This window comes from Petromyzon marinus, chromosome 28 (genome assembly GCF_048934315.1).
Source record: "Petromyzon marinus isolate PM22_M1 ecotype Great Lakes invasive population chromosome 28, UKy_Petmar_22M1.pri1.0, whole genome shotgun sequence".
NCBI lineage: Eukaryota > Metazoa > Chordata > Hyperoartia > Petromyzontiformes > Petromyzontidae > Petromyzon > Petromyzon marinus.
In genome coordinates, this window is record NC_133694.1 from 4,409,707 (window position 1) to 4,977,326 (window position 567,620).

The window sequence follows — 567,620 nt, forward strand, 5'->3', positions numbered from 1 at the left end:
GCGTGTGCGGCGATGGCGCAGCCATCGATCGAGGGTCGAATTCGAACCGCGTTGTGTGATCGGCATCGCGCTCGCTGAAGGTGTTGATGCCTTCAGGGAAGTCGTGTACTGGATACGCAACTGCGCACAATTCTGTAAGTCACTTATAACTGCTTTGCCGTTACTTATTGCCAATTATGGACTCAGACTATTGTCCTATCATCTCATAGAGTCCCTGGCACCTAATAATATGCTATACAGTGGCAGTGGGGGTCGCAAAATGTCGATTTATTACTAATAAACCCAAAGGGGGGGCACGTGCCACCCCCCCTCCCCCCCCACTGGCTCTGCCAGTGGCTGGATGGCAGCATTCAATTGTCGGTCCTGTGCGTGTGTTTGACCACACTTCACTATCCTTTTCAGTACGGGTTGAGTGAAGAAGGGTCAGTGCTGGGCGCAGGGGAGGGGATGTTAGCTGTGGCCGGGAGTTGAACTTTAGGTGGCAGGATCCACAGAGTGGCGTGCCAAGCCAATGCACCGTTGGACCCACCCAGTATGATAATAAATAAAAAGCATTAAAATGTTTGTTTAAAAAACACTGCTATGCATACAGGACGTCAACATGTCTGAGAACAAGACACAAGAGAAATTAGATGGTTTCCAAAAACCTGGATAGGACCTCCCCCAGGGAGACTCAGACTGAAACGAATGCCTGGTGTGGTCAATGCCAGCACTAGAGAGACAAAGGTGGACGGATGTGTACGTTACTTGTTCATTTTTAAATCTGGATCGAAAACTCATTTATTAAAAACTGCTTTTTGTGTTTCGTTTGTTGTCCTTCCCCCGCACCTCCGATGAGTACGGTTGGCTACGTACGGTGGAAAAGAAGTTCAACATACGTACATGCAGTAGGTGTTTGGCTACACCACTTAGTGTGACAGTCTGTACGGAGAGAGATGGAATTCCTGTGTTTATGTGTCAAAGGTTGGGCATGGTTTTGGCCAAACCACCACCACCACCTCATCTAATGAAGATGAACAGCTAATTTTTTGTCAATCCACGACTGTATGAATGCCTTCCCATGCCGTGCAGGTGATAATACTTCACCACACTGCTTAGTGCGGGTAGGTGAAGGCAGGGAGCATGCAAGCACGCGCATTCTGCCAGCCTTTAGAGGTGTGTTCACTAAAGGCACTTGCCCCAACGGTCCGTATGACTATGGGGGATCTTTGTACTTTTTTTGCACGTGTGTTTGTTTGCGTCGGTGTGTGGGATATGCACCCGAATATTTATACACAAAATGCACGGTGGCGGGCCGATGAAGCAGTGGTTAGCAAACCCTCTGCATGAACTCGGCCTACCTAAGTTCGATTCTAAGCAAAGGCTTACATCAGTGGTGAATGATGACTGCACCGGCCCCGGGCTTCCTTGCCCTCCACCAATCCACAGCGACCCACAACGGTGAAGTATGGCCAAACAACCCATCGCAAACACAGCCTGGGGCAGCCCTTCATCCAGCGGTGAATTGAAAAAAGGGCTATACACACACAAAGACAAAGGTCCCCGTTATTGTCTTAAAAATGTTTGCTCCCTAGTGGTGATATTTACACACCGCACCAGGTACTCATTTGAGGCCGAGTCGACCTATGGTGGGCCCAGGGCCGGTTCTGATCATCGTCACCGGTGTTGGCCGTGAGCGGGAATCGAACTCAGCTTGCCAGGTACGTAGGGCAACGTGCTCACCGATACCAGACCGCTCTCCGTACAGATGCACGCATGGGGCTCGTCGCGCGTGCACACACTCGCGCACCCGGCCAGTGTTGCGATGCGCTTCGTGTTTTTCCAGCGTACGTTTGAACACACTCCAAAGTTATCGATTTTTTTTCTGCTCAGCATGATGGAGAGGGCCCTTGTGCTTTAATAATGAGAGCCAGGACTACGCGTTGGAGGCGAGTCGGAGTGTTACCGCTTGCTTTGGGATGCTTGACGCAAGTCGACCGCAAACAGTGTTGACTTGCCGTTACTTCCTCCATTACTGTACCTCCACATTTCTCCTGCGTGCTTTGGCCTTCATGTTTGTTTTATTATTTACAAATTTTTATTCAGATTTTTTTCCCATTGACATCATGCCAGAATTGTTCATTCGCACCCACCCTGTGGACGCCGCCGTGGCGAGACGTTAAATACCTCGGCTGGTATACAAGGAGGGTCATGGGTTCGATCCCGACACCGATGACTGCATATTTGGAGTTTGCGTGTCCTCTCTCCCCGTGGTCGCGTTGATTTTTCTCCGGGTCCTCCGGTTAATTACCTCCGGTTAATTCCCTCCACATTTAGAAACAGACGTCTTGAGTAATTGGCTGCTTTTCATTTCCATATGATGGGCCACTTCGTTGGGCTATCATGTGGCCAGGTCGCTTCTGAAAAATAGCTACATAGCTCAGTGGGGATTACTTGGTAACATTTAAATAGTTTTAGTTCATAGTCTGCTATAGAGCACGGTCCGTGGAAGTAGACATCGCATAACTACTTCAGAAATGCCTTCAATTGAACATCCTAGCCACACCAGGGCCACTGCACTTTCATGCACCCTAACTGTAGATGTGTCAATCACATGAGAGTCCAATACATTGTGTACACATTTTCAATGGAAAATATGCGAATTCGGCATTGTTCACTTCTTTATTAGCGCACTCATTGGTGGCTGAACCGAGACAATCAACTCGCTACCACTTGGGGAGTCGGTGTAATTGCAAGTGGCCGAAACGTAGCATTGACCCAGGATCTCAGAGATGCTGACTCAACGCTCCGGACACCCTAAGCCACTCAAAACAACTACCTCCCTTCCACCTCCGATTGTTTATTTTCTAACCGCTCTGCTGTGGCACCTTGGAGGCTTTGCTGGCCACGTTTGTGTGCGGCTTCAATTGGTTCCTATGAGCCAAGCATAGCAACCAGTGGGCCATGATGCAGGCAGAGTTGTAAAGTAGTTGCCGTCTCGGAAAATAACTTATTCACGAGCCCTGGATGGACTGGTAGGCATTTAATCATGCACAGCGGGTGGCTAAATCCGCTGTAAGGATTTACTCCAGTGCCTTCTCATTAGTGCATAACTGCACATGTGAACTCATCATTAGGAAGAAAAACTTACTATATTGTGATTTATATGCAGGTGTGTACGTGTACGTGTGTGTGCGCGCGCGCAGCGTGGAGCGGTGGCGCAGTGGTTAACGCACTTCGCTTTGAACTCGGCGACTCAAGTACGATGCTCGGCAGCGGCTCACGTCAGTGGCGAGTGACGTCTGCACCGCTCCTGGGTCCCCCCCACGCCGCCGCCCCTTCAGCTCCCCATGACCGACGTGGTTATGGGGGGGGGGGGGGTGGAGGCCTTCATCCAGCAGTTGGTTGACAGATGGCTGTCAATTATAAGGCGGTGGTATTTGTTTTTACATTAACAGTGGCTGGTGTGTAGATGTCATAGTGATTCTCCAACATTGTTCTCCGCTCCTGGAATCATTTTTTTATGAACTGTAAACCGTTTTACTCGCCTCGCGAGTTCGCGTCGCTCATTTTGGTCGGAGTTTACTTGCCACCGGGCCATCAGGTTAAAGAGGCCCAACGCATGCTCGCCGACCAGATTCTGAGTGTGGATCGAGCAAATCCAGATTCGCTGGTTATCGTACTTGGCGACTTTAACAAAGGTAATCTCAGCCACGAACTCCAAAAAATGCATACAATTCATTAAATGCCCTACCAGAGAAGGGAACACTCTGGATCACTGCTACACTACAGTCAGTAAAGCCTACCACGCCGTCCCCCGAGCAGCACTGGGACACTCTGACCATGCCATGGTCCACCTGATTCCTACATACAGGCAGAAACTAAAGCTCTGTAAACCTGCTGTGAGGACATCTAAACAGTGGACCAGTGAGGCTGTGGAGGATTTGGGGCGTGCTTGGACTGTACTGACTGGGATATGTTCACGACTGCTACCAATAGTATGGATAAACTCACAGAGGCTGTGACGTCGTACATCAGCTTCTGTGAGGACTGCTGTATTCCAACACGTACCAGGGTGAACTTCAACAACAACAAGCCCTGGTTTTCAGCAAAGCTCAGAAGGTTGAGGTTGGAGAAGGAGGAAGCGTTTAGGAGTGGGGATGGAGACAGATTCAAGGAGTCGAAGAACATGTTTAGCAACGCGGTGGGAGAGGCTAAACGACTGTACTCAGAGAGACTAAAACACCAGTTCTCTGCTAACGACTCTGCTTCTGTCAGGAGAGGTCTCAGGCAGATCACCAACTACAAGCCCAGAGCCCCCCACACCACTAACGACTCCTGCCTGGCCAACGAACTGAACGAGTTCTACTGCAGATTTTAAAGACAATTGGACTGTCCTGAACTACCCCTCCCCACCCAAAAGGCCCCATCCCCCACCCCTACTACAGAGACGACTCTCTCCTTTCAGGAGGGAGAAGTTAATAGACTTTTCAAGAGGCAGAACCCACGCAAAGCAGCTGGGCCGGACTTTGTCTCTCCAGCCACCCTCAGGCACTGCGCTGACCAGCTGTCTCCGGTGTTCACCAACATCTTTAACACCTCCCTGGAGACATGCCATGTACCAGCCTGTCTCAAGTCCTCCACCATCATCCCTGTGCCCAAAAAGCAAAGGCCAACAGGACTAAATGATTATAGACCGGTCGCCCTTACCTCTGTGGTAATGAAGTCTTTTGAGCACCTGGTCCTGGCAAACCTCAAAGCCATCACAGACCCTCTCCTGGACCTCCTTCAGTTTGCCTACAGAGCCAACAGGTTTGTGGACGACGCAATTAACATGGCCCTCCACTTCACCCTACAGCATCTGGACTCCCCAGCATCCTACGCCAGGATCCTGTTTGTGGACTTCAGCTCTACCTTCAACACCATCATCCCTGCCCTGCTTCAGGACAAGCTCTTCCAGCTGAACGTGCCCGACTCCACCTGCAGGTGGATCACAGACTTCCTGTCTGACAGGAAGCAGTGCGTTAAGCTGGGAACACAAGTCTCTGACTCCAGGTCCATCAGCACCGGAACTCCTCAGAGCTGCGTCCTTTCCCCACTCCTCTTCTTCCTGTACACCAACAGCTGCACCTCCAATCATCTGTCCGTCAAACTGTTGAAGTTTGCGGACGACACCACCCTCATTGGGCTGATCTCTGGTGGGGATGAGTCTGACTATAGGTGGGAAGCTGACAACCTGGTGACCTGGTGTAGCCAGAACAACTTAGAGCTAAATGCTCTAAAGAGAGTTGAGATGGTTGTGGACTTCAGGAAGAATACAGCCCCACTCACCCCATCACCCTGTGCGACTCCCCAGTCAAAACTGTAGAGTCCTTCCACTTCCTGGGCACTATTCTCTCCCGGGACCTCAAGTGGGAACTGAACATCAGCTCCCTCACCAAGAGAGCTCAACAGAGGATGTATTTACTACGGCAGCTGAGAAATTCAACCTGTCAAAGACAATGATGGTGCAATTCTATACAGCGATCATTGAATCCATCCTCACCTCCTCCATAACCGTCTGGTACGCTGCTGCCACTGCCAAGGACAAGAGCAGACTGCAGCGTATCAGCCACACTGCTGAGAAGGTAATTGCCTGCAATCTACCAACCCTCGAGGACCTGCACATGACAAGGACCATGAGGCGAGCGAGGAAGATTGTGGCCAATTCCTCCCACCCTGGACACTCTCTGTTCCAGATACTCCCCTCCAGCAGAAGGCTTCGGTCCATCAGGACCAAAACCTCACGCCACAAAAACAGTTTCTTCCCATCCGCTGCTGGCCTCTTCAACAAGGCCAAGGGCTTACACTGACTTTAAAATTTTATCTACAAAATGACACCTTGCCATATTTACACTATGTTACCCTATTTGTATTTTTTTATTTTTAGATTGTATTTATAGCTACTTTATATTCAATATTTATTAATTTTTTTACATACTTTAGCCCCTTAGTGTTAGTTAGACTTTGTATCTTTAGTATAGTTAGACTTGTATACCACTCATTCAAGATTTAAGATTCCTATGTGTTGAATGTATGCACCTTCCTGCCAAAGTAAATTCCTTATCCGTGCGAACTTTCATGGCGAATAAAACCCTTTCTGAGTCTGATTCTGATGTACGTGCACATATTTAGTGAGAGGGAATGAGCTGGAGAAGGTGATTGGACAAAAGTGGTGGTGGTAAGAGGGAATGAGTTTAAGGAGATGATTTGAGAATTGGTGGTGAGAGGGAATGAGCCGAGTGAAGGTGATTGAGTTGAGATGATTTGGGAAAAGAGCGAGAGGAAGGAGAATGGAGGCGATGGTCGACGATGATCAGCCTGGAAGGACGTAAGGACAGAGGAATGAAGCAGCACAACACAGGGACGTGGAGGAAGAGAATTGTCCCAGGGGCCTGCTTTGGGACAGAATGAGTAATGGCGTACAAGTAATCTGTATTCAGGTATCCCTCGATTTACTTAAAGGGATGGGTTCTGAAAATAACACAAAAACGCACGTAAAACGAAATGCCTTAAATCGAAATGGCCATTCCCATTAATTTAAGACGAACATTGTGGGATGTTGTTTTGGACAGTGAATACAACTCTACTCCTAACGCAACAAAAAAAATATCCACCAATATAACGTTTCACGATTCAAGAATGATTGCGAAGTAGATAAATATATTTAAAAAACCCGACCGAATAGTAATTCAGTTAAAACCAAAACAATTAACCTTTCCAGGGAACTCGCCCTAAGATGTGCACCTGTTCGAATGTCTGGCAAGGCGATGGTGTGGAGGCGTTGCTGTTGCACTGCACAAGAACACGGCGACGCTGTCGCGGATGGATGACGACGCAGCCTCTTGTTTGACGACCTCGTGGCGAGTGCCATGGGATATTTCGTGAACGCGGTTATTCGATTTCGTTCATCGAAAAGTGCCCAGAATTCGTCAATTGCGTTCAAGCGAAATTCCACAATCCGAACGTTCAGAAATCGAGGAATACCTTGTACGTACGATAATCTCGTGCATGTATCGGTTACATGGATGTATACAAAGATGTAATTTCATAGCGCATGCCACACCTGGCCCACGAGCGGTTGCAGAATATTGCTCCACCACCAAGAATACTCGCCGTGCCATTTTCTGTTTCATATGTAAAGTATGTGTGGAAAAGTTACACGTCCAAATCTGATCGCCACTCCCTCTAAATGGCAGCTGATATGGTAACTTCCAATCGGGCCACGGATAGAGGACGTATGACGACCCACAGTCATGTGCTCTGTAGAAACATCGTGGACCAAGTGTCACTCAGTAATTTTCAGAGGGCGGACACTTTCGTCGATAAGACATCATCAGTGTGAGGGCCACCACACCATTTGAAACCATTGCAGTGCGACAGCACGCTGGGGTGTTTTCACATTTGCGTATTGTCAGGGGCCGTCAGGGGCCTGCCGGCCTTGCATTTAAGAACACTGGCTTCGACACAAGTCCGGCACGATGGAATTTCTCTACCAAGTTGCCAAAGGTGGTCAATGCTATTATTGCATTGCTTGTCGTAACCACTGAAATATTTCATAAATGCAATTGCTTGCTCACGCCACCGCTGGTGAGTTAGAGCCTTCGCTAGTCGGAAGCTCCAAAGAGCAACTCTGGAGCGCATTCTTCTTAAAATGCTGGCAGAGATGTCTTGGAAGAGATGGGGGGTTCACACACTTTACCCCATCACGGGTGACTAACTGCGGTGTACCTCATCATACTGCTGCGTTGACAGAGACGTGGGTGGATGTAAAGCAAGCAAATACATGTCAGTACTTTCAACTTCCGTGCCGCATGATTGAAACGATTTCCAGCCGCTTGCTCACCGCTACTCCGCGGCAGAATCCCCCTGCTGACGAACATTGCCATTCCTCCTCCCCCACCTTGTCCGCTTACCGCCCTCGATCCACACTCCCTGTCTAAACCACACGCTCGACACGTCTAATTAGCGTGCGGGCGAGCGGAGAGCCACCTGGATGTAGACGCCACCACGTGCGTCCCCCCCGCCACCTCACTTGTGTTCAAGCAAGTGTCACATGAAACGATTTTTTTTTATCAACGCACTTTATACAAACAGCCCTGTGAGTAAGTAAGGACATTTCTTATTGCGCCCTCTTATCACGAATGCGCATTGATCACACGTTGGGGGAGGCTCTCCGAAACAACGCTGTTTTGAGTCGGTTGCAAAACTGGCTCAGAGTCAGGGGTGGATCCCGAACACGAGCTATGTGGGGGTAGCTCCCGGGTTCCGTGTTTGCAGTGGCTGGCGTCCATCTCCCCCCATCCCCATCAGAAAGATCCACCGTGGTGGTTCTCTTCACGTGGTCTCTCTCTCACTCACTCAATAACTCGCTCCCAACCACTGCTGCCGCCACCACCGCCGCTAACCGCGCACCCCACACTCCAGCCCCTCAACACCCATCGCCAGCCACCCAGCCACCCACCCAGCTAGCCAGCCGATTTTAAATGAATTCAATATTCGTAATTTTTTTTCTTTTTAAACCACGGGCGAGTGTCAAAATCCGCGCGAAAAGGCGCGCAACGCCTGTCGGTGGGAATTTTGCGCCGAGAGCCGAGGGGGGCTTTTGGCAAGTGGGTGGCTGGCTGGCTCCGCTCTCTCTACCTTGCGACTTCGTCCGCTCGCCGTAGTCCCATCGAATTTCACGCGCGCGAATCACCCCCCCCCCACGCACGCGCCAGCACGTGCGCGCAATCTCAAGCCGCGTTCTCAACAGTTTACCTCCTCCGGCTTGGCTTTTTTTTCTCGTTTGCCTTGTGAAGGGGCCGGTGGTGTGTTTTTTTTTTCTTTGGACAAATAATGCATTGACTTTAGTTTTGCAACTTCGCCCCCCACCGAAGTTCAGATCGGTTACAGACATCAGCCAGGGGGGGGGCAAAAGTCGCCCCCTCCAACACCACCCCCCACAACCCCATTGATTACGGATAAATTATTTCTGCAACTTTGAGAAATGTGGCATCTTGAATATTTAAATGTGAGATCGGAAAATGAGAGTGGAACACACGGCCTCCTTGTCTGGTTTAGATTCTCGTTTTGCCAATTTTGAGGCCAACAGTTTACACCTCAAAGTGTGTTTTTCCTCTCTCTGACTTGCTCGTGCAAAACGAGTTTTAAAATCCATTGCTGCCTTCACCCCCCCCACCGTGTGTCGTTCAATCACTTCCAGGCATGTCAGTGCGCAGATATATTTGGTGTGCTATCCGTTTGCATACAGACGTTTAACCTTGTGTTTTTGAACATGAACACGCTATTTCCTTTAAACTATGTCATCTCATTTATTAAAATGAAAGCTCACCGAAATCCACGATGTAGTATCATCATCGGCATATTTGCTCTATCCACTGTTGGATGAAGGCCTACCCCAAGTCACGGTCATCCCCAACAGGCTCGCGATAACGTGAGCTGACCTGACCGCCCCATCTCCACAGCGGTTGTGATCGCGGATGCGTTACCCTCCTTGGGCTGCCACTCCGTTTCCACTCTTGACCATTTCGCCATCAATGTCTAGTCGGTTGTCCTTCCCCCGCACCTCCGATCAGCACGATTGGCTATGTACGGTGCGAAAGAAGTTCAACGTGTATACACGCATTTGCTTCCCAAGCCTATTTTACTTTTCTTAACATACAACAATGTGTCTCTATTATTTTGATTTGTGCTCCAATCCCATGCTTGGAATTACACGGAAGATTCCATTGCAAGGTCGTGTACTCGAATAATAAGTATTATTGTTATTATTATTAGTGACTAGTCATATTCAAAGTTAGCATCCTGGCTATGTTGCTACCACATCTACGATCTCCTCTTGTGAACAATGTCACAGGTCATTCGAAGTCTACACTGGATAAGAAATTAATTCCTTACCATGCAAAGAAAAGGCACGTGAATGTATTGTACATTAAGCCACCTACACCATAATGCTACTTTGTAAGCCCTGTAAGCGATTTACACCACAACGAATTGTTCACAATTCTGAGCTATGATTAGATCCACGAATTTGTCCAAACATTTTTTTGCTTAATTTCTACCATTTATCATTTCTTTTTCCCCATCTCTCGCACTCTTTCGTCCAATCCGCTTCCAATAAACGCAACATTCGGAACACAATCTCCGTGCATAGCAACATCGCGCCAATCCTCGCGTCAAACAATTCTATTCAAAAGCGGAATGAGAAAGAGAATCGATTTGAATCCAAGAATCGCTGCATCGCTGAATGGCTGTTCATGAAGACTCGTGTGTAACGTTGGCCGACCCAATCCACTCCAAGCCATCGCACCGGGGCCAAGTCAAGTGCCGTGGTTAACGATCAAATCCCATAGGTATGCGCAGCTCCTGCTAGACATGAGCAGATCGACATAGCAGGCACGGTGGAATAGGAAAGAGACTTTCAAAGTGGGGAGGGGGGGGGGGCTTGGATTCTTATGTGCTCACAAGCATCATTAGGGGCTCCGCATGAAAGGCTGAGGGGTCCCAACAGTGTCATGGGGGTCTGCGCTTGAGCCATATGGAAGCAACCATCATGTCCTGATGCTGGCCCTGGCTTCTACCAACTGTCATTATTATTACGCACGTTAAGTGGCATCGTTCAAACAGTTGAGAAGAGTCGGTGGGCTCGGGCAGGACGCGCCGTGGCCGACGGAAGGGAACGATGGTCTCTGGTGAAGACAAACAGTGAGGTGGGGGCGGGCAAGGAATGGAACGCGTCCGAGTGGACGGCCGTGGCTGGAGATGGGTGAATTGGGTTTGTGTGCAGGTGGCTAGGTCGATTATTAACATCACACGATGGCGAATGATGATGCTGATGGCTTGCGTTGCCAGTGGCTGCTGCTGCTGATGATGACGATGGTGGTCCATTTTACATCGACAACTGTGTGGGTTTGCATGATATTTTGACAGTGGCACGCACCTTTAATTATTGTGAAAGATGAAAGTGACAATCGTGAACAAGAAGATGTTCATATTAAAATTGTGGAACACGTACTCACGGATGTATAAACAAATATAGATGTACGGTTTTTGTGAGGATCAGAAAATATACATATCACATTCTAAAAAAAAATATTACGCATGCCCCCCATTTGCGGGTAATATAAAAAAAATACTTTAAATATTTAAACAACATTTACGAGAGAAAAAAAACCTACTTAAACTTAAGCAATCATTAGCCACTAATAGCTCAATAGCCACAAGGCAAAGAGGTCTTGCAAAAATGCAATTTTCTATGAGAAATAACACTTTACTCAAGGCCATAAATAATTCAGTTGCACATTTAAATGCGGTCTTATAATCTGCATGCCGGGATAGACCGCCACCCTGTACATTTGTTTAAAACGTGCGTGCATATACATACACACACATGCACAGGGAATGCACATTATTACACGTGGCTCTGGATAAAATGTAATGCATGCAAACGGGAGTAATATTTAAAACTGGTGTGTATAATGGTTATTAGAATCAAATGTATCAACACAGCTAGGCCTTTTAGGAGACAGACCCCACAAATGTACCGCTGTCCATTATGTTATGAATACGGTCGTTTGCATCATCAATCAGCCATGGTCAATCCACTGCTGGATGAAGGCCTCTTCGCAAGCCACTGTGAACTCGTCATAATAATGTGACAGGCAAAAAAAGAAATCTAAAATTAACGACGTTTTTTTTAAAATCACATGGGTACCAGATTAATTATGGAACTAAAGTAATCCTCACTAAATTAATCCCACTCCAATAATGTCTAAAACAATCAAGACAATTTATGAATAATGGCATAATAATTTAAATACATTGAATACCAAAAAGCTGAAACAACCGTATATTTTATTCTGTTCGTTCATCGCTTAAATGCTGCTGGATAATATTTGTCTACAAAGCCAGCAAGCTGATGGACTAAAACAGATGTATTTGTATGGATGTATATGGAGACAAAACGGCGTTCTGTTTGTACGTGCTGTTACTAAAATGCTCCATCACAACGCATCTGAAGGGGTTTTCTCTCTCGTTGCCTCGTGTTGTTATGTCGGGCACAGGTGCTGGGTTACATCGCTTGTTCGCGGGAGGTGGGGGAGATCTTTTAGGGGACCTTGATCCAGCGGCGGATGGACCATGGCTGATGATGATTGTCTTGTGTTAGGTGAGTGGCATTCAAAGGCGGTATTTGAAAGAAAGAAAAGCCTAGAATAACGTGCCACATTAATATTTCACTTTTATAATGAAACAACCAGGAGCTTACTTACTCATTTGCAGCTGGTAGCGTGCACTTTTAATAAGAAGTGAATTTAAGGTCTTTGCAATATCATAACAACAGATGATGGTATTCTGCGAAGCAAAGCAGGCCTGTGTCTTTAACGTGCAATCGTCTGCGTGACATACGTAGGAGTCTCAACTAAAAACCAAACAAAATATCAACCAATCGGCAAAGGGAAAATTAAGTCGAGGGGCAGTTTTGCAGTTACAACGGCCGGGTGGAAAATGTTAGCACGAGTGCGCGCACGCACGCACACAAAGATCCCCCGTGTAGCCTTAACAGACTGTAGGGGCAAATGCTTTTAGCGAACACCTTTAAAGACCGGTACGGCACACGAGGGGGAGGGTGGCTAACACCACGCCCGGCTGCCTTTGTCTCCCTAGCGACGATGTTTACACATCGCACCGGGTACTCATTTGAGGCCGAGTCGACCTAGGGGAGGCCCAGGATCGGTTCAGACAATCGTTACTGGTGTTGGCCGTTAGCGGGGATCGAACCCTGGTCGCCAGGTTCGTAGCGCAGCGTAGCGCTAACCGCTACACTACCGCTCCCCACACACACACACATACGGGCACACACACACACAACAGCCCTCGCCGAGGAAAGAACAGCTCTGGTCCAATATTGACAGCGACCCGTCGCTCGCACTTTATGGCCAAGATGAATGCCGTGGTTGAGGCTGTTTAATCTATATTAGCCAAGCCCTGAGGCTATGCTTTCTCTCCAACCCGCCCCCCCATCCAAAACTCAGCCTAGCTCAGCCAGCCGTGCTTCCAGACCCAAGCACCCAGACACAGCCCCCCCCCTACTCAACCGCCTACCCCGCCTCCCTACCTTCCTACCCCCTTCTTGCTAGTCCCTGCAGTCTGAGGTCCCCTTTTGCTCCCCAGCCACCCACCCACCCGCCCGTCTGTGTGTGTGTGTGTGAGCGGCACACGCGGCGATCCGCCTCCTATTTTAATAGCCACGGACTCTTGTCTCTGGCGTGGCTGCGAAAATTGAGTGAGCTTGATAAATCTGCCCGTTGATCAGGTGATTGATCACACCGTCGCAAGGTCGTCGGGTCTTTATCGGATAATTTCCTTTAGCCCGGGGCCTCTTTTCCTCCCATGCGCGTCTTGCACGCACGCACGGACGCACACGCGCGCGCGCGCGCTGACACACAAACACACACGCGCGCGCGGCGTATATATGTGTGCGTGCACACACACACACACCACAAACACGCTCACACACAAACAAACCGTAACACAACCACGCGTGTGCAGCCACGCAATCACAACCGTGCACACAGACGAACAGACACGTGCACACACACAGATGCATACGTCTGTATGGGCGCGGTTGGCTACGTACGGCGCGAAAGAAGTTCAACATACATACGTACATGCACACATCGACACAACATCAACCGCCCATCGTCACTAAGTGGCGGTGACGCCACCACGGCACTTGTGCCAGGCTAGGTGCACACACACACAAAGACAAAGATCCCCCGTACAGCCTTAACAGACGGTTCGGTCAAGTACTGTTAGGGAGCACCTACGTCGGCCTACACGGCGCACGAGAGGGTGGGTGGCCAATGTCACGCCCGGCCGCCTTTGTTTCCCGAGTGGCGATGTTTACACACTGCACCAGGTACTCATTTGAGGCTTAGTGGACCTAGGGAAGGCTCAGAACCGGTTCAGATATCCGTCAGAGAAATTGTCCGATATTCATCACGGTTCGTGCGAGAATCGAACTCGGATAAGCACGGTTTGGCAACGTACGGAGCGAAAGCAGTTCAACTTACAAACACTACAGCGAGCTAACCACGCTACCGCTGCCCACACAACCAGAACGCACACGCACACGCACGCACGCACGCGCACACGTACGCGCACCTCAACTCACCTCTTCGTGTGTCGAGCCTGGAGCATTCAGACCCCAGCCACTTTCCACACCGCACCATCTCAGCAGCACTCGCTTTGCTGATATTTGATTCAAGGAGAGGCATATTCTTTGAATGCCCTTGCAGGTTGTAGAAATTTGGCACTTTTGTTTAGCGTTTCGGTGTGAAATGATGATGATGTAATTATTCGCGATAGGGCAATGTTGAGGGGGGAGTGTGGGGGTCACACAAACATGGACCCAATACATGCGAAACACATTCGTCAACACACTCAGGGTCGAAACAAGGCAATGTATCTAGGCGACGTTTCGGGCAGTGGACCTTCTTCATGGAACATCAATGAATAAGGCCAATTATTCAAAGCACATCAATGGAGCAGGAGGAGGAGGGGTTGGGGGCAGGAGGACCATTCTTAATAACACGTGACGTGCCATGATTAAGGGCCATTGCCCAAAACGGCCGCAGTCGTTGTTGATCGACGTGCCGAGTTTTTTTTTCCGTGCACCACTACCACACCTTGTGAAGGCCTCTCATTTCTTTTTGAGTATTCGAGAAGCCTTTTTTTTTGGGGGGGGGTCTACCGGACCACTAAACAATTAAATTAAACAAACAAATTTTTGTTTATTATTTTACCAGGTAAGGCCCCACTGAGCTATAAAACACAAATGGTAGCCCAACGAAGTGGCTTGTCACGTGGAAATGTATAGCAGCCAAACACCCTGAATGCATGTCGATTCTAAATGTGGAGGGAAAACCCGGAGGACCCGGAGAAAAATCCACACGACCACGGGCAGAGAGACACGCAAACTCCATATATACAGCAGGAGTCAGGGTTGTGATCGAACCCACGACCTCCTGCATACCAAGCGAGGGATATAACATCTCACCACGGCGGTGCAGAAGGACATCAGCCATTCATGGGAAAACATTGCATTTGGATTTGGTAGATAACAAATATCAAAACGCACAATTGCCTTGCAGCGCCTTATTCACATTTCACATAGATAACTAATTATGCTTCGTGTGGTTTTTGTGTCGTTTTTATTTTAATCCACAAAGTGCCGTTTGACGTCACCGATTGCCGAGCCAACTGAAAAAAATAACCTCAAGACATTGCCGGGATATGAGAAAATGTGATTGGGATTACATTGTAAAAATGTCTGTTATTTTCCCCATAATGTGCTCCAAAATGTAATCACCTCCATTATTTATTAAGGCATTATGTGTGCGAGAGTGAGCGAGAGTGAGCGAGAGAGAGAGTGAGTGAGGGATTGTGGGTGTAAAAAAGAATTCCGCTGCAATATCTGAAACCTCTCTTAAATTCCTGCGGTTATAAAATTGCGCGCAGCACATCAAGACAGAGGTGATGACTTGCCGGGGTGAACACACGCACACGGAAGCTTAAAAGCTGAATTACGTCTACATACATATTTAAGGGGAGCGGTGGCGCAGTGAATAGCGCGCTAAGCGAGTTTCATTCCTCGTATTATGACCCCTCGCTTGTTCGTACACCGACCCACACCAATCATTATGGTGAAGTATGGTCAGAAACCTACCCCCCCCCCCTCCATTACCAATTCAGTGTTGGGAGGCCTCCATCCTCGGAGTGAATTGGGTGGCATTGTATATTAAAACATTACAAAAACTATAACAAATGTATACACTTTTTTATTTTACCAGGTAAGGCCCACTAAGCCGTACAACTCTTTTTCAGGAGTGACATGGCCACAAATGATAGCTCAACGAAGTGGCTTATCATCATGTGGAACTGTACTGCAGCCACGTACTCCAAAACGCGTGATGTTGATTCTAAATGTGGAGGGAAAATCCGGAGGACCCCGGAGAAAAGTCCACGCGAACACGGGAAGAACACGCTAACTCCAAACATACAGCAGGCGGCTTGGTCGGGATTAAACCCACGACCTCCTGTATAACAGGCGAGGTAGTTAACATTTTGCCACCACGGTGAACTACATTCGGAGGTATAGCCCAGTGGTCGGCATGCTTGCCACAGAGCCAGGTTCGGTAACATTACCCATCTGTTAATGTTGTGGGGGACTGCCATAACCCTGTGTCCACTGCCGACCTGCCAGCGATTGGGACATGAAAGCAACACCTGTGACATCACGTAGGTAAAATAAAATAAAACAACTAAATTAAATCACGACGTTTCGGAGGCAACGCAAGCTTCCGTCTTCAGGAGGAATAGTCACAGCTTGCGTTGCCTCCGAAACGTCGTGATTTAATTTAGTTGTTTTATTTTATTTTACCTACGTGACTTCACCGAAAAAGCCAAAGAGTATGAATCCTTGCAGTCACGAAAGCTTCAAATCTAGAAGAACCTGTGACATCATTCGCAAGAGAAAACCTCTGCGTGGCAGAGTCGGACAACATTCTATAAACGTAAGTGGTATGTCCCGTATCGCATTACTTGGTGATAGGCTAAATACGGCAGTGGTGCGCACGCACACTTGACAAAAAAACAAAACTCACATTCATCAATAACACTGGGGCCTCGCATAAAAGTAAACGACGTTTTGGGCAATGGCCCTTAATCAAAGATGTGTTCTGAATGGGATCATGAAGGGAGAAGACCCACATGATGTACTATGAAGAAGCATCATTGCCCAAAACACCACCTATTGTAAACTCCCCCACCCCCCCCCCCCCCCCCCACATTTCAGACCAGAGTTTTATTGACCAATGTGTTGAGTTCGTTTTTTATCAGCTCATGTGATGCCATGAATTCGTGTTTGTTCGCGTGCGAGGGGCGATGACCGATGCGGATGAGACTGGTTATGGAGTGGCAGCCAAAGGCGAGAAACACGCCTGAGAGGACAAACAATCGGCAGAAGACGGAGAGAGCGGCGGAGTGCGCGATGGTTCTCGGGTGAGGAAGGCCTTCATCCAGCAGTGGATAGACAATGGATGGCGATTATAATTAAAAGGGGGTGCCTTTTTGTTGTTGTTGTCGTGATTGCTAAATATATTTGCGGATCGTAACGCACAAGCCTCTCACCTGGCTAAGGAGACAATACGTGGGGGACACCAGTCAGGTTGGTGACACTGGGATGGCCACACCAAGGCCACTGGAGTGAATCTCACAAGTGTCAGACGCAGATTCCCCAAAAAAAAACCTCTTGGGGCTCGACGTTTCTCTACTCCACCACAATGAACACAAGGTAGGCGACCGCTCGCCAAGTGGCGGATCTGATATGAAACGTTGAAACGTCAATGATGATAACAACAAATTATTATAATAATCGCAACAGGTACAAGAGTAGCCCTGCAATTCCTTGCTCATGTCACTGCAGGTGGAAGCCGTCTCAACCAGAATGGAGCTCAAGAGGGCCCCCCCCCCCCAATCTTCCACGCTGGCCAAACATCTTGAACGATGTGGGATGTTACTCTCTTCACCAAACATCTTGAACGATGTGAGATGTCACTCTCTTCACCAAACATCTTGAACGATGTGGGATGTCACTCCCTTCACCAAACATCTTGAACGATGTGGGATGTCACTCCCTTCACCAAACATCTTGAACGATGTGGGATGTCACTCCCTTCACCAAACACCTTGAACGATGTGGGATGTTACTCCCTTCACCAAACATCTTAAACGATGTGGGATGTCACTCCCTTCACCACACATCTTGAACGATGTGGGATGTCACTCCCTTCACCAAACATCTTGAACGATGTGGGACGTTACTCCCTTCACCAAACATCTTGAACGATGTGGGACGTCACTCCCTTCACCAACATCTTGAACGATGTGGGATGTCACTCCCTTCACCAAACATCTTGAACGATGTGGAACGTCACTCCCTTCACCAAACATCTTAAACGATGTGGGATGTCACTCCCTTCACCAAACATCTTGAACGATGTGGGATGTTACTCCCTTCACCAAACATCTTAAACGATGTGGGATGTCACTCCCTTCACCACACATCTTGAACGATGTGGGATGTCACTCCCTTCACCAAACATCTTGAACGATGTGGGACGTTACTCCCTTCACCAAACATCTTGAACGATGTGGGACGTCACTCCCTTCACCAACATCTTGAACGATGTGGGATGTCACTCCCTTCACCAAACATCTTGAACGATGTGGAACGTCACTCCCTTCACCAAACATCTTAAACGATGTGGGATGTCACTCCCTTCACCAAACATCTTGAACGATGTGGGATGTTACTCTCTTCACCAAACATCTTGAACGATGTGAGATGTTACTCTCTTCACCAAACATCTTGAACGATGTGAGACGTTACTCTCTTCACCAAACATCTTGAACGATGTGGGATGTTACTCCCTTCACCACACATCTTGAACGATGTGGGATGTCACTCCCTTCACCAAACATCTTGAACGATGTGGGATGTTACTCCCTTCACCAAACATCTTGAACGATGTGAGACGTTACTCTCTTCACCAAACATCTTGAACGATGTGGGATGTTACTCCCTTCACCAAACATTTTGAACGATGTAGGACGTCACTCCCTTCACCAAACATCTTGAACGATGTGGGATGTTACTCCCTTCACCAAACATCTTGAACGATGAGAGATGTTACTTCCTTCACCAAACATCTTGAACGATGTGAGATGTTACTCCCTTCACCAAACATCTTGAACGATGTGGGACGTTACTCCCTTCACCAAACATCTTGAACGATGTGGGATGTCACTCTCTTCACCAAACATCTTGAACGATGTGGGATGTCACTCTCTTCACCAAACATCTTGAACGATGTGGGATGTTACTCCCTTCACCAAACATTTTGAACGATGTGGGATGTCACTCCCTTCACCAAACATCTTGAACGATGTGGGATGTCACTCCCTTCACCAAACATCTTGAACGATGTGGGATGTTACTCCCTTCACCAAACATCATGAACGATGTGGGATGTTACTCCCTTCCCCAAACATCTTGAACGATGTGGAATGTCACTCCCTTCACCAAACATCTTGAACGATGTGGGACATCACTCTCTTCACCAAACATCTTGAACGATGTGGGATGTCACTCCCTTCACCAAACATCTTGAACGATGTGGGATGTCATTCCCTTCACCAAACATCTTGAATGATGTGGGATGTCATTCCCTTCACCAAACATCTTGAACGATGTGGGATGTCACTCCCTTCACCAAACATCTTGAACGATGTGGGATGTCATTCCCTTCACCAAACATCTTGAATAATGTGGGATGTCATTCCCTTCACCAAACATCTTGAACGATGTGGGATGTCACTCCCTTCACCACACATCTTGAACGATGTGGGATGTCACTCCCTTCACCAAACATCTTGAACGATGTGGGATGTCATTCCCTTCACCAAACATCTTGAACGATGTGGGATGTCACTCCCTTCACCAAACATTTTGAACGATGTGGGATGTTACTCCCTTCACCAAACATCTTGAACGATGTGGGATGTCACTCCCTTCACCAAACATCTTGAACGATGTGGGATGTCATTCCTTTCACCAAACATCTTGAACGATGTGGGATGTCATTCCCTTCACCAAACATCTTGAACGATGTGGGATGTTACTCCCTTCACCACACATCTTGAACGATGTGGGATGTCACTCCCTTCACCAAACATCTTGAACGATGTGGGATGTCACTCCCTTCACCAAACATCTTGAACGATGTGGGACGTCACTCCCTTCACCAAACATCTTGAACGATGTGGGATGTCACTCTCTTCACCAAACATCTTGAACGATGTGGGATGTCACTCTCTTCACCAAACATCTTGAATGATGTGGGATGTCATTCCCTTCACCAAACATCTTGAACGATGTGGGATGTCACTCCCTTCACCAAACATCTTGAACGATGTGGGATGTCATTCCCTTCACCAAACATCTTGAATAATGTGGGATGTCATTCCCTTCACCAAACATCTTGAACGATGTGGGATGTCACTCCCTTCACCACACATCTTGAACGATGTGGGATGTCACTCCCTTCACCAAACATCTTGAACGATGTGGGATGTCATTCCCTTCACCAAACATCTTGAACGATGTGGGATGTCACTCCCTTCACCAAACATCTTGAACGATGTGGGATGTTACTCCCTTCACCAAACATCTTGAACGATGTGGGATGTCACTCCCTTCACCAAACATCTTGAACGATGTGGGATGTCATTCCTTTCACCAAACATCTTGAACGATGTGGGATGTCATTCCCTTCACCAAACATCTTGAACGATGTGGGATGTTACTCCCTTCACCACACATCTTGAACGATGTGGGATGTCACTCCCTTCACCAAACATCTTGAACGATGTGGGATGTCACTCCCTTCACCAAACATCTTGAACGATGTGGGACGTCACTCCCTTCACCAAACATCTTGAACGATGTGGGATGTCACTCTCTTCACCAAACATCTTGAACGATGTGGGATGTCACTCTCTTCACCAAACATCTTGAACGATGTGGGATGTTACTCCCTTCACCAAACATCTTGAACGATGTGGGATGTCACTCTCTTCACCAAACATCTTGAACGATGTGGGATGTCACTCCCTTCACCAAACATCTTGAACGATGTGGGATGTCATTCCTTTCACCAAACATCTTGAACGATGTGGGATGTCATTCCCTTCACCAAACATCTTGAACGATGTGGGATGTTACTCCCTTCACCACACATCTTGAACGATGTGGGATGTCACTCCCTTCACCAAACATCTTGAACGATGTGGGATGTCACTCCCTTCACCAAACATCTTGAACGATGTGGGACGTCACTCCCTTCACCAAACATCTTGAACAATGTGGGATGTCACTCTCTTCACCAAACATCTTGAACGATGTGGGATGTCACTCCCTTCACCAAACATCTTGAACGATGTGGGATGTCACTCCCTTCACCAAACATCTTGAACGATGTGGGATGTTACTCTCTTCACCAAACATCTTAAACGATGTGGGACGTTACTCCCTTCACCAAACATCTTGAACGATGTGGGATGTCACTCTCTTCACCAAACATTTTGAACGATGCGGGATGTTACTCCCTTCACCAAACATCTTGAACGATGTGAGACGTTACTCTCTTCACCAAACATCTTGAACGATGTGGGATGTCACTCTCTTCGCCAAACATCTTGGACGATGTGGGATGCTACTCCCTTCACCCCGGCACACGCGACGTGCCGACCTTAGGGCAGCCGTGGCTGTACCCATTCATACTGCTGGGTGGACAGAGGCGGGCGGGATTTTAAGGAATCGAACCGGCCGGCGACCTCTGGACCCCAAATCCCGAATGTACTTGCCATTGCACAATGGTAGCGTCCCAACGTAGTACGCAAGTCTTTAAAATGAAGTTATTTTTTTTTAGAAAATGAATAAACAACTCTGGCCGTCGCCTGATGATGCTGGGTTGTGATTGCTGGCGAAACGTCGTACTCGAATTGTAAATATTGTGCGTTTACTCTCCAACACACCGGTGTGCTGTACTAATAACGAATCGGCATGTTTTGTTCACGTGACAAACACCACTAATTGGCTGTGTCGGGTGGTGGCTGGTTTAACGACACAACATTTATATTTATGTGATCTAACCCAAAATACATCTATTGTCGATAATATCGGTCGCGAAAGCCTCCTACATGTTAAACTGAATTTAGAAGTGTTTATAGGATTATATTGCAGATCTAGTCCATTTCCATTCAGGTGTTGTTTTTTTCTGTTTTCAGGCAAGCCATCATTCATTTTCACGGAATTCGAAAATTACCAAAGTCCAAATGCAGCTCGTGCCACGGGCCGTGAACGTGCAAAACCATTGATACTTGGGCAAGATAAAGTATCTATGCAGCTGTTTTGTGCCGTTACTGGCGGACTAGTTCGTGGAACTGCTCCCCGGTAATCGAAGATCAAATCAAATGAAACTCACATTCGTCAATAACACCGTGGCCTTAACATAAAATATATTCAACGTTTCGGGAAATGACCTTTATGCATAGAGTTAATTATGTTTGTGCACCACTGCCAGTGCAGCAGCAGCAACCTCACCGAATAATTTGTTTAGAGTTCGAATCAAAGTTGTTTCCCTGCCCAGATACGAAGAACAGAAATGTTTCAGTGATAACGGTGGTGTCGTGCAGGGGCAGTGGTTAGCGCGCTGCACTGTAACACCCAGCGGACCGAATTTCGATTCCCTAGTCACGGCTAACATCAGTGGTGAGTGATAATCTGAACTCGTCCAGAAAATCAATCCATGATACACGCAACCAAGAGAGGAGCCGTGGCACAGTAGTTTGCTCACTTCACTGATGCTACCGGCGATCTAAGTTCAATTCTCGTCTGCAGATAACGTCCAGTGGCGACACGGAGGCTTTCGTGACCAATAGCATCCATAAGAGGTTTTTGTTAGGTTAGATCGCGTAAATATATACATGTGTCGTTAAACCCGCCACCACCCGACTCGGCCAATGAGCAAGGTTTGTCACGTAAACAGAACGTGGCCAATTCGTTACTAGTGCAGCACACCGGTGTGTTGGAGAGCAAATCCTCAACAATGACAACACATCGGTGTTGCTGTACTAGAAACAAAGTGGCACGTTCTGTTTACGTGACACACCTTATTAATTGGCCGTGTCGGGTGGTGGCGGGTTTCACGACACATGTATATACTGACGCGATCTAACCCCCACCCCCCCAAGAAAAAAACCTCGATTATGGATCCAGTGTCGAGTGCATATCGGTGCCCCCGCCTTTAGCAACCCGGCACTGAACAGTGTAGTGAAGTATGGTCATAACAAACAAACACTCGCATGATCGCCACGGGGTGGAGCGGCAAAGGGCCGAAGTTAACCAATGGTGACCCAAATTGTCACCAACGCTGCGCCTAACACGCTTGTGGCTCCTCGTTTCATAGAGAGCATTGAGTTGAACACACAAACTCATCGCCATTAGAGTTGAGCCATCCAAGTGTATACACCAACTGATTAAATAGATACGTTAATCAAGGAAGCAACGGAGTAACCAAAATATTACATGTTGTGTAGAAGTACTTCACAACCTATCGATCAGTCCGCTGTTGAATAAGGGTCTCATCACGCCTTGAAGGTCGTGGTGATTTGTTTGACCATACTTCCCCGTGCAGGTCAGTGTAGATCGGTGAAGGTTGCGGAGTACAGTACACGTGCTTTCTTTCAGCACTATACCCCTCTGCTGACAAGTCAACTTGCTTGATGAGGCTCTCATCCAGCAGTGGATCGATCGTGGCTGCTACTTCTGCTGCTGATGGGGATTATCAATCGAACACGTGTACAAAACACTGGTTAGCCAAAGAAGCTTCTAAATGTTAAAACATTTGATTTTACATTTGTAGATTTAAACAAAATCAACAGCTACAATGTATAATTGTGTAGCCTGGAAGAAACCACTCTCAACAATCCAAATGTTATGTTGTTATTATTATCATTACGATGACGATGTCTTCCAAGAGATTTCCACCAAATGGAAGCCGCCCGACTGCACGCGCGCCCAGGAGACGGAGTGACGGAATGTGCCCGCGTCTCAGCTGATCCGTGGAATTGCTACATCACGCCATCGAGAGTGAGACGGTGATGGCTTTTCGGGGGGAGGGAAGGAGAGGGATTTCATCCAGCAGTAGATTGACCTTGGCTGCTGCTGCTGATGATGATGGCGATTTCAAAGCGGGGGGGTCCTCGTCTGCACGGGGCATGACGAGACAATGTCAGCGCTAGTCCACTAGAGGGCGAGAACGGTGTCAGCATTCTTTTGCTGTTATTGCCCAACCAAACAACAACAACAATAAAAATAGGTGACCGCTTAAATTTTCAGTTCAGTTTCAGTTTATTTATTTTGGTATAGCCCTGTGAGCCATTCGGCTATTGAATCGGGTGCAACCAACAAAAAACAAAAACACGAACAGGAAAAACATCTTAAACAGTAAATCCATGAAAAAAACCAGCAAAATATTCCTGAAAAAAGCACCGTACAACAACGCTGTGTGCAAAAAAATCCCAGTGGGATGCAAGTCAAACAACAACAACAACCACAAGAAAACTTAGATTAAGGCCATCAGTCTAATTCCATACTACAACAAAACAAACATGTCCAAACAAAAAAACGTTTTCGAAATCACCAAAAAAATAAAGCCATAATTGCAACGTAACAGTGATCACAGGGACTGTGACCGAATTTTTACAATAAACTACATAAATAACATGTAACACCAAATCCTAGAGCCATAGCTGGCTACATGAGTTACTCCACAACAACAGAAGCATCAGTCGGAGTATCAAATTTTTTAATGCATCTTTAAGATCAGCACGCTAAATCAAAATACAGATAATACTTTGCAGCGTCATCCGGAGCGAAAACATTTTATTTTATTTTACGCCAATGAATAGCAGTGGCAGCGAGGGGTGTACAACTCCTCTAGAGCAGTTTGAGAGAAGATCTCATTGGTATCGATTCAAGTTGCAGTTTATTGGCAATAGCATTCCAGACCCTGGGGGCATCAATAGCAAAGGCCCTTCCTCCAGTTTTTGTACGGCAATAGGGAATGTGAAGCTGGTAAATGAGCGAAGACCTGAGGTCAAATTTGTTCTTTGAAACAGAGAGGAGATCCAGCAGGTAGTCTGCGGATTTTTTTGTAAGTGCATCGTGAATAAATAAGATCTGGTGCACAAGCCGTCGAACATTAAGAGATGTTAAGTTTGACCCAATGTAGAGATCACAGTGGTGAGTCCTATATGGGCAGTTCAATGTAAATCTTAATGCCGAGTGAAAGATGGAATCAAGCATCTTCAGTACAGTACTTGGGGCTAATTTATACATGATGTCACAGTAGTTAAGTAGAGGCAGTATGGTAGCTTTTATCAATTCCAAACGGAATATTGGGGGGAAGCAGTGCTTGTGTCGATACAGAAAACCAATTTTTATTTTTGTCTTTTTACCACTATAATCATTGTGATCTTCAAAATTCAGTTTTGAATCCAGGATGACCCCAAGATACTTCTAGATCTTGACTTGCTCTATTTGATAATTATTTAAGGAATGTAAATCGTCGCATTCCAAAAATCATCGAGAGGTGCCCCGAGGAACGTGACCGCCTTCACAAACCCAGGCGTCGGCTTTTAAAACCACGCTCACCACGCGCGGGTCTCGCCGGTCGTGTCACCGCACCACGGAGGGTGGTTGCGTGATCGTGGGGACCGTGTGCGAAACATCACGAACGGTCACGGAGATCGCGCACAGACATCGAAACGACACAAAAAAAACCCCACCGTTGAACTATCCCCAATGCAGGACCCCCCCCCTCCCCTTCCCCGTTCCTCCCGGCTCTGGAAAGAAGAGTCTCGAGTCTCGGAATGGGTGTGTCGGATAAATGAAAGGAACAGTGGGGTGTGATCGTTAGCTTTCAAGCGCATGGCGTGTGTGTGCTGCTCGCTAACAGCACTTGTCCCAATAGTTTCGTGAGGTTATACAGGGGGGGGGGGGTTCTTTGTCTTTGCGTGCCGCAATTGTGGTGAGCGGTGGTGTAGCGGTTAGCGCGCTGTGCTACGAACCCGGCGACCCGGGTTCGATTCCTTGCTCACGGACAAAACCAGTGACGATTATATGAATAGGTCATGCGCCTCCCCTAGGTCGACTCGGCCTCAAATTAGTACCTGGGGTGGTGTGTAAACGGTGCCACTGGGGAGACAAAGACGGTCAGGTGTGGTTCTTGCCATACCACCGCCCGTCGTGGGCGTTCAAACCTTCATAGGTGCTCACTAACAGCACTTGACCCCGACAGCCTGTTAAGGCGACGCGTGGTGACTGAATAGCCCACGATATTCTATGTAACAATACGTGGAAGTTGGGTGGCCATGTGTGTATATATACACACAACTGCACACAAACAGCTGATTAAATAACGATCCCATTAAACGTGATTGAGTGATACAATACAAACGCATGCTTTATTAATAATTTCATTACACAGTAACTTTTCACTGTACTTTCATAATTAGTAATTATCAGACGTAACCGCGTGTGTATGTATACACATGCGTCTCGATAAATACTCGGGTTTCCATTTAATGTTAGATCGATTTTCATATTAGGTGGAGCGGTGGCGCAAGTGATTAACGCACTTGCAGTCAGAACTCTGCATTCTGAATTCGAGTCCAGACCACGGCTAACATCAGTGGCGAGTGATGTTTGAATCTGTCCCTGGGTACGCTACCCCTCCCCACGCTACATTCACCAACCCGCACTAACCATCGTGGTGAAGTATGGTCAAAAGCACTCCATGGTCAACACGAGATGGAGGTGATTGTCATCCGGCAGCGGATTGACAAAGGACTGTAAATTACAAATGAATATCGATTGCGCTGCATATTTAAACATTACACACACGTAGATGTATATAGCTCAGTCGCCAGCATGCTCGCCACAAAAATCAGGTTCCATTCCATTAACCGGTTTGGTAATTAAGCGGGGAATGCCAAACCGTGCCACCTTGCACGCCTGCCTCCGATTGGACATTCAATAACCTGTGAATTTGAAAACAATGACTATACATTGTTGATTATATCTCATGCTTATTATTATTGATTACATTTTTGAGATTCTAGTTCTATATTACTTAGACAAAAACACCGTAAGAGAGGCCAGTCTCCGTAATTCGGAGTTGTAAAAAAAATAAAATTCAGCCACTGCTTTGCGATTGAGTCAAAAGTTTTGCTAAATGGGGAAGGGCGGCACTCAGCCTTTTCACATTATTTAGACTCGCGGAACTGAAGGTCATAATTGCCGTGCTTTGAATTGAATTCCCCCCTCCTCCCTCCCAGCCCCCGAAACCCCGTCACCCCCCCACCACATACCGACTCGTTACTTGTTTTCAGTAAATAGCCGGTCCTACGGAAAGGCACGTTTCCCAAATTAGCGCGACACAAATCGGTAAGGGAAGTGTGCTTGTGGCACAGGCCGTCGCCGGCTAGCCCTTTCCTTGTCCACGAACTCCGCGGTCTTCGCATAATGGTGTGCGATGAACCAAAGCCATTCACCGTCGGCGATGCGGTCGCGTGTTTGATAAACAGGAGATCTGCATTGTCGTGCGGAGGCCGGAGAGTTGCGTCGCGAAGGCGAAGGCGCAGCCCCTGCAAATTGCGCACTCGCGCCACTGCCGATGCAAGGTTGTCACTTAACAGCGGCGGAGCTTTAGAGAAAGCCTCTGTCGATTTGCCCGAGGATGCTTGATGCAATTTACAGCGAAACGTCGTACTCAAATTCTGAATGTCGTGGATTCGCTCTTCAAACACACCGGTGGGCTGAAGAAGTAACTAGTTGGCGTTTTGTTAACGTGACACTTTTTTTGTTGTTGATAGGCCGTGTCGGGTGGTGGAGGGTCGCGACACATTCATAATAACGCGATCTCACCCAAAAGTATTTATTGTGAATAATACCGGTCGCGAAAGCCTACGTGTTATATTGATCATCATCATCATCAGCAGCAGCGGCAGCTTTGGTCAATACACTGCTGTATGAAGGCCTCGGCAATCCACGATGATGATGAAGCAGACCAAACAAGTGCGCAATGATACATCTGGCGAGTTGATAGGAGGGCGCATCACGACATCGCGATAGAGCGACAAAATACGTCGACTGGTGAGATTGGATATCGGGGTGAGTAATGAGAGAGGTGAGCGTCGACTTGAAGTTCGCAGCTGGCAGAGACGTGGACATTACTGGGCGTCGTGCGATGCAGGAAGGAAGCCAAGAAACGGTGGCTTCGGAGCGCGATTGATTTGATTCGAATCGTGAAGTGCCGATTAAAACGGTTTTCATTTTGCGAAGTGGGGGGGGGGGGGGGTGGTCGCGTGAGAGGTGGGGGGAGGATTGGTAGGGGGGGATTGGTGGGAGGGGGGGTCAGGGAACTCGTCTGGGGTGGGGGCGCGTGAGAGGTGGGGGGAGGATTGGTGGGGGGGAGGATTGGTAGGGGGATTGGTGGGGGGGAGCACGTGAGAGGTTGGGGGAGGATTGGTGAGGGGGGGGGGTTGGTCGGGGGAGGATTGTTGGGGGGGGGTCAGGGAACTCGTCTGGGGTGGGGGCGCTTGAGAGGTGGGGGGAGGATTGGTGGGGGGAAGGATTGGTAAGGAGGATTGGTAGGGGGAGCACGTGAGAGGTGGGGGGGGGGGGAGGATTGGTGGGGGCGGGGGGGCGATTGGTCGGGGGGAGGATTGGTGGGGGCGTGGGGGTCAGGGAACTCGTCTGGGGTGCGGGAACGTGAGAGGTGGGGGGGAGGATTGGTGGGGGGGGGGGGGGGATTGCTGGGGAGGGGGGCATCTCACTATGCGGTCGGGAGACAAAGGCTGGCTTTAATTGTGTAATAACGGAACAATGTAGATATGCACCACCGCCAAACAATAGCCTGGGAATTCGTGGTTGACTTCGTAGGCTTACTCCGATTTTAAAAGAACCGCGGTGCTTGACGCGCGATTAATTTCCAATAGATCCCCGGGGGGGGGGGGGTTACGCGATTGTGCATCGCTCACCGAGTCGCTCGATTCCGTTTGGCGATTTTAATACGAGAGGGTAAGTGCCGAGCGCGGTGTTTGTCGTGCGGACTCCCGAAGTTCCGCAACTGTTGCACGCTCGGAGTTGGAAGGGAGCCCGCTCGCGTGGCGCGCAAATTCGCGTACGCGAGCACCGAGAACGCGGCGATAAATTAGAATTGGGTTTTGCCCTGCGCGCACCAGCGGTGACAGCATTTGGCGAGTGATTTCTGAGCCGATCCTGAGCCCTCCCCAAGTGGTCGACTCGGCCTCGAACGAGTCGCGAAATGTAAAGTTCAGTACTGGGGGAGACAAAGGCGAACGGGTGTTAGTTGCTGGTCACCCGTGTCTTTGTCGTACGCCGTGCCGGCCTCCATCGGTGTTCGCTTGGTGGCAATACTTGCCCCGAACCAGTCTGCGTTGCCGTCTGTCATCTTTGGCTTTGTTTTTTTTTTACTCATATGTGCAAGTGCGCTCCATAATCTGTAGCAGACCCATGTGCCGAGGAGTAGTAGATGTTCTGAATTGCGTCGCAATTTTTTGTTAGTACGTTTCAATAAAAATAATAATAACAACGTTATATTACTGAGTTCAATTTAACACACATTGGTGACGTGCACAATCACACCTCTTCATAGCTTTGCACAGACAGATTCAACGTTGAAGAGGTATGATCATCATTGCAGCACTATTATTCATGCACGTTCACCTACACCATCATTTTCAGCCCTTCGTCTATCTACTGCTGAATTGGCAGACCATGCCACGCAGTGCCATGAGGGTTTTTGACCATACTTCACCACGCTGGTCAGCTAGTGCAGGTGAGTGCAGTGGATGAAGTTGCGGCGTCAACCGTGGACCAATTCATATTAATATTATGATGTATATTATAATCTATATTATTATTCATATTACCATTCGTGCCACGGATGTTAAACGGACAGAGGACCCCACAAACATCAACAATCATAACACCATGACGAGCAAATGAAATATATATGTCGCACAAGAGTTAAAACGTGAACATTGCAGTGTATCCTGAAGTTGAATTACTCGAGTGAGTCTGCTACTGGTACAAGGTGGGTGGAGGGGTGTAAATATGATATCTCGATTATAACGACAGATTATAATTATATTTAATGAGTTCATTATACGGCTGCAATTACAATCTTGTTTTGATGATTTCATATTCCAGAAATCCGGTACTGTGTGTTGATATCTTAAAGTGGAACAGCGACTGTCCGTTATATAGACAACATAAACAGACAAAGATCTTCCCATATAGCCTTCAACACACTGTTGGGGCAAGCGTTGTTTGCGAGCGCCTATTAAGACCGGCACGGCACACAATGGGCTGGGTGGCCAGCACAACGCTCGACCGCCTTTGTTTCATCGGCCCGGATATTTTCACACCGTAACAGGTGGACATTTAATGCCGAGTCGACCTAGGAGAGGCCCAGGACCTGTTCAGATATTCATCACCGATGTTGGCCTTCGAGAGGGTGTTGAACATCCAGTCGCCAGGTTCCGAGCGCACTACCGCTCTCACATAGAACATAAAGACACACACACACATCCGTTGCAGATGAATATACTTTCATGATTAAACCTTGAAACGACAGTCCTAGCTTAACGTTACGTGTATTTCGAAGAACCGTACGCATATACGCGTGCTAGATACACGTGTTCCAAGCGTGGTGCGCTAACCACTGCGCCACCGCTCCCCCTCCCCAACGTGTGTTTTATATACTTCATGTAATTCATTCCCGTGTGTGTGTATTATCTTTAAATGCAACATACACGATACAGAGTCACTACCCACATGTGCATACCTCGGCTGAAAAATAAACACCACTGTCATTAGCAATTGAATAAGACATATACGTACTGTTAAACCTTATAGACTGTATTGACAAGGACGGTTGGAGAGCGTAGACTGTCAGTATTGATACACAGTTACATGAATACACGTAACAATGTACAGTACTGTGTGTATATAACAACTACAAAGAGCCCCCGTGTAGCCTTAACAGACTGTAGGGGCAGGTGATGTTAGCGAGCACCTATGAAAGCAGGCACGGCACACGAGGGGGTGGGCGACCAACACGACGCCCGGCCGCCTTTGTCTCCCCCGTGGCGATGTTTACATCCCGCGCCAGGTACTAATTTGCGGCTGAGTCGACCTTGCGGAGGTCCAAGACCGGTTCAGATAATTGTCACCGGTGTTGGCCGTGAGCGAGAATCGGACTCGGAGCGCATCGCGCTAACCACTGCGCCACCGCTCCTACAGGTATACACACAGGTATACACACAGGTATACATGCAAACATGCAGAACCAACGTCCAATATCTTTGTACATTCACGTAACACTGTGCATATACATAGACTGTGCGTACGTGGGTACACGTACGTGCACGCGTACACGTAACACTTAATAATTAGTTTATGTATACATACACACAGGCATATGAATGTACATGGCGTGAATACACACATGCAGTATACACGTGCATTATCGATACAGAATCACTCACATGCCGTACAAAAGCAGAATCACATACATGAATATCAGAACGTGCATGTATATACGTGTAAACATCACACGTGACACTCTGCATAACATAACGTGATGTATACGCGCATGCATGTACATAGCAATATGCACGAATACACACCACAGTCGCACGTGACAGTGTACAAAAGACAAAGATCCCCCACGTAGCCTCAGCAGACTTTTGTGGAAAGTGCTGTTAGCGAGCACCCATGAAGGCCGGCACAGCTGCTCATTTGAGGCTGAGTCGACCTAGACGAGGCCCCAAATCGGTTCATACAATCGCCGCTGGTGTTGGTGGCCGTGAGCGGGAATCGAACTCGGGTGGCCGGGTTCATCGCGCAGCGCGCTAACCCCACTACACTACCGCTCCCCACACAACACGACACAGTACATTGCTCTTACGCGCACAAATGCATACATGTACACGCACGTACACGTGCAGCATTTTGTAAGTCCACCGCTGGATGGAGGCCTCCCCTATTGGCCGTGCTTGTCGCAACAGACACACGCACACACACACGTGTTTCAAACAACCTCTACTGGGCCGTCCACTTCCATGACGCTTCATGGCCAGTGGCTCTCACTCACGGCGCAGTGCGGATGAACGCGCTCGATGCACATCAGCCGCGTAGCTATCGGCGGGTGTGCAGGCGGTGCAACTGCGCGCAGGGGGTGTGGTGGGGGGGGGGTCCCACCAGTATGAGAGGCCCAGGTGCCCGGCTAGGGAGAAAGGGGGGTGAGGGGTAATTGGACAGGACAGCACCCTCCCCACCCCAAATTTAATCGCTTGCACTAAAGCCCATGCCAGCAGCGCTAGGTACCTCCGATGAGCACGGTTGGCGACGTACGGCGCGCAAGAAGTTCAAACAACCCGCACATACATACACATGCGTACGTACGCGACTTTTGCACGTCACTGCTAAGTGCTGCCCGCCCGCCACCGGCACCACGCGCGCGTGATCTCGACCGAGCTGCCCACTTTACGCAGTCCCCCTGCAAGGTAGCTGCATGGGAATGTACCTAAAGGCTTTCGTGCGGGGACACGGCAGTTGTGCCGCGTGTGACCTACAATAGTTTCCACGTGTGCCACAGCTTTTGAGGAAGGGGATTGAGTGGAAAAGGTTTCGGAGGTGGGGGGGGGGGGGGGTACGTTGGGAGGGGCGGGGGGGTTGGTGGTACGAACCAAGAGTCGTGGGTTTCACTGTGGTTATGCATGCACGGGGTGGTGGGGTTTTTTTCTGTGTGGGGAACGGGGCATATGGGAAGTGGGGGGGGGGGTGCGTGTGTGTGTGTGTGTGGGGGGGGTGGTTATTGTGTGTGCACAGTAGTCTCCACATGTGAACATGCAACGGGCGCTAAGTCACTGCTATATGACCAGCGGTTTTTACACTCAATGCACCTAACACGCTCGGAGACCGCATGGATTTTTTTTCACTTCTGTGTATGTGCGCGCGCGTGCGTGTGTGTGTTGGGGGAGCGGTGGCGTAGTGGTTAGCGGGTTGCGCTACAAACCCGGCGACCCGAGTTCGATCCCCGCTCACGGCGGACACCGGTGACGAGTATCAGAACCGGTTTTGGGCCTCCCCTAGGTAGACTCAGCGTCAAATTAGTATGCAGTGATATGTGTAAACATCGTCACTTGGGAGGCAAAGGCGTTCGGGCGTGGTACGAGTCACCCAATCCCTCGTGTGCCGTGCCGACCTTCATAGGTGCTACAAGCACTTGCCCCAACAGTCTGTTCAAGGCTATACGGGGAATCTATGTCTTTGTTTGTCTGTTATCAAGCTTCAATCGCTGTTTTGCACGCGCGTGGTATTTTTCGGAAAGAGTGAGTTTGAGTGCAGATGGAGTTCTTTAAAAAAAATCGTTAAAAAAATGTGTGTTGCATAAACAGTTTATATATGCGCGTGCGTGTGTGTGTGTGAGTGAATGAATGACCCGTCAAAGTGGAATTGAATGACAAATATTGTACTCGCAACATTGACTCGCATGCAATGTGTGACCACGGGTGATGTCTCTGCAGGAATAATGCGCGATGTTCTTCTACGTGTTACCAGAATCAGATCGTTAGCGATAACACCGACGTCTTTGCATGCGTTTGGGGCTTACATATCTCTTTTGCAACTGCAACAATGTTTCGTTTTATACAAATGCCAACATTTGCACACGTTGCATATGTTACCCTTAACAGACACAGACACGCAGCGCATTGGGGCTAGTACGCGCGTCAGATGGTAATGAAGAGGACGATGATGATGATCCGTGTCAATTGTAAATAGAACTGCTCTGCAAATACCATCAATTTAAGACGTAACGGTCCTTTATTTATCCTTATCTTACACAGTGGCCTCAGGCGCCGTGGGGCTCATGTGTCAGACGGACGATGGTGATGATGATGCATCCTAAATTAATTGATGATGATGCACACCCATCCATAATTAATTGATGATGATGGATGACCATTATGACGATGGTGTGTTTCCATTAAGCATTACTTGATGATGATGATGATGAAAATTATTGATTATGATGATTTGCATCCATCGATAATAAAATTATGACGGTCATCACGCTATGCATCAATATAGAACGTGATATCGATGGTGTTGCTGATGATGTCAAAACGCATCTATCCCGTCTAAAATCCACGTGTGCAAATAACACCCGTTTTTTTGTGTTTTTATCCGCTTAACATTTTTCCGATTATTTAACTCTGGTGGCACGAACGAGTGTGCTACCGTCCCATATGAGCGCGTGTTTACGTCTTTGTGTAAACAAGGGGCGTGCAGTCTCGAGAGCAACGTTCGAACGCGACGCGGGGTGGTCGCAGCGCACGATGCACACTCGCGTCGTCGTCTTCTTCGTCTTCTTCTTCTTCTTCCTGCATGCAAACAAAATAACGATCGCGGTAGTTCCACCTCTTTAAAGGGGTCGACAGTCTATAATACTGTAACGACACCCACGTGACAATTACCGCCCGCGTCGTCATTTTATTGGTGAAATCGCATTTTTGTAAAACGAAAAAAATAATAAAGGCCACACCATCACCGACACTGCACGTAATGAAACGTGTTTATTTTTTTTTAACGTGCACGTGTCTTTATGTGTGTGTGCGTGCGCTCGCGCGTATGTGTGTGTGTGTCGACTCAGCCTCAAGCGAGTACCTGGTGCGATGTGGAAACATCGCCGCTTGGGAGACGACAAAGGCGGGCGAGCGTGGTGCTGACCACACCTTCATAGGTGTTCACTCGCTAACAGCACTTGCCCCAACAGTCTGTCGAGGCTATACGGGGGAGGGTCATTGCCTGTGCCTTTGTATATATGTGTGCGTGCGTAAAGACGCCGGCGGGCGCGCATCTACCGCGAGACAATAAACGGGACCGTGCAGGTTGCTGCGCGACTTGGTTGTCATCGCAGGTGGCGTTGGTACAACAACAACAACAACAACATACCAAGAGGCGGACTCGGCAAAGGATCGCCGCGTCCGAAAGCCATCGCACGTCGCCTGCCAAATGCGCAATTTCCGCGGAATCTCCGAGAGCGCGGACTCTGCGCGGTGCGTGCCCCGACAAATATCTCTTAACCCTTACACCACGATATATATGTCTATCTATGTGTGTATGTATGTATGCGTGCGTGTGTGTGTGTGTATATCTACATGTACGTGGGGAGCGGTCGTGTAGCGGTTAGCGCGCTGCACGACGAACCTGGCTAGCCGACTTCGATTCCCGCTCACACCGGTGACGATTATCTGAACCGGTCCTGGGGCCTCCCCTAGGCCGACTCGGCCTCAAAACGAGTACCTGGTGCGGTGTGTGAACATCGCCAAGGGGGAGACAAAGGCGGCCGGGCGTGGTGTTGGCCACCCACCCCCTCGTGTGTCCGGGGCGGCCTTCGTAGGTGATCGCTAACAGCTCTTGCCCCAACAGTCTGTTACAGGCTATACGGGGGGGATCTTTGTGTATATATGTACATATATATTTGGGTTTTTATATATATCTCACAGGTCAGTTTCTTTGCGGGAAACTTCACAGAACACCTTTTATTTTCAGACGACAGAGTTCATCCAACAGTACACGAGGAACTGCAGTGGCTGCCCTATGGACTGCGCGTGCAGTCCATTGGGATAGCCATCGACATCAAACGAAATCGACCGTAAAAAGCTCGCGACAGACACTCGGGCGACACAAACGCGTGAGACGTTGCGGACAGCACACCTGTGCGTTCAAAATTAAGAGTGGAAATGCTTCCACTGCCAATGCGTTACATCGATCGCGTGCTCTTCTGTGGATATACACTTACACGAATGTGTCTGTCTATGTGTCTGTCTTTCTGTGTCTACCTCTGCGTTAGTGTGTGTGTGTCTCTATGCATATGTGCGTATAAAGGTGCAGTGGTTAGCGCCCTGCGCTACGAACCCGGCCACCCGAGTTTGATTCCCGCTCACGGCCAACATCAGTGAGGAATATCTGAAAACCGGTCATGTTGCCTTACTACCCCCCCCCGCACACATTTCCCCGTGTGTGTGTGTGCGTGCGCGTGTGTGCGTGGGTGCTGCGCCTATCTGCGTATGCGTGGTGTGTGTGTGTGTGTGCGCACGTGCGTTGTGTCGACTCATTATTTAAATGGATACCTGGCGCGTCGCGTAAACGTCGGCACTGGGGGAGAAAAAGGCGGCCGGGCGTGGTGCTGACCTCCCCACCGCGACCCTCGTGTGCTGTGTTGGCCTTCATAGGTGCTCGCTAACAGCACTTGTCCCAACAGTCCCTCGAGACCAGAATGCGTCGAGAGAAACCGCACGTGCAGGAGGAGGAGGAGGAGGGATGGATGAGAAGGAGGTTTCAAGAGAAGGGATAACTGTGGCCGTGAACGCGAGACGAGCCACATCCGCCCCCCCCCCCCCCCCCCCCCGCGCAGCTTCGCATCGAGGTCGAAGTGGCGTTGATTCATCTCAACGCGCGCGCCCAGCGCTCCCGTTCGTCACGGATATAATTGGGCAATCGTTGATCGATACCGCGTTCGCTATGATGCGGAGAAGGCGGTGAGCCCGTTAAGAAGTGAACAGCGAAGCGGATCTTCTCGGGACAATGAGACGGTGTGATTTAGGAAGCCCCCCCCCCCCCACTTCCCTCTCACCCCCCCCCCTCACCCAACAAGAAACTTAATTTGGCAAAATATGGAAATTGGGGAAAGGTAAATCAATATGGTTGACAGTCTGTGCTTTGCACGTGGTTGATAAAAAAAACTTTACTTAATATTTCACCAAAATCTTGAAAATGTCTGTTCAAATTAATGTATCATCTGTCTGTTTCCACGTGTCTCTCTGATTGTCTATCTGTTTAGCTTTCCGGGCTCAGATTTGCCTCTTCAGCCATCTGCGCACTCACCGCACCCCAGACTCATCCAAACGAAACGTCGTCATGGTCATCATCAACCTTTGATCGACGACGAAGGAAGGAAGGATCTGTTCAGCCCGTGTGTCCGTTTGCATATGTGCCTGCCTGTGTATTTGTGTGTGCGTTCGTACGTATGTTTTGGCTGTGTATGTGCCTGCATGTGTCCACCTGTGTGTCTGCGTATTTGTATGTATGTTGAACTTCTTTCGCACCGTGCGTAGCCAACCGTGTTAATCGGAGGTGCGTATGTCTGCCTGTCTGTCTATCTGTCTGTGTGCATGTGTGTACGCTGTCTGTCTGTGTGCATGTGTGTACGCTGTCTGTCTGTGTGCATGTGTGTACGCTGTCTGTCTGGCTGTGTACCTGCCTGTGTGCATGTGTGTCTGCTTGCCTCTGTGTCCGCTTGTGTGCCTGTACGCCTGTGCGTCCGTCTGAGAGTCTGTCAGAAGGATCTTGTCTAAATAAACAAAACACGTGTGAAATCATTGCACGCGTTACACAACACACTCAAATGAACATGAGAGTATATACTACACCTGCAGCATAGACTGTTCAGCGGAAAATGGACTGCCATTTGCGATGTAATACAATCTCTGATAGACTTCATACACGTGCATCCTTATACAGTCCACAGTTGGCATATCACACACACACACAAACTGTGTTAAACATCTTCACGGTATGTTCGTTGTGTAATAGCGAGGTTCAATAATGCATTGCGGTATATCACACACTCACTGATAAGCGGGTGTAATGGGAAGGAAAAAATGCAAAAGAGATGGTTTATGATGAAGTGTCCCCTTATGATTATAATAATACCAACATAATAACACCAACAAGGAAATAATGTCAAAACCGGTTTATTTTAAATCGTAAAAATAAAATATTTGAAAAGATAACGCAACCTTACATGGGACGAGTGACAATTATCCATACGTGAATGTTAAACTTCGCGTCGACAACGAGACAGTGGAAATACACAAAGCGCGTGTAACAATAAAGCTGTAAATTGTGCTTTAAAAACACACCCCACTCAAAATGAATTTAACAACATCCAATGGACACGCACAAATCACGAATCGACGCGTCTAATGACTTTAGTAGCGTAGTGTGTGAGACTCCGTTTGATCAAAAATATCGAAAAAGTTTGAACGCAAATTCTAATACGTGATTGCCAAGCATGCATTGCGCGTGTTCAAAAAGATGTATATATGAATGAATGAACGCATGTGTCGCATTGCACGCAGTGTGTGTATATGTGTTCATAAAGCACGTATACATAGTACACATATATACTGTGCCCTACAAAGACACACATTTAAATTGTACTGCTATTGCAATCAGCGCGAGATTAATCGCATGAAATCAGGTTATGGATTTTAAATAACTATCATCACCCTCGCGACAATAAATATAACAACCACGTAACTGACGCCAACCCCTCTTTACAAGGCGATATCCGCACGTGCGCTCAAGAGGCAGTCGGCATTCATTCAGGAGGAAGCCAAATGCGAAAGGCGCTTCGCGGGCTGTCGGCCGAGACATTTTGGTAACGCGTTTTGTTCTTAGTTTTTTTTTACGTCGCCTAAAGTTGGACGAACGTTTGCTACGAATCGAGCTCACGACACCCTCCCCCCCCCCACCTCCACCCGCCTAAAGGCGCAGGGACGCGACTCTTCATCCCACTACGCTGAATTACTCCGCAATGATCAATTTGCCCCGGAGTAATGAGCGTTCACGTTCTGTTCGCGTCTCCTTTGCGCGCCTGCATTGGCGCGTCTCAAACCACGAGCTAGGCCACAATATTTCCATTGGACACAATTGACAAATATATGTACATAATATCAAAATAATATCGACAATGAATGCGCATTAAATGATTAGTTCTCCCTGTAAATCAACATCAGCATCTTCTTAAAACATACACGCGGGCAAACATGCATACATACATACATACGCGTAAGCATAGCGCTTAAATATTCAACGCGTTCCGTAATTTCACTCGGGGGTTGGGCTGCCCGAGTCTCGGATTGATCCGCGCGCGTCGTGTCGGGATGCGCCACGTGCCCGAGTCACAGAGCACGGGGCCCCTCGCGCGTACGGATAGCTGACGAACGACACCGCTGCTGTCAGTTACGATATTCGTTTCAAATCGGGCTCTCAAAAGTGTTCCCGTTCCGTTTTTTACCACGCCGTTCTGTTTAAAGCGCGCTCGTGTGAATGCAGAGACGCCTTCTTACACACTCGTCCGTGTGGTTTTATTTGTAAAGTTCATATGAGCGGTGCCCATTCTTGGTATCCATGCGAGAGAGAGGGGGGGGGGGGCGGCGACAGTGAACGGCTAACGCCAAATGTGTTCACGGGTTAAGACAACAACAACAGCAGCAGTAGTAGTATCTCTACGCGTAACGACACCGAGGAGGCAATCGTAGGGAGAAGTCGGGGGGGGGGGGGGGCACGAGACGGCGAGACGTCACAAGAGTACAATTCAGAGGTGCAACAGAGGAACGGTCAACGAACGCCGCTATTGTACGCGCGAGCGGCAAGCGGAGATGTGAAATGCGCAAAAAAAAACCCCAATAACAAACAAAAAAACAACCCAAAGAATTAAAAGAAACCCGCACATACACAACACGAGGTGCTGCTACGCGCGCCGCTGGGACGTACGCAGGTGAACGAACAGGCGCCGCTGGCAGGCAGAACACGTGCACGGGTACATACGTTCAGAGAGAAGTTTTTTTTGGTCTTTACGCAAGACTTTTTTTAACGCAAGACTTGTTATAATTGAGCCCGCCGGGACGAGGCTTGTTCCCGCGGGTCCTATGAACCATCCGAACGCTTCCCGCGGCCAGGAGACTCGCCGGCCCCTTCAGCAGGAAGAGCGAGAACGTTGACTTCAGACGGGGGGGGGGAGGGTGTGTGTGTGTGCGTGTGTGTGTGGAAAGTGTGGGGAGCTGGGAGGGGGGGGAGGAGTTGTGGAGGGGCGGGGGAGAGGGGAGGGGGTGAGGAGGCTTGGGGGAGGAGAGAGAGACAAAAATAAATAAATAAAATAAAAATAAAATAAAACTCCTTTTCCCTCCTTCCAAGATGTTCGAACGCCGATTTGACAGCTCCAATCAAGGCAGCTCCGCGGTCGCGAGTGCGGTGGCAGGCGGTGGCGGTGGTGGTGGTGGAGGAGGAGGAGGAGGAAAGGAGGGGAGGAGGAGAGGAGGAGAGAGGGGAGAGAGGGGAGGGGCGGCCACGGGGGGGTGACACGAGGCGTGTGCGCCTGCGCAAAGGTGTCCCTGCACTGACAATGCTCTTCCGAAGATAGCGTCGGCGGAATCTCAATCAAACCGACCTCTCCGTCGGCACGATGCGCTCCAAGGGACGGGCCCGCAAACTCGCCAAAAGTAAGTGCGCGGCGCGCTTTCCGAGCGAGGCGCTTGCAGACGATACTCACTTCACACTCACTCACCCTCGCCGCCTCCTCCTCCTCCTCGTCGTCTTCATTAGCGCGGCTGCGCTCCGCTCTTGACCAAAAAGAAAAAAAAAGTCGCAGGCTCTTATACAGTTTGGCGTGTAAGCGTGCGCCCGGGGGGCTACCTACGGTGAAGTTCCTCGAGCACAAAACGCAGTTGGGGCCGGCACGCACTCGGCCAGCCCAGGCGGGCAAGAGACGCGAGACGCGAGACGCGCAGCAGCAGCAGCGGAGGCTTTGGGCTCCATGCCCTTGGCGCTGGGAGGGCGCGGCGTCGGTCTCAATCCGCAGCCAGAGCAGAGACCGCACGGCAGCGCTCACTCGAGGCGCTGCGACCAAGAGGGGAGAGAAAGGGGGGGGGGAGGTGTTGAGAAGAGAGACCGTGGCGCGGCTCGGCACGACGTTCCCTCGCCGGCCGGGCTAGTCCGCCGAGGCGTCGCTTCGAAGTTGCTAAAGTTTACGAGGAAGCAGGGAAACTTTTTTCCCCTTCTTCTTGTCCACCGCTCTCTCTCTCTCTCTCCCTGCTGCTGTTTTGCGTGCGCACGCGGCTCTGGGTCTCAAGCCGCCTCCTCCTCGCCGCCGTCGCCGCCGCCGTCGCCGCTCGCTTCGCGTGTAGTGGGCGCTCTCGTACCGCTCACCGAGCGCGCGGGGAGAACGGGACCCCCCCTCCTCCTCCTCCCCTGTCGGCCGCGCGTTCCACTCGCTGTGCGCGGTTCGCTCGTTCACGTTCACCTCGACTTGGGAGAGGTGGCAGGCGGGAGGGGGGGGGGGGCGAGAGGTAGCAGCGCTGCCGTTAGGCCCTGGGGCCCGCTTCCACGCAGAGGCGGTGCGGCCACGGTTCAAGGGGCCCGGTTTAGCGGCGACGGGGAGAGACGCTCGGGAGGCCGCGAGCGGCGATTTTGTTGCGTGGCGCGGCGTCGCGATGGATCTGACGCCGCGCGTACTTCTCACGCGGTCTCTCCTCCTCGTTCGTTTGTTTGCATGCATGCATGGACAAGCACGGTAATGTTTACTCGTGTCGTATAGTTGTAGGATCGTTGTTGTAGACACAGACAGTCAAGATATAACCGTAACAAAAAAAAAAACAACGCGTACACGCCGTGCTAACATATAATTGGACGTGGTGCGAGTGGGGCAAGCTCCTACTTGGAGTTCGTGGTTTGAAATAAATGCTGCGACTTCAACTTAGCGACGGCGTAGCAGCCGTGTTAGGAACTTTTTTTCTTTCTTTTAAAAACGTGCAGACGCTCGCATCGGTTCGTAAAAGAACTTCCCAGAGGGAGCGAGAGAGAGAGACAGGCGCAGCCAAGGCGGTTTTTCCTAAAGTTTAGTCGCTCGATATCTATGATTCTTATTGTTGTTGTTTGCAACGTTCCACTCCGTTCTCTGCGGCTTGGCGTGTCTACGAAAGCGGTGCGATTTGCGTTCAGAGTTCACCGCAAGCACCGCCGCTTACCAAGAACATCTTCTCTGAGTACTGTAAACAAAAAAAAACAAAATCCGTGTCTTAAATTGAGCGCTTGCAGACACGTCGCTCATGCCGCTAATGTTAATTAAACCACCGCTGTCGGCACTTGTACGTATTTTGCCTGAATTTTTCTGTTGTGTGTTTATGTATTTGTTTGTTACACGGCCTACGAGAGAATTTCGCCGGTCACCGTTCCGGCTTAACTGTGCGGTTATTGCCGTGAACGGTGATATTAAGTTTATATTTAAGCTGCAATGATATTAAACATCGTGACTCACACATACAGCCTATCCTACCTCACCCTAACACGCTGTTTCTTATTCGCCAGTAACAATGCGTGGCCTTAAAAATAAATGGTATATAAACCGGAGACGTTTCGGGCAATATCCCTTCTTCACAGCACACAGACAGAGAGAGAGAGTGGAAAGGTATTAGACTCTCTCTGGCGTCTATGTAGAGTCCCGATAGAGTTGATCTACTTCTGTGCTCCGAAGAAAGGGCCATTGCTCGAAACGTCGCCAACTACACCCACTTTGTTTTATTGAGGCCGCGGTGTTATCGACGCGTATTTATTAGAGTTCGTTGCCGCGTATTATTTGCGCTCGTGAACCATTGGCAACGCAATAGGAGCGGTATCATCCGAATCATCTTCCTGTTTCATACGCACGCGTTGCCTACACGTTGTTCAGCGCTTATACGCGTGTGGTGTTTGCGCGCGTGCACGCCTGTGTATTCCATTACCGCCAACTATTAAACGACGCGGGAACCGTCGTCACAATTTCAGTGAAATCAATAAAATGTAATTGCTCACGCAGACAAACGTCAGCGAGACGAGAGGTCGGCCGTAGAACCGACAACACGGGGACTCCGAATTGCGCGCGCACGAAATTCAAGTCTACGGCAGGATGGGGGAAACAGACATTACGTCCGGGAATTGAGTTCTATCATATAGCGCAACTGTCTGTAGAGAACTATTGTATGAGTAGTGGCTTAAAAAAAAATAGATTTATTATTTATACACGAGTGTAATTATATAACCAGAGTCGTTAAACTTCGACAGTCGATGCAATTAACGCGACGATCGTTTTTGCCAGCGTCATCACGCCACTCGCGATTTGCTATGGTCCTCAGTGCACGGCCAATTGTCAATCCACTGCTGGATGGAATCCTGACCACGCCAGCGCGCTCGTTATGGGCAGTTCGTTTGTTCATACTTCACCGCGCCGGTTAAGTGCGGGCTCGCACAGGCGGGGTAGGTGATGGGTTTCAGATGTCACCTCGACGTGACCGGGGCCTCGAAGTTAACGGGGAACCCGCGTTCGGAGTGCGCGGCTCGAACCACTTCGCCACCGCTTCACTCCTCCACCTTATCGATCACCATTCATTACACCGCGAGCGCTAATTTAATTCCACCGCGCAACTGTTATTCGCACGTGCGTGTGATATAGTAGTTCACTTATGCGCGCGTCCATTGCAAAAAGAAAACACACAACTTTAACATCTCCGTCTAAATCTGCGTTTGCATGCTGTCTCTGAGCGTGTCCGTGCGTGCGTTTGCACATACAGTATTATATTGACGATATAGTACACTCAATGGGTGTCTCCCCTGTACATGTGCCACTGACACTGAACCCGAGTTAAATTCCCGGCCACGGGTAACAATCGTCGGCGAGTGACAGCGGAGAACCCGTCCACGGGCCTTACTCTCTCGTACATCGACTCGGTCTTACGAGTAAAGTCTCAAGATGACTGACGCTCGTGCGATCATGTGGACGCGCTCGCAGCGGGGAGGACTGGAATCTTGTCTGGTTGTATACGTCTGTAAAAATGTGTAAGTGAGCATTGTATAAACACGCGGGGGTGTGAGTGGTATTGTGCACCTGCAAGCAACGCAATCTGTAGCGCGTGTTTGTGTAGCTTTGATAAGCGGCTTCATAAAACTACCTGTGGAACGGTGCGAGCAGTGAAGCGATGAAGCGATGCGAGTGGGGGTTATATTTATATTTTTAAATATATTTGTCCGTAGAATGCGGCTCGTAGCACCTCGCGTTTGACGTTTTACAAGTGTTGTTTTACCGGGCATTGTGCAAAGGCGTGCGTCTATCTGTGTGCGTGAGTTTGTGTGGGGCGCAGTAGTTCAGCCGCTGTGCTACGAACCCGGCTATGACCCGAGTTCGACTCCCGCTCACGGCCACCAAAAAACCCAGTGATGATTGTCTGAAGCGGTCATGGGGCCTCCCCTAGGTGGACTCGGACTGAAATGAGTAGCTGGTGCTCGGTGGGGAGACAAAGGCGGCCGGGCGTGGTGTTGGCCACCCCAACCCCCTCGTGTGCCGTGCCGGCCTTCATAGGTGCTACTCGCTAACAGCACTTGCCCCAACAGTCTGTTACAGGCCATACGAGGGATCTTTGTCTTCATATGCGTATGTGTGTACGTGTGTTTGTATGTCTTTGTATGTTTGTTTATATAGATACACATATATTGTGGGTAACGGTAGCGTACAGCGGTTAGCGCGCTGCGCTACAATACCGAGCGGCGACCTGAGTTCGATTCCCGCTCACGGCCACCAACGCACCCAGTGACGATGATCTGGACCGGTCCTGGGCCTCCCCCTAGGTCGACTCAGACTCAAATGAGTACCTGGAGCGGCGCGTAAACATCAGCACTCGGGAGACAAAGGCGTCCGGGCGCGGTGATGGCCATCCACCACCTTCGTCTGCCGTATTGGCCTCTTACGTGCTCGCTGACAGCACTTGCCCCAACATTCTGTTCAAGGTTATATGGGGGAATCCTTGTCTTTGTATGTATCCGTGTGTATCTGCATCTATGTGTATGTATGTATGTATCTGTCTTATGTATATGAATCTGTGTGCACGTGTGCGTGCGTGTAGATGTATGTGTGTATGTCAAAAGCGCAGCGCTTCGCGCACTGTGCTACGATCCCGGGTCCCGAGTTCGATCCCCGGCAACAGCTAACATAATTGGCGAGTGATATCAGGACGCGTCTTGGCCCTCCCCTAGGTTGACTCGGCGTAAAATAAGAATCGAAGGGCGTTGTGAAAACTCTTAACACATTGGGGGGGGGGGCGGGAGACAAAGACGACCGGGCGTGGTATTTACTACAGACAACCCCGTCGGGTATTGTGTCGGCCCTTAATAGGCGCTCGCTGATAACGACGCTTACCCTGCCATATCAACATTATGTAAAAGGCTTCACGGGGGGCTGGGGAGGGGTCTTTGTCTGTTGTTGTGTGATCGTGCGCGCGCGCGCTTGTGTGTGTATAGATATACATAGCCGGGTTTGTCGGTAAAGTTTAGCCACTAAATTGAAACTCTCACGCGTATGTATGGGGCGCCAGATCGTTGCCATTACCATACCGAACGTTGCTAGCAAATGGAAAACAGGTTGTACAATTTGTGTGTACGTATGTGCGTGCGTATGTGTGTGTGTGTGCTCTGCGCGCGCGCGCGCGCTCACTTGCGCGTGCGTTTTGTGCTGTGATCGTAATGACTTTAGTCTGGCAGGCTTGCTATGGGTGGCTGGTAGAGTATTAGTGCTGTTCATTACTGGTAGCTTGCCGCACCACCACCCCCCCCTGTTTTTTTTCTTTTTTTAAATAGCCGAACTCAGAACTCGGTCCTGCATTCAATTTCACTCAATGCGACTCTCACACTGGGCTGTCATTAGCCTCCGATACGATCCCTCTAGAATCGGCACGCGTGTATAGGCAGCTGATGCATTGGCCCATGCACTGCATTAGCAGTAGCGTTGGGCGGTGCGGCGACCACCCACCTGAGTTGAATTCCCCGCCGAGGCGAAGGTCAGTCGCGAGTGGTATTGTTGTTATTAACCGGTGTCCTGGGCACTTCGATTTACCAACCCGCACCGACCGGCGTGGTGAAGTATGGCAAAACTACACCCATCGCCCGGCCTCTCCGATTGTGGACATGGCGTGGGGAGACTTTATTCAGCAGTGGACTTATAAATGGAATATAAACTATTAGTCCGGTAATACCGCACCAGTACTGTGTTTATTATTGAACAGACAAGCGATACGCTTAGAATTCTTTTGAGTATCAACATTTATCAGTGGTGGAAGCTGCAGATAATTTAATAGTGTGGTCGCATACACTGTAAATATTTTGACTCTAATCTTCGCAGGATCTGCGCAATTTTTCCATGTACCATATTAAAGACAAAGATCCCCCGTATAGCGTTAACATACTTTTCGGGGCAAGTGCTGTTAGCGAGTAGCACCGATGAATGCCGCCACACGTACACGACAGACACACACTAACACGCAAACAAGGTGATCATTATCATCAAATCCACAACTTTTTTTTAATGAACAAATTTCAACCTTGCGCAAAGCACATAATCTCGGTTATAGATTGCATTTGAGTCCGATGTGAATTATCCTGACGTTAACTCGTTTCGATAATAGCTAGTCAGCGGCATCTTTACACATTTTGCAGGCGTCGTTCACGCACTCGTTGTTCATACGTTGGCCGCTGCGGTGACGTTCGTTGAACATGTTACAGGCACCGACGTGGTTCGTCGTTATGCGATAGCAATCTTAAATGTATCTCGCGATCTTGAGCGGGCGTGCTAGCACAATACAAACAACAACAACCACCACCATCACCACCACCGGCCGTGAAGGTCTTCTGCGGACAAATGTTTATTGTTATTAGTTTGTGTTGCCTATGCGTGGAGAGATGTGTGCCTTTTAAAAATAAAAATCATGTAAAATAATTTAAAAAAAATCCAATATCTCTTAAAATAAAAATATATATTATTCCAAAATGTGCACAATATTCGCCAGCCTCTCGTTGTTGTAGTAAAGGAACACGCAGTGGAATAAAATAGCAATGGTAGTAGTCGTAGTAGTCGTCGTACTACGAGTAGCAAACTCTATACAAGGAAATAAAATCGCCAACCATATTTTCCGCACCGTCAGTCTGACACCGCACTATAGCAGCAGCAGTAGCAGCAGTAACAGCATTAGTAGCAGCAGTGGCAACAGCAGGAGTAGCAGCAGTAGCAGCAGTAACAGCATTAGCAGCAGCAGTTTCAGCAGTAGTAGCAGCAGTAGTAGCAGCAGTAGGAGCAGCAGTAGTAGCAGTAGTAGCAGCAGTAGGAGCAGCAGTAGTAGCAGCAGTAGCAGCAGTAGTAGCAGCAGTCGTAGCAGCAGTAGCAGTAACAGCAGCAGTAGCAGCATCAGCAGCAGCTCGAATGCAACAGAACGAGCGGATTGCGTTAGTCAAGCGCAACATCATTCCCGCTACGTACAACTCCAAGCGATGCAATTGCAGTCCTGAGTCGTGTGCGTGCGGTGATGACGATGATGATGGTGCCGATGATCGTGGGAGTGAGTGAGTGGTTGCCGCCTTGCGCTTACAGAACCGCTCGTTAACCCTGCTACGGTTCATATATTTCATATGTGTATGTCATTGGCGAGTGGTATTGAACCTCGTCACTAGCCCCCCCTCCACCACTTCACCAGCCCGCTCTAAACCAGCGTGGTCAAATGTAGCCAAACTACAGACGACCCTAACGACGACGCGTGGAAGGAGGTCTTCATCCAGCAGGGGAACGAGATAGCGGTGTCAACCATTGAAGATTTCGTCCCGACGAGCGGAGGTGACTTTGAACGCAATCGTTCGCGCAAGAAGGAGACCTTTTTTAAAATCTAGTTTCTTCATCTTCTTATTCTTCAATCTTCGGTGCGCTCTTGGAGCAACGAGTTTGCGACCGACGACTACTGCCAGTGAGAGAGCCGAGGAAGGGCGAGAGGGAGAGTTGCCAACGCCGTTTGCTGCCCCAGCCGCGCGCTTTATTCCAAGTGCATTAAGCCTCATTGTAGGGCGCGTCGCCCTATAGAGAGAACCAGAAGCGGGGTGGAAACTCGATATTGCAATTAGGAATACAGTACAGAGGGGTAGGGGAGGGCGGGGGGAGGTGGTGGTGGTGGTTGTGGTGGTCGTGGTTTACAATGTTATTTCAACTCGACTGCCGTTTGCTTTCTATCGCCACTACCGACGCAACCACCCAGCCAAACATCACCAAGCGCCCCCTTCCTCCCCATCCGCTGCGCCACACACCTCTTCATGTTTAGACCTAATTATTGCCACCGCGACAAGTCCTCCCCCTTTCATGGATCAGATGACACAATAGCGACGGGGGGGGGGGGAGTCTCAACACCCACGCACACACACACGTACGGACAAATCACGTGGAATGCGTACGATCTCGGAAGATAAGCTGATTTTTTAAACCTGGTTAGTACTTGGTCCAGGAACACAGCCGATCTAGGCTTGGAACGTCACGTGGTCTCACGACGATGGCAGTGAGGCCGCGTGTTCTTGAATCCATCCGTGCAGAGCCCTTCAGCGTCACCTCACTCGTCAGAGTGGGTGGGGGGTTTGTGTCCGGGTCCTCCACGATTTCCTCCCACACGAGGCCGAACTCTTATCGATGGCAGTGGCCGACAGAGAGTCTTGAGACTGGGTGAGGTATTCCTGGCTAAATAAAGGGCATCACTGTTGTTGTTGTTATTATTATGACAGGGTCAGTGAACATGTCTCAAGAGTATGTCAGGGAGCGCCAGGGTTCCATGTGAGGCTGGGTGACACCTCAATTCCTAGTCTCGTCTCGCGCCCTCCATTTATTCATATAGCATTCACACTCACACGCTGCTTCCTCGCCTGTTAATACACACACACACATATACATGTCTATACATATGTATGCACGTCAATACACATGGATATTGATGTATCCGTGCGCGTGTGTAGATCATGCATTTTCAAAACGATGTCCGCCTTTTGCTCAAAATACAGGACGGCCAACTCTGACCCACGGCGTGAACTCTCCGATCACGAACGCGACTTTCACGTCGTGGCGCGCACGAGGAAGACATTCGTGACAGCTCAGGCACATCACGTATACAACAACATGAGCATCGATAATCACGATCGCGATGCTGATGATTGCCTTTTTTGTGTTACCCCCCCAGGAGATGCCTCGCTAATTCTGTCGCATTGGGATATTTGGTCGATTCCACTCGCATGGGTGTTTTGTTGGTTGGTTTCGTGTGGCAGGAAAACTCAGGGTACCGGCGTGAAAGCCAACCACCGCTCACAAGTGAGGGGAGTAGCACTCACCAGCTTCGCACGGATGGATTCAAGGATCGTCCGTTGCTGAACTTCCATCTCCTAGCCACTGGGCAGTGTGTAAGCGTGCATTACCTGTGCCATAGATGCCTACAATGTAACGCGTTTGTATTGTCGCGTGTTTTTTTTTTAATTAGTATTGGGTGGTTAGTTCACCACGGGGTATGGTTCGCGAGTCTAGTGACCGTAGCAGGGCGGTTGGAAGAGTATTTGCTGGTAGACGCTATAGCCTTGCTTTGGCACTCGCTTCTGCGTGAATGTACCTACCGTATTTCCGGATTATAGGACGCACTTTCCCTGCCCCGTTGATTTTAAAAGCAAACCTTGAGCGTGCGTCTTAAGATCCGGTGGGCGTGCAGCTGCGCTCGCGTTTGTGCGCTTTAGATTCATGTGGTGAGAGGTGTCGCGGTGGTTAGCGCGCTGCTCTTTGAACCCAGCGACACGAGTTTTGATTCGAGCTCACGGCCAACGCCAGCAACGAATATGTGAACCAGTCCTGGGCCTCTGCGAGGTCGACTTATCCTCAAATGCGTACCTGGTGCGGTGTGTAATCATCGCCACTCGAGAGACAAAGGCGGACGGGCGTGGTGCTGTCCACCCCCCGCCGCGTGTGCCGTGCCGGCTATCATAGGTGCTCGCTAACAACACCTGCCCCTACCGTCGCTTAGGGCTCTACGGGGAATCTTAGAATTCTTTATTGACACCGGGAACAAGTTTAAGGTGCGTCTTACTTTCTGGAACGTCTTATAATCCAGAGACTACGGCAACACTAACGTATCATATACATATTTTTTTCTACGTGACTTTACCGAAAGAACCAAAGAGTAACCCTAACCCATCAAGACTATTAACGTAAAAACATCACTTTCATACGTTTTTTTTATCGAGCACAACAATTCCATATTTGCTTTATTTTAAACAATATAAATGTACGGTAATTTTCTTCATCTACTGCTGGATTAAATCCCGTCAACGCCGTGTCGGTCGTGAGGGGTGCGGTGGGGGGGGGGGGTGGTGTCTTGACCATACTTCACCACGCCGGTCAATAACGGCTTCAGTGAAGTGGGGGAACCAGGATCAGGACGGGTTCAGATATATATATCTCGCCACTGATGATAGCCGGGAATCGAACTCGTAACCCACTCTTCCACCGGATCTACGCTTTGTCATGGTCGTGTGTTAATTTTTGGTACACGCGCGAAATGCGATGCTTTGGGTCACCGCTTGAGAGGCAATTGATGGTCCATTAGACTCGTGCCCGCACTCGTGTTGTCGCGACGGATATACTCGTCTGAACGTTGCGCCGGTGTTACGGGCGCTTGTTCAGCACGTTACATTTCGGTTCTACGGCTCATTGTTTACGTATATAGAGAGCGCTACGCGAGATTGGTGAACGCTAACCCTTATCAATAGACCGCAGTTTTCACGTCCCATTGCCGGATATAATAGTCGTGTCTCGGAGTCGAACCGTGGACCTCGATGTAAATGGCATATCATCTGGTGCGCGAGCCAATGCGTTATCCGCCGGAGTTATGCCCTATCGCCAATGTATATATCATTGTTTATATATGCATCATACGTCCGACAATTGTAACAAGAGCGATCGATGCGTAGTCGTTTGCCATTCCACCGTTTGAATGAAGGGATTCGCCTTCACGCCTTTGACGACCATAGTTCATCGCGGTGGTCGGTGCGGGTTTGTAACAACAACAAACAGACAGACAAAGGGGGGTTGGGCACCCCGGGGATCGGTTCACCGACTGATGTTCACCGTGACAGAGAGATTCCAGCAACTTGGATCGGCACGCTTGATAGCAGTGCGCTAACCGCAGCGCCACCACTCCTGCCCCCCCACCGGTATATTACGATAATCGTAATCGTACATTGTTGTTGACGGAAACCGCGCGTGTTCGGTGAAGTCTGTCGGTGAATGGATGACGTGGATTCTTTTATTCATACGCAACATTTCATTTTATTTGCGAAGCGAACGCGAGGATTAACGAGCGTCGTAACGATGCCACTATTTAATAACAATGTCACTATTTAATAACAATGTCACTATTTAATAACAATGTCACTCGGGGATGTAGTTGTCGATAATCGAATACTGTCGCTCGGATTTAATAGCAAAACAAGAAATCGACAAGATTTCTCGTATAAAACAACCATGGTGTAAACACCTTTGAGCGCAGTGAATTCAGATCGCTGCAGTCATACGGACAGAGACTTCACGCACGCGACCACGATGGCTTACACCCGGCAAGATAGACATTTAAAGTGCACCACGCGTGGAAGCTGTTTGGTGGTGATGGTGGTGATGGCTGTCGTGGTTATTGTCACGGTGTGGGGAGCGGTGGTGTAGTGGTTAGTGCGGTGGACACTAGTTCGAATCCCGCGCAAGGCCAACACCGGTGACGATTTCCTGAACCGGTCATGGCTCTCCCATAGGTCAACTCAGCCGCAAATTAGTATCTGGGGAGACAAAGGCGGCCGGGCGTGGTGTTGTTCACCCACCCTCTCGTGTGCCGTATCGGCCTTTCTTCATGGGTGCTCGCTAACAGCACTTGCCACAACAGTCTGCTCAGGCTACACGGGGGATCTTTGTCTTTGATGGTCGTGGTGGTAGTGGGTGGAGAGTGGAGTGGAGTTGTGGCTGGTTTGTAGGGTGGGGGGGGGGGGGGAGACTTCTACGTTCGCCGGATTGGTGGCGTTTAGAAGTAATTAATGGCCTAATTAGCCGCAAATTGACGTTCCGATAATGCGTATTCAATACCTAATTAGCCTGCGTCAATGAGCACTGTCGCCTAAATCAATAGCGCGGAAGCCTTAAACAATGCGCCCTGTTATTTAAATGCGGCGGCGGCGGCTGCTGCTGCCGCGTCTGCTGCTGGGAGAGAAATGTTCGCCGTGGCCGCTTTCACCTCCTCCACCGCGGTGGAATAGGTCGAGGGTGCGAATTCTGCAAATTGCGAGCGTCGCTACTTTTTTTTTGCGCAAAAATTCTTCTTTGCGCGATCCACACGCACGCCCCGCCTCCCACCCCTCAACTCCCCCCCCCCCCCCCCCGTCGTGGTATTTTGCGGATTAAAATATAATTCTACGCGGAGTCGTCATTATCAGTCAGCCATTGTCTATCCACTGCCGGATGAAGGCCTCCTCAACGCGCCGTTTGACCATCGCTTGGGTTGTCCAGTGAGACCCGACTGCCACTAACTCGTCTCATCGTGCTAACAGCCTACGACGTACGGTGCGAATGAAGTTCAACACATACATTCATGCGAGCCTAATGATCGTTCTAGCGGAAGGTCGCAGTCGACTGAAATGTCGCACACGTATCAATCTCGATGGGTGTAAATTGTAACGATAAATGGTTATAAATACGACACTTTACACACGCACACACACATCGAGTATTGAATCAGTGCGTTTAACTAGATGAATGCAAATAGCGCATACATTCTGTTAGGAATTGGCCCTCTCAAATGAAAATAATGAATACAAGACTTCGAGATCGTGATTGCTGTCACCACGTGGGCAGCCATCCTATGCAAGCCCTGCATTGCTCTCAGTCTCGTGATGAAACGCTTAAAATATCGGTGGACCGAGTACTTTGCCTCCCGGTTGAGTTTGACGCTGAAGCCGATGGAAAGTGGGCCAATTTCCTTGAGACACGTCTCCCGTACGCACGGTGTGTGCACGTGTGTGTCTTTGCACTTGCCACAAAGTCTGTTTAGGCTATACCGGGGATCTTTGTCTTTGGTGCTGGTCACCCCCCCCCCCTTATGTGCCTTTACAGGCGCTTCTAGCTAATAGAACTTGCTCCGACAATCTTTGTAAAGGCTATATGGGGGATCTTTGCCTTTGTGTCTGCACGTGTCTGCATGTGTGTCGTGGGAAGCAGCAGTCGAATGGTTAACGCGATGCGCTATGATTTTAAATCCAGCGCACACCGAATAACGGGTGGTCGAATATTTGAACCGGTCCTGGGCACCCTCTAGGTCGACTCAGCCTTAAACAAACACCTCGTGGGGTGTGTGTGTGTATGAACATCAGCATTGGGGAGACAAAGGTGGCCGAGCAGGGAGCTGTCTGCCGACCCCTGCGTGTGCCGTTCCGGCCATCATAGGTGTGACTCGCTAACAACACTTGCCCCAACGAACTGTTAAGGACTGTGCAGGGTTATCTTTGTCTTTGTATGTGTATGAGCACATTGGTGTGAGTCACACGCAGTCTGCTACCTGTGTTCCATATCCTTTGCGTGGATGATGGTTGGAAATTATAAGACAGCATTTGCGGGTAGTATGAATAACACAAAAATAATGTCCGGAGCTTTGTCAATCTACGGCATATTATGTCGGTCGTACGCGGAGAGAGGGGGGAGGGGGGTTGTTTGACCATACTTCACCACACCGGTCAGTGCGGGTAAGTGAAGCGGAAGGGCACCAAGATCGATCGGTTCAGATATCACTCGCCACTGACGTTAACCGTCGCCGGGGTTTCGAACTTAGGTGGGCGAGGGAACGTGGCGCACGAGTGGGAACCACACTCTCCAAATAGCCAGCTCTGCCCCAGAATGCGTTGCGACGCGGTGTGTTAACGATGGACTCTGTACCCCGCGCGCGAACATCGACTCCTTTGTGCGTAATAGAGTTTAAAAATGCACGCTCCCAGTGGTGTTATTGACCGGGGCCACTGGTGGAACGCGTGCAAGCCCCATTCTGCCTCTCGCCAGCTCAGCCCAGAGTTTCCCCTCCCCGCCCCAAGCTCACTCCTTCACCCCCCCCCCCCCCCACCACTTTTCCCCTCCGCCCCCCAAAGAACTCTTCAACCTCAACCAACACAAAGCCCACCCTCTTAATTAGCGGCGGTACACCCCTACCCGCCAGCCCCCCCCCCCCTCCACGCCTCCCCCTCCACCTCCACTCTCCCAGCAGCAGCAGCAGCAGCAACTTCTGCCATCCACAATCTCTTCTGTGAGCCCTCTCCGCCCTCCCTCTCCGCCTCTCCCTCCCCACCCCGTGAGCGTCTCAATCTCTCCCTATCCCCCCCCCCCCCCCCACCTCGTGTCTCCTGTGTTGCGTAGGCGACGTCTCGACGCGTGCGACAATCGGTCTCCCAAATGCGTTGCTACTGCCGGTCGCTGCTTTGGCCGGGTGTGCCCCCCCCCATCTCCCCCTCACATCCCATCCGCCCCCCAACGCGACATTGCAAAAGGGAGATCTGACGAGGTTGGGGGGGGGGGGTGGGGGGCGCATTGGACACCAGATCTTGGGAGTGTTGGAGCTGAGCATTGGTTGAGTGAGCGAGACTCATCAAGCTCACCGGGTGGTGTAGGCTTGGGCTGTGAGGGTGGCCAGCAGGTGGCGGCACAGCCGTGGATTGTTAATTCCAACCGTGCGGAAGCAAGGCAACGTTACCACCCCCCTCGTAATGCGAAGCACAAAACTCTCGTCCGTTAACGCAATGGGCCAAACATCCTTCGTGTAGCAGGACCCCCTCTTGTACAAGAGCATTGAGACTCAGTAAGACTTCCCTTGTATACATAACTGTTATTAATGTTGTTATTATTATTATATAAATCCGTCCGTATTCATTGATTGATATAATACTAATTAGACACCGTGCGTGATGCCTTGATTGGAACCTTACACGAAGGGAACTTCTCAATTTAACCTGTGTACCGTGCGTTCGCACCTCCGACTAGCACGGTTGGCTGCGTACGGTGCGAAGGAAGTTCAACGTGCAGTGCGATACATACACGGGTTTGTTCATCGTTACTCCGTGTACGGGGTGGATGGAGGGCGGAGCGGGCGCTGTGATGTCCAAAGGCGGCGTTGTCACGCACGTGTCGTCGCAGACTCGTGCGTGTTTAAATTAATAACACACACACAGATACACAACACGCCCCCCCCACACACACACTTTGTTAAAATCCACTGCTGAATGTCAGGTCTGCCGTACCGTACCCGCACCTTCGTCATCACGACGGGCGCTGTTTGTCCATTCTTCCTCACGTCGGTCAATGCGGGATGATGCCGGGGGGAGGTGCGGTGGGGTGTGGTGGTGCCTTACAAGCGGTAAAGATATTCGCCACCGCCGGTTTTTTGTTTTGTTTAAAGCGATGGTTGCCCGTGCCCCGGTATCGAACGACGAGGGGGATAGCCCCGGGGATCACAGCGTGAGCTGCCCTAATCGCGACGTTGCCCCCAACCCCGAAGAGCACCACCGATGCGGTAAACGCGTCGCACGCAGCTCGGCCATGGACATCTGCACACTCGTGCTGTGATGCACGGTACGTTTGAGACTCGGGCGGGTGGTGGGGGGAGGTCTGTCTTTGCCTCTAAGTTGTCTTCAGACGAGGCTCTGCTTGTCGGAGAAACGTCGCACCCCGGATTGTTAAAGGTCGTGGCCGTTTGCTCGCCGACACACAAGCGGTGGTGCTGTACTCGTGACGAATTGGCCACGTTCTGCTTAACGTGACGAAGCCGTGCTCGTTGGCTGTGTCGGGTGGTGGCGGGTTTAACGACACATTCATATTTACGCGATCTAACCCAACAAAAAAAGAAACATGTTATGAATTACGGCTATTTGTAGTAACTTTACCCGAACCTGATTTACGTTCATATCGCTCTCGAATAATAAACGTGTCTTCCCTATTAGCGGTAAAACCTTGATATTTGAGTCGCGTCGATGCGGTATTTAGTGTACTGCGTCACGAACACGGCGACCCTGAGTTCGATTCACGACCACGGCTAACAACCGTGGCGAGCGATATCTGGAACCGGTCCTGGGGTGGTCAACTCGCCATAACCAATGTGGTGAAGTATGTCCAAACAGCTTCCCCCCACTCCGCTTACTCTCCACGATCGACACAGCTTAAGACGACTTTCATCCAGCGGTGTATCGCCAAGTCCATACATTATTATCGTTTAATGTTATCACAAGGTTATGACGTCTTGTTTTTTGAAATTGTTGGTAAACATCTCGGCTATCACGCGAACGCACGGACGATTATCTTGTATTCGTAGAGCAACTTAAATATACTGTTGTAAACAGCTGCATCTCAACTCCCCAGTTGATAAGAACAACAACATTGTTGGCTTGTGCGGGTATCGAACCGGTGTGATCCATCTCAGCGGCAAGCGCGCAACTGAACTGAATTGTAACAGAGCTGATGGGTGAGCGTTGAGCCTTTGCGGGAGATTCGTTTTCGCGGCGATCATTGCGGTTAATCTCCTCCTGCCGATTCAGAACCGCTCCGTCGCTATGGCACTGCTAAGATCTGTGCCCGTGGACGTGGTCTGGGGCACGCGGGTGGTGCAGTGTGCACGGCGACTGCGTGGGTGTCGAGGAGGTGCCACCATCCTGGGCTTGCCAGGGATGAAAGCGGTCGAGGGAAAATAAAAATAAAAAGTCGACTCCACCCTGTTCCATCTTGCATGCGACGAGAGTTGCCCGCGGCCACCCTCGCACCGCAACGCGTGGGTTTTCCCCGGGCGCGGCGGTTCCTCTCCCACATGTTAACGTGCCCATTCATTGGCCGCCAACAGCCTTGGCACGTCGAGGACGCCAGAGCTCGGACAACTCGTTGGCCACCGGCTCACCGCGTGGCTCACGAAAGCTCGTCTGGGATTCCTCCTCTCCGTACCCCCTGAGTCGTTCCGTCTCCTTTGAGTGCGAGCAAAATAAATGATGTGCGGCGGCGGAGACTTGAAAGTTGACATTATTTTGAGCATTGTGTACTTCTGTTTGCGACTGAAGAACTGTGTTAGTGGAGGTAGGGGGTGGGGGCGTGCATTGGCTGTGGTCACAAAAGCGCCGTGGGTCTCTAGCCGGATTTTGAAAGTTGAGGGGGTGTTGATTAGGGCAGATATGACGTTAGAGCTTTTGCGAGAAACGACACGAATCATACTCGCGCTAAAATAATTATGGAACGTTGGTCGGAGGGGTGTCGCTGCGGTTTAGCGCACTGTGCTTAATCTATAAACACGCCCATCTGAGTTAGATTGCAGGCCACGGCGAGTGATATCTGAACCGGCATTGGGCCTCTCTCGTCGCCGACCCACACTGACCAACGTGACCAAGTGCGGTCAAACAAAATCCCATGACGAGTCTTCATCCCGTCGTGAGTTGATGAAGGGCTGTGCACGACGAACACAATAGTGCGTACGATTTTCCTACTGGGAAATTACTCCACCGCCGGCTTTTTGTCAGCTCCATCGTCATACTCCATCTACGGGAACGCAGCTGTCGAAATTCTGGGTTCGTATTTGAATGCGGCGCACTTTCAGTGGGATACAGACGTACGCTCGGGTATGTTTAGGTTGAAAAAAGGCGATTACCGTATTCTCCGGATTATAAGACGCTCCGGGAAGGAAGACGCACCCCAAACTTGTCTCTGGTGCAACTAAAGTGACACAGATCGAGTCCCAAGCCACCAACACACACATACCTGCCGGATTATAAGACGCACCACCAACTTTTGTTGTAAAATACAGAGAGAAAAAACAGCATTATTGTCGGGAGAATACGGTAAATGTTGGGACTTGGATATCAACATTTGATTCCAGAAAAGTTTTTAATCTTTACAGGAGAAAACGTCGCTCTTATTCTACGAACACGTGGATGCACTTATTGATGCGCATCTGCCAATGAAGTTAAACAGGGTATTTGGACGTTAGCCTCTTGTATGGTGCTTGGGGAGTGCTGCGGATATATTCTGGCTTCCACGCGTTTTTAAAATGACTCGATTGGGAAAGGGCCAAACATCCTAAGGCAGAACCCTCTTGACAAATGAGTCTTGAGACTCACCGAGGCTGTGATGGGTTTATAAAGGGGACTGTTGTTACGTCTTGGGTCGATGTTATCTGCAACATACTTGGCCATCAACATCATCACGAATTAATTAAGGTTTGATATGCGGCATAGTTTAAGCAGTGGGCAATGCAGCAACATCCATGTTGTACCGTACTTTTATGCTGCCGCATCTGTCCCCCCCCCCCCATCTTAAACCACCAGCACTGACCGGCGTGATGATACATGGTTACATTAGAATCATCATTATGGTAATGTATATCGGTGTTGTGTGTGAGACGCTCTGATACGCGATGGTGTAAAGGGTGCTGTATCAAAACAATACATATTATTTGTATCATCTACTCGCATAGTTCATCACAGTTGCCATTGTGATTGTCCGAAGGATATTATTAGTAAGCGATGCTTATCCGATTAGCAGACTAACTATGCATCATTCTTAATAAATACCACACCGCACACCACTACTGTAATGGACAGGGTCTTTAAGTGACGCACGTGTGTTCTTGAACCCGTCACGATGCACCTCTCGACATCTTCCGAGTCGTAGGTAGCCCTGGGTAGGCGGCACGTGACTCTAAATAGCTACAGCCATAGAGCGAGAGGCTTACCGGACGTGGTGTGTCTGGGTGCGGAAAAACACGCGCAGAAATTTTATATTAAAAAAATATATATTCGGGTCGCCGTTCAGCCGAGAATGTGTCACGTAACTCCCGTGCAAGTAGCGGTCTTAACGCAGCCGTAGAAGTCAAGGGCATAGTGGACGCTGGCACGCCGCGGTCGGGACGACGTGTAAGGGAGCCGGCTGCAATGAACCCCCAGCTCACAAACACCGCCGCTCGCAGCGCGGGCACGTTCCGCCGCCGCGTGTCATTTCAGATTCCAAGGGACCGCATTCGACCGGCCTCGTCGACACGGGCTCCGGCGTGGGGGGGGGGGCGGTACATCAATGATCATAATAATCATAGTACATTACACATCCCGTTATCGTTTCACCGCTGGATGACGGCCGCCCCTGGAAAGGGGGGGGGGGGGTGGATGATATGACCATACTTCCCCAACGCTGTGTCAGAACGGGGTGGTCAAGGGGGGGGGAGGGGAGGGGGGCAGGCGGGCGGGCAGGTGCTGGTGGTCAGGAAGCGGTTCAAGATATATCGACATACGTTGGCCTGGAGTTGAACTCGAGTCTGCCAGAGACGCGTAATTTTAAAGATGAAATTGAAGACACCGCGCGGAGAAGATCGAACAGTTGGTAGACAGGAAGACGAAGGAGGTACGCGAGTGTACGGCAATTCATTAATTGCCACTTGTCTTAACATCTGGAAGTCACGTATCCAGGTGTTGTTATGGCATCAGCTTAAGACGGAGATCTGTGTTTGTGTGTTTATAGATTTTGATAGTGGATCGATTGAATAAGTGCTTTTCAACACCATGTTTAGTAAACATCGGGCGCGTGCAGGGTGTAACATAAACGACGTTATTCGCATTTGACCCGAAAACGATTGGGTAAATGCGGAAATACCGACGGTAATTATACGGCGTGGAGTTTTTTTTCTTCTCCTGACCATTCTCAATCCGCTGCTGGTTTCAACTCGCCCCTAATGTTATCCGTGGCCGGGAACCCAACTCAGGATTGCAGGTCCATGCTCGTAGCTCATTGCGCTAACAACTGCGCCATCGTTGCAACCCCATGCATAGGTGATTGACAGGTGAATAATGGGATGGGATGCAATTTTACTTTCATCGCCGCAAAGCACGGGGCTGGGGGAGGGCTGCCTGAACGAGCCGGAGTTAGAGGGACATTTACGTCAATCCTACTACTCCTGTCATACACAGCCTCTCTCCTATCACTATACCAATGGTTTATCGATGACGTAAACTAGGCTTTGGAGACATTGCATGCTTATAATTAACACCACTGAGATACGCAAAGTGGGACACACGAATTGGGATAATGGCAATGAGTCTAAATGTTACGTGGGCTTAGACAAACTAAAACGAAACATTTTTGATTTATTTTACCAGGTAAGGTCCACTGAGCTACGTAGCTCTCCTTCTGAAGCGACCTGGCCACGAATGATAGCTCTACGAAGTGGTTTATCACGTGGAAATGTATAGCAGCCAAATCCTCTAAACGCGTGATGTTGATTAGAAATGTGGAGGGAGAAACCCGTAGGACCCAGATAAAAATCCACGCGACCACGTGGAGAGACACACGCAAACTCCAAATATACAGCAAGCGTCAGGGTCGGGATCGAATCAACGACCTCCTGTATACCAGGCAAGGTAGTTAATATCTAGCCACTGTGGCAGCCTGAAATCACTTAATGTGGAAGGAAATTGGAGAACCCAGAGAAAATCCAACCGTGTAACGCCCGGCTCGGTTAGGGCAGACGTGACGATTAAAGCTTTTGCGAGAAATTCTACAAATCGCACTGGCGCTAAAATAATTATGGAACATTGGTTGGAGAGGGGGTGGCACTGCGGTTAGCACGCCGCGCTTAATCTGTAAACCCGATGATTCGAGAGAGATATCCGAAGCCGGCATTGGGGCCTCTCTTTTCGGCAAACCCGCACTGGCCAACGTGATGAAGTATTGGTCAAACAAATCCGTGAACACGAATGGAAGTTAGGGGGGGGGGTGGGGGGAGGGTCACCGGGTTCATGGCGCAGTACTCTAACCTCTGCACCACCACTCCCTCCCCTCGCCATCCCCTCCCCCAATAGAGCACACAGGAGCAGTATATTATATGGCTTCATACGCTGCTGTATATGACAGAGCGTGATTGCATTGCAAAGCCAGACATGAAAGTCAGAATACAAACAACAGTAAAGTGTAAAGTGGTCTGCTTTGTGTGAGTAAAGTTTGACCCGGTTGTTATTAGTGGTGGTGGTAGTGGTGGGGGGGAGGAGAGGCTGGGAGGGGGTAGGGACGGGGTGACGCGTCTCATAAAAAAAAAATTGCGCTGACATCTGTCCGTAACTTTATGGTACGCTCCGTTTGTCAAACACAACCGTGCCCGTGTTAATTTGACGTACCTCGGGAGACAACAGCGACACAAAGGATCATACAAACATATAGATATAATGTTTTGTGTGTGTGTTTGTATGTCACGATACCGTTTTTAGGAGCAAATTGTTTGCGAGCTTTTCCATGAAAAGTTATCGGTCGCGTGTGAAGTAGATTACGAGGTACACGGCACACAAAGGACTGCATTCGCCGGATTATAAGACGCTCTCGAATTTCACAGCTGTAGTTTAAAGGGACAGTTGAGGGAGCGCGTCTTATACTGAGGTAGGTGCGTGCGTGCGGGGAGTGGTGGTGCAGCGGTTAGCGCGCTCACGGCCAACACCCAGTGACGATTACCTGAACCGGTCCTGGACCTCCCCTAGGTCGACTCAGCCTCAAATGACTATCTAATGCGGTGTGTAAACATCGCCACTGAGGGAGACAAAGGCGGGTCGCGCGTGGTGCTGGTCACCCACCCCTTCGTGTGCCGCGCCGGCCTTCATAGGTTGCTCGCTCACAGCACTTGCCCCTACAGTCTGTTTATCCTTTACGGGGTATTTTTGTCTTTTGTGTGTGTGAGACCAGACTTGTGTATAACTTTATTGACACGGGGCACACACTTTCTTTGGAGCGTCTTATTTTCCGCAGCGTAATTAGAATGAGAAGATTACGGTATTTAGTGTTAGTCTGAGTCTACCTTATGGTGGTCCACGTCTGGTTCAATATGCACTTCGTAACGTGAACGCATACCAGCGACGTCTAAAGGCAGTACTTGAAAGCAAACGCAGTACAATACACCGCACTCGGTAACCATGTTAAACGGTATCTGTACAAACACAACAAGGCAAAGATTTACAACGGCGATGCGAATATCCGAGAATGGATCTCGTGTTAGCGAGCGCCTATTAAGGCCGTGCGTGCATCTTGCACGTGACACGAATAAAAAGCTGAAACTTGGCACAGCCGCAGCCGAACTAATCGAAGGCCTTTGCTCTCTTCATTGGGCTCCTGAAATCAGGGTGCAGAGGGTCTCGGGATACATTTGCATCTGAGCGTTTTGGAAGGTTACCCGCATACAATTACCGTATTCACCGGAATATAAGACGCACCCCCGAACACGCGTACCCGATTATAAGACGCCCCCGCCCCCCCCCCGCCCCCACAACCGTTTCCTTGAAAATGGAGAAATAAGTGCGTCTTATAATCCGGGAGGGACACTGTTTCTAGTGACATCTATTATTTGATTTCTCTTGCCTTTTCGGATGCCGTGTGACTTGACTTGCAAAGCCAATCGTGATGACTGCATGGAACGCGTGCGCGAGCTGGTACGAATGCGCGCCAACAATGAGCCTCGCCGCATTTACTTCCCGATGGACTCGAGAACCCAGAGAGACAATTAAATGAATCGGGTGTGTGGGGAGGGGGTAGCAGGAACAATGAGCGATTCATTTGGGCGCACAAACCCCGACACAATGCTAACAATGATTTAATGCCCCCCGTGGAGAATATTGGAGAGGAGGCGGGGACGCGCAATAATTTCTGTGGCTGAACAACACTGCCAGTGGCTAAACACCGAGACACACCGCCGCCCCCCTCCCTTCCCTCCGTCTCCTCTCCAAACCCACCTATGCGGCGTGGTCACTCGCGGCCGCTAGAACGCGAGCTATGCGCCAACTAGCGGTCATCGGCTGCTAGTTAGTCACGAGACGAAGGCGCAGCACCTGCAATATGCACGCCTCGTGCCAATGCTGGCTGCGAGGGGCACTCCGCTGTGGATGGGGAGGAGCTCTGCGGAGGGTATCCGGTAACTGGAGCGCGCTTTTGGCCTACTCTTCCACGCTGGAGCAGACGTCTCGGATAAGATGGTGGGACTTATCCACAATTTGACCACACCGAACATTGACCTGCTAACTGTGCTGCCCTCATTAAAAAAATACCGCTGGATGGACAGGAGAGGGTGGGATTTTAAAAGAAGACTGCACTGTTGGTTCAACTGCCGCGCCAGGAAATTGATTTGAACCGGTGACCTCTGAATTGTGGCGCGCTAACCGGCACACCGCAGCAGCATCAGCATCCCAGTGGTCAGTTGACTGGCGTTTAATAGGATTTCGCAAACTCATGGTTTTGCTGTAATTCACTACGGGAGGTTGCCTTGACAGGAAGGCGGACAGTTGCTCATGGTTGACCTCAACATCACTCCGTCCACTCACCCAAGTCTCCGTGAGTGAGCTCTGCCTGCCTCCCTGCTTTGCCACCTTTGTTGCAAACATCTAAATTCATAGTTCACGCAAGAGCGATCGCGTAATCATACCCTCAAGCGCGTGGGTGGCAATTGCAAACAAAAGCACGGGCAGATGTTTCAATTGCACACCTGCGCACACACATGCACACTTGATCATATATGCCGTCCACATTTACATTCACGTGGTACCTATCCTGTGTAATGAATATTTTACAACCTAAAAAGCAGTTAACATACAACTACATGTTAAGTGGAACATAAATCCCCGAGGAAATAAACCGTTGCGAGGATGTCGCTACATTAAATGCCACCTAGTTACCACGCAATGCCTAACCGAGTCTCAAGGCAGTCTTTCCGGATGCTCCTGCACAGCGTTTTTTCGTCCAATTCCATGAACGGCTTTGTGGGAGGTTAGCACCCCCCGACAAAATCCACCGCCGCACGCGAGCGAGTATCCCTTGACAACTCCGCACACTTGGATTCAAGAATCTCACTGCTGCACCGCCATCTCGCTGACCGGGCATGCACACAACCCAATCGGCTCCTGGCGACGCGCATTCGGCCACTAGCAAGGCCGGCGTCTCCCATCCGCGTCCTAAACCGGGCTTCTCAACCATACCATACCTGCCTTGATTTGAAGCTTTGCCATACCTACCAGGGAGACGGCTGGAAGACGACCCCCGCCGACCGCGTGCGGCGCGGTCTGGAGTGATGATGTAACGATCCGGCTGTCATTCCGGATGATGCACGCGCGCGCACACACATGCGGCTTGCATATGTAAGTGGTCGTTAGCGAGGGCCCCGTGCCCTGCTCTCACCCCCCCCCCCACAACCTCTGTAGCGGTTGGGCCCAGCGTTCGCTCACCGAAAGCCCGCCGCGGTCCCGCCAGTGGACCGATGCACTCCCCGCGTAATTTCGCGAGCAATAAATAACCGACAATCGCCTTTTACTCGCCATCGATTAGCCGTCATCGGGGCTCGGGGGCAAGCTCTGCGCGGCGGCTGCGTGCAACTGGGAAGCGGAGGGGGGGGGGGGTCTGAGTGGAAGCCACACACAACCCCGAGCTATTGCAGAAGCCCCGGCTCGCATCGGCCGGTGCCCAAGACGCCGTCGCCGGATGTCTTCTCCCCGCTCTCCGAAAAAGAGACGCGATCGCCACGCGATTGCAGCATCGGGAACGCGCGTGCGTGCGTGCGTGCGCGTGGGTGGGCGGGCAGTGGAATTGGTGGCGCAGTGGTTTGCGCTGTGCTCCAAACCTGCCACTTCTATGTTCGATTCCCGGCCCACGGCTAACGTTGGTGGAAAGTGATATCTGAACTGTTCGTGGGTCAACTCCCCCCCCCCCACTCCTTCCTCGCTTCTTCGCCTCCTCGCCCCCCCCCCACCCCTTATTTACTTAACAAAACCCGCACTAATGGTGAGGTATGGCCAATCAATCCCCATAATCAACGTCGTGATGTGGGAGAGGCCTTCATCCAGCAGTGGAGTAACAGTGGGCTGAAGTTAATGATGAAGCACTGCACGCTGGGATTAATTTCATAGCCAGATCCGGTTTGAGTTAGTGACCCGGGAAAATTAAATATTTCTGCACCTGGCACACCACATCCAGTATACCCCTAGCTACGGCTGTGTCTAAATATTCATATCGCTGCTCCAGTCTGTCGTAGACCTGAACATTATTCTGCGACAAATGAAGCTCTGCTAGTGCGCACTGTTCACGCTACATATTCACTGTGACGACCGTGAGATCTGTGGTGGTTTAACAGTGGCTCAGCGTGCTTGGCGTGAGCTCTGGTGCAAAGATTTAAATGGCCAAGCGCCACCACCGCCCCCCCGCCCTCCCTCTTAGTAACCCAGCATCTGGGCCCCGTGTGCGGTTGCACTGCCTGTGCACTCGATAGCTACGCCACTGGGATTCGAGTATCCAACTGAAGTGACCGCCGTGACGACACCGATGGGGGGAGGGGAGGGGGGCGAAGCTTGCACCGAGTCGATGCTCGCGGCAGGGGTCTGGGAATGACCTTGAAGTTGGGGGCTCTGAGTACCCTCCCGTAGGGGAGTGGTATTGGAGTGGTTTGAGGAGCGGTTGTGCGACGATATGTTCCTGGGCTGGTCCTGGGACTGACGCAGGGCTGTTACGCTGCGTGCTGCTACCTGCGGTGAAATGCCATGACACAGAAAGCACAGTTGGAAAGCAGGTGCGAGAAATGTCAAAGTGTTTCCCATCAGATATGCAGAATGTATACATGTTTAAAGTGGCATTACCACACACGACGCAAATATAAACCTTAGAATATCATAGGATACGATCAATAATGCGTGTGTTTTCCATTACAGTGACTTAACAACCCACGAGTTTAACTTATGTACAGGAACTTGGTAATGATTTATATATTTTTAGAATTAATTTTAGAACGCCAAACTGAGTGATATGTTGCGATATTGATAACACTGTGGTTATTGTTGTTGACATGCCCACTGAATGCTAGGAAAGTTTATTACCTTTAAACGAGTGCTGTAACAATTTACCATCCCCGAAACTCAAAACGTTGTCTCGAATCAGGGCCACAAATCGTTTCAGGAATGGAGAATTGTTACTTTAATACTGGGGTAAATATAGCGGCCACTAATCTAACAACTTGCACGATACAGTTGCGTGAGAATTGTAATCAAAACAAAATATTGATCCCTGTACAGGCACAGCTCGCTACACGTATTGTGAGCTTAATAGTGAATACAAAATAAAATAATTCACGGCAATGTCAGTCGTGGGGATGGTTTGACCATACTTCACCACACTGGATCGTGTGGGTTGATAAAAGGGAGCACACACACATCAGGTATGACTCTCCACTCATGTTAGCAGTGACTGTGAATTTAACTCAGGTTCGCCAGGTTCAGTGCGCTAACCGCTGCACCACCACGCCACCCTATCACCAGCTTAATAATCAATATTGCTCGATGCAACTTTACACCTTTAAAGTAAACGGTGCTCGTAAAAAAATGTTTTCTCCAAACCCGTTAATCACTGAAAAATCTTCCACGCTCATCTTATTTCTTTAAACCACCAAACATATGTTTTCCACGAACATTATCTGATGGGTTTAAAAAAAAAATCAGATTTGATTCCTCCTGCAAAAGTGCAATGGAAATTTCCGTCTCACGTTCGACACTGTGTGTGTGTGCTTTTTTTGGTTGTTGCGCCGAAAAAAACTCGGAAACATTCACAGTTTGTCTCTTCACACGTTTCTCTCTCTCTCTTGGGATGAGTCAGCATTTGTATTTTTTTTTTACGACGACGAGCGGAGCGCGGTTGCTCTCGTTATATCCACCGCGAGACACCGAGCACCCAACTCAAGTGCGCCCCCCCCCATCAACACCTGCGCCGGCTCACTTCTCAAACATTGCCAAAAAGTGCATTGAGTCAGTCAGTCAAGTCGCTCGCAATCGCTTGCTCGCTCGCAACTGCAAGAGACCCCGGTCCTTGCTGCGGAGTTGTCAACCGTCGTCCCCGGCTCGACCGGAATTGGCGTCGATCTCTTGGTGACCGCTGAAAGCAATCCGGGAGATTTTTTCAAAGAATGGGATATTTTAAGAGATTAAATTAACGTAACGCGTGCTCGTAATTCAATGGCGCTCGTTACGGCCACACACAATAAAACGATGGTTTGATATTGTGAACGGGTCGAACAGTACAATTAATGGCATGTTGGAAAAACAAAATCTCCAGGAATAGCCTCAGTCAGAGTTGGCAACGATAGTTTTCTGACCATATTGAACCCTTCGCCAGCAAAATGAACTTTAGCACTATTTACTGCTTCCACCGTTTACGCATCAGCTCTCTCCCGTTGGGCCATCCCTCCGTTTGTCTGTCTGTCTATCGCTATGTCCGTTGCACGTTCGAAATGAAGAGATAAGGGGCTTCCACATCGACGGGAACCCATTTACATTTTGAACGTCCGTAAAATGCAACAGTACGTACGTCACGTGGAGCATGGAGGTCTGCATCAGGCCTCCATTTGACACGTGGCAGCTGGGCACACACGGTCACTTACTCAAGAGCCCCACCAGCCACCTACTGGCCGGAATCCACATTGACCTGCCCGTGTACATACACGTACTGTTGAAGCCTTCGGCAAATACGGGACCTTATAAACAGGCCCAAGTCACACCGCTCCTAAAGAAAAGGACAAATAATTATCATCGAGGGGTGCCCATTTCTATTGCGCGCACGTGTCTGTCTGTAACGCGGAGGCACGATAGCTCACGTAAAGGTGATACAATAAGTGCAACGCCTTGGCGTGAAGCTGTGTTGCCATTCGAGACTTCCTTTCGTGACGCTTGCACGGTGATATCATCCTGACATGCAGATCATGTTATGCTTTGCCATTGAAGACACTGTTTCCTGGATATACTATCATTTGTTCATGACCTGCGCACGTTGTTCACCGCTGTTGGAAATTGAGCCTCAGCTCAAGAGAGTGAAATTGGTTAATTGCACTCAATGTCTTGAAAAAGATACCTTGAATGTAAATCCCACACCTGTTCCCATTTGCAAATTAAGAACCTCTGTTACGGATGATTGGCAATTTAATAACACTACTGCCATGTTGAGTTGCTCAGAATCAGAATATTTATACTTGAGGAATCCGATGAGCTATAAAGCATGTTTTTCACAGCTGTCCAGGAGGCTGCACTTGTGGTTAGCACACTGGAATTGCTGTGCCGGTTTGATTCAATGTCCCGGTGCGGAAGTTAAGACGACGGATAGGTTTGTTAAATCCACCAGCTTCTTTCCACCCTGCACTTGTTAGCGGGCATGTCGCAGTCGATGGGCAGGTTGTGTGTGGTGGGGTAATATTTGGGCACGCCCACTTCTTCTAAGACGTCTTGACCAGTGTGCAAGAGTCGGTCAAGTATCGTCTAGAAGGGATTTCTGGAGCTCACTCTGGTGGAGGTCCTTCTGCCGGCAGTGGCATTGGAAAGCAATTGCAGGCCTGCACTTTTACATGTTTATATATGATCAATAATTCCTTTGTTTACCCGGGAACGGCTTTCTGAGTCACGCGACTCCTTTTCAGGAGGCGATTGCTACATTGAGATGTTTGGTTATTTGGCTGCGCGTTGCAGGAAACGACAAAAAACCTGCAGAAAACTAACGCATACCAAGGGGGTAACATTGGCAGCTCTGCACAGATAGATTCAGGAATCCATTGATATACTGGCATAACCTGGCCAACTCTGCAGGCAATTAGTAACCTTTGAATGTTGTGCTATCAAAAAGGGCCATTGCCTGAAACGTCGCCTGCTGTTTGTGGCCACAGTGTTATTGACAAATTCGTTGTGAAAATTATTGTTGCCGTCTTAATCGCGTTAGACAGTGCGCGGTATATTTACATGAGCTAATAAAGCGCACAGCACAACCACGAACACCTTATCACTGACGAAAAAAAACCCGAAGCGAACGGTCTAAAGATGGCAATAAATACTGATGAACAATACGAAAGCAAAAAAACTTGCAGGATATATTTTTCTTTTCTAAGACGTATCGCAAGATACCTTTGCCCACATTTCATTATTGTACGCACAGCCAGGTCGGGGTGGAGAGGTGGAGGGCTGGTGGGAGTCAGGATATTTAAGAACACATTGCATGTTAAGCTATCAAGCATTAAAATTACTTCCTCTCTGAAAATAAACCTCGGGGGTTTAAGGTAAGGATATTATTATACACAGCTATTCAGCCGAGTTAAAGTTTTCTCTGCAGTTGTAAAGGTAAGCCAGCTGTCACACACAAGTATGCAATTATGTGGTACCTAACCAGAGCTGGGTGGGCCTTTTTGTTCCAATAGCCAATTGGGCCCCCCTCCCCTCCGCTACCATTGCACAATGGTCCATTCCACTCCTGCATACCAACGGTGGTGCTCAGTTTGTCCGAACAGGTGTGAGCTATGGAATGTTCCATTGTATACGCAGGGGTGGCATAGATTCCAACAACCAGAATCAGAATGTTCGCTTTATCATGAAGGAATCCCGATGAACTATAAAGCTCTTTTTCACAAATGTCCAGTTGGGGCACGGGGTCAGAAAGTTACAATAACAAAAAGTACAAACATCGATAGAAGTGCAAAGTATAGGATACATAGCAAGTCACAGAAAAATACGTAAATATTAATTAAGTACATAGTCTATATAGTATATAAGCACAACCCCGTGGCTGCCACGCGTTACTACTGAACCGTAACGATCGCTTGCATGTTCTTTTTAAATCGTCGGCTATAAAGAGGCGAGCATGTTCGGATTGGCATCATTTTTTGGATAGCCGAACGGTGATGATTAAAAGCAACGGGGCAGTGTTCAATCGGTGAATATTGCCCTGCTATTGACGTACGCATCAGAAATATGAACAATAACCAACAAAAAAACGAGTACCACAGATGAAACTGATGCAAAAGACAAAGATCCCCCCCCGTATAGCCTCATCAGACTGTTGGGTCAAGTGCTGTTAGCGAGCACCTACGAAGGCCGGAACAGCACACGACGGGGTGTGTGGCCAGCACCACACCCAGCCGCCATTATCTCCCCAGTGGCGATGTTTACATATCGCACCAGGGACTCATTAGAGGACCTAGGCGTCCCAGGACCGGTTCAGGTAATCGTCACCGGTGTTGGCCGTTGAGCGGGAATCGAACTTGCTACGCTCGGTTCGTAGCTCAGCGCGCTAACCGCTACACCACCACTCCCAACACACACACGTGGGAAGAGTCATACTGGGAATTACAACTCCGAGGCAGAAAAAGAGGAACCAACGCACGGATTCAGGGGTCCAAAATGCAACTTAAGAGACGTCGTTTTTTGATTGTTAAGAAAAGTAAGCGGCCTGGTGGGCTGGGGCAGGAACAATGCCCCGTCGCATGCACCCCCACCGCTGCTCAATGGACCATTCCACTCCCGCACGGGAAGGGGAGAACGATGATGATGACGACGGCGGCGGCGCTCGAAACCCACGGCGGAATGGCAGCCAAAAAGGGTGGACACGCGCAAGGGACGAGGTCAGCAGCTCGTGTGCGGCAGACAAGTGGATCGTCCCATCGCGACACCGCCAGCGAATGGCAAACGGCCTTCTTCAAGCGGCGGATACGCTTCGTGGCCGATGATAATGATGAGAATGGTGATTTTGACGAACACATTAATTAGCTAATGGGCTTGAAATTTCGATTGGGGGGTGGCGGGCGGGCCCGGTCGGGGGGCACTCGCACATTCAATGTACACCAACTGCCGCCATTTGCTGCGACGTCACCGTGGCGCTTGTGCCAGGCTAGGTGCGCACGTGAAAGTGTCGGAAGGCTCGCCAGGCAGGAGTTCATGGGACAGACCCAGGTGCCATTGTTTTTGCCCGGCTCAGATGACTCGCATAGACAAAAACAACCGCCATTCGCCACTAAGCGGCGGTGACGTCACCACGACGCTTGTGTCAGGCTATGTGCACCTTGAGGCCACGTGAAGTGTCGAACGCCCGCTGGCAGGAGGTCACGGGGCAGATCCATGGTGCCACGGGTTGACTGACTGAGACGACTGGCTGATGCACCACCTGTGTCCCCTATTGTGCCAACTTGCTGTGCTTTAGCCACCCGGCGCTCCGCTCGTTGTTGTGATTGTCGCTCCTCCGCCCTCCGTTGTTGTTGGAGGGCGACTGCCTCCAACTGCCCAGCAGCGTCCTTCACGAGTCTCCTCCACAGAGGCCGATCTTGACATCCCTGGTACCAGTCATCGGCAAGTCCACTCAGCTCCACGTTCTCCTGTACCACATCGCTCCATCTCTTCTCTAACCCGTGCCATGCCCCGTTTAGCCCCCTCGACCACACACTGGCATACATACGCTGGCATACACATACGTATATATACACACCAAGTGGCAGTTATTTATATGGCTTAGTGGACGGCTCTTCAGATAGGACGTCGCTCAAGTTTAGTATAGTAGCCGCTACCTTCCACTGGATCCCTTATAAAAGCACATTTACACATGCAAGTGTTACCGTTTAACGAGACCGTTCCGTCTAATGGGCCTTTAATGTTCGGCCGAAGTTGTGTACAGCACGGCTACGTTACACATTTCAGGCACCCGCTACCATCCCGTCGATTCGTGCTCCAAACGAGGGTGGACAATTTAAAGGTTCCTTTTTTGAATTGAATTGGCCATAATTCTGCGATCGGATCGGGATCGGCCAGTTCAGCGAATTGCCAACTGCTCTGAGCATTTGGCTCGACTTTAACGAGTGAAGGCTCGAATTAGCTTAAATGCCAACTGGGTTTGCATGGACGCGATATCAAAAAATGTCCGAGCTTTAACGATCACCGTTGTGTTTTACAAGACCGCAGCACTTCCCATTAAGTTTCGAGTAAAACTTTCGATTCACTGAATATGCGCATGTGTGCGTACGTATGTGTGCGTGCGTGTGCGCGTGTGGGTCATCTGAGCTGTTAACGCTTGATGGCTTACGGACGCTTGGGCCAAGAATGTCAGGCACATACTAAATACAATTAGGCTTTTGCATGTATTACTTGCATATATACACAGATCGATGGCGCTAAGAACAAATAATAATAATAATTGAGACGCACATGCGATCACGTGTGTGTGTGTGCACGCTCTCTCCTTTACAAAAGACAAATGTTCCCACCCGTATAGCCTTAACAAGCTGTTGGGGCAAGTGCTGTTAGCAAGCACCTATGAAGGCCTGGAAAGGCACACGAGTGGGTGGGTGGCCACTGTCCAGCACCTCACCTAGCCGCCTTTGTTTCCACAGTGCTGATGTTTACACCCCACACCAGGTACAATTTTTTGTTAAGGCCGAGTGGACCTAGGGGAGGCTCAGCACCGGTTCTGATATTCGTCACCGAGGTTGGCCGTGATGGGGAATCGAACTCGGATGGCTGGGTCAGTGGCGCAGTGCGCTTACCGCTGCACTACCGCTCCCCACACTCTCGCTCACAGAACATACACGCGCGGGCACACACGCGCACACGAACGCGCGCCTAAAATCAATGTAGCAGGTTAATAACATAAAGATACTGCCGGTCGCTATAGCCCGTGAATAATTGCTTTATTGATGCACTTTAATCAAATTGGCTGTTTATGTTTATTGGGCTGCCTTACCTTAAGTTGTACTTACACGCAGCACACTCGCGGAAGATTCTACTTCGCCACAATCTGCTGACAATATATTGGATCGTGCACCAGGCGCAGGGCTCGATGCGTTTTTGCAGCAAAAGTCACTGCAGCCATGAATTGGCCGCATTCTGCGTAACTTAATAGTGGGGGGGGGGGGGGGGGGGCTTTGTGCTGCATAATAATAAGAGCATTGAATTTGATCGTGAAAAAATTAATGCTTCGTTTTTTTTACATGCCCCTTATTTTATTGTTTTGAGGGCGGGGGGGGGTAGAGAAACGAGATATTGAACAGAAGTCTGTTCATTTACATCCTTAGTGGCCCTGAGACGCCGAAGTAAATATTCCTGGCTGGTTTTTGTGTACGGCACCATGGGGGTGTAGTGTAGGGTTGAACGATTTGTGGAAAATATCTCATTGCGATTCTTCTGACAGACATTGCGATTGAGATTTGATTTGCGATTAACATTTTTAAAGTCAAGCTTAAGTTCAATATTCACTGTATAATAGATTTAAAACAAGTGATGGAGCATAACCACATGATACCATCAAAACATGAACTGCTCTATATATTCTAATGCAAGGATGAAATCTTAAAAGATATTAATTGCGTCCAACATGCATTTATTAAAATGTTTTATTTGAATTAGAACAATCAAACATGGAGCAATTGTTAAGTTAAATAAATAAAGTTATGATAATAACGAAATGAAACAATTCCGATAAGAAAGTAATAGGACTTTTCAAATCGCAAAACAATCTCAGCCTTTGCGATTTGCTAATCGCATTGTTTCGAATTGCGGTTTCGATTTGAAATCGATTAATCGTTCAGCCCTAGTGTCGTGGCACCTGGCAGTGGTTCTCGCGCTTGCACTCTGAACCCCGTCGACCTGAGATCAAATCGTGGCCACGGTTGACATCAGTCACGTGGGTGGTGACATCTGAACCGTGCATGACCGGCGCGGTGAGGTATGGTCAATGGAGCCCTATGACCGACGTGGTATGGAGAGACCTTCATCCAGCAGTGGATTGATAAAGGGCGCAATATTGTAATTATATATGTACTGTATATATAAAATGAACTACACCCTCATAATTACCAGGGCAAGCATTTTGCCGGGGACTCCCCAGACCCAGCCACCACAGATTATTATATCCTTACTCTAGCTTCAAAACTCATTTCTTGAGGACTGCTTTTTGTGTTTAGTTTCTTGACGTTTCCCCCCGTAACCATCCGATTGGCATGGTTGGTGACGTACAGCGCGAAAGAAGTTCAACACAGAGTCGTGCATACTCGGGCACACCGCATCTCGCTTCAACTCTCGCTGTGGCCCGTGGCCACTGCCAGTCACGTGCCTCCTACTCCGGTCCATCTCATAACCAGCGACCTCCCCCCCCGTGTCAAAACGATCGTCCGCATCGCGAGCAGATGGAGCGGTGGGCGGGGAGAGGAAGCTCGGCTCTGTTTCACGGAGGGGCAGGCGATGCCGGGGGGTTTGGCGGTGGAGCGACACCGCGGGGTTGTTATCAGCGCGAGCAGGAAGAGGGTCGAGCAATAGCGTGTCCAGGGGATCGCACCAGTGTCTCCGGTTTCCTTTCGACTCCCCCCCCCCCCCGCCGGAGATGAGACAACCCCACTGAACGCAAACAGCTGGGGCCACATTTTAATAATAGCTCCGATGATGTCTTACTGATAATTAGCGTTGTGGTGAGCCAAGAACAAAACAAAGCGATGTTTCGTGTGCGTCGTTCTGATAGTGTAGCGGTTGGCTACAAGCCGGGCTGGATACGTGAGTTAGATTCCAATTCAGGGCCAACAAAGGTGATGACGATCTGGGCCTTTCCTTGGGCTTCCCCTAGGTCGACTCGACCTCAAATGAGTACCTCGTGCGATGTGCTGACATCGCCGCTCGGGAGACAAGGGTGGCCGGGCGTGGTGCTGGCAACCCACCTCCTTCGTATGCCGTGGCGGTCCCCATGGGTGCCAACAGTCTCTTAAGGCTACACGGGGGATCTTTGTCTTCGTCCTTGTGATAACTTTTAGCTTAACGTATTTTTAATGATGATAGAGGAAGACATAATGCTGACCTGGTGGAGGATAACTGTAAAATGGTTCCTAAAGCAATGGTCAAAGCACCCCCCCCCCCCATTCCTAAACCCTCTTCAAAATATCCTTAAGACTCAGTGAAGTTTTGCTTGAGAAAAACAAGTAAAGGACATTATAATGATCGTGGTGTAATGTAATGACCGAGCCAGGCGAAGATGTAACTTTGGTGAGTGATGTATCGGGCAACACTATAAAACTAATAAAAGGCCAACTTTAAATGGCGAGTACCGTACACAGATATTTCCACTAGAAGATATTCAGGAAGATGCTGGGGAAGATATTTCTCTCCACGACTCCAGCTCTCTATCTGTGGCCTGTAAAGCGTTTGCCAGATTAGAAAAGGAGGTTCTGTACTTCGGTCGTAACAAGGCGCACGAAAGTTTGTTCTTGTTAACTTCTTTATCGCTTCATTTGTTCGCCACTTGTAAGCGAACACTGTACGAAAAGTTGCACGGCACTTTGACAAAGTCGCTCACGATTGTTTTTCCTAAGGGAGGGGGAGGGCGGGTGGTGGCTCCTTCCAGATAGCACACGAGTGCATAAACACGCCCGCGACAAAGAGAGAGGGAGAAGAGAGCGGAGCGAGAGCCAGAGAGCGAGCTGGAAAAGAGGGTGAGAGCGCAAAAAAAATATATAAAAAATCATTTTAAAGTGCGCCAGTGTCCAAACCATTCAGCCCTCCTTATCCTTGTTTTCTTTAAGAGTGATCACGCAGTGCCTTACATGGGACAGCCGCACCGCATTCACACCCCACCCACCCCACTCCAAAATCAATAGTGCAAGCCACTCTGCCTGGCAACAAGACCGCATGAGCCTCTTATCTTTTCAGCGAGCAACGGGACTTGGGGCGGCTTGCGAGCAATGACGACATGTGTGGCAGGGGCCCCCATTGTGGCCCAACACAAAAAAAAACAGCTGAAGGATTTGCGAGGATGGAACCCTGTACGATATATTTTTTGTATACAAAAAAAGTTGAGAGGATGACAAGGACAAAAAAAAAATGACCCGTAAAAGAATAGAGAAAAAAATGTTGACTAACGAAAATAACATTTAAATTCGTACACTTATATGACATGTATTCATCGTTTGTCACCTCCTGAAGAAGCCCCATTGCCCAAAATGTCACCTGTTGTACTCCTTTTTAAGGCCACACACAGACAACCATACAGTGTTGTTATCGAATAATGTGCTGGGCTTCTTCTTATTTGTGTTTTGTACACCAACGCAAGCGGCAGCGGAATCACCAGATAATTAGCGTCGCTTTCTATTGAATTCAAAGAAAAAGGCACACTAAAAAAAAGTTGTCGTTCATTCCGTTAAGTTCATCCCTTTCTCATATATATATACATTAAAAAAAAAAGATCCCGCACGGGCGAGCAAAATACGAAAACCGTCAACCCGCCACTTAATCCGTAACCTCTCCTCCGTGAAAAGATCTATTTTTTTTATTTCGTCGTCGACGTCGTCTTAGTTTAAATGTCAGAGTTGCCAACCGCACCTCTGTGGCTGAGCCGGGCTTGGTGCGATAGCGCCGTGACTTTCTGCAATCCCCCCTCCCCTACCAACCCCCCACCAACCAGCAAGCCGCAGCTCCTGTAGCCATGCGCGCTCCCCGGCTCTCTGTACCGTAAATACCTACCGTGTTCCCAGCATTCGAAGACACACTTTTTTCCCACCCCCCCCCCCAAACATCTCCTCCCCCCATGTACATTAAAGCAAAAGTATTCAGAGGGGCATGTCTTATAACCTCGTAGGTGTATGTGTGTGTGAGAGAAACCAGAGGGGAGCGGTGGCGCAGCGGTTAGCGCACTGAGCTGCGAACCCAGCGACTCGAGTTCCATTGCTGCTCATCGACACCAACACCGGTGACGATTATCTGAAATGGTCCTGGGTGTCCCCTGCGTCGACTCATCCTCAAATTAGTACCTGGCGTGACGTGTAAACATCGCCACCCACCCCCTGGTACGCGTGGCCAGGCCTTCATAACGGCTCGCTAATCGCACTTTCCCCAATAGTCTGTTAAGGCTATATGGGAGCTCTTCGTCCTGGAGACCAGATTTAGAAGAAAGAAAAAAAACTGTATTTACACCGGGCACAAGTTTGGGTTGTGTTTAACTTTCCGGAGCATCTTAAAATCTGGAGAATACGGTATGAGCATAGTTCCTGCGGAATAGGCTCATTCATCATCATCATTATGATGATCATCAACATCAGCCATGGCCAATCCACTGTTGGATGTTGCCATCACTCACGATCCCGCGATGTAACAATCCACCCAGCACCCGTGAACAAGCTGAGTTCATCGCTCCATCTCCCCGGTGGACCCCAGTGGGCGTGCTCACGGACACGTTCCATTCCTTTTGCTGCCGCTCCACCATTAGTCTCGATCATCGGGCATCGCCCCTTCTAGCAGTGACGAGTCCTTCCCCAACAAAACTTTCACTTTTCTCGACGGTTCGAATCGATGCCCTGATCCTGCGTATGCTCTCTCAATCTCCCACGTTCCCTCTTTTCCCCGTCGCTCGACGTATTTCCCAGCTCGCGTCTCCGAGTGCCTGCACCTAGCCACGCGAGCTCTTTGCTCCGTAAAAGTACGAATATGAGAGAGACTTTCGTTCGGCTGGACTGCGCTCATCCAACTGCTCTGCCTAATAATTGCCCTGTGAAACATCTATTCCTTCTTCGAGCCAGACTTGCGGTCATCAATTTCTATCGAGCAAAATTGGCATCGTGCGTTTTTTTTTGCTTTTTTTTTGCACAGAGTGTTTACAATTACCGGTTGCAAAAAATGGAAACCCGTTTTTTCCCCCCCGACGTTGCGTGTCGGTACCTTGTAAAAATGCCGCCGCGCGCCGTTGAAGTTTGAGTGTAGACCCCGGCGTTTTGCGGTCCACAACAACTGTTTAGGCATGCTCGTCTCTCTTCCCCGCTCGTTGCCTACCCCATTCTCTCTCTCTCTCTTTTCTCTCGCGCTCGCCCGGAGTACGCCTGACGCCGATGCCTTTTGACGTTACGAGGAAGTTTCCCTGGACCCAAGAGGGCCGCGGCGGAGAAGAGGATTAACAGGACGCAGGGGTCCGCTAAGGTTTTAAAATCGAGGTTTCAGGTGGTTAAGCCCCGGGCCCGTGTCACGGCGCTGGGCGAGGGACCTGGCAGGGTGCCGCCGTAATGAAGTGAGTCGTCTGCAGCTTGGGGTCAGAGGTCACGGGAGGTCGGTGCGAACTGACGAAATTAACCGCCTGGAATTTCCTCTTGCCCCCCATCCTCCCCCCCCCAAAAAAAGCAGCCGGCAATAAATAATCAACTGGCCCGGGCCAAGGAGTCTTTGCGCCAGGGCGCCCCCTCCCCCCGCACCCAGTCCCCCTCCGTTTAAAGCGTCCGAGTGCGGCAAGCTGGCACGGTGCAGTGGAGGAACTCGAGACTGTAATGGGACAGTTTACGATCTGTGTTCTTTGCGAGCCTTTTAAATTTGGTACATTAGTCACTAATGTATATACATCTTAGCACGCCTCAAGCCATATTGATTGCAGGGGTCAAGTTTTTTCCATGTAAACCTCAGCTATTGCATAAGCCATCTTCTCTAAACTTTCTACATTAATTCCCCGAGACACGACGTGATCTTATTTTATTTTATCTCAGCAGTGCATCGCGGCGGCGCTGAATACTCGAGTTAAACTTAATGAAGATAATTCGATCGCTCGAACACGAAAGCCAAAATGAAATCCGGCGTTAGTCCGGCGTGCGATGTGACCTTCGGGCCGTGCGTAACTGCGTCAGCTGCAACGTGCACACCACACACACCGCGAGTGTGATCTCTGCGCGTCGACGCACACGGTGTGCCGAGCGACTTCCCCGCTTTACAACCACCGCGACGAGTTCGCACACTCTGCTCGCTTGCTTCGCCACATTCCGTGTTATCACTAAAGATCCAGGGCGATCCACGAATAGACACCCCGCTTAAACAACAGGGAGAACTTTACGGAGCACAACAACATTTTAATTGAAAGCCTAAACACCCATCCCGCCCGTCGAAAGTTATTCAATCGCCCCGTTAAATCTTTGAACGCCACATCTCACTTGTTACATATTCTATCGCCCGTCCGCTGTAAGATATGGAGCCGTTAAAAAATGGTCATGATAAATCAGTGGGGTATCTATAAATTGATCACCGGTGTGTTTGTGTATATATCGTGCCCCCCCCCCCCCCCCTTGCTACACAAACATTTAACAACTTGTTGCCATGGTGTATATATGAACGCGCACAAGGGTGCGTGTGGGCGATCAATTCCTAGCCACTTCGTAGCACAGCGCCAGCCAGCAGCAATATGAGAACGACCATGGCCTGAACCTCCCCCCTAGGTCAACTCGGCCTAAAAACAAGATACACGTTGCAGAAGTGCGGTGGCAGGCAGGCAGCAGCAGCATCATCGCTGGTGAGACAAAGGCAGCCAAGCGTGTCGTGGGCCCGCCTTGCACAAGTGCTCCCAACAGCACTCGGCCCCCAACAGCTTGCCGGGGTGGCATCTGTGAGTGTGTGTGCGTGTGTGAGTGTGTGAGTGCGTGTGTGAGTGCGTGTGTGAGGAGTGATAGTGTAGCGGTTAGCGTGCTGCGCTACGAACCCAGTGACCCGAGTTCGATTACCGCTCACGAGCAATTCCCACTAGCGACCAATACGAAAACGGCCACCCGGGTTAGATTCCCACTCACGAGTTATAACAGTGGCCAATGTTTGAACCGCTCCTGGGCATCCCCCAAGGTGGACTCAGCCTTAAATGAGTACCTGGTGCAGTGTGTGTAAACGTCAGAAACTCGGGAGACAAAGGCGGCCAGGCGTGGTGTTGGCCACCCACCCTCTCGGTGTGCCGTTGCCGGCCTTTAGAGGTGGACGCTAACAGCACTTGCCCCAACTGTCTGTTGAAGGCTATACGGGGGTGGGGGTTCTTTGTCTGTGCATGAGTGCTGGGTTGTACTTCGGTGTCTCTTAGTCTTAGCACGCGTCCACAATGGGGGCAGAGCGGCAGAGCGGCAGAGCGGTCGCTGTAATGGGACGAGAGCCGTCCAGTGGCGCTCATAAAGGGCTGCCGGGCCACCTGCTTGTTATTAACCATAATGAAATGTGTGGTAGCAAACAAAACCAAGTCCATATGAGAGTTGGGAGGGGCTGGAGTGGGATGTGAGCTGGGGGGGAGTGGGGGGGGCTCCTCTGGGACCCCAATGTTGGCAATGGGACTCAAAGAGAATGTGGTTATTATGAGACAGGAGGGGAGAGGAGGGGAAGAACCCACGGTCATTCCGCTGAAACAAAACTTAATCGGACAAGTCCGTGGGATATTAAACGGAGCCTGGGGGTACCCAGGTTATTTGTCGCACCTGTTCCTCTCCAAGTCCGAAGCGCGGATACTTGAGCCGTTCCAATAATTGTTGTGCGCACCGACTGGAAACTCGTTACTTACCCAAGCGTTGTGTTTCAACATTCATTAATTTCCGTATTTCTCCGGATTTTAAGACGTTCTGGAAAGTTGACACACACACACACACCTACAACGCTACGAGACACGCCCTTTAAAACCCTTGCTTCAAAATACGAGGAGGTAAATAAGCGCGTCTTATAATCCAGAGGATATGACAACTGCTATGCCGTCGTAAGGATTGCGAGAGATGGCGATGGCTTGAACAGAACTACGTCGCGGCGCGGGTAGGAATAGGCGGTGTCACGGCTGCCTCGGCGTAGCATAGCGCAAGGCAGCGGAATGCTGCTGGATGCTTCCAGATGCTACCCACGCGCCTCGGTCTTTGTTCAGCCTGCGTACGCATCGCGCGCGTTTTCGCAGACGGTGCTTTACCTCCCTATATTATTTATTATAACGCGATTTTTCGTGGTGTTCTTCAGGAACGCAACTCCCGTGTTATAGAACAGATTGTATATGCGTAAACTAATGTGAATTAAAAGTAATGTTTAAATTTTGTTTTACAATGTTGGGCCCTTGCACCGCTGCCAATGGGAACCCTACATATTATTTAATTGTTGTTGCGCTAATGTTTGTAAAAAAATAACAACAACAGTTAAACACACAAGGGAATTTTATTTTCAGAATGCATCATTGCCTTGTCGATAGCAAACGTGAAGCACGTGAACTTACGCGTCGAACCAGAACACGATTAAAAAATTAACACGAATGACAATAATAGTTTTCATTTGTGCTTTATACATACCCTCCCCTCCACCCCCCCCCCCCCCCCAAAGCACTGCAACCCTTTGGGCTCAATTCACATGCCACCAAAATGTTGCCGAAGCTGTCCACATTTGCCCCCCTCCCTCCTCCTGCAGTTATTAACGGAGACATCGCGGCGAACGGCCACGTCCACTCGACGGAAGTGGCACCCACGCGCACGCATTCGCCGCGTTCGGCAACAAACGTCGGTCGCGTTCGTCACACGCGCTGTCGCGATTGCCGCGCCGTTCATTATCGGTCAATACACAAAAAAGAACCGGGGAGCTTTTTATACGACCGCTGGGCGGTGTTGCCCAACGGAACTGTGATTGATTTATGGGTTATACAAGAGGTTGGGGGAGGCAACAACAAAAAAAGCGCTCCAAAAGGTCCCCTCCCACACGCTCGAGAGGGTTTAAAACAACAGCGACGGACTTCGCGTAAGTCCTCATCCCACTGTTGCGCTCTGCTCCGAGTCTTCGACCAGTTGGGAAGGCGAGAGCCGCACCACACAGCTGCGGGTGGGGGTTGTGTGCAAGTGCAACAGGAGGTTGGAGGAAGCCGGTGGGAGCCACTGATGGTGGCGGTGGAAGGGTGGCGGGGAAGCAGGGGGAGGTTGGACTTTGAGAGACAGTTTAATACCCGAGGGGGTTAAGGGTGTATCAGACGCAGTTGTAACTAATCAAGAAAAGCCCCAGCTGTAATCACGTCCTCCGGAATACTCTTGCCTCCCCCCCCAGATGTTAACTTTTTTTTATTTTCTTGCAACGGCACCTGCGCCGTAGCTGCGTTGCCTGCTCATTGGCGCTGTTCGCAGAGATTGAGGCATCCCTGCACGCAGCGATAACGCGTCGCGTAGCGCCGACTGTGCGCCGACGAGTCGCCTGCCGCCGCGGCCACCGGAGCGCGCAGGCCGCGTTAGTAACACACACACACACAAAGAGCCCGACAGTGGCGGACGCTCGAGAGTGCGGCACGGCCCCGTGCACGTATTCCGCATTTGTGCCGCATGCTGCTGACATAATAATGGGGTGGGGGTGGGGGGGGGGGAAATGGAGTTTCTGCAAATGGTTCCGTCTCGACCGAGTTTTAGATTTGGCATTTTCCTTTTAACCCACTCCTCCTCACCCTCACTATCACCACCAACAACAACAAGAAAAACCGCGGCCATCTCGCGCGCGCTCGAGCCGACACCGTCGGATTCCCGTGCGAAGCCTCCACGAAGGCAGAGCTCGCGTACTGTACACAACAAAGGTTGGTGGTGGGGGGGGGGGTCGGGTCCCCTGCAGTTCTCCCGGACCCCCTCCCAGGCCTGGCCCGGCTGACACCGCCACCTGACCGCAGCAGCCCGCCCCGGTCGCACTCCGCCAGCAGTCGAACGACGAACGAACGAACGAACGCCCTTGCTTGGGCCACCCCAGTTGTGTACACAAACGCGCGCGCGCGCGCGTGTGTGTGTGTATATATAGCGACGTGTTCTACCCACCGCTGGCAGGCAACAGTGAACGGGCATGGCAACGTTGGGCCAACGTTCGGCGTGGGGTTGGAACCGTTGGACCAACGTTGGCACAACGTTGGACCAAAGTTGGCACAACGTTCCACGGTTACTGAGCAGTGCACTTTATTCAGCAAACAAACAAAAATTGCCCACGGGGCAAAAATCGCCACATATGACGCCACGAATGCGTCAAATGTTGTCGTAACTCAGAAGCTAAGCAGGCGTTTAGCCTGGTTACTATTTCAATGGGACTCTGCCTTGGTAATGCCACGTATTGTTGGCTTGGGCCGTGAGGTGGGCAGGAGATGGTAGTAGAGGTATGGATTATCGAGCCCATCTGTGCGGAACTTTGCGTTTCATTTATCACCTCGCATGCGTGGGGTTTTACCCGGATACTTGGGTTTCCCGCCAAACACGAATTCATTGAAAATTTTCCTCCCAACAGAATGCAGGATCATCCTGATGAAAGACTCCTGAACGCTGGGACAGGCTACCATGGGTGGGCAAAGGACATTCTTATTTTCATTCCCCTCAGCCTGCGACACGAAAAGTAGCTCCATCAATGCTCATCACTTAAACATACTTTACCGTACCCTCAGGGGAGTTTTGGCTTTGGGGCGTCGAGGTGGGTGGCATAGTTGGGTAAGAGTGAGTGAGTGAGTGTCCACTGATCGCCAAGTGCTGCGTGGATAGCAGTTGCCCTGGGTTGAGATGTGGTTATGTGGAGAGGGTGCGCGTGTGTCTGCGTGTGTGTCTGTGTGTCTGGGGGAGCGGTGGTGTAGCGGTTAGCGCTACACTGCGCTACGAACCTGGCGACCCGAGTTCAATTCCCGCCCACGGCCAGCAACACCACCGGTGACGACTATCTGAACCGGTCCTGGGTCTCCCCTAGGTCGACTCAGCCTCAAATGAGTACCTGGCGCGATGTGTAACCGTCGCCACTGGGGAGACAAAGGAGGCCGGGCGTGGTTGTTGGCCACCCACCCCCTCGTGTGCCGTGCCGGCCTTCGTAGGTGCTCGGTAACGGCACTTGCCCCCTACAGTCTGTTCCAGGCTATACGAGGGATCTTTGTGGCTAGCGCACTCCGTTACGAACGCACTCATACAAGTTCAACTCCCGGCCATGGCTACAAGGCGAGACGTTCTTCTTGTGCGTAGCGGGAGCGTTCACGCCCAGCTTAGTGAGCCTCATGTCGCCTCGAGTTCGGACTCTCATCCGACTAACGTCAGTGGCTGAGCGGCAGCAGAACATGTTCTCCCCCGGGCTTCCCCTAGGTCACCTCAGCCTTAAACAAGTCCCCGTTGCTGCGTGTACACATGTGTACAACACCGTGGAAACGAAGTCGGTGCTCTGCTGGCCCCACACCACCATTTCACGGGCCTCGATAGCTGCTCGCTGACAGCACTTGGCCGGCCCCAACAGCAGTCGAACATGGCTGTACAGGAGGAGCACGGTAGCGGGAGAGAGAGCGTGAGTGAGAGAGAGAGAGACATCTCTCCGTCTTTTCTCTCGGTATGCCCTGAGGGACACGGCTGCCGTTTGCCCCCCACCCCTCCCCAGCCCCTGCCGCCACTCCATGCGTCGTGAATCACTCGGCTAACGGACAGCTGCGGGCCTCGGCGAGGTGTCGAGCCGTGGGATTACAGGAATTGCTGCTGAGCATCCCTGCCCTCTGTCGCGTGGCCCCTCTCCTGCCTTGGGCCGCAACGGACAGCCAGCGGCGGATAGAGAGCGAGGTGTGGTGCGGTGGGGTGTAGGGAGCGGTGCACTAGTCGGGAGTGGAGTTGGGAGAGAAAGCAGAAGCTGGAGCTACATGGAAAAGGGGTGGAAGTTGATGACGAGAAGGGAACTCAGAGTTGATGTTAGTTTGGGCGTGGGGTGGGGGGGGGTATGGGATCGATGGGAATTTGGGGTAGCATAGGTAGCAAACACTTGGGGTTGGAGGGTGGAGGCAGGGTGGGCTATTCCCTCCCTCCCCCTCGCCCACTTGAAAGACAAGTGGAGTAAACAATACACGGTTAGCCCTGCCCCTTTACAACAACAAAAACAAGAACAAAATTCCACGTAGACAAGGAGGTGGATGGAAGAAAACAAGTGACTTGACGTTAACGGTTAAAATGGAAGTAGTTATTCATCGTCATCATCGTCATCATCGTCGTCGTCGTCAGCCATGGTCAATACACTGCTGGATGAAGGCCATCGCAGGGCCGTGAGAGGTGACGGCGTGGGGGGAGGAAGGCTTTCATCCAGCAGCGGATTGATCATGGCTGATGATGACATTGAGTGTAGTTGAAGTCACAGGCATCATCGCTGTAGCCAGACGGGTAAAACTAAAAATATATTTTAAACAATCTCAAGAGAATGGTGCTAGGTCACCTGGGGCTCTACCCCCTCATCGACAGCCTCCTCACGCAGAAATCACCGATTGTTTTATCCTGACATCCGCCACTTTGCTTTACCCCCCCCCCCCCCTCCTACACCGCACAGGTTCCCCACAAGCCTCCCCGCCTTCCCGCTCGCAGAGTCAGATAGCCTCCTCCTCTCCATCCTCCTCCTCCTCTCCATCCTCCTTCTCCTCTCCATCCTCCTCCTCCTTTCCATCCTCCTCCATCCTCCTCTCCATCCTCCTCCATCCTCCTTCTCTCCATCCTCCTCCTTCTCTCCATCCTCCTCCATCCTCCTTCTCTCCATCCTCCTCCTTCTCTCCGTCCTCCTCCATCCTCCTCCTTCTCTCCATCCTCCTCCTTCTCTCCATCCTCCTTCTCTCCATCCTCCTTCTCCTTTCCACCCTCCTCCTCCCCGCAACTTGTAAGATGGTGGCTTAGCCCACGAGCTGACCGGGGGAGGGCTTGTGTGGAAGATGGATTATCGGGGGGGGGGGGGGGGGGGGGTGGTGCGCGGCAGCTACTGACGGCGTGAGTGGTGGGGTGTGGCCGGCCACAAAGCAAACACCCCAGTGCGAAACGGTGCGTGCCCGCCATTGACGTTCACACCTGTGCACACTACAGCGGGCTTTATGGAGTGGCACTAGTGTTGGGGCGGGAGATGGGGGGGGGGCATTAATAGTGGAGTGTACCATTGTTTCCCATAGTGTTGGGCGGGGGAGGAGATTGATTTCACTTTCACTGAGACATCTTCTTCCTTTGCACTCGGATGGACCAGGACCATGGGAGGAATTTGGCAGGGGGGGGGGGACGGGGGAGGGGGTGACGTCCCCCCAAACTAGACACCTTTATGAATTCAGTAGTTTACAATTAAGATAAAACAAATTAACGAATTGTATGCATCCGCGATTCTTCATGTGAGGGACAAAGCGACACCTTGCCTCCCCCAAATATAGAAGTGAAATTCCACCGATGCACAGAAGCTACTTTGATAATTATCGCACGCGCCGCATTTGCATAAATAACAACAAATCATGTGTGTGTGTGTCTCTCTGTTTGTATCTGTGTGAGTCTCCCTCTGCTTGTGTGTCTGTCTGTGTGTCACCGTGTCTATGTTTTGTCTCTTTCTCAATTTAGCAATCTTTGGAAGAACGTAATCAATCAGGAGGGGTGTTGACTGTTGTGTTTGCCGACTCTCTGTGTTCTATTGCATTATATTTCCAAGTTTACTATGTTTGTTTTCCCATTCATTTGTACCTGACGATGGTTGCTTGTGTTGCAATCGAAACGTCGTAGTCTATCATTATTTAATTTTATTTTCTACGTGACTTTACCGAAAGAACCAAAGCGTACTTCCTGCAGCCACGAAAGCTTCGAATCTAGTTTTTTTTTAATAACAAATCGCTCGAGGTGCCGTGTTGTGTGTGTGTGTGGCAGCAAGAACAGTTTAATGCGAATGCCGTCGCAAGAGGTCACACGTTTGGCGCAGCGCTCCTTCGCCGACCAATGTGGCGATGAGTGAATGAATGCATCTGAATCGTGCGCCCGCGAAGTCTTACGAAATTGAGAATTATTATTCGTCTGTGTTAAAAAATTTGCCCGCAAAGCTTTCATCATAGTGTGGCAGCCTCTTCTTCGTCATTGACCGATTGCAAAATGAGTGGGGTGCCCAGTAACATTGCATGGGAAGCCGCGCTTAATAGTCGTTTGCATATCGTCTCTAAAACTCAGCACGCGCGTCAATAACGGAACAAAAATATAAGACATGGTCAAACGTTCTGGGCAATGGCTCTTCATCACGGCATCATCGTCGTCATCATCACGATCCACGGGCACATAACTGCACATATCGTAATTTGTTCCCACCTTCCTCTTGTCTTATGCCACTGCGCTCAAGTAGCGGCCGCATCTTTCTGGCACCAACCTCTTACGTCGTCCTCAAGACATTCTTCTGTTAGGTCTTCCCCTCCTTTCGAGTTCCTTCCTTTCATCGTGGCACATGAACGTTGTAGCGCTGCGTTCTACATTCAACACAACGGCGTTAAACAAAAAGTTGGATTCTTGCATTGAATCACCAAGGCCCCTTGCCCGTCACCTCCCGTCCGAGTGGTAACACGTGGGAAAAGAAGTTAGACTTTTTGTTTTCTTCCCCACAATTGTTTGCGTGGTATCCAATTAGTCGAACCGATAATTGGTAGACATGTCAACCCCCCCCCATTGTATTCAATTGCCGTTCCGGGAGATTGGAATTGAAACTGCGACCAATGGATTGTGGTGCTGCTGACCATTCCACCGCGGCAGCTCCCGATGCATCGTGTGGTGGATGGCAAAGACCTCTGCTCATGGTGGTGATCGTGAGTCAAAGTTTAGAATGAGCGGCATTTTTTTTTACAGAAACGGAGGTAACTGCAGCCAATGCACATTTCCCTGACAAGAGCCGTGGGTCATATTTCACAATAATTATGCCACCCAGTCGCATAGCTATTGGGGTGGTGCATGTTTCAGTCTGCTCTGCTTAATTTAATAAAGCGGCGCAGAATTGCTATTTAATTTATTTATTCTAATTAAATAATGTTCGTCGGGTGCAGTTGAAACAACAGGCTGCACTGGGACTTGTTTGGCTTTTTTTTGTTTTGTACGCTTTTTTTATTATCCCACGTCAGAATGAGTTATCAACTTTTGAAATATAAAAATGCATCGCCCTTGATGTATGCGTTTAATATACGAGTGAGGAAAATACATTTTGCTGAATTCAATTTCTAAAGTTTAGCTCCAGATGATTCAACGTCTGCATCTTGCCAAACATCTGATTTATCGCGTGGCATAAACACCGCTGATTACTCCGCCACGATGAGGTCACCGAATCCACTCTGGTGGCTTAAGTTTAAACCAACAATATTAGCTCCCACACGGACACGCAAAACACAGCTGCTAGCTGCCACGGTATTATCTATCCCTCACTGCTGCACGAGAGAGCTGTACGAACGCCACTCACCTTCCCCGCTCCCCGCAAAAGGCCCATGCCCTGGTTTTGCGAGCGGCCGTCAAATCAATTGCAGAGATCATTTGGAAACGTGTTTCATCCTCATTTCGTGGAACGCTCCTGAATTTGAAGTCCGCGGAGTGTTCTCTGCGGCGTTGCTCATAGAATCGCTCCGAAAATGATCGGTGAAGGTGCTGCCCTGCAATTGGTTGCTCTATGCCACTGCTGTTGGAAGGGCTTCCCCATCACAAAGGAGCTTAAGGGAGCCACCCTGTGGGGCATTTTGGCCTCCGCTTGGAAGAGGTGGAAGTACCCACTGCTGGGTTTCAGTTTCATTTATTAGGTATAGCCCTGTGAGCCATGGGTGGGACTGAGGTGGCTGAGGAGGGGGTGGCGGCGGTGGTGGTGGGAGTGGTGGTGGGGGTGTGGGAGGATTTAAAAAACCTGGGCCGTTGTTTCAAGTACGGTGTCGGGGAGATTGATTCGACAACTTCTGGATTACAAGTCCAGCGTGCTAACCCGCTGCAACACTCTGGCCGTATCCGCGGTAGGTACTGTTAAATACAAGTACAAAAAATGCAAAACTCTAAAGTCCTGAATGTTAAAAACCTCATTCAAAACCACGGCATGGGCCACGTTGCGATCCCAGGCGCAACCCGATCATCCGCGGCTCTTCTCCTTCGCGCGAGTATTGCACTTCACAATTTTCGGCCGCGTGAAATCGCATCCCGCGTCCTGCGTGGCGCCATAAAATACGCGGGGCGCCCTAAAACGCGCGCGGGGAATAAATCCTGGAAATGGGACAAGAAACGTGTTATTTTCAGACGCCTCCAAATTGCTCGTGACCGTTGACCCGCCGTTGGCTGGAGGTGGCTTCCTGCGGCAGCGCTTTTAAAGGCTTCTGTGTGAGAGGCGGCCCCGTTTGCTCGTCGCGGCCACCCAAGGCATCGCGCGACGTCAATCGCATGCCCGCCCGCTCGCCCGCTCGCCCGCTCACCCGCTCGCCCGCTCGCCCGCTCGCCCGCTTGCTCCGTCGGAAGGACAAAAAAAACGCGTTCCAGTTCACGGCCGAATCGCGAACCGACCACAGGCTACCAGCGGTCGCTGTCAACGAACCACGAGCGCTTGTGATTTTTTTTGAACGAGACTAAAACGAAAACAAATATTCACGTGTTTTCTTACGTTTTGTCGAATGATGACTATTGACGGACGAAAGTCAAAAATTAGTCTGCAGCCTGAGTTCACTGATTAGCCACCTGATAATGTTTGGCAGTGGTTGTGTTGCGGGAAATTGACTCCTTTGTCTAAACAAGAATGACTACGTGATTTTCCGACTACATGATTGACCACGTGACTTCATAAACTAGACAAAAATCTATAGGCGAAGACTGGACTAAAATTCCACAGGTCGTCATTGACCAGACTAAACACTATGACCAAACTACCAAACGCCGACTGAATTAACATCGTCCACAACGTACCTGGGAGCGAGACGATTAAAAAAAACCTCCCACCAACTCGTCGGAGGACACCTTTTGCCGACGGGCAACAGCGGTCAAGCGTTTTCGATTGGGCCTGGCCGAGGAGCGGGGAGGTCAAAGTCCCATAAATGGTCGATGCGAGTCGGGCGAGGATTACCCGGCGGCCGCTTCATGTGCACTTGGACAAGACCTAGACCTTTAGAGCGGGGATCAGGTCCCCACCAGGAGGAATGAGATTCGGGCAGAGGAGGGCAGCACGGGGACAATCCATAGGGCCCCCGCGCTAATCGCCTGGGCCCGGATTCGTGGGAAAAGCCCGGAGATGCTGGCCCCAGAAGAAGGCCTCGATTGTGCGGGCTAGATTAACGGGGGTAGAAAGCGGGCATTGTCCGGTGAAAGGATAAATCTTCCTGCTGTCCATCAGGGGCTGAATGAAGCCCTCCCCTTTCCATTTCTAAGGGGCTTATCTCCGATGAATAGATCCTCCGGGCTTGGGCATGGAGAGAGGGAGCCCTGGAGCCCCTGCCACTTCTGCGACGGTGGAGAAATTTCAAAAGACAAACAGAACAAAAACATGAAAGATATTAGAGTGTCCTTGCAGCTGCATTCTGCCATCCATAGAAATGCGAACGCTGAAACTTCCTCCCTCCCCCCTACCCCGTTCTCTTTTTTTTGCCCTTGCCCAAGGATTAATAGAACCGAGATCAGTCATTGTCATCGCGAACAATGGGAGATAATTCCAAGAGAGCAATGAGCATATGCCCATATTTAATGATTCCTTATCGAGCGATTTCAAAGTTCCAGTAACATCCCTGGGCTCTTCCTCCGCTCGTCTCCATTGTTTTCTGCGGTGGCGATAAGAGATGAAACAAAAAGCCCAACACAAGTATTACGTTTGTTTAACGGCACAAGTTTGAAAACATTTTTAGGTTCACGATCTTCGCGGCCATGCCACCAGTAACGGTATTCACATTTTTTGAATAAAATGTAAAAAGTCGTGGTTGTATTTGTATATGTACATGATGTAGAGCTTTGCAGGAAAAAGTAACAGCCCCCAATACGTGGAAACATTCTGCCTGAATTATATTTGGAGTACTGGAGATGCACAAAAAAACCTGCATGAAATGAAATTGGCCCAAATTCTACGGTGACACCACTCGGCATTCCTGGGGTTTTTGTTCATCTGGGCCGAGTCATCGGGAAAAAAAAAGCGGTGTTCCACTTAATCCCGAGCAAAGCCTTCATTTGTCACCTTTTGTCGCCGGAGTCTGAATTTGTAACGGGAGACACTATTCACAAAAATTGTCTCGCAGAAATGAGAGTTTATAGAAGCCGTGCCCGAAGCTAGCGGCCACGTTAAACTCGCTCTCGAAGATGAGGTATTAGGGGCCCAGCGAACGTACCACATAGGTCTGTACTCATCCTAATTTCAGGCTTAAGCTAAGCAGAGGGCCGCTTTATGCAACTCGATGCACCTCCGTGTATTTGCCGCTCGCTAATACCCTCGACATGTGCGCCGGAGTGCTGTCATTTTATCGCGATTAACATTGAAATGTGTAATTTATGGACTTTGCAGCAATGCGATGGCATTAGGCGCCAAAGCGACACTGTCAGGCTCGCGCCGCGAGCGAGGGCGGGGGGGGGGGGGCTCTGCTGCGGTCACGACGATTTCCCACAATGCAATTTCAAATCCAGAGGAGGCCGCTTCGATTCGCTTTGATTTGACCTCCCGTCGTGGCAGTTGAATCAACGACTCTGTCCGCCCAGCAGTTATGTCGGTGAATGGGTACGACACAACGAGTTGATTGGCAGGGGAGCGTGGTCGGTTTGGAGGTGTGCGCAAATTCTCGAGCTTCCGTCGAGCAGACGTCCTTCTGCCGGCCAGTGGCATGAGCGAGAAATTTCCAGGCTGCGTTTTTGCCCGGTAACAGCTGCGACATTCACGGCAGAGCGGTGACGATTCATCGCGGGGCAACATTGAGATGTATAATTCACGAACTTTGGAGCAATGCGATGGCTTAGGCGTAAACTTTAACCGGGGGCACCGCTGTGGCGAGATGTTAACTACCTCGCCCGGTATACTGGAGGTGGTGGGGACTTGGGTTCGATTCCGACCCTTAAGCTTGCTGCTTATTTGGAGTTTGCATGTTCTCCCCATGCGTTCAGAGTATTTGGCTGCTTGAATTTTCCCACACGACAAAGCCACTTCGTTGAGCTAACGTGAGTGATAGCCAGGTACGCTGTAGGAACAGTTTTGGTTCACGTCTGACGTCTTGGGGCTTGCGTCGCGAGCGAGAGCGCTCAACCTCGGGGGCAAATCGCGTATCCCCCGCGCCAACGACCGGAGGAGGCCCTAATATCGGCCACTTTCGCCGCTGCTGGATTAAGGATCCTGCCGGGGAGATTTTAGCCTCCTGTCTTATGGAGGTGATTAACTCTCAGTAATGACTGGATTACGTTTCCGTTATGAAAGCCACAAAAAATGCGGTGGCTGGCTTAAAAAAAAAATATCATGCAACGAGTGAGCATAACTCCCGAGAAAGCCAATTACTCGTTAACGCAGAGGGAGGATGTTTTCTTTTAGAAAAAGCAGACCGAAGCGAGAGAGAGAGAGAGAAAGGGACGTCGTAATTCCCCCCACTCACCAACCCCCCCCCCCCCCCCCACAAAATGTCGAGCGTGTAACAATGGGCGCCTTTTGTCGAAGACACCTAACGCACACCTGCGGGGGTGGGGGGTGTGGTGGTGGTGGTGGTTCCATGTCCAATGGGGAGGACGGGCACCCCGCCGAGGCGGGCGCCACGCGGGGAGCGCTCGTTCGTCGCCACAGGTGGTCCTTATCCGCTCAGGTATTTCGCACGCTATTGTCCCCTCCGTCTTAGTGCGCTGCTCGGATTTTGAAGCTACGGGGAGACGATGGTGGTGGTGGTGGTGGTGCACGGAAAGGAGGAGAGGTGCCGGGGTAGGTGGCGGCGGGGGTTGGGGTGGGAGGAGGAGGTGGTTGTAAGGGGTATGGGGTTAATGTCAGCCGCTTAATCTCCGCCGTGAAAAGGAGGTCTCAGCAGCACGCCGTGGTTTCATGCCAACGCTCCTTTCAGCAGCCGCCAGGAAGCCATCCTTTGACAAGCTGGCAATCAATTGCACCCGCTGCCTGGTGCACTCTTGCAAAGGCTCCGGGTTGTTTTTGTGTGTGTGTGTGCGCGCGCGCGTGCGCTGGCCTTTATTTATTTTTTTAAAAGGCTGCTCTAACCGTGGCATGGCACTGGAGGCTGGCATGGTGCGTAACCTCACCACGGGAAGTGGCCCGTGGACTGCAGCAGGGGCCAAGGTGCTTCCCTTTTGTGAACGCTTTCCATTTTCACGTGGGCAGGCTGGCAAGAACCGCCGCCACAACTCATCCTGCCCCTGCCCCAGAATGATAGTAATGATAACGGCAGTCGAGCAGTGCGTTTGGCATTGCACCATTCTTGCGTTGTGAGACTATCACCTAAAGTGCCACGTTCCACGGACGAGCATAGTCTGCCAGTTGGGAGCGATGTTGCTATGCGGCTACACCCCGTTTACAAGAATATTGCAAGCAATATTCTTGTAAACATTTTCCCAACCACCGCTGCTCATCTTCCTGTAGCTAAAAAAAAAAACGTGGCATGCTCTTATTTTTTCAAATAACGTCGCGGTATTATCTTTAAAAAAAATGTCAACTGTGAAGCAGGCGGCGCTTATCTGTGTGCAATACATCCGCAGCGTTAACCAGGGCTGCCGCTGGGCTCAAACCGCTTTGGCCATGCCCAATAGGCCCTAGGAGTGGAAATCCAGCGCTTCTTTCGTTCGATACGTTGTCTTGCTAGTGGTCAGAAATGTATCTATCCTGTCACTTACGAGTTTGCGCCGTACACGCACTGTTCGACGGTAATTATTTAGCGGGTTCATTTATTATTTTTTGTCACGAATAAAAAAAAATGTTATCCCAAGCAGTTTGGTGTGAGCAAGTTAATAAATTAACTTTAAAAAAATATGCACTGCATACATCATGCGTTTTAGCTGAAGCCGAATTATTTTACAAAGGTATAAAATCATGTGTGCATATATGTACGTTGAACTTCTTCGGCACCATACGTAGCCAACCGTGCTAATCGTAGGTTCGTGAACAGCCCCAACACGACATAGGACAACCTTCGTCCAGCAGCGGCTTGAGAATGGGCTGTGAATTAGTATCACTAATTTGATGGTAATTATTATTATTATTAAAACACACAAGATAGCTACAATCGGCAGGACCACTCTTTGATGCAATTACCGGTGCTCATGGGGAGATGTATTTAGGGAAAGGGTTTTAACGCACCTCATTAAATACGAACTAAACAACATTACTCGTGATAAATTATCACATTTACTCGCAGGAACAGCTCGTTGTGGCAAGCAAAAAAAAAAGAAAACCCCTCTCGGGCTTTTCCATCACGTTGCGTACTCTGATGCCCAGGACGCCAAAACGGCGTTGGCGTCGTGCATCATCAGCACAAAACCGCCGCTTTTTTGGCAGCTTCGGACTGAGAATGCAAAGCAAAAAAAACATGAAAAAATTTTCTAATGTAATTGGACTTTCATTGATGAATCTGACACATCCACAGCGAGGGGGTCCGATGTGAGGAACAAGGGGCCGGCGGGGGGGGGGGGGGTGGGGGGGGCGGGTGCCCGGGGATTATTCGGAGCCGAAAAATGTCAGCGCAAAATATTTTAATCGCAATCGGGGATCTAATCTCGGTAGGAAGCGTGGGGAGAGAGAGAGAGTGACTTTTAATGAAAAAAAAAATTAAAGTTGGAGCAAAGTGGCACGGCGTTTCGCGCGAAGTTATTGTTCTGCACGACAGAATTAGACGTCGTAACGTGCAGACGCCGCGTATAGTTAGGGGTGGGGTGGGGGGGCAAAGGGAATTACCTTTTGAGTTATGATTATTTATTATTAAATATTGGTTAAAGAGCAAAAAATGTGCTACCTCTTCAAATTTTGCTAAACACTTTTGAAGGCACAGCAGCCGCTCATTGTTTTTTTTCATTATCAGGGAGAATTCTGCTGAGCGATCCGTGTGTTAAAAGAAATAGATCCGTCACACAAAATCCGTCACGTTAAATTAGGGTCAGCACATAATTTGGCCGAAATTCCAGCCCTGTGAATTATATATATATTAAAAAAAATTATATCGGATTGAGCGTCACGCGATGAACATTACTCTCATATGGCAGGGTCGGCGGAAAAGTGCTGCCCCCTGCCGTGTATGGACCAGAGGTCGCTTGAAGGGATCTCAGAGGTAGCTCTGTGATATCCGCTTCCGTGGGTCGCTTTCTGACACGGAAGGGCTGTGCAGTCGCGAAAGGATTCTTCCTCTTGTGTCGACGCGATGTTGATAGCGCGATCAAGTAAAAAAAAAAGGACATTAGGGGAAAAAAAAACATCCCGAGACTTCTGCTTACTTTATAATTGATTGCGTTTGTGTTGCAAAATGTTGTATCAACTCAGTTGATGGGAAATGCAGCTCGCCCAATCACACCCTAAACGTATTATCATCAAGGCTATCAGCTGAATACGTGTGTATGGTGTGCATTTGCTAGGCCCACTGCCGGTGTGATACTTTTTTTTCTGTTGCGAACACACACACAGACGCGTGAGCGTGTGTGTGTGTTTTTTTGTACTTCTTGTGGCTCACTGCTGCTATTCAGATAAGACCACGGCAGTTCGTATATACGCCGCGCTTGATTAACATCAGCAGGTAGTGTGTGCAGGGGACGCTTCAGGACTTATCAGGGGCAAAACAGTCGTACGCAGCAGAAGAGCGTTTGTGCAAATTGCCGGTAGCATGTTTGAACAGGGGACAGCCATGGCAATACCAAAGTGCAGCGGCGATCGTAGCATCACCGAACATGATGACAATAGTCACTAACACTTAGACATGGGGTTCGCTGACCGTGCACAGAGGGATATGGTCCCCTTTCGTCGATGTGTTGATAAACTGATATCTTCTCCTCGGTGTTTACTTTGCCGTCCGTCACTCTCTTCTTCTTCCCTCCGTTTCTCATTGCTGCCTGAGATCAAAATGAGGGGCTTCCTCCCAGTAAACACAAGCCAACGTTAGCCCAACGTTGGCATGCGTACATTGAGGCTCCCTCTGTTAATGAACTGGCTTGCCGGGCTTTGTTTCAAAGCTCGATTAAAAAAAGTAAAATTAAACACCTGTTGCTGCGGCCAGCTGGAAAAGGGACTTAACAGGTCAACCCGTGAACTCGGGAGCTGGTCGGTGTGGGCTCAAATAAAGCAACGCTATTTGGGGAAAATTCACAGAAACAATAAACGTCCGAGACCTCGTTTCACTGAGGAAGATAAAAACGTCATCATGGCCAAAGCCACCACCACATTGTCAATGCCATTGGCTCTTCACGAGAAAAATCCCGCAGCTGCTGAACAGTTGACGCGCGACCTTCACGATCTGCCCCGACGCTATCGTCCCAACGTCCGCCCTTTGGTCATTGGTCTTTGCTCCTTGGGTGCTCCAAACTCGTGGAGACCACCGTCAATGCCTGTTGCCACGGCATGACACTGCCTTCGAGAAGGACATCGCGATGTCAAGGCTTTGCGGTCTTGACATGGTGATGATAATCGTCGCGGCTACTGCATAGCGCCTACCCCCGCAGCGAATGCACGCGCGGCACCATTCCATTCGCCAATCAAAAAAAATTCACGAGAGGTGACCGGTTGCATCGTGGGTCCAAAGCATGAAGCCTGGACCGCTGACAACCCAGGTTTGAACACGAGTTTGACCCGCCTGTGATAAAAACACGTGCTCAAGTGAAGTGAGTTGATGGTCTCAGCCCGGTTAGCAATGACCGTAGCAATTTTTTTACGTCACGTGGCTTGTACCACCAGCTCCGAGACTTAAATTATTTTGTTGTATTGCCACGTGATAAACAAGCTCTGCATGGCATTAAAAGGTGTGACCCTAGTGGGCATTAATGAATAGGGCTATTAAATGAACTTACGTGAAGTCATTCTCCGGGGTTGTTTTCATCTGACACTTGGTGGTGGACGGCCAACAGTCGAGTCCCAATAGCCACTTCCTCGTCTCTCGACGCGTAGGCGATCGCAATGATTGGACTTTGATTGTGTAGAAAAAATATACCAAAACCAACAAGAGAATTACAAAAAGCGAAAGAGAAATCCATTTTCGCGACTCAGACGTCACGTGAAAATGAACCCGCTCGGGTGATGTCGACGCGCGGCGTGGCAGAAGAGTGAGCACAACAGACATCACGTGATACGAAAGGTCACGGACGAAACGTGCCGGTGCTTTGGCCAAACTAATGAAGCGCCGATGAATATCGAACATCCCCTGGATCGGGGGGGAAAAAAAAGAGATCTCGGTTGGCACCGGTCTCATGCAGCTGCGCAGATTCGCCCTGTGCAGTCATTTTCAACAAAAGCCGTACAAATGAAACCCAGTCTCCGTATGCGCTATTATTTTTTTCTAAAGGTCTCGTCTGACACAGGGGCATAGGAACAGGAGTCGTACTGCGTGGGTTATCGTGGCTGCGCTGTACCAGCTCTCAGGATTGTGTTTTCCCGTTTCTTCCCCCTCCCCCGCCCCTCCGTGTTGCTCGGTGCAATGTCCGACGTTTCGTGCCCCGGCGATGTCCGACGTTTCGCGCCCCGGCGGCACGCGAGTCGGCGTTCCCCGTGCAAGCTCCTCGGCACGCGGGAGCAAGCAAAAAAATAAACCGTCGGACATCACGCCCCACCCCCCCCCCCTCCAAGGGACGTGCGAGTTTCAGTCCGAGAAAACGCACGGGGACAGCTGAACAACCACCTCCGCGGTCGCCTTCTTCCCCCAGGGGGTGGGGGGGGGGGATCAGCCGGGTGCAGAGGGGATGGACGGGGGGCCGCTGTGCTCGACGACTTCGCCACTCGAAGGGCTTTCTTTATTTAAAAGCGCTTACTCAAATGCAATTGGGCAAACCTAGGAAAGGTGCAACTCGAAGCACGTTCGCTGCGATTAGGGCCGCCACCGCAAAATGCAAACATCAAAACAAACTGTGACGACCTCGGCTTTACCCTGAAAATCTAATGGGCGAGCGTCTTGAGCCATGCGGCCAGTTTTTTTTTTGTTGACCGCAAAAACTCCAAGCAGTGTGAAGGTCTTATTATGATAATAGTGCAATTACTTTAAACGTACAGCAAAATGTCTGGAATAATTCCAGTATGGTGGCAGAGGTGGGGGGGGGGGGCGGCATTTGAGGTGGGGTGGGGAGAAAAAGGAGAGCAAATTTACGCGCTGGGATTATTACAGGCCACTGGGGTTGATCTAAGGGGCCAGACAGGACACTGTTGTGTCTAGGTTTACTTCTGTTTGAGACTCAACAAATTACTGGCCACTGCGTTATCTGCCGATCTGTTTACTTGGCGGTCAGTAGCTGAAAGGGACAGTTGTTCAATTAGGGCCCAACGATGGAAGAGAAACAGAGATAGCGCACAACTTAACGAAGACCAAAGTCGTATGATCATCTCGGCGTTAAATGGCTTTTTAACTTTTGTTTAAACACCACAACAACGACAGCAACAAATAGGCCCCGGCCGAAATGCATTGCCATTTTCGTCGTCTCCTTTCTTTGTCACTGCTGCTGTTGCTGCTGACTTTCCTGAGGCTGTCGTCGAGTACTTAAGATCGCGGAACGATTGCAAAGGAAGGGTGGTAGCACCCCCCTCCCCCTTCCCCGTTGGTCACCGCCCCATCGTGGCGTCACGACGGACCAAGTTGGAACCAAGGCTACGGAAAGAAGGGGTCAACACCAAACTTTTCATCAAAAGCTTTTCTGCAAATATATTTAACAAAAAAAGAGGGAGGGGTGGGGGGGGGGGGTGTGCGGGGGTGGGTGCTTGGCAAAGTTATCAGGTGAAGCACCGCCAGTCAACGTTGGCAGCCACTCTGGTGGCGTCTGCGGCACTCAGCCTAAATCCAAATAGACATTGACCAGCGGACAAAACTTACGGAGGGCCCAGACCCAGACCGATGCGAGAGCCGCGGTGATCGATGCGGATTCCCCCAACACTCCCCCCTACCCACCCAGCCCCCCCCCCCCCGCGCCTGATTTCTCGGCTTAGAAAAAAACTACTTTAAAAAAAATCTGATGCGTATTTTTATTCTGATGCGTGTTTTCATGCATTAGTTGGGGTTTGGGTTGACACAACTTGCTATGCAGGACTGGCTCACTGCTCTGACCACCGAGGCTCTGCTTTTGCTCAGAACACCATTTACCAAGGAATCAATACACGCTATCTATGTCCGCTATATCAATTGTAATGGATCGAAAGGTATCTTGAAAATGATTTGAACATAATCACTGCTTTAGGTGTCATATCCAGCGTTAAAACAGCTCATCACTGAAAAATAAAATTCAAACAGTGCAATGACGAGTGCTGCTATGTAGGGCAGAGTCACGGCCGCCAAGGAAGAGAGAAGGGAAATGCTTGCAAGGACAGAGATGAGAATGCTGAAATGATGTTCGGAGTATATCTCTCTCTCTGTGAGGAAAAGGAGGAGGAATTCAGAAATGTGAATGTCCGCGGGGCTTCGTGAGGTCAGGGAGGCGAGACTCGGTCGACGTGGGCACGTGTTCAGATGGTACAAAGGAGATGCAATTCGAAGGGCTGTGGAAGCTACAGGAGCCACAAACTCGGAGAGACCCAGAGACTCTCACAAAGACCCGGAGAACTAGCAGGCCAGGGGGGCGTTGAGGGAGACCGAGGTTGCGACGGGATGATGCGGTTGAACGAGATACGAGGGCAGCGGACGTGCCCAGAGAAGTGGCGCAGAATAGAAGCTCGCGGAGAAAGAGAATCCGAGCAGCCCCCTCCCCCCCCCCAATTACCAATTTAAAAAAAATGGCTTAAAAGTCAAAGAAGTTCGCGCATCCAAAAGGCTCGCGTCCGACCGCTGCGAGAACGCGGCGCGCGTTAAGCTTGCTCGGAGAGACACCTGGCCGCCTCCTCTGAGGGCAGGTGTGCATCGGAGTAGAGGTGAAGCGAGAGCACAAGGGGCCGCCTGCTCGCGGGGAATTAGCGTTAGGGTCGTGTGTGAAGCTAAGCCCACACTGGGCCGAGGAATCCAGGGGATATCAGCCCCCAATAGAGCTTCTCCCCATTCAGTCCACCCAGAGTGTGTTTCCTTTTTAGTGGACTGAACGCTCCCCGCCTACGCTACTCCAAGGAAGTTAATCTTATCTCACGCCGCTGAATTCACTCGGCAATCTGTGTCTATTCAGAGGCTTAATAGATCCGTAATCAGAGCGCTGGGGTCTATCTTGCTGTGGCAGCCTCGAACAAAAGCTCGGGGGGATTGAGGTCTTCGTGTGGCCATAAAGCTGATGCTTCAGTTGTAAAACAAATGACATCGGTGATAGGACTGAGGTTAAGTCCCTAAAGTGGCATTGATTACAAAACGCCCGGGCGAAGAAGTAGTGAATGCAGTCCCAAGTCAAGTGCTTTGAGAGCTCATTTGTATTATTTTTATGCGTTATCAGAATTTAGCACTCGCCGAAATTCAATTTGTGTTCCTGTAGCAATGGAGAAAAACACGATGGAGAAAATAATCTTCTATCTTAGTTTACGTCAATAACGAGCGTTCATTGTTGATATACATGGGGTTGGAAGAGCTCAGAGTTTAAGAATTGAGTTAGCTCAAGGGTACGAAACTCTGATGATGATGATAGTAATTTACAGCCCTTTGGGAATTGGCTGCTGGATGAAGGCCTCCCTATGGCATGTCAGTCATGGGTGTTTATTTAACCATGCTTTACTACTCTGGTCATGAAGGGTTGGTGAAGGAGAGGCCCAGGTCTGGATTTGTATATAAACTCGTCCATGATGTTAACCGTGGCCAGGAATCAAACTCAGGTAGCAGAGTCCATAGGAAAGTGCGTTAACCACTGTGCCACCGCTCCCCAATACACACTAACAACAAACGCCATTCGCTCGCCACGAAGTTGCCGTGAGGTCACCTCGAGGCCACGTGAAGTGTCAAAGGCTCGTTGGCAGGAGATCACGGGACAGACCCAGATGTTTTGGGTTTACTGAAAATACAAACCATGACAAAAACATACACAATACAGTTACAACCTGGACGGACCCAGGCGCTGGGCTATCAAGAGGCAAGGTGAGGGGGCGGCTGGAATTCGACATCTGTGATACATAGCTTGAAAGCTCATCTTATGCATCGGGGAAAAATGTTATGTTCTGATATCCTGTATTTAAACAGGGGCCCCCATTTCATTCACCGGAACCGGGGCCAACCGTGCCACACCACTGATACAAACGCACGCATAGACGATCGCTCATACACGTGCCCATATAGGCACGGACACGCACCTTGAACAGACTCACTCACAGGCAGGCACAGACACGTTTACGTTCATTGTTTCAAAAGTGAACAAGAATCCATAACAGAGGTTTTTTTTGGGTCAGATCGCGTAAATATAAATGTGTCGTTAAACCCGCCACCACCCGACACAGCCAATTTAGTAAGGTTTGTCACGTAAACAAAACATGCCATTTCGTTACTCGTACAGCACACCGGTGTGTTTGAGAGTAAACCCACAACGTTTACAATGTATGTAAATGTTGAATAAGAATATAAGGAACAAGAATATAAGGTCTAACATAAAACTGAGTGATGACGTTGGCTAAAAAGGCTGAGTAATTATGACACCAATCCTTCTCCGTATCTATAATGTATGCTGTCCGAGGGGGCGACTATAGGCTTTCTCTGCTGATAATATTTTTTTCCCTGCAACCAACCCCCTCTCTCCTTGCAGATCGCGTTACTGAAACTCACCTATAGACAACAAATGTGAACCTCTCCGAGGAATCTCAAGCATGACATGACAAATGAATCATTAACAACTGCTTCTGTTATTGGCGCAGACCCGCTGTGCCGGTGCGTCGCATCGCACAGCGCTTTTTTCAACATCCACCGCTGGATGAGGGCCTCACCGACGCGATGCGAAGTGACTACTACGCCATCAGTCGTGTTCAATCTACTGCTGGATGCAGGCAGCGGGGGTGGGGGGGGGGGGTGGGCATCCCTGCCAACTTTGGTTGCTCTTGTCCACCACTCCATCATCGTTTGTGGCCGCTCGTTCCTCTTCTGCCAAAGCTCACTTAGCTGTTCTTAATTCCTGATGGTCAAGATGATGTCTGTGATTCGTGTGCGTTTCTCCGATCCATCCATGCGTCCCCCTTCCTGGGAGGGTAAAAGCGACGAGCGGATGTAAAAAATATCCCCGGGAAATATCATCAGAGCCGAGAGAGAGAGAGAGAACTGTGTTCCACGAGGACAGACTAAATTACGCACTCAGCAACGTACGCTAACATTCAATATGACATAATAGGCTCTCCTAAGCAGGCAGCATGTGACCTATGATGGTGCTTAGCCTGCATTTATATATGTTTAATTGTTAACAGAATTATTGCCAAAATAAATTACTGGTGTCAAGTAAGTGGGACCTGGGCCAGGACACATCGCTCGAAGGGATAATGACCAATGGTCAGGAATAATAATAATAACATGTAAACATTCTAAAAATACTGTGTACTTAAAAAGGCGTACGCAAAACACAACGTCGTTCTCTGGAAGGGTGTATGCATGCATATATATTTTTGTTATCAAGTTTTATTCCAATGCGTATACAGTATCTTGTTACTGACATGGACTTAAAACGTTTATTGCACCACAGCCGAGCAGCTGCACCGTTGTGATTCTCGAGGGTGAGAAGCTAATCCGGCAATCGTAAACAAAGTTCCCAAATAATAACGCGCGCTTCGTCGGGGATTGCGCTCAGCGAACTGTCTTAATCATTTTTTTAAATAATTTTCTTTCGTAAAAAAAAAATCTATAGCCCAGAATTGGCCTGGCTGAGGGACCCGCTCTCTCTCTCCGCTTGGCTCGGTCTCTATTGATAATTACGCCTATTTAAATAAATATATTCTCTAATGGGCGATTTTGTTGATAAAAGAAATAATGGCACGTCCTTAAACGCTGCGCTCGTATAAAATTACCGCATAGCTCTCTGAACAAAAAAAGAAAGCGGGCGCCCCGCATTTTAGTGGTCTGGTGCTCTTGGGTTTATCATTTTACAGCTTGCCTCTTCTCCAATAAATAAAAACACGTTGCGTAAGTACACACGAGCGAGCGGGCGGGCGGGTGGAGCGAGCAGATTGAGTGGAGTGCCGTGCGAACAGCACTTTTTAAGGCTGTGTGCTCGCCGCTCCGCTCGCTGAGATCACTGTGATTATCGCAGCGTCGGTGGCTCGTGAGTTCATGGGTTAGTTTAACCGCCGGCCCGGTGGCTCTGGGTTACCCCCCTTTTTCCTTGCCGAGGGCTGAAGTTGACTTTCAGGTACCTTTTGGCGGGCCGCGCGTCAGCACAAACGCGTCCAATAATAACAATAGCAACAATAACACAATAATGGAAAACAATCACGTGCATGTCGACCAAGTATAACGAAGCCCTTGCAGTGACACTAGTGACTGAGTACGCTAACATTAGAGAGACAGAGTTGGTGCCTGATTAGTGCCGCTAAGATGCTCGCAGCGATGGAATACAAAATCGTTCGCGGGCCGCCTTGGAAGCGGAAGGGTCTCACGTGGCCATCGTGCCGCGTGTAATGAAGTCGCACGCCGCATGAGAATTGAGTCTCCGGTGGAGGGGTGGGGGGGGGCGCGTGTGTGCTGTGTGTGTGTGTGTGATGAAGTCGTGCGTTGTATCTGACACGCTGGCAAAAGTTCCCCTGCCACGCGCCAGGCGGATAGGTAAAAGTGCTTTCGTGGGCTGGCACCGATGGCAGAGGATGAGTGTCAGCCGTTTAGCTAATCAGCATAGAAGCAAGCTCTGCTGGCTCTGGCTACGAAGCGAATTTGACCGTGCCATCGTGGCATTTGTAACTTCATAGTTGCCGATGACGTCAAGTGAAATGCCCACGTTGTGTTTTTTTTTTGCCTGACGCCGTGGTTTTGTGTTTCAGATGATACGCACCAGGCAGATGAATGTAACGTGGCCTCTGACAACATGCCTCGCACCCGATTTGTACAAAATAAAACATTGTCATAAGGGACTGCAATTTAGCAATTGTGTGTAGGCACAAATAAAAGTGAAAAAAACATAAATTCTAATATTTTAAGTTAAATAAATTCACGATCCATTATTGATTGGTAGCCGTTTTTGTTTGCTTTTCAATACATGTTGCCATTATATTTCATGTCAATATCCCGTACGCAGAATCGAAACCGTTTATATTTAAACTCCCTTCACATTCCCCTCGCGAGCTCCAGGCACGATATCAGAGAGTTCTACGTCCAACGACAAAAACCAGGCAGGCTTGCCATTGCCCAAATTGTTAATCAGCATTCATCATCATCATCATCAGCTGCCACGCTCAATCCACTGCTGGACGAAGGCCTCCCTAAGCCGACGCCACGTACCAAATCGTCAGCTGTGCAACAAGATACGGTCCACCTTTTGCAGAGGTGCTGTTAACGAAGAACCTCGTCTATTTGGTCCCCCCCCCCCGCCGCTTTTTAATTCGCTCACACAAATAAACCTTCGTGTCAAAAGTGGCAGCCACACAATCAATTGGCCAGCTGGCTCGGGGCAGCTACCCAGCGTCCTTGTTATCCACGGAATCCAAAAGAGAATCCCTCTCGGCGTCAGCCTCGCGCTGTCTGCCGTGTGTCACTGAGAGGTGATGAGGTTGCGGAGGGTGAGGGAGGAGGCCATGGGGAGTTGTGGTTGTCTTGTGGATGAGTTTGCGTGTGTATCTGTGTTGGGGGGAGTGGGGGGTGCATGCGTTAGAGGGAGACAGGAGGAAGAGGTGGGGGGGGGGGGGGCGGGTGCTGTGGTGTGGCGGGCCACCGTTGTTGACACCGTGTTTGTAAACAGGATGTAATTACAGCTGAGGACTGTCAGGCCCCATGTCTTGGACGCAAGGCACCGCAGGGAAAGGGACGGTGGCTTAGAGGAGCAACTCCCTCCGAAGCTGGCGCATGGAGCCACAGCGGGAGGGGAGTGTGGTGGTGGTGGTGGTGGGTGGGTGGGTGGGGGGGCAAGGCGAGAGCGTAAAAGTGCGGCGAGCGACTGCAAACCACAGCGCGATTCCCACTGGGTGACCCACAGCCCAAACCGCTGCCTGTGTTTGAGCAAGCCCGCCGTTGTTGCTCCGCCGCCGCCGCCGCCACCACTGGCCCCGCTGCTGAACATCGCGTTGGCAGCGGCTGATGGAAGCAGACCGAGTGAGGGGCGCTCCGGGGTCGAGGGGAGGGTGGTGGTGGTGGTGGGTGGTGGTGGGTGGTGGGGGGCGCAGTCGAGCAGAGCAGCAACCGTTCTGGGAAAAAAAAGTGTCCCGGACTGATCTGTGGCTTAAGCCCAGTGCTGTGTGTAGCTTGGCTCCATTGGAGACCGGCTGGCTTTGTAATTATCCCAAAATCACTGTTCGGAGTTTATTTTCGTTTTCTCTGGTGGCGGTGAGAGGGTGGGGTGGTGGTGGTGGTGGTGGGGGGGTGAGGGGTTTTGGCGAACCGGGGAGCGCAATGAGACGGCGTTTGGTGGTGTGAATGTGTGGGGTGTTTTTTTTTCCTTCTTCAACATTTTTGGGAGCAATTTTATATATATGTGTGTGTATATAAAAAAAGATGCTTTGTTGGATAAGCGGCAAGTCTCGTCTTTTTTCGCGACAGACAAACGATAATTTTGGTGACGTTGCCGTCTGGATTTTTTTGTGTGTACCCATCGTGCAAGTTTGTTTTCCTGAACTTGTCCCCCCCCTCCCCCGCGTAATTATCTCAAAACAAAACAGCATACAGTATATCGGTCATTTATCAGCGAGAGTTATTTTAAATGCATTCGCCGCGGCTTTGTGTCAGCCCGCGCTGCCAGTTCGTTCGTCCGCTGACAGTACAACTGTTTATAAGCCGTGTATAATTGCGCACGTAAGCGCCTTGTTGGTTTTAAAATAGAAGAGACGAGGCGCAGGAATGTGCGCGGTTTAAAATCGGCGTGTGTCCCAATTTAACCTCGAATTCCTCCTTTCTTGTGACTCCGAAGGGCTACCAAATGGCTCCGAATGACAAACGTAAGGAAGAGACCCCTGGGTGGCAACAGAGGGCAGACCCACTTGGGGGTCGGCGCAGCTGAGATCCTGGGTTCAAATCCAGGCAGGCGGCCGTGATTACACTGCCACGTTTCTCAAGAGGAGTTAGTTGATGGTCTCAAGCTTTGTTAACCAATGTCTGTACTAAACAAACCCCCCCCCATCACAATAATATATATATATACATTTGTTTTCACCTAAGTTGACGTGCGAGGCATGCCCTACCGTGGATAAAGAGGTTGACTGAAGTGATGGATTCCTCCAGTCTAAATAAAGATTCTGATTCTGACTGCGGATGTAGTTCCCTGACATCATCTTCTGTGGCCGGTCTCGGACACAGAGTTCCGAGAGGAAGTGCCCTCGATCTCTTGACGTGAACGCGCTGGCGTTGCTGGCGGATAAATGCATACGCAGAGGATGCTGGACAGCGCGGAATGGGGGATGCCGCTCGGCGGCTTACAGGTCAGCGGCGCAAGTTTCCAAAGTCTCTCGTGCCGTTGTTCGCTGGGCAGTATGCACACACACACACACTCTCACGTGCCACAGTTTGTTTATCGGCAGCTCGTGTGTGGAGGGGTAAAGTGTGGGTATTCTTTGACGCTCTGTGTACCCCCCTGCACACAGACCAGCCGGGTTGCTCAGCAGTTGAGCTCGCAGCTCGCAATCGGAAGGTTACAAGTTCAAATCCTGGTTGGGGGGAGGAGGGGGGGGGGGTTGAGCCAGACCATCATCCTTCCGGAGTCGATAAAACGAGTACCACACTTTTGTGGGAAAAGTCAACAGCGGCTGCCCAACGGGTAGACTCCCAGCTCCGCCACAGGAACGTGGAATGTCTGCCACTGTTCTCCGGGGACTGCAACACGATAGGTTTAGCACCGCCTCGATTGATCGCTTGGGCAGGGCATCGTCGTTCTTTGACTTTTGTACCCCGTGAAGAGGAGCGCGACCGGCGGCGCCTGCGACTCTAAGCGTTACGTCGGCCGTGTCCACGCGGCAGCAAGCAAAAAAAAGGAGGTGAGCGCCACCAGTCAGCCGAAAAGGTTGAGGGGGTGTCACGTTTTTTAATGATGGATTTGTCGTCAGCGCCCAGAGAGCTAATTAGGGCGGCGGTCCGTGTCCGTCCGGTGGAGTGACTTTCAGCTCTGGTATGGATTCCTCTCCTCCTTGTCCTCGCGTTTGACAGGGACCCGTGTCACCGCGCGGAACCCCAGGAGGGCTCCGCGCGGTGCCCCAAACGCCGCACGCCGCAAACTTGCCGACACTCCTGAGCCCCGAACCGGCTCGGACAATCCTTCAAAATGTTTTCAACACCTCCTTATATTTTATGTAGCCAACAACGAGGGGTTTTAACCCCTCTCCGCAAAAAACCTCGCCGCACGCTCGCGTTGAAGCCAATCCCTCGCTACCGTCGAACGTTCTCTCCGTCTAACGCGGTGGCAAAGATTCCTCCACTTGTCCGTGAACTTCACCCGTCGACTCCTCCACCCTGTGCTTTGAGGGCCCCCGAGCTGACTGTTTTGTGTCACCAACACTGGGGTGCCACGGTTGGCGAGATGCTAACTTCCTCACCCGGTAAACGGGAGGTCGTCGGTTCGATCCCGAACCTGATGACGCCTGTATATTTAGAATTTGCGTGTTCTCTTTCTCTCCCCATGGTCGTATGGATGTTTTTCTGGGTCCTCTGCTTTGCGAGTGCAGCAGCATTTTACGTTGTCCCCTAGCTTGACCAGAGTCACCCTTGAGATGATTTAGATTTTTTGGCTGCTCTAGATTTCCACACGATGATAAGCCACTTCGTTGAGCTGTCATTTGTGGCCAGGTCGCTTCTGGAAAAGAGCTATACAGATCAGTGTGTCTGACCTGGTAAAAAAAAAAAAACTATTCTATAGTGATCAGTCACCACACTCCAGGTAAAAACACAATCAATTTATTGCTTATTTGCCACATACCGCTCCATATTGGAATTCCACCCCAATCGTCTGCTTTCCAAAAGTTCTTATACACGACAAAATGTTTAAAATTCTGCTGAGTTCGCCTAGGGAAGGCCCAGGACTGGTTCAAAATAATTAGCACTGATGTTCGCCGTGAGCGGGATTCGAACTCGGGTCGCCGGGTTCTCTCTCGCACACACACTCAGAATAATGTTTTGAGCATTTTGTACGCACGCACGCACGCACATAACAGGCAGTTGTCAAGTCTGGCTGAAACGCCACAGTTTGTCCATGTTTCGAGGGCTCAGCTGACGAGGAGTTGCTGAGACAGAGAGAGCCCAGTGCGTGTTGTCTTTTCACTGCCGTCCATCACACACTTCAAGGCAGGGACGGCAAGGGTCGTATATCTGGGCCACTGTGCGCCATTCATTGTCAGGGTCAAATTAATCACCTGGGAAAAATAAGCATTATCCCCTTAACCAAAACAGAGCTTACATGTACATAAACTGAGCGCAACTCACTGGCGCTGCACTGCATAAATATTTTAATTTTTAAACGGACACGTTGCATGCACACATGCATGCATGCATACGTGCGCTACTTACAGACCCCGCGCTCCATTACAAATATATACAAACGTTAAGTTTGTACACACACACATCTAAAACATGAAGATGAAGATTTACACTTTATCCGTTTAGAATGTAGCAGGGCGGGCTCATATGGTTTGCGAGCGCCTATTAAGGCAATTCACACACGTGCACTATTCCACACAATTGGCGACCTTTCTCTGCCCCCTCCCCCCCTCCCCCCCGTGTTGAATATGACTGTTGCTCCCAGTACTTTTTAATGCTGAGGCAACCTACAGGAGGCCCAGACGAAGATTCAGAAAACATTCACCAACGGCGCCGCACACGACCGAGTAAAAATCCAACCCCATTTGTTTCCCCCCTCCCGCAGAGCTGCAGACACGGCTGCTTAGCGCGACGGTCTCTCCGCAAATCCGGCGACCTGGGTCACAACCGCTGGCTCGCGCGCGATAATAACAAGAATAATAATAATAATCACGTTAACGCACATTACCGAATATAATGTGGCCAGCTACCGCACCAGACAGAGGGTTTTCCAACCCGGACCGCACCGAACACTGCCCGGGACTAATGAGATAATTTCCCAGGGGAGAGGACAGCCCCCCCGCGTTGCTCCCGTTTCAATCGCCCGCTCGTAATTGCTCTCCGCGCGCTCGTCTTGATCAGGCGTCGGCGTTTAGCCGTGTCTCCGCTAATTGCGAGCGACTGCGAAGCTCTCGGGGTTGAACCCGCGTTTCCGTTCTTCGCGATGTCTCTATTCCAGCGCTAATTATGGGTCTTGAATCGCTTTCTCAATAACACTCTGAATAATTTCAATGCGGGAGCGCTAACGTTACATTTTTTAATTTACAAATAATAATAATAACGGGAGGTGGCCCGGTGGTTCCGAAATGCAATGGAAATTTCGCAACATCGGGCTTGTACCGCTGATAACCTAGGGTTGAAGTCAGGTTTTAGTTAGCCAGGATGATTAAATCAGATTTCTCAAGTGCAGTGAGTTTATGGTCTCAGCCAGGTCACACTCCAGAAAAAAAACATGAAGAAAATGTATCTTTATATAATTTCGTTGACAAATTAAGTAAAAACAGGTACACTACAATTGAGGTACACTAGGAAACTGTTTACAGAGCATTCAGGATTTTATTTTCTCGAGTTGGATGAGAGAAGCCTATTTTAGCGATTCCAGAAATGACTTCAAGCTTTCGTGACTGCAGGGATTCATATTCTTTGCGTTTTTCGGTAAAGTCACAACTTATCTACGTGACTTTACCGAAAGGCCCAAAGAATATGGATTGCAGAATTGGTTCTAATGTATAATCTCTCGGGGGCTCTTTTTCTGAATGTGTTTATCTACTCTACACTGCTTAATTCAATAATTCCAATCGGCGATGTCTTCATCTGAAAACAAGACTCGTGAGACTACTTTTGGGGATCTGAATATAAAAATTCAAAGCAAACCAATTGAAAAAAAAATTCAAATAAAAACATAAATAAGCAAAAAAACAATTCCATTATATAAAATTAGACTCGGTTGACAACTAAATAATTAATCATCAGCGGCAGGAATAAATCGTGGGTCAGAGATGAAATGAAATATTTTTGGAAAGGGCACCTACTGCTACTTGGCTTTCGCAGGCAACTCTTTTTGGTATCCATCGTCAAACGGCCACAGGAGATGACAACTGCAGTGGCACCATGAGCCCTCGCTGAGCAGAGCGTGACTGCTGACCTCACGAACGATAAACTGAACGCGGATTAAAAACAAAATACTCTCGTATAAGCGGAGTCCTTGTTGGAAACTCCACTGCTGGATGAGGGCCTCCTCCACACGCCGTGTGATTCACTCGACCGTACCTCACCACGCCGTTCAATGTAGGTCCAGCGAAGGTGGGGAGAGCATAGGTGTTGCAGCATAGCACAGTACAACATTGTGTAATGTTGCATTGATTGCTGCCGACGACGTAGCCTCACAGCAGCCTACAGCACGTGGTGTCGTGGGGGCTGACACGTTGCTGGTCGCCCATCCACGCACTCTCCAGGCTCGGCGTCCGCTTAGCTTCTGAGATCTGACGAGGTCGCGCGCGTTCCGGGCCATTTGGTCACAGGCCAAACAGTGGTGTGTCTCGTGAAATTTATATCCGCTGTAAAAAAAAAAAATACTACAAATTTTTAAGAAAACAGATTCGCAAGAGATTGAGCTGTTAAACGCTTACTTTCAGAAATATTAACCGTATGTGCAGAAGGTTCTTGTGACTTTTACAAACCGACCCTATTTTCTGTCCACGTGATGGCTGTAAAAACGTTGCCCATTTGCGTTGTCGGATTATCGTCTTTTAAATCTCGATTGGAAACTAATTTTGTTAGAACTGCTGTTTGTGGTTAGCTCGATGTCCTTCCCCCCCGCACCTCCGATTGCCCCGGTTGGCTACGTACGGTGCGAAAGAAGTTCAACGTACGTACGTTGTCTGTGGCAGAGCTCTCACTCCCGAAGGCAGCGATGGCATTTTTTGGTTAAGACGACTGAAGTGCTCGGACACATCACAGCGGCCTTCGGTGATGCCTCTTCAACTCGGTGGCATTTCGATAAGGGCATGACTTCACTCAGGCGACCCGGCAACACTTTAAATGAATTCTCTAATCCCACCCCCGATGATAGCACATTTTTATCTAAGGCATGTTAAGGGAAAAAAAAACATATATCCACGCACACGCCCCACGCACGCTTAGGAGTGCTGTGCATCTGCGCATTAAAGTGTTCCCACAGTGGGATTGCCTTTTGGGCGTCTTCTGATAGCGTAAATAAATAAGTAACATTGTATCAAAGTTCATTTATTTTTTAAATGTACGTTTAGTCGAAATTGCTTTGTTCTCTACATTAAACGCCGAACTTTTAATAATCGTGAGCAAACGCACAGATATGTACCAAAGTAAAGCAACGCAAATAAATAAATGTGACTCTTAACCAAACGATAAATCCGTGGACGAAGGTTGCGTTGCACGCTGTTGACTAAACAATGATGTTGATTGAGAATAGGTTTTCGTCTTTTTTTCTGGCAACAAAACAGGTGTTAAGATGTTAAAACACCAAAATGAAACCTTTGACAAGGAATCATGTCTGCATTAACCACAATACTTGTGGTCAGAATGCAAACAAAAACGTACTCTGATAATATATGGCATTTTCTTTGAAACTGATTGGTCCACACCAGAGATATCGTTTTTTTTCGCCTCTGGTCTAATACCTTTTTGAGACGAGGTTCAAAACAAAGCTGTCTCTGGTGTGGACCAATCAGTTTCAAAGACAATGCATATATTATCAGAGTACGTTTTTTTTGCATTCTGATCACAAGTATTGTGGTTAATGCAGACATGATTTCTTGTAAAAGGTTTCAGTTTGGTGTTGAACATCTTAACGCCTGTTTTGTTGCCAGAAAAAAGGGGAAAACCTATTCTCATATTTTGGTACTGGCAAAGGAGGTCCCATGATGAAATAATGTTGATTGTTTGAGCTTTGTTGTAAAAAAAAAATGACGAGTCCTCCACCTCGGCAAGGTGACCTTCATTTGGAATTTCTGACGTATCCGTAGGAATTCTGAGCAGAATGCTTTCGGTGATAAATCTATCGTTCCGTTTGCCACGAGGAAGCCTCGACTCATCCTAAAGACTATTTCCGAATATCCCTGGCTCGGGATTGTCAGACTTGTACTTTTTTGTTGTTGAGAATTTATGCTTCTGGTAAATACTGGATTACCTCCCCTGCCCGCACACCCGTATCGGAAACTATTTTCTATTGAACACCGAAAACAAATCGTGGCATCGCAAAACATCACTTTCTCAGACTCTCACGTAAGCACTTTCTCTCTCTTATTCAACGCACAACATCATCAGCCGCGACCACCGCCCTTCCGGAACAATCAATGAATCCTTGGTCAAATCCCCAGCAATTTCATAGCCCAGCGATCACAGGGGTTGCAAAAGGTCTAAACTTGTATTAAGTGTCTGTGCTGCGGCGACGGAGAAGAAGGTGGTGGGTGGGGTGGAGTGGGTGGAGGGGGAGCTGACAAGCGATAGAATTTTAATTGATTGATGAAGGCGAGTTTAAAGAAAAAAAAATTGAATTTTTTTTTTGCTTCAAGACAAAAGCGATCGCGCTTTCTTGTTCCACGCACGCAGCCCCAAAACGCCGCTGGTTTCGCCACTCTGCAGCCCCCCCCACCCGCCAGCCACCCCCGGCCCCCGAAATTTCCATGGCAGAGCAGGGCAACACGCGCTGCACCGAGTGTTTTGTAATTAAAAGTGAGCTTTTTTTTTCCACCTCCCTCTCGCTTAATGACAAGTAATTTGATTTGAATTATAATGGGAGGGGGGGGGTGTGTGGTGCGGGTGGGGGGGCCTGAGCGCTTTGATCTTCAATTAAGTCGGTGGCTGAGAGCGGCGGCTCTTGCCGTACGCGTTGAAAATATTTCAGAAGGGTAATAGTGGCCTCGGGCGCGGTTTCATTTTCTCTCTCGCACCCTTCGCTCTCTCTCTCTCTCGTGCGCTCTCTTTCTCTCTCTCCACCTCTCTCGCTCCCCCTTCCCCCCCCCACCTCTTACAGCTCTGCCATAATAATAACGTGCCTGCATGTGGAAATTACCGCAATAACCCAGGAGCTCCAAACGCTAAATCAGCGCCGCATAAATGTTAGTTTTGTCTTTGCATAATGTCACAGGCGAAGTCGCGGCGCGACCATTCGTTCTCGTACAGGGCCCTCTGACAAAACTCATTTCGAGCATTTAGTTTGGCTTGTTGGCGTCCCAAAGATGTAATTAACTGCTGAAACATACTCTGCCGTAACGTGCGACATACATCTGCTCATTTAAGACGCTATGAGGACCATTAATCACCCACACATATTTACGCGATACTTTCAGCGGTTTTTAACCGAGGACCACAATATGTTTAATAAACACAGCTTTTCCTGGACGAATTGTAAAATGTGGCCTAATTATCCATTTCCATGCATTTAAATTGTAGCTTAGCTGATTTTTTCCTTTCCTGCTGTAGAGAGTATGGCGATGTTAATTTCGGGCAGATGATGTAGGATCACAAAATACATTACACATGTGTGCTGCGCTTTCAAAATCGGCAGCTAAAAACTTCATAGAATATAAAATGAAAACAACACATTTTGAATTATTTTCTCAATGAATAATAATGACATTCATATATTAATGACAAAAATATTACTAATTTAGATACCTTCATCAACTCCATTGCTGAGCGGCGGCAGGTGGACCGCATGTCACAAAATTGGTTTAGTGCAAGTTGGTGAATTGGGAAGCTTTAGGATCAGCTCTGATTTTAATCGCCACTGATATTAGCTAGCCATGGACATGAATTGAAATCAGCGTCGCTCGGATTTCACAGCATGGTGAGCCAACCGTCGCACCACCGTTCGCCCCATGCGCGGTATATAATTTCGGATGCATAAGAAATAAATGCGGCGGAACGTTCAACACGTAGCATTGCAGGATATTTAAACAACATTTCAAGGCAAACTGTGGCTTCATTTGAAGGCTGCAAATCCACAAACGCTTACGGTAAATCAGGAAGTGTCTGGTGGCTTACGTGATCCGGATGAAACACATGTCAACATTCGCTCAAACACTGACTTAAAGGCTGACAAACGCATCTGTATTTTGTCCACCCGCTACTAAACAGCTGTCTGTAGGGCATCAAACTGGGCCTTCCAAAACATTCTATATTTAGGTGCGCTAGATGTGACCGGCGGCAAGGAGGGAGGGGGAATATACGAGACTCTGGTGGCCTTCAGTAGGGGTTGGTGAGGAGTTTGCGGGAGTTCAAGTCGTCTGCAATAAAAATCTGTTTAAGAAGTCCGACGCGCACCCCGCCAATGAATCATCATCCCAGAAGCAAACCCAAACAGGGCAATGGGGTTAAGGATGATTTTGGATGATTCAAAGGGACACATTTTTTTTTGTGGCGTTCCTCGGGCTGCTGCTGTCAGCTCTGCCAGGGGGCCGGGGCATCGCTGCTCTGGTCTCCGTCGCTGGGTTTTTAGTGGGCCCGCTCAGCTTGTTTACTTCTGCCGCTGACCTTCCGCAATCTCTCCCACACTTAATAATGCCCGGGCAGACGGTGGCAGACTGGAAGAATGTGAAAAATCGGCGAATTAATCTAGGTAATCTGCAGCATTAATGCAAACGTAAACACTCGAGTCCTATCGGTTTTTGCGATGATAATGCTTTACTTTCTTTGGCACGGGACGCCGCCGTTGAAAGTACACAACGGGGGACCGAAGCCTCGTACATCTGTGGCTGTTACTCTTGACGGCCCTCCAAGTCGTTCCGGCGTCGCGCGATCGCGCGCTGACCGTGGAAAATTATCTCCGCGCTCGGGGCAGACGCCTGTCTCGCAATGGGGCCGGCATTAAACACGAACGTGGCGGGGCGAGGAGAGAGGCGAGGAGGCGGCGTTTGTTTGTCCTGAATTCCGCCGGGCGGCAAAAAAATTCTCACGCATTCCTCTTTCCGAGGCCCACCGCCGCAGCTAGCTACTTAGACGCCCACGTGAGCATCATCATACAGAAGAGATTTGTCGTGTTATTAAGGAGACTTCTGCCGTGACAGCGTTACAAAGAAGCTTTACTCCGGGGGGAGAATGAGCAAAGCTGTGTCATGTGCGGGAGATATACATATTGGAAAGGCAGAAAGCACTACCCGCCTTCCCCTAGACTGCAACTGTATCTTCTGGAGCAGAACGCTCGGGCATGAACACGAAAACGGATTAGCCGGCAACAATAAGCTCGCATTGTGCGCGATAATGCTATGGGGGCGGCGAAATATAAATACTGCATTAGTAAAATACCCCGACGTCAGAAGGACCGACGAAGTTGTTAGAATCACAGCGTTAAGCCATTACTGTATCAGCGCCCGGCATTATCTTTAATGCCGAAGCGCTCTGCGTTCGAGTGTTATGAACTCGACTGCACATTTTTTTTTCAAAGTGCGTTCCAGCGAACGGATTTAAGTTTCTTACCGGCCGACTGTCAATCTCAAGTCGTGCATGCACAGTGCGCGGCTCTCCTCGTGCCGCGTTATTTTAAACGCATCGACAAATCGCGCGGTGGCTTGTACGCGACAGGGGTCACGTATCGCACCGTACCGCGCGACACCGCTAAACAATTCGAGAACATACGCAGCATTCCCGTGGATGATGCATTTTCCGTCTTCATTGCACATGTATACGTTTAACAAATATATATACGATAACATGACGAATTTCAGAGCCTCCGCAGAGCCACACGTCCCTTCGAAAGCGTCACGGAAACAAGAAAAAAACATGCACAGCTCAAACCGGCGTCTGCCAAAAATTAATAACCGAGGCAAACTTCTGCCACCTCCTCCCCAAACTCTTAAGGCCCTGTCCTTCGACCCAAACAGGCAGTCTGTCAGCAGCAACGGGTGTTGACGGATGCATCTGTAAGAGGAACTATTTTGGACCTTCCCAAATTTTCTCTCCTCGCTAGACCGAGCTCCCAGACTGGCTAGGGTTTCTCCAGGTGTTTGGTATCAATGTATAATTGATGGTGGGGGCTATGACACCACTTGAGCCCGTTTCCTGGGAGGGGCACGGATCAGCTGGGAAGGTGCCAGCAAAAAAAATGTTTGATTGTCTTTCCTTCCTTCAAATCTGTCGGTGGGGGTTTTGTTGTTGTTCTTGTTGCTCTTTTGTCTTACACGTGAGCCCCACGTGCGTGCGTCTGTGTGTGTGCCGTGTGTGTTACGGGCGATGCAATGGCCAGCGAACTACGCTACGAACCCGGTGACCTGCGTTTAATTCCGGGCCGTGACCCCACAATTAAATGCCAAACGATATCAGAACTTACTGCGTAGGGTTTCTCCTCCCACCCCCCCTCCGTTGTGCTGCATAGAAATGTTGGACATTGGTGCCGAACGGCACGCGGTAATTTGTCCTGGGCCTCCCCAAGGTGAACTCAGCCTCAAATGAATACCTGCTGCGATGTGTAAACATCGTGCACTGTGCAGGCCTTAATAGGTTCTCACTTACAGCACTTGCCGCAACAGTCTATGCAGAGAGTGTGTGATGGGTTTGTGGTTGTTGTTGTTGTTGTTGCATCCCACTGGGATTTTTGCACACAGCGTTGGTGTACGGTGCCTTTTTCAGGAATATTTTGCTGTTTTTTTTTCCCTGGATTTTCTGTTTGCACAGTCACATAGTCACTTTAAGATGTTTTCTTGTTCGTGTTTTTGTTTTTTTGTTTGTTGCGGTTGCACCCGATTCAAGAGCCGAATGGCTCACAGGGCTATACCAAATAAATAAACTGAAAACTAAACTGAAAGTGCATAGACGCAGCAATGAGTTCACGTGACCCCTGCAAACCACATGGGGCACAGGATTGCCCTGCACTGTAAAAAAAAAACCCCTAAAACTGCTCATTAACAGAATCGAAATTCTGCGGGATGATGCTAACCATGGCTGGGAATCAAACTCATGTTTTTTGGGTTCTGAGCGCAGTGTTCTCGCCACTGCATCACCGCTTGCTTCCCTACATTTCCCCGATGTAGCTTATCAATGATTCATCCTGTCGCCATTTCGTTTTCTTCTTCATTTTTTGCACGTTTTCTGTTTCTCCATCAATGCATAAGTCCAACGCGATGCAAAGCGTTTTCCCAGTGGCCATATTGCATACAAGAGGGCTGCTGTCAAGGTCCTATCTTCCCCTGCTTGGCTCACCAGTGTCTATTCTAAGTGGTAGAAGACAGAAATAGGTCGGTGTCCTGCCATTGCTACAAAACGCCTTCCTGCGTGTCCCCAAAAAAAGAGATGTTAAGGCCACCCAAAAATACATATCCTGCATTTGAACTGTCACTTTGCTAGGGCCCATTCGCCCCTCCTAAGAAACGCTAATTTAAATCGATATTCCAGTGGGTCTTAAAAATAGGTTTAATTGTTCGGCGCACGTGCAGCCCCAGAGAAAAATGGGGGGGGGGGGGGGGTGATGCCAAAATAGATGTTTGTGAATCATTGCGATATGTCTGTCTCTGAGCCATCATTGTACGCGAAGCACAATTGCGCTTTGTGTGGATGCCGTCGACACAATAGCGGTTTTCGCGTCGCGACACACGGGAAAAACGATGACGAACCCGGAGACACCCAAATTCAGAGCGGGATGGGGGGGGGCGTTCGATAAATCTAAGGAAATAAATAAGCAAGCGAAAACTCAACAAACAAAAAAATCCACCCCACGTGCGCACACACGCACTCACTCACTCACACGGGCACACGCGCGCACACATAGTGATGCTAATCCATTTAGCAAGCATTGAACTGTAGTGGGCAAAATTGGTTCACTTTATACAAAGGGCGGTAAGTGAATTTCTCTTCCCCCGCGTGGTGGGGGGCATCGAATAGAGGAAAATCTTGATGAAGCAGTTTGTTCGAGGTGGCCTTTTTTTCCCACCATTACCCCCCCCCCCCCCCAGTCTGGACACAAGCCCTCCTGTGTAAAAAAAAAACAAAACGCACTTCCGCCCACCCAGCCCGCTGGTTACTCTCGGGCCTCTTTGTCGGAAGACCTGATTACGATGTGTAATTTGTCACACCGCAGAAGGCGGAGTCTAACAAATGCTCCCGTAAACTGGGGGCGAAAAGGTCAGCTTGAGAAGCGGACGAATCTTGAGCACGGGCGTGGTGAGCGATGCCAAACCTCCTCAGCGGGGCCGCTCTGTATGATTTCGCCGTGAAGAGAGAAAAAAAAAGGGGAGCCCCGTAATGGTATTCAATTGGTTTTCTTTTCTGCGAAGGAAAGCTCCCGTGGCATTAGTGTCAAGTCTGCATGCAATAATTTCTGTTATACTGCTCGAAAACAAGGCGTCATTAACCCCCCCCCCCCCGCCCGCGAGAAAATGAATAGCCAATTTCGACAGACAAACATTACGCTGTACGTGAAGGGGTGATTTCAAACTTGCCCATTTGTGAGGTGCTGTGTGTGTGTGTGTGCAAAATTCACGTCGTGATGCCCGTGAATGGCCAGTGGTGCGTGGTGCCATCGCACGTGGTTCAACGTTTTTGATTTCCGTGGAGCAAAAAAAAGAAATCGCATCGAATGTGCCCACCAATCTGGTCGGACCGCGGAAAGCTAAAGCAGGGTTTTGAGAGCCTGCTTAGCACTCGGACGGCAGACCTGCTTGGGGCGAATGCCAGGCGTCGGCTGTGTGTGCGAGGTGGCCAGGAGATGGGAGTGCAGCGGTGGATTCTTGAATTCCATCTGCACGGAGCTCTCAGCGAGCGGTGTTCCCGAGCGCGCCTGGAGGGCGTGGGCTTTCCAATCCGAGATCTCTCTCGTTTTTTCTGACGAAAAAAAAACCCCACCCCGAATGGAATTGGCTTGAACGTCCGAATGTAGCGGTGCGGGGACCCTCCATAAAAAAAGTCTCGTCACAATCAGTGAGGCCCTTCCACATTAAATAACTGGCAATATTATTGTTATTAATTACAAGCATAATTAATAATTGTCCCTCTGTGATGATAATCCCTTGGGTCTCTCCTGCGAAAGAGATCATTAATGTCAGTTATATTTATAGGGGGGTGGAGTGATGTAATGAATCCAGAGACATCTTATTTTAAAGCGTAGTGCACTATGCCATGAATTGGACGACATGGGTTCAATTCTTGGCCACGGCCAGCGTCAATGGCGAGTGATATCCCAAACGGTCCAGGGTACTCCATCCACCCCCCCCCCCTTCACCAGTGTGGTGAAGTATGGTCAGACAACCACGCAGTGACCGACACGATGTGCTGACATAGGGCTGTGCATTACTATTTTAATCACGTTATGTTTAAAAATGGGAAATAAACAAGCATCAAACGTCTCCAAATATTACAACCCAAAAATGAATGACAACAAACCAGTGGTGATTACAGCTCAATTAGCTCCGCTTGAAAAAGCAGAGTCGAGGATTGAGAGTGTGAGTGAATGGGAGAGTGGCAGAAGGGAGCGCACGACGAGAGTGAGAGAGAGAGAGCGAGCGAGCGAGCCAGGGAAAGAAAGGAGGAATGAATACATAACTGATAAAGAAGGACCATTGACAAATTACCCCATTGTCAAATGCGGCATAACGTTCACAGGCATTTGGGGGAAACGTGTTAGGGGGGGGGGGGGGGGGGAGGAAATCCTAATGGAAAAAAGGTAATGGGAAGGGAGAGAGGAGCAGAGGGAAAGAGAGCAGGCCGAGCTGCACACACGCATACAGTAAATGCGCTTTCTGGTGATTAATGCGTGCCTCCAAACACGCTCACCGTGCAGCTGTCACGGGCTTGCTGGACAGGGATCTATCAAGCCGTTATTGATGACCGCATGCCACGAGACCTCCAAATAAAATGCAACGACGCCGGGTTCCTAGCGCCCCGGTCTGAGCGATGTTACTTATTTATTAAACGTGTCACATTTGTAAAACAAATGATGGGGAGATAAGAGTTATCATCTCCGCGGCTCAATAAATATTTTATCAGGCATAATGGAAATTGTCAAGGCCGTCTAATTGCGCAATACGTTATGACGGCATCAAAATTAAATGAGGGCCCTCGTGCGGGTATCGTTTGTATCACGGGGGGCGACTGGATGGGGGGGGGGGGCGTGCGAGCTCACAGCGTCGAGCGGGCCTAGCAAAAAAGCCGGCGGAATAATAATAATAAACAATCTAAAATTCCTACCCGCGCTAATCATTTGCAGAATATTTGATTGGCGCCTTTGCTCGTTAATTAATGGCTCTGTTGTGCCGAAATTAATCTTAAGTTCGCCACCGACAAGCAGCTTACGGTGGAGTGCGGGGACACTCCGTGATTTTGTTCGACTGCTCATGCAAAAAGGCACCGGGCGTGCCGCGACGCTGGCATTTGTTTTTTTTTGGGCGATTACTGGCCGGCGAAAAGAATAAATATTATTGTTGTTGTTGTTGTGCCCTTTCCAAAGCGACGTTGAATTGGGTGCCGCGCGTTTCTACGTCTTTGGCGAGGGCGAGGAGGGACAGTGAAACCTGCCTAATATCATTCACGTTCATAATGACCCCCTTGTTATTGCGGAATCCCCAAAACAGGGGAGTGGGGAGGGGAGGGTGGAAATTAAGTTACTTTTTTCGCGTTCATTTATGCTGCTGCGACTCTGTTTAACGTCAACCCTCTCTCGCGTAATGCCACGCGGTTTCTATATCCCAATAAACGGTGCTATATTAAACAAAAAAAAGCACAATAATTTTCGCTCTATGGGGTAAGAGAGCCCACAGACCAGTGTGAGAATTATCTGCTCAACTCCTGAAAGTCTGGGTTTGGCAAAATGAACAAAAAAAGCAACAAAGTGGTGCTCGCTCCCGGACAGAGTGAGGCCAACCTTTTTCAAAAATAGATATTTTTTGTAACTTTTATTCTATTTCCTGCAAAGAACCAAAAAAATGGGGGGGGAGGGGGGAGAGCGAAGAGTGAACTGCCGCGTACGACGTGACTCTGCAGCACTGCTTTACCGAACGGGGCAAAGCGCAACGTGTAACTGTAATAAAATGAGGCAAAGCAAACAAATAAAAGGCAAATGGTGAGCGACAGGCGGGCCCGCTCCGTGACACCAGTGTTAAGTCCGGCGCGGCGATAGTGCAATGAGAATTGATTTCTTCCCGTCCTCTCAGATAATCAAAATCATAAATAGAACTGAGAGCAAAATCAATACGGCAATGAGCAGACCGCCACCGCCCCAGCACTCGAGTCCCAATCCCGTACACCGGCCTCCTTCGTGTGGGCCACAAACGTTATCCCCTTTCGCCGCTGTGTGAGTTAGCTTGTTGTTGTTTTTTTCGTGTCGTATTGTGCTCGCCGCCAGTTGCCAAAACCACAATCGAGCGAGCTCGTTCGGGAGGGCGGACATTACGGGCAGATATGCGGTGAGTGTGGGGGGCCCGGAGAGGTGCTTGAGAGGACGGTAAAAGGGAGAAAAAATATTATTGCCTTTTACTGCGGGTCTTAATGTCAGTTTCATGACCACTTCATCAACCTCCACCCGCCCCTACGCCCCCCCCCCACCCTCCAACAAAAAAAATCCCTCCTCCCTTTCCCGCCACCACCGCCGTCACCACCACCATCACCACCACCATCACCGCCACCACCGCCGCCATCACCACCACCATCACCGCCACCACCGCCGCCATCACCGCCACCACCGCCGCCATCACCGCCACCACCACCACCACCGCCGCCATCACCGCCACCACCACCATCGCCACCGCCACCACCACCGCCACCACCATCACGAACAACCGCCATTCGCCACTAAGTGGCGGTGACGTCACCACGACGCTTGTGCCAGGCCATGTGCACCTTGAGGCCACGTGAAGTGTCGAACGCCCGCTGGCAGGAGGTCACGGGGCAGACCCAAGTGCCACGGGTCGACTGACTAAGATGACTTAGATGACTGGCTGATGCACCAGCTGTGCCCCCTACTGTGCCAACCTGCTGTGCTTTAGCCACCCGGCGCTCCGCTCGTTGTTGTGAGCGTCGCTCCTCCGCCCTCCGTTGTTGTTGGAAGGCGACTGCCTCCAACTGCCCAGTAGCATCCTTCACGAGCCTCCTCCACAGAGGCCGATCTTGACACCACTGGTACCAGTCATCGGCAAGTCCACTCAGCTCCATGTCCTCCTGTACCACATCACTCCATCTCATCTCTAGCCCGTGCCGCGCCCATTTAGCACCCTCGATCTGGCCGAACAAAAGCTGTTTCGGCATGCGGTGGCTGGGCATGCGGGCTACATGACCCAGCCAACGCAGCCTTGCCTGCCGGAGGAGCTCACCGATGGGACCTTGCCCAGATCTTTCAAGGATTTGTGAGCTCCTCACACAATCCAGCCTGGTTACACCCAGGATGGATCGTAGGGAGGCTAGCCTAAATGTTTCTAACTGGCGAAGATGCTCCATTAGGGGGGTCCACCTTTCACAAGCGTAGAGAAGAGAGGGAATGGCCGTGGCCGAGAAGACCTGAAGCTTAACGCGGAGCGACAGAGCAGGTAGCTTCCACACAGCGTTACGCAACCGATGAAAAGATATTGCCGCTCGACTGATTCGGAGTGAGACCTCTGCTGTCAAACTGAGACCTGGGCAGTGTGCTTATGACCGGCTCCAGTTTAACACCGCCACTACCACCACCACCGCCACCATCACCACCACCGCCACCACCATCACCACCGCCGCCACCACCACCATCACCACCACCACCGCCACCACCACCACCGCCACAACCGCCGCCGCCACATTCCTTAACTCGGTGCACGTGTCAGACAATACAGATAACCGGGGGGGCGGAGGCGGCGTTGCACATCGATTCATCGATTAATAATGATTTGGCTGTCACTTGTTGACCTAGGTCACCCTTGAAAAAGAGACTTCTTTTCTTCATTGGTTATCACCTGGTCAAAGTAAAGTCGACGACGACGATGATGATGATTCCGAAGCTCACTGGCGCTATCATAACCCAAAGTGTCGCCTGTTATGAACATTGTCCCGTTAAGGCCCCGCAGTGTTGTTGACAAATGCGTCGAGTTTTTACTCCTTTCGTTCACTTGTCCACCACTGGCAAGGCAAACAGCATCACCAATTAGTATTATTGTATATTTTTAAAAGAGAGAATCGACCCCCCCCCGAAGCAACTCATATAATTTCGAGGCGGGGGGAGGGAGTGTGTACTTACGTTGAACTTCTTTCGCACCGTACGTAGCCAATCGTGTTTCCCCCACCCCCCGCGCCTCCAGTTTTCGCACGGTTCTCTACGTATGGTGCGAAAGAAGCTCAACATACGTACATACATGCTAATTGGAGTGTGACGGAAACACGAATTCCCTTTCATTCCGACAGCGAACGCCACTGTACCTTGCCCACCCGCGATTTGTGGACAAAACGAGACACGCTGATGGAAAACTCATTTCTTCAGGGCTGCTTTTTGTCTCTTGGTTTGTTCGTCCTTGCCCCCAGCACCTCCGATTAGCACGGTTGGCTCGAGAAGTAAAAAAAAAATAAAAAAACGATGGCGCGCACATCACCACCGATGTATCTCTGCATCCACGCAGCTGTGGATGGGGTGAGAAGGGGAAGGGTGGTGGAGTGGGGATAATAAATCAATTAGGAACCGTGGTAACCGAAGTGTCGATATCTGCCTCGCCGTAATTACAGCAAAGCTACCTTTTTTGTTCTCTTAATGGCTTTATTGAGCACCGACATTGTCCGTGTAGAAATTCACGTCTCCCCCCGGGCCTCTCCGCGGAAGTGCGGCGAGGTGACCGACGGGCGACGATGGGGGGGGGGGGCCCTGTTCGGGACGGGGCATCAATCACGAAAGAATAACACAAACATGTGAACGTTCCGAACAATCATAAGAAGAATAATTAATCTTTGCATCTACGAGATGCCTCAGCAACTATGAGCAGCCTCAGCAACCATAAGATGCCTGGGCACATCATAGAGCCCTACGTCACATCTCATCTCAGCCATTTGAAGGTGACCATTCCCAGTGGGTGCCGCGGTGGCGAGATGTTAACTACCTCGCCTGGTGTACAGGAAGTAGTGGGTTCGATCCCGACCCTGACGCCTGCTGTATATTTGGGGTCGGCGTGTCTCTCTCTCCCATGTCGGTGATGTGCACGTCTTCTTCGAACGCAGGGGAGCCGGAAAAGCCCTCTGTACCAGCGTGGCTGGCACCCTGGTGTTCACCTCCTTAAGCGCTCGCTCGTTACCGTGGCATGCGCGATGACTACCACCACCACGTGACTTTTCTTTCGTGTTGTGCGCGCTGCATTTAGCGCAACAGCGCGTGGATTTATAGCGTTTATTTGTGTTGCTGGTGACTTCGGAATCGCCTCCAGTGCTGTTGCTGCTGGCGGCAAAAAAAGTTGTTTAAAAGTAAAAAATCTCACCCGTGGTGGCATGGATTTTTCTCCAGGTCGTCTGGTTTTCCCCCCCACATTTATAAACAAGATGCGTTTCGAGTATTTGGCTGCAAAACATTTCCAAATTATGATAAGGCACTTCGTTGAGCTATCATTTGTGGCCAGGTCGTTTCTAAAATAAATAGCGATCTAGCTTAGTGGGCCTTACCCGGTAAAATAAAAAAAAAGTTAAGTTTAGTGGAGCTGTCCCCTGTGCTTGATGCTTTATTTACAAGAAAAGTTCCACTTGGCCGTATTATAAGATAATCACATGCTCTATGTGCTTCTGCGACCAAATGACCAAGAATGCATCCGATAACTTCTGACCACGGAAAGCTAAGCAGGCTTTGAGCCTGGATAGTCCGCACATGGAGTAACCGCCATGCGCAAAATGCAGTCGTCGTAGTCATCCGTGGAGAGTAGAGGGCAGTGCGTGGGGGCTCTCGTCCAGAAGTGGATTGACAAAAACGCACCTTTTTTATTTTATAAATGTACGCATGCCGAACTTCTTTTGCACCATACGTAGCCAACCGTGCTCATCGGAGGCGCGTGGGTGAGGACGACAAACTAAACACAAACATACTCTTTGGTTTTGTCGGTAAAGTCACGTAGGTAAAATAAAATAAAACAACTAAATTAAATCACGACGTTTCGGAGGCAACACAAGCTTCCGTCTTCAGGTGGAATAGTCACAGCAGAATCGCTGTGTCAAGTGGAAAGCTCTGAGACAACCGGCATTATATACAGGTTAAGGGGGGGGGGGGAGGAGGAGCCAGAAAGGGGCGTGGGTGGGGGGGAGTTTTAAAGAAGTGAGTTCTCAACCTGGATGATTGAAAAGTGCAAAGCTCCCGGGGTTTCCTAACGGTCGGAAGGAAGAGCCTTTCTTTCGAGGTGCGTGCATGCCGCTCATGCCCTTCACCGACGCGACGCGCCTTTGCGGTTGGCGCGTAACAAGTGGAGGAGGTCGTTCATCGGACATTCCATCGCTCGAAGCTGTTCACCGCAATGCATCCATGCCGTCGGACTCTGCGGGCCCTCCCCGCTCGCGCAATAAACAATCCACGGCGTCCGCGCGACGTCGTTGGTGCGCAGAGTACCGAGGAAGCCTGGGGGAGACTCGACCATCGCCGGGTTCGCCTCCGAGGCCCTTCCGTGGTAGAAATGAGCAGGCGGGGATGAAGCAAAACTCACATTCGTGATTTACACCAGGGCGGAGGTGGAGTGGGCCGGGAAGGGGGGGACGGTTTCGAATCAACGCTCAATGGTGGACGTAGCAGAAAGCAAGGCAAGAGACCCGTTCTTGTACCCAGGACGTGAGAGTCAAACTGATTTCCCACTCAACTGAGAGCACTGAGGTGGCACTTTACCTATTACTTACAGCCCTGAGCCAGTGCTGGCAATTCCACATTCCGAGAGCGGGGGCCGAGTTTATCCCACATGACAACCACTGTTTTACTTCCCCTCCCCCAACGAAATCAGTGCTCACTTGTATCGACCCCAGCGGAATGATGGGCCGAGTCAACCACCGTCAGAAGGGTTTGAACCGGCACACCATCTTTCGATTTTCGAGCCGCTCTGAGCCTCCACTGCTGAGCCACCTCGCCGGTGTCTCTCGGAAGGGGCCACCGTCCCAATGTAGCCTCGGCTGTTGGGGGCACCGATGAGGCTCCTGGCCATTTTGTTGGTTTTTTTCGTTCGTTACTCACTCGACTCAGCGGCCACCTCTGAAATGTTCCACAATCCAAAGGACTTTGGTCGTGCCATTTGGGTGCTGCAATCCTGAGAGCGGTCCTCCGACTGGGGTGGGAGCTAAGGCACCTGCTGGGCTGTCGGCTCCGGCGTGTGTGGAGACCGTAGAGGCTGACCAGCGTGCCCAGGAGGCATTGCCTTTGACGGGAAAGCCGAAAATAATTCCCATCTGCATCAGACTGGACTATTGATTTGCAGAGAGAAGGTGTGTGTCACTCTTATTATAGCTTGAGAACCGAATGTAAGGCAAGGGAATAATAATGATGAATAATTATAACTACTTAGTTACACGGAAAATCCACATTGTTTTTAAGGAGTGTTTTGTATTTGGATGTTTATCCAACGTCATTGACCCTTGCAGTTATATTGAATGCATATTGAACGTCTTTCGCAACGTACATAGCCAACAATGGTAATCGGAGGTGCAGTGCAAGGACAACAAACTAAACACAAAAAGCAGTTAGAAAGAAATGAGTTTTCAATCTAGATTTGAAAAGTGCGTAGCTCCAGTGCCTTCCTAATAGCAGAAGGAAGAGCGTTCCAGACGGTCGCAGAAGCGCGTCTGAAAGCCGGCGATGCGGTGACCGCCAAAAGTCGAATTCCTACCCACATGAGCTATGGCAGGAAACCGGAGGACCCAGAGGGAACCCACGCAGAACAGGGAGAGAGAGCATGCAACCACGCGTGCCTCTCCTGACTTACGCACAGGGCCGGATAAAGATAGTGCGGGGCCTGCAGCATATGTCAGTTACAAAGGGGCCCTAAATATTTAAAAAAACACGTAAAAATCAAAAGACACATTTTAACTCGCATAGTAAAGTAATTGTATTTATTAATTTGCTTTGCTTTACAGCCAGGTAATGCAACAAATCGCGAACCATAAACACCCAGTCGTTCATAAAAGTTGGAGGCAGTATAGTACTATAGTCGTAAAGCAAGTGCAGAATCAATGAACCAGAATTGATAGCAAAGTGCGGGGCCCGTAGCATATGTAGCTAACTTTTGCTACTACGATAATCCGCCACTGCTTACGTGGAAGAAAAACGCAAAAAAATGCACTGGTCGCAGAAAGTTCCACGGTCGTGATGGCCCGAGAGCCCTGTGCTGGACAAACACGCCCTGAACTTTGTCTTCGATTTGGAAGCGTGCTCCCGTCTGCCCGCCCGCGATTGCCCAATGAATAAACAAAGAGATGACTCGCAAGGGCTGCGACAACTCGACGCGCTTGACACCCTCACGCTCCCAAGGGGAAACGGAACGTGCGAATGCTGTCACCGCTCTAGGCAATCATTTCGGTCGTCTCCGCGTTCGGCGAGGCTTTTGGGCCTGGTGCCACGGGCATTTTGTTGAGCACCCCGTGGCTCATAATGGGAGGTGGTGGGTCTTTAAACTCGTCGAAAGTTTTTGGGCAGTCCACCGTGGCAGAGAGTTTTGACAGCGCACCTGTCCTCGTCCTGGTGATTGGCGGCAATAATGGGAGGGTAAAATTTTTTAAAAAGTTAGAGAAACAAACTTGCCAATGATTTCTCTGACGGCGGAGGCCATTATGTGATGGTGTCAATCGAGTTGGCAACAGTTCCCGAAATGGGAGAAAAAAAAAACTATCTTAACGTCTTTGCGAAAGGAAAATCAACACCGTTTAAAGCAACTGACATCGGTGAATAGAACAGATGTGTCCGTCGTTACTTAAACTTAAACCAATTATACTTCGTGCGTATGACGACCAGGGCCTTTGCCAGGCGTTGAGGCATGGGACAGCTAAGTGGCCAGGAGATGGCATTGCTGAGTGTCACCACTGGCGGATGTGTGATGGGTTTTCTCTGGGTTCTCCGGCTTTGTTCCATCACACTCACGGATGCTACTGGCCGGCCAAACATGAGGCATGGGGACTGCCAGGGTCGGGACTACCCACTCAAGGCCAAGTGGGGCCTTAGTCGGTGAAGAATTGGCATTATAATTTATTTTTACCGTCGTACTTGTTCATGATGAGTGACGTTGGTTAGGTTTTCTCAGCCTGTGTCTCTGCACTTCTGACAACAGGTTCAAAACTGTTCTTTTTAAAATTTGCCCAGGAAAATGCTCTTTTGGTGCCCAATTGAGAAGCAACGTTGGACTCTTGACGATGACACTTGTTTGTGTCTCAGGGTCACCTATCACTTGGTGGAGTATTTTTAATGTATTTTATTTTTTTGTTATTTATTCCATACGATGCATTTTCTGCCGGTGTGCATATAACACCGCCGCAGGCGAATACTTTGCGAGTGTCCAGCCGAGAACAGGTGCCCCCCCCCAACCGCTTACAAAATGGCCAAATAAAGAGAGATACCTCATAGTCAGACGCAGGAAGGTGGTAAAACACTCTCCTTCTGAGCGGCTGGACCCGCGCTCGCTCGTTTACTCGCGCGTTTGTTTAAGCGAAAGGAACTCGCTTCTACCACGGACATTACGTCACCGATATGGATGCTCACGGGGCGGGGGAGGGGGGCGGTGGAGAGTCGGAGGAGAATCATTTCTTGCGACTTCGTAAATTTCAGCAACAAGTTTTTCGTGACACTGAACCGCTTCCGGCAGTGGTGCACGAGTGTGGATAACGAAGGCTTAGCGCGTGCCGTCAATAGCGCGGCCCTGAATGGGGAAAAAAAGAAAATGTGTAACAGGTGACGTTTCGAGCAATGGCCCGCATCTTCATGCACATGAATGCGTTGAGATGAAGTGCTGTAAGGTCACTTTCTGTATTGGGCCAATGCAATACAATTTCAATTCGGAGTTACACAGCGTCCCAGTGCAACCGCGCTCCAAGACATTGCGAAAAAAAGTCCGGAGTTGCATCGCGGAGAGCGAAGGTGTTTTTTTTTTACAATTATTATTACAGAAGAGAGATGGTCACTCATCTAGCAGGGGAGAGGGAAGGTGACGATGGGTCATGACACTTGTGCACGCAACGGCTCTCGCTCTTGGAAGTCACGCCATGGGCCCATTAGCATCCGCGCGCTGTGCCCAGGGGCAGATGGTGAGCTTCGGTTGTGTTCTCGAAGGCCCTGGGATTTGATCGGTCAGAACTCGAGCAAAAACCGGCTCAAGTGGCCACCAAGACTGACGAGCTGTGTCGCCCGAATCTCCCTGCACCGTAGGGTGGGGTCACCACCTTGTTTTGAGTTCTGACACATGACCGGGTGACTTTTAACGACCCCCTGGAAAGATTTCCAGATTTCTCGGTAGGGCTACCTCAAAAAGAGGATGTCCTGGGAAAACCAGGACAGGTGGCAACCGTAGCTACGCCCCCCCCCCCCCCCCCGCCGAGGGGGCTGCAACAGATGTACGGCCGGCAAAAACCGCGGCGTTAAAAACCGTCCGTTTACTTTCTCACGGAGGCGGGCGACGATGTTGAGTGGGACAGCTACCGACGATTGCTCTAACCCCCACCGACCCACTCCTGCCTTCCCGCCCGATCGCCCGCCCACCTCTCGGCGCCCTCGACCCCCTCCCCCTCGCTCTCTTAACGGAGAGCGGCTCGATGATGAATAAACAGCTATCGCCCCGGCGGTGATGACACGCTCGGCTGACCCTACGCGACAAGGCGTGGGGCGGGCGGGCGGGTGGGTGGGTGGGTGGAACGAGTCGGCGAGGAATTCTTTTTCGCACCGCTCGTGGGACGTGTCCGGAGAAGAAGCGCCCCGCCGTTACGCGGCGGAGGCGGCAGAAGCCGCCGCGTGCCGCACGAGATCTCACTTCTCGCATGAAGCAACGCGGCCGCGGGATCGTGGGGGGGGGGGGGGGGAGGTGGCCTTGTGGAGCGCGCAGTCCGATAGCCGGGCACGCAAAGTGTGCGTTACTGGCCGTTGTGGGCCCCAAAGCAGAAACCCGATTGTGGGTATCGCCGCGGCACAGTTCTGTAGTTGGCAGATCAATTGCGATGACGGTAACTATGAAGAGTGTTGTTAGAATGATGGACGAAAATAGCTCAAAGCATTCGTCAACAACAACAACAATGGTGTCGCACAATGAAGGAGGGCCGTTGCACGAAACGTCGCCTGTTATATATTGTACATTTTAAGTCCACAGCGTTACTGACGAATGTGTCGAGTGTTTGCGTTCAATGTGCTCTGTGCACCGCTGCCACCGCAGTAGCAGAAGCACCACCACCGACGAACGTTGTTTTTTTTATCACAATGATGAGTGTTTCGTGTTTGTTAGGATCTGAATTCCAGTTGATTTTTTGGTGCTGCGTGGGGCCCTCAAAACATTGTCTAGGTTTTGCCTACGCCTAGCCGCCACTGCAGCCCTTTGCACGGGAACATTCTACAACCCGTGCCTGACACCCCACGAATTGACAGACCCCACGCGGCACTCTTCATTAGACCCTGCCATTGTGTGCCAGCCAGCCGACCGCCCCCCCCCCACCCACCCTCCACCACCCCACCCGTGCAAACAAGTAATAGGTCGTGGCACTACTTGTTAGGAGGAGGGGGGCTCCGTGGATGATGAGTTCCACAGATTCACGAGTGAGCGCGCGCTTCCACAAGTGGGGCACGGTTGAAAGACGGCACATTTCACAACGCCAGGCATCCTGATTACGACCGCTTGTGTTGCGATCGAAACGTCGTCGTTTCTTTCGTTATTTTCTTTCAACCTATCTACGTGACATACTCTCTGGTTCTTTCGGTAAAGTCACGTAGGTAGCAAAACAATAATAAAAAGAACACGACGTTTCGGTCGCAACACAAGCGTCCGTCACGTGACTATCTACGTGAAATCACCGAAAGACCCCAAAGAATATGAATTCCTGCAGTCACGAAAGCTTTAAGTCAAGATTTTATTCCGCACTCATCACAGTCGCCGTCAGTCGTGGTCAATCCGTCGCTGGATGGAGGCCTGCCAGGGATGTCAAACCATCGCCCACGGTTTCGGCGAACGCGACGCTCCACCCAAGCGGCGTTTGCGCGCGACCAATCGCCCCGCTCGCGACCATTTTGAGGCTGGGGAGATGAGGAAATAGCGCGACGCGTTGCCTTGACGGGGAGCCGCGCGAAGATGTTGCGCCGATACCGCGACCTTCGCAGTGCCACGCGGGCCATGCCGCTCCCTCGCCGACGTACGAAGCGAAAATCACCGCCGCCGACCGCCGACCGCCGCGGGCTCTGTTGCTCCCCTTGCCATCGCACTGCCGACCGACCGGCCGGCCGGCCGACCGACCGGCCGGCCTCGTCTCGCCCACTCTTTTTAATTTCTCTTTTTTCATGTTGACAGCGGTGACTTCATTTTCATAAGCGATGTTTATGCCCATGAAATAATAGTGACGCGCACGCGAGCGCGCACGCACACAAAACGTATATCAGGAATTCTGTCTTTTCTCTCTCTCACTCTATTGCACTCCGTCTTTCTATCCCCCTCCTCATTCAACCCACACCACCCACCCCCTTCTCTCTCTCTCCCCGCACTATCCCACAACCGTCTGAACCATATTTCACGCGCTGACAGCTCTCGTCCTCGGTGGATATGTGGCAGGCTCACACTGTCCAATCCAATGGCGCTGAAGTTGAATCATCATTACTCTGTTATTATAGCCGAGCATACGTCTCTATCAGCCTCCGAGTGGCAGCCCCAACAGCAGGATTAATAGCCTGTTTGTCTAGGCGGCAATCGCTGGGGGAATTATTAAAATTCCCGACGGGTCCTCTCGTGGAGTTCCTCCAAATGTCTACTTTGCCCCCATCTAATTACGGAGCTAAGTTTTCCCTCCTTTGCTCCCTTTGTTACTGTTAATTAAACGCGCCGCTAATTAATTTAATGTCTTTGTTGGCAGAGGCAACGTCGCTTGGACGGCTGCCATAATTAACAAATTAAAAAGGCGAAAGGGCCTGGGGAGCCCTAAGTAAATTTGACTTAATTTAATATTGGCAATATCTCCTATGCATGGCTCCCTCGAGTTGAAGGCGCGCGGCGCGGGGAGCCATCACAACAGGTAAATCAATGCCTTATGTCACAATCCATAAAGAATTCTCTCTCACAGCGCAGCCGCAAAATTGCCCCAGCACGCATATTCTGAGCGAGCATAGATAAATAAATAAATAACCACACTCACCCACCAAACCTCACCCCCCCCCCCCCAACGCACCCCCGCTAATTTCATACACGACTAACACTGCGCCGTAATAGGCACAATGGCTCAATGTCATTTCGGGAAACAGGTCTTCGCTTGCTAATTCGCTAATTACCATATGAACATGATTATCAATTAACTTGGCTGCATTCACGCATGCATAATCATACTCCGCTGTTGATCAATACTCTCTTGATTGGGCGCCTACTCGGAAGTGGGGTTGATGGATCACACTGTGATCATATGTTGTAAGTGTGTCTGGTGGCCGGGGGGGGGGGGGAAGGTTAACGATGCATCAATTAATTGATGAATAAAAGTGAAAGGTGCAGCCCTGAAATATCCCCGCTCATATCACCGCTGCTTGGCGGAAGGGCCTTAACTCGAGGGGCTATTTTGGGCCTACTCTTCCAACGCTGCCCAGACGTCTTGGAAGAGGTGGCAGCACCCACACTTTACCCTACCTTAAGCGATCTGCCAATCTACAAACTGCGGTGTTATCCATTCACACCGCTGGGTGGACAGAGGCGATGTGATGCGGAGGAGGGGTTGGGGAGAATTCAAGAAAAATGCACCGTTGTTTAAAAAGATGGTATCGGCTCCCTGTGCATGTCAGCGTGGCAGCCACCCCCCGTCATTGGCCACTATCAATTATTGGGTTAGACTAAACGTCTCCGTACGTTGTTTACGTATTGGGGCCCCTGCAGCCACTAGAGGCCGTTATATGCACCTCACATTAGAAAACAAACTACAGTATATGTAAAAAAATATTCTTGAATCAAATTTCAATGCTGAATAGCGACGACTCTTTAAATCACTCGCAAGGTGAATCCCAGCATGGCTCCAGTGCGCTCGCCGCATTAATGATGCATTCAGGTGTGTGGGAGCGACGTCAAAGTCACGTCAACTTAGCACTTGACCGCAACTTTAAAGTCTTTTTTTTCGAATTAACAACGCGTTTACACTCACGTGTGGCAGCCGGGAGACGTATCCAAGGGGCGTAGCGGCAAACTTATCTCATCTTATACAGATCTACGTAGCGCCTTGTTTTCACGTCTTTCCCAACAACAACAAAAACACGTGCGATTGTTGTTGCGACTAACATACCCGTGTTTACAAGTATTTACAAGGTTAACGTCTTCTGCTTCTTCTTCTTCTTCTTCACTCTATCCCCGAGCTTGCTAACCGCGGCACTTCACTCCCGACTCCCTATGCCGTCTCTTCCCCGGGGGGGGGGGGGGGGGGGGTGGCAGCGCTGTCTCCCAGAAACGGACGGCAGCCCAAGCGCGCATCTCGGTCCCCTGCCTGCCCCGAGGGCACGTGCGGGCCCTGGGGGCGGCGAGGGGTGGGGGGGTGGTGCTGCCCCCCCCCCCCCCCCGTTCACCAGCTGCGTTATCTCCCGGCCCCAGAGAGAACACGGTGAAACCGTAATCGGCACATCGGCATTGTCTGGCTCTCCGGCCCTACCGCGTTTCCCTTGTGGATTCCACACCGCACAGACAAGGAGGGGGTTGGAGGGTGGTAGTGGGTGGTGGTGGGTGGTGGTGGGTGGGGGGGAAAAACAAACACTTCCTCCCACCTCGCCAAACCCCTTCCAATTCCCATGCTTCCCCCCACTGGTGCAGCTTTCACCGGACCTATGCGACAACAAGAAACATGGGGGGGGGGGAGGGGGGGGAACCTTCCATCGATCGTCAGAACTCACTGCGACTGCCGCTACTGGATTCGTATTGTGAGACGTGAGCCGTCCGATAGAGAATATGAGATCAAAGTGACCCCCCCTCCTCTCTCCGGTCACTCCACCCCCTCCTCTTGTTAACATGAGCACAGTGGCCTCGAGGTCATTTCCAGCTCCCGGGTCAAAGTTCCACATTCGTACGTATTCCGAACTTCTTTCGCACCGTACGTAGCAGGCCGTGCTAATCGGAGGTGTGCGGGGAAGGAGAACAAGCTAACACAAAACAAAATAGTTCTTAAGAGATGCATTTTCAATCGAAAGAAATTAGTTGTTTCCAATGGCAGCCGTCTTGCTCTCAATGGGACATCTGCTGAGTGATTGGTACTAATTTTATTGGTCCCATAGAGGCGATGGGTTGATTCAATCAGCGGGCAGGATTTCATCGCAGATTTCATATCAGCTGTGCTTTATACACGTATAGTATCTTCGTGCAATCTCTACGAGGTGACTTTGTACCAGTGCAATGGCACAGCAAATCTAAAGGTAGCTATCTAAATGCCAAGTGCATGTGGCAGGGTGGTGAATGCAGTTGATTTGTTATTGTGACAAAGTAATCTTACAGGGGGGTGAACCTGCTCCAGCAGCATATCCTTATAAGCACACACACTCGCACTGCAGTAGCAGTGGTAATACTCACATGATAATAATCTTGCCATTTATTTAGCCAGGGAACCTTTACTGAATCTCAAGACTGTTTAGGGAGGGTCTTACATGAGGATTTTTGGCCAATCCCATTTATGAATGTTTGGCAAATACCTATAGACAACTCATCTATACAAGGGATGGAGGGGGGGGGGGATAAATGTTCAAAGCTCCACACAGATAGATTTAATAATTATTCGCCATACTGCCACCTCATAGTCCAAGCCTACAAGCACCTCTTATTCCCAATCAATGCCCCCCATCGAAATTCCAATCAGGCTCAATCCGGCTTAGTGTCCAAACTAGATCTGATGAGATCGGACACCTTCAAGGGGAGCGATTCTTTTTTGTTATCACCACTCTACGACTGAACGAGATCCCTTACAAATAAAATAAGAGCATTGTTTGTCAGTTCATTTTCCATCAATCGCTAAAGCATTGCACATACTACGGCGTGTATAATAATAATATGAAGCCACTGTGGTGGGAGGGCACCGACAGGTGCTGCCTGCATGCGAAGGTTGTCAAAGCCTCCGAGAGCGCACGTGGGAATTCTCGTTCGCGCAGAGAGAACGCCCGCAAAAAGTGAGACGGCGGAAAGGAAATCCCAGCAAGCCGCGGATCAGCGGCGATGGCAGTGTCCCGCCGCACAAGCACATCCCCCCCCCGCGCCCCGTTGGAAGACTCGCCTCGTCATTCCTGTGTCACCCTTCGCTCAGAAAAACCCGCGCTCAACAACTCGCGAACCCTCTCTCTCTCGCCGGCCTGCAGACAAAAATAATTAAAGGACGCGGCGCTTCACTTTCAGAACGATGCGATTATTCAATCTTGATTCGAAGCTTTCGTGACTGCAGGAATCCATCCTCTTTGCTTCTTTCGGTGAAGTCACGTGGGTATAAAATAAAATAAATCACGACGTTTGTGTTGCGCCCGAAACGTCGTGATTTATTTTATTTTATACCCACGTGACTTTCCCCAAAACAACCAAAGAGTATGTGATTATTATTTATATTTCAACCCCACCCCACCCACCACCACTTCACCGTCCACCGTCGCTTAATAACTCCAATTTCACAAATGAACGGAACTCTATTGAATCATGTCATTCCAATCGCCGTCTTCTTTTCACCGTCTGCACGCGTGCCTTGTGCATCGAGAGTCGAAAGAAAAGCGCGCGCGCTCATGTTATTATCACTCCGGCTTCTTTCACGCTTCACTTATTGTTATTAGACTGCGGCGAACGGAGATGGCTTCGAATTGACATCTTGGCACGGTGCCGCGCCGTTTAACTTACTACAGCCGTTGTCAAATGAGCTCATTGCCACGCGGCGATGACGATGATGATGACGACGACGATGACGACGATGATGATGATGATGATTATTATTATTTTGAGAGGACTCCGAGGCATAGCGGCTACTCGCAATTCCGCAAAAAATTTGGACGCAATACAGCTTTTGGGTTCTAGCGAAAAAAAATGTATCCTTAAAAATACGCATGCATTCTCAGCAGAGACTGGTTCAGTTGGTGCGAATGGACCGACCACCTCGTTGTGACCTTAGCAGAGAGAGAAAGCGAAGGGAGAGGAGAAAGGGAAGCAGACACAAGATGAGAGAATATTTTTCCAACTATGAACATTGTTTTCACTTACAGCGTTAAATCACTCCCCCCACCACCACCCACCAGCAATTTATATTACCCCACTTAATATTTGACATTTAAAACGTTCGAAAGGTATATGTTTTTTTCTGCTGCTAATTATTAAAAATGTCCTTTTGCTTTGCTTAGATATTGAAATTCTCTCGTTTTGTTTTTGCTCGTTAAAACCTAGGTCTCCCTTTAAAATCGGCGCTTAATGATGATAAATAGTGGTTTTTTTCCCTTTAAAATCCGCTGCTGGATGAAGTCTTACCCACAGTCGGTCGCGGGGAAGTGTTTGACCATGTTTGACCATACTTCGCTACGGTGCACAGTGCAGGTTGTGGTGGAGGGTGCGGGGGCAAGAATGAGTTTCAGAGTTGCCATTCGCCACTGATGTTAGCCGTGCGGCGGGAATCAAGCTCAGGTCACCGGTTTCATAGCACGATGTGCAAACCGCGCCGATCGCGGGGGACTTATTAAACGCATGTAAATGGAAGTTATCCGACGAGCAATTTGTGATTGTTTTGGTTTTTTACATTATTAGTTGTTACAATAAGTTTCTTCTAAAATGTGATCACATTTGCCCTGGGGCATGCTACTTGGTATGGGTACTCCTCGTGGGACAAACGCTTCATCACATCTTCTTTGGTTCTTTCGGTAAAGTCACGTAGAATGAGAATAAAATAATAAATTGATCAAATAAAATAACACAATAATATTCTCACGACGTTTCGGCCACAACACAAGCGGCCTTCATCAGGTGACTGTCCTCCAGACAGTCTCGTCCCTTCACCTGATGAAGGTCGCTTGTGTTGTGGCCGAAACGTCGTGAGAATATTATTGTGTTATTTTATTTTATCAATTTATTATTTTATTCTCATTCTACGTGACTTTACCGAAAGAACCAAAGAAGATTAATCCTTGCAGTCACGAAAGCTTTAAATCGAGCTTCATCACATCCTGAACACATTGCAAATGAAGAGACGAAGGGCATAGTGGAATGTCAACAGCAGGGGAACAACAACAAAACACAACAACAAAACACTTTGTTGTTGCTGCTGTATAAGCTTTCTGAGCAAAGGGAGAACACATACAAAAATTGGATAAAAATTATTATTTATTATTGTATTTTTTTCAATACCTTGATCCATACGTAGGGGAGAATGTTGTGTGGCGGATGGGGGTGGGATGAGGTTAATGAGTTAATGGAAAAAGCAGCAAAATGCCATAGGGATGATCAATTGTGGTATTGCGTGTGTGCTACAAAGTAATCATGAGCTTGAGTCCATTGCCGAGGGTCAATATGTGTATCCTTGCAAAACAATGGACCGCTCCGGCTATAATCAAGACGTTTAATTCATTCATTATATTACTTCTTGTATTTCTTCCGCGGACCGTGCGAAAGAGATTTTTTTTCTGTTTAAAAAGAAACATGTAGTTTTTCTGACCTTATTTCATTATCGCTGTTTTAATCCAGCCATGTACAGCCAGCGAACAGAGAAGAAATTACCACAGCAGCGACCACGGAGGCAACTGCCAAAATAAAACAACACGCCTCGCGGAGTTTCAGTCTTAACGCCATTTGTGGAGCACACACACACAGTAAACATTCTGATAATAACAATACTACGTTATTTGTTTGCCTTTCAAAAAAAACACAAATATCCCAACGACTTATTCACACTATATTCATGTCAGTGATGTTTTGAGTATCGCATTTTTGCAAGTGGCATTACAAAAAAAACTTCTGCAGATTAATAAAAAAAATGTAAATTCCCGATGGATAGGTCAGCAACCTATTTGCTGTACTGCCCTCTCCTGGCCACCTTATATCCCTGCAGGTTAGGTGGGTTTTTACGAGCATGCAATCTTCGCGTGATCCATCAACCCCCCTCCCAACCTCCAGGGGTCTGACATCGTGGGCGCGCGCATTTGCGGGGCACTGCACACGTGGGTGCTCGTGATCTAGGAGGAGAGAACGACGGTCGTGTGATGACTCATTGTCCAATTCACCGCGATCGATTTCGAAGCGAACGACGCAACAAAACGAGTCGCACGTTGCCAGAACTGACGTCGCTTGTTTCCCGACCGCCGAGGCTGATGGGCTCCCTGTCAAACCCCCAGCCCCCCCCCCCTGCAGCCGCAAGTGACTGCGACGATCACGAACGCGGGCGGCACCAACGTCGCTCAAGCTAAATAAAACAAATGAGTGCGTCTAGTTCGTAACGAACGCTGGGGGGTACGGGGGTGGTCGGTTGACAAATAGAGACAAACGCCGCGAAGCAGAGCGTCCAAAGGAAGAGGCCTCTCCCCTTGTTGCTCCAGTTCCCATGCATGCGCACACGCACCGTGGCGCGCACGGAGGAGGAGGAGGAGACACGCCGAGTCGGACGTCGCGCGCGCGCCGCTGTTGAACGGTGACACAAGTGTCTCTTGGGTCACTTTGGTGGAGCCTCTCGCGGGTCTACCCCGTTGTTTCTCGGGCGGATGTCAGAGCCATTGTGTCTGTGCTTGGAATCCACCTTTTGACGGCTGAAAAAGCCTGAGACCGGCAACCGCAGCCGTGATGCTATCTCTTCACCCATTAGGAGCTCAATGTCTTCCTGTCTCTCATCGGGGGAAAATAAAAATAAAATAAAAAAATTACGCGCGCCGACCGCGTTCCCTTAATGCAGCGAAGACGTGTGGCGGTCATGAGTGTTTTCACTCTTCGTCGTCATCATCATTATCATCAGCAGCAGCAACAGCAGCAGCGGCGGTGGCCAAGATCAATTCACTGCTGGATGAAGGCGTCCCCAAGCCGTTGCGAAACTCTTACGGTCCTTGAGCGATCCGTCTGGTCCCAGCACATGCACAGGAGCATGGCCAGGAATAAAACTCTGGTTGGTAGGCTCTTAGTGCAGTGCGCTAGCCACAGTGCGCTAGCCACTGCACCACCGCCCCCACCCGCTATTAATTTAAATTCACGAATGCAACCTATTGGGCACAACCGTATGCCTCGAATAAAGTCACTGATAGAAACATACACCACATGTGCATCCATTTAACACACATATGCACGTGAAATTGGATTTCTTCCACTACATTATTGAGTTTGTCATCTTTCGACTGTCATTGAGATTTGCACGTTACTTTGATTCACTCGCCACGATTACAGAACGGATGTCAAAGACACATTTAATTTTTTTTTACACGCGGAAACGAGCGTAGGTCGAGTCTACGTTTACGTTTTAAATTATGCACGGGAACAATTTCCCACCGGAGTGTGAATGAACTTGAAATTTGTGATGGATATTCAGGAGCCCTGACCCCTCTCTCTCTCTCGAGCTCCTTGTCTGTCAGATCCGCGCTCTCCCTTTTCCCTCTCTCGCTCGCCCTCGCTGTGCTCCTGCTCACAGACACACTTCACAGGCAAGCCCTTCATTCGGCGCTCGTTTCAGGCTGGGTCCCGTCAAAGTCTGAGCGAGGCACGGACGCGCTTGGTAAATAACCCGGAACACAGCCCCTGAACGCCACCGTGTAATTCCATCGTAAAAAATGTACAAACACGGTTAAATGTTTTCTTTTGAACAATTTTAAAAAGTAATATTTTCTTTAATAGAACCCTGCTCGCCGCGCTGAAATATAATCCCGCGGCTTTTCGACAAAAAAAAACAAAGGCAACGTTTGTTCGCGTGGCTTCGTGATGATTAATTTGTACTCGCAAATGCTGCAGAACGTAATTATCCAGCCAGCTCCTTTAAACGGCGACGCATCTCTCTGCAGGGTGGATTCGCTGTCGCGGCCCCCTCCTTCCCCGTGTGTGTGTGTGGGGTTGATCTCGGTCGCTTTAACGGTCGCCTCGCTAAAGTTTGCTCATGCCTTGGTGGAACCAGATTCGCTGGAAAACTCGAACGATCACTTAATTTGGACATCTGTGAAAAAAGAGCGTTGTAAGCTCATCTGGATCCCGCCATTATAAATTAAGGTTCCGATTCTGATTTGAAATGCGAGCTACGCGACTATTCTGTCGTAAATTATCGAAGAAGAACGCCTCTCAATATCAGACGGGAACCGTCGGGGAAGCTCAAAGAGCAGGCGGTGGGATACTGCCAGCGCAGATTACGGAGGTCGCCTCGTGTCTGCCGGACAGCAGCTGCGCATAATCTGGCAGAAGGTGGAGAGCGTTGGCGCGGTGTGGTGTTGCATCGATGGCTTTGACCATAATGCAATCTTGACCTTGAGATGTGACTAAACCAAGCTTGTCCGTCTTGAATTTTTTTTTATATCGTGATGAACACTTCGATTTAAAAAGTTGTCTGCTGGCAGTAACAAAAGTTTGAAGTCAGTTTAACAAAAATGATTTTCCGCTTGAGAAATGTTCGTGTGCCGTACAGTAACACGCTTTATGACCTAATGCCGGTGGCATTTCTTAGGCGAACTAAGGCCCGGGGCTGCCAAGCTTTTTGTTTTTAGTGCACGCAGGTAAAGAAATAAATAAGCCCCGGCCGAGATAACGAAATAAATAACTCTCCAAATATATATAAACCAAAAACAAAACCCACCCTCCCTTCTTCACTTCTCAGGCATGACATCAGATCACGTATTGTTTCAGTATTAATACCCATTCTCCAAAGTACTTGGCAATGACATCATTTTGCTTAGCGGTTACCGTTCGGGGACCGCCGTCGTCGGCGTGATATTGCCGAGCCGTATTTACTCCCGCCCTCGCTGGACCCTCTCCGGCGCATTGTTTTGGCCCTCTTTATGCCGGCATTGTTTTTTTTTGTGTTCCCACGGCACCCCCCACCCCACCCCCACCCCCTCCCGAGTTTTTTTTGTCGACTTCTGAGCGATAAATCAGGAGATACTTCCTGAGGCATTCTTCCAAGCCCACTTCAACGGAGCCGCTGACATCAAACCTAAAACACGGCATGACCGACCGGTCTGCGCGACAATGTTCAGGAGCCCGCTCATCGTTTTACTCGAGATGTTAACTCCCTCGCCTGGTATGCATGAAGTCGTGGGTCCCATTCCGACCCTGACGCCCGTTGTACATTTGAAGTTTGCGTGTTACTCTCACCGTGGTCGCGTGGATTTTTTTTCTGGGTCTTCCCGTTTTCCCCTCCACATTTAGAATCAACGTGTGAGTATTTTTCTGCTATAAATGTCCACATAAGCCACTTCGTTGAGCTATCAATTGTGGCTTCTGAAAAGAGCTATATAGCTCAGTGGGCCTTACCTGGTAAAAATAGAAACAAAATTTTAGTTTAATAGTATTAACTCGAGTGTTCCGTCTTAAGAAAATCAAAATACTTAGCTAAAGGTGCAGCCCTGCAATGTCTTTCTGACGCCACTGCTGGCGGAAGGGCCGCTCCTTAGAGGGCCCTTCTAGTGGATGATTATGCCGACTCTTCGATTGTGGATAGACGTCTTGGGAAGGAGGTGGGGGTACCCACACTTCACCTCACCGCATGTAACCTGCTTATCACAACTGCGCGTTTTTTTTTAAACCAATTCATACTCATTGGTGGACAGAGGGGGTGGGATTCCAGAAACGTGCCCATTTTATTCAAGTGCCGTGTCTGGAGATTGAATGGCGCAGCCTCAGATTGTGGTACTTACTTTACTGACCCCAAAGGGATGATGATGATAATGATGATGGGGTTTTAGGAATCCTGGATGGGAATTTGACTTGTCTCTCTGGCCATGTGCCCAATGCTCTTTAGAGTTATCCAAATGTATAGAAATATTTATTTGTTATTTTACGAAGAGTTGTGGAAATTACTTTCAGGGGGAAATACATAAATAATGAAATAACGTCGTGGCTTTATTTTATAATTAAATGAGGCACACTCGTAGGCAAATTGTGCGCAACGCTAGGGCGATAAATGAACCAGGGCATATTTTTCTAGTTTTTTTTCTTTCTCTTTAACAAGTACTTTTGTAAAAAAAAAATGTACACAAAGGCAGCTAATCATATTATTCATGTCAAGATTGGCTTTAAAAAAATATATATTAAAAAAATAAATTGAAAGCAAACAATTTCGAGACGAGTTCAACACGGGCTTAGCCGAGCGATCGTGCCGAGGATTTATACAACATCGAAGCAGGTCATCATAACCGTTCTTGGGGGTGGGGGGTGGGAGGCCGTTAAATCACTTTTATAACCTTTTTCCTATCAAGGAAATATAAAATTCACGCGGATGCATGAGAATGCATCACTCGCCGTGACGAAGCAAGCAAGCAAAAAAAAGGGTCGATTTAGTGCTCGCGATAATGACGAATGGAACGCAGCGTGCAAGTGACGAGAGTTCAGAGAGACGTCATCGGCAGGCACCCTCCGCCACGTGAGATAATTTCGACGTGGAGCGCTGTGGCTCCGTGTCACGGGGCCACTTTATTAATTAAATCCCGCGGAGCGCGAGGCGCGCTGTTTAAGTAAAATATTGTCACGCCTAGTTAGAGCATTCGTCACTGTTTACGGTAATAGAGTGAGGCCTCGGACAGTCGACGGATAATAAGAATGGAATTGCCTCGTTACAGATATGGGCTTGTGAATTTATCACTGCGCTCGGGCGTGAAATGCCCTGATGAAGACAGAGGAGGGTGTCCAAACGTGGCCAGAACCCCTCGCTCGCTCTCTCTCCCTCTCTCTCCTCGTCCCAAACTTTGGCCCTCACGCAGCTAATTAAAACATAGCCCAGCATGGCTCACGCCGCCGCCACCACCACTGCCACCACCACCTTGCGCAACCGAGTTCGACCCAGCAGGATGCTACCGAGGTGCAATGGTGAGGCGCGTTCCGGTCTTGCGATCCGGAAGGCGCCGATTTTCGGTTCAATCTCAGGGCGCGGCAGTTGAAACAATGGGGCAGGATTCTTAAATATCACCCCCCCCCCCTCCCCACCGCCCATCGCCCCGCACTTTCAATGGCCCTTCGTTAAATGCTTTCAAGCTATCAATTCCGGTTCAGTGATGCTGGACTTGCTCTATTACTATAGTACTATACTGCCTTCAACTTTTATGAACGACTGGGTGTTTAAGGTTAGAGATTTGTAGTATTAGCTGGCTGTATAGCAAATGAAAAACTACAATTACTTTACTACGCAAGTTAAACATTTGTGCTTTAATATTTATGTGTTTTTTTAATTAATGTAGAGCCCCTTTATAACATGTGCTACAGGCCCCGCACTGGCTTAATCCGGCACTGCGTGTGAGAATTGTCGCCTCTTCCAGCATGTCTCGCTGGTTAGGAAGAGTAGGCCAAAGTCCCCTCTCGAGGGGCCTTGCCAGAGCCCCTATCCGAGTGGAAGCCCCTCGGGCCGGCAGTGTGGCCTGAGCAAGATTCTGCCCCACAGCGATTCGGCTGCCGACTATTTTGTTGTACGGCAGCTAACGGGAGCTTTTTATTGTCCTCGTCGCGAGGTTTGACTCAACGAGTGGACTTGTTTGTGGGCAGGCAGCAAGGACAACGTTATTACCCAGTGAAAGATTGCACTCGGTACGACGAAAACGTAGGCGTTGTAATGCATTGAAGTAGCGTATTTAAGTTATGTCCCTATCACAAATAAAATCACCGTATCGTTTCTGTTCTCGAACCGCTTTTTTATGTTTCGCGATCATCGTTATCACCATTGTGGATCGTAACACATTTTTTTTACTCTCAGATAGGTTCCGTACGTGGTTATTTTTCAACGTTTGAGTTCTCTGTCCCAAGGGCATGTCCATGGCTCAGGCTCCCTCCCTCCCTCCCACCTGATCCCACTACCCCCTCCCTCCTCTGAGGCACACAACAGCACACTCGTTCCTGAGCCACAACTAGGGGACAGAACCTTCAGTGTGGCTTCTTCCCCTTACCTCCTCCTCCTCCTCCCTCGTCAGCAGTGCTTCTTTTTGTGCCACCCTCGCATCCTTTCGGCTGGCCAACGAACAAAGACGACCACCGCGGCGCTGCGCTTTCAGATGCGCTTCCGCGGCCGTCTGGAACGCTCTTCCTTCCGATGTTCTGAAGCCGCTGGAGCCATGGCACTTTAAAATTTGGATTGAAAACTCATTTCCATAGAACTGCTTTCTTGCGTTTAGTTTGTTGTCCTTCCCCCGCACCTCCGATTACCACAGTTGGCCACATACGGTGTGAAAGAAGTTCAACATAGGCACGTGCACCAGACGCAGTTGAGCGCCATAGTCGGGGACAAATATAACGATTAGCAAAAAAACAAAAACATTATTGTGAGAATAATATAACCCGACGATGTTTTCATGTTTTTAATTTGAGCCAACGCAGAGTCTCATCTCAGTAACCAGGTCCCTAGCAGCAGTCTCATTTGTCTTGCTTCTGGCCTACACCTTGCTTGATAACGAAAGTCGGCATGTTTCACCAACCCCACCAACTCACACTATGAACAGCGCCCCTCCCTCTATCCTCCACCCCCCCCCCAAACCAGCCCAACTCCCCAATCTCCCCCCACCTTCCTCTCAACCACCTCCACCCCACGGCTCGTGTCCCAAGGCTCGATTAGGGTTATAGAGACGTAAAAAGCCTTTGTCACCATGATTAATAGTCCCTCGGATCATCTTTAATTCACTTTCTAATGACTGGGACCTCTCCACTCCTGCAGTAATGGGGTGATGTATGTGCGCGGAGAACACCGTGTGGCAGAGGCTAAAATCATTTAGACAAGGCAAAGATTGTCGCCAGGCAGAAAGGCTGCTTCCTGTTAATAAAAATTAATGCATTCTCTCTCTCCTTTTTTTTAACCCTCATTCTTTTTCGCTTTCCCTGATCTCGGGCAACACTTCGTCGCCCGCTGCTCTCGCCTGCCTAAAGAAACAGGGATGTCGCGTCTTGTTTTTTTTGCGGGGTGGTGGGGGAGCGGGTAGGGAGAGGCGGCGGGGGGGGGTACAAAATAAAACTTAAGGGCTCACGCTCTCCATCCAACATGGAATCGTTTTTTTTTCGCGTTCGTTCGGTTCGGCTCTCTCTCTTCTCTGTCTTTCACGAGCCACAGTGTCGTTCGAATTCAAATGCCGATAACGGGTGGCCCTCGCTCAGAACATCCGCTGTACGGAGTTGGGGATTGATTTAAGGGAGCTGGCATTCACCCAGCCCACTTAGAATAATTGAGTACTAACTGTCCCTGGGCCGTCCTTGCGCTCAGTGGGAACTGGTTCGACGAGCAGGGACCTGGTCAGCTGTACCATGGCACGGGGAGATTTACGGCTCGGGACTCGAGTGGGCCCTAATCCGATCCGGACTACTCTGCGAGCGGCACGACGCAATCGCATCCGCTCGGAAATCTTCGGACTACGAGCCGTGTATTGTTTATCGTTCCGAAAATTCCATTTCCCTAAACAAAGGCTGGAAATGCCATCCAAATGTGATTCAATTATGTGTCTTGTGATTTTAGACATAAATCAGTTTTATGCCGCAGTCATATTATTGGCACTTCATTTTTTTCCCCCCTCCTTCCGTTTGTCTTTATTATTATTATTATTTCGCAAAGTGAGAACTCTCGAGATTAACTACAGCAGGCGCCCAAAGTAAAAATGTGGATATATTTGGTTTCTTACTTATTTTTTGGTTTGTCAAACGGTGTGCAGCATTTCCCTGCAGCTGCCATGTTATGGCACGGAGCCAGTCGCAGACGCAGTGGACGGTGTGCGAGCGAGAACATTGGGTGATTGGACTCAAAAGTAAAAAAAAAACATTAATAAAAAATGGCAGGAATGAGCGTGGGGTGCATGCGTTGGGGAATTAGATTACAGACATGCAGACAGGAGTGTTATGTTATTTGTGGTCTAACCTGACGAGGTCATAAAAACTGTGGACTCTGCATCTCATCAACATGTATGACGCGCGGATGATGCTACGCGCATGCAATCGCCTCGACGGAGGCGCTTGCGTTATTCCTCCAGGCATCGTTTTAGACGCCGAAAGGAAAGAAAATAAAAGCGCAAGGTTCTTGTTTGTTTGCTCTATCAATGTTTTCCAACAAAGGTTGAAAGCGTTCGTGCTCTCTCCCCGCCTGTCCACGCGTACCCTTCCGCAGCGTTCGCTGCGCGGGCTGCATGAACGGTTCGCGATGAACCACCCCGCAGATGAGCTCATGCAAATGAAACTTCAGCCAAAATTGTTGCCTAGCTGGTGGGCACTTACCCTGTAGAATTCCGACCGAAATCGCTCAAAAGCGTTTCCCAAAAAACCCCCCCCTTACGCCGAACGGATAAGCCTTTACGGCCGAGGCGACGACGTCTCGTGCCGCGCTGAGCCGCGTCGTCGCCGTGGGCCCGAGACGCGACGTCGCGAGCCGGGGACGCTCCCCACGTGCCGGGGAAGCGCGACAGAATACAGGGCGACGTTGCGCCTTTTTTCCCCCGGCCTCGTTTCGATCTCGTCGGTGGCGGCGGGCAACAACAACAACAACAAATCCGTCGCCGAACGGCTCTGTCGCGATTAGCATGCGGGGGGGGGGGGGAAGGGGGGGACGACGACAGGGGCAACAGCTCGGATTGTGCTTGCGTGTGCAGCTCGCGCGTCCCCCCGGCGTGCATCCGGATGTCGCGTGCTAATATCGATTATTATTAATATTTATCATGCTTGAGAAAACGATGTCAAGAGCTGCTATTAATTTGAGAGCGGCATAAAAGCCTCGCGTCTCGGAGTGGGCCCTCTGGGACGATGCCGGCGCGTAGGTGGCTCGCATGCAGAGCAGGGGGCCTTCCGGCCCAATCCACCCCCCCCCCGCCGCTCCCTCCTCCAGGCAAACAACAAGAAACAAAAAACGGAGAGCAAAAAAAAAATGAATGAATGAATGAAATTCGCTCGCTTGCGTGGCTTCAACGTTATTCGCTTGGCTAGAAAATACAAATACCGGGAGCATGAAAACATAACGCATTTACAAAGGCTTGTAATGGCCCGATTGATTACCGGACTGCGTGCCGCTCGGTGTAAATTTGTTGGGAGAAGCTGCCGGTTTCTAACGGAGGGCGACTTTCTTGGGAAGGTTGGGGGAGGAGGTGGGGGGGGGGGGTTGCGTTTTTATTTGTGCTAAAAAAAAATACCGCGTTCTCTCCGCTTTGCCCTTAACCTCGCTCTCTGGAAGCATTGAGCACAGGGCGTGCAATGTCCGTATGGAGCCATGGACTGAGAAGTTCAATTCAATCGAGCCGGCAATAAAGGGAAAAGTGTTACACGCGAAGGTTATTCTGCGGGGTTGTTTTTTTTTAATCTGCCGCTGTACCATGGAGTAGAGAGTATGTTTAAGTGCAATAACTTTTTCGCCGATATTTATTCAACATCATCATCAAATATTGTCTATCCACTGCCGGATGAAGGCCTCCCCGTGACATCGCCGTCTTTCCCTGTCCAGCACTGCTACCATCTCGCTTCTGCACTTGAAATGATTCCATCGCTCCATCTCCGCCATGGTCGCGCTCTCAGAATACGTTCTCTCCTTTAGCTGCCCTGTCGAGCTCCTCCGTTTTAATCGGTGCGCTTCGAAAATTTATTTGGCGGGTCAGTTGACCACACTTGCCGGGGTTGGTTACGGAATGGGGCAGTTCCAGCAGCAGCGGTTCGTTTGTGTGCGGTGTCACTCACTCACCCACCCGGTGATGCGAGTGGGCGTTGGGGAATCGAACTCACGTCTGCCGCAGTCCGTAGCGCAACGAGTGGACTCCTGCGCTGCGGCTCCAGCCCGTTCGCAAGCGTGTTTGTATCTGCCCGGAAATGCAACCCTCGACAAAATATTGCTTATTTATTTCCGAGCAGAAAGAAGCCTCCGCTTAAAATAAAACAAAACTCATGGCATGTCGATGTCATTACATTTTTTTCGTGAGGGGGGGGGGTTGAGGGGGGGGGGGGCAGGGTGGGAGGGTGGGGGGGGCTATAATACACGATGAGAAACTTTCCGTCTGTGTGTAAATAAAACGGAGGGCCATTCACAAAGCAGATCGTAAACTACTACAAACATTATCAGTCTCTCGGACCTCTCTGAGCTGTAAATGGGTAGATTACATTATCAGGTTAAGGAGGCAGTATTGTGCACAATAAGCATCTATCAGCACCGAAAAAAAAAAGAACCGGGACAAGAAATGCGATTGATGGGGTGACTTCACATTCTCCCACGCCACCCTGCGTTACACAACGCAGCGCGGAGGCCGGCTGGCTCCTGACGCTGCACCCGGGGTCACTGCTCCCCAGTTATGAATTGGGAAACACAAGACGGTACAGTACCAGTCACGTCAGGACATTATGAATGCTTTCATACACCCGTCATCTATTAATATAGTTGCGCGTTTTAAACATATATATAAATAATGGATATATCAGTCATTCGAGCTGCTATTTCCCCGGCATGCTTCGATATACACACAATGGTGGCGAGTTGAAATTCCCGGTTGGGGGTTGAATCAGCCCATCGTGCCTCGGTGGTCGATAAAGTGAGCATCCAATTCGCGGGGAACTCAACAGTCGGGAATGGCTTGTCCTCTCTCTGGAGACTTGACCTCGCACCGTACTAATGTAGAATTCCTGCTCCTGACTCAGAGCCGTAAGACAGGAGATAAGTGTTGCCTCAACGCTCATTTGGGTACGAAATCACTCCGACTCGATGGATATATATTTAAATTAACTTATTTGCGTTGAGTCACGTCAACGCGCGGCTGCCACTTGAGACCGGCGAGATGCAATTTGCTGACGAGAAAAGGCCCGGCCTTGCGTCGCGAGACTCCGGCGCGGGTCCTCGTAGGCCTGGAGATTCTAAATTGACCATTATAACTTGGAGCAGACAGCCACCCCCTAGGAGGTGCAGCTTAGAGCCACGGGTAATGCAATCTATCTCATTCAGCACCTTGATCACCCGTTATCACATTATCAACCCAAATATTGAATGCCCCGTTGTCACAGATCGCGGTAATGGGATTTTTTTTTCTTACCCTCCCCATTGCTATTTTGTGGTTAACTTAGATTTAACGGATGAAAAACGCCCATCATTTGGATGAATGGCTCAAAGCTCCCAAACGATGGCTCTGCCTTTGGATGCGTTGCCACGGCAGATTTTCCCATCGCCGTCTGACGGTCATGAAAAAAGATGAGAGACAAATGGCAAATAAGCATCGCGGTTTAAAGTCGTTTTGTTTTTTTAACTGAATGCGCAAACATAGTGGGAGGAATGGGGGTGGGGTGGGGGGGACAGCGGGCTGTCGGTAAATATATTTGTGCAAGGGAAACCTCGGATAGAGCAAAATTAATTTACAGGGACTGAAATGCAAGGCTTAAATCATTAATCACAATTAGGCGTTACTAAATAAGATGTCACTCCACGATGTGAACAACATGTTTGTTGTTTCTCAGTTATTGGTCAGCGACTTTGATTAAATGTATAAATTACCATTTATTGATAACGCAAGCGTCAAAAACAAGTCAAGCACAGGGGAAATAATACACTACATGGCAGTGAATGCCAAAGAAAACCAAACCCAAGATACACATTTATCCGCGGTATCTTGAAGATTAGAAGCGGTGGTGGAGCTTGTCGCGTGGCGGAAGCAGTTGTGCAGCAGTTAGCGCACTGCGTCTTGATCCCAGTTGACCCAGGTTCGATTCCCGTCCACGGCTAACATCGGTAGCGAGCGTTATCACAAATCTTTGCCCCGTCTTCACCAACGCGCGTTGACCAGCGTGGTGAATTATGGTGAGCAATCCCCCATGACCGACGTTGGTATGGGGGAGGCATTCATCCATTGGCAGATTGAGAATGGCTGGAATTTCTGTACACGTATGTAAATGTATCGGGGAATTGGGGTTGCAATGAACGTGGTGATTCGAATTGAATTTCCAACCACCGGCAAACATTTGTGGTGAATGAACCATTGGTGACGAGCGACATTTATTTTGTTGTCAGATAAGAGCCTATAATAATAATAAAAAAAACATTTTTTTTAGCGTAATGGGAGTAAGGGTAGTTGCAGTGGTTCAAGCGGTGTGATCAAGAACAAAGCAACCTGAGTTCGATCCCAAACGAGGGTAACATCAGCGGTGAGGGATATCTAAACCGATCCTGGGCTCCCCCACCCATTCTGCTTCACCAAACTGCACTGACCAGTGTGCTGAAGTATGGTTAAACAACTCCCATGACTGACACGGCATTGTGAGATCGGCCTTCATTCACCAGTGTATTGACAAGGAGCTGTGCGTTATATTATTTTTACTCTTAAGATATTTACTTTTGTCCTTATTTGCGAGCGCTTTGAAGCTGAAATGCTCACCGATTTTTTTTGGTTGTTGTTGTTGCTGTTGATCCTTAGAATGCCCTAATTACAGTCTAAATGTTTGTAGGATTTCACATTCCCAAGTAATTTAGTTTGTTAATGTTTCCCATGAGCCCTCTGGCCTCACGTGACCCTATTATAATCATGCCAGTGTAATGGTAATTATTGCTTTGCTTCGTTTTCAGTGCAAAAAAAAAAAACCTACCTCTGTCACGCGGTAGCATTTTTTCCTCCTATTGGGAACTTTCTTTCCACTTTAAGGCAACAAAAACGTCCTTCAATGGAGCAGATGTCAGTAATTGTACTTTGCTCAATTATTGTGCGTCAGCTCCGCGTGAGGAAACGTGCGCTCGCGCCATTGTCAGCCCGAAAAGTTCTTAGAAAACGAAGGAATTTTTCGCTTTTTTTTAACCCCCCCCCCCCCCGCCAAACGAATCGGATAAAAAAAAGATGTGCCCATGAATCTGCGAAGCCACCACTACTCCCCCCCCCCTCCCCCCCCCGGCGCTCTCTCTCTCTTAGCGGCATCATCGCTGTCGCCGCCTTTGTCAGCGTCTCCGCGAGGCAAATTCTCGCGAGGCCCCCGCCAGCTGATGGCACACAAAGTGACCGGGCGCGAGAGAGCCCCCAATTTGGCCAAACGGAACAATGTGGTTAACCAAAGAGATGGGGACGCGCCGAGGATGGGCTTGACATTCGGTGACCGAAACTTGATGGCCTCATTCACAAAGTGATGCCGAGAGACGCGAGGCAGCTGAGCAACCCGGGCACCCCCCACACCACCCCACCTCGCCCCCCCCCCCCCCGATTGGCCACGCCCGCTTTCACAACTGACGGGCGAAGCGAAGAGATGCGTTTTTGAGAAGCGTTGGCAGAATCAACCGAGCAGCAATGGAGGTCAGGTGGCTGTGGCAGAAGAGAGAGGCTGGCGTGCGGGGAGGGAGGGAGGGAGAGGGGTGGTTGGCTGACCTCTCTTCTCTGCCGCCCATTCATCGCGGGGAAAAAAACCACACACACACAGCCGATAACAAAAATGGTTTCAGACGTGCGTTAGTCTTGGACCGTCACGTCCCACGCGACGCACGGAGTTGCCGTGTCGCAACACCGCGACCCAGCGGCCTCCGCTTCGCTCTCCGGGCGCGGCGGTTGAAACGCCGGGCAAGTTGCTTCAATTCACCCCACCGCGTCCTCCGTCCAGATGGGTTCACCGCAGTCGGGCGGGGGTGAGCAGGCCCGTGCGTGGCGGGGTAAAGTTATGGGGTACTCCAAAGTCTTCCGAGACGTCTGGCCAACGCGGAAGAGGTAGGGCAAAATAACTCCCATATCGCGGGGCTCTCTAGAGCTCCCATATACTGGAGGCCCTTCCTGCCAGCAGTGACATGAGCAAGCAATTGCAGGTCTGAACATTTACAATTTCCAAGTTCAAACAAAGGCAAAGATTCCCCGTATAGCCTAAACAGACTGTAGGGGTAAGTGCTGTTAGCAAGCACCTATGAAGGCCAGCACCGCACACGAGGGAGTTGGTGGCCAGCACCTTTGTCTCCCCAATGGCGATGTTTACACACCGCACCAGGTACTCATTTGAGGCTGAGTTAATCTAGGGGAGACCCAGGACCGGTTCAGATAATCGTCAGTGGCGCCGACCGTGAGCGGGAATCGAACTCGAGTCGCCGGGTTCGTAGCGCAGTGCGCTAACAGCTGCACCGCCGCTAAGTCGCACACATGTACAAACAAAGACACACACACACGTGCACACGCTCACATGTGCTCAGGGAATGGTATTACTTTCCTCTGCTGTGGAGCAGCAGAGACCAGAAAATGTGACAACACAAATTCATCAATATGCCATATCCTGCATATAGCTCAATTAAGGGCTCCCATTACCAAGCGCGTACGTTTATCTGCTTGCTCATGTGACACGAGCGAACAGAGGCAATTATAGCCGTGTTCCCTGCTAAATAAACAACCTTTAGCCTCTTAATTCGCCCGGAGGACAGCACCTTCCCCGCTCCTGCCTACAACCATATCTCTCTCCCCTTTTGCCCTCCTGTGATGATGTCGAACACTGGAAGCGCATGAAGGCGCAAACGACACACTCGCAGCTGTTACCCCGAGTGTCCGAGGTTTCACGGTTTACCGCTATTGCTCTGAGATATTTAACAAAAAAAAAATGACCCCGTTGACGGCTTGCGATTTGCTGCTAATGCACAAGCGGAAGAAAATGTCTCCCAGATGCGTCATCGATACTTTGCGCACCAGCAGACGAATGTATAAGATATAGGCTCATGTTTGGTGCAAGGGCTCCTTCTTCAGGGTAGAGAGAGAGACGGGGGTGCGGGGGGGAGGGTGCAGAGTGATCGACTGACTTATCGTTGGAGATGGCACTTCACACTCCGGGGCCCTGAGAAAAGACTTGTTGGGGACATGGTAAGAAAGTTGACAAGCGGATTGGTTCTCCGTTCGTGAACCACTGCATAGCAGGACGATTCTTTTTTTTTTTTTAAAGTCACGAAAATACATACCTGTGGAATACTGTATAAGCAATCACGTCTCAGTGTGTGTTAAAGCATAACGCCGTCCACCTACAATGGCAATTTTTAAGAGGAGTGCGAATAATAATAATGACTTTTGATTGTACATAAAAGTCTCAGGGCGTCTCAAGACGCTTGTTCAGGAGGGCCCTGCCCTTGAGGTGTTTGGCCAATCGCACCAAGGAGGGGTTAATGGCAAGTTGGAGGAAACGGGCGAACTCAAATTCGAGAGAGGGCAAAAAAGAGAACTCAAAAGCTCTGTAAAGACGAATTCAATACGCGACCACTGCACCGCCCTCTTCTGGCCATCTCGCTACCTCAACCGACACCGCCGCTGGTGTCCCCCCCCCCACCCCGACAGCCTCCCACCCGAGTACCTAGCGGTGACGAAAACTCCGCCACGCTTGGGCGCGTTCCCGCAGTCATTTTGGTTTCGGTTTATTTTGAAGTACCGTGCGAGGTTTTCGTCAACGAAAACCTCGCACGCCGCTGCTGTGACAATACAGAAACATGACCGAATAATACAAATGAATAACTCTTTTTTAAAAAGGTAAGAAATCACGTATTTTCACGCATAAAATGTATAATTTTTTTAAGTTTTGAGCTCATTAAGGAATAAAACAAAAGTACAAGATCAGGCATAAAAAGTGCCAGTGGTAAAACACATTGTTACCCAAGAAACACTAAATTGAAATCTCCAATAAAATAAAAAATAGAAATAAAAAACTAAATATAAATGCTCCATCACCAACATCATTCTCCACATTCCTTTGTCAAGTAAATCGCCTATTGGATGAAGGTCGCCCTCCGCACTCCGTGTCAGCCGTGACCATACCTCACCGCAATTTGGTGGCGGGTGTGTTTCATTCAACGCACGCCGCTTATTTTGGAGGAATAAAATCAACGTTGCATTATTGTTGTTGTTGTCCCACTGCGCGGTGAGTTGCGTTGGCATCACCCCTGGAAAGTAGACGCCATGTGCTGTATCATGAGCATAAATCATCAACTCTGTTCCAGTGTTTCATAATTTATCCGACCATCGACAATGTGTATTTCAAAATCCCCGTGTCAAAGGCGACTGTGGCAATGGCGAGCCGGTTCCGCTAAGGGTTTGACATACCGTCTCCATTCACACAACACGACTATAATCAATAGGTAATTACAACGCTGGTTCCTTTAACAGAAAAGCTGTGCTGAATGATACAGTAAGAGCGACGCATTTGTTTGAAGGCAAAGCAATCGCGCCCGCTCACGCGCAATCATTCCGGCTTTTTTACATCGCAACTAAAAACGTAACCGTTGCAATATCTCTCAATCGATTTAACAATATGAAACTTGATTCATACCCAGAAGCGATCGATAGGCTAGACAGCGAAATTAGATAAGCTATGTTCCTGGCACGGCTCTGAATAATCTACAATTATTATCAATTAACGTATTACTCACTCGGCACAAGAGAGCCGGGGCTTGTGGTCTCAGTTTGCGTGAGTTCAAATCCAGATTAGGGTTGACTCACGACCGCCCATCGTTGACATCATCGCGGTCATCGCCATCCCCCTGGGCCGCTTGTGCTGCCAACTCCCTTGCCCCAGTGCGGCTCCACTACGTTCAAGGCCTTCCCCATTACCCTGCCCATGTCTTCTTCTGCCGATAGAATTCTTATGCGAGTCCCGCTCATTTGTGCACAGTGTCACAGTGTGTTGAGAAGCAGCTGCGTTCAGATTATCTTTGTATGTGCGTCTTCATAAATTGTACTCTACTGTATTGTCCAGAGCCGCACTCAAATATATTTGCAATTACAACAGCCAAAAATTCATTTCGGTTAATTATGAATTGCACGATTGCAATTGTAATCGGCTCCAGGTCTGGTATTATATCACCAACATCACCATCGTCATCGTTATCGACATTATTGTTTCTATAGGGTTGGTTACTTGAGCACCACCTGGAGAGACTGGTCTCTACCATCGGAATGTGGAATTTCCAAGACTGCTAAACGTAAAACTATCCAGCAGTGGCCTGACAACAAAGCTGTACATGTACATACACACATAAGCGGAACTCTGCCTCCCATGTCTCCACACGATGACACTCATGCTTGATGGATTTACGAACATGGCAAGCGAGCAAAATGTGGCTTAAACCAGGCACACGTTTGATTACTTTTCTTACAATGTAGCTAATTAATTAATTATGACAGAGAGAAAGAATGGAAGAATGGTGCGATTAACACGTATGCATGAATGGATATTAAACACTAAAAGGCATAAAGTAATTGGTGTGCTCCATCAGCAAATCTCCACGTATAATGTAATATGATGAAACGCCGTGAACTCGCATCACCATCCCCCCCACCCCCGCTGCCTTCCATTAGCAAATCGATACACTGCATTTTACCCCAATTATGATAATAACTTCATTGTAGGTGAGAATAGGTTTTCGCCTTTTTTTCTGGCAACAAAACAGGCGTCAAGATGTTAAAACACCAAGCTGAAACCTTTTACAAGGAATCATGTGTGCATTAACCACAATACTTGTGGTCAGAATGCAAACAAAAAACATACTCTGATAATATATGCATTGTCTTTGAAATTGATTGGTCCACACCAGAGACAGCTTGTTTTTGGCGTCCTCTGGTCTAACACCGTTATGAGACGAGGCTCAAAAGAAAGCTGTCTCTGGTGTGGACCAATCAGTTTCAAAGTCAATGCATATAGTTTCAGAGTGTTTTTTGTTGGCATTCTAATCACACGTATTGTGGTTAATGCAGACATGATTCCTTGTTAAAGGTTTCAATTTGGTGTTTTAACATCTTAACACCTGTTTTGTTGCCAGAAAAAAGGGGAAAACCTATTCTCACCTATTCTCATATTTGGGTACTGGCAAAGGAGGTCCCATGTAACTTCATTGTAATAATAATAAGTAGCCAACAGGTATACATTTTTTTAGGTCCAATTTCTCGATGCCAATCCTTTTTGTGGGCATCTTTATTCGTCCATGCACATTTGGGCACCGTTGATATTTGCGCGCGCGCGTGCGTTTTGTTTGTTTGTCCGTCTGTTGTTCGCTTGATTATTTTTCAAACTATAGCTTGAAACCCTCTCGGGTATCCTCGTGTTTTACGGGCCATTGAGCCTGGTTGACAATATGAGTGGACAAAAAAAAACAATCATTAAGGCACGACGATAAAACAAAAACAAAAAAAAAACGCCAGTCGCTGCACGTATCCTTCACGCTGACTTGTCGCTGGCGATTTGGGCGATGCGCCTTGGTTGAGAGCGGAGAGAGACATGGTGGGGGGGGGGGGTGGCGGAGTGAACGACCGATTCGCAGTTTACGCTCTGCACTACTGGGACCGTGGGAAGTTCTAAGCAAGGGTTCATAAATGAGAAATGAGTTGTGCCATTTCCTGTCTCTTTCGCCTGCAAATGTCTCTACTCTTGCCCCACCCCGCCACCCTCCAAAAAAAAAACACAACTCACTGCCTTGTTTATTGCGTTTGAACGTTTGCAAGTTTTCTCAGGGGGCTCCCGAGTGTGAGATGAGTTCAATTCCAACACATTCACATCTTCTATCCGCTCCGTTCTTAAGAAGGGCACATTGCTAGGCTATCTAGCCTCCTTTAAGTAGGCGGCTGCATAGTCCACCATTAAGGAGATAATCCGCAGCACGCCACAGTTATATTTTCCAATTGATGTATATGAAAATCATGGTGCACGGTAGCATATCTAGTGGCTTTCGGCGATCGTGCGTATCCCCTGCACACGGACCAACGACGCTCGATTCTCACACGCGTGCACCGTGAGCGTAAGAATGGAATGTGACCGGTGAATAGATTTGTCGTTAACGCCTCGGATGGTAATGACCCCTCCCTTTCCCGCTGTAGCTGCCGCTTGCAAAAGGGATAACGTATCTGAACGGCCTCTCACCTCTAAATAAATACAACCGGTAAAAATAAAGCCATCGATCAGACCGCCGATCCCAATACACCTTCCCTCTCCACACGATCCGGTGTTCAGCAGGTGGACTTTGGTACTGCTTTGTCACGCGCTTTCGCCCAGAGTCCATTCATCCCATCGCCGTGTCTGCGGTCTGCGGAACGAAGAATGTCAGTTGGGAACTTATCTTGCACCGCCTGCCCAGTATTGATCAATCACTTGCCGTGGCCCTTCCTGACTCCCAAGTCCTGTGGACCAGATCAGTGTTTTTTCAGTAACATCATTTGTTTGCGAGGCTTACACCCACAGAATACGTTTTGCGATATTCTGGGAGAGCCCTCAGAATCAATTCCTTGCACTCATCTGGTTCGGGCACATTTTAGTCATCCGTCCATCATCATCATCACCATCATCTTTGTTGTTCGTTGTAGTCTCTCGGATGATGTCGCATGTGTAATAGTTTTCACACTGGATGTGCAATCCAGAGGTCATCGGTGAGATATCCTGGCGAGGCACTTGATTTAAGAATCTATTTAATGGTGCTGCTAGCTCCTGGACCTTTCACGGTCTAGTGGGATTGTAAGTTTCACGGATCCATGTGACCCACCAACCTTTTGCAACCAATGCGATTGATTACAAGCGTGCGACACTACACCCCGCCTAATGAAGACTAAATTACGGGTCATTAGGGCACATTGATAAATTATGGACGAGATGGAAACTTTACACTGGCTGGTTGTATATACACTGTGTGTAAACATACGTGTCTATTAGTTGAAAGCACGTTAATGAGCTATTGCACTCAGAAATGTGAACGTGTCGATGGCCGGGTTGTCATTTTCCATAATCGTAAAGATGATGATGGAGAAGGAAAAGAGGCAGAACTTCAATTTTTTGCTCACATTCCTGCTAGTGGGGGGGGGGGGGGGGGGGCTCTACAGAGGCCCTCTAGAGGGCATTTGGCCTACTCTTTCACTTTGGCCAGACATTTTGGAAATAGGTGGGAGTGCCCACACTTTACCCCGCCGCAGATGACCTGTTGATCCATTAGCTGCTGGGGGTGGCGGGGGGGGGACAGAGGCGATAGGGGAAGTGGGATTCAAGAAACCTGTCCCATGATTAGACCTGACGTGGCCTCAACACCCAACCTCCTCACCCTCCAGCCATCCACCTCACCCCCCGACCCCTTAACCCTTCTCCGCGCCTCGTCTGGCGTCCCAAACTCATCCCCGTCGCCGCTGCTCGCTGGGCACTGTGTCCGCAGACGAGGAGGAGGAGGATGACGAGGTGGTTGAGGACATGTACGACGGACAGCCCGGCCTGGCGGCGGTCGGGGAGACAGCTCTGGGGGCCGTCGGGACGGTCCCGTCGGACGGCGACGAGCGGGACGACGACGACGCCGCCGCCGCCGCCGCAGCAGCCGCCGCCGCAGCCAATTGCCTGCTCAGCAGCAGCGCGCTGAGCGCCGGCGCGCACGCGGCCCTCAAGCACGGGCCGCCGTCGCTTCCCAGCTCGCCCTCCATGCTTCACTCGGCCGACGACAGCCAGGAGTTTGGCCGTAAGACAGCGCGGCGGTGCGGGGTGTACGCGCGCGGCTGGCGGCGGGGGAAGAGGGTGGGGTGGGGCGTGGCGTGGCGGTGGTGGCCGGGGTTTGTTCATTTGGCCGTTGGTGGTGATGCATCCATCATCATCCTCCTCATCTTCTTCTTCTGAATCAGCTACACGGTTAAAATGTGCATTATTTAAAAGGAATTACTTGATTGGGAAAAGCCATATATGAAATATCACACCCCTACATGCAGACTAATGACCAACTGCACAATTAAATATGAAATTGATCAATATGTTCACTAAATTATTTTTTTTATTTCTATGTGTAAATAATTCGGTGATGCTGGTGTGTTGGCAGTGGTGCACAAGCACAATTAACAAAGAACTCAGCGCATCTGTCAATAATGCTGTGGCCTTAAAAGGAAAGTAAATATAACAGTATTTCCACCAATGGGCTCTCTTCTTCTTGCGTGCTATAAAGAAATGAAATTTCCCAAAACGTTACCCGTTATATTTTTTACTTTTAAAGTCATACTGTTATTGACAAATGTGTTGATTTTTTTTTCAATCTATGCACACACCTCTACACATTTCGTTGCCGCGGTGCCACGTGGCACTCGCCTTCGTGCAGAGAAGCGGAATTCAACTTAGAACTTTCTTAAACCGCCCGCTGCGTCCTCACCAACTCGACCCGCGACGCACGTGCGAGGGGGCTTCCCGTAAGCCGCTCAGCGGACGATTTTTTTTTTAAATAAATGCCGACCACGGATGTGCATGAATCATACAATCCCCGAGCAGGTGGGCAGCAGCCTCCTGCCAGCCTTACATCATCCGCCACCCTTTTGTTGTGTTTGTCAGAGTGAAGCATACGGTGATAGTATGTTTCCAATTAATTAAATGCCTAGAGTGGGTACCCGTTTCATCCCGGCCGTGCATAAGCTCACGGTTGACATTTGCTCCCACTCATTGCCCCAGCCCCCCGGCCCACGACGACTTCAGAAAGGACCTGTTTTTCACCTGCCTTAACCGGACGATGTTGGTTACGGCACAAACTTCCTGGAGTAATTCGGGTCTCGGCGATTTTGCGCACCGCATTCTTTTCTACAAGCGGAGATTTACGTCAACGGTGTTTGACGGGAACTGCACGTGGCCTATGGTCATTGCTTCGTTGAATGGCAAGTGGACGATCGAAACTGGGAAAATTTTCTCATGACTTCATTGGCCTTTGCGGCAAATAAGGCCGTCATAAACTTTGCTCAAAGTAATGGAAGTGGTGGGTTAGTTGGATATGTAAAAAAATTAAATATCCGGCGAGATGAAATAGAACATGGTGATATTCGTGAAATATCCACTTTTATTTAGACTTAAGTCAATGTATACTGATAATATGCTCTTTTAAATATTTTTGTGAAAGACGTGTAAAAAAACTGGAAATGTATTGAAATCAAATAATAACTTGAAACAAACATAATCTCAAAGCATTTGCGAGTAACACCGACTTAATAAGATAACGTTTCTATTTAGGCAACATTTTGGGCAATTGCCCATTTTCACACAACATCGAGAGGCCAGAGAGGTAAAAAAAGCTTTTTTGAAGACATTTACAATATTGAGAACGAGATGAATTCAAGTAAATTTGTGCAAATGGAGATAATTTTCACAGCAGCAACAATTTAACATTTGCCAAAGGTAGCGTGTCTCTTTTTTCAGCAGGGTTGAGTCTGGCCGATGGCTTGGTTGAAATACTGCCTGGTGGTGCCAGATGGTGTAGGTTTGTGCTGTGAGGTGACGAGGAGATACAACTATACAACTATTTTCTATTCCACTAGGTAAGGTACCACTGAACAAAGTGGCTTATCATGTGGAAATGTATAGCGGCCAAATCCTCGAAAGGCGTGTTTGGAAATTTGGAGGGGAAAACCGGAGGGTCCGGATAAAAATCCACGTGGCCATGGGGAGAACATGCAAACTCAGGCATCAGGGTCACAATCGGTCCCACGACCTCGTGTATACTGGCGCAGGTCGAGATGGTAAGTGCCACCAGTGGATGTTATTAATCTGTTTGGAAGGTTTTTTCCGGGTCCTCTGGTTTCCTCCCACAAGAAGCCAAAGCTCTTATTATTGAAATGGGCCAAACATCCCAAAGTAGCAGAGCCCTCCTGAGAAAGAAGATCGAGACTCATTGAGGCTTTCCCGGACAATTATCTTGGCATTATTGTTCAAAATAGCGAGATATGAAAACAAATCATATAAGAATTTCACCAATTTTTATTTAGCGAAATTAACTTGATTGTGCTCGTTAATTAACAACAGACCGCACATGAAAGAGAGAGGTCAAAATACTCTACACCGTTAGGGTCGGGAGGGGGGAAACAAAATTAATCCTTGATGCCATAATTTTAAGAATTTTTTTTTTATCTTCGTTTGTATATTTTTTTTGGTTTGCCCTTTTCGGTGATGAGCTATGGCATGGACCAGTCATCCTTCAGGGGTAGGGTGTTTTCAATTCCATAAGTTCGGCAAATAAATTTAGAAGTCATACATGTTTCATGTTGCTATCGGGCTCGGTGAGGTGGTGGCGGTTGGTGGCCGTGGGGCTATGCGTGGTCGTATGGGTGAGACAGAGTGAGGTGGTGGGGGTGGGGGGTGTTTTGGAATGAGTGAGCAGTGGGGATTTTGGCTGGGGTGGGGGGTGGTGGTCAGTCTTGTGAAAATGATGATAATAATGAAAGGCCACTAAGTTTGAGCCAAACCGGAGACCTTTAAAAGCTAAGGGGTGGGAACGCAAGATGGCACCAGATTTATTTTTATTTATTTCAACTCAACGCGGTGCACGGTACATAGCACTGATCGCAGAACAAGGAGGGGGGCATAAATGCCTGAGATAGACACGGCAGAGCTTGGTGAAGAGAGGTGTATTGCACTCACTGCACTACCTAGGTGGGGTCCCTCTAGCAGAAAAGTAAACGTTTATATGAGGGGGGGGGGGTGAGGGGAGGTAAGGGAGAAAATAACTAAAATAAAATGGAAGAAGTTGGATGGAAAAGAGGGGGTTGAGGATCTTTCTTTAAATGTTGTATGTATGGTGAACTTCTTTCGCACCATACGTAGGCAAGCGTGCTAATCGGAGGTGCGGGGGAAGGACAACAAACTGAACACAAAAAGCAGTTCTAAAGAAATGAGTTTTCAATCCAGATTTGAAAGTGCACAGCTCCTTGTGGCTTCCTAACATCGGACGGAAGAGCGTTCCAGACGGCCGCCGCAGAAGCGCGCCTGATGTGGGCACCAGCAGGGAGAACTGGGAAATGTTGGGGCACAAGTGCCGTAGCTTTTATAGAGTGTGCAGGCAGTGCAACTGCACCGTGGCCCATACACCGGGGCCCAGGCGCGGGGCTTCAAAGCAAGTGGAAATTGGGACAGGGATCCCCATTTTTCACACTTTGCACCAGGGCCCATGCCAACCACGTTTCGGCCCCCTCATTTCTCGTTGTGAAAATTCACGACGGTCGTGCTGTTCACAAAAGCGTGCTCCGATCTCAAGAGGCGGTCATCGCAAACGTTTGGCAAGCCAGTTTAATTCGTAGGCTTTGGCGACAAATATTATTCATAATGCAGGTTGTTTTTGGGGGTTAGATCGCATACATAAACATGTCTCGTCAACCCGCCACCACCCGACACAGCCAATTAGTAAGGTTTGTCACGTAAACAAAAGTGCCCATCGGTTTGTACTTCAGCACACCGATGTTGTTGGAGAGTAAACCTGCAGCATTTACAATTTGAGTACGACGTTTCGCTAGTAATTACATCCAGCATCATCGGATAATTTTTCAAGCCCCCATCGAGCAAGTGTGTGACGAAAATGAGAAAGCGTTAACTTCCATCTAAATATTACGCCTCAATCCTTGACAAGGCTTCAGGGCTCTGCAATCGAGAGCACCCACCTGTGGATCTTGTGCGAAGGCGCGGCCTCGATTTTTATTTAAAAGCAAATAAACAGGATAATCATCCAAAATACCCATTCAGCCGTCGCCACGCTCGGGGGCAAGCGCTTATTAGCGAGCACCTATTTAGGCCAGCACATCAATCATAACGAATGAGGCCGTGGCGCGGTGTGGTTCAACACCGCACAGTCGTAACTGCAATTACCTCCCGAGGTACTCATTTGAAGTTGAATTATTTAATGTGATGCCAAACATGCGGAGTTATAAAGTGGCCAAGTATACGGCCGCGTGGAAAATAGGGTGCTGAACTCTTAGTATAGATTTTCGTTGTTGTTATTATTATATATATGTTACTGTATTCCTCTGTACGTATGCATGCGTGCATGTTTTGTATCCTCCTCCTCCTGGTGCCCTGGTTTCCTCCCACACACGCGCACGCGCGCGCACACACAAATAATCGGCAGAGAATTGGCAAAAGCTCTCAAGCGGGACGGTCGTGATGGGAGCCAGTGTCTCCGCAGCACAGGCCGATCTACAAAACTTTCCAAGGAGGGGAAGGGGTGGGGGGTGTGGGCATCCTGAAAAATCAACCTTTTTCTGTGTTTTAGTTTGTCGTCCGATCAGCACGTTTGGCTACGTGTGGTGCGAATGAAGTTCAACATACGCTTTGCTCCTTGGATCTTTCGGTAAAGTCACGTAGAAAATCAAATCAAATAATAATAGAATACGACGTTTCGGTTGCTACACAAGCAATCATCATTAGGTAAGAATGAATGGTAAAGCACAGACACGGGAACAGCATAGGCAGACACACGTGCAGAGAGAGACACACACACAAAGACACACCGAGCGAGACACACACCAACATACAAACAAGACCGTACATTAATAATAATACGAGAGCATTCAATGTATTGTCTCTGGGTAGGGGGGGGGGGATTGTCCTCATGACTCCCCTCTCCACCCCCCGCCTTTAATCCACCGCGGCTCCACTGTTGACTTCCCACGTTTGGGAAAAGCACAATGTTGCATTTCCGACTTGCTGGCGCTCACCGAGGCACAGATGGTTCTGTGCGAAAGGGTCAGGGTGTGTGGACACGCGCAGAGAATGACACTTTCACCGCTGTGCGCACGTATGCTTCTGGACAAATATGGAAATATAAAGCGCAAATTGCTTTAAACACCGTGGGGACATATGCTTCACTGTGCTTTAGAACTAAGACAGTGTAGGTGAGATGAAGGACACATTCCTGTCCGTGGAAAGAACCCACCCAGCGGGTACTGGGTGGCTTGTTGCAGGAACACGATGGATAGTGGCGACCTGGGGCAGGCCTTCGTGCAGCAGTAGATTGATCATGGATGATTGATGATGGCACGAGAAAAAGTTCAACATGCATATATACACACACACACAAAAAATCAGGACATATCATGGGAAGATGAATATCCCACAAGGTTGGAAGAGGTGGACAACTGCACGTGATTGTAAACGCAATCTCGGGCGCTGTATTCCTAAGCAACTGACAAAACGCAGAGACTTTTAACCGCCCCGCGGTAAGGACTCCCAGATTTCTACCAGGACAGTCTCCTAAACGCTCATAACAACAACAAACAACAAGGCGACACGGTCCGGGCATTATATATATAAAAAAAAATGTTAAAAACCAGGACGCGGGCGGAAACCGTTTCACAGCTCAACCGGATTCCCCCGGTCGAAATAAACATTCCGATTCTGAAACTCAGGTCGCCAAGCTCACCGAGCTGCCTGCCGATCACTCTGGCCGCTGCTTCCCCGCAAGCATCGGCGCGCCGCGTGACACACTGCGCGCGTCGCCCGCCCGCCCGCCCCCACAGGCCCGTACGAGTGCGGCGACGCGGGGCCGCCCGCGTACGGCTCGTCCGTCTACGTTCCCGACGACGTGTCGCTGCCCGGCGAGCTGGAGCTACGCGAGGCGCGCTCGCCCCCCGGTGCGGGCCTCGGCGTGTGGGCGCGGAGCGGCCTGCGCGCCGGCGACAAGTACGGGCCCTACACGGCCGGCGAGGGCGGCAGTCCGCGCTCCAAGGACGGGGACCACGCGTGGGAGGTGAGGGATCGCGGTGGCGGTGGCTTCGGGGGGGCGGGCGGTCGTCGTTGTTGTTGTTGTGTGGTCCTCGTTATTGTGGGGTCGGTGACTCGTGCATGGTTGCGACCTGTCCATCAGAGCAGCCCCTGCCGCGGCAGGGTGGCTGGACAGAGCTGACCCTCCCACCTCCCCCAATTGCACGATACCCAATTGTAAATTATTATTGTCAAGTCAAATAATAATCAGGTAGATCAGATAAGTTATGCTCCAAATTTGTTTTTCTGCACGACAGAAGAGTACTCAATTGGTCAAACACCCCCATGCAGGACGCTCCTGAAGGCTCAGCGAAGGTTTCCTGAGTAAGAAGCCATTCGTAGTTTCTCATTGTGTGCTTATTCACGGTTCACTCACTCAAATTGGGCTTTACCTGGTAAAATAAACTGAACAAAACAAAGAATTGGTCTGGCTTTGGGCTTGACAACTAGGACACTCAGTTCTTGGCTTCTGTGGTCTCCAGCAAAGTTACACCGTGTCTTGTTGCTGTTCTTCGTAAAAAAAAGAGCTCGCAAGCAGCCTCCAACTTAACATCGTAAAGCAATTGGGAGGCGAGGCCAAGTCACACGCATTGCCATATCAGCTTCACCCGTGTGCCTGTGTGTGTGTGTGTGGGCTGAGCGCACATTTAATCTGGAAGCATTCGGGCAACCGCCCATCTTTGCTGTGAGTCCCCCTACATTTTGCCGCTCCTGTCAATTGATCCACAATAGAGGTTTTTTTTGTTGTTCGGTTAGATCGCATAGATATCAATGTGTTGCCCGTTAAACCCAACACCACCCCGACACAGCCATTGAGTAAGGGCTTGTCACGTAAAAACAAAACGTGTCAATTAGACACTAGTTCAGCACAACCCGGCGTGTTGGAGAGTAAACCCACAAAACGTTTACCATTCGCGCACGACGTTTCGCCGCTTTATACAACCAACCTCATCAGGCGACATGCTGTGTTCACGTGACAAACCTTGCTAATTGGCTCTGTCGGTTGGCTGCGGGTTTAACGACACATTTATATTTACGTGCTCTTACCCCAAAAAACCCCTCTATCATGGGCAATATTGATCGCGAAAGTCCTGCTACTACTACGACGTGTTATCCTTGTCAATTTGTTTAGCGCGTTGGGCCACTTAGTTCAGAAGGGTCGTGCAAACATCAGCACCGCTTGAAACCATGGCGATGATGGCCATGCCACAGCCAAGTGTGACTCCTGCGAATCCACAGCTGTGGGCCATGTGCTGGTAATGCAATGGCTCGCGATCTCGCGATGTTCGTGGTTATGTTCTTAACAATATATATAAACAAATAATCTTCACATTGCACAGCTGTCGTGAGAAAATAACACGCTTCAACATCCGCGCGTGTCTATCGGAATACATTAGGTCCGCAACAAAAACTCGTTTTAAAATATTAACTTCACAAAGAGAATTGTGAAAAGAAAATGAAAGTACTTGTGCCACGATTCATATGGATGCTTAGAAGCCTTTGTCAATCCACTGCTGGATGAAGTCCCTCCCAATGCTGTGTCATGGTGGCGAGATGTTAACTACGTTACCTGGTATACTGGAGGTCCTGGGTTCGATCCCGAACTTGATGCCTGTATATTTGGAGTTTGCATGTCTCTCTCTCCCTGTGGTCTTGCGGATTTTTCTCCAGGTCCTCCGGTTTTTCCCTCCACATTTAGAAACATGCGTTTAGAGTCTTTGTCTGCCATACATTACCACGTGATAAGCCACTTTGTTGAGCTATAAATATAATCTGTGGCCAGGCCACTTCTCAAAAAATAGCTATAAGGCTCAGTGGGCCTTACCTGCTAAAATAAAAAAAAGCTTATAGTTTGCGTCAGTCGTGGGGGTTGTTTGAACATACTTCACCACGCCGATGTTGGAGGGATACGGCGACAGAGTGTTTAGCACACTGCCCTATGAGCTTGGCGACCTGAGTTTGTCTTCCTGACCACGGCTAACATCAGCGGCAGGCGATATCTAAAAGCGGTTCTTGGTCCCCACTCCGTGACTTCGCCGACCCGCACTGACCAACGTGGTTGAAGCGTTCACACAAACCAAGACACACCCTGTGATTTACACTACGTTGGAATGTGCCTCCATCCAGCAGTGGATTGTCAAGACCTGTAAATTACTCTCCGTTATTATCGTGAAGTATGGATGTCATTTAACCACCGCATTTGCTTGAGGAGCAGGTAAGTTGCGTGTGTGTCCTTTCCCCTGTCCCTCAATCTTTCGGCGTTTATCTCTCAAGTGACCTCTGTCCAATCACGTGTGTCGTTTGCAACCTATTGCAGACATGTTGAAGTGCAGACGTGAACGCCGCTGTGTATTTTCGAACAAGCCAACCTTCACCGTTGCGTGCAAAGCCAACTGTGTGTACCGAACACATGCGTTTTGACACTTGTGGCAAGATAATCAAAGCGACATGCGCGAAGTGATGAAAAGTGAGCAGTTGTAGTGCAGGGGAGCAATGTGCATCTTTCGCTTCTATTATTTCAAAGAGAATACATTCATGAGTTCATATGATGACAAAGGTCCCCTGTATAGACTGTTGGCGCAAGTGCTGCTAGCACGGCACACGAGGGGGTGGGTGGCCAGCACCACGGCCGGCCGCCTTTGTCTCCCGAGTGGCGATGTTTACACACCGCGCCAGGTACTCGTTTGAGGCTGTGCCGACCTAGAGGAGGCCCAGGACTTGGTTCAGATAGTCGTCACTGGTGTTGGCCACTTTTCGAGAATCGAAGCCAGGTTTGTAGTGCGGCGTGCTAACCGCGACACTACCGCTCCCTCACCCGCACGCACACATGCAGGACACGTGTTTCCATTCTGCAACTACACCAGCAGCAGCAGCAGCAAGGACCGGCAGCAGGCTACCGACAGTGGGCTTTTACCCTTGCACGTTAAAGCACCGGCATTTAATTGCGCGCGCTGCAAGACACCCACAATCGGAGCAGGTGTGACGGGGCCGGATAACGAGCTCTTCAGCACTGCGCCCGCACGCGCAAAGACGAAGCAGTCAGATGCGTGCGGCAGTGCACAGCCACCGCTGCAACGCAACGTAATGTGACGTGACGTCACAACGCTGCGCAACAAAAATCGTCTTGGGAAATTTTCCTCTCTCCACTAACCCCAAGGATGAATGTACACATTTTGACCGGTGCGGACAGGGAAACATATAATGCCGGGGGAATCCATCGGTTCCGCGACACCGCGTGCGTTTTTGTTGTTGTTGTTGTTGTTGTTGGGTGTGTGCACGTGCGTGGAGAGGGATCGGTGGTGCTGGTGGTGGGGGTCCTTATTTGGCTTATTTCACTCGCCTTGCTTATGGGAGAGAAATTCGTTGTTTGAGCTGTTACCCGACAAATTCAAGCATGTCCCACTTAATGTATCAGACTCAGAATCTTTATTTATACTGGAGAAATCCGATGAGCTATGAAGCTATTTTTCCACAGATGTCCAGTGAAGGGATAGGTCAGAAAGTTTCAACAGCAAGCAATCCATAAACACGACAGGAATGCAAAGTATTGGAGGGGGAAGAAAATTAATAAAATCAACTTTCATTTTACCAGGTAAAGCCCACTGAGCTATTTTCTTCTTTTTCAGAAGCGACCTGGCCACAAATTATCGCTCAACGACGTGGCTTATCACGTGGGAATTTCTAGCAGCCCAAATAATCTAAAATATATATCAAGTGTGACTCTGGTCAAGCTAGGCGACAACGTAAGATGCTGCTGCTGCACTCGTTTTTCTCTTTCAAAATGAACCCGCGTCTCTTGATGGCCACGTAGGAGGCCCAGGGTCAGAGCGCTGAGCCAGTATGGCTGAGATGCTGGGTTTGAATTCAGCTTTTAGCCGCCAGCTAACGAAACACGGTTTTCAAGTGCAGATAATTGATGATATCAGTCCATCTAGCGATGAACACACACATTCGAACACTCTCACTTTAAATTAGTGTTTATTATTTATTTGGCTTATTTCAGCTCAGAGACGTTTTTGTTTGATTGCCACGTGACAAATGCTCTTTACGGGGCGTTACAAAAAATAAATGTGTGCCTGAAGTGTGGATATAGAGGCCTGTTGAAGTGACCTCAGAAGTAGTTACTTGATGTCATTTTTTAAGGACCATTCTCTGGCACAGTGTGGTGCACTGCTAGCTGTAGATTTTCAGATATAAATGTGTTCATCTTCTGACTTGGCATCGACATTATGTTTGGAATATAATAGTTGAAAAAGCTAAATAAACCAACTAAGCTTTGGTATGTAAAGTCCGAAGCACGATTCAAGTTAGCGTGCTGAAAAATGATGTCCCCTGATAGAAATGCTCAAATATAAATAAACAGAGGAAAGTGCTAATGTTAAATATGTAAAGTATTTTGTTTGAAATCAACTGTAATGGTTTATGGTACACGGATAAACAATTAAGACTTTGGTGTATAAACCACATTTTACTTGCTGTTGGCAATTACTCTTGGATGACAAGAGACAATATATCCTACTTATGAGTGGCAATACCAGAGGGACGGTTAACGAAGGAGAAAGTGAGAATGGGGGGGGGGGGAGCGATGCACACTCACGGGCTGCGGCATTGGACCCAGAGACATGACAAATGGGCACGCGGGACGGGCCAGACAGACACAATCGCTGCGCCGTAATTGACGGATTAGTAATCTCCATCTGGGTGTACGGTCACAGAGAGAGTTTAATGAGATTGTATGATTCGCTGGCGTAGTTTGGACTGGCGAACGCGACGCTGGTGAATGCTATTAGGGGAGGCGTTGTCTCGTGTAACTATCAAACTCAGCAAATATCCCATTATCAGAATGTGTTTTTTTTTCAGATATATTTGATTTGCTGCGAATACATAGGGCAATGTTTGATATGCGTTCATCGAAATATTTCAATGGCCAACGCATCCTAAAAGCATCCCATCTTGCCAGGTGTTGTAGGGCGTGCGGCTGTGAGATTTCCAGGTGATGGCAGTGCTGAGTGTCACCCCACTCGTATACGTCATGGGAAAGTCTTTTCCTTTTTTCTCGCACATACCAAACCCACACAGACGCAATTGGCAAAAAAACATCTAATCTCAGAACCCGCCAGTTAAAAGAAGAGAGAGGGAGCCTTGAGATGTCACGAAGCTTTCGCAGGTCGATACATCATATTTTTGTTCTTTAAATGTTGTAAACGAGAGAGTGATACTCGTAACGCAAGGAGCATATTGAGAGCACTGGTCCGAGCGTGGTTATCTCAATGCCATGTAAAATGGAACACTGGATTAGCTAAGCTAATGTACTGCACTACAAACCCGCCACTTTGAGACTAATATCATGATATGTGAAGCAGTCCTGGGCCTCTCATAAGTCAACTCAGCCTTAAATGTGTATCTGGGGGTGTGTGTAAACATTAGGACTGGAGAGACAAAGGTGGCCCGTGCAGATTTCTTACCACACCAACGCCTCGTGTGCCGTGCCGGCTTTAACAGGCGCTCACTAACAACACTTGTCCCAACACTCCAGAAAGGTTATGTGTGTGGATCTTTGGTCTTTTTGTGTGTGTATATATGAGTACATGTGTGTTTGCACTTATGGCGAAGCACTTAATTTAATGCCAAACACAATATAAAACAAGTAACAGTATTTTCATTTATTAAACCATGGAGGATAAGTGATTGAATAGGCTGCGGCTCAAACATTCATAGTTTATGAAGGGCTGCCAAGAAATCTGTTTCAAAGATTGAGTCTCCCTGGCCACTTTTTTTGAATCCGTTGACTCCCTGGCCTTGATAGATCAATACGCAATAATCAGTAATGTGGCACTTCCTTTCATGAACTGTCATAAATTCAAGTTTTTTTTTGAAAGGCACCGTCTGACGAGGCCGTCCCGGACCCCCACCAAGGGAAGCACAAATCAAACGGGGAAAGGTCGTGCGACATTAGCTAGAGGTTGTTTGGCTTTAGCTGGGTACAGGGCACGGGGAAGTGCAAGCCATTGCTTATCCGCAGTCCGTGGAGACAATTACGTAAATATGAAATGTAAGCAGTCCGAGAGGCCAATAAAATAAACAAGTGGTAACAAAGATGTTCTGTCTTATTGTGTTAAGTGGGCGGTTAAAATGTACATCGTCAACGATGGGCAGCAGCAGCAGCATCTGGAGACAGCAACCATGGTATATCCGCTGCTGGATCAAGGCCCTCTGCCAGATGCCACCGTCTCTCACGATCCTGCGATGCATTGTGAAATATAACTACACACGGAGTTTACATATACGTAGAATTTATATAGGGATTGCTACCTTAAATCATTATCACATCCTGCCTATAAGATAAATATGCATATAGCAGACCACGTTTGTGGTAATGGCTCGTTTAATCATTGTCTGAATGAAACAATGGTGAAATATATATCCCATCATCATCATCACCATCTATCCACTGCTGGATAGAGACCTCCAAATACCATCGCCAAGCCTCAGAGTCGTGCCCCTGTCACAATCAACCTCACTGCTGTGCACTAGAGGATCTCATCATTCCATCTCAACGGTGGTCACCCTACAATAACAATACTAATATAGAACACACTGCTGTTTGTTTAAAATGTACCAACATTTGAGACGCATTTTTTTGCTGATTTATGCCGTCTTAAATCCCATTATATTGTGATACAGAGCTTGATTGTGATTGTTATTAATTCGTTTTTTTTGCAAGGGAACATCAAAGCATTTCTTTCTGTTGGACATATTTTAGAGCACACTAGTAATTGGTCCATTACAGGACAAAACAAAGAGACTCCATAGTGGATACGCTGATCTCACTACCAGCACTCAGGATAACGATCTCGCGCTGCCATTAGTGTTGGCTAAACAAGAAGCCTGTTAAACTAAAACTAAAGTGTTTACAAACTAGCATGTAGCACAATTTACTAAAAAACCAATTAACCTCGCAACATCATTATTCCATCCCCGAATCGAACTCTATCTAATCGTGTTTGTCTATACAACCAACGTGGCGCTTACGCGTGTTTTAAAAGAGACAGCAAACACGCAAAAAAAAAAAGAATTGGCAACAGGAATTTAAGTGCTACCAGATTTTTGTTTGCGTTTGATGTTGCGCGCGTTAGCTACGCTACTCGCTACATGGTCTTGAGCTCCCTTGCGCTTTGGCACCGAGAGAGACGCGCGGAGCCACGTGTGTGCATCAGCCCACAAGCCAGCGCGCGAGCACAAATGTGCGGACGATTCGAGCTGTGGCCTCGCTCGCTACGCCGCGTCCCGGCTGCTGTGCTGCCGCAAGCCCTGACGAGAGACAGAGAGAGACCGTGGCCAATATGCAACCACTCCTCTGGGTCAGGCGAACGATAATTTCACCCCCCCCCCCCTCCACGGACGCTAGCTAGGTAAATAATTAAATGCTATCAGCTAACTGTTTATCACGTTTGTGTAATGGTTCTTGGGAACATCCTTAAACCAAATGGGGAGAAGCCACTGTGGCAAGTCGATAGGCTCAGCCGCCAGGGGTCCATAAAATAAAATTGATCGGGAAAACAAGCTGGCGGATAGCTGGGTTTACTGTGATCGCAGTTTTCTTTATTAACAGTGAATAATGGCGCGTTGGCGAGTCAATGGAGAAACGGGTGGGCGCGACGGAAAAAGAAAACACACGGCAGGGCACAGGAGAAGGAGGCTTTCTCTATCGAATGAGTTGTCCAGCCGCAGCTCCACCGCTGACCAAGGACAAATCTAGGACCTCATTGTATTTGTGCAGAATTTTTAAGCTTGGGGAGGTGGAGGAGGAGTTGTGGGGGGGGGGGGTGGCTGAATTAATAATCAAAAGAGCTCGGGAAAAAGATTGTTTTCCTAGATACATGGCACAAATTAATTCGATTATGATCACCCGTGGCCTGAGAACGTCAGCCACGAGCGCGCATAGTCAAGGGGGGCCGATCGCTTCAGACGTGGACCTTATAGAAAATTTCACAAAGTGGCGTCAGCGAAGAGCTGTGTGATTTTCTGCCAGCCCCATCGACACCGAGGGCCGGTTTAAAAAAAAAATCCTATTATGAAAGATAACAGAGGAGCATGACCCTGCATATTAACACCAGCAGGAAAGGGCCCGGTTGAGGAAATGGATGGGGGTATTTAGCAGCAAAACTTCATTAAAAGCCAGGGCTGGCAGAAGAAAGCGCCTTTTGTTCCGCTGACCACTCTCTCTACCCGACGGCAGAGTGGGGTAGAGAGAGAGAGCATCCAGCGGACCTCGGTTTTCCCCGCCGCGCCGCGTGTTGTTGCTGCCCCGTGATTTATCTACAATCTCCTTGGGCATGCATTAGGGCCTAGTGTAGGCTTTCACACATTTTGCATTCTCCCTAAGCACTCTGCAGGGACTGGAGTTAAACCAGGGTTGGTTGGTTGAATCTCGTGACATTGAGGCACCCACTGGTTGTTTAATAATTATGACAAAAGCTTCTTTTGCAGCCTGCTCTAGTCTACATTTGGGCACTCTGTGTCACGGAGCTTTGATTGCTTGAATTCTCTTCACTTTTTATTTCATGCCCCTCTTAATTTACTGCATCATGGAACTGTCTGCGGCCAACATCTGACGTAAGGGTATCGTGAGTAAGTGTGGTTGATATTCAAGTTACTCTCGTAGGAAATATACTGTAAGTGTACCCGTTGAATGCAGAAAGCAAATCTGGCGAAACTTTAAACTGCGGTATGCAGTTTTGCGCGTGAATGTTACGAAGTGGAACAGTGCGTGCGACGAGCTGTCGCTGAGAAGCGTTTTAATGAAGACGACAAGCAGTGTTTGTTTGCAAGTTGCGGTCACAGCGATGGGAAGTAGCGACTCGCTTGTGGCTAACACTTGTTTTCATCAGAACGTTCACAGAAACACCACGCGCAAGTCTGCACGAGAGGGCTTTTTTCTTTACAGAGCAAACTATGTCACGCATTACACATGCCTTCATGCCAAAAAAAAATGTGTATATAACAAAGGCGTGGAGCGGTGATGCAGTAGTTGGACTGCGCGATTAACCCAACAACCTGAGTTCAAACCCAGCCACGGCTAACAAGCGGTGAGTGATATCTAAATTGATACTGCCCCCCCCCCTCTGCCCCAAACCACTTCACAAGCGGTGAAGTATGACCAAACAACCTCTGTGACTGACATGGCATGGAGGAGGCCTTCACGTAGAAATACGAGAGCCTTTTTACCACACTCTTTTTCAATGTTTTTCATAGGAAGTCAAACCTAGCGGATCAAATTTGAGTATGCTTCGTTTGCATTAAGCCACTTATGCATCTGTTTAACTATATCACGTACCTCCGATTATATATGTCCACACCTCCGATTACCACAGTTGGCGATATACGATGCAAAAGAAGTTAAACATACATCACACAAAGAATATGTTTCACGGTAAAACTCTGAAGAACATGCGGGATATATATCAGAGGCATTAGAGATGTATCACCTTATTGAATTAATATTGATTCTTAAAATCACCATACGTTCACCCAATGGTATTTGCAAGGCATCAATATTTTTTTATACTCACGTTGCGTGCCACTGTGTCCATGCGACCTTTTGCAACCACCTGTGAATGCCACATTCATGGCAACGTTGACAAAACGAATTTTAGAAACACAAATGTAATCGTAACCCTGGATCGTGGCAAGTCGTCGAGCTGTCTGGTTGGTTGTGAGAGATCATTCCACCACCGTTAAATATAGTAAGCATTGAAAAGGCTGCACGGACTGCTTTGCCAATGCTGAAAGACCATTTTTTTCTCACAAAAACAAAGCAATTAAGTGACGGGTAAAGTTATGCACGTTTACTGTGCTTTCATAGTTCTCTTTGGACGGCTAATTAAATGTCAGCCATGGTGCAGTGCACGCGACAGCATGATTGGCAAGCTCCCTTCCCTTCCGTAGCACTTTGATTTGCCTGCATGCCTGAAAATTGGGCTGTCTTCAAGCAGGCAGTACCTGTCTTAGGGAAATGTGGGGCATGGCTCCCACCAGTCAGAGTTGCTGAACAAGCCCAAAAAAAAGTTGCCCGCTCGGCAGATGTGAATGTGAATGCTCGCCATTATTTTTCTACTCCACTTGCTTTGCTTTTTTTTACTTTTACCAATCAAAATAAATTGAATGTACCCTTCTAAGCAACGTTTCCTACGAAGGTTGAAATTTGCTACAATGTGGCGTGAGTTTAGACCGCTGCGTCTTTTGAAGGGAAACAATTTTAACTGGATATTGTCCTGAATTTGTTGATATATGTGTAAATATATGTGAATAATACACTGAAAGGCGAGGAGAAAAAAAAAGGAAGACAAATAAGTTGGACATTCATGACTACTACTCACCCGACGGTTTCCGAAAAAACAATTTCGCCTGACCGAATGCATGATAAAAATAATGATGAACATCACCAGTGGGTGCACAAAGCTACGAGACATCAGCCATTCATGACACGGTGATGCCGAAACCACAACATTGTTTGCGATGGCACCGTCGCTTGGCACAAAAAAAAATACTTACGTTTCATTTGCCACACACACAGGCTTATGACAACATCCTTTAAGTCAGGAAGTTAAGAGCAGAACACTCAGGCATGGATTTAAGAGCGGAGCAACGCAGAACGAACGTCGTCTTTTTTTTACTTGAAAAGCCCAACAATGTGCAAAATGCCAGTGATACGTGCGGATGTAACTGCCAACGTAAGCACGTCTGTACGCGAAGGGCTGATGAAAAGGAGTGTTTTTTTTTGCATGCGGAGGCCCAAAAGGTTTACATGTGGATTGGCCCCAGGGTCACAATCGGTGGGGTTTTTTTATTTTTTCCGGGAGCTCAGAAAAGCCAAAACCACTCCTTTTTTTTTTGGTCGGAGGTGTTTATACTGAACGGTGTTGAAAAGCATCAAGCGCAGAGGCTCTCTGATGAATGGACACCTAACGCAATGTGTCAGTGTCCAACACTCTGCCTCACCTGCAAGCAAGCAAAACAAAAATTGGGGCCCAGAGCCGGCTGCTTCCAAAGCCACCCACTAACCGTTTAATAAGCGAGGCGAGCTAACGTGCCGAGCAAATGAGAAGTCGGCCGGTGAAAAATGACTTCCATCTCCAGCCGGTAATTAAATTCAGCATTAACTGCATGAAAGTTAATAAGAGATCGCACTTTTCATCCCAAAGTCTCACCTCGAGGCAACCGGAGCAAGTTTATGATGCGAATTTTTTTTGTCGTGTTTTTTCTTTGCTTTTGCGGCAGGCCCACTCCTGATGCCGGAGGGGGCTTTGCCTGTTTAATGCCGTGTTTCCTTTTTCCGCCTCATAATCTTCGTAGCCGTACAACAGAGTTCGGTCGGAGGGCTTTTCAGGCGAGAGAAAGGATGGAAGAAAAAAAATTAAGGCGGCCCACAACACAAGACTGACATTGGTGAATTTGTCCGCAATTGAAAAGGATCATCTGTGAACATAAGAGGGCAAATCTTTGCTTTGGCTTGAAGAACGTTACAAAGCGATTTCCCCCTTAATAAAACACACATTTAAGCCGCAGTGTTAAACTGCCAAGGCCTTTGGGCCCTCTCAAGGATATGGTCCCCTTTTGTGAAGCCCTCAATATTGCCATAGAAATGATGGGGGTGGAAGCGCAGTGGAGAAAAAAAAAACCATCTAATTAAATCATTTCTCTTTTGGACTGCAATGGAAATTATGAATCTAGCCGTCCTTAAATTTTAACTTTTTTGTTGTTGCTGCTGCTGTCACAGTGTATTTGTTAAGTAGAATCTAATTAGGGAACAGCAATCGAGAAAAATATGTTTTATTAAATAGAAAAATACGGGGTGCCCTAATTGAAGAGAAGCCAAAAGCATGTTGTAGCAATGTGCAGGTCGTTCAAAAGGGATTTGTACCTAAACTGGCTTTTAAAATGTCAATACACCTTATTTCTCCTCCCGGTAAATTGTGCTGCGTTCACTTTGTCCGAATTGTTCTCAAACACAGCTGCTCTTTGTCGCGATTTTTTTGTGTTGTTATAAGTAAGTGTACTATTAGTCTATTTAATAACGATCGAATTGTACTCCACAAACAAAACTAAACCCATGTAACAATACGGACAGCAATATTACATTAAGCAAATTGAGGTAATACTTATTACTTCTTTGGTGTGGATATTGATTTTTTTGACGAACGCCAACCCCATCTCCCTTTCACCGAGCTACACCAACCAGCACAGTGAAGTATGGTCAAACAAACATCCACGACCAACAGTGGATACATTATGGCTGCTGCTGATGATGATGATGATACCCTTTCGATACTAACTGTAATATTAAGAAGTTAGCTGTGAAATGTATGAGAAAGCTAATACCGTAGTTGCAATATAATTTTTTTAAGCTGCCTGGAAGGGGAATACAATCTGGCAAAAAGCAAACAGTTTAACACAGAATGTAAATAATTGCTCGCTATATTTAGCGGGTCCACAGATACCAGCTTTTGCAGCAAAAAAAAAACCAGTCTGTTTCAAAGATTGTTTTGCAGCCATAAGATCTGCAGAAACCTACACTTCAACAATTTAAGCGTTTTACATCCGATGTTTTATTTAGATCGAATCTTAACATTCGAAAAAAAAAGGCAGAACGATTACCCCCAGTGGGATGGTACACTTGGACTAACCCAGTTCTAATTACAGATCCACAGGAAATTCCAAAGGAAATTTGATTGTTCAATAGCCTGAATAGGAAGCCTTAGTCTATAAACCTCTGTCCGTGGGCTTCCCACTCAATAGCGTGCGTACTCCTGCAGGTCCGCTGTGCGCCAGTACCGAATCTTAACTTCGCGACGCTGCAACGCTGCGACGCTGCGTTTCTCGACTTTCTCGCTCGCTCTCTCTCCCTCCCCCCTGGCTCCTTTGGCTCTTTTTTTCATTCAGAGAGCAGCTGGATCTTCAGTGACTCTCCAGGCAGCCCCACAAAGACGCCCGAGCCTACAAATTGAGTTGCCCGGGTCCAACGGGCAGCTCACCAAGCCACGGGGGTGGGAGGGGGAGGGGGATAGGGGGAGGGGGGGGGGACTGTTCTTTTGTTAAAATCCAAGTGCACAAGGTTCCATAATCAGCTTACTGGATACGTTTTCCTTCCCAGACAGGGACAGCTTGCTGTCTGTGTGTTGAGCGCGAAGGTGCGCTGGTGTGCGCGGGTTTATTTGAGTGTTTCTATGCTTGTTGATGTTATGTTCACCGCGTCCCCCCTCCTCACCTTACCCTGACCCACCAGCCACTACTCCACTGTGGGGCATAGTTTATTGTTGTTATTGCTATTATTGCCCTCCGACGTTCATTCGAGGAGTGTGGCGTGTCGGTTCCGTACGATTGTCCGACGTTTCGCTCCGCGTGCTGAAAAAGTTCCCGGCACAGCGAGCGAAACGTCATTCTCGAAGACGCCCACTTCCCCCCCCCCCCCCCAGCACCATATGGGGGCGAAACGTCGAACATCCCGTCGAATAACGGTCGGTAACAACCCAAAAAAACCCAACGCGGAGAAACTATGAAACCTACGAGGCGGTAATAATTATTACCGATAGCAGCGGCAAATAATTTATATTAAACAACAAAAATCTTCCGCTACGAAAATATGCGGCCGTTTGAGAATGCGTCGCTATTCAAGTCGGCAGGAGCAAAAGCACAGCAAGGCAGGGGCAAGAGGTACAGCGACGTTTTAAAGGGAAGAGGAAATGAAGTTGAAACGAATGGAGAGAGCGAGAGAGAAAGAGAGAGAGAGAGAGAGAAAAAAAAACGAAATCTGGGAGAATGTGGCTGGCCAGGGCGGTTATCTGCTCTGCGTGCTCGAGGCCTGGACAAAAAAAAAAGTGTGGGGGGGGAGGGCAATCTTAATCCAAGAACGGTCTCGCAGCAAATGTAAGTGAACCTAAAATACGAGAAAAGCGAAGGAGGGAGGGGGGGGAGAGGTGGGGGGGGTAGGGGGTAAGAAAAGAGAAACTTCTATCAGATTATTCATAAACCAGATGGAGACCTGCATACAGAGAGGCCTCAGCCGAGAAGGACCTGCTGAATGGGAAGGATAAAAATTCAATTAACATACTTTTTGTGGCAGAGAAACATATAAATCAGGGTTTAAGCAGAAATCTTTTCATTCAGGGAGAAATGAATGGAGGCTGCTTCCCTCTCGCGGGCCGGGCGCTCTCCGCTCGCTCCGTGCTGTTGTCACACATTTTAATGCATTGGGGGGGTCATGCTCATTTAGCTTTTACCTCGAGAAGCGGGCTGCAAGGAAGAGGAAGGGGACAGACGTTTTTTGCGAGCAAGAGAGGTGACCGAGTTATTCCACTCAAACGCTGGGGACAATGGTCCAAACGCTGGGGGTGTCCATGGTGACACCGGAATCACAAAGCAGGTCTGGGCTTGCAGAGGAGTGGTAGCCGGGATTGGCAGACAGATAGATGAGGGTGCTCCAATGGACGTGTCCTCATTCAAGACTGGAGGAGAGGAGGTGGGCCGGGTGCCTTCAGGGGTCAGAGCGCTGAGCTGGCAAACCGCTGAGATGCCGGGTTTAAACCCTGGCTTCAGCCGCCCGTGATTAAACCGGGGGTTCTTAAGTGTGGCGAGTTGGTGGTCTCAGTCCCGTCGCCGATGACTCGTATCAAAATAAATGTTTGAGAAATAATCTAATGGTGATGTAAAAAATATCGCTTAAGTTTGGCTTCTACCAGGACTGAGATTTTTTTTCTTTCTTTTTAATTGGCTTGATTGACGCGCTGTGAACAAGACTCTTTGCCGGGCATATAAAAGCACCGCTCCTCGTGTCAATAGAGGGGGTCCACTGGAGTGACTTCAGATGTCGTTCTGTGATGTCAATTACCCGGGACGTTCTCCGCCACAGTGTGGTGCACTGTTCACTGGGAGAGTTTTTTTTTTTCCCGAATGGGAAATGTCTTCGTCTCGCAGCGCGCGGCGTGCGGCGACACCGATGACGCGCTCAAAAAAACACGACGAAAAAAAGATGGGGAAAAAATGTTTCATGCAGCAAAACAAAAAAAGGCGAAAGCGGAGGAGAGAAGAGGACGCATTCCTCTGTGTTCTAGAGTGTGACATCGTGAAAAGGAGGGAGCACAAACGTTCAGAGCTGATGCCTGTTTACTGTCGTGGCCTCTGCGCTCATCGTGTGTTTTTACACATGCGCGCTTTCGGCTAACACATGCACGCCAGACAAAGATCCCCCGTAAAGCCGACGCAGACTGTTGGGGCAAGTGCTGTTTTGTCAGCACCTATGAGGTTCGCACAACGCACCAGGCACTCATTTAAGGATTAGTCAAACGTACGCGAGGCACAGATATTCACCGCTGTGCTTAGTTTTGTTGTCCTTCCGCCCGCACCTCCGATTTATAACGGTTGGCTACGTGTGGTGCCCAAGAAGTTCAACATGCGCTGATGTTGGCCGTGAGCGGGAATCAAACCAAGGTCTCCGAGTTCACGCCTCAGTGCCCTATCAATTGCACTACCGCTCTGCGTGTGTGCGTGCATGTACACACGCATGCACAACAACCACCGTAACGCCACTTAGTAGCCGTGATGTCACTGCGGAATCTGTGCCAGGCTAGGTGCACTCTAAGGCCATGCACGCAAAACACGTTTTTTGATCTCAAAAACTATCACCGCTGTCTTCTTGCCAGCAAGATAAAGTATGAAGTTTGTGCAGTTTCCACAAGCAAAAATAATGTTTTCATGTGGTGTCATTTGCCAGGCAATAATTATAGCTATAAGCGAGCAAGCACATGCACAGAATGCATTTCCCACAAATTATAACGGGCAGTACTGGAGTAGCGTTCGATTGAAATGTCTGCTATTGTTATGACCAAACCTCTTTATACAAACAGCAAAAACATAAAGCAAAGCTGACTTAAAAAACCGTGACCACCCATCAGCAGTGATGAAGGGCCATTGACTGATAGCTCAGTTTCGCAATGTAACCGAAAAAATATATTGCTACAACACACTTGGTAACATATACATTTTAAACTGGACCACACACACGCACACTGAAGGGTGGAAGGCATGACTACCAACAATCACCAGTTCCATTCCTACCAACATTCAGTGCTACCATTTCCACCAAAATTCACCGATACCATTCCCACCAACATTCACCGATACCATTCTTAACAACATTTCACGCCAGTTACATTTCTCCCAGCGTTCACGCCGGTTTTGAAAGCGATAAAACCTCCCTCCATCGCAGCAGAAGAGAGGAATTAGAAGCTGAGAGCAAAAGCGGAAAGAGAGAAGAAAAAAAACGGAGGAGCTCTCCGCGCCAAACAAAACGGAATTAATACGTGCAAGAGACAAGACATGTTTGACTGCCGTGGCCCATGACTGTCTGAGGTCACCTTCTCAGGGCTGTGCCCAGTAAATCCTGCCAGTGATTGAGCAGGGTCAGCCAGGCATGGTCAGGGAGGGCACTGTCACCGACTCAGTGAGCCGAGGAGAGGTGTGGGATGAGTCCGAACAATCTCAAGCCGTTCCCTGGAATCCTTATCCCCTTGTGTTCCGTGACCCCCCCCATCCCCATGGCGAGGACACATTTATGAGTTGGAGCGCGAGCGGGGAGTACAGTGTCGTGCGAGTTGTAAGTTTCGTATCAAGTATCCTTCTTTTTTAACATCACCACGTTCGTCATTAACGGGAATGTTTTTTTTTTCGTGATTACTCGTCTGCCGAGTCGACAGAGAGGGATGTTGGAATGGAGATGTATTGACTTTTTACGATAGCTGGAGATCGAACTACGTGTTGTTTTTGGGGAATGATTAAACGCACTTTTGACACATGAGTACCCAGCGTAGAGTAACACGAATCTATATATTTTTTTTAATGCATAAATTAAATTAAATTTGTATTTGACTAGGTAAGCACCTGTTTTGACTTATGATCTATGTTATAAGCTGTACGTAAAAACGCATTACATTGCTTCCGATTGTTATTACGTTACTTCCAGCCATAGGCAAAATGTAAAAATGTTATGCCATTCAAATAACAAAAAAAACACACACAACACGTATAACGTAGCATAATGTTTAAACCAGGAGGGTCGGTAGCTATTCGGGGGTGAGCTGAACTGACACGGTCTTCTTTAAAGCCGACGCATTCACCCGATGAAAACGTCTCGTCCCTCCTCTCCCCTCGCTCCCTCTCGGCCCTCCTCTAATTTGCTGAGAATGAATAAGGATATGGCACTTAAGCGTTCTGTGAGCCATGAGGCGATGGAAGTGTGCTTTTCAATGGATCCACTGTCATAACACGTACGGTATCCAGCCTGTTCAAACAATGAGACGTCATGACGGAGCAGCGAATATGGGCCATTGTGAGCAAATACTTTTAATTATCGGGGCGCGGCAGGGGAACGTAACGATGCATCGATCCGTAGGTTGAGATCGGTTCCTGAGCTCGCGAAGTGCGTATCAAAATCGCGTCTTGTTTTTTTCTTTCGTTTTGTAAATGTCGCATGTTCATTGGGATCACGTGATCCCCGCAGCCACGAGAGGCCGCCGCCATATTCACCCCGATGGTAAAATAAAAACGAGAACTGAATCTTAAATCGAATAATGCCCACACCACCTTGAAAGGTGAAAGTTAAAAAAAAGTAATAAATAAAGCGTGCAATTAAATTGAAAGGCATGTCAGCAAGCGTGCTAACGATCCGCGGGAACAATGCCCCTAATTAACGCATACCAATAACAGAATACTAATTAATGCACAAATATAGGCTTTGCACCCGCAGCTAAAAACTTGTTCAACTCGGCAGGCTGGGACTGAATGCAGCCGATTCATTTCCCTTTCAAACCGTAATCTTTTCCCTCTTTCTCTTCTACCTTTATTGTCCCCTAAACACTACTAATTCTTTACCAATTTCAACTATGCTGCCCAGCTCATTAATCACTGTCACATGACCCTGTCTTCCGAACAGCAGGAGATGCACTTCACAAAGCTGAGACCCGGCGCGAAAGAGGCTGCCCAGGGGAGGAGGGGAAAAAAAATCACAAAGCTCTTGCCGCAGTTGCAGTGGACAAGCCGCAACTTTTTATACACGGGGACAAACGTCCCTTTCTATACCTGCCACAGCACCAAATGAGAGCAGATAGAAGTTTTTTTTTTTTTAAGGGGGGGGGGGGGAAATAATCCGAAGACAGGTCTGAGAATCTGGCTGCCAGGAGTCTCGGACGTGTCGAGTCGTCGCTCCCCGTTCGTCCGTTCGTCCGTCTGAGAAATTTGAATACCGCAGCAAATAAGTCATAGTTGCTTTCTTGCACCGTGTGTGCGTTCGTGCCCCTGGCTGTGGCGAATGACGCACGCGCGGGGCTCTAAATGTGAACCGGCTTTCCACGATTTGCCAGCTCATAACCAAATGAGCCTCTTGTTTATCTCCAGCGAATCCACGATCGTCAAGTACCCTGCTGCTGCCGCTGCTGCCGCTGCTGTGGTGGTGGTGGTGACGGCGGTGGCGAACGGTAAATAAGTCCACTCGGATGAACGGATTGCACTCAGCTGAGACAGCCTGGGTGGATTCCAATTAGATTAGTACAATAATAGTTATAATCATCACCATCATCACAATGCCCTTTACTTTTAGTCTGGTAACTAGTTTGTATTTCTGGAGTGGCGGGGGGGGGGGTCCTGTGTTGATATGTTGGGCCGATTCCACGTTCATGAGCGTTACGTGCAAAAACAATCCAAAGTGCTTGTGGTGGGGTGGGAGGGGGGTAACACTCAAAACTCCATACAGATAGATTCAATAATCCATTGCTGTACTGCCATCTTGTGAGCTAGCTACCTTGCAGTCTGAGCATGACGTACCTGATATCCACAGCCAGTCTTCTGTCAAAGTACTAAACAAGGTCACCCCTTGCCTGCCTTCCGTAATCCGGCAAGTCCATGGGTCACATTCACGGGCCACATTTGATGGTAGCCCAGGTACCCCTTTGGGCGAGGTCTCCACGAGACGATGAGACGACAGCTGAGCGTGTCACTGCAGCTTCCACTCTTCCAGTTAAAGAATTATTATCATGCGCTGTTTGGATGGAAGAGGCGTTGTGCTGTTCCTGTGTTTTGTGCTCCGTGTACACACGACATAGGACGCGAGGTACCCACACTGAAGGATGTTTGCTTGACAGCTCAATGCTGTTATTTATACACACTAGCCGGTGATGGAAACCTATTCGGAGTGAAATAATAAAAGTGAAAATAACCTTTATTTAGACCTTTTTTTGTTCAAGCCTCGTGTTATGCACGACGATGCTTCTATCTTCCCGTTTGTACTTAGAGCCTGGATTCGTTGCTTAAAACGTTTGAGTACAACTGCTCTTGACCACTGTCCGACCTTATCCGACCTCATCTAGTCTGTCTTCTTTGTGTTAAAATTGTCACCTATGTTGATTGTCTATTTGATTTCCCGCTAATGTTATCATCATCAGCCATGGTCAATCCCCCGCTGGATGAAGGCCTCCCAAAGCCACTGCCACCTCCCACAATTCTACGATGTCGTATACCAGCTAACTTATAATATGAGGGGTTGATATTTTACATCGCAATTTAAAATGTTTGCCTCCTTTGCAGTCGCTTTGTAATTCTTGTACCTGCCCTTGTAACCCAGGTATCCCTTGGCAAGGGAATCGTAATCTCGATGGGATGTCACCTGGTCAAAATGAATTATCTGACTGACTGAATAATTGGATAAGAAAAATCGAGACATTGGTGATGTGGGGGTACTGATCCGAATTGTTTAACGCTATTCTCTATTCTTAATCTTTTCTTCAGTATCCTTTGTCCACTCAGAAATTAGTCCACATCAATTCGGAGAGACAGAGCAAGCTGAATCTATCATGGTTATAACACCAATTCCAACTCATAACGCGCTCGATATTTGCTTGCTTCTGAAGCGAGAGAAGAACTCAGACGTGCGAGGAACCACAGACATCAGCGGGGTGGTAAGCCATCGCCACCAACAAATGCCCAAGCTCTGTAGCCCCCTATATATCTAGGTGTTTTCAGTCAATTAATGAGTGTTTACATGTGGGAGGAAAGCATAGCAACTGGGAAAAAAAAACCTACATGTGCGAGGGGGCAACACTTGATCCCCTTACAAATGGAACAGGTGGAGTCCACATACACTTCACTTTTTCTGCTGGCAAGCCAGGGAATGGCAACTCGACCGCTCATTGGAAGGGAGTTTCGTAACATCTGTGTGCGATCCACTAACCCTCACTGCCTCCAGAGTATTGGACTACAGGAGTGCGCGCCACCCACCGTTTTATGGGGGAGAGAATGGCGAATTTATCTTTATTTTAGGAGACCATTTCTGTTTGCATCATCATTATTATAGTCGTATCTCGTTCACGGACAGATTAATCAGGCCCCTATGAATAAGTCAATCATTTCATCTCGCTTGCGCTGCAGGATTGCGTTATCAAGAGGGCAGAGTTCTATTGTTCGTGCAAAAGAAAATATACGGCGGAGGGCCCGGCTAATCTTACTTCCACAAATTCTGTCCCCACACTACTAATAAAGCCTCTGCCCCCCCCCCCCCCCTTCAATGTTCGTCTTTTTTTTCGGAGCGTGTGAGAGTGAGAAATAACACACACACACAAAACCACTCGCGCTCAGCTCCTGAAATCCTGTTTGCCTTTGGGCCCACTCCCTTGTCACCGAAACATCTATACAACAACAACAGAAAGTGCAACGGCGGTGGCCTTTTACTGTAGATGAACAATAGCGAGAAATAGTGGCTCGCAGATAAGCCCCCCACCCACTCACCCCTTGCAGACGAGGCATCAATATGGCTAATGTGCGATGACAGGGCCCCGGTGCTCATGATAGCGAGGGGATGAGGTCACCACCTCTAGTTAGGCTCCTGTAGTAGTTATCACTGCGGGGTAAACACGGGCCCTCACAGTGCCAGGCCCCGGGTAGAACTGTGGTCGCATCAGTGCCAAGCAAACACATCTCTCCGTTGCTCTCCCTCTCTCTCTCTCTCTTTTCCCCCGAGTATGTCTCTTTTTAACCCTCACTTTGACTGTTTTCGTTATTGCCTCCGCATATATCTTCGTCTCTCTCTCTGAAAACGCGTCCCTGTTTTTGCTCACTTTTTTCCCTCTCCTCTCGCGCTCTCTCTCTCTCTCTGTTTCTATCATATATATGTGAGTATGTGTCTATATTTCTTCACTTTCTCTCTCTCACACTCACTCTCTTTTCTCTCATCTCTCCATTCTTGTCTGTCCCTCACTGCCTTTAGCTATGTAGAAGTGATTTAAAATGATAAATACTGTGCAATTTCTGAAATATTTAACGTGAAGTAATTAAGTATATATATAACATTAATCACATTATACAAATATTAAAATGACTGATAGTGTAATATATGAATTATTAAGTTAAGCAATACGTTTACTGGTTGTGTGTTTTCATGCAATGATTAAATGGTTAACACAATACTACCAATTAATATTATTTTCCTACTTTACTGAAGACTATTTTGTAATTCATCATATTTTATTTACGAATATCGGAAATGAATGCAGTTTTACGTCATTGGCACATTGAGATCTACGCGTAAAATGCGCCTTACAAATGTGATTTTTTTTAAAATATTATTATTCGCTCAATTCCATTCACACGCAATATTTTCGTGGGGACACAATACACGAGCTTGAATATTCAATCATTTCCAAATGGCTGAGCCACAAATTTTGTAGGGAATTTCCTTGTGAAAGGTTGTGACCAAGGCATTCATTTACTTTTCGTTATTAACTAACTTCAACTATTTTCTTCATTGACCAGAGCAAATTGCATCCTGTCCAACTCGACACAGCCTCAATTGGCGCGAGTTCACTTTTCAACGACTCACTTCTCGGTTGCGAGAAGTCTGAAGCCCTCGTGCAGAGGCAAGATCTCCCATACGGCTTTTAACTTTGGGACTATCGGGGCAAGTGTCGATAAGAGAGCATCTATGAAGGTCTTCATGGCACAACAAAGGGATGAGTGGCCAATACCACGCCTGGCCACCTTTGTCTCCCCAGTGCTGAAGTTTTAAATACCGCACCAGGTAGCCATTTGAGGTTGAATCAGCCTAGTGGAGGGCCAGGACCGGTTCAAAGATTTGCCGCTGTCATTGGCCGTGTGCGGCGATTGAATCTGGGTTGCTGGGTTCGTAATGCAATGTGCTAATCGCTCCGCCACCACTCTCCACTACGCGACCGTACCCCCCACTACACTTGCACACACTCTTTCGCGCGCACACACACACACATGCGGTGGTAAACCCATTGCTAAACTCATGCGCGCAATAAATATTTTAACACGGGATTCTTTAACGGTCGCGCACACAGGGTTGTGGCCTAGCGGCTTGGGGCCACGCTCCTTCCCTCCTTACGGTGCATTCTGGTTTCCGCAGGCCCAACCCAAGGCCTCCACAGGGATCGGCTATCTGAAAAATATGGCGCCAGTTTCCAGGGTCTGTCTGGATGCGGGGGCTAGGCGTTTGTTTAGCACACCTCACGCGCTTGTTCCCCTTCGCAAGAATCCAAATGTGTTTTTTTTCGTCGTTAAACTTTCCATAAGGTGTAAAAGACAACATTTTTTAAGTGGGGGGGGGGGGGGGGGGGAGGGAGGATCAGCCAAGAAAAGGTAGCGCGAATGTTCAGGCAATAACTAATATAAACTGCCATACCCTTAAGAACCCAAGACATTTCTCTCTAAAAGGGCATCTAAATAACTTGGGGCACTCTCTGTCTCGGAGAGATGATGATAATTTTGAAATATGTGTTGTTTGACTTGGCTGACTGGATGCTATTGATCAGCCGGCAGAGTTTTAGATGATACTGGGTATTAGATCGCCATTATTTATGCCTTTGCGGTGACAATTCTCTTCTGGGGCCAGTCTCTGAGAGAGAGGCACAATTTATTTATGATTGTGATGCTTGTCAGAGATAAATAATAAATCAATATACGGGTGATGGGAAAAATACAGTGGCCTGAATTACAGAAAGGAAGGCTGTGATTTGTTTTAGGGTTTTTTTTTTTTTTGGTGAGGGGGAGGATGGGAAAGTGTGGGGTATGAAAGGGCGGCTTGTGTGGAGGACCGACTAACTGTGGCGAGGGCCAAAGAGAGCCACGCTTATGAGCACGCCGTGTCTCCAATCTCGCGTCCGTTAGCACACTCAGGTTCAAGTGCGGTTTGCTCTCTGCCGAAGCGCAGCGAACAATTTGTGCCTCATCTTCGGACCTCTCTCTCTCTCTCTCTGTTTTGTTGATTCCATATGAAACTTTATCGTGCTCTCTCTCTCTCTCTCTCCCGTCTATCTCTGGCTATTTAAAGAGTTAACGGTATCAGCCACATTGGCCTTACTCCGGCATAGATGCCTTTCCCCCTCTTGCATACTGCCCCCCGACCCCCCCCACCATGTGCTTGCCTGTGTTCAGCCAAGGGCGAGTGCCAGATTTGATGCCTCGCAAAATGTATCCATTTGGTGTTTGAACAACATCTTAACACCTGCTTCATTGCCATAAAGGGTGACGGCCCGATCCTCATGTATATATTTTTAATGTTTTATTTTTCTCTCAAAAGAGCGAGTTTGTTACCGAGCATGGGACGGTGCCTGTCGGATGTCGCGACGGTGTTTCCCGCACAGACGGCGGCATCAGTCGGGGCGACAGTAGCGTTCATTTCTGCTGCTGACCTACCAGGGCACTCAGTGGGTTAGCCCCGCAAGTATTTACAGGAACTGATCCATCTTTATACACCGACGAGGTCGCTGAGATCTTCGGGATCGCCTTCTTCTAAGTACTCCGAGGTCAAGGCTCTATTTCCTGGGGTGATGGGGCTTTTGCCGGTGCAGCTCACAAGCTTTGGAATGCTTTGTGCCTTTGCTAATAAGACAACTTGAATCGTTAGCTATATTTAAGTCTGTTTTGAGAACGCACCTCTTTAAACTGGCCTTCAACCCCTAGGTTCGGGCCATTTACCCTGGCTCTATTTCCTGCTTTCCATACATGGTGCATTGGGATCTACGGATGAAACGCGTCTTACAAATGTAAATTATTATTTTATCTGCAGAAGGAGTGCTGGACAAAGCACGGTGTGCAAGTTGCAGCACGCTTGTCCTCCAAATACTTGGATCGAGTTCCCCGAGCCGTACTGGATGGGTTGCAGCAATCAGGCATGTTTTGCGCCCTGTAGTTATTTAGGGTGTCAAGTGAATAGAATCAGATAGTAGTGAATAATACCAATATGAACAAATAGCCAGACAAATGTCAATCTCTCTGCAGAATTTTCTGTTGTCATTCCATCAACCTATGTGCCTTCCACACCGATGATGTCCACAGCATATTCTTTATTTAAGCAGGCACACATACACACGGGCAATCTGTGGGCCAGGTTCAAAATTCTGGGTCTCAACTAAAAAGGTGGGAGGGTGACTTGGAACAGAGGGGACCGGTGATGAACAAAGCCGTGGCATCGGTAGAAACGGACGGCAATGGAGGAACGAGATTCAGATCCCACCGTCGCTGATGAGCAGATGGACGGGACCAAAAAGAGGAGGAGAAAAGAAGAGGTGTAAAACCAGGCCAGCGTTTGCACATTTAGATTAAACACTGGTACGGAAGGCCCCCAGGCTAATAGGATGGTATAAACATGTTTAACAATCATGCGTAAAGATGAACATTTATCGGGATATTGATTTGTTCATTTATTTATATATTCACGTATTTCCCATGATCCTTTGCCATGGTAGGGTAATTTAAATTGTACTGCAATCAACACTTTTTTCGTCTTCTTATTTTACCTGATGAAGTAAAATGCTCCATTAATTTTTTTTTGGTTATACAATTTTCACATTTGTGGTAAAGGCCCGCTCATATAGGCGGGTCATTTGTAAGGGCCCAGTCATAGGCGAGCCATTATCGAACATTTCTTTACATTCCCCTCCTCTTGCTGACGGTTAAAGCGCCCAGAGTTGAAGGTGGGAGCTTCACAAAGGTTAAACACACCATTAAAACTGTTTGTTTTGATAGAAGGTTTTTTTTCTCTTCTCGGGAGAAAAGTCAAACAGCCACCTTTTCAAACCTGTTCAAACGAAAGGATGCTCCTTTGAGCACTCTGTCCCCCTCGACAAGTCCACATTCCCGCCACCCCCATCCATCCGTCCAGTGTCCCCGGCGGTTTATCAGTGATGAACAACTCGTCCTGTGCTATCTCGCTTAGTGTCACTGTAACACTAGGCAACCTTGACCAAAAACCCCATCAGAAATCGGACCGTCAAATAAAGCACGGGCGCTTGGTGGGCTCCGAGTCGCAAGCCTCGCCAACGGGCAATGAAGTAGGTGCAGAGAGAAAAAAAAATGTGCGATGTCACTGGGTTGGGATCGAACCCGCGTCCTCCTGCGTGACAGGCGAGGTCGTTGACATCTCGCCACCGCGGGGGCTGCCACTCGTGTCACCGCTCTCGATCGTCGGCCATCATTCCTCGCAGCCATGACGCGTCCTGCCGTCGCCACTTGCCCTTCTTCATTGCTCGAATTGACGGCCTCAACCTGCGAACGTTCCCTCGTCCGCGCGTTCCTCTTCCCGTCTCCGAGTTCTGTAACTTTCTAACCCCCCCCCCCAACCCCGCACCGCCCAGCCCCGCCACCTCCCTCACCGGATTTCTGTGAAAAAGAACTTTACAGCTCATCGGATTCCTCCAGGACGAACAAAAGATTCTGATTCCGAGTGTGACTGCACAGAGGCGCGCGTCTCCCCGTGCTTACAGCGCAGCCTGCCCCCCCCCCCCCCCCCCACTTCTGCTGGCGCTCAAAAAATAAATGTTGCGTTGTTGCCTGACTTCGTTCCTATACATGTGGCCGGTTTTGACGTGCGAAGTTGCGAGACGCGTAGCGTTTACACGTGTCGCGCGGGAGCAGAGGTAGCGTGCGAAGTCGCGAGGGGGGGGAGGAGGGAGGAGCATTAATCAATGTTGTTTGTACTTGTCTGCAACTCTGCCGGGTTGAAAGTGCAGTCGACTTTTATCAATGGGAACGGATTAATGGGGCGTTTGAACAAGGTTCGGCAAAAGTGGGTGGGTGAGGGTCAAAGTGACACGCGGTTGTGTCATCAAGGTGCGTAATGAGTCACGTTAATTGAGGAGCAAGACGAAACGCCGCGTGCGGCGGTTGCTTCATTAGGCCTAGTCTCACAAAACCCCGTTTCTGGAATGTCCCCGCTACACTGGGATGATTGGCCAATGTCACTAACGTAGTAGTCTTTGGCTTCGTGTGGGAGGCAACCGGAGTGTCCCACTCCGCAAACGATGGGTCAACGCTTTAACCACACACCCTGCACAGCGGAGAGAATCAGGAATCCACAGCCGCGCTGGCAACTCCAGGCCGCGCTGCGTCTCTCGCAGCGCGGCATTGGCCAGATGCAGGGGACAAAACCGACGGAAATGCGTCTGATCCGGCGTGCCTCTTATTTCTGAGCTAAAGTACACAGACGCGAGCAAGGCTAGGCGACCCAAGGCAAACAAATAAACAAACACCGCTTGCCAACCTTGACTGTTAAGCGTGGTTTTTAGTTTTTTTTTTACCGACACGGAGACAGGAGGTGGCCGCCGTGACAAGCGAGACTTTTTATATCATCCCTACCGCACTGGCAGCGCTCACAAAGGTGCAGTGTGTGTTTGCAGAGTGAGACACATCCAATCCTGTTAGCCATGTTTGCTGAGAGACCCCCGCCCGCCAGAAGTTCTCTGCCGCTCTCGCTCTCTCCACCTGCAGCGCCTGGGCCCTCAAAAATAAATACCCAAACCGCTCATCGCTCGAACGGGTTCTTTTCTCAACTGCATCCCAATAGCTACCGCTAGCGACGGATTAAGGCATTGTAGACGGAGAGAGCTCGCATAGAATGGCAGAGGGAATTTTTTGTATCGACTTTTGGCGACATTTTTGTTGTTATTTTGAGTCTTTGTTCCAGTTCGTGCTCTCGGCGTTGTGTTGTGAAATGAGGAATCCCTTTGGAGCTCTCGCGCAGCGGAGCAAGTAACGGTTAATTGTGATTTCAGAGCACCGCGCATTCCGAGGTGCGATGGGTGAACTTTTCACCCGTCGCGGCTCCTGTGACCCGACTGCTCTCGCCCGGATCACCGCGCCGCGGTTCCCCTTCATTGTCACCCTGAAAGCGAATGGGAGGGGAAGAGAGGTCCCCCATTTGTATTCATCGAGGCTTCTTGGACACAGTGTTCCCCCGGCACAAAGGCCAACACAGGAGTTTCATGTTCCGCGAGCCCCTGGTGCAACTTAAATAACGTCATCGTCGTCTTCATCATCATCATCGTCACCATCAGCCTAGGTCAGTCATCCACTGCTGGATGAAGGCCTCCCTCCCCAAAGGCTGCCGGCCATCTCTCACGGCTCTTGCGTTGTGACGTTCCACGTAAAGCTTGCCACGCGAGCTGATTTCATCACTCCATTTCCATGGTGGAAGCCCTCTCAGGCACAGTCCACTCCTCGGCTGTCACTCTGAAGCTATTACTAAATATCCATTGACTGAAAACAACTTAATATACCGAGGACTGCAGATCTTGGGCAATTGTTGCCTTTCAACTTGTCTGTGGTTCCTCAGCGATTGTGAAATGTTATTTACATGAACAATGCTATAAAATACGAATCATTCTTATACTAACATAATCATATTCAGCTATTTGTCAATCCAGTGCTGATGCATGGCTTCCTCACACCATGTCAGCAATGGGGGTTTGCTGACCATATTTCACCATGCTGGTAAGCAGCGGGCCGGTAAGGAGGGCACGAGACCAGCACATGTAACACTTGCGAATGGTCTTAGACGTGGCCCGGTGTCGAACTCGGGAAGCTGGATTCACAACGCATTACACAAACACCCTGCATGTCTGCAACTTAAATACCAGTGGTGAGATGTCAAGTACCTCGCCTGGTATGAAGGAGGTCGTGGGTTCCATCCCGACCCTTACGCCTGCTGTATAATTTGGATTTTTCTCCGCATCCTCCAGTTTTTCCCTCCCACATTTAGAAACACGCATCTAGAGTATTTGATTGCTATAAATGTCCACGCGGTAAGCCACTGCGTTGAGCTATCATTTGTAGCCAGGTAACTTCTGAAAAAGCCCTATACAACTCAGTGAGGGCCTTACCTGTTAAAATAAAAAAAAACAGTTAAAATAGTTGAACCGTGTACAGATGAATTTCGCGCGAGTCCAATCTCATGAGCGCCCGGCGCTCACAACCTCGCAACGACTCCCATGGCGAGCAGACCGGCGTTACTGTGCAAAGGGATTGCCAATTCCCAAAAAAAAGTTTTCCCGCCTCACGATAAACATCAGCACCGGCGCGGCGCCGTTTTTGAGAAGTGACGACGCTCCAAACGTTTTGTGCGCTGAGCCACCTCATTCAGTCGTGCACGTCATGAGAGCCCTAAATGCCAGCCACGAGCAGTTAAACTTACACGGTAGGGGGTGGGGGGCATTTCTTGCTCATGTATTTACCCAAAACTGTAATAAAGCCACCCAAAACATTACATTCCATCATTCATATTAATATATTCAGTCCCAACATCATTTTTATATATATGTGTGTATGTAAAACCGCGTATGGTTGTGCATACTCTGGGTGTGTAAAAAAAAGTACTTGTATTTTTTTTGTAGCTATAAGTAGAGTAATTTATAGTTTTAGACTAACCGTTTGGCTCCTCTGCAGGGGCATGCAGACCAGCAGATAAGGCTTGGCCTCTTCTACTAAGAACAGATCATTATCCTGACACAGCATTACTAATCCCTAATTACAGATACTTACTCAGCTTAAGCATTAGGACAAATCCTTAGCCTTGTACCATGTAATGGTAAGATCCTGGGTGGTTGAGAGTGACCGACTGTAATATTGAAAAGTTTTTCTATAAAGACAAATCTTGTGTTCTAATAGCCTGCGGCTTTAACATTTCACAATCGGGGAGGTGGGGTGGTGGTGGTGGGGGGGCGGAAATTAATACAAAGGCCGTGCGCAGGGATAAACCATTTCTAACTAAACCAGATTTTCAGTCACTACAGTTAGTGGCATCGTGGCATAATTGGGCAGTTGCTTGTAATGGCCTTTTCCGATTGTAACTGAGTGTAATTGCCAAGCTTAAGCAACCAGTAGATTATCCGAGCCGGCTTTTATGAGATGGAGGTTACCCCGTTCGCGTGACAATTTTGCAACGCTGGTTACCTACCAGGGAATCACTCCAGTGGTTGTCAGTGACCGCGTACATTCCACTTATCTGATGGGTTTAGTGCGCGTATCCTTCCATCGATACATTTTGCATGCAAATTAATTATTTGTTGGCAGAATGGCCATTAAGTATCTCATTCTTAATAAATATAATGGATCGATTGGAATCATTCCGCCATTTTCCAATTCGAGGAAATGTCGGGATTCGGAGTCACTTGTCGTTACAAGAATGCGCCTATTTTTCCTGAGTTTTTACTGCCTCATTTCTCCTGTTTCATTTTGGTTTTTTGCCCTTTAGCCCGAAGGAAAATAACTGCATCACATATCATGAATCGAAGATAATGGATTTCTCACACCCACAATTTGAAGTGTCGTAAGCTAAACCACTTATTTTAATCGAGATATGGATTAATCACGTTATGACTGTTTATAAACAATAATTAGATAACCAGATTTTACGTGGTACATTGAGAGTTTTAGTTAAGTTCCGTTTTTTGTATTTCGCCTATTATTGTTCGTTATACAATTGCAACACACACCACTTGTGTGCACGTATCACAGGTGAGGAAGACGAGTGGAACGCAATGCATAAACAATGGAGAGCATAAATTAGCAGTTTTGGCAACAACTATGGAGTTGTAGTTCACAAAGTAGGACCATGTTTAAAGAAGACAAAGTTTCTATAACCAGGGGGGGAAAAAATACTTAAAACGGCATTTAAAAAAACATCGAATTTCTAGAAAACCTATATGGCAATGAACTTGCCAAATAATAGCATAAAACAGAATAACATTTTAAATTATTTCCATCTTGTTCGCCAACAGAGAGATAAGAAACGCCACGTTTGTTGTCGAGTATGAACATCTTGCTTGTATTTTGACAAGGTGTGACGTTTTACTTTCACAATTATGGCTGCGGATCAACAACAGGGGATGTTTCACCCCTATTTGATGTCACAGGGATCTTTAGAATCCAATTTGGTATCCAGGAGGTCGTGGGTTCGATCCTGACCCTCACGCCTGCAGTATATTTGGAGATTGCATGTTCTCCACGTGGTCGCATGGATTTTTCTCCGTGTTTTTTCTCTCCACTTTTAGAATCAACATCACACCTTCAGAGTATTTGGCTGCTATGCATTTCCAAGTGATAAGCCACTTCGTTGAGCTATCATTTGTGACCAGGTCGCTTCTGAAAAAGTGCTAGATAGCTCAGCGGGCCTTAACCTGGTAAAAGAAAAATAGTTAGAATTTTCAGTTTTTCGCTTTAACACTGCTGACCGCCAGGCTAACCAGTCCCACGTGACAAACCTTCAGAAGGCAAGAGGAAGCCACTGACAAATGTGACGATTCGCAGCTTTCAACTTCTTGCAATGAATTATACGAGAAATACATAACGGTTTCCATTGTTTATTGAATAATAGTTGAAACACAGTTTGCATAGCAGTTTAAACTGGCTCGATAGAACTTTACTTGACAGTATGTATCGTATGACTTGTATCATACGAGTCTAACATCTCGAAACCTCCATGCCTCTGCCATGGCGTTGGCGACAACACATCCGATCGAGATTTGAGCGTCCCATGTCTTTTTGCGTCAACTTCTCGGCTGCGATTGTGTCGAATGCTGTTGATGTTCGCCGTGAAAGACCACCCTCAAACTTATTCGGTTTAGGAAGCTCGAGGAATGTTTTGGCCCAAATGTCACCGTGTAGCTCAAAGTGATTGTCAAATTATGATGCACTAATAATGGACGATTTAAATTTCGATTTAAAGCTTTCGTGACTGCACGGATTCATCTTCTTTGGTTCTTTCGGTAAAGTCACGTAGAATGAGAATAAAATAATAAATTGATAAAATAAAATAACACGATGATATTCTCACGACGTTTCGGCCACAACACAAGCGGCCTTCATCAGGTGAAGGGACGAGACTGTCTGGTTGGACGATAGAACTTTACATGCAACTCCAGCGCTGTCCTACCAGACAGTCTCGTCCCTTCACCTGATGAAGGCCGCTTGTGTTGTGGCCGAAACGTCGTGAGAATATTATTGTGTTATTTTATTTTATCAATTTATTATTTTATTCTCATTCTACGCGACTTTACCGAAAGAACCAAAGAAAATGGACGATTTCTTCATGGAAAACCCTCCAAAACGATACAATAAAAACGAAATCAAGTCTTCATAACAAAACAAAAATCTCACGCGAACTGTATCGCTGGAATAAAATGCAAGCTTTCGCCAAACATCCCATGCCACACACCGCGGCTTGAACTCCATGGCTGAGGGCCTTCGCCTTGCAACATATCCATTTGCTCAGAGAAGTAGCGATGGCCTCCATGCCCCCGCTAATCCTGAAAGCTCAGGCAGGTCAGAGGTGGGGTGAGGGTGAGAGCTCTCCAGATAGGGTCACGCGAGGAGGTGAAAGTGAATAGTGGCTTTAGAGAGGTGTTTAGGACCTCGCAAACATTACGCATCAGTAACATTCCTGGGCTTGAACGCTCAATCCAACTACCTAAGCTCCAGGACTCCGTTGTTTTGCGCGTCCCATTGTTGTCTGGGTGGCTTTGTAAGACTTGGTGAGTTGTGTGGTCGGATTTGAGAGTCACAGTAATACACGGTGAAGCGGATTTAGTTTTTGTGTAATGGATCTGTGTGTGTGTGCGTGCGCGTGCGCCTTGTACGTTTCTTTCTGTAACATGCTCTTTAATTTCCGATTTGTTTTGAGTTCATATTTATTAGTTTGCTCATTTTGTGAATGTGTGCGATGGTTCCATGAGCTCAAAGAATGCGACTAAACATTCGCGACTCTGCCCCCCCCCCCCCAAGTTAATGTTACACGTTAATATGCGCTCCCACGATTGCCGTTATTAACAAGAAACACCATCCTCGTATCATCGGCTGAAAAATAAATGCATTATGTTAACATATCCGTTTTTGACCTTTAGTTTTTTTCCACGAGCTAAGAGGCAGAATGAAATTAACTATTAAACTGTTACAGATTATGATGGGGGGGGGGGACCCCAGGAATGTTTTTTGTTGTTCCATAGTTGAGGACAGACAGACAAAGACGCTCTCAATATTTTGACCCCACCAGTCTCCTTCAGGAAAGGTTATGTATTTATGTTGAACTTCTTTCGTTCCATACGCAGCCAACCGTGCCAATCGGAGGTGCAGGGGAAGGACAAAAAAACTATACGCAAAAAGCAGTTCTAAAGAAATGAGTTTGTCAATCTAGATGTTTTAAAAGTGCACAGCTCCAGTGGCTTCCTAATATCGAAAGGAAGAGCGTTCCAGACGGCCGCAGAAGGGCATCTGAAAGCGCAACAATGCAATGATCGAACTATGTTTTACGGCCAGCAGCCAAAAGCCGCTGGGAGGATGACCGGAGTTCGCATGATGCATTTAACCTTCCTGTTTAAGATAAATGTTATTTAGATACATCTATTTTTGCATTTGTTCCTTCAACTCCTTCACGTTACCACAACAACAACCCTTTTATTTATCAATTCTCCCCATTTTTTTCTCTCTCTTTCTCTCTCTCTCTCCTTTCTCTCCCCTCCGACACTGCACAGCGCATGCTTCATTGTGCGGCAAAAAAGTAATTTGGGGCTTTAAAAAGCAAAATCCAATCGCAGGGAATTGAAAATTTGATTTCTGAAAGAATGCACAGCAAGAAAGGAGTGGGGGGGGGGGGCGCACTGCGATAATCCCTTCATTAGCACCGCCGCAGTGAGTGGTGGGTGCTCGCCAATGACACAAAGAAGACACGAGACTTATCGTCCCGGCTTGGCAACCTAGGGTCAGAGACACCGATGGAACTGGTCACTCAGGGGGCAGCCGGGGGCAAACAAGAGATCGGCTCGCTGTCCCGTGAGCACATTTTCACCGCCCCAAGTGGTGCTGGTAATGCCGGCGCCCTGTGTCAAGAGGCTAATGTAACATCTATCCCTGTGGAGAGTGGCCCGCAACATACCTGCTTATTCAATCTCATCCCATTATGGTCACAAGTCCCTCGACGATTATGCAATAAAATAGGGCTGGAGAGATCTTGCCTTTTTAACCTTCTCGCCCCCCCCCCCCCGCACTCTTCAAGTCCTCTCAAGCTTACAATGCAGTCAAGTTATTTATTCTCATTTTTTCATAATTGCGGTTAAAGTGGGGGCCAGTGGTAGGGAGCGTCACAGCGTGCATGGCCGATGATTTGGATTCAATTCTCGGACTCTCCAAAAACAGACTCTGATACACGAACGAATTCTAAATATGGAAAACGAAAAATGTAAACTATAATAATAATCATGTATTGCTCTTTCTTATTCTACTGATAGATGAAGGCCTCAATATGCCCTGTCAGTCGCGGGGGTTGTTTGAACATACTTCACCACACTGGTCAACGCGGATTGGGAAAGGCAGGGAAGGGCCCAGTACTGCTCCATGTCAGCCATGGCTGAAAATTAAAACTCAGGTCACCACGTACATAGCACGGAGGGAGGCCCATAAACCGGTTCGGATACAAATCGCTAAAGATGTTAGCCATGAATTTTGATTTAAAGCTTTCGTGACTGCAGTAATTCATATTCTTAGCTCTTTCGGTAAAGTCACGTTGAAGGGAAACAATAAAATAATAAAATATATAAAACAATAAATATTTTATTGTTTCCCTTCAACGTGACTTTACCGAAAGAGCTAAGAATATGTTAGCCATGGCCCGAAATCACACTCAGATCGGCGGGTGAATAGCTGCAGGGTGGTTACAACCGCTGAACACCACTTCTCCATGAAACCCGCGTTCATCGCAACGAGCACGCACGATGCATTTCCTCTTCCTGCAACAACGCGACGATCTCAGAATGGGGTAGGTTTTTTTGAAGAGGGAATGGCCAAGACACAAAAAAAAACCAGAGAGAGAGAGAGAACGAGAGCCGGGGAACCACTCCCGCCGTGAGATAAAATGCGACAAGACGACACCGGGTATCTATCTGCCCGAGTCGTGACCCCGGGGACCCTCCGCTAGGCGAGTACGTGACTCGTGGGGCGCGGCAGACGGCGACAGCGGGCCAAAGGCCTGGGAAGAACGTGAAGTGGCTTTCCTGTTATGTCTGACAAAAGCCGGGGTGGGGGGTGGGGGGTGGTTGATGCACGCATTCAGAGCCCTCTTTATGATAGCGCAATCTCCGTGCACGGGGGTGCCGCCACGACAGCGCCGCACTGGAGGCGAGGAGATATGTTAATGAGCGGAATATGTTAATGGTTAAGGAATATGTTAATGGGACAGGAATCGAGGGCGTCTCAATTATGAACTCGGGCGAGCTGCCACTCTCGTCGTGACCGTTCCGATGGGGCTGCGCGCTCCGTTTGTGGCGTCGCGCGAGCGCCGCGGGATGACGATCGTCGGTGATCAGCCGCTGGTGGCTTCGTGACATTTTCGGGTGGCTGTTTTGTTGCCGTCAATGTTGTTATTGTAAGTTGTTGTTGGCGCACTCGTGCTGTTCGTTTGCTCCCCACACCCCAAACCCAACCCCCCCCCCCCCGAACCCCCGAAGCCCGTCATTTAATTTTCGTTTCGAAAGGAAACAATGCGAACTGGCACCTTGGGCAAGCGTCGCAAGAAAACAATTTTACACTGCCCGGGGTTGAACACAAAAAAAAGTGACGTCCCGATGGCGCGTCCGCCAGGGCACATCCCATCGCAGTTAAACAAATTACAGAAACGTCGGGGCAAACATTAAATTAACAAAAAAACGAAGCGGAACCTCCTCCCCCCCTAAAAAAAAAAATTGCCCGCTTTGTTCCTGCTCAGGCTATGGGGGTGTAAGTGACAAATGGGATGTCAACTATAGACATGAGAAATCTTTCTCTTTATTTTAAACGCACGAGCGCCCCCACCCTCGCCCTCCCGCCCCCCACTCTCGCCGCCCCCCCCCTCTACCCAACAAAGGTGAAGAGTTCAAGTGTGGCTGCAACCCGTTTGATCCGAGGCCGGCAGCAGGCGATAAAGACAGGAAGGGGTCGAGACGCTCGGTCTCTTTGCAGATAAGGAGTGGGGGGGGGGGGGGCAGGCAGACGGTGCAGGGGGGCGGTGTGTGGTGGGGGGGGGGGACGGTCTGTGGGAGAGGCTCTGGCCTCTCCCACAGACCGTCCCCGCCAAATCGCACCGCGTATCTGCGGCGCGGCAGAAATTTGCGGCGCTGGCCGGCCGCGAGTGGCACGGCGGCGAAAAAGCTGCGTAGCGACAAACGCAAGTCTGGAGCTGTCAGCAGCAACGCCGGAACTCGGTTAAGTGGATGGTTAGAGAGAAAACAATAGCGTCAGTTAAAAATGAAATGCCCCCCCGCCTCCTACCCCCACTGTCATGTGAAGAGATAAGCCACCGCCCCTCACATGCTACCCTCGACTCCGCACGGCCGCGGTGGCGAGATGTTAACTATCTCGCTCGGTATACAGGAGGTCGTGGATTCGATCCTGACCCTGACGCCTGTAACTTTTGGGATTTTGCGCGTGTCTGTCTCCCCGTGGTCGCGTTAATTTTTCTCCGGGTCCTCCGGTTTTTCCCTCCACATTTAGAATCAACATCGCGCGTTTAGAGTTTGTTTTTGCTGCTATAAATGCCCACACCATAAGCCACTTCGTTGAGCGATCATTTGTGGCCGGTCGTTTTCTAAAAGCGAGCTACATAATTCAGTGGGCATTACCCTGGTAGAATAAAACAAAAGATGGTTCATGGTTTTTAGTTTAAGCAAACACTGAGCCATTTTGTTTTTGATCGAATACAACTGACGAATGGCAGCGAACTTACGCCGTTTTTCACAACTTCAGTTAAAGCGAGTGCAGGTTGAACCAATTAACAACGATGCTAGTGTGTCCCTCCCCCCCCACACCCCCGCGCAAAAAAAGTCGACGATTGCTGCGATAGTAATATTCAAATGCACGGGTATGTAACTTAAACAGATGCAAAGTAATTATCTGTGCATATATATAAATATCGCCGTGTGCTTGTTCCTTGATCGCTAACTCTTGATTATTCCCATGGAGGTCCATGTACTCCGTTTTTGTGTCCTAAACATGTCCAAAACAAGGCAGGCTGTGGCATATCAGGCGGGGGGCAGAGAGGGTTTGAAAAAATAAATATATATGAGAGTGTGGCGGAAAAGGTCTTGGTCAAGCTGCATATCTGTTTCTGTTCACCTGCTCCAAGCAAAAAAAAAAATGTATGTACCCATACTCCACGGAATACAGGCCACAAGGGCCATGCGGTCAGCCGCTGAGATAGAGCAGGCTGATACGGTGACAGCTTTAATTCTTTTCACACAGGTATAATGTACAGTTTTACGTTCCAAACCGAAAGCTTTGGCACATGGTGTAATCACGAGTACATATGAGGCTGCAGTGACCTAATACGTGTCATCAGACTCATAAGTGATGTGTGCTTTTTGCCTAACCGTACATCGTGATGAATGGAATTCACACGGATTTCAGAAGATGTTGTTTTGCCACGGGCATCTGAATGTAGTCACCGGGAAGGCACACGCATAACATAACTTTCCATACGAACAAGGCCCTTGCCAATATTCTGACCCAGAGCAATGTCAGTGCCAGCATTATTTTCGTCTCTGCGAAAACCTAGCTCATGCATTTCAAATAAATTAGAAGCTGTCACTGCGATTGTGTATCCACATGCAAATAAAACATGTTTCAGTCTGTCGGCCTACTGGCTTTCCAAACCAAATAAAACGCTGGACCGGTTTAGACCTTCTGTAGGGCTCATCAGCAGTGGCAGGCTTATTAGACAAGTGCCACTGGGTTTGAAGATGTTATTGGCAAGAGCGTTCCATCTAAACGACGGGGGGCCCCGTTCTATGCAAGTTAAGTAAGCATTATGAGCAAAGAGACCTCCTAACGGTCACCCATTTGTGAATAGCTGAACACGACGACAATCCGTCCACAGTCACCTGCGATGCACGATGGGTGTCTAACAAAACTGGACGGCATATGTTCCTGTCAAGCAGTGCATGGACCGCGTGAAGCCTGTTAGCTCGATAAATAGTTCACAAAATTGTCACGATTCCTATGATCGTCGTCGTCGTCATCATCACCGTAACCACAAATCATCATATATGTCCAATGTATAATATTTCGACGAGGTTTTTGTCAGTCACGACAGTGACACTTTTATTGATGTTTGTGCCTTTTTATGTCCACGATTCCCTTTCTTGAGCATTGGAAACTGCCACTCACACATGCACCAAAAGCATTAGCGCAAATGTACAGTGCATGTAAACGTAACAGCAATTAATAATTTATATCCCGATTTAAAGCTTTCGTGACTGCAATGATTCATCTTCTTTGGTTCTTTCGGTAAAGTCACGTAGAATGAGAATAAAATAATAAATTGATAAAATAAAATATAAAAGAATATTATTGTGTTATTTTATTTTATCAATTTATTATTTTATTCTCATTCTACGTAACTTTACCGAAAGAACCAAAGAAGAATTTATATCCCTTTGTCAAACACTGTTGGACAAAGGTCTTCCAACACCATACGGTCGTGGGTGGGGGGGGTGTTTGACCATACTTCACCACACTAGTCAGTGTAGCTTTTGGTGATGGGAGTTTTGCTCAGAACCGGTTCAAGGCAAAGGCCTTCTAAGCTATGTAGCTGTTTTTCAGAAGCGACATGGCCACAAATGATAGCTCAACGAAGTGGCTTATCACGTGGACATTTATAGCAGCCAAAATACTCTTTAACGCGTGATGTTGATTATAAATGTGGAGGGAAAAACCGGAGCACTTGGAGAAAAATCCACGCGACCACGGGGAGAGACAAGCAAACTCCAAATATACAGCAGGCGTAAGGGTTGGGATCGAACCCACGGCCTCCTGCATACCAGGCGAGGTAGTTAACATTTCGCCACCGTGACGACCAATTCTAAATGTGAGTGTGGTGTGCGCTAACCATCGTCGCTGTCTAACGTTGCATCAGCAGTGGGCAAGCTCTGTTGCTAAGGAGCAGTTAATATGCCGTTCAAGAGCTGGCCTCGTTTTATGAACGTACACACACACACACACAGAGACATGCTCAATACTTTAAATTAGCTAAACAAGCGCACACTTAACGTCGAAGAGTGTTCGGCAAGACCGTACGTGGGTACGTTCGAACGTTCTTGTTGTGCACGTGAAACAAATAAAGCAAGCACGTGGGAGAAAGCAAAAAATATATATAATTTAAATGGCCTCGGCAGCTCCTGACAAACGGGTCAGTGGGAACAGATCATCCTACTTGAATATTTCTCTGGGGAGGGGGACAGCGCAGAGGCCCATCCATCAGGAACACCCATCACACGCTTTGATAGTTTAACAAGTGCAGGGGGAGACGCCTGCAGAAATGCACACAATGCTATGCCCCTGATATCTCAAAGGGTAAACAGGCGACACGACCAAGAACGTAAAGTTCGCACAGTACGTAACCCTCCCACCACCACCCCCCCCCCCCCCCAAAGAGAAAGAAGTCCTCTCTTTTATTCTGTGTCTCTGTCGTCTCATTCACTGGGAGTAAATGTAAACATGCAGCTTCGCATTTGCCGGCTCATTCCACTGCCGGCAGAAGGGACCTCCACCAGGACAGGGCTCTAAGAAAACCGCTCTCTCGGTGGCAATTTGGTCACCTCTTCGGAATCAGAATCTTCATTCATGCTGGAGGAATCCGATGAGCTATGAAGCTCTTTTTCACAGATGTCCGGTTTTTCGCCCTTAGGGTCAGAAAGTTACAACAGCCCTTCCGATTAGCACGGTTGGCTACGTACGGTGCGAAAGAAGTTTAACACGCACATGCATACATGCTACGTCAGACACTATAAAAACACGATAGGAGTGCAAAGTATAGGAAAGGTAAGCAAATACCTTTTTTGCTTCCAGGTAAATCCCACCGAGCTATTAGCTTCTTTTTCAGAAGCAACCTGGCCACAAATGATAGCTTCAACGAAGTGGCTTATCACGTGGAAATGTATAGGTGAGAGGAGGAAATGACCACACTTTTTCCCACCTAGCGAGACCTGTCGACCCACTGCTCTGCTGGTAGCCACGCACAGTATACTGCTGGGTGGACAGAGGGGCAAGGCGTTGCGATGGATCTCAAGAAAACTTTGCTAATTTCGTTTGAATAAATTCAGCGCCGGGAGATACGGTCAAACCCCTGGATCGCAAGTCTCGTGCGCTAACCCTCCGTGGCGCCGTGGCAGCATGCATCGCGAATATTTTACTTACAGGTGAACGTACGAAATTGACTGACGGTAAGTTAGGCAAACTATTAAAGCACGCTGAGCAAACATCGTGCAAACTGACCTGAGAAATAAGCAACATTCTAGGCCAGAGATTAAGAACTCTTTTTTCTATATACTGTATACACACACACACACACGAGAGTCTTCAATTATTCACTACACCGTTAATAGTACCTAACATTTGGACATTTAACGGCCAGTGTGAATGAACGCTTGTTTTCTCAGTGGCTTGCCAAAGGATGCTGTGTGCTTTAGCGGTCACTTCATGAGCACAGATGAACATCAAAAGGCAAACCTCTCTGAGCCCTGCGCCGGTGGCGTTTGCTGGCAGTTCCCACCAGTGCTTTGCATGTCAGGAGTTGGTGGATCATGTAAGAGATCTGAGAAACCGTCCAAGCCCAGTGCGATTGCAAACGAGGTGAAAAGGAGACGGCAGTACAGCAATTAGGATTGAATCCATCTGTGCGGAGCAATGAGCGGTAATTTATTCACATGCGCACGTTCTCGAGTGATTTCGAGATAATACTACCCACTGAAATTAATTCCCGAATCCATCTGTGCGGAGCTTTGTGTTTTACCCACCCCGCCACCCCCCATTTATCTGTTTTTTTTTTACAGGTACTCCAATGTCTACTACCCACATACCAAACGCGACTTGGTTAGAATCAGACTTTTTATTTAGCCTGGAGGAATATGATGAGCTCTTTTTCACAGTCGTGCAGTGAAACATCGGTCAAACGTTGCAACGTAGCACAGCGATCCTGAAAAAGAAAAGAGAGTCGTGAGACTCAGCGAGGCTTTCCTCCTGGATTAAACTTAAGGGCATTTTTATTATTATCATTACGAATGCGACTATCTGCCTCGGTCCCGTACTTGTGAGTTCCTTTTGAAACACAGTCCGTTCCGCTGAGCCGTCAAGAGGTCGTTGTAGCAAAAAAAACTATTCCTCTCCGGCCTCGTTCGCCGCGACTCACGTTCACTCCCTTCAGCGGAGCTCTTGAAAACTCCTTCCATGTTTAGGAATACGCAGCCCGAGGCTTAAGTCGGCGGGGGGTTTTTTTGTGTGTGTGTCTACACAAACATATTTTGAATGATTTCATTGATAAACTCTTGATAAACTCGAGCATGTGACTACCTTAGGAATGTGTCTGTTGTTGACAAATGCCACGTAACCTGCCAAGATGCATTGCGAAGTACACTTCATTGCCTCGCTATACGTTACATTGTATCGCACGTGATGGGGTAACATGTTACGACGTGTTATTTAGTTACGTTTTTTTATTACGTCTTCTGCGCGAGCAATGACAGCGCACACGGGCGCTGTTATTCGTGGCCGCTGCGAACATCGGTGTTGATTGACATCTGATCCGGTCCTGGGCCCTGCTCTCTTTCACCGACCACCAATGACCGACAGAGCATGGGGAGGCCTTCATCCAGCAGTGGATCGACAAAGGGCCCTAAAAGATTCCGTTCTTATTATTCAACATTGCATAACGAAAATAAGCGGCGAATGTAACATTGATTATATGATAACTAAACAATTTAATCCATTATCAATCTATTTTCTGGATAAAGGCCTCCCAAGCCAAAGTTAGTCACGTTGACTGTTTGACCGTAGATTCCTAAAATGTGGAACCTTCATTCTTCAACTGTACCGTAGCGGCCACTGCATTACAAACACCCGAGCGACCAACACTGAACTGGAAGATACAGACGCGTTATAAGCAGAACTGTAAATTGCCGTGTCCATTCTAACCGTGGCTCCGTGGCCCCTACTTAGGAAATTATTGCAAAACAAATAAAACTTAGGAAATGTCGATAAGTTCAATTTATTTTTTTGTGGGGTGGTGGGGGGGGGGTTCAATTTAATTTTAGAAAACGACCACGATTATTTTTCTTCAAGGTCGGCGGGAATCTTCATTACGGATTACGTCTAATGGATTTGTCTTGTATGATGCCAGTAAGAGACAGCATCTCCTGATTTAAACGCACGCACACACAAACACACAGGCATGCACGCACAAGACAAAGATCCCCCGTGTAACCTTAACAGACTGGAGGAGCAAAGTGCTGTTAGCGAGCACCTATGAAAGCCAGCACGGCGCACGAGGGTTGGGTGGTCAGCACCGCGCCCGGCCGCCTTTGTCTCCCCAGTGGTGATGTTTACACGCCGCACAAGGTCACTCATTTGAGGCTGAGTCGACCTAGGGGAGACCTAGGACCGGTTCAAATGATCGTTACTGGGTGTTGGCCACGAGTAGGAATGGAACTCGTGTTTCCGGGTTCGTAGCGCGACGCGCCAACCGATACGCTACCGCTCCCCGCGCACACACACATACACACACGTACGCACACCTCTGATAAAGTGTTCCTTGAGAGAGAGAGAAAAAAAAATTGTGAACAAGAGAAACAAAATCAGGCCGGCAAAGGTTAGGTTTCAATCGGCAGTGGTATATAAACTATTCTCTATTTATCAGCGGCACCGTGCCGCAATGTGATGTTGACTGAATGTTTTATACAACACAGGTGGCCCACACTTTACACCACCGCCCTGCAATTTGCTGGCCCATGTCTCCGCAGCTATCTGATGATTTATAGAGGCCCGATAAAAGTTGACACCCTGGTTTAGGAGCTAAAGGCAAACACTAATGAAGGAATCAGCCTGCTTTCTCTCCAGAAAAATAAAAGCGATGCATGCCGTGGTCGAGCGAGCGAGTGAGCGAGAGAGCGCGTGCGCGTGCGTGTGTGTGTGTGCGCGCGCGCCGCGCTTGGCTGGCGTGCGATCGCTGGGTACGGGGCTCGGTAACACGACGGGCAAATGCTCTACACCACGAGGTTAAGCTAGGTGAAGTTATCGTGCTCCGCGAGCGTGCGCAAACGTTATCAAAGTAAAACAGAGGCCCCGTTGTGGTGAAAACCAAGTAACCCAATTCTATCTTGTATATCTATACAGGAAACTAAGCAGCGGGGTGAATTGGTGGCCTTTTTCCAGACATCGACTAACTGGGGAATGCCAATGTTACCAAAGATCTCTTGACGAGATACCGAATTCGAAAACTGTATGTGTGCGTTTAAAATAAATAAATGCAACCCTAGAGCGTGGCGATATAGGCACGTTGGGGGGGGGGGGGGGGGGGTTCGCGTCCTGAGAGAAGGTGAAAACTTTTGTCTGCTGCTTTGCGTTTGGTGGTGGTGGTGGGGTCGGGGGGGGGGGTGACATGTATTTCCGTGGGTCATTCGCGCGTCACGTTGACCTGAAAGCATGCGCGACGTTGCGCACTTTCAGGAAAAGCGCCCGTGGAAAAAATAGCGTGCGGACACGATCCCAACCATAACGCTGTGAGGTGGCGACAAGAGAGAAAAGAGAGAGAGAGAGAAAACAGAACAGAACAGACGCACCCAGCCAAAAACCCTTGCGCGGCGGGCGGCAGGAGGAACTAAGGGGATATAGGACATTTAGTGATGCGTGCGTAAAAACACACACACACACACACGTACACCACTCCGATGTGGTCGGGAGTTTGTCACACAGCCCTGGACACGTTTGTGAAATGCAAACACGGGGCTCTTCACGAAGGGTAGGCGGTGCGAGCGCGCGACAATGGCCAGTCGGGGCGAGAAGGATGGGCACTGCTCGGAGGATGTCAAAGCTGTTGGCGTGAAACAAACTTTGCTCTGATTCGCAATGACCCCCCCACCCACCCACCCCCCCGCTCGCCACCACCACCACCACCACCATCACAACCGGTAATATTTACTCGCAAGATCAAAGCAGAGGTTCAAAAGTTGAGAATTGAGAGGGCCGCCCCCGTTGCCGTGTGCGAATGACGAAGGGAATATTTTATGTCATCGCAGGTCTCGAATTCTTCTTCCCCCTCCACCTCCTTCCTTTCTTTCTGCCGTCAATTTTGAACGACAAACAAACAAAGCACCTTAAATGATGAGTGCTGCCTCGGCGTTCGCCTTTTGAAGTGCCAACCGAAACACTTTAAACCACACGGCTGTAAAAAAACACACACACACACACATACGGTGGGGGAGACGAGACGCAAACGTCCACCGACAATGATTTTACGCCGTGGATATGTCTTTTGTTAGCAGCGGGTTTTTTTTTTTATTGTATTTCATTACCATGCTATTGTGGTTAACTTCTAATTGCTCCGCAAATGGGGGGGGGGAGGCATTTTAGTCGTTTAATGGCGCCACTATCAGAAGGTTCCGCTTCAAAATGGAATTCAATAAAGAGGCGTAGATGTTCTGGGGGAGGTTTTTTTTAAATGTGTTATTGTTACTACTACGACTACATGAGCTGTGTTTGTGCCCTGCTCTCTGGCGGCAAACAAAACCATTATCTGCACCTGCCCCCTGCTGCAAGTTTTTAGCTAAGCCAGGTATTCTTGTAAACAAGCGATCACAAGCATCGATCTGCCCTTTTGTCTCAAGATATTGTTCGAGTTGTTTAATGCACCTCATTGATCTGGCCACACCTTCATGTGTTCTGTGCTAACAAAAATATTGTATTTGCTCGCAGTACGTTTGTTTCTATATTTTGCTCGTAATTTGTTCAACGCCGATATTTAAACCAGCCGATTATACATTCACACTGATATCCTCGCAGTCGCGTTTACATTATTCACCGGGTTTTTTTGACATCTAGCTATTTTCACGACCTGTTATTCATCGTACAAGACTGTAGAAGCGGCAAAACATCATAATAATAATAATGACCGCGCGTTTATTAGTCGCGATTTGACATCTCGTTAGGTTTGTTTGGACTCTGCGATAAACAGAGGCTGCAAAAAACTTGTGCCATCGCAATTCCGAGAGCCGAACCCGTAAATCTCATTTTGCTTTTTCCAACGCCGCAAATTTGCCCTTAAACGAGAACTTTCCAGGGAAGAAAAAAAAATAATGAAATAAAGTCGCATTAGAACGCAAAACACAAAAAAAAACGCGAAGAACGGATCGGCGGCGCTAGGCAAGCGCTCGGGCAGACAGGGCTGTCCCTAAATCAGGAGCGAAATCTCGGGGATGCATGTGCACAACGTTTAACTAATCAGGGTGTCTTACTTTCATCAGGTCTTTCTTCCAAAGTGCTCCACTCGGCTTAACATGTGCAGCCAATAAGTTTTGGAAAAACCCACCTACAGTGCTGTATTTTATTACAGAATATAGCCCTGTATCATTTCCAGCTGTGATCGGCCACAAAACGACCGGCACTGAGGCAATCCATAAAGCGAAGGGGCACACCAAAACCGAAAACTGTCAGCTAATGTCAACATACAATTTGACCAAATCTTCAGCACCCTTGAGCACCATGGGGTATTGCCAAAAGAGCTTTTGTTTCATATCTAACGCACTGCAGACTTCGGGACCAGTCCCCCCAACCCACCAGTACCTCCCACCGCCCCCCCCCCACCCCAGCACCCCCCCCCCCCCTTCGCCACCTACTTCTCTCCGTTAGGTTTCTTTTTTTTTTTACGAAATCACTGACAGACGCGAACGGTTAAGGAAGACGTCTGGCAACTCAATAGCACTTGCCAAATTTTTTTTGGGAGGGGGGGGGGGGGGAAAGGCGAATATGTAAATGAAACGCTTGCTTCTATTTCTGCTTCGTCGCTCGTCCAATGTGCTAACTTTCCCGATAGTGGACGACGATGATTATGATGATTTTGATGATGATGATGATAATATGTGAACTGCGAGTGTGTGAACTTGCAGACCGTCAGGTGGGAACTTCATCACATCGCCCGGCGCTGTTATCGTAGAAACGCGCCGTGAGGCGAGGTTCCTGCTCCTCAAGACGCAACAAATATTGTAATTCTTGAACATTTTGTCCAGTTTCACGGCACGTTAAGTCCGGCCCTGAAATTTCGCGTGAAATCTCGCTCGCTCTTGCCGTCGTCGCTTCATTTTCACGATTCATTTCGTGAAACAGATTAAATTCGCGAACAGACAATTCTCCGAAAATAATTCACGCATAGTACGGCAAGATACATTGTTGCATTGTGCTATACCCCAAGGAGTATGCTCCCTGTACTGACCAGCGTGGTGAAGTATGGCCAAATAACACCCCCCCCCCCCCCCACCAGGCACGGTATGCAGAGCATCCCTCATTCAGCAGTGGCGTCGACATTAATGGCTGTGCATTTTAAAATTTCGAACTTACGTTATATCTCAAAGAGCCAGTTATCGCTTGCACACACGAAAACCATACCATTTGACGCCTTAACGTAAACGATAATCAGAGGGGACAGGAACACTCGAGGAAGAGGCTTGGGTTGCAAATGGCACGTGGGATTGAGGTGGGTGATCTCGAGTTAACAGATCGTTGAGCCCGCTTACGGTAAAAGGTAGATTTCTGACCTAGAACCTGCTCGACTCTTGAGGCCACGCAGCCCCGGGCAATGAAATGTATATTCGAGTCTTGATTTTTGCGGTCGACAGAACCCCCCCGTGCGATTTGCCGTATAAACGTTACGGTGGAGACATTTCATGTTAAAATGAGAAGCACGTTTTTTTGAGATGCCATTTTTTGACCGCGCGATGTCATCCCGCGGCCCTCTCGACGCGGTTTCATGCGGTGCGTCAGCCTCGCAAATTCATTGATGACCATAGATTCTTACGCTAGCGATATACGTGCATCGAATCACTTGTGTTTTTTTGTCTCCAGATAAGTATATGTTTTATATATATGGAAATGATGTGTTTCGCATGGATACAAATTTTCAGTCATGGGGTTTTTTGGACTTGGGTAAAATGTCATGGCTCTTTCTTAACTTCACGATTAATACAAATTATGGGGCTCCACGGTTCGTTCTGGTCAGAATGAGCACCTCAACTTGACTGCGTACGCTCAGAAATATCTCAAGCGCGCCCCGTGACTGACCGACTGGTAACACAGACGGAACAAATTATGCTTCTCGTAAAGCAAGTTTGGGTGTCTAGCGTGAGCGAAATATTCAAACGGAGGCTTCTGCCCTTTCACTCAAGTGGTTTATCGACGCTGCTCCTGCTGCTGCCGTTGCCGCATTGGCTGCGGTGCGAAAGCCCAATCAGCAAAACGCAACGGCTCGACACATTCGTCGTCAATTAAAAACTGCGGCCTTAAATGAAAGAAAAAAAATATCGGCGACTTTTCGCAACAATGGCCTTTCTCCCTCGCTATTGACAAATGTTGAGCGTTTTTTTTGTTTTACTCCGGCCGTTAATGTTCTCTGTCAGTGGTGTCGCTGTAGCTATGGAATATTCAGGCGGGGGGGGGGGGGGGGGGTGGTGGTGGTGGGGAGGAGGTGGTGGTGGGGTGCAATTGGAGTAGTTGGACAGGGACCGGGGTGGCGGCGGAGGAGGTGGGGGGGCGGGGTGTTGCGGCGAGCGATGGCCGGTCTCTCTGCAGTGCGCTGGCTCGCAGGTGTCCGGCTTCTTTGGTTCTTTCGGTAAAGTCAAGTAGAATGAGAATAAAATAATAAAATATTGCTTTATTTTATTATTTCATTCTCATTCTACGTGACTTTACCGAAAGTGAGAATTTTATTGTTTTATTTTATTATTTTATTCTCATTCTACGTGCCTTTTACCGAAAGAACCAAAGAAGATGAATCCTTGCAGTCACGAAAGCTTTAAATCGAGGTGTCCGACTGTTGCCCCCTTTCTGCCTTGCGGGAGCACGTTGAGCACGCCTCGTTGCCCACGTACATCGCCGCCACGCGCCCGGCACATGGTGACTCATCGTAAAAAATGGCACCGGCAGATGCAGTGGAAGTACGCGCTGCAACTCACAAATGAGGACATCCAAGTGTTTTAATGTGCGCGGCCGTTAATATCAATTCGCCTCCAGAAACGCCAACGACGTGGCTGTTTACGTCCTTCAGAAACTTTTAGAAGCGCGTATATCAACATCGAAACGCGTCGCAAGTATGCACCGAATAACAATATAAACTGCGCCTCGCCGGCGTAGTCCAGCCACTTGCCAAGTCGCATAAATGTGACAGGGAGGTCCTAAATCTGGCCCTCTCTGAGGTTTTGTGGTTCCAGCCGTCGTTGTTTTACGTCTCCGGTTGAGGTTCCATCATCGGTGCGACTCGACGTGTTTGTGTGTGTCTCTGGGCCTCTCCCAGGCCGACTCAGCCTCAAATGAGTACCTCGTGTGCGGTGTGTAATCATCGCCACTGGGGAGACAAAGGCGGGCGGGCGCGGTGTTGGCCACCCACCCACCTCGTGTTGCCGTGCCGGCCTTCGTAGGTGCTCGCGAGCAGCACTTGCCCCCAACGGTCTGTTAAGGCTACACGGGGGGGATCTTTAGTCTCTGCTCGCTGTGAATTCACGTAGCGTCAGCTGAAGCAGCTCCTAGTGCAGCCACAATATCACGACGACAAAGGGAGACTACCCACGCGTCCGCATCGAATCTTTCGCACCTTCAAACGTGCTTCGATAACTTATCGACGTAGACGTCACCTTCCGTAGAGATGCGCGAGATGACGTCGCACGGGCGCACAACGTTGTGACGCCGTCACCTTGGCTTGGGGGATAAGCATAAACTTGTCGCCAAGTTTTGCACAACCCTCTGATCAAATTGAGCAGAGCAAGTCTCGAATGGCAACGCAACCTTCTACGAAATGTTTTACTTATTTTGGATCTTCTTTACGAGAGTCATCTTGACCCTGTGGATTGGTAATGGATCCCATGTGTCCAATCGTATAAGCACTCCATCCAAATATATATTCAATATTTTATTTTACATTTTGTTATTTTACCAGGTAAGGCCCACTGAGCTGTTAGCTTTCTTTTTTTAAGAAGCGACCTGGCCACAAATGATAGCCCAATGAAGTGACTTATCACGTGGAAATGTATAGCAGCCAAATTCTCTAAACGCACGTTGATTCTAAATGTTGAGGAAAAAACCGGATGATACGGAGTAAACGCCATCCGACCATGGGGAGAACATGCAAACTCCAACTCTGCAGATATCAGGGTTGGGATGAAACCCACAACCTCCTGCACACCCGACGAGGTTGTTAACATCTCGCCACCCCTGGCTAAACACACATAATTTAATAATAATAGGTACTTTAACTAGGCCTGTCGATTCCTAACTTGGGAAGGAGGTTTGGGGTGGCTTTGTCTGGGCCAGCCTCGGGAGTGTTTTTTTAGACACCAAATCCAGATACATTTTAACCTCACACCCACGACGCATATTGTAGGATGTCCATTTCATATTCCTGATATTTTAGTTGAGGCGTGTCAATCATGGTGAGTTGTATGACCACACTTCACCACGTTGTTCAGTGCCGGTCGGGTAAGGAATTAAGCAAAACAAATTTCATCGTATTCTTAAAGTGCTTGAAGGGACAGCATTGCTGTTTGAGAACAGTGACAGGGTGGAATGCGTGCTCGAGGGATGACTTCAGGGGAGATGGAGCGATGAAATCAGCTCGCGTGGAGGTTCTGGGTAGGTGGCTCCTCAAATCGCAGGATTTGAGGAGATGTAAACGGCTTGAGGAGGCCTTCACCCAGAAGTGGATTGATCATGGCCGATGTGCTTTTAAGTGAAATAATTGGCATGAAATGGCCATTTCTGTCGAAATAAATACGGGCCTTACAATGGCATGCAGGTGTTTGCCATCACCACAACCCTTTTCGTGTTTGGTTACTGAACTTGCAGCTATAGTTTGTATGACCTCCTACAGTGAAGGAAATTACAAAAAAAATAAGTTGGCGAACAACCAACCGAATTGCAAAAAAAAAATTAAAACCCATCTCTCAGCAGTTGCTACTAGTGGTTAGGCTGTGGTGGCATGTGTTCAATGTCTGCTTACAGTGATGGCATCACGGCTTGTAAGCCAATGGGCCCGCCTTTTCCGTGTATTTTGGAAAATTGGGTTCTCATTCTTGGGATTTAATCCGTGGAAATATTCATCACCACCATCGCCACTATCGCCACCACCACCACCTAGGCCAACACCGTTATCACCATCATCACCACCACCACCACCACCGCCGTCGTCCATTATTTATAACCAGGTGAGTGTTCATTGAGCCAGCAAGTCTCTTTTGCAAGCTAGACACTCGGGAAATTATGAGGAACAAATAGGAGGAAGAGGATAAGCGTTCGAGATCAGTTTACAGCAACAAAAAAAAAAAACTGCGTGCATGCAGAAAAAAGCGCAATTTCACGTTGCACAAGAATATTCAAATCGCAATGATAATTAACTCCCCTTTGCCAATACACTGCGGAGAGAAAGCTTCCCCATGCCGTTTTGTCGTGTGACCATACTTCACCGCCACGGTCAATGTGGGTTTGATGACATTTGGCGGGGCAGGCGGCAGGACAGCGACGTTAGCCGTGGCCGGGAATCGAACTCGGGGTCGCAAGGTTGCCTAAATGTAACCCTCTATCAGGACTTAAATCAACTATTTTAATAAACAATAGCTATCGAGTATTTTTTTACGACCCGTGGCACGAATGTAAGCTAATTTAGCCAAACTAACACGTACTTTAACGTGTTTTTCATGTTTCTTGAAAGAGGACCGTTGCCTGAAACGTCTCATGTTATATCTATTTTTGAATTTTAAGGCCAGAGTGCCATGAGCGAATGTGTTGATTTTTTTGTTATTTGTCCTCGTGCACCACCGCCAATACAGTATCACCAAATTTATTTGTTTAACACATATTTAAGATTCTTCAAAATACCCAAAACTCTGAGAGCCAAACTAAAGCAGCCCATTAAATCTGAAGAGTAGCAGGAGAGGTTTTGAATGAGGTGTGTGGCGTTGAGTTTTTGGTATTCAATTCACATCTCTCTATGTATATAAATATAATCATTCGCATTTTTAGTTGAGAATTATATAACGTTGCGTCGAACGAGGACCCATATCGCAAACATAGGGCACTTGTCTTCCTGGTTTTTTCGGTAAAGTCACGTAGAATTATTTGTATTACTTTGTTTCCATTCTACGCGACCTTACCGAAAGAACCAAGAAGATGAATCCCTGCAGTCACGAAAGCTTTAAATCGAAATAGGGCACTTGCCTGGACCATCAGCAGTTCACCAGCATTGATTCAAGCGAGGCTGGCGCTGCTGATGAGACACTATGTGTCGAAATCCGTTCTAGGTTTTGCTTGCGTTGAATGAATGCTGCTAAAAGTATGAACTCCCAGAAGGCAATGGGGCTGATGGGAAGTGTATGAAAATACTTTTATTTTTTCATGTGGAGCGATGAATTTATGAAGGAGACATGATCTGCTTATTTATTTTGTTATATATATCAATTGTCTGGCATAGAGTTCGTATAACGAGAAGGAATCAGACCAAATCACTTATAAGATCATTGCAGTTTAATTAAGTAGGTGCGTAAGCACTTTTGATGGCAACATAAAATATACAATGGTATTACATTGTGGCTGAAAAAAAAACCCACCGCAATATAAACTAGGAGATAAAATCAAGGTGAGATGGTAGCCAGATTTGCCTTCTTTAAGCTCTTTCTTTGCCCCGTGTGATGGGTTGTCGTGTGGAATCTAAGTCTGTAAAAAAAAATCCACTTTCAACTTGCAATGAATCTAGTCTCTGACAGGTATTGGTAATTTAAGTGTCGAATTATTGCAATGTTGAAATATCTTGCTCCGAGGTATCTATGCGAAACACACTTACATGGCAGTCAAGATGAGCCTGATAATGAGATCTTCAATTTTAAACTGTTATTAATACGCGCATTAATCAGTTTTAGGTTGTTATTAATTAACAGATAGAGAGAGCGGTGTTGCAGTAATGCGTCACACACCGCGCTGTGAACCTGGCGACCTAAGTTTGACTCCGGGCCATAGCTAATGTCAGTTGTGAGCGACCCCTCTGTTTGCCCAACCTCTGTTGACCGTCGTGATGAAGTATGGTGTAACAACCCCGTAACTGGTCATGCAACCAAAACAATGGACCGTACAGTGAACCACTGCAGTCTGCGCTCCTTCAACGGAGGAGGAACAGCAACACTTCACAAACTCTATCCTGAAACTCTCTCGTGGCGAGCACAAACCTCGACATTGCCATTTAGCTCCTGAACACACCGCGATATGCTAGAATAGAGAACACCACGGATGACACACACACGCGCGCGCGCGCACGTGTGGAGAACACACACACTACGTTCTCACGTGTCACGCGATCTGCCGCTCGTCTCGACCTCCGCCCCATTGGCATGCGCGCGTGCTTAATCTGAGCCCGCGTGCGTGAGTCCGCGAGGTTTGTTTTGCACGTCGACGCTGGCCTCGTGTAATTAAACGGGACGGGCCGTTACCAAGGAACACAAAGCGCCTCCTCGTCACCGCTCATTACGTGATGGCTTGGGAGCACGTGATGACTTTGGAGCACGTGATGGCTTGGGAGCATGCGATGGCTTGAGAGCACACGATGGCTTGGGAGCACGCGATGACTTGGGAGCACGCAATGGCTTGGGAGCACGTGCTAACTTGGGAGCACGCGATGGCTTGGGAGCACGTAATGACTTGGGAGCACGTGATGGCTTGGGAGCACGTGATGACTTGGGAGCACGCGCTCTGGACATCCGATTCCATCAGTGTCCGCATCGGGGCCGATTCCCCGCAATCATGGGGCGCGCCTGCCAACACATCGGACGCTTGTTAGGGGCCGTCCATAAATGACGTCACGCACCTAAGGGGGGGGGGGGTCAGACATTTGTGACGATGTGTGACGAGGGGGGAGGGTTGAGAAATGTGACGTCACATCAAAAATCGCAACTTTAAATAAACATAGACAACACATTCTACTTAATTAAATAGACTTTTTCATAAATGTTTTCTCCTACAACAGCAGAGTGCAGCGCCACATTAAATACGCACTGCTACAATAACAATAGTTGAAAGCGATTTGAAGCATATTTTATTTTTTTGGGGGGGTGGGGGCAGAGCTTTGTGACGTCATATTTGAGGGGGGGGTCTGACTTTTTGTGACGCCGTCCAAAATCGCGTGACGTCATTTATGGTCGGCCCCTTATCGTTCGGTGGCGGTAAGCAAAGTTAAAACCACAAAAAGCACGAGTTATTCTCCCTCCCCCCCCCACACCTCTCCCCAAAGATAAAGTGGTACATTCAGAATATTATATATATGTGTGTGTGGTGTTTGCTGTGGTGTAACAATATATATATACACCTGTGTGGGATATTTGCCGAAGTGTAACGGTCAGCACACGGGACCTGCAATCCAGACGTCGCTCCTGGTGCGGCACACTGAAACTTTCCGTGAAATGCTCTGAAATGGCCACCCCTGTCCACCAAGCAGCGTGAAGGGAGACACACACACACAGCATGGTGAGTCTATCGGCAGGTGGGGGCGGGGGGGGCGGGTATGTCCAACCTCTTCCAAGACGTCTGAGCCAGCTTGAAAGAGTAGGCCAAAACACCCTCTAACGTGCACTTTCTTGAGCAGTGTTCACCACTCATTTTTTCAGAGGAGGTGGCGGGGGGGGGGGCACTTTTGCCGACAAGACATAATCAGTGTTGAGGGTTGCCTCGAATTTGAAACCATTGGGGGTTTTACAGCACGATCATGATGATGGGGGGGGGGGGGCGAGGGGGGTGTTTTCACTTTTCTGTATTGTTGGGGGCCGCACCGAAGGCCATCAGTGGCCGCGAGTGGCCCTCGGGCCTTGCAATGAAGAGTGCTCGCTGCTCGAGAACTCTCTGCAGGGAGCGGCCTTTTCTGGCAGCAGTGGCACGAGCGAGCGCGTCGCAGGGCTGCACCTTTAACTTGTTGTTGTAGTTGTTGTTTGGCTACTCCCATAACTCGGTTTGTTTTCCATCACCGTTGTTGCCGACCACAGTTGCCGACTATAAGTCGGCAATAAACCGAAGAACGCTCGACGTCCTTGTTATTTGCTTTCGTTAATAGGCCCATTTGTGACAGTGAATTGTTTCGACTGATTAAAAACGCTGCCGAGTTAGTGCAACTTCTCGGGTAACAAACCCCCCTCCTCTGAAACGATGCATAAAGTTCTGTTTGTTTTTAAAAAAAAGAGCCCTCCTAAACCACACTTGCGCGTATCAAAAATAATACCTGCTGAAAAACCTAGCGTTGCCATATTCCAAGAGCAACATTGAAGCTTTGTACAACAATCTGGTCTTAGTCAACGCCACATATTTAGGGCTCTGGGCAAGCGAAAAAAAAATTAGGGACGACAAAAAAATGTAAGCCTACACGTAAGTTTTAATTCGAGCGTCAACAAAGTGTGGGCGAGCCGCGCTGCGGGACAGCCCCCCGTGGACCCCCCCCCCACCACCGCTCCCGTCGCACGATTCAATCTTCTCGCACCGCCTTTACTGCAAAAAAAAAAACTTTCGCTGAAGATGTTCGCGCGGCGTTAGAACGTCGCGGAGTGTCGTCGTCGTTTGTTGTTGACAACGGCTCATTGTCATAGACCCCGCAAAGAAAATGTTCGTTATATCAAGCCTACTGCTGTGTAAGTGTCAAACTCCAAAACACAGTGAAGCGAAAGAAAAAAAACACAACAGCCCCCAGAATATCAGATATGAATCTTTAAACCGCAGGCCGGCCATCTGGGAGTTTCCATGAGTGCGAATGGGCACGCTTGCTCGTGAGAAACTCGCAGCCGCAAAATTCCACTTTGTCGCAGTTTTAAAGACAACCGGGTTATGTATTTATTTATTTATTTCTGCCATCGTAACGCAGCCGCAGTGGAGGGGTCACGCACCGCCAACGTGGCGTTCGCTCGCGTGGAAATTCCCCGGCCCCGCCCCTCGACAAACACCTGGGGCGATTGGAAAACGCGCCCCGAGATTGCGAGGACACCAAGGCCCGCGCGCTCGTGATTCACCTACCGCGCAGTTCTAAGCGAATCTTAAGCGAAAGCATAGAGAGCCCCTAGCAGCTCAAGGAGCGGGGGGGGGTCTCAGGATTCACGAACAAAAGTAAGGATGAACTATATTCTTGGTTGTAGTAATAGGTTTTACCCTTTTAACTGGCACAAAAACTGACACCTTTATTCAAGGCATCATGTTTGCAATAACCACAACACAAGCAGTCAAAATGCAAACAAAAGAGACAACTCTGATAATAATATGCACTGTCCTTGAATTTGATTGGTCCACAACCGAGACGGCTTTTCTTAGAGCCTAGTCTCCACTGGTGTTGGACCAGAAAGACCTATTACTATATCTTGTTACTGGCAAAGGAGGTCTCATAATGTAAATATATTCTTGGTTCTTTCGGTAAAGGGAAATAATATATTTTTCATTATTTCCATTCTCCGTGACTTTACCGAAAGAACCAAGAATATGAATCCCTGCAGTCACGAAAGCTTTAAATCGAAATTTAAGGATGAAATGTTATATCCACTCGAATTCAGAACTGAATAAAGATTGAAAAGGAAACTGGCATTATAAAAATAAATCCGAGTTATTTTCTCTCATCGCTGTCTCATCAATATCTCTCTTCACTCATGTCGCCTCAGTCGAGAACCAAACATCGCACCGCCTGGCTTTGACATTCCTCGAAGACATCGGTGTAATCGTCAACCGTATTGGATCATCGGCAGGAGAGTCACACTTATTTGTGAGCATTGGCTCCTGGCAGGAGGAGCTCCTGGCAGGAGGAGCCAAGGGACTGGGGCCCTAATTTGAATTTCATGAGCAGCCATTGGTGGAAATTGCTAGACATTCTAAGTCAACAGTTATTCAGCACGCATTCAAAGAAATTGCTCAATTTTAATTTCATTAGCACTTCGTTTACAGTTGCTCAAAAAGGTAACTAGCTAAATTAATTTTAATTTTATTCTTAGAAGGGAATTTTACTACATTTCTAAGAATTCACTCGATTTTCCATCTGCTGGATTTCCTGCTCCTCCTCGGGCATGCCGTATGAAATGGCTCTCACCTGCTTTAACAACAGGGCCACCTACCTACCTGCCTATGTACCTAGCCACATAATACAACATTGTAAATAATGATGAATCATTATTACCCACCTCCCTCTCTACACAACCACACACTGTGCCCAATTGTCTTATTTACTTACCCAACTGCCGATTTACCTATTAAAAATGGCCATGAATAGAAATCTGTTTTAAGTTATAATAGTCACAATTACCTATCTCTATTTTGCATTCTGTGTGTAACGCTGTCATTTTTATGTTATGCATAATCCAGGCCTACACTTGAAAGTTAAATATTCTGCCATAATTTGGTTAAACAAGCGGGCGAGAGATAAACATTTTCCTCCTAAAAGTAACTCCAGCTTTCGAAGACGTGGCTGGCCAACGTGGAAACGTAATGCACTTAATGTCAATAGGCGCATGAGTTTAAATATGCAGGTTACACATTGAGTATTCTTTTTGTTACTTTCATTAAGTCCTGTGAATTGTGCTTGCGCGCCACTGCCAACACGCCATCGCCAAATAATCTGCTTACTTACGTCATTACCCATGATGTTCTACAACGTGCATAATGAGTTTGTATACAAATTAGTAACCCTAGGGTATCAAATGTGCCATGCTTTCCTGTGCAGTTTCTTCAGCGGAATTTCATAAACACAGTTTTATTTAGCGCAACATTAATAGCTCTTCACGTAATGTATATTCAAAATAAAATATTTGTGCCAGTGCTTAGGATATTTTCAGGACAGCCACCAGACAGACATTTTTTTTTTACCTTATCAAGACAGTGGCTCACACAACGGTCCAATCTTGGGGGGTTGGGAAAAAAAGCGTCGTAGAAAAACTTATGGGGCCTCGCGAGAAGCAGACGGCACAGACGTCGCTCCAAGTCGATAAACTCCCCATGTACATCACGTTATCAGGGGCCCCTGAGTGGGGTCGGGTCGGCGAGCCTTCGGACGTTAAGACCGGTGGCGTACGAGACGGAAGGTTCGGGTGCCCCCCCCCCCCCCACCAAAAATAAAAACTCGTTCGCCAGGGCAATTCCTCAGTCTCTGCAATGTGCTGGGACCGTCCGGTAGGTCCGACAGACATAGAATTTTTTTAATCGAAATTGAAGAATCTATTATGATTGACGCTGGGAACAGGAGTATTAAAGGCATTCGGTGAAGAAACATTTTTTTTTTATAAATACCACCACACCTTTAAGACCAGACGTAAGGGGAAGCCGGTAGAGGCGAGAAAAGGCAGCGGAAACGGAGCAGGGAGGAGAATTGACTCGACTCAATCCCAGCGGAGCAGCCAGGGTTTTCTCAGACGTGTCAAAACCCGTGATGTTTTACAGTGCAGGGGTCACGGGAGATGGCCACATGAATGGTATTAGTCAGCCTGATGAGGGTAAAGAGCCTCAACATCTCTCTCCCTCTCCATCCTGTTCTGTTTCTCGTGCTCTCTCTCTCGCTCTCTCTCTCTCTCCACCGGTCGTTTCTTCCTTGGCCTGCACACGTCTTGCATTGCGGGCGAGTGCAGAGCGACGGCCGTAGACACACGGTGTCATAAGTATGGACCAGCTGTGCAGCTGACACAAAGACAAAGATTCCCCGTGTGGCCTTTCACAAACTGCATTGTTAGCGAGCACCAATAAAGGCCGGCACGGCACGAGAGAAGGTGGCGTGGCTAGCACTACGCCCGGCCCACCTTTCTCTCCCCAGTGCTGACGTTCACACACCGTAACAGGTAATAATTTAAACCCGAGCCGACTCGGGAGAGGTCCAAGAACCGGTTTAGATATTTGCCAATCACGTTAGCCGTGGCTGGGTATCGAACCCAGGCGCCTGGGGTTCGTAGTGCAGCGCGCGGCCAGCCATTGCGTTACCGCTACGCCAGCTCACACAAGAACACACATTCGCCTCGCCACTTCACGTGGTGTTTTCATAAGGGGGGCTATTTTTGTTTCATTTGCTTTCTTTACGCTGCCTTTAAATAAAAAACCCCCACTACACACACATACTATATATATTCAAATGGCCAGTCTTGTATTTCAGGAAAGTCTCGTATATCGGGCATATATTTCCGAGCGAAGTTCACGCTGCCAGCGGAGGCATTCGAATCGCACGACCACAGCCGAGTCACATGTTTGCGAAACTCTGAGTCGGGCAGTTTATTGAGTGACGGGAGCAACGTGAAAACAACAAAAACAACAACAACTTGTTCGTCGCGTGATAAATTATTTTGAACGCGCCCCACCTGGTACAAATTTCGAAGATGAGATACACAGCATTAAGAAAGTGCACTCAGAAGCCTACTAGCTCAATAAATTAATCGCCCATTAAACGCCAGCTGCCAAAATAGCGACGCAGACATAGTACGGAGGTGAAATATTTGGACAAATATGTAAAAAATGTTCCCCGGGTCGTTTCGCTGACACGATCGCATACGTATTGAAACTTAGCGCTCGTATTACCCACCGCTAATAATTTTCAGATTGCCTGGATATATGTATATTATCTGTATTGGCAGCGTGCGTATTTTACAGCAATGTGAATGTGTGTGTTTTGTGTTACCTGTTAAGATGTATAAGTAGTCTTTGTTGTCTGCCAAGTCTGAGGATGAAGAAGAAATATTTATTCGAGTCTGAAATGCCTGCACAATGAGGTTGGGATTGTTTGTTTAACATTATTTTTTTGGCAAAGGCAAAATATTATGATTTACGTGTGCCATTTGTGTATACTAATAATGATACCACAAAAAATAAGATGCAAAGGAGAACAGAGGAAAACCCTTGATTTTTTTTTCCCTTGAAAATATTTCAAAGGCAAAAATATTATGATTTACGTGTGCCATTTATGTAGAACAATAATGATACTACAAAAAAAACAAGATGCAAAGGAGAAAAGAGGAAAACCCCTTGATTTTTTTTTCCCTTGAAAATATTTCCCCAACACGCTCGAGGATTTCTATCGCTCCTTCGTTACGAACAAAAAGGGACCTCAGAACGCCGCGCGAACAATCATCGTGACACAAATTCGTTGCGCGCAAACGTGCCCCGTGCGAGGCCCTCATGGTTGGACCCCGCTGTGCCTATGCCGCATGCATCCGCGCGCGTCCGTCGACGGTGCCCGAAACGCTCGCGTTTTTGCAGCTCGGCTGTCTTTTTTTGAATCACAAGCCGAGAAGCTCCTCCCGACTGTGATTGCGAGCGCTCGGGAGAGAGACACAGACAGACAGAGAGAGAGAGAAATATATAACAGAAACGTACCGCTAACAAACAAACTAAAAACACAAATCCCGTCCCCGACCCCCTTCATTTGAATTCGAGAGCCGGTCCTTTTTGTAATCGTCATTATCGAAGTCACGATTTTTCTGAAAGCAATTCCTGTCCGCGGTGTACGTCGCCGGCGTTGAGTCGTCGTCGGGCTGATCCCGCGAGCGACTTTAAAAGGACACGGGAGCCACGACGGTCTCAAGGTGGGCGGGGGGGGTAGGGTAGTCATATTTCTTTCCCGGATTCGTCGAGGGGGGCGGGGTGTGGGGGCAACAGGGCTAGAGCATCACTCACAGCGCATATTATTTCACACTGGATTAGCTTCACAAAAATCCTTCAAAAATAAAAATATATACAGCATAGACATGCAGACAGCGCTCGCAAATCAAGGCTTGCAGAAATCTGAATTACCGTATTCTTTAGATTATACCCCCCCCCCACCTCCACTCTTGTATTTTCAAGCCAAGCATGAGCGGTGCGTCTTATAATCCGCTTGAAGCATGTGTTAGTGTGCACGTGCGCGACGAGCCGGGTGGCTAAAACGCAGCGATGTGGCACAGTGGGGAGCACGGGGCGATGCATCTGCCAGTCATCTCAGCCGGTCAACCCATGGCACCCTGGCTCTGTCCCGCCAATTCCTGCCATTGAGCCTTCGGCGACACTTCGCGTGGTCTGAAAGTGCACCTAGCCTGGCACAAGCGCCGTTGTGACGTCACCGCCACTTCGTGGCGAATGTCGGCTGCTGTTGTCGTTGACCAGGTTTGCGTAACGGTATTGATGCCGGGCACAAGGTTTAGGGTGCGTCTTACTTCACGTCCTATAATCTGGAGAATATGGTAATGTTAGCACGGGTGAATGACACATTTTCACCTGCAGTGGATCAGCGTGCTTAGATTGCATGTGGCGTTTTAAATCGGCACAATGAATGGAAAATAATCCTGAGAGATTATGCTAAAGGGCACTTGCGTATATTTTTAATGGCAAAAAAATAATAATCAGCCATTCCTCAATCCACCGCTGGGTCAAGGCCTCCCCATGGTGTCTCGATCATGGTCGATGTTTGCCCATATTTCACCACGCTGGTCAGTGCGGTTTTGCCACACCTAGGACCGGTTTCAAGGCATCGCTCGGGATTCGAACTCAGACGGCACGAGTTGACAGTGCCATGCGCTTTACCACTGCGCCACCACTCAACCCCCACTCCGCGTAACTGGTGACATCTAACGCAGCTAACTAGAATTGTTCATTAAGCACGGAATGTACGCACACCTGTAACGGTCGCCTTTGACGATGGCCATTGCTGACGGCAGGATAACAGAAGTCGTGTGGGATGACAATCGACTGCACCTGCTGTCACCGACTCTGATCGTGTCTTCATTTTTTGACCGAAGACCTCATTGACAGCGTCAACGGTGGATACACAAGGACATATCAGCGAACACGAGTTTGTGAATTTCCTGAACGCGCTCGGCGACGACGTGTCGACCGATGGACCGACTTCAGTGCCCAGGAAAAAAGGGACCGATGCTACCAAACATGAAAACATTAACTCGACGTGCACCTTTTCTTGAGGTCGTCGGGCAGAGTTTGTTACATAGAGGCACGGTGACGGAAGGACTTGCAGGATCGCGTGCTGGGTGATCATAGCCACCCCCCCAACCCTGTTTTGTTGGTAAATAAAAACGGCGGCGAAACGCCACCCACTGGTTGTTTGGGAGAAAAAAAATGTCCCTGGGCACATTCGTCAATGACACTGCGGGCCCGAAAAGGAAAACAATGTATAATTATATAATAGGTGACGTTTCAGGCCATGGCTCTTCTTCGTGGGACATTGTGATGAATGGCCTTTGCTCAAAATGTCACCCATTATAGACATTCATCCTCTTAAAGCCACGGTGTTATTGATGGATGTGTTGAGGGTTTTTTTGGGGGGTTGAGCTGTTGTCCCAGCTGTACAATTTCAGATTACAGTGGAGTAAATAGTCACACCAGAGACAAAACCTTTTGCGATTTTTTTTCATATATACTTTATTTATCGGCAATGAAACAATACCAAATACCAGAGCTTTACTGTGCCTGAGCACCCGCTTCAGTAAATGAGAGTCAGTCAGAGGGGGTAGGGTAAAAATAACAAAAGAGTAGGAAGATGTATAATCAAGAAGCCACTAAATCCACAATGTGTCTTTTAAACATTCCAGTCAACAAGCAGAGACGCATAGCCATGATTTCTTTACGCCAACCGGAGCAAAGGTGAGAAAGTATAAACTGGACTGGGTGGCAGTCCGACTTAAAGCTCAACACATTCATTCATTTATTCGTCAGCGTATTGAGTGAGCGTTACTGCGACCCAGTCCCCGTGTTAACCGAGTTATCAACATGGAATGCGGAATTTTTAGAAACTCAGAGGTGGCCAGATGGATCAGGGGGCTCATAAAGCACCGCTTAGATAATGAGTTCACATATAAGCAGCAATCCGTGATTAAACCAGGTTCTCGAGCGTAGTGAGATGGTGGTCTCGGCCCGTGATTAAGTTGATACATGTGGCAGCGCTCTCACTTGTCTCGTAAATCACCAAGCGTGTTCCCTGCATACTTGTAGCAAAGTTTTGGCTTCGTTTTATTTTTTTTTGTCCGTGAGCGTAACTTTTTGATCAGGTAAACACCGTGACTCGTGGAGATACATCCGAGCCAGGATCTCCTTGCTGCGCGATCGTGTTTTCTTGATTTTACTGTGTCAACATTTTTTAAAGTCCGACGCCAAACGCTGCAGAGTTGCACGCAATGCACAGTGCTTTTTGTTGAGCGCATAACTGGCTCAGAACGCTTTTATAAGACTGCAGCTTATCCAGACATGTGGGGATCGGTCGTGTAACGGGTCGGCAAGCTGCCATACGAACCCGGCGACCCGAGTATGATTCAAGCTCACAGCCATCACCAGTGACGATTATCTGAACAGGTCATGGGTCTCCCCTAGGTCGTCTCAGCCTCAAATAAGTACCTGGTGCGATGTGTACAAAATCGGCCTTCGTTGGTTCTCGCAAACAGCGCTTGCCCCAAAAATACGTTAAGGCTACACGGGGGGATCTTTGTCTTATCGTCGTGAGCAAAAATTTTATGTAAAATGAATAAATCAACTTGCCTGATCAGAACATATAAATAAAACTGGTCATTAATGTAAAAAAAATCTTATTCTCAATAAGCCCCATGGCGTTAAGTGAACTATCCAACTCTAATTGTCCGCTCCATCTATTTATGTGCCATACAGAAGGGCCATTGCCCCAAACGTCATAGATTGCATATATATTTTCATTTTAAGGCCACATTGTTATTGACGAATACGTTGCGTTTATTGATTGTTAATTATACTTCTGCACGACTGCCAATAGCAGCATCAGCAGCATCACCAAATAACTTGCTTAATTTACACCTGGGCCTACGCGAGGATTGTGAACAGATTCTGGTTTTGGCAGATGTGTGGATGACACCAAGCTGGCCAAAAAAAAAGACCTCTATTCTGCAGGAGGACCACTCTGCCATAAACATGAGCTTCATACATGTATTTGGGTATGCTGCAATGTTGTCATAACGACAACAGGTATAACGTGTTCATTAAAAAAAGACCTACCACCAACCTCCAGGCTCACTTAAAGTTTTATACAGCATCAATACCACCACAACCATCTGATTCACGGTCGCCAAGCACAAAATTAATTTTCCCCTCCGAAAAAAAAAAAGATCTTTCAAATGGTTCAAAGTCCTTTTGTATAATTATTTGGCTCATTAAATTGTAAGAATTTCCAATGCACATTAGCAGGCCTTATGGGAAGCGTGCAGTGGCTGGGTAAGGGATCAGGCCTGGCAGCGCTCGCGGTCTCAAGGGTGGCATTTAAGGCAGAGGGGGAATACGGCAGTAGCTTCGCCGTAAAGACTTTAGGTCAAAGCCAATAACCACCTTTAAAATAAATTAATAAAGCGGAGGCGACAGAGAATTGTTTTACATTTACAAGAGAGCGAGAAGTGCGGGGAACATCTGTTCCTCTATGGCCTTTGGCAAGGGACCAGGAAAGAGCACTGAAGCACAACAAACAGGCAGAAGATGAAAAAAAATCCGACATATCGTGAGCGTAAATCTTCGAAAAACAAAGCCTTATTGACCCTAGGGTAAGCAATTGCACTGTATGAAGATTATTACGAATGTTTTGCTCTATGCTTTAAACAACCTACACTGACCAGCGTGGTGAGGTATGGTCAGATGACAAACAGCCCCTATGGCGGATATGGAACAGGGATGCCGTTCATCCAGCAGTGCATTGACAAATGAGGCTGTAAATTGTTATTCTATTATTTTGTGTTTTATAAGTAAGCTATTACGGTACAAAATTGCACTTCATTATAAAAATGAGGCTAAAGTCAGCACGGATGAACAGAACATTAACTCATGTTGTTCTATATTTTTTTTATATATTCAGAACACGATAATGATGGGGCGGGAGCAGGAATGATTGGCTCACAATCAGAAGGTTGTGAGTTTAAACCCCATTCGGGGATGGACTCAATCCATCATCCCTCTGGGTCAATAAAATGAGTTACCACGTTGTGGGGAAGTCAATAGCGGTTGTCCAATGGAAATAGCTCCCCACCCTCGTTATGGAAATGTGGAATTTCCATCATTGGCTCAGGGATTTAACAGAAGATGGGTACTACCCCCATCTTCACTTGAGCAAAAACGCACTCTTGAGCAACATGGGGGGCGGGGGGGGAGAGAGACCTGGGAATAAAATACCTTGAAATATTTTAAAGGAGAGGTTACCTAAAATTAAAGGAACATTGTGTGAGCTTGCAAACGCAATATTAAACAAAGGGGGGGGGAGATAAAAAAAAATTCAAGTGTTCTGTCAAAGTAAACAATACTACGTTTTTCAAGTTTGCGCAATTTTTGCAAAATATGAACAGAGAATGGGTAAATATATATGTTTTAATAATCCCATTGTAATACAAGGAACCATGTCACACAGACCATTTTCAAATTGCTCAGGAAGGAATGCGAGTAGCATTTCTTCTTATTTCTCATCACCGAAGCTGGCCTGAAATAGAAACTCTCATAATAAAATATAGGGAATGTCTAAGTCAATGTTTAGAAATTATTTTCCCAGACCTAATTCTTATACAACAAATATCGTATTCCTGATTGCACACACAGCATGCCTCAGCTTGTAGCCATCAAGCAAGTAATTACAATCTGCTGTTTAGATTCCCCCCCCCCCTTTTTCCCTGTCTCCACTCAGAGCTTTCCTCGCGTAATTATGCCACCCATATTTCACATCTTATACCCACCTTTAAAAAAAATAATATCTCAAAGTGGGCCAAAATGGGACACTCTCTGTAGGCCAAAAACGTGCAACAGCACAAACGATGTTGGGGAAAGCTCTGGGAGACGGGACAAGTTTGGGCAGGTCTGACACGCAACGACAGCGATGAGCCAAGGTGACAGGATCCCACACTTGGCGATTCGACACCACGCAGGGGGGGAGTCGGGGGAGACAGCAAAACCCGGGGAGGGATAAAATAAGAGATCTGGATGAGAAAGCTTTAAGAGTGAATGAGCAGTGATACTGAGTAAACGAACCACAGCACCGGCTAAAGAGAACCCTGGTGGAAATTTGTTTGGGTCAGTTCTTTGCTAATGAGTTGACAGAAGGGACACGTGATGGGTGGTGGTGATGATGATGAAGACTTGCACCTAAACAGTAAAAAAAAAATCACCTACATTTCAAATCGACAATTGAAAATAAATCACGTTTTACTCCATTAGCCTGTGGGATTATTCAGAACAATATTATTCGGCAGCATTTGTTTAAACAAGCAAAACTCTTGAGCAGTTTTAACCTTTTGGGTCTCATCAGCAAAAGGCAGGCTTGTTAAACAAATGCCGCCGGGTTTTGCCAGATGTCATTGGCAAGAGCACCCTTTCTAAAGCACCCCTCGGCCAATGTACAACAAATATAATATATAATCCTTATTTGTGTGGTTTTGTGGAACGCTGTGGATAAAACAACAACATTAGAAGCTGATAATTAGTAAAAAAAAGATATGTGTTTTAAAGAAATAGGCCAATACATCTTACAGAAAAACAAGACAATGAAGTATGATGAAATGAAAAATACAATGAGGCTCTCACCTGGTTAAATAAATAGAGAAATAGGCTCCCATGCATTTACTCGATGGACGATCCCTCTCTTTGGCCCGCTGCCGTCACCGAGAGTGGAAATGAAACACCTCGGCGAACAATGAATGTTTGTTTTAGGCCCTGGCCGTGTTCTCACATCGGGGCCCTGTTTGACTTTGCGGCGGCTGTCCTTGATGTGCCTCGGTGTGTCCTTGATGTGCCTCGGTGTGTCCACAACGCACGTGTACGCGTACAAAGACAAAGATCCATCCAACCCCCCCCCCGCCCACGTATAGCCTGAGCAGACTTGGGGCAAGTGCTGTTAAGTTAGCACCTATGAAGGCCGGAACGGCACACGAAGGGGGTGGGTGGCCAGCACCACGCCCGACCGCCTTTGTCTCCCCCAGTGGCGATGTTTACACACCGCACCAGGGTACTCGTTTGAGGCTGAGTCGACCTACGGGAGGCCCAGTGCCGGTTCAGATAATCGTCATTGGTTGTTGGCCGTGAGCGGGAATCGAACTCGGGTCGCCTGGTTTAATAGCGCGGCGCGCTAACCAATACACTACCGCTCCTCACGTACGCACACACACGTACACGTACGCAACAAATCCGCCACGTCGAATAGGTGAGGGGGTAACCCGTCGCTTTGGAGTTCAAAGTGCGACGCAGCCCCTCTTCCCCCTCCCTCGCCACAAAACCTCGCGAGCTATGCCCCGAATCTTTGCACGGGCGAACAACACCGAGGGCGAATCTATCCATCACGCAAGCGCGCGCGCGCACGCTCTTGGTGCGCGCACCACACGCGCGCGCGCGCGACCACACTTAGCCAGCGCACTCGTCATCGTGCCCATGTAACGCACGTGCCCATGTAACGCACGTGCCCATGTAACGCACGTGCCCATGTAACGCACGTGCCCATGTAACGCACGTGCCCATGTAACGCACGTGCCCATGTAACGCACGTGCCCATGTAACGCACGTGCCCATGTAACGCACGTGCCCATGTAACGCACGTGCCCATGTAACGCACGTGCCCATGTAACGCACGTGCCCATGTAACGCACGTGCCCATGTAACGCACGTGCCCATGTAACGCACGTGCCCATGTAACGCACGTGCCCATGTAACGCACGTGCCCATGTAACGCACGTGCCCATGTAACGCACGTGCCCATGTAACGCACGTGCCCATGTAACGCACGTGCCCATGTAACGCACGTGCCCATGTAACGCACGTGCCCATGTAACGCACGTGCCCATGTAACGCACGTGCCCATGTAACGCACGTGCCCATGTAACGCACGTGCCCATGTAACGCACGTGCCCATGTAACGCACGTGCCCATGTAACGCACGTGCCCATGTAACGCACGTGCCCATGTAACGCACGTGCCCATGTAACGCACGTGCCCATGTAACGCACGTGCCCATGTAACGCACGTGCCCATGTAACGCACGTGCCCATGTAACGCACGTGCCCATGTAACGCACGTGCCCATGTAACGCACGTGCCCATGTAACGCACGTGCCCATGTAACGCACGTGCCCATGTAACGCACGTGCCCATGTAACGCACGTGCCCATGTAACGCACGTGCCCATGTAACGCACGTGCCCATGTAACGCACGTGCCCATGTAACGCACGTGCCCATGTAACGCACGTGCCCATGTAACGCACGTGCCCATGTAACGCACGTGCCCATGTAACGCACGTGCCCATGTAACGCACGTGCCCACGTAAAGCACGTGCCCATGTAACAAAAAACACGTGCCTATGTAACATAAAAAACCACGTGCCCATGTAAAACACGTGCCCATGTAACAAAAAAACACGTGCTCATTTAACAAGAAAACCACGTGCCCATGTATAACACGTGCCCATGTACCAAAAATAAACACGGTTTCTGTCGAGGAAGTGGCGGAGGGAGGATGGGGGTGGGTGGCCAATTTGCAGGTGATAAGTGGGGCAATTGAAGCCGTATTTAATGAGTATATGGTGGTCACTTTTCAAGGAGAACCCGCAGGCAGGGTGAGTGCAGTTATCAGCGCGGCCATAAATGATATATCTGCGAATAAGAGTGCCACTGTGACGATGACGCCTTTTTATACAGAATGACAGCTTAGGGCTCTTTACGAAACAGATACGTATTGCTTTTGCGGTGCACTAGCAATGTACTTTTTTTTGAAACCAGGAAATCCTCCCTTTCTAATCTGAGAAGGCTTCATTTTCTTTCATAACCTCGTTGTGTTTTTTCGACGGTTCGACATTTCCATCTTTTCAGGCGATTTCTTTTCCCTTTTGAGCACGCGGTTGAAACGACGAGGTTCCTCACGCGACCGAACGGGACTTCGTTTTCGCAACGAAATGTTCACCCATTTCGCACCCAGATTAGAGCAGGCGACGAGATCTGGTAGCCACGGTAGCCGCAGCCCGTGTGGCGAGAGGCAGTGCTGGACGTGGTGTTGCCCTGGTGTGAAAATCAACGAGAAACAGAAAAAAAATATTGTGGCAGCCTTTAATATTGAAAGCGGCTTTCCTCCCCCACCAATTGTCAATCAATGTCAGTGCACCCATTTGCTGTACTGGCTTGTGCTGGCAGCTTACTGCTGCTCCTTGCGGGATGGGCGACTTGCACAACAACAACAACAGCTGTCATTCACCGCTAAGTGGCAGTGACATCACCAGGGCGCTTGTGCCAGGCAAGGTGCACTTTCGAGGCCACGTGAAGTGTTGAAGGCTCTTTCCAACGCACAAAAGACAAAGATCCCCCAGTAAAGCCTAAACAGACTGTTGGGGCAAGTGCTGTTAGCGAGCACCTATGAAGGCTGGTACGGCACACGAGGGGGGTGGGTGGCCAACACCACGCCCGGCCGCCTTTGTCTCCCTAGCGGCGATGTTTACACATTGCATCAGGTACTCATTTGAGGCTGAGTCGACCTAGGGGAGGCCCAGGACCGGTTCAGATAATTGTCACTGGTGTTGGCCACGACAACCGCAATTCTGCCAATAATTGGCGGTGACGTCACCACGGCGCTTGTGCCAGGCGATGTGCACGTTAAGGACCACGTGAAGTGTCAAACGCCCGCTGGCAGGAGGTTGTTGGCCACACACACGCGCACGCACGCACGCAATCACGATCCCAGCGCTGGGCACCACCACCAACGCTGCCCCTCGAGGCATGCCCCGCGACGCGCCGAGCCAATTAAGCAGAAACGATCACCCCTATTTGTATCACGTGCTCGCGCGCGTCCACGCGTTGACGTTGCGTTCACACACGAAGCATTACGAAGGCACGAGAGTCTCGGACGCCAGCTGGAGATGCGACGTCGCGCGGCAAAAAAAAACATTTTCGGGGGGGGGGGTGGGTGTGGCCTGTAAAGCTGCCGCATTTTTTTTAAACCGGCGTCAAACGCGCCCGCACTTTTGTCCGTCGCGGAGCACACAGGACGCTTTTTTATATTCGTCGGAAAATAACGGCGCGTGCCTTCGGTTGCACAGAAACAAAAACAAATTGTAAGCCTACATTGCGACTCCACCCCCCCCCCCCCCCCCAAAATAAAAAAAACTGAGCAGAAAACTGCGAGCGGTTACTTTACGATACTTCGCACTCTCTGTGTGGGATCGGCAGATATGGAAGGGGCGTGGACGTCGCAGGATTACTCGAGGATGTGCAGGAGCTGATCTGTTCTAATTGTGTAATATGAAGCGCAGTGGGACGTCGTTCCTCCTATTGCTGTGCAGGGATACATTCTTAAAAAAACGTGAACGTGTGTTCTCCTTCTTCATTCGTTCGTAGCCGGTGCCAGCGATACCGTTGATTCTGTTTATTTTCAGGTTAGGACCCGCTGAGCTAAGCTCTCTTTCAATGGTGACCCGGCTAAAACAACCCCTACTGAATCTTTCTAAACTACACTAAAAACTATTAACTATTTTTTTATGTTACCAGGTAAGGCCCACTGAGCTATATAGCTCTGGAAATTTATAGCAGCCAGATACTCTGAAATTATAGCAGCCAGATACTCTGAAGGCATGTTGATTCTAAATGTGGAGAGAAAAGTCAGAGGACCTAGAGTAAAATCCACGCGACCATGGGGAGAACATGCAAACTCCAAATATACAGGCGTCATGGTCGGGGTCGGGATCGAACCCACGACCTCCTGTGTACCAGGCGAAGTAGTTAAACTCTTGCCACCGTGGTGCCCTCTGACCCACGCCTGCTGGACATCTGTGAAAAAGAGTTTTATAGTTAATCGGATTCCTCCATTATTTAATCAAGATTCTGATTCTGAAAACGGCTGATATGGTAGCAAGAATGTTACAATATTGTGCTGTGTGGAAGGGCCATTGCCCGAAACGTCATTGATTGCCTTATTTTTTTAAGACTGTTATTAGCGAATACGTTGAGTTTTTCTGCGACATGAGAAATGCGGGCTTTTGCAAGGGTTGCGTCGAACAAAATCAGGGGACCCTCATAAACAGGGCAAATAAACAACCACAACTACGTACAATGGAAACCTCGCTCAAAAAAACAATATCACATTACGCGTGACACTGGTGACGAAACTCACAGGTGACATGAAAAAACAGCAAGTATTACAATCGCATATCCTATTTCAAATTTACAGTTTTTTCAAAAATGTCATTCTCACTCAAGTTGCAATCACAAATGGCATATACTTGATGGCATCTACACGTGTGGCGTTAGCAACCGTGCAGCAATGACCTTGAACCAGATAAAATATGGTATAAGTTGGAAATATTGAGATTAGTGACCAATGCATTCGAGACTTTAGGGCACGACAATTGGGAGGGCCCTTGTGTTTTTTAGGGGAAGCGAGAAGATGGCAGAGAGGAGAGCGAGAACCTGATATTTATAATTCCTGCACAAAGTTTCCTGGCCAGGTAGTTCCAAAGTGAACGCCGGGACAATTATTTTAGATGACGATGAAAGCTAAACTATTTTTGTACAACAAAAATGCTTCCTAAAGAAAACACAATGCTAAATTAACTTACGTGTATATATGTAAACATTGGAAAGTGTGCATGAAATAAAACACATCGTGAGGAAGTGGCCTGGAGATAACTGTACAGAAAAGGAATGTTAAGTCTATCTATGCGGAGTTTTGAGTGATTCCCGCCTTGCACGTTCGACTTCTGTGCTCTCCAGTTTCGTCTCATAAACGAAGCCACACGCTCATAAAACAATGGAACTGGTCAGAAGTCTCAATGCAAGACCAGAAGCCTGGGGTCTCGGTGTGACTTTTGGTGCAAAATGGAGGGCATTGTTATTGGTATGAAGATTTATATCTTAAGTTTTGAGAAAGTTTGTACGGGCCTAAAAAGGGGGCATTTTTTTTCTTATTTTAAAACCCAACTTCATGAACAAACGGTATATAAAGGGAAGTTAGATATATACGCGTTGTTATATTTTTCTAAATGCAGCATTCTCAAAACATTTGAAACACCCCCACTCTCTCTCCTTTTATGTCATTGTCCACACAGCTGCCCCTCCTGTGGAGTTGCAATCCAGCCACCACAGCTGTGGTTAAATGATGCAAACAATCAGTGGAGGTAGACCAGACTATTTGTCAAAAACAATTACCTTCAATTATCTGAAGCCCCGTGGTCTGCCTTGATCCAAAAAAAAACAAGAGGGCAAGCTTGGGGTACTTTGGAGAGTGACTGACAAAAAATATTTTATTATTATTATTACTGGGCAATGAAAAAAAACCTTAATCCCTAACCAGACATAACTTGTTGCAAAAAAATACATTATTACAACCATGCCTTAATTTTAATGGTCATGTTGTATTTTATTGTGTGATACACAGCCAGCTTTATGATTAGGTGACCGTTTATAGATGCTTGCAACAGTTAATTTAAGTGATGTATTCAAGTTATTGGTTTATTAAACAATTTTTTATTGCCGATTTATTTAACAAAACATATTTACGGGCACATTTCCCTGCCTTGGAAAAAAACATTTTCTTTTGAATTTGGTTCCAAGAGAAGCTACAAGTTTATTGCAGTGGTGGAATATTTAACAATTAATAGCAAAAAGCTAAATCAAAAGTATTTGTGCGGTATGTTTAAGTCAAGTTGTATAGCCATCAATACAGCCACGTACATCACTAAGAAACAATCACTGAACGCAATCTTGAATCATGAAAAAGTCACAGTTATAATAAATCCTATACAATTTTTTTGAAGCCAGTTCAGTTTTTCCATAATTTTTTTAATAACATCAGTAAGAGCCAGCTTTCCGAATCCAACACACCTCACTCTTTTACTATTTATCCAAACTTAAAAACGGGGGGTGCGGTGGTGGTGGTGGGGGGGGGTATCATTAAGACAGTGTTCCCAAACAAAGCCAGTGTTGGCCCAGTGCAAACGAATAGTCGTACAAATGGCCTCGCAAGCGACCAAGCACGATTAAATCTGGCGGGCAGTGCTACTCGCGACCTGCGATACTATCAAACGCACGGGGGCCACGGTGAAAAATGTCTTCTTCTTCTTCCTTTTATTTTGTCCCACAAAAACGTGTGAACGACAAAAAAGAAACGGGACCACCCCCCCCCCCCCCTTTTCTCAAGGCACCGGGGCTGGCAGCAGAAGGAATGCTTTCCACTGACCTAAGCCGACCCCCCCCGCCAGATCCCTTTTGACCTTTCCCTTTCAAGCCTCGGCTTAATTTGCACTAATTACATTCCAGACCGACAGGAACTTGGACACGTTGTCTGTTTTTCAGGTAATTTCGACCACAGCAGGAAGAGCGGCAGGCGGGACAGAACAGAGGAGGAAGGGGGGTGGGGGCTGGCAAAGACGGGTGGGGGTGGGGTGGTGGGGGTGAGGGCATCGTAATGAGGATAGGTGACACAGGAAGCTTGTGTTTTCAAAACAGGGCGGCTCGGGATCAAAATATCGCGTTTCATTGGTGCCACACTCGGGCACTAACGATTACAGAGATGTCACTTAATGGCCATCTGTACTGCGGAGCGAGCAACCGCTGACTGGGAGTTTGTTTGCGTTTTGTTTTCGCAAAGCTGCCCTCGAGACGAAACAATAATTTTAGGCCCGAAGTGGACCTCATCCGCACACTGCTCATTCGAGGATTACCGTGACGTTTAATGTGCGCGCACGGAGCGATGTGTAATGACGTAAAATTTGACTCCCCTGAAGTAACTTCGAAACGAAACGTTAGTAACTTAAGCATCTTTGTCATTGCAACTTTGAATATTAGCTTCGTTAAGCATCGTTGTGATGGCATCGTTGTGATAGTAACTTTTAAAATAAGCAAATAGTGCAGTGGGCTTTACCTAGTAAAATTAAAATAGTTTTTTTTAAGTTTACTTTTATTGTTCATTTTTTTAGTAATTTACTTACCTTTCCTATACTATGCACTCCTATCGTGTTTTTATATAATTTCTTGCTGTAACTTCCTGACCCACCCTCATTGGATATCTGTAAAAAAAAGAGCTTCATAGCTCATCGGATTCCTCCAGTATAAATAAATATTCTGATTCTAACATTGGCAGCGGTGCCCAAGCGCGATTAACAAAAGAAAACGCCACTCAACAGCATCAATCAATGACACTGCCTTGAGAGAACAAATGTTACCTGCAGGTGACGCTTCTGGCAATGGCCCTCCTTCATAACGGTTTGCACGTTTGTGCTTCCGCATCTCTGAAATCCTACAGTGCCGTTCGTGCGGCTGTAGGGCTTTGTCTCAATAACGCTTCGTGGAAAACGTATGTATACGTGTGTGTAAGACGAACGGGCGCATATGCTGCCAAATTCCCGTAACGCAAGCACAATGCCCTTTTTAAAACGAATGCACAAATCGCTGTGCATCAAGTAAATAAACGAAGGGCTGACATTTGAGCAATTCATCAGCATCAAAACACAATCACGATATAATGTTTATTTACTGCTCGTATAACTGGAGCAGAAGGGCACGTTGCTCGGTATTAATTACGAATGATATTTGCAATTTAATAACAAAAGGAATCTGTACCTAAATTTAAACCAGTGGGCATTTGATGCACTGTGAACAATAATGCAAGTCATAGCATAATAACAAAAAATATTAAAAGTGTTTTTTTTTACTTAAAGATTCCTACATTTGGCAAGGATGCACTGGCAAACAGTCTATTCACTCAGAATGTACTCCATCTCATGAAATCTCAGACACGAAACAGGGTGGAGCCTCGACAGTGCTTGGAACGGGAGACCGCCCTGCGCAACAGGTGTTATAGGCACAGGGCAGCGCAAGTCAAAAATCCGCTGTTGTATCGCACTCCTACGCTGGCACGCCGTCGCTGGCACGCAGTTGCCGGCACGGTTCGGTCTGGTCAAATGACCCCGATGACCCCGCGCGGCACGGGTGACGCGGGTCGGTTAGGTAGGCCCGTTGCGGTATACAAACAATGCGGAACGAGAACAAAAACAAAATTCGAGTTGCGTTCACGCGCAAAAAAAAACGGGGGGGGGGGGGCGGGGGGGAGGGGGGTTGGGGAGAGTAAAATATTAGAATTTGCGGATGGATGTGGGGAGGAGGGACGTTGTGAGGCTGCGGGATGCTTCGTCTGCCGAGATGGTAGCGGAAATATTCAGCCCATAAAGTCACGCTGATCATTCATCAGGGGGATTATTAACTGGCCAGAAAAGTTAATAACATGTGCTCTCGCTTTCCTCGGGATTGTTAGAAGGAGTGCTCTCGGGAAGGTGGGGGGGGGTTACCAACCTATTGATGAGTTAAACATTAAAAGATACTGTAAGTACATTGCTCCACGCACGACCACAGATATGCACACAGAGCCCCTTACAGTACCTCGACATGGATGCCATTGTTGTTGTGTAAAAAATACACACTTTTTTTAAACGGCTTTTTGCAAAATGTTAAGCAATTGCGAGATCTGCTTTTGGCCAAATCAAACCGATTGCACTTGGTCTTGTTAGATCCCAAAAGCTAAGCTGGAATTGAGCCTGGTCAGCGCTTGGACGGGTAACCGACTACAGGGCTTGCCAGGTGTTGCAGGCGTGGCCAAGAGATAGCAGTGCCGAGTGTCATATCCCTTTCTTGCGCACGGGCTCCTCTGGGTTGCCCGGTTTCCAATGGAATTGGGCCAAATGATTCCAATGCAGGACGACCCTCCAACAAAAGGGTCTCGATGCCGAGTTAGGATTTTCCTGGCTATGTCCATTCACCCCCCCCCCTCCCTCGCTGCCGGAAAACCCAACATCAAACTTCAACATGGCGTTTTCATGATTACAGAGGATTATTTGTCTCGGACGTAACAATAACTGAGAAAGAAAATATTCGGAAGTACATTAAAGGTACTAACATTTATGGCGTTCAAGGTCAAGGGGTGACCATGACCAAAAAATGTTGATACCACCACAATTCATCTCACCGTCACTTTCTTAATGTCGTTACATTCTTATATTGTTGCACAGTCGATAGCCGACCGCTAAGGTCTGCTCTTATAGTCTCACACCGTCTGGTTTAAGGTCCTCTCCTTGGTTGCTGGCCTCTGGGTTCCACCCCAAAGGCTATCTCGGTCACCTGTCCTCCTCCACCCTGCACACATGTCCCCACCAATCGCAACCTCCTCTCTCTCTCTCTCTGACAGCAATTCCAGTGCTCTCTCTCTCTCTCTGGCCGCGTTCGATGTGGTGCATACAAGTTGCTTGACCCCATCCCTCCTTCATCCTGCACACGTGTCCCCAACAAATCACTAACCACCTATTCCTGATTACATCAACATCGCTTCATTATTATCTTCTATCCAGAGCCTCAAGGTTATTTGACGCCTCGACATTTCCAGCATCCCCGGCGCATTCTGCTGCATCCGAAGGCGATAAAAGCTTCCCTTCCCATTGCTCTGGTTACAATGCTCTAATCAAAACAAGAGCTAAAAAAAAACCTTTGCGCCTCTCGGTTTTAGGGCAGCACAAGGAGTGGCGATGAATATTCAAGCGGGCCTTTCTTGTTAACCCTCATTTGCCGAAATGGGCTAAGCGGGGAGGCCGTGCGCCAATGTTCTCAGTGGGAGGGGCCCCCCTCCAGCCGGCGGTGGCTCGACACGTCTCAACGCAGCAGGGCCTCGTAATGGCCCGGCATTCAATAAAACCCAGCGTTGTTTTCCAAACATTGGTTTTGCCGAAGTGCAGAGCGCTCGCCGGAGGGCGAAAAATTTGGGAGTCATTTTCATGCAGGGGCATGAGCCCCTCCTATGAAGGTTATTGGCACAATAAACGCAGAGATTGGTTATTGCTCTATGGACCCAGTGTCTCCCGCCTTAGATACGGCGTGAACAAAAATAAAGCACTTGAATTTTTTAAAAAAGCCATTTATGCCTGGACACTAATTAACATTTACACATTCTCCAGACAGACAGGCGGGCTTGCTTTCAAAATATAGTTGTTGCACCTTTTCATTACTTTGGGAATGGGAATTGTGCGTGCAATTTTTTAAAATGTTTTCTTCGCATGGGGAAAATTGCACAGTGAAGTAAACACGTTTCACTAAAGCATCACGAGGATTCTTTTCGAAGCAGAAGCGCAGCATGCACACCTGAAACTTTCGTGACTGCAGGAATTCATTTCCGTGTATGTTGAACTTCTTTCGCACTGTACATAGCCAACCTCGCTAATCCGAGGCGTGGGACATGAGTTTTTCAATCCGGATGATTCCAAAGTGCAGTGATCCCGGTGGCTTCCTAACATCGCGAGTAAGATGCTGCCGCGGTGTGACCATCAGCAACACCGGACTTGCTATCCATAGGTCGCCGGTTCGATTCGATTTCCCGACCCACATCTGTCCACCCGGCAGTGTGAATAGGTACGGCATGGTTAGTCGAATGGCAGGTCGTGTGTCGTGGCGGTAGAGTGTGGGTACACCCACCTCTTCCAAGATGTCTGGCCCAGAGTGGAAGAGTAGGCCGAATATCCTCGAGAGCGGCTCTCTCGTTCAGAATTGAGAAATGTATTTCTCAAGTAAAGTAGACGTGAAGGCTCTTCCACAAGCGGTGTTATGATCAACGAGTTGCAGGGCCGCACCTTTAAATGTTTTTTTCTGTGCTCAGAACATTTTGAGAACGTTACACTGAGCACGTGTTTGTGTGTATGTGTACATGCTCAAACGTAAAACTATATTTTTGAATATAATCCCAAGCCGTGCAAAAACCCAAGACATTATTCTCTGCGGGCTTAGGGATATACGCGCGTGACTTGGGACAGAATTATTATTTGGGACCTGTGTGCCACACGGCGTGTTATCCCTCAACCATTGCACGCATCGGTGGCGGATTAATGCCACGAGCCTGCGATGTAGATCCACACAGAGGCTGCAATAGGAAAACACAAGCCTGTCCCACGGTGTTTTGCACAGTTGACATTAATGCTACTTCATAGTGTTGCTCTGAACACCTCAATAGCCGCAGAGGACAACTGATACACATTTGAACATGGAGTCAAAGACACAGTTCCCCCCGCATAGCCTTTACAAGACTGTTGGGGCAAGTGCTGTTAGCGAGCACAGAATGAAGGCTGTCACAGCACACGAGGGGGTGGGTGACCAACACCACGCCCGGCCGCCTTTTTCTCACCAGTGCTAATATTTATCCACTGCACTAGGCACTCATTTAATAGTTATCATTGTTATTGGCTGCGAGTGGGAACTGAACTCATGTTTTGTCTTATATTGGTCGTGTTCTGCCAGTTGCTCTGTGCGGTGTGACTTAAGCCATCTTCAGCATTTTATTATGAAAACATTTTAAAATCAATTTTCATCAAACAAGTCGCTCTAATTGTGTTTTCCCATTGCATCTTGATATCACAATCATCATCGTCGTCATCATCATTATTGATTTAAAAGGAGAAAAGTAAAATTGTGCAGCCAAATACACTCGTAAAATTTGCTTTGTTGCACGGAAAAAATAACGTCGACAGCCATGGTCAATCCACTGCTGGATGAAGCCACCGCCATCTCTCAAGGTCCTGCGCCGTGTCTTGACGCAACAGCAACGATGATTTGACACGCATTCTTTCGCGACCGATTTCACGATTCACAATTGATTGATGGGTCAGATCGCGTAAGAAGTGAAATCTGTGTCGTACACCCTCCTCCACCCGAATAAAGTCGTCGCCCGATGAATACACGTGCCAATTTATCGCTGATTCGGCAGCACCACCAGTGGTGTTGGGAAGAGCGATCCACACGGGGTACGAGTAGCATCATCAGGCAGTTGCCAGAATTGTGAAAATGCCCTCCGCTCTTGGGCCTTAAGTGGGGCGAGCAGCGGTGGAGGGACGTCCCGTTTGCAAAGGCGACTCTCACAGCGCGTGACGCTATCGTTGGGGGCACGGCCAAATCTGTCACTTCGCCACAAGGGGATGAGGACCTCCCTCCAGGCATCTCCGGTTTCCCTAATATCACCGCTATCTGCCGTGTTATCTTCCGGGTCGCAATTGCCCGGCATTCGTGCGTTTATCGCCGCGCTCATCGGCGGCCTATCGCTGAAACTTAAGCTCAAGTTGACGTTTGACTGACCGATGACCTCCTCTCTTATTCCGGGCCCACTCCAGAACGTGTCTCTCGTACGCGCGATTTTGATATCCACCGCGTGTCAACGAGAGACGCGGCGACGGCCAGAATGCGCGAAGTGCGTACGGGGAGTACACAAAAAGGGACGACTTCGTTGCGCTTTTTACAATGCACGTGTTTATTGTCCTAGGCGGCAACCACGACCACTTGCACTGAAATAAACGTGCAAAGCTTGATTCGGCCAACTTCCTCGGCGGGCCGAAGAAGGCTTCGGCACATAGTTTATTTCGTATAACTATTACATAGTAGCTCTCTCTCTCTCTCGGAAAGGCTTGTTTTACCGTGTTTGTTTAGTATCAAAGTCTTTATTCATTACAAAGATGATTTTCTTTGGCATTCGCAAATAAGCAGCGAGCGTGGCTCCTCCGGCGTGCCGAGTAGTTTACGTTGCTCTGTAAAGAAAACGAGAAACACGAGACGGCGTGTGGACGTAAAGCGACCTTGTTTTGAGTGGTGGGGCGATTCCGAGACCACCGCACCAACAAGACTCGGGGCTTCGCCGCACATTTTTTTGCAGATTTTTGGGGGAGGGAAAGAGAGAGAGAGGGAGAGAAGAAAAAAAAAACGACCCGCTTCTGCAAGTTAGGAGAAGGTTTAACATTGTGCGGATTCATAATAATCTCAGCCGTAACAGTTGAATAAATGTGTGTCTTTGTCTAGCACCTGGGAAAGAAAACCCCATAAATTTCCTGTAATTAAAAGCCGGGTGGCGGCGTTGGCGGGCAGTGGTGAGGGGGAGTTGGGAGAGGGTTCAGTTGTATTCACCACAGGAAGAGCCATATGAGCACCCGCGACAGTGATTTTGACAGAGCGGCGGCGGGAGAGAGGAGAGATGCCTCTGACAGATCAACATCCGTAACTGATGGCCTTATAACGTCTCCAAAAGCCCACCCCCGCCGTACTCCTCGCAAAGCTCCCGGCCGCTGTGCCCCAGAGCCACCGTCTGCAGGTGGGGGTCATCACGGCAAGCCACCCACGGTGCCAGTCTGCGAGCCGAGGTGCTCATAAATGATACAGATGATGTGTGGTGGGGGGAGGGGGCAGCAGTAAAAAAAAAAGATGAACTTCCAAGACAGGGCAAGGGAAGACGAAAGAGGTCGTAGGATTAGAGTTCTGCCTTGAATGCTAGAATTCCCGGTTGGCAAGGTCGGCACACTGGAGCCTCTGTTCGTGTTTATTTTCTCTGCTCTTTCTTGGATTTGTCAATCAGTAAGTGAGGTGATAGCTCCTCCTCTAGCAGTGGGGGGGGGGGGGGCTCGTTGGTGGGTTCGTGCAGGGGGCCCCCGGCTCTTGCGGAGGCACGGCCTCGTGTTGTTGTTGGCGCCACACAGTCGGTGGATGATGGCCTGCGTGCGAGAACAGTGAGTGATGTGTTTTACATGTCTTCCAGCAACGGGCTCCGTGGGGAATGGGGCAGAGCTCGGCATGGTTCGCCCGCCCGCCCGCCCGGCCACCCACCCCCCAATTCCTCCTTTTCCCTAAAACCTCGTGGCAAGATCCCCTCCTCTTTATAAACAGTAGGACGGCTGAATGTAACCATCTCGTTGATGTGGACAAGAGCACCTTGTGAGACTTCGCTTGTGCAGTATCAGGTGTTTCCCCTTAGAGAGTGTCAGAACATTTTAAATGCTACCATAAAATTCAAAGTAGCATAACTGCTCCGATGTTCCAAACCCCTTTTTTTCGTTCTTGAAAATAAATAAATATACGTATTTTAAAAGGACTAAGGTTCCCCTTGAGCTGTCATGGCCCATGAATTCAGGAGTTTAATGATGTTGCAGCTGGTAAACTATATGACTTTTGTTTATGACTTTTCTTCCCTTACAAAATTACCTCCTGCGCACGATGTTAAATGTAGACGAGATCCACTGGGTGTAGCTCTCATTCCGCAAAGGCCATCCTCGCAGATGGGCCTAAAAAGGCATTTTAAAGTATCTCCAAAAACGAGGCAAATCTCATTCGTGAGAGGCCCACACATCTGCGCACACAACTGCGGTGCCTTGTGTCTCGTACAACGGTTCCGTCAATGCCTCGCCCGCTGACGGACAGGGATGCTGCATACTGGCCTTAAAAGTCCAGTGGTCATCGGTTCGATCTCCTGGCGTGGCAGTTGAAACAACGGCGCGAGCCTCCTTCAATCCGTCAAATTGGTACTCCACGGTTATTCGAAGGGCAGTGCCGTGCCTAGCAGGGTAAAGTGTGGATTACTCCCAGCTCTTCCAAGATATCTGGCCAGCGTGGAAGAGTAGGCCATACACCCTCTAGGAGGAGGTGTACGGAGCTCTCTCCAGCCAGAGGCCCATCTGCCAAAAGTGGCGTGAGCACGCAACCTACCTTTTTTTTAACCACCGACAAACTCTCAACATCGCCCGCTTGTTAAAACTAATCACCCGACTGTAAACGGCTCAAGTACATTCTACAAAATGCACCTCGCTGCTTAAAACTTCCACTGGTCACGCATCCCGCGTGGGTCACGTGCACACCTGGGGATGCTTTGGCCCCCACGAGACTTTGAAGGGCGACTTGGCAGTAACGCGGCGGTTCTGCGACGGGCACATCGAGGATCTGTGTTGTAATCTGGCGTCTTGGTTCAGCGGTAGAGCAAACAGCTCAAATCTTGGCCATGGATGGTGGCGGAGGTAGGCAGGGATGACCCAGTCCATCATTCCTCTGGGGGTCGGTACAAAATGAGCGTCACTTTCTTTGGTGGAAGTCAACTGCGGTTGTTCGAAGGAGAGACACTCACCCCCCCCCCCCCCGCCACGGGGATGTGGAATTCACACCACTCGCTCAGGGGCTATAAGCGGGAGGTGAGCGGCGAGGCTTCGAAGCTCACTTGAGCAGGAAATCACGTTTTTTTTACTCTTTCACTGGCACCGAAACAGCTTCAGATAGAACCGCTTTTATTGAAGGTTGGTCACTTTCTAGTGATGGCTGGCTTCGTCGTATTCATTGGTCGTGGCGCGAAAAAGGTTTATTTTGGCAACGCACATGGGTAAGGCGGCACTGTGTTTTCGTCGTTGCGAATGACCCCGCAAATGTTTGAACAGCGAGTGTACAAAACAACCGGGCAAATTTGTTTTCTTATATTTTGTTTCCCTTTTATGTTACAAAACCACCACTGCATGGCTCTCTCTCTCGCAAGCAAAATATTGGAAAGCAAGCAGAGAACAAAAGTCGCATACACACACAGGCATGCACGCACAATCCAAAGATCCCCCGTGTCGCCTTAAAAGACTGTAGGGGCAAGTGCTGTTAGCGAGCACCTATGAAGGCTGGAATGGCACACGAGAGGCTGGGTGGCCAGTACCATGCACGGCCGCCTTTGTCTCCCGAGTTGCAATGTTTACACGTCGCGCCAGGTACTCATCTAAGGCTGAGTCGGAGAGGCCCATGACCGGTTCAGATAATCGTCACTGGTGGTTGGCCGTGAGTGGGAATCAAACTCGGGGCGCCGGGGTTTGTAGCGCAGCGCGCTAACTGCTAGACCACCGCTCCCCCACGCACACACGCACACACACACCACCCAACAACCGAGACACCATATTTACCTGTATATAAAAAGAAGTTAAGTTAGTGAGCACCCATTAAGACTGGCACCGTGTTGGGTTAGGCAACCACTACGCATGAATGGCCATCTTTGTCTCTCTCAATGCTGATGTTGCCATCTAACACGTGGTACTCTCTTTTGGCTGAACCTAACCAACTTGAGGATCGTGCCACATGTATGTTCCAGTTGACGATGGTGTTTTGTGCATGGCGAGGAATTTGACTCAGGTCGCTGGAGTTGTAGAGGGCGCCACGGTGGTGAGATGTTAACTACCTCGCCTGGTATACAGGGTCCTGGGTTCGATCCAGACCCGGACACCTGCATATTTGGAGTTTGCATGTTCTCCCCGCGGTCGTGTGGATTTTTCTCCAGGTCCTCCGGTTTTTTTCCCTCGACATTTAGAAACACACGAGTATTTGGCTGCTATAAATTTCCACGCGATAAGCCACTTCATTGAGCTATCATTTCTGGCTTCTGAAAAAGTTGTTTAGCTCAGTGGGCCTTACCTGGTAAAATAAAAAAAAATAGTTTAATAGTTTAAGTAGCAGTTTAGAATAGTTCATACGACATCACCTTTCCCATGATTTATACAAAAACATAGATCTTAGTATATTCGTATTGACTGCAGGGGCAATTCGTGTTAGCGGACACACGTTATGGCCAGCATGGCAGGCACACACAAACGTGTGCGAGGTGACGTGGTCCAGCTATCTTTGTCCCTCTCAGTGCTGACTTTCACACACACACACACACTTCACCAGGTACTCAACCCCATCATGATGGTGGTAAAACTATATGAAAGACAGCGACGATGATGATGATGATGATGATCATAATGGCCATGGTGAATGTCGAAGGTGGCGAAGATATTAGCGATGATGGTGATAACCGTGTCGTGTGAGTTTTGTATCCTCCAACCCACCCCCCCGTCCCCCTTTTAAACAAGACCCACGCTAAGGCAGTCGGGTCGTTAAAGACATTCACGTTCACCGCGGCCAGGAATTCAACCCCGATTTTTCCCCAGCTTCGTAGCGCAGCAGCAGTGCCCCCCCTAACCAGCGCCCACATGCGCACAATGAGCTCACGCCGCTGGTCCGCTGGGCGGTGCCAAGAATCTGCCACGCGATGATCTTTTGCGACACAACGGAAGGACGCCCCGGCAAAACAGACCAGGCTGCTTGCCAGCGCCTGGCACGCGGGCAGAGAACCAGGTTTGGTTCGAGCAATACCGGGCGAGGGAGCGTGCGAGCGAGCGAGCGAGCGGACCCGGCGCACCTCAAAGCAGGCCTCATTACATTCGCTGTAATGAGAACCAGACGCGGGGCTTGCAACAATGATTCTACTGTTACGTTACAGGGTGCCTGACGTAGCCGAGGTGTCCGTGTTTAACGGATGCCACTGAATGGAGAATAGTGGGATGGGTGGTTATTGCTCACGGATGCATAAGTGTTACAGTGTGTGTGTGTGTCCTGTGTGTGTGTATGCGCGCCCGTGTGTATTAGGGTGTGGGGAGCGGTAGTGCAGCGGTTAGCGCGCTGCGCTACGAACCTGGCGATCTGAGATCGATTTCTGCTCACGGCCACCCACCCCCTCGCGTGCCGTGCCGGCCTTCATAGGTGCTCGCTAACAACACTTTTCCCAACGGTCTGTTAAGGCTATACGGGGGATCCTTGTCTTTTTCTGTGTATTAGGGTTAATGTAGCGGTTGTCTCTCACGGCACTACGAACTTGGAGCCCCGAGTTAGATTCCCGCACAGCAAAGTAATAACAGTGGCGAATATTTGAAGTGGTCCTAGTCCTCAAGTTTTAGTCGGCCTCAAATGCGTACCTGGTACGGTGCGTAAACATGAACACAGGGGAGACAAAGGCAGCTGGGTGTTGATACTGGTGCATAATACATGGCTGCGCGCCGTTCAATGCAGACCTTGGTAAGTGCTCGCGAACAACACTTGGCCAGTCTGTGTGGCTATACGATGGGGAAGTCTGATGTGTGTATGTGTATATATGCATATGCATGTTTTCGTCTTGATATCCAAAACAATCGCGGAACATGTCCTAGAAATTATGTCATCGGCTTTGGCTTGCCGATGACTTCTGTTAATCATGACATCTTCCAAGTCTACATTGTGTTGCAATTTTTGGGAGAGAAAAATAAATAAAACCCATCTCGAAAGTCGACTGTCAGCCTAAGGGAAGAAACGCTGGCACATTCTCGTCATAGTCTTCTTCTTTAGCGAATTAATTTTACACCAAAAAAAACACCCACCTAAATAAATATATAAGCGGTGTTACTGCAGCGTACGAAGAGAAATATTTTAAGGGCGCTTTAGGGAACGGGAGAGGGTAGTGAAAAATGCGCGAAGCGCACATCGAGACAGCCGGAAGTGGTCAATGTTCTAATATAAATACTTGCCACTTCGGGAAAAAATGTAAAAAAAAACCTGACATCTCTCTCTTTCTGACCGTTTCAACAATAAACACCTATAAGGCTAATTTAATGCTTTTTTTGAGACAGAAACCGGGGGTGGGATATCTGCCAAAAAAATGTGACATCTTTTTTTTGTACACCCCCCACATCCACCGAAAATATAAATACCGATTGTCCAAAGCGAAGCGGCTGAGCACCACGGTGGGACGAAGCCGGCCGCGTTATTCTGTTTGGCGTCTTTTTGCGGTCACTCGCGGAAGGAATGGTGCAAAGGACGGGGGGGGGGGATGGCGAACGATGAGAGATATTAATTCTTTGTCTAATTGCCTTAAAAAAAAAAGAAAATCGCGACAAACCTAAGCGGACGACTTTTATTTTGTTTAAGCGGTAATTTATTTGATAAATAAATGCACCGATTGTGTTGCGACTCATTACGGGATTACTGACGGACTTATTTCTTCGCTGCGTTTCCACCACCACCACCCCCCTCTCGAAAACCGCTACCACCGCGTGAGCGTGGGCCGATGGCCTTCTATTGTTTTCGTTGTCGCGCCGAGTAAAAAAAAAGATTTATGAACTCATCAATTGCAAATTAAACAACATTGTTGTATGTCACAGTACATTTCTCAGACATTCCAGTAATTAACTAAAGTAAAACTAAAGCTGGAGTCCCGGACGGCGGCGGCCGCGGAACGACGCTGCCGCTTCTAAAGCATCACTTCACAGTTTATTTTCCACAGCTGCAGTTCACAGACAAAAATGTCTCTCGACAGCGCGGGGCTTTAGCCCCGCTGGGAAGGCCGACGGCTCGCGTCGAGACCCTCGGCAATTGCCGCTCGCGAGAGAGAGAGAGAGAAGTGTGAAAATACAGCTTGAGAGGGGAAAGAATCAAAAATATTTAACAAATGTGTCATTTCGTTCACCTATAAGAAGCTTTTCCCTCCATGCCTCCCCCCACCACCTTTAACCCCCGCCCCCCACACACGCCGATCCAGTGAAATTCCACTTCGCGAGAGCCCTTTCTTGCGTGCGACGTCTCGATTTTTTTAGAACGCTTCTTTTGCGTTGCGGAAGAAGAAAAAAAACACCCCCTCCCCCGCCCCCAACACCCTCCCCCTCCAGGAAAAAAAACAACGACGAATCCTTTCGAGAGAGCGTTAATATAGTGAGACAGCTGTGTCTGTAAAACAATATCGCGTGCATTCCTAAACGCCAGCCAGCCAGCCCGACAAATAAGATGCACGCGGGCGTGATCTTTGCGCCAGTAGCTCCTTCACAACTCAAACTTTACTACCTTGTGCTTTACTTCGTATTTAATTTCATCGCAGATTCTTTTTTTTTTACAAAATATATATTTTAAAGTTGTTTTCCATCTCTTGTAAATCACATTTCTTCCGTCTTTGCAAAACAGTTAAAGAGCACAAGGCAGCAACTAAGACCCCCCCCCTTCCCAACCCATAAAAAAACGGCGTAAAATAAAGACTTAACTTAAGATGTTCAACTTTTACAACATCCTAATTTTCCGAGTCTCGACGGCGGTTATTAAAAAAAGGTACCGTATTTCATACGGCAGGAAATCAATAAAAAAAAAGTCGAACCTATAAAAGCAAGACACTTTAATAACATTAAACACCAAACAAGGCCAAACCTGTGTACTTTTTATTTTCTCGCCGATTTCTTTTTTCTCTGCATGCAGCATAATAAAAAAAAGTTTTGTCTAAATTACGTTTTTCTTGCTGCAGTCTCGTGCCCGAGCGTTTATTAACACGCAAGCCGGAGTCGCCGTTGTGCGAGGGAGCACAAAAGGCTGTCTGTTGAAGAGAGTGTTAACCGCTTGTAATTGGAAACAGGTGATCGGACAGACAAGGGCCCCCGTGTGGATGTGTTCCAGAGGCAGGAGCGGTGTAAATTCCTCTACTAATGAGGATGGCCTTATCCTTCCCGTGCAGTCAGGGTGACAGATGACCGAGGAAGTGCGGCTGCTCGCTGTCTCACAGCGGGTCTCGCCAGGCCATCACCTAGCCACCCCCCCCCCTCAGCTTTCTCAACAGTAGCACGCAGGAGCGTTTAGGCGATTGCACTGTCGCGTCATTTTCCGCTGCCTTCGCGCGCCCAGGCCGGTGTTCGAGCGAAGCCATTGGGTCGCCCTCCTTCTCCACCCACCCCCAACCCGATTTCAATGCGTTCCGTAGCATGTGCGTCCGTTGAACTTCTTTCGCGCCGCACGTAGTCAACCGTGCTAATCGGAGGTGCTGGGGGAATGACAACAGGCTAAACATTAAAAAAAGCAGTTCTAAAGAAATGAGGTTTCAATTTCGCCTGCACCTACCCATCCATCAATCCATCTACTCGCAAACCCAATTTAACTACCCACACACACACACTGATCTACTTACTTGCCTATATTACCCATATATCTATCAACTTGCCTACATACCTACCAATTTACCCATACAACCTACCTATACATACACCTACTGACATGCCTACTAGTATACCAACCTACCACCTACCCACCGACCAGTCTGCATACCTACACGACTAATATCCTGTCCACTACCTGTTTGCCTACTGCCTGCCTCCCTGCACATTCACGGAATGTTGCTTATTGTATGTATGCTGAACTTACTTCGCACCATACGTAGCCAATCGGTATGTTTCTACCAAATAATTATATAAATCACCCCAAATCTAGCATTACTAAGCCTTTCTTCATGCATGACTATTGCTTTTTTTCATGATTCGTGAATTATTTGAAATTTCTGTTCAGGAAAGTTTCAGTCCTCATGACATGTTTAAAAAAATAAAAGTAAAATGTCCTCTCTTGGGACATTTGTCCACATTTTATTTTGCGTACTTCTGCAAGTAGGAGGAGGAGGAGGAAACTGGAGCAACCTGCAGAAAAAAAACCCACGCATTTAAACGTGATCACAAACAACGCACACGAAAAACAAGCGAGTCCTACTTGCAGTGCTGCAAAACATACTTTTTTTTACAGAGGAATAAAGCAAATGTCCACGTGACCATAACCGTTACAGTTATTTTAATTTCCGTAAATTCGAGTAATGTCTTCTTTGGTTCTTTCGGTAAAGTCACGTAGAATGAGAATAAAATAATAAATTGATAAAATAAAAGAACACAATAATATTCTCATGACGTTTCGGCCACAACACAAGCGGCCTTCATCAGGTGAAGGGACGAGACTGTCTGGTAGGACAGCGCTGGAGTGAAAAAGCCACGTTCAGACAGTCTCATCCCTTCACCTGATGAAGGCCGCTTGTGTTGTGGCCGAAACGTCGTGAGAATATTATTGTGTTATTTTATTTTATCAATTTATTATTTTATTCTCATTATACGTGACTTTACCGAAAGAACCAAAGAATATTAATCATTGCAGTCACGAAAGCTTTAAATCGAAATTCGAGTAGTTTCATCCATAAGTTTTTTTTGGGGGGGGATATTGGTCGCAAAAGCCGACGTGTTAAACTTGAGCTACGTCTTCACGAGTAGCGACGGCCACATCTCACGACCCACGTCACCGGTTGTTGTCCATTCACCACAAAGGCCGCGTTATGAATGACCCTGCAAGCCACACTCCTACTCCCAGACGCACCACATTCTCGCACGCTCTCCACATCAGTTTCTCGAGTCAAGAACCAAACGGGGGCCGAGCTTATTTCAATACATCTCATAGGAGTGTGACAGTCCTTAAACAACAACAACAACAACAACGAAGTTGCGGCCCACACTGCCGAACGTGTATTCGGTATTACGCTCGAGTCTGCATGCATGCTGGACGGTCGCTACTTGCCACGATGATGTCGACAACGGCGATGACTCAAACGAACACGTTCAAGGAGTAACAACGCTTTTCTGAAACTCACTGTCGCTCGCCACCGTGCACAGATGAGTCGCAGAGCGACGAACAAGGAAACTCGACACATTCGTCAGCAATACCGTGGCCTTCAAAGAAAAAAAACCCCGCAATAATCGGTGACGTTTCAGGCAATGGCCCTTCTTCATAGCAGAGAAAAAGATCCCCCGTGTAGCCTTAACAGACTGTAGGGGCAAGTGCTGTTAGCGAGCACACACACACACCCTTATAAATTTACATCATTAATATTATGAATTAATTACTACGAAGACAGGGCGAAGACAGGGGCATCAGTTTATTTTTGTTGTTGTTATTGTTGATGTCGTGGCCACCAGTGTCTCGCACAGCCCCCGGTCCGCTCATCGCATTTGTAAGCCCTCTTTAGCGTTAGGCGTAAGCTCATAGGGGCCGTGGCGGGCGGTGGGGGGCAGGTCAGCGCTTCAATTAGCACCATCTACCGTTCCGTTTGGAAAGTGGCAAAAAAAAAACCTCACAAACTCTGCTCCTCGGAGCTGCCACGCAGCACCGTCCGGAATGTTTTATTTATTTGGGGCCTCCCCTCGCCACATTTTTTATTCCTCCTAAAAACATCGGCGAGTCGTCGACTCTGAGCCCGTGGCCGTGGAGCAGCTCTCCTGATTAATAATAGACCTCCTGGTGTAAGGCCCCCTTTTTTTGCTGGCTCGATTAAAACAAGTTTGGAAAAGTTTGCTTGCTTCTCGAACCGGCAAAACGCGAAAGAGATGGATTATGGTGTCCCACCTTTTGAGTTGCAAACAACAACAAAAACAACGGCTGGGAGATATCACGGGAAGATTTCATATCTGGCACTGTCAGAAGAGAGGGTGATAACTGCACGTGACGTTATCGATTTAAGTGGTGTATTGTTGTGTAACTTATACAAAGAAAAACGCGGAGATTTAATGTACACATAATTACAAGCACAGCAGACACCTCAAACAAGAGGACGCTCCACGAAAAATCAGGACAGGCGGCGATATCTGAAATGGAGACAAGCACACACTTTCTAAGCAACAGTTCTGATATAAGCAACACGTGCTGGTCTAAAGAAGACAAAGGGCAACTTCTGATGCAAGGACACCACTTTGAACACAAGCACACTCCTCACTACTTCAGATATAAACAAACGTGGCCTTACTCCCACGGGGTGTGTGTGTGTTTGTTTTTTTTGTATCTAGCTTATATTGCACTACGCTTATTCTCGCTCCTGTCCTCAAAACAAAGTCCACGCTCGCCACACTCCTCGTGCAATTCAACGCAGCTTTCCCTGCCACCCAGCAAAAACAGAATGTTGTTTCGATTGCAAGCAAGACTTGCGCAGGGTAGGTTGTACCAGTCTTTTATTTATTTATTAATATTATATTATTTTTTCATTATTTAACCTAAATTCGTTTTTCAGCAAATTAAACTTACGACCAAATGCTCCCAAACTTGTTGGATTTCGGAATCCAAGCACGACCGAACCCTAGTTCATACTTGGATGGGAGACTGCCTGCCAATGCCAGATATCACAGGCTTAGGCTTGCAAGGTGGTATGGGGAGTGGAATACAAATATGGATCATTACATCTGTCCGTGTGGTGCCTTTGGGTGTTACACCCTCATCATACGTGTGGGTTTTCTCCAGGTGCTCTGTTTTCTTCAGACCATAGGAGCAGCAGACAAATAAGAATACACCTATCGCTTTGTGTGGCAGATTGATGTCGATGGGAGGTTCATGAGAGGCGATGCGTTGCTCTTGAAAACGAAAGGGAAGAAAAAAGACAAATTGTAGTTCGGGTAGTTAAAGTAGACTGGCAATCTTAACATCTTTTAGACTTACATTTGCAATTGCAAAAATGCAACATTGAAGTGCAAGTAAAGAGGGAGAGCAGTGGAGGAACTGAATTATTGGACGTGGTTTTATTTTGTAAGTTAACAAACGACCAGTCCAATTTTGTATCAACTGAGATCTAGAGATGCACTAGTACAAGCAGGTGTGTGTGTGTGTCTGTTACTGGCTATACGGGGGATCTTTGCTTATGTGTATGTGTGTAAAATTTTGATTTAAAGCTTTCGTGACTACAGGGATTCATATTCTTGGTTCTTTCGGCAAAGTCACGTAGAAGGGAAACAATAAAATAATAAAAATAAAAATATATTGTATTGTTTAATATTTTTCTTATTTTATTGTTTCCCCTTCTACGTGACTTTACCGAAAGAACCAAGAATATGTATGTGTGTTGTGGGTGCACTTTTCTGCACTCGCAACACACTTAAATACATTACACCAATTGCCCTTTTATCAATATCAGCCTTACGCGAGCCTCTCTCCCTGTCTGCTCTTTAGAGCCATTTCACCAAAACATCGGCCGACCATGTTTTTCCATTATAAGGCAGCGTTAATGACGGAGGCAGTGAGTGTGTTTAGCTTCGTAATTACTCACCACTGCCAATGACGACGTACCTATATATATTTGTTTAAATATATATCTGGAGAGACTTTGCTGTTCCGCATCCAGTACTTTTCCAACGATCTGATTGCGTTTAGGAGGCAACACCATTTCATGATCGCATATCATAGCAAAGACCCTCCCCTGTATAGCTTTTAACAAACTGTTGTGGCACGTGCTGTTAGTGAGGAGTACCTATGAAGGCCGTCACGGTGAGTGGCCAGCACCACGCACGGCCACCTCTGTCTCCTTTCGTGGCGATGTTTACTACACGTCGCACCAGGTACTCGTTAAAGACCGAGTCGCCAGGGGGTTTGGCCGTGAGCACGAATCGAACACGTGTCGCCGGGTTTTGCAGCGCAACGTGCCAACCGCTGCGCCACCGCTCCCCGACACATCACACGCACACGCGCGCACACGAGACTCGCGGGCAAGATAGCACGCCACTTCGAGGCACGCACGGACGCACTTTCTCTCAACAAATTCCCTCTGTATAATAGCTCGCTCTCTCTCTCTCTCTAAGTGGCCTTCCTTGCCAAAACCCGGCTCCCCCCCCCCCTATCCAAATCACGTTACCCCCCCCCCCACGCCCCTTTGCTTGGTCACACATTTACCTAACGCGGACGCGAGCAAACACTCGGGCACGCACACGACGACCACGACGACCACTGCGACGCGCCCCCCCCCCCCCCCCATTCTCATTGGTGAAGTTACAAGCCTCATTTACCGCGAGCCATTAAAATTCCACTCTCTGGGTCCCCACCACCACCACCGCCACCGCCGCCGCCGCCGCACCCAGCCCGCAGCGTGCAGGCGGCTTGCGCTGCGGTCGTTAGAGACTTCCCCGCGGCTCCGCCGCGTGCTGTCAGCCCCGCCTCGCCCCGCCCGACCTAACGAGACGCTCTGGGCCCGTGGCCTTCCGCACCCCCCCCCCCCCGCCTGTAATTCTCCCCGACCACCGCCTCATTTTTTCTCCCCCCCCCCACCCCTCCTCCTTGGTTCCCCCCCCCCCCCACTTTTTGGCTCTTTATTTTGTCGCAGCGACTTTTACCGAGGCTCTGTTGCCACGAGTTTTCACATCCATGGAGGACCCCCTCGCTCCCCCCACCCTCCCCCCCCCCCCGCTTTTATGATAATCACCGACAGTTTTTGCACAATCGTTTAAAAATATTTTTTAGTGTTATTGGGGGGCGGGGAGGAGGGGGGTATTTGGTGAAGAGAATGCCTTACCCGTGTCTCTGTGTGTGTGTGTGTTTACAAAAGTTTGGGGAGCGGTGGTGCAGCGGTTTAGCGCGCAGGGCCACGAACCCTTCGACGCGAGTTCGAACCCCGCTCGCGTCCAACGCCGGTGACGAATATCTGGTCCGGTTACTGGCGTCCCCTTAGGTCGACTCAGCCTCAAATGAGTACCTGGTGCGGTGTGTAAACATCCCCTCGTGCGCTGCGCCGGCCTTCATAGGTGCTCACTAACAGCACTTGCCCCAAAAGTATGTTAAGGCTCTACGGGGGATCTTTGTCTTCATGTACAAAAGTGAGATTATTGACAGCTTGTGCTCGAGTGGAAATTGAAATTCCGGCGCTTTGTAAAATGACAAAATTTATACTGCATGTGCGGTACAAAATTTATACTGCATGTGCGGTACATTAAATGCGCCGTTGTAAACGTTTGTTCATTTCTGTTCACCGACAAGCAAGCAACGAGCACTTAAACAAAATCATCACTTTGCGTTTAATCACCGCAACCACTGTCATAGCATTACAGGTTTTGTTTAAACGCGCGGTATTTATTTAAACGTTGAAACTAAGAGCTGCGAACTGGTGCAAATAGATCACCAAGTTTAAACAAAAGCCGTAACTTGATTCCAAATCGTCCCCTAGCCGTCACGTATGTACGTACGCTGAACTTCATTCGCACTATACCTAGCCAGCTGTACTGATCGGAGATCACGTAATGAGACGAGGTCGTCCATCCCTCCGTGTTAGAAAGTGGTCCGTGGAAAATGATATCACAGAATTACTGATATATTTGGTCCACTCACGGCATTGGGCGTGTTCGTGTTAATTGAATATTTGTGTGCATATAGATTTCTTATTCCCACATTCATTGTTTTTTTCCCCCTCTGGGCACTCCAGTTTCCTCCCGCATGAAACCAAACTTTCATTAAGGGAATTGGCCAAACATCCCAATCCAGGACCCTCGTAAAAGAGTCCTGAAACTTTAGTGAGGCTTTCCTTGGTAAATAATTGGCATCATTAGTTATTTACTCCTGAAACTTCTTCAAGTGACCCGGCTATAAATAAAAGATCGGACGATCTCTTATCTACACTCGAGGCGCTGCATGTGCCATGTGCCCTGTTGTAGAGATTGTGGAGATGGTTGTTGCATAGCAGCCGAACCTATATATTTTTTTCATTATCAACTTTACTACTTTCATCTATGGCCATGACAAGACCGAGTCAAGTGACCCCTTCCGAAACACAGCTTGATTGTACCTTCACCGTTTATCAATTTGCCGTAGGAGCATCTTGTCTCGCCTATCTTGTTTGTTTCCTAGCAATGTGGGGGGGGGGGGGGGGGGGGTAGGGGGAGGCGTCGTGGCAGGACCGGGTGAAAAGGGAGTCAGTGGGTAGAGTATGCTAACCCAAACGTTAGACGTTGTTAAAATTTAAAACAAAAATAATTACGATCACTTTCCCTGCGGACACTTAAGGAAAAGGAGGGGGGTTTGGGGGGTTTGCGGGGGGGGGGGTAGGAATGGGCAGAGGGGAGAGGCCCGGGCCTTTGAAGCCACGCGGTCGGTCACGAAGGGGTTTTGGACAACACCGACTCTTACGAGACGCTTCCCTGAACGGCTCAGGAAACTCGGCACTCCCATCGTAGAACCCTGTAAAATAACCACGAGACTCCTCTCGACACCGCTACCGATGCTGCTGTTCCTACCGTTGCTGAAACGCTACTGTTACCGATACAACTTGCCGTGCTCCTCACAGTGTTCACCATTGACTGCTGGGGGTCCCCCCCCCCCTACCCCGGCCGTGCTCAAGCAGCAGATGCTTGCTTTGGCCAAATCCTTCGTAGCGTGGCGGTGTCCCAAGCCTGCCTGGCTCGCTCGCCATCCGCTTGGACAGGGATCGCCGGCGCGGGGGCTTCTCGAATGCTCGGCGTCCCTCTTTTGTGTAACATCCCTCCCAGATCTGCCCACCCCAGGCAAGTCAAAGCCGGGGCCCTCCGTCTCTCCACATTTAACCAGCCTCCTTCGCTCGTTCGGCCGTGAATTAGTGTTATTACACGTCCCGTGACAACCGCCCATTGGTGAAACGGTGGCACGTTGCGCCGACACGAGCCCACAAGGGGTGGAACCTGAGAACGGCTGCCTTAGAGGCCAGACCTCACTGAATTCCGGCAAGGGGGCCTTTTATTTTTTTTCTTTCAGTGTTTGGGAATCTATAGGAAACTAAGCTATTTTTTTTATTTTACCAGGTAAGGCCTACTTAGTTGTAGCTCTTTTTCAGGAGCGACCTGGCCGTAAATGATAGCTCAACGCGGTGCCTTATGTGGAAATTTAGTGCAGCCAAATATACTAAACGCGCGTTTGTGTACGTGGAGGGAAAAAAACTGGAGGACCCAGAGAAAAATCCATGCAACCACGGGGAGAGAAACATGCAAACTCCAAATATACAGCGTCAGGGTTGGGATCGAACCCACGCACTGCTGCATTACCAGGCGAGGTAGTTAACATCTCCGTTGTAGCGAGTCACCCGCAAACCACAATTGGATTAATCTTCATGATTCGGTGACACGATTCCATTGGAGGACTGTCCTTATTATTCTTTTCGTTTGTAACAGCGGGTGCGGATTTTTTTTTTTTACGCTTGAGAAGATATTCACAGCAGAGGATCCGCTCAAGGTTCAATATGATTCATGACAATTCGATGAATTGCCATGAATCAGAGATTCGATTCAGTATCGACCATTTGTAGATAGGGGTGAACGTAATTGCCACTGGTGATTGCGATTATATCAAAGCACCGTCCTCACAATAGGGCTCACACCCCCGACCCATGCAGCCCCCTCCGTGCAGCCCTTCAGAATCACCGTTTTGGCGCAAGGGCGGAGCGGCGGTGCCGTGCAACTCTGCTCGAGTTCAATTCCCCGGGCCCACGGCTCGAACGGCGGTGGCGAGCGACAGCCTGGAACAACCCAGGGGCAGCCTCTTCGCGAAACCCGCACTGAGCTGCAACGGGTGAAGTATGGCCCCCAGAAACAACCCGCCACGACCGGGATGTTTGTCGGGAGGGGGGTCTTCATCCGCCGTCGGAGCACCAAGTGCAAAGTTACGGTGCGCGGGTGTCCCCGATTGTGAGAGGTTCCAGCTGAGCGATTGGAGCCACGTCCTCCAGAGGCCCGCGGCAGGGCCTAGACAACAAAAAACCAACAAACCCTCAGCTCCTTACATTCATTATTTGGCAATTAGTTGGGTATGTTTAGCTCCTTGTTCACTGTAAACAATGCTGTTATTGTAAAACTTGGTTAACGACGTTCGCGTTTATTCTCACTTGGTAAATATTTTCAAGAGGATTATTATTTTTTTTACAAATATTTTCCGTCCCCTTAAGAGGCAAATAAAATGTGATTTTGAAAATTATGAAACGCGCCTCTGTGATACGAACGACGGAAAGTTTAATATAACAAAAATGACGGCACGCTGCGCGAATCACGCGACACATGAGCATGTGTACGCGAGGATAATGAAGTATAAAACAAAGACAATTACAGTTAAAACAATATATACAACCCGCAGTATAGCTTCATTGAAACCAAGGTATATTATTGGCATCTCCTAGTAGGCGAATATTGTCCAGCTCTTTGTCAATCCACTGCTGGATGGAGGCTTCTTCGCACCATGCCAGTAAAAACATCTTTGTTTGTCACCAGCTAAAGCCCGCTGAGCTATGTAGCTCTTTTTCAGAAGCGACCTTGCCACAAATGGTCGCTCAACGAATTGGCTTATCGTATCGAAATTTACATCAGCCAAGCACCTTAAACGCGCGATGTTGATTATAAATGTGGAGGGAGAAAACCGAAGGACCCGGAGAAACGTCCACGCGACCACAGGGAGAGAGACACGCAAACTCCAACTATGCATATCAGGCGAGAGGAGTTATCATCTCGGTGTTGGTTCGGTGGGGGTTGCTTGAGCAAACTTCACAATGCCGTTTGGTGTGGTTCGGCGAAGGAGATGAAGGCCAGGACCGGTTCAGGTGTCACTTAGCCACCGATTTTAGCGACGGTCGGGAATCGAACTTGGTTCGCCAGGTTTGGAAGCTCAACGTGCTCACCACTGCCCTTCACCACATCTCGACCCCCCGCTCTTCGAGATGCATCGTGCAGCGGGTCGTTCGGGATCGGGTCGACAATTCTGCCGTTTGCGATGCAGAGCTCGTCTTTTTTGATCTCGGCACTTCAAAAAGATGGTGCGATTTTCTTAACCCCCCACCCCCACCTCTAACTCCCACTGCCTATGTATACCCGCCCAGCGATATAAATGGGTATCACCACGGTTAGTTGAGTGGAAAGGCAGGTCCGGGCGTGGTGGGTTCAAGTGTGGGTAACTCCCACCCCTCTTTACAAGCCACGTCTGACCGGCGTGGCAGAGTCGCGGGGGCCCTTTGGCGGCGGGCGCCCTCCCGCCCGGCAGTGGTGTGAGCAAGACAATCGCAGGGCGGTCTCTGCGCCTTTGCCTTTGCACTCACACTCCGTCGGGTCACTTTCTTCTTCTTCTTCTCAGTGAACAATCACGCACAGTAGCAAGCAAGCTCCGAGCCGTTTTGCTACTTGCAGTAAGAAAGGTGAAAAGTGACGTACTGAGTTATGTCAACAGCAAGGCACACGGCAATCCAATATCCCGCACAACTCCTTGGCTGTGTCAGGGACAGTGCCTTGCTACAAAAAGATTTTTCTTTCGCCCCCCCACCCCCTCTACCACCACCATCCACCTCCGCCTCCCCTTCTACCCTCTCTGCGACTTCACAGCGGCCAAGAGGCCGCTCCGGTCGCTGCAAGGGGGGAAACTTACAAGCGACAGAGCAATCAGGATAATTGTGCAGGGGGATAGCTACAAGGTGCCCACATTGACATCTTTGTTCCGTTTGCACCGGCACTTGGCGCCTCATAAATCCACCCGTGTGTTCCCCTGCGAGGCTCTGGGGAGCATCTGGAGGCAATTATGGAGAGAGGGGAGAAGGCTGCCGAGATCGGTGCACGACCGACCGCGCGTTCAAGGGACGCACGCGTGGACGGACGGACGGACAGAAGGACGGACGGAGAGATAGACGGATGGACGGACGAACGGAAAGACAGAACGATGGGTGGCCAGATAGAGACGGGTGGCCAGGTAGAGACGGAAGGATGTACTAAAGGATGGAGGAGGGGGGGGGGGCAGTTGTATAGATGGACAGACGAATAGACATATGGACAGACGAACGGAGAGACAGTAAGACAGAAGGATGGACAGCAGTAGTGTGACTAGCGTGGGGGGGGGGGGGGCAGGGGGCTGCCTTGCCCCCCCTCCCCCCCGCTGGTGACCAAAGCTACGAGTTGGGGCCCCTTGACAACAACCATACTACGGAGCTGTTAGTGGCTGTATTTTGCGAAGACGGAGCGCCCCTACAGCGTTAAACGTTCGAGGCCGTGAGCGCAACGATGCGATAAGGCGAGATGAGCCACGATATATAACAGCCTCGAGGTGCGACCGTGCGAGACAAATCGAATATTGGGGCCCCACGTGACCGACCGCCACAACCCCTGAGCTGATAATGTCGTTACTACGCCGCTGACGGACAGAAGAGAGATAGACGGGCGGGTGGAGAGCTCACAAAGTGTGGGCGGTGCACGGGGTAATGGAATTCGCATTGGCAGATGGAGAATTTCTCTCGCGAGCCATTCGTTAGGAAATTTACCTGCTGCCCAGCATTGGCATTCCCGAAGGGGGGTGGGGGGGGGCACAACACGTCGGGAGGAGCACTTGCACGCGATAACGATGGGCACCCGGGCTTCGATTGTTACGGCTGGAAGTGGCCCCGGGCATATTGGCACGTGTGTAAGTGTCCGTGAGCGTGTGCGGTGGGTGAGGAGCGGTGGTGTAGCGGTTAGCGAGCTGCGTTACGAACCCCAGCGACTCGAGTTCGATTCCAGCTCGCGACCAACACCGGTGACGATTATCTGAACCGGTCCTGGGCCTCCCCTTGCTCGACTCAAATGAGTACCTGGTGTGGTTGTGTAAACTTCAACGACTGGGGAGACAAAGGTGGCTAGGCGTGGTCCTGTCCGCACCACCCCATCTTGTGCCATTCAGCTCTGAATTGGTGTTCGCCAAAAAGCATTTGCCCCACAGCCTGTTCAATGCTATATGGGCGATCTTTGTGTGTGTGTGCATGTATTCGTGATCAAGTAATATAAATTGAATAAAACACCACGTAGGTTGAAGAAGCCATGATTTTCGATGCATAATAGTATGCACAGTCCAGTAAATGGTTCCCGTGATATTTACGGCCACTATAGGCACTCCATGGAGTTCAAAAGAACTCGCAAACAAACGTCTCGTTGTGAAAGACCCAACGCAACAGATGATGTTCCACGAAGCTCATGGTCCACCCTAATCCACATCCACTGCACAAACCACGGCAGATAAGGATACCTGATGCACACATGGACAATTAACAACTCTGTAGTGAGCGACTGTGGTGATCCAGAACAGCCCGTACAACGTGTAACGACGCGATGCCCGACCAACAAATACGAAGGAGACATCGCAGCGAGACATTCCGCTGCTCCTGACGCGGTTATCTGGCTTGGCCACCTGAATGTGAAATTGTAGTTGTTTCAAATGCATCTTCGAGAGGCCGTGTAAAAACAGTGTGGCGTACGCATCGCGTGGGCAGGCATATCACACACATAGAAAACAAAACGGTGGAGAGATGTTAACTACCTCGCCCGGTTTACAGGAGGTCGTGGGTTCGAACCTGACCATGACGCCCATGGTTGCGTGGATATTTCTCCGGGTCCTCTGTTTTTTTTCCTTCCACGTTTAGAATAAACATCACGCGTTTAAAGTGTTTTGCTGTCATTAATTTCCACACGATGATAAGCCACTTCGTTGGGCTATCATTTGTGGCCTCGGTCGCTTCTGAAAATGAGCAATGCAGCTCAATGGGCCTTACCTGGTCAAAGTAAAAAAAGCTTAGCTTAGCCACGCGCCGAGCGCCGGCCTGCCTGCAGAGTTCACCGTGCAGTCCCCAAGGCACCTTGCGGAGGGCAATCACTCACTGAGGAGCGGCTTTAAATAATTAGATCTCAAACCGTTTCTGCCGAGCAAATACCCGAAATTAAATGAATATACATACGTAATATATAGCCTCCTCTAAGAGATGACAAACGCGCGTTAATCTCATTTCTGATAAGAATATTATTAAAAACATCTTCATATCACGGTTAAAGCAACAATTTTGCTTCCTCTTTATATAAACTGTGACCGGTTTTTTTTCTTTCCCGTGTTGGCCACAAACGCAACAGACATATCGCGTGACACTGTTTAACTTTACGCTTGTTATATCCGTCGGCAGTTCAACTCAAGCCACGGCTCTGACACGAACACCTCCTCCTTTGCGATGAATAATGCATGAGGGCATTGTTTGTGGCTCTTCCCAGCTGCTGCCCGACTTCCTGCGGTCCTGCCCTGTCCCGCTTTATCTCAATGATTGAAACCATCCGAGCCGCAACGTTCCTCTGCAGGTCTTATCAGACGCTCGGAGGATATCTCATTCTGTAAATATCCACCCAGACGGAGGTGGGTGGGTAGGAGGAGGTGGGGGGGGGGACAAAAATAATAATTAAACGTCGCTTGAAATTCAAGTCGAGTGGGGATGGGCTTTGCCTATCAATCGTGAAGTGACGGTCAAAACATCACGGGGGAGATGTTGCATTATTTAAAGTGTCAACTACAAGTCACGATGCCATTGTCACGCACCACGACGATTCATTTCGGCCGGGGTCAACTCTGGGTCAGCGACCGTGTTTGCACCCGGCGTGCCACATCCAGTATACCTCTCTTGCCATGGTGGTGGCCGCTTTGGCGTGCTCCCGTTCCCGTCTATCGGCAACCTGGAATTTAAGCGGTGGGAAATTAAAGCCCTGGGGGTAGGCGACTGTAAGGAGAAATCTTCCACGGGGGGGGGGAATGTCCAGCACACATTATTCTGGTCTCTTCGCCCTGACGCGTGTCCACCCTGTGATTGTGTCAATTGCATCGTCTCCTATTCCTGTCCATTGTCCATGGCAGCCCTTGCACGGTTCCGAACGTGATGTCCGACGGTGGGAAGGGCTCGAGTGATACGTGCAAAATATTAGATCGTCAGTTTAACACGTATGCTTTCGCGACCCACGTTATCCAAATCGAGGTTTTTTGGGTTAGCTCGTGTGAATATTAACGTGTCGCGACCCGCCACGGCCAATTGGTAAGGTTTGTCGCGTAAACAAAACCTGCCAATTCGCTACTCGTATAGCAACACCACTTGTGTTGGAGAGTAAACCCACAACAAGACTGAAACAGGAGGATACCTCCACAACTCTGGCTGTCGCCTGATGATGCCAGTTGTAATTACTGGTGAAACGTCAAACTCGAATTGTAATTGTTGTGGGTTTACTCTCCAACACACCGGTGTGCTGTTAACGAATTGGCACGTTTTGTTTACGGGACAAACCTTACTAATTGGCTGTGCCAGGTGGTGGTGGGTTTTAACGACACATTGATATTTACGTGATCTAATCCAACAACCTTCCATTTGTTTGCTCAGGAAGGTATCGCCGAGTCTCAAGATTCTATCTCAGGAGGAATCCTGCATTGGGGATGTTTTACACATTCCATCAATGAGTGTATGGGAAGAAGCTGCAGTACCTGGAGAAAACCTTCCACGCCATCGGGGATAGCAGTCTAGCTTAACTTAATCTATAATCTTGGTTCTTTCGGTAAAGTCCCTTCAACGTGACTTTCCCGAAAGAACCAAGAATATGAATCACTGCAGTCACGAAAGCTTTAAGTCAAAATTTTACTTAATCTACTTGCTGTGCTGCCACGTTGCAAGACAGTTCAGAATCAGAATGTGTATTTTGTACTGGAGGAATCCGATCAGCTATCCAGATAATTTTTACAGATGTCCAGTAGGTAAGGGGCCGTCCATAAATGACGTCACGCACCTAGGGGGGGGGGGTCAGACATTTGTGACGATGTGTGACGGGGGGGGGGGTTGAGAAATGTGACGTCACATCAAAATTCGCAACTTTAAATAAATATAGACAACACGTTCTACTTAATTAAATAGACCTTTTAATAAATGTTTTCTCCTACAACATCAGAGTGCAGCGCCACATTAAATACGCACTACAATGCCAATAGTTTAAAGCGATTTTTTTTTTGGGGGGGGCAGAGCTTTGTGACGTCATATTTGAGGGGGGTCTGACTTTTTGTGACGCCGTGTGACGAGGGAGGGGGGGGGGTGTCAAAAATCGTCCAAAATCGCGTGACGTCATTTATGGACGGCCCCTAAGAACGTTACAACAACAAACAGTACAAAAACACGATAGTAGTGCAAAGTACTATAAAGGTAAATAAATCACCCAAACACAAATACAAACACAATTAAACCATCCCCATCCTACCAGGCAAAGCCCACTAAGGTATTAGTTCGTTTGTGGAGTGTTACAAATATGTGATCCACCATCCCTCGCCCTTCAGAGCGCTGAATTGAAAGGCATTCGTCCCTGGTGCAATGTTTTCTCCAGCTCGCTCTGCTCACTTTGATAAAGCGCCTCGCGAGCAATGCACGCTACGTGCGCCCTCGCTGCTATTGACCTCGCGCTTAATACACTAAGCACTGAAATCGATGCACGCATTCTGTTATGTAATTCGTCCATAAAGATATTGACCGCTGAAGGAAAAACGGGCAAGTGAGCGAGCGAGCGCAGGGAGGATACTTCACGGCTTTAGGTGGTGGCCGATGGTCGAGATGAATGACAGAATGCCAGTCAAAGGAGGGAGAGCGTGCCGGAGAGGACACGTCTGACATTTTTTTTGGTAAATTTGACGCGTCCATACGTTGTATTTAAAAAAAATATATATTATTCTTGAAAGCAAAATCTTTCAGCATCTCATCGTCCTCAAAACGCTTTTTGACCACCCCAAATTATTTCAGCAGCTTCAGGAAAGTTCTTCATTGGGTTTTATTCTCGCCATATACATTGGAGTGTTTTAAAACTCCTATTACAGACTCTGCAACACTGCTGTCGCCTTTGCACTGAAGGACAAACACTGCCCGTCCACATTTACGGTCACCTCAACACCGCCTTCCGTGCAGTGAGCAAAACGTGTACGAGTGTTACGTTGTAATCAAACGTGAAATATGCTGCATAATAAATGGAGTAATCGATAGGCGTTCATATTAAAACATTTGTGGCTAAACTATTGATTTTTCTCTCTCTCTCGCCTGCTCTAGCTCATTCTCTCCTCAATGCTCGGATGTAATGTTTATTCCATTGTTTTTGTTCCCAAGTACTTATCGTGCTGTTGGGATCTTAAAAAGGCACGTGACCACAACCCAAGTTGGCCTTTAAATGGGGGGGGGGGGGTTAAACCGAAACGCTTGTGAAATTATATGCCACGTTTAACTGCGTAACCAAACAGCGATATGTGGACAAGAGCCGGCACGTCCAACAGTCATCTCTTGTACAGATGTATGGATCATTCTACCCTCGCAGCACTCCCACTAATATTCTTGTATATTTACTTTGTAATAATCATCACTTTTCATGTCTGGTAACAACAAAGTATTTGGTATCCTTTATTCAACCAGCAGATGGGATGAACCCCGTTGAGACAACAATGTCTCTTTGGCGAGACCGACCCCAGGTTAGGATTTATATTCTTGTAATTAAAAAGTGCGGGTGTTGAGTGGGGAAATCGCTAATGCTGCAAATAAAGTAACAAAAACAATGTATCAGCCGGTTATCAGTGCTTACATTATTCATGCATTAATTTTCGGTTAATCATTTAGGAAAAATGGGGCCTCCCAAATGGCGGGCGTAAATACCTCCACAAAGTTTCCATCAAACTTGAGCGGTGTTTCTTCGCCGGTAACAGCTAATCATTAAAAGTTTTGTTTATTGCCGAACGATCGTGATGATGATGATTATTATTATGGGCTACGTTTTGGCTACACCATTGGAATAAATAATTGTCCCAAATCAGCAAATAATGTCGCAAACTGAGAAAGCCTTTATAGTTCCCAAATAATTTGTAAAGGTTATTTTTGAGAGAGAAATATTGTGGCAAAGGGCATCTGCTACACGAAGGGAATGGATATTCACGTAATCATATATAATTAAGCTTGGTATGTACGTCTGTTGAACTTCTTTCGCACCGTACTTAGCCAACCGTGCTAATCGGAGGTGGTGATATGTAAGTCACTAACTGTCAATACCTGTCAGACAATATGCATTTATCAGGCCCACCACATCCACATAATTCATGTTCATGAAAATAAATACCCGTTTTAAATAATAATAAGAATAATCAGTACATTTGTTGACTTAAAGTTTTCGTGACTGCAGGAATTCATATTCTTTGGGTCTTTCAGTAAAGTCACGTAGAACAATTTTTTTTTTTTACAAAAAACCACGACGTTTCCATCGCAACACAAGCATTCGTCATCAGGAGAAAAAAAGAGGGGGAAAGCTGCTGAGGCAGGCTGTTTTAAAGGTTTGAAATGGGTGTAGCCCAAGGGTCATAAACGAAGTGGGCGGGGCTAGTTATGTTAATGTGAGAAATTTGCATGTCAATGTAAGATCGGAGAGCGACCTCCACGACGACGAAGGCACGGAGGTGGCCATTGTCTTGTGATATATTAGCATGTCAATGTAAGATCGCAGAGCCACCGCCACATCGAGGACACGAGCGACGGCGGCTGTGTTAGTGTGAGACATTTAACCTGTTAATGTAAAATCAGAGATTAGCATGTCAATGTAAGATCGCAGAGCCACCGCCACATCGAGGATACGAGCGACGGCGGCTGTGTTAGTGTGAGACATTTAACCTGTTAATGTAAAATCAGAGATTAGCATGTCAATGTAAGATCGCAGAGCCACCGCCACATCGAGGACACGAGCAACGGCGGCTGTGTTAGTGTGAGACATTTAACCTGTTAATGACAGGTTAAACATCCATCCATCTATTTTGTACAGCATGTTTAGACACAGCTGCATGTAGATACTATGTAAATACAAATAAAATTGGGTTATAAGGTTACTCCCAGGAATCGTTCTGCTTGCTAAGTGTGGCAAAATATCTTTCGAGTATTCTTACACGCGGGAAGTGACAGGTATTATAAAACATCCACAGATGCCACGGGAGAAAATTCAAGATCCATAGATGGTTGAGCAAACTCTTTTCTATACAGCATTCCTGCAGGCAACTGTTTTGCCGTGTGGGTAACCTTCTCATGCACACAATCTCGAGGCGATCCACTAACCCCCAATGGATTACGGGCGCGTAGTACCATCACAGATGCCGCTGTGGTGCATTAGTTACTACACTAGACTTTCAATGCCGATGGCATCGGTTCAATCAAGACAATGATGCCAGGTCTTCTAAACCACCCTCCCGCCACCATCCACACGGCAGTAGAAATGGTTGCGCCGTGGTAAGTCCACCGGCAGTTGGCGTGTGGTGGGATAAAGTGTGGGCACTGCCACCTCCTCCAAGACATGTGGCCCAGCTTGAAAGAGTAGGGGTAAAAAAAAATAAAGTGTCCTGAAGGGGCTGCCTAGAGATCTTCCTCTGGGGGGGGGGAGGGGGGTGGCAGCCCTTCCCCCGGCAGTGTCGTGAGCGAGCAATCGCAGGGCTCCACCTTTAACTTATCGTCGTCCGTCGCGCCAACCGCATGCGCGATTGAGCCCTACGTTGGGGCGGCGATTTCAACGCGCTTACAACGTCACGAGATCCTCCCCGCATCTGGCCCGCGATGTGCGGTGCAAACAGGACGCGGCGGGGGCAGGTAAACGGATACTCCCGGAGCCTTCCACGGGGAGAGAAATAAAAAAAAGAGAGAGGGGGTGGGGGGTTAAAGAAAGAAGCGACTTAGGCTCAAAACTCCGGCGCGGGGGTTAGACTCGCGATCGCCACGCCACCCACACGGCTCGGCCACAGAATCTCCTCTGTGCTCTTAAGCGGCATTCACTTTCACCGTGCGCGGAAATCACATTAGTTCATCTTTCTACCTCCGGTTACAAGCCCCCCTACAGCTGGCAAACACTGCTCTTTGTACCTCAACATTGTCAATTGTCTGAGAAACGCTTCAAGTGCAGATGGCGCAGCCGCGATAGGTGTGCGTGTGTGGGGAAGCCACATCAGGTGGTCCCCAATAACCCGACCATCACCGTGTCCGAATTCACGCTCGTAACAATAACAATTATTATTATTATTTGCTACATTCGGCGTACCTCGCCATTCTTATCGCGCAAAGGCCATCGGGCGTGTTGTTGCAATGTTTGCGAAGTGACACAACCAAAATGTCGGGTCGTTTTGCGAGCACATTTTTTTTTATCTTCGTAAATTTGAACCGCCAAGCCGGTGCACGTGACCCAATCGCATCTTTTTTTGCGAATTAAATGTCACGGGAATCCTTTGACGTCCACCGTGGAGCGGACGGCGCGCATTCGTAATTCACACGGCCGCGGTATTAACCGGGGAGGCCCGCTGAGCGTCGAAACCGCGAAACCTCTGCAAAAGAAGCGGCTAAACGACCTACCGCGCGGCCATGCGTTAATCTGACGGCGGATAAATCGTCTTGTCTGCGAGTGTAATGCTGTGTTTGGCACGGGGAGCGAGCGAGTGAGGCCGAGTGTCAAACAGCCACGCAAGCCCCCAAGTGGCAAAGTTTATCCCTTTCTGGAGCCGGTGTGAATAGAGAAAGAGGAAAAGGAAAAAAAATCCCCCCACGGTCTTTGCTGCGCTCTTGTGACATAAATGATGAATTTACAAACGCGTAGCGTTGTGCGTGCGGCGGTTAGTTATAAAGGGGGTGGGAGGTTGCAGAGAAGTCGAGAAACACACAAGGTTATTCGGTTGTATACACACTACAACTGTTTAACATTGTAATTAAACAGAGGGCAGCATAATGTCGGCCAATAGGGCAACGTGCCATGCCCCCCCACCCACCGTTCGTTTTTTCATGGTCACATGCTTCATGGTTACTCCGATTGCCCGACGCGTCGCGCACACCCTTGTTTCTCTCCCCCCAGCCCCCGCCCCCCACAATGTATCCTATAACCTATCTGAGGGGTGCCTTTCAGCCCCCGGGGCCTCTTTCATATCTCTCGGAGGCCAGGCGACAAAACAAAGAATTCCCTAAAGCTGATCTCGCAGTGATGTGCATCAAACAATGGGTCACGTGACGGGGGTCATTCCCAAGTGAAGAGCTCGTTACACACAATGGCGGAAAAAAAAGCGCCATGCATGAAGGATTACCTCTCGCAAAACTAAAACGTGGCCCCCCTGTTCCCCCCCCCCCCAAAAAAAAAACTCCGTACATAAAGCCACGCTATTTTTTTTGTTTTTAGGGCCCCCACCGCCCGTCCCTCCCCCCCCGGCTGAACCAGCCTAGGGGCTTCTAAGGCGTTCATTCATTAGGCGTCCCAGGAGAAGGGCAGGGAAAGCGTGGGTAGAATTCTAAAAGTGATGATCCAGACTTTAGATAAGTGCCCCAAGCACCGATGAGCAGGCCAGGATAACCCCGTATCAATGACGGAAAGGGAAAAAGGTCCGGGCAAGCGTAACGGCGAACCGTTACCCGATAAGTGTTTGCAAGAATGAGCGGCTGTAAAGAGATACGGAGACCACTGGCTGAAAGAGGAATGAGCGCAAGGATGGTCTGGAATGAAGTCCAGGGAGAATTAGGGGAGCGACTCAGGAAATGGTTTGTACATTGGAACCAGTTATCTGAAAAAAGCGTGCCACGAATACACGGGCAGAGGCAGACAGGGACGGGTAATCTGCCAGTGGGTGCCCCCCCCCCCCCCCTTTAAGTTTCCCCCTTTACGTAAGTTTGTCTGTTAGGCATTAACTAGGTAACTGAGAATTGTCCTTGTGGCGCTGATGCAACACAATGTATGCGTCACAACGACTGCAGATAAAGTGAGCCGTAATAACTACCGTCGGTGTTTCAAAAAATGCCTTGCCTCTTTCGCACATGGCTGTGGTGTTGTTGGTAGGCAGATGATTTCTCTCTCTCAGTTTTACACGGTGACCATGGGTCTCTTTGTTCTAATAAGTGCAAAAGAGTTTGAAAGAAATTGCAGTGAGAAAGGGGGGGGGTGGTGGGGGGGGGGGAAATAACATTTCAAACTTAAAATTCCGAGAAACTTCGATAAGGCCAGAGTACCACTCTGAAACGGTAACATCGAGATAAATTAAAATACGAAGCAAAAAATAACGCCACTCTTGACCCCCTTCAGGAGGGAGAGGTTGACAGGTTATTTCAGACCATGTCACCAGCAATTACTCATAAATACATTGGTCTTATCACTCTATTTTTCTTTAAACGTGGCTTCGGATACTTAGGCAATTGTGTTTATCTATCACTACTATTTGTAACGGGCACGACAGGCCAGACCAACCGCAGATTGGCTTTTGAGATAATTCAGACACAACGCGGGACGGGGGTCACAGAGAGCGAGGTTAATACAAGAAAAAAAGCACACTCGCTAAAATAACAAAACATTTTAACAATGAAAAGTCCATGCTTCTAAATATACATCATCATATGTGAGAGAAAAAAAAACACCTCATGACTAAATATTTATGGTGGGATATAAATTTAGAAGCTAGAGAAAAAATAAAGCATGTGTATCGTAACAAGTTTATAATGATGATGATAATAATAATAATAACAGTTACACGTGGTATGGTTTGCATCAGGTATTTCTGATTAAATTATTTTCATCGCAAGGGACTTTTTGTTTCATTATTTGTACAACACTGCCGTGGCCTAGATTGTAAAAAAAAAAATGTGTTCGAGGAAATATGACCATCTCAAAACCCCGCCGTTTATCAGCGCCGCAATTATCACGTACAGAAAACAGACGTGGGCCATCTGTTGCAGTACCACCGCTGACAGGTATGTTATCAGAGCCTGTCAAAAGCTTTAAAGATGCACAATCGATCATACACAAGTACCAAAACTAGGAAACACTGCATGCAAAGTGCCTGATCCAAGGATCGGTGGGGCCAGTGTGATGCTTTTAAAATATTCTCTCGAGCCAAAAGACGCAGTCCGAATCGAGCTGTGTGTCGTGCTATCGCAGTCCGCGGCGCTCTCACACCAACGTCTACAAGGCTCGAAGGCAACTTTTCCACTCCCACCCCCCCCCCCCAAAAAAAAAAACGACAAAGCGAACACAAAACGGTCATTCTCAGGCATAAATAAAACTTTAAAAAAAAACACCAACAACAACAACCAATCCGCTCCGGCAATCTCGAAAATCTCCTGCGACAGCTATCCGAGTTATCTTGAGCGAAACCAAAGACGGGCACGCGGCACACTAATATAAACGGTGTTTATTATGTAGTATTTGTACGGCGCTTTAATGAAGATACTTTGTGCCCCCCTCCCCCCACACACACACACTCCCCCAAGTATCTTTAAAATGCATAGTAAACAAATAAAGCTAGAAGAAGAAAAAATAACCCGCTTCCGAGGGCCAAGTCTGGCTCTGGAGCAAGAGCTATCATTTTCTGTCACGGAACAAAATATTCCAGAGTATATGCCCTCAGCTTATCATAAATCAGCGGGGTGAAAAGTCTCGGCTTCTATAGAGGCTGGTGGGTAAATAAACTCAGAACTTTCCCCTCCCCTCCTATCCCACGCAACCAAATAAACAATTGTAACAATTATGGGATGCCAGTCTAGCGCACAATATGCGACGGGACACGGCCCCCCCCCCTCCATACATTGAGGGAAATGTCCGAATTTTGTTTTGAGAAGGCAATAGGTCACGTTGCTTTGCCTTAAGGCCATTGTGCTTCACAAGGGGAGGGGTGGGGGGCGCACGAGGGGGTGGGAGGGGGCGGGATCGTAACGACGCGTGGATTCATCGATTGATATCGATAATTAAACTCACGATGCATGCAATCGAATCACGTGCTGAGTACAACACAATTTGTAATTGTACTGCGCAGAAATGCAAATGCATCTTCGAGACGCCGTGTAAAGCAGCGTGGGGTGCGCATCGCGTGGGCAGCCACATTAAAAATAAAAACAATGTATTCTTGGTTCTTTCGGTAAAGTCACCACGTAGAAGGGAAACAATAAAATAATACAAATATAAAACAATAAAATTATCACGACGTTTCGACTGCAACACAAGCAATCATCATCAGGTTTTACATTTGTATTATTTTATTGTTTCCCTTCTACGTGACTTTACCGAAAGAACCAAGAATATGAATCCCTGCAGTCACGAAAGCTTTACATCAAAATTAAAAAAAAAACAATGTAGAAAACAAAACAGTGGCCAGATGTTAACGACCTCGTCTGGTGTACAGGAGGTCGTGGGTTCGATCCCGACGCTGACGCCTCCTGCTGCTGCTGCTGTATATTTGGAGTTTGCGTGTTGTCCCCGTGGTCGCGTGGATTTTTCTCCGGTTCCTTCTGTTTTCCCCTCCACATTTAGACACATGCATTTAGAATATGAATTCCTGCAGTCACGAAAGCTTTAAGTCAAGTATTTGGCTACTATAAATGTCCACATTATAAGCCATCTGTCACCCAGGTCAACTTTGAACAAGAGGTCTACAGCTCAGTGGGCCTTACCAAGCAAAATACAAAAAATAGTTTATAGTTTCTGTTATATTCGTGGTTCTTTCGGTAAAGTCACGTATGAGGGAAACAAGAAAATAATAAAAATATAAAACAATAAAATTATCACGACGTTTCGACTGCAACACAAGCAATCATCATCAGGTGTGAAAAAAATGATGATTGCTTGTGTTGCAGTCGAAACGTCGTGAGAATTTTATTGTTTTATATTTTTATTAGTGTATTGTTTCCCTTCTACGTGACTTTACCGAAATAACCAAGGATATGAATCCCTGCAGTCACGAAAGCTTTAAATCAAAATTTAGTTTCTGTTATGTTTCGCTGTTTGGGTGTAATTGTCCGCGGTCCCCAACATTATGTCAAGCTTCGCTTGGAGCTATAAAAGAACCTCGGTCCCTGGGGTTCGGGACCACTACCTGGAGTCGTTGGGTAGAACAGTCGTTCACGTTGAAGCTATCTCTGCCTCTGGTCTCATTAAGGAGCGAGTCCGTGGTTGCTCTGGAGGGTCAAGACGCAACCGTTTAAATCTCTAGCGTCACCGGAGAATCTGAGTTCACACAAGCACAAGCGATTCCACCTTTCTATTTAACACATACGAGGAGGAGGCAACATTGCTGAGTGAGTCGTAGGCAGACTCGATGAGGAAGGCGTTGCGCCTGGACTTGGAACAGCGGTGGCGGAGGGGGGGCAGTCAACAGCACGAGCAGCTGAGCTGAGAGCAGCGAGTTCCATATTACGTTGGAGTAGCGACGGTGTTGTATACGATGGGTTCACGTCACGTACGAGCCATTCGAGGCTTGCTGCATTTCCGCAAACGTTTAAAACAGGGGGGGCACCAATTTTTGAATCGAATTGCGACAATTCTTTGAATGGCAAAGTTGGTGGTGAATCGTTTTGGTTACGCCTGAAGAGCTCGGTTACTGCGGTGCTGGTGGTGAGGCGGAGACTTCCACCGAACCTGGGATGGAGGACGTGTCCGCTGGCGATGAGACGCAAACGATCAGGACTGTTCACACCGAGGCCGCAGCCCCAGGGGGTTTTTGGGCCCCAAACACAACATCTGTGAACTTAGCAATGAACAGAGGACACCTACGTGGGCTGATAGGTGTAGTTGATCACGGCCGAGTGGCTGATGTAAATTGTATTGTAATGATGTTCTCGAATGGCCAGAAATATTTGGCGCACATGTAAGTCTCGAAGGAAGCAAACGAGCACAATGGCATTGTTTTTTATATTTATTAATTTGTGCGTGTGTATGTATACATGCGTGTATACACTCTACAGTACAGAGTTACTCATTTCACATTGCAGTGGGCCGACTTAATTACTGCAAACTAAATTTGCTGTGACTGCCAATGAACACACACAGAGCCAAGCAGTACAGAGAGGAGCATTCAACTTTCTCTCAAATATTTATGTGGCCCCTTGTAAATCCAGATATCATTCGCCACCAATGTTAACAGTGCAGTGTGCCAACCACTGTGCCACCACTCCATCCCATTGTCATTGATAGCACTGAAAAAATGCGTTCGTTTTTGTATTAGATGACGCCTCAATTCTTGAATTTAAATAATACAACTCAACAATTAATTAACAGTACTTTGGCCTTAAAAGGAAATATAATTAATAGATGACGTTTCAAACAACAACCCTTTTTCATAGCACATAAAGAGAGAGGCCGCATTTGGCACCATGGGGCTTAATAAGAATGAAATAAATACGTTTGCTGATGACACCAATTTTAAAAATGGAATATTAATAGTGATATACTTACGCCTCGTGACTGACAGAAAACCTTATAATAATATTTTTTTGTTTCCTAAATGAATTAATTCATACTGAAAGTAAAATTATAAAATTTCGCTGGCACATTGCATTGTGGGAAGGTGTGTTCTTGTGAGGACAAGGCCTACGATGAATTTCGGTAACTTTTTTTAACGCTCACAATACACGCATTAAGTGGCATACGTTGCCATGAACCATTACGTAAGGTTTACGAAAATGCTAAACATTAATGGTACTCATTTATTTATATGTATCCTATATATCCCCACCCAGCTTCGTGTTCCCTGCCTTGTTCCAACTACCCATCTGTAATTCCCCATTGGCCTATTAACAGCCACATCAACCGCACAAGTATTGGGGAAGCCACGTGAACGACGAAGCACATGCTTGGCTTCGCTGGCCAAACGGGGCAGTCGCGGCACTGCGGTTGGCATGAGCTTGCGGTGCAAGGAATGGGACAGGGCCCCCTTTCCAATCCCCCCCCCCCACCGCTCCCCTACTCCCCCATCCCCTACCCCTCCACTCTTCCCCACACTTCATAGCCTCTGGTCCATGGGGCCCTGGTGCAGTTGCACCGCCTGCACACTCGACAGCGATGTCACTGACAAAAAAATAGAGGTGCAAGTCGGACGAAAATGTACCCCCATCAAAAACGCTCGGAGAGCGAACGACTTAAGATAGAATTACCGTCCAAATGCGCGAACTTGCCCCGTGACGCACGGCGTAAAGAACTGCAGAGATGTTCCAGACCGTAGCTGTGTTTTTGTTCACATTTTTTTTTAATTGCTCGGGGGTTGCAAAACAGAAACTGAAGTGAAAAAAAAATCTCCCTGCAGAAAACGAACCGTGGTCTTTACACAGTTATATTTTCACAGCACGCCAACGCGAAGGAAATAACCTTATATATATAAAAATGAAATGGCAATTTTATATATTTTTTTATTATTATTTATGATTCGCAGTCAAATGACACGATTTTCATTATAATAATGCACTTTGATTATACGGGAAAGCCTGCGTGTTAAAAAGCCTCGTTGAGACTTATTTTTCACGGGGGCACTCGCATTGGGATGTTTGGCCAATTCCACGAACGAGCGATTGGCTTCATGCGAAGGTAAACCAGAGTGCCAGGAGAAAACTCACACACATGAGGGGATAATACTCGAAGGTCAACACAGATGGTTTCAATCCACTTACTGCGCTGGCATCTCCTGACCACCACGCAGCCAACCCCAAATACAACACCTCAATTTCCCCAAGCCTACAACACCTGGAATTCCCAGGCGGTCTCCCGTCCAAGTACCCAAAACAGCCATACTCTTTGGTTCTATTCGGTAAAGTCACGTAGGGGAAAAAATAAAATAACAAAAATCACGACGTTTCGGCCACAACACAAGTGGCCTTCATCAGGTGAAGGGACCGTGCTGTCATGAGGGCAGCGTTAGAGTGAAAACAGCCAAGCACAGGTCGCGTCCTTTAAGCTGGCTCAAAAACTCTGCTTAGCCTGGCTTCCGAGATCTGACGATCTCAGGTGCGTTCAATGTGACTCAACCGGAAGGCCAAATATAACCGAGTGTATAACTTTAGCAGAATTACACGAGTGCACCGTTCTCCAACGTTGTGGTTTTGGAGTAGTTTGTACGTACCGTAGGCGATGCCTGAAGGCGGCGTCCTTGCTGGAGATGCGAGCCATCATCTCTAGCCGCTCGTGACAATTCTCGATCGTTCACGTTAACTCCTGCACTGCTCCCAACGTAGTCTTAGCCAAGCCCCCTCAATGCCAGGACGGAGCCGCGGGACGGGGGAATTTGCAAAGTCCGGATGATCGTGAACGAGTTAAATCGTATCCGAATCCCTTTTCGCTGTACGTGTGATATCACAGCCAAGGCTCAAAAAAACCTCACTCTCACATAGAACAATGCTAATGCTAATGTCTCTCCCTCCTCCCTCGTGTGCCCTTTAGCCGATTCAGGCCACACTTCTCTCCCAGGTGATGGAATCAAGGGTCTCATATTGCACTCGCCACTCGCATCAGCTTTATATTGATTTGCATCGACGCGCAACCTCCCGCCCGATTCGCGTTCTTGTGTAAAAGCCGTGAGAAATAGGAATAGGACGCGGCACGTTCGTCGCAAGAAAACCACCACTGCCCCCGCAGCCACCCCCCCCCCCCCCCCCCCCCCACCGGCTCTACGTTTTGATCAGCAGCTGAATTATGCCGCCGCACAACTTTCATTAACCCAGAATGACCACAGAGCGCCCGAGCGCACGAGGGCAGCAATCGCACGCACGCACGCACGCACCTGGATGTCTCGGTTTGACTCCCACATCTGGTTCGTGACCCGTCCGTGAGTCCTCGGCTACGGCCCCCCTCCCCCCGCACTGTTCGGCAGAACACCCGATATAAGGGAGGCGTATTCCGCACAGACATTTTTATTTTTCTCCCCCCACCCATCCCTTCGACCCCCGCAAAAAAGTTTTCGCAGCCATTAACACAATACACAAGCGAGAAATAACGCTTAACAAATACCAATCAGCGGTTTATTTACAGAAGTCCATGATTTAGCAATTATGCTATTTGCTTTGTAAATTGAGGAGGCTGTAACTTAAGTGGGTTTTGTGTGTTTCTTTGACCTATGCTGAGTATGACTGGTATCCCCATTGTATGTGTGGGGGGGAGGGGGGGCTTTGAATTTTTTTCATAAAATGTTTTCATATATATACATTTTTTCAATATTTCTTAAGCATTCCAGGGTTGCTCCCACATGCAAAAAGAATGTAATGAAAATTTGCATACCCCCTCCCCCGTCCTCCCTCACACCCACACCAGCACCCAAGCATGACCCTCCTGAAAATCGGCCTGGAGACTTGTGCCGTGTGTCTCCCTACGGCCGCTGGAAACAAACACCCGAGTTCTAATGACATCCCAACACGGCTGCCCACTCCGTCCGCCTCCCTGCCTTCTCAGCCTCCTCTGTTGGACGAGGGCCTTCTTCGCTCAAGATGACCCGGAAATTATTCTCCCGTCGTATTTACGACGTCTGACGCGTGCCTTAAGTTACGCTTTCCAAAAAAAAACAACCGTCTGTTACTTCTTTCTTTTAGAACGGGCTTTCTTGTGTTTAGTTTGTCCCCCCCCCCCCGCACCTCCGATTAGCATGGTTGGCTACGTACGGTGCGAAATAAGTTCAGCTTGCATACATAGCACGTTTGGTTATGTACGGTGCAAAATAACTTCAGATTGCATACATATACATACTTTTGTAACGTCTCTCGAAGCTGACCGAAGCAAGAAACCCCATTGCCTGGCAGTCTCCCTTCCGCTCTGACCTCTTAGAGTGATGATGGATTTCGAGGTGGGCCTCAGTGAAAGCGTTGTTGTTTTAGTTTTTGTTACTTTTGTTCGTGATTTTTGCAACAGCAGTGCAGAAATAGAGCCACGGTCCACAGTGACCAAGTGATCGCCACGGTGGCGAGGTGTGAACTACCTCGCCTGGTATACAGGAGGTCTTGTGTTCGACCCGGACGCTGACACATGCTGTATGTTTGGAGTTTGCGTGTCTCTCTCTCTCTTCCCCGGGTTACTACGGTTTGCCCCCCTACATTTAGAAACGTGCATTTAGAATATTTGGCTGTTACAAATTTCCACACGATAAACCACTTCGTTGAGCTATCATTTGTGGCCAGTTCGCTTCTCAAAAAGAGCTACATAGCTAAGTGGGCCTTACCTGGTCAAATCATAACACGCAAAAAAAGCTGTGCTGTAGGTGCATAACAATCAGACGATGGTAAGAGAATGAGGGGGGGGGGGGGGAGAATTGCAGAAGATGAGAATAGAGGAAAATCGGAAGGCGGGGGCGTGCAGCTGCTCCGTTGATGAAGCGAGAGCCGCGTGGCTCACTGAATGTGAGCCACAAGGCCCACTTGGGTGTTGGCTTTGCCCTGGTTGGAGAGCCATGACATCTCCGGTCCATGCCCGCTTGGCCCAGTTCACGAGCCGGTGACACTTCCGCAGGGCAAACTGGTACATTAACATTGACCCAAAAAGGGTTTGCCAGCTTTGTCCAAGTCGCCGTATATCTCTTTTTCAGAAATGAACTGGCCACTAATTATAGCTCAACGGAGTGGCTAATCCCGTGGAAATGTATCGCTGCGAAATACTCACAATGTGTGCTTCTAAACGTGGAGTAGGAAAAACCGGAGGACCCGGAGAAAAATCCACCTGACCGTGGGCGTCAGGGATGGGATCGTACCCAGGATCTCCTGTACACCAGGCGAAGTGGTTAACATATCGCCACCGTGGCGTTGACCAGGGATCTTCCCCACGACCTCCTGTATACCAGGCGAGGTAGTTAACATCTCGCTACCGTGGCGTTGCGCAGCTCTTTACATTTCACTGAACGCACGGTCCGGGAGTGCCCATGCAAATGGCCCCCGTTATAAAACTGATTGGTAATATACGCTCGGCACAACGCCGTCACAGCTCTATTTCTCTTGGCAAGACAAATCAGAAGCAGGACCATTCACTGTCACACATCACAGCGACGATCACAGCTGCAGAAAAAAAAAATCTATTTATTTGATTCCGTGTCTTAGTTTCCCCATGTGTTTTGGCGCTCCATGGAAAGAAATGTGCGAACAAAAAATAATAATTATCCAGTTCATCTATGCTGGGGGGGGGTAAATATATATAAATATATATACACACAAATCTCCTATGTGTTTTTTGGGTTGTACCGCATGTTGCTCGCTCGGAAATCCGTCGCTTTCGCTCTACGTGCTGGGAACTTTTGGAATTTGCTTCCTCAAGAAGCTCCCGGCCACGTGGAGTGAAACGTCGGACATCACACCAAACAACAACAACAACACGTGGTACAAACCCCGGAAAAAACACATCGGAGATCTCTGCAGCACATCCGTGGTGAAAAAAATAAATAAACTACGCACAAATAGATATATGTGTATATCAAAATATGGACAAATTAAACCCATTCCGCCCCCACCTGCCCCCCCCCCCCCGATAGACGTTAGTTTTTGTTACGCCAAGGATACAATCCAAGTGGGAACAACAAACTAATATATCCTTTTCATTGAGCTCACCCCCCCCCCCACCCCAAGAGGCCCCCATCAGTTTTGTCGGCAGCCCCAGCTGCATGGCGAGAAAACAAGGCAAGGGGCTACCGCAGCCAGAGCTGAGCAGCAGCAGCAGCAGCAGCGGCAGCAGCCTGTAGCAAGTCCCTAATGAAGATAATTACAAGTGATTAATGGCGCTGCTTTAAAATTCAATAATCTCTGCGATGGGTAAAAGCTGCCTGCCCAGGGGCTTGTCGGATAAGGCTCGTATTAGCGTAGCCTCTGCTTGCTTGTGGTGGTCGTGGTGTTTGGGCGGGCGGGCGGGCGCAGGTTTCACGGGTGAAGGGGAGTACTCGGGCGTAGGGAGCAGTGGCTGCCAGGGGAAATGGGGACTTAATTCATCAATCAGCCTCAAGGATCTCTCTCTCTCTCTCTCGTACCGGCTGGGTGTAGCCCTTTCTCAGCGAGAGCCAAATACACTACCGAAACAGTAAATACAACTATTGTTTGTGTTTTTAATTCCACACCCCCCCCCCCCCTTTATTAAAACAAAATGTCTTTAATTTGTTTGAGCCTCCACCCAAAAGAGCAGTTGGCTTGATTGCCCCGCGCCTTCTGAGCGGCGTTGCCAAGAAGCGCGCGTCTTGCCGAACAGGAGGATAAGCCCCGCGCGTAACATTTTTCTCTAAAAATTTTTTTTTTTGCTTTCCGTCCAAGGTGGCCATTGCAGTCGCTGGCCACGAACCAGCGCTCTCGTGTTTACAATATCCCGCGCTCAAAGAACGGTTTGTGGGGCGTCACAGAGCAACACGGGAGAGATCAGGAGCCTCTGGATCGGCGGCGAGGTCTTCCAACATTTTTTCGACGGGGAACGCATTTGAAATGTCCAACCCCGATAAGGCGTAGCGCATTCAACGTCCCAAGGCCAGATGTTAACGACTGCGGCCCAGAAAGCGGCGTACTCTCTCCGTGCGTGTGCGCGCGCACGCACACGTACGCGTGGGACTCATCGTTCGCTGGGTTTTAAAAAAAAAAATCCCTTTTGCTCATTGTTACATTTTCGCTGATCGTTTCTGACAAGTCGTGAAGGCAACAGATAAAAACAGCTGGCTTTTGCTTAACGTCTTATTTTTATATTTTTCACCCACACCCTACGGAACAAAACAGCTGTAACCTCCTTAGCCACTGCGTCAAGCTTAAACCCACAGCTCCCCCAGTAGTCGATAGTGAACTTTCACTTTTTGGGGGGGGGGGGGCATGAGGGGGGGGGGGCAACGCCATTCGCTAATGTCCTCCAGCACAAGCCTGCCTCATTCTCATCCTCAATTCCTCACCCTTACCTCCCCCGGTTCCATTCGCCCAGCAGCTGCGATGAGCTTTTGCTTGTGTCGGAGTGAGGAGGTGGGGGTCGGGAAATGAGGTGGGTGGCGAAAACGTGCATTTCTATTCGGAGGAGGCTTTTCTGGGCCAAATTCACGATCGTGTTTCGCTCCGCGGCTTGTGTTTCCAGAGCGTCGTGGGGAGGCTCTCTCTCGCCCCACAATACGCGCCCCTTCTCCCGAACCCACACACGTTACGAACACTGCCACGCTTGTGCGGCCCTCCCTAGCTCCGCTAACATCCTACTTAGCCCCACCAAAAAATTATACACATTGTACAAGACGTGGATTTGAGATAACCGCGAACAGAATTGTACACCGAGGCCTTCAATGTTCTTGTTTTACGTGTGTATCTTACGTAATTCGTTATGGCAGAGTAAAATGGCAAAATGTTTGAATTAAATGGAAAGTTCCTGTTGCCGTAATAGAGGGTTTTTTTTTTCAAGAACAGAACTACTTTTTTCATCTCCCTTCCTAAGAGTTTAATTCATGAAAAGTGTGTGTGTGTGTATTTCTTGAAGTCGACTCAGCCTCAAATGAATACCTGGTGCGGTGTGAAAAACATCGCCACTGGGGAGATAAAGGCGGTCGGGTGTGGTGCTGGCCACTCACCACCCCCTCGTGTATCGCTGGCCATCATAGGGGCTCACTATGGCATGGGGGAGGCCGCGATGGCGGGGAGGATGCCGTGATACTCTCACTCATCTTACACTGACTCACTCACACAGAATACACTCACACAACCACTGACCCATTCACTCATCATACAATGATTCACTCATCATACACTCACTCATAATACGCTGACTCACTCACACATCATACACACACTCACACTACCACTGACTCACACATCATACACTGACTCACTTATCACACGCTGACTCACACATCATACACTCACTACCATTGACTCACTCACACATCATACACGGGGAGTGTCATGCTGACAGATATGGCTGCAAGTTTTTTCGTACATGTTATGTACATCGTTTATTGTTAAATTTGAATCAAAGTTCCTATGATTACTGTTGTTACATTGTATTTTATAGCTTTATTTTGGTGATTTCTAAAACATATGGTTAAGCCATGTTTCTTTCGGAAGTGCGGAGTTGGCCAGATAACTTGAATCTAAATTGTCTTATGGTTGTTATTGTTTGTCTTGCATCACACTGGGATTTTTGCACACAGCGTTGTAACACGTTTTTTTTTTCTAGGAGATTTGCTGGTTTATCCAGGATGTTTCTGTTGCGCGTCGTCGCTTTAAGATGTTCTCTGTTCATATTTTTGTTTGTTGCGGTTGCACCCGACTCAAGAGCCACATGGCTCACAGAGCTATACCTAATACATGAAGCTTGAAAACTTGAAAACTAACATCACTTGCCCCAATGGTCTGTTAAGGTTATACGGTGATCTTTTTCTTCGTTTCTTAAAGTAAGCACTGCCTTAAAACCTGCTTACAGGTGGAATGCGACGAGTTAAACGTTGCAGCATTTTGTGAATCGTCGTCGTTTTTTGTTGGGTTTTTAAAATCTCTGAGCGGACGTCATTGTGCCCGCTCGCGGTCTCATATATACAGGGGGCACTGGGAACGCCTCGGGCGTGGAGTCGCACAAACTGGGAACCGTCGAACAACTTCACGCGGACCTCCACGTGTCGCGTGACGCGGCACGCGGAGGTCCGTTAACGGTCCATCTTCGAACGATTTCGTCCGTCGACGAGCGGAATGGGGAAACCCCAAAAAAAAAAAAGAGTGGGACTTACTTTGACGGTATTTTTTTTTTGAAGATGCCAATTATTTAAAAAGCTGTGGAGTATAGTTTTTTAATTGTCAGCTGTTTACGGCGAAAGCCGTGCTAGATTCATCCATCGTTTTGCATCCTTGGACTCCCTTGCGTGAATGCATCCGTCAAAAGAGAACATGGCTCTGCTATGAAGAAGGTTATTTGCCTGAAACGTCTACTATTATATATTGTTATGGCCCACAGTGACGAATGTGCTGCGCTTTGCTGTGCATGTGCGCCACTGCCAACGGCGCAATCACAAATGAAAAAAAGGAAAATTTAATCTCCGCAAAGTTCAAAGCTGTGTATAAGACTAGCTTGACTACCCGGCTTCGCCCGGGACTTGGATTCACCACGCCCAGCCGCCTTTGTCTCCACAGTGGCGATGTTCACACACCACACCAGTTAAAAGTTTGAGGCTGAGTCGACCTAGGGTCGACCAAGGGTTGAAATAACAATCGTCACCGGTGGTGGCCGTGAGCGGGAATCGAACTCGGGTCGCCGGGTTCGTAGCGCGGCACACTAACCACTACACTATAATGCGTTACGCTTCCACATGCGCGGGTCACGTGACAGATTTGACGTCACAGCTCACTTACCGTGCAAAAAATAAATGCATTATTGAGCTCCCCCCCCCCCAAAAAGTGTATTTTTATATTTTTTTGCATGGTGTACAGTCTGGAAAGTACCCACATGGCAAATTTCAAGTTTGGTGCATGTCGGGAAGTACGCTAAACATTTTGAACAGACACACATAATCACAACTTTGCCTTTTATATATATGGAGATTTTACTTAGCAAAGGGACGACGATGCATGTTTGCTTTTCCCACAAGTTTTTCCTTAATGAAAGATCATGTATCTGACGTGTAAAAAAAATTGCCTTCCTACAAATTGACGATGCAAATGCGCATTGGTAGTTAAAATGACAGTCATAATTCGCCACCCTCCGTCAATCTTCTGTCGGGTGCCTTCTAGTTATACACTTCACTCGGCGGCTTAAGTTTCCAAAAGAAGTTCATTAGATTAAAAATATATATTATTGTCATTTCAAACACCCGCGTTGCTGAAATTGCTGAGGAAAAAGTATGGTAACAATGCAATTTCCCCCTCATAAAGTCATGCATTTTTAATAAGAACACTTCAATCAAAGGATCCACAAAGGGAAGTTTTTGTTAAAATATATATTCGTAATAAGCCAGGGAATGCTGAGTGTACTACATGCAGAGTATACCAAATGGATTTACTTCTCAACCCAGTTGCACTCAATTAATAATGGCATCCGAGCGTAATTCCTTATTAAAACATTTTTAATAATAATTTATAGCCAATTGTGAGTGCATTGCTGGACGAAAGGCCTCCCCACACCATGTCAGTCATGTAGGTTGTTTGACCATACTTCACCACACTGGTCGGCGTAGATTGGTTGAAAGTAGGGGAGAGGGGGTAGGGAGCAGGAGGTGAGTCGTTGCTGGGATTCAAACCCACGGTGCCGTAACCACTGCGCCACCACTCCCCGTAATTCATTTTTAAAAACAGGGGCAATTATTGTACGAAGCTTGCCTTCTAATTTGTTTCTTACTTTCAGTTACTTTCTTGATCTCCCGCAAGCCATCGTGACATTGCCGAGGATTCTAAATTTACCGTACGTCATTGCCCCAATAACTCCAACCACTCTCAAATTATCGCTCTGTGGTCACGCTGGTGTCTGTGCATGCCTTGTTTACTGTGCGCAGAGTGGGACCCCTGCTTGGCTCAAGGAATGTGGCCCACAGAGGTTTAGTTTAGCGACCGCAGAAACCCAGCAGAATGACACGAGCGCGTGTTCACGTCCGTGAGCGAGATGGCGAAATCCGCTTTCCATATCTCTTCCCATCGAATGCTCTCTTCAGGTGATGGCTACATGGACAATTATGAACAGGTCGTGATCCACGGTTAGAAACTGCTGTCGTTTTACACCATTCAGCCGCTGTGGGGAAGACAATTCGGGGATTAGCTTCCCGAAATAATGAGACACTGCGTGTCGCACCGGCCCAGAGTTTACCTGCTTTTTAATCGATGCTGCTGAAATTATTAATTGCCAGCAGGCTGAGGGGCTGATGGGAAGTGGAAAAAATACTTTCATTCTTCACTTGAAGAGACAGGCGCATGAAATAAACGTATTGTCTGCTTTACCTATCTCGGTAATTTCGGAACACTTAATCGAAATCCACTGTCCCTTTTCATTTAGTTAATGTGAAATTATTTTACGTCATCTGCTACGTAAATTTCCATGAATGGACCCGATCTTGTCAGAGCTCAGATCTCTAAGCAACGTGGAGCATCGTCAGTGCTTAGGTGGGGGGGGTGACCTTGGCTTCGTAAGGTGTGAAAGAAGTTCAACATACATACCAGGCATTGCAGGCAATGGCTCCTCCAAGAGCGACGCTTTACCACTGACAAACAGTCTTAGAAAGAGGGAGAGTACCCACACTTTACACCACTACGCGCTACCTACCGATCGACTAACTACTATAGACGAGGGGGATTTAAGAAACTCGCCCCAATCGTATCGACTGCCGCGCCAGGAGATCGAATCGAACCGGCAGCACTGCACCTGCTGCACCAGCGGCAGCATCGCGCGTGCCGGCGTTTATTGCTCGGGAATCACAGTTGGAGTTTTCCGAAATTTGTTGCAAGGAGTCATGTTCAACACATTTTCCCCGACATTTTTTTTTATCGTAGCAAATGTCTGCGCGAGAATGTAAAATGTTGCAAGGCGTAGTCATTTTCACATTTTTATTTTTATTTTTCGTAAACCATTTGAGAAGGAACCCCGCTAACGTCTCAAAGGTGTCCGTCGGCTGCCAAACCATTCTCTGTGTCCACGGGAGAGCGAGCTATGGGGAGAGAGAGAGAGAGAACGGGAAAACCTAAGATCAAGGCTAAGGCCTGTCTAAAAAGAGCATGAAGATTTCAGCTTCGGGATTTTTTTTCATTTTTGTCAAAACGGGTTAGTAACTTTTGCATGCCTCCATTTTTCTTACATTCCATCAGGGGAAGGTGCAGTGAATTAAATCGACGAGCTATGAAGTTGTTTTTTCTTCTCCTTTTCTATGTCGTGACCCATGGCTGCCAAATAAATTCAAATATTGGCGCATTTGCCGTAAAATAATAATAATGATAAAACACCGCACGTCATGTTATGTAAATAAGACGTGTCTAAAGAGAATTTCGAAAAGCAAAAACTTCATAAAACCTGGCGGGATTTATTTCAGATAAATACGTTGGAAACTTCTCAGCTTTATATCCCTTGATGCTTTAGCGCACATATGTCCAGTTTCATCACAGTCAACTTTTTAGGGCATCTTGAGCTGAAATTTGTATATATATGATATATATAAAACAAGTGCACTCCAAATCGCATGCATATCAAAAACCATTGCTTTTCAAACTACCTATAACGAAAATACATTGCTTGGGGAATTGGGGTTAATGTTGCACTATTATAGCTTACAACACAAACTATGTAAGAACCCACCGTATCAAGTGCTCGTAAGAATGCACTTACACAGTTGCGCAGTGTTGGGCCAATTTCCATCTGCTGCCCTCTATCACATTATACACCTCGGTGACTCCTGCCAAGGGACTGCATAAAGTTTTTTTTTTTGTATTTGACCTCGCACGAGGAGTTTGGAAAGTCCCCGCAGTACAGATTAGAAATGAATTCATGAATTCAATTCGTTATTTTATCGAGAGGGAGTGCCCCACTGAGACAGCGCATGTTGCTACTTTTTACAAACTTAAATAATCGTGATTTCGCTTCCTTATTGTCATGGGGCTTTCCTTGACCATACTTGACCAGGCTGGAACCAGCGCGGGTTGGTGGAGTTGGGGGCCCGTGGATCGGTTCAGATGTCACTCGCCAGGAGAGAAAAAAGAAGAAAATTAAAAAAAAAACGGTCTCCAGATTTATAGCACAGTGTAAGCGCTAACCGCTGGCATCGCGGCTCGCACCTGCGCGGCGAGGTTTCATCGGTGGTCGAGAATTCTCACCGCTCGGTTCATGGCGTGAGACTTTGGAGGTCTCCTCCACCTTGGCCACCATCGCTGTGGATGCGCAAATATATTTTCGGCGAACGGTCCAGACGAGCGTCGGGAATGACAGCAGCGCTATCTCTTATGTATCGCCCGTCACGTTGCAAAAGCGCTCCCTTTCCCAAGTCATTCCCTTCTACCGAGTAAAACAATAAAAAAAACGTTACGCTGACGGCATTTACTTGTTTAGCTTAGTTGTAAATAGATCTATTTAGTGTTGAATTCCCCCATGCAATACATCATCAGTTCATTGACAGCCGTTGTGTCAATCCACTGCTGGATGAAGGACCCCTTGCTGTGTCAGTCACGGGGAGATGTTTGACCGTACTTCGCCACACCGGTAAAGTTCGAGTTGATTCAAGGGTCGAATTCCCAGGACCGGTTCTGCCATCGCCCGGATACTGATGTTAAATGTGGCCGGGAATCAAATTCAAGACGCCAAACTCTTAGGGCAGTGCACGAACCTTTGCGTCACCTCCACTTTACCACAATGATATACATACATGTATCATCATCATCATCAGCCATGATCAATCCAATGCTAGATGAAGGCTTCCCGAAACAAACATATATTAAATAAGGGCAGCAATGTTGTGTCTTGTTTTATTTCTTGAAGAGAAATAAGTGCAGCCTTTATCTGATGTGTTCCACTAACCCGTATCCCCCGAGACGAACTCTGGGGATTTCTCTGGTCTGGGTACAATTAGAGGCAATTTAACCTGCTTATAATCAAGTCGTAAAACTACAAAGAGGGTCAGATGCCTTTTTTAATATCTTCTTAATATGTTGGTAATCGGTATGCCTAGATGTTGATTTTATACATGCTAAGTGTAGATTATATCGTAAGATAACGCAACAAATTGTGAGATGCTTCGAGTAACCAGTTTTCAAAACTTGATGACATTCTTTTTTTTATTTACGTGGTCATATCACATTCACCTAAATTCTATTCCAGGTCTCTGCCACATGTGATTAAACCGTTCTCAAGAATAGTGGCGTTGATGGTCTCAGTCCGGTCACCAATTATTGCACGAAGAAAACTATCATATAAAAATTAATTCGGCTAAATTCAATCTCTGAGAATTCAAATATCAGTTCGACTGTCATGTGACAAACGATATCCTCATAGCAGACTGTGTGGAAAAGCCTGACTTGTACCGTGCCAATAGATTGCATTATCTGATGCTGCCGCTTTGACAGCGATGCAGAAGCACAATCGGCAAAAAGAGAAATCACATTCGACAATGATACCCCTCCGCCTCCGTCCACCCAGCAGTATGAGACTGTACACCACAGTTAGTCTGATCGGCACGTGCCACCTGATGGGGTCCTCGCACCTTTCCCATGGAAGAGTAGACCAAAATACCATCTTGGGGAGGCCCATCTGCCAGCAGTGGCACGGGGGAGAGCACTTGCAGGGCTGCTCCTTTACCATCACCTCGTGTGTCTCGGTAAACAACAAGATAAGGCACGGGTGCCGGACAGTGTCCTTGCACTTAAGGGTTGACACCGCCTGGAGAATGCTATACGCGTAAGAGGCTATTTTTATAACGAAACTTCAAACATAGGAAATGCAAAGGAATTAAGTCACCGCCGCCGTGTGTGTGTGTGTGTTGGGGTGGGTGGGGGGCGTCTCAATACAAGGACACTCGAAGCTGAGGCCATGCACACAGAGGGAGAGTGGGAAAGTCGGGGCATATGGGGTTCACTTAGCTTAGGAACCTCCTCGGAGGTGGGAGGGAGGGGGGTGACGGGGGGGGCGAAGGGGCAACGGGGGGGGGGGCGAAGGGGCAACGGGGGGGGGGGTATTGAAAAAAAATGTCATTGCACCATCTCAATAGCAGCGGAGCAGCCTTGGCAGGCACGTTGCCTCCTCGTTTCAATAGTTCCCCAATGGCAATTGGCTCACGTCCGCATCGCACAACAATGGCAAAAAGGGCTTCTCGTACAGAGAGCTGTTAGTAGAAAGCCTCAGGGACTCCCCCCCCCCCCCGTTCCGTCATACGTATGCATCCCTGACAATTGGTCACAAAACTTGGATAGAAAACACACAGAGACAAACACCCCCCCCCCCCCCGCCGTCGCCGATTCCCATATAGCCTTGGGGTAAAAGTGTTGCTGCTTGTGGGCACTTATGAAGAGATAGCGCGGCATACGAGAAGGTCGCAAGGCCAGCATCAGGCCCGCATGCCCAACCGCCTTTGTTTCCCTCCCCCAGTGCTGATTTTGATATTCAAGATCATCATTTTAAGGCTGAGTTGATCTCAGAGAGGGGCAGGGTAGGGTTGACACACCAACTTGCCACTGATGTCAGCTCGGGCCGGAAATCAGGCACAGGTTGCCAAAGTTGATTGTGTAATGCGCTAACCACTGTGCCGTGTGCCAACCACTGACATCATACTTGCACGATATCAAGAGGGTAGAAAGTTACAGAGGAAAACTGCAAAGATGAATAATTATTCACAGAAATTACTGAGTGTTGCATATAATATAATAGCAGCCAATCCACTGCTAGACGAAGGCTATCCTGTCGTGTCCTTATCTCTTATCAGCCGTGGGAGTTTTTAGACCATACTTCACCACCCTGGTCGGTGCTGGAAACAGGACAGTCCTACAGATTCCACTCGCTCCTATTGTTAGCCATGGCAAGGCATCGAACTGAGCTCAATGGGTTTATTGCACGATGCACTATCCACTGCACCACCACTCCCACCACAATGAAGTAAATTTTGTGTATAGATATACAGGGTGGGTCAAAAGTTAGGACACCTAAGGTTATTTCATTTATTTTAATACTGGCATCAAACCATTGCAGTTGTTTAGTCTTGAAGTTAACATTGTATCTATTATCATTATTCATATTTATTTGTCTTCATCCTGTGGTGATCACCTCATATCCATAGTTTACAAAAGTGGACCAAGAGCCCCGAATGAGGTGACAGAAAGCAATTGACGAATTTCCCCATGTCATTTCAAAAGAGAATCAACGCGTGTGTTCATGTTAATGGGGACCTCAGTGTTGAACGTTTGTGAAAATAAAAGAAATCGCGCAATGCGTCCCGACTTTCGGGGTCGAGGGGAAACGTTCAAGATTTATTTATTTTTGTTTTGCCGTCGCCACTTCGTCTCACATTCAGGCGCTGTGCGGCGCGTCCGTGTCCCGAGTCGTGCCAAGAGGTTTTCACCGACCGACCGACCGACGGCTGAGCGGAGTCAATTCGAAGCGCGCGCATCCACCGGTTGTTACACTGACAACAACAAAAAGAGACAAAGATCCCCCGTGTAGCCATAACAGACTGTAGGGGGCAAGTGCTGTTTGCGAGCACCTATGGAGGCTGGAACGGCCAGCACCACGCCCGACCACCTTTGTCTCCCCAGTGGCGATGTTTACACGCCGCATCAGATACCCATTTGAGGCTGAGTACACCTAGGAGAGGCCCAGGACCCGTTAAGATAATCGTCACCGGTGTTGGCCGTGAGCGGGAATCAAACCCGGGCCGCCGGGTTCGTAGCGCAGCGTAGCGCTAACCCGCTACACTACCGCTCCCCACGCTGAACACGCACACTACACAGACACAAATATAAGGGGGTCGCATTCCTCCAACCTGTGACTTCGCATGCGCGAAGTTTCATATTTGTTTTCCGATGGAGGGCCGTTTATTTTGACGACAAATAAGTTCAAAGCGCTGTGATAATTACGCACACGTATACAAACAACTGTGTACACTTACAGACAAGTACAGGTATAATTAACACGGCATATCGCTGCCAGTGTTTAGATATAAAGCAGAGGGCAGATCGCTATCCGGCAGCTGTTGTGTCCATAACACAATAAGCCTCACCGTATTCATCGGGACGAATGTGATTAGCGCTGTATATTTTCAGGGAAGTCCCCTATTATCATAATAATGGGATTCTTGTGGGCAATGTACACAAAGGACAGCATTAGTTTAAGTCTATGTCCCAAGATCGCTATCGCTTTGGGAGGGGGAGGGGTGATGCACAAGCCACCAAGTGCTCGTTTGGTTGAGGGGGGGGTGATGGTGGTGGGTGGGGGTTAGACGGCATTGCCATGTGATCAGGTGCGCCCTGTGTACTATGCGTGCGTTTGTGTGGTGGGCACGCACCTGTTGTGTCGAGTTGAGGTTCAGTACCTTCACAACGTGCCAATTTAAATGTCTTTCATTTTGACCAGGGGAGGGAGAGGGAGGGAGGGAGGGGGCTAGCTTATTGATGTTCGAGGTGCCGTGTACAAGGCAGACCAGGGGCTAATTTGGTATTTGTTAGAATTATTTTGCCGATACATCCACCAGCCTGGCGGTCCGGTTTAAGCCTGTTGGGATGGGGCAGTACAGAAAGCGGGTTGCTGACCTTTTTGTGCGGATTCAGTGTTAACCGCTCGAATGAATAGGGTTTTCTTTGGTCAAGGTCGTGCAATACAGTATTTAATACCACAAGTAACAATGATTTAGCCTTGTGACTCATAGGTAAATATTCTTGGTTCTTTCGGTAAAGTCACGTAGAAGGGAAACAATAAAATAATAAAATATAAAACAATAAAATTCTCACGACGTTTCGACTGCAACACAAGCAGTCATCATCAGGTGTGAAAACCACAGCAAGAAAATTTGAAAAAAAATTATTGCTGTAGTTTTCACACCTGATGATGACTGCTTGTGTTGCAGTCGAAACGTCGTGAGAATTTTATTGTTTTATATTTTTATTATTTTATTGTTTCCCTTCTACGTGACTATACCGAAAGAACCAAGAATATGAATCCCTGCAGTCACGAAAGCTTTAAATCAAAATTCATAGGTAAACAGTTGTAGCACTAAAACAAATATATTCCACAGGCTTTTGGTCGATCCACTGTTAGCTAACAGGCCTCCCCATCTCACGTCTGTCACAGGGGTTGTTTGACCATACTTCCCCATGCTGGTAAGAGTACAGATTAGCGGTGAAGGAGGGGAAGACCAGAAGCAAGTTGAAATATCGCTCGCAATAAGAAAGAGATGGAGGCGCTCCGTGACCATTACATAAGGTGTGGTGGTGGTGGCAGCGGCGGCGGTGGTAGCGATGGTGGGGCTGAGTGGGGAGAGGAGGAGTGGGGGGTCCCCATGTTGAGCTACGTCGCCTGGGACAGGAAGACTCGAAGTATTAAGCCAGTCGCTCGGGCTCGCTGGCTAAATCGGTGCCACAATGCTGGGAAGCGCAGGATATCCTTCCCGCCGGTTCCCATGCAGGCAGACGAAAGGCCTTCGCCTGGGAACATCTTCCAAGCACCCCGTCATTCTCCCCCCCCCCGCCATGCACCGTTACATTCTTCCCCAACGTTTGTCAATACGAACCTGGCCAGCGGCGGCGGCGTGTACACGCGCCTGCACACACGCACACACGGAGCGCATCAGTTGTATCGCTAGGTAGTCACGTACAGCCACGCAGCTCGACGCGTCATTATTGTTGTTGTTGTTGTCGTCGTTTTAATTCGCCGTCGCTTCTCGCCGAAGTTGCATCGAAATCCGTTATCTCTTCGCCTTGGACCTGGCTGCTCTCTGCTGTTGTTTTTTATTTGTGTTGTTGTTGTTGTGCTGGACCGGAAATTAAGATCCCCTGCCGGCTCATTTTCACATTTGGGGATTTTTCGTCAATGACATCAGCGCAACAATGGGTGGTGGTGGTGGTGCGGGGGGGGGGGACCCATTGTTGCTCAACGCCGTCGCGTGAGATGTTAATGATGCACGTTCACAAGTGTCCCATTTAAAGCGGAGTGCTCGATTCATTCTTTGTTTATTTATTCTTGCTGTTATTTATTTCATTACCTAACCCCCCCTCCCCCCCCCCCCGCAAATGCGAGTGGAACAATTGAGAGCCTTGTTTCTTTTTCTTTTCTTTCTTTAAAAGAAAAAAAAATTGCGGTGCGCAGTATAAAAAAAAGAATACCACCCACACTTTTCTTTTGTTTGCGGGGAATCTTTGTATAAACAAACACGGTGGGTTTCTAGAGCGGCCTATTGTCATGACACACAATATTCGTGCGGAGAGGACATGATCGCAGAGCCACCTGCTGCGATGTAAGGGAGGGCGTGGGGGCCCTCATCCTCCCAGCCTGGGATAGAACTCACACAGTCATTCCTTTAAATCAAGGTCTTCTTACCCGCCAACCATTATCTGCACCCCGCCCCTGCCCTCCTCCCCCACCCTTGCATTGCTTCTTCCTATTGTTCATGATTTTATAGTGGTAGGAGGATTTACTCGCAAGTGATGGCAAAAGTCTTCATGTTAGCCGTGCTTATCCACAGATAACAGGAATGTTTGATGTGGATATTAGGATCCGGGCAAAGCGCTGATGCAGTTGGGTCGCACACTGTGCGATGAAACCGGACACCTGAGTTTGATTCTGAGGCCGTGGCTGAAATCAGGGGCAAGTAATTGCTCAAACTGTCCTGGGGCGTCCCTGCACCAATTCACATCGAGCAGAGTGGCGAAGTATAGTCTAGGCAACCCCCTCCCTCCCCACCCCCCCCCATGACCAACAGTGGGAGGTTGCAAATTATTCGGATGACTTTTAATAGGATCCATCCTCTCCTAGCACCCCGTCACCAAAGGCGAGTGGAGGAGTTTCACTGCCATCGTCTCCAATGACCGCCGTCACAATCGACGTTTCGGGCGAGTGCCCAGGATTCAGCATATCGGGATGCAGGCGGCATGCGGAGGAGGCCAGATGCGTGCGTTATGCTGCACGCGGAAGGTTCTTTCGTCTAGCGTCAATACTGGAACATGAGGTTTTGTAAACACCAATTTTTATTAAAAACACAGATGTCATTTTGCAGCCCGAGAGCAAGTTGGTTCACTGTGATCACATCATCAGATTCCTCGTGCGTTTGTTGAACAGAAAAGTTGACTTTTGTTGATTTGATAACGATTCATCTTCGTTGGTTCTTTCGGTAAAGTCACGTAGAATGAGAATAAAATAATAAAATAAAACAATAAAATTCTCACGACGTTTCGGCCACAACACAAGTGGCCTTCTTCAGGTGAAAGGAACCACCCTCCACATCAGCACCAGGGTTGTTCCTTTGAATCCTTGCAGTCACGAAAGCTTTAAATCGAAAGTTGAGAACGATTAATGAACAGGGTTTTTTTGCTGAAAAAGGGGGACTGCTTTCTGCTGCCTGCAGTACCACGCCAAACTCTGCTCACAGCCGTGTTCCAACGTCATTCCATCCGCAAGAGCCTCCAACACTTATGCATGCCTACCTCCTCCTTATGTTCCAATATCTTTAATTGTTGGGGCTAACTGTCAAGGAACCAAGGCGGGGAGGGGGGCAAAACTTGGCCAGAAGTTGACGATACTTTCTTTTAAATGTAATCTGCACAGTAGGTAGGGAACCCAGGATCCACAATTTCATTTCATACGGCCCATGGGCCTAACCACTTCAAAACGGCCCTCAAATGAAGTTAAGCCAATCAGAATCAGAATATATTTATACCAGAGGAATCCGATGAGCTACAAAGCTCTTTTTTCACAGATGTCCAGTAGGGGCGGGTAAGAACGTTACAACAACAAACAGTACAAAACACGTGATACTAGTGTAAAGTACGAGAAAGGTCAACAAATCACCCAAACACAAACAAATACAAGACTAAACCATCCCCATCCTACCAGGCAAAGCCCACTGAGGTATTCACTTATTTTTCAGAAGCGACCTGGCCACAAAATGATAGCTCACAAAGTGGCCCCATCATTTGGACATTTATAGATAGCAGCAAAATGATCACCGTAAGCAACCTGTCCACCAGTAATCAGGTACCGGAGGGGTAATACTTTTGGGCCTAGGCAACAGCAGCAACTGTGTTTATAATTGAGCAAGCGCCATCACCTGCTGTGTTTCAAGTCGCCCTGTGCTCAGTCACCGCGCACACAGCCCTTTCGTGATCGAAGCTTCGAAAGAAATGAAAGCGTGGCTCCTACTCAGACTTCAGGAAGGCAAAGCTTCCCCTTACCCCCCCCCCCCTAAACTACAACGTGTGGTCTATTCCTGTGGTGACACTGCCACCATGGCCCCACTTAAAAAAAAAAACGAAATGCGTGATGATTCGCTTGAATGCATACATAAACCCAGACGGTTTATAAACCTTCAAAGTGTAGTGCAAAGTCGTTAAATGGTCATTAATTCCACTGTCAATTCCTTTAGTGTGTGCAGTCATTGATTTGATTTCCTGAAGCTTATCGCTTATTACTTTTACTTTAATTTGTGTTATGTGCCGCGAAGCAGTGTATGAAATGACCCTTTGCTGGATTCGGGGTCACCGCGAGATGAAAGCGCAGGGAGTGTGGACGGCGTACGTAAAAAAAAGGAAATGTAGGCCAGCGTTTAGAAAATATATCTCTCTTCTAAAAGACCAACATTAGTTTACAGTGGGTTAACAAACAAAAAAACATTAATTAGCGATTATCGTGGCGCACACACGCGTGCACGCGCCACAAATGGTTGGTCCAGTGGGTTTTTTGCGTTTAATTTAGCTGTTTGTTTGCTATCTACGTGCCTTTACAGAAAGAAGCAAGGATATTGTTTGTCCATGCCCGTCTCCTCTCTCCTTCGCGGCACAAACAGTGCGCACCCCTCGGCCGCCTCGAAGTGCAATCTTGTGCGTCATCACAGATTGAATTGTCGCTGTATACATCATAATTACGGGAGAAAGGAATGCGATGGCGTCAACATAAATGCATCTTTGCGCATTTCTTTTGTTGGTCTCGGGAACGTATCTGTATAAACACGGTCAGCACAAGCGCATGCATACATACACACACAAAGCGACACTTACGAGAGAGTAATTAACGTCAAACTTACCCGCGTATATATGTGCGTTCGTGTATATATTTAACAGTGTTTAATATTTCAACCAAAAATGCTATACAAATTCTAACTTCGAAGTGACAAGGTATTTTTCCCCATGTCACCGCTGATGCCTACTTTCCATCCTTTATTTTTTTAATATTTCAATGTCCTGGCCATGTGGTGCCATCGATGGCGATATAAATGAAAGCACTGCTCCCCTACATAGACACCCGTGTTCGCTCGAACTCCGGGTCCTTCTACCCCAGCTGTCACTTTTTTTTCACTGCATGTCATTGCCGTGAAAATATCTCAAAAGGTTAATAATGTTAAGAGTAATTGTATAAGATGTCACAGGCTTGATCCATCTTGCGGTCATTAACTCACTTGTTTCACTTTCATTGTGCAGTTTAGTTCTTTGGTTCCGCTGGCATTTACATTCATAAGCTTAGACAGCAGTAAGTTGCAAAAGCAAAAAAACTCTACATCTGTCAATAACACTGTGGCATTTAAACGGAAGCATATGTAATCGCTGACATTTGGAATGATGGCCTTTTTCAGCATTTAGGTGCTTCGAAGTAGGGTCATTGCCCGGAACGTTGCCTTTATATATGTTTTCCGTTGAAGGCCAAGAGTGTTATTGACGAAAGTGTTGAGGTTTTTGTTATATGTGGTTGTGCACAACTGCCAAAGCAGCAGCATCACTGAATCTAAATTGCAAAAGCAGAATGGAGCTCATGAGAAATACACGTTTTTGCAGGTTTTATACATTTAAAATGAACTGTGGAGGATTCCCAAAATTTGTATTATATTCAACAAGCTAATTTATCCTGTTGTCATTGCAAACGCAGTATATATGTGTGTATGTGCGCACACATCTGAAATCTATTCAAATTCGCATTAAACTAAAAAGTTGATTGGAAATATTACTACCCGTTCCGTGGACAGATATATATTTAAGAATCGGGGGCTGTCGGGTTAAAGTTTATTGTTTAATTCTGCCGCTCGCCCCCTAGCCCACCAAGTTGGTGGTGGTGGGGGGCACATCTGCCCCTTACACACCCACCCCCGTTACCCCCCATGGCGGCGCCTATGAACACACACACACACTAAGTGCCGCTCTCTGTCGGGGCTGGCGGGCGGGGGAGCAACAGAGACACGTCGCAAAGCAGACTCGGCGAGAGAGTGTCGAGACTTGAAAATGAAATGGGGGGGCCTCACGGCCGCCGCCGTCTCGTTTTCCCACGTCCTGGCGGCTTCCTGGCCACCGAGAACGCATAAACCAGGGTTCAATGTCACAGACATAAAGGCCTGTCACTCAGCGGGAACGCGCCGCCCATACATCATAGCCGGGGCCCACAATGCGACCTGACTGGGAGCCAACAAAGGGCCGACGGAGTTGACGACCTTACGAACTGCGGGTGACCCCTGCTCGGCAGGCAGGCGGGTCCGTGGGCCATGGATCATGAGAAGTGGCCGGTTAAAGCGTGTCCGGGTCGTACGAAGCAACACATTAGCGGCACAAGAGGGCACGGCTTGAGGTTGGTCGGTTCGCCGCTGTCTTTTGTTGTTGTTGATGGGTGGATTTGTGCGTGCACGCGTGCGTGTGTGTGTGCGTGTGTGTACGTGTGTGTTGCAATCGTAGGTAGGTGTAACTTCTCACTCGATTTTTTCTGGAAACCTGGCTTAGAGTAGAAATTTGTAGGCGTAAGGCACTACCACGAGAGTACAGAACAACATAAGCCTATCCATAATAAATGATATATCATTGCACCCGATATTCATAAAAATCCTATGAACAGGTTCAGGACAATAAGGCGAGACTCACTGGGTGAACCATATGCATGTGTCGTCTGTTGTGATACGCGCCGTTTCGAAAATGTAATTATTTTCGCTTTCCGGATGTAATTTTCTGATTAGAATTTTTACCGAATACTTTGCGGCTCATTGTAGACTGAAGGCGGCACGTGACTAGTCGCCAGAGCCGGCACAAGAGGTATACTGAATGTGGTGTGCCGGGCGTGAACGTATATGTGTTTATATGTGCAGTGATATGCATATACTGCATTTACATGCGTGTCTAAATGTGCCCATCAAGTGCATGCTGGAGTAAATATATACGTAAAAAATAATCAAAAATAAGAACACGTTTTTTTCTCACAACTTACTTTGAGTCAATTATAATTTTGCCCTTTTGTCCGGCAGTATAGAAACTGCATACTTATTCAAGGCCAATCAACCGGAACTGGCGTGAAGATGAAATTTCGTTTCAAAGCTTTCGTGACTGCAGGGATTCATATTCTTGGTTCTTTCGGTAAAGTAACGTAGAAGGGAAATAATAAAATAATGAAAAGTAAAACAATAAAATTCTCACGACGTTTCGATTGCAACACAAGCAATCATCATCAGGTGTGAAAATCGTAGGTAGGTGATGATTGCTTGTGTTGCAATCGAAACGTCGTGATAATGTAATTGTTTATTTTATTATTATTTTATTATTTCCCTTCTACGTGACTTTACCGAAAGAACTAAGAATATTCCGTAAGATTAACTTCCTCTCAACACCAGTCACGTCAGTGGCAAGCAGGCAGTGGTATCTGAACCTGTCCTTCGCCTCGCGTAGGTCGACTCAGCCTTAAATTAGTACACAATGGGAATGTGTAAACATCAGCACTGGGGGAGACAAATATAGCTGAGAATGATGCCAACAATACTGATCCCACGTTCACTATCGATAGGCGTTCATGGGTGCTCGCTAATAGTCTGGCTATATGAGGAATATTTCTGTTAGTTTGATTGTACACATTTTTTTACTAAACTATTTTATTTTATCAGGTAAAGTCCACTGAGCAATACAGCTCTTTTACAGAAGCGACCTGGCCACAAATGATAGCTCAACGAAGTGGCTCAACATGTGGAAATGTATTGTGGCCAAATAATCTAACTGGATGTTTCTAAATGTGGAGGCAAAACCCGGAGGACCCGGCGAACAATCCACTCGACCACGGGGAGAGAGAGAGAGAACACTCAAACTCCAAATATACAGGCGTCATGGTCGGGTTCGAATCCACGACCTCCTGCATGTACAATATAGGTGCGCATATCTGGGTATCATGGATGTGGATATGTGAGAGGTTAGTCACGCATATACACATTTGCATAGAGGGAAAGCACGTTTGAAGTCTGTTCTAGGCAGAGCTATTGTTTATGCAAGGCTGCTTATTGTGCTTTGTGATATGGGTATGGTCGGGTTTGAAAGGTAAACACTTAAAGGCTGCATGTTTGCACAAACAACCACGTAAGGATTATTAACAAATGTACACACATCATAAACAGCATTTTGTTTACATGAAGTGTAACCTGCACTGAATGTAAACAAAATGCTGTTTATGTCTCTGTCTAGACGTGCTTTGCATGCTCGTTTTAATTCGTGAAAAGTTGGCCTATTATTTTGTGGTGATGTTGCATTGGCAGTGGAGCGCAAACACAACTAATAAACCCCACCCGAACTCGGACACATTCCTCAATAACACTGTGGCCTTAATTGGAAAATTACTTAATAAAAGTGTCTTATATGTCGTACAAATATAAGCACATGGTCCATAGCTGATTCTTTTTATATATTTAAAGAAGTATGGTCAAACAACCCCAAATGCCCCCACACGGTGCGGGCAGACCTTCATCCAGCAGTAGATTTTCCAAGGGGTGTAAATTATAATTTTAAGTCACTTATAACATGATTATGTAACTGCTAGAGTGAAATGTGAAATACAGCAAATGGTCAATTTAACACAATTAGACTTTCACTTACCAGCAATGAGAATAAATTTAATTCTATTAAAAAATAAATTAGATGTCAGCAGGCAAAGTTTCATTTTTTTCCTCAGCACTGAAGCACATTTTGCTCATAATGATAAGATGTTTATATCATTTGAGCAGCAGCTCGGCTGACTGTCAGTTTTCATAATTTTTCATTATTAAGTGGTCTAACAATATCCACATTTTAAATTGCATCACACGGTCATAGACCTGTGATTGACAGCGATGCACAAGCACAAACAACAAAACACACATTTGTCACGAACACTAAACTTTAAAAGAAAAATATATGCGTGCCATACCGTTAGACGTTTCGGGCAATGGCCCTTCTTCAGAGCAGAGCTCTGTTCTAAACACGCGCCATCATAAATTTGCTGTAAGCCAGTGTTGATGAAAGTATACATTACGCAGCCGTGAATGCGCAATCATTAATCAAATTGTTTATGCCAAATTGAGTGGCACACCGTTAATAACCAAAGCCTTAAACAACGTCCCGTTAATTGCCTACTCTTTATAGAGCTATGATAATTGCTAGAGGTTTTACCACATGCAGTGGTTTTGCCCGATACCTCACGCCTTAACATCTACACAGCTAAAGACATATCACAGTAACTGTCACTTATCACGGCACATTAACCGTGTTGTGTGTGCGTGTATACACAACAAACACACACACACAGCGTTCGCTACGCACAGGGGTGGAGTGGTGGCGCAGTGGTTAGCGCACCGCGCTATGAATCCGGTCACCTAAGTTCGATTCCCGGCTCACGACTTCACGACTGTGGTGAGCGTTATCGGAATCAGTGTTGGCCCGGCTCAACGCCTTCACCAACCCAAACTGACCCGCGTGGTGAAGTACGGTCAAACAACTCCCACGACAGCATACGGAGGCATTCATCCAGCAGTGGATTGTCAGCGGCCTGTGAAATCGTATTCATATTACATTGTACGAGATTGGACATATTCACACTTTGCCATTTCAGGAATCGGTCCAATTGTTACATTTTATACGCACTATGCAAGCTACAAGATAAATCATGCCGTGTGTGCGAGACTCGCAGAACACAAGCCCCATGAAAACCTTCGTCCCTTATGTTTGTATACAAACCTTGACGTGTTTGTCACATGGGTAAAATCCACTTGCTGTAAATAACGACACAAAACATCCCCCTCCAGGCGTCACCTCTAACTGACGGTTGTTGGTGCGTGCTGTTAACGAGCACCTATTAAGGCCGCGAAAAGTTACACGATGGCGCTGTTGGCCATCACCACGCCTGCGCGGTCGCCTTTGTATCCCCAGCGTTGACGTCCGGCCATGCGAGGAATAACACGCGGCACACCGGCTCGCCATCGAACAAAGACGGTCACCGCGTCGCGCGCTGTCACCTGCGCTTTTGCCGGCCGTCTGGAACGCTCCTCCTTTTGATATTAGGAAGCCGCTTGGAGCTTACGCACTTTGAAATCATCATCTAGATTGCAAACTAATTTCTTCAGAACTGCTTTTAGTGTTTGGTGTGTTGTCTTTCCTCGCACCTACGATTAACACGGTTGGCTACGCACGGTGCGAAAGAAGTGGCACGTGCATACACACGTACATACGCGCAAGTGCATACCTGGTGGCGATGTCAAGCCCGGTTCTGTTAGCCGTGGGCCAGAAATTGGACTCAGGTTGCCGGCTTTTCACGACGCAGTGCGCTAATCAGTGCGCCACCGCTCCCCCATATACATACACACGCATACGCAATTACCTCGCGTTGTCTCTCAATGAACCCCCCCCCCCGCCCCCCACAAATGTATTCCAACCTTGCTCAATTTAACAGACGTATTAAGTTAGCTGTTAACTATTACCCATTAAAAAGGTTTTTTTTGTTTTTTTCTTCGCTGGCCGCTTGGTGTGTGTCGGTTGGTGACTTTGGGGGCTCGCGTTAAGCAATTGTTGTGATCAACAAAAGAAAACACACGCAGGCACACAAATCGCAATTACGGCGAAAGCGATGAGCCGGCAGTCCACTTTTTGTAGGTGGCGTTAATTAGAAAGGGAATTCGTGTCCGGCGGCGGTGGGAGGGAGGAGGGGGGTGAATGAATCCGTGGGCAAACTTTTACACCCCCTGGGATAATTCAGCGGTCGCTTGAATGGTCCCTGGGGAGATGTTAAACTCCCGGGTTAGTGCGACGGTGACGGAAGCGCGCGTTCTACGCCACTCTCAGTCGCGTCTCTATTTTTTTCACTCTCTCGCACAACCGACAGCGCACAATTAAAAAAAAATTACACGAGCAAGTCCATAATTATTATTACTATTATTTTTACACGAAACAAGGAGATTGGTTAGATATTTTACGTTTTTATTTTGACGCCCGTTTACCCAGGTGAGCTTCGCCGAGTGTCAAGCCTCGTTGTTTTGGGGAGGGTTGTTGTTGTTGCAGGAGGGAGCGCTGTTGCTGCCGCACCACAATTGAGCAATTTGCAGGCACTGCCACGAGCATTGGGATGTTCGTTCAATACCAGTTGCGTTGTATGTTGCTTGTTATATTTCTTTTAGCTATGGGAGGAAACGTACGCAAAACAGGGAGAGGAACGTACAAACTCCCACACACGTGAGAAAGGCACCCAAGTCGGGAATAGAACCCAGGCGCTGTTTGCTACGAGGCGCGAATGTAACCACTGCCCCTACCCTGCCAGTGGTTGAAGACAATAAACTACGCTGTGTCACCTGCGCATGCAGTATTCGATGTTGCAGTGCCGTACCCGTTGACGTATTCTGCTCGCCACAACTTCCCCGGATTATAAGACGCACCTCAAAAACCACGTGTGCCCGATATCGATTCAGTTGTACACATTTGATTTGACACACACACACACACGTACACTATGGGTTAGGACGCACCCACAAACACTTTCCCAATGAGATACAAAGTGCTTCTTGAACATCCGGAGGTTACGTATGTGTATATACGTATGTGTGTGTAATGTATTATATAGTGACACACGCGCAAGCGCAATTAAAGCCACTTAAAACGTGTTTTACATTAGTCGGTGATTACGGGGGGTAACGGAATTGCCACGTAAATGTAGCTGTTTATATATACTGCGTCTCACACCAGCCTGCTGCGTAAAGAACATTTAGAAAATGTGTGTACATATATACATACCCTGACGATGATTATATTATTTGTTTTATAATCAGGCTTGCGAGGTTCGGTGATGTAATTCAGTTACCGTCCAATTATAAACCGTTATGCAATTACACGGGCTGATCCATGTGCAGATACCCCACTTAAATAGCCAGCAGAAATTACGTGTAGCGAAGGCGAATGTTTATTTCGAAGCCTCTACACGTCTCCCACCACCACGTCTCAATACACACTTTAAATATTTTAACTCTCTTCCCCTCCCCCCCACCCCCCGAAAGATACAGGATCCATCGCGTTTCACAATATTAACTCGGCTGTCAACGAGGTGGAAGTCGGGACGTGTCATGAGAAACCAATGGAGTATCTTTAAATGGATCACTTTGTAATATACATAAGCATATATCTACACACACACGCGCGCATGCACCAAAGTGGTCGGGAAATTTTTTTCACAACGGAAGGCAAATTGTGATTGCGCTAGTTGTTGTTTTTTTGTGTTACTGAGCATATGGCGTGTGTTAAAGTTTGTAAATACATAAAAGCATTGCAAACCACATGCCAAAAAATAGGTCAACGAATATTGTTCAGTCGACTGCTGTGTGTTACGCCAGTACAGCATCTTTTTTAAAAAAAAATCCACACACGAAAAATCTACTGCTAAATAATTAGATAGGATAATAAATGGCTGTTTAATGTTTAAAGTGTCTCGTTCCGAAGTAACATTTCACTGACACAACGTGTGTGTGCTGAATTTCACATAGCACACATGCCACAGTGACGCTGTAATCGTTTTAACTTTGTCTAGATTACCACGCGTATGCGAAACCAACCTATAACTGTCATGTATAAAGATTAAGCAGAACAACGAATTATGGCAAATTAAATACGCTCAACAGATTTGTCATTATCTTTGCTTAACAGGAAAAATAAATATACGCGTAATTGTTATATATATAGGAAACTGCAATAAAGATAACTCGAATGATACACACACACACATCTCTCGCGTCTCAATGATCCCGCCTTGTACGAGGAGCGCTCTAACCAACAACACCCGACAACTCCACTGCAATAATTAAACATGCCCCGACTGACCCTTGCCGATGAGCCCCAACAAAGTCGAATATAAATAAGCTCGATGTTCTTATTATAAGCATTCAGCGTGTATATTTGTTTTATCTCATGCAATGATGTGCACAGTCTCGACCCTTTTTGCCAATCCACCGCTGGATTGCCAAAAAGGGTCGAGATCCTTTTTCCCACTTGGTGTCGGAGGTGGTCGTTCGTCCATGCTTCACAACGCTGGTCGGCACGGGTAAGGTGATGGTGGTGGCCCAGATAAATTGGTTCAGATATCACCCGTCACCGATCTCAGCTTGGCACGGGAATCAATCGAACTCCAGGCTGTCCGGTTCACAGCACAGCGTCTTAACCACCACTCTCCCTCCCCCCCACCCCTTAATATATAGTCAAGCGCACCTCCGTTTAGCACGGCTTGCTTACGTACGGTGCGACAGAAGTTCAACATACGTATTAAGAACTCATTAACACGCTCACTCCACAGAAGCACGACAAACCGACTAAATATACAGCGCCTAATTTAATCAAGCACAGCCCGGAAGAATGCTCCCGAATTATTTTTTTGGCACGCAACTACTTCGCCTAATTTTGTCCTCATGTTACTTATATTTCATACTCATAGGATGATGTGAGTATAGGATTCCATAATATAGGACTTGTTATGTATAAGTGTATATTTTATGTACTGTATCCTATATCGGTAGTGCCTTAGGCCGATAATTCCAACTCCAAGCCAGCAGATTTTGCAGCGTTCTGCAATATATCGAGTGGGAAATTAAACTCCTGGGCACATATATACTGCACTGTTTATACTTTATATATGCTTACAATCTCGCAAGGCGCAAGCGACCGGCTATGCTTTTAGTCCGAACGCATGCACCCGATTGTGTTGTTGTTGGGTAGCGAGCTAGCTAACCACTGGTTATTACAAAGCGTTATTACAACTTGGCTGGAGAAATGTGGGCTAATGAAATGATTACAACCGCTCCCTGCCTCCACCCGCCCCCCCCCCCCCCCAACAAAAAAAACAAAGAACATTGGGAGCGGGTAGAAATATTGTTACATTGTATAGGAGAAATGTCTTCTTGAACGGGAACACTTGGACACATTGTAACTTGCGGGTCTCAGAGCACGGCGCCGACTGTAGTAAAAAAAACGATGATTGTGTCGTAAGTAATGAGTTAGTAACTGCGTGTTGAAGCCTTTACTATGTTTAACTATTCCACATAGCCTGTTTAAGGCCAGAAGGGGGGAATCTTTGTCTTCGTTTAAGGATTGTTATCACACGCATCACCCACAAGCAATCCACTGCTGGATGATTACATCTCTTAGCTGTGTAGATTTCATTCGTAGAAAATGTAGACTGTATATATCGAATTTTTATGAGTTTAACTGTATTGGGTTTTACGTGATTTTTTTTTACAATTTACCAAGTATAAATGTAAACATATTTAAACAATTACACTATTAATGCTGGTTCCGATACGACTATAATTGGTAACTTTTGTATATATGTAGCAGTATAACAGCAACGCTTCTCACGCTATAGCGTTGTTTGCGAGCTCCTATTAAGGTCGGTACGAAACACCACCGAGATCACTGGGCCACAACCCACTCCCTGCCGCCTTTGTCTCACCAGTGCTGATACATAAGCCTGGCGCACCCGGTACTCAGTTAAGGCTGAGTCGACCTAGGAGCATGAGAAAGTCAAACGAGCAAATTCTAACGCCACCGTGATTAGCCTCGGGTAAGGAATCAAACTCGTAGCGTACGTGGAAAGCGGATAAACGCCGCGTTTTCCGAATTATAAGATCCGTGTTATAAATGAGAGAAATGTCTTATAATCCGGAATATAAGATGCGTCTTATAATCCGGGTTAACGTTGACGCCGGAATAACTTTGAAAATCGGACACACAACAAGTTTGTGGGTTGTGGGATGGGTGCGTCTTACTTTCCGGAGCACACGCTACGCATGGAACCCCAGTATCTTTAACACGACAACAACAAAAATACGTGAATCAGCTGATCCAACAGCTGAAACGCGCGCTTTCATATCGGCCGCCCGATCGCTGTTGCAGAGGGCAGCAGCAGCAGCTTCAACGTAACGCAGTGCTACCGAGCAAGTCTCTTATAACAACTGTTGTGTTTGTCGTTTCCTGTTTGAGCGAGTACTTAATCAAAAAAACACCCCGAGAGGAGTATGGTTGGCCATCGTGAGCCGCTGCGTTTTTATTGTACATTGCACCGCTTCACTCAACCTATACGGGGTTCCTGGTTAAGACGTGCGTTTTGATTCATATTCATGGCGTAAACGTACACAAAAAAAAACTAATGTCCACTCATGGATTCCTCTAAGCTGTGTTGTTGAGGACTCCTGCCTAAACAGACTTAGACCCAAGTCCTTCCCGTCACCACCTTTTCTCAAGTTATTATAATTTTTGCTCAATTACAGAAATGTATAAACTCGCGCCTATCACTAAAGTCAAGTGCCGCTTGTTGCTGGTCGTTTGGCGTTTTGAGCCAGTGCTGGCAATTTATACTACATATCGATTTATATTTATCATACACTCATTCTTTACTTAACATCAAATGTTTACAACGTGTATGGTATATGCATGCCTCTTAGCGTATGCAGTCACACAATGCGTATAGCCTCTATCCCTCCACTGCTGGATGTTATTAACGGCAGTGACCGGGGATCGAACTCAGGTAGCCGGCCGAGTTGCGAGTGCAGTGCCGCTTGCCACTGTGCCTCCGCTTCTCACCCAGTCGGTCTGACTGGGTGTGGAGCTGAACCCCTTCGCCCAATCCACTGCTGGATGAAGGCCTGTAACAGCTCGTGTACAAAGGGGACTGTTTTTTTTATTGTTTTGCGTCAGTGTGGGTTGAAGAGGAGGGAAGGGAAGGGTGGTGGTGTGGGGAGGAGTGATCGGTGTTAAGAAGTCACCCAATGACATCAACGCCCGTGACTGACAAAATCGAACTGTGTGTCTGCGAGTTTAGCACGCGGTTGCGCTCAACCACAGCGCCACCGCTCCCTGTCACCCCCCCCCCTTGATGTGTGGCCCACAACGGCTTCTAAAAGTCGTCCCAACCGCGTTATCGGCGTCTCGGTCGCTTGCCCACTGCGCACTGGGGGTGAGCCGGGATAGCGGTGGAAGGAAGCCGTCTTCGCCGCTGGTCGATTCGGTCACGAAAGTAACGGGGGAGGGAGGGGAGGGAGGGAAAACAGCTCAACAATAATAATCCCTCCCACATCTCTCTCTCTCTCCCTCCTCCACCACCACCACCTCTCTCTCTCTCTCGCGTGCCACCACAGCTACTGGACGGGCCGTCTGGCGTGTGCGGCAAGGACGGCTCCGCGGCGGGAGAGCCGTGCAGAGGCTCGGCAGGGGACAGCGAGGAGCGCAGCTGGCTCAAGTACGTGAGGCTCGCCGCGTCCACACGGAGGCCCAACTTGGCAGCGGTCGAGATTGATCAGAAGGTAAAAAAAACACACACACACCCACCCAATTCTACCGTATTCTCACGATTGGACGATACACCTTTTCCCTTCGACCCCCACACACACACACACACCCCGTTCCCGTTGTGTGTGTGTGTGTGTTTTTGAAGCAAACGTTGTTAGAGATGCGTCCTACCAACCGTCTTAACCGCGTACAGGAGGATATCTACGTGACCAGATGTGTGTAACTTGACGCGCGCTCGTTGTTTTTGGAGGTGGTGGTGGGAGGGGGGGGTGTTAGTTTGCGTAGTGTCGTGTAATTTGGAGATTACGGTAGTGAATGCACTCACTCCTGCCAGCGTGTTCACCCCTCCCATCTCCCCCCCCCCCCCCGACTTCAACCCAGCGATTCGATTATAATTGATGGGCCATTGCCCGAAACGTCGCGTGTTATATAACTGTCACCTTTAATGCGGCGTTATTGACCAACGTGTTGAGCTTTGCTCGATTTTAATTATCCCGATGCAGAGTAAGCGATTCGATTCGTTATCGTTTCACGTCGGCCGTGAATTGTAGCGATGTAGCGGCCTCTAGCGGCTGCAAGCGTTAAGTGAATCAACTACACGTGAATGCGAGGTGAGGGGGGGGGATATTAAAAAATAATCGATGTTATTTTTATGCGGTTCGATTTATTTATGGTTGCATAGTTTTACACAGATTATCCCCATGTAACCAACATCTACTATTGAAATACAGTATACAGCGTACATTTTATAACATAACAGGTGACTGGTGATATTACACAGAATCAGATTAAACAATACTTTACGATGGTTAATTATACAAATTGCAGTAGTAAACAATAATCCGTGCATCTGTTTTAATCGTTATGTGACTAATACTGCAATGAGCGGTGTGGTGTTTATAATAATAGCGACTTGATATATATATATTTTTTGTAGAACGTTTGGAGCCGTTTATGATTTTTTTCATATATATACAAGATAACTTTAGTATAATTTAAAGATTTGACTAGATAATACGCTGTGACTAAATGTTGATGTTTCACGTTGACACAACGTTGCAATGGTGAAGCATGCCGTTTGAATGTTCGCGAATACGGCGTTGAACAGCTTGAGAAATTGGAAAAGGATTACAAATGGCACATTTACATTTATACGTGCTTCTAAATGGGATTGCCTTGCCATGCCGTGCGCCTTTGTGCATAGGGGGTTAACGTGCGTGTCAACGCCTCTACAGCCCCGGCGTGTGTAAGCCATGTGTGCCTGTGTGAACACGCCGTGTGCAAACGGTATACATCGCAGTACGTATAATGTGCCGTCGTGTATTACTGTTTGTATCAACACGTATATAACTTGCGTGTGTATATATATGATGTACATGTTTGGTATTTTCAACGTTGTTTTGACGCTCGTCTAAGTCTGTGGACAAATAATCGGCGCTTTGAACTATTTGCCCCATGTAACCTGAACACACACACACACTGACAAAACCCCGGATAGCCGCTCCAATTCACTACTTGCGATTCACCCATCGGATTTATGCCCACTTTAACAACAACAAAAAAGTTATTATTTCAATATACAACGAATGGAGCATTAAAACCAAAAGTGACAGTTTGGTAGGGTATGGTTTTTCTATACTCTTTGGTTCTTTCGGTAAAAGGCACGTAGGTTGAAAAAATACTAGATCACGACGTTTCGATCGCAACACAAGCGACCGTCTTCAGGTTTTTATTTTCGAATGTGACCGGTGACTACAAAGGGTTGTGATGATGATGATGGGGTGGAGAAGCAGGCAGTTAAAAGAGGGAAGCGAAAAAAAATACCCCAAAAAATATATTTTGGCAGTTTCTTGGCTAGAGGGCATGAATTGCAATTACCGGTCCGGTCTGTGTCGTTCGGGATCGCGTGAGACGCGGGTGCGATATTCTAATTGGCGTCTCTTTCGCTTCTCCGGTTCAACAGAGACACGGCAAAACGCGCGTGTCCATTTTCACGCGGCGCCATCGTCGTTAATTCGATGTCAATTCTTGTAATTATTCGTGGAGCTGTTCTAACAAACCCGACGTGAAGCTATCGCAGGAGAGACACGCAAATAAATGGGGGGGGGGGCGAAACCGCTGGAGTGTTTCGGCGACTTTCTCTGTGTGTGTGTGTAGTGTTTTACAAGGGGAAGAAATAGAAATATTTAGCTTCTGAGCAGCTTTGATCGCACATTAAACGAGTCTGAACAGCGCGAAGCGTACGCGTTTCAACACATTTGTTAAGTAAAAGGCAGCGAGGGCACGCGTGGGATGACCGGCTGCGAGTTAGACGCGCCTCGTGTTGAATGCGTGCAGAGTGTTAGTAACCCGTTCTCGTGAGCTGCAGTGTGGCGAAGCAGTACCCAAAACACATGCGCTCACTTGCAACGCGCGCTGCGATTTACGCGGTTCTTATTATCTTTTACGCATTCAAACAAGACGCGTAGCAGAAAGTGTGGTCGATTTTCAAACATGCGGACAAAACGTTCGCTTTGTGGGGGAACCTGCAATGAGCTAGATTATTATACTGTGTATATTATGTTTTGTATCATACGTAGTAGGTGTATATTGGAAGTATAGGCGCTAAATGTATGCGCACAAATACGCTTACGAAACGTACGCCAATGCACGTTTTGTAAACACTGTTCACAGAACTGCTTTTCGAGTCTATTTTGTTGCCCTTCCGCCCACGGCACCTCCCGATTAGCGCGGTTGCCCGCGGGCTACAACTGCGGGGGCGAAATAAGTCCCAACGTGCACACACGCACGCACGAGACGCCCTGATGATGCGCGTTATCCTGCGCTAAATCAGCTCGAGGTATACGGTTCATCGCGAGAGAGGAAGAGCGGAAGGGAGGACTCGAGTCAGCGGTTCTTGATGAGACAGCGACCACCACCACCCCCACCCGCCTCTCTCCCCACGCCTCCTTCCCTTGTGGGCGAGCGCTCGTTAATAAACGTGCTACCGAATGAACTCCGTTCGGGATTTCGAAGCGGCTCAGGAGTTGGTGTGCCGGCAACACTTTCGTGAACGCAGCCAACCCCCCTCTCCCTGCCTCTTTCGTGGTTACTCCGCAGAGCCAGTTGTTACCGGCCCGCGCTGAACGCGACCAGTCAAGGTAACACGCGAAAGTAGTGTTCAGCGAGCCCGCGTGATTGTTAAGCGAGAGGGTGCGCGCGCGTGCGTGTGTTCGGTGTTGCGCCAGGCCTCTCTCTCTTCTTCTTCTAAAGCTCTCAAGCGCGATTAATGTTATTATTGTTGTGTTAAGCCATTAGCCCTTCGTTGCACGCCGGGCTGGTTTGAGCCAATTTCCGTTCCCCCTCTCGCCCCAAAAGTACCCCCCCTCTCGCTTTGCCCCCACCCCCCCCCTCTTTGTCCCCTCCCCCTCCCCGCTTTGCCCCCACCCCCCCTCTCCCCACCCCCGCTTTGCCCCCCCCCGCTTTGCCCCCTCCCCCGCCCCGCTTTGCCCCCATCCCCCCTGCTGTGCCCCCCCCCGCTGTGCCCCCCCCCGCCCGCTCTGCCCCCCATGCCTCCATCTTATCAGAGATTCGTAAAGTGCACGAAGGCACAACACCCAAGCCATGTCGGTCTGTCGTGGTCGTCAGACTGTCACGCAAACATCACGGAGCTTCTTCGACATGCAGACACTATTTAAGAGTACTGTCGTACTTTGCGTGGTGGTGGCGGGGGGGGGGTCGTTACATTGGCGCGTTCACGTTCACCTATGCAGCCCAGCTAGACCTGAGTTCGATTCCGGGGCCACGGCTAACACCACAGAGGAGTCTTTAACGGAGCCGGTCATCATCGACCATTCCCCACCCTTCTTCACCAACCCACACTAAACCACCAGAGTGGTGAAGTATGGTAAAAGAAACCCTCGCGACCGACAAATAGATACGGCGTGGGGTGGCCTAGACCAGATTTGGATTGGCAAAGAGCCGTGACTTATTATTACCCATGTTTTACGTTTGTTAATAATACTTTTCTCGCAACAGTCATGTCTACCTTGAAAAAGTGTCTCAATTGGATCTAATCTGGTTTTAAATACTTGTAAAGGTTAACTATCTGCTGCATCGAACCCATAATAAGCACGTCCGTTTGAATAAGTTTTGCTGATAACAGGGACCTTGACAACACGTGCAGAGGTAATTATTCTAACATTGTACTGATAAACAACAATAGCAATTTACACATTTGCATATTAATTCGAAGCGGGATAAGAGTGTAACATTGTTGTCCAAAGGTAAGATGTTCCAGGCTTATGGTGCACACTCTGGGATTGAATTTCTCACCCCATATATTTTCTGGAATGCTGGTAGGCCGGCTTGGAGTAGCGATCATCGGTGTACACGAGCGTGCCTATCCATGAGAAATCCTATACAATAATGCTCCCATATATCCTTCTAATCCACATGAACATGTTTTAAACAGACGTCGCTCCGTGTAGCAGCGACGTCAAAGGCCCCGACGCAGCCTCTTCCTCCCGATCCTCATCTCCTCTGACCCTTTAGTCCCATTTCTCCGCTCCTTCTCCATCCTTTTCCTCTCATTTCCGATCCTCTCCTCCTCTTTTTCTCACTTCCCTTTCCCGTTCCTGGTTCTTTCCCTATGCGTTCTATATCATTGATTCTGCTCGCCTTCCTGCGTTTTACCATGGGTACAAGAGTTGCCGGTAAACAATATAAAAAAAAAAATCTAATTTGGACTTGTCTACGCAAACATGTTCATATTATATTCCTGGTAAACACGCACGTCCTTTGGAAGTAACCATCCGTCCGTCCATACCCTCCCTCCCCTCCCCCAGTCAATGGTATATCCACTGCTGGATGGGGTCCTTCTTGCTTCCTGTGTGTTGTGGTTACGAGTCACATACCAGCCTTCCATGTCTTACCAGCAAGCCCGACAGTATCAAGGGAGGAAACAAAACCGAAGCCCTCATTACAAATCATACTTGTTACACGTTTTTGTTTTGTTTGAAGCATCTGAAAGTTAATGCACAACGTTGAATCCTATCCATTAGGCGCGCAGGTTAAATCCGACGTGTTTCAACGACCCCATTAAAATGAGATATTCCAAAGGCCGAGTCGAGCATTGGAAACTCCAGCGGCACACATTGTGGTGCCCTTAACAATGAGTGAACCAATTTGGTAGAGAAAAAAAAACACTTTCCCCATTACTTATTTCGTGGTTGACTTCCTTTCAATTTGTGCGGTTTCACAAAGTCATTTCTTGAACAAATATCCGAGGCGCTCAGAAAGAGTAAAACATAGAAACAAATATATATTACTGCTTTCATGTTGGAAGTGACGAGATAGGAAACCAACGATTTGTAAAGGGGGGTCCGACGCAGCCTGTGGTTGAAGAGTGCCAAAGGCAAAGTCTAGCACAGGAAATATCTGCAAATTAATCCAAAGGGGACACTGTGGCCACTCGAGTACAATTCGCGTCTGGAAACTCGGAACTTTTTTTGCGTGAAAAATGCTTCTTTTGTAACTTTTCTCCGACGCAGTCATTAATTTCGGGAGGGGAGGGAGGGAGGCATTTTATGGTGTGGGTTTTTTTTTTGTTATGGCGAGCGCTGTACGATCAAGAGACTCTCTCTCTCTCTCTGAACCGGTGCTCGCTATGACTGATGAGCCGGTACAAAAATGGTTCTTTCGGAATAAATGTGCGGAGCGCGTGGCAATGGTGACACCTAGTGGGGGACGCGTCTTCCAGGGTACCAGGGGGCTCTCTCTCTCGCGCTAAAAAGCCACAGTATTAAATTCCGGTCGGTGTTCTTTCATGTATTCTAGTCACTCAGTCTGGTTCGACGGAAATCTGTGAAATTGCAGTCATGTTCTAATCGGGTCTCTTCTTGTTGAGTGATTCAATTGTGGTCAGCCAAAGCGGGCAAACATTAACTCAAACAGACCATTTTGGTGTGGTATTGGAATTCCCCCCCCCCCCCAGCCAAATCTATGAACTTGGGTAAATAATGTTTATATACTGTACGCACATAGCTAATTGCCAGATGTGGTCCTTCCTCATGGCACTTTGCAGCTTCTGATAACGTAAAACCGAACCATCTCAGACCGCGTCTGTCATTCGGACTCGGTTCGTTTCGCATCGCCAGGCGGGCGGCGCCCCGCGGGGGCAATCGTCGGACTCGACCGAGGTAAAGCAACAACAAAAAGAAAATCGTCGACAAATAGTTTCGCCATTAAAGCTTCGTGAGCAATAATTATTAACCGCGGTGAAAAGCCAACGGGCAGGCGCGCCCGCGGGTGAGTCGGAGCACCGCGGGGCCTGGCAAAACCAAGTCAGGCACACGGGGAAAGGGGGAGCCCTGTGAGTGTCAGCAAACGGGGCCGATTTTTCTTGTTCCCCATAATGGCCGTGGGCCCTATTTCAAGGAATAATTTCTGGCCAATGCTGCCTCGGGTGGTGGTGGGGGAGTGGGGGGGGAGGGAGTTAAAAGTGGCACAGCTTTGTTGATTGTAATTTTTGGAGAGAGTTGCGCTGGCCCAAAACGGGTCGGGTTTGGCAACTTGGAAATTAATCAAAACACCAAAAAGTTATTTGACCAATGGTTCACGCGGCGGCGGCGAAGAGCGAGAGAGAGAGATGCATTGGCATTGATTTGCGAAAACAGCCGCTCGCTACGTGGAAGCAGCTGCGCGTGTTGATTCTACGGTTAAAACACGAAGCGCATGCTCTCACTATAAATTACGGCGATGTGCTACGATTGTGCGAGCCGTAATGATGCGTACCTGCGACGGGTGCTTTGGGGGTATACGTTGTGATGAAGCGTGCCGTTTATGTACATCGTCTGTGCTGCACGCCACGTGTCTGTGGGATGTCAAGTGCAGGGAGACGCGACGCACACATGAAGTCCGTATGCTCGCCGTAGTTATATCGATGTGCGTTATGGTAGCGTGTGTTGTGATGGAGTGCGTTATACCGTTGTCTGCTGTGTGTACAGCACGCACATGTGCAGGTATACACAAAGATCCCCCGTATAGCCTTAACAGCCTGTTGGGGCAAGTGCTGTCAGCGAGCACCTGTGAAGGCCGGAATGGCACAGGATGGAGTGGGTGGCCAACACCACTCCCGGCCGCCTTTGTCTCCCCAGTGGCGATGTTTACACACTGCACCAGGTAGTAATTTGAGGCTGAGTCGACCTAGGGGAGGCCCAGGACCGGTTGAGATAACCGTAACTTGGTGTTGGCCGTGAGCTGGAATCGAACTCTTTCTTAGTGCAGCGCTCCAAGGGCTACACTACCACTCCAGGTACACACACAAGCACAGCAACATTAAGTGCATACGCTGGCTACAATCGCTCACTTACGTATGTATAACTTCTTTCGCATCGTATGTAAGCCAACCGTGCTAATCAGAGGTGCTCACGATCGGAACTCGGGTATATAGACGCGCGTCAAGTCACCGCCGCTGCCAGCCGCTCCCGACGTTGGCGTCTCTCTCTCTCTCCCTCTCGGGCGACGGCAGAACAGACGCCCCCCCCCCATCTCTGCCACGATAAATCAGTGCCCCCCCACCGCCCACCTCGCAGGCAGCGGCGGTGGCAGCAGCAGGCGTGGCGGAGGTGTCGGGGCCGAGGGAGCAGCGCGAACGCATTAATAACGACGCAGATTGCCGCCGGCCGGCCGTGCGGCCGGCCCCGACCGGTAATAACTCGGGGACCTCCGACCCTCCCGTCGCGTAAATGACGCGCGGTGTTTGCGGTGGCCGCCGCGTGTGCCCGTGCAGGTTTACTACAAGGCGATCAGGGACATCGAGGCCGGCGAGGAGCTGCTGCTGTGCATGCAGGAGGAAGGCGTGGAGCACCAGGCAATGGCACCCAGCACCGAGCCCCTGTCCCAGGGTGGGATTTCTGATGGTACCCGCTTCTACCCTCACGCGCTCTTAACTTCCCATGCACCGCAAACTCACCGCCGCGGAGGCCGCCGCCGCCACCCCCCTCCCCCCGATCGTTCACCAGCGCCACCGCTGCGGGTCCCCATGTTGCACCGTGGTCACGGCACTCTGCACACCTGGCCCCGATCATCCCACCGCAACCGCCGCCGCCACCAATTTCCCACGTTCGTCTTCCCCGTGATATTTCCCAGATCGCTTGGTATCTCCGGGAGAGGTGGGAACCAGGGGCGCAACTATGGGGTGGGGTGTGGGGGGTGGGGGGGCGGTGGGGTGGGGGCATGTGGCAGCATTATGCGACTCAGAGGGGGCCCAGCCGGCCACGAATCAACGGATAAAACAAGTGAACAAATGTAAACAAAATTCATGGAAAAAACGAAAGGTGTTCACGAAAAATTACCCGCGGTCTACCGCAGACCAAGCGCGATTCACGCCTCTGTGGCTCTCGTAGTATCAATAGAGCAGAATAAAGTGGCGCGATCCGCCCCCTTTGAGGAAATCGTGGACCGATGGGACCGGGGTGAAAGTAAGACGCACGATAAGTTAATCGCAAGCATTGCGCCTTTCAATGTTTTTATTAATACGGTCGCCGTGCCACTGCCTCCCTCTAAGCCCAATGCACGGTGCGCTAAAGTACTACACAGTTATAGCGTGCGGGTTAAATAATCTGTAGCCATTTCAGTAAAAGTGAGTCGGGAGAAAGGAGAGGAGGGGGGGGCACAGCGCTATCCTGCATACCACCCCCATTGAAATAGGTAGTTGCACTTCTGGTGGGAACTCCACACCTCCACCCATCTCCGCTGACGCCCACCTGGGGCATCTCGGTCAGTCCGTCTAATTCAGTTTGAGGGGGAATTTTTGAGGGGGTGGGGTCCCCAATTTGTGTGGGCGGAACGCCTTCCCAGCGACCGCACCATGCTCCCGTCGCGTGCGCGTAGGTGTGGGCGCGTCTCAGTCTCACGTGCCGCACGCCCATTGTGTATTTCGCGAGCCCGGCCGTGCGAGAGCCAGCGGAGAGAGAGGCAGGAATTGAAAAAAAACCCGTGGGTGTATCCCCGATTGTGCCGGCAAGCCGTGTGGCCAATGGTGGGGGGGCCGGGTCGGTCAGTCGGGACAACATCGTGGGGCCAAGGCGACGAGGTGGAGGTCCGCCCCCCCACCGCCAGCCCGCCACCATTGTGCGAAAAGGGCAACGCGTTATCAGATTTAGGGATGTAGCAACGGAGCGGCCAGCCAGACCGTCGGTCATTAAAACGAGAGCAGAACGCGCGGCGTGGGTCCAGCCCTGTGGGAAATGGCCGCTGTAACGTCTAGGTTTTGAAATGTTATGGGAGGGTGGCGTATCACCGTGCAGCCCGTCGTGAGCAGGAGTAAATATTTTGGGCCAATTGGAGATGAAGAGTCTAGTTGAGAGGGTCACAAATGTGAGGGCAGCAATGCAATGGCACAGAACTGTGGGCATCTCCTAAATTGCATCTTAACAACCACCCGTTTCTGAAGGCTTACAAACAAACACATGTTAAGCGCTTTGAGGCATTTCGGGAATTGCGCTGTAGAAAATTAGAGTTTATAATTATTATATGATTACCCTTTCCAAGACGCCCAATCACCGTGGAATAGACCCTTCCGCCAGCAGTGGCATGAGATAATGTTTTACAGTGCTGCACCTTAACATTTTATAGCACAGAAATACGTGGATTCAAATATCAAGAATAATGTTTTACAGATATGAAGATCAACATAAAACGCTAAGTTTCGGGCAACACTAAGTAATGTTAACGCATTTAATAGTATAACTTCTTTCGCACCGTACTTAGCCAAGCGTGCTAAAAAACTATTCTTCAATTTTCCTCATCATCTTTGTCGTAATCCTAATAGATATCATCATTATCATCATGGCTCAAGCAAAGTCTACCTAGGAGATCGGTACAAACTCATCTCTTCCTCCCTCCACCAACTCACTAAAATCCAGCGATGGAACGTGTGACCCAAGGGACATCCACAATGCGCCAATCCCCCAACCAGATTGGGCACAGTTGGCACGCCGCTCACGCAAATCTCGTCGCTTTGGCGCTTTGGAAAAAGCAAAAGAGGGTGACAACAAAAAATTGCCAACATGCTCAAGCGCCGCGCTACGGCCGACGACGATCCAGCTTGACCTGCGACCCCCGCTTTGCCCCGGCGCGTGGCAGACGAGCGCCAGCTGCGCTGCGGCAACTGCAAGGAGCTGTGCCCGTCCGACACGGTCCTCAAGCAGCACCAGCAGTTCGGCTGCATCTTGGGCTGCGGCGGCGGCGGCGGTGGCGGCAGCTCGGCGAGCGACAGCAGCGACGGCCTGGCCTCCGCCGGCCTCGCGGGCGCAACGTCGCCCGCGTCCGTGTTCCCAGCGCTTCACGACGACTACCGCATCGCCGCGGCCGCCGCGGCCGCCGCGGCCGAGCGCTCGGCTAATGAGGGCCCCCTGCACGAGTGCAAGGAGTGTGAACGCATCTACCCCAACGCGTACTTGTGAGCACGCACGCACGCACGCGCTCACTCACGCGCCCGCGCTAAATAGGCACGCGACTCGTAGCCGCAGCCGTAGCGAGACGGTGTGCTGGATGTGGCGTGCCGGATGTGGAAATATTTTACGGGTGGCAGACCCGGGCCAGACCCAGCTGAAATTAAGCCGCTCTGCGATTGCAGCGTACCCAATTGGCGCCATATCACCGTTCCAAATTGACCATTGCCGCTCAACCAGTCTATTGCACCTGATCCAAGGCAGTCTGGATAGCCGGGGCCTTTTTGCAAATGTAACCGATTTTCAGCGGAGATGCAAAGTGGTCTTGGTCCCAGTGCCAGGCTCCCCTGCCACCAGAAAAGTGGTTATTTGCACAATCCATTCGAAAAAAAAAGTTGCCAGTCATTTGTAAACAAGCTGGGACCATCAGCCCTCATTGCTTGAGAACCCGATTTAAAACACGGCAGGCTGAAACCCATATTCAAACCCAGAATGTATCAGCAGTGCTGGCTCATGAACCACCTGGCCAACTGGATGAGGGTGGCACGGTGGCGAGATGTTAACTACCTTTCCTGGTATACAGGAGGTCATGGGTTCGATCCTGACCCTGACCCCTGTATATTTGGAGTTTGCATGTGCTCCCCGTGATCGCGTGGATTTTTGTCCGGGTTTTCCCAATACACTTCGAATCAATGTGCATTCAGAGTATTCGGCTGCCATAAATGTCCGCGTGATAAGCCACTTTGTTGAGCTATCATTTGTGGGCCAGGTCACTTCTAAAAAAGAGTGTACATAGCTCAAAAAAAACAACAATCGTTTTGTTTTTACGGCTCAGTTTAGGATTCGGATGAACCCAGCAGCCAGCGCAATCCCGCAGCGACGCGGCAACGTTTTGTGCTTCGGCTCACAGCGGGTCTTTTGTTTTCCTGTCGGCGCCCCCCCCCCCCCGTCCCAGGCTGGAGCAGCACATGCAGATGCACACGGAGGAGCGGGAGTACAAGTGTGATCAGTGTCCCAAGGCGTTCAACTGGAAGTCGAACCTCATCAGGCACCAGATGTCGCACGACATCAACAAGCGCTACGAATGCGAAAACTGTGACAAGGTAGTGGTGAGTTTTCTTTTGTTTTTCGTTCTAACAGCAACCCGAGCGGGAACTGTCCCGAATTGTCCGAATAAGTGGAGAAAAAACGATTGCCAGACATGAACCACTACGAGCGAGCTTGAAGGCTTTCTTCAAGGCGAGCCCCGCTTGACGATGTACGATGCTGTCGTCACCAAAACATTTTTAGCGTCCCATTAACAGACTGCTGGTGGAGGGCGGTGTTGGCGCACTCCGCTATAAAACTCGCCGAGTCCCAAGATCGCTTCCCGACCACGGCTAAGATCAGTGGCAAGTGACAACTGAACTGGTCCTGGCCCGCCCCGTTTCACCAACTCCACACTTGACCAGCGTGGTGAAGTACAGTCAAAACAACCCCCACGACTTCAGCACGGCATGGCCTTAACCCACGATTGGACTGACAAAAGCTGCAAATCATTATTATTATTCCTTTCTCCTTAAATGGATCGTCAAATGTCGAGGTGCCGTGGTGTGAAAAGCGAGCATCTTCACACACGCCAACACAAAAGGCGGTGGAATGGAGGGCCGACAGTTGAAGAGGGCTCTTGACCTTTAGCACCTGCTCGGTGGACCAAAGCTTCGGTCGTGACCCCAAGATGAACCACCGCTCCCTCCCCTCTCACCCCCTCTCCCCCGCCCTACCGACCCCAACTCCGCCTCCTCCGTGTGCCGCTCGCAAACGATGCTCCGCGTCCGAACGCGCCTTGCATCAAAGTGCAGGAAGCCGAGCGGCGCAAGTTTTGTCCGCCTAAAGAAGCCCAGCGTCACATTGCGCGCATGTAATCATCACTCGTTTTTTATATGCAGTACTCCACAGCGCACATTATGGCAAAGAAACATTTTGTAATCATCGCAGTAATGTGAGGCAATTAGTCACTTGGTACGGACTCTTTACTGCGATGAAGTTTAACAATGTATTGCGCCCCTTGTCCTCCTCCCCCAGTTGTGTTGAAATCAAAATCTTTTATTATTTCAAAACCTACGGAGTTGGTCCACTTTCGCCAGCATAATAAATGCATTAAAATAAAATGCATATCCACGTCGTTCCTTATTATTATTATTTTCATCCCCAAGTGCATTGTGGGAATTTATAATTTCGTTGAAATGAAACTTGGACCCAGGAATTTCATAACTTACGTGAATCAAGAGATTGTCTTTCTAATTTATTTCTTATCAGGCCCCATTGTATATAAAGTGCTGTCTCCATCTCTTATTCACTCTACAACATGGGACCTCATTTTCCTTTCTTGTTCACTCTATCTCTGGCCTCCATGTGTGCTGTGAAGGGCCATTGCTCGAAACGTCACCTATTATATACTTTTTCATTTTTAGGCTGTAGTGTTATTGACGAATTGTTGAATTTTTTGTTGCTAATTCTACTTGTGCACCACTTGCCAATGCAGCAGCGTCACCAAATAATCTACTCTATTATTAGTCGTTTGTCATTTTGGCGAGATGTTAACTCCCTCGACTTTTATGCAGGAGGTCGTGGGTTCGATCCCCACCCTGATACCTGCATATTTGGAATTGTGCGTATCTCTCTCTCCGTGGTCGCGTGGATTTTTCTCCAAGTCCCCTGTTTTTTTTCCCCCCTCCAAATCTAGAATCAACATGCATTCGTAAAATTTTGGCCGCTGTAAATTTCCACGTGTGGTCGCTTCTGAAAAAAGGCGCTCGATAGCTCAGGTGGGCCTTACCCGGTAGAGATTAAAAAAAAAAAGCTATTTTAATTAGCAAATAGTACTCCGCTGCGTCGAGTCAGAACACGGAGGAGAGTGGGGAGATTGATAACGACGATGATGACGGGGACGAGTCGCTCGCTGCTCGCCCCGGTCGAAGAGCGTGAGAACGCTTTTACTCGAGGGGCCCAGGCAGACTCGCTCCTTAGTCACGGCTGGTTTCGGCTCGAGGAGGACAGATGATGGCCATGGTGTGGGGAGGGACGCCCGCAGCTGTCAAATTAAATAAATAAAACGGCCACTCGAGAAAGTACTCGAAGCTTGGAATTTTTTTTTGTTTGCTATTTGACGACTCGCGGCTGTTTGAAACGGTTCACCCCACCCCACCTCCTCTCCTGCACTCCCCCTGTCCCACTCTGTCGGAGGAGACGAATGAAGTACAAATAATAATAATAATAGCGGCGGTAGTAAGGAACGTCGATACATATTTGATTTCACTACATTAATCAGCTGGCGACAGTGGTCCCACTTATGCGAACTGAAATTAAAACACTCTTTTGATTTCAGCCCAGCTGGGGGAGGATGCGGCACGTGTGCACTGCACCGTTGACTTTTCCCGATTGCGGCAAACAAACACGCACGCACGCGTCTGCAGCGGTGACTAACTGCCTCTCGTTACCGCGATGATTACAAAAAAAAATTGTTTCATTGCAAGTGTAATAGAGTGTGTAAAAAAAATGTGTGATGAATGGTGTTCCAAGCTAATGTTCGAGGAGTATTTGTAAGTCATGTACTTGTACTATTGATATAATGATAGTAATAATAAAGCCTCTTGGCTCTCAACTTTCGAATTATGACCTCCCCAATGGCATGCCATCATGGGGGGGGGGGGGGTTTGACCATACTTCACCACTTTTGTAAATGTGGATTGGTGAAGTAGGGAGGGGGGCATTTGATTTCCTCCCACAGGTCAAATACTCATCGGTTGAATTCGCCAACAACCAATGTGGCAGGACCCTCCTAACAGAGAGTCTTGAGACTCGGTGAGGCATTCCTCGATAAACAATGCAAATTATTATTTTCGCGAAGTTGATGGAGATTATAACACTTGTGCACTTTACTACTGCGGAAGTTTTACGCAGTTGGGCCGTAGATCTCTCGCGCGTGTTTTCGCGTTGTGCTGTGTTTTGTTCGGCACAATGTCCGACGTTTCGCTGCACGTGCTGGAAGTTTCTTCAGGAACTGGATGCAGCAGCTCACGTTCTTCCTTGATTAATACGAGCTTCTGGCTGATGACGATGCCGTTGCTTTGCTTTGTCACTTACAAATACAATCTCACTGCTTCAACAGCCTTAGTCAATTCTCTTTTGAATAATATTTCCCCATACAGTGACTTCCCCAAATTCCAAAAAATCTCCGTAGCACAAATACAGGGTGCTTCAAATGTTTTGTTAACTCCTCTGAGATTTTGCACCAATACCGATAGTCCCATGTAAGTGTTAGCATTTTTTTGAAACACCCTGTATATCTGTGACTGCCATCAGACCGTGCAGTGCACGGATAACAACCAAAACAGTTCATTCTTGAACTGGAACCCAGGCAAGCAAAGAGGAAAGATGACCATGGAAGGAATTCGAGGGTTGACTGGTAGCAAAAAAAAAACTATGGCCAAAGTCACTTCTTCACAGCACAATTGTCCCGTCTCATTTTCTTACAAATGCTTCTGTTTCTGCGCCACAACTGTGCAATGCTCCATTTATTATACAAAAAGAAAAACTCGCTTTGAAGAAGGGCAATTTGCTTAGACGTCGCCCGTTACAGATTTTAACTTTCGGGGCCAATGTGTAACGACGTTCGTATTCCGCGTTTCACAATGCGGGCTCGACGCGGGAGGAACTGCACTTTTGCAAAAAAAAAAGCATTGTGGTCAGGAAGGAGCGGCGACGCTGCACTGCGCCCCACGAGCCGGCCCGGGCACGGGGGGGGGGGGGCACGGGGGGGGGGGGGGCACGGACCCAAGCGCAGAGCTGTCGTCGTCAACAACAAAGAACGCCGACAAATAACAAACGAAAACTATCGCCCGCTGAAGACTTTGGTAACTTTTGAAACTTTTTTCTCCCCCCCCCCCCCCACCACCAAAAAGGTTTTCACGGACCCCAGCAACCTGCAGCGCCACATCCGCTCGCAGCACGTGGGGGCACGCGCGCATGCCTGCCCCGAGTGCGGCAAGACGTTCGCCACCTCGTCCGGCCTCAAGCAGCACAAGCACATCCACAGCAGCGTCAAGCCCTTCACGTGTAAGCCTCACCACCGCGGCAAGTAAACGGCCACTGCCGCGGCATTCTGCGTTCCCGCGGATTGTCGCCACAGCGTATTCTTCTTGTCGGCATTCTTCTTGTTGAGCACGGCCATGAAATGCACCGAGGCTTATATATTTCAATTTTGTCTTGCAAAGTCGCTTGGCGCCAAGGTGGTGGTCACGGAAGGCTCCGTCACCGACGATAGATTTTAGATTTCATTTTTTGTCAACAGGAAGGGCTCAATGAGCTCGCCAGGCTCGATTTTCAGAGCTGTGCATACTGCAAGAGCCAGGCGAAAAATAAAAGGCGGGGAGCAACAAGTGTGCACTTTAATATTATTTCACCGTTATCTGGGGGCCAGCCGCTCATCCCTGTGCTTTCGCTTTGCTCCCCCCCCCCCACCGACCTCGTCTCTCTCCCCCCCGTGCAGGCGAAGTTTGCCACAAGTCCTACACGCAGTTCTCGAACCTTTGCCGGCACAAGCGCATGCACGCCGACTGCCGCACGCAGATCAAGTGCAAGGACTGCGGGCAGCTCTTCAGCACCACCTCGTCGCTCAACAAGCACCGGCGCTTCTGCGAGGGGAAAAACCACTTCGCCATGTCGGCCGCCGCCGCCGCGGCCGCCGCCGCCGCCATCTTCCCGCAGGGTTCGTCGCTCGGCCCGTCCCTCGACAAGGCCGCGTCGGCCATGCTCAGGAACCACGGCGTGACGCCCTCTCTCAACAGCTACTTCGGGCCGAGCCGCCACCACCACCACCACCACCACCACTCGGGGCTGCCGGGCTTCCCAGGCGCCGGCGGCATGCAGCCGAGCTTCTCGCTGGCGCAGAGCTTCGCGGGCCTCTTCCCGTCGCCCCTCTACGCCCGGCCGCCCATGCTCCCGCCGACGGGCGCCATGATGCAGGCGGGCGGCGACGCGGCCAAGCTGGCGGCGCCCGTGGCGCACGCCATGCTCCACCCGGGCGCGGCCGCCTCGGCGGCGGGGCTGTCGCTGGCAGCCTCGCACCACCACCACCACGGCGGCGGCGGCGGCGGCGGCAGCGTGTCGTCCGCTCTGCTCTCAGCGCCGGCGCGCCCGCAGCACGCTCGCTCCGAGGAGCGCGGCGGCGGCGGCGGCGACGGCGGCGACGGCGCCGGGAGGACGGAGAGGTCCCCCCGCGAGAAGCTCAACGACAAGGGCAGCGAGGTGTCGGACGGCTCCGACCTGGAGGCCACCAGCACGCCCATGGGGAGCGACGACCTGCAGACGAGCACCGGCTCGGAGGCGGACAGCGACAGCGACAAGGAGAAGACCAAGAGGAAGAACCCCGTGAACGGCGCGCAGGGCTCCAAGCAGGGGGACTCGCCCGCCCTCACCAACGGCGGCGGCGGCGGCGGCGGTGGCGCCGGCGGCGCCGGCGGCTCCGTGGCGGCCAGAATGCCGCAGAACAATCACCTGGCGTTTCTGCCACCGCCGGCGGATGACAACAACGGGTCCGACTCGACCAACGACTCGATCAAGGCGATCGCTTCGATAGCGGAGAAGTACTTCGGCCCCGGGTTCATGGGCATGCCGGAGAAGCAGCTCCGAGCCTTCCCCTACACGCCCATGTTCTCGTTCCCCTTCGTGTCGCCGCTGCCGCACCCCGTGTTCCCCATCGCCGAGCCGAAGGCGGCCGCCGCCGTCGCCGCCGCCGCCGCCCCTCCTCCGCCCGCCGCCGCCGCCGCCGCCGTCGTCGTCAAGACGGAGCCCAAGTCGCCGTCCCCCACCGAGAGGGCGCACGGCAAGAGCGTGCCGGCGGAGGCCGACGCCGGCTCGCCCTTCGACCTGAGCGTGGCGGCCAAGCGCAAGGACGAGGCCAGGCAGCCGCCGGCGCCAGCGTCAAAGCCGGCGCCGGCGCGGCCCCCCGCCGCGCATCAGCGGGACGACCAGCCGCTCGACCTCAGCACCGGCGGACGGACGAGGGGAGCGCAGGGGGGCTGCTGCCTCCCCCCGCACCCGATGCTCCCGCACTCGGCGGCCGCCGCCGCCGCCGCGGCCGCGGCCGTGGCCTCCTCCTCGTCTTCCTCGTCGTCGGAGGTGGCCAGGAAGAGCCTCAACCACATGTTCGGAGGCGGCAAGCAAAAGCTGCCAAGCGACGGGCCCAAAGTCGGGCACGCGCCCGGTCACGTGCGCCACCAGCGGTCGCACCACCATCACCACCAACAGCAGCAGCACCATCATCATCAGCAGCAGCAGCACCATCATCATCACCAGCAGCAGCAGCATCATCATCACCAGCAGCAGCAACAACAGCAGCATCAGCAGCAGCTACAACAGCAGCATCATCAGCAGCAGCAGCAGATGCATCAGCGTTCGTCAATTCCTTTTGCTCATCTCAACCCCTTCTTTCTTGACCCTATATACAGGTGCGGCCTACTGAGGTGTGTGTATAATCTCGCAAAATAAGAACCTACCTACCCACCTGCATACTCGCACAACCCTCCTCCCTTACCTGCTCACCGATCATACCCACCCACAAACCCAACTACTGACCTACCTACCTACCTCTGTGGAGTACACGCAACTCTTCTTTGCAGAGGTTTACATCTGACCGACAATATTTGCAAATGAATCCATGTTTGTGCGTAGTATATTGATATGCAAGTGCGTACACATGCCGATACATTTGTAGATACGCCGCGAATATAATTTGTAAGAAACTCCACAAGGTACGGAGCCATCGCTTTAGCAAACACTTGAGAGTGGCATTCGAATCAGTGGGATATCTGCAAATGAATCACCTTGTCCACGATAGTTTTTTCATGGGTTAGATCACGTGAATATAAGTGTGTCGTTAAACCCACCACCACCCGACACAGCCAGTTAATAAGGTTTGTCACGTTAACAGAACATGCCAATGCGTTACTAGTACAGCACACCGGTGCGTTGGAGAGTAAACCCCCACCATTTACAATCTGAGTATGACGTTTCGCCAGTGATTACAACTGGCTGTCGCCTGATTTTTTTCCGTTTACATGACAAACTTCACCAATCGGCTGTGTCGGGTGGTGGGGGGGTTAATATCGGGTTCGTGAAAGCCTCCTACGTGTTAAAACGGATCACCCTCGTATGTGCACACGCATATCGAAACGCGTGCAACTCGGCCGTCGGCAGTGCTGCGCAACAGTGGGCAACGGTGTGCACGCGTCCGCGCGAGCTTTCCCATTGCTCATCTGTCGAGTGCCGTTTTGAAAACTCGACGTGAACGTTTTCGAGTACAGATCCGCGGGGCGTCTACAAATGGATCGCCCCTGTGCCAACGTATTCGCGCGTGCACGCCCGCCCGCACGCGCTCGCTCGCTCGCTCGGCCGTCTCGCTTTGTTCTGCCGTTTCGCTCGCGCCTGACCGACGGCGCTCCACCTTACCTGGCCGGCTTTCATTTCCAGGGTGGAGAAGAGGAAAATGGACGACCCCATGTCCTCTCTGAAGGAGAAGTACATGAGGCCAATTCCGAGCCTGCTCTTCCACCCGCAGGTGCGTTTATTGCCACAGTGCCACGTCGCAACCGCCCGGGAGGGGGGGGGGGCGCAACGCCATACTTCAACGCACTGGTCGCCCGCCCCCCCCCCCCCATTAAACACGCGATATCGGGACCAACGTTGGCGATACCATCCCAAGTTCGATTCCCTCACCATTGCCGACATCGGCGATGATCATCTGAACCAGTCTTCGGCCTCCCCCTTGGTCGACTCACGATTTAAAATAACCTCTTGCAGTGCTGGGGAGAAATAAGGTGGCCGGGCGTGGTGCTGGTCACATCGCCCCCCCCCCGTGTGCCGTGCGGGCCTTCATAGGTGCACGCCAACAGCACGTGCCCCAACAATCTGTTCAGGCTATAGGATGACCTTTTTGCCTTTGTGCAGTACCCAACTATCCTCTTTGGTTCTTTCGGTAAAGTCACGTAGATAGCAAAATAACGAATAGTTATTTATGTGACTTTACCGAAAGAACCAAAGAGTATGAATTCCTGCAGTCACGAAATCTTCAAATCAAGAGAGTACCCAACTGTTGCGGGGTGCTGAGATTCATTTTGGATTCTCGGGGGGGCTTAAAGACACTGAGGCTACTTGGCAACATGAGAGTTGTCCCCCTGTCAAAAAATAAATATTGTAGTCTTCATCCTCAAAATATAAATATCATATACGTATGGACCAATTTGAGCCAGTGGTCAAAATGACACATTCACTTGGCAAGGGCGACAGTATTTCCATCGGAAGGCCACTGTTGATATCTAGCAATAATGGCATTTAAGATGCATTACGGGATCCTGTAATGGCAAACGGTAAAACTTTAGAGCGCTTGCGTTAAATTGCCCGCTGTCAAAGCAATCCGATTGCAAATTTTCACCTCTTGCCATGTAGGTGTGTAGTATATACTTATTACCGCTGTTTTGGGGTCTTTTAAGGATGGGCTTGACCCACGTGTTTTCCAACAATGCGACTCTTCGTCTGCAAAGCGAAACATGTACACGCGCGATGCAAAATACACAAAGCAGCAGCAGCAACGCAGCAAGCCGCGATTCAATTCGTGGAAGGGAGTTGCTGGAGGGGGGGGTGGTGGTCAGCGTTAATTTAATAAACGGGCGCGACGCTACCGACAATCGTCCATCAGTTAAGACTCGGGGCGACGTAAAACGGCAGAGCATTCTTTTCATTATCTCGGACAAATTGAGCCGCCGATCGGACGAGCCGCGCTTGTTTTTCGGATTTCGAGGGTAAACGCCAACGAGACAAATCTCGCCGCTCGTCGTCGGCGTCGTCGCCGCCGTCGTCGTTTATTGTTCCGACAACAATGCCGGCGGGGCGGTCTCGTGCGCCGGGAAACAATGCGCGCCATCGCCAAGCGCTTCCCGTCTTTATTTGTCGGGGGGCCCACGAATCTTTTGGTCGGGCGGTCGCCGCCGAGAGCGGGAGATCACGTTTAGCCCTCCCCCCCACCCCGCCGCCCACCAAACCCCGCCCCCGCCGCCCACCAAACCCCGCCCCCGCCGCCCACCAAACCCCGCCCCCGCCGCCCACCAAACCCCGCCCCGCCCACCAACCCCCCCCCCCGCCCACCAACCCCCCCCCCGCCCACCAACCCCACCCCCGCCCACCAACCCCCGCCCATATATATATTTATAAATATAGAAATAATGTGAAATAACCATGAAAGTCACAAGATAGCCCTCATTGTGTAATCTCACAGCAACGTCAGTGATCCTAGAAATACACGACTAAAAATAGCGTGTATCTCACATCTATACAAGAAAAATTACTTTCATCTACATTGTAAGATATAAATGAAAGAAATGCACTTTTTATGTATGCATATTTATAGATGCATTCTTTAAAAAAACTTTATTTTTTGTTATATCTTACGACTACATAAATCAAAGTTAATTTTCCTGTATACTCGTAAGATTAATGTATATTTAAACATAGCGAACAAACAGATGTTTTGGTCTGGTATTTATACAATCACTGAAGTTGCTTTGGGATTACAGTAAGGGCTGCCTTGTGAGTTGCACATTATAATAAAATAAAATGTGACGACAATGAGCATTTGTGCTTAACGAATGCCCATCGTTGTCTTGTTATTATTTACTTATTTACCCTGGAAAGCCACACCAAGAGTCTAAAATATATTTTATTTTCAATCGCATCCTCCCTTAAAATCCTAAATATTCCTTAAAAAAATTGATCCTCAAGCAGCAGATTAGTGCTGGATAGAACATTTGCCAATGTGATTTGCAGCCTTGATCCTTAACCAATTTTAACGTCATTTTATTGGTCTGAGACTGTTTTTGTTTTGCCACCTTGCCCAAGCTTGCATTTTGTGTTGAAAAAAGTGGCAGCAATTGATGCACTAATGCAGTTTTATTATATGTATTTATTGCTAGCGACTTGCTAGCACTCCTATCGATTTTTGGATCGTTTGTTTGTTGTAACTTTCTGACCAGTCCCCTGCCCGGACATCTGCGAATGAGAGCTTCGTAACTCATGGGATTTCCTTCCAGTCCAAAGAAAGATCCCGATTCTGCCTCGGGACTATTGGGCAACACAAAAACGACATGACGAGGGCTACCGGTGGCGGCGTGGTGTTGTGACGACGGCGATGACGACCAAACAAAAACATAAATCCGACTTCTTCCCCGTCGCTTCTCCGTCCCCCTCCCGTGGGTTTTCCCTCCCGCCAAGATGGCGGCCATGGAGAACATGGCCGACAAACTGGAAGGCTACAGCGCCATGAAGCTGGACGGCGGCAGCGGCCACATGCAGCAGCAGCAGCAGCCGCCGCCGCACGCGTTCGGATTCCGCCAGCCGCCCCCCAGCCTGCCCGACAGCCTCCTGCGCAAGGGCAAGGAGCGCTACACCTGCAGGTGAGGCGCCGAGCAATGGGGCAATGTCCGCCGCCATCTCCCCCCCCAACGCGTACCCCGAGGAGTTTTTGAACGCTCGACCGAACGAGCGACGACGCGGTCCAAACGCTTGTCTGTCGTGCGTTCCGCTCTGGCTGTCTCGCACACGCACGGCGTGAAAGAAGTTCCACGTATGTACCACCGCACCGCAACTCCGATCGGCACGGTCGGGCTACGCACGGTGCGAAAGAATTTCAACAAACATGCATGTGCACAAGGCTGCGACGCCCATCGATTAGCTGTATTCAGCGTTAGTTTTTTTTTGTTGTTGAGCCCAGGCCACTGCATCTGCTGCAGACAATGTGCATGTCAAATTAAAGCTTATACATTAAAAGTATATCGATCGGTTAGTGTGCAGCAACAGTTATTATGGGGGGGGGGGGGATAGAAATGGGTTCCTTAAAGCGAACTCAGAAGTAGTTCTACGAAGTCTTCTATGGGGCCGTTCGCTAACGCACGAACGGATTCTTCATCTCACGGCAAGAGGCCCACTATGACGGCAGGAAATCAGATTTGGGAAAGGCAGGATGGGACTATGCACTGTCGAGCCCGATAATTGCACGCACGAGTGCATCGATCCCGATTATGGCCTGGCATAGGCGATCCCAATTAAAAAAAACTATACACACATACAGTATAACAAGCAGGCTTTAGCTACCAGTATTGTTCGCAATGCTGGCAAATGGTGTGATGAAGCCGGTTGTAATCACCAGCGAAACTTTGTACTCAAGTTGTAAACGTTGCGAGTTTACTCTGCAACACACCGGTATGCTGAGATCATAACTGATTGGCAGGTTTTGTTTACTTGAGAAACCTTACTAACTGGGCTCTATCGGGTAACGGTGGGTTAACGACACATTTATATTTACGCGATCTAGCCCATAAAAACCATGTTTATGAACAATACACACAATTTTGATTTAAAGCTTTCGTGACTGCAGGGATTCATATTCTTGGTTCTTTCGGTAAAGTCACCTGATGATGATTGCTTGTGTTGCAGTCGAAACGTCGTGAGAATTTTATTGTTTTATATTTTTATTATTTTATTGTTTCCCTTCTACGTGACTTTACCGAAAGAACCAAGAATATAATACACACAATAGCGGTCGCGTTGGTTTAATGCGGCGCCTAATTTCCTGTGTTTATTTGCTCGTCGGGCGCGACAGGAGTTGGCCCGTCACTTTCGATTAAGGCCCGTGTCACTTCTCGCCGCTGCCGCCTCCCCCGCCACCGTCCATATTCTACGGTTCACTTGAATAATCGCGCATCGCTGTCAAGTCACGAGAACAGCGTCGTGTGCACGAAGAGTCCCCCCTCTCCGCGCGCTAAACATCTAGGGGTGGGTGGGGGGGAGGGCGGCACGGTGCGTAGCGCTCGGCGGCAACTGCCCACGCACCACCGCGGGCGGCGGGGGGAGAGAGGGTGGCTTCAGGAGCCGACGCGCCGTGAACGTCTGCGGGAGCCGTAACCAGCGTTGCAACGTTTTGACAAAAAAGCGGCGTCGAACCCGCCGACGTTCGTGTTTAAAACAAACAAAAAAAACACGCGCAACAGCTCAAAACGTTACCAGCAAAAAAAATGCGGACCTCCCCAAGGGGGTTATAGCCCTGGGTATTTTTTTTTCTTCTTCCATTTTCCAAAAGAGTTCACACGTACGCAGCCGGTCTGGTTTCGCAGTGGGCACGCGAGGATGAGGATTTGCGTCTGTGAGTGCTTAAATTCCGCGGTGTCTCGGAGCGGCGTGCGTGCGTGCGTGCGCGGGGGCCCAAAAATAAAACCGCGCGAAAGCCGCTAATGTGGGAAAACCATCGTCGTGTGGTGCAATGCAAAGAGAGTTTTCAAACGTGGGACCTTTTTGCCAGTATCAAAGTATGAAAATTTAGAATAGGCGTTTTAGGTGAAACCTATTCTTATTTTTCATACTTTGCTACTGGCAAAAAGGTATCCCATGATATCGCTGCTCACCCCAAGCTATAAATGCTCTGATAGTGCATTGTCTTTGTACTGTTCACCATTTGTTGTTCTCTGGTCTGACACTGGTGAGACAAGGCCATGAAGATGGCTGGTGTTGGCCAATCAGTTTCAAAGACAACGCTTATATCAGAGCATGGTTTGTTTGCATGTTCACCACAAGTACTGTGTGTGGTTAAGACAGACGTCATTCCTTGCATCTATTTTGGTGTTTGAACATCTTAACACCACCCGTTTTACTTTGCCAGAAAGGATAAAAACCCATTCTTATTTTTTCACAGCAGCGATTTCAAACGTTAACGATTCCTGCGGGTGCCCCACCACCACTGCTGCAGCGAGCAGTGTTCGACGAGCCGCAGTTCACGCCACTTGCGAAAAAGTCCCACAGTGGAGTGTGGGGGTTCTGAAATGAATCGCGTGCGGCATCACGAGGTTTAACACGTAGGCTCTTCACGACCAGTATTGTTCATAATGAAGGGTTTTTTTTGGTTAGAATAGCGCAAGCATAAATGTTTCTGGTGGTGGAGGGTTACGACACGTTTACACTTACGCGATCTAACTCAAATAACCTTTATTATGAATGGTGTCATGAGGCGCGCGACGATTTCAACTCCCACCAGGGATTCATTGCGTTGTCATAAATCTGGGATCGCGGCTGGATTTGCGAACCAATTAATTTTTGTCCACTCTGACTGTCCTGTTTGTATATTTGTTTTTATTCGGTTCGTCTCGTTTCTACGGTTTTGTTGGCTCCATTCGCCCGAATGCAACATTACCATACGATTTGCAAACATTGTAAATAATTGCTATTCACATGCAAGATTTGTGAGCATCAATTTTAGGTCAATAAATCGATGCATAGTTACACGCATAGCAAGCATCGTTTTGTATAACGAGGTGAGACGTTCCTACTACGTTGTGAATTTTAAACTCGGCAATGTTGCCTTAAAAATTACTCATTTGGGATCACACACAGCAGCTTTGCAGTCTACTGCGAAAAAATGTGCGGTACCCTCCTGGAAGCGAGTCTTGACACTCAGCGAGGAATCGTACATTGTTTACCATTTGACCTGAGAATGTTTGTTTTCACCGATGTTCAGTAGGGGCGGGTCAGAATGTTACTACAACAAAACAATAAAAAATACAACAGGAGGGCAAGTTCTAGAAAATTATTTATGAGACCTATTATAGTTTTTGGTCCAACTGGCTCATAACTGTTTGGCCACTCCACCACCCATCATGGGAAGGTTCTCTTCAATCTGGCAAAATGTTGGGATTGTGGTCTGGGGTATGGAGAACAAACGGATTTATTTATTTGAATTAATTTAATCTGTGATGATAATTTTCTTGTCATGTGCATTTTTTAAAATCTCATTACTTGCGTATTCATCTTTTAGTTTCTAAGTAGTGGGGTTTTGTTTTTGTATTATATATGTAAGGCACTGGCTAATTGATGTGCAGCGTTGTGGGATGCAATTGCATGAGCGACGCTCTATAAAATGAAATTACCATCTTAAAAGGCCTACCTACGATTCGCACGTTCTTGCCGACGTTAGAATGAATGCGACGCTTCGCGTGAATCTCAATTTTTTCTTCTCCCCATTTCCCTTTCAGATACTGCGGAAAGATATTCCCGAGATCGGCTAACTTGACGCGCCATCTGAGAACCCACACGGGGGAGCAACCGTACAAGTAAGTCGAACCGTATCGCCTCCAAGAATCTTTGAGAGCCGCCACGCTTCCCGCGGGCGACCAGCGGTGGACAACAGTTGGCCGATACTCGGCGCCGAGGGAGGAATTCATCGCAAACGCCTCTTCGCCGGCCGTTGTTCTTTGGAAAAATTATTAAGATTCTTGACGCCCTTTTCTGGTTTTGATCAACACCGGCAATTCGCCGCATCGCCGGGCCCTCTACAATCCGGGCGGGGGGGGGGAGGAAGGGGGAAACGAAAAAAAATCGTTTAATCAAAATGGTGCCGAGGCTTACGCCGCGATTGAGCGTAAAAAAAAAAGAAAGAAATTAAAAGTCACCGACTCCTGGCACAGACCCCGGCCGCTTTCCTGTCACCTCCATGAGAAATTGAAAATGCCGCAGCCGAATGGAAAAATAAAATAAAACACAAAGAAAAACCTGCCACTGTCACCGGCCGCCTATTCTCGAAACGTCCAGATCTTGCTGAGCGTGTCAAAAACGATCGTGTTCAATTACTTGTGAGACGGACAGGTAATCCATATAAATAATTACATGTGGAATGTGTGCGGCTTTTTTTTTCCGCTTCTCGGTTATGAGAAGCATGTTGTGAAACGCCAAACCAGCTGACCTCGGGGGGGGGGGGGGGGGGGCACGAGTCATACCTACATCGACACGTTTTTAATAGTTTTTCACTAAATCTTTTTTTTCCCTCTTTTGTGTTTTTTTACCATCTTGGTCCTGTTCGACCGTAGCTAGTAGTGTGAGTAGAATTGTTTGATAATATATATTTTTTTTATCCTCTCGCTTCTTGGCATACGTTTTTTGAATAGTGTCTTCAAATTCAATAACTCATTATGGGTGGGGGGGGGGGGGGGAGGAGGCGCCAATATATACAAACATTTTTTTTTTTATAACTCAACGATCGTGGATATAGCAACTGCTGCGTTGCATGCATCGGAAGAAACACGGGTAAAAGATGATGGAAATGGGACAAACATCGGAAAAAAACGTACAGAGGAGCACGGCGACATTTGCGTGCTTTGGAATACAAATAGAATACGTACGGAGGAGAAAGCGTGAGGGTACCAGGGATTTAGTACAGAGTCGGAGACATCCATAGTTCCTCATTCAGGAATGCAAGTGGTTCCGGGGCAGGACTGATCGGTGGAGGTAATAATGATCGATAGACGAGGCTCGTGATGGAACGGAAGCCAGAAGGAGAGAATGTGCCCGAGAGAATGGACTCTTACGAAGCTGATGAGTTCAGCACATGTGCAGGAGCGAGATGGATTGTTTAGTTCGTCGGTCGCTATGTCGGTTTATGGATCTATACGAGGATAGTTTATGTGACCTAGGCAAGAGGCACATGGAGAAAAAAAACATCTGAGCAGCTGCCACATTCTATGGGGTTCGCATGGGTTATCAGTCACAGAAAAATCCCGTAAGAACCGGCTACCTTCATTGCTCCATATATAGAAATATCCAGAGCAACAAAGGGAGCTGCCACAGTACTGGAATGGTTCGTGCACTGGACCTGCAACCTAGGGGGTCGCCGGTTCCAGTCCCTCTCCCGGCACGACAGATGAAGCGGATCAGCGCGTTCGTTGACTCAGGCATATTTCACTGGAAACGGTTACTACCGGTTTCTGACTTTCAGTTATCGTTTAACAACCCTACTTATAAGACATGTGCTATGAAGAATAACATCACCTGTTATATATACATTTCCTTAAACATCACCTGTTATATACATTTCCTTCGAAGGCCACACACGCAAAGAGTTGCCGATGAACGTGTTGACTTCCGCCACGGAAACAAAAAACTAAACTATGTTCATTTTACCAGGTAAGGCCCACTGAGCTATATATAGGCCTTTTTCAGAAGCGACTTGGCAACAAACGACAGCTCAACGAAGTGGCCGATCGCGTGGAAATTTAAAGCAGTCAAATACTCCAAATGCACGGTGATTCTAAATGTGGAGTAAAAAAATCCACGCAACCACGGGAAGAGAGACGCGCAAACTCCAAATATACAGCAGCAGGCGTCAGGGTCGGGATAAGAACCCACGACCTCCCGTATACCGGGCGAGGTAGTTAACATCTCCTAGCCACCGTGGCGCCCCCTCCACCTGCCAGAAGAGCAGCAGGCTCACCATGGTGCGTGCGTGCGTGCGTGCCTCTCTTCACCGGCAGGTGCAAATACTGCGAGCGCTCATTCAGCATCTCGTCGAACCTTCAGCGCCACGTGCGCAACATCCACAACAAGGAGAAGCCCTTCAAGTGCAACCTGTGCAACCGCTGCTTCGGGCAGCAGACCAACCTCGACCGCCACCTCAAGAAGCACCTTGCCGGTGAGAGGGGGCGGGGCGCACGGGGGGGGGGGGGGCACACGCGGTCCGCGCGCGATTCGCCGCGTCCGTGCGTCGGTAACAATATTAAATCAAAACAATATAAAAGCACGCTCACTTCCCCGCCCGCCCACTTGCCCGCCCGTTCGCCTGCCAGCCTGCGAGCAAATCACCCTGAACGCTCCCCGATATTGTCAGATGTTGGGCACCCGGGCAGGGCTTTAACCCCTGGTTAGTACTTGAACGTTACCATGGTAAGGGTTGGGAGACTAGCTGGGCAATGCGGTGCCAGGCGTTGCCTGCAATGTGGCGATACACGCGACGGATTCTTCAATGTTTCCTGTGCGGAGGTGCGAGTGTTTACAGCCTCCTCGTGCCAGTGGGATGTCTCCAGGTACTGAGGGTTTCTTCCCACATGTCCAAATTTTTATTCAACAAAACATTCCAATGCAGACTCCCCAACCCCACCCCCCCCCCAGAAGAGTCCGCAGACTTTGTGAGGCTAACCTAGATAAATATGATCATTATTGTTATTATTATTAGACTGGCTTTGCCCCAAATATGTATCACTATAAAATTGCATTATTCGAGCCAGTGAATCCTATATACATATGTAATTGAGATAAACATGACTATGTATATTTCAAGTCTCGTCAGTCTAGACAGGTGACATTTACAGTCTCCTCCTTCCCTGCATTACAATATACTCTTTTTCCCCTCCACTTGAAAACTAAAGAGTTGAGGGGTGTACGTCCGATAATCCGGTAGGGCACGTGTGTACAACTTTGCACCAGATTGGGGCGAGTCCTTCTTTCCGTAGCGTCTTATAATCTGGAGAGCATGGCCATCGTCATCGCCGTCATTATCATCATCATCATCATCGTCCTGCAGACCATCCCCCAGGGACGATGACCTCTCCCGCATCTGGAGTCGGTTTCCCTTCGGCATCGCGCGCGGTCGTTAAAGTCGGGGTTCCCTGCGAGTTGCTCGCTTGTGACTTGGCAAGACCGGCGATTGAGGGCGACTCCTGGAGCTGCAGCTTCACCGGTCGACGACCGTAACCATCACTTCTGACCGTTGTCTCCCGGAGAGAGCGTGGCACAAGGGGAAGGGGTGGTACGGGGTGGGAAAGACTCCCATTTTGCCACCGCTCTTCTTCGTTTTATTTGTTTCGCACCGGCCGAGCGATACAACCCTGTCAGTCCAATTAAATTTCACCATGAGGGACGTAACCGTTCCTCCCCCACCCCCCCCTCCCCCGATTGGTGGCGTCGCTTCTGTGCTTGCCGAATTACCCTCGCGACGGTCCCCGGACCCACGGCACGGTTCTTATTCACCAGCTCTTGCATTTTAAATGTCTGCGACGCGCCACATCTGTTCCATTAATTTGCGCTCGGCAAAACTTGGCAGCTCCGCGGCGTTTTCATGCTCGATGCAATATCGGCGTACAAGCTCGGAGAAGGCTGCTGTGAATTACGCGGCTGCTCTTGGAGCGTTAGCAGGGGAGTTCCGTTGGCTCACCGAGTGCACAGTGGCTCGAACCCATGTTGTATTAACATATATGGGCATATAGGTTTATGGATGCGTGTCTGCAGATATAAGCGTGTCGCTATCTCTGATGGAGGCTCTGCGTTATATAATGGCTTGCTGTTGACAGGAGGGTGTGGGGGGGAGAAACAATCATTACCCTCTTTCTTGGCGATTCTATTAATTCCCACAATGCAGAGATCACGACTCAATTCTTTCGCAGCTCATCACTAATTCGTACAAGTAAAAGAGGTAAAGGTGCTGTCCCTGTAATTTCTGGCTCACGCCACTGCTAACAGAAGGACCTCCGCTCGAGGGAGATCTGGCGAGCCCCTCCTGAAGGTTATTTAACTTACTCTTCCACCGTGGCGAGGGGCGCCAAAGTGGAGAGATGTTAACTCCCTCGTCTGGTATGCAGGCGGTCGTGGGTTCGATCCCAACCATGATGCGTGTTTGGAGTTTGCATGTCTCGCTCCCCGTGGTCACGTGGATTTTTCTCCAGGTCCTTCGGTTTTTCCCTCCACGTTGAGAATCAACGTGCGTTTTAGAGTATTTGACAGCAATAAGTGTCCACGTGATCAGCCACTTTGCCGAGCTATCATTCGTGGCCACGTCGCTCCTGAGAAAGAGCAACATAGCTCAGTGGGCCTTACCCGGTAAAATAAAAAAAGAGTTTTTAGTATAGTAGCAGTAGACGTCTTGGAAGAGGCGATAGTACCCACATTTTACCCACACCACGCAAGATCTGCCCTGTGGCGAAACCCAAGTACACTGCTGGGTGGGCATCAGTTGTCGGAGGTTGGGAGAGGTGGGATTTTAGAAACTTGCCCCGTTGTTTTAACTTCCGACCTCCGCGTTGCAATACCGGTGCGACCAACCCATTACTCAAAAGCAGCATCCCCCACCACTTTTTAATAGAAGCGGGTTTTTTTTTTGTTTTGTTATTAAAACACTCTTTCTTGCCCCCATTTACTTTCTCAGGAACGGCCGGCTCGTCTCCCAACTCGGAGCTGGAGAACAGCTCGCTGCTGGAGGACAAGGAGGATTCGTACTTCACCGAAATCCGCAACTTCATTAGCAGCACGGAGGAGTCGAACGCCCTCCCTGGCACAGAGCCACCCACGTAAGTAACCTCCTCCTGCTCCGCCCCATTGCACGCAGCCCCCCACTGGAGCGCTTGGAAAAAGAACACCCCCCCCCCACCACCACCCCACTGCACACGTTCAAGGACCCAATGCCATCCTGGCATCTCCTCAACCAACTCGCCAACCCCCCACGCTTCGCACCTCCGATTGGCACGGTCGGCTACGTACGGCGTGAAAGAAATCCAACATGCATACAAGCTTACAACACCTGGCATGCCGTGGTCGTTACTCAACCAGGTTTCACCCCGCGTAGCTTGTGAGATCCGACGATATTATCCAAATTCAGGGCCACGCATGTTGTAGACTAGCAAATGCCTCTCGCCATTACTGGCACGATAGATTCAAACAAATGTAGGGTTTTTGTATTTTTTTAATCGATTAGGCTTTGGGAGCATTGTCCAGTTCTAGAATATGAAAAGACAGCAGAACCACACTTCTGAATGTGGAACTCCAAAGCAATGACAACAATAGTGGTATCCTTTGAGGGTTCATCGTACCCATCTACCTTACAGTGGTCTCTCCGTGTAGTGGCCACGTAAGGCTTTGGGCTGATGGATGTGCTGGTAATGGCCCGGGCTGGCCCGACTGAATTTGAACGCGAAAGCAAGTTCATCACAAAACCCTCAGCCGTACAATCACCGCTGACCAAGGTGGGACCCCGTGCGAACGCGCTGTAGATGAGAACCCTGTTTTACCGCGGGCGGGGAGCGCCGAGATTCTCAGCATGTTCCACAGTGGTGCTGGCTCAGCAAATGGCATAATACCCCTTGAGCCGCACAGCCACCTAAATCACACACGCCATCACTCTTGTCCAGCGCCGTACGTAATAGACTAACCTGGAAACTTCCAACTCCGGGCCCTCGGGGGCCCACATCGGCCAGTCCTTCCCATTCACGGTTACAGCGGCTGCTGATGCGGGGATTTTAAATCGAGGTTCCGTTAATTAGGGTCCTCGCCACCCACTACAGCGCCACCTCTCTCCCACGTTCGGTCTCACCGCTTCAGATGGGAATTAAGCATGTACTACCAGAGCATGTTTTTTTTTGTTTGCATGTTCACCACACGTATACTTTGTTAATGCAGATATGATTCAGTGCAAAAGGTTTCAGTTTGGTGTTTTAACATCCTAATACACCTGTTTTGTTGCCAGAAAGGGTAAAACGTATTCTTATTTTTGCAAACTACACAGCCCGTGCAGCTGTAGAGGGACACCGATTACAACGTTTACGACAGCGGATCTGCATTTGGATCGGCACGGTTGGCTACGTACGGTGCGAAAGAAGTTCAATGCACATACATACGTACACACACACAGAAGATTGGAACGGTGGCACCATGGTGGATTGTGACGACTGCCACTTGCGAAACCGCAATATCAGGATTACACGCCCTGCGTAAACTGCTAATTGATAAGCACTGATTGTACATGTGCAGCCCTTTTGTCAATCCACTGCTGGATGAAGGGCTTTGCCACACTAAGTGGGTCATGGCGGCGGGTGAAGGGGGGCACGTTAGTGTTGGTTGCGAGAGAGTGGGGGGGGGGGAGCATCGACTTTGGAGCATAGACTCGCAGCGCAGCGATGGATTTTGCTGCTCCGCCCCTCCCCCGACGACCTCATAGCGACCGGGCGCGCAATGGTGGGTCGCTCGTGCGAGCACGATCCAGGCTCGAGCCCGCTTGGCTTCAGGAGGAGGTTCGATGAGATCAGGCACATTCCAGCTGACTTGGCCGCAGGCAGACACAGAAAGTCTGGAGACCACGTTGTGGGTTATGAGACCAGAATTTCAAAACTTATGCTGTTGCTGCCAGCGTTTAATCTCATAAGCAGAAGGGAATTGTTGTTCGTGGGACGGACAAACACTGTGGGCAGGCGCATTAATGAGCTCTCCCTTTTCTCTCGTGCCACACGCGTCCACGCGTAGGCAGGAAACCGCGCGATGCGGAACGCTCGGGGGTTCATTATTCCGTTGGGTTGGCAGCGTTCCGTAGGCCTCCTCCCGGCGTGATGCCCGCTGCGCGCCCCCTTTCACAAAACCCACCGTGCCACGGCGCGCAATCCAAGGAGGCATTACGAAGGAATTAAGTTGTCAACTCTCAGCCAGCTGCCCACAAGCCCCCCCCCCCCCATTCCTGGCCACATCTGTGACCAACATGTACTGCCCCAGGCAACGACTCAAATGCGACTGATAAGACAGAGAAGGCGGGTGGGGAGGGGGGGTTTAAGTAAATAATTTTTCGGTCTGCTTCTCAGCCCGTTAGTCTGCCTGCCAGGCTAATGACTGCAGGAAATTACTTCGATGTCAAAAAGAAAAGGCCCTGGCCGAGGGAAACGAGGAGGGACGACCTGCGCAGTGTCGCGGTTAAAGGCTTTAGCCGTCGGCGGCGAGGGAGACATCGCACGCAATGTCCCTTCCCTGTCGGCTAATCCCTCCTCCGGTCGGTAATGATGAGTGATGTTACAGACCTTCAAGTCTTTTGTAGGAAAAATAATAATTCTCTCTCGCAAATCCCAGTCCAATTCTTGTCTTAAGAGGAGCCGGGACTTCAAACGTGGAGCGCAAAGACCTGGGGTTAATTGCGTATGTGTGTGTATGCGTGTGTGTGGGCGAGTGCGTGTGTGTCTGTGGAGACGCACAGTAGTGTAACGGTAAGTACGCTGCGCTACGAACCCGGTCTACCGAGTTCGATTCCCGCTCACGGCCACCACCAGTGACGACTATCTGAACCGGTCCTGGGCCTTCCCTTGGTCGACTCAGCCTCAAAAATGAGTACCTGGTGAGGTATGCAAACATGACCACTGGGGAGATAAAGGCGGCCGGGCGTAGTGTTGGCCACTCACCCCCTCGTTTGCCGTGCCGGCCTTCGTTAGGTGCTTGCTAATAGCACTTGCCCCAACAGTCCGTTCAGGCTGTACGGGGGATCTCTATCTTTTGTCTGTCGAGTGCGGTGGTTTAGCCACACTGACATATGAACCCGGTGGGCCGAGTTCGATTCCCAGGCTCTGGATAACATCAGCGGCGCAGTGAGATTTGAACTGGTCCTGGGCCTCCCGTGCTGTGATCACATAAACCATCACGTGAACTTTGGTCATCCACGCAGCGGCGGCTTTTGGCTAGCCATCGAACGGAGATGGTCACCGTATCGCGGGCTTTTGGATGCGCTTCTGCGGCCGTTTGGAACGCTCTTCCGATAATTAGGAAGCCATTACTTTTCAGCTACTTTGTGTTTAATTTGTTGTCCTTCCCCCACACTTCCGATTAGCACGGTTGGCTACGCACGGTGCGAAAGACGTTCAACGTACACCCATCAAGTTGACGTAGCTTCTAGAATTTTAATATACGAGACACACCAATTGCAGTTGGGTTTTTGATCCTGGCCTGGGTGTCTACTAAGTTGACTTCGTGTTTAATTTAGTGGGCGAACATTGGCAAAGTTGGCTTGGTGATGTTCTTACAACGCCACATTTTGGGCGTGCAGTGCAAGCCTTACTTGACAAGTGCTCATCTCGGAACAATTTTCTAAGCCACTTTTAGCATCGCATTTCATATATGGTTAAATAAAAAATAAAAATCTCTATCTCGTTGTCATAATACACCACAACATTTAAATTACTGAACTTTCAGTGTACATATCGGAGAATTAAATGAAGACGAAAGAAGAACGGCCAAATCGCCTGTAAATTTCTGCCGTGATAGCAGAATGGAAATCGGTACAAAGGATGGAGCGGGGGAGAGCGACTCGCGTTCGTTCACTCTCTCTCGTTCTCTCTCTCTCTGCGGAACTTCGATTAGCGACTCACCTGTCAAGCCACCAACCCATGATTAATTGCTTGCTTGCAAAACTTAAGACCCCCCCACCCCGCACTCAGCCCCCCAACTCTTGGAAAAAAATGTTGACTCGCATTGACCCATGCTGCCCAAAATTTGACGTTCCTCCACCGCTATGCCCCTCCCCCGCCCCGCCCCCCACCTCCCTCCTGTCCGCCTCTGCCATCGCCGCCCTGCTCTCTCCTCTGCCCCCTCGCCGCCCGCCTCCCCCTTCTCCCACCAACCCCACCGCCGTCCCCTGTAATTATCAGTGGGTCCCAGCGCATGCCACGCGGATCCCATTTTGCAGGCGGCTAGCTCAGCGAAACTGTAATTACAAGTTACCCCCCCCACCCCCCCGCCTCCCCCCCCGCCCCCCCGTAACTGCTTTGCTGTGATCCCACGAGAGATTGTAAGCAATCTCTGCCTCTCTATTTTCTTTTATATATATGGTATCTGCCACATTCATGGCTTTTCATGGCTATATGAGATAGGTCAATTTAGCAGCGAGAACTCGGTTTGTTTTTCTTGTTACGTGTACGGATGTTGCGCGTGTATAAAAAGCGATCATTAAAACAACAACAAAAATCAAACGTAATTTAAAAAAAATAAACAAGAGCCCATCGACCGTTTGCGGTGCATTACTTTCGAGAACAATTTCATAAACCAAACAGCTGACGGTCGCGGTGGGATGGGTTTATCCAGCAGAGTAGAGGGGACGGGACCCACCGAAAGTAATTTTGCGGTGTACAATGGTAATCACTCAACTGAGACAGATCCACTCTCATTTTTCCCGAGGTCTGGAACACTTTACCCCGTGTCGTTTTTCCGAGCAAATTATTTTCCCCGGTCGCAAATGAGGAGCAGAGCCAAATGGACAGAAAGTAAGTCGTTTTTTTTTCTTCTTCTTCTTTCTCGGTCTTTTATCAATCCTCGTGCAAGCCGTCCTCTTGGCCTCTGGCTTCTTGCTGTGACGCAGCATGAAGCATTAAAGAGGGTCCATAATTGACCTCATTTCAGCCGAGAAGTGGCTGAAATGAGGGGCCACTGCTTAGGGGTGGGGGGGGGGTCCTATTTCTCGTGGCGTATCCTACAACACGCTCACGCTAGACTGGACCTTTCTGCAGTCACACCGGATTGCCGCTGATGAGGATTTGACTACTCCCCGCATTTTAGTGCGACGCCTGCCCATGCTGTACCCCTTGGCGCCTCCCCCCCTCCCATGAAACTTTTCCCTGGCCAGGAGCACAAATAAATAAATAAATATCCTTGAAGCAGGGTAGTTTCACGTCGGAAAAGTATTATTGTAGGAATGTGCGAGTTTTACCGACACAATGCAAAATAGATTGCAAGGCGTCCGAATGTGACCGCACCTCGAGATGCCGTGCAAATAAGAGGGAAACTGACACATCCGGGAGCAAGTTTGAAGACGGTTTTAAAAACCAATGGCAGCAAAAGGTATTATAGGCGCAAATTCTACAGGCACCTCGAGAGGAAGACCCCAGGCATTATGGAAAGAGAGAGCGATAGATGCTTAACATTCCCTGTTCAAATCTGGACTTGAACAGGGAATGCGTCTGAGCGGTAGGCATCTGGGAATTCCAGATGCGAGCGCTTCAGCACGGGCAGCGGCAACAGCGGCGGAGAAGGATCGAGCAATCCCCGGCCGGTGGTTGCGCCTATTTTTTTTTTACCAAGTTCCAAGCTTTGCCAACAAGAAATAACACATCGCTGGCCGTGCACGTGCCATCTCGTCAACGTCCCGCGACATGCATCTGTCCCCGAGACGCCAATCGCAATGGGACGCTACGGGGAAAAATACAGCCTTGTACTATGTCTGCTGACCGAAATAGAAATGTCACCCCCCGCCCCACCCCGCACCCCCTTGAACTCGCGGTTCTCTCTTCTTCTTGAGAAAGCTCCGATTCCGATAATTACGATCACTACTCTCCGATTCTAGTCGGCGCCTGCGTTGTCACCGAGTGAAGGGTTGCGGCCAAGTTACAGGCGGAGGGAGGGTGGGGGGCGGCCTTCGTGCCACTGCGGCGTCACCGACACACAATCGTCCGCTCGTTCACGGCGACACAACGCGCACAATGGAAGGGGAAGTTTAGTCATGTGTCCTGTGCGTTGTTTTTTTTTTCTTCATAAACCTTAGAACGATGATGTAATGGCGAAATGTAAAATAAAATTAAACGGCACGAGTCAAAGAGTAGGAGTACCGTTATTAAGGTAAAGGAGCAGCCCTGCAATTGCTTGCTAATGCAACTGCTGGCAGAAGGGCCCTCCACTAGAGGGAGTTCTAGAAGGCCTTCTACAAGTTACGTTTTCCAAGCTGCCAAAATGTCCTGTCACAAATACCCTCCGACTTCACCCCACCGCGTTGCAAACTGCCGATCCACTTACTGTGATCGACCCCTGGTACACTGCCGTATGGACAGAGGCAGGGGGGGTGGAGGTGTGGGGGGTGGAGGTGTGGGGGGGTCATTATGAGAAACTTGCCCCATTGTCTTAACTGCTGCTGCTGCTGCTGCACCGGGAGATTGAATTGAACCGGCGACCTCCGGATTGCGAGGCCAGCGTGCAAACCATTACTCCGCGGCTGCATCGCGAGTGACGGCATGAAGATTATTAAGTCGGTCAGTCCCCGTGCAGCCCATTAGGATCAGTTTATACTTAAAACCATTCCCGTGGGAGCAAACATTCCCACGAACATTTCAATGGTCCCATTGTCTACCAGTAGATATGTACTGCCGCCAGGAGGCAGTCTGTGTTCCGAGTGATAAAATAAATATCCCAAGTCCTTCTCTCCATCTCCACGCTAAAAAAAAAAACACCTTTTCTACTTTACGGGAATTCTACGGGGCTGTCGGCTTTCCGTACTCGGGTTACCAGCAGCAGTTGTAAAAAAAAAAAAGCACGCAAACTCGGGACCGGTTTTGACTTTCTGGGTCTCATTGGCAGAGTTGCTCAACAAATGCTTGCTGTTCAGTTTGCCCAAACGATGGCTAGAAGGCGCATCGGCCGAAAGACTAACGACAAACCTCTCTTATAGACTAAATATAAATTGTTGTTGTTGTTTGAGGAGATGCAGAAGATAAGTTCACTTACTTATTTATTTCATCATCCAGAATGCTCCACCGAGTGAGGACTTGGGATTTGGCACAGAATGATTGAAGTTGAGTCATTACATGAGGTCACCCTCAGTACAAGCATACCTCCATTAAATATGGCAGGGAATTCATATCGTTGCTGGGATAACATGGATTATTTATTTCGTTGTTGGAGCAGCAGTACACGCCAACAAACAACGGCAAAAACTCCAAAATAATTCACCACAGCGGTGGGGGATATCTCCATGGCACATGGTGCCAGGCCAAGTGCCCTTTAAGGCCATGCAAGAGTGGTGGAAAGTCACCGGCAGAAGGTCACAGGACAGACCCAGGTTTTTTTTTTATATATAGTCTCAATATTGACAGCAGCAGGACAATGTGTACTAGTTTCACCCTTGTCAGGCGTTTTCAATGCTGTATTGGCAGTTCACACACCCATATACACAAGGACAAAGATCCCCCGTATAGCCTTAACATAATGTTGGGGCATGTGCCGTGAGCGAGCACCTACACAAAAAAGACAAAGACACGCATGCGTGCATCAAAATTGTACATTCACCCTGTCCCGTATGCAGACACGAGAGCCATAGCCTCCCCCACTGCCCATGTCAATGCCCCAAACAGCGTCGGCAGGCTAATCGGAGGGTCCGTCTTGTTTTGTGTGCATACAAGGGGCGGCTCGTGGCTTTGCATCGGCTTCAATACACATCTGTCCCCAACCATACACCACCTTTCATTCATCTGTGGTCTCGCCCACTCTGATCTATCCCCCACAGCCCATCCCACTTGTCCCCAAAGCGACGCCTTTTCCAGTGGAGTAGACACCAACAGTTTAATTGTTTTAATTTGTACGAAATAGATAACCCCGTGTATGTGTGTGTGTGACAATTATATGAACCGGTCTTGGGCCTCCCCTAGGTCGACTCAGCCTCACACGAGTACCTGGTGTGGTGTGTATGCATCAGCACTGGGGAGATAAAGTGCAGCCCGGGGGGGGGGAGGGGGGGGGGCGTTGACCACCCATCCCCTCGTGCGCCGTGCTGGCCGCCATTAGGTGCTTGCTAACAGCCCTTGCCCCAACAGTTTGTTAACGGCTATACGGGGGTGGGGGGGGAACTTTGTCTTTGTCCCGACAGCCTCGGCGTGGACGAGGAACCGGCAGCGGAGGCGATCGCCGTGACTCCGGAGCGCAGGGAAGACCCCGAGGATGAGGACGACGTGGAGGAGGAGGAGGAGGAAGAGGAGCTGGAGGAGGAAGAGGAGCTGGAGGAGGAGCTGATGCTGGAGGGCGAGGAGGAGAGCGCCGCCGAGCGCTCGCCGGAGGAGCACGTGACCCCGGCGGCCAAGGCGGGGCGGCCCCCCGACGAAGAGGAGGAGGAGGAGGAGGAGCTGGACGACGATGTGGGAGGCGACCGCGCGGAGCGTCTCCCGTCGGAGTTCGGCACCGCAAGGTGGGGGCGGCCGGGCGACGGTTTTTCGCTTGGGTCCCTCTCCTTCTTCCCCAGGCGTTATCCCGACCGTGGCATCGCGCGTCACGTCGCCACGGGGAGCGAGTATCCGCGCGGATCGCTCGCAGAGCGGTGCCGCAAGCCTTCGCGTCAGAGAACGGCCCACAGAGCTGGACGACGCGGAGCTAACCCTCCGAGATCCCTTTATTTCAGGTCTGTTTAGCTCGGCGGCGGTAGCTACGCGAGCGTGGCCCTGACACTCTAGCACCGTCGAGGCAGCAAGGGTTTGGTGGATCGCCGCACAAATGTTGTGAATCTCCCTCGCTGTGGGAGTCGAGGTGGCACACCCCGGCTCGCCGGGAGAAGGCTGTAACAGCAAAGTTACGGACTCCTCCTTTTTCGCGTCGCCGATGTAGATGTAGAGCAACGGGTTTTGTTTCACATGCAGGTGGTCAGAGCCAGTGTCAGGACCTCACCTGGGAGAGTCAGTCCATCAATGTTCAGTTGGAGGAGCCTTGTTCCAGGGTCTACCTGGCACCTTCTTTGGCCCTGAAGATAAACATCATCCATCCCTTCTGTAGGGGAGACATTTTTGGTCCCTCAAACGTCTTGAGTTTTCTCCAGGCGCTCCAGTTCCCCTCCCCCCACCCTCCAACATGTATACATTGTTTGAAACCATCGAAATAGACGGAGCGAGGGGGCAATTGTTGGTACAGGCTCACTGCCTGGCTGCCTCTAGTTCCACAGCGATTGCGAAATTGAATTTCCAAGAATGACGACACTATATAAAAATAAACATTATTAAAGTGATCCCTTTAATGTGTCATTGTCGTCACCATCGCACCATTGTATACCGGCTGCTGTTTAACAGGCTTCCTCTTCAACAGCGGCAATTTATTGGCATTGGTTATTTCCTGCATTTCCGTATTGATACTGCCACCATGAATCATTGGCAAATCCAGGATCATGGTGGTGGCAACACAATATCCGTATTTGACACTTATCTGCGAGAATTTTTCTCATCCTCAACAAAGAAACAAAACGGTCCCTTTGTTTCGTCAAATCACGCTGTTGGGGCAAGCACCGGTTGAGAGTGGTCACTGCGACCGTACAAACAGCGCGCACACACGATAAGGTGGAATATGCCCACAGCGTCGGACGCCTCAGTCTCCCCCCTCCCCGACCCCCACACCGCGATCGCTCTCCCCACCCGCGCGCCGGTACGAACGCAGCGGCTCCGTCTCCCCCGCCCGTGCAGGTGCAGCCCGCTGGAGGAGGGAGCCCTGAGCCCGCTGGGGCCGTCGTCTCAGCTGTCCGCCCTGGAGCACATGAGCCACTTCCCCGACAGCCTGGACCTGCGCAAGCCGCTCAAGGAGCGCTTCGCCGAGCTGCCCTACGGCACTGCCACGGCCAGCCACGACGGGGTCAAGCCGCCCCTCTACCGCCAGTCCAAGTCGCAGGTACGACGTCGTCGCCGGGCGTCGTCGAGCGAGAAGCTGGCCGGTGGCGCCGCGGCCACCGGCGGTAGCGCCTTTCGTCGCTTGCGGCAGAGGTCCGCGGTCCAAACCTGGCGGCCACCCCGATTAATACGGCGGGTGTATTAACCGTAAAATATTGCACGCCGTCTGCTTTCGCGGTGGGACCTTTACAGATTCACGCGACGTCATTCGAAACGGGTAGGCCACAGCGTGCCGGCGTCACCGTCCACATTTTTCAAATTTCCCAAAATTTGTACAACCCATGCTCCTCTGGGATCACACAAGGCAACGTCGCCCCCTCCTGTGAAACCACTGCAGACCATGTCTGTGAAACACAGCAGTGTCCTCGTGATGATCGCCCCGGCGCTACAGGAATGGCACAGACACCAAATGTGCTGCATTATTATAACTCTCATGAAAGCTACTTTTTTCCCAGGGCGAAATCCCAGCTTCAGGAACAGCTTATTTGGAATCTGTCAAAACAATGACATGAGGAGGCCATTTGCTTTTCGGCCAACTCCTGGCCACCTCGAGATTATTGAGATGTGGACACCCAACCAGGCCTAGATGGACGCTCCCGCCTATCCACATGGTGGTACGGTATTGATACTCCGATTAGCACGGTTGGCTACGTACGGTGCGAAAGAGGTTCCAACATACACACACACACACACGCATATATTTGGCGTTGGAACCGAACGTTTGTGCGTGCCTGCAGGCCTACGCCATGATGCTCTCCCTGTCGGACCGAGACTCACAAGGCTCCGGCAGCATGTGGCACGGAGCGGCAAGGGCCCCGGCGGAAGCGAGCACCCTGCACCCCGTCAGTCGCCTTTAGGACCGGACAAGAGCGTGAAGAAGTTTCCCCAAGCGATATCATGAAGTAACAAACAAACAACAACGACACACAACACCCCCTTTGGGTGCGGGAAGAGAGAAAAGGAAAAAAAGACGAGAGCAAAAAAAAAATCCCTAAAAAAACGACTTTGTTTGTTGGACCAAAGCTTGATTGTTTTTTTTGTTTGGGAGATATTTTTGTCGTCGGGTAATCGTTGATTGTTTTTAGTTACTCACTCAATCCACGCAATGACTTTTAGTAGGACAAAATAATAGGAATGATTATTATCATTGTGTAAATGTAATAAGTAAGGTTTTCTTAGTCGTGGGGATCAAAGGTCAAATGAAGACTTGCGTAACCGTGGTTTTTAAATTTGAGAAGTTGGTTTCACAGCAGGGGCAAAGCCAACGTGTCAGAATTATTATACATGCACACAGTATATATATAAAATACAGTACTTGTAACTTATTGGTTGACCAAGTCAATGATGTTATGGAATATCATTTTTTATATATATTATTAGATGTTGATATGCAGTAAAACTTTTAAAAGGCTACTGCGTGCCTAAATTAATCTTGTATCTCCCCCCTCTCTGCTTTAAAAGTAGAAACAAAAATAATGTTTGATGGGTTTTACCCCGATGCGTGTTAAATGGAAAAGATGTTGTTGGAAGTTGTATTGTTTCGACGCTACCTATCATCGACCTCTGCATTTACGGAACCAAAATATGTGTTAGTTGTGGCAAATGGGTCTCCATTGTGTGGGACGAGAAGCCTCGAGCTATCGCAGATAAAAATGTGGGGATAGTTACAAAACGAGTTGCTCATTAGAAATGGTTACGTTCAGAGCCTCCCAGATAGCGCTTCACGGCAGTCTGGTAAAGTCAAAAAGTGATTCAGCTTCAATGCAGATTTCAGGTCTCAAACGAGAATATAACTTACGATTTATTAATCACGTCACTTTGTGAAGATGTTAAATTACATTCGTTTCCTTTTGTGTAGACTTTGCTGGGAGTTTTTTTTATTATTATTAGCGACGTATGCGCTGGATAGCATGCTGCATGGCATGAACCCACCGCATCAAGCCGATTTCAAACCCTAGGCGTGGCTGACATCGGCAGCGAGTGATCACCAAACCGGTCCGAGGCCTCCACATTCCACCACGCTGCAATGGACCCCCTGCCGTGATGTTTGGTCGGACAACTCTCGCGCGACCGAACTGTGTGGGGAGGTCCTTTATTGAGAGAGGGCTGTAAGTTACTTTTATTGTTATTAAAAGAAAAGCCCTTAATACCAATGACAAGGTTAATTATGGCGGCCCATGAAGCCGCATCCGTTGATAAGGATTTCACATGACAATCGCATCCTTGTGCAACAAGAGAACAGCGTACAGTATTTTGCTTTCGACACCAGATAATTCACAGACACCATGGACACATTTTGCCGAGAGTGACTTGCACTGCAGCGTCAATCAAAAGTCAGAATCTACAAGCAAATGTGCTCACTCGATTGAACAAATATTTACCCCCCCCCCCACATACCCTATGGCTACAATGCATCAAACACACCAACACCACCTGGCGACTTGAAGGCACGTGCACTAACATTTAAGTCGCCGTCTCCATCAAAGAAATCTCAACCGATGTCACTCTGCAACATTGCCGGCGTGGTCAAGCAGCCACTTGCCGTTTTCGTGGTTGACGTTCTTTTGCTTCCGGTTAAATTATAAGTATCGTGGATCGGTTACATCGAACAGGTCGCAATTACGTGAACGTCGGACTTTAACGCTGGCATGTCACTTGCTTGCACCTTTTCCAACGATTACTTCCTTTTGAATTATAACAGGGTCACGGTGAGAATGGCATTGCTGATTAAGAATATGCCTTTGTCATGCAATAATTACCCTTTTGGAAAGAAAAAAGAAAACCTCACGACGATCACGATTTAATTACCGATTGCCGAGGCACTCAATATTTGTTCTTTCCCCCGCCCCCCCCAAAGTGCAACCGGACGGTAACTCGGTCACGTCGGTCACGTGGCTCTTCGCCTCTCCTTTGTGCGAAATTTGATAGGCGTAAAAGTAAAAAAACGAACGGATCTAATATTATTTGTGTTCATTTGTCACGGAAGCCGGCGAACATTTTACGCTCGAGATTTGGAAAGTGGTTTTCCGCGGTTAGCGCAGCGGAGCAGGTATGGTGTATGTTTTCGCTGTACATAATTCCCCACCAGGCAACGTTTTTGTACACATTCTTACAGCACGTCACAAGAGGGGAGCCAATTTTGCAGTACACAGTAGAATTGTGTGGGGTTCTTTTTAGTCTTGCTTTTTGTTTGTTTGTTTCTCGTGTGTTTAGACGCGCGTGGGCCTGTAAATAGCCGGTTTGATATCATTTCCCCGTTTTTTCCAGAGCAGTATTTCCATTCGTATTTCTTCCACCTTACTTTGTTTTTAGAGTGTTAAGTGGCACGTTAATATTTAAATGAAGGACCAAGATACGTGCTCCTCGCTAACACTCATACATTAGGCATTGACAGTTTGCTCGCCAAGATAATATTGCTTCCTGCTTTATGACAATCAGTTACTTGCAGTGTAGACGTTTCGTTTTTAAAATGTAGTTATTTATTTTTAAGTGCGCGATTAAAAAAAAATTGTAGCTAAAAAAAACGGGCGAATTTTTTTTGAAAATCGAACGTGTCAATAGTATTAGCATGAAAACAAACCCTCAATTAATGTCGTGTGTATCAATTCAATACATTTCCTAACTCATCCGATAGACAAAAAAAAGAGACTATGAAAAAAAGACAGATTTTTGTCAAATGGCATTGGTGTTAAGGTGCCAAACGGAATATGTTCCTTGTATGTGTTGTGCGTGAGCATGTTTCCTTGGCTGTTTCTTCTGTGGCCCAGTATTCCCTCCCCCATCGCTACAAGTGACGTTTATTTAAGGCAGATGGAAGCGATAAGAAAGCTACGACGATTCATCCCATCCATTGTGTAATGCCCAGTTTGGTTTTGCAGATCATTCTGGCAAAGCGTCATTTTAATACGTTTCTGCAAGCTTCTCAATTTGCAAATAAAATCCCACGTGTAGCCCAAAACATAACCCTGTGCCTCCAATAACCCCAAGGTTCTAAAGTGTTCGACGTTGATTACGATACATTGAAACAAAATCCTTTAAATATTAGTCAGTGATATTAATTACGATAACGTACATATCATTTTTTTTATTCTTGAGTAGAAGCTGATCTTGTTTTTCTCCAATAATTGTTTTGTTCTTAAGCCGGTTTTTGCAAACATCAAATCACTCGTTATTGTCACGTATTTATTGTCATCGTTATTATTGTTACGAATACATCCTTAAGCTAGAACTCGTTTCACTTTAGATAGTATTGAGAAGTGTATGCGGGGCCAATTGCATCATTCGACCTCTTATTAATGATTATTTCCTACTGCTATTATTTTTCTTCTTATTCTCACATTATGGCGTCCAAGTTAATTCAATGCACTGTAGCAATAACAAAAAAGGGTCGTTTTATTTTGTTCCATCACAGATTCAGAAGAAGAAAAAAAACTCACCGAACAATTTTGTACATCAAACGGCACAACATCATTTACGAGCACTCCAATGCGATCGACTTCCAAGCCAGTTCAGGAGCTTTTGCGAGCTTCGGTGTGCGGCGTCGGGGACGCCCTCCATCATCCGTGACGTGACGGAGAAACGAGCGGCTGCAAACTTATTCCGATAGCTTCCACACGGGCTGCGACGTTTCCATTAAGAGCATTTCTCGGCGTCGTTTATAAGCCATGGTTTTCTTGAACAATGCACAAGCACATATCGTTGGGGGTAACCTCATCACACAGGCCCTTGGTCCGCAATGGATCGCGGACGACAACGGTGTCGATAGTGAACAACGGCTTACTGTTGGCAGATTCAGCATTACGTTGATCGCGAGGTTTGACATTTGCAGAGCGCAAGGCATATGATTAAACAAGTCGAGGAGGAGGGGGAGAAGGATGTAACGTGTTTAAATGACAAATGCACTTAGTAACAAAGCAGCACCCCCTGTATACAGAGTACAAGCGCACTTTAAGATGCTTCAAAGCAAGTAATGCAGAACGGCATTAGTGACGGAGGAGATTCATGAGGATCTTGACGAGACACATTGGCCGGCCTGTCGACAAAATGACCGACATTCCTCGGCCACGTTTTTTTCTTGACTTTCCCAAAAAAGGAAAACAACACATACCGGCAAATTGCTTCAGCGACAAGTTACATTTTAACGGTAAATTAGGATGAGAATTCCAAAGGATCAGGTTGACAGATTGCGAGTGAAATTATGTTAACAAAATATTAGTACTGTACCAAAAAAACACCGTTAAGGGCCCACCTTGTTATCTATGGCTAAGAACACTGGGTTGTGGAAGCCGGCTTATTTTACACAACATTCGCTTTGATTCGGACTCGTTTGTTAAAAAAAAAAACGTTAATTGACAGTGCATGCAAAATATACTTGATCTGCAATGTAGTTGAACTATAAACAGAGACTAGCGTGACATCTTTTACGTAAGTATACACACAGACTTTGTCGTTCAAACTTTGTTTTTGTTCCTGTTCGCACTTCAAATCTTGCCTGGTGCTAGGTTTTAAAACATGTGGTTGTTGATCTTTTTTTTGTATTTTCGAGCATGGTTCAGTCATGCCATTGAGAAACAACCAACACATTCGCGCATATTTCACAGAAAAAATGATCCTCACAATAATACTGTGCTTAACAAAATTCGCGGTGCAAGTGAAATCACGTTGTTCAAAGTCGTTCCGAGCTTGTGAGGATGCATCAACACTGCATTCATCTGTGGGATTATTACGTGCTGAAGGAGGAAGGGGGGGGGGAAATCCGAAAATTAAAAAAACGATGTAGCTAAAATAAACATAAGTTAATAATCAGTGTTTTTATTGTAAAAAAAAAAAACTAAAAACTAAAAAAAAATTTCGCTTTCTTAAAATGCACCACGTAACTTAATCGCAGGAGAATTCGGCAAGCCGGAAGCAATGTTGTGAGTGTATGACAGTGCTATACAGAAACAATGTTGTATAAGGTGGTTGGACCTCCTGTTCCAACATGCAGTGGCAGGCTGGGTGATAAAAGTCAACAGATTTTGTTTCATATTATTATGCATCGATATGCGTGTAGATATTTCTATTTTATTCTAAATGTTATTTTAGGGGGGTGGGGGGAGGTGGCGGGAGCGATGAGGAAGAAAAAAGCAGTTTTTTTTTACTGCCAAAATGTCATTTGATGATCAAACAACCGTTCAAGGGCGACATATTCGCGGGCTCTGGGTGACCTGAGGCACTATCCTGGCTTCTTGTGCCACCTTGTTGACAAACGAGAGCGATGACGTGTGTGCGTGTGGTTGCATTGTCGAGTAAGGCAAGTGGAATACATTTCAAAACGTAATTACAGAGTAACGTGTGCTGACCATGTTAATCTTAATAAACTTGTGTGTACCCAGAGTTAGCTCTTTGCGATACCAGGAAAAAAAAGATTTATACTTTGCAGTTGGTATGCAATACTGTATAATAATGATGATGATAATAATAAGAGAAATAAAACAAAAAAAATTGTGTGGCTTTTTTAATGTGTGGTGTACTGAGTGTGTTTTTGATCTGTGTGTGTGTGTGCGAGCGAGCGAGAGAGAACTCGAGTGGAGCGGCGGTGCAGTGCTTAGCGCACTGCTCTATGAACTTTCCGGCGAACCAGAGTTTTGGTTACCTGCTCACGGCCGACGTTAGGTGGCCCAATGTCTTAGTCGGTACAGGGCCTCATCTAGGTCGATTACAGCACTGGGGAGACAAAGGCGGCCGTGCATGGTGCTGCCCCCCTCCACCCCCCTTGTGCGTCATTCTGGCCTTCGTAAGTGCTCGCTAACAGCAACTTGCCCCGAAAGGCTTTGTGGGTGAATCTTTGTCTCTTGTCAGAGCTTAAGCATCGAGAGTGCATTAATTAAATTTTAACTTAAGACTTTCGTGACTGCAGGAATTAATATTCTTGGTTCTTTCGGTAAAGTCATGAGGATTTAAAATAAAAGTCAATTAAAAAGTATATTTCTTTCTACGTGACTTTACCGGAAGAACCAAGAATATAGTGCATTCATTGCTACGCTGCCACAGTGGGGGCAAATGGTGAGCACACTGGACTTGCAATCAAAAATTCCCCAGTTCGACTCCATCTCCCGGCTCTGTAGGTTAAAGAGTGGACACATTTCTTAAATGCCCCCTTGCCTCTGTTCACCCGACAGTATAAAATGCAGTAACGCCACGATGCATTCGATCGGCAGTTGACGTAAAGCGTGGGTATACTCCCACCTCAAGACGTGTGGCCAGTGTGGAATGGAAGAGTAGGCCAAATACTGTCTCGTGGTGGGCCCTTCCACGAGCAGTGCCATGAGTAAGCAAATTCACAGTTGTACCTGATATCGTATGTATATGTTACCGTCCACTCTTGGTTAAGTGTTTAGCGAATACAGGAGTCAGAGGAACACAAATGATTTAACATTACTCTTTGGTTCTTTCGGTAAAGTCACGTAGATAGAAAATTAATAGATCACGACGTTTCGATCGCAACACAAGCGACCGTCTTCAGGTGAGAGAGCGAAAGCTACTGAAACAAGGTCTTATGTAGGTCTGACTGAGATCAGTTAACATTAACGAAGGCGGTATGCATAGGTTAACTAACATCGATTCACCAGTATCATTAATTCATACACTCGGACAGAACAAGTCTTTTGTGCTGGAGTAAACGCCGATTGCAGTCGGGTAACAATTGTTTGTAGTAATAGGTTTTACCCTATTTACTGGCACAAAAACTGACACCTTTATTCAAGGCATCATGTTTGCAATAACCACAACACAAGCAGTCAAAATGCAAACAAAAGAGACAACTCTGATAATAATATGCACTGTCCGTGAATTTGATTGGTCCACACCCGAGACGGCTTTTCCTAGAGCCTAGTCAGTTTTTGTGCCAGTTAAAAGGGTAAAACCTATTACTATATCTTGTTACTGGCAAAGGAGGTCTCATAATGTAAACAATTGTTTGGTTAGAAACACCACGCATGCCGCTAGATGGCATCAAAAGTGTCATGCATTGCAATTGGGGGCTTGTCTGCTGTTATTTCATCCCAGAGTATGCAAATTTGTTCAAAGCTGGGCGAAACCATTCTTATGTTCCACATTATGATGGCATTTTACACAAGCGCACTCGAGAGTATTTTACAATTTCACCACAATTAGATGCATACAGTAATTTCACGGCAGTTATTCGATGCCGTTAACATACGACCAGCCAATCAATGAAGAAGACTATGTGCTTGGGGATGGCCAGGAGATGGCAGCACAGCAACGGATTAAACTATCACCACGCGTATACATTTCATAATTTAGAATTGGCATTGCTATTGTGCTGTGCATGTTGTGTGCGCAACTGAAATGAGCAATGGTGTAGCTTCAAGTGAAATCTGCACGGTGTCCCAAAAGCAGCGTTCCAACAACACCATATGTCGGTGCAGTTAAACAATTGGAATAACGAATCATGGGGCGTCCTGCAGACACCAGGCCAGAAAATCCATTTTAAGTGCACCATCAACAACAAACACGGCTGAAAAATTTACTCAGTTGAAACTAACAAAACATATGCGGAGTTGGTTCACTAACCTACCTTCAGTGTGATGGGTGAACTTCCAACTCACACGCAGTCTCTATCCACAACTGTCCCCAGAAAAGTCTTGATTTGAAGCTTTCGTGACTGCAGGGATACATATTCTTTGGTTCTTTCGGTAAAGTCACGCGAGAGAGCTGTTACAACAAGGCTGTAAAAGCAGTTCCGCTGCTGGATTGTTTTTTTTTCCGCCTGAGGATGGCCGCTTGTGCTACGATCGAAACGTCGTGAAATATTTTTTGTTTTCTTTTTCTACCTACGTGACAGAAACGTCTGACAGTGTCCTGTTGTTGGCGTGTAAAACAATTCGCAACCATTGGTTTCTTCTTCGAGCAAGCATACACTTGTACTGCACACGGTCATGTTTGGTTTCCGTGAAATGTTGTGATAACATCATAACGATGTTGATTTAAACACAACCAAACTACAACCTTACGGCAACGTTGCAGTAACGTCACGAGTTAGTTGGAGAAAGTGCATCTCTTATTACATTACTGCCGATTACAGTTGTGGAGGAGGAGTGTTTTGGGAGTGGAGGGCATTGTGGGAAGATGGAGGTGGTCGGCGTGGTTGTGATTCAATATCCATACCAAACCCGATGACCAGTGGCTTAATTATCATCAACCACCAAACAATGGGACATTTTAAATCTGCTCCCAGGCCTGTTCAATTTGGGGTTCCTCAGGGTTCGGTTCTTGGTCCTCTTTTCTTTTGTATTTGTAAGGTCCCACTGGGCCGTTTGCTCCGAAATCTGGGCCTAAAGTTTCATTGCTATGCGGACAACACTCAAATTCACTTGAGTCCGATGTCCCTTCGTCTGCCTCCATGCTTACTTCGGCGCTGGCTGTCATCCAAAAGTTGGTAGCAACAAAATGTATTTCAATTGAACGATGTTAAAGCTGGGGTTGATGCTCATTGGGTCACCCCATCAAAGTCATAAAGCTTGCACCCTTCAACATTACGATTGACGATCATGAAATCAGTCCGGCACAGGAAGTCACAAATCCATGGGTTTTCTGCGATCCCACATTGGCATTCAAGGCTCATATCTAAAAGATCACAAAGACTTAATTTTTCCATCCTCGGAATATCTCCCGTATCCGATCCCTTATGTCTTGCCTCATGCAGTAAAGCTGGTCCATGTCTTCATCTCATCTCGCATAGACTATTGTAATGTCTTACTCCCTGGGCATGGCTAAGATGGTGCTGATCCATTTGCAGCATGTTCAGAATGCGGCTGCAAGGGTGTTAACCAGAATACCTTCTTCACATCGTATTACACCCGTTTTAGCCTCACGTAGAAAATCAAATAATAGAATAATAGAATACGACGTTTCCGTTGCAACACAAGCGACCATCATCAGGTAAGAATTAATGATAAAACAGACACGGAAACAACACAGACAGACACACATGCAGAGAGAGACACACACAAAGACACACCGAGCGAGACACCTCGCTCGGTTTAAAATCACATTGTTAACTTACAAAGCAGTGAACCATCTCCCTTCAGCCTCCATCATTGACACGCTGCACCCATGTGTCCCCCTCAATGTCCCTAAGATCTGGGCATGATGCAGATCATCTCTCTGTATTCCCAGGTCGAGGTTTCGGTCTGTGGGTGACCGAGATTTTCCCCCCGTGTAGCCTTCAAACTTCGGAACGCTCTTCCACGAGACATCAGGGATCTCGGAGTCGCTTGAATTTTTTTAATGCGCTTTAAAACCTATTAAACGCTTAGTTCATTTCGTAAATTAATCTTAACCATAACCGTCTGGTACGCTGCTGCCACTGCCAAGGACAAGAGCAGACTGCAGCGTATCATCCACACTGCTGAGAAGGTAATTGCCTGCAATCTACCAACCCTCGAGGACCTGCACACGACAAGGTCCATGAGGCGAGCGAGGAAGATTATGGCCGATTTCTCCCACCCTGGACACTCTCTGTTTCAGCTTCTCCCCTCCGGCAGAAGGCTTCGGTCCATCAGGACCAAAACCTCACGCCATAAAAACAGTTTCTTCCCATCTGCTGCTGGCCTGTTAAACAAGGCCAAGGGCTAACACTGTTTTTAACATTTGATCTACATAACGACACCTTGCCGATATTAACTATGTTACCCTATTTGTATTTTTTATTTTTAAATTATATCTTAAAGCTATTTTATATTCGATATTTATTTATTTTTTTATACTTCAGCCCCTTGGTGTTAGACTTTTAACCCTTATTATAGTAAGACTTGTTTAAAACTTATTTAAGATTTTAGATTCCTATATGTTGAATGTATGCACCATCCTGCCAAAGTAAATTCCGTGTCGGTGTGAACTTACATGGCGAATAAAACCCTTTCTGATTCTGATTCTGATTAATAATATCATTTTTATGCTGAGTGTCGGCTGCTGTCCTGGACAGCGCTGTGAAATCCTTGATGAAAAGCGCGATCTTGAATGTAATGATTATTATTATTTAAAGCCGCACCAGGCGCAAGCAATAACAAACACAATGGAGTGTGATTCTCAAATTGATCAACGACTCATGATCTTCTGCCTTGTCAATCGGATCTCGTCTGAACGGTTCCTGAAAAGGCATCGTGTTAACCGTGGCATGAGCTACAGCAATGAATTAATTACAGGATTACGAATCTTTTTACATTCAATGCATGTTATATTTTTTTTATCTGCGCTTTAAGAGCGATACAAAAACACATTAAATTGTTTATATTATGACCTGACAAGTTGATAAAAAAATAACAGTTCCACCTGCTGGGGATCTTGGATCAGATGAATGAACAGTCCATTTAAATATGGGCTGTGATGAGCGAGAATGTATTTACCAGTAGCTGCCTGGCTTGTCCTTCAACATGGAGTGGGATTATTGTCGCTGGATTGTATTGTTGCATCGCGGGACGTGAGAGAGGTAGAGTTTGGGGAGGTCTTCGTCGAGCAGTGGATAGCCGATGGCTGATGATAATAAGTGGAATGTATTTGCTCTATTGTCGTGATATACTGTGTATATAAACCTCGATCAGATTGACAAGATCACAGGACACAAAATCACAGGACACATATTAAAAAAACAATACATTGTAGTGTCTGGAAAATGTTCCTATTAAGCACCATTAACATATGTTTCAGTCTTGATTGAATTTCCGTTTTTTTTCTAATGACGAAATCATTTGAGTAAAAAGTAAAGTTAATGTAAAATGTAAGTTCGTTTCCTATCCCTCTGATCACCTCACTCACTAACTAGCTATCAGTTTCAAGGACAATGCATATATTATCATAGTATGTTTTTTGTTTGCATTTTGACTGCAGGTATTGTGGTTAATGCAGACATGAATCCTTGTAAAAAGGTTTCAGTTTTGTTGCCAGAAAAAAAAGGGGAAATCCCTATTATTATAGCTACGACAGTTTTAACATTTTAGAATTCAAACATTGTGTACATTTTATATTGCATTTCACAGATGTGGCAAGTGCCAGCCAGCACTATCAAACGCTGACCCTGCTGAATTAAACAAACAACACACACTGAATAGTAATAGTTTGGCTTTAGTATTTAATTGCAAACTATCTACAGCATTACAAATCTTCGCACAACACCAACAGCCTCACATAACAGCCATTTGTCAATCTACGTTCTGTCATTTTATAACTCCGTTAATTTACTGCATAAAAGTTTAACATTTCAAACTGGATCATGGACCGTGTGTCACTGCTCAAGTTTCCCAAACTCAAGTCATCATTGTTGTTTTGTAAAGGGTTGTTTACCGCTCTCCCCCATTTACCAATCATCCGGCATGTTCAGCGAGTAAAGGCACAAATTTGAAAAGGAGATGGACAAGTGTGGGTGGAATGGTGGATCGTGATGGGTGGGCGTTGAGTTTGAGAAATCGTGGCAATTAGGGAATGCATAGCAAATCAGATCTCCTCTCCATCCGTACCCCCTTAACGCATACCTTATCAGTGCTCTACCTTATTACAGACCAATTCAGACCTTATTGGTCACCCCGTACCCTTATAAATCTCAACGTTCATCCTACAAGGTCCCATCACAAACGGCTGTATGCCGTATGGACCTGAAAACTCAATATCCCTGTACAAGAATACAGGTAAACCGTATGGGTTGACAGGTATGTATAACGTTTTGTGATCTGTGTGCTGACATGCTATCTTACATTTATTTGCGAATTTATCCAAAGCGCTTTACAAGGGTTATAAGTGGTACATAATGAGGGCAGCTAAAAGTGATACGGTGACTAGGGATGGGGGTACGGGGAGGGAGGTTTAGTGGGTTCGGAAATTACGGGGGTACTTAGGGATGGAGGGAAGGATGGGCCACGGGGGAGAAGAGGTGGTTCTTGAAGGAGGAGCGGATGTGGCTCTGCCAGTTATCCCATGGCAATGCGACAACGATATACGCGTGTGATAAAAAAAAAACAAGCTCGTGGGCAGCACGTCCTACGGATGGCGTGATTGTGTTTGTAACTTTAATCCTCAAGAAATCCGCATGGCGCGAGCGGCCATAATTCTCGTTAATCTTCGTCCTCCAGCACCCGCTCAGTTTTGACCTCATCAATGTAGTTGTACCCACTGAATGAGAGCTGCCATTGCATGCAAGCCGTCATCTGAAGCCTCTTCGAGGCTTTGCCCTCCAACACCTAGTCACTGTTGCCCTCTAGTGGTGGGATAATAGCAAACACCTATTTTCGGTCAGGTCGTGTGTTTTTGTTTTGATGGTGGTTGTTTGTACCCTGCCCATCCATCAATGCCATAGGTTCCTGGTTCCTTCTGGTCAGGATGAACCATTAATTGACTCTGCATAAAGAATATGACTCGGGTAGATGCTGCGACTGATAAACAAATGGAGTTTCTTGACGGATTCACCGACGCAAATCGGTAGGAATATTCAAAATAAGACAACCGTGCAGCACATCACGTGGGTTGAAAACGATTGCTCACATTCAGGATTTGGTGGCGATGAACAGATCACTTGTGACGCGCACAATCTCATCAGATCGCGAAAATGAAGCGGGGTTGAACCTGGACTGTGCTCGTCAGGGTGATCATCATGCATAACAGGTTGATATAGGCTTCTGTGGGTCTACCTTTGTGTTGTCAGCAGAGGACAGCGGAGCAATATCCATTGTTGAACCGCACTGCGCTCCCACGTCTACGCACCCTGTCTTCACGAACCAAATCACACGGCGTTTGGTTTTCACCGATTTTAACTAAATTTATATCGTTCTGTGGAATCTGCTTTGTGCCGTAAATCAAGGGATATGCTTCATTAAAACACAGGCGGGGAAGGCACAAACATTTAATAGAGAGAGGCCATTTACGAAAACATTAGATAAATAAACTGTTCTGTTTTTATCAGGCAATGTTAATGACGTAGCCCCTTAATCTTTTATTTATACGTCGGCGCTCCTAAATGGAAGTTTCTATTTTATTGAATCCGCCGTACAGATCAGAATCAGAGTGTGTATGTATACTGGAGGAATAATCCGATGAGCTAGCTATGGAGCTCTTTTTCACAGATGTCCGGTCGGGGCACGGCGTCAGAACGTTACAGTGACATACGGAGTGCCAATCATGGGAGCTGATTTCACGAACATCAAGTGCTCCTCCACGCCGCGTCTCTTGCATTCCACCGTTAGCTCCGTGCGCCGGTTCGCTTGTAAACACGTGCGGAGTTTTTTTGCGGTTTGCTCTCTGCTTACTGCACCTCCGATTAGCACGGTTGGCTACTTACGGTGTGCCAGAAGTTCAACATACATACGCAGAAAAAAAACACACGCAGTTCAAAGAGAACGTTCGAACTGTTAAGTAAGTTCCCTCGGGCAGAACACTTCACGAGAGGAGCTAACGGCTGATGATCAAGAATAATGAGGGAGTAGCAAGCCGAGGGAACGGGACGCTCCCGAGCGAACGTCCACGGAGGAGATGCAGCGATGAAATCAGCTCGTGTTGCGGACGCTCGACAGATTGTTGCATGACACGATCCTGAGAGGTGGTGGTGGCGGCGGCTTGGGTAGGCCATTCATCCAGCAGTGGATTGACCACCCCTGATGATGGCGATGACGGTGATAAGACTCAGAATGAACGTTTATTAAAATAATCAGTTGATGTCCCGACGCATGCGAGGTCCCTTGACCTCTGAGATCGGAACGCGAATAATCTGGCCACGGATAATCGAGTTAACTCTATTATCATGATTAATATATCTCAGTTAGAAAAAAAAAACGCCTATCAGATTGACATTATCCTACACGTAGTTTAAACACTATCTTCATTACGGTACACAAATTAAAAACATAATATTTTGTACAGTGTCTGGAAAATGTTCACTATTCAGCACCAATGACACATTTCCAGTATTGATTGGATTTGCCTTTTTTGTATGACAAAATCATTTTAGTAAAAAATAAAGTTCAAGTAAAATATCATTTTGTTTCCTACCCCTGTTCACCTCACCCGCCAACTAGCTATGATAGTTTTAACATTTTATTATTCAAACATTGTGTACATTTTATATTGCATTTTCTTTTCAAAAGTGTCAAAATGTTAAAGTTATCTATACAAGTGATTAACTGAGAGAAATAAAAGGTTGGTTCTTAATACATTACGTACAAAAGAAAGTCGTACGATGATTTTAAGCACTGCAATTACGTAAAAAAATGTTATGCTCTACTGAATATGACCATAAGTTACTTGGAAAAGCGGCGATGTGGCATTGCGTTGAGCAAGACTGACGTTCGTCGCAGAGGTTTGCAGTTCGCTCCTGCCGGCCGCCCCGGTTAACACTGCGGGCGCATTAACCGTAAAAAAATACGTTGCCGTCTGCTTTCACAGTGGACGTCGAAAGATCCCGTGACATTTGCAACAATGACGATAACAACGACAACAACAACAATAACGACAATCGGCAATGCATGGTCCAAATTAACCGAAAGAAATAAAAGTTACCCGCAAATTACTCAATTGCAAAAACACATCGCAAATATCGCCCCCACCCCCCCCCCCCTTACAGCGAGACATATAAGGACCCTCCTGATTAAAAACGTCTTGAGACTCAGTGGGGGCTTTCCTGGGTTAAAAAAAGAAATCATCAACGATTTCCCACAGTACTATGGGGTGGTAGGGAGATTGAATCCACGTTCTTGGGCAAAATCGGCCTTTAGCGAGAGGATTGCGGATGTACGTGGGTTCGCCCGATCTTCGTGAGGAGGCGGCACTTTAGGCAGGTGTGTGCGGGACGCGCGGTCTGCACCGTCGGCCAAGAGCCACGCATTCGACGAAGACACCCTCCCCCCTCCGTCGGACACCCGTGTTCCTCCGATTACGGCCGCACTTGCCCGCGCCTGGCGGCTAGCTCCGGGGAGGCAGCGCGGCCGACGCCTGGGAGGGGAGTTGAGGAGGTCCTTCTGCAAGGGAAGATTGGAGACACGGGGAGACGTCGGGATTTAGCTAAAAAAAAAAAACATACCGTAGGCAAATTCCGGCTGCTCGTATCCTTCCGCTTAGGATCGAGAGTCGCGAGCGTGCACAATAGGGACCGGCAACCAGAGCAACAAGAAGAGAGATTTTTTTTTGGGAATTCCATAAAAAAAACCTCTATATTTCAAGAGCCGCAACGCAGTCCTTCAAGAACCCGCATAAGGGTTCCGGAGGAGCAGGTTGCCGTCCCCCTGGCATAGAAGGGTGAGCGCATGCATACAAAAATCTGAATCAACGTTTACGCCGGCCAAAAAAGTTTGTATTTTTTTGAAAGTGCGTGACTTGACCTGGAGAGCGGACAGAATTGTAAAGTGGTCGGTTGTGACTGCTTGCGTGAGATACCCAAAAATAAACTGGTTGGATTCTAGAACTTGTAAAAATCGTCATCATGATTAATATTATTATTATTATCGTGTTGGTGTTTTGATTCGCGTTTGCTTCATTATCGTCGTTATCGAGCTCCTGATGTGTCGGAATTACGTTTGGTTGTCCGTCATTCCGCTATTGAGATCGCTGTGTACACGAAGAAGGTCATGAGAGACAGGGTGAAAGGCACCACCAAACCGAGCTTACAATAAATAAAGCTTTTCCTCTGCTGTAAATAACCAGTTTATCAGTTCTAATTCCATACCCAATTATCATGGTGGTGTTGTGTTCAAATCATTTGTCCCATTGTAGTGCAGCGTTACAGTGCAGTGTCACGGCCAGGGCAGGATTGAGGTTATGAGAGGCCTAAGGCGAATAGGAGGGAAGGGCCTACGTATGCGTTACACATGGCTCTCTTCTTTTGTAAAGTCATCAAATCTATTTTATTATTTACCTATGTAAAATGAACACATCTATTCGACTCAAGGTAAATTCATGAAACGTGCATCGCTTGCCAGCACTTATTTCTTCAAACAATTGTTTTGTTTCCCCCAGCTTCAGCTGCCGTGACAAAGTCGCGAACGCCGTCATCGTGAGTGAAAGACGAACGAAAAAAGATTCCCGAAGGCCGCGCTGCCGTCGCTCGGCCGTGCTTTGGAGGGGCCTTGCGGAAGTTGCCTACGTACTGCGAGGGCCCTCGGGCCCACGGCTTAAATCCTTGCCCTGGCCGCGGCGATGCGCGGACGGACGCGGATCGTTCAGACGCACCTTCGCGGCACGTGGGGCCCACCCAACCGAAGAGGCAGGTGCACTTCCCGTTGACGGGGCTGCATCGGCCCCGATTGCCGCAGGCGCAGTCCAGGGAGCAGCCCACGCCGTAGCTTCCTGCCGGGCAGCCTGCGCCGGAGAGAGAGAGAGGGAGCATCATGGACACCACGCGCGCGTTAACGGCACGGCGGGTTCCGGCAGCCAACGTCACGATCAAAACGAATGATTTATCAAGGTTGGGCCGCGTAACGGTCTGACCGGCTCTGTCCCATTAGAATATCCTCCACCACACGATGGGTCGTCACGCGGTGCGCGCAAGCATCCAACGGCGCGCCAATTATTATTTTTTCAGCTGAATGGGAAGTTCAAGGACGATTCTGAAATTGCTAATCTTGGCTGCGCGGGGCAGTCACGTGACCGAGCGGTAGCGCGTTTGCCACGTGTTAAGGTTCGGGCCTCGCGACCACCCTCGTGAGTGCTGCGGATGTCTGAACACTAAAGGCATGACGTCTTTTTCACGGTCGATTTTTAAATATCCAAATTACAATGATGGGTGACACTTGGCGGCGTCAAGGTGCAAATGCCCAAAATGTAAACAAAATAGCTGCGTGACAAGTAAGAATAGGTTTTACCCTTTCTGGTAAGACAAAAGGTGTTAAGATATTCAAACACCAAATAGAAACCTTTTGCAGGAAATCAAGTTTGCATTAACCCCACGTACTTGTGTTCACCACAAGTTCACTACAGGTGTTCACCACAAGTCCGTGTGGTTAATGCAGACGTGATTCCTTGCAAAAGGTTTTGGTGCTTGAACACCTTAACACCTGCTGCTGTATTGTCAGAAAGAGTAAAACATATTCTTATATTTTCATGCTTTGAGACTGGGAAAAACAAAGTTCCCATGAAATGTTGCTGTAAATGACTCAGTGAGTATCTCCCTCTGCTGTAAAACTAGTACAGACTAGATCTGTGAAACACACAGTCGCTTCACGACAGCCTGCCGCTGTAACAGTGGCGCAAAACACCGCGTGTCCTTGCGGTTTGCCGTGATTCGACTTACTAGCGTCGCACTGCGCTCCAGTCTTGCCCGGGGGACACAGGCACTCCCCCGTGGTGGGGTGGCAGGGAACGCCGCCCTGGCAGTTGCAGCGGGCACGGCACCCGGCCCCGAACCTCCCTGCATCACAGCCTGGCACCACCCAGCACCACCGTCAGCGCGAAGACAGTGCCTGCCGCCCAATAACTTTGCGGCTTTTGCGCATGTGCACACGCACAGGCAATTGAGTCGTGAATCCGGTGATGGGTGAGGCTCCTCCCCGCACCGTGCGGGTCGTGGGTGAGTTATTTGTTCGCACTTTTCATCCTCACAGCGGCTTTTGGCTGCTGGCCGTCGAACAAAGCGCGCTTTCAGATGCGCTTCTGTGGACGTCTGGAACGCTCTTCCTTCCGATATTTGGAAGCCACTGGAGCTATGCAGTTTTAAATATAGATTGAGAACTAATTTCTTTAGAACTGCTTTTTGTGTTCAGATCATTGTCCTTCCCCCGCACCTCCGATTAGCACGGTTGGCTACGTACGGTGCGAAAGAAGTTCAACATGCATACACATATTGCCACGCTGATGAAGTACGAGGAGAATGGGAATATGCGCTGACAGAAAACTCTCATCTTCAGGCACGTTTGAATGCTGCTTTTCATGACCAATTCCACATTGCCAAGAGCATCTTGTGCACAAAAAAACCCACTACGAGTACAATAATGGAGTAGAGCATAATATTACATCTTATTGTGATTACAGTGCCATTAGCATTGTACCTTTCTGGCAGCGCTCTCCATGAAAGCCGGGAGGGCAGAGGCAATGCCCCGAAGCGGGATCACAGTTTGCCCCATTTCTGCAGTGGCACGCACGCTGGCAGTTCAGCCCGTAGAATCCTGGCGGGCAGGCTACCGGGGCAAGAGAGCGCAGCACACAGGTCAGCTCAGGCTCAGCATGCGCGCTCGCGTGAGGAATATACGATCCGTCATCTCAAACTAACCTTACAACGGATATATATATATATTTGTGGGATGATGTTTCAGGCAATGGGCCTTTTTTGAGAGTTGGAAGGTGGTGGGTAGGGTGGGTGGAAGAAAAATTGATTGACTTGAAGTTGGCAAACAAAATGTATAATTAGTGCCCTTGCCCGAAACGTCATCTATTATATACAGGGACTCTTCTACTTACGAACATTTAACTTAGAAACTTTCAGAGATACGAACAAGCCTGTCGGTGTGTCCAGTTGCCTGTTCGGACCGAGAGTCGTAAGTTCAACCGACGCGCAAAAGATGGCGGTGGTTGTTCGGCGTCATTACCCAGCATTTCTGCATGGGCTGCCGCCATTGGCTACATACGGTGTGAAATAAATTCAACATACACATGTCCACTCACCCACTCATTGATACACTCACTCACCCACCCATGGTTGGGAACGTACGGTGCGACAGAAGTTCAACATACGCTCACAGACTCACTCCCCGACTCACTCGCCCAACTCACGGTTGGCTTACGTACGGTGTGAAAGAAGTTCAACATACATTCACGCATACGTGCGAACGACCGACGAACGATGGACAAATGTAGCCAGCCGCTTAGCGAGTAGCCACCGATGGGCAACAGCAGCGGAGGGAGGCTGCGGCAGAGAGAGACGGTGAAATCAGACGATTCGGAGGCCCGCTCCCGCGTCGCACATCGGCAAAGGAGTCCACAGGCTGAAAACGAAAACACCCGGACTGCCAGCTCTCTCACCGTGCTCGCAACGCGGGCCGTAGTATCCGTCCGTGCAGCGACAAGCCCCCGACACAGAGTCGCACGTGCCGTTGTGCTCACAGAGGCAGTCCTGCCGGCAGCCGACCCCATACTTGCCCGCCGGACACTCTGTAACCGATAGACAGAAAGCCGAAAACACAGCCGCTGCAGCTGCCGCCCAAAGCGCACGACGATTCTCTATTGAACATCCACGCTGGGACATGAAAGACTTCGGAAGTCAAACCAAAATGTTAAGGCACTGCGTCGGCAGCGGCGCACAAACACAAAATACATCTTTCAGCACGGAAATATAACAACAATGATAACCGAAATAAGTTGGTAGATTTTGTATTCTCCTGTTTCTTATGGCGCAAGGCCATCACAAAGGCGCTGTGTATTGTAAATGAGTATAGTCCGCCACTTGGGGTTTAATTTTTAAAATTTAGAAAAATTTGGACCTTGGCACCGGCACACATGGACTACTCTCTTTCATCATTAGACCTCCTTTGCCAGTACCAAAATGTAATAATAGGGTTTTTCCCCTTTTTTCTGGCAACAAAACTGAAACCTTTTTTTAACGAGGATTCATGTTACTGCATTAACCACAATACCTGCACAGTTTAACACGTATAATACCTGCAGTCAAAATGCAAACAAAAAACATACTATGATAATATATGCATTGCCCTTGAAACTGATTGGTCCACACCAAGGGACGGCTTTCTTTTGAGCCTCGACCCAATTGGTGCTCGACCAGATGGCGCCAAAAGGCCTTTTGGCGCCATCTGGACTACTCTCTGTCGAATAGCGTCGAGGGATCTTTTGCGTCCGCCGCGAAGCCAACAGGGCGAAGTGGCCTATCGCCAATCCGCCCGCAGCATTGGCTGGGCATCTTTGAAGAAGAAAAAAAGAGCCTCACAGCTCATCGAATTTCTCCGGTATGAAATAAATATTCCGATTCCGCGTTATATCCGTGGCGGCCTTTGTGCGAGAGCGGACGAGCCTGTGCGGGCAAACGCTCTCCGGCGCGGCCACGCCGCCGCCGCCGCCCTCCCCCCTCCTCCCCCGAGCGAGCGGCGACCTCTCTCGCAGTGCACGCCCGTCCAGCCCAGGCCGCACGCGCAGGTGCCGTTGCGCGCGTCGCAGAAGCCCGAGTTCTTGCACTGGCACCGGCCGCCGCACCTCGCGCCGAACCGTCCGCCGGGGCAGTCTGCGGTAGCCGAGGAGAGAAAAGGAAGGATAACAAAAAAAAATCTATATATATGCATATGAATATTAACGAAAAATTACGGCGGCTGTGATATCTAACGGCACCCGCGAACGAAGTGCGCGCTCAGTGGCGCGGCGGGGAAGCACCGGTGCATCGATTCAGACACTGATGTTGCTTCCCGAAGATCGTGGGTTACCGCATCGAATCGCGCCTGTTGGAATCGACGCGTTTGGGAGTTGTGCATGTGTTGTATACACAACTCCGAGTGCTCCAGTTTCCTTCCACACGTATAAACTACTTTATTAGCTGAAATACAAATTCGTATATATTATATACGTGGAGTTCCCGGTGCAGATTGTGCGGCGTTATGAGATGCAGTTTGCACGAACGTCACAATATATATAAAAAAAGCACACCGGCAATATATAATTAATTAATTTGGACAGGTTTTTGCAGCGTAAGTCTTTATACGATAGGTACCGTGCCCTGTGTGTTAGGGACAGCCGAACTGACGCGTGACCGCTACAGCCGACATTTCGCTCCACGGGCCAGGAACCTGAGGGGGGCTAATCAATTCGTTTTCTCGAAGACGTTCGCGGGGCGTGCGCGTGGGGCGAAACGTCGGACAGTCATGCCGGACAAACGCGCAGGTACGACCCCCCCGGTGATACGTCGGAGATGTATCACCGTGCCCCTTCTTCACCTTCACCGCAGTTGGGCCCCGCCAGCCCGGGCGGGCAGCTGCAGCTCCCCGTGACGCGGTCGCACTGTCCGCCCCCTCCGCACGCGCACGCCAGCGCGCAGTCCTTGCCGTAGCGGCCGGCCGGGCAAGCTGCAGCAGGGCAGGGGGAAGCGGGCGAGAGAAGTCACGTGACCGCGCGGGTTCCCGCGAAGCTCTCCCCCCCCCTCTCTCTCTCTCTCCAACGTTGCGTTGATTTCTCGGAAAGGTTAAATTTTCCGATGGCGATGATGATGACAATGGTCGCGCTCGTGGCAGGTCGTGCGGCACGCAGGTCTCGACGAGACAAGGGGGGCTTGGGTAGCGGTTCTGCCGGGGAGGGCCGTGGGTTGTCGGGCGGTGGTGGCTGTGCACGTCGCCTGTGATCCAGCACCGTGGAGGCAGCAGCGTGGGTTGGTGGATCGCCGCCGCAACAAGCTTTGTGAAACTCCCTTCCCGTGGGGGCATCGAGGTGCCTATACCCTGGCTTGCCAGAAGGTAGTACGAAAAACAGTGTGGACTAAACTCCATCTGTTCCATCTGTATGGGATAGACTCCACATCTATAAACACGACTAATTGGCTGAACACATCTTGATATAGATACATGCATCTCCGTGTGTTGGATATTGTGCACCATAATGAGATGCAGTTTGCACGAATGATGCAATGTAAAAACATTCATCATTATTCAAATTATTTATTAATTTGGTCAGGTTTTTTTTCAGGCTAAGTCTTTATGAGAGCTACCGTGCCGTGTGTGTTACGGACAGGCGAACCCACGGAGCAAAGCTAATGCAACAACACTTCCAACATTCGGGGGAAAGCGTAACAAACATAGGAATAAGGAATAGGAGCTATACATTCTATGTATGTTGAACTTCTTTCGCACCATACGTAGCCAATCTTGCTAAGCGGTGGTGCGGGGGTGAAGGACAATAATCTAAACACAAGAACCATTTTTCAAAAAATCAGTTTTCACCCTAGACGATTTGAAAGTGCATAGCTCCAGTGGCTTCCTAATATGGGAACGGAAGAACCGTTCCAGACGGCCGCAGAAGGGACACAAAAGCGGTCGCCAAATACGGCACACGGTGGACTTGAAGCGCGATCTCGCAGTTGATTCGGGATCACGCTGGGAGCCGGAGCGAGGCGCCGGAGAACGGGACGGGGGTGCTCCGGTGAACGTTCGGGGGCTGACACTCACGCAAGCTGCAGTTGGCTCCGGTGAACCCCGGCTGGCAATCGCAAAAGCCCGACGTGGTGTCGCAGCTTCCCCCGTTGGCGCACTTGCACGTTTGCCTGCAGCCCGAGCCGTAGCGGCCAGCGGGGCAGGCTGGGCGGAGGGGGGAGGGCAGAAGTGGAACGCTTCCGTTGAGAGCAGGCTTCGTCGTTTGAGCGAGGGCTTAAAGGCGGAATTGTCAGGAATACGACGGGATAGCCCTTGCCGCACGCGAACACTTGCCATGCATATAAAGCAGCCACAGACAGCCACGAATATTCAACTGTAAGTGTGTAACGATTCTCCCCCCGCCCCCGCACGCAACAGTGATCCAATCGCTTTCCAACAATCATTCGGGGCTGCATCAGAATACACTGCATGCGATATGCATACCTTTCTTCGCGTACACACGTGTGAGTGTCGGGTAATGGAGCTAACAAGGCGTGACGAGAAGACGCGCACCCTGGTGGGCCTTGCCAATTGTTTATGTACGTGCAGTGCTAATGCTTACGCGATCCGAGGGCGTGAATACTCGCGCGATCGGGGCGCTTCCGGGGAGAGGAACGGAACAGGGTGGACGCGGACAGCGCAAGCCCGCGGAAAAATAAATAAGAGTGTCGACCCTCAAACTTCGTCCGGTGGACTCTCTGCACGTGCGTGCGTGCGTGTTGAACTTCTTTCGCACCGCGCGTCGCCAACCGTGCCAACCGGAGGTGCGGATCAGCGAGGACGGCGGCGCTCGCTCGCATTTGTGAGCTACTCACCGAGGTGGCAGCGCTGTCCATGGTGGCCGGGCAGACAGTGGCACTGCCCCGTGACCGGGTGACACTGCTGTGTGGGCGCCTGGCACTGGCAAACCCACTTGCAGTCCGGCCCAAAGGTGCCAGGCAGGCAGGCTGTAAATGGGGGCAAACGAAGAGTTTAAAACGTGGGCCGTTCACCACCGTTCACCACCGTTCACCACCGTTCACCACCGTTCACCACTGTTCACCACTGTTCACCACCGTTCACCACTGCAACGTGTCAGCAGCAGCAGCAGCAGCTTGTCGAAGCCACGCTAAAAAAAAGCAATAACAGACTTGTAAACGATATATACTCATGTTAATTCATGATCATTAAATGTCCAGTTTAGCCTTCAGGTCGAATTGCAAACAACACGAAATGTGTAATTTATTAAACGCACAAATACATAAAAAATGTCCTATGTAGTTTTCTCAATGTTTTATGAACTGCCACGGTGGATTGTGGGTAATGCAATTAAAACAATTACACGTGGGTTCCGTTTCACCACAAATGTGAACTCGGTCGAGAATGTCCGCTACAAAACGTAACGCTGGGAAACATTAGTTCAGAAGATCCCACAGGCTGTGGAACTAAAATGATATAGACGTACACTGATTGCTCTATATATTTCAATAGTCACCCATGAAATCAATACATTACTTTATGTCTTAAGCATGTGAATACGAGCTTTAATAATGCATTTCCAGGAAGTAACCTTGTAATTCAGAGAGCAAACGCTAGTACTTGGTAATTCTTGTGCCACTAGGTTACATGGTAGCGAGATGTTAACTACCTCTCCTGGTATACAGGAGGTCGTGGGTTCAATCTCGACCCTGACGCATGAATACTTGGAGTTTGCATGTCTCTCTCCGTGGTTGTGTGGATTTTGCCCCGGGTCCTGCGGTTTTTCCCCCTACATTTAGAATCAAGATCACGCGCTTAAGAGTACTTTTTTTAAAATTTCCACGCGATGATAAGCCACTTCGTTGAGCTATCGTTTGTGATAGCCAGGTCGCTTCTGAAAAAGAGCTACGTAGCTCAGTGGCCCTTACCTGGTAAGTAAAAACAAATATATAGTAAAAAAAGTAGGTTGTCATGACTTCTTCGTACAACTCTCCGTTGTGTTTTTTTTTTCCACAGTTGTGCCGCGTGTTGTTGGGCACGACACCCGGCTTTCCGCTCCGCGTGCCGGCAAGCGTCCTCTGGAACTAGACTGTGTCTCTTACACCGCAGCTCCTGAAGTGGCTCCCAGCACGTAGGGAAAAAAACGTCGGACATCGTGCCCGGCGACATGGCGGTACAACCCCGAAAACACACTGCAGCTTAAGAGCCAACACATCCGAGATCCCGAGTTGGAATCCAGGCAGCCACTGGAGATTAAAGCACGTTCTAAAGTGCATCGAGTTTGCGATGTCAGCACTGGTCATCAGTGACCACAGCGTTCGCTGCTACTGCTGCTGGGGTGGATGGACACCACGTACTCAGCTCACAGCCGTTGCCGGTGAAGCCCGGGGGACAGCCGCACTCCCCCGTCAGGTGGTTGCAGGGAGCTCCTTGCCTGCAGGTGCACCGCTGCGCGCACTCCGCTCCAAACTGGCCCGGCAGACAGGCTGCATGGGCACGATCGACAGGCACCGTGAAGTCACGAACAAAACGATTACCAGCCACGTGTGCAGGGGGAGGGGGGAAGCGAAATCTAATTTAAAATAAAAATGAAATATGATGCACAAGAGACGGGATAAGAGAGACGAGGGAGCTCTGACTAGGTGCGTTGTTGTTTCATTTTCTAAATGAACGTCAGGTCTCTGGTGATATAGAAGTAAACAAAAAATCATCAGCAAAGATCCAGTCGCTCAGGTGCCTAATACTTTGTCGGCCAACTGAGCCTCTCGACCCATGGGTTCAAAAGTTGGTGACCACACATATTGAAACCAGATTCTCAAGTGCAGTGAGTTGATGATCTTTTGGCCACAGCCACCAAATGGCTGGTGCCCAAAGAGATTAAACAGATGTTTCACTTAATCCAGCCTCTTTCAGCCTCCGATCATTAGAAATGTTGCATTAACCTGATCGAGACCATTTCCGTGGCTCATAGAGGGGACCTAGCTCGCTCCTTCCTATAATCCTGTAGATTACGGAAAGGAGCGAGCGAGTGAGCGAGCGGGTCAACGGAGGAGGGGAGGGGGGGGGGGTGCCGCTTACGCTTGTCGCAGCGCTTGCCGCGCCAGCCCGGGTGGCAGCGGCAGGCTCCGGTTTCGGCGTGGCACGAAGCGCCGTTCTCGCAGTCACAGCGGCTCCCACAGCGGAGGCCGTGCTGTCCCGCGGGGCACGCTGCGGCGCACGCACGCACGCGCGGGGAGGGCACAAACCGCCGCAGCCTTCATTGACGCTGCTCACTTTCCTCCTGCGTGCGAGGGAGTTTCAGCGACATCGCTTTGATCGTTTTTTGCATTGCGTATGGGGAGGGATGCTGCTATGGTGTGATGGTTAACGCAACGGACTCGGCGCACTCCAGAGGGCGCTAGATGGATTTAACAATTTCCTAAATCCCCCCCCCCCACCTCTGTCCACGTAAGCACCACAATTAGTCGATCGGCAGGTCCGCGTGTGGTGGGGTAAGGTCGTGGATACTCTCACGGAAGAGTAGGCCAAAATCCCTCGGGAGTTCAGCAGCGGCGCGAGCAAGCACTTCGAGTCGTCTCAGTGCGTTTTTGGAAACAAAAAAATAATACTCGGTGAAGAGGGCATGCAAGGATGGCGTTAATTCATATCCGAAAATGGGCTTTTGTACGTATGTATGTTGAACTTCTTTCGCACCGTACGTAGCCAACCGTGCGAATCGGAGGTGCGGGGGAAGGACAACAAACTAAACACACAAAAAGCAGTTCCACAAAATGTGCACTCATATCCAGCTTCTACCCTATCCCAATTGTCGATGGATCCCTTTGTAGCCGTCAGCGGTATTTTTGTTTGTTTGTGCTGGCCCCCCCGTTGTTGGTGTGTGGGTGGGTGGGTCGGTTGGTGTGTGGGTATGGGTGGGTGGGTCGGTTGGTGGGTGGGTATGGGTGGGTGGGTCGGTTGGTGTGTGGGTGGGTATGGGTGGGTGGGTATGGGTGGGTGGGTCGGTTGGTGGGTGGGTATGGGTGGGTGGGTCGGTTGGTGTGTGGGTGGGTATGGGTGGGTGGGTATGGGTGGGTGGGTCGGTTGGTGGGTGGGTATGGGTGGGTGGGTCAGTTGGTGTGTGGGTGGGTATGGCTGGGTGGGTATGGGTGGGTGGGTCGGTTGGTGGGTGGGTATGGGTGGGTGGGTCAGTTGGTGGGCGGGTGGGTGTGCGAGCGGGTGGGTTGGTCGGTTGGTGGGTGGGCGGGCGGGCGGGTGGGTCGGTTGGTGGGTGGGTTGGTGGGCGGGTCAGTTGGTGGGTGGGTGGAACCTACTCTCCTCGCACGTGGGCCCCGTCCAACCCGCCGGGCAGACGCACTGCCCCGAGAGCCGGTCGCACGAGCCCCGGTTGGCGCACTTGCACGGCCGCCGGCAGCCCTCGCCGAACCTCCCCTCCTCGCACTCTGCGCTCGCGCGAGCACGCAGCGATACAGCGAGACAGAGAGACAGAGAGACAGCGAGACAGCGATACAGCGAGACAGAGAGACAGCGAGACAGAGAGACAGCGATACAGTGATACAGCGAGACAGAGAGACAGCGATACAGCAAGACAGAGAGACAGCGAGACAGAGAGACAGCGAGACAGCGAGACAGCGAGACAGAGAGACAGTGAGACAGAGAGACAGCGAGACAGAGAGACAGCGAGACAGAGAGACAGCGATACAGCGATACAGAGAGACAGAGAGACAGCGAGACAGAGAGACAGAGAGACAGCGAGACAGCGAGACAGAGAGACAGCGAGACAGAGAGACAGAGAGACAGCGAGACAGAGAGACAGAGAGACAGAGAGACAGCGAGACAAAGAGATAGAGAGACAGAGATACAGCGAGACAGAGAGACAGCGAGACAGAGAGACAGCGAGACAGCGAGACAGATAGACAGCGAGACAGCGAGACAGAGAGACAGCAAGACAGAGAGACAGAGAGACAGCGAGACAGAGAGACAGCGAGACAGCAAGACAGAAAGACAGCAAGACAGAGAGACAGAGAGACAGCGAGACAGAGAGACAGCGAGACAGCGAGATAAAGAGACAGAGAGACAGAGAGACAGAGAGACAACGAGACAGCGAGACAGAGAGACAGCGAGACAGAGAGACAGCAAGACAGAGAGACAGCGAGACAGAGAGACAGAGAGACAGCGAGACAGAGAGACAGCGAGACAGCGAGACAGAGAGACAGAGAGACAGCGAGACAGCGATACAGCGAGACAGAGAGACAGCGAGACAGAGAGACAGCGATACAGTGATACAGCGAGACAGAGAGACAGCGATACAGCAAGACAGAGAGACAGCGAGACAGAGAGACAGCGAGACAGCGAGACAGAGAGACAGTGAGACAGAGAGACAGCGAGACAGAGAGACAGCGAGACAGAGAGACAGCGATACAGCAATACAGAGAGACAGAGAGACAGCGAGACAGAGAGACAGAGAGACAGCGAGACAGCGAGACAGAGAGACAGCGAGACAGAGAGACAGAGAGACAGCGAGACAGAGAGACAGAGAGACAGCGAGACAAAGAGATAGAGAGACAGAGATACAGCGAGACAGAGAGACAGCGAGACAGAGAGACAGCGAGACAGCGAGACAGATAGACAGCGAGACAGCGAGACAGAGAGACAGCAAGACAGAGAGACAGAGAGACAGCGAGACAGCGAGACAGAGAGACAGCGAGACAGCGAGACAGAAAGACAGCAAGACAGAGAGACAGAGAGACAGCGAGACAGAGAGACAGCGAGACAGCGAGATAAAGAGACAGAGAGACAGAGAGACAACGAGACAGCGAGACAGAGAGACAGCGAGACAGAGAGACAGCACGACAGAGAGACAGCGAGACAGAGAGACAGAGAGACAGCGAGACAGAGAGACAGCGAGACAGCGAGACAGAGAGACAGCAAGACAGAGAGACAGAGAGACAGCAAGACAGAGAGACAGCGAGACAGAGAGACAGCGAGACAGAGAGACAGCAAGACAGAGAGACAGCGAGATAGCGAGACAGAGAGACAGCGCAACAGAGAGACAGAGAGACAGAGAGACAGCGAGACAGAGAAACAGAGAGACAGCAAGACAGAGAGACAGCGAGACAGAGAGACAGCGAGACAGCGAGACGCGCACGCCGCACCAAGCCGCTCGACGAGAGGTCGCAACATTACGCACGCAAGCAGCCCCCCTCCATCAATCTACTGCTGGATGAGAACCTCCACCACCGCGCCCTGTCATACGTGGGGCTTGTTCGCCATTGTCGTCGTCATCATCGTCACTTAATGTTTATACCGCACCTCCCGTGCAGTGCATGCCGAGGTGTTCTGTGGCAGGGGACCCGGGGACCTGGGGACCCCCCCACACCGTGGCAGCTATTCCCGTGCGGCTCAAGGTGTATGCAGCGCCGGCCTGCAAGTATGCAGCATCAGTCTATCCCCTGGCAGCGGGCGATGTTGCGTGCGTGGAGCTTATTGCCAAATAATTTGGGAGTAAAGTGGCCAACTTTGGGCCGTGGAGAGTAAAGCCACAATTTAAGATGTTGTGGGTTTACTCTCCAACACATCGGTATGCTGAGCTAGTAACGAATTTGGTTTACGCGACAAATCCTACTGATTGGCTGTGTCGGGTGGCGGCGGGTTTAACAACACATTTATATTTAAGCGATCTAACCTAAGAAAAAAAAACCTATATTATGGATATTTGCTTCATTTTTGTTGTACTTTATTTTTATGCTCTGGAATTTTTCGTACTGGTGACCCGGCTCACTCTTGCAAATGAGACTCTATCAAGGTCTCTTGATTTCTACCCGGGCTCAATGAAATCATCCTCAACCGGAACGTTTCGTGTAGAATCGTGAAGCGAACGAACACTAATGCAGCTCAGGGGGTGGTGCCAGTTAAGGTGCTGTGTTAGTTAAGGTGCTGTGTTAGTTAAGGTGCTGTGTTAGTTAAGGGGCGGTGTTAGTTAAGGGGCGGTGTTAGTTAAGGTGCTGTGTTAGTTAAGGTGTGGTGTTAGTTAAGGTGCGGTGTTAGTTAAGGTGCTGTGTTAGTTAAGGTGCTGTGTTAGTTAAGGGGCTGTGTTAGTTAAGGTGCGGTGTTAGTTAATGGGCTGTGTTAGTTAAGGTGCGGTGTTAGTTAAGGTGCGGTGTTAGTTAAGGTGCGGTGTTAGTTAAGGGGCGGTGTTAGTTAAGGTGCTGTGTTAGTTAAGGTGCGGTGTTAGTTAAGGTGCTGTGTTAGTTAAGGTGCTGTGTTAGTTAAGGGGCTGTGTTAGTTAAGGTGCGGTGTTAGTTAATGGGCTGTGTTAGTTAAGGTGCGGTGTTAGTTAAGGTGCGGTGTTAGTTAAGGTGCGGTGTTAGTTAAGGGGCGGTGTTAGTTAAGGTGCTGTGTTAGTTAAGGTGCGGTGTTAGTTAAGGTGCGGTGTTAGTTAAGGTGTGGTGTTAGTTAAGGTGCAGTGTTAGTTAAGGTGCGGTGTTAGTTAAGGTGCGGTGTTAGTTAAGGTGCGGTGTTAGTTAAGGTGCAGTGTTAGTTAAGGTGCTGTGTTAGTTAAGGGGCGGTGTTAGTTAAGGGGCGGTGTTAGTTAAGGTGCGGTGTTAGTTAAGGGGCGGTGTTAGTTAAGGTGCTGTGTTAGTTAAGGTGCGGTGTTAGTTAAGGTGCTGTGTTAGTTAAGGTGCGGTGTTAGTTAAGGTGCGGTGTTAGTTAAGGTGCGGTGTTAGTTAAGGTGCGGTGTTAGTTAAGGTGCGGTGTTAGTTAAGGGGCGGTGTTAGTTAAGGTGCTGTGTTAGTTAAGGTGCGGTGTTAGTTAAGGTGCGGTGTTAGTTAAGGTGCTGTGTTAGTTAAGGTGCGGTGTTAGTTAAGGGGCGGTGTTAGTTAAGGTGCTGTGTTAGTTAAGGTGCGGTGTTAGTTAAGGTGCGGTGTTAGTTAAGGTGTGGTGTTAGTTAAGGTGCAGTGTTAGTTAAGGTGCGGTGTTAGTTAAGGTGCGGTGTTAGTTAAGGTGCGGTGTTAGTTAAGGTGCAGTGTTAGTTAAGGTGCTGTGTTAGTTAAGGGGCGGTGTTAGTTAAGGGGCGGTGTTAGTTAAGGTGCGGTGTTAGTTAAGGGGCGGTGTTAGTTAAGGTGCTGTGTTAGTTAAGGTGCGGTGTTAGTTAAGGTGCTGTGTTAGTTAAGGTGCGGTGTTAGTTAAGGTGCGGTGTTAGTTAAGGTGCGGTGTTAGTTAAGGTGCGGTGTTAGTTAAGGTGCGGTGTTAGTTAAGGGGCGGTGTTAGTTAAGGTGCTGTGTTAGTTAAGGTGCGGTGTTAGTTAAGGTGCGGTGTTAGTTAAGGTGCTGTGTTAGTTAAGGTGCGGTGTTAGTTAAGGGGCGGTGTTAGTTAAGGTGCTGTGTTAGTTAAGGTGCGGTGTTAGTTAAGGTGCGGTGTTAGTTAAGGTGTGGTGTTAGTTAAGGTGCAGTGTTAGTTAAGGTGCGGTGTTAGTTAAGGTGCGGTGTTAGTTAAGGTGCGGTGTTAGTTAAGGTGCAGTGTTAGTTAAGGTGCTGTGTTAGTTAAGGGGCGGTGTTAGTTAAGGGGCGGTGTTAGTTAAGGTGCTGTGTTAGTTAAGGTGCGGTGTTAGTTAAGGTGTGGTGTTAGTTAAGGTGCTGTGTTAGTTAAGGTGCGGTGTTAGTTAAGGTGCGGTGTTAGTTAAGGTGCGGTGTTAGTTAAGGTGCGGTGTTAGTTAAGGTGCGGTGTTAGTTAAGGGGCGGTGTTAGTTAAGGTGCTGTGTTAGTTAAGGTGCGGTGTTAGTTAAGGTGCGGTGTTAGTTAAGGTGCTGTGTTAGTTAAGGTGCGGTGTTAGTTAAGGGGCGGTGTTAGTTAAGGTGCTGTGTTAGTTAAGGTGCGGTGTTAGTTAAGGTGCGGTGTTAGTTAAGGTGTGGTGTTAGTTAAGGTGCAGTGTTAGTTAAGGTGCGGTGTTAGTTAAGGTGCGGTGTTAGTTAAGGTGCGGTGTTAGTTAAGGTGCAGTGTTAGTTAAGGTGCTGTGTTAGTTAAGGGGCGGTGTTAGTTAAGGGGCGGTGTTAGTTAAGGTGCTGTGTTAGTTAAGGTGCGGTGTTAGTTAAGGGGCGGTGTTAGTTAAGGTGCTGTGTTAGTTAAGGTGCGGTGTTAGTTAAGGTGCTGTGTTAGTTAAGGTGCGGTGTTAGTTAAGGGGCGGTGTTAGTTAAGGGGCGGTGTTAGTTAAGGTGCTGTGTTAGTTAAGGTGCGGTGTTAGTTAAGGGGCGGTGTTAGTTAAGGTGCTGTGTTAGTTAAGGTGCGGTGTTAGTTAAGGTGCTGTGTTAGTTAAGGTGCTGTGTTAGTTAAGGTGCTGTGTTAGTTAAGGTGCGGTGTTAGTTAAGGTGCGGTGTTAGTTAAGGGGCGGTGTTAGTTAAGGGGCGGTGTTAGTTAAGGTGCTGTGTTAGTTAAGGTGCGGTGTTAGTTAAGGGGCGGTGTTAGTTAAGGTGCTGTGTTAGTTAAGGTGCGGTGTTAGTTAAGGTGCTGTGTTAGTTAAGGTGCTGTGTTAGTTAAGGTGCTGTGTTAGTTAAGGGGCGGTGTTAGTTAAGGTGCTGTGTTAGTTAAGGTGCTGTGTTAGTTAAGGGGCTGTGTTAGGTAATGGGCTGTGTTAGTTAATGGGCTGTGTTAGTTAAGGAGCGGTGTTAGTTAAGGTGCGGTGTTAGTTAAGGGGCTGTGTTAGTTAAGGTGCTGTGTTAGTTAAGGTGCTGTGTTAGTTAAGGGGCGGTGTTAGTTAAGGTGCTGTGTTAGGTAATGGGCTGTGTTAGTTAAGGTGCTGTGTTAGTTAAGGTGCGGTGTTAGTTAAGGGGCTGTGTTAGTTAAGGTGCGGTGTTAGTTAAGGTGCTGTGTTAGTTAAGGTGCTGTGTTAGTTAAGGTGCTGTGTTAGTTAAGGGGCTGTGTTAGTTAAGGTGCTGTGTTAGTTAAGGTGCTGTGTTAGTTAAGGTGCGGTGTTAGTTAAGGTGCGGTGTTAGTTAAGGTGCGGTGTTAGTTAAGGTGCGGTGTTAGTTAAGGGGCGGTCTTAGTTAAGGTGCTGTGTTAGTTAAGGTGCGGTGTTAGTTAAGGTGCGGTGTTAGTTAAGGGGCGGTGTTAGTTAAGGAGCGGTGTTAGTTAAGGGGCTGTGTTAGTTAAGGGGCGGTGTTAGTTAAGGTGCGGTGTTAGTTAAGGTGCTGTGTTAATTAAGGTCCTGTGTTAGTTAAGGTGCGGTGTTAGTTAAGGGGCTGTGTTAGTTAAGGTGCGGTGTTAGTTAAGGTGCGGTATTAGTTAAGGGGCCGGTGTTAGTTAAGGTGCTGTGTTAGTTAAGGGGCGGTGTTAGTTAAGGAGCGGTGTTAGTTAAGGTGCGGTGTTAGTTAAGGTGCGGTGTTAGTTAAGGTGCGGTGTTAATTAAGGTCCTGTGTTAGTTAAGGTGCGGTGTTAGTTAAGGGGCTGTGTTAGTTAAGGTGCGGTGTTAGTTAAGGTGCGGTATTAGTTAAGGGGCCGGTGTTAGTTAAGGGGCCGGTGTTAGTTAACGTGCTGTGTTAGTTAAGGTGCGGTGTTAGTTAAGGTGCGGTGTTAGTTAAGGTGCGGTGTTAGTTAAGGGGCGGTGTTAGTTAAGGGGCAGTGTTAGTTAAGGGGCGGTGTTAGTTAAGGTGCTTAGTTAAGGGGCCGGTGTTAGTTAAGGTGCGGTGTTAGTTAAGGTGCGGTGTTAGTTAAGGTGCGGTGTTAGTTAAGGGGCCGGTGTTAGTTAAGGGGCCGGTGTTAGTTAAGGGGCCGGTGTTAGTTAAGGTGCTGCGTTAGTTAAGGTGCGGTGTTAGTTAAGGAGCGGTGTTAGTTAAGGTGCGGTGTTAGTTAAGGTGCGGTGTTAGTTAAGGTGCTGCGTTAGTTAAGGTGCGGTGTTAGTTAAGGTGCGGTGTTAGTTAAGGGGCGGTGTTAGTTAAGGTGCGGTGTTAGTTAAGGGGCGGTGTTAGTTAAGGTGCTGTGTTAGTTAAGGTGCGGTGTTAGTTAAGGGGCGGTGTTAGTTAAGGTGCGGTGTTAGTTAAGGGGCGGTGTTAGTTAAGGTGCGGTGTTAGTTACGGTGCTGTGTTAGTTAAGGGGCGGTGTTAGTTAAGGGGCGGTGTTAGTTAAGGGGCGGTGTTAGTTAAGGTGTGGTGTTAGTTAAGGGGCGGTGTTAGTTAAGGTGCGGTGTTAGTTAAGGTGCTGTGTTAGTTAAGGTGCGGTGTTAGTTAAGGGGCGGTGTTAGTTAAGGTGCGGTGTTAGTTAAGGTGCGGTGTTAGTTAAGGGGCGGTGTTAGTTAAGGTGCGGTTTTAGTTAAGGTGCGGTGTTAGTTAAGGTGTGGTGTTAGTTAAGGTGCGGTGTTAGTTAAGGTGCGGTTTTAGTTAAGGTGCGGTGTTAGTTAAGGGGCGGTGTTAGTTAAGGTGCGGTGTTAGTTAAGGTGCGGTGTTAGTTAAGGTGCGGTGTTAGTTAAGGTGCGGTGTTAGTTAAGGGGCGGTGTTAGTTAAGGGGCTGTGTTAGTTAAGGTGCTGTGTTAGTTAAGGGGCGGTGTTAGTTAAGGGGGCGGTGTTAGTTAAGGGGCGGTGTTAGTTAAGGAGCGGTGTTAGTTAAGGGGGCGGTGTTAGTTAAGGTGCGGTGTTAGTTAAGGTGCGGTGTTAGTTAAGGGGCGGTGTTACTTAAGGTGCGGTGTTAGTTAATGGGCGGTGTTAGTTAAGGTGCTGTGTTAGTTAAGGTGCGGTGTTAGTTAAGGTGCAGTGTTAGTTAAGGGGCGGTGTTAGTTAAGGGGGCGGTGTTAGTCAAGGGGCGGTATTAGTTAAGGTGCGGTGTTAGCTAAGGGGCGGTGTTAGTTAAGGTGCTGTGTTAGTTAAGGTGCGGTGTTAGTTAAGGTGCGGTGTTAGTTAAGGTGCTGTGTTAGTTAAAAGGGGCGGTGTTAGTTAAGGGGGCGGTGTTAGTTAAGGTGCGGTGTTAGTTAAGGGGCGGTGTTAGTTAAAAGGGGCGGTGTTAGTTAAGGGGGCGGTGTTAGTTAAGGGGCGGTGTTAGTTAAGGGGCGGTGTTAGTTAAAAGGGGCGGTGGAGCAGCGCTGGTGCGTTGCGTACCCGTTTCACAGGAGAGGCCGGTCCATCCGCGGGGGCACGAGCAGGCGCCCGTGACAGGATCGCAGCGCCCGGAGTTCTGGCACGAGCACTTGTGCACGCAGCCAGGCCCAAACCGCCCGGCGGGACAAACTAAATGGAGACAGAGACAGAGATGAACCCCGAAGGGCCTTTCTCAGACTGTTGGGGCGAGGGCTGTAAGCGAGCACCTCTGAAATCCGGCACGGCGCACGGGGCGGTTGGGGCGAGGGGGCAAACACCGCGCCTTTGTCTCCCCAGTGCTGATGATATTTACACATCGTAAAAATGTACTCATTTAAGGATTATGTCGACCTAGGGGAGGCCCAGGACCAGTACAGGTATTTCGGTTCGTAGCGCAGTGCACTAACCATTGCCGCAATACCTCCTAACTAAACTTGCACACATGCACACAACAGCTGCACTGATATCTATGCAAATCGCCTGGCATATCATGTTGTAGTGTAGGCTTTATTATCTAATTCATTGTTATGGTTGATTACCCAGGAGAGCCTCACTGAGTCCCAAGACCATTTTTGCAGGAACTTCTTGCTAAACTTGATCAGTCGGGGGTGATATTGCCCGAGTAATGTGCATGTAATTTTTCAGCGTTGGGGATGTTTGGCCAGAGTCAGTTGCACCGCACGCTTGTTTTTAGTTATTGAAGGAAATCAGAGAGACCGGAGGAAACCCGTGCAAAATGGGTTAGAACACACAAAGTCATTTCTTGAAAACAGGTTTTTTGTGGTCAGTTTGTCGTCCTTCCCCCGGCGCTTCCGATTCGCACGCTGGGCTACGTACGGCGCGAAAGAAGTTCAACAAGCGAACAGACACGGAAGGGCGGCCCAAGTCCAGAATCTAACCACGCACTTTCTTGCTGCGAGGCCACTCCACCACACTGCCGCCAAATAACACCGTAACGTATATGTCACAGGTCCCTCCGTCGCTCGAGAGCTCCGTTGTTGCTCTCCTCTCGTCACATCAACTAACCCGGAACAACGAGACCCACGAGCCATTATCCCCGCATCTTATCGCACTCTGGCTTCTTCTCGACTGCTTCCGCATGTAGACGTGGAGACGCATGTAGACGTGGAGACGCATGTAGACACATGTAGACACATGTAGACATGTTTAGACATGTTTAGACATGTAGACATGTTTAGACATGTAGACGCATGTAGACATGTAGACGCATGTAGACATGTACAGTGAGGGAAAAAAGTATTTGATCCCCTGCTGATTTTGTACGTTTGCCCACTGACAAAGAAATTATCAGTCTATAATTTTAATGGTAGGTTTATTTGAACAGTGAGAAACAGAATGACAACCACAAAATCCAGAGAAACGCATGTCAAAAATGTTATAAATTGATTTGCATTTTTATGAGGGAAATAAGTTTTTGACCCCCTCTCAATCAGAAAGATTTCTGGCTCCCAGGTGTATTTTATACAGGTAACGAGCTGAGATTAGGAGCACACTCTTAAAGGGAGTGTTCCTAATCTCAGCTTGTTACCTGTATAAAAGACACCTGTCCACAGAAGCAATCAATCAATCAGATTACAAACTCTCCACCATGGCCAAGACCAAAGAGCTCTCCAAGGATGTCAGGGACAAGATTGTAGACCTACACAAGGCTGGAATGGGCTACAAGACCATTGCCAAGCAGCTTGGTGAGAAGGTGACAACAGTTGGTGTGATTATTCGCAAATGGAAGAAACACAAAAGAACTGCCAATCTCACTCAACCTGGGGCTCCATGCAAGATCTCACCTCGTGGAGTTGCAATGATGATGAGAATGGTGAGGAATCAGCCCAGAACTACACGGGAGGATCTTGTCAATGATCTCAAGGCAGCTGGGACCATAGTCACCAAGAAAACAATTGGTAACACACTACGCTGTGAAGGACTGAAATCCTACAGCACCCGCAAGGTCCCCCTGCTCAAGAAAGCACATACACATGCCCTTCTGAAGTTTGCCAATTAACATCTGAATGATTCAGAGGACAACTGGGTGAAAGTGTTGTGGCTAGATGAGACAAAAATGGAGCTCTTTGGCATCAACCCAACTCGCCGTGTTTGGAGGAGGAATGCTGCCTATGTCCCCAAGAACACCATCCCCACCGTCAAACATGGAGGTGGAAACATTATGCTTTGGGGGTGTTTTTCTGCTATGGGAACAGGACAACTTCACCGCGTCAAAGGGACGATGGACAGGGCCATGTACCGTCAAATCTTGGGTGAGAACCTCCTTCCCTCAGCCAGGGCATTGAAAATGGGTCGTGGATGGAAATTCCAGCATCACAATGACCCAAAACACATGGCCAAGGCAACAAAGGAGTGGCTCAAGAAGAAGCACATTAAGGTCCTGGAGTGGCCTAGCCAGTCTCCAGACCTTAATCCCATAGAAAATCTGTGGAGGGAGCTGAAGGTTCGAGTTGCCAAACGTCAGCCTCGAAACCTTAATGACTTGGAGAAGATCTGCAAAGAGGAGTGGGACAAAATCCCTCCTGAGATGTGTGCAAACCTGGTGGCCAACTACAAGAAACGTCTGACCTCTGTGATTGCCAACAAGGGGTTTGCCACCAAGCACTAAGTCATGTTTTGCAGAGGGGTCAAATACCTCATTAAAATGCAAATCAACTTATAACATTTTTGACATGCGTTTTTCTGGATTTTTTTGTTGTTATCCCGTCTCTCACTGTTCAAATAAACCTACCATTAAAATTACAGACTGATCATTTATTTGTCAGTGGGCTAACGTACAAAATCGGCAGGGGATCAAATGTTTTTTTTTCTCCCCCGCTGTAGACACCACGTGTGCAAGGGTGGTCCCACCTTCCTGGCAGTGCACCCCGGCCCAGCCCGGGGTGCAGGCGCACCGCCCTGTTGTGACGTCACAGGCAGCGCCATTGAGGCAGCGGCACGCGAGGCCACAGCCCTTGCCGTGCCGGCCCTCGGGGCATCCTGCGGACACAACGCACGCACACTCGCCGTCAGTAGGCGTGCTTTATGATACGGCATAGCACGCCGGTTACCATCATAGCATGCTGGCTACCATCATAGCACGCTGGCCAATATCATAGCATACTGTCTACCATCATAGCACACTGTCTACCATCATAGCACACTACCATCATAGCACACTGTCTACCACCATAGCACACTGTCTACCATCATAGCACACTGACTACCATCATAGCACACTGACTACCATCATAGCACACTGACTACCATCATAGCACACTGACTACCATCAAAGCACACTGACTACCATAATAGCACACTGACTACCATCATAGCACATTGACTACCATCATAGCACACTGACTACCATCATAGCACACTGTCTACCATCATAGCACACTGACTACCATCATAGCACACTGTCTACCATCATAGCACACTGACTACCATCATAGCACACTGTCTACCATCATAGCACACTGTCTACCATCATAGCACACTGTCTACCATCATAGCACACTGACTACCATCATAGCACACTGACTACCATCATAGCACACTGGCTACCATCATAGCACACTGACTACCATCACAGCACACTGACTACCATCATAGCACACTGTCTACCATCATAGCACACTGACTACCATCATAGCACACTGACTACCATCATAGCACACTGACTACCATCATAGCACACTGACTACCATCATAGCACACTGACTACCATCATAGCAAACTTGTTACCATCATAGCACACTGACTACCATCATAGCACACTGACTACCATCATAGCACACTGTCTACCATCATAGCACACTGACTACCATCATAGCACACTGACTACCATCATAGCACACTGACTACCATCATAGCACACTGACTACCATCATAGCACACTGACTACCATCATAGCACACTACCATCACAGCACTCTGACTACCATCATAACACACTGGCTACCATCATAGCACAATGTCTACCATCATAGCACACTGACTACCATCATAACACACTGACTACCATCATATCACTCTGACTACCATCATAGCACACTGACTACCATCATAGCACACTGACTACCATCATAGCACACTGACTACCATCATAGCACACTGGCTACCATCATAGCACACTGGCTACCATCATAGCACACTGGCTACCATCATAGCACAGTCAGCAAGTGTCCCATGGTGGTGTTCGTCTGAGCCCAGTGTCATTGGCCACCTCGTGTGTGCTGTCGTAACCGTCCGTGTGCGTGTTGGTGGTGCGCCGTGACGGCCTTTATAGACGCTGCTCGCTAGCAGCAGCACCCGTCCGTGAATTCTCGTCTCCCCGTGCAAGAGGGCAGGGGGCTGCCACCGCTCACTCTGGTTGCAGCTGGGACCGATCCAACCCGCAGGGCAATGGCATAGGCCTGTCACGTGATCGCAGCGCGCTCCATTGTGGCACAGGCAGGATTGGTTGCAGTCCATGCCGTGAAATCCATCGGGGCAAGCTGCAACGACGCGACAAGGCAACGGTGTAGACGCGACAAGGGAGCTGCAGAAACGAGAAGGAGCAAACGAGCAACGATACGGAACGGACAAGCGACGGTGCTCCCACTCTTCTGCTGCCCCCCATTGTCTAACGTTCCCTTCCCTCGGCCGTCCGTGGTGTCCATTCCATGACATAAGATCCAGCGGTGGTGTACGCACGGTGCCTTGAGATGCATTTGAATGTTGGCGCTATGTAAATCCAAATTGTACTTGATTAAAATACCAACCAAACAAACGACAAACAATCACACCATGTCACCATAGTCTTTGTCGAGTCATGCTAACAAAATTTAAGCCGATCGCTAATTGTAGGCGAATGCTAGGGTGCAGTAATTCTTAAACTCCGCTCCAAGTGTCCCCCTCACAGTGCGGCTTTCCATTGCTGCCGGCAATCGGCTGCGTTGCAAGGTTTATGGGCTTACATTTTTTACACGCGAATGGAAAAAAGAACATCGGTGAACCGGGTAAGGTTGTCCGATGTCGGAGGTGCTTGCGTGGACTGGAGTTTGAGAAGCACCGTCGTAGCGACAAATTCTTTCACTGCTCATCAACTCAACGGGTTTGTTGTCTTTGTAATTTGGGGAAATGGTCGGTACGTTCCCAAAAGATGTTTAATCCTGGAACAAAGAAGAGTTGCACCAAGTCCTAAAGTTTGGGTCACCTCAAACTCATATTTCAGAATTAATCGCATAATAGCAAAGTGGGCAATTACGTCACGAGTGACTACATTTCAAAATCACTATATCGGTTTGAATGAGTGCTTGTTTTTAATATCCTGTTTTAAATGCCTGGCCACGGCGATTACTATAAGCGCATATTACTGCACACTTGTGCGTCACCCATCGTCTGGAAAGGTGTCTCGACTCCAGGTCACGTTTTTGGGATTTCCGTTCTCAAGTCGCGGCTGCAGTGTGAGCGTGTTTGCCACACAGGGAATGTTCCCCAGTCGCAGCTCACACCCGGTGGGGGGGGGGGGGGGGGTAGGGGGTAGCTCTGGTTAGCACGGTCGGCTACGTACGGTGCGAAAGAAGTTCAATACATAGCTGGGGCAGTTTTTGCCCCAGGCCTCAGATCCAAGAGGCCTCATGAATGGCCAATGGGGCCTCATCAGAAGGGGCCTCATTGAGAATTTTTCCCCGGGCCTCCAAGAACATTTCAGTGGCCACGGGGGCAGCATCTAGAATTGTAGCGAACTGACTCGGTATGTGATGATCCATAGATTAATCCATGATCATGGAATGGTCTCACACTAATGGTGCGCGCATGGAATTATGCGGGCAAGACCGGATAATTATTTATGATTTATATTCAGTATGTAATTTGGTCAAATAATACCGACAGCTACCAGAGGCAGTATGTTCTGTACGATGGCAATTTTTTTAAATCAATTTCTTGAACCCATAAAAAAACAACAACCTTGAGTTCATTGAAGCGCACGGGGAGTGAATACGTGAATAGAACGTACACGCCGGCGTTACTGTCCTGCGTCACTTTGCCTCGAGCAGTTGTTCTGAACCTTGACTGCAGCCTTGTACCCCTTTGGTACGCAATCGTTATAGTTTTTTTTTTAATGCTAATAAATACATAGGTTTGATGGAACCACGTAGTTGTACTTACGTGCCCGTGCGTAATTTGTGTTTCGATGATTTACCTTCTTGAAAAAATATGGCCGTGTCTCGCACCCCCAGAAAGAACATATCGCACCCCCAGGTTAAGAACCACTGGCCCAGAGGCTGAAATGCTGAACGAGATTCTACCAAATGAAACCGCAAACTCACTGCGGGCACAGTGAGTCCCCATGAAGCCCGCAGCGCAGGTGCAGGCGCCGCTGACGTGGTCGCAGCCGGCGCCGTTCTGGCACCGGCACTTGGACTGGCAGCCTTCGCCATACATCCCGGCTGGGCACCCTGCACACACGCACACACACACACGCACACACGCACACACGCACACACACACGCACACACGCACGCACGCACGACACACACAAAGATCCCCCCAAATAGCCTTAACAGACTGTTCGGGCAAGTGTGGTTAGCGAGCACCTATGAAGGTCGGCACAGCACGTGAGGGGGGTAGGTGACCAGCACCGCGCCTGGGCCGTCTTTGCGTTCCCCAGTGCTGATGTTTTTAACACCGCAGCGAGTGTAAATCTTAAGGCTGAGTCGACCTAGTGGAGGCCCAGGACCGGTTTGGATATCCGTCACCGATGTTGGCCGTGAGCGGGAATCGAACTCGGTCCGCCGAGTTGGTGGCGCAGTGCGCTAGCCACGACACCGCCGCTCTCGACGCACGGACAAACAGGCTGCGTAGGGGAACGTACCAAATTGGACATTGCACACTGGCTCTGCATTCACGAATTGGCAAATGTGTGCACCCATTGGTCTGAATGCAACATTATCGTCTCAGTCGCATGTAATGTAAATTAAGTACTTATCGAAGTACGTAATTTAATGCATGTATTCTGAGTGTAAACAATCAATATCATAGACATATCATCATCAGCATGGACAACAACAAAAATAGGCTTTAACCATTATAGTTGCGAGTGAAATACGCTAACATTCGTGGAAACCATTTGCAGGGTCAATCCACGACGCTTTCTTCGCTCATTTGTTTGGCAGAAGAAGAATGCGCAAGCGAGTCAGATCACCCCTTGCGCTCTCTGCTCCGATGTCGTCTGCCGGCCGAGTCTCCCTTGAAAAAAAGCTTCTCAGCTCAACGGACTTCACCCGGGTGGGGGAAAAAAAACCTTCTGATTCTGGCCGCACGGGCTGCGACCTGGAAGCCCGATCGCCACAGTCACGGACGCTCGCCGTTCCGGCCGGAGTCGCCGTAGCGCGAGACGCCCCCCTACCCCCCCCCCCCGACCCCCATCCTTTGCTTCTCACTCACGCTGATCGCAGTGTGTCCCCGTGTAGCCGGGCTCGCAGGTGCACAGCCCCGTGATGGGATCGCAACTCCCCGTGCCGTTGCTGCAGTGGCACGGGTTCTTGCACGCGAGCCCCCAGCGGCCAGACTCGCACACTGAGAGAGAGAGAGAGATATGGAGAGAGAGAGAGAGGCAAAGAGGGGACAAACTAAAACAACTTAAAAAAACTAAAACCACATTATTTTTACCAGGTAAGGCCCACTGAGCTACCTGGCGACCTGCCCACAAACGATAGCCCAATGAAGTGGCTTATCGAGTGGAAATTTATAGCAGCCAAATGCTTTCAACGCACGTTAGGTAATGTGGAGGGAAAAACCGGAGGGCCCGGAAAAAAAAATCCACGTGACCACGGGGAAATAGACAAGCAAACTCCAAATACACAACAGGCGTCAGGGTCGGAATCGAACGCACGTCCTCCTGTATAGCAGGCGAGGTAGCTAACATCTTCCTACCGCGGCACCCCATGAGGCTTGTTGGAACCCGTGTACACGCGTGGATTCCAGACTTTCGCAGCAGTGAGCATTGGTGACCACACTGTGCTGACGAGTCCTGACAAGGACGGAACCGGCCCACAGTTGCATGTCTCTGTATCGCTGTTCCCAATGTAAGTGCAGTTGTGCTGCACTTACATTGCTCCCACGTCTATGTTCCCCGCGTTAACCGCACTGGGCAAAGCAGCCAAGCATTGACAATTAACCCCAGTGGCCTGCACGGTGTGTGGAGGCTCTCATTATCCAGCAGTGGATAAACGAAAGGGCTGCACGTGTCCGTGTGCAAGGGCACATGGGCGCCGCCGCAGGTCTCCTTTTCAGGGGAGACGTGGCTGAAAGAAATCTCCCGTGCAGAAAATCAAAACAAATCGCTATATTTTTTTTTACAAAACAATGCAGACGAGGGGGACTATCTGTAGGGTGGGCGAGCAGGTGTGTCTGGGTGAGCGTGCGAGTAGTGGGTAAGCGTGTCAGTGAGCGAGCGCATGAGTGGGCAAGCCATGTGGGCGTTCGAGCGACTGATTTTATATGCAGGTGAGCGGGCGGAGTGGGTGAGAGTGTGGGTGGGCGAATTGTCCATTGGATAGGCGTGTGAGTGGGCGAGTGGAGAGCAGCTGATGTGGGCGAGAGTGCGAGTGGGTGAGAGTGATTTAAAGCTTTCGTGACTGCAGTAATTCATATTCTTAGCTCTTTCGGTAAAGTCACGTTGAAGGGAAACAATAAAATAATAAAATATATATAACAATAAAAATTCTCACGACGTTTCGACCATAACACAAACGGTCGTCATCAGGTGTGCCGGTCAGTATTAATTTATTTATTTATAAACGGTGTATTTATTTATTTTAAAAACGTCAGCGCCACGCGCAGCGTTTTGGCAGTTTGTTTAGAAGGACTAGTCCATCTATGTTCTGAAAAGAGGAGGGGGGAGACGAAAAATTAATGTATGCTGTCTGAAAGCCACTGTAAGCGTGAACAATCAATTAAGACCTGAAATGTTTTTTTTTAAATGGTTTTTCACACTTACAGTGGCTTTCAGACAGCATACATTAATTTTTCGTCTCCCCCCTCCTCTTTTCAGAACATAGATGGACTAGTCCTTCTAAACAAACTGCCAAAACGCTGCGCGTGGTGCTGACGGTTTTTTATAAATAAAAAAATACTCCGTTTAAAAATAAATTAATTAATGCAAACCGACACACCTGATGACGACCGTTTGTGTTATGGTCGAATCGTCGTGAGAATTTTTATTGTTTCATATATATTTTATTATTTTATTGTTTCCCTTCAACGTGACTTTACCGAAAGAGCTAAGAATATGGGTGAGAGTGGGCGATTGTATCTACGTATGTTGAACTTCTTTCGCGCCGTACGTAGCCAACTGTGCTAATCGGAGGTGAGCGACAGCGCGAATGCATTGAGAGCGTGACAGGGCGAGCGTGGCGATGAGCGCCACGGGCAGTCAATGACCGTGCGTACGCGTGCTACAGTCTTGTCCAGTCCAGCCGGCGGCGCAGACGCAGCGTCCCGTCGAGGGCTCGCACGCCGCGCCGTTCTGGCAGGAGCAGCGCTGCAGGCATCCCGCCCCGTGGAAGCCGTGAGCGCACGCTGCCGCCAGGGGAACACAGGGACGGGTATCGGCGATCCAACTCTTTTGCTGCCTTTAACAGCCTGTTTGGGGCAAGCGCTGGCAGCGAGCGCCTACGAAAGCCGGCATGGCACACAGGGGGGGTGGGTGGCCAGCACCGCTACCCCGAGCGTGCGATGTTTACACACACCGCACCAGGTACCAAGGGATGCCCAGTACGGGTTCAGACACTCGTCACTGGTGTTGACCGTGAGCAGGAATCGAACTCGGGGTCGCTAGCGGGTTCGTAGCGCAGCTGCACCACCTTCATTGACGTGAAGCATGCTCTCACATTTGTTTTAAAAAATATTTTATTTTCGTAATTTTATTCCATTTTTTTTTTATTGTACAGCGCCAGCGAGACATTTGTTTCTGCGAATGTCACTATTACAAAACAACAGTAGTAATAACAATACATTTTTGCACGATGACGTAACTGACGACACCGTTGATTGCTTTATGATTGAATCATTGGATGGGACAACGCAACCGGTGCCCAGCAACCGAGAGCGGCAGTGAGCCACCTTTACTTACGGGTCTGGCAGGAGGCCCCCGAGAACCCGGGCAGACAGGCGCACCTCCCCGTTGTTTTGTTGCACGCGCCGTTGTTTTGACACCCGGGGCAGATGCCCTTGCAGCCAACTCCCCAGAGGCCATCCACACAATCTGCACCCACACGTCAACAGCAAAAGACAGATCCTACAGACGTTCATGACGGGGGGGGCTCTACGACGCGTTCGGCCACTATTGAGTCGTGACGTAGCCACCACGGTGGCGTGTGGCGTAGCATCGACGAGGCTCCGTTATTGCAACTCACTGCTCTACGGGACGTCTGGCAAAAAAAAAAACATTAGCAAGTTGCGGCGTGTAATACATCCTTGGGCAACGCTGTCGTGACGGGGTGCTGCGAGATCCGACCGTGTCTGCTTGCTGAGCCGCATTGGCTATCGGCAATGGCGGAGCCAGGGTTTTCAGGTAGGGGGGGGCAACCCCTCCAGCAATGAATAATGATGGAGGAGTTGTTAGTAAGTAAGGAGTTGTTAGTAAGTAAGGAGTTGTTAGTAAGTAAGGAGTTGTTAGTAAGTAAGGTGTTGTTAGTAAGGAGTTGTTAGTGAGTAAGGAGTTGTTAGTGAGTAAGGAGTTGTTAGTAAGTAAGGAGTTGTTAGTAAGGAGTTGTTAGTGAGTAAGGAGTTGTTAGTAAGTAAGGAGTTGTTAGTGAGTAAGGAGTTGTTAGTAAGTAAGGAGTTGTTAGTAAGTAAAGAGTTGTTAGTAAGGAGTTGTTAGTAAGTAAGGACTTGTCCTTTGCTTTTTATTCGACGACGCGTGTGCGGCGATGGGGCAGCCATCGATCGAGGGTCGAATTCGAACCGCGTTGAGTGATCGGCATCGCGCTCGCAGAAGGTGTCGATGCCTTCAGGGAAGTCGTGTACTGTATACGCAACTGCGCACAATTCTGTGAGTCACTTATTACTGCTTTGCTGTTACTTATTGCCAATTATGGACTCAGACTATTGTCCTATCATCTCATAGAGTCCCTGGCACGTAACAATATGCTACACAGTGGCAGTCGGGGTCGCAAAATGCCGATTTATTATTAATACACCCCAATGATCCGATTCAAATTAGGGATTTCGATCGGATCATTGGGAGGGCACGTGCCACCCCACCCCCCCCCCACTGGCTCCGCCAGCGGCTATCGGTTGCTGAACAAATGCAATAAAGGTCGCACTCATTACGGACTAAGTGCTTGCTACAAATGAACCAGAATACATTGCTCATCTCGTCAAGGACCATAAACCATCTCGCAAACTCCGGTCATCCTCACAGCAACGGCTTTTGGCAGGCCATCGAACAAAGACGGTCACCGCATCGCGTGCTTTCAGAAGCGCTTCTGAAGCCACTGGAACTGTGCGCTTTTAAATCGAAATTGAAAACTCATTTCCTTGAGAACTGCTTTTTGTGTTTAGTTTGTTGTCCTTCCCCTGCACCTCCAATTAGCGCGGTCGGCTGCGTACGGTGCGAAAGAAGTTCAACATACATCCACATGAGTAGCTCTATCCACTCACACGGTTTGGGGAATCCTGGCTCACGAATGGTCAAGGATATCGATGATAATAATGATGATGGCGACGACGACGACAACGATTCACAGGCCATCTCACCCTTCTCGCACGATGTTCCCGTGCGTCCGGCAGGGCAGCTGCAGAGTCCCGTGCGGCTATCGCAGGGCGCCCCGCCGCAGTCGCACTCCCAGCGGCAGTTCGCTCCGTATTGGCCCACATCGCACTCTGCAACGCAGCCGCGCAAGCACGCGCTCGCAAAAAAGCCAACGCGCCCGAGCTCACCGCGCGGCCAAAGGGGGAAGCGGGAGGCCACCGCGCAGGGCAGTGAGCTATTCATTTTTATTTATCTTAGCAGGTAGGGCCCACCTGAGCTATGTAGATCTTGTTTTAGAAGCGAACTGGATTTGTAGAATGATAGCTCAACGAAGTGGCCTACGGGTCGAGCGGAAATTAATAGCGGCAGCCACATACTCGAAACGCGTGACGTCGATTCTAAATGTGAAGGGAAAAAAAACGACCCCGGGAAGAGAAAAAAACACGCAAGCTCCAAATATACAGCAGCAGCAGCAGGCGTCAGGGTCGGGATCGAACCCACGACCTCCTGTATACAAGGCGAGGTGGTTAACATCTCCTAGCTACCGTGGTGCCCACGACGATGGAATCAATGATAACCCCAGAAAGACGATATTTCTACCACGGTGAGTGCCGCCAACCAATAGCTGTTGTTTGTACAACAGCGAGAAGGGGGATTTGGAAATGTCGGATGCTCGCCGACGCGTCTTCGGGTGTTGCTGCCGCGTGTTGTTCGGCGCGACGTCTCGAGATTTTCTCCCGCGTGCTGGGAGCTTCTTTGGTTCTGAAACGTCGGACATCGTGCCGAACAACGACGCGGTACAGCCCTGAAAATAACATCGCAGAGCTGTACAGCAAAGCCGCGAAAAGATGGTTTTGCACGAGGTGTCTCGTGTTGTTGGTTCTTAAAATCGCGACACATTTACCCGGGCGTATTTGTAAGAAATGTACATTTTTCTAATCACACATGTTGCCGCCTGTGACCACTGTAATTTATAAGCAATACGTTTTTTTTCTACAATTTTTACACGTTGTATTTAATGGCTTCACATAACCCCTGCAGCCACTAGCAGATGTTAAAGAGTTTACCGCGACGTTAAAAATTATCTATTCTTGTGACGAACCTTGACCCTGAATCGTGACAATTCATAAAAATACCAGGCCTGGGGTGAGAGGAATGAATCATGATGCCCCTAATTATTGATATTATTGCCAAATATGTTGTAAATATGCTTTTGTTTGGTAACTTAAACTCTTATTTTTCAGCTCACTGCTGTGAACAAGATGAAAGCCCTCTTTGCTTGGCTCGAGTTCAGTGGTGATCTTAAGAGGGCAGGAAAAACAGGGGTCAGGGATTTCATAGGGCTTAAGGGGCTCTCACCAATAACGCGAGAAATTATGACTGTAACGGTGCAAAAAAAAACCCCATTGAATTATCCCACCGCATCGCTTCCATCCAAACACCTGTGCAAAGTCGACGACGGCAAGCTACATTTTTTTCTCTCGTTTTTAAAATCCCCAAACACAACAAAGCAAACGCACTGTAGACCCCCTTCCCCCCCCCCGTCCCCACCTCCTTATTGGGGATTACAACCACGAGCAACCGATTTACTCACACCGTCACACCGTGGCCGCGTCGGCCAATTCAAACACGGGCTACACACCTGCGGACGGACCACCCGCACGCGTGCGTAACGGTGAGCACCTGCGGGAATCGCCCCTCCCCGGAGCCCCCGCGGTGTTCCATTTCACGCGAGAATTCCACGCGCGCGCGCGGGCGTGCTCGAGGCTTACAGGACTGCTATTGTACCGCAGAAATAAATACGGTGGGGGGGGGGGGGGGGGAGCGGTGGCAGGGAGGGGGGGGGGAGGTTGGCTGCGACGCGCCGTGCTTAGCGATCGACGAAAAGCCACCACTCTCATGCGCAGCCTTTCACAACCTTATATTCTCATTCGCAGGTGGTTTATTTTTGGGTGAGATCGTGGCGGTGGGTTATGATGTCAATTCGGGTCCCGTAAGGCCCTCGCCTCCACCTAACCCGACGCGGACAAACGAATGAAGTCGTCACGCGGGGGCAAACGTGTCGATTGATTTCGGTCTGTGATTGAGCGAAGCCGCTCGCGTTGCTGGAAAGCGAGCAGAATTTTCGCTGGAGACTACGTGCAGCACGATCGGGAGTTCACAAGAGCTCCGATGGAGCAATTTCCAGCGCAACGTGGTATAAAAATTCGTCAAAATTAACGCTCGTTTTTCAATGCGAGAAAAATAAATCAATCGCCACATTTGCCATCCCCCCCCTCCCCACGTGACAACTTCATTGGTTTATCCTCGCCGCGTCCGGTGGATGAAGGCTATTCCGGCGCCCCGCAATTGACATCGGAACCTACACGACGGATCGAAGAGACCCCCGAAAGAAACCCCATCGAGCACGAGGCACTGCGCCCTCTCTCTCTCTCGCTCTCTCTCGCCCCCGTCGGACGGATGGGGGGGGGAGACACCGACCCTCCTGGCAGCTGGCGCCGTGGAAGCCCGCGGGGCACTGGCGCCTGCAAGCGCCGCTCGCCGAGTCGCAGGGCACGCCCGCAGGGCAGTTGCACTTCTGCCTGCAGCCAGCGCCGAAGTAGCCCGGCTCGCACCCTGCGCCCCGAACGAGAAGCAAGGGAGGGAGGGAGGGCGGGATCGCTCGCACGTCCGTATCTATTGTGTGTTGAACTTCTTTCGCACCGTACGTTGCCAACCGTGAGTGGGTGAGTGAGTGGGTCATTAAGTGGGTCAGTGTATGTATTTTGTGTTTAACTTAATTCGCACCGTACGGAGCCAACGGTGAGTGGCTGAGCGGGTTATTGAGCGCGTGAGTGCATGTTGAACTTCTTTCCCACCGTACGTAGCCAACCGTGGGTGGGTGAGTCAGTGAGTGAGTGGGTCATTGAGTGGGTCCGTGTATGTATTGTATGTTGAACTTCTTTCCCACCGTACGTAGCCAACCGTGAGTGGGTGAGTGAGTTGGGCAGTGTACGTGTTGTATTTTGAACGTATTTCACACCGTACGTAGCCGAACCGTTGTAGAGGTTAAACGAATCAACCAAGAGAGCATTTGGTGTAGCCATGTGTGACTCTGCCGGGGAGGACCTACCGTGCTGGCACGCCTTGCCGTGGTGTCCCGGTCGGCAGGTACAGCTGCCGAGCTTGGCGTCACAGTAGAGGCTGTTTTCGCGCACGCATTGGCACTCCTCCGAGCAGCCCGGCCCGAACGCCCAGCGGGGGCAGACTGGCACAAAACAAAGGGAAAAAAGTCCCCCTCCGCCCCATGTATGATCCTTACGGCAGTACCCCGGGGTACCAAATAATACAAAACGGCCGAGACAATTAAATAAGTTATTTCTGGGACACTATTTTTTCTCAGGGGTGTTACTTAACTCCGCGACTGGGGTACCAATCAATCTGAAATCAGTGATGCCACACTCCGCGATGTCGAAACGCAGCGAGGACGATTGCGCTGAAACCCCGAACGCTCGCGGTACGCACCGTGGTGGTGCATTGTGGGTACAGCTCGTCGAGATGAGTCGATTGCCTCATCGCACACCGTGGTGGTGCATTGTGGGTACAGCTCGTCGAGATGAGTCGATTGCCGCATCACACACCGTGGTGGTGCATTGTGGGTACAGCTCGTCGAGATGAGTCGATTGCCGCATCACACACCGTGGTGGTGGTGCATCGCAGTGTACAGCTCGTCGAGATGAGTCGATTGCCGCATCACACACCGTGGTGGTGCATCGCAGTGTACAGCTCGTCGAGATGAGTCGATGGCCGCATCGCCGACCATCAACAGACTAAAGATGACTGCATCACGGACATTATGCGAGAGCCGGGGTACTATGGTACCCTGGGCTACCGCCATGAGGTTCATATAGCCCGGGCAGACTGCTGGGGAAAGTGGTTATTAGCGAGGACGTATGGAGGCAAGGGTGGGTGATCATGGCTATCACCGTGGCTGGCTGCCTTTGCCTCCCCAGTGATAATGTTTACCCACCACACCAGGTACTCAAGAGTTTAAGGCTGAGCTGAATAGGGAAAGGCCCCCAAAACCAATTGTATTTTGCGTCGAATGTAAGCCATGACCAGCAAATGAACCTGGGTTGCAGATTTGTAGGGTAATGTGCGAACAACTGTGCCCCCCCGGCTTTGCACACCGACAAAGGCAAACTAAAGATCCCCTTTATAGCCTGTAAACAGATTGTGGCGGTGTTAGCGAGTGGCTCGCGTGAAGGCCAGCACAGCACACGAAGGGGTGGCCAACACCACGCTCGGCCACCTTTGTCTCCTCAATGCTGATGATTACCCATTTACGGTTGAGTCAACCTAAGGGGAGTCCCACGACAGATTCAAACATTCGTCACTGTTATAGGTCGTGTGCAGGAATATCACTCGGGACGCGGGGTTCGTAGCGCAGTTCACTAACCACTACACTACCACTCCTCACAGAATGACAAAGAACCCACCCCGATTAGCCTTTATGGACTGTTGGGGCAAGTGGCTTTTAGCGAGCACCGGTGAAGGCTGGCACGGTACACGAGGCGGTGGGTGCCCAGCCCGACCGCCTTTGTCTCCCCAGTGGCGATGTTTACTACACACCGCACCAGGTACTCATTTGAGGCTGAGTCGACCTAGGGGAAGCCCAGGACCGGTTCAGATAATCGTCACTGGTGTTGGCCGTGAGCGGGAAATCGAACCCGGGTCTCCGCGTCTGAAGCGCAGCGCGCTAACCACTGCACTACGTGTCATTCCAGACTCAATAACACGCACACAACAACAACCGCCATTCGCCACTAAGTGGCGGTGAGGTCACCACGACGCTTGTGTCCGGTAAAACAACCCCCTACTTTCTCGCGGTGCCGGACGGGCAACTCTGTCGTGGACAGTGCTGGAATTGGCCCTCTCCCCTCATGGCGTCTGTGACCACCACAGTGGCTAAATGGGGGCTCTGGACGGTTGCGAGGAGCTGGTAACCCCTCCACCTTCAATAAATTACCACTAAACCACGGCTGAAACACGCACACAGACACACACACACAAGGGTGTCGTGGGGTGGGGTGGGGGCTCGTAATGGCGAGCGGTGAAGTGAAAGACGAACCCAGGTGGCAGAAGCGGCCGTACAGCCCCGGGTCGCACAGACACGCGCCGTACGTGCGGTGGCAGCGCCCGTTGTTGCCACAGTTGCACCTGCGGTTGCAAGTCCTTCCATAGAATCCCTTGGGGCAGCCTGCAGGTCAACGTCAAGATCAACAGGTCGCTCATGGTGAATGCCATCGATGCCACTATACCTCACCATTGCTTCCTTCCGCCATAGTTGTAATGTTACCACCCGGCATTGGAATACCGCTGCCATATAACGCCACCTTTTGAAGCTAGCTCTCCCCCTTTGCCGCCAACATCTGGCCGCCCGGCCAATGCCAATCTCGGCAACCAGCCCTCTTCCATCCTCCACACCTGCCCCATCAATCGCACTGTCTTGCCACGTTCACAGACCCTGCTCACTCCATCCTTCAATGACATTCCTCACAATCTTCGCATGCACCTGAATTCATAGGCCAGGTGTGGATTTTTCTCCGTGTCCTCCGGTTTTTCCCTCCACATTTAGAATCAACGTGAGTTTGGCTAATTTGGCTTCTGCAAATATCGACGTGATCAGCCACTTCGTTGGCCTATCATTTGTGATTGCCAGGTCGCTTCTGACAAAATAACTATATAGCTCAGCGGGCCTTACATGCCAAAATAGAAGTAAATTTTGATTTAAAGCTTTCGTGACTGCAGTGATTCATATTCTTGGTTCTTTCGGTAAAGTCACGTTGAAGGGAAACAATAAAATAATAAAATATATATAAAACAATAAAATTCTGACGACGTTTCGACTGCAACACAAGCAGTCATCATCAGGTGTGCCGTTGGTTTTCACACCTGACGATGACTGCTTGTGTTGCAGTCGAAACGTCGTGAGAATGTTATTGTTTCATATATATTTTATTGTTTCCCTTCAACGTGACTTTACCGAAAGAACCAAGAATATAAAAATGGAAGCAGTTTAGCTTTAGTTCATAAAGCAAGGCATATAGGAACGTTCGGTTGTGTTGCTGCAAGGCGTGTTTACGGTAACAAATGCTCTCACCGTCCTCGCAGCGATCCCCCATCACCCCGGGTGGACAGTGGCATCTTCCGGTGATGGCGTCGCACACTCCTCCGTTCCGACACTCGCACGGGCTGTTGCAGCTCTTCCCGTAGAAGCCTTGGGGACATGCTGTGCGGGGCGGAGGGGCGGAGGAGAGGTGAGACGCGCTGCCGTGAGATAAGAGGGACGCGCGACCCGGCAGGCAACGCGGGATCTGAGCTCCTGTTATGTGCGCGTGTTCAACTTCTTTCGCACCGTACGTAGCCAACCGTGCTAATCGGAGGATCGGGGGGGGTAACAAACTGAACACATCATGACGCTGGATGTAAATCTCAAAAGGAACGTGCATTGTGTACAGCTCGTGGGTCTTCCCCCGGCGCTCCGATTTCCTCCCACACTCCCACACTTGTAATAAATATCCATCATTAATTGGTTGAAAACATGTTTCATAAAAATGCAGGACCCTCCTGAAAAAAAGAGTCCTACCACCCAGTGTGTTTTCTTCCCCCTGGAATAATGGTACATTTATTATTTAAGTACATTTATTTATTGTATCCAGTTTTGAATTATTTTTACTTTACATTTTAGGAATTCCCCCCCCCCCCGCCCCACCGCGCCCCTGGGAGGTTGCTAGATCTGCCAGTGGTTTATTTTATGTTTACGTGTGAAATGATGTGATGGCGCTTTGGGTGGCGGATCTGTAGCAGAGAGGTGGCCACGTGTTTAATGTCTTGTTTGTGCGTGCGTGATGCCGTACTCTCGTTGCAGAGGAGCCCGGTCCACCCCGCCGGGCAGTCGCACCCTTGGGCCCCGTCCGTGCACGCGGCGCCGTTGGTGCAGTCGGCGCACGACAGCGAGCAGTCGGCGCCGAACGAGCCGCCCAGGCAGACTGCCGCACGGCACGAGACGCGGCGAAGGGGTCAGCACCGACGACGGGACGGGCTCGCGCGCTATCGGGATTACGAAAAGCCGACCCGCCCCCCCCACCGCCCGCAAAGAGTTCGGGGAGCACCTTTACATTGTTGGGGGCGTCTTAGAGGCCGGAGGAGTGCGCGAGTGAGAGGCGCGTCGTCAACGAAATAAAGCCAAAAAAAACTTTTGAAGAAGCAGTGCCGGATTGAGCTAGTGCGGGGCCTGTAGCATATGTTATAAAGGGGCCCTAAAGTAAAAAAAAACACGTACATTTTAAAACACAATTTTTTTACTTGCATAGCAACGTAATTGTCATTTTTTTTAATTTGCTATACAGCCAGATAATAGGACAAATCACTAACCTTAAACACCCAGTCGTTCATGAAAGTTGCAGGCAGTATAGTACTATAGTAATAGAGCAAGTGCAGAGTCACTGAACCGGAATTGATAGCTTGAAAGCGTTTAGCGCGGGGCCCTTGAAAGTGCCGGGCCCGTAACTTATGTAGCTACTTTTGCTAGGATAATGCGGCATTGCGAAGAAGTGAAAGTTGTCACGTATTACATTGCGCTGTTCTGCAGCGGATGGGTAAAGTTGCAGCCCTTGCAATTTTATTGCTCACTCACGCCCCTTCCACTCGAGTGAGGCCCAAAGGGCTCCACCAGAGCATCGGTGGCCAACTGGCGTCTCTCGAGCTGCATGTGCCTCTTTAATCCACCACATGTGGCTCTATCGAAGGGGCATAACGCAGAACACACTAGCACAGTAGCAAAGAATAATGAATGTCTCACGTGCTGTGCTCAAAATTGTCAATATATATAGACATACTTGGCTGTTTGCAGAACACAGGGGCGCTTTTTGGCTCTTGGTCTGTTACAGGTTGGCTATTTGGCCGAGTTTTCCATGCTGGTCAGACCTCTTGAAAGAGGTTGGAGTACCCAAATCTCTCAATTTCAAGTACACGGTGGTCACCATCACACGACCACGGCAGCTTCCTAGAATGAATGTTTGAATGACCATAAACTATTCATAATTATGCCTAAGAAGTCACACCTCACGTTCAAGTGTTCTCTAATGCATGGATATGCACCGCATAGTTCAACAGACATGAAGTCCATCTTCCCACGGAAAAAAAATATGTTTAGTCTATCAGCCCATTGGCCTTCAAGGCTAATGTAATGCATCCAGCAGCATTTGTTTAAGTGGACAAACTCTAAACTGGTTTCAAGTTTCTGGGTCTCATCAGCAGTCAGGCGTGTTGTTCTTTGTCATTAATGTGCTGCAACCCAGCAGTGTTTTACTGTGTTTGGAAACTAACGGAAGTCTGCTTAATTTATTGGCTGTAATGCTCCAACCAGCACGTAATTATTTATATATATAGTATTGCTCTGTGTGTGTGTGTATAATATAGCTTTTGGCTTTGAGCAGGGGCTCCCATTGTGAGGATGAACTGTTCTTGAAAATAACAAATAGTTTAACAAGCTCGACTGCTGATGAGACCCAGGTTGAAACTGGTCTCGAGTTTGTTTGCTTGAACAAATACTGCTGGATAATATTGGCCTGGAATGCCCATGTTGACAACAAAAACATTTTGCTTTTACGTGGAAGAACTTACGGAAGTCTGTTAATTTATGTTGTTACCCACAATGCTCCCTGCCATGTAACTTGGAATGCGCTAAATCTAATCAGATCTCACAAGCTAAGCAGGGTTTTGAGCCTGGACAGTGCTTGGATGGCAGACAAGCATGTACAAACCGGTTCTCGTACGACTTGTGAGACTATGTGTTAGGCATTAAGAGGGCATGTGTCAAAAAAAACATTGTTGTACTCGACTTCTATGTGTCCACATATACACGCTTCACGTTGACCAGCGTGGCGAAGTACGCCTTTTAAACACTCACAATCCGCAACCAGGCATGGCGCAGTCCTCATCCAGCGGTGGATTGGACTGGGTCATGCATACGAATGTGCAGACATTCGTGATGCATACGAATGTCTGCACATTCGTATGCATCACGGACTGGGTCGCACTGATGAACGTGCATGTCAAATGTCATCTCGACTGAAGCACCGCCAGTTTAAATGAATCCGGGATCGCCGTGTAACCAGGTCCCACTCTCATGATTCATTGCAAAATACGCCCAAGCAAATTGGCACCAGCTGCCGTTTGCGTGACTTGCGTAGGAAATATTTCCTTCTGCTCAGTCCAACGGAACGGACTCATTAAAAAAAAGACTCTTTAATACTCCACCTCTTTTTTTTGCCCTCGTGTGTGGGGAGCGATGGTGCAGTGGTTAGCGCACTGCGATTGTCTGAACCGGTCATGCGCCTCCCCTAGGTCGACTCGGCCTCAAAAATGAGTACCCGGTGCGATGTGTAAACATCGGCAATGGGGAGACAAAGGCGGCCGGGCGTGGTTGTTGGCCACCCTCCTCCCCCGTGTGCCGTGCCGGCCTTTGCAGGTGCTCGCTAACAGCACTTGCCCCTACAGTCTGTTAAGGCTACACGGGGGGGGATGGTCTTTGTCTTTGTGAAGCACACACGCGGTCACTGGGAGCCGGCGCGCAATGACGTCACGGCTCGTTCCGTACATCGTGAGCACTGACGTCACGGCTCGTTCCGTACATCGTGAGCAATGACGTCACGGCTCGTTCCGTACATCGTGAGCAATGACGTCACGGCTCGTTCCGCACATCGTGAGCAATGACGTCACGGCTCGTTCCGTACATCGTGAGCAATGGCGTCACGGCTCGTGCCGTACAACGTGAGCAATGACGTCACGGCTCGTTCCGTACATCGTGAGCAATGACGTCACGGCTCGTTCCGTACATCGTGAGCAATGACGTCACGGCTCATTCCGTACATCGTGAGCAATGACGTCACGGCTCATTCCGTACATCGTGGCCTCATCCCTTACGCCGTGACGGTGGGGCTGACTATTTGTGAATGGCAGCAACAACAAAAAAATGCGTCGCCAAGGTGATACAATATTTGCGAGTTGTTTTTAGTGTTGCTGGCCTCCCCCCCCCCTCCCCTGCTTGCCGTGGCGGCCTTCATAGGCGCTCGCTTAGAAGCCCCAAAAGTCTGTAAAAGGCATCATGTGGAGATCTCTGGGTGGTTTAAAAGAATTGCCTGATATTGAGGCAAATGTGCTGAGCCAGCGCTGCTCAGATCCTGGGATTAGACATGGGTTTTAGCCGCCCTGTCATTAAACTGGATTCTCAAGTGTAGCCGGTTAGCGGTCTCAGCCGCGGTCACCAATGTCTGCACTAAAAAAATAGAAACAAATAAAAAAAATCTGGTTGTCCCCTGAACTCAACTAATACCAATTTCTAAGAATTTAAAATATGAGTTGTATTGCTCTATTTGCATGTCCAGCATGTTCGTCTTCTGCTCATGATCACTTTGTTCGACGATGTTTTGTTTCTTGCGCCGATAGGGGGGTAAGGGGGGGGGGGAATGCTTTCACCAATAACATGAAAGGTATTTTTTTTAGCAAGCATGTCTCTGCTGATGAGACCCAGCAACCAGGGTGCGCCCTAGGAGTCTTGTGAGAATAACAAAAAAATAGAGTTAATTTCATGTATTTATTTACCCAAACTGCTCCCACTACGGAGCATAACGACTTATATACAAATCCAATGTTTTTTGCACTTAGAGGACCCAGCCAATTATAGTGAGTGCTCTCGCCATTTGTTAAACCAGAAACCATTATGATGATTTTGATGATGAGACATCAACAGAATTCGCTTAGCAAGCCCTGACTCTGATGATCAACAGAATTCGCTTAGCAAGCCCTGACTCTGCTGATCAACGGAATTCGCTTAGCAAGCCCTGACTCTGCTGATCAACGGAATTCGCTTAGCAAGCCCTGACTCTGATGATCAACGGAATTCGCTTAGCAAGCCCTGACTCTGATGATCAACGGAATTCGCTTAGCAAGCCCTGACTCTGCTGATCAACAGAATTCGCTTAGCAAGCCCTGACTCTGCTGATCAACGGAATTCGCTTAGCAAGCCCTGACTCTGATGATCAACGGAATTCGCTTAGCAAGCCCTGACTCTGATGATCAACGGAATTCGCTTAGCAAGCCCTGACTCTGCTGATCAACATAATTCGCTTAGCAAGCCCTGACGCTCCGCTCATGAGCCCCCAGAAGCGAGGTGGCTCACGGAACGGGAGCGCTCCGTACGTGTTTTGTGAAGAGCCGTGTGCTCAGCCCTCTCGTCCGCCGCCGCTGCTGGCGCGTCGCCGCCGTCGGCTCCATCTCCGTCCCAGTCGTCCCAGTCCTGCCCAGCGTGGTGCTCCTCGTCCGACAGCTCCCCCTCCAACAGCAGCAGCAGCGACAAGTTGGCACGCGAGGCCTCGGCACGATGAGGTGGAGGAGGAGGAGGGCGGAAGATCAGGCCCTTCTTCACGGGAGGCTGCCCCTCTGGCCTGAGCCCAAATGAATTGTCCAGGGCTTGTGCACAATGAAAAAAAAAAGGAATTGTGGTCAGAATTATAAACGGCAAAAGGTAAAGGTGCAACCCCCCGCAAGTGCTTGCCGATGCCTCTGTTGGCGGAAGGCGCTAGAAGGAGCTCTAAAGAGCCGCGTTAGAAGTGAGAGTACCAACACTTTACTCCGACACATGCGATGTGGGTGGACAGAGGCGAGGTAGGGGGTGGAGGCTTGAACTTGGACCGTTGTTTTCAACCGTCACCAATTGCTACGATTCATCATTTGATTCAAGGCTCGATCCTAATATTTCGTCTCAGTTGACTGACATTGTTCTTCATTCATCTGTCTCGTTTGAAACATTGTGCCTGTCGCAATTTTCTGAATGTATACCATGAGCATATAATTTGGGTATAAATAACATTGTGAGCGTAAGAATGCATTTCATTCATAGAATCGGTGCGTTGTTGTACACTTTCTGATTTATACGTGAATAAGGTGAGGCATTTGTACGTGTTCAAAAACTCCAACGCATTCGTCAATAATACTGCCTTAGAAATAATAAAAATATAATAGGCAACACTTTGGGCAATGGCCCTTTTTTATAGTTCAGACACAGAGATGCCAGAGAGACAGAGTGGATCATAAGGGTCGGACACTGCACACCATGGGGCCTGATTTCAATTAGATTTTTAAAATGTTTTCTGATGACCCATTTTTTAATAGGGAAATTAATAGTCGCTTTAAAGTTTGCGATTGAGTAACAGACAAACCTCATAATCAAAACGCATGACTACTAAATGAACGAATTCCTATCAAAGTCAAATGTTGCTGGCACATCGCATTGTGGGGACATTTGTTCCCGTGAGACCGAGGCGTGTTAACCTCGTGGACGCATTCCTGGGCCCAATTATCGTGTATTGTACGAGTTCGGTTTTAATTACGACATAACGCGGAACAACGATTTCAATGTCGCAATGTAATAGAGCAGAAAAAGGGTCTTGGTACAAAGCGCTTAAAAAGCAACGCCCCTGTGGAGAAGATGGGGAAAACATTTGCAGAATAGGCTGTGCATATTTGGCCAGGAGGCCCAGCAGATCATGGTGACCTAACTTTTTGCAAAAATATCACGGCACATTTTCAGTCCACGAGAGCCAGTTGACCGGACAGCTCCATAAATAACAAAAAAATAACATTGCCGTATTAAAGGCTGGATGTCATTAAATAGCGTGGCGCTGAAAACACCACAACAGCAACAACATCAACACAAATTCCACATAAGAAGATTAAGAGCGGGCGCTTGAACATGTGAATAATGATAAAAAAAAAATTCTACGGGAGTATATTTGACATTCTGTTTTTTTTATTTATTATTTTCGTGGTGTGGTGCGTCATCGTGGTGTGGTGCGTCATCTGGTCCAACACCAGTGGAGACTAGGCTCTAAGAAAAGCCGTCTCGGGTGTGGACCAATCAAATTTAAGGACAGTGCATATTATTATCAGAGTTGTCTCTTTTGTTTGCATTTTGACTGCTTGTGTTGTGGTTATTGCAAACATGATGCCTTGAATAAAGGTGTCAGTTTTTGTGCCAGTTGAAAGGGTAAAACCTATTACTATAGCACACGGGGCTTGTAGAATCCAGCGGTCCCGGGTGCGATTCCAACCAGCAGGCGAGGCAATTGGAACAATGGTACTCGTTCCCTAGGTCCCCCACCGTCTCTCTCCACCCAGGAGTGTGAACGGGGTTGTCCACCACAGTTAATCGATCGGCAGATCGCGTGTGGTGTGGAAGAGGAAGTCCCAAATACGCTGTCCGGCGCTCCCTCGGGCGGAGGCCCCCTCCGCCAGCAGCGGCGCGAGCCAGCGATTGCAGGGCAGCGCCCTTGCCGCCTTTACCGTGTTCGTAAATTATTTTGCACGGAACCACGTTCAGTTTATTTGGCCGGCGGGATTTATTATCATTATTATTACTACTGACATTATTGAAGGGTGCACTTATTGAAGGGTTTTTTTCTTCCCCCCCCCCACCCCACCTCGCCCCCCACAGCGTTTGTGAGAGAGGAACTGGGGAGCGCGGTAACTCACGGACGCAGTGCTTGCGGTCGTCCGTCAGCTTGAAGCCGCCCTGGCAGGCGCACTCGTGAGATCCGGCCTTGTTGACGCACTCCTGCTCACAGCCGCCGTTCTCAGCCAAGCACTCGTCCACGTCTGAGCGCCGGCGCGCGCCGCGGCGTTCAACGAGAGAGAGAGAGAGCGAGCGAGAGAGCGCGACTCACAACAGCAACAGAGTAGTAAGAAGGAAAAGTACCCGGCATACGAAGAGAACCACTTTCCCACTGCGACGCTTCTGAACCGTCTCGGGCGGTTACCTCCGGCGGCCCGTGTCTCTGTGGTGCCCCAGCACCGTCTGCGACAAACGGTGGGCACAGCGGCTCCAAGAGACGCGTCTGCTTTTTGGGTCATTGCCGCGCGTCGTACGACGCGGGTTCGCACCGTCTCGCTTCGCCACGCAGCTGCCGCCCGGCATCCGCGGAGCGAAGCGCCAGACGGAAGTCGCGCCGAAACGAACGCGAGGTTCGATCCGAGAACGCGTCGGCGGAACAATTCGTCTCAGCGTTCGCGTCGAAACTTTGGTGTGGGGGGGGGGTGGTGGAGCGGCAGATTCGGCACCGTCTCGCGGCCCGTTGTCGTCCGTTGGCCGCATTAAACGCATGATAAATAGCTCTCTCCGATGTGTTTCTGGTTGTGCTGTGCCGTGTGTTGCTTGGCATGATGTCCGTCGTTTCGCCCCATGTACTTGGAGCTCTACATGCTGGAAGTTCATTCAGTTCCTTCAGTACACGAAGCATCGGGACGTCAGACATCATGATTCCACAGTTGATGTTCGAATTGGGCCACGTAGTGATCTGGCCAAATTCGTATTGTTAAGACCACTCTATATCACTGAACAAAATGAATTGTCACGAGTACAAGAGTGCACGCGACTCCATGGATCTTGTGCTGATGTTTGCTTGGTCACGGTTTCAAGTGAAACGCTGTGGTGGCGAGATGATAATTACCTCGCCCGGTATACACGAGGTCGTGGGTTCAATCCCGACAATGACGCCTGTATATTTGGAGTTTTCATGCTCTCCCCATGGTGTTCGCGTGGAGTTTTCTCCAGTGACTCTGCTATAAATTCCCCAGTGATAAGCCACTTCATTTAACTATCATTTGTGGCCAGGTATCTTCTGAAAACGAGCTATATAGCTCAGTGGACCATACCTGGCAAAATAAAAAAAAATGGGTTCAGTTTAGTTTCTAAGCGTCGTGTCTAATTGCTAAACTTGGTGGCGAGATTCGTTCTTGGACATAACCGGCGAGCTGACACAATCACGATGACTGCCACGTTGCCAAACGCTCTTTGCACGCGAGCCCTCTCTCCCAACGGGAGGCCCTTCCCGCAAGCAAGCGGCCGCACGCACGGCGCGCACGCTTTCCCCCCCCCCTTTTTGCAACACGTTACGGAGAGGTTCCGCCGTGTCGAGTGAAGACCACGGTGGGGTGGGAGGGGGGTTTGATGATGCAGTTTGTATTGTTGTTGTTGTTGAGGAAATCGCTATCTTACCGTCGCACGCGCAGCCGTCGATGCCGAGCCTGTAGCCTGCGCGGCAGCCACACTCGTACCCTCCGGGATTGTTTGTGCAGTAATGGCTACAGCAGCTGTCGGCGACGCACTCGTCCACATCTGCGCGCGCGCGCGCTCGCACAAGAACGCAAACAGGCAGCAGCCAAGGCCAACGTTACTGAATCCGTCCCGGTGCCGGGCGCTAAATCACTCCACGCCTTCAAAGTGAATTCCTCGCACACAATGTACTGCACCGTATATGCCGAAGACATGTCGTTCTGTTTCGGTGACGAGCAGGAGACCCGCGCGCGTGCACACTGCGCGCGTGGAGGAACGGGCGCTGTCGATTTCACGGCCTCGACGCCGAGTCTCAACGTCGATCATCGCGCGGCCGGTTAAACGTCAATTCTGGGTCTCGGCGGACGGCAGCGCGTGATGGGGTGAAGTCTGGCCAGTGTGGAAGAGTGGGGCCAAAAATCGCATGCCGCAGGTTTTCTCCGAGAGTTTCCTCTGCTGCCAGCCCAAATGTGCGAGCCAAAAACTTGCACGAGTGCAAATTTACGGTGTTAATGTTAGCACCTTGACACGTTAAACGACACATGGAAGAATCTTTGATTCGTATAACGTTGTCAGTATATATTGATATATTCACTACAATGTAATTTTTGTAAATACATTTTTGTAATACATTTGTGAGACGGAATCGTGACAATTTATCGGGTCGGGGGGGGGGATAAAGGGCGCGGGAGGGAGAAGAGTTTCACTTTCATCGCGCATGCTGCCCAAGCGTCCGAAGAACGGAGTCTGCGCATTTCATCGTGAAGAATTCGTGATGTTGTTGGATTTGAAACGTACGCAGCGTGCAGCTATTATCGTGTTTTGTCGCACAAAGCACGTTGCCTGCTTGCATATTTTTTATCCGCCAAAGGAAACGTTTGCAACGAAAACTTTTTTTTTTCATTCTGTCCAGAATTATAAATCTCAAAAGAGTTGACTGCCCTCCTGCGATGTGTTCTTGGATCATGAGAGTGGGAAGACAGAAACGGCTGTTTACATGAGCCCAGCAGATGATCCTACATAGATACATATGTTCGGACATATGCCTTTAAGCTTCTTTTTAGATGCTCTACCAACGACTAGCAGTGTCTATGGGAAGCGCTGCAGTGGAAATACACTATCTTCCGGAATGTATTGTGAATTCCATGCACGCGTTTGATTGATTTAAAACTATGAAACGATAAACTATTTTATGTTTTATTTTACCAGGTGTAAGGCCCACTGAGCTTTCGAGCTCTCTTTCAAAAGCAACGTGGCCACAAATGATAGCTCAACGAGGTGACTCATCGTGTGGGAATTTTTGCAGCCAAATGCTCTAAATACAGGTTTCTAATTGTGGAGAGAAAACCCCGAGGGCCCGGAGAAATATCCACGCAACCACGGGGAGAGAGACACGCAAACTCCAAATACGCAGGCATCGTCAGGTGTTGGGATTGAACCCACGCACACCTGTATACCAGGCGAGGTAGTTAACATCTCGCCACCGTGGAGTTTGATGCAGTGAACAATTTGTCGTTTCTCATGACTCAAATCAATCCAAACTCCCCCCCCCACCACACCGTGTCCGCCGAGTATCCAACAGGCGCGACTAGGCCCACCCACCGACCGACACAGTCGCGCGTGACACACCGCTTAACCAAACTCCTCCACGACGTCTGGCCAGTTTGTCCAAGCAACAACAACAACGATAATTTAAACTTGTAACGCGCACAGCATTCGCTCGCTCTCGAAAAAAGCGAGCGAATGACTCGGAGGTGCGAGGAGGTACCACAGATAAACCAGGAAGGCGGCTGCAGCAACCGCGCGGTCAGCTGCCACCAACAATTGGCCAACCTCATCTGGGGGTCCCGAAGGGGCTCTCTAAGAGCTCCCTCTATAGGAGGTCCACCTGGCAGACATTTCAGGGCTGCACCTTTACCTGCTGAATAAAAAAAAAATTCAGCATCTAATTGGGATTTGTTGAATTGTCGGGATCTGTTGAATTGTCATGATTTGTAGAATTGTCATGATTCAGGGTCATGGTTTGAATGAACAAAAAAAATCGCATCTAAGTTTTACCATGTGTTTTTTTATCGTTTCGCCTTATATTTGTTGTGCGTGTACAGATCTATTGCCTCATGAGTATTAATGTCACATCATAATATGTCTTTTATGTAATTTTCATAAATCTAAAAGAACAGAACACCACCCGCACGATTCAATGCATGTATCATGATGGGAAGGTATATATTTTTTTTAAATCAAGGATGGTAAGCATAATTTACATACCTGTTATATATCATGTCCATACATTTAATGGTTAACATTTTATCATTTTCCACCAGTAAATAAATGTATTTTTGTGCATTAAGCTCCAATGTTATGAGCTGTGACAAGTGACAGTTTACTCAATTACAATGGAGCGGCTGTTTGCACCAAATCATAATCGTTATCATTACTTTTATACGTATATATCTATTTCTGGATGATGACCTCCCCACGCCACCACCATCCCTCACGATTCTACGATGCCACAATCCATCTCACTCCTGCACGGCGAACTGATCTCATTTCTCCGTATCCACAACAGTCATCCTCCCGGGTCCAATCTCTTTTCTTTTGGCTACCATTCTTGTCTAGAGGCCATGATCCCTTGTAGCCATCACCCGTCCTTGCCCAAGTCAACTCAACTTTTCTCAACAGTCAATATTGTGTCCCTGATTTTGTAGTTTCGTTCCCCGTTGGGGCGCCGCAGTGGCGAGATGTTAACTACCTCGCCTGGTGGTCGTGGGTTCAAACCCGACACCTGACGATGCCTGCATATGTGTAGTTGTCGTGTCTCTCTCGCCGTGGTCACGTGGATTTTTCTCCAGGCACTCCGGTTTTTCCCTCCACATTTAGAACCATGCATTGGGAGTATTTGGCTGCTATAAATGTCCACACGATGATACTCCACTTCGTTGGGCTATCATTTTGTGGCCGGGTCGCTTTTATCTAACTCTGTGCTCTTTAAGTACCCTCCGTGATATCACCTACTACCAAACAATACCAATAATTGGTCATCTCCAATTGTCAGTACTCTTGGCGTGGCTTAAACAAAAAATTATCCATACAATTATTCTCCTTCACAGTATCGGCGGCGGCGGCGGGGGGGGGGGTCACGATTTGAGTCCAGATTCTTACTTTTGTTTTACATTGTCAGTGAAATATGGCACCCCTAGTGGCTGCATGATGGTGGATTTCTCTGCCGCCGCGGCTGCTGCTGCTGCTGCTGCCGCAGCCACTGGCGGCCGTTGCTGTTGAGTCACCTGTGCACGTCTTGCCGTCGCTCTCCAGGACGTATCCCTGCAGGCAGTGGCACCGGGGGCCTCCGCGGGCGTTCTCGCACCGCTGGAAGCAGCCCCCATTGTTTCTCTCGCAGCCGCTGATGATCTCCAGCTCGATGCCTGAAGTCGCGGAAAAAAAACCCGTACGTAATTCATCGTGATTATTGGGGCATGAGGCTTGTTTTTTTCCCAGGTAAGCCTGGTGGCGAGATGTTAACTTCCTCGCCCGGTATAAAGGAGGTTGTGGGTTCGATCCCGACTCTGACGCATGTATATTTGGAGTTTTGGGTCTTCTATCTCCCCCGTGGTCGCGTAGATTTTTCTCCCCGGTTTTTCTCCCCACAATTAGAAACAGGCGTTTAGAGTATATGGCTGCGACAAATTTCCACGTGATACGCCATTTCGTTGAGCTATCATCTGTGACTAAATCGCTTCTGAAAAAGAGATATTTAGCTCAGTGGGCTATGTACTGTATCACAGAAGGTTATGATCACAGTAAAAAAAACACATTAATCTTAGGATTACCTTCACAATCAATCAAACAAAACAAAAAAATATCACGATTATACTGTTACACTTTTCGCAGAAAAATACCACGATTGAGTTCCACATTTTTCGGAGAGGATAAAAAAACCCACAATGACTCGATGAATCAGTCATTCCCATTAATAAGAACTACTGAGGCCACCTAAAGGAAGCACATTCCTCCTCCGGTGAATATTTAGGTTTCACGCTCATCGCTGAGAGGCAGCGATCCGTCACGCTGTCCCGTGACCTCAGGAAGTCGGTCAAATGTCTGACAATGCCCTCTGTGAGTTTGTAGCTTTCCACAGCCAACTTGTGATACGGCACTGCAAACAAGGGGAGCCCTTTATGATGATGATGATAATGAAAAAAATATCTTAGCAATGAGCTCTCTGGCGTGTTTTCGTGATCGGCACGATGTCCGACGTTTTGCCCCACGTGCTGGGAGCTTCTTCAGGAGCTTGAATGGATTGAAGCTTCCAGCTTGCGGAGGAAAACGTCGGAATGCAGTGCTGAACAATCAATCGATCTTCATTTTACGCGCCAATATCGCCCTCAATAAAGTGGGCATCAGTGCCACATTACAGCAGGAGGGGAACGGTACAGGGGGCAAGGAGCAACGAGAACGAGAACAAAAAACCCAGCACGACCTCAGCGGCTCACACTGACTGAGCAACAGGCGGTAGAACATGAAAACACACCGGAGAGACCTACAGCGCAACCGCGAGACCCCACTTGATAGCGTCGCGGTGGCGAGATGTTAACTACCTCGCCTGGTATACAGGAGGGCGTGGGTTCGATCCCGATCCTGACGCCCGCATTTTTGTTTTGGAGTTTGCGTGTCTCTCTCTCTCCCAGTGATCGCGTTGATTGTTCTCCGGATCCCCCGGGGGTTTCCCTCCACATTTAGAAACCTGCGTTTAGAGTATTTGGCTGGCATACGTTTCCACGTGATAAGCCACTTCATTGGACTATCATTTGTGGCAAGTTGGCTTTAAAAAAAAAACAGCTATATACTGTAGGTCAGTGGGCCTTACCTAGTGAAAAAAAGACATAATTTAAGAAATCGTAGAGACGATTAACAACCATTTATACGGAAGGAGCTGCTTCAACGAGATTGCATGCGGAGAGAGTGACAGATTATCAATTTAGGACAGGAGTTATATTTTTCATCCGGGCTATTCACAGCAACATTAGAATATATATGTGCGTGAGCGTTCAAAGGGAGCAATAGAGTCACGCGAATTAACGGAGGAAATGTTATCCTGCTCGTGTCTACTGACGACACAACCAATACAAATGCACTGCAGAACAATTATTGAAGAACTCAGGCTGCAGAATTGGCCTAAAAATAATGATGAGCAAAGTCAGATAGTAAAATATAATAATTTTAACAAACTAAATAAAATAAATATTTGAAGTTACATTCATTCCGGAGTAGGTATATCCTTTATTAATAGCATCATACTAACAGCTGGCATCCACGGAAACATTCTCGTAAGACATGTTGTACTTTTTGTATAAATGAACTTAGAATTTAAATGCGCAGAATGAGGACAATTGTTCTGGCCAGCATCTGGCCTTACTTAAGCTCCACGCGTTATTGACTTCGCATTTTTACGACTCATGCCTTGTCCACCACCTACCTGCACATTTTATTGTGACTATGCATGACTTGATCTTTAAAACGTGGATCATGCACACAGAATAGTTTCATTTTTTTCCCCTCCCGGTTTGTTTAAATCTCCATATTTAGAAACAAAAGTGCGCTTAGTTTACTTGTCTGCTATAAATGTGTTTTTATACGTCATAAGCCACTTCGCTGAGCTATCATTTGTGGCCTGGTTGCCTCTGAAAAAAGAACCATATAGTTCAGTGGGCCTTACCTAGTAAAATAAAAAAATAGTTTAGTTTTATACTCTTAATAGATCACGACGTTTCGATCGCAACAACCAGGGACCGTCTTCTGTTTAGTCTTCCGAAAGACGGGTCGCTTGTTGTTGCGATCGAATCGTCGGGATCTATTATTCTTTCTACCTACGTGACTTTACCGAAAGAACCAAAGAGTATGGATTCCTGCAGTCACGAAAGCTTCAAATAAAGTTTAGTTTTAGTTTGTTACATCTTTTATGCCAACCCGATGCTATATATTCGGTTGTATTAAACAACTCTTCAATGTCACATCGCTTACGTAAATAGCACAGTTGCTTTTATTGATTGCATTTACAAATCTGGGCCTGCGACGAGATATAGTTAGCGCGTTTTATAGGAGGCCAGAGTTTAACTTCAATAAACATGAGAGAATGTGATATTTTTTTGCTTGTAAGTAGTCGTGATTCTGGAAAGCAGATGTCTACTGTTGCCCGACACACTACGAATCTAAAGCATCATTAGCTCTTTGTATATATGTATAAATATGCTCCATGAGTACAGAATAGTCACACGGCGTGTGCAGATCACAGCCTGGCCACCACTTTGTTGTGCACCACAAACACAAACTTCAAACGCTCTCCGCTTACGAATTGGCATCAGACAATGAGCACAAACAATGCCATCTCCTGACACCTGGACGACCACGAATGGTTCACGGTGCAACTGCAGTCAGCAGCCTCAGACCTTGGCCCACACATGAATGCCACGGTCCATCTCCTATCATTCTACGGCAGCGATGCATCAGATGTATATATGTTAAACTTCCTCAGCACCGTACATAGACAACCGTGCTCATTGTAAGTGCGGGGGAAGGACAACAAACGAAACACAAAACATGCGGATCCCTGATGCACAAATGCATAATAAAAAAATCTCCAGTGTGCTACTGTGGTCATCCAGAACAGACCGCACAACGTATAACGACGCAATGCCCGATCCACAAATGCGAAGGAGACATCGCAGTGATACGCTCCGCTCCTCCTGACGCGGGTTGTCTGGATTGAATGTGACATTGTTAGTTGTTGCTCTGCATCTGCAGCAGCCGCACGAAAGACGAGAAGACGCGATTCAGGCATTCGCCATGAGGCTACTCTTGAAGCGACCCACCGACATCGACACGACCATAGAGACACTGCGGAATAACTTTCCGCCACCGTGCGAACGAATGAGTGCAACCGTTACACTTGAACGAGGCTGAACGAGGCTTTAAAGCGCAAGCTGGAAAACCGCAAACGAGAATTTAAAAAAAAAATGTTTGCGAAAGCTCACATACTTTGTCAAGCCAACATCGCGCAGATAACATTTCGCTACGGGACACATTTGGGCTGCTATTAGCTCGCACGCCCCTAAATTCACACCGTGGATCATTCCGCGATCCTAATCGCGTGTGCCGGTCACACCAGATTGTGGGTTCGTACGGGAGGGAGGGAGGGGATCTTGTGTTTTTTTGGCCCAGCGTCACATTTCAGCACATTATCAAACCCAGCCGGAGCAGGGCTTATAAAACACTGAGGCACGATCACACACCCGTGTGCCCACTCAGAAACGTTGCTGTAATATTGCACGAACCCGTGGAATGTGTGCGGATGTTCGCATGCCACTTTGGACAGGCATTCGCAGATGAATCATTGCTTTTAAAGCGATGCTGTTTCACCAATGGTTGACCAAGTTGGTTTGATACGTTCTTGTTCACTTTATGATTACGGATGTTTAACCTTTGTAACGTAATCGGAGGCATCATTATTTAATTATTAATGTCTTATTAAAATATAATACTGACCTCATTGCTTTTCCAACATATTGTTATCTATACAGGTGAACGTAGCAGACTGTTTTAAAAAACTCAAAATAACAGATTTTTTAAATGCCCTGTACTTAATGAAGGGAACCCTCCAGAGAGGTTATTTTTTTTTTAGAAGGATCACACATTCGGCTAATAAAATTGACGATAATGCCCTTCATTTAGACAAGAGGCGTCCCTTCATTTGCAAAAATAAATCAAAATTACAGTTAAATCCAACAACAAACAGTTGACTTCCTGGACCAATGTAGCATTCATATGAATGCATATTTTTCCACGGTTTCATCCCGAGGCTGCTGCCAGTGTCCTGCCGTGAGACAGAGAAGGCAGCTGCATCTCTCGGTGTTAGAAAACGGCATGCAGAAGTGGCAATCACGAGGCTACCTCTGAGATTCTTTCAAGCGACCTCTGTTCACACGCACACCATAGAGGCAGCAGCACTTCCCCACCCTACTCTGCCAGGTGACAGCCACACTGGTATTTTAACTCGCAGAAACCGAAATGTCACCAAATATAATTTGCAGACATTTAATAATGAGCTAGGTTTTTTTTGTGCTGTCGTCGTGGATTGTACCGAGACCATCGACTCACGGCATCCGAGAAAAGCAGTGTAATCACCGACAGCTGCTTGGATTCGATCCGAGGATCTCAGGTGGTGACAGCTCAGCCATTCGTGAAATGGTGGTGCTTGTTTTGGCGAGGATGGAGGCGGTCGAATGGTGCCATCAGATCCGGATTACCTTTGAGGAGGGCGGGGGGCCAGGTGCAGGTGGTGGGAGCGAGGGGGGTGGCGCTGAGATCGTTAAAGGTTTGTGAGGGCCTCTCTTGATATTTTTAGCTTCCTTCTCTACCACCGCTGTCAAACACCCCCCCCCACCCGCCCCCGTTTTACCCTGGTGATTTGTCATTCTGTGATTGAAAATATATATAGTGCTGTGAATTGTAAAGGTAATTCGAAGTTACAATGAACGCATCTATTTAAATTTCAACGGTGTTATTTTCATAATTGTAAAAGCGATTAATAATTTTAGGGGTTTCCATCAAAATTCAAGGCCCCCCTCCCGGGTCCTGAGCTATTGGTGGAAATTCCTCATTCATATGGTGGGTGAGAGTATGTTTTTTTTTTAACAAAGGCCCTGCATTAATCAGAATCTATATTTAAACTGGAAAAATCCGATGAGCCCTGAAGCTCTATTTAACAGATGTCAAGTGGGGGAGGGGGGAGTCAACAAGTTATAACAACTAATGAAACATGAAGATAAATGAGCAAGATAGAGAAAAATTGAGCAAGTTACTTATAGAAAATATTAAGTGTAGAAGTACAATTTGCACTCGTACATGAATTCCCGCAGATTTGTCAACAATACAGAGCAAGCTTGGGGCAAGGTAGAAAACAACAACAACAACAGTCTCGGACACCACCAAGACAACACAGTCCCGAGCACGGGTTGGCTACGTACGGTGCGAAAGAATTTCAACATACACACGTTCCCACGGTGAGCCCATCTATAGGACACAACCACAACAGTGAACCGACGATGGGCTGAGTCAACCCCCCCATTGTCAAATCGAACGCGCAGCCTTCCGACGGCGAGCCAATTGCTCTACCGCTGAGCCACCAGGCCCTAGTTTCCTGGCGCTGGATGCCGTGCAGTTGGGTGTCTCACGATAGCAGTGCTTCTTGCTGGGCCCCAGAGAATAGCCGGGGTAGCAGGAGCAGGCGAAGGATCCGCGGGTGTTGTGACAAACGTGCGAGCAGTGAGCCAAACCCAGCGCGCACTCGTTCAGATCTGCGGAGGAGGTGGAGGGGCGGGTGGGGGCGGGGGGCGGAGAGATGAATGGTCGTATCAACGCGCGTGCACAAAAATGACGCGAAAATAAATCGGCAAATTTGTCCGCTCGTGTCTCGTGATGGGCTCTTTCGGCACGCTTCGCTGTCCGTCTCCGCTTCGCCTTGTCGAGTTGCCTTAATGTAGTCCGATGAATGCGAGATGTTTCCAATGAACTGTGAGAATTCTGAGTGCGTTCGGTTGCGGAGAACACAAATGGTGATGTCAAATATTGAGTGATTTTTTTTTTTAAAGAGAACACATTTCTGACATTCCGTAATTCAAAAATGTTTGTTTTGGCACTGCGACAGCGAGTTTAAAGTTTCTTTATTATTCAAAACAAATCATGAAAATTGACACTTTCGCAAAGTATAAAGCTTTGCCAATGAATCAAATGCATTTTTTTTCGAGAAGCACTTACAAACTGCATAGCAAGTATTTCAAATTAGGTTTACTTTGGCAGCGAGAGTGTCTACAAAGGGCCGCGGGGGAAAGGAAACGAACTTCACCTGTGACTGGCGTTGGACAAGCGAAACCTCCGCACCGCCTTCCTCCACCGCCCCTCGACAATTTCTGAACTTTTTTCTTTTAGATATTTCCCGGGCGTGTGACGGACCGACACCTCGCGTACGACACGCCTGGAGCCTTCTTGGCAGATCGCGCGCGAGCAGACAGACCGCAGTCCGTAGCACGCGCCGCCGAAACGCTTTCTTTCCGAGCCCCGCGCGGTCATTTCCAATTTCCCCCACGCGGAAATGGATTTCGCCATGCAAGCCTCGCGTTCGTTCCTCCGCCGCTTCCTCGCCAAGGGGGCGGCGCGGGTTAGCGAACACGGAACGTCGCGTGCACGTACACGGCGCGCGATGTCGTCCACTGGGGCGCCGCAGTGACGAGACGTTAACTACCTCGCCCGGAACACAGGAGGTCGTGCTTTCGATCCCGAACCCTGACGCCTGCTGTATGTTTGTGGTCCACAAGTTCTCCCCGTGGTCGCGTGGATTTTTCTCCTGGGTTCTTCGTTTTTTTTCCCCCTCCACATTTACAATGAACATGCGTTTTGAGTATTTAGCTGATGTAAATTTCCACGTGATAAGCCACTTCGTTCAGCTATCATTTGTTGTAGCCAGGTCGCTTCTGAAAAAAAATAGATATATAGCTCAGTGGGCTTTACCTGGTAGTTATTTTGTGAACAATTTGCGATGAGACGCACCTATCTGGATTCAATTCCTGACCACGGCTAACATGAGCGGTGTATGATATCATTACCGGGCAGGACATCTATTGGAAATATGTTAAGAACAGACTTTTTTTTTACTTGACGTGGCCGAGTGGCATCGCGTTCAGCACTTGTTCCATTGGCTCATGGTTCGAATCCGGTAGGCTGCCCTGGTTAATACAGCGGGTGCATAATTTATGAAATAAGTGCCATCTGCTTTCGTGGAGTGGACGTTAGAGGTCCCCATGACACCATTTGAAAGCGGAAGCCATCGTGTGCTGCCTTTATGGTTCATATTTGAAACATCACTAAAAATGGGAAATGCATAGCAATCGTCCCCTCCTATTGTGAAAATGTATCAGGTATGTTGTGGAACAGAATTGAGACTCAGTGAGGCTTTTAAATGTATATATTAAATGTATGTATGGTAGTTGATCTTCTTTCACACCATACGTAGCCAATCGTGCTAATCGGATGTGCGGCAGAAGGACAACAAACTGAACAAAAAAAACAGTTCTAAAGAAATTAGTTTTTAATCTAGACGATTTAAAAGTGCATGCATGGCTCCAGTGGTTTTCTAATATCAGAAGGAAGAGCGTTCCAGACGGCCGCAGAAGTGCATCTGAAATCACGTGACGCAGTGATGACCAGCCACAAGGTGCCGCTGCGAGAATGATCGGAGTTTGCGTGATGATTTATGCTCCTTGTTGAGGTCAGCGGGGTGTTGTGGTTTGTTTGTGGCAAGCACTTTGTGTGTGCGACCTTATCACGTGAAAAGGCACAGGAAGGCCATTTGAAATATGTAATATAAAGACAGCAAGTCCGTTACTCCACTTTAAGTAAAGTTTATTATTTTATCCATTGGCCTACGCGCCTGCCAGATCTGTAATTTCCAATGTGGTTTATTTAAGCAGGCAAACTGTCTACCCGTTTTGACCTCCAGGGATTCGTCAACAGAGAGTCTGCCGGCTTGCCAGACATTATTGCAAAGAGCAGTGGATGAAAACAGTGGGGCCCATTCAGCGTGGAACGCAGCGAGGGCTCCTCATAACGAATGGCGTGCCGCGCACATGTGCGGCTCTGGTGCTCATGCACTAATGTGCCATGGTAGGCGTTTTATTGGCACGTTTCATCTCTCTGAAAACATGATTGTTCAAACTGTTTTTTAAATCATCCGCATTCTCGTCCAAGTGCTGCGATTTTTTTGTTTTGTTCCACGCGACAGACTTTTTTTTCTCATGTTGCGGCTCCCATTTATTTGGCCGACGAGCTTTGAACACTGCAGTTCATCCACCGCGCTTAATTCGCGGCAACTCGCAGATGTGGGCACGTCGGCGTTCGCGTTGGGTTAATCTCGAGTAGAGGTGAGCTTCGGTGGAATTGTTCGTCACACGCGTCGCACGTGATGTCATGAAGCAAAGGGGTGCAGCTCTGTTATAGATAGCTTGGCTCACACCACTGCTGGTGAAAGGCGTCCACTCGAGGGAGCCCTTGAAAAATTGAGGGTATTTTTGGCCTTCTCTTACACAATGGCCAGACATCCTGGCAGAGGTGGAAGTACCCACACTTTACCACACCACACGTGACCTGCCGATCGAGTGACCGTGCTGTACCCAGTCCCGGATTAAGCTAGTGCGGGGTTTGTAGCATAAGTTAATAAGGGGCCCTAAATAAAATTTAAAAAACATAAATATTAAAACACAATTTTTTTACTTGCACAGTAAAGTAATTGTTTTTTTTCCATTTGCTATACAGCCAGATAATACGACAAATGGCGAACCTTAAACACCCAGTCGTTCGTATAAGTTGAAGGCAGTATAGTGCTATAGTAATAGAGCAAGTGCAGAATCACTGAAGCGGAATTGATAGCTTGAAAGCATTTAGCGTGGGGCCCTTTGCAAGTGCGGGGCCTGTAGCGTGTGTAGCTACTTTCGCTACTAGGATAATTCGGCACTTAGTGCACCCATTCATACAGCTGGGTAGGACAGAGGCGGTGGGGAAGATTCGCGATACTGCTCCCCCCCTTTGATTCAAATTCAAATGCCCCGGAAGGGCATTTGAACCGGTTGACCTCTGGATTGCAAGTCCGGTCGCCTTAACCGTTACACCGTGTGGCAGCGTCCAGCGCGTGTACATTATACTCACATTTGCAGTTAACAAAAAAATCTAATGAATAGCATTTTTTTGCTTGAGCCACTAATGTGAGACAGGAAGTGATCAACTTCAATCGGGTCAGCTTGCACGGTGGTTTGAGCGCACGGCTTGCGAGTTGTGACCTTGAATATTGTGCGGGCTTCCAGCCAGTGTTGATAAAAAAATGAGTACAAATCCGAAGTCAACAGTTTATGACAGTGTATAGACTCTGCCCTGCCAAAGGAATTTTGAATTTCCACCACCGATTCAAAAAATGAGCACCGCCTTCATTATTTTGAGTGGGAACCCACGTGAAAATATGATTGAATTAATAAAAAAAAAGTTTTAATATATTTATTTTCTGCACAGCTAATATATAACTTCTTCAGTTCAGGAGTCGTTATTTTATCCCGAGGACTTTAACGATGAAAATGTAACAATACAAAAGAGGCGGCGACAAGAGAAACACGCGTATTGGAGAACGTACGCCGGTGAAAGGCATCATTCAAACTGTTCATTAAAAAACGCGAGCGGGTTTGGGCAGGGCTCGTTGCTGGAAGGGTTTTTTCGATGGCTCATGGTCAAGAATTACGTTGGAGTGCTCGCCGAGGGATGCGAACGCGTCCGGAGAAAACACGTCCAACGGGGAGACGCCGCGATGGAAATCAGTGCGCACGGGAGCTGGTGAGAACGATTTCGTCGCAGGATCGTGAGCGACGGCGACAACGTTTTGGAGGGCATCCATCCAGCAGCGGATTGCTAATAACACCCTGTTGGTACAGCCCCACAAGTTGCTGCTCGTTTTTTTTATTTACCAACCCCAGATAAGTGACATCGTTGTATCCCTCTAGTCAAGTGTACACAACTATTTTCTTTAATGGGTACAACGGTCGTATAAAAAAAAAATGTGTACGGCAAGACCCTATCCATGGGCTCAATTATTCTGAAATGTCCCAGCAGGAGCAGAGGGAGGGAGGTGGGGGAGGGAAATCCGGTATATTTACTCATGAAAACACGCAGCACCCATTAAACTAAAGGCAAAACACACAAACCACTGAAATAAGGTCATTTGTTTTGATGGCAATCATCTTGTTTCCTTTGCTTGGTATATGGACATCTTCTGTCCAGTCGATGTTTGCTATGTGTGTGCAAGTGCGCGCGCGTGTGTGTGTGTGCTCTGGGCAGTAGGAGGCAAGTCGCCCTCCAAGAACAACTGAGAGCTGAGAAGCGACACTCACCGAGTCGGCGCAGCGGGGAGCGCAGGTGGTGCATCTGCCAAGCACCTCGGTCAGCTGACGTGTAACAACTCTGGGTGTGTCCCATGACCTCCTGCCAGCGAATCTGTGACACTTCTCGTGGTATTAAAGTGCGTTTAGCCTGGTGCAAGGTCTGTGAAGATGTTACCGTCACTGCTGGATTGTGAATGGAGGCTGTGGTTGTTGATGTGATCCCAGCGGTTGCTGGGTTTACTCACGGTCCACAAATGCACGCCCTTGGCAAAAAGTAACGGAATCTATCTTGGATCTCCCGTAGATCAACTTGGCCTAATATGAGTAGCCGGCGTGGTGCGTTAACATCAGCACTCCAGAGACAAAGTTGGTTGGACGTGAATATTATATTCATAATTACAATAATAACGACCATTATTTATCCGGGAAAGCTTCACCGAGTCTAAAGACTTTTTTTTTTACAGGATGGCCCTACATTGGGATGTTTATCCGGTGAAATTCATGTGTGTCTTGCAGGAGGATAGTGGGGTGCCTGGAGAAAGCTCACACAAACGAGGGGGAAAACGCAATCGTGCCCCATTGTCTCACTGCCTCACCAGGTCCCAAGCCTAAAGCACCCGGCATGCTCCCATTCGAGAACTAACCAGGCTCCATCCGGCTTAGCTTGCGAGATCTGACGAGATTTGGCACATTCAGGGTGATTTAACCATGTTCAAGGTGAATACGTTGACACTGATAGGTGACTTTGTTCACGTACTGTATATATATACATCACTCGGCTGTGGCACAGTTGTTGAGCAAGAGTTTGACTGCGTCAGCTTGGTGAAAGTATGGTTCATTATTTGTATATATTGACCCGTGTGTGGGTTTTCAACCTGGTTTCCTCTCTGACGACGATACAATCCCATCGTTTTTTTTCCCCCTTGTGCACCCTGCGTCCCGTGCTCGCCTTAATAGGACCTCACGAACCTTGGTGATCCCGTTGAGGAGGATAATCCATGATCACGCGAACTCCGGTTGCTGTCAGCGGTTTGCCGCTAACCATCGAACAACGCGGCGCTCTCTGTGGTCGTCTGGAACGCTCTTCCTTCCGACATTCGGAAGCCACTGGAGCCACGCACTTTTAAAGCTAGGTTGAAAACGAATTTCTTTAAGAAGCGCTTTTTGTGTTTAGTTTGTTGTCCTTCCCCCGCACCTCCGAATAGCACGGTTGGCTACGTACGGTGTGAAAGAAGTTCTACATGCATACGCACTAACCACACTTACTCCGATGGTCGATGAAGCAAAACGGGGACTGTGTGCGCGTGTGGACGGACGTGCGACCGCTCGCGCTTGTTTGTGGGAACATTTGCTGTCGGGTTGGTATATTTGTTTATCGACGGTGCACAAGCCGAACAGCGGCCCCTTGCCAGCCCCAGGCTGAAAGATTTCAGGGCAATTCTACCGCGGATTGCTTTAACATTTAAAGTCCAGCAATTTCTCACACATAATTACGGACAAATAAGAGGCAGTGGTTCATTCCGGCCAAAAATTCCTCATTAAGAAACGCAATGCCCCCCCCACCCCCCCCCCCCCCGCCACAAAGTTTGACAAGTAACATTAAATAAATTGTAACATTTATATACTGAAAGTTATCGCGGTCATTGGTTTGAAATATATTTGAAAACATATTAGTTTGTTGTTTATTGCGTAATGAGTTGTGAGCTTGCGCCGCAGCGAATCGATCGGGCTGCCGTCGGAAGTGGTGCCCACGCGCAAAATAAACAAAAAATCCTCAACCTCCTCGTCAAGAACGCTGCGGCCGTAAGAGAAAATAAAATATATAATCGGTGGTGCTTTGGCCAATGTCCCTCTCTTCTTAGCACATAAATAGAGAGGCCAAAGAGTGGATAAGAGCTGGAGGCTGCACTTTACCCAATGGGGCCTGATGAGAATCACATTTAAAAAAAAAAAAAAATTTTCTGATCACCACTTATTCCATGACCTCTGGCTGGCGTAGAAGAGTAGGCCCAAAACACCCTCCGGGAGTGCCTCTCTGCAGCTCCCTTGAGTGAAAGCCCTCCTGCCAGCAGCGGCGCGAGCAACGAATTGTTTCCGGCGAAACCGCTGACCTTTGGTAGCGACAGCGTGGCATGCAGGCTGTCGGAGACGGTGTGGGGTGAGCGAGGGTGAGCGAGACTCACCGTCGCATGTCCTCCCGTCGGCGTTCAGCTGGAATCCCGCGCGGCAGTCGCACCGCACCGAACCGCCTTCGTTGTGGCACTTCTGTGAGCAGCCACCGGTCTTGTTGGTGCACGGGTCGATCGCTGGCGGGAGCGGGGGGGCAGAGAGCAAATGATGCGGTGATGCTACCGCTGGTGCTGCCTTAGGCAGTTGGGCACAAGCAACAATAACAACAACAACAAGCTCATATCTGTGGGATCCCTTTCTGCCAGTATCTACATTTACAATTCCAGCACTTTACTCTCCGACACACCGGTGTGCTGAAGTGGTAACGAATTGGCCACGTTTTGTTTACGTGACAACAAAAACTTACCGATTGGCTGCGTTGGGTGGTGGCGGGGTTTCACGACACATTTATATTTACACGATCTAACCCAAAAAAAAACCTTTACTACGGATGATATTGGTCGTGAAAGCCTACTGTGTGTTAAACTGATATGTGAAAAGTGACGTTTAGGGCGAAAGCCCTTCTTCATAGCACGTCAACTTAAGGATGTACATCTTCACAGATTATGCACCGCAACGACGCATTACATGGTGCTCCCACGCTTGTAGGAACACAAGGTGCAATGGTCAATTGTAGAAATGCACATGTACGACGATTCTTTGGATAATCCACTGCTGGGTGAGGGCCTCCCCATGCCGTGGGGGTTATTTGACAATACTCAGCACGGGGATGACGAAGGTTGGGAGCACAGATTTCGAAGTGCAGAAACACGGTGTAGCCTAATGGATATTTCTGCACTGCCCCCTAACAATCTGTGTGTGTGCATGACGGTCACCCCACAGAAGCATCATCCACTGGGAAAAAAAAACCCTGCTTAGCTTCCTAGACTTCACGAGATCAGGCACATTCCAGATGAATTGGTCAAAGGGCTAAGTAATATACATACTTAAAAAAAAATTCAGATTAATTTCTCAACTAATTGAGATGAAGAATGAGAATTTCTAAGGAAGCATGAATTGCATTATTATTTACACGTTGAATTGAACATGCAGACACACTCAAGCTCTCGCAGGCTACAAATCCACGCGCGTGATTACACAACCTTACAGACGCAGAGGCGAAAACACATGATATACACACCAGACAAAATAAATCCATCCATATTAAACAAAAGTAGCCGCATGCATATCTGGAGTTCGATCGCACGATCATTAATCGAACAACCTTGTTTTATAAAAGAATGTTTTCATTATGAACAACTAAATGGTTTTGTTGTTATTATTCTAAGATTGGGATGGAGCAGTGGTGCAGTGGTTAACACATTACACTATGAACCCTGCGACCTCAATGCAATTCCCAGCCAAGGTTAACATCTGCGGTTTACGTCAGCTGTATTCTTATTTTTTTAATGAAATTATTGTGAAGTTTAGTTTAGATTTGTAACGTTTATAATTGATGTTTTTTTAATGTTCTGTTGAATTATAAATCTACTTAAGCTGAAGGTGCAATGTATCATGTGTCTTCTGGTTAAACAAAGGATGCTACTGCTTACGCCTAGCAGCAGGTTATATCTGAACCGGTCCTGACCAGTGTGATGAGATGTGGTCAAATAACCCCCATACAGTGAGGGAAAAAAGTAATTGATCCCCTGCTGATTTTGTACGTTTGCCCACTGACAAAGAAATGATCAGTCTATAATTTTAATGGTAGGTTTATTTGAACAGTGAGAGACAGAATAACAACAAGAAAATCCAGAAAAACGCATGTCAAAAATGTTATAAATTGATTTGCATTTTAATGAGGGAAATAAGTATTTGACCCCTCTGCAAAACATGACTTAGTACTTGGTGGCAAAACCCTTGTTGGCAATCACAGAGGTCAGACGTTTCTTGTAGTTGGCCACCAGGTTTGCACACATCTCAGGAGGGATTTTGTCCCACTCCTCTTTGCAGATCTTCTCCAAGTCATTAAGATTTCGAGGCTGATGTTTGGCAACTCGAACCTTCAGCTCCCTCCACAGATTTTCTATGGGATTAAGGTCTGGAGACTGGCTAGGCCACTCCATGACCTTAATGTGCTTCTTCTTGAGCCACTCCTTTGTTGCCTTGGCCGTGTGTTTTGGGTCATTGTCATGCTGGAATACCCATCCACGACTCATTTTCAATGCCTTGGCTGAGGGAAGGAGGTTCTCACCCAAGATTTGACGGTACATGGCCCTGTCCATCGTCCCTTTGATGCGGTGAAGTTGTCATGTCCCCTTAGCAGAAAAACACCCCCAAAGCATAATGTTTCCACCTCCATGTTTGACGGTGGGGATGGTGTTCTTGGGGTCATAGGCAGCATTCCTCCTCCTCCAAACACGGCGAGTTGAGTTGATGCCAAAGAGCTCCATTTTGGTCTCATCTGACCACAACACTTTCACCCAGTTGTCCTCTGAATCATTCAGATGTTCATTGGCAAACTTCAGACGGGCATGTATATGTGCTTTCTTGAGCAGGGGGACCTTGCGGGCGCTGCAGGATTTCAGTCCTTCACGGCGTAGTGTGTTACCAATTGTTTTCTTGGTGACTATGGTCCCAGCTGCCTTGAGATGATTGACAAGATCCGTGTAGTTCTGGGCTGATTCCTCACCGTTCTCATGATCATTGCAACTCCACGAGGTGAGATCTTGCATGGAGCCCCAGGCCGAGGGAGATTGACAGTTCTTTTGTGTTTCTTCCATTTGCGAATAAGCGCACCAACTGTTGTCACCTTCTCACCAAGCTGCTTGGCAATGGTCTTGTAGCCCATTCCAGCCTTGTGTAGGTCTACAATCTTGTCCCTGACATCCTTGGAGAGCTCTTTGGTCTTGGCCATGGTGGAGAGTTTGGAATATGATTGATTGATTGCTTCTGTGGACAGGTGCCTTTTATACAGGTAACAAGTTGAGATTAGGAACACTCCCTTTAAGAGTGTCCTCCTAATCTCAGCTCGTTACCTGTATAAAAGACACCTGGGAGCCAGAAATCTTTCTGATTGAGAGGGGGTCAAATACTTATTTCCCTCAAAATGCAAATCAATTTATAACATTTTTGACATGCGTTTTTCCGGATTTTTTATGTTATTCGGTCTCTCACTGTTCAAATAAACCTACCATTAAAATTATAGACTGATCATTTCTTTGTCAGTGGGCAAACGTACAAAATCAGCAGGGGATCAAATACTTTTTTCCCTCACTGTAACTGACATGGTATAGGTAAGCTTTCATCCAGCAGTGGATTGACAAAGGGCCATACATTTTTATGTGTTTTTAAAGCCAATTGCAATTATACGCACACTGGTCCATTGCTAGATATGCCTACATTGCTTTCCATAAATTGCCGGGTTTTTTTAACGTACAATCTATATAAAATAGGAAGCTACCACAGTGTATTGGTGAGCACAATTTACTTGCAATTCTGAGGTTGCCATTTCTATCACCTGGCAATGCAGGCGAAACAACGGTGCAAGCTTCGCTAAATCTCCCTGCCTCTGCCCACCCAGCAGTGTAAATGGGTTTACCGCGGTTCGTCAATCGGCAGGCTGCACGTGGTGGTGTAAAGCGTGGGTGCTTCCACCTTCGCCAGGATGTCGGACCAGCGTGGAAGAGTCGGCCGAAATCCCCTCGAGAGGGATGTCTCTAGAGCTCGCTCTCGTGGAGGCCCTTGTTCAAGCAGTGGTGCTAGCGATCAACTTTCAGGACTGCACCTTTATCTTTGCCTTTTCATACTTCAAAACAAAGTAAAATTCCCTGCGGTGCATTCTTTTACATGGCATTCCACACATTAACGCTATTATCCTTGGTACGAAAACAAAACACGGAGAGGATGCAATTGTGAACATTTCTTCAGCGTGCTCGAACGGTGACATCACCTCCCCCAACACGTCAGAAAAAAAAAGATACATTAATGAAACAAAGCATTTGCTGGCAAATATTTTCCATATCATGGCCAAGCCAACAGCTGGGCGTGAGCGGTCAAACGACTCAGAGCTGTGCCTTAAAATTACGGGCGAAGAGAGAAATGTAAATCGCCCCATCCCCTCTCCGATTCCTGAAGGAGGCAAGGGGTTAACGAGGGGCCACGATCTAGTGGGGGTCCAATCTTTCTCAGGCCCCTTTTTTGATGAATTGGCCCCAGCTGCCACTGTTAACTACTGCATTTTTTTCTGAGCGTCACTCCGAACAGATTTTTTTTTCCGCTCACCCACATTCTCAAAGAATTTTCACAAATAAGGGAAACGTGAAAATGTGCAGCCCTGTAATTGCTTGCTCATGACACTGCCAGATTAAAGGCCACCATTATTGGCCTTTCATCCAGAGGTCACTGGTTCAATCCAACTCTGTACCACTGAGCAGCATATATGGGCACTTCACAGTTATTGGGTCATCGAACAAAGACGGTGGTCACCGCATCGCGCGCTTTCAGATGCGCTCCTGTGGTCGTCTGGAACGTTCTTCCTTCCGATATTAGGAAACCACTGGAGCCGTGCACTTTTAAATCATCTGTATTGAAAACTAATCTCTTTAGGACTGATCTTGACTTAAAGCTTTCGTGACTGCAGGAAATCATATTCATTGGGTCTTTCGGTAAAGTCACGGAGATGGGTTCAAAGAAAATAACAGAATGGCAAAAAACGACGACCGCTTGTGTTACGATCGAAAGGTCGTAGTTTTTTTTTGTTTGAACCTATCTACGTGACTTTACCGAAAGACCCAAATAATATCTTTAGAACTGCTTTATGTGTTTAGTTTATTGTCCTTCCCCCATACCTCCGATTAGCATGGTTGGCTACGTACGGTGCGAAAGAAGTTCGACATACGTACGTACAGAGCGGGAGCTATTCTTCCACATTGGCCAGGTATCTTGAAACAGGTGACCAGAATTTACATCAACCAAACACAGAGGAAATCATCTACATTACATAATTCAAATTCTAAACGTATAACGCATGCAAACAGTGTATGGGGAGAAACACAGTTAAACCCCCGACCTGTTTGAGGTCCAGTATGATCGGCACTAGTCATTTATACCTTCATCAGGAGCTAACAGGCACTATACCTCAGTCATTCATACCTTCATCAGGAGCTAACAGGCACTACCCCAGTCATTCACACCTTCATCAGGAGCTAACAGGCACTCTACCCCAGTCATTTATACCTTCATCAGGAGCTAACAGCCACAATACCCCAGTCATTCATACCTTCATCAGGAGCTAACAGGTACTATACCTCAGTCATTCATACCTTCATCAGGAGCTAACAGGCACTATACCCCAGTCATTTACACCTTCATCAGGAGCTAACAGGCACCATACCTCAGTCATTTATACCTTCATCAGGAGCTAACAGGCACTATACCTCAGTCACTTATACCTTCATCAGGAGCTAACAGGCACCATACCCAGTCACTTATACCTTCATCAGGAGCTGACAGGCACTATACCTCAGTCATTCATACCTTCATCAGGAGCTAACAGGCACTACCCCAGTCATTTATACCTTCATCAGGAGCTAACAGGCACAATACCCCAGTCATTTATACCTTCATCAGGAGCTAACAGGTACTATACCTCAGTCATTCATACCTTCATCAGGAGCTAACAGGCACTATACCCCAGTCATTTACACCTTCATCAGGAGCTAACAGGCACCATACCTCAGTCATTTATACCTTCATCAGGAGCTAACAGGCACTATACCTCAGTCACTTATACCTTCATCAGGAGCTAACAGGCACCATACCCAGTCACTTATACCTTCATCAGGAGCTGACAGGCACTATACCCCAGTCACTTTTACCTTCATCAGGAGCTAACAGGCACTATACCCCAGTCACTTACACCTTCATCAGGAGCTAACAGGCACTATACCGCAGTCATTCACACCTTCATCAGGAGCTAACAGGCACTCTACCCCAGTCACTTATACCTTCATCAGGAGCTAACGGGCACTATACCCCAGTCACTTATACCTTCATCAGGAGCTAACAGGCACTATACCCCAGTCAATCATACCTTCATTAGGAGCTAACAGGCACTCTACCCCAGTCATTCACACCTTTAACAGGAGCTAACAGGCACAATACCCCAGTCACTTATACCTTCATCAGGAGCTAACAGGCACTATACCCCAGTCACTTATACCTTCATCAGGAGCTAACAGGCACCATACCCCAGTTATTTACACCTTCATCAGGAGCTAACAGGCACTCTACCCCAGTCACTTTTACCTTCATCAGGAGCTAACAGGCACTATACCCCAGTCATTTATACCTTCATCAGGAGCTAACAGGCACTCTACCCCAGTCACTTATACCTTCATCAGGAGCTAACAGGCACTATACCCCAGTCATCCATACCTTCATCAGGAGCTAACAGGCACTATACCCCAGTCACTTATACCTTCATCGGGAGCTGACAGGCACTATACCCCAGTCATTCACACCTTCATCAGGAGCTAACAGGCACTATACCCCAGTCATTTATACCTTCATCAGGAGCTAACAGGCACTATACCCCAGTCATTTATACCTTCATCAGGAGCTAACAGGTACTCTACCCCAGTCACTTATACCTTTAACAGGAGCTAACAGGCACAATACCCCAGTCACTTATACCTTCATCAGGAGCTAACAGGCACTATACCCCAGTTATTTACACCTTCATCAGGAGCTAACAGGCACTCTACCCCAGTCACTTTTACCTTCATCAGGAGCTAACAGGCACTATACCCCAGTCATTTATACCTTCATCAGGAGCTAACAGGCACTATACCCCAGTCATTTATACCTTCATCAGGAGCTAACAGGCACTCTACCCCAGACACTTATACCTTCATCAGGAGCTAACAGGCACTATACCCCAGTCATCCATACCTTCATCAGGAGCTAACAGGCACTATACCCCAGTCCCTTATACCTTCATCGGGAGCTGACAGGCACTATACCCCAGTCACTCACACCTTCATCAGGAGCTAACAGGCACTGTACCTCAGTCATTCACACCTTCATCAGGAGCTAACAGGCACTATACCCCAGTCACTCATACCTTCATCATGAGCTAACAGGCACTATACCCCAGTCATTCACACCTTCATCAGGAGCTAACAGGCACTATACCCCAGTCACTTATACCTTCGTCAGGAGCTAACAGGCACTACACCCCAGTCACTTATACCTTCATCAGGAGCTAACAGGCACTATACCCCAGTCACTTATACCTTCATCAGGAGCTAACAGGCACTATACCCCAGTCACTTATACCTTCATCAGGTGCTAACAGGCACTATACCACAGTCACTTTTACCCTCATCAGGAGCTAACAGGCACTATACCCCAGTCACTTATACCTTCATCAGGAGCTAACAGGCACTATACCCCAGTCACTTATACCTTCATCAGGAGCTTACAGGCACTATGCCCCAGTCATCCATACCTTCATCAGGAGCTAACAGGCACTATACCCCAGTCACTTATACCTTCATCAAGAGCTAACAGGTACTATACCCCAGTCATTTATACCTTCATCAGGAGCTAACAGGCACTATGCCCCAGTCACTTATGCCTTCATCAGGAGCTAACAGGCACTGTACCCCAGTCACTTATACCTTCATCAGGAGCTAACAGGCACTATACCCCAGTCATCCATACCTTCATCAGGAGCTAACAGGCACTCTACCCCAGTCACTTATACCTTCATCAGGAGCTAACAGGTACTCTACCCCAGTCATTTATACCCTCATCAGGAGCTAACAGGCACTATACCCCAGTCACTTATACCTTCATCAGGAGCTAACAGGCACTATACCCCAGTCATTTATACCTTCATCAGGAGCTAACAGGCACTATACCCCAGTCATTCACACCTTCATCAGGCACTAACAGGCACTATACCCCAGTCATTCACACCTTCATCAGGCACTAACAGGCACTATACCCCAGTCATTCACACCTTCATCAGGCACTAACAGGCACTATGCCCCAGTCATCCATACCGTCATCAGGAGCTAACAGGCACCATACCCCAGTCACTCATACCTTCATCAGGCACTAACGGGCACTATACCCCAGTCATTCACACCTTCATCAGGAGCTAACAGGCACTATACCCCAGTCATTCACACCTTCATCATAATTTAACGGGCACTACCTCAGTCATTCACACCTTCATCTGGAGCTAACAGGCACTATACCCCAGTCACTTATACCTTCATCATGAGCTAACAGGCACTATACCCCAGTCATTCATACCTTCATCAGGAGCTAACAGGCACTCTACCCCAGTCATTTATACCTTCATCATGAGCTAACAGGCACTATACCCCAGTCATTCATACCTTCATCAGGAGCTAACAGGCACTATACCTCAGTCATTCATACCTTCATCAGGAGGTTACAGGCACTATACCCCAGTCACTCACACCTTCATCAGGAGCTAACGTGCACTACCTGAGTCATTCATACCTTCATCAGGAGCTAACAGGCACTCTACCCCAGTCATTTATACCTTCATCATGAGCTAACGGGCACTATACCCCAGGCACTCACACCTTCATCAGGAGCTAACGGGCACTATACCCCAGTCATTTATACCTTCATCAGGAGCTAACGGGCACTATACCCCAGTCATTTATACCTTCATCAGGAGCTAACAGGCACTATACCCCAGGCACTCACACCTTCATCAGGAACTAACGGGCACTATACCCCAGTCACTCACACCTTCATCAGGAACTAACGGGCACTATACCCCAGTCATGTATACCTTCATCATGAGCTAACGGGCACTGCCTCAGTTATTCACACCTTCCTGAGAGGTAGAGAAAACACTCATCTTCTCTCGGAATTTCATGGAATCCTGTTGCTCGGCCACCAAAAATCCAATACACCAATGCGTGGATATCAATTAATGACGCGGGAACGGAGAAGCTCCTGAGCTCCGTGAAAATCCAGGCCGATCGTGATGCAAGAGCTCACGCTGAGGACAAGCCCCGAGCCAGCCGGCGGCCGTGGGTCTGCCCGCGGTGCTCCCCCCCCCTCCCCTGGGTCACCTTCGCAGCGTTTGCCATCGTCCTTGAGCCGATAGCCGTGCGGGCAGCGGCACTGGTACCATCCCGACGGGAGCTGGGCGCACTCGTGCTCGCAGCCCCCGTTGTTTACGGTGCACAGGTTGGTCGCTTTGCCCGGCGGAGGTAGTGCGCAGAGGTGGGGAGGGGGAGAAGAGAAGGTCAAGAGCATCGCATCAGCAAAGAAAAACACAAGGACCGTCCGGGGGATAGACGACCCAACATGCTGTTGGGGTAGGTGGCTTTCTCAATGTGCGAGCACTTGCGAAGGCCGGCACAGAATCTCGATTGGACACTCATTTATTCGGAAGAGAAAAATAAACTGCTCTGTTTGCGTGTTTAGCTTGTTGTTCCTTCCCGCCGCCGATTAGCGCGGTCGGCAACGTACGGTGCGATAGAAGTTCAACGTACATTGACAAATTAGACGTAGATAACATCCAGGTTGCCAAGAGACTTCAAGCCCCTGATCAAATTCCCTGTCAACAGGGGGCTAAAGGGCATTTGAGTTTATTTGAACAGTCAAAGTTACGTAGGTATTATTAATATTAACATTGTACCCTTCCCTGCTAAAGTACAATCATATTGCACGTTGAAAGACTGAAATTAATTGTTGAAGGTAAAGTCTCAGCCCTGCAAGTTCTTGCTCAGACTACTGCTGGCAGAAGAGTGCTCCAATACATGGAGCTCTCTATGAGAGCATGTGGCCTAATCTTCTGCATTGGCCAAACATATCGGATATGATGAAGGAAGTACCCACACTTTACCCCACCGCAAACATATCTGACAATTGATTAACTTACATTTAAAACACTGTTGTTCATCAGACAGACGTTTTAATTGATTGGGGAGGGGAGCAGATTGCTATCTCATCTGGGGTGGCGATTCTGACATGTGACGTTTACATGTTAAACGCGTGTTTGGTTCTCTACAAACTAAGCCGTGTCACGTGCTTCCCCCTTAGCTATAGGCCTTACACACAAGCAGATATTGATTTGTCCATACTTAGCGTCTGTGGAGATGCAGGCCGGGCTCTCTCTAGTGTTGTAGCATAGAAGCACCGTGCGACACATCACTATGCATACAATGTATACATAAAAGAACAGAACTCACGTGAAATTGCATGCACAACAAAATTATTTTGAGTACACACGTGCATGTACTTAAACCACCGTTTTGCCAAACGTTATATTAATTTATTTTGCGAAAAGCCAAGATCCTTCATAAATGTCAGGCTCCTGGATAAAACACAAATGTGGAATTTGGATAATCATAAGGCACGATTTTTTTTTTCGTGAGAGAGAGAAAAAAAAAGCAAGCTTCGAATTAATTTTTGTCGGAAAATGAATTATTCCGAAAGCAAAATGGACGGAAAGAGTCGCGATTAATGATTGTGCCTCCATGTGGCGCAAGTCACAGTGAAATGGATGTTGCGTCTCATCTGCACACGAAGCACACGAGTCTCGGAAACGCCGAGCCAATTTTTCTCAACGACGCTCAAGCCCTGGCAGAGAGTCGAGCGCTCTCTGCATGAGTCCGCGCCCTTTGGGCGACCGTAACAAAAAAAAAACGAAAAATAAAAAAAAACCACGGCTAAATTTTGCCGTCCGCTCGCCAAAAGGCCAGAGTGCATCGGTGAATCATACATCATGCAGCTCCCCTCCCAAAAAAAAAAGCCCTTTGCCCAAGTGTGCTGTGAACACTCAGCGCGTGATGATTCCTACGCTCTGTCCACTAGCAAATCAACGCCACTCACAGACGCCAGCTCCGTTAAATGTATAAACGTATAATGTCTGGCCTCGGCTGTTGTGTAACGCGTTACCGGACGGGGCATCATTCATCGTTATGAGTGAAGAAAAAAAAAGAACTGGAATTTTTCCGGAGGGTTCTCTGGCGTGTTGACTTGGTGGTCCCCGAATGGTCATCAATGACTGCTCACGTGATGATACTCATCGGACGCATTTGGCGTTGCTTTATTCGCCCTTCGGTTGCGTAAGAGAGGTCTGCCGAAGTGACTCTAAAAGCAGTTCGGTGGTGTCAGTGTAAACAGCATCCCAACGGCTTGACGGAATTCTCGGCAGGCGGACGGAATTCACAGAGGATGTTTATCCATGTAACTTGGCCTACGACCAAGTCACCTGTTACTGTAAGTATCTCAGCAGCTGAGCCGGGTTGAGCCTATGTTATTACTGAGACGGAAAGCTGCCTGGGAATATTCGGTGCCATCCATGGTAGCCCATGGATGGCAGTACAGCAAATAGATTATTGAATCCATCTGCGTGGATATTTAGTGTTTTCCCCCATTTATACGCATTGGTTTTGTTCCCCCCCCCCACCACCACCCTGTGGATACTCCGGTTTCCTTCCCCAAGCTAAACACACTCATGAGCAAAATAAGCCAAAAACATCCCAATGCAGGACCCTCCTCTGCATTGAGACGTTTTATAATCTCGAGATTCAACGAGGCTGTCATAGGTAAGTAAAGAGCATTTTATATCTATATTAAGACAAAGAACCCCCGTATAGCTTTAAGAGACTTTCAGTGCAAGTGCTGTTAGTGGGCATCTAATAAGGCCAGCATACATCTTCTTTGGTTCTTTCGGTAAAGTCACGTAGAATGAGAATAAAATAATAAATTGATGAAATAAAATAACACAATAAAATTCTCACGACGTTTTATCATTTTATTATTTTATTCTCATCCTACGTGACTTTACCGAAAGAACCAAAGAAGATGAATCCTTGCAGTCACGAAAACTTTAAATCGAAATTTAAGGCCAGCATAGTACACGAGGGGGTGGGTGGCCAGTACCACGCCCGACCGCCTTTGTCTCCCCCAGTGGCGTGATTTTACACACCACACCAGGTACTCATTTGAGGTTGAGTCGACCTGGGGGAGGCCCCGGACCGGTTCAGATAATCGTCAACGGTGCTGGCCATTAGCGGGAATCGAACTCGTGTACCCCATGCTTCGTAGCGCGGCGCACTAACCGCTAAGCCCTCGCTCCCCACTATAGACACGCACACACATACGTAAAACAAATGCATCTAATGAACGAATCCGTTTGAAGTTCAACGTATGGATTGTTAAGGGAGGAAATGCACGCACTGACGCATGTCTTGCCATCCGCGTGCAGCCGAGTCCCTGCGTGGCACTCGCAGTGGTAGCTGCCCGGAGTGTTGATACAGGTGTGCTGGCAGCCCCCGTTGTACGCCGAGCACTCGTCCAGATCTGACGCGCAGAGAAACGAACAAAAAAAGAGAGAGAGAAAGAGAGAAAGAAAGAAAACCCGTTCAGCGCGGCCTTTAAAAGCGATGCACTGCCCAGCTCCCTTTACTTGAGACCGGGCGAGCACCTGGAGAGATCAGACGTGTCTTCTTTTGTTTTTGTTTCAGTGTGACCTGGATAGAGGAAAATAAAAAACAAACAAACACGTCGTAACGGCAGACAGGGTTATAGTCATCTTGGTGACCTGGGTCACTCTGGCAAATGAGACCCATCCTGGTCTCCTGAGTTCTCGCCTGGTTACACAAAATAAACTGGCTGACGTAAATAAACGAAAAAGTGGTTGAACATCACGAACAGAGCAAATCGACGCTTTGGTTGACCGTCATTAAAGCGCACGGGTTTTTTGAGTGAATCAAATTAAATTTTAATTGGGAGTTAAACATTCGAGACAGCAGAAGCCTCCGGAGTGTAACACATTTCAAAACACAGTGTGAAACAACAAAAGAGCTACACATTCCATCAGATTTTATTCCCTTTGGGGGGGGGGCAAGGCAGAGGGCAGAGGTTTAGCGGCAAAAGCACTCTCATTTTCCACCGTCAATGTTCACCACTTCGAATCTAAACCCCCGTTCCCAAGCGCTCAGCGGGAGTCACAGTGTGACAACGCTGGCCGTTTGACAAGAGATGACGACTTTAAGCCTCAAAGGCATTTTATTTTGCTCTTACGGGCATTCAGTGAAATCAACACGCTTTGCCAGGGTGAAAAGTTTCATAATAATAATCATGATGATGATAACTGTTTGGATTCATAAAGCGCCATTCATGCAAATCGCATCTCACAACCGCCGAGGAACCACAGACAAACGGGGAGGCAGCAGTGAGGCCATGAGCCGGTGCCAACAATTGCCCAAGCTCTGCAGTCCTCTCTATATATTAAGATGTTGTTTTCAGCCAGTTAATTAAGTATTATACACGTGGCAGGAAATCGGAGCACCCGCCGTAAATCCGCGCGTGCGAGGGGGCAACACTCAATCCGTATACAGATGGGACAGAGGGTCCGCACTTTGCCGAAACGCCTTCCCTTGGCATGCCAGGGCATGGCATCTCCTCAACGCACACAGGAAGGAAGATTGGCAACGTTTGTCCGGTGATCTGCCAATCCTCACCACCTCCGCAGTGGTGGACTACAGGCGTGCGTGCATAGCCACCACCGCCGCCTGGCTATGAGAGTATCTGTTTCCGTTGTTGGCTGAACAACTCCATCCCTGAATAGCAGATCTTCCCACAACTTGGACAATCATGCCTCTCCTTAAGGGGACATCTCAGATGATGCTGGCTTGTGTCGCCTGAGCCGCCTTTCTTTGTTTGACCGGTGCAGGCTCTCTCTCCTCCACAATCTCCACTCTCTACTCCACAATTTCCACTCTCTTCTGCATAATCTCCACTCTCTCCTCAGTAATCTCAAATCTCTCCTCCACAATCTACACTCTCTCCTCAACAATAACTACTCTCTCCTTCACAATCTCCACGTTATCCTCCACAATCTCCACTCTCTCCACAATCTCCACTCTCTCCTTCAAAATCTCCACTCTCTTCTCCACAATCTCCACTCTATCCTCCACAATCTCCACTCTCTCCTCCACAATCTCCACTCTCTCCTCCACAATGTCCACTCTCTTCTCCACAATCTCCACGTTATCCTTCACAATCTCCACTCTCTCCTTCACAATCGCCACTCTCTCCTTCACAATTTCCACTCTCTTCTCTACAATCTCCACTCTCTCCTCAACGATCTCCACTCTCTCCTTCACAATCTCCACGTTATCCTCCACAATCTCCACTCTATCCTTCACAATCGCCACTCTCTCTTCCATATTCTTCACTTCTTTACGCACTGCCCATCTTCACGAATGGACGATGATCCTGGGCAAGCTGCTCTCAGTTCTCAGTGGGAATGCCACACTTCTTTGAGTTGACGTGCATCAACTTGCTCAATGGGTCAGAGCTTCGGGTCATTGGGCACAACATCATTGAAGGAGCTTTCTCACTCTTTGACCTAATGTTGTCCTCACGCGGAATATCGTTTTTGTTCTTAGGGTTTTTATTTATTAAATAGGCTAAACCGTTTCTCAAGAGCAAATGCCTTTTTAAAATGTCTTCTCAAATAATATAACATACAATTGTTGTTCAACGTTGAATCAATCAAACACTTTTTTTTTTACAAAGTCGTAGACTCATTCGTGAACTTAATCAACATCAGCAATGCAGGTCAGGGAGTATTTGGTGGTTTGTAAAGAGAACATGATATCGTACAGTTATTTATTTAGTTTCAATACGTCTGTTATTTTCCACAATTTTATTGCAGTTGTGCCACTGGGGTTACAACGCGAGACAAATAATCCATTGGGAACTCTCTGAGGCAAGTCCACCACCCCTCGCTAGAGAAGGGTCCAAGGAAGAACACATCAACAAGCTCTGTCTGAGGTGCCATTACTGATCATTTAAATCCCCATTAGTGGCACTGCACTTTCCCCACACTGCCATATTTGTCTCGTGGCAAGTCAACACTGACACTTTATATTGTAAAAATTCCAGAGCTGACATATTTCTTAATTTAAATGAACATTTAATTTCAATATAATGGATTTTTGTGCGTGTGTGGAATCTCTGATGAATGGGCTGAAACCACCAACACCGTTAAACTTGTGAACCTTGTTTAAGCACATGTGACTAAAACCTGGTTCCGAACCCAGGATTTCAGCAGTGCGGGGTTAGTGCCTCTGAGGCCTTAGCCACCTGGCCAACTCCAAGAAAAAAAACTACTAAAATTAAAGACTTTCTGACAAACAAGTATCACCAAGATTGTATCGTCCTGCTAGGATGAGCCACTTGTACAGAGCATAGAATGACTGATAATACCAATTTAGAGAAATCGTAATGAGGGTAAATCTAATCTCTTTCAAGGAAATCGAGCAAATACTATTTCAGAATATTGTACTTATTAATGGAACATACACTCGTTATTGCTGCACCGTGTATTTCTGAGTCATACCGTAGGTTTATTGATCGCACCTCTCACACATATAGATATTTATAGCCAGTGTTTAATTGCAGCCAGGACAGATTGGAACACTGCTCTGGGATTTATTTTGTCCCCCCCCCACCACGTGATATATTTTTTTACATTATCGTCAACAACAACCAAAACACACTACACTGACAACAACGGTGAGTACACGCATCTAACTTGAAACAACCTGCTGCGTAGGATTACACAAGACTAACACGCACGATCGTGTATGACTATTATGGATAAGGGGGTGTGTGGAGGGGGGGTTACGTTGTGTACTCTGGTGGTAGTGCCTTAGGGCCGAGTATCCCCAACTTCGAGTTTAAACGTAAAGAACTGCCTTGGAGAGACGGACCCCCTCGGCTCTGAGAAGGAGGCCGTTTTGTTTGCAAATCCGCGTGAGCCTTTTTCCCTTGGCTTGCTAACACCCTCCTGGTTTTTTTTAGGCCGAATTAAAAAAAAAACAGAGAGAGAGAGGAGAGCAGGGGGCAACGTAGGCGGGAGTCCAGATTCTCAAACATCTTGGCTCACGGCTGTTCCAGCCTAAGTGGAACCGAACACGATATACTGCTTGCGTTTAATAACATCCCATGAAATGCGACTTAAACGCAGGCAGTGCGTAAGTGCGCGTGAGTAATCTATGCCACAGGGATATATTGGGGGGGGCGGCAGGGGGTAATGCAGTAATGCAACATGAGCGGGATTCGCAGCGATGCGCCGCGTTAACTCGACGCGGCGGTGGTGCGTGAGCCACCCTGATCCAGGGCGACGCCCAAGCAACAACAAAAAGCCACAGCGGCGTTGAACCGCTGCGACAGGCAGACCACAGCCCCTAACGACCGCCTGGGCTTGTGCCGCGACGCTGCGTGGCTCTCCGATGAGCTGTCAGGCCGTGCTGCGTTTCGTTTCGCCTGGAAGCGTATTATTAAATAATACACATTACATTTTGATTTAAAGAATTACTAATCTACAACTCATTACTAATCATAATCAATGACTGATTACTAATCGATTATATAATTACAATACCACCCCCCCTCCGCCTCTAATCACTGCACCTGATATGAGTTCAGTGATGACGTCACCCTGCTGCTGCTCTATATAAAACCGGGAGCAAGCGAGGGCTTTACCATTCTGGCGAATTGCCCGATGATGCTGGATGTATTTACCAGCGAAACGTCGTACTCAAACTGTAAATGTTGTGGATTCACTCTTCAACACACTGGTGGGCTAAATTAGTAAATTGTGTTTTGTCAACGTGACACTTTTTTTTTGCTGATTGGCCGTGTCGGGTGGTGGAGGGTTACGACACATTTATAAATAAACGCGATCTAACCCAAAAACCTTTATTATGAATAATATTGGTCGCGAAAGCCTACATGTTAAACTGACGTCCGAAGTTTTTTCCTCCACGCGCAAGGGAGATTCTTCGGGAACTGGAAGCGGGGAAGGTTTAAATCTCCGCAAGTGCCGATGCTTGTGAAATACAAAGTACAATAGTGCAGTGTACTTCAGCCGCCGCGTCGCTTACTCCCCGAGCGTATATCACGAGAAGCAAACTCTAACCCATTAGCCCAGTCCTCCTCAATCCGCCCGCTGGTTTGAGGGCATATCCGAGACCGTGCTATAATGGACCGTTGGAAACAATCACGCAAGCACTGACGTCGTTTATCTCTCGCAATCCCCTTCACCGTTCACAAAGCAGGCTCAGAAGCGGGGTTGCCACTGGGATTACTGGACAGGTGGCAGTGCAGTGCGGAGGAGGCTACTTAGCACAAACGGCTCTTGACATTCACCTCCGATTCCAGCCTCTGGCATCGTGACTGATGACCAGGATGCACCTGAGAGCACGTGTGTGTGTGTGTGTGCCTTCCCAGCTGTCCCAAAGGGGTCAATTGTGGAAGAGAAAAACTCAATGCAAAATAATTCCGCGAACCAGAACACGGCGCATGCATCTGGTGGGTAAAGGTGCAGCCCTGCAATTTGCTTGCTCGTGCCACTGCCGGCGGAAAAAAATGGGCCCCTCATGAAGACAGCTCTAGAGGGGCCCCCCTTTGGCGTACTCTTTCCGGCTCGGGGCGTACTCACACCACTCTCCCATCGACTGACCGTGATCTACCACAATCACGCTGCCGGGTGGACAGAGGCGGCGGGCAGAGGGGATTTAAGAAACGAGCGCCATCGTTTCGACTGCCGTAGCATGGAGAACGAACCGGCGGGCCTCTGGATTGCGGGTCCAGTGTGCGAACCTCTGCCTCACAGCTGCATCACTGAATCTGGTGGCGACAAAGGATTGTGGAACTGAGGCGCTCGAGCAGTTTCCTCTGGAGGAATCCGATGAGCCATAAAGCTCTTTTTCACAGATGCCTGGTAGTTCTTACCTCTGCAGTGATGCTTGTGAACTTGGGATTTTTGTTCTTGTTTTAGATTTTTTTTTATCAAAATGAATTCCAAGTTTGATATCAGCATCACGCTATGCATCGCGTTCGTCTGTTAAAGAACGGACCGTGGAAGCAAACTCCACAGAATTACTTCTTATATCTCGTCAAGTAAGCGTTCAAATCCACACACACACTTCCTCCCACGTGTCCTGCTACACAGACAGATGCTCATTGCAGCGTGATCAAAGTGATATTTTCTAATTCACAGACGTTATTCAGTTTTTGCCAAATTAAATGAATGACGTAATAAAACAAAAATGTCGCGCCATTTTCCGAGTCAAACCAATGTACCATTTCTACAACATTACAAATGGGTACACCACAATTAGTCGATCGGCGTGTCACGTGTGGGTGGGGTAAAGTGTGGGTACTCGCACTGCTACCAAGATGTCTGACGAGCGTGGCAGCGTAGGCCCTTCTGTCAGCGGCAGTGTGAGCAGGCGGGGCTGCACCATAATCCTTGACATATTCATGATTGGTTTGAGGACCAATTAGATCCATCACTTTTTAAACTCTTTATTTCAATGAACCACGATACCTTGCTGATCTCGTCAAGGAGCATAAATCAACACGTGAACTCTGGTCATCCTCGCAGTGGATTTTGTCTGGCCATCCAACAAATATGGTCACTGCATCCCACATTTTCAGATGGGCTTCTGCGGCCGTCTGGAACGCTCTTCCTTCCGATTATAGGAAGCCACTGGAGCTATACACTATCAAGAATAGATTAAAAACTAATTTCTTGAGAACTCCTTTTTGTGTTTAGTTGCTTATCCTTCCCCGGCACCTCTGATTTGCACGGTTGGCTACGTACGGTGCAAAATGCAAACACATTTTCTCCACGAGCATAGATGCATCACACAGCATTCGCATATCACCGGCTGGCCGTCACTTTGTGTTGCACCACAAACACAAACTTCAAACGCTCTCTGCTTATGAGTTGGCATCAGACAATAACCACAAATAATTCCATCTCCTGCAACGTGGGACGATCACGAAGAGCCCACGGCAAAACTGCGGTCAGCAGCCACACGGCGTGGCTAGGGTTTCCATCTTGTGAGATATTAAAGAAGAAAAAATAAACCACGATAGCAGAAAAGAAAACTATTTCACGATAACAGAAAAGAGGAGATATTTACGTGTGTAAATCCATTTTCTTTTGACACAAATTGGGACTTGACCCTTCCCCTCTCCGTAACGTCTGCAAGTTGCAAGGTGGATCCTGTTCACCGCTGAATTTCACGAATGCGCAAGTTGTGCAACGTAAATTTGATTTAGAGAGGCGTAGCGCCGTTGTTTTTAAAGACATTGCACTCACCGCATGGAACTGTAACGACACGACCGTCGCACTCGATGATAGCTGGCGCCAAACTGTGACAAACTGTGCCACATGCCCTCCCGCATGGCCTTGTGGGAGCCTCTGTGTCGATAAAGTTATCGGAACGGAATCGGAAGAAAAACCGATGATGTACACGTAAGTCATTGGAATGTGAAAAGTTTAACCCAAAGTGTGGCAATGCTCACCTCCATTTTTTTGCCGGCGGCGTTTCGGTTATTCACACGGCTACTCCTGATGCCATCCCCTTGGCTCACTCACCATGTGGCATGATCAACTCCTTGCCACATGAAGGAAGAAAAACATGATCGTGATTATGAGATCTCGTTTAACGTCACACCACACTTCTGCAGGATCAAGGTTCCTAACCTCCAAGCAGTGGGTTGTGAGAAGTGAGTGAGCATCCATCCGTGGCCAATATAGCCAACATCACAAAAGAGATTTATTTTTTTTTAATTTGAAAGTGGCCAAATTCCGTTGCCCTACAGCAAAGTAAACGTAATCCAATGAAAAGTTTCCAAGATTACGTGCCAGAATATCCTTCCTTGGCTACTTTTGGCGATCGGAAAATAATCATACGGCTCTATCCATTGATTTCCTTCGCACGAGCACGTAATGCAATATAAAATGTCACCGCTGTCGATAAAAAAAAAAAACATTCACGCTGCGGTGAAGAGGATGGGAAGCGGAGCGCAAAGAAGGGAGGATTTTTTTTTGGAGGGGGGCACTGAATTATTGTCCCCCAACGCCACCAGTGCTGACATCACGTGAGGCTTGCACTCGTGCTTTGGGTATAGTCAGAGCCGATGTGTGTGGAATTAAGTTTTTCTTGGCACGAACCGAACTTTAAAAACATGAATGAATATTACTGCCACTGAGTCCAGTTGTGGAAACCACACAAGTGGAAAATTGCGGCTCTGCACTCACGAACAATTCGTGACTTGAAGCTAAATACTTTTGCGATCCTCGAGGACGCTTCAGTTGTTTTTTGGATAATAACTCAACAACGTTTAAGTTGCGTATTTGTTATCACAACATATTCAAACGGGCCCAGCTGCCTTTTCACGGTTCCATACATCTCCACAGCAGTATTATATTACTCTGAGAATCCGATAAGACTCAACGCAGTTTATTTGATGGCATTAAAGGGTTTCATAAATTATTGCTATCAATAATAATAATAATAATCTATAGCTGCATTTTATTGTAATTCTCATTGGCCTTTCCATTAATCCTGGTAGGCCATCCGTGACAGCAGAAGAGACGAGGAGGATGGAATAAGAACGGCTGTGGAGATGCCTCCGGTGCAGGCCAGGAGGGGTTGAGGGAGATCAAGGATTAGACGCATGTTGAACTTCATTCACACCATACGTAGCCAACTGCGCTCATCGGGGAAGGATGAGAGGATGCGGTGGAATGAGATACGAGTGGACGTGGCCAGAGGAGAGGCACAGAATAAGAAGTTTATTTCAGTTTTCAGTTTATTTATTTTGGTATAGCCCTGTGTGCCATTCGTCTCTTGAATCGGGTGCAACCACAACAAACAAAAAAAACAAAAACACGAACAAGAAAAACATCTTAAAGTGACTATGTGACTGTGCAAACAGAAAATCCATGAAAAAAAACAGCAAAATATTCCTGAAAAAAGCACCGTACACCAAAGCTGTGTGCAAAAAATCCCAGTGGGATGCAAGTCAAACAACAACAACAACAACCACAAGAAAACTTAGATTAAGGCCATCAGTCTAACTCCGTACTACAACAAAACAAACATGTCCAAACCAAAAAAACTTTTCGAAATCACCAAAAAATAAAGCCACAATTGCAACGTAACAGTGATCATAGGGACCTGTGACGGTGAAAGAGAATCTCAGAAGCCGAGCCCATTACAGCAATGAGACTTTGGGCTGAGCAAACAAAGAGGAATACAAACTCGCTGCCAATTGTCAATCTACAGCTGAAGATATCCCCATGCTAGGAACTGAAGTATACGTTGTCCGTAGTGCCGGTGTCGTGACCCCCTACTGCGCCACCTCTCCCCGCCGGCGAACCGATTCACAGGTCAATGTTTGCACACGGGACGTCCCACATAACTGTTTCATTGAGACGCACGCCCACGTGTGCGTGTCAAATGGATCGGCTAAAGTTAAGCTTCATCGTGTACATCACGAAATTTTAATAAATGCAGTGCGCACACTCTCGTTGGCCCACGGCCAGGAGCGGTTGTGCCCGCTTGAACGTGAACAAACAGGAAATCAATGTCACGCGCCAAAGCCACGTGGTTTGATGAAACATTATATTGCAGAGAGCCCGCGCACAATTTTTGACAATTTACGGGCGGCCTGAATCTTGACAAATTCACGTTTGCGCGTGCGAGCGGGCGCATGAGTTTATACGCGTGCCTTTGGAGGTGTTTATACAAGTACACTTCACGGAGTTTATTATGGTTTCGTTTTTCAGCAGAACTTGCTGACGAATATACAAAACCAAAGCATCCTTGGCAGTAAAACTGCCAACTCACATGCTACACGTCTCTTTATGTGTTTTCATTATAATTGTTACAATGCAAACATAAAGTAATACATTTGATGAGTGAATGTGTTCAAACAAACAATATCTAACTTGTTCCAGTAATATATCTCTAGTACACAATAGGTTTACAAATGTTTCTTAGAACTTACCCTCATAAACGTATTTGATGATAATAATAGTGATAATAATCATCATCATCGGCCATGATCTTACTCACTGCTGGATGAAGGCCTCTGAAATATCGCTGCCATCCGTCACAGCCGGTGTTACAACAATCCATGCAGCTCCTGCAAATGAGTTGATCTCATTGCTCCGTCTACAGAGCGGTAATCCTCTAGCAACAGTGGCTCATCTTCTTAACCTGGGGATGCACGCTGCACCCCCTGGGTGTGCGAGATGCCCTTTTTGGGGGTGCGAGACGTGGCCAGATTTTTTTTTAAATAATCGAAAAACAAATTAAGCACGGGCACGTGAGTACAACTACTTTATATTCTTGGTTCTTTCGGTAAAGTCACGTAGAAGGGAAACAATAAAATAATAAAAATATAAAACAATAACATTCTCACGACGTTTCGACTGCAACACAAGCAATCATCATCAGGTGTGAAAAACCACAACAAGAAAATTTGAAAAAAAATTATTGTTGTGGTTTCCCTTCTACGTGACTTTACCGAAAGAACCAAGAATATGAATCCCTGTAGTCACGAAAGCTTTAAATTAAAAAATACAACTACTTTGTTTCATCAAGCCTATTTATTAACGTTATAAAAAAATTAGATTGAGAACCTAATGGGTGCAGGCAGCAGCAAAGATTAAGAACCGCTGCTCTAGCAGGTGATCTCTCCATCAGCTACCATTCTGTCATCAATCTCATCCATTAGTGTGCTTGGCTGCGTGCGGTGTGCAAGAGGTTCAACGCACATGCATACAACCCTTCAAGCCATGTGTCTTGCTCCAGCCCACCTACTTTTCTTAATCATCATTATTGTAAAATCTTGACTTAACGCTTTCGTGACTGCAGGAATTCATATTCTTTGGGTCTTTCGGTAAAGCCACCTGATGACGATTGCTTGCGTTGCGATCGAAAACGTCGTGATATTTGTACTTTTTTTTTCGAATCCCAAGCTGTGCGCGTGAACCCGATGTCCTGAGTTAGATTACCCGGCCATGGCTAACATCAGTGGCGAGTGATGTCTTAATTTGCCCAGGGCCCCAAAGCTTCACCAACCCGCCCTGAGCAACATGGTGAAGTACGGTCAAACAACTCACAATTTACTGACATGGCGTTGGGATACTCTCATCCACCAGTGAATTCACAAAGGCCTGTAAATAATATACCAGCGTGCTCTTAAAATCACACACGTGTGTTTTTGAAATGGAAGTTCTTGGCTGTACAATGGACATTTTTTTAAATTATATTATTGACCCAGTCTACCCATATGGTGTCTTGGCATGAGCTCGAAACATCTTCTCGCATCAAAGTTGGTCATTGACCCTGTGGTTCAGTAATTCATTTTGCCTTACGCAAAAAATAAGCACAACAAGTGTAGTTGTAGGTTAGTTTTAGTTTATTTAAATTTATTGAACAGATGGTCCCGTTTAGCCAGTTGCCCGGCTATTTTACAAGGGAGATTCGTGGTGGTGCGTGAGCACAGCAGAAGTAACAAAAACAAAACACAGCAACATCGGTATTAAATGTCGACTTAAAGCTTTCGTGACTGCAGGGATTCATCTTCAACAGGACTGTCCGGAAGACAGTGCTGTCTTCCGGACAGTCCTTCTTCACCTGAGGAAGGCTACTTGTGTTGTGGCCGAAACGTCGTGAGAATTTCATTCTGTTATTATTATTTGTATTATTATTTTATCTCCATTCTACGTGACTTTACCGAAACATCGGTATTGCCGAGAATGAGTGAAGGGTTTTTAGGGAAAATTGCACAACTGACAAACGAGGTATTTAACGGTGGGGTTTTTTGTTTGTTTGCGTACGAAACACGCAATAATAAAACAGACTGTGCAAATATAACACGAGGGCAAGAGGTGTCTGAAAAAAAAGTTAGCTACAGGTGCAAGTCAGCTGCCTCGCAGACAAGTAACATTTGATTTCATGAAATATTTCACTGCTGAAGTTTTTTTTCTTTCGTGTGTGTGGAAAACACCGCTGTGGTCATGCACCATCTCAGACCATCAAGTCCGTCGGTACAAGGACGAAGTGATTTCGCACGTGAATTGAAACCGAAAATCCCCTGCTCCACGCCGCCAAAATAAATCCACGTCAAGTTGTTATGACTGCAGACATCAACAAATCAAGTCGCCTTGTCGATTTAGAAGGTCTCTTGAGGTGGTGGGTGTGAGGGGTTTGGATAAACTACAATGATTAACGATGATGACCCCGACAAAAATAAAACAACTCTTGACCTGCGCACCAGAAGACCCTTCTGAGACTTGCCGAGATCGACAGACAACAGCGGAGCTTGCATTGACGGAGAGTCTCCACGCGTGGACTGCAACAAAGTGGGATATAAGAACGTTCCAAAGGGGAGGGTCCGACCAGTTTCCCCCGAGATGGTTACGTCGGCCCTCATTTGTGTGCTTTGCTCATGTGTGCACTGCACAGTTTGGTGAAGTATGGTCAAACAACCCCCCACCCCCCCCCCCCCCCATGACTGACACGATGTGGGGAGGCATTCATCCAGCAGTGGGCTGAGAAAGAGCTTGCATATTATTATTCGAATGACGTCAGGGGAATTGTTAACGTTCACCTGTGAGGCGGCAGAGGTGCGTATTGCATGGCTAGCACCCACGCAGTGATAACCAGGGGGCCCTGCCGGTTTCAAACGGTGAACCTCTGCACGGAGCGTGGTGTAACGCGCTGTCCCCTTGTCGCTTCACAGCCCAACGGAATCCCGTAACGAGCATAACTCGCAGCGATTCGATGAATCGCGACAAAAGGCTGGCTCGCCCTGACCCGGCTAAGAGAGAACACAAATGTACCAGGATTCATTACAGGGGATGATGAATCATTTAGAGATCCACGAAAATAACACTTTTTCTCTAAGATGATATACTATATATCATAATGACGACGATGATGATGATGTGTTACTGGAGTGGTAGCGCAGTGGTTTTAACACTGCCGCTATACACAGCGACCTCAGTTGGATTCCCGACCACGGCTAACATCAGTGGCGAGTGAAATCCTTCACGGGTTCTCGGCAACCCCCTTCGCCGACCCGGCAATGACCAGCATGGTGAAGTATGGTCAGATAAACCCCCATGAATGGCACGGCATGGGGGGGGGGGCTTAAGTCCAGCAGTGTATTTACAGAGGGGCGGCACGTGATTGCGAGTGTGATGCAGTGCCTAGTGTACGCCCTCGCGGGCAATAAAAGTAAAAATACACTAAAAAAATAATATAGTGCGTCGGTTTAAACGTATTTTACTAAAAAATTATACAAATCATTTGTTTTATATTACAAAAAAATAACAAAAAAACAATCCGGCATTGCAGTCTTAAAAATGATGGATATGCAATGCAATTTCACTTCCCCCCCCCCCCCCCCACTGATGTGGTTGCTCTGCATTGATTTTGACCTTGAAGCACTGCAGATGCATTTCTTTGGGAATTGAGGGGGGGGGGGCAAACACAGAGAGGGGGGGTGATGGTGGGGGGGGGGGGCAGACAGACGGGGGGGGGGTGGGAAATGCACGCCATTGAAATTCCCCACTTGCACTGAAGCACGGACAAAGTTCTAGGGACGGTGCCTGCTGTGATTGAATGCGATTATTCTCTACACAAATATCGCACGGCGGACGAGAATTCGTTTGGAGACCTCCACCCCCAGCCCCCCCGACGGAGGAAGGAAATAGGATTATGGGCCAGACGAGAATGGCTAAATAAAAGTATAAATCGGGCGAACCGTTGAAATAGTCAAAGTGTTGGGGATTTTTTTAATTCCCCGCGCGTCTTTGTTTCGTCCACGGTTTACTTTGAGGTGAACCTTTCGACGCGTCTGTTGGCTGTCAAACCTTGTTGTGGATTTAACACAGAAAAAAAACAACTACAGCTGTAGCAACGTTTGTAAACTTTCCACGGCCTCCCTTTGCAACGTTGCTGTGTGTGTGTGTTTTTTTCTTACTCACGAATGTTTTTCTTAAAATGAAGAACACGTTTGGGGAACGCTAAATAATCATTAGCGATCGCTGCCGCTAACGATCATTACGGTTTTAGGCCTCATGTTAGCCAGCTATTAACGTACGCGAGCACACGCACGTGTTGTGTGTGTGGGCGTGTGTGTGCAGCGGAGTTGTGGGATAGTGATTAGCGACCTGCGTTTATGATCTCGAAGGCCCGACATGGATTCCTGGCCATACCACTGCACAACAGAACCAAAACACCCGGACTTAAATCACCCGGAATGTGCCCCCTCCTTATATCATCTCGGCAGCTTTGATGAGTGAGCGCCGTGCACTAACATGCTATGTTGTGAGCAGCTGAAGGAGGGTAATGTAGCAATATCCAATGTTGTACCGTACTTCTATGTTCCCACGTCTATGCTTCCTGCCTTCACCAAACCACACTGACCAGCAGTTGAAGTATGGCCAAATAACTCCCATGACCCAGCAAGGTTGAAGCCCTCATCCAGTAATGGATTGACAACGTGATATACATTACATTGAAGCTAAACAAAAAAAAACTAAACTATTTGTATTTTACCAGATAAGGCCCACTGAGCTATACAGCTCTTTTTCGGAAGCGATCCGGCCACAAATGATAGCTCAACGATGTGGCTTATCATGTGAACATATATAGAGGCCAAATACTCTAGATGCGTGCTTCTAAATGTGTAGGGAAAACCGGAGGACGTGGAGAAAAATCCACACGACCACGGGGAGAACACGCAAACTCCGAATATACAGGCTTCAAGGTCGGAATCGATCCCACAACCTCCTGTATACAAGACGAGGGAGTTAACATCTCGCCACCAGGGCACCCCATTGCTGAGGACGGTGACATGGCCTAGCGGAAGCTCATTCGCTGCTTGCTGCAGAGGTTCACGGTTCGATACAGCGGTCACCCTCATTATTTCTGCGGGTGTATTAATCGTAAGTATATACTACACGCCGTCTAAATTTCGATTTAAAGCTTTCGTGACTGCAGGGATTCAACTTCTTGGTTCTTTCGGTAAAGTCACGTAGAAGGGAAATAATAAAATAATAAAAATTTAACTATCAAATTTTCACGACGTTTCGGCCACAACACAAGTCGTGAGAATTTTATTTTATGATGTTTAATTTTTTATTATTTTATTATTTCCCTTCTACGTGACTTTACACGCCGTCTGTTTCACATTGGACTTTAAAGATCACCTGATGCTAATCGCAAGAGGAGGCCATTACGTGCCAGCGTCAGAGTGCACATTTTTGCCAACTTAGAAAAAGTAACCACAAATTACTCAATTCGGATTATAAATAGCAATCATCACCACCTACCGGCAGCCTAATGCCCCCAGGTCACTCCTGCAAATGAGACTCATCCTGGGCTCTTGAGTTCTCACCTGGTTCAACAAAATAAACTTAAACTAACAAAACATTAGTCGTAATTGGTATCTCAACCTCGGCCTCACTTCCCCTGAACCAAAATGACGACCTGTGACAGTGTGGAAAAAAGGCCTGGGGTGCTTGGTGGTGGCAACTCCACCCCTCCGTACACCAGGATGGCCTTAAGGGGCACCGTGGTGGCGAGATGTTGACTCCCTCGCCTGGTATACAGGAGGTCGTGGAATCGATCCCGACCCGGATACCTGCATATTTGGAGTTTGCATGTTCTCTCTGTGGTCGCGTGGATTTTTATCCGGGTCCTCTGGTATTTAACCTCCACATTTTAAAAACACGCGTTTCGAGTATTTGGTTGCTGTACATTTTCACGTGATACGCCACTTCGTAGAGCTATCATTTGTGGCCAGGTCGCTTCTGAAAAAGAGCTATATAGCTCAGTGGGCCTTACCTAGTAAAATAAAAATAGTAGCAAAAATAGCAGGTGTAGTAGGTGCTTGCTAATATTAATTTCCCAACAATCTATCCACCAAAGGTGTAATGCTTTCACTCTTTTGAGATTCAACGAATTGTTATAATTTATGGTCGTAGTTTACTTCAGAAATCTATTGATAAAAAAAAAACATTCTGATGAATATTGTGGCCTCTTTTGGCGGGAAAGGGTGACATGAACCAATTACATACAAAGTAAATAAAATGTAAAAATTATAATTCTTACACATCTAATTGAGATTAATTTGCGTACTAACGTGGAAGTTATGCCTCTACCATCCATGCTACATATTATATAAACATACTTCATATTTTGAGAATTGAACTTTACATGTACACTGCATCTTCTTTGGTTCTTTCGGTAAAGTCACGTAGAATGAGAATAAAACAATAAAATAAAATAACACAATAAAATTCTCGCGACGTTTCGGCCACAACACAAGCAGCCTTCTTCAGGTGAAAGAACAGAACTGTCGGGACGACAGAGCTCTGTCGTCCCGACCTGAAGAAGGCTGCTTGTGTTGTGGTCGAAACGTCGTGAGAATTTTATTGTGTTATTTTATTTTACTATTTTATTATTTTATTCTCATTCTACGTGACTTTACCGAAAGAACCAAAGAAGATGAATCCTTGCAGTCACGAAAGCTTTACATCGAAATGTACACTGCATTTTGCAAGTAACAAAACTGGCACTTTGCAGACTTCCGATTAGAATTTAGAAAGAGAAAGTTATTTTTGTTGTTGTTGTTGTTGCAAACATTGTGGTGGAAGCAAATGTGCCTACGGTGTAACTTGTGCAATTGTGAGGTTGATAAAGCACGACCCAGTATGTACCCCCGCTTACAATCAGCACCGCTCTTTGGACAGTGGCTAAAGAAGCAGAGCAAATTTACCGAGGTTTATACAGGCCACAAGACCCAGCGACTCACTCGCCCTAAGAAAATGTGTGGTTCTTATTTTGAGCCTTTCCTGTTATTTCTCAATCGCTTTCTTCCCTGTCAGTTCCAAATACATTCTTGTTTTCCCAAAACAATTTTAAAAGTCACATCACCTCTGAAGACACAACAAATCAGCCAGCCCCTTGGAATGCTTCGAGAATTTTTTTGGAAGCGGCCGTCGATAATTTCCCCGTAATTGCTTTCCCTTACGTCGCCTTCAATTAAAAAAGATTGTGATTTAAAGCTTTCGTGACTGCAGGGATTCATATTCTTTCGGTAGAGTCACGTAGAAGGGAAACAATAAAATAATAAATAAATATTTCTTATTATTTTATTGGATTCATATTCTTGGTTCTTTCGGTAGAGTCACGTAGAAGGGAAACAATAGAATAATAAAAATATATTTTTTTTATTATTTTATTGGATTCATATTCTTGGTTCTTTCGGTAAAGTCACTTAGAAGGGAAACAATAAAATAATAAAAATATAAAACAATAAAATGATAATTTAAACAATACAATTATAATTTTATTGTTTTATTATTTTATTGTTTCCCTTCTACGTGACTTTACCGAAAGAACCAATATGTAATTAAAAAGATGTTCGGATCCGCTCACAATGAGGACACGGGGCGAAAAAGAGGTTATTTTCTCTCTCTCTCGCTCTCTCCTTCCCCTTCTGCTACTTAGGAATAAGAGCACATTTCACAAATACTCGCAGCCCCAAAGAGGTCGGGGAATCAGCCGAACATCTCATCACACCGAGCGTGAAATGTCAGCATGCCTTAACGCAAACACACGCTTGCTTGCACGTGCACCTGGGAACACAGCGGCAAAGATTCCCCGTGTTGCCTTTAACAGACTCTTTGGGGCGACAAGCGCTGGAAGCGAACACTTATGAAGGCCGGCACGGCATGCGTGGGTTTGTTGTTGCCGACACCACCCTCGGCCGCCTTTGTCTCCCCAGTGCTGATAGGGACGATTTGAGGCTGAGTCGACCTGGGGGAGAGCCTAGGACCGGTCCAGACAATTGGTACTGTTATTGGCCCTGAGCAGGAATCAAACTCGGTAGCACAATGTACTAACCAATACACTACCAGCTCCCTACGATTTTGACTTGCATACACATATGTAGAGGTGTTAACTACGCACTGTTCGGTAACCTGCATTGCCACCAGGTATCAAAGGGGCAGTGCAGCGTTACCTCGGTGTACATAACGGTTGGGGTCAGACGAGGTGAAGTGGATCGTGGCGACAATTGGGGAGAACCAATCAGACAGTTCCACGTGGGAATGTGTGATTGGTTATACCTGGCCACAAACGGGTATAAGAAGGGTGACCGCGCAAAGCTCGGGGAGTTCTCTCCCTACACGGAGACTGAAGCCCGGGCTGAAGACTAGCTAGGACCCTGGACCAGCCTTCCAGCCCTTCTGAGGGCTAAGGCTCGGCGCATCCAGCGGTCAGGACCCACCGGGCCAGCGGTGGGTCAGATAGCCTCCCCTAGGTCCCAGCCGGAGGACTCTGGGATAGCGGTAGACTTGTGAGTCCCGCCAAGCTAGGAGGCTGTACCTCCTTAGGTATCAAGGAGACCTGTGTGTAGGCTACGCTGAGCCCGGAGGCTGTACCTCCTTAGGGTATCGGGTGAGGGGACCGGATACCCCTCTGTGTGTTAAGGACTGTATAATAAAGGAATTACAATAAACAGAGTGCCTCCTAAAGAATTGTATTCGTCTTTATAAACACTACACATATACTAAGACAAAGATCCCCCGTGTTAGCCTACATAGGCTGTTGGGGTTAGTGTTGTTATCGAGCACCTATTAAGGACAGCATGACACATGAGGGAATGATATGACCACCCCGTTCTTTCTCTCCGCCGTGTGCATGTTTACACAATGCGCACAAATGAACTCATTTCAGGCTAAGTTGACCTAGGAGATACCAAACAAAAATCAGTTCTGATATTACTTGTAAAGTGATGTTAGCCGTGGCCAGGAATCTAATCCAGGTCACCGGGTTCGTAGCACAGTTTGATATTCACGATGGTGCCACTGCCCGATGCAGATGGTGCTCTAAATGTCCAATTGATGGGCCACTTTTGTTGAGCTGTCATTTGTGGCCAAGTCGCGTCTGAAAAATAACTTCATGCCTCAATGGGCTTTGCCTGGTAGGACGGGGATGGTTTAGTGTTGTTTGTGTGAGTTGTTTACCTTTATTATACTTTGCACTCCTCTCGTCGTGTTGTTGCACTGTTTGTTATTGTGACGTGATTGCCCGCCCCTACTGGACATCTGTGAAAAAAGAGCTTTACAGCTCACCTGATTTCTCCAGGAAAAAGAAATATTCGGATTCTGAAATATTCTGACACGTAGACCACACATAAAGTCGTGACACAGACTCGAACAAAGACACAAAAGACACAAATCCCCCCCCCCCCATATAACTTGTACACACACACGCACGCCCAAACACACACAAGCACATTGGTGCACATGATAATCATTACCGCATCTAATAAGGGCATCCAAAACACGGAGCAGATGAGTAAACACGCAAGTGACACAGTTTCCTAAATCCATAGTCAACGTAGCTAATAAAAAGCTTGCCCTCTGCCCATCATTACACTTGTGTGTTTTTTAATTCTCCAAGTATCCACGCGAACAATATGTGAAGAGTTGGAATAGGCTTAAATGAAAACAGAGCAGCATTGCATTTTTAAAATACGTATATATAAAAATAACCGCAGTGTTTGAAGGAGTTTCAAGCCCATCAGGGCTTACTGTACATCACGTTTCAAGGTTAAAGGCGCAGCCCCGCAGATATTGTCCCGCGGCACCGCTGGTGCAAGGCCCTCCGCTAGAGGGAGCTCTGCAGAGGCCCTCTACATTGGCTCAGTCTTCTAAGCCAGCCACAGTTTTTTTCGGAAGAGGTGGTAGCACCCAACACTTTACCCCACCACATGCATGGGCCTGCCATTCCACTCACTGTTGGACGGACAGATTCCTACCCCTGGCCAGACAAAGCATCATCACCTTTTCTCCATTGTCCATTCCCTTCCTCTTCCCTCCCGTCGCCCCTCCACTCCTTCCTATCCCTCCCCTATTGCCCTTTTCTAAGTGTCCCTCTGTTACATTCACTAATTTGCTCGGCCTTTGTGCTGCCTCTGCCATCTAAATCACTGCCTTTCTGTTCACGCTTTTTAAACTCTGTAAAGCGCGCTTGAGCTAAGCCCTATAAATGTTAAACAAGACAAGACAAAGGCGACGAGCAGAGGCTTAAACATTTTTCACCATTGTTTCAAAAGGCCGCGCGCATAGGAGACCGAGCCGGCGACCTCTGGATCACAAGTTCAGCGTGCTGTACGTACGTACGTTGCACTTTCTCTCGCACCGTACGTGGCCAAGCGTGCTAATCGGAGGCGCTAACCGTTACAGCGCAACAGAGTCCCATATCGCGTATGCGAGGAGGTAGAAAACGCTTGTTACCGTTAAGCAATTCACATTCACGCACACTCCCATATGTGTCCAGTCTTAACCACTTACGGTTCACAAATGCACAATCCACGTGTCCACCACTTTCCACAGGAGATTTTGTAAATGTACTTAAACCAATCCTGATCCCTTTAACCGAGTGTATAAATCTGCACTTTTATAGGGAGAATTTGGACAACCGTTTTATCAATGTCATCCTGCACAGGAAATTCCTTCTGGCACGCGGCGTCTTCTTCTGCTGAAGCATAAACTGATAGCCACTCTGCTCATAATCGTGATTCTCAACCAAGACTGGCTACCTTTCGCCAACTCTGTAGCATTTGGTGGGGGGCGGGGGGGAGGAGGCCGAAGATCCCCTTGCTGATGGCTAAGCCCCCCTTTTAGAGTCGTAATGTCAATTCACACAACGTTGGTTCAATAGTCACTTGACACCGGCAGTGATGTTTCCTTGCTGGCTCTGGGTTGCAAGGGCTACAGCAGAAAGCACAATAGATCAAAACAGACCGTACCGTCACTAATTATAATCTTTAGCTTCGTGTTAACATCTCGCCACGGCGGTGAGACAATAACTCCCTCGCCTCGTGTGCAGAAGGGCATGGGTTCGATCCCGATCCTGATGCCTGCTGCTGTACATTTGGCGTTTCCACGTCTCTATCTCCCCGTGGTCGCGTGGATTTTTTCCTCCGGGTCCTGCAGGTTTTTTTCCTCCACATTTAGAATCAACATCACCCGTTTAGAGCATGTTTGCTGCTATAACAGTTCCACACGACGATAAGCCACTTCGTTGAGCTATCATTTTCGATGGCCAGGTCGCTTCTGAAAAAGAGCTCAGTGTGCCTTGCCTGGTAAAATAAAAAAAAAATTGTTTTAGTTTATTTTGAAATTGACCGTGTTGGGCACCCCACCCCACCCTGATTTTTGTTCCATGCCCCCCCCCCCACTCCCTTTAAATAAGGCCATGATACAGGTTTGCATTTCAATATCAAATTTGGGTAGATATTCTTTGGTGTAAGTTTGCCTTTAAAGAATCGGATAAGGCATTTACCGATACGTCTGTCCGCCTCATTCATTCCAAATGTACATCTTTCACGCTTAACGACAGCTTTCACGGAATTCACATTGTATGCACTGTACCGGGGAGTAGCCACTGGGTTTGGAAAACATCCCTTCGAGCACAACGTTCCACGCTTAGGGAACAATATCGCACGCACTTTATGCCGAAAAGCAGTTCCCTCTCAGTCAGTTTTTCTTTTTTTATGGACTATTGTGGATGCATCTTCTTTGGTTCTTTCGGTAAAATCATGTAGAATGAGAATATAATAATAAATTGATAAAATAAAATAACGCAATAATATTCTCACGAGGTTTCGGCCACAACACAAGCGGCCTTCATCAGGTGAAGGGACGAGACTGGTAGGACAGCGCTGGAGTGAAAAAATTGTGTTGTGGCCGAAATTGTGTTGTGGCCGAAACGTCGTGAGAATATGATTGCGTTATTTTATTTTATCAATTTATTATTTTATCAATTTATTATTTTATTCTCATTCTACGTGACTTTACCGAAAGAACCAAAGAAGATGAATCCTTGCAGTCACGAAAGCTTTAAATCGAAATTTATTGTGGATGTAATGAACACAACCTCTGGCCCTCGTTTTAACGTAACCTTTACGCTGACATTTCAAGCTCAGCACTTAACAAACCAGTTGGTACATTTGCTTTCTGACTATTGTTACAGCGCGATTTCCTGTTGCAAGCGTTCGGTACTTATCTTAAAAGCGTTCATATGGCACCGCATCCAGGAAGCTTTACACATGATTAACAATGGCACCTGTGGATGTAACGGTGGTGATGAGGTGAATGAAATAGAGGAGAGGAAGCGATGGGGGCAAATCTGTGATGCGTGAATTCCGTGAAAGCGAAATTGATGACAGTAAATTATGACGAATGATGACGATGATCATGAATTGTGATACAATGATGATGAATTATCATAATAAATTATGATGAATGATGACGATAAATTATGATAAATGGTGATGAATGATGATTTTAAATCATGATAAATGATGATAAATTATGATAAATTATGTTGATAAATTTCGATTTAAAGCTTTCGTGACTGCAGGGATTTATCTTCTGGGTTCTTTCGGTAAAGTCACGTAGAATGGAGATAAAATAATAAAAATAATAATAACATAATAAAATTCTCACGACGTTTCGGCCACAACACAAGTAGCCTTCCTCAGGTGAAGAAACAGGACTGTCCGGAAGACAGCGCTTGAGTGAACCCTGCCAAGCTTGACAGCATCTTTTAAGCTGTGTGGGAGGAACAGAGCGCCTTGACAAAGGAGTTTACATATAAAGTAGCATGTAACTGGGGGATTAGCATGATGTTTGTGTGAGGGATTAGCACCACGGAGAGCGACGAGCTCGGACCGGAGAAGGGGGGAGAGGAGTTTACATAAAAAATTATCATGTAACTGGGGGATTAGCATGATGTTGGTGTGAGGGATTAGCACCACGGAGAGCGATGAGCTTTGTTCAGATGGACGAGTCCATCTATGTACGGAACGGAGGAGGGCGGAGAGGAGTTTACATATCAACAGTAAATTAGCATGTAACTGGGGGATTAGCATGATGTTAGTATGAGGGATAAACACCACGGAGAGCGACGAGCTTTGTTCAGACGGACGAGTCCATCTATGTTCGGAACGGAGGAGGGGGGGGAAGAGGAGGAAATCGCCACGGTGCGCTGCTCTGTCCTGTGTTGCATTATAACTATAACTATTATACCTTCCAATCTAAACTACATTGTATAATATCGTATCCATAGACAAACCCCACCCTTGAATTATACAATGCATTACTATACACTACCCTATACTTTAGACAATAAAATGTTAGACTTGTAGTATTACACTATATATTATTCTACTAACCCTACTGTATACCACACTGCTGTATATTCACTATACAATTACGGTACTATATATTGCCTTATGAATTATGTTAAACATTACACTGTTATACTATTTATTATTATACAAAATGCTATAAACTATACTATTGACCGTCATGTGAAAGGTACTAAGAGGCAGTGCCAGTGAATGGACTGCGGTCTGAAAGTCACCGTAAAATACAATCAATTAAGAACCGAAATGGTTTATAACGTCTTTCCAATGGTTACTAAGCCGGAATCCATCTTCTCGGTTGAAATTGTCTCTGTGTTTGTATATGTGGATAGCCTCATGAACGAATCTCTCATGGTAGCCGGATGGCTTGCAGAGAACCTCCGTCTTGGAAAAGTCAATGTCATGTGAGCCCACTGAATTATAACAGTGATCAGCTACGGCTGAGGTGTTCGTCCTACCGTGTTTCAAGTCTGCTTTATGTTCACGAATGCGGTCCGAGATATGTCGTTTGGTTTCTCCAATGTAGCTGCTACCACGAAGGCAACTTATTTTGTAGACGCCCGGGTACTGTATGTCTGGAACCACATATTTTACAGATGGAACCAGATCATGTATTTTATGTACTGTGTTGAATCAGACCTGGATCTTGTGTTTATTCAGGATTTTGGATATCTTTTTTGTGACCCCCGCAATGTAGGGTAAGGTGATGGTTTTGAATGGCTCCTCAAGAGGATCCTTCTTCATGGTTGGAGTGATGGCTTTGTGGATTGTGTAGTCGGAGTCTATTAGCCTTGAGAGCTTGGTGTATGTGCTTGAGTTCACTAGCAATGTGTTCCTGGTCGGAAATACATTGGGCTCTATGGTATAGAGTCTTGATGAGGGAATTCTTCTGGGATGGATGGTGGTGGGAATCCGGTTTTAAATAAGCATCCGTATGGGTAGCTTTTCTGTAGACAGAGTGGCTCATTAAACCATCAGGTCTCCTTTAAATTAGGATATCCAAAAAGGGTAGCTTGCCATCTTTTTCGACTTCCATGGTAAATCTGATGGCTGTGTGTATGGAATTGATGTGGTCGAGGAATTGGTCTAGAGCAGGCCGGCCATGTGGCCAGATGACAAAAGTGTCATTCACCTACCTCTTCCATAAGGTCGGGCGTAGAGTGGCAGTCTGGATGGCGTCAGTCTCAAATTTTTCCATGAAAACGTTGGCTACAACTGGCGATAGGGGGGAGCCCATTGGGGTGCCCTCAGTTTGTTTGTAGAAAGTTCCATTCCAGGTGAAGTATGTGTTGGTTAAGCAGTGTCTCACCAGGGGGGGGGGGGTACATCAGTATGCAGTCCTTGATGAACCAAATCTTCAATGATTGCGATGGTGTCAGTACAGGAACTTTGGTGAATAGGGAAACCACTTTAAAACTGACAAGTAGGTCGTCTGGGGACGGGGAAATACCCTTGATTGTCGATACCAGGTGAGTAGAGTTTAGTACCGCAGAGGTGGTTTTTCCAGCAAAAGGCCGCAGTATTTCAGACAAAAAACGAGCCAGTTTGTAGGTGTGGGAGTTTATAGTAGAGACGATGGGACGAAGGGGTGTATCTTCTTTACGTATCTTTGGAAAGCCATATAATCTTGGTGGCCTGGCCGCAGAAGGCTTAAACGAGAACTGTTTGGTTTGATCAATGAATGCTGTTAAATAAGAAATGATTTTGTTGGTTTTAGTAACGAGGCTGTTGGTAGGGTCTCCTCTTATTTTGGTGTAGCTGCCATCGTTGAGTAGTTCCTGAATTTTGTTGTTATATTCTATTTTGTCCATGATGACAGTGGCATTTCCCTTGTCGGCTGAGAGAATGACAATGGCATCCCTCTTTTTTAATTGAGATCATTCAAAGCGCTCATCTTTGCTGATGTTGCTAGCTGGCATCTTAGCGTGTTTGAGGGTTGCAGCAATTTCAGATCTTGCTACGTCTGCAGCGATGTGACCCAGGCCCTTGAGTGCCACGTCGACATGGGCAATGATATAATTAACTGGTATGTGTCTAGGTGTGACTGCAAAGTTTAATCCTTTAGCTTAAACGGTTTTCAGACCATCAGAAATAGAACTGTTACTGCGATTAATAACGACTTTGTTAACGTCTAGCTTTTCGGTGTGTGGGTCCGATTTCTTGTTGGAGAGGCGGTTGAATTTGGAAATCAAGTTGTCCTTACATTTGGTCGACATAGTGGCAGCTGAAGAGGCCGTCATATTGTCTACATGTTCCCAATCCGATGTGGACATTGTTGCCGTCAATGATGTGTGATTTGTAGAGTGTCTTGTCTAACTGATCTAGTTCGGTGTGCGTGTCTGATTTTTTCTGAGATAAGAGCTAAGCTAGTCCTTGATTGAATTCGTTTTGCATTAGAAGAAGTTACAGCAGCAGAGGTTAGTGTAAATGCGGTTGGTATTACCTTAGAGTCGCGGCATCTCTTTAGAAAAGGTGAGAGACTCGATTAGCTGAGCCTTCTTATCACGGATGTTGTTGAAGGATCTCAAGGTTATGTGGAATCCCTCCCCGTAGAGGCGGCTAAATTTCGATTTAAAGCTTTCGTGACTGAGGATTTTATTCTGTTATTATTATTATTTTTATTATGCTGATAAATTATGTTGATAAATTATGATGAATGGATTGAATTAATGGAGAATGAGCGAGAGCCATGTGATGAGAATATGAAGAGGGAAGAGTAAAGGTGGCGGTTATGAGGTGGAGATTTAATGGGTCGTGGGGTGAGCACCCTTGTATAGGAGACTTTTAGTCTCAATGGGTTCTCATCATTATCATCATCAACCTTTGGACAAAGTCCCTCCCCACATTCCATCTCGATTCCTGCACGCTTATGCAATGCCACAGTCCGTCGCAATTTTTTTTGTTATTTTGATTCAAAGCCGCCAATCTGAAATGTGGTTTGGTTTATGTTCGGCGCTCGCCTAATTCTGAAATACCACAAGCTGCCTAAAAACCGTCGGTGTAGCGGCATACATTTTTGCATTTTTTTCCGCATCTACATCGGTAGACACGGACACGCTCACTGTGGTTGGTCAACGAGGAATTGACAATCGGAAAACCCTGAGCTAGATCGTATTTTTACACGCAAAAAAACACCCAACACACTTTGTAGAACTGCGTCCCAAATAACCGTCCTGGGTGCGATTTATGTTTTACCGTGCGGCTACATAGTCGGCTGAAAAGCCAGTGACATCTGCAGAGGTCATTAGCAGGCGCCGATCGTCACGTCAAACAAAACCTCCTCTAAGATTACGGTGCATGGAGCTGCGACCATATTCGCTGAGCACAAAAGGCAAAGACTCCCCGTATAGCCTGAACAGACTGTTGGGGGCAAGTGTTGTTAGCGAGCACCTATAGAGATTGGCACGGCACATGATGGGGTGGCTGCCCAACATCACGCCCGGCCGCCTTTATCTCCCCAGTGGTGATGTTTACACACCGCATCAGGTGCTCATTTTAGGCTGAGTCGACCTAGGAGAGGCCCAGGACCGGTTCAGATAACTATCGCTGGTGTTGGCCGTGAGCGGGATCGAACTCAGGTTGGCGGGTTTGTAGTGCAGCGCGCTAACCACTCCACTACCGCTCCCAACACACGCACACTCTCACACGCACTTATCCGCATCCCATCTTTGTTTATCCCTGTTCATCTTTGTGAAAAATATCTTCTTGATATCAGTAAAAGTAGGAAAGAAAATAATTGCTCTGGTCCATGGTCGGTGGCCTTTATTTCAAACCATGTTCATTGTTTAGGCGAGTTGCTGAAATGTTATTTTTGGTTTAATCTAAATTGCTTGTTTGAAATTCCAGCGCTTCAACCAACCGCAGTGAAACGCACAGGCCATGAAAATGTATAGAATGTCGGAACGGTGCGAGTGTTTACGGTGCTTTAAAACGCACTAAGCTGCTGTAATAAAACACACATCTGTTGAATAAATCTGTTTATTTGATACTACTGGTCATGAAAAAACGCATGCCCGTTTGCTCAGGCAATGCTGTACCGCGTGGGTCGAGCTAATAAAAAGCCAGATCCTAATTACGTCCGCTGACATTTATTTTGTAAATCGCATCGAACGTAAATTGTCTCGAAAAACGTTATTTTAATGACTCCAACCGTATGTGACTGGCCTTGTCTCGCAGATGTCTTCTTCTTCTATGTAATCCACATTTTACTCCGTTGATTCGCTGACTTTATTGAGCAGCTGTTGCTCCCATTCTTGTTCGTGTTTTTGTTTTTTTGTTTGTTGTGGTTGCACCCGATTCAAGAGCCGAATGGCCAAACAGGGCTATACCAAAATAAATAAATAAACTGGAACTGATTCCCGCCGGGAGGTATTTTACACGTAAGAGAATTGCACGAGTGCAATACCTTGGCAAGGAGCAGTAAGAATAATAAGCACGGAGGTTATATTGGATGTGGATTTTTATTGTGAAAAGACGAGGTGGCAGGAGTGCCGCAGGAATCAGAGCACCGAGCCAGTATATGATTGAAATCTTGGGATTATTATGATGCTTGTTTACTCAGGAAAGCCGCGCTGAGTCTAAATGCTCTTTTCAAAGAGGGTCCTGCCAAGTTTTCGCAGGAGGCGGCGGTGTTGCCTCTTCACGCGAACCCAATTTATTAGCACAGTTGGCTGCGCACTACGGTGTGAAAGAAGTCCAACATACATGCAAATTTCAGGTCATTTTTCAGCATTGGCCTGTTTTGTCAACAACAATTGTAGTATATATACGGTATTTAGCTATGGCGGGAAACCTAAGAAAACCCAGAGATTCCCCATGCAGAACAGGGGGAGAATGTACAAACTCCACACAGAGAGGTACGTGAGTCAGATTTGAACCCATGATCTTCGTATTGTGAGGCATTGAGCGTTGCCACCGTGCCACCCTGACACGCAAGTTTAAGCAAAGCAATGAAATGTTAATCCCCACGGTAGTTGTTTGACCATACTTCCCCATGCTGGTCAGATTTTACTCAACGCCGATACTCGTTGGTTCTTTCGGTAAAGTCACGTAGGTCGAAATAAAATCAAGTAAATCACGACGTGTCGATCGTCATCAGGCGGAACCGATACAGCAGGACAACTACGTGACTTTACCGAAAGAACCAAAGAGTATGGATTCCTGCAGCCACGAAAGCTTCAACGCCGATGTTCGTCGCCGCCGGCAATCGAACTCAGGTTCCTGGGCTCATGGCGCAGCGACAATCACCACTGTGTTCTTGGTTCATTCGGTAAAGTCACGTAGATAGGAAACTATTTTTTTTTTATTAAAATTAAACAGTAAAAAATTTTAATCAAAAAATAAAAATAATAATACGTTGAAAATAATAAAAGCAAAAAAACACAATAAAATAATAATAAAATACAAATATAAAATACAATAAATTGAAATAAAAAATTTAAAAAACCACGACGTTTCGATTGCAACACAAACGGTCTTCAGCAGGCGGTGGTTTTCTGCTTTTGTATTTTCAATTTTGTATATTTTTTATGATTTTTATAATTAGAATTTTAAATATTTTATTTTATTATTTTTATTTAAAAAAATGTTTTCTATCTACGTGACTTTACCGAAAGAACCAAGAATATGAATTCCTGCAGTCACGAAAGTTTTAAGTCAAAATCACCACTGTGTCACAAATTCGAACCAGTCACAAATAACCGCACGACACAAAAATAAAACTATCACAACGAAGTTGGTCCTCCTCTTGGTTCACATAAATTATATCCCTTCTCTGTACCAGGGTACATGTGAAAGTGCAGTGCCCACTAGGTTGTGGGTACAATTGCGGGGTATTCCAGAAGTAGTTCTGTGACTCCTCCTTCTACGGGCCATTCTCTAACAACGCATGGAGGGACGCACTGCCCCGCGAGGGTTCCGGCTGGACACTTTGTCACGTGACGCGATGCTCACATCAGTACGATTCTAGTTACAGAGAAAGACTGCTGGCACGTTGGTACAGTAGTTCGCACGCTGCAACTGTGAACGTGGCGGCCGGATTTCGATTACCGGCCACGGCTAACATCAGTGATATCTGAATCGGTCTTGTATCTACCAAGCATGATGAAGTATGGTCAAACAACTCCCATGAGCAAAAAAGGCAAGGGGTGGCCTTCATCCGCAGTGGATTGCCAAAAACCTGCCAAATAGAATCTTTATTTTTGTATTTGTTTGAAAGCTCTAAATAAATAATTGTCTACATAGTAAGTGTAAACTAAACCTCTGTCATGTTTGAATGGGCTCCTTGGGCTTGTCCACATCTGCTGACAGTCTGCATTTGATGCCAATTCAAATGAAGATGGCAGAGCTGTGAGGAGCGATTGGCTGTGACAAGCAAGGCAAACGAATGCTCTTTAAGCCCATTGCGAAGCCTGCTTTTAATGATACACGCGGGCAGCAATAGAGTACGTAACTTTACTGTCCACACACGTGTGGTTATCATTAATTCAGTGCAATTGGTCCAGCGGTCCAGAGTAATGGCTCGCAATGTCCAAACTTTGTGAGTTCAAATCCTGCTTTTGGCCGTTGACTCAGCCGTCAGCAGCGGGTTGATAGTGATAAATACGATTGGTACAAACAAAAATAAGTTCCACTTTTTGGGGAAGTCCTTTGGATACAATCACCCCCGTCTTAGGAACGTGGAATATCCACCACTGGCTCAGGGTCAGTACACAGAAGAGAAGCACCACCTCAATGCTCAATGGAGCAGGAAATCACTCTTGACTTGAAATTGACTCCACAACCGCTATCAGCAAGTTTCGTTGAATGAACGTTTACAATGACGTCTGCAGTATGGCAGACTGTATTTCGCTGTTGTGCAAATTCAGCGTTATTGTTGTTGACACAATACGGGAGGTTTTTATTTCGTCCGCGCCTATGGGATAATAAAACATGCTTTTGTAATAGTGCACTCTGAGTGGGTTCAGACGGAAGAGTGCATCCGTATGGGTCAACATGCCTAGTGTTACGATGACACAGTCACCCGGCTGAAACAAGGCACAGATCACCCGCTAATGGAGACCAAACTCGGAAGGCCCCATACGTTTGCAATCACGAACTTTTCTGGCTGCCCTGCTCAGTAATGGTATTTAAGAAAACATATAATCAGGTCATTACATGGCAATGCACTCCTATTGGACGGTGACAGTCAACATAATTAGCTTTAATGTGGGAGTGGGGGTGCGTGCGGGCGGGGGGAGCCAGAGACCAGCAAGGCAGACGGACCCACGACCTCAACATACGCCAGGTTCAATTCCAGGCAAAGACAGCTGACACGCAAAGCAGGAACTGAGAAAATGTAAACCATGGATCAGATAGCTTCGCGCCGCTCGAAGCATAAATTTGAAGCAGGTGCATCTACAAGTCACCAACTCTCAGACAAAGCGATAGAATGGCTGAGTGACTTACAATTGAATCTCTGATGATCGCTCTCCATCGGCTATACGAAAGAAGAAGAGCCAAAATTACGTGTACTTTTAACCTGTACAAGCCCTTGGTCTATCCACTGCTTGATGAAAAGCCTCCCCCAGTGCCACTTCGGTCATGGGGGTTATTTGACCATGTAGCACTTAAATTTAGATTTAAAGCGTTCATGACTGCAGGGATTCATATTCTTGGTTCTTTCGGTAAAGTCACGTAGAAGGGAAACAATAAAATAATAAAAAAATATAAAACAATAAAATTCTCACGACGTTTCCACTGCAACACAAGCAACCACCATCAGGTGTGAAAACCACAGCAAGAACATTTTCCTGATGATGGTTGCTTGTGCTGCAGTCGAAACGTCGTGAGAATTTTATGGTTTTATATTTTTATTATTTTATTGTTCCCCTTCTACGTGACTTCACCGAAAGAACCAAGAATATGAATCCCTGCAGTCACGAAAGCTTTAAATCAAAAATAGAGCAAATGTTTTCAATTCATTCCTGCTAGGGATGTTTTTTTTTCAGTTGTGGTGGCGAGATGTTAACTACCTCGTCTGGAGATCGTGGATTCGATCCCGAAGCTGACGCCTGCTGCATATTTGGAGTTTGTCTCACCGTGGTCGCGTGATTTTTCTCCGGGTCCTCCTGTTTCCCCCCCCCCCCCCCCACATTTAGAATCGACATGCATTTGGAATATTTGGCTGCTATACATTTCCACATGATGATGAGCCACTTCGTTCAGCTGTCAATTGTGGCCAGGTCGCTTCTGAAAAAAGAGCTACATAGCTCAGTGGGCCAAACCTGGTCAAATACAAACATATAGTTTATAGTTCAGTTCCTTATTGGGTTGCTTTTTTTGTATGGTGAGAGAGGCAACACTAAGCCCAGGAGAAAACCCACACAACAATAATAATGATGGACAGCACCTTCGTTAATCCACTGTTAGACAAAGGTGTCCCCATGTCATGCTGCCATGGGGAATGTTTGGCCATACTTCACCACGGTTGCACAACGGTTGAACGGTAAATATAATGCACTTCGCAGCTCTTGATAACGGAGCCGCATCCTTGCGAAATATGTACGAACACACCCGTCTATAATTATTTTCATATCCACCTTGAATATAGTTAAAGCGCCCTGAGTGTGGACAATCTCGTCAGATGCCAGAAGCCAAACAGGTTGAGCCTGGTCATGTAAGTACTTGGGTAGAGGACCAGGTGCTGCTGGATTATCTGATGGCAAGAGCTCAAGTGTTTTGTTTTACTATCGTCCCATTTGGTTAATGCTGTGGTCACCTCCGTACCCTGAATCCTGTTCCGCGTTGTGTCCTCTGTGGTGTTGTTACCGGTGGCGTGTTCTCTATCCTTGATAGTGTTTGTGGTGCTCTCTAGTGTCGTTGTTGACGTTAATGCCGTTTGCGATGTTCACCACGACTGACATATACAAAATATCTATATATACACAGTATGTTATTTTCTATCTGCAAGATGGCCTAGGAGATGTGAGTACAGTACAACCACGGATTCTTGAAACTATCTGCACAGATAGTTGTGTTAACCCCCCTTCGTAATTTGGCAGAGAACCTCCTGAAAAATAATCGTGAGACTCAATGAGGCTTTCCCTCGGCTAAACAAGGGTATCAACAATGTGAGAAAAATAATACACGTGTAAACATTCTGCAGGCTTTGCTCTCAAACGGTAAACACTCATTCATTGAAACGGGCCAAGAATTGTAATAAAGGAGCGTTTTGACGCTTTCCTGAGGAAATAGTGAACATCGCAGTCATGTTGGGATTTTTAAAAATCTTATTTCCACATTATGAATTTAAAGTGAAAACAAGAACATTTTTTCCTAGTAAAAGACGTTTTTTTTTCAATGAACAAAGGTAAAACAGGAATCCTAAACATAACTTACATCCAGCAAGAAATGTACAATTCCCGTGAGACTGCGGAGAAAAATGCACAAACTCTCAAGAGTCTGCAAAGTAACATACTGTATATATAAAAGTCAAATGGGCAATATGTTCCGTCTTCTATTATTATTTTCCTTAAAATATAAGAAGACAGCGTTGGTTTTAGTTTATTTGGTGTGCATGTGTACGTGCTTTTGAGGTTTCCATTATATGTTTTCAGCGTCGGACATCTTTGCAAAAAAAACCTCTGTTATTCATTCGTACAAATGAACCATGCTACCTCGCTGATCTCGTCCAGGAGCATAAAACATCATCACGCGCACTCCGGCCATCCTCGCACCAACGGCGGCTTTTGCCTGGCCATCGAACAAAGATGCGCCTTCGCGGCCGTCTGGAACGCTCTTCCCACGGATATTAGGAAACCACTAGAGCTATGCAATTTAAAATCTAGCTTGAAAACTAATTTCTTTAGAACTGATTTTCGTCTGCAGTTTGTTGTCCTTCCCCAGCACCTTCGATCAGCACGGTTGTCTACGTACGGTGCGAAAGAAATTCAACATACGTACACACATGACGAAGCAAACAAAAAAAAACGGTATGCACGGCCGGGCAACTGCTGCCACTGGCAGCTTTGTCCCTCTCTGCCGCTGCAAAAATCAACAGAGATTTGGTCGAGTGTCAATACATTGAGCCCTGATGCACACAATAGGCCCGAGCCTAAGTGTTCTTCACGGGTAAGTGTTCCGGCTCCGCCTCCCTCCCCCACCCCCATTTCCCACAATGCTTAATTGGAGCCATGAATATGCTTTGGCAGAGCCAACAAAAGACATTCCAAACGTGCAAGGGTTTCGCACGAAGTAAAAAAAAAACATAAAGGCATTATTACTCCTCCCCCCGCCCCAATAAAAAAAACCCGGGAACGTTATACATTTGTAATTAAAAAATACTCATGCTATGCCCTGTAAGAAAAACTCGACATTTTCTGTAAGAGCGGTTGTTTTGCAACGCATTTATTAACTTTTCTATTCGCTTTTTTTTTTGGCGCTTCAGACGGTTTCACCGGCTTTGTAAATGCACGGCGAATGCCCATCGTGATGTGAGACGTGACGGCTGTAGACGTCTCGCGCACGCAGCCACGGGGCTTCATGGAGCAGAGGCAATGCGGCCAGGTTGGGTGCGGTGATTTTTTTTTTTAAGCCACAGCCATTAACAAAAATGTTCACCGCAGGCAACTAACTGCTTGCACGGGGGGCGGGGGTGATGTGATCATTTAGACACTCTGAGATCAGATAGCTCCAGAGGCTTTCCCCGAGTCCCACCACCCCCTGTAATTTCGCCAAGAAAAGACCAGCGTGCTCGCACACAAAAAAAAACGCCTCGAGACCGATGATCATCGCCAACTGCTGCGGTTACGGGGGGGGGGGGGGGCGGGGGGAGTCATCGTCTCTCGTGTCGTGACATTTGCGCCACGATCAAAGTCTCTGGGTGGCTTGTAATTGGACCAACACCTGGGAGTGTCTCGCGCGTCCCATGATGGTTATCTTCAATACTCGTCGGTAAAAAATATAAAAATACGCGGAGCTTCGCGGCGACCCTTTTTGTTGACACTGTTTTGTTGAAGTTCGAGAGAAACAAGTAGACTTGCAAGGGCTTTGCGTCAAAATGAGTTCAATGTTAAGGTGATACAATATATAATGAATCTATACATAGGTCAAGGTGCGACCCTGCAATTACTTTCCCACACCACTACCGGCAATAAAAGCCTCCCCACTAGGAGGGAGCTCTATAGAGCACCCTCTACTCTTCTGCGCTAGCCAAAGAGAATATGTACACAGTAGAGTATCAAATACAAATAAAATATTTGTCTTGCTGCCAGGATAGGGGGAACGGTAGAGTAGCGGTTAGCGCGCTCGACGAGAAACGCTGTGATCCGAGTTCGATTCCCTCTCACGGCCAACACCAGTGACGATTATCTGAACCGGTTCTGCGCCTTCCCTAGGTCGACTCAGCCTCAAATAATTTAATTAATAAAATTCCGTGCCGGCCTTTATCGGTGCTCACTAACAGCACTTGCCCCAAAAGTTCGTTCAGGCCATACGGGGGCTACAATCCCTTACCATCACTGTCATTGTCTACTGCTGCTTTATTTTTTCGCTCATGGAGAACCATTGTCCAAAATGCACGATGAGGTTTTTTGTGTACAATGTAAGCTTTCCCTCTGACCAGCTCATCAGCTTAAATTGATGGCATATGCTGTATCCCGTGGGAACATGACGGCAATGGTTACACAAGCCTTTGGCTGTGCTGATGAGGCCCATAAGGTCGAAACCAGATCCAGAGTTTGTCCGCTTCGACAAATGCTATTGCCTGCAAGTGTCATTGGTTGACAGACTGTATCTGTTTTACTGCAAGGACATAGACACTGTCCATTTTTAGTTATTTACCTGTTATCTTATTGTTTCAACAGGTCAAGTCAAAGTGATTTCCTCCTCAAAGCGAGCATTGAGGCAGTGCTCATCTCCTCTTCAGAGCCATGCGCCAATTCCACATTCCTATGGCGGGGGGCGAGAATCCACATAGGACAACAATCACTGTTGATTTCCGCAACAAAGTTGTACTTGTTTTATCGACCTCGGAGAGATCATGGGCTGAGTTATACTCAAACTAGAATTTGAACTCGCAACCTTCTAATTGCAAGCTGCTCACTCTACTGCTGAGCTACCTGGCTGGTTTTTGACCAATTATTGTTCCAGTTTACATGACAGAAAGACAAAGATATCCCGTGTAGTTTCATACGTAGGCTTTATCCCATATATCCTTAACTGACTGTTGGGGGCAAGTGCTGTTAGCGAGCACTTATGAAGGCCGGCACGGCACACGAGGAGGGCGGGTGGCCAGCACCGCACCCGGCCGCCTTTGGAGATGTTTACACACCGCACGAGGTACACGTTTTAAGCTCAGTCGACCTAGGGCAGATCCGGGACCGGTTCAGAAAATCATCGCTGGTCTTGGCCGTGAGCGGGAATCGAACTTGGGTCACCGGGTTCCTAGCGCAGTGCGCTAACAGCAACACTACTGCTCCCCATAAAATGACAAAGACAAAGATCCCCCATATAGCCTTAACAGACTGTAGGGGCAAGTGCTGTTAGCGAGCACCTATGAAAGCCGGAATGGTGCACACGCACACGCATAAATACATACGTACGAACGTATGGTTGTGATCGCAAGAAGCTAGCTCAGATGATGATGATGATATATGCCCGACCACTTCAGGCAAATGAATAACATTTGCTGGGGGGGGGGGGGTGTTTACACGATACAAGCTCCGGGTGCCTTCAAGAATGCCTTCAAACTCACGACAATGAACTCGGACAAATGCGTCTACGCTGCATGCTCCCAGCAGCGACTGCTGCTTCGTCATGCCAGGTGTGCTTTAATCCCAACCAGCTGTTCGTGTTGTTTAGACAAAGACCAGTTGTGTCATACACTTTCTTAGCGAGCTCCACTGCTTAGACATTGCTCAGCGAATAGCTTAGCAAAGTATAGGCCCAGTTGTTGGTTCGGGCAAGACTGACTCTGCTGATTGGGGGGGATACCCGGGGTGTCGAAATGAGACCGGAGTTTTGCTTGTGTTGATTCAGTGCTGATGATAACGTGAAAGTCGCGTGGCCGATGGGTTTCATGAAAAAATACTGCTCATATTTGTTTTTTTTTAATGTACAGAGACATGTGTGGGAAAGAGGTATTTAAAAAAAAAATCCATCAGAGCCTTGAAACTAAATGGTGTTAATGTAAACACATCGTAGTGGCAGTGGTCACAATTGTAATTGGGTAGTTTAGCTTTCCAAAGCTGTTTATTCTCTTTTGTTGTGTACATTGTATATGCCGCTTTGTTAGTAGACATAGTATTTGTTCTGCACCCACTTCCTTCCTGAGTTATTATTTCAAATGCCCCTTTTTAGTACCACCTAAAGTCGCAAAATCGCAATTATACAGATATATTTACGTGGCTAATAACAAGCAATTACTTGATAGACCCAATCATTTCTAGTGGTTATCGCATAATTCACTGCCACTGACCACATAAAGAGATCGGAACCCCACGTAAGTCGTGACACCCGAGGTGGCACCGACAAGTGGAACTTCTCTGGTCTGGGCTCGTGGACTATTGGTTCTGGTGCCCTAAGAGACACTGCATGGGAGGCACAGGGTAAACAAGAGATGGTTATGACGATGTGTTTATTTCCATTTACCAGCCTTCATCTAAGTTCACGTGTACAGTATTCCCTCCTTATTCCACGAACTTGCTATTCGCGATTTTGGGCTATCCGCGAATCGCATCTGGAAATCTACACGACTGCATCGAGAGAGAGAGAGTGATGAGAGGGAAAGCTTATTGACGTATTTATTAAAAGCCATTCGTAAAAAAGAGAGGTTTACGTAGGCCAGTATTAAAACCCGCGAAATTTGCAATTCACGAGCATCCCTGAAGCGTAGCCCTCGCGAAGAACGAGGGAAAAACTGCGACTGGCAAACATAGCGTCGGGGGTGGCGTGCCTGTAACCCGGCGCTTGAGAGTTAAGAGGCGACTGGCATGGGAGATGATGTCGAAACAAACCACACTCACTGGCCCGCAAAGTGGCCAGGAGATGGCAATAAAGCAAGCGGGTTTCTGCGCGGGACCTTTGAGGGTTTAAACCCTTCCTCAGCGTCCCGTATCCAACTCGCTGGGCGGTATCGCGAAGTGCAGGCGGATGCGCGAACAGGTCAGATGTCGTGAACGCCTTTCGGAGATGACAGTTTACACAGGGCACAAATGCTGCACTTGGGTGTGGGTGGGTTAATTGGTCCCGGTGGATAACATATCGAGCGGATGCGTGGATTTGGATCCTACTTCGGTTTTCATTCCGCACGTGCAAAACAATCTTGAGAAGGAATTTTACGAGCATTGCCATGTGCGAGCATCCATTGGGGAGAGTCTCGTGAATCGACGATTTGCAAAAAAAGAAAATACGTGCTAATATATGTGTTTTTTTTTTTTTATCAGAGCTTGTTTAGATTCGCAAACAATTGCTCAGGGCACGTGAGCTTGCCATAGCGATGCCTGGAAATATTGCAGCTCGTAACATCCTGCACAAGCCAACATAGCCGTCAGGTTGCGTGTCATAAGTTCAGGTGAATACGCCTTATGATAAAAAAAAACCTAACATAATGATTCATGCGATAAAACAATCCACACTCACAAGTGTCTTGCAACTGCGAAACACTCACATGCTGGCACTTGTATGGCAAAAAAAAAAACTCCGACCTATCAATTCAAAATGTGACACGCTAATGATTTGATAATTGATGGCTCTGCCCCCCCTCCCCCCATAACTCCACAGTGCATCTTACGTGCATTCACACACGAAGGTCGAGACAGAATACATTTGGAGTAACTGCCACATGGGCCACACAGGGGAGTGAAATGTTATCCTTAGTTAAAAAAAAAACATACGTGACAAGAGGATGAGTCAGGGCTATTAACCTGTCTGGGCTCCCACTAAAACACACACACACACACTCAAGAAATGTACAGAAGCCATAAGACAAAGATCCCCTGTACAGCCTTAACGTACTTTTTGGGCAAGTGCATTTATGGAGCACCTATGAAAGCCGGCACGGCACACGAGGGTGTGGGGTGGCCAGCACCACACAACCGCCCGCATTTGTCTCCCTAGTGGCGATGTTTACACAATGCACCAGGTATTCAATTGAGGCTGAGTCGACCTAGGGAAGGCCCAGGACCAGTTCGGATAATCGTCACTGGTGTTGACCGTGAGCGGGACTAGGACTCCGGTCGCCGGGTTCGTTGCGCAGCGCGCTAACCGCTACGCTACTGCTCCCCACACAGTCATACACATACATCAAGCCAAGCATGTGTTTGGAAAAGAGTTTCCGTGGCTACATTGAGTGTGTAAATACATATCGAATGTCGCAGTGTTATGAGCAGAGTTTCACGTTTGCAAATGTAATACTGTATTACAATAGTCATAATAAAAATAACATAAACGTACAGCTTGTTGTTAATCCACTGCTGAATTACGGCTTCCTCATGCCATATCGGTCAATCGGTCAAGGGCGTTGTTTGACCATAATTTACATTGCTGGCCTGCGTCGACCACACCATTGGCTGGGAATTTAGCTCCGATAACTGTGGTTGGTGGCAGAAAACATTACGTAGACTTCATGGAAAAAAGAAAGTGTTTCCAAAAAATAATTTGCCCGGTGTCTTTTTTTACATCACATTTCAAACAATGATGATTTTTTTTTTAAAAAAAAAACTGCACCACAAGCTAGTTAGCCACTTGCAGGTGCTCTGCTGTAATGCCACTGGCAATAGCTGAAGACAACACCAGCGCAAGAACGTGCAATGCCAGGCTCGTGAGTTTAATAATGAAGGCTCGTGAAGTGGTGCAGTTGCCTGCATTACCATCAGGTTGTGTGTGTGTGTGTCGGAAGATCAAGTGACGAGCCATCGGATGAAACTGAGCAAAAAAATAATTAGTGAAAGGTGAGATGATGCATGTGCAAAGTGTCGTGCATATATTTCAAGCATGTTTGCGTTTTCATATTCTTGGTTCTTTCGGTAAAGTCACGTAGAAGGGAAATAATAAAATAATTAAAAAACTAAACAATAATAAAATTATCACGACGTTTCGACTGCAACACATGCAATCATCATCAGGTGTGAAAACCACAGCAAGAAAATTGTATTGTTTTCTATTTTTATTATTTTTATTGTTTCCCTTCTACGTGACTTTACCGAAAGAACCAATAATATGAATCCCTGCAGTCACGAAAGCTTTAAATCAAAATTCATGTTTGCGTTCTCAAATCTTCTTTAAAAAATAGACACTGGCAAAGGAGGTCCCATGATGTAGTTGGTCACCCCGAGCCCTCATTACTCTGATAGTCTTTGTGCTGTTACGCCTTTTGGCGTCCTCTGGTCTTACACCGTTTGAGACTAGGCTCAAAAGAAAGCTGTCTCTGGTGTGGACCAATCAGTTTCAAAGACAATGCCACATATATTATCAGAGTACGTTTTTGTTTGCATTCTGATCACAAGTATTGTGGTTAATGCAGACATGATTCCTTGTAAAATGTTTCAGTTTGGTGTTTTAACATCTTAACACCTGTTTTGTTGCCAGAAAAAATGGAAAAACCTATTCTCAATAGACACTGTGCCATTAAATACCAATGTAATATGCGATGTGTCTGGCAATAGCTGCTCTTCTTTCATTCAATTCATTCAATGTTTTTTTTTTGTAAAAACTCACCCCTAGTAAAGAGGGCATCGCAATACGAAGAGGGAATTTGCAATACTTTACATAGAGAGGCCAGGGAGGTACGGCGTGCTATTAAGAAGGGCCATTGCCTGAAACGTCACCTATTGTACACGTTGTTATTGACGAATGTGTTAAGTTTTTTATTAATTGTGCTTGTGCACTACTGCAATGCAGCAGCATCAAATAATGCGTTTAATCACGAGAAATGATCAAGCCGCGTTTTTAATAATTGAAATAAAAATCCATTCATGACTCATACATTATTATTATTGTTTTTTTATGCAGCAATTTTAGGCCGTCTGAGAAAGCAGCCGACAATAATTTAGCCCAATTTTACCGGCGGCATCAAAGGAACATTAACTAATATTTCCCTCGAGCATGTAACACCACGTGATTGCTCAAACTCCAGCAAATGGAGATGCGAGGTGGTAAAAGTGCAGCCCTGAAATTTCACGCTCACGCCACTGCAGGCGCAAGGAAGGCTCCAATAGAAGCTATTTTGGCCTACTCTTCCACGCCGGCCAAACGTCCTGGAAGAGGTGGGAGTACCCACGTTCTACGCCACCGCACACAGGCAACCCGCGTGCTGATCGGAGAGGGAGAGGGTTGGAGGGTTTTACGAAACTATCGCACCATTGGTTCAAATACCGCGCCGAGAGAGCGAATCGAACCGGCGACACTCTGGATCGCAACTCCGTAGCGTGCTGGCCAACAAACACCGCCGCTGCGGAATTGCGATCCAGAGGGACGCCAGTTCGATCCCTTTGCATCCCACGAGGAGCCACCGTTAAGCCGTCTCACAAACCAAGGCCGACGATAGAGCGTGCCAAAATTTTTTTTTGACCTGGAAAGCATCGAAGAAAGACGAGGAGGAGGAGGAGCAGGAGGAGACGAGCGGATGCCGAAGCATTTCGCCCGAGCGAACGACGACGCAAACAAAAAAAAGCGTCGAAGGTTCCGCGCGCACACGCGATCGTGCGTTTTCCCTTTTTCCCAAAAAGATCACCAAGACGCACGCGTCCGCGCCCGTCCCGTCGCTGTCATTTCTGTCTCCGCACGTCCACGCGCACGCGCACGTGCACGAGCGCGTTCCTCACCGACGAGCTCTCCGTTGCGGTCGCGGTGCTGCGCGTAGCCCTTGAGGCACGTGTAGCACGGGCGCCGGTGTCCCTGGAAGCGCGAGAAGGGCGGCGGAGGAGGAGGAGGAGGCGGCGGCGGCGAGGCGGTGACGAGCACGGCGCAGGCAGCCCACAGCGGCAGCAGCAGCAGCAGCAGCCGGGGCAGGCAGCGCGCCGCCGGCGGGGCCTGACCAGCGCCGGCCGCGTTTGATGGCTTCACGAGCCCCATGCGAGTTCACTATCGCCACCCCTCCTCACCCACCCACGGCACCCCCACGTCTGTTCTCTCTCTCTCTCTCTGCTCGGTTCGCAACGGTCGACCGCTCGCTCTCTCTCTCGCTTCTCTTCTCTGGCTGTGTTGCGCGCGACTCTTCCCTTCCGTGGCTTTCTACTTTTTTTTTTCTCCTCGAGGGGCACTTGCGGGCGACTCGCCGGTTGCCTCCCTGTTGAAACACACACACACAAAAAGCAACCAGCCACCAACGCAGAAGAACAGGCTGATTGTTTTGACCCGGCTAACAACGCCACCGCTCTTGCGGACTTGAAGCTGTTTTGGCAACGCCGAGCCAATGGCAATTAGATGTCTAGACGCGCGCATGCCAAGCGCCTTTTGTGCGGATTTGCGTTAAAAAAAAGACCGAGAGAGTGTTTAACAATTTCATTCGGACCCCCCCCTCCTCCGCCACCGTCCCCCCCTCCCTCCCCTTCAAATGATTATTGCCAACTGAGGGTGCAGGATGAAAACAATAACGGTTTAAACTTACAAACGCTACCTCTTCGCGCGTAAAATAGCTCCGGCAGGAAAAAAAGAAAGAAAGAAAAATCAGAAGTCCCTGCCACTTTTATGGGATCGGTTTGAATTCAGTGCTCCCAGCGGTGAGTTAACTCAAAAATATGTTCCATAAACCGGAAGGTATTTGTTGCTTCTCGGCGCTGGAGGGTTGGATGAACGAAGCGTGATCGTTGCGTGGATTGGGGTTTGCTCTTCGTGCTGCCCGTGTTAACAGGGTCAAGAATGACTGCACGTTCGCGGGTTCCAGCTTAAGCAGCCGGCTTTATTTTTAAAAGTTTATTCATTATTTAACTTAAACTGCCAGCAACTTGCAGGTGAAAGGCGATTCAGCAGCGAGGCGCTATTTATAGCCGAGAGGAGCTGGGGGAGAACTGGAAAAAAAATGTTGTTTGTCGGATTTTCTGCCGTCAAATGTTCCCGCCCAGTTATGCAATGTGAGTCTTCAAATCGATAACAGCATACATTTCGGAACAACCTACAATTGTTGCGGATGATGGAAGTTAAATGAATGTCAATCGGTTATTTATACCCGAATGAAAACTAGTTTTTTTATGCACCTAAAAGTTTTAATGTTGTTTTTGAAGCGTAATTTAAACATATCTAAGCTGTAATCACTGTTAAAGGGACATTCTGCGCCATCACATTAGGGTGTGTAAGATGCTTGTTTTCATTGAATATATCAAGCGTGTGCACACGAGCTCACCACAATGTAAGCGGCAGTAATGCGTGCTCTTGAAAGATGCAAACAGGCACAACGTTAACGCAACGCATATTGTATCAAAACATCGATAGCAAACATCGATAATGGTTACCCTTCTACAGGAAATATTTCCCTGAAATAGTTTTTTTTATACGCAAGTACAATTCCGTTTACCACAAGCACTCTACGTAAGTTCACACACGCACAGACACACTGAAATATGCGAGTACGTGCAGTTCCAAGAAAAGAGGGAATAAAAAAAACCAAAATCTGACAACCACATGATTTTACTGGTCTCCCTCCCTCTGTGCATCTCTTTAAGACTCCCCCCCACCCCCCTTTTAGTTTTCAGCATCTTAAAAGAACATGCCAATTCAAGGCAAGACACACGGAATGAGAGATACAAAAAAAACAGCTCACATCTAACATTCCTTCTACTCAAGGGGCGCTGATCCCTAAACACATGTTCGATTGTGTTTAATTTTCGCGTGCATGTATGTGTGTTTTTTTGTGCGTGTCGTTGTCACTTTTGAGTTGAAACGCTCGACATCACGTGATTTACAAGCTTTCATCACATTACACGTATCATTACCCCGATTAAAAAGTGGGGGGGGGGGGATCTTCAGCGTGGCGACATCGCTTTCAAAATGCCGAATGAACCGATGCGTTTCATACACAAACGCACGCACGTGCACATGAACACGAAACGTTCCCCCAATAACTCCCCCCCGCTCCCCCCCCTCCCCCCGCGGTGTCGTTCATCCATTGCGGGGCCTTCCCGTGCTCGGCTGTCGAATGTCACACTTTAAAATAAAACAGTTGTCTTTTAAAAATGAATGTTTCAAGGAGTTTATTTTTCTCCACTCTCTCTCTCTCTTTCTCGAGCTCGCCGGTCGCTGTTGTTTTTGCTCCGAGGTGCCTGCCCGCGAACAGCGACAAACCGCCTTCGTCTGCTCCTCAAAACGTTCCCAGCCGTGATCGGAGGCCAAAAAATCCCCAACATCAAATGCGTTCGCACGCATCTTGGTGAGGACGTGACATTCCTCGACCGAGTAGGCACTCGTGGGCGGCGCTGAAGAGCCTCTCCCCAGTGCGTGGAGTTTTTTTTGCGTTGTGATTCGGGCACGACGTCCGACGTTTCGCTTACGCGGGCTGGGAGCTTCCCTCGGGGGAACTTAAGGGGGGCTGTTGTATATATAGGCCTTTTTTCTATTTTTTCTATTAAAAATGATTTTGACATTTTTTTTTTCATATAATCACTCGCGGGGTCGCTGGGAGCACAAACAAACGGACCCCCCCCCCTTCTCGAGCAGCTGCCTTGTCACTCTCGCAAAGATAATGACACCCTCCCCTCCCACCAACGGAAAGGGGTCAGTCATAAAGAAAAAAACACACACACGCCCCCCCCCCCCCCACAACGAAGAATAACAAACAGGCGTTTCGTTTGGTTAACGTTCATGTTTCTTCTAACAAACGGTAAAAATTCCAAAACTTAGCGACCAAAGATGAAGCTGACATTATCGATCCTCACACTCACTCCAATTAAAAACCAGGCTACAATCTACATCAGTGGACCATTACTCCTCATTTATTAATTCAATACTAATGTTATTTTCACCTTTAATAATTTTCTACACGACCCGACCGAAGCATCAAGAAGAATTCTGGCAGTCAGGGTTATTCCTAAGCCAAAACGAATTCTCTAACCTCGGAATATCAGATAATACTGTAACAATAACTCGAGAACAAACAGCACAAACCCAGGATACAGGCGGTGGAACGAAAATGCATAAACCCTAAGAAATACGTGGTGATGATAATGTTAAATCACAAATCTGGGGAAACATAAACCAAATAATAATTATGCAGTATTAAACCGGGGGGCCAGCCAGAAGAGATGAGGCGAGGTGGGTCGATCACGTGACCAAGATAAATGTATCCCAGAGAGAAAGAGAGCCTCCCGGCCACCTCTGTCTTCCAGCAGCACGTGATAAGAATTTGCATATGCAGGCAGAGGGCATCTCCTCTTAAAAATAAAAATCAAACACCACGATGGAAACACTACTACAGCATACCTTGAGTCACGTACAGAATCATAATTACAAGTGGTACGGTATCAAACTATGAGGTAAAATAAATGTTTAACTTCAAAAGCCTCAACACACCCTGTGTGCGAGGCAAAAAAATATCACACCGGGAGGGAAGAGCAGGGGGGAGAAGACTCGACCGGACAGGGGGCACCCCCCTCCTTTCAGATTAATTAGTGCAAAGGGTGAGAAAGAAGGACGCGCTCGGGGGCAATCTGGAGCATCGGTTTCCTTTTGATGGCGGGATGGCTTGAGGAAGGCGACAGGGAACCATGCCTTGATGAAACTCATATTACCTCAATAAATATGATACACACACACACACGGACACACGTACAACCCCCCCCCACCCCCCCCCGCAACACAGAGCGAGATCCTTTGTGAGAAGGCGAGCCAGAGGAAGAAATTTCGGCATAAAAAAGAGAGACAGAACCACACAATCACAGCTACCGGCGACAGAAGACGGCGACCATCAGCTCGGCAAGGGACAGCTCGGAAGGGGACAGCAAGCCAGCTCTGGGGCATGGCCTCGAGATCAACAACAACGCATGTGGTGCGTCGCAGAGAAGAGGGGCGAGGTGATGCTCTGTGCTGAGTTCGGCATGGACCGACAGAGCATCGCTGAAAGTTATTCTCAGCGTCAAGCAATCAACCTCGATAAAGGGCGGAGAGGGCCAAGCATAGACCAAGCCAGCATTGCAGAAAACCAGCTGCACGCGCAACCGGCACCGCCAGAGAGAGACGGAGCAAGAGAGAGCGCGCAGCAGCGCCACCAAGCGAAAGGTGACAACTGCCAGCGGACAAGCGTTGTGCCGACTCGGCTCATCCAGCAGGGGAAAGAGCCTGACCAGCTGCCCGTGAGCGAGAGTGTCGGCGCCAGCGAGCGCGCCGTGGGTACGACCCACGCGCGCGCCGACCGGCACCGGCTGGGAACCAAGACAAGAGTGAGGAACTGCGGCGAGTGGACGAGCTGCGGGCGCTATCTGACGACGGATCATCGCGCGCCGACGGCGAGCGTCGTGCCGACTCTTCCAGCCAGCTGTGGACAGAAACTGTGGCCGCCCGTGTGAAAGAGGGAGTGCCAAGCTGTCCGTATGATACACTCACACCCTCACACCGCCACCGCTCCGCAGGGAACAAACACATTTTTGATACAAGGGATGCCCAACCTCGGTGTCTGCTTTACGCAAAGAATTGAACAAGTGGCAAAGAAAACGCACGACACGCATATCGGGACAAATAAGATTGTTCCAAAAAGTTATCTTTGTGTTTCAAGAAGGGTTGCCATTCCACGGTGGTGCGTTAAATATCAGCTGATCGTGAAAAGCATTGCTGCCCGTCAAGTTACAGGAGTACGATTGTTTAGAAGTATGTTACTCATCCGTTTTCGTTAATTGCATAATCTTGCCAATGAATTCATTGATAACTACTCTTGCTTTTGGGACATGTTTCTTTATTGCCTTCGTATGAATATCGTTGCATGAATTTTGAAGGACTTTTTGTTCCTATCGCCGTGTATGCTCGCGTACTCGGAGGAATAATCGATTGTTCTGTTACCCAGTTAACAAACGTGATCATTGAAGGTTAAATGCATGGATCAATCAGGGGAACATCTCCAGGAGTACTGTGTTGAAAATTCCAAGCATAAGAGTTCGCATATTAGAGTGTTAAGGTTTTGTTTAGAAATTAAAATTGCTTAACACAGAAGTGTTTGAGTGTTTCTTTCCTGAATTCATGCGTAATAATCTTAATTATAAGAACTGTATCCTGCGGTGAGATTTGAATTTGGAGACCTGACATAAAACACTCATGCATAATCAGTAAATGTTAAAGCGAGAACAAATGTATTATTCCGATCGATAATACGAACCTATACTCTTTGGTTCTATTGGGTAAAGTCACGTAGGTGAAAATAAAATAACAAAAAATCACGACGTTTCGGCCACAACACAAGCGGCCTTCATCAGGTGAAGGGACGAGACTGTCTGGAGGACAGCGCTGGAGTGGAAGAAGCCACGCTTAGATCACGACCTTTAAGCTGTGTGAGAAGAAAAAGGCCAAGTGCCTTGACAAAGGAATTAGCATATAATTTAGCATTGAAATGGCTCATTGAAATAGCTAAGTTAAAGTATACACATCCGCAGAGGTACCCCTTGACAAAGGAATTAGCATCGAATTTAGCATTGAAATAGCTGAGTGATTAGCTTGTAACTGGTCACAGAAATAGCTATGTTAAAGTTAGAGCATATACATTCACCGAGGCACCTAGTACTCATCAAACAGGAGAATTTAGCGAAACACAACCACGCTCAGACATCGGACCTGTGTGCGAGCAAACAAGGTGTTCTGACAAAGAAATTAGCATAAAAATTAGCATTTGATTGGCGGATTTTAGGAAAGAGGTGGTGTACATGCCGGTGGACTCGCAGTTTGGCGCGGGGGGGGGGGAGGGGGGAGTTTACCTATTGATGGTGTGAAAAGGGGGAATTTATAAGAGCTGCGAAAGTTTGGGGTACCACTACTTTAAAAAAATACTGTACCATTGAAATTAGTTTAATGTTTAGTTCGATTTAGAACATCTTTCAAATCTGGTTGCTTAATTTGAAACCATCCTCTCGGTTGAAATTGTGTCTGTGTTTGTAGATCTGAATTGCTTCATGAACAAATCTCTGATAAAAGCCCGTGGGTTTGCAAAGAACCTTGGTATCGGAGAAAATTATATCGTGATCCCCCACAGCGTTGTAACAGTGATCAGCTACGGCAGAAGAATTCGTTTTGCCGTGTTTCAAATCTGATTTGTGCTCGCGAATTCGGTCAGAGACATGTCACTTTGTCTCACCGATGTAGCAATCACCGCAGGTACAACTCAATTTGTAAACCCCGGGGTACTGTAAATCAGGAATGACATCCTTCACGGATGGGATCAGATCACGAATTTTGTGTACTGTATTGAACCGGACCTGGATCTTGTGTTTGTTTAGAATTTTGAAAATCTTTTTAGTAACGCCTGCTATATATGGAAGTGTGATGGTTTTGACCGGAGTATCAAGTGGTTGTTTCTGTATGGAGGGAGAGACAGCTTGGCGGATGGTACGGTTGAGGGCCAGGTGTACATGTTTTAATTCACTGGTCAGGTGGTGTTGGTCCGAAATGCAATGAGCCCTATGGTATAAAGTTTTGATGAGATAATTCTTTTGGGCTGGGTGGTGGTGGGAATCAGGTTTCAAGTAGGAATCTGTGTGGGTGGGTTTCCTGTAGACAGAATGTCCCAATGAGCCATCAGGTCTCCTCTCAAACAGAACATCTAAGAATGGTAGCTTGCCATCTTTCTCCACTTCCATGGTGAATTTGATGGCGGGATGTCTGGAATGGATGTGGTGTAGGAAAAGGTTCAGAGCTGGGAGGCCATGTGGCCAAATGACGAAAGTGTCATCCACATATCTCTTCCACAGGGAAGGTCTGAGGGTGGAAGTCTGGATGGCGTCTTCACCTACGTGACTTTACCCAATAGAACCAAAGAGTATGGATCCTAGCAGTCACGAAAGCTTTAAATCTAGAATACGAACCTAGACAACAAAGCCGAGCTTAATCTAGCATACTTACATCACGCCTGCATAACTTCATACTATTAATTGTATGATCTCGATTGATTATACTACCCTCGACAACGAGACAGGGCTTAAATATCATAACGGCTTGCATTAGCATAATCACATACATTCGCACAAATGAATACGTTTATATCTCGAATTAGCATAATTTATGCGCACAATTACATCAATTAACATAATTTCGGACAATTACGCTTATTTCCAAATTTCATTTCATTTTTATCATTTTTATTACATTTTCAAGACCCGGCATATACAACAGGGCTTCTTGGGGAAATGAAGGAGCTGCCGGAAGGTTTGTGCGAAACGTCGGACATCGTGCGCCGAACGACGACACCGCAAACCCCAAAAACGCATCGTGGGGGGGGGGGGGATTTCACATTCCTTTAACCGCAGAGAATGACAGGAGCAAGTTCTTCTAGCGGCGTTGTCTTTCTCTCATGCTCCCTGTTGAAGAAGTCCCATTTACAATCAAGGACAAAAGAGTGGGGTGAAGGGAGTATAGGGTCGGGAGGCAGGGGGGCTCGATCTTACAACTCGACGATGAACGATCATTTTTGTTTTATTGTGTGACCCCTCCCCCCACCCACCCATCACCCTTCCATGCCCGCCGGCCCCTCCTCGCCTCTTGCCCATTGTCCGGCGCTCGGTTTTAAAAGAGATCCGGAGGAACGATGCCCGGATCAGGCGGGTCACGGCGCGGTGTTCACTGCGGCAGACGGCCGATGTGCCCGGAGGTCGTGTGATCACTCCCCCCAGGCCACATTCTCATCCATCATCCCGAAAGAGGCGAGCGTCTGTTGCCGCCTCGACCGTTTTCGGCGCCCATATTCGCTTCGGGGGGCATTAAAAACGCGGCTACAAAAATAAAGCGCGCGCACGCGCGCCCGCTGTCGCTGTGTGCGATGCTTTGATAATTCTAGACTTTCAATCCCAGAGGTCGCTCGGTTTGAGTGGATCTCCCAGCGAGCCAGTTGATAGGATGCTTAAAGTTTAAATATATTCATTAAGCCCCACCCCCCCCCCCCTCCTGTTATCGCCCCCTGATTCTGTCGAATATAATTGGGTAGATCACACTTAGTTGATCGTGCGTAGTGGGGTAATGCATGGGGTACTCTCACTCCCATCACCTCTTCCAAGACACTTGGCCAGCATGGAAGAGTAGACCAAAATAATCAGAATCATTATTTTATCCTGGAGAAATCACAGATATCCAGCCCTCTAGAGGGACTCTCTAGAGGTCCCTCGAAGCGGAGGCCCTTCCGCTAGCGGTGACATGAGGAAGTAATTGCAGGGCTGCACCCTTTGCCATGTTTTTTTTTTCCGTCAGCCAAACCGTCCGATGTCATCGGCAAGTTGTCTTTAGCCACTCTCCTCGGATGCCTCATCTACAAACGTTATTGTTGTGTTGGGGTTTGTGCATAAACTCAGACTAAACTTGTTTGTAAAGCGTTGTTGAGCTCAGTACCGAATCGTGACTCGCATTGAGATGAACGCAGTGATTCGTTTCATTCTGGGCAGGGGCGGGGGGGGTGTGACGGCACACAGGGTGATTTGAAGTCCGACTCGATGCCGGTACTTCGATTCCACACTGACCAGCGTGGTGAAGTGTGGCCACGGCTGTCGATCACTGCATCAGTGCTGCTGGAAATTTTTTTGACAAATGGTCAAAAATGTTTTCTGCTCTTCGGCACCTCGGTTTTACTGATGAACAAAATTAATCGGCAATATTTGGCCCAAGCAACAACCTCGTTTGATGGTAGAGGGTTATAGTAAACCCAGTGCCTGATTAAGCTAGTGCGGGGCCTGTAGCATGATGTTGTTATAAAGGGGCCATAAACAAATAAGAAACACGTAAAGATTAAAACAGGTAATTTTTTAACTTGCATAGTAAAGTAATTGTATTTTTTCATTTTCTATACAGCCAGATAATACGACAAATCGCTAACCTTAAACACCCAGTTGCTCATAAAAGTTGAAGGCAGTATAGTTCTATAGTACTATATAGTACTATACTATTGTTAGGTGGCACGTTGTTTTGTTAGGTGGCACATTGTTTTGTTAGGTGGCACAGTATTTTGTTAGGTGGCACGTTGTTTTGTTAGGTGGCACAGTATTTTGATAGGTGGCACATCGTGCACACCACAGGGCGTGGGCTAATCGCGCTCAGGTCGTTACATCCACACCTGTCGGGGCTGCCATAACGACTCCTCTGCCCCGCAGTCCACAAAGACCGCAGCCGGAGTCTAAACCTGCCGACGACGCTGCCCGTAGCAAAGAAAGATAAGAAAATCTGCCACCACCAGCACCACCATCCTATCTAGTGAGATAACGACGGTGCAACGTCGCATATCCGACCGTAACATATATCGGCGCTGACCAATTACCACCCAGTGCCATTCACAAATGTGACTCAATGGCAATGTTCACTTGTCTGACCTTTTCACATATCCACCTGTACCTCAGTCGACAGCGAGTCGGATACGCGACGTTGTACTGTATTACTAGCAGCCTGGATCAACGCACTGCTATACTATGATTCATAACTATTATTCTGATTTAAATGTGAATGAAAATATTGCTGCGCAGTGTAAAACTGTCGGGAAATTTTATTTCATGAGACGAAATGAACTGATATTGTTTAACATTGCTCATAAAAACGGAAAATTATAATTCCAATCAATAACCCATGAAAGCCTCTCTGAGTCTCAAGAATAGATATATTTTTTTCAACAGGATCCTGCATTGGGATGCTTAACGAATTCCATTAAAGAGTTTTTTTGTGATTTTTGAGAACCCAGAGAAAACCCGCGCATACGAGGGGGCAACGCTCAGCACTGCCACCTAGTGGCCACGTTACAGCTCCACGCCTACACCACGTGGTGGTCGCACTTCACCTGCGGTGGAACCCAATGACGATGTTGGGTGGACGGAGGCAGGCATGGGGTGCCGCGGTGGCGAGATGTTAACTACCTCGCCTGGTATACAGGAGTTTGTGGGTGCGATCCCGACCCTGACGCCTGCTGCTGCTGTATATTTGGAGTTTGCGTGTTCCCCCCGTGGTCGTGTGGATTTTTCTCCGGGTCCTTTGGTTTTTTTTTCCATCCACATTTAAAAAAAAAGGTTACATTTAGAGTATTTGACTGTTGTAAATTTCCACGTGATAAGCCACTTCGTCGAGCTCTCATTCGTGGCCAGGTCACTTCTGAAAAAGAAACATGCTGTACAGCTCAGTGGGCTTTGCCTGGTAAAATAAAAAAAAAACATATAGTTTAATTTAAAGCTTTCGTGACTGCAGGGATTCATATTCTTGGTTCTTTCGGTAAAGTCATGTAGACCAGGAACACATTGCCAGTGAACTCAAGCACGTACACCAAGCTCTTAAGGCTAATGGTTACTCCGACTACACAATCCTGATGGTACTGATTGCTTGTGTTGCAGTCGAAACGTCGTGAGAATTGTATTGCTTTATATTTGTATTATTTTATCGTTTCCCTTCTACGTGACTTTACCGAAAGAACCAAAAATATATACAAAGTTTAGTTTTGTTTTGATAGTTTTAGTTTTAACTGCCGCACCCGGAGATCGAGTCAAACCGGTGACCTGTGATGATTTTTTTTTAAAACGGGGCGTCTTTTTTTTCTTTTCTTTTGACACTCAAACAACAGCCGAACAAAAAAAAAGCATTCGCATCAACTCCTCTGGTGCGTTTGCTCCACGAGGAATGCAAACGCACCGACCGCGCGCTCCCGAGGATTCTGCGTCTCGCGTGAGTCTCCGGCGAAACTTAAATCGCACGCTGACGTCAAAAAGCTTCGCCTCCTCGAGTTCGCCGGTCTCGCGTTACGAGGCAGCAGGGCGGATGAACAGTGCGCGTAATCAGCGCCAGAGTGTGACTTATTAAATCATCCGTTCTGTGGAAAAGTTACCCGCAATTGCATTTGCGTTCCGCTGCTTCGGTGCGCGAGCGTGTTTTCGAGGCATTTCGAGGCATTCGGAAGCGTCTGGCGATCATTAGGGGAGCGTGCCAGTGACGTTTAAAATTTGTAGCGAGCGTAACGCAGGGGGTCACTCTCGCAAAAATGAGACTCGTCCTGCTCTCTTGACTTCTCACCTGGTTCAACAAAAATAAACGCGACCCGACTATCCGGAAGCACACAATCATTCTAGCGAACGGAGAACAAAAAAAAACCACATGGCAAAAAAGCGGGGGAGAAATACATGTAACGAAACGAACGTGTTCTTAAAAAAAACTGACAGTGCTATATTCTTAGTTTTTTCGGTAAAGTCACGTTGAAGAGAAACAACAAAATAATTTTGTTGTTTCTCTTCAACGTGACTTTACCGAAAAAACTAAGAATATGAATTACTGCAGTCACGAAAGCTTTAAATCAAAACTGACAGTGCTGTTGACTAATCGAAAGCAAGGGGCAATTTTTTTTTATTGGCCCTAACAAACGATTTAAACGTCCCTTAAACACTTCATGGCAATTGTCAGTGACAATAAATAAGCGACCTCTTCCGTCTAATGGGTCCAACAATAAAAGCGCGGTTGAAGCGAGTAACAATACAATAACAGCGAGAGGAAGGGGGGGGGGGTGGGGGTGTGTGGGGTGCCTCTGTCAAAAAAAAAACAGCGAGCACCGACTCGAGCGAAGCTGACAGCCGCCTCCGTGTCACCTCCTCCTCTTCTCTCCCCTCGGCTCACCCGCCGATAATTCGGAGCAGGCTGGGTAAGCAAGCGCGAGGCGAGCGAGGCGAGCGGGGCCGAGGTTGCTGGCCTCCGAAGCAACGAGATCTCGTGCGGCTCAAAGTATGCGGGTCCGACGTGCCACGAAGACCCCCCCCCACCCACCCACCCCCCCTCCCCTGCGCTGCGAGTCAGCGGCGGTACGAAGATGAGAATCCACGCGACGCTTCTCAACGTCGAAGAGAATGAGTTTGCCTAATGTTGTTGCTCACCTGCGATATTGTTTTGTTACACTTTGTTTATGAAAGGACGTTTTTTTTTAAAAAAAAAAATGCAGCTCAATCAATTTGTCAAGCGATTCGTTTTACCGCTCAGTATCGAGTATTCGTATTGTTCGGCTTGTTTTGCCCAGTGAAGCCTCACAGAGTCTCAACGTTATCTATGCATGTATGTTCAACTTCTTTCGCACCGTACGTAGCCAATCGTACGAATCGAAGGTTGCGGGGGGAAGGACGACGAAGTTTTGCGGAAGAGAGGGGGCGACGATGTTTGTTTGCTGTGTGTAATCTCAATATTGAGTAATTTACAGTTCAGTTTTGAGCACCGGGATGTTTTTTTCCACCACCAGTTTGTTTTTATTTGTTTTTGTTCCAGCTATGATGTGAAGAGCACGAAACCGGAGTCACCCATTCCGAACTGGCCGAGAACATTAAAACCTCCACGCAGAGAGGCGCTCGAATTGGGAATCGAAACAAGTGATAATTTCTTTACAAGTCACCTTCTGAGCTGCTGATCAAATGTATGAAAGATGAACTGTTGGGTTTTTTTTTACATTATTTTGGGACAGATTACATGGCTGTGTTTGTGTGTGTGTGTCGTGTAAACTGCATTTGTTCTCATATCTGTGGTGCAGTAACCCAGGTCACGAATCGCACTCTGCGCTCGATAGAATTCAACGCAAAAACAGTCACGTTGATTGATTTGCAGTGATACTGAATACAAAATCAAATTGCGGTACAATAGTTTACATCACAACCAATTCAGGGTTACGATTGTATACGAGAGTTGGAGTTTTACATTGTGGTGAATGGTAGCACTGCAAGTGGACGCAGGAGTGACTTGAACTCATCACATGCAACACACACATCGATCTTCACATGTACAATTCGATCGACGAATTGTGAACTTCACAATCGATATCAATTGAGGAATCGGTACGCTGTAAATTCACGATACGTATACAACATGAGGGCATGACTGCGCGAGCCAGTGGGTGATGGCGAGTTGAATGATATTCCGCAAGAGCCCAAAAGGTAAATATTTGGCATGTGTACAGTTGAGTCTGTGCCCATAACTCAACACATCGGAAAACCAATTTCTTAGGAGAAAAAAAAAACAAAATTGAGCCTCTAAAATCAGAGCCGGGGGAGTTGACTGGCGTTGTGAATTATGGATAGTCGGGTCAACGTTCTAAATGGATTTAAATCTTCTGCGAAAACACATCAAAGTGTAATATCGCCGACTCATCAGTGAACCGAGTCATTTGCCTGCCACTGGGTTTAACACTTACACCAATGGAGATTAGACAAGATCTGCAACTGGTTATGAGTATTAATGACAAATGGGATACATTTAATTAGTTAAAACCACCTCTTTAGTTTTTCCGTGGCTGTTATGAAAAATTTACATTCGTGTGTTCGATTGTTTAAATAGGTGCACGTTATCTTATACGATGCAGCATGGCTATCGAGCTGCCGCGTCAGTGAGACTACCTACCGTGCCACGTGAGCAAAACTAGACTACCGTGCCACGTGATCAACACTAGACTACCGTGCCACGTGAGCAACACTAGACTACCGTGCCTCGTTAACAACACTAGACTACCGTGCCACGTGGGCAACACTAGACTACCGTGCCACGTGATCAACACTAGACTACCGTGCCACGTGAGCAACACTAGACTACCGTGCCTCGTTAACAACACTAGACTACCGTGCCACGTGAGCAACACTAGACTCCCGTGCCTCGGTAACAACACTAGACTACCGTGCCACGTTACCAACACTAGATTACCGTGCCACGTTACCAACACTAGACTACCGTGCCACGTGAGCAACACTAGACTACCGTGCCACGTGATCAACACTAGACTACCGTGCCTCGGTAACAACACTAGACTACCGTGCCACGTGAGCAACACTAGACTACCGTGCCACGTGAGCAACACTAGACTACCGTGCCTCGGTAACAACACTAGACTACCGTGCCACGTTACCAACACTAGACTACCGTGCCACGTGAGCAACACTAGACTACCGTGCCACGTGATCAACACTAGACTACCGTGCCTCGGTAACAACACTAGACTACCGTGCCACGTGATCAACACGACTACCGTGACATGTTACCAACACTAAACTACCGTGACACGTGATCAACACTAGACTACCGTGCCACGTGAGCAACCCTAGACTACCGTGACACGTGATCAACACGAGACTACCTTGACACGTTACCAACATTAGACTACCGTGCCACGTGATCAACACTAGACTACCGTGCCTCGGTAACAACACTAGACTACCGTGCCACGTGAGCAACACTAGACTACCGTGCCACGTGAGCAACACTAGACTACCGTGCCTCGGTAACAACACTAGACTACCGTGCCACGTTACCAACACTAGACTACCGTGCCACGTGAGCAACACTAGACTACCGTGCCACGTGATCAACACTAGACTACCGTGCCACGTGAGCAACCCTAGACTACCGTGACACGTTACCAACACTAGACTACCGTGACACGTGATCAACACTAGACTACCGTGCCAAGTTAGCAACACTAGACTACCGTGACACGTTACCAACACTAGACTACCGTGACACGTTACCAACACTAGACTACCGTGCCACGTGAGCAACACTAGACTACCGTGCCACGTTACCGACACTAGACTACCGTGCCACGTGATCAACACTAGACTACCGTGACACGTGATCAACACTAGACTACCGTGCCACGTTACCGACACTAGACTACCGTGCCACGTGATCAACACTAGACTACCGTGACACGTGATCAACACTAGACTACCGTGCCTCGGTAACAACTCTAGACTACCGTGCCACGTTACCAACACTAGACTACCGTGCCCCGTGAGCAACACTAGACTACCGTGACACGTGATCAACACTAGACTACCGTGCCACGTGAGCAACACTAGACTACCGTGACACGTTACCGACACTAGACTACCGTGCCACGTGATCAACACTAGACTACCGTGACACGTGATCAACACTAGACTACCGTGCCAAGTTAGCAACACTAGACTACCGTGCCACGTGAGCAACACTAGACTACCGTGCCACGTGATCAACACTAAACTACCGTGCCACGTGATCAACACTAGACTACCGTGCCTCGGTAACAACACTAGACTACCGTGCCACGTGATCAACACTAGACTACCGTGCCACGTGAGAAACACTAGACTACCGTGCCACGTGATCAACACTAGACTACCGTGCCACGTGATCAACACTAGACTACCGTGCCTCGGTAACAACACTAGACTACCGTGCCACGTGATCAACACTAGACTACCGTGCCACGTGAGCAACACTAGACTACCGTGCCACGTTACCGACACTAGACTACCGTGCCACGTGATCAACACTAGACTACCGTGCCACGTGAGCAACACTAGACTACCGTGCCTCGGTAACAACACTAGACTACCGTGCCACGTGATCAACACTAGACTACCGTGCCACGTGAGCAACACTAGACTACCGTGCCACGTGAGCAACACTAGATTACCGTGCCACGTTACCGACACTAGACTACCGTGCCACGTGATCAACACTAGACTACCGTGCCACGTGATCAACACTAGACTACCGTGCCACGTGAGCAACACTAGACTACCGTGACACGTGATCAACACGAGACTACCTTGACACGTTACCAACATTAGACTACCGTGCCACGTGATCAACACTAGACTACCGTGCCTCGGTAACAACACTAGACTACCGTGCCACGTGATCAACACGACTACCGTGACATGTTACCAACACTAAACTACCGTGACACGTGATCAACACTAGACTACCGTGCCACGTGAGCAACCCTAGACTACCGTGACACGTTACCAACACTAGACTACCGTGACACGTGATCAACACTAGACTACCGTGCCAAGTTAGCAACACTAGACTACCGTGACACGTTACCAACACTAGACTACCGTGACACGTTACCAACACTAGACTACCGTGCCACGTGAGCAACACTAGACTACCGTGCCACGTTACCGACACTAGACTACCGTGCCACGTGATCAACACTAGACTACCGTGACACGTGATCAACACTAGACTACCGTGCCACGTTACCGACACTAGACTACCGTGCCACGTGATCAACACTAGACTACCGTGACACGTGATCAACACTAGACTACCGTGCCTCGGTAACAACTCTAGACTACCGTGCCACGTTACCAACACTAGACTACCGTGCCCCGTGAGCAACACTAGACTACCGTGACACGTGATCAACACTAGACTACCGTGCCACGTGAGCAACACTAGACTACCGTGACACGTTACCGACACTAGACTACCGTGCCACGTGATCAACACTAGACTACCGTGACACGTGATCAACACTAGACTACCGTGCCAAGTTAGCAACACTAGACTACCGTGCCACGTGAGCAACACTAGACTACCGTGCCACGTGATCAACACTAAACTACCGTGCCACGTGATCAACACTAGACTACCGTGCCTCGGTAACAACACTAGACTACCGTGCCACGTGATCAACACTAGACTACCGTGCCACGTGAGCAACACTAGACTACCGTGCCACGTGATCAACACTAGACTACCGTGCCACGTGATCAACACTAGACTACCGTGCCTCGGTAACAACACTAGACTACCGTGCCACGTGATCAACACTAGACTACCGTGCCACGTGAGCAACACTAGACTACCGTGCCACGTTACCGACACTAGACTACCGTGCCACGTGATCAACACTAGACTACCGTGCCACGTGAGCAACACTAGACTACCGTGCCTCGGTAACAACACTAGACTACCGTGCCACGTGATCAACACTAGACTACCGTGCCACGTGAGCAACACTAGACTACCGTGCCACGTGAGCAACACTAGATTACCGTGCCACGTTACCGACACTAGACTACCGTGCCACGTGATCAACACTAGACTACCGTGCCACGTGATCAACACTAGACTACCGTGCCACGTGAGCAACACTAGACTACCGTGCCACGTTACCAACACTAGACTACCGTGCCACGTTACCAACACTAGACTACCGTGCCACGTGAGCGACACTAGACTACCGTGCCACGTGAGCAACACTAGACTACCGTGCCACGTTACCAACACTAGACTACCGTGCCACGTGAGCAACACTAGACTACCGTGCCACGTGATCAACAATAGACTACCGTGCCACGTGATCAACACTAGACTACCGTGCCACGTTACCAACACTAGACTACCCTGCCACGTGAGCAACACTAGACTACCGTGCCACGTGAGCAACACTAGACTACCGTGCCACGTGATCAACACTAGACTACCGTGCCACGTTACCAACACTAGACTACCGTGCCACGTTACCAACACTAGACTACCGTGCCACGTGAGCGACACTAGACTACCGTGACACGTTAGCAGAAATAGTTCAGAAAGCTCACTGGCCGATGGAGCTGTTCAAACCATTTTTTTTTTACAAACGCACCCTCGTCTATCTATGCATTGATGAAAACGAATGTCATTTGGTCGATCCACTGCTCGATGATGGACATATCACGCCACGCGGGTCATGGGGTGGAGGGTACTTTTCATTTTATTTTACCGGGTGAAGCCCCCACTGAGCTATGTACCTCTTCATTAGAAGCGGCCGTGCTATCACAGATGATAGCTCAACAAAGTGGCTTATTGTCACGTGGATATCCAGCGGTCAAATATACTCTAAACGCGTGTTTCTTAATGTGGACTGAAAAACAAAAACCGGAGCACCCATGAGAAAATCCACGCGAACCACGGGCAGAAACGTACGAACCCCAAATATACAGCAGGCGTCAGGCCACACGTTCGCCACGCTGGTCAGTGTGGATCAGTGAAGGCGTGGGAACGTAGACAGTGAAGCATAGCACATGCAGCACAGCAGTTCATTTTGCTACGATGCCCTCTGCTGAACACGTGGTGTGCGGCAGCCTACAACACCTGGCTTATCAAAGGCGGTCGCCTATTCGAGCACTGTGCAGGCTCAGCCCTGATTAGCTTTCGAGAGCTGATGAGATCGTTGCACATTTATGCAGAATTGGTCATGGGCAATTTCATTTAAGCAAAATACAAGGCACGCAATTGCCAATGTCATCATGCCTGTTTCTTTGTTTGCAGCGCCGTTTTTTTGTGACCATTATATATATATTTTTGCCAGCATGCCACGCATTCCAGGATCGCGAGAGATGGCGAAGGCTTGTGGAGGCCTTCATCCAGTCGTGGATTGATCGTGGCTGATAATTTATGCTCAGAGTGACGATGCCATACGCAGCGCAGCAGTGGAGCGTGCTCCTGCATCCAAGCCGAAGTTGCCCACCTGTTCTGGCTTTCCCTGGATCGTCCACCTTGCAAAAGTGCACCTCTCAAGCCAAATGCATTCTTCACGTGTAGTTCTCCCCCTCAACCGGCATTCTGAGATATATTTTATTCCCACGATCAGTCCTGGTCGTTTGGACCTCAGAGGTGGCAGCCCTAATCTGAGCCCAAATGCCTTATGTCGCAGAACTGTAGTTTGCAATGTTTCAGCTTCCTTTTCGACCCACTGACACGCAGCTGTAAGGCATCGTGCACAAGGGACACAGGACCGCACATAGTGATGGCTTAGATGAGGTGGGGGGGGGGGGGGAGAGATATACGGGACTAGGCGTAACGAGAGGGGTTTGAGAGAGCGGCTGAGAGAGTGGCAGCTGGGATATCCCCAACGCAAGGCCAAGGGCTCAAGCAAGTTTCCCAAATTAGTGGTTCAAGTTTAACCCCAAAGCCCTCAACTGCCACCAAAGTGAACTGGAATCGCATTTTAATCCCACTACACACAGCGTGTGAAAACCACGTGAGCAGCCACTAATTGGGCCCACGTCCCAAAGCCCTTTTTTTTGGCCTGCCCCGCCGAAACTCGACAGCAAGACACAACCGTTTATGCCTTTCTCCGTGGACACGTACAGCGAGTGTGTGGAACGAAGGCCAAGATTAAGTGAGTGTGTTTGGCGGCTAGTGGGGAATGACACGGGGCTCATCTCCTCTCGTGGTAATGTGCCCGTACGCAGCCCACTTGCCTCTCGTGTAAGCTCACCAACCTTGGGTGCACTCACAGGAAATATCAACAAAGACAAAGACCCCCCCCCCCCCCACCGCCATAACCTCATACACTGTCGGGCAAGTTTTGTTCACGACCACCCATCGAGACCAAAGCTACACCACTCACTCCCGTCCGCCCGCCCGCCTTTGTCTCCCCAGTGCTGACGCTCAACGCACTGCACTTGGTTCTCGTTTATTGGCTGAGTCTACCCTGGAGAGGCATTGGGCACGTTGTGATAACACCTTCAACTGACGTTAGCGATGGTCGGGAATTGAACCGAGATTGCCGAGTTCATATGCAGAGTTGTTCTTGTGCCCACCGCCCCACGTGTTCATGCACACGTGCGATAACACATCCGTGACGTGTGTGTACATTGCATGCACAACAATCGTTTAACAATTCACCCCCTGTCGTGATTCGGTGTCACGATTTGTTCCCAGATTCAATTATTTAATTCACATCGAAGCGAATGGTAGCACCACTTGCATCGGCAGATATGAAGCTATCGCGTACAGGGAAATTACGAATAGTAACACTTTGATTCTTGCACGCATGCGATGCTATGTGTATGCAACTTAAGGTTAAACACTGATGTGACTGACTGGGTCAACACATCGTGAAACCGTGCAGTGCGACTATTCCCGTACGTGCGTGGGCGTAAAAATAATCGGTGCAATGATCTCGTTCACCGAATTACCACATTTGTATTTAAGTTTGCGATGGTGCAATGTAAATGAAGGTGATTTGTGTACTCTGTGTACGTCAGGAAGTGCACGATTTGCTTCGAATGGCAAACGTCGGTGCATTTACTCAGACACTCGATACCACGCTCACAAACTCGTGCCCAATCACATTGACGATTTATACAGCATCTTAAACTTGACCGCACCGCGAGATTGCAGTAAAAGAGGAAATGCTTGCATTGTTGAGCGATTGCGGGGGGGACGACGTTACGAGGTGAGGATACAAATATATAATATAAAAAAAATTACTTCTACAATGACAAAAGCGCGTGTGTAAATGTGAAAACAAGTTAGTCGTTAGCGAAGGAGATCAAACTCCTGAGCCTGCACTTGGAACAGAGGGCAGAGAGATATCCGTGAAAAAGAGACTGTACCAGTGGCACGTTACAGAGGGCACTAAACACACACTAAAACATAACATGTTTAACTCAGTAACCCTTTGCTGACACCCATTCGGTTACGCAGCCCTTAAGGCCATTATCCACACCCGTGTCTCTAATAAAGTGTAATTCATTCACATTTTAAGCCTTTGAAAAAAGCATCGCTAATGAAATAAATTATGCTGGGTGTTAACATAAATGGACAAAACACGAGCTCTATTTATCTACGGAAGCGTAGCACGATAAACATGTTAATAATAATATGTACTTAGCCTCCTATCCTTGCCCCATGATAATACTTGTCAAACTATGATCACTTACAGCTGTGACTATTGAGAAAGGGCTTTGGTTATTTACTCTGAGTGGAAACCCCTCCGGACACGGAGCCCCAGGCGCGCAAAGCCGAAATTGCCTCTCCGAAACAAGGAGCCTTTTAAAAAAAAAATAAGAAGAACATTGACACAATAACGACAGCGACAGGGCATCTGCGCCGCATTTAACCTTCGTTCAGCAACACAATGGTGTCAAAATGCGCGGCAATTTATTTTTAAAAATAACAACAGCAGGATGGTCAAACAGAGGAGCGACGGCTTCGAGCAAAACCGTTTGTGCAGTCGCAATATTTTTCCCCAAAGCGGACCGCGCTTGGCCCGTCTTTAGCGCGCTTATTTAATTGCCCAGACGGTCGCAGCACTTTGCCGAGAGATGCACTTACGCGTGGCGCGTGCGTGCAAGGTGTGTCTGACGATGATGGGGGAAGAGCGCTGGGTCATCTGAATACCAGCAGCGTTGCGCTTTCGCGATGCGTGAGACCGGCAGCTTCTCGGTCCTCGTGGCAAAGTTCGAGTGCGGTATCCATTCTAATCGGCCTTACGTCTGATAAGTTGCACGTTGTGGTAACACCTCACACTCTTTGGCTCTTTCGGTAAAGTCACGTAGGTAGAAAATTTAAATTGTTTTAAAAATATATATATATCACGACGTTTCGATCGCAACACAAGTGACCGTCCACGGGCAGACCCCGCTTGCTTGCCCATCGCCACGTATATAACCTCCTGGTTGTAACAGCTCTCTCGCTGGTTCAGCAGTTCCACTGCTGGATTATTTGAATTTTTTTCTTACGCCCGAGGACGACCGCTTGTGTTGCGATCGAAACGTCGTGATAAATTATTTTTTATTTTGTTTTCTTTTTCTACCCACGTGACTTTACCGAAAGAACCAGAGTATGGATTCCTGCAGTCACGAAAGCTTCAAGTCAAGATAGCACCACCTCATGTTAAGTAGTTTTCGGAGCAGGGAAAGGGAATGAGGCCTTTTCTCCATCTCCTCTACACGCATCGTCCCAGATTTGCAGCGAAGCGGACCTGTGACAACTGATCAGCGGTAATTTCACCCAGGTTAGATCTGCGCTGGTCATCTGAATACAACAATCATTAACGTGTTTAAACATTCCACACAGTGGTCTCTCTGCAACATACTCACACGCGAAATGCGTCGAGAAAATGCCATTTGGGTATCGTCTTATTTTCATTTTGCTATTTAGCAGGGGTGGGGGACAGAGTGGTGGAACAGCGGTTAGCGCGCTGCGCTACGAACTCACTGGTGGCCTTGAATGCAATTCTTGGCTACAGCAAACATCAGAGGCGAGTGACGCCCGATGTGGTCCCGAGGTGAGTCTCGGTTCTTCGCCACACACTGACCAGCGTGATGAAGTATGGTCCAGGAAAGGGGCCGTCCATAAATGACGTCACGCACCTGGGGGGGGCGGGGGGTCAGATATTTGTGACGATGTGTACGAGGGGGGGGGGGTTGAGAAATGTGACGTCACATCAAAATGCGCAACTTTAAATAAATATAGACACCACGTTCTACTTAATAAAATAGACTTTTTAATAAATGTTTTCTCCTATAACATCAGAGTGCAGCGGCACATTAAATACGCACTACAATGACAATAGTTTAAAGCGATTTGAAGCTTGTTTTATTTTATTTGGGGGGGGGGGCAGAGCCTTGTGACGTCATATTTGAGGGGGGGTCTGACTTTTTGTGACGCCGTGTGACGATGGGGGGGGGGGGGGGGGGCAAAAATCGTCCAAAATCGCGTGACGTCATTTATGGACGGCCCCAAACTCCATGACCGATGGGGTCATGGGGCAGCTTTCATCCAGCAGTGGATTGATAACCGGTCAATAAGTTATTATCATGGTTGATATTTATTTCATAGAGGTGTAACAGTACATTATTCTTCGACTGGCATTGATAGTAAAGCTAATATTCAATTCAATTCATCATGTGTGTAATGTTTTCTTGAATGCATTGGGTTCATGTGACCCTTGCAGTCACCAGAGACCACCGTATTCACCACACTGTAAAAAAAACCAAGAATTTATTATTGGAGGGAATCGTGATCCTGAAATTACGAAACTGGAAACATGAAGGAGTTTAATTGTTACACCATTAACTCTGAGCCAAATGATATCTGAACCAGTCCAAGGCCCCCCATCAACACCCCACGCCTACCAGCGTGATGAAGTACGGTCAAACAACCCCTTTTTTACCAGGTAAGGCTTTTTCAGAAGCGATCTGGCCACAAATGACAGCTGAACGAAGTGGCTTATCACGTGGAAATGTATAACAGCCAAAGACTCTAAACGAATATTTCTAAAGGTGGAGATAAAAACCGGAGAACCCAGCGAAAAATCCACACGACCACGGGGAGAGACACGCAAACTCCAAATAAACAGGCGTCAGGGTCGGGATCGAACCCACGACCTCCTACATACACAGGTGAGGTAGTTAACATCTCGCCACCGTGGCGACCGTGAAGCTATCTTGTGGTTAGGTACCCCAAATGTAGACTTTGTTGTTATTCAAACAGCCACACGGAACTACAGGAAGACCAATCAGTGGATTGACGAGCTGTAACTTACCATTCAGTTGCATTATCCTTATCGAAATTAATTCGAATGCAATCAACGTGTTCTTCCACGGTGTTACAATCGGCTTATCCCAGCAGAGTGGAGGGGAGCACGGGGGCTTTTGGCCCTGCAATGGAGTTCGACGAAACGTGCGTGCAGCTCCGACACAAACGCGAAACGAATGCCGCCGACCTTAACCGCAATCAGGAGAAACGCACCGAGTCCCAAGCAATGAGACGTCAATTCAAATGTCTGCGCGTCTGCACTCCAGGAAATGCGCGCACCTTCGGGCTGGCGGGGGCGGGAGGGGAAATAAAAAAATAAAGGCTACAGGACGTGCCAGTACCAAATTAAAATGTGCGATGAAATAAAGCGCCGCAAAAAACGCACGCCACGTTTCGTTGAGACCATCGGTCACGGCGCGCGCGACGTCAGTCGGGAGTGTCAGCCGGTAACGTGAACGGATGGGTGGCCCACGCGGTGACATCACGAAATGCCACGATGCGTGTTGCTTGATGAATGGCACGACATCGGATCTTGACATTGCGATGCTGGGCGCGAGTTAGCCCACTGCGTGCTCACAGATTGTGGCATTTTTCAATGAGTTGCGGAAACGATAGCAGTTTTGTTTCACACTCGGGAGAACAAAATAAAAGGGGAGTGGGGTTGTGTATTTTATTAGTGTATCGCTGCACCGCACACATCCACCGTTCTATAAATTACGCGGAGTTACAATGTCACCCGGAATTAAAGTCACGCTGCATGCAGACTTGAACACAAACAAGAGTTGATTGATGTGCCCTTCGACGGAAGATTTGTACCGTATCGCAAAACGTCCACTGAGGTCGAACAATGCGCACAACTAGAGAATGTTCATGGTTTATTATCCGTATAAAGTCGTAACTGGTCATAAAATGCACGCACGCTGTTTGGCTGAAACACGGTGTGCGTATTAAAACACTGATACTCATTAAGTTCGATATTTCTAGAAACTGTGAATTGAAAACTGACATAAGATAACACACATATTACACATTTATTTATTTTTCATGCAATTATCATTCACTTAATGAACACTTAAAAAAACTCAAGCATTTATGGCAGATTGAAAGTTTGGTATCTCCATTGAGTTCCGATTCTCTCCGCGAAATATTTTAACAGATGTCTTGAAACGTTGATCCGCTTTTCATCATCACTCTGAATTTTTTTTTTAAAAGATCTCGTTAAAAAGAAGATCATTCTGAAAAAATATGTTATCGCGATGTAGAATTGTCGACGATAGGCTGGCTGCAATTAATTAAACGCCTGAAGGTCTCGGCTTTTTTTTTTGGAGGCTGGAATTATTTTCGGTGAACGTGGCACAAAAAAAACTTAGGGCCCGGCGAGACACCCCGACCGACAGCTGGTCTCAATCTAAGCAAAATTTTTTTTACAAGCGCGCGTACACATTTCAGCGAGATAATTAAACGCGGTATGATCCAATTTTCATCAGCCCGGGCTGGCTGATTAGGACTGCTTCCTACCTGGCAAGAGCTGAATTCCGCTTAAAGAAGCTCGCATTCTTTCGTGAAAGCGTATTCTTCCGGCGAATACGTCAGACTGCTTTGCAATTAATAATGAACAAATGTAAAATCCATGCTAAAATGCCAATACGTATGTTTGTTAGTCTCATTATATAATTACAGTTCAGTGACAATAACAGCCTTTTGTTCATCCACTGCTGGATATGAAGGGACTCTCAGATGGAACGTATCTTTTTTCACCTGTAAGGGAGGACGTAAAAAAAAATACACAAACAGCCCTTTGTCAAAACCACCGCTGGATCAAGGCCTCCCACCCCCCACGTGATGTCAGTCACGGAGGTTATTTGACCATACTTCGCCATGCTGGTCAATGCGAGCCGGTGAAGCCAGGGCCTCAATACACGTCCCAATATCACTCACCACCGATGTTAGTTGCGGCTCGGAGTTAAACCCAGGTCACCCGGTTCACAGTGCAGGGCGCTAACTACCGTAACCGTCACTTCAGGGAGGGGAGGATTAAAAAAAACAACCTGTCAAACGAAGCTTTGTCAAAATGTTAAAGAAGACATGATAAAAAAAAATGTAACAGTACATTCTATGAATGCATAGCCACGTGCTTATATGTGATATGAATTGCTGTTCTAGATGCAACACACTAGGTCTATCAGTCTATCAGTGAGAAGATGTAAAAAAAACTCATCAACATGAATACATTTACATTTCATGATGTCAGATATTTGCCATTGCTCAAAAACGTATGCTATTATTTTATTGTTTCCCTTCTACGTGACTTTACTGAAAGAACCAATAATATGAATCCCTGCAGTCACGAAAGCTTTAAATCAAAAGTTTTTACTTCATCAACGCGTGAAGATGTTTTTACATTGTTTAATATTGTGTATATATATATTTGCTGCCCATTGTCAATACAATGCTGTACAAAGGCCTCTCTGCATGCTGTGTCGGTAACGGTTGTCGTTTGACCATACTTCACCATGCTGGGTCAGTATTTTGCTGGGTCAGCATTTCACCATGCTGGAGTGCCACGGTGGCGAGATGTTAACTCCTTCGCCTAGTATGCAGGAGGTTGTGGGTTGGATCCAGACCCTGACGCCTGCTGTAAAATTGGAGTTTGCATGTTCTCCCCGTGGTCGCGTGGAATTGTTTAGGGTTTTCCCTCCACATTTAGAAACATGCGGAGAGAGTATTTGGCCCTATAAATTTCCACATGATAAGCCACTCAATTGAGCTATCATTTGTGGCCACGTCGCTAATGAAAAAGAGCTATATAGCTCAGTGGGAATTAGCTGGTAAAATACAAATAGTTTAGATTACATGTGTGTATATATATAAAAAACTAAGTTTTTTTTTTTCGTGGGAGAGCCGGGACCAATTCAGCATTATTACTTTTCACGGATATAAGCCAAGGCTGGGAATCGAACTCACTCATGGCACCACCACCACTCCACCCATTGAGAAGTGCAGTGATTGGGTATGCAGTTGTCCTCGCGTGGTCAAAATGCAATCAGAACATTGAACAAGGCACAGCAGCACCCATTGTCTGACATTAATCCGTAAAGAAATAACAATTACTTAACCATTTCACAATCTATTTAATTTACTGACTTTCTAACATGTATTATGTACGTGTTGTTTATAGATATATATATATGCGTCAGTGTTTGTTTCTCATTTCGCGTAATCACAATTGTTTTCGATCCGGTGTGTGTTGCATGCCCATACAGGAACCATACAATGTTATTCTGCCCAGCGGCAAAAAAGGAACGTCCCCGCATATAATTGCGCACAATCAACAATGTTATTTAGAAACCCTAGCCTATGTGAGAGAGGGAAAAAAACACACCCATATCTGATTGTAGAAAAATGACCTGGAGAATGTAATTAAATTGCCCTTGAATACGGACGCATTCTCAGAAAATGTGCTTATCACACAATCATGTTTATCATGGTGATATACTTGTGTGTACAACCAACGCATGCATGCGTCTTAATACACTCCTCCCAAGACATGGTATGAGCACGCCTGGTCGTTATGTAGACTGCTGTGTGCTGGAAAGTATATGATACCACTGAACCTTCAACTGGTCCCAATATACTGCCACCATCAAAATTACTATTGCAGGTCTGCTTCATACATCATATATCAAGTCTAGTGGCCAATGATTTCATCATCGTCATCATCAGCTATGGTCAATCCACTGCTGGATGAAGACTTTCGAAGCCGCGAGATAACAATACACCAATCCTCCGTTTTGTTGTCCTTACCCCGCACCCCCGATTAGCACGGTTGGCGAAGTATGGTGCGAAATAAGTTCGACATACCTTAATCTTAAGGCTCACCGTTTTCGCCCATGTCTTATTCACGGAGCGTTTTTCTTTATTTATTTCAGAGTAGGAGGTTTCGGTTTGATTTATTGTTTTATACGCTTCTGTTCACAACATTACATCACAATACCCTGAGATTTGGTTCATTAATAATCAGTACCGTGCAATCCTTTTATATATTTTTTTTGACGCAGGTTTCTGTTGCTACAACAGCGAAATATTTACCAACATTTCAGCGTTTTGGAGTTCTGGTTGTACTTTTTAAGGGCAGCGCCGATAGCTGCTTTGAAAAAAATGTTCTGTCACGCATGAAAAATATATTTTCAAAACGGTATTTACTGAGTCATCTGTATTAATCACGTACACAGGTGACTCAATACAATAGCCAGTTGTAAATGGATCATTGCCATATGTTTATCACGTGCGGAATATGTAACTGCATTGTTTAAAACTGATCCTGGCAACAGTTACTTGAACAACATTTGTTTGTAATGATTGTAGAAGCACATTAAGTTGAGGAGACACTGATATGTAAGCTTGATATAAAAAACAAAACACATTAGGAAATGAACATTATATAGTAAACACATTTCTTTTCAGCATTGCAAGTTGCGAAATATTGCTCAAATTGAATCTCATATCAAATTCCATTGCATGCGCACACCACACTAATGTTCAAAATGTTGCTGAGAACATAACCTCTTCAAAGTGTTCCATCAGCCTAATGCTACGGGGTTTTGTAAGCCGTTCTTTTAACGTCCCAAACACACAGTGAGGCATTACATCAATGAGGGAAATAAATTATATTGCACCATAATGTGAAACTGAACCGGCTGAGTATATGCATAGGCAATGTTGCAAAGCCTAAATCCATTTCAACTGGCCTATATTGCAAATGTATAATTCGATGTTTTCAAATACATTTTACATACGTGAGTATTTCCAGAGTGATAACTCGAGAAGCGTTGTTAAATTAGTCAAGAAATTGATTACCTTACAGATTATTGGTTAAGTCTTTACAATAGAGCCGGGCTCTCCAAATCAATAAAATTATTAAATTCTCTCCCGATTATCAGTGAAATTGCTCGGCTCATCGGATAACACGGAAACAATTTGAGAGAAAAAAACGTCTCACCTTTGTTGGCACATGTGCCTCTGGACGGGAGGTGATGGGCGGGGCTTTGTAACGTCATCGCATCATCAGCCACACAGTACGCTGGGCGTGACCCCTCGTGGTTTCCTGCCTTCGGGAGGCAGCTAACTTTATGAATGGGGCTCGAGGAATCAAGTATGATAAATAAAAAGTAGTCGATTACAAATCTTGGTCGATGAATATAACCCTCGGCTCGTGTGATAACCAAATCGGAAATTCCAGAAACAAGGTTTTAATTTTTCTTCCTTTCCGAGTGGAATTTTGTTACAAAATTTACAAGGCCGACTTGCTGAGTGGCCACATTACCTTTTGCTGAAATCCAATCATCCCCAAAGGGGGAATAGTGAGCAAGGCTAACAGGGCAAGAGGGATGTGCCGTGTAACATTCACCCCTCGTAACAGCATGGACGAGAAAAACAATATCTGTAATAACAAGTGCAACTCTTCTTTGTTAAACAAAGCGAGGAGTCTTTGGGCACAGTGGTCACCAGTGTGTCTTTTATTTTTTTCTTCCCGAATATTATTTAGAATCCACACCAACTCTTCTCTCAAATTTATCAGGCTGATTTCACTGTAATCATCATCATAATCAACATCAGCCATGGTCATTCCACTGCTGGATGATGGACCCCCCAATCCACCAATCTCACAATCCTGTAATATATAAATCCACCCAGCACATGCGCACACACTAATTCCATTACTGCATCTCCATGGTGCACGTCCTATCGGATGCCTTGGTATGTATGTTGAACTTCTTTTGCACCGTACGTGGCCAACCATGCTAATCAGAGGTCTGGGGGAAGTACAACAAACTAAAATTCCATTCGTTGAGTGTCCCTCCGCTATTATTCTTGGCCATATTATCTTCTATATATAACAGCTTCGAGCGACGTGTCCATCTCTGTGCTGGAAAGAAGGACCTTTGCCCAGAACGTCGACCATTATATATGTTTTCCTATCGGGGGAAGTGTTGTTGATGAATGTATGATGGACTTTTTCGCACCGTACGTATCCAACAATGCTAATCGGAGGTGCGTGGGATGGACAACAAACCAACACAAAAAAGTAGTTGTAAAGAAAATAATTTTCAATTTAAAAAATTCGTTTTCAATGTGCACAGATGTTGTTATCTGTGCTTAGGCACCACTGTAAATGCAGTATCGCATTTAGTTTTTTATGTCCTGCACAAGTCCATTTACTTTTCTGTACAGTTTTTATGAGATGTTATCTCCCTCGCCTGGTATGCAGGAAGTCGGGGGTTCGATCACGACTGTGACGCCTGCTGTATATTTGGAGTTTGCATGTTCTCCCCGTGGTTATGTGGATTTTTTTTCTCCAAGCCACTCAGGTTTTCCCCTCCACATTTAAAAAACATGCATTGAGATTATTTATATTATTTTGGTGCTATAAATGTCACAGTCCCTGTGATCACTGTTACGTTGCAATTATGGCTTTATTTTTTGGTGATTTCGAAAAGTTTTTTGGTTTGTACATGTTTGTTTTGTTGTAGTACGGAGTAAGACTGATTGCCTTAATCTAAGTTTTCTTGTGGTTGTTGTTGTTTGACTTGCATCCCACTGGGATTTTTTTGCACACAGCGTTGGTGTACGGTGCTTTTTTTCAGGAATATTTTGCTGTTTTTTTCATGGATTTTCTGTTTGCACAGTCACATAGTCACTTTAATATGTTTTTGTTTTTTCGTTTGTTGTGGTTGCACCCGATTCAAGAGCCGAATGGCTCACAGGGCTATACCAAAAATAAATAAACTGAAACTGAAAATGATGGGTCACTTTGTTGAGTTATCATTTTTGGCCAGATCGCTTCTGAAAAATAAGTTCATAATACCTCAGTGAGCTTTGCCTAGTAGGAAGGGCATGGTTTAGTTGTATTTGTACGTGTTTGGGTGATGTATTCACCTCTCTTATGCTTTGCACTCCTATCGTGTTTTCGTAACTGTTTGTTGATGTAACGCTCTTAACCGCCCCTACTAGACATCTGTGAAAAAGAGCTTTATAGCTCATCGGATTCCTCCAGTATAGATACATATTCTGATTCTGACATCATTTAACCTAAATACGGTCTCCAATTCACGTCGTGTTCCACTTTCTGTCTCTCGGTGTAATTCCTGGCATGCAAGTTTTACCGTACAGTACTTGGTAATTAATGCTCTTCGGTGACTGTTCGTGTGTAACAAAACAAGAAATGATGAATTATGTTAGGGCCGAGGAATATTAGCTGATCTTGCGTATGCAACGCGAGCTCACGCAACCCTACTTAACGAACGAACACACACAGAAAAAAAAACACATTTAACTGAGCGATAATTGCGAGACGTCAGATGACCATTGCTTTTGCGGTTTTCTGATTGTTGAACATTGGGCATCGCTACATGAAGAGCAATCAACTGTGTTCTCGGCTCATGGAAACCCGTGAGGCTTAATGAATCAATTTACTACATTTGGCCTTCTCTTTGCACAAGCTGAACAACGGGAGATGTATGATATCAGCGCACGCTCGCAAACGGTTTCACTAATGATGTTTTAGGCCTAAGCTACGTTTACTTAAGCTATTGCATGTGTTTTTTCTTTTTTTTTAACTTGCAGATCGTATTTACAGTATGCGCACAGTGGACTTTTATTACGCGTAAATAATACGATTTCCCCACGTTATAATGTCGTCAATCTAATAGTTTTAAACCTCAACATAAGGTCAAAAACAAACAAGGAACCTTGCAATTGTACTGCACAGCGCGAGCATGCGGTGAAGTTTACTCGCGTTTGCGGTCAGCAAAAAGGTTAAACATTCTTCTCCCGGCATTTATCTTTAGAGAGATCGCCGAAGCTTTTGATATATATATATTTTTTTCACAAGCGCAGAGGACCTAACACGGTTTAACCCACCGTGCATCCTTAAACACCCGGCCTGAAAGACGACAGAGAACCGTACGCTTATTGCCCGAGTCAGCAAAAAAAAAACACTTGTCAAGTGGGTCACCCGATATCTTAATAGCGGATAGCGGTCCGCACCGGTAATTGCTGAGCATGACACTGCTGATGGATGGACCGAGGGACCACTGCACAATACGCCAGACCCCTCATTACGAAGCTCCAGCTGCCGCTATTTTCCATCGATATGTTTAGCAAATAGGGCACACTTGGTTATTCCCGTTCTTGGAGGACACGAAGGCCAGATAAATCCAAGAAACTCTGTTGGACGCTCTTAATTTGCCGCCCTATACACGACTGTCATCCGTTGAGTCGCGTAGTGTGCACTGTCTCCGAGCTGCGCCGTGTGGCCAGATGTGATGAATGGGGAACCGATACAACAGATGTCGTCGGGCGATTACAGAGACAAGCTATTCACTGATCAATTAATTACAGGGCATCAGTGGTACGTTGTTGCACGAGATGGCCTATGACAAATTTACGCGGAATGTGCCAAATCTCATGAGATATCAGAAGCTAAGGAGTCTTTGAGCCTGGATCTGGAATGAATGACCACCTGGGGCACACCGTTTCTCTGGTGGGCAGCAGAGGGCAGTTCAGAAAAAAAATCAACGTTTTGTGCTCCCTGCCTTCGCCAACTGACACTGGCGAAGTATGGTCAAAGAACCCTCACGATCCACGCAGCCACGGGGAGGCCCTCATCCAGCAGTGGAATAACACATGGGCTGTACACGTACGCGTACATAATCAATATACCACGTGCTGCAGGGGTAAAGGAGCAGGTTGTCCCTCGAACAATGCAGAGTATATCTATACAAAGAAAAACTAATAGAATATCATAAATGTATATGCAGGCAATAACAATATAAAAAATGCATGCCAGGTCAGTGGTGGGTTTTGGATTCTGGTCTTTTTCTTTATTATGGATCTACAGAGCAACGACGACAATTTCACATTCAGGTGGTCAAGCCAGATAACCGCGTCAGGAGCAGTGGAGTGTCTCGCCGTGGTGTCTCCTTCGTATTTGTGGATCGGGTATTGCGTCGTTACACGTTGTACGGGCTGTTCTGGATGACCACACTCGCACACTACTACTTGAGAGTTTGAAATATTCCATTTGTGCATCAGGTAATCCGCATCTACTGCCATGGTCTGTGCAGTGGATTGCGATTTAGGGTGGACCATGAGCGTCGTGGAACATCAAACCGAGGGATCTTCTGCGTTGGGTCTTTCACAACGAGGTGTTTGTTGGCGAGTTTGGATTGTGGTAATGACCCATGACCTCAGGGTGTGTCTGTGCAATGTTGCGAGTTGTGGGGGCATTGCAAACATTGCTTGTCACCACTCTGCGACGACGGCGTGATCCACTCTTTACGTCAACCCTGCATTGCAAGTGACCCGGACTTAAAAGATGACCATTATTTGTCAACTCTCGCTGAATACAATGTGTTAAAGTCATAAGTGACAGCCGCTGTCCATGTAAAATACTGACATACCTAGCAGTCACTGTGTATTTGTAAGAAAGTGACTTACTACCGCATGCGGGAATAACAACTACGTCGCCTGTTTAGTATCACCGAATGATGTTAAGAATCGCTATGGTGGCACAATGGTTAGCGCACTGTGTATCCCTGGACTATCGAGGGAGCGGGGAGCGGGGGTGGAAGGGACTGAGCCTCCCGCGGAAAGCTTACCCATCCTTCTAAAGTCGCATCATCATCAGCCATGGTAAAACCATTGTATAGTCACTTCAAACAATTGTGACGCCACAAGGTTGACCCTGTCCCATGAACCTAGATATCTGAATTTGGTTTATGGCTACGGCTAACATCAGTGGCCAGTGATATCTAAACTAAATCCTGCCGCCCCCCCCCGCTCACCAAACCGCACAGACCGGCATGGTGAAGCACGGTCGGACAACTATTGCGACTGACATTGCGTGGGAAGAAACCTTCGTACAGCAGTAGATTGACTGAAGGCTGAAAGCCAATTATTCGTCATGCAAACTCTGAATTTGTGCAGCTCTGTGGGACAACGTAATGTATAAAAAAGTAATATATTTAAATAAAGTATAAAAGTGGAGAAAAAATATATGAATAACCTACAGTCGTCTACAGAGAGTGTTATCCATGGCTCTATAATGCATGACTGTTCTTCTTCTTATTATTATTATTATCCGCCAGAGGTTTAGGATCTGAAGAAACTCCTATTATAATCTGTGCCCATATTCTTCGTATAATCCACAATCACGCGTGGGATCCACAAAGTTCATCGTCCGCGACATCATCGTTGGATTTGCGGGAGCCCTACTTGCATGACACGGCTCGGACCACGCAGCGTGTCTCTTCGCTCGGAACAACCCCACATGACGCACGAAAAAACATTGTTAGTAGCACTTACTCGATAGTTGAACACGACACTTATGACACCGACAGTCTATTGTCCATTCACACGATATGGTTTTGAACAGAAGGACCGATGACAGAGCCGGTATTATTTCACATGGCATGCCAATGCACATTCGAGCAGTTAAAGTTGCTATAAGAACATGCATATCTTGGGGGGGGGGGGGGGGGGGCACTTGTCCAAATGTTTTCAGAGCTCAGAAAACCAATTTAACAATGCTATGGGGGTTAGTCCGAACCCCTGTTGCTTGGAACTCCTCCAAACAAAACTGCATTTCTGAAGAAACAATTAAATCCAGACCAGCACACTGACACTCAATTGGTATAAAGGCAATGCAGTCTGAACTACATTCCTCGTCCAATTTTTCAGGGTTTTTATCATTATTATTAAATAATGTCTAAAACAGAAAACAATTAATCCGCAGGACCCTTTCCTAGAATTCGCAGAGCGACATTATTCATTTGAACATATGAGCCGAATGGGTGACTTCATACCGGTCATGCATGCTCGTCCACGCTGTGGTTGACGGGTATGGGAGCATGTACAAAACGTATTATCTTCGGGTTATCATCATCAGCCATCGTCTATTCACTGTCCAGAAGTGTTAATGGATTGTGGCATCGCAGAACGACGAGAGATGGCGACGGCGGTGTGGGGAGGAGGTCTTCATGCGTCTTCTTTGATTTTCAATTTAATAAGCAAATGGAAAATTAACGGCCATCGACTGTGCGACTGTGGTCGTCGAGAACAGACCACGGGACGCATAACGACTCAATGCCAGGTTCACAAATACGAAGGAGGCATCATCACAGCCACGCTACACTCCACTACTCCTACCGCAAGGGAAAATTATAACTGCAACTCTAAATCAACATTAACCATAAAAAAGAAAAATAAGAGGATAGACAATGGGTGATGATGATCTTTTTTTTACGAAATATATTGTCACCCCAAACTTTAATTGGCAATACTGTACTTAAGCTATGGTTAGATGATGGTCGTTGTAAAAATAATATCAAAGTCAGAACCAAAATTATTTTAGTTGTTAACAAGAACCAAGCATATTCATGTAGCATAATAATTGTATGTAAAACAGTGGAGTAGCAGCCCAATAGGAGATACAGCGTGACGACGGAGTGTAGAAATCAGCTTGCATGAAGAAGGTCGATGGACCGTTACATTGTGACACCGTGAGAGATGGTGGCTGCTTACAGAAGCCTTCATCTAGCAGTGGATACATCATGGCCAGTGATGATGATAAAATACATATAAATTGAACTTAGAACCAATGCATGGACTGTGTCTCAAAGACAGTTACATCATTAGGAACAACCCTTAACCTTTTGCATATCTGACAACATACACAATCGTAATATTTACATTTCTCAGGGCACAGTGTCTCTAGTTTGATGAACTTTGCAAAGGTTAATTCTAAAGAAAATGCCTTCAGTGACGCAAACTCAAGGCTGCTGTTATTTGGATGCCCCCCCCCCCCCCCCCCCCCATCATTCCTTGTTAAGAATAACAAACGACAGCCTTGTGAAAACTCTCATAGTTGCGAATGTTTAGAGCGAGCGTTATTTTGTTAACGTATACCGTTACCAGCAAAGTATTCACAAGGTCGATGTAGGTATTTTATTTATTGGCCACCAGAAACTGCCCAGATGTAAAGATAGACTTGGTATGTGACACCTGTTAGGATTTTTGTTTTTTGTTTCTTTTTTTGAAATGTATCGATTGTTATCAGCCCAACATAAGCACACCTGTTCTGCATCAGCAAAAATTATGTACCACCACAAGAGTGCAGGGTGGTTGGAAGCGGTGTTGCAGTGGTTTGCGCACTCCGCTATGAACCGCGTGACCTGGGTTAGATTCCTGGCTATGGCTAATATCAGTTGGTAAGTAACCAACACCAATCCCCTTGCTCCCTGTTCTGGTGAACAGTGGGCCATCAAAAACATGCAAACTGCAAGGGAGTTTCCACGTTTTCTTGCCAACGACAATCACTGACCCATCAACTAAGACCTCAACAATGTCCCTGGCTATTGTCTAAAAATCTCGATTCCCCCCCCCCCCCCCTTTCTGGGATCGTTCTGTCACTGTCCTTGAATCTCGCCCTAGAATCTCACTCTGTCCACGCGTGTGGACAGAGTGGAACAACGCAGACGTCCAGAATAAACACTTCATTGGAGACCCAAACAGCGCACCTCCCGGCTTCGACATTCCTCGAAGACACTCGTGTGACCATCAACCGCAGCAGAACACCAACAGGCCAATGCGCATATCTCTTTCATGAATGGAAAATGAAAGACAAACAACAGTGCGACTGTTGCCATGCAACCCAAACTATGGACCATATAGTAAACCACTGTAGTCTGCACTCCTTCAACGGAGAAATAGCAAAACTACATAAAGTCTCTCCTGAAGCCCTCTTGCGGGCCTCGACGTTGGCATTTAGCTCCTGACCAAATTGCAATAGGCAAGAATGGAACAGTGGTGAGTGATTTCTGAACTATCCTAGCTGCCCACCGTCTCCCCTTCGCCAACACGCACTGACCAGTGTGGTGAAACATGGTCAAACAACCTTGATGATCGTCACGGCATGGCGAGGGTTTTCATCCAGCAGTGGATTGACAAAGGGTTAAAGGTCAATTAGATAATCAATCATGACAACCGGGCAGGCATAAATGGGACTCTTTTTGTTTATTGCGGGCCTGTACAATGAAATAATTCTTCAGCGAACACATGGTGTGACTCTTGACCAGTGCAATCCTTAGACACAATGTTTATTTTGAACACTAACAGCTACGGTATATCACGCAAAGGCGCAGAACACAGGGCTGAATTTCGCAAATCCCATGCTACCCTCTAAACTCTTTCATGGCTTTTGCCATCATTAGCTTTTTAAAGAATCTGGTAACTCATTAACCGTATGCAGAGCATGGAATGTCCTGGATTCTGATGGCTAATAAACTCCTAATTTTACCATCTGTCTTAGAGAGAAAGCAGGCATAACTTTAAAAATAACTTGGCAATGTTTTGCACAGCGGAGCTTACAAACAAAAAAGAGGGCAAGTACTAAAGTGACACTCAGCTGGACAGTGTGGAGGGGCTTGGACATTTTTGGGTGTTTGGGAATTACGTTTGAGGAATGTTGCAAGCTTGCACAAAACAGCCTGGAACCTGAAAGTATTCAACCAATGCGTGTTTTCAGCCGGGCTTGATGACAGGTAGGCGAAAGGAGCATGGTATATGTTTTCATGAAGAGGATATAATTCACCAAATCCCTCCTATCCGGCACGCCGGTGCAATTACCAGCTTAGTGGTACAAAAAAAACGCAACGTGTTGTTTTCTGCTCGCAGTTTAATGGTTTAAGCTGAAAAGTGTTTGTTTTGGTAAAAGTGAATGATTGTCCGTCTATAGTCGCATTACCTCAATGGTACGTACAATTTGCAATCAATGTCCAAAGCCAGAATGCACAGTTCCAATTCATAGAAAAAAAAATCAAATGTCAATTGTGGGAGAATTTGCGATGCCAGATAGATATTTTTTTTAAATTCACACATTTCATAAAAAAATATTGCGAAGTAATGTGTGCAAAATAGAAAAAAGTGAGCAACACAATGAAGTGCTCACTTAAGAATTACATTTCACAGGATTACACATTCATTGCCTGTTAGCTTTGCCTATCATGAAATTACTTGCAAAAATCTGACAGACCAAGGGACCTGTTTTAAGTGGTTTGTATCTTGATGAATATATAAATACGTATTTATTTATTCATAAAATACCAATGAAATGAGATATGACAAAATAACACGCATAAACAAGATAATTCTGAGTGGCTAAAAAAAACCAAAGCCACCTTATTTTTCGGCACTGAACATGTTCATGTTAACAGTTGGGCACACTGCCAGAACAGTATATTAGAAAACATTTTACAGCATTTCCAACTGTGAACCTTTCACGTTAAAACATGCGCAAATCATAAAATGCTGGACGCAACCTCACAATGCAAGAATGTATTAAATGTGGAGGAGTTTTTGCCTCACTTTTCCTCCGGTCGAAAATTCTCCCAGGGGGGCAGGGGGGGGGATTGGTGCTTTCGCACTGACCTCCGCAGCTGGCTGAACCTCGCAATCACAAGTTCCCGAACGCTGCTTGCGCTGGAATTTGGGATTTGTAACGCAGTGATGAGCACCCCTTCACTTGCGTGCATTCATCTCGTTGACAGAAGGAAAAGGTTAAATTTTGATTTAAAGCTTTCGTGACTGCAGAGATTCATATTCCACGTAGAAGGGGAACAATAAAATAATAAAAATATAAAACAATGAAACATTTTTTTTCAAATTTTTTTGCCGTGGTTTTCACACCTCATGATGATTGCTTGTGTCGCAGTCGAAACGTCGTGAGAATGTTATTGTTTTATATTTTTATTATTTTATTGTTTCCCTTCTACGTGACTTTACCGAAAGAACCAAAAATAAGGAAAAGGTTGTTTAAGAAATGAAGCACCAAGGGGCACATTGGTACGTCTTTGTGCTTTTTTTGTTGTTGTTGCAGAGGCATTAGATTTGAATGTTTTAAGTCAATATATGTTTGTAAGTACATTTATAAGTATATATTAATTAAATGTCAATGAAAGATTACATTAGTATTGACCAGAGTCAGGATTTCTGATCAATTACTCGTTATTGATTACACAAGTATTTATAACAGACGAAACGTTTCATGAAAAATCACACCTCCGTTCCCACGCGTGACATTCGAATGTGAGGTTAATGGGTGAGGCTTGGCGATGGCACTGTCATCATCAGTCGGGTCCCACTCGACGTTGCTTGTAGGGGGGTTTCCCTCCTTCGGAAAGCAGCATGTGGAGGCGGCTGGAATGTTTTAATGAGCCCAAGCAATTGACAATTCATAGAAATGTCAGCGGGGTGGGTGGGGGGGTTGATGCGAACTAGTACAAGCTTTCATTGCCTTACAGGTTATCCTCAATGTTACACTGAAGCCAATCGGAGAGCTGATACACACTTGCTTTTCGTACTCTCGATTCCCAGAATTAATTTAATTTACTTGGTAGTCGTTTTGAGAGTTCAACTCTGGACTCTTGTGCGAATAAAATCATCGTCTTGCTTAAGTCACAAACAGGTTCATTGGGTTTCTAAGAGATTTTGAAACAATTTTATATTCTAAGAATTGGTGTTTGCAAAATGTAATTTTACTCGACCATTGTATTCCCTGGATGTTGTAATAAAAATAAAATTCATCATGATGCACGCATGTACAGCACCTCGTCAATCCACTGGTGGCTGAAGGCCTCCCCGTACCTTGTAGGTCGTGGACATTGTTTGACCATGCTTCACCACACTGGTCAGTATGGGTTGGTGAACGCGGGGAGCATATACGTGGTTGCATTGTGTCGGGCGGCAATGGGATGTGTTGTATTGCCCTCTGCTGGCCACTACGTAGCCCTGCGACTTATATATATAAAAAAAAACTTCCATCCAATTGGACCATGCAGACTCGACCATGCAGACTCAACCTGCTTAGCTTCTGTGATGAGGCACATTCCAGGAAATGTTATAATCGGCCCCAAAATGAGGTGAGTGAATAATTCTGAGTTAATTATTTTAAAGAACCGATATTTTATGTATTCCTCTAACACTGCCACGGAGAAACCAGATATGATGATATCTTATTGCCATCACGAACTTTTATTTTGTATGCAACTTCTGCGCTTTATAAAATACTCCCCCAAAAAAGCGTTCGTTCACATTGTTGAGTTGTGTTCACAGAGCCCTCTGCTGGAACAATCGCCAAGTGCTGTACCTACATTGTTTCCTGAATCTTGCAAACGTCCGAATTTTTCGAAATTCAACCAACGCGAAATGCCACCTGCTGCACAGACCGAACATCCAAAATGTAAACATTAAAATCCCCGTGATGTCACCCCGAGCCGAGTATTCGGGTTGTCCAACGCTCATCTGTAAGCAGGGTAACCCTTTTTGCGTAATCGATTTCCAGTGGAAAGTCGCTAACGCATGCACGTGTTGGCACGTGCGAACGTACAAACCCCACGATGGCTTAAGTCACCGCGTGGTTCCATCTGCTCTCGTTTCTCAGTTTAAAGGTAAAGGTGCAACCCTGCAATTTATTCTTTGCTCACGCCACTGCTGGCGGATGGGCATCCACTAGGAGGGAGCTGTGGAGGGTATTTGGCCTACTCTTCCACACTGACCAGACGTCTTAGAAGAGGCGCCGGAGTGGGGAGAGGTTTAAAAAAACTTGCTCGCCATCCCCCCATTGTTTCACCTGCCGCACTGGGAGATCATTATGTATGTTGGACATAGGTATGACCCTTGGGCTACACCCATTTTAAACCTTTAAAACAGTCTGCCTTAGCAGCTTTCCCCCTCTTTTTTCTTCCTGATGACGAACGCTTGTGTTGCGATCGAAACGTCGTGGTGTTTTGTTATTTTTTTGTTTTTTTTCTTTGAACCTATCTACGTGATTTCACCGAAAGATTCAACAGAATATGAATTCCTGCAGTCACGAAAGCTCTAAGTCAAGATTTATGTTGGACTTATTTCGCGCCCTACTTTGCCAACCGTGCTAATCGTAAGTGCAGGAAATCTACATTTCTATCTGTGCAGCAAAGCGGTAACCGTTTTTTTTTTTAAATAGCAGTTTATTTTCATGCGGTCATCGGTAGGTAATGCAAAACACCGATTATATATAATGACTAGCTTTACTACCCAGCTTCGCCCGGGACTTGGATTCACCACGCCCGACCGCCTTTGTCCCCCCAGTGGCAATGTTCACACACAACACACCAGTTACTTGTTTGAGGCTGAGTCGACCTAGGGGAGGCCCAGAACCGGTTCAAATAATCGTCACCGGTGGTGGCCGTGAGCGGGAATCGAACTCGGGTCGCCGGGTTCGTAGCGCAGCGCGCTAACCGCTATACTACAATTCGTTACGCTTACACATGGGCGGGTCACGTGACAGATTTGACGTCACAGCTCACTTGCCGTGCAAAAAATAGATGCATTATTGAGCTCCCCCCCCCCAAAAAAATAAGACAAAAGTGTATTTTAATAATTTTTGCATGGTGTACAGTCTGGAAAGTGCCCACATGGCAAATTTCAAGTTTGTTGCATGTCGGGAAGTAGGCTCAACATTTTGAACAGACACACATTCCTTAAATAATTATCAAATAGAGCAAGTCAAGATCTATAAGTATCTTGGGGTCGTTCTGGATTCAAAACTGAATTTTGAAGATCACATTGATTATATTGGTAAAAAGAGAAAAATAAAAATTAGTTTTCTGTATCGACACAAGCACTGCTTCCCCCCAATGTTCCGTTTGGAATTGATAAAAGCTACCATACTGCCTCTACTTGACTACTGTGACATCGTGTATAAATCAGCCCCAAGTACTGTACTGAAGATGCTTGATTCCATCTATCACTCGGCCTTAAGATTTACATTGAACTGCCCATATAGGACTCACCACTGTGATCTCTACATTGGGTCAAACTTAACATCTCTTAATGTTCGACAGCTTGTGCACCAGATCTTATTTATTCACGATGTACTTACAAAAAAATCCGCAGACTACCTACTGGATCTCCTCTCTGTTTCAAAGAACAAATTTGACCTCACGTCTTCGCTCATTTACCAGCTTCACATTCCCTATTGCCGTACACATACTGGAGGAAGGGCCTTTGCTATCGATGCCCCCAGGGTCTGGAATCCTATTGCCAATAAACTGCAACTTGAATCGCTACCAATGAGATCTTCTCTCAAAACTGCTCTAGAGAAACACGGCAGAACGAATTCTTCGGCCGCAGCTGATCATTGTTTCAACACAGCGGGTTCTCATGACATTGTGTTCTCTGATACCAAAGTTCTCTACAAACCTCCCGGTTATTACCAAAGATTTGTCCATGAAGCCATCCAGATATACAAACATCGACACAACTTCAACCGAGAGAATGGTTTCAAATTGCGCAACCACTGGAAAGATGTTATAAATCAAGTCAAACGTTAGCTGCCTTTTAATTGTACAGCCATTTCCATTTCTCAGTGGTTGTGTGTCAAACTTTAGCTGCCTTATAATTGTACAGCCGTTTTCGTTGCTTTCAAAAATGGGGCTGTACTCGATTTCGTGCAACGTGCCATCGCCTCCCCCCGAACCCCCCTGCAGCATAACAAAAGGGTTTAATCCGCTTTCGTGCAGTGCACCACCCTTCCCCCCGAACCCCCTGCAGTTTAACAAAAGGCGGCTTAACTCAGCCCTTCCACCCATCCACGTCCCATTCTGGCTCCCCCAACCATAACCTGTATATAATCCCGGTCGTCTCAGAACTGTGCACTTGACACATATATTCTGCTGTGACTATTCCACCTGAAGACGGACGCTTGTGTTGCCTCCGAAACGTCGTGATTTAATTTAGTTGTTTTCGTTTTATTTTATTTTACCTACGTGACTTTACCGAAAAAACCAAAGAGTATGAATCCTTGCAGTCACGAAAGCTTCAAATCTAGAATGCTCGAGAGGAGTTGTACACCCCGAGCTGTCACTGCCATTCATTGGCGTAAAATAAAATGTTTCGCTCCGGATGACGCTGCAAAGTATTATCTGTATTTTGATTTAGCGTGCTGATCTTAAAGGTGCATTGAAAAATTTGATACTCCGACTGATGTTTCTGTTGTTGTGGAGTAACTCATGCAGCCAGCTATGGCTCTAGGATTTGGTGTTACATGTTATTTATGTAGTTTATTGTAGAAATTCGGTCACAGTCTCTGTGATCACTGTTACGTTGCAATTAAGGCTTTATTTTTTGGTGATTTCGAAAAGTTTTTTGGTTTGGACGTTTGTTTTGTTGTAGTATGGAGTTAGACTGATGGCTTTAATCTAAGTTTTCTTGTGGTTGTTGTTGTTGTTTGACTTGCATCCCACTGGGATTTTTTGCACACAGCGTTGGTGTACGGTGCTTTTTTCAAGAATATTTTGCTGTTTTTTTTCCATGGATTTTCTGTTTGCACAGTCACATAGCCACTTTAAGATGTTTTTCTTGTTCGTGTTTTTGTTTGTTGTGGTTGCACCCGATTCAAGAGCCGAATGGCTCACAGGGCTATACCAAAATAAATAAACTGAAAAAACAGACACATAATCACAACTTTGCCTTTTATATATATGGAGATATGGAGATACTGCGTGGGCCGTGTTGCAAAACCACAAATCGCAAACAAAAATGTAACACATGCTTCAATAATAACACTGTGGTCTTAAAATAAAAGATATATAACAGGGGGCATTGTGGGCTTTGGATCTTCTTCACAGCGCACTCCAAAACCTTTACCCCTCTGGCTTATGCGCTGTGAAAGGGCGATTGCCCAAAACATCACCTATTATACAGTGTACTCTTCTTAAGGCAGTGTTAACGAATGTGTTTAGTTGTTCAGTTTTCTTCTTGTAAGCGTTATAGATTGCAAAGTGACGATTATAATTTTTTAGAGCTATACCAACAAGGCGTATATTGAGTGAAATGCAACCGAATAACTTTGAAGTAAAGTCATCTTTATTCCTACTAAAAGCACATCAAAGCGCACAACCAGTTATATATATCAAACTAATATCACAAGAACAGGTAGGGCCCATTGAGTTGTGAGAAAGTGGCCTCTAACCCAGCACTGTGGAGGCAACGAGGGTTAGTGGATCACATCAATGTTGTGAAACCTCAGTTTAACACTTAGGCTTTCGCGACCAACATTATTCTAAACTCGCCTTTTGCCCGTCCAAGGACGGGGGTGTATTGCAGTAAATCTGAAACTTGCAAGCGAAAATCAGACCGCGACGTGATATATTCATTGCATCAATTCGTGTGCAATTTGTAAGGGCGCGGTGACACAGACCTATTTCATATTAAGGTTATAATCTCTTGTTCATCACGTCCTTTTTACTTTGATGCCTCAATAGCGTTGCGTAGATCACGTGACTTGAGGGTTCTTGCCTTCGTAGTGAGGGTTGTAAGTTGACGCTGAGGAGGAGGGGGGAGGAGGCGCCTCGGCCCCCCATGTGGAGTGACGTCACCAGTTAATTAATTATTATGAACGGGGGGGGGGGGGTGTCCATTTGGAGGACGTCACCTGTTCATGATTATTAATAAGGGGGGCTGTTCGATGTGGAGTGACGTCACCCGCTCATGATTATTAATGAGGGGTGGGGGTGGTGTCCATTTGGAGGACGTCACCTGCTCATGAATATTGATGAGGGGGGCTGTTGGATGTGGAGTGACGTCACCCACTCATGATTATTAATGAGGGGTGGGGGTGGTGTCCATTTGGAGAACGTCACCTGCTCATGAATATTGATGAGGGGGGCTGTTCGATATGGAGTGACGTCACCCGCTCATGATTATTAATGAGGGGTGGGGGTGGTGTCCATTTGAAGGACGTCACCTGCTCATGAATATTGATGAGGGGGGCTGTTCGATGTGGAGTGACGTCACCCACTGATGATTATTAATGAGGGGTGGGGGTGGTGTCCATTTGGAGGACGTCACCTGCTCATGAATATTGATGAGGGGGGCTGGTCGATGTGGGGTGACGTCACGAGCGTTAAGGACAGACATTCCTGGGTGATTCTGTATAAAGGTTTTTTGGGTTTGATCGCGTCAATTATAAATGTGTCGTAACCCTCCACCACCCGACACGGCCAGTGAGGTTTATTCACAACAACAAAAAAACCAACGCGCCGATTAGTTGCTACTTCAGCCCACCGGTGTGTCGGAGAGTAACTCCGCAACATTCACGACTTGAGTAGCACGACGTGTCGCTGTTAATTACTTCCAACCAACCGCGGCGTAAATGTGGACTTCGTGCGTCCGCTCCGATCGGTCCGCGATGAAGAGTGCCGCCTCGCTCCGATTGTCCTCCCAACGTGTTAACAAACCACTCGTCCATTGGCCGACAACAACCTTAATCTTTTTTGGTTCTTTCGGTAAAGTCACGTAGAATGAGAATAAAATAATAAATTGATAAAATAAAATAACACAATAATATTCTCGCGACGTTTCGGCCACGACACAAGCGGCCTTCATCAGGTGAAGGGGACGAGACTGTCTGGAGGACAGCGCTGGAGAAAGCCACGCTGAGGTCACGACCTTTAAGCTGTGTGAGAAGAAACAAAGCGCCTTGACAAAGGAATTAGCATATAATTTAGCATTGAAATGGCTGAGTGATTAGCTTGTGACTGGTCACAGAAAAGGCTATGTTAAAGTTAAAGCATACACATCCGCAAAGGCACCCCTTGACAAAGGAATTAGCATAGAATTTAGCATTGAAATAGCTAAGTTAAAGTATACACATCCGCAGAGGCACTCCTTGACAAAGGAATTAGCATAGAATTTAGCATTGAAATGGCTGAGTGATTAGCTTGTGACTGGTCACAGAAAAGGCTATGTTAAAGTTAAAGCTATACACATCCGCAAAGGCACCCCTTGAACAACCTTCATATGCAGAGGACCGCAGAGCGCGGGCATTGTTGGTGTTTGCCGGCTCGGCCCTGCCGCATGGCTAACCCGGGCAAGCCCCCCGCGTTACAAGTTGAAATTACAATAGTTTCGATTTACAAGCTTTCGTGACTGCAGGGATTCGTGTTCTTGGTTCTTTCGGTAAAGTCACGTAGAAAGGAAATAATAAAATAACGCAAATGAAACAATAAAATGTTCTTGCCGTGGTTTTCACACCTGACGATGATGATGATTGCTTGTGTTGCAATCGAAACGTCGTGAGAATTGTATTGTTAAAAATGTATTATTTTATTATTTCCCTTCTACGTGACTTTGCCGAAAGAACCAATAATATTATAATAGTTGTTCGCGATATCTCGTCTGCGCATCTATTTTCGTTGAATCCTGACCCTTGACGCAAATGTGACCGACTGCTTTATTTCAATTGGTGGTGTTGGTGGTGGTGCCGGTGGTGGTGGTGGTGATGCCGGTGTTGTTGTTGGTGGTGGTGTTGGTGGTGCCGGTGGTGGTGCCGGTGGTGTTGATGGTGGGGTAGTGGTTAGCGCTACGCTGCGCTACGAACCTGGCCACCCGAGTTCGATTCCCACTCACGGCCACCAACACCCCAGTGACGACTATCTGAACCGATCCTGGGTCTCCCCTAGGTCGACTCAGCCTCAAATGAGCACCTGGCGCGGTGTATACGTCGCCACTGGGGAGACAAAGGTGGCCGGGTGTGGTCTTGGCCACCCACCCCCTCTCGTGTGCCGTGCCGGCCTTTGTAGTTGCTCGCTAACGGCACTTGCCCCCGACAGTCTGTTAAGGCTACACCGGGGGGAGCTTTGTCTTTGGTCGGAACATCTACGTATCGATATATCGATTCTACAAAATATACCACCGATTCGATTCCAACACACAGCACCGCGATACGCAGTCTTTGACTTCAAAATCGACTCTCTTTTATTTGTTTTTAGTTCAAACGCGCAAACCAATCGATTCGACTCCTCGCTCACCTTCACCCCCCACCCACCACCAACCCCCCTCGTGCGCATGCGCGGCTTTGCTCGGACCCCACCTGCCCTTGCGGCCTGACAGCCCGGCCGCCGATGAGGGCGTCGCGCGCGGCGTTCCCCCCCTAACTCGCTCCGCTAGGCTTTAAGGAACGCCCGCGCGCGGAACAATGCTGCGCGCCTCCTCCACCACATTAGCTCGGTAAGCACCAGTGGCCGTGCTCCCGCCCGCGCTCAGGGGGAGAGTGTTAAAAGGCCGCGCTTTTGGGCCTGTACCGCCGTGGCCTAGAACGCTCCGCCGCGTAAGGCGTGGGGGTTGGCGGTGCGACTGACACCAGGCGAGACCGAGGCTGCTGCCCCGTTGCCTCGGGTCGCGTTTGCTGTGCCAGCGGATGGGGCCTGGTGGCTCGGGAAGGTGTTCGTCATGGACGTGTCGTAAAATGTCACCGCCGCTCACGAGGTCATGGGTTGGTGGGTTTGGGGAACCTTGCGGCGATGGATGTCTGCCTCGGCGTGTATGTCGTGGCCACGTCAAGTTCACGATGGGTTTAATTAGTGCACCAAGTCGGGGCTCCCGGATTCCTGTTGTATGTAATGCACGCACGTTGAACTTCGTTCGCGCCGTACGTTCGCCAGCCGCGCTAATCGTAGGTGCGGGCGGGCGTGGGGGGGGACAAAATAAAGCAAAACAAGCCGTTCTAAAGAAATGAGTTTTGAATCTTGAGGCCGGGGTGCTTTGTTTCTCAATGGTTGCGTCATGTTTTTTTTTAACGACTTCACGTTTGTTGTGGTTTCGGTGAGACGCAGAGACGGGGGACCATTGGCCCTTTAGCATTAAGTATACTGTGTGATATGTGCCTGGCTCTGCCACTGACGAGACACCCGTAGCAATGTCTGATACCCCTCCAGCACAACCGAGGTCCTGGCTTAAAGCGTCGAACGACGGAAGGGCGTCTGTCACGCAGTCGGTTTATGATGGCTGTGTCACACGTGTTACGGCTGTCAGACGAGTCCTCTGAGATCCAGGATTTTAACCCTATCGGGAACTTTCAGGGCGAGTGCAGTAGCCAAGTTAGAGCACTGGGTCTGCACAACTGAGGTCTCTCTACGGGGGGGGGGGGGGGGTTCAATGTGCGATATTAGATTTAACTGTGCAAGCAGTGTTGATGTTCTGGGTTTAGGCCATGGAATTGTCGGAGTTCATAATGGCCATGTAAAGTTCGTGTTAGCGAGACACCACTGGGGTCATGTTTGAGCCTAATTTAACCTTGTAAAACGATATAAATGAGCCAGACAGATAAATGAGCTCTCATAACTGCCGAAATGTCATGTTGTTACACACCTTAGAATGGCATCCTATAAATGTACTCAGAAAAGACTCTTCATTTAAATATATTTCAAATCACCATTGGTCCTGGTCCATGCCTTGTGGTTGAAATTGACATTTCATTAACCCATTACATCTTTGGATACTTATCTGTCATTGAATTAACTTGGCACCATCAGAGATGTTTGCTAAAAACAAGGTTGCATCCTCTCTGTTTTTCATTTCAGCATAGAGAATACAGACATTCCCGATTGCCAAGCCTCAAAGCATGACTCGTTCAAATCTAATGTTTATAACTGTACACAGTTTATAGTGAGCATATGTGTTGTCAGTAGTTGAATTCAGTGCCTGGGTGGATGTGAATAGCAAAGTAGTGTGGAAGATGTGTGAAGTGTAGATTCTGTAAATAATCTTGTAAATGGATTTCATCTGAGGTTATATAAATTGAGTGCAACAACAGCATGCCTGTATCTACCTTACACCACGATGTTCACCAACTTATCAGTCATCTGCAAACTTCCTGAGCACCTTACACTTGTCAGAATCAAATATTACATCACCTCATCCCTTTATCTTGTCCGCCTACTGCCCAGACCACTTTACCAAGACTGCACTCATCAAGATTATCTACTACATTTGAGCTTTCATTGATTTCTGTTCCACCGTTGGTTTTGTCAGCCATGACATATCTGCCACCTTTTACACTTTAAATCACAAGATTTTGATTGAAGGCCTAGAATCTGATTTGGCACAGCTCTTCAGTGGCTCACATGGTTATCTCTCCGACAGAAGGTTCTACATCAAAGTTGGAAGTCCTAAACCCAGTCATCGCATCGACCGCAGGTGTCCTGAAGGAATCCATTCTAGGTCCTTTACTTTTCTCAGTCTGTATCTCCCCAATCAGCCGCCGCGTCCATAGTTACCACAAACTCATACCTACGATGATGACACTTAATTATACAGTATTTCACTCTAACCTCCGACCAGGGCCCACTGAACCTTGCCAATTGTACCTCTACCTTACAGCACTGGTTTTTGGTAAAATCACCTATGAAACCGAGGCACCAGGCAACGGCTCACCAGTATTGTTATCTCAGCATCTACTCATTTCTAGCTCCATCTTTGGTCCCTCAAATCACATGAAAATCTTTGCTATCACCTTGAGTTTTCATTCTCACTTAACGATCACATGCTCAACATGATAAAGATATGCAATTTGCATCTCAAAGAATTATGGCACATCCTCTCAATGTTGACTAAAACCCCCTGCATATACACCTACGTTGATTATTGCAACGCCAGTCGTGCTCAGACTTCAGCAAAAACACCATATCAAACTACAGCATCTTCAAAACAACCTGTCACGTACTGTCCTTGGTATTAGGCATGGCCATGCCTCCCCTGTAAAATCAAGGATAGAGTACAAAATCGTTATCCTGTGCCACCGAGCTCTTTCTCAAGGTCGCCCGCCATACCTCTCGTCACAGAAAACCACTGGGTCCTTCGGGATCTAACAACCTGCTCATTTTACCCAGAACCAGGACTGCCTTGGCCGAGCTGCATTTCTCCATAGCTGCACCAGACATCTTGAACTCTCTCCCACGGCACGTACGCAGCATCCATCAGCATCTACCTTAAAGCAGCAGCTCAAGGCTCTCATCTGTTGTGGCGGGCACACGAGGGACCTTGACCTCTGGTTCTGTGCCTTCCAAGTTCTTGATCGAACATTGCCCGACTTGCGAAATATGCATGCGTGATAAATTGTTTATTATTATACTTTGTTTTGACACACCAATGTCTATCCTAGGCTGTCATCACAGCAGAAGGGATGGCTTGTCCTGTCTGATGGGCCTGTGGGCCTGATGGCTGGTGCTCGCCGCGCCTCCCACTTTCGCTGCCTGCTGCCACCTTCTCTTTGCCAAGCCCGGCGCTACATACCTCAGGATGCAAGCGCACAACAGCAACATCATATCCACCACCTGCGATACCACCGCGCACTTGTACGACACTACTCGGCGTTCACACGTGGACGTGGTTATAATTATCACCGGTCTGGACAAGGAGGTGGCTACGCAGGAGGAGGTCGGACACATGCCCGAACTTTTATTTTGGTACGGGTTGCAGCTCGGCTCTTGCGGCTGAGGTACCTTGTGCTTGGTACGGCAGTCGGAGGAAGCTATACTGCCAAGCAGGTATGTGTGCACCTCAATTTGATTGATACCGCTTGTGACTCACTCTTTAATCCTCTACCCAATGGTGGGTTCTTGGCTCAAACTCCTATCTTCTCCCATCTTGAGCCTCGTTATTTGCTTGTATTGCTCCTGTTCCTTCAAGTCATCAAACTGCATAGTTCTCTTTCAACTTCTTGGTCTTTTTTTACAACATCTTTGCAGAACATCAAGCTTCTTCTTTGGTTCTTTCGGTAAAGTCACGTAGAATGAGAATAAAATAATAAAATAAAACAATGAAATTCTCACGACGTTTCGGCCACAACACAAGTAGCCGTCCTCAGGTGAAGAAACAGGACCAGAAGACGCTGTCTTTATTATTTTATTCTCATTCTGCGTGACTTTACCGAAAGAACCAAAGAAGATGAATCCTTGCAGTCACGAAAGCTTTAAATCGAAACATCAAGCTTGTAAGATAATTTGCTCAGTAAACGTATTTTGTATTTTCTTGTTATGATAAGATGCATCTCTTCCTGGAACTGCTCTAGAACGTCGTCTTTACTATCCAAATTATTTTATCTGTTTGGTCAGCAGAATTATGATTGTGGCTGCTGTCGTTTAATAATTAAGCCGTGCAGTGGTATGTGGAATATTATTTTACTTAATACTTTATTGTTCTTTGGATAGGCCTCATGGGTTGTGTTTGGGTCTGTGAATAATGTTTCAGAAATATGATGAATGGAAGGATATGCTGCCAGACTTGACCGAGTACTCATGGGTGGTTCCAGAATTTGTTTGGGAACTCGACAAATACATCGACTTTGGTAAGCTTATCCACTTATATATGCGCACATTTACCATATTCTGCCTCGGTGTGACATGACTACCTAGTAATCGGGTTTTTCCCATTTTTTTTCTTCCAACAAAACTGAAACCTTTTTACAAGGATTCATTTCTGCATTAACCACAATACCTGCAGTCAAAATGCAAACAAAAAACATACACTATGATAATATATGCATTGCCCTTGCATTGTCCTTGGACAATGCAAATATTATCATAGTGTATGTTTTTTGTTTGCATTTTGACTGGAGGTATTGTGTGATAATATATATCCAAGGACAATGCATATATTATCATAGTGTATGTTTTTTTTGCATTTTGACTGCAGATATTGTGGTTAATACTGGTAGGAACTTCCCGGTTACACCAGCCCACAGGGGATTATTGTGTCCGTCTGTCGTGCATCCAAAAATGGGAGGGGTGGGACTGGGTGGGGAGGGTGGGGAGGGGCTGGGTGGGGAGGGAGGGGCTGGGTGGGGCTGGGTGGAGAAGGTGGGGAGGTGCTGGGTGGCGAGGGTGGGACTGGGTGGGGGGTGGGGCTGGGTGGGGAGGGGCTGGTCAACCCGTGGTGCCCTTATAAAACTCAACGTTTAACCTACTCACACCGGCTTGTGCCCGCCCTCACAATCGGGCATATTTGCGGAATACACCACGTGGTGCCTCTGACCCTGGCCACTGACCGAGCAACCCAACGTCCCTACCAGCTCCCTCCACAGGAATGTGTTGCAGACATGAATCCTTGTAAAAAGATTTCAGTTTTGTTGCCAGAAAAAAGGGAAAAAACCCTATTATATTTTGTTAGTGGCAAAGGAGGTCTCATGATACTTAGTAATCATTATGAGACTGCCATAGCATGTTTTTTTGGACTTTTTTCTAACCTCAGTCAATTGTGTTGGATTTGTAATACTGTATACATAAATGTGTTTGTAACAAGTATAAAATACTTTTAGATTTCACTGTAAGATTTCTTACTTAAGAATAGAAACTCAAGGCAGAGCATTATATATTATGTTTATCATTTTTATAATCTTAAGAACATTTTAAAATATGTTCATAGTTGCTTTGGAGTGTAATTAACAAACCTTCAAAACAGAAAAGTTAACGAATAAATGTTTATATTATCAACTTATGCTGCAAATGACGTACATTTTATTTAAATACTAGCAGAGTTTTGCTGCAGGATGTCTTTACTCTGCCTCTATATAACCTCTCCACCCCTGGTTACTAATGTATGCGCTGTTTGTGGTCTGCTTACAGACAAGATTTCACAGAATCTGCCAGACAGGGAGGACCTGGCCAAGTTCCTGCCGAATCCTGACAAGGTGACGGAGTTCCTTCAGCGGCTACGCGACTCCTTGGCATCAGGTATTTCAGATCCTTCATGTGATTATATATATATTAGCAGTGTGGATGCCTTATTTGTGGTGCCATCGTGGCGAGATGTTAACTACCTCGCCTGGTATGCAGGAGGTTTATGGTTTGATCCCAACACCTGCATATTTGGAGTTTGTATGTTCTCCCTGTGGTTATGGAGATTTTTTCTCCGGGTCCTCCGTTTTTTCCCTCCACATCGAGAGACATGCATTTAGAGTATTTGGCTGATTGAAATTTTCACGTGATAAGTCACTTCATTGAGCTATCATCTTTAGCCAGGTAGCTTCTGAAGAAGAGCTATATAGCTCAGTGGGCTTTAACTGATAAAATGTAAAAAAACATTGTTTACTTTGGAAATTTACTATGGACTACTTAGTAAACCGCTGTCTGCGCTCCTCCCATTGAGGAGTAGCAAAACTACAGAATAATTCTCCTGAAGCCCTTTCGTAGCTAGCAGACCTCAAAATTGGCATTTATTTCCTGAACATATTGCTATAAGCAAAAATATAATTTACATGAAATCACAGCTGGTGAGTAAACAGTGCCTTGGCTGTATTATGATTTTTGTCAAAAGTGCTTTTTACCCTCGAATTGTAATCCAAGACCTTGCATTCAAGTTAATTTGTAAATAACACTACCAGTGAATATCATTTAAATCAGGCTCACTTGGCCAATATTATTGAGAATCCTTGGTCTATGGAAGTAGAGTTGTGTGTGTGATTTATTGGTATGTAGGAATTTTTTTCAACTGGCCAATGCTTTTGTTTAGTTTTTTCATTACATGTAAATTCTGATGGACATTCCATCCGTACCTTTAGTTCAATTATCCAAGTTAGGAAGTATTTGTATTTTTTGCAGATACATTTTACAATGAAGGTTTTTTTCTTTATACGAGTTATAGCATTCCAATTGTACAGATACATTTCAATTGGATTAATCTTGATAAATGCGCACTGTGAACATATTTATTTTACAGGGCATTGAGAAAGATAAGCTTTTTCTAATCAGCATGACCTTTTCATTTAAACCTGCTTTTCTGCACTGGTCATACAGATGCATTACACACTCGGCAAATGGTTTTGTTATTTTTTTTCATTGTTTGTTTTATTTCTCTTGTTGCTTTTGCTGGTTTTTGCAGGTGAGAGTTTGTTTAGAGATATCAAAGGAGCTGCAGGTCCACTTCACTTGTTAGGTGTGTAATGCTCTTCTCCCCTCTCTGATTGTTTTTCTTCAGCCCCGCAGAGAGCAGCATAGGGTTTATGAACTACAGGCAAGCTGTGTGTCCCCATTCATTTCTGCGTTGGCTACGGCGAGTTGAGCAAGCGGTGAATTTTGTTGCATTATGAGTGTGCCGAGCTGTCGGTTGATTGCGATGGGGTTATGTGGATATTCAATAGGTATACCTTCTCATCTCGACAAAACCACAACGAGGTTAGGGTGAGCCGGTCGTTGCATTTTGTGTGTTTATATCCTTATATGTGTGTTCCTAATTTTATAAAATAACGAATATAATGTCAGCTGTTCATATGTATATATGTACATTTACAGCCCTTGTATCACGTCACTGCCGGATGTAGGTCGTGGGGGTTATTTTAACATCTTTTGCCACGCTGGTCAGTGCGAGTTTGTGAAGGCAGGGAGCATTGACGTGGGAGCCAAATACAGCGCCACAACGGTTTTGCTTGACTGCCGTCTGTTGCCCTCAAAAACGGAGAATTCATACGATTAGCGAATGTAAAAAAAAAAAACATACCTACACATTTTGGCCATATTGTCATTGGCCTCATCGTTTGTGTGTAAGATCTACTTATGTATTAAATGTAATTTTGAATGATATCTATGAAAAGACATCACCTCAATTGTAATGTCTTCACACGTTTCCAACATGAATTCAGCTTCATAAGGTGTCCCTTGATCCGCTCATCTCGCCTTGGCTGAATTTAAAAGGACGGTTCTTATACGCATGTTGGGCTTTGCAAATGGGGCTCGCGCGCACACATCGGTTGTGTTTCCCCGCGTTGGTTGTGCTTCTCCACATTTACCTTTTTTTTTCAGAGCCAGCTGCCTCAACAAGCATGAATGCATCTGATGGGGGCCTGGGTTTCAGCACGGCCGCAGATGGGGAAAAGAAATACAAAAAGGTAGAGCATACTCTGCGGCATTTGCTTGGATAGCTGAGTTTCACTATTATATACTTGTTTGGCTTAAAATGTCCTGACCCTTTCAGTGCCAACTTGGCTGTTGAACAAAATCTCATTCTTCAAAAAGAACCTCACACCGGCATTAAAATTATGCTTTTGTTGACCTGTGTTTGTGTAAAGTTCCAGTTGGAGAGTGTCCCGGTGATCTAAATTGTTGATTGTCTAGTATTTCAAAGAATAATTATAATTCCAATCAACTGTTTTTCCAATATTCTTGCATAACTCAATTCACAAAGCATTGCAACTGATGCGTGTTTTATTTTTATTCATGTTTTTGCTCTTACAAGGAAATTAATTGCTTGGCCATTGTGTATTCAATTTAAATTCAGTATATTCAATAGCTTGGTTTAGTATGCATAAAATAAATTGACTGTAATTTATTGTTTAGTTTAGATTTAGTAAATATATGCTAGGTCTCCATTTAATAACAGGACTCGTCTTTTTTTCTATAAATGTCAAATATACAAAACTAGCGCTTCCCAAGGGCAGTACTGTATGTGTTTCTGAATGACAAATAAATGATATTAATTGGATAAGTGACTGCTACAATGTAAACTGATCCCACTCCATTTGGTATAAGGACTCACTTAAAGCTAAAAGCATCTGCAGGCGTATTCATTGTTTTATATGGGACGCGTAATTACGATAAAATGAAGTAGATATAGCATTGGGAGGTTTTAAAAACCCCATTTCCATTCTCCTTTCTTCACATCCTGCCTGTAGTCTTTACTGAAGTTGTCCTGTGCCCTTGCCCTGTTGTGTTAAAGCCACGTTCATGAATTTTCATTTTAGTTGCTTTTATTTGTGTATTTATTTTTGTTACATTGTCTTATTAAAAACACTAAATATTTTGTGGCTGGATAGCCTATTAGCATTCCAGCCACAAAGCCAGTGTGCACAATGGGTATTTCCCAGAGATTCCCAATCAATTCTGTGGAACAGTCACCAATTTGCTCATGTTAAATACTCTTTGAGACCTGTTTGTCACAGCTTGAATCCACGATAACGACAAAAATACCTGCAAGGGACTGAGCAAAATGCTGTCCCCTCGTCGTAACTCCCTCTAACCAGGTCTCCTCTGGATGAAGCTCAATGGGTATTGTCACCTTGTTATAGAACAATAACTGATAACATTATTTTCCCATTGTTGCATGTATGTACTGTCTGTGTTGTGTCATTTCTCTGGCTTTGCCCACCAATTACTGCTACCCCCCCCCCGCCCCTGCGTGCTTGCCCTAAACCCTCACCCAACCTCCCAACCTGCCTGTGCATACCAATAAACCACTGGGGCGTGCTCCCTTGCTATGGTCACCAATATCGGTGACCAGGGTCTCCTTGGAGAGCTCATCCTGATCCAGCAGCAGATCCAGCAGCACGAGGAGGAGGCCCGGCGCTCGGCGGCACAGACCTTCCCCACCACGCCCCAGTACAGGCCCAAGGTGTGCCAGCCAGCCACCTGCCGTTGCCTGACCTGGCTTGATCTTGCTTGGCCCTAGCTGGCCATCCAGGCAGCGTTGAACAATTGCCATGTCAGTTTGTGAAAACATTACCTCTACAAGATAATGATGCAAATTGTTAATGATGCCAAGTTTACTTACCCAAGAAAGCCCACAGTCTAAAGATTGTATTTAGGGAAGGCCCTGCTATGTGATGCTTGACCAGTACCATTAATATGGGAGCAAATTTAAGTACCCATAGAAATCTCGTGTATAGAAGAGTGTCTGATATTCGCTTATATCTCGCTTATAATTCCTGGCAAGACCTTGGTGGTCAGCTATCCGACTACTAATCCGGCTCAACACTGCATTTTCAGCGCATAATGAAAAAAAATATTAATTATGACCTGTCCCACTTTAATTAGGGCATCTGCAATTATGTAGTTTTTGTGCAGCTACCCAACGCCATTGCAATGATTGTAGGTAGCATGGTCTTAAAGTAGTGTATTTTTCAGTGTGTTTGCATATTTAGGTTTCATCTGTATGGTGAATACATGGGTTGGGATCACTTACATTATAAACCCTCATTGGTTAATGAAGTAGGGTGCTGAAGAGACTGAGAACTATTCAAACAAACATAATAGGATATGTGTTCATGACAGTGGGAAGCGCTAGTGTAACTTACTGAAGTCGAACTGACGTTACTTGTACATGCCATGAATGTTGATATGCAACCGATACTGAATTTTACAGCTAAATATATATGGTATCAGTTACAAATTTAAGGTCAAGAGTGAAATTCATAATGGTCAGTGATGCCACTACACCTGGCCATTGCTTCTGCTAATTATAAGTTGCTTTTTTGTTATACATTAGATTATGCCTATTGTAGCTTCGGCCATCGTTTTGTTCACTGACTCGCTGATTGCTGAGTGGATCCCTGCAGTGATCTTGCTCCAACTCTTCCTATACAGATCTCAGACAAGGACAGATCTGACCAACTGCAGGAGGAGCTGCTTACGACTCAGGTAACCAACACCGAGTATCACTTCAACAGATCCATCTCCTGATTATGAACGTAACCATGAATATGGATTGCTTCATCAAGAAAATACAGAAGGGTCAACAAAGCACTTTAGAGTATTCTTTTGTAGGCTATGAATATTTTCAACTTACTCTGCCCAACCAGTCATCGTGCTGTCAACACCTTGCATCTATTCAAGTCCAGACTCAAGACCTTCCTTTTTAACTTTGCCTGTGTCTAACTGCCTCTTAATATAAATATGCCCACTGATTCTGTATAGCATCCTTGATATGCTATGTCAATCAACATTTTATTATTTTTCTTTATTGGAGTCAAATCTAAATTAACTGTGGTTCTGATTAAAAAAACAAAATCCAGAAGTACGCATGTAACATTGTTTCATTATTATATGAGCAATCAGTTTTCGGCAGTGATAATTTTCAGTGTGCCGCTTGTGCAGATGAAGTACCAGCGGATTCTGGAGCAGCTTGAGAAGGAGAACAAGGAGTTGAGAAAGCAGCTTCTGCAGAAGGACGACAAGGGTATCCATCAGAGGAAGGTCAAGGTGATATATACAGAGGAGTGACCACAAGCGAGGGACTTTGTTTACCTCAATTTGGACAATGACCGCTGCCGAAGAATCGTGATCCTAACACTTCTCTGCTTTCTTTCTTCCCGATGAAACAGAAGTCGTTGATTGAAATGTACTCAGAAGTTCTGGACATCCTTTCGGACTATGATGCCAACTACAACACACAGGATCAGTTGCCACGGGTGAGACAATCTCAGATTATTCGTGATTATAGGCGTTGGTGAATTGTTTCGGAAAGTAAACACCTTCTTGAGTTTTGATTTAAAGCTTCCGTGACTGCAGGGATTCATATTCTTGGTTCTTTCGTTGAAGTCACGTAGAAGGGAAACAATAAAATAATTAAAATATTAAACAATAAAATTATCACGACGTTTCAACTGCAACACAAGCAATCATCATCAGGTGTGAAAACCACAGCAAGAAAACTTTAAAAAAGTGGCGTTTTTTAACGTTAGCACCACGGAGAGCGATTTGATAGTTTGTTCAGATGGACGAGTCTATCTATGTTCGGAAAAGAGGAGGGGGGAGACGAAAATAATGGATGCGGTCTGAAAGCCACCGTAAGCGTGAACAATCAATTAAGACCCGAAATGGTTTATCAAATCCTTCCAATGATTGCTAAGCCAGAATACATCTTCTAGGTTGAAATTGTCTCTGTGTTTGTATGTTCACTGGCTATGTGTTCCTGGTCGGATATGCATTGGGCTCTATGGCGCAGAGTCTTGATGAGGGAATTCTTCTGGGAACACATAGCCAGTGAACTCAAGCACGTACACCAAGCTCTTAAGGCTAATGGTTACTCCGACTACACAATCCGCAAAGCTATCACTCTAACCATGAAGAAGGACCCTCTTGAGGAGCCTTTCAAAACCATCAATTTACCCTACATAGTGGGGATCACAAAAAAGATCTCCAAAATCTTGAATAAACACAAGATCCAGGTCCGATTCAACACATTACATAAAATCCGTGATCTGATTCCGTCTGTAAAATATGTGATTCCAGACATACATTACCCTGGTGTCTACAAACTAAGTTGCCTTTGTGGTAGTAGTTACATTGGAAAAACCAAACGACATGTCTTGGACCGCATTCGTGAACACAAAGCAGACCTAAAACACGGAATGGACCAACACCTCGGCCGTGGCAGATCACTGTTATAATTCATTAGGCTCACATGACATTGACTTCTCCAAGACAGAGGTTCTTTGCAAGCCATCTGGCTACTATGAGAGATTCGTTCATGAGGCTATCCACATATACAAACACAGAGACAATTTCAACCGAGAAGATGGATTCTGGCTTAGCAATCATTGGAAGGATTTGATAAACCATTTCGGGTCTTAATTGATTGTTCACGCTTACGGTGGCTTTCAGACCGCATCCATTATTTTCGTCTCCCCCCTCCTCTTTTCCGAACATAGATGGACTCGTCCATCTGAATAACTGCCAAATCGCTCTCCGTGGTGCTACATTAAAAAAACGCCACTTTTTTCAAATTTTCTTGCTGTGGTTTTCACACCTGATGACGATTGCTTGTGTTGCAGTCGAAACGTCATGACTCTACCAAAAGAACCAAGAATACCTTCTTGAGTGTTTTCCAAAATAATTCTGCATGAAACATGAACAACCACATTTCCCAACCACTGACTGCCAGGTTTATTGGGTCCCTACAAATGTGTATTGTGGTTTTATATTTTCGTTTACACTAGCATTGCCCACGCATTTGCACGGGATAGACGGCCTGGATTGAGGGTGGGCGACGTGTGAATTGCGGACGGCTTAAGGTTGTGCGATGCGGGTGACGCCATCGTGCAAATGTGCGGGTGACGCCATCGCGCTTATGTGCGTGGTGACGGCACCACCACGAATGTACACCTGCGCGCCAGCCAGCCATCAAAACTTTTTCATAATGTAGTATGCGCATGTTTTATTGAGTTTCGCACAAACATGCTTAAACTTGTCCCGAAATTTCATGGATGATAATTCATGAACAAGAAATAATTAGATTGAAAATGTCAAAGATGTACACTAATATAGCACTATTTCATTGTGGTGACAAATTATGCATGAAACAAAAAGCAGCATCTCAATTAAAACAGAAATTTAGCATTACGAATATTCATTAAAATGCATTGTTGGAAAAATGTAATAATTTGTTAAATTGTTGACAGGTGGTAGTGGTTGGAGACCAGAGCTCGGGTAAAACCAGCGTGCTGGAAATGATCGCTCAAGCTCGCATATTTCCACGTGGCTCTGGAGAAATGATGACCCGTTCACCCGTCAAGGTATGTTGCTGCGCACTTCGAAACTGCGTTGTATGTATGTTGAACTTTGTGCTCATCGAAGGTGCGGGGGAAGGACAAACTCAACGCAAAAATCAGTTCAGAAATAAGTTTTCAATCTAGATTTAAAGGTGGATAGTTCCAGTGGCTTCCTAATATCAGAAGGAAGAGCGTTCCATACGGCCGCGGAAGCGCATCTGAAAGCGCGCGATGCAGTGAAGACCACCTTTGTTCGATGGCTAGCCAAAAAAGCAGCGAGTGGTGTAGATGGCACTCATTGAGCGTTTTGTTGTTTCCAGGTGACGCTCAGTGAAGGTCCGCATCACGTGGCCATTTTCAAGGACAGCTCGCGCGAGTTCGACCTGACCAAGGAAGACGACGTGAGTCTTTAGAAGCATCCGCTGACCGAGCTAGAGAAGCGTGTAATACACGTGGAATGTCAGACAGCAAAGCTTGACTGTTTTAAACACCTTGCTTTTGTATTGCCTTCCTATTGTGCGTGTGTTTTCCGCTTAAATGTTAACTGCTCATCCCTCTTAACGCACACGCTCGTGTTGAAATCTTTCATTTTGTGTGATGTCTCATTTGCCCTCCAGCTCGCAGCTCTCCGCAAAGAAATCGAAATACGAATGAAGAAGAGCGTAAAGGAAGGGCACACCGTCAGTGCAGAGGCAAGGCTCAGCACTTTGCACGAGGCAACATCACTGGAGCAAAGCATTGCACCGTTTGGATAGGCAAACACGATTCCTGGCGCCACGTACAACTATAATAACTCGGTTTTCTATAATGCAATTCCCACAATGCCTCATAGCACTTTACATGAAATGTTAAGTTGTGGAGAAAGCCTCTACAAATGGGTGAGTTTTAAGACGTGATTTATAATGTGTGAAAAATTCGCCAATGGAGCGTGGAAGGGAATTCCACAACAGTGGAGCCTGGCTGGAAAAAGTCTATAGGAGACTGACTGTTTTCTTTCCCTTCTCTCTTATCCGCAGACGATATCTCTGAGTGTAAAAGGACCTGGTCTCCAGAGGATGGTGCTGGTGGATTTACCAGGTGTCATCAGTGTAAGTGTTTAGTTGGTAAAGTGTTATTTCTCCGTAGGTGACAAATTTTTTCCCCTTAAAAAATAGTTATTCTAATAAAAATCTATTCGTTTAAGTGTAGTAACTTACCACTTTTAAAAAAACGTAATTGTTTCTCTTGAGCAGCTGATGTTGGCAGTGTAATGTGTAGTGATTATAGAGTAGTGTCTTAATTTTGACCATCTGGAATTGGATCAGATATCTTTTGAAGCTTATTTCGACTTCAAAACCAAATCACTGCATCCACAATACGTTTGTGTAACAAAGTTAAAGGGACATGTACAGTTTATCATGTTGGCAAGTAGCATTAGTTCTTTGAAAGGACATATACATTGTTGGGGCAAAAATACTCATATCGAACATTTTCAAGAGGTTTTAAACAAATATCACTCAAAAAAGTTACATAAGAAACCAATAATTGCGTGCTGATATTGCTTTGCTCAACACTTGGCAATGTTTATATTTCTGCAGACCATGACTTCCGGAATGGCTCCAGACACCAAAGATGCGATATTCGCGATGAGCAAAGGCTACATGCAGAATCCAAATGCAATCATCCTGTGTATACAAGGCAAGTTCAGACCCTGTCCCAATTCTCAGCATCCATCCCAAAATCCCACGATATAATTTGTGCACGAGTGGAAACAACAGATAAAAATAAAGTACCTAATTAGAACATTGGAACCACTGCTGCTAAGTAAATATTAGCAATGTACCAGTTTTTCCATTAGAATATTTTATTTCACTTAATGATACACGTATGTGTTTTAGAAACACTTATTTTATATTTGTCACAAGCTATGTGCAGCATTTACCTTTAGGTGGAAGGATTGAACAAGATAACATACGAGAAAGACGTTACAAATGAGAGACGACAAACGAGCCCAAAACAAATACCTAATAAAACACTGACAGCAAATACAAATTTATCAAATTGTTCTTACATGTCTATTGACCCTAGTCTAGAACACATCCTAAAGCCATCACTTTGGTCACTTTTGAGAGTGCATAATTTCAGCAGCATTTGTTTAATACAAGAAAACTCTGGACCTGTTTAGACATGTTTTGCATTGTCAGCAGAGTCAGGCTTACTGCCATATGTTTATAGGCAATAACCCTTTGTTTCGATATGGTCCTCATTTTACATAAATCTATGTAATGCATAACTAAATTATCATTAGAGTCAATATTGTATATGTGGATACTGACAGCTGTAATATGCAGGGCAGTTTAAGTAACCCATAATCACTTTACAGACGGATCTGTGGATGCGGAGAGAAGCATAGTGACCGATCTGGTGAGCAACATGGACCCGCAGGGCAAGAGGACAATCTTTGTCCTCACAAAAGTGGACCTGGCAGAAAAGAACCTGGCCAGCCCCAACAGAGTGAGTCAGAGCATGACTGCAGCTGCGTTTCATCCAGTAAATGTAAAAAAAAATTAACACGAACCGGGCAACAGGCCACCCTAGCACTGTTTGATGCCACACCGCCCCTGTAAATCCGTGTACAAACATTGCCGTCAAGGCAACTTGTGGGCATAAGTACAAGGAGAACATTTTCTGCAAGTGTTTGATGTTTGAGTTGTAATAATAATTGCTCTTTGTAAATCCACTCCTGAATGAAGGCCTCTCCAGGTCGTCTTGGTTATGGGGGTTGTTTGATCACAATTAATCATGCTGGTGAGGGCACGGTTGGTGAAAGTTGAGATGACCTGGACTGTATCAGACACCACTTGCCTTTAATGTTAGCCGTGGCCAGGAATCAAACTAAGGTTGTCTGGTTCATAGCACAGCACGCTAACCACTGCACCACCACTAATCCCCTAAGCTTGACTTACACCAAAGCATTACTCATACTAATTGTTTTTTTTTTGTGTAAATATGAAGCTGGAAATCTCACGTTTTTGAAATGTCATAGTACAAATACATTTTTTGATGCAGCATTGGGAGTGGTGCATAAGAAAAATTAACAATAAACACAGCACATTCACCAATCACATACATGCACTTTGAAGAATAACTATTTGCAGAAATTCCGCCTCTTATATGTTTATATTTTTAAGGTAGTGTTGTTGTTGAAATTGTTGAGTTTTGTTTTTAATGAAAGTACACTAACAATATCATACCTGTCAACCCATATGGTTTACTCATATTCTTGTACAGGGAAATTGAGTTTTCAGGTCCATACGGCGTACAGTCGTTTCAATACGGGCAAAACAAAAAAAAGTGTCTATGTTTCTGTTTCTCCCTTGTGATGGCACTTTGTAGGATGAACGTTGAGATTTATAAGTGCACGGGGTGACCAATAATGCCTGAATTGGTCTGTAATAAGGTAGGCACTAATAAGGGGTTGAGAGTTATGTAATATGTGAAATAACATTTATAGTCTGGTTCATTATGTTGCTCATGTGCAATGTGCGTCTACTGACATGTTACATGCCAACCCTTGGGGACATTGGCACGTGTTTCCCCCCCCCCCCCCACAAGTTTGAAACCCAAGTTACATTCTCCTACGTGTCGTTTTTTTTGGGAAAGGGCATCCGCTGTACATTTTTTTTCCCCGCAGATCCAGCAAATCTTGGATGGAAAGCTCTTCCCAATGAAGGCCCTGGGTTACTTTGCGGTTGTGACCGGCAAAGGTAAGCGTGTGCGCGCTGGCAATTGCACACAAACAGCCAATATCATTGCACCCACGTGCAGTTCTTAAAGCAACTTTGTGTTGATTTTTTTTTTATTTTCCACTTCATGTCTTTTGTAATTTTTAGGAAATAGAGATGAAAGCATCGAATCAATCAAAGACTACGAAGAAGAATTCTTCCAGAAGTCCAAACTCTGCAGGTGCTTAATAATGTATTTTATTTAGGTAGAACATCATGCTTTTTACATTATGCCGTCATTAAATTTATAGTAATTGTAGGAGCAGTAGTTCTAGATAAGGACATGCTTGTGTAACCTTAACTAAATGTAAAAGTATTCTTGGTTTTTTCGGTAAAGTCAAGTAGAAGGGAAACAATAAAATAATAAAAATATAAAACAATAAAATTCAAGAAAATGTTCTTGCTGTGGTTTTCACACCTGATGATGATTGCTTGTGTTGCAGTCGAAACGTCGCGATAATTTTATTTTTTATATTTGTATTATTTTATTGTTTCCCTTCTATGTGACTTTACCGAAAGAACCAAGAATATGAATCCCTGCAGTCACGAAAGCTTTAAATCAAAATGTAAAACAGTTGATTGTCTGCTCTGGGGGACATTTATTGAAATAGAATGAAGGCCATGGATGTATTTCATTAGGACTTAATTTAGTTGTACATATTGGAGATATAAGTACATGTGCAATATAGGTGTATCAGCAGAATGTATACCAGATGAATATATACAATGTTTATTTGGGAAACCAAACTATGTAAATAAATGTATTAAATGTGATTACACGATTGAGACAATCACTCGATTTACATGTAAAAATAGGTGACATCAAACCTTGTCCAAATGAATCCCCGTATGATTTATGCAAGTTAAAAATGTGTTTACAAACCTTCCTTTAACCCTGCTCGGCTCTGCGGTATGTTAGCCTATTAAGTATGTTGTCATTCTATCCATGATCTTCATGGACAATTTGTATATGCGTGCAATAATAGGCTAATGGAACTGTTGCTCTTCAGTCGTATTTATCACCTTTGGCAATGGACGCATGAATGACACTTACTCACAATCCTCTGCAACAACTGAGGGTGCCGTGGTGACGAGATGTTAACTACCTCGCCTAGCGTGCAAGAGGTCGCGGGTAGGATCCTGACCCTGATGCTTGTATATTTGGAGTTTGCATGTTCTCCCTGTGGCCATGTAGATTTTTCTACGGGTCCTCCGGTTTTTCATTCTACATTTCGAAACATCCCTTTTAGAGTATTTGGCTGCTATAAATTTCCACATGAGCTACTTCGTTGAGCTATCATTTGTGGCCAGGTCGTTTCTGAAAAAGAGCTATATAACTATAGGCCTTACATGGTAAAATGAAAAGTCAAGCTTGGTTTAACTATAGACAGTATATGGATATAAATCATCATTGCATATAATTTTCTATTTTTATTTTTTAGTATTCATATGATGGTGCTTTGAGTGGCAGATTTGGTGCCATTAAAGGCGCTACGTGTTTTAAGCAAAAATAAAATGTACTCGACTTGGGTTTGTGTACTCGCCCTGCGGTGTTGCTCGACGCAGGTCGGGGATGCTCAAGGCACATCAGGTTACGACGAAAAACCTGAGCCTGGCTGTGTCCGACTGCTTTTGGAAGATGGTGCGCGAGTCTGTGGAGCAGCAGGCAGACGCATTCAAAGGTTAGCGTTGCAATCGATCAACGCCGATACAGTCCGATGCTTGACCACCTGAATGTGCAATACAGTGAAACCTTGGAATGCGAGCATAATTCGTTCCGGAAACGTGCTCGTAATCCAAAGCACTCGTATATCAAAACGAATTTCCCCATAGAGAAATAATGGAAACTCAGGTGATTCGTTCCACAACCCAAAAATACTGTATTCATATAAAAATTATTAATACAAAATACATTTTTATATTTTTACTACTTAAATTTTATATAAAGTAATCAAATGTATTAATTACATCTAATCGTGGCTGGTGTGAGGGAGACGAGAGAGGGAGAGGAGGAGGGTTATTGTGTAGGACGACTTTCACTTGCAGTACAGTTACTAAAGAACAGTCACTACACTTGGACACAATAACGAAATGTCTTACGCACACACACGTGGTCACAACACTATACTGTAGTTTGATTGTATACGCTCGCACGGATGTTGACTATACGAGTGAGGCACGCCGACTGAGACCGAGCATGGGAGATGATTACCCACAATCCCGCAGCGAGAGAGAGAGAAGAACCATTGGCTCGGTTGTGATCACGTGACGCTCGGCAGACGAAGCGTATACTGTACGTACTGCTCGTATTGCAAGGCATCGCTCGTTTATCAAATGATTATTTATTTAAAATTTTTGCTTGTCTTGGCAAAAACACTCGCAGACCAAGTTACTCGCAATCCAAGGTTTCACTGTAATTCTAGTTGTCGCTCTGGGTCTACGTCAGCCACACGAAAGAAGGAAGAACGCCGCAAGCAGTTGCACCCTTTTTTTGTCCTCCAGTCCAAAATGAAACGAAGGCTATTCGCATCATGAGATGAAGTAGCCATTCATGTCTTTGGCAGAGCAGTGCAACGCCTAGTGTTAGGAGAACAGTCGAGAGAAGCAGATATCGCAGACCTCCACACAGTATTGGGGTGTTTCCCTTTCCCAGTCGTTGGTGACCTGGCTGCAACCGTCAACTCGCTCGGCTCGAGGAGTCGATTTAATTTGCAAGCTGTTGTCTGAATTCAAAACCCAGGGTCTCCAATGGTGCCTTCAGCGCTCTGCTCGCTGTGCCACTAAAGTTGAGTGTTCAGTCATGCTTTTTTGTGCGTTTTAAATTCATAATTGATTGCTGTTGCCGCTTGCAAAGTATTAAATAGGGTAACGGTTGTGTGGGATGCAGCTACGAGATTTAACCTGGAGACCGAATGGAAAAATAATTACCCAAGGTTGAGAGAGCTGGATCGGGTGAGTGCACCCATAACACAATATACCTTTCTAGCATCCCATTACAGCCTTGAGATATGCATCTGTATGTGTTTTCTCATTGTACGCAACATTCACTACAAAAATAAATGCATCAAAGGGCTATCTATACAGCGCAGCCACGAAAACGTACGTCGTATTGTTTTGTTAAATGTCTATTACGTGTGTGGCTTAGAATGAACTCTTTGAAAAAGCCAAGAATGAGATTTTGGATGAAGTCATCAGCCTCTCACAGGTCACTCCCAAGCACTGGTAAGATGCAGTCATTCTCAAGCTGGGCAGAAAATAATGTTAAATAAATATGACCATGTTATATCTTGGCAGTGCTAAGAAAACAACCTAATTAATTTGGATATGTAACGCCAAATTTCCATGTCTGTCCGCCTTCATGCATTTTATTAATTATTACGTGCATCTTACGACACTAAAACATATCACTGTGACCAAATAAAACAGTTAGTTTTGGCCAATTCCCTTCGTGACGAATTCTCAAAATAATAACTCTTTGTTTGATGTGGTTTATTCCGAATTGCTCCTCGTTTGACGATTACGACACCCCCGATTATTTAGCACGTGCACTACGGCTTGTGCCCTACCATGTAGTTGATGATGGTGATTAGGCATGTGAAGTTTCACAGCGCCAGTAGTTGGAGAAAGTGTCAAAGGGTTGTGCTCGTGTTTACGTTCAAGAATCAGTTCTCCTCCGTGTTATTTTGACCTCGTTGCTTCAAAATGTTTAGTCACATTCGTCGAGTTTTGTTCTTGCCAATGGTCTAAATTTGACATTGGCACCGTTTTCATGAATGCAAAACAATCGATAAATACACGTGTGATTTTACACCTATGATTAGATCAAGAATCAATTACGATTGATAAATTGTTCCATGTATAATCATGCTAACTACCCAAATGCATCAGATCTCAGAAGCTAAGCATGATTGAACCTGGATAGTTGATGTTGGCTTCTGTGGGGCTGCATTGTCAGCAGAGGCCAGTACAACAACATCCATTGTCATGTACGATGCTCGATCTATGCTGCCTTCGCCCACGCACACTGACCAATGTGGTGAAGGCAAACAACCGTCATTGATCGTCATGGCATGGAAACGCTCTCATCGAGCAGTGGATTGATGACGAGAATGACGGAGGTGGCGACGAATTGCTCTTGCTTTGACCCTGCAGGGAGGACATCCTGCAGAAGAAGCTGTGGGAGCGAGTGTCGACGCACGTCATTGAGAACATCTACCTTCCCGCTGCACAGTCGGCCGACTCGGGCACTTTCAACACGACGGTGGACATCAGGCTCAAGCAGTGGGCCGAGAAGCAGCTGCCCAACAAGGCCATCGAGGTGACCATAGCTGCTCCAAGCTCCTTTACCCAGAAGCGGAACGAGCGTGATGGCAGGAGGGGGGTCCCTTGGCCTCCCCCTGGTGGCCAAAGCTGCGAGTTGGGACCCCTTGATAACCACCATGAGATATGTTTTTCAACAACAGTAAAAAGAAACAAAAACTTTTTTTAAACCCAGCTTACATTTATTTTTTTATTAAAATTATTTCATTTCCATTTCACGTTTTATTATTATTTAATTGGAGTGGTAAGGTTTGGCTTCTGCAAATTGCGTAAACCAAATATTGGGGTCCCACCGGACCGATTGCCGCACCCCCTGAGCTGATAATGTCGTTGCGCCGCTGCCTTAACCACGTCTACTTTTTATACCTACAGCCTACTTTTCAATGTGTATTGAAGCAGTGTGAGCTTTTAGCTTTTTTTATTTATCTCCCTGTAATTAGTAATTTCCTGAATCGACATAGTGTGATGATACTGCATAGCAGGTTGGAAACAGACGAGACGAATAATCCACACAAAAGGTTATTTTCGAGTTGGCAAAAGTCGCAATCGTGACTGCTACCATCGGTCGTTACATCATGCCTCGCATGCCACATTGCATCACCAGAAAGTGTATAATGCACACGGCCTTTAATTTTAGACTGCCACCTCAGTGTAAAAAATGTTTCCACGTTTCTCTCGACAGCAGCGCGGGACAACAAGACCGTTAAATTTTGATTTAAAGCTTTCGTGACTGCAGTAATTCATATTCTTAGCTCTTTTGTGACTTTACCGAAAGAGCTAAGAATATAATAACAAGACCGTTGTATACTGGTTTAATCATTTTTGTTGCAGGCTTTATTATCAGCACAGTATCGCCATCATTGCCTAAGTGCTGCCTTATTAACGGGACATTTGTCCGTCGCCGCTCTGCGATTCGGCCCTGTGACAACCGCGCGCGTGCCTTCCTGCACCCAGGTGGCGTGGGAGACGCTGCAGGAGGAGTTCTCCCGATTCATGGCCGACCAGAAGGGCCAGGAGGCAGACGACATCTTCGACAAGCTCAAGGAGGCGGTCAAGGACGAGGGCATCAAGCGGCACCACTGGAATGAGCAGTCCGAGGATAGTCTGGTACAGCGCACACACTTTACACCTCCTGCTGGTGATATTTCACCCACGAAGCCGACCGGTTAGTGGCGAGATGTTAATTACCTCGTCTGGTATAAAGGAGGTTGTGGGTTCGATCCCAACCCTGACACCTATTTGGAGTTTGCATGTCTCTCTGCCCGTGGTCACGTGGATTTTTCTCCTGGTCTTCCGGTTTGTCCCTCCACATTTAGAATCAATGTGCATGAAGGGTATTTGGCTGCTGTAAATTTCCACGTGGTAAGCCATTTCGTTGAGCTGTCGTTTGTGGCCAGGTCGTTTCTGAAAAAGAACTATATAGCTCAGTTGGAATTACCTGGTAAAATAAAAAATAGTGTAGTATTAGTTTTATAATATTCACTCTACCAATTCAAAACGATAGCCCAGCATGCGATCTGAGCCCTGGTTCAAAATCGTTCAATGGATAAGGTGTGTGCCACTGGGGATGGTGTGTGGGGCCGGGGGATGGGGCGCCATTGAATCTTAATGGGCTTCCCACTATATTGTATAAACCGGTGAGTGGAAAGAGCCGTGTGAGTTGATGACTGGCGAGTGGTGAATGTCTAACGAGAGTCAGGTGAGTGTTACGTCACCCCGTCTATTGAACGGAATTACCCACGAGTATTATATACGTTCGTTTGACCATCTGTCCGAGGACTCCTTCACATGCTTTCACAAAAAAAACAACAACCCTCGAACCCAGCAATGATTAAACTTAGCACTTACATTATCTCTACCACTTCTCAGTCCGGTAACATTGGCTATGACTATATAAATGTGTGCTTAGCAGAACAAATTACAGGATGAATCAACTGCACGTTATTGTCACTGGCAGCGTGATTTTTTAAACGGATGGACAGTTTCCCTATTCCTTTGCACCATGCCCTCCTTGCCGCTCTCGTGTACTCCGCGTGCCCAGAGGGTGATACAGCACAACGCGCTGGAGGACCGCTCCATCTCCGACAAGCAGCAGTGGGATGCCGCCATCAAGTTCATGGAGGACACGCTGCAGGCTCGACTGCGTGACAGTACGATAAACACACACACACCCCTGTTATCACGCATTAAAGTATTTCGAGCTGGTGGTCTGAATATAATGCCGAGAGCTTTTCAAACGTGCGTGCATGCACGTACATTGAACGTCTTTCGCTTCGTACGTAGCCAACCGTACTAATCGCAGGTGCGGGGGAAGGACGACAAACTAAACACAAACATCAGTTTTAAGTAAATTAATTTTCGATCTAGATTTGAAAGTGCACAGCTCTGGTGGCTTCCTAATAAAAGAGAGTAATACATACGATGCACATCTTTGTTATTAAATCTACACACACTATACAAAGACTCACCGTGTGGCCATACAGGCTGTTGGGACAAGTGCTGTTACCAAATGACTCTTAATGATGGGGTGAGGTGGTCCGTACCATACCCAGCCACCTTTATATCCCAAGTTCTGATATTCACACACAGCACCAATGACTCATTTAAATCTTAGTTGACCCAGGGGAAGCCCAGAATAATTTCACATGCCACCTTCCACTGATGTTGTCTATGCCCAGAAATCAAACCAGGGACGTTGCGTTTGTAATGGCATGCGTTAACTCCTGCGCCACGATTCCAAACACACACAAACTTTATGCGCTTCATCTTTTCTTATTTGATGCATCAACATAGTCTGTCTATGCATGGTTTTAATTTTGTAATGATCAGTATAGATGATCATTAAAGTCTATATTTATTGACACACTACTGTTATGTAGAATTATAATAAAGGTTTATATTGGGTGTTTGAACATCTTAACACCTAAATTTTGATTTAAAGCTTTCGTGACTGCAGTAATTCATATTCTTAGTTTTTTCGGTAAAGTCCCTTCAACGTGACTTTACCGAAAAAACGAAGAATATGAATATATCTTAACACCTGTTTCATTGCCAGAAAGGGTAAACCCTATTATTTTTTCAGAAATATTCTGGTTCTATCCATGAGGTTTGTGGTTTGGAGGATGTTGCAAACGTCATCAGGCGCAAGCAATCTTCCGCCTGATGATGATTGCTTGCATTGCGATCGAAACGTCGTGATATATTATTTTTTCTACCGTCGTGACTTTACCGAAAGTACCAAGGAGTATGGAGTCCTGCAGCTTCAAATCAAGATTATAACCAAATCCTCACTACAATCTCCATGCAATGAAATGTTATGGTTGCGCAACATCCTCCAAATGAAAAATGTATGCACTTTAGCAGTATCTATGCAGTTTTATTGTATATACCCCAAAAATAACAATAATTATTCTTCATTGTGCTTGTAAATAATATGTCCGTGTATTTTCCAGCTGATAATGTCATCAGGGACATGGTTGGCCCAGAGTGGAGGGAACGTTGGATGCAATGGACCAACCGCACCCCAGAGCAGGTCTTTACATTTTCACCGAAACACATCTCTTATACGTAGTTGCATTAATAGTGCGTTTTGCCTTTACCAAGGGTGCAAACATTTTCATGGTTGTGGCATATGAGTAAGAGAATGGACTTGGCACACCCTTTTTAGAGCAGTGGCGTAGCGTGGTTGCCACGGACCCTGGTGCTAGGAATAAAGTGGGCCCTCTCCTATACAGTTTCCCATCTTCGTAGCCTAGTACCTGTGTAGCTGCGCAGTCTGCACACCTGATACCTACACCACTGCTTTAGAGATTCCAGAAATTGTAAATAAACAAGTCATAGGTCTGATTGGGTTGTCCACACAAATACGCGTTTTGTGGTGTTTCTCTCCTGTCTACAGCTCTTCGACTGTGGTGGAAATTTCACATTGGTATGGCAGGGAAGAGTGCATATTTACGACCACTGTTGACTTCTGACAATGTCCTAATTATTTTTTTGCATCAACCCTGGAGCCATTAATGGCTGTGTCAGTGCCTGACTAATATACACTCACTGCCTTCAGATTGCAAGCCACGTTGCCTTTATTTGGTTGGTAAATTAAATAAATGATATCACTTATTGCAGTTTTGTGAAATATACATGGAATGGTGGCCTCCATTTTTGGCAGGTGATGAGTCATCGATTCTTTGATTCAATTGGGCTCTTACGCTCACAATACATGCATCAACCTTTTGGAGCAAACAACGCTGTGTGAAAATGAGACGGAAGAAAACAGTACAAACGAGACTGGAAAAACGAGTCAATGTGGAATATTTTCTTTAATGAAATCACAATCTTGAATCATGACAATCCTGGCATCACTGTAAAGGGGATAGCTTAATCGATACATGCCGAATATTTGTATAGAATACAGAAATTTAAAAACGTCCTTAACATTGCAAGTAATTATCTTTTAACCCTTTGGCCCCATTAACCCACCCCCCCCCCCCCCCCCACGGCTTCAGAGCGTCCGAAACGAGACCAAGTCGGAGCTGGAGCGGCTGCTGAAGGTGGATGGCGAGCACACGGCGTACCTGGCCAGCGATGAGATCACCACCGTGCGCAAAAACCTGGAGTCCCGTGGCGTGGAGGTGGACGCTGGCTTGGTACGCCCCCCCCCCCTTCCTCTTTAACCAATTGAGGATGCGTACACGACATACTGACAGGGTTTCCAGTTGATCTCTCGTTAAAAACATGAAAGAATTAGCACACAGAGTGAGTTGCGCATGTATACAAGTAGAGCCATATTGTCAAACCACTGCTGGATGAGGGTCTTCCCGCTTTGCGCCCGTCTTGGGGGTTATTTCACCATCCTTCACCATGCTGGTCAGTGTGGATTGGATGATTGTCAAGGCTAGAAACATTTGAGCATAGTACACTGTAATAATATAAAAAAACTTTTTTAAAAACACGCTTTAATGAAATGTACCCTACTAGTCATGGAAGAACTCCACGACTCCAGAAAAGTGGCCCCGAAGCTTGTCATAATGTAAGGGACCGTGGTGATTTACAGCCAACGTCAGTTGAGCGTGGACAATTAGACCCAAGCCGAAACATAACATATAAAAAAGATCGCTTAAAAATATATATATATTTTTTTAATGATAGAATATAGTATTGTCATCAGTATGACATAAATATACCAAGTTTGCAGGCGATACCACATTGGGAAGTGGGTTAAAATTGAGTTACGAGATTTGAGGATACAACAACAGACAGAGTGAGTTAATAGAAAGCGTGTAAAAAAAATGGATTTCGCCGCATTACCGTCTGCTGATAACATAGGAGCCTACAACATCAGCTTTATGCATGGTGGTTGCCCATCCAAGCGCTACCTTGCTTGGTATACAGGAGGTCGTGGATTCGATCTTGACCCTGATGCCTGTATGTTTAGAGTTTGCATGTTTTCCCTGTGGTTGTGTGGATTTTTCACTGTGCCCTGCAGTTTTTCCCTCCACATTTAGACTCAACATGCACTCAGAGTATTTGACTGCTATACATTTCCACATGGTGATAAGCCACTTCGTTGAGCTATCGTTTGTGGTCAGGTCGCTTCTGAAAAAGAGTTATATAGCTCAGTGGGCCTTACCTGGTAAAATAAAAATTGTTTAGTTTACATCTGGTTAGAGACTGGGCACAATCCGGGTGATTTGGTCATACATTCGTGTTATTGAGTTAGGTAGCTTTAATACTCCAACCATCTGAAATGCATTCATTTTTTTTATCCTGAAAATGATTGCACCCTTAACCGTTCGTTGTGATGTATTATTGAAATCGTCACACTGTGTTGTGTCCACATCGTTGTGCGTCAGATCAAAGACACGTGGCACCAGGTTTACAGACGCAGTTTCCTCAAAAAAGCCCTGGACCACTGCAATCTTTGCCGGCGAGGATTCTACTACTACCAGAAGAACTTCGTGGACTCGGAGGCAAGCGCCACACTTAACGCTCATTAGCCCTGTTTCTTTAGAGAAGGGCTTCCCATGCTCCAGTCCTCACGAGCCACCACGGTACGCCTTTTCGTAATCACCAGTCTCATTCGGATCAACTACAGATGAGGTTGTTGCATGCTGCGCCAGCCTGATGATTGGCAAACACTTGCGATGTGACGGAGCTAACGGCCGATTCCAATACAAGACGCCATGCGCGAGTGTCCCCGTGTGAAGTGGAGCGCGCCGATTCAAGTTAAGACGCGCACTCTGGGTCATGCGGGGTATGTTTAGCAATCTTCATGTGCGAGCAGCGTGTAACAGCTTAATTTGTATTTGGACGGAGAACGTCCGTAAGCATGGACAGGCGAAGTGCGATGGGGTCGCGAGAATCGGTGGTTGGTAAACTCTGCCGCTGGAGCCTGACATTACCGTTAAATAAAAGGATCGCTATGCAGATGTCGCTTGCATGTTCGGGTGTTATGGCTTTGCAAGCCCATTGGCTGTGCAGTGATTCAACCCTCGGCTGTGCCCTGTGCGCCCTGTAGTTGGAGTGCAACGACGTCGTGCTGTTCTGGAGGATCCAGCGCATGCTGTCAATCACGGCCAACACACTAAGGCAGCAGCTCACCAACACTGAAGGTCAGCAGCACGGGATCAGGCTTGGCACTGGAGGGAATAGAAACACAATTAAACCACTGTGTTTCGAGAATGAATGTAACACGTCCGGGATGACATCCACCGGGAGGAGATTGAGTATTTGGCTGTTATAAATTTCCACATATGATAAGCCACTTTGTTGAGCTAACGTTTGTGGCCCGGTCGATTCTGAAAACGAGATAATAGCTAGTGGGCCTTGCCTGGTAAAATAAAAAAAAAATAGTTTAGTTTAAGAAAATCAGTACGTGTATTGGTGCTGAGTGAATTGTTGCATCGTAGGATTGTCGGGGATGGTGGCGCCTTGGGGGGAGACGTGATGATTGATGATTAAACCTCCCAGAGCACTGCAGAAGAGAATTCTTGCTAATGAAATAAACATACGTTATGTACTGCCACTTTAATAAAAAATTGAATTTTTTTTCTCTCGGAATATTTACCTTTCAGACTTATGTTAACAGCATGTGTTCAAGCATGCAAACTGTTGACCAGTTCAACCTTCTGGGTCTCATCAGCAGAGACCGAAGCGTTGACATGTGTGTGTGGAATTTCTTGCTTCAGTAGTCACCTGGACTAATTTGTCCAATTTTCAGAGTGTAAGGGGTTTTAATAATAAAATGTAAAAAAGTGCCTTGTGTAAGCTAGATGTTTTTGGAAGAAGCTGAGAAGAAACAGTTGAAATTGGCCAGCAGGGGGAGTTCTGTTAGATATGTGAGAGAAGCAGCAGAAGAGACAGAACCGCCTCTACTTGTGTAGAGATTGTGACTTAATGTTTGTGCAGCTCGGAGACTGGAGAAGAATGTGAAGGAGGTGCTGGAGGACTTTGCAGAAGACAACAGCAAGAAGATCAGACTTCTGACTGGGCGTCGGGTTCAGTTGGCTGAGGAGCTCAGTGAGTTTCCCCATTGATGCAAAAGCACTCATTGTCACACACTGATAACCAATTTACCTTTTCACCATGACTGATGGTGATGTTGACATTGGTGGTGGTGATGACGATGGTGATGATGACATTGTTGGAGATGATGGTGATAATGAAATTGGTCGAGCCGATGGTGATGATGACATTGGCTATGATGAGCTGGCTCGGCTGTCTGTGACGCTTATTTCCGATGCAATTACAGAACGAGTGCGAGAAATTCAAGAGAAGCTGGAGGCGTTCATCGAGGCTCTGCGCAATGAAAAATAACACCCCACGCGCGTGAATCCTGTTCGGTTCGGGAATCTTCTCGCTCGTGGCCCACCGTTGAGGGATCTGTGTGAGATGAAGATCAACACGGGTCAATCATGCTTCCCACCACTCCTTCGGAATCTGACAAGAAAACCGAGCCAGAGTCCCGACAGTTCCACTTCATTTTGTTGCCGTCTGTAATGCAGCCGATTCATATGTACATATGTGGCCCTTCCAAAAAAACATCTCCCCCCTCCCCCCCCCGTCCACCTCCCCAACACATGCTCGCACACGTGTATGGACTCACATCGTGAATGTAGCGACAGCACTGAGGACAGTGCATTCACAGAATGCACTTGAAGCACGACAACCACCCCCGTCTCGGTAGATGTACCATACTTTGTGCAATAAAAGTGTTAATAAAGGTTAACGTCCTAAACGCTGCCTTCAGAGTTGATTGCACTTCCTTTGTGTTGCAGTTGCGAAAAAGCACTTGTTGATTTTTAAATGGCCACAAGGGTGATGGCCTCATTTAGTTTCGACTGCAGCGTGTGCTGTATTATCGCAGCTTTTGATGCCATGAGTACGGCTTTTCTACTCTGGTATTAAAAAAAATTGCATTTACTGAAGTGTGCACGAGGTGGCAGTAGTACAGCATGCACCGACGTCCGGTTAACCCGAGAGCCACTGGTCTTGGGGTCTCCATAGGCCAAAACCATACACATCGAAACACTTGCTAACAATTAAATTTAAAGATGAGTACCAACAGGAACTTGCTTTTGAATTCTGTCTACTCAGTTGCTAGTTAAAACAGAGTTAAAAGACTTCAACCTTTGTAACATCGATGGGCCACATTTGGTATAAAACACATTTAGTCAACATTTTGGGTTTGATTTAAACGACAATTTAATACAACGACAATCATATCACGATAATCGACGGCCATTATATAGCATGTTTTAAAATATAAGCGCGCTGAAGTTTCTGAATGTACCTTAAAGTCTGGCAACCCTTTGCCACGAATGTCTCATGTTCTTTCGTGTGTAATTTTTAACATTAAACCCAAGCAACGGTCGCGCGGGGGATTTATTACCACGCAGTGCAGTCCGGTATTTATTTTACGCTCTGTAATTTATTTTGCATTGGCCGCATTAGTTGGTCCACTTGACTTGCAGAATCGGGACAGCAGCAGCAGCAGCAACGCAACTCTTGTTTTGACACCTGTTGCTTCGCTTTCACAATCTTGAAATATTTTTTATTATCAAAATTGCGGAATGCGGTCGTGGAACAAACCTTCGAGACACTGTTTATAGAGGCAACAGATAGACGTTCTTGTAGCTTGAGCGCGGGGCCATTCTAAGGTGGCGCTTCTCTTGTTCTCTGCGGGGAGCGCGGTAATAGATCGAGTTCTTTGAAAAGTTCAGCAATACCTACTGCGCTGTGGAACACGCCACGCGCGCACGTGTGGAAGTTGCCCTTGTTTTACTTGTGTAACATTTTACACGTGTTCACGTGTAACGGTGTCTCTTTAATGTATTAACTGAGCAGCGATCTGGATCCATGCGCATTCTCATGGGATCTTACACGGCGGCGCGTGTGTCCCGTCTGCTGTTTTAACCACTGGTGTTGTCTCCATCGGTACACTGACAAATCTACATGGTGCCTCCACTAAAAATGCTAAAATATACAATGCTTTACCTTAAATTGGAGTTCACTCTAACTTTGTAATTGAAACTCAGCCCGAGTCCTCCAATTTCAAACATGTCCAACTAATTTTGTATGGGGTTCATGACACGGGCTTAAACTTAACTTTGAACACCTTTAAGCTTTTAAGTGCTGCATAAAGTGTACGTTATCTTGGTTGTAATGTTAACTAACTCCTGAAAGCTGTACATTGTGTGGGAGTGTGGAGTTTGCTTATTGCTAGAGCGGTATGTAATGGAATAAAAAAAATATGTACTAATTTATACCACTTTTGAACGTGTTTATCTTCAGTTAATGCTTTGCAGATCTACAAAGACGTAATTGCCGACACAAACCCAACGCCGCACAATTTGAGGCACAGCGAACACGTCCAATAAATTCCTTCCCCATTCACCCGATGTAATTTATAGCGCCATGATACAAAAAACACGCATTTCTTGCATAGTCTAGATAAGTGCGTGGTTTTCCACGTACTCCTTGAATTTATTCAGCGAGTAGGAGTTGTATTCTTCTTCTGTGGTCTAAAATCAGTGAGAGTAACCCACAGGGCACATTTGCACTTTGCAGTGTGCCAAATTCTTGTACCGGTAAGCAACTGCTACTCACGGATTTTGACACGACAGTGCCAGGCTCCCGATTTTGTGATGGCATTCACAGATACGGCAGCACTCGCCCGACGCCTTTAGCAAGGCCAATAACGTTTGGCAACAACTACTTTACAACATTTTCTGTTTCCCCCTTTGACATGAAAGGATATCGGAATCGTCAGAATATTTATACTGGAGGAATCCGATGAGCTGTAAAGCTATTTTTCACAGACGTCCATTCTGGTGGATGTCTCAACCACAAACCTCACGGATGGAGCCAGAATATTTCTGAAAAAATAAGAATAGGGTTTACCCTTTCTGGCAATGAAACAGGAGGTGTTAAGATGTTCAAACACCCAATATAAACCTTTATTGCAAGGCATTAAGTCTGCATTAGCCACACGTAATCGTGCCAAAACAAGGAAACGAGCATGATCTGATTATAATAAGCATTGCATTTGATGCCTTGCAAAAGGTATATTTGGTGTTTGAACATCTTAACACCTCCTGTTTCATTGCCAGACAGGGTACAACCTATTCTTATTTTTTCATACTTTGATACTGGCAAGAAAAACAGGGTCCTATACAGAATATTCATCCATAATAGAGCCACAAATCTGGCTGTCGCCTGATGAAGCTAGTTGTAATTACTGGCGAAACGTCGTACTCAGATTGTAAATGTTGTGGCTTGGCTCTCCAACACACCGGTGTGCTGTACTAGTGACGAATTGGCCACGTTCTTTTTTGCGTGACAACCCTTACTAGTTGGCTGTGTCGGGTGGTGGCGGGTTTTAACGACACATTTATATATTTGTACGCGATCTAACCCCAAAAAAATATCTTGTATGGATAATGGTAGCGAAAGCCTACGGTGTTCAACGGAATATTCATTCTTGATTTGAAGCTTTCGTGACTGCAGGAATCCAAACTCTTTGGTTCTTTTGGTAAAGTCACGTAGGTAGAAAATTAATAGATCACGACGTTTCGATGGCAGCAGTTCTCCTGCTGTGTTTGTCTCACCTGATGACGGTTGCTTGTATTGCGATCGAAACGTCGTGATCTATTAATTTTCTATCTACGTGACTTTACCGAAAGAACCAAGGAGTACAGAATATTCATGTCGTCTACGTGACGGACACGTCTCACAACACGCACGCTTGATTTTTTTTTTTACAATTTTGCGTAATTCTGTTCAACTTTGCGGAAATAAGCGATACATAGGATCCAATGCTGTCAGTGGGGCATGTTGCTCCGGTTACTAATGACTTGTTTGGATAACAGTGATATCCCTTCCTCCACCGCACTCTCTCGCGGTGGTTGTTTGCGGTGCAAACAAAAGCGCCGGCCCGGGTTCCCACAGTGGCACAACTCTCCAGCACCCAGCGAAGCCCCTCCTGAGCGTTGTTATGAGAGAGAGAGAGAGAAGGTGCAACGGCACCTTGCGAAAAATACCTTAGGCTTCTAACTTAATTTCGAGCCGATAATGCTGTACAATTGCTTTAACGTCTGTTCACGATCGAGATGGGAATTTCCGATGGCTCATTGGGCCCGCCCGTGCTAGGGCAAACTGCGATTAAATCGACCTCTGAGATGAAAATTGGCCATGCAACAAACGATCATCTTGTTAAAACTTTGCACCAATATACTTTTTATCGTCTCCATCCATCTCTTTCTTTGCAAATAGGGCATTAAAATAGTACACGTGTATTCGGAATCATTGAAACGGGATATAAATGCTCGTGATAATGAATTAACTCAAGGCCAACCGAATATATATATTAGCACTGCAATGTTCATGGACATTTTGGAAACAATTACATGGTATTATGATATTACAAATACTAGGTATGTGCTGCAATTCCCGCACATTTGGTGTGTTACAATTTTGGGGTTGCAATTATATTCTACAATCGTTATTTTTGTTTGTTTACAGTTGTGTTTTGTCTCATCTACTTCACACAGTCTGCTTAAGCCCCATTCGCCGAAGCTAGAATTGTCATAACATTTGCGTAACACTTGCAGAAATTGAGTCATGGGATTGTATGCAAATATCACGAGTAACAATATAAATTGATTGATTCAGAACTGATTATTTTCGGCCCTTTGTCAATCCATTGCAGGCTGAAGGCTTCCCCATACCATTACATGTGGGTTGTTCCGATATACTTCACCATGCTGGTCAGTGTGGGTTTGCGAAGGCGAAAATATTTAGGAATGGCTCAGGTATCACTTGGCACTGTTTTTAGCCATGGCCAGATATCGACCTCGGGCCGTCAGGTTCATAGTCCAGTGCTCTAATCACCACAAGACTACACTAATATTTCCCACACTTCCGATGAGCACGGTTGGCTAAGTAAGGTGCGAAAGAAATGCAACATACACACGTGGTCAGTATTAATATTAGTTGTCAGCATGTTTTTTTTTTTCCGCAGGGGTCGTGCCAATACATAATTACTTGAACTAATTGCATTTACACAGGCAATACAACAATATGAATTTACACACATTCAAATACATTGTAATTGTATCTGTACTCCAGGAGGTTTTGTGAATGTTAAGTGCAGTATGAAGACTGATGCTGGCTGGCAACGTTATTTTGGTCTGTCGTGCAAAAATGACAATTCTTGGCATGGAGACATTCAGCGAATGAGTGAGTTCGTCTGATGAGAGGGCAGCGGCTTTGGAGGAAACAGAATGGAATTCATAGATGGAGTGGCCTTGAGCGGTGAAATAATTTACAGCATTATTGCACCGAATGCTCACGTTCACCTTCGGCGAGGAATCCTTGAGCCAGAAAGCCTGACCACCAGCCTACATTTTTTTTGTTGTTTACGGAATTATCCAAGACAAGTGAGTTTTAAAAATGTTTTTTTTAAGTCAACGATGGCTATGAGTGGATGAGAATCACGAAACGTGACGACTATAACTTACCCAGCGAAGACTAAAGCATAACTATGCCAAGGCATGACTGAATGAAGATGCAGACTAAGATGACGTAGTCGTGTTATTCGCGACTGCAGTGCCCCTAGGCCCTTGGAAGACCAAATCTGATAGCTAAATATATTTGTAAACATTTACTGAGATCACGGATTTGTTGACCTGTTAAATATTTGAGGGTTGTTGGGTAAATTACATGCACCTCACATAAATATTTAATATGTAAGGGTCGACTAAATCTTGTAAATGTTCCGTTGCCTTCTAAACTAGGAGAATGGACGAAATATAATCAACATACTTCAGACTTAACTAAAATTACACGGGTTGGCGTCTAACCAGACCGCAGACTGAGACTCAAATGCTGGCTGTCCCCCCTTCAAGCTGCACCGCATGTATTTCCAGAAAGGGTAAAACTTATTCGTATTTTTCATACTGGCGAAAAATGTATCCCATTATTTTGCTGCTATAAATGCTCTGATACGTGCATTGTACTTGTACCGTTCGCATTTTGGCATTCTCTCTTCTGACACTGGTGAGACTAGGCCATGAAGAAGACTGTCTCTGATGTAGGCCAATCAGTTTCAAAGACAGTGCATCATATATTATCCTACCATGTTTATTTGCACGTTCACAAGTACGTGTGGTTAACGCAGACTTGATGCCTTGCAAAAGGTATTCATTTTCTGTTTGAACATCTTAACACCTCCCTGTTTTATTGCCCAGAAATGGTAAAAACCTATCCTTGTTTATATTCTTGATTCTTTCGGTAAAGTCACGTAGAAGGGAAACAATAAAATAATAAAAATATAAAGCAATAAAATTATCACGACGTTTCGACTGCAACACAAGCAATCATCATCAGGTGTGAAAACCACAGTAAGAACATTTGAAAATTTCCTTCATTTTCTGTTTGAACATCTGATGATGATTGCCTGTGTTGCAGTCGAAACGTCGTGAGAATTTTATTGTTTTTTATTTTTATTATTTCATTGCTTCCCTTCTACGTGACTTTCCCGAAAGAACCAAGAATATGAATCCCTGCAGTCACGAAAGCTTTAAATCAAAACCTATCCTTGTTTGTCATACTTTTATACTGGCAAAAATGAAAACGTCTCATGATGCACCGCATTGCAGCGGTCATTTCCGGGATCCGTGCACGCTGCGGCGTCTATGACGACGGAGCAAGTTTAATATTTCAAGCAGCGTCTCAGATCGAACAGGGCGACTGCAGCAGTGGATTGTGGATGGCCACTGCAGAATAAACAAGAGGAGAAATTAAGGACTCAACGGCAGAGAGAGAGAGAGAGAGCCGGTGTTATGTTGCGGTAAACTACGTGTGCTTGCATACCTTAACAGATCTAAGCTTGTTTTTTTCTTTCTTTAAAGGACGCGCATGCTTTTAGTAGCGAGCACCAATTCGTGCAAATTATTCGGCGATACTGAGTCTGGCAGTGTTGCACAAGCGTAGGTCACACACACACGCGCAAAAACGTACTCCTCAATAACACTGGCGGCCTCCAAAGAACACAATAATATATTATAGGTGACCTGTGTGTGTGTGGGGGGAGACAGTATTGCCCGTCGACGTAGCAGGTAGCCTCACACGAGGCCTGCCCCAACTCCTATCCGTGTCGTGGACGTTACACTACTGGGATGGACAGAGCTGGCAGCGAGGGGATTTAAGAAACGTGGCACCGCTGTTTCAATCGAGCCGGCGACCTCTGGGATTGCGAACTCCAACGTTGCCGACCATCACGGCACTGCACGATCTCTGTGGTGGTGGTGGTGATGATGGTGGCGCTTGGAAGTGAGGAACACTAGAATGTCTCATGTTCCATTGGGGGGGGGGGGCAATGGGGAGCCCGAGGCCAATAGAGGACGGGCTCGCTGAGCTCCGAGCCCGAGGAGAGAAGCAGACGCCCATGGTCTCCCCCTCCCCACCCACCCCCATATCCGCACATCCGATTAGCGCGGTTGAGCTGTGTGTACGGTGCGAAAAAAGTCCAACACACACACACACCGCTCGCTCGCACGCACAAATGCGTACGCGAACTCCCCACGCTGCAACCCGCACGCGCGTGGGGATCTTTTAAGGACGCTCGTCACTTGTTCGTTTTTTTATTATTTTCCCTGGAACCGGAGCGATGTCAGGCTGAGTAAACTCCAGGGAGAAGAAGCAAGGGGCAGGCGGGCGGGCGGACGTGGGGGAGGGGGGGGGGGAGTTTGACGGCCTATGAAAAGCGCACGCGGATTAAGAAGGGCCATTCGCTCGCGAAAGCCAACAAACTGTCAACAAATGTGAAGCTGCAGCAGAAAGTTTTACTCTGTTGGGAAAGGCGGATTGCATCCCATTACATTGGCCCTGCAGGGCTAAAGCACGCACCACTAATGTGAATACCCAGTGCTCTAACAACGGGGTTTTATCATGACACGTTGGTGATATTAATAATAATAAAATCTTTAACAAACTGAACGCATTCGTCAATAACACTGTGGACTTAAAAGAAAAACAATTTAAAATAGGCGTTGTTTTCAGCAATCGCCCTTCTTCATAGCATATCACAGGGGTATATATATTCATGCCACAGTGTTATTGACGAATGTATTGGCTGTACTTTGTGCACCACTATCGGTGCAGAATCAACACATTTTTTGTTTAATGTTGATGATAAGAGACAATCATATAACCTTCAAATTAGAATAGAAATATGAATAATATCACTAATATTATTTTTCACTTTTTAAATACAGTAGTAGTAATAATCCTAGTTTACTGCCCTTTATCAATTCGCTAATGGATGAAGGACCCCCCCCCCCCCATGCCATGTATGGGTAAACTCTTTCGCACCGTAAGTAGCCAACCGTGTGATTAGGAGGTGTGGGGGAAATACAAGAAACTAAACAGAAACAGAAGTTCTGACCATCGATGGCAATTGATATCGTCTTCTGTCGTACGGCTGACGTACATGCAGAGCAACGGCTACGATGACACATTCGGGCGGCCAAGCCAGATAACCGCGTCAGGAGCAGCGGATTGCGGAATATGACGGCAGCCTTTCCACTCAGGTTGAGAAAACACGACGAATGCCATCAACGCGGCGACCGAACACTCGATCATCGATCTCCCGGTCTCTTGAGCAACAAAACAACCACAACTCGCGCCAACAGCCCCTGTTCAGGTCCACACAACGAACGTGATATGTCGACTCGTGCCATGACCCTCCTCAAGAACGCTCGCTGACCGGCATGGGGTGAGAAGCATGTTGCCCACATAAACCCCAGGACCGGCAGGGCACGTGGGGACCGACGTTCATCTGTGTATTGTTTAGCGAGAGTAATTTTCTGGAATTTTTCAACTCTCGCTCCGAGGGGCCCTTTAGCCCCCGCCGCGGCCAGCGTCCCGTAACGGCAGAAGAAGATGGCAATCGCTCGCCACAAAACCGGCCGCTTCGGTGGCGTCAAAAGTGTGATTCCGCCCGCTTGTAATATTCCACGCTTATTTTGTTCAACCGAGGACTCAAGAGACCGAGGTTACGACAGAGCAACGAATCCAAAAAATTACTGTTCCAGAACGGGCTGAAAATTATGACCATTGCAAAAGGCTCATCCTACCTCTACTTTTTCAATGCTGCACAGACTCATCTTTGCACTGACATTCCACTGTTCTTTTCATCTCTCGGTGAACCTCAAGACACACTGCAGGACCCGTGGTGTGCGTCGTGGGGATGGGCGGGGGTTGGTCGTGTAGTGACCGAGTGTACGCAAGCGGCCGCGTCTGGCAGGCTGAAATGAAATGCACCAGCCTGTTACGATAATGCCGCGCAAAAAAAACAAACGTGGGTTTATCTGTTCCGTGACGGAGTGCCACGTGCGAAGCCTCCAACGCGACTGATGACATCTCGGGGAATTGTTACCGCCGGTTTGCTAACCTTTCCGTTCCCTTCTACACTACCCAACATTTGTCGTGAACGTTCCATACGCAACTCCTCCTATCTAATGGATTGCTTTTTTAATATTAGTTATTGTGATAACTTGTTTTGTTGCACGTGCCTTTTTGTTTTGGTGCCATAGAAGTTGTGTATTCATTTTAGATTTTGCTTGGGGGGCAGGGTTTTAATTTGCTTGGTAGTGGCTGTATACGGGATTTATTCCGTATGTATAAATCATTTACAGAGTTATGGTATGTTATTAACATCAATGACGCTATATAAAATGAAAGTAGTAGTATTATCCGTTACCCTATTACCCCCGACTCCTTTTATCTGTCAGACCTTTAGGGCCGGTGAAAATATTTTAACTGCAGCCCTAATGTTCCACTTATCCACCGTCACCCGCGACTTATCCCATAAATCAATCCGGAACGGCTTCCACCTGGCCACATGATTTTTAGTTTGCGAACGATTTGGAGTTGAGCAGGCAAACTTCTCCAATTATCCGCGATTGTCGCGAATTGCTCACACGGATGAGTGAAATAAATGCGCGGATAAATCTCGCGGAATATTTAGAAATCCGTTAAATTGGTTCTCCTTCCCCCCCCCCCCCCGCATTATAGCGGCTAAGAGGGATGAATTGCTTGCTCGAGTGCTGTAACAAGCAAAGATAAAACAATGTAAGTCGCGATTATCACGAACAGAGGTGGAAGCAGATTAAAAATCTGCCGGGAATAGCCAACAGCTACAGCAGGTGAGAGGAATCAATCATCTGTTGAGTATTCTGACAGAGGAGGGCAGATTGCTGAAAGAAGATCAGGATCGCTCTGGGGGAAAGTGGCATTCCCAAATACAAAGGCAAAGACACCTCCCCCTCCCTGCCTACTTAGCCTTCAACAGAATGTCGGGCAAGTTCGGTGAGCGAGCATTCATTAAGGCCGGCGCGGTACACAAGGAAGGGGAGGGGGTATGTGGCCAGAACCACGGCCATTCATATGCACAGACAAATATCCCCCATATAGCATTCACATACGTTTGGGGCAAGTGCTGTTAGCGAGCACCTATGATGGCCGGAACGGCACACGAGGGGGTGGCTGGCCAACACCACGCCCGGCCGCCTTTGTTTCCCCAGTGGTGATGTTTGCACACCACACCGCGCACTCATATGAGGCTGAGTCGACCTAGAGGAGGCCCAGTACCGAATCAAATAATCGTCACTGGTGTTGGCCGTGAGCGGGAATGAAACTCTGTTCGCCGGATTCGCAGCGCGGCGCGCTAACCGCTACACTACCGCTCCCCACGTACATACAAATGCATTAATACATACACACATGCACACGCACACAGTCCCTCGCATTGCACACACACACACTCACACACATTCAGATATACTGTATATGCATGCGCATCAGTCACACGCGCAAAAAATGCAAACACGCACACACACCAGAAGCAGGACAGTATTATAAGAATACTCGCAAAGGCCCCGGAGTGGAGCGTGGTAGAGTTTTACAAATCGTCGGAGACGTGGATGCTCAGAAAAGAAGAGAAGACTGAAAATAGTCGAGATGTGGGCACGGAGTCAACAATGGAGAAAATCAAGTGGACAGAACGTAATAGAGGAAGGAGGAAAGTTCTAAGAATATAGAGTGGGTTCACGTGGAGAGAATACAAAGTGGGTTCACGTGGAGATAATACTGAGTGGGTTCATAACGAGGGCATATAGAGTGGGTTGACAAGGAGAGACGTCTAATTGGACCAATTCGTAGAAGGCAGGAAGAGATCTGTCGTGGGCATATTGTCAGAGGGATGAGGGCTTGCTACACAAGGATGGATGCTGGGGGAAATTGCCATGAAGTAGAACTACAGGAAGCCGCGTGGTGACTTCAAGCGAGGCCGCAGGTGCCCCCGTACGATGCAATTAACACGAGGCTCAAGATTGGAGAGGGTGGCGGGAAACTTTAATCAAGAGTCACCACCGAGGCAAATCAAGAAGAACAGGGTGTGAGCTGGCGATTACCTTGCTGACCTCGTCAAGGAGCGTAAATCATCGCGAGATCTCCAATCTTAGTCCCTGCAGCAGCAGCGGCGGCGACGTTTGGCTGCTCGCCATCGAGCAAAGACGGCGGTCACCGCATCGCGCGGCGCTTTCAGATGCGCTTCTGCGGCCGTCTGGAACGCTCTTCCCTTCCGATGTTCGGAAAGCCACTGGAGCTACGTGCACTTTTAAATCGTCATCGAGATTGATGAACTCGTTTCTTTGGAACTGCTCTTTTGTGTTTAGCGTCTTGTCTTTCCCTCCGCGCCTCCGATTAGCGAGGTCGGCTGCGTCACGCGGTCAAGGTAGGGGTTAGCAGATTGGAATCAGACCGTCTCACGGGACGGGGTGAAGTTTCTTCTACACTTCAGTGGTTGATAATTTAAAAAAAAACTACTACCTTAAGCACGATTGGTTTTAAATCCCCCGAGGGCTTCACACCTTCCCCATGCAATATCAGAGAGGGTGGGAAGGGAACTTGAGTCAGAAGAGCCTTGCCGTTTACGCAGCGATTTCCAGAGAGCGATAAGGCATCACACGCACACACACACACAGAGACAAAGGTGCGTGTGTATTCAGCGCAGACAATGTTAAGCAATTACTTGCCATGGAGTATCAGGTTGTTCATTGTTTTTGTATTGCTGCGATTACTGTTGTTGTTATTATTGCTTTGACTGCGCACAAGGCCTGCTGGAATGCACCTGTCTTATTATATAGGCGATATCCAGCAATAGGCAGGTTCCCCACCTGCTTAGCTTCCAAAATCCGGCGGGATGGGGCGCATTCCAGGAGATTTTGGTCGTAGACCAACACCCCCCCCCCTCGTACCCCCACCTCGTCAACCCCCCCTCGTCGCCCCCCCCCCTCGTCGCCCCCCCTCACCCCCCCTCGCCCCCCCTCGCCCCCCCCTCGACTCCACCCCCCTCCCTCACCCCCCTCCCTCATCCCCCTCCCTCGTCCCCCCCCCCATCGTCCCCACCCCCCTTCCTCATCTCCCTAATCCCCACCTCCTCCCTTACCCCCACCCCCCTCCCTCAGCCCCTCCCCCTCGTCCCCACCCCCCTTCCTCATCTCCCTCGTCCACCCCCTCCCTCATCCCCCCCCTAATCCCCCCTCTCTCGCCCCCCCCCCTCATTCCCACCCCTCTCCCCCCCACCCCCGCACGCTGCTAGGGAAGGGCACGCGGGATTCTTCAACGCTAATCCACGGATGGGAGAGCGAGGCGAGGAGCTGGCACACTGCTTCGCTTAACACTTCGCCTCCACTCGCCGATTCTAATACGCGTCAGCATCTGTAATTCATTGCGGTGAATGCTAAACTTGTGGTAACGGCTTTGCTCAAGAGTCCCACACACACACACACACAAGCGCTCATGGGAGTTTCATAACGTCGCAGCGCGCGTCAATGCCATTTTAAAATGTTTGGATGGATGATATCGTGGGTACGAGAAAACATGCAGAGGGTAGAGGAATAGTTTTTGGAACATTGATAAACACGTCACCTACGGGTTTTTTCCGTTTGCCACACCGTTCTAATGATTCCTAACGAAGATTTAAAAAAAAAATCCTGCATTTTTGGCCTCGTGCTGCCCGAATGACAACATTTTAAAGTGACGAGTGCGAGCTGGTGGCCGCCTCAAGGGCTTTGTGTACTTGTTGTGCAGAATGTGTCTTCAGGGATTGACGTCCTCTTGGCTGGGAATACTCTTACGCCTTGGACACGTCACACACAAAGACACCCGTGGAATATCACGATGCATCGATTTCTAAATGGTATTATAAGCTCACGTACAGCTCAGAAATCGAACGGTGTAAGAATCAATGATGTTTTCAATGCACTCGTTGTTTGCAATAGTTTCACGTGACCCCCTTTGTAGCCACTTGAAGCGCTACAAGGGGCCAAAATGCAACAACACACACACACAGATATAGTCTTGAATCGAATCAGGATCTAGAATCGACACAATTCATCGAATTGTGAGGAAGGGTCAATAATTGTCCTCTTTGCGAGTGTAAATGTACCTTTATTTTAATTTTTTTTTTTTAAATACGCAAATATATTATCCTGTACGAGTTTATGTACAGTTGTGTAATGCATCTACAGCACCTATGTATTTAAATACGCAAATATATTATCCTGTACGAGTTTATGTACAGTTGTGTAATGCATCTACAGCACCTATGTATTTAAATACGCAAATATATTATCCTGTACGAGTTTATGTACAGTTGTGTAATGCATCTACAGCACCTATGTAACCCCCCCAACACCCCTCTGTTATTTTGTCCGCCAGTGGGTGGGTGGGTGGTGGTGGGTGGATGGTGGTGGGTGGGTGGTGGTGGGTGGGTGGATGGTGGTGGATGGTGGGTGGAAGGATGGTGGTGGGTGGGTGGATGGTGGTGGGTGGGTGGTGGTGGGTGGATGGTGGTGGGTGGATGGTGGTGGGTGGGTGGATGGTGGTGGGTGGGTGGATGGTGGTAGTGGGTGGATGGTGGTGGGTGGGTGGTGGTGGGCAGGTGGGTGGATGGTGGTGGGTGGGTGGGTGGATGGTGGTGGTGGGTGGATGGTGGTGGGTGGATGGGTCTTAACGGGTACAGGTGTGGCCATATCGTTTCGTGGCCTCACCCAAACCCAATAATGCATCAATGGTGGTGTTTTACACGGAGCAATGCATATGCCTCTTTTATGCGCTGTATTGTGTAGAGTACTCCACTGCACTATTGTGCAAGAACGTTCAGAATAATATACATGTCAAAATTATGCTTGTGTCAAATGTTTTGAACATTAGGTTCTGTGTACCATGGTGTAATTCCCTCACCATGGCAA

General features: G+C 47.8%; 3 protein-coding genes and 3 long non-coding RNA genes across 15 annotated transcripts; 4 read left to right on the forward strand and 2 right to left on the reverse strand.

The window, feature by feature from the left end:
• The first annotated feature begins 39,936 nt into the window (after positions 1–39,936).
• On the forward strand, positions 39,937–353,708 carry LOC116946935 (histone-lysine N-methyltransferase MECOM-like). 4 transcript variants are annotated; one of them, XM_032962216.2, is made up of 17 exons: positions 39,937–40,092; positions 157,242–157,535; positions 163,324–163,553; positions 306,587–306,751; positions 314,509–314,638; positions 316,866–317,181; positions 318,129–318,282; positions 322,117–322,270; positions 322,704–324,678; positions 325,685–325,772; positions 328,478–328,659; positions 332,284–332,361; positions 334,555–334,712; positions 337,218–337,359; positions 345,438–345,752; positions 347,008–347,209; positions 347,946–353,708. In XM_032962216.2, the coding sequence occupies exons 1-17, from the start codon at positions 40,056–40,058 to the stop codon at positions 348,063–348,065; spliced, it is 4,740 nt and encodes a 1,579-aa protein (XP_032818107.2). In that variant the 5' UTR covers positions 39,937–40,055; the 3' UTR covers positions 348,066–353,708. The 4 variants fall into 4 exon arrangements, with proteins under 4 accessions (XP_032818107.2, XP_032818109.2, XP_032818108.2 ...); XM_032962218.2 differs by having other exon boundaries at positions 322,704–324,663; XM_032962217.2 differs by having other exon boundaries at positions 318,129–318,276.
• On the reverse strand, positions 162,382–163,328 carry LOC142929295 (uncharacterized). Its single transcript, XR_012945531.1, has 2 exons — positions 163,227–163,328; positions 162,382–162,538 (listed from the first exon to the last, which is right to left on the reverse strand). It is a non-coding gene; the product is annotated as an uncharacterized LOC142929295 (long non-coding RNA).
• Positions 353,709–359,322: 5,614 nt separating the features above from the next.
• On the reverse strand, positions 359,323–479,429 carry LOC116946937 (uncharacterized). 4 transcript variants are annotated; one of them, XM_076070285.1, is made up of 35 exons: positions 479,018–479,429; positions 478,224–478,687; positions 437,536–437,658; positions 434,415–434,540; positions 425,361–425,483; positions 418,438–418,560; positions 412,495–412,632; positions 409,151–409,270; positions 407,629–407,751; positions 405,298–405,567; positions 400,953–401,084; positions 400,196–400,324; positions 399,164–399,292; positions 397,166–397,300; positions 396,535–396,669; positions 394,059–394,184; positions 392,431–392,562; positions 391,740–391,877; positions 389,742–389,873; positions 388,625–388,753; positions 386,678–386,806; positions 385,180–385,308; positions 382,330–382,458; positions 374,564–374,692; positions 373,332–373,460; positions 372,611–372,739; positions 371,111–371,242; positions 370,332–370,460; positions 369,111–369,239; positions 368,279–368,407; positions 367,198–367,326; positions 366,228–366,356; positions 365,474–365,602; positions 364,414–364,542; positions 359,323–363,206 (listed from the first exon to the last, which is right to left on the reverse strand). In XM_076070285.1, exons 2-35 carry the CDS (start codon positions 478,471–478,473, stop codon positions 363,151–363,153), a joined length of 4,578 nt encoding a protein of 1,525 aa, XP_075926400.1. In that variant the 5' UTR covers positions 478,474–478,687; positions 479,018–479,429; the 3' UTR covers positions 359,323–363,150. The 4 variants fall into 4 exon arrangements, with proteins under 4 accessions (XP_075926400.1, XP_032818111.2, XP_075926398.1 ...); XM_032962220.2 differs by having other exon boundaries at positions 391,749–391,877; positions 479,009–479,426; XM_076070283.1 differs by having other exon boundaries at positions 479,009–479,426.
• Positions 368,524–401,032, forward strand: LOC142929294 (uncharacterized). Its single transcript, XR_012945530.1, has 3 exons — positions 368,524–369,057; positions 400,207–400,352; positions 400,964–401,032. It is a non-coding gene; the product is annotated as an uncharacterized LOC142929294 (long non-coding RNA).
• On the forward strand, positions 421,673–426,848 carry LOC116946938 (uncharacterized). The gene is made up of 3 exons (XR_004403620.2): positions 421,673–422,632; positions 423,134–423,260; positions 424,135–426,848. It is a non-coding gene; the product is annotated as an uncharacterized LOC116946938 (long non-coding RNA).
• A 45,092-nt stretch (positions 479,430–524,521) lies between the features above and the next one.
• On the forward strand, positions 524,522–555,566 carry OPA1 (OPA1 mitochondrial dynamin like GTPase). 4 transcript variants are annotated; one of them, XM_032962222.2, is made up of 30 exons: positions 524,522–524,694; positions 527,627–528,011; positions 528,715–528,811; positions 530,088–530,195; positions 531,343–531,396; positions 532,260–532,345; positions 533,734–533,844; positions 534,816–534,869; positions 535,326–535,430; positions 535,553–535,639; positions 537,632–537,745; positions 538,042–538,122; positions 538,339–538,413; positions 538,738–538,809; positions 539,299–539,398; positions 540,084–540,214; positions 541,395–541,467; positions 541,594–541,666; positions 543,052–543,167; positions 544,373–544,437; positions 544,631–544,707; positions 545,638–545,803; positions 546,760–546,912; positions 547,847–547,955; positions 549,258–549,337; positions 550,308–550,448; positions 551,655–551,771; positions 552,320–552,413; positions 553,210–553,320; positions 553,553–555,566. In XM_032962222.2, the coding sequence occupies exons 1-30, from the start codon at positions 524,663–524,665 to the stop codon at positions 553,615–553,617; spliced, it is 3,132 nt and encodes a 1,043-aa protein (XP_032818113.2). In that variant the 5' UTR covers positions 524,522–524,662; the 3' UTR covers positions 553,618–555,566. The 4 variants fall into 4 exon arrangements, with proteins under 4 accessions (XP_032818113.2, XP_032818115.2, XP_032818114.2 ...); XM_032962224.2 differs by lacking the exon at positions 533,734–533,844; XM_032962223.2 differs by lacking the exon at positions 531,343–531,396 and having other exon boundaries at positions 524,523–524,694.
• Positions 555,567–567,620: the final 12,054 nt, after the last annotated feature.

What these genes read in the sequence shown, in the direction of transcription:
- LOC116946935 (XM_032962216.2), top strand. Translation starts at nt 40,056, where the DNA reads ATGCGCTCCAAGGGACGGGCCCGCAAACTCGCCAAAA. An exon ending in GGCCCGCAAACTCGCCAAAA is followed by an intron (nt 40,093 to 157,241) that starts GTAAGTGCGCGG and finishes CTGTGTCCGCAG; the next exon opens with ACGAGGAGGAGGAGGATGAC. An exon ending in CGGTCGAGATTGATCAGAAG is followed by an intron (nt 306,752 to 314,508) that starts GTAAAAAAAACA and finishes GTGCCCGTGCAG; the next exon opens with GTTTACTACAAGGCGATCAG.
- LOC116946937 (XM_076070285.1), bottom strand. Translation starts at nt 478,473, where the DNA reads ATGGGGCTCGTGAAGCCATCAAACGCGGCCGGCGCTGGTCAGGCCCCG. An exon ending in CGACCGCAAGCACTGCGTCC is followed by an intron (nt 405,568 to 407,628) that starts GTGAGTTACCGC and finishes ATTGTGCACAAG; the next exon opens with CCCTGGACAATTCATTTGGG. An exon ending in GGGAACATCGTGCGAGAAGG is followed by an intron (nt 392,563 to 394,058) that starts GTGAGATGGCCT and finishes GTGTGGGTGCAG; the next exon opens with ATTGTGTGGATGGCCTCTGG.
- OPA1 (XM_032962222.2), top strand. Translation starts at nt 524,663, where the DNA reads ATGCTGCGCGCCTCCTCCACCACATTAGCTCG. An exon ending in TGACCCGTTCACCCGTCAAG is followed by an intron (nt 537,746 to 538,041) that starts GTATGTTGCTGC and finishes TGTTGTTTCCAG; the next exon opens with GTGACGCTCAGTGAAGGTCC. An exon ending in AATCATCCTGTGTATACAAG is followed by an intron (nt 539,399 to 540,083) that starts GCAAGTTCAGAC and finishes ATCACTTTACAG; the next exon opens with ACGGATCTGTGGATGCGGAG.